Raw genomic sequence first — 547182 nt, 5'->3', positions numbered from 1 at the left:
AGTAGTGACTGAAAAAGGAAAACATGTTCAAAACTATAAATTATAGATCCAACTAATGTGTTTAATTATGTACAAGTATCTGCATTAAAGTCACAACATAACCATGATGACTACATTTAGATATCGAAAAATATATGAGTCAATAAACCTGACACGTGACAATGACAAAAACAAGAAGTCAGCAGAACTTTTAACAGCAAAAATGACACATAACATTGTGTACATCAGGAACTATTTAACCTTAAACCTTAGGACAGGAGACAGGAATAAAATAATAATTAAGTAATATATTGTGAATCAGAGGTGTAGGCTGAATATCACAGAAATCAATAAATATAACAATATATACAAAAAACAGTGTGTTGGAGCACTTCTCTATTGAACCTACCGACTTACTGAACCATTTTCACATTGAGATCATTTTTTTTTGTGTACATAATTACAGGTATAAAAATAAAATAACACCCTTGCAGTCACATTAAATAGTTAGCTATACCCTTCATGTTAACCACCCAAAAATGTCTATTACAACTTATTGTAAATAAAAATAAATAATTGTCCTGATAGATCATTCTACACAACATTTTAAAGAGGACATTATTTTCAAGTGCATACTTGCATTTTGGGTTTCTACTAGAACATGTTTACATGCTTTAATGTTCAAAAAACATTCTACTTTTTCTACTGCAGCAACTCTTTTAACCCTCTGTATGTTTGAAAATGTTGTGATATATCAACCGAACCAAACTCTTCAGACTCCGCTCCAGCTCCGCTCTAACAAGCTTTGTTTGAGGACGTGCCAAACTAACCGCTCGACGGGTATTATGCAAATGTGTTACTTGGTGACATCACCACGTTGCGGAAGAAAAGGCGGGACTTCAAGCGAGACGTTCTAAGCAGTTCAGGAGCAGTGTTTCTACATTTGGCGTGGGCTTTGCAACTTTGCAGACCTTTTACATGCACAAAAAACTATAGAACACACTAAAGGAAAGGGAGAAAGCGCGAAAGCATAATAGGTCCTCTTTAATATATATATATGCATGGCTTTTGACAGGCTAATTGTGCTACAAGCGGCTATAGATGGCACGTTATTGGAGCAGTGTTTGGTCCTGATAAAGGGGCCACCTGAAAGCAGTCAGTGGTTTGAGACTACAAACAATCCTCAGAAATAGAAGGAACAACGTAACCAGGTAGAGGAATAGGTGTAGTCGTCACGTTCTCCCTCGCCACTTGCCTTTCGAGCTCAACCTGAATTGTGTGCTCTCCTATCTCGTCAGCCCCACTGCTCTGCTCAAACACCTCTGCCCTCATTGTAGACGGGCATTTCTGACGGTACGCAGCAAAGACTAGCCGCTTAATCTGCGGGTTCCGGATGAGATGGAAAACCGTATTGATGCACGGGGGTATGATTATTAGCAGTGGCGTCACTATGGATGTAATCGTCATGCAGGACGACGCTTTTCTCTTCCCCGTCAGCGTGAGGACGATAAAAATGACGCTCAGCACCAGCTGCAGGAAAAACATTAAGAAGTAGAATCCCACAGTGCGATTGGCTCGGTGGTTATTACACTTAAGAGTCATGCTCACCCTGAGAGCTGCATGATACATGCACCCATAGCAGTAGCAGATGGACAATATGCAAAAAGTCATTATAACAGATGGGGGAACAAACACCCGCATCCCTTCTTCCCGGGAAAATGTCATGTGCTCCTTGATGGTGAAAGCATCGCACAGGAGCCCGCTGGTTGGCCGTTGGAAGCCACACTGAATGTGGCTCAGCACTAACCCTCCATGAAGGCTCACTGCCCCACTGACCAGCCAAATGAGTCCAACACTGATGTGAACATTGCAGGTATTGATCATCCTGAGGTAGTGGATGCCATGACAAATGAATATGTAGCGTTCTACAGCCATTAGAGCCAAAGTCATCTGGAACGTCAGGAAAAAGCAACGTAATATGCAGAACTGTGCTATGCACCAGTTTCCATAGATCTGAGGTTGCTTCTGCACTATAGCAGTCAAGACAACCAAAGCAGTTACGAAACTCATCCCAACACTACAAACTGATATGTTTTTGAGCAGAACGTACTGCGGTTGCCAGAGTAGCTGCTTAAATCTCACGGTCAGAAAAAGGAGAAAGCCGTTTGCCGTCGACGAAAAAATGACGCAGCCGAGAAACACGAGAAAAAACGCCAGGAAAATTTTATCTGACAAAGGAAAGTCCCAGGAAAGACAGCCGGACGTTTGATCCACGTGTTGATTCCAGTCGCCCGTAGTTGTCGCGTTGGACGAATTGGAGAGAGAGCTGTTTGAGGGATGCATGTGTTGCAAATTCATCTTTGAGGGTCGAACACTCTCAACTGTCTGAGAATGTGTAGGTCATGAACATGATAGTTAATGGAGAGGAGGGGGCACAGAGGTTGCCAGGAGACGCGACAGAAGAAAAGGTATCCATTCACTCAGGGGTGTTGATAGCAAAAAAAAGATCCAGATGATTCCATTGTTGACTTGTTAAGATATTGTTTGTATTATATTTCATATATCTCCAGATTTCATTCACTAATTAAAATAGGAGAAATATGAAATTTATGAAAAAAAGCAATATAGGCAATATTGCTGACATTTAGGTTACCTGGCAACAACATCAGAATAATCCTGAAGTAGATCTATATTGTGCACTACCTACTCAGCACCAAACCACAGACAGTTACTGCAGGTTTAATTAAAGGTGCAATATTGGTATATATATATATATTTGCGTAACACTTCATAATTTCCATCATTTATAAATGGTAAATAAAAAATTTTAAAAAATAAATGTTAATTAATAATGTTTACTAATTATTAGTAGTATTTTTTTATTTTAACAGTTCAATGTTGCACACATTCTAACATTTTATAAACTACATATGAAGTATTTGTTAATGATTATGAAATGTATTTGTAAAGCTTTAAGAAATTATTTGTAAAATATCTAAAATTACATTACATAGATAGATGGACCACATATTTGCAACACGTTGCTAATGGTTAATAATTAGTTTGTAAACCGTCTATAAATATTATTTGGATGGCTGTTATAAAGTTTTTTGATTATAATACCTTGTTAAATGGTAACTAAATACTTTGTAAAAACATATATAAACATTATTTAGATTTATTTTGTCAATAGTTAATAACTGGTCTCTGGTCCATCTATCTATGTAATGTTTATCGATGTTTTATAAACAATTTCTTAAATGTCTACATTTGTTAATTATTAACAAAGTCTTACTATAGCATATAAAATGGTACGTGTGCAACAATAAACTGATAATAAATACTTTAATAATATAATCAGAATTTTATTATTGTCTCTTATCAGCTATGATACAATATGTAATTTATAAACTAATTATTTCATATTAAACAAACTTAATGATAAAATAACTAATAATTAGTAAACATTATTAATTATCATTTCATTATTTGTTGACAGTTAAATAACTACGAACTAAGTTTAATTAACTATCATTTATAAGTGACGGTTATTATATAATTATAATTAATACAATTAATATTTTTATTTATATAGGTATATACATATGTGTGTGTGTTCACAATATTTGTTTATATTTATTTTAGTTAGTTGAGTTAATGTCAAAATCATATTGAATAAAATATTGGCAAATGCTCTGCAAATGTATTTTAATCCTCTTACTGTTCTAAATATGCCTGTTGCCTTTGTGTGTCATTTCATTTCACTTTTGAATCAAACTTTATTCAAATGAATTGAAGTCATGTTCAGGTCCGCTCTCCAAGTGCACTTCTAGTTCCAGATATAGTTTTCATATACAGTAAGTAAGGCAGACAGTGCATGATTTTCCTTTTACATCATTTCAAATAGCTAGAAATGCCTTTCACTCACAAACAAACCCGAAGTGTTGTGATTATAAAAGTCAGGATTTTTTCTTTGTCTGTCAACGTCACTGACATTTCGGCGTCGTTAGGAGCTTTTCCATGCTGTGAGAAATGAATGATTAAAGTTCCACTGACATGTACAATAAATTCAATTCACTCTAAAGATGGAGGCAATTAACAGTGGAGCTGTATAGAGGGTCATAATTAAAACACATATCTGCCAGTCACTCTGAAAAGGCTTTGTGTGTGTCCGAACTACTGAATGTCAATTTTCATTGTAGTAGTCCATTAACCTGCGGGTGTCATGTGAGCCTTTTGGATAATGAGACTCTTGCAGCAATGGGACTTCTGCTTTGGAAATCAACCATGTAGTGCCTCCTTGAGGCCAGCAGCCAGACTGAAATCAGCACCTTTAGCTTTATATTTAATATCTGTCCGCTTACCGTTATACTTGTGTAGAATTTTCACTGTGGAAAAGTTAATATGTGCAAAAGAGCTCTCCAGGAGAAACGGCTGGATTAGTGACTAAGTGGACTCATGAATTTACAAAGTGGTTTATAAGATACTGATCTGGTCTTTGGCCAATCAACCTGGCATGAAACCGCTTTCTATCTGAGCTGCAACGATTAATCGATTAGTTGCCAACTATTAATTAATCATTTTGATAATCGATTAATTGTTTTGAGTAATTTTTTTAAGAAAAAAAAAAAGTCTAAATTCTGATTCCAGCTTCTTAAATGGGAATATTTTCTGGTTTCTTTACTCCTTTGTATACGGAAGCCCTGAAAGGCAAGCAAGAACTTTTTTTTTTCTGATTTTCTAAGTCTGATCTTAATTATTTTCTCTCCTGTGTTTATGACTTAAGAACAGCTACAACGACGACTTTCAAAGTTCATTTTTTTTGTCTGTGAAACAGGTAAAAAAATGTAGGCTGATTAGTGTTTACGTTTAGTATAAGCGTCAAGATGTGTCCCAGTTTATTTCCGGTTACAGTGTATGTGAATGACATAAACACAAGCTGTTGCCTAGCAATGCAATGCTGTTAAAACAGTCTATACGTACCTTGTGTTTAGAGTGCATAGAGACATTAAATCTCACCTGGAAGAAAACCCGAATGCTTAGTCCTACTTAAAACATGGGGTAGTGGTGCACTCTCGTGGTCGAAATAAGTATTACAACAACAAACAAAAAGCAGCCTAAAAAAATCCCTAAGAGGCAAAAAAAAAAGATACTTAGAAAGATTATCCCGGCAAAAAAAAAAAATTGTACTTAAGTCATAAACACAGGAGAGAAAATAATTTAGATCAGACTTACAGTGTAGTCAGTATTTATACATTCTAAAGCCTAACACACAGATAAGTGCAAAGAAGAGAAAAATAGAAAGCGTATCATTACGTCAGCACAGAACAGACAACAGAGCATCACAAGACATAACAAGTAGTTCAGCCCTCTGTTGTTTATAGTCACAGAAGAACAAACTGTCGGGTCACTGTTTTAATGCTTATGGTGACAAGGTCTGCTAGATGTGAGGCCCTGAGATTATCTAAAGGTACAGTGTTAACTGCAGATATATGAAAATTGCCATTACACTTTTCAGGGCTTCCGTAACTCTATGGCAGTAAACTGAATATCTTTGAGTTGTGGACAAAACAAGACATTTAAGGACGTCATGTTAGGCTTTAGGAAACACTGATCGACATTTGACTGACATTTTAAAGACCAAACAACTAATCGATTAATTGAGAAAATAATTGACGGATTAATCGACTATGAAAATAATTGTTAGTTGCAGCCCTACTTTATATTAATTCATATTTTTTCCTGCATACGAAATAATTACGCAAAGCACAAATGCTATTTCTCTTTAAGCTGTGCTGCCCTGCAAAGGTCAAGCTTTTGCTTTGAAAGGAGCTAAACTTTGAGGGTTTGAAACAAACAACTGAGAAAAAATGATCACATCATAGTAAAACCACGATGAATTGTTGTTGCCGCCATCATGGTTGTTTTTTTCGCTCCTTTTTCAAACATTTATCAAAGAGACCACCACGACACATTTCCCACCTAAGCAGCCTCGACTTTAAACAGCGACTGAAATTTATTTGAATTAAATAAAGTCTCGTACATTTCACAGCTATAGGGGCCTACATAGTAAGCAAAACAAAGTCTACTCTTTGTCCATGTGCAGAACTACACCACAGGGTAGTTCAAGACAGTCTGTCATCATGTGAATAAAGGTGAGGGGGGTGGGGGGGATACGGCTGGTGGAGAGAAAGAGGGGCCAAAGCCAGAGAAATGACTCCTAAGAGATCGGCTGATGTGGAAATAAAAGAAGATGAGGTCCTCAGAAGCATTTTTTCATGCTGATTCCTTCCAAAGTTACACATCCATTTGAAAAAAAACATTTCAGTCTGCAAAATATTTCACCAATTGATCATGCTTTAAAGGCAGATAGCTGAAGTTCTTTGTAATGAACACATAGAGACTGGATTCATTATACTTTAGAGATATTGTATGGTAAACGTCTGCTCTTTTGTTCCTCCCCAAAGTCGACATTTAACATTTAGTTACTGATATTATCTACTTTGGAAATGTCTCTTGGCGAATGCTGTCTGACTTCCTGAATGTGGCACCGTATCCTGTCGCTGCGCTCCAAGCCCGTTGCTCCACCTCCGTCGCAGATCTACGACAGCACGGCCTGGGAGCTCTTGATGCCGACCATGTTGTCTACACTGACGGACCTCCTCATAGCCGATTTGCTCAGGTCCTTGTACTTGTCCTCGCACAGCCTGGAGATGGCCTAGAGGCAAATTCATGAGCACATAATGGTTATTAGGGGTGAAAAAAAAAAAAAAATCAATTCAACCATGTATCGCAATTTTTTAGAAGGAAGTTTTTATTGTTGTAGTCTGAGTTAAGTGATGTCGTATCTGTTCCGTATCCTTCAACCAAAACAAACCGCAGCGAGCCGAAAGCACGTGGATACGACCTGCACCCTCACATTTCAAATCCAAAGTGGTAAACACTACACATCCAGTTGAGGATGGAAACACTTTGGGTTTCACACATTGACAGGAAAAGCAGAGCCAAAGCTGCATGCTAACTCTGTCACGGACAGGAAACGTTATCGTATTGTGGTAACGTGCGGTCAAGCCAGCCTCGTCTCCGTGGTCAAATCGTCCGACGCAACTGTAGAGCACCCATATACTGACATTTATGTTATATGCATTCAAACGGCCCCGATGGAGCTGACCACGGATGGATAAAGAACTGACAGGAGAGCTAGCGACGACCTTGGCGAAGTTAGAGGAAGTATACACGTGTGACTACGTCTGGTTTTCAAAATATTTAAAAATCGCGAATCGGCAACGTAGGTATCGTGATAGTATCGAATCAGGAGATAGGTGTATCGTCCAAGCCCTAGTGTGAGTGCAGCCTTGGACGTACTCACCTCTAGTTTTTGGGCCCGCTTGTTGCTCAATGGCTCCAGAGGGAAACTGAGGTTGTTGTCGTCGGCCAGTGAGCGCAGGTCAAAGTAATACTTGGCGTAGACGCTGGCCGGGACGTTGATGTTGAACTGGAGCAGCTCCAGGAAGTGGCGCTCCATCTCATTCCTGCAGAAAAGCGAATGTATCAAATCAGGTCTGGGTTGCAGGTTACTCAATTGGTTTTAGTCCAATGAACAGTAACTTCATGGATGAAAAGGCGACACTCACATGTCCTCCACTGTGATGTCTTTGAGGATCTGGCAGTAGTCGACGTTCCACACGGCCTGGTCGTCCCAGACCTTGGAGGCCAGCAGGATGGCACCGAGAACAATCCGCTTCCAGTTACAAGGACAGATGTCCATCTCGGCATACGTCAGCAGCCTTTCCAGATATACCTAAAACACAGCACACGAAAACCGGTTCACACAGGATATATACCAGCCCAGTCGCACAGCAGGGTCATGAAAAAGTCACGAAATGTAATGCATAGATTTGTGTACATAGACACACATTTTTTTTCAACCAAGGAGTATAGAGAGCAGCGAAGGAAGGAGGTCGGGGTGGATGGCTGGGTCAAAAAACAGGACTTTCGTGTCAAAGTCAAAGTTTGTCACGCAACATCCGTACTTAAGTTACGTCACTTACGGAGTTATTTTAACCCAGACAACGATCTTTTCCGAAAAGCTATCTAAGTAGTTATTGTCACGTAACATCCGTACTTAAATTACGCCACTCAAGGTGTTATCTAAACCCAAACCGCAATCTTATCCTGAGCCTAACTAAGTAGTTTGTTGCCTAAGCCTAACCAAGTTGATCCTCTCCTAAACCTAACTAAGTAGTTTGTTGCCTATGCCTAACCACGTTGATCCTTTCCTAAACCTAACTAAGTAGTTTGTTGCCTAAGCCTAACCAAGTCAATCTTTTCATAAACCTAACTAAGTAGTTTGTTGCCTATGCCTAACCAAGTCAATCTTTTCCTAAACCTAACTAAGTAGTTTGTTGCCTATGCCTAACCAAGTCAATATTTTCCTAAACCTAACTAAGTAGTTTATTGCCTATGCCTAACCAAGTTGATCTTTCCCTAAATCTAACTAAGTAGTTTGTTGCCTAAACCTAACCCAGTCAATCTTTTCCTAAACCTAATTAAGTAGTTTGTTACCTAAGCCTAACCAAGTCAATATTTTCCTAAACCTAACTAAGTAGTTTGTTGCCTATGCCTAACCAAGTCAATATTTTCCTAAACCTAACTAAGTAGTTTGTTGCCTATGCCTAACCAAGTTGATCTTTCCCTAAACCTATCTAAGTAGTTTGTTGCCTAAACCTAACCAAGTCAATCTTTTCCTAAACCTAACCAAGTAGTTTGTTACCTAAGCCTAACCAAGTCTATCTTTTCCTAAACCTAACTAAGTAGTTTTATTTTGAAGGATTGGAGCAGAAATTGACACGTGTTGCTGGATATTCGTAGGAAAAAGCATGAAAAATACGTTGTTGAAAGTCACAAAAAAGGTAAATTTGTGTCTATGTACACAAATCAAATAGATTACATTTTGTGACTATTTCACACACTGCCTTGAGACTCTATTGTATATACACACACATAAGTGATAGAGATAAGAGGGTCTGAATCTGTAAACTTACCAGAGTGACGATAGCGCACTCCGCAGTGAGCTGCGCAGAGCTAAAGAGCGTTCGTATGAAGCGGTAGATGAGTTTGTGTTCTGGGTCGACCACGGCGTAGTCATCTGGAATCTTTTCTCTCTGTTGGGCAGAAGGTCATCGTCATTGCTCAATCGGGCAACAGTAAACATCGCTTCCTCATGTAACCAGATACCTCAACTCACCGACAGAGGGTGCTTCTTCTCATCGAATATATCCAGCGAGCGGTTTGAGTCTCTGCAGGAACAGAACATCAATGTTAAATGTGCATATTACAGGATTTTTATCCCATTGTACAAAATGACCAATTGACTTTTTTAACCATCTTCCAAAAGTTGCTAGGTTCAAAATGAACTCACTGACTGACTGACTAACTGCTGTCTACAGAGTTATGACACCAATAGAGTTTGATGAAAACCTGAGGAATATGTGAATGTTTCTATTTGTTGTAATGTTTCCTAGATAACTACCGAATGGACATGATGAACAAAACATTGATATGATGCTCTGAAAAGATGACTACCTATCTATCTGACAGTCTATCTATCTATCTGACCATCTATCTATCTATCTATCTATCTATCTATCTGACCATCTAGCTATCTAACCACCTATCTATCTATCTATCTGACCATCTATCTATCTATCTATCTATCTATCTATCTATCTATCTATCTATCTATCTATCTATCTATCTATCTATCTAACTATCTATCTATCTATCTATCTATCAGTTGCTATTATGACCAGAACAACCCCTATCACATTATTAGCCAGGAAACAAACTAATAATGATTGAGTCGGGTTTGTTTTTGGGGTTTTATGAAACTCATGTCAGTCATAATAGCAACTAAATATCAAAGTACTGGACACAAGGAAATAAAACAGTACGACAACACCTCTACGACAAACATATCAAACTTCTCCTACCTGTTTTTGATGTGATAGTATATGGCCAACGCCACGCTGGAACAAAAGAGAAACCGACACAGACACACAGTGAATCCACTGGATGTGATTTCATGCTTTTTTTGCACCATGCAGCATCTCGCATATCCTGTCTTCCTTCATCTGTAGGGCTGATAATGTAGATCACGTCTATATTGCGACTAGTATTGACGGAGATCTCGATGTCTGCGGTTCGGGGAAAAAACGCGCCATTTGTGTTTGGTAACACTCCTAACTGAAACCAGTGCTAACCACGGAGATAGCTTGTTAGCTCGCGGCAGAAATGAAAATGTGTTTTTGAGTAGCGACGGACAAAATGCCTCAACTCTTCCCTCGTCACATGACCTGCTAAAAAGGAAACCAGCACACTGAAATATAGATATTTAGAAGACGGAGGTAAAGTCACTTACCATTTGATCGTGCTCTTGAGGTTGGGCTGGCTGACTGTGCTGTCATCGAGGAATATTGTCGAGCAGGAGCTGTACTTTTTGGTCAGGAGCCCTGGGGACATCTGGGGAGATTAGAACGCACATCACCGCATGTCACACCAGTTTGAACTTACATCGCGATACATTGGCGAATCCTTTTTTTCCCCACCCCTAACATGCAAACCCCGTCACTTACGTGATTCAGGTAGTTGCTTTTTCTTTTCTCACGCACTGAAACGGGGAGAAAAAGTGAGTGAGTTTAGGGAGATTCAGAGGAGAGAATCAATCGGTGACGTCTTTAAGGAGAGAAATACTCACCGTCCGTCTGCGACTTGTTGAGGAAGAGGGTGCTGGCTCTGGGGTGATCTGATGGGTTGGCCTCTTGTGCCAGTTCTGGAAGAAGAAGCAAGTATAAAAGGGAAGCATTTTTTTAGACTACTGCATGTCCCGAGAGTCTCCATAATGGTTCTATGTAGCTGAGGGTCATTTGACCTCTTTTACCAGGTTCGGCTGAGCTGTGTGTTAAAACACTGCCTTTCAAAACGTCATAAAATGCTGTGGTGGTCTTTTTTCCGATTGTTTCTAAAAGACGAGGCCTTAACGCTACTAAAACGACAGAACAGAACAGAAAAAAAGTCGCAATTTAATGAGAATAAAGTCATAACTTTACGAGAAAGAAAAGTAATTTCCTCCTCCACAAAAGAGGCAATTTCCCCGGCAGGTCCATGTGGTTCTTTCTTCGGGATAAACGCAGTTTCTTGCACGATCTTTTCAAGGTGTAAAAACATGTTCTCTGTGCCCTGTGTGAACTGCAATGGACCTCTGTTTTTCCTGTGTTTTGAGTTAAGAATACAACCATTTAATTGGGTCTCTGATGCTTCAAAGTTAGGGGAGTGAAATAATAGATGTCAGATAGTCAAAAGTGTATAACCATTTGAATGGGTCTCTGATGGTTCAAGGTTAAAGAAGAGATAAAGGCGACATCAAAAGTGAATAAAAGAGCATGTAGAAAACAAGGGTTAGATCATTTTCCCACTCTGCAGACTGGGGGTCGCATTTTCTCAATAAACAGACGAGGAACTCAAGAAACCGGTGTCTTCATTTGAACATTGAAAAAGGTCTACTCCAAGGTCCTGATACTGATGATAATGTGGTGCTGATGAGCCAAAAGATGAAGTATTTCATTATTTGAGAGACCTATACTAAAGTAGAACTTCACAAGATGCTCCCCGTTCCTCATTTTCACACACGCTGCTCTATTTCCCCTCTAAAATAACACGTAAAATTACTACTTAATAATATTATGACTTTATTCTCAGAACACTACGACTTTTTCTCTTGTAAACTTATGACTTTACTCTCATACTACGATTTTTTTCACGTAAACGTATGACTTTACTCTCATAATATTACAATTTTTTTCTCTTAAACTTATGACTTTATTCTCATATTACAATTTTTTTCTCGTAAACCTATGACTTTATTCTCATAATATTAAAACAATTTTCTCGTAAACCTATGACTTTATTCTCGTGTTATTAGGATTTTTTTCTCGTAAACTTATGACTTTATTCTCAGAATATTTCGAATTTTTTCTCGTAAATTTATGACTTTATTCTCGTAATATTACAAATTTTTTCTCTTAAACTTATGACTTTATTCTCATATTACAAATTTTTTTCTCGTAAACTTATGACTTTATTCTCATATTACAATTTTTTTCTCGTAAACCTATGACTTTATTCTCATAATATTAAAACAATTTTCTCGTAAACCTATGACTTTATTCTCGTGTTATTAGGATTTTTTTCTCGTAAACTTATGACTTTATTCTCAGAATATTTCGAATTTTTTCTCGTAAATTTATGACTTTATTCTCGTAATATTACAAATTTTTTCTCTTAAACTTATGACTTTATTCTCATATTACAAATTTTTTTCTCGTAAACTTATGACTTTATTCTCATATTACAATTTTTTTCTCGTAAACCTATGACTTTATTCTCATAATATTAAAACAATTTTCTCGTAAACCTATGACTTTATTCTCGTGTTATTAGGAATTTTTTCTCGTAAACTTATGACTTTATTCTCATATTAAAAATGTTTTTCTCGTAAACATGACTTTATTCTCATATTACAATTTTTTTCTCGTAAACCTATGACTTTATTCTCATAATATTAAAACAATTTTCTCGTAAACCTATGACTTTATTCTCGTGTTATTAGGATTTTTTTCTCATAAACTTATGACTTTATTCTCGTAATATTATAACTTTTTTTTCTCATAAACCTATGACTTTATTCTCCTGATATGACTTTATTCTCTAAAATCTCTGATTTGTTTTCCTCAATGTGGCCCCTAATCCTCCATCACTACTCCACCACAGAGACCATGCATATAGACCTGGTAGTTGTGGAGCTATTCTTGATTATTATTTGGGGGTCAAGGTGGAACCACACCTTCCCAGCATCCTTATTAGAAGTAAAACAAAAAGTGTGTGCAGTCCAACCCACCATCAGGGAGCTCCCTGTCGCTGATGTGCTGCAGGTATGTCCCCGTGTCCTCGCTCACGTCCTCTGCGGTGGTGATGGGACACTCCTCCAGCTCCAGCTCCCTCCTGTGGATCTTGGGACTCTCCCCTGGAGAGATGCAGCAAGACACCGAGCCTCCCATCGTTGTTGTTGACCTACAGCAGTCCTGCTACAGCAGCCAGCACTGGTTCCCATACAACACCTATACTAGTCACACTGGGACACCTTTAATCCTCTAAGCTGTTAATAAATGTGAATCTGTGTGACTCTAGCTTCAGATAGTTAACAGTTTAGCATGTTAGGGCCCAGACTAGGCTGTGTGTTTGGCTGCAGAGTGAGGATCCCACCAGCCAGCTGGGTGTCTGCAGTATGAGCAGCACAGCTACCTCCATGGCTAGCATGCTAACCAGCTAGCTTCCGCAGCTCAATCCATTCTGTGCTCTTCATTAGCAACGAGGATCAATTCATCCTCACTGCGGTGCGAGTCACACTTTAAGGCGTTTCTACAACACTACCGTGGATATAGTCTACCTGGAAACAACTCTAGAGGTAGCTAAAGAAGCGGAGAGGTAGCGAGGGTTGGTATTTTAAGAAGACAGCCAGCGTTAGCTCTCATCTCGTCGCATTAGCAGAGAGAGAGAGAAACGTCTTTAGATGTCAAAGCCACCTCAAGCAGCCAGCTCAGTTCAGACGTAACTTCCGCCTACTGGTTTTCAAATTAAAAGTCCCCATTGTTATAATTTAAATATAAAGCTCAATTTAAATATTTAGACATAAAAAACAAGTAAGAGCTTGAAAATGAGCACGATATGGGACCTTTAAGTTGTACATAAAAGGTGGCTGGTAAAATGTAAAAAGAAAATTAAGCTAAGTTCAATTTGAATTCATGATAGACCACAGACCCAAAACAACCACAACAACTCAAAAAACGAGCCTTTAAAACCTACAGATCATATTTAATACAAAAAAAACAAATAAGGCAAATGTCAGAATTGTGAGAATATGTATTTTTCTAATGCACATATTAAACAATGGACCGATCTGTATATTCTCTGTGTGTTATTTTTTTTGTTTTATAATTTAAACTTTAATTTAACCTCACGCTAGGGCAGGAATCTGCAACCAGCAGCTCGCTGAGGACTTAAAAAATAATGAATAACTGTTTTTTGTTTACATTTGAATTTTTATTTATCATTGTTGTAGGTTTATGGTACGACGATACGACGGAGTATTAGGGCCACATTGAGGAAAAAAAATGTATAGGAGAATTCGACAATAAAGTCATAGATTTCCTAGAAAAAAGTTGTAATATTATGAGAATAAAGTCATAAATTTACGAGAAAAAAAGTTTATTATGAGAATGAAGTCATAATATTAAAAACTATTAATATTTTGTGTTATTTTCTTTTTTTCTCGTAAAGTTATGACTTTATTCTAGTAATATTATGACTTTATTTTGTAAATCTCAGATGTTTTTCCCCTCAATGCGGCCCTAATACTCCGTAGTACATTTGCACTTTGGCCCTCACTGCATTAGACTTATATACTATATACTTAAACTGTGTTACCTTCATCACAATGCTCAAATGTTTTGCGGCTCCAGACAGATATATGTTTCTTTTTTTGCCTAAAATGGCTCTTTTGATAGTAAAGGTGGTTGCTGACCCATGCGCTAAGGGGAGAGAGACATTACTCAGAGATAATTAAAAACTGCAGCATAGATCAAGAGTTCATTTCTCTGCTTTTATTTTGAGTACAGGAACGCAAATAAACCGGAAACAGTATTGCTGCTACGTGTTGTTAGCTTCATGGACGTCATCTGCAGGCCTCGCCCACTCCCATTATAGAGGAAACACAAGCCGTTGAGAAAAACCTTTGCGGACACGCCCCTTTATGAAACGACGCATTCCTATTGGTCAATTTTTATCAAGCTGTTACATAATTGGCTAAAATTGCTCAGTGATGCGTTAAGGGTGGGCTCGGAAATGTTGCTTCTTTGCTATAATATTTAATAAAACAAACCGACAACGGAGCTACTTCCGATGTGATGAGGCAAATTGGTTTGATGATTTGGAGAAAAGATAGACGAATTCAAAAGAAATGGTCGCAGAAGGGTCTACCGGAAAAAGGCAGTACCCAACCGGCTACCTTAAAAAACGTCAGAGAACAAGAAACTGCGCATTAGTGATGGGAATTCGGGATCTTTTTAGTGATCCAGATCATTTGGCTCAGCCCACCAAGAAGAACCGGCTCTTTCGGCTCCCAAACGGCTCTTTGTTTTACCACTTCTGGCTTTTATAATTCAGCCAAATTTAGCGCAGTTTTGACCTAAGATTAGTATGTGTGCAGATATATCACTATACTAAACCTTATAATTTCCAGAATACCGTAATTTTACATGCTGCTTCGTTTCTGACTGTCACTCATCTTGTCTGCTGTTCGCGCGCCGCACTCCTCTCTCTCTTTCTCTCTTCCTCTCGGTCAGCGTGCCGCGCACCCCCGACCCCCTCCCTGCTTGATGATATGATCCTTGTCTGTCATCACCTGATTGGTCGCACGGACGTCATTAACACAACGTCAGGCGCAGTTACTGCATGGAGTGCCCGTGGCACGGAGAAGATCATCCTATCATTCTGCCTTGAATTAATAAAAAGAAACAAAAAAAAAGAGAGCCGGCTCCCATCGTTCACTTAAAAGAGCCGGCTCTTTTAGCCAGTTCGTTCGCGACCTTGACATCACTACTGCGCATGCGTACTGGGACACTATGGCTAAACTATGACTACAGTGTAGTTTCTCGTGATTTCACAGCATGGCTCTGGTTCCGTACGTTGAAAACTCGTTACCGGCTCTGTCCAAACTCCATAATACATCAGCCCAGTTCCGGTTCGCCGACCACGACCTCCGTCTCGCCCAGGACTGGAAGAAGCTCGGTGTAGCAGCCGTGGTGTGGGATGCGGTACGTGATGCGTTCAAAGGCAACGTCACCACTGTTCAGTCTACTTATATGTGATTAAATGTGTCTCTCTTTTTTGCAGGCAGTTGTCATGTGTATGTACCTGGAGATGGGGAAGGTGGAGTTAAAGGGCAAAGGGGTCATTGAACTGGGAGCTGGCACTGGACTGGTGGGCATTGTTGCAGCCCTGCTGGGTGAGTATATAAGAGTCACATGCATATTAAAGGTCCCATATTTACATGTTCAAAAAACCCTTTATTTTCCTCATACTGTCGGCCTGAATATGCCTGTATTTACCCTCTGTCTGAAACGCTCCGTTTTAGTACATTTTGACGGAATTGCAACAGAATTGCGTTGCTAGGCAACAGCTTGGGTCCATGTTTACTTCCTGTTAGCTGACGACATTCACATTACACTGCAACCAGGACATAAACTGGGACACATTTAGAATGTTTACGTTTAAAATTGTGTCACGGGTCTAAATATTGTATATTTGTGACATCACGAATGGGCAGAAATCCTAACAGCTTGTTTCAAATGAAGAGTTTCTGAATGCGGGCTGTGTGTATTTCCCTGTGGATTGAGTGTTTCGATACTTTCACAGTATTTATATAGGAATTAAGGCTACTTTATAATAAAAAAACATGAAAATCTCACTTTTTTATAATATGGGACATTTTAAAATTAATCAGGCAGTGTCACATTCTCAATCTTTCTTAGGTGCCAAAGTGACCATCACTGACAGAGAGCCTGCCCTGGACTTCCTGGCTGCCAACGTGAAGGCCAACGTGCCCCAAGACTCCCAGGGGTCAGTGGTTGTGTCTGATCTGACCTGGGGCGAGGGCCTTGAACGTTACCCAGCTGGGGGGTATGATCTGGTCCTGGGAGCAGACATTGTTTACCTGGAGGACACCTTTGTGCCACTGCTGCACACCCTGGAGCACCTGTGTTCGGACTCCACCGTGGTGCTGCTGGCCTGCAAGATCCGCTACAAGCGAGATACCGACTTTCTGAGCATGCTGAAGCACAAGTTCACAGTTGAAGAGGTCCACTATGACAAACAAAGGGACATCCATGTGTATAAATGTTGGAAACTGCCACTCAGGGTGGATTTGTGACAACCGGGTGCCTTAACTGTGGTCGGTTTTCTCTCATTCTTTGTAAGAATTTACTGTTTTTTACGAAGGTGTATTAGGGCCACATTGAGGGAAAAAAGTCATAATATTACGAGAAAATAGTCGTAATTTAATGAGGATAAAGTCATACGATTTAAAGAAAAAAAAGTCATAATATTACGAGAATAAAGTTATAACTTTGCGAGAAAAAAAGTCTTAATATTACAACAATAAAGTCATAATTTTAAGAGAAAAAAAGTCATAATTTTACGAGAAAAAAGGTCACAACTTTACTAATAATAATACTACAACTTTTTTCTCGTTAACGTATGACATTATTCTCGTAATATGACTTTTCTTCTCGTAAACCTGTGACTTTATTCTCGTAATATTACGACTTAAATCTGATTTATTTTTTTCCCCTCAATGTGGCCCTAATTCTCCTTCGTAGTTTTTGCATAAGAATCAAATAAAAATGTTTAAAAAAAAAAATCCAGAATACCAGAAACACATTTATTAACAGCTGCCAAAAATGTAATATTTGAATAGCTCTAACATAATGCACTGTATTATACAAGTTGGTGCTGACATTTAGAAATTGTGAATACAAAATTAATGCAAAGCAACATAAAAAAAAAGCATGACTATACATAATACCTAAAATAATGCAACATGGCATTCCATTAGCATGACATTTTGTTCACTGTGAAAGTCTTTTTGATTTGGTCGCACTTTACAAGGTGTTTGATAGGTGCAATCGGGTCGTACTTGGGTGAGATTTGACAATCCACACAACTAATAATCAAATGTATGATGATGCCTTGATAATTAATAAGCAACAAAACACTCATGGACACTCTGTGATTAATAACCGGTTAGCTGTGTGTGGTAGGATTGTGTATGCGAGGAAAATGCACATGCCGCTTTGTAATCCTGTAAACTCAATTTGGAGACTTCCAACATCCAACTGCAGAATTTGTTTTTTCTCTCCTAAATTATACAGAATTCAACCTTTCCAAATAAGGTGACATTACATGTTCAAAGACGGTATAATACACCAACATACCAAACAATCCATGATTCCAGTGATGGGCCATGCATCTCCAAAATTAGTTTAGAACTATTTTCTTTCATTGCCAAACAAGTAAGGCTCATTATTTTTGTTTTTTGTTAAAAAAAAGAATCCAGGAATTAATAACATTTATATTAAAAAAAAAAAAAAATTACATTACATTTGAAGCTTCTATTGAGGTTTTCAAATGAAGCTTTGAATGTCACTCTAAAAAAAAAAAAAAATCTTGTTATTGTGGCTATATAAATGTAATTTATGGTGCTGTTAGATTGCTGCTAGACCGTCTCCTTATACACCCCCGCATACAGTTTCTTGACCGCAGTGAAAACACTGTTTTTGAAAGGCTAAACACCAACAAATATGGATTAAAGCAGAATATTTAGTGAGATAACAACATGGTGTGAATTTTGCAAATGATCACATCAATCTTTTTTCAATACATGTTGACTTTGGGACTTTACAACGCTCTGGAAATGTTTGGATCACACGAGTCGGAAACAATCCTACAAATAGTGTGATACTAATAATATTAGTGTAGCCTGATCTTTATCTGCACTTGTGCAGAAATGCCGGGTTTAGACAGAATAGACATTTAAACAACCAAGAAAAGCATTCAAATTTTGATTTAGAATTTGAATGTCAACGTTACGATTGAAACTATTTGGTAGTTTACTGTAAACTCCGGTGAGCAGCGGGAAACAAAATCCCAGTTTAAATGTCTTATTGATAACATTTTTATGTAGACGATTATTTTTTTTAAAAATAATACATCTACAGAGCTTTTAAAAAGGAATAAATGTATGTCTTTTCCTGAAAAAAAATTACAATTGTGAATTAATCATTTTAAAAATGTTGGTGGGCCCAAAATTAATGTTTTGTTTACCTCTGTGGAAGATATCTGACGTTTGGTTCCCACTTCTAACAAGGTTTGTCAGCCAATAGTAAAGCGACGTTGGTGTCACGTGGTATCTCTGTATCATCAGATAGTGTGGATGCCTGGCAACCACTTGTTCTGAAGTGAATGCAATGAAAAGGGGAAGGGAGAAAGCGACATCTCGTGGCTTAACGTTACCAACAGCACCTTTAACACTAGTCTGCTCCTTTTATATATCTGGGGAAGTTAAGTTTGGTAGAAATCAAAAACAATGAGCCTTAGTATTATGATTGGGAACATGCATCACAGACCAAACAATCACATGAAGTAACCATTAATGTTCCACTTGAGAGATCTGGACTACGGTAGGTTTTCATCATGTATGTTTAAAGCTGCATTTAACATGACGACCATTTTTACAACCCAACATAATGCTTAGCTTTTTTTTTTTTTTTGTTCATGTCGTATCAAGGCAAAGGAAATTAAAAGTAAAAAAAAAAAAAAAAAAAAATGGCATTATGCGAGCAGATAATCCAATACATAATTCAACAAAACAGCTAAAAGATAAAATGTCCATGACGCAGCCCGTCTACAGTTCAAAGCATTAGTAAGTAACAGATGTTAATGCGAGAGCGCAGGTACAATTACAAACGTTGCACACAAAAGGTAACCTCTCCCAAGTAATCCAAGTGTCTTGGGGAGATTACGCTGTAAAAAGTTCCGTCGCTATTGGTGATGGTAATTGAGCAGTTCCCACGTTGCTGGTGATGTCGCCCAGTTTGTCCAGGCACCAGTGACTGGAATGCTTCCCTTTGGTGGCGTCAAAAAACACAAGAACAGCCTCATAGTCTGTTCACTTCACCACAAGGACCCTGTATCGTTGTCGTCTCCACATCCGTTCTGAACGTTGCTTCGACCCTTTCGTGGGAAACCGATGGGAACAGTATTACAATTTCAAATCGCTGAAGTGGGAGAGGGTGGTTTTTCTATTCCCGGTGAGTCACTTTACAGATTTTTCAGCAGTTTTTAAAAAGAAAGCAAAAGAGTAGAAAAGGGGGCGTGGGGGAGGGGGAGTGGCATCCAGATGCATGGCTCTGTGCTGAGTCTCTGTACATGGGGACAGACGGGGCACCTGGCAGGCGTTTGGTGACGTTTTCTACTCTGATTTGTGGCAGTACAAGTCTTTGAGGGCTTTGAGTTCCTCGATGAGGGTTTTGTTCTGGTTCTCCAGGACAGCCACGCGGTTCTCCAGACATTTGACGTACTCCTTCTTCTTCCTGCGACACTCGCGGGCTGCCTCCCTGTGGGACATCAAGAACACGTGTGAGTATATATATCTGTGGTTAAGGTCTAAACTAGGGCTGTCAATCCATTCAAATATTTAATTGCATGATTGTCCACAGTTAGTCGTGATTAATTGCAAATTAATCATTTTTTTATGTTCAAAATGTACCTTAAAGGGAGATTTGTCAAGTATTTAATACTCTTATCAACATGGGAGTGGTTAAATATGCTGCTTTATGCTAATATATGTATAGATTTATTATTGGAAATCAATTAACAACACAAAACAATGACAAATATTGTGCAGAAACCCTCACAGGTATTGCATTTAGCATAAACAAATATGCTCAAATCACAACATGGCAAACTTTACTCCTACACTTATTTTCATATGTGAAATTTTTTGACACTAATATTTAAAATGTACAGGTTTGTATGGTAATATCTTTACCTTTTGGATGTCCTTTGGGATGTGGTTTTTATATAAGCCATTATAGGTTTCTACCACACCCTCACACATACTTTACATTCCTTTTATGTAAATTGTATGTGTGAAATAAACAAACAAAATATCCTTATTGATATCAAAGATTACAGCAACGACCTGGCAACACTACAGCATCAGCTAGGGATGTAATGAGAACCAATTCGATGCCAAATTTCTGAAAGCGTGACGGTACTTGTTTTTCTGCCGCAGGTACCGTCAGGGCTGGAGACTAACTGCGTCCCGGGGACAATGGAAATCTGTTTGGGACGCAGTAAACTCACTAGAAATGCATCCAGGAGACGCACCCTATTTTTTCCTTGGTAATGCTACATTGTGGACATCAAAGTTAAAGTGGAAAGCTAGTTAACTTTAGCTGTTAGCAGCCCAGTCCTGCCATTGATTTACATTATGATGCATTGGATCTATTCAGTAAAAATGAGTATTGGCGAAAGTAAATTCTAACATCATCATGATGTGATCAAGAGATGTTTTCACAGCAATATATAATAGATAATAGAGAAGGAATGACCTGTAACTTCCTGACAAAAAACAGTATGTAAATGGTAATAAAGGAGGATTTATTGTTTTGTTTTTTTACCGTGGTATCGACTTGGTATTGAGAATCTTGGAATTTTATTGGCATTGGTATCAACTGTTAATTTTCTTGTTTTGTGAGATCCCTTGCATCAACAAGAAGAATATACACAAGTAGTCAACCTCATAAAACTCATACCTGTTTTTCATAAGTCGGACCTCCCTTTTGCGTGTGACTTCCTCGGTGCCTCCTCCTGAGCCCAGTGCAGGCGAAGTCGCCATGACCACCCCGGGAGTGATGGCGCTGGTGGGGGCGGTGCGGATCTGATAGGCCTGGACGTCACCTGAGGCGGCTGACGGACAAAGACGGGTAAACACACACAGTGTATCACAAAACTCATTCATTCACCTTCAGCATGCTTAACTTGGAACATCATGTTGAATTATTTCCCCACCTTGTACAACCACTTGGTTGCTGGGCACTAGGATCTGCTGCCCGTCGCTGGTCTGGGCGTACTGCAGGATGGTGGCACCCTGCTGGCCTGCGTTGGCCATGGTGAGCGTCTGCAGGCCTTGCACTCCATCTGTGCCGTTATTGGCCAGCTGGATGGCCCCACCCTGTGTAATGGCGACTGCAGAGGGACATCGTGTTAGAATCAGTCTCAGATGAACGCAAGTGATCCAGTACATAGGACAATTGCAATACAAGGCGGCAGCCTCAATTCAAATTGTCCTTTCTTAAACATGTGTGACGTTACTGACTCTACATCTATCTGTTTCTACAGTATACAGCTTAAACACTGTTAACGGCAGCAATGGCCAACACATTTTCTTTTTTGTTATATTGTCTTCATGTAGCAGTGTACAGCAGTGGCATCATTCACATGTTCCACATCTAACATGGACTTTATTGAGTGTCACAAACAAACTCTACCTCATGTCAGACTACGGCTGCACAATTATGGCCAAAATGCTAATCACGATTATTCATTGATTTAAAAAAAATATAAAATATAAAAATATATATACACATCTGATTGTCAAGACTTTGTTTTCAGCTGCCTCTAAATTTAATTTGCCTCAGGACAGAAACTATGATTGCAAACAGCAAAAGGGCAGAGCTTGATAGCAGGAAATCCTGGGTGTTTCAACACAAACCACCAGCTTCCTGTATCACAGTATCCACTAAGAACTTACTGTACTGGCCGCTGCTAGTCTGGTAGATTGGAGTGGGCATGGTGACTGTGGTGATGGCAGGGGCCGTGTCGTCCTCTGACTTCTCTTCCTCAATTCGAGGCACTGCTGGAACATCCGACGATAAATCATTCAGAATCTTCCTGTAGATGAAAAACAATGGCAGAGAAATCTCAGCAAACCTTTTTTCCGATTTTAAAAACACATTACACATATGATCCAAAATTACTTAACCCCTCTCTCATGTGCAATGAAATCGCAGCCTCCTTCCTTCGAAGCAGTTGCAAGTTAAGCTGTTTGCTAGAGCTGCAACAATTAATCCATTAGTTGTCAACTATAAAATTAATCTGCGACGATTTTGATAATCGATTAATTGGTTTGAGTAATTTTTTAAGAAGAAATAAAAGTCTAAATTCTCTGATTCCAGCTTCTTAAATGTGAATATGTTCTGGTTTCTTTTCTCCTCTATGACAGTAAACTGAATATCTTTGAGTTGTGGACAAAACAAGACATTTGAGGACGTCATCTTGGGCTTTGGGAAACACTGATCAACATTTTCCCCCATTTTATAGACCAAACAACTAATCAAAATTAATCAAGAAAATAATCGACAGTCAAAATTATCATTAGTTGCAGCCCAAAATGACAAAATGGAAAAGCATCAGTCACTACCACACTTATACGTGTGATGCAGACAAAAAGCGATTAAATTACAGGGCAAATGTTTGTATGGGATGAAAGAGCTCTTCTAAATTCATGACTTATTTGTGATAAAATGTTACAGACCTATAAGAAGGTCGTCTGGACAGGATCTCTCGCCTCTTCTGAGAATCTGTCACGCTGTCTACGGATTCCTGAGAGTCCTCGCTCTCACCAACAGTCGAAATCTGCAAGTGAACAAAAATCATTATACTCTAATTTCAACAGCAAAAAAAAATAAAAAATAAAAAATAAAAAATCAGTTGTATAAAACATTGTAACATCATTTACAAGGATTTGTTTCATTGCAAATATGTAGCAATGACGGTGGATCCAAATGTGAAGAATATAATATAGCAAGCAAGAAAAGGTTTCAGGTGCAATTTCTTTAACTTTAAAATTCTGAATCAAACATGTCAGCATATAGTGGTTGTTATTTGGACAATAAAACTAAAAAACAGGGTTTATTATGTGCTGTAATGCACCAAAAAGAAAAAGTTCTTTCTCCTCTCACCTGTACTGTCTGGACTTGTGGAGACTGGATGACGGAGGGCTGAGCAGCTTGGATCACCCCGTGCACTTGGACCGTCTGACCGTTGGGTAACTGCACTAGAGTCACTGTGTTACCACTGGTTGTCACCTGGCCAGCTGCTATGGATGCCTGTAACCATGACAACCCACCATCATGCCCTGCCTGTTTGAAGTTAATAACACTGCTCAACAGTAGGAATTACTCTTTGAATTGTGCACCATATATTACAACATGTACATGATCAGATTTACCTGGGCCAGGGTGATCTGCTGGGCCTCAGACTCCGAGACAACTGTTTCACCACTTTGCTGTGTGTCACCAGCCTCCATTGTCATTTAAAAATCTGCAAAAAAAGAAAGAAAAATGCATATTTGATTATGTTTTGAAACAGAACTTTGCAGCACAAACAATGATGAAGTAGTGTATAATGTACAGTAAACACTCATAAGAGGTGCTTTATCCACAGTGCATGTTCAAAAAGGAGGGTGTGGCTTAGCTTCACATGCTAGCAGACAATTCATTTGTAAGACATAATAATAAACGACTTTCTGGACAGAAAGTGGTGCACTGAAGTAATTTATAAAGCAAGACTCAACAACATAACGTTAATGTGCCGTTTTAAAATATGCTGCAACATCCCATAAACATCGAAAACTAAAGATAACTCCATGGAAACTTAACGTTGCAGTTAGCATGTAGCCAGCTAGCAAGCTAACTCCATGGCAACCTACAGTTAGCACGTAGCCAGCTAGCAAGCTAACTCCATGGCAACTTAACGTTACAGTTAGCATGTAGCCAGCTAGCAGGCTAACTCCATGGCAACTTACAGTTAGCACGTAGCCAGCTAGCAAGCTAACTCCATGGCAACTTCACGTTACAGTTAGCATGTAGCAAGCTATCTCCATGGCAACTTAACGTTGCAGTTAGCACGTAGCAAGCTAACTCCATGGCAACTTACAGTTAGCATGTAGCTAGCTAGCAAGCTAACTCCATGGCAACTTAACATCACAGTTAGCATGTAGCAAGCTAACTCCATGGCAACTTAACATCACAGTTAGCATGTAGCAAGCTAACTCCATGGCAATTTAACATCACAGTTAGCATGTAGCAAGCTAACTCCATGGCAACTTAACATCACAGTTAGCATGTAGCAAGCTAACTCCATGGCAACCTACAGTTAGCACGTAGCCAGCTAGCAAGCTAACTCCATGGCAACTTAACATCACAGTTAGCATGTAGCAAGCTAACTCCATGGCAACTTAACATCACAGTTAGCACGCAGCAGCTAACTCCATGGCAACTTAACGTTACAATTAGCATGTAGCAAGCTAGCTAGCAAGCTAACTACATAACAACTCAACGTTACAGTTAGCATAAAGCTACCTAGCATGCTAGCTGAGAAGCTTCATTGATTCTGTTAGCATGCTAACAAGCTAGCTAGGTAGCAACCACAGGAGTGCTAGCACATTTAGCCGCCATTTATTTGAATTTTTTTCAACTCGTTTTCCTGCTTTTAACATCTCGTCTCGTAGCCTGGCGCTCTGGTGTAAACTACTAATGTTGCATTAACTGCTAGCTAACGTTAGCTAGGCTGCTAGCTGTGAGAGCCTGTATGGAGGGAAATGTCTGCATGCATGGGATGCCAGTTATGTTCTCAACTAGGGCATTTTCACCCACTTTCACTCACCAGTTTTGGCGGCTACATTAATTTAAACACATGAATTAAAATCTACATGACAGATTGCTTCTGTAACTTATTATTTGTTAAAAGAGAGAAAAAAAAAACATTCAAGCCCACTCCCACATTAATACCTATGTCTCAGTTGTGTTGCGAGCCCTGCAGAGACTGACTCATTCTGAGAGCCTCTGCAACACACCGCCGCCATGATCTCTTTGTTGGCTTTGGTGCGGATATTAGGCGCAAATAACTCCTCTGGGCAGCCATCTATCTGTTTAGCAAACATCGGATTGCGTATCCTCTTACCAACACAGACTCGCTTCGTCACTCCCGGGTCTACGGAGCTCCACTTTTATTCAGACCGACACGTAAGAGACCGCGTCAGGCTACACCTCCGTCGCGTCACCGAGAACAACAACACGGAGAGGAGGACGAGGGAGAACGACGACAGCGAAAAAATCAGCTCTGTCGATGGGACCCGAGTGGAAACGAAGAGGGCCGGAAAGTCACGAAGGCTGCCGAGGTGACGATGGAACGCCACGGAGATAGCCGAGTGAAAGGTTTGATTTCCTTGAACACATCTGAGCATGCGCCAAATTATATAATCATCTATCTATCTATCTATCTATCTATCTATCTATCTATCTATCTATCTATCTATCTATTATCTATTATCTATTTACTTGTAATAATAAGAACACTGTTGTGTCAAGTTAATTAAATTAATTAATTAACTGATTGAACTATTAATGCTAAATTATACAAATTATTAATAATTTTATTATTTACTTATTTATTTATCTAACTTATTATTGTAAGTTTGGGGAATATTATTGTTATTGATATTATTATCATGACCTCATCATCATCATCATCATCATGATCTTTATTATTATTCATATAATTAATATATATGTGTATGTGTATATACTCTATATATATATATTTACTCATTTATTTTCTTTTTGTTCCCCTTATGCTCTACACATAAAAGGAAATATATCTGTATGTGTGTGTGTAGATATGTGTGCATGTGTATAGTATATGTGTTTGTGCATTTATCCCATTCAAATTGTATTTAACATCTGATTTAGCATTGCATTTAAATAGAAACATTTAATACAAAATTACTCACAATATAAAACCGAGATTTTTAGTTCTATTAATTCTTTCTGGCAATGTATCCTATCATCACTGACTGTAGTGACATTTTTTTGTCCTTCTTACAGCTGATTTTTTAAAAAATGATTTATGGTTCCTTAATAGATCAATTTATTACAAATTAAATGTTAATTTTGATTTATAAAAAATTGTCAGTAAATATCAGGCACATTAGTTTGACATTCATGGACTGCATTACTCTTATGAGCCACATGGGGGCAGCAAAATACTTCTTTATTTCTTCCCACCATGCCAGTCAGCACTGCCCCCATCATATGTGTCTTTTATCCCAGGCTGATATCAGATATGATCTGTGAATTAGACTGGTCTTAACTGTGATCCTGGCGTCGTACCACCACACCACATTGTGATTTTAATGTGGAAACCAGTGGGCTCTGGCCGTGTATTACTCATCATGTACTATTTACAGCCCTCATGATTCACATTACTTCTCCTTGGTCGTCGAATCCGGCCATAAAATGTACTCATTAACTCGGCGTGTGAGGACCGGTGCTGTAGGGGTGAAATGGGTTCTAAGCTGTGGCAGCTGGTCAAAATCCTGCGGGGGAAAATGAGACTTCAGGCCAATTTATGACCATCATCTCTATGTGCGAGGTCATTTCGGAGGCCTCTTAATACACACACGTCAAACATACCCATCTTCACCTATAGAGTGATTGACTACACCAGCAAACATATTCACTGCTGACCCACCGATCGTGTGTCCTACGCCATAAAATCTGGCAACTTCAATTTTGCACTTTTTTTTATTCCAAAGTGATTCATCATTAGAAAATCTCAAATATCATAAATGTTTGTCACAAACCAGCCCTCCTTATGCGCTCCTGAGTCCATGTCAATAACTTGATTGGACATTGAGTTCCCTTAATAGTGACCACCAGAGGATATAGCCTGCAGTGGAGCGGGTTTCATTACTGAATGTACACTTGGCTATGCAAGCTGTGCACATTCACATTATTTGCAGTATTTCTGCGAAATTTAGTCGTCAACCTGTCAGTTTGTCGTCGTTTTGCACATATAGAAAAATGAATAATATATATAATAGTTCAATATATATATAAAAATTCCCATTCCCCAGACAAATTGATGTCAAGCTTGCACACAATAATATGCATATTGATATATATTTTGATTAATACAATAGTGTGACACCATTTTCATTGAAATGCAAAGTAAAATGCATTTTTTTGTATTGTACATTTCAGAAGCAAGAACCAGTGATTTTTTGTTTTTGCAATTTGTAAAGATTTCAAATAATTTTCTGTGGACTAATCTTGTATAAATACATTTTTAATTTGGCCTCTCCCCTGTCAATGAAAACCTAATCGCTGTCGAAAAACACATGAACGCACAAACACAATCAAGACCGCGCTCGCATTATTCACTTCTTTTATCACGTCGCCATCACATTTTTCCAGAGTGCGTATCAACATGGTCAGCGTGATTAAAGCACAATTTGGGATTCAGACTGCTAATGCTGGCGAGTTCTGGCAACATGAATGTGTGATTGTACGGCGCTCTGCACAGCCAACGACCCATGGATGCAAAAAAATCACTGCTGAAACACCCACAAACAGGCAGAGGAAAAAAAAAAAATGATGCCGGAGACGTCCAAAAAGGGTGTAGGAGGAGGAGGAGGATGGGAGTTTAATCTTCAGAATATGAAGTAGAGACCTGACTCCAATCCATAGCCCTATCCTTTCCCCTTAAACCCAGCTGTCAAAGCCCCTGGCTTAGCGCAAGCCTCCAAAACCCCATCGACAGCAAGCCCTATGACACTTTTCTACCAATTTTTTTTCCACCTCTTTCTGTATCTGTTTGTCCTTCTTCATTCAAAAACACCACCCTATCATCATGATGTGTCTGCGTCTTCCCTACACTGCAATATTGAGTGTATTAATAACATGCCTGATGTATTCCGTCAACATCGGCGTTGAATTCTAAATGCAGTCCTCAATCAAACCGGAGTGGAAATACCATACCTGCCACTCAAGCAGGGGCATTATGGGAGATATCAGCTCTTGGGGGCGTGCAGGAGGCCGGCGTCCAGTATGAATACAGAAGAGGGGGGGGGGGGACATGCAGTGCATTTGAATACCACTGACCTTATATGCATGCTTTTCATTGTAGGTTTGAATTACCTGAATCGCATATTGAACCACCTGGCTGAGGTTGCCATGGATACTGGGCCCCACAGTCTGTCTCCACACATTCTCAAATCTGAAGATGTGTGTTTTTTTTTTCAGAGATATCCAGTGAAATATTGCGCCGCTGAGGTGCAGTATCAAGCTTTGGCTGCGAGGCAGGAGAGTTATCTAACACAGTGAGATTGTGCTGACCCAGACCTCTTTGCTAATCTAGGCTGTAGGCGACGCCGTGTATTGGCCGATCTCAATCAATCCGTCAAGGTGTCAGCTCCTCCTGCGCTCCCCTCCCCCCTGCTTCTTCCATCTAAACCAGCCTTTCTTTCTTAAAGGTTACATTTCTTTCAAGTCTGTCTTAATGCAAAACACACATAAGTACCATTGAAAGCAAATATGAAGCTTCAGCGGTCTGACAAATCAAGAGGGCTTCTTGTAAAGTTATGGTGTTCTATTTATGAATTGAAGCCAGGTGGCGGAGGGATATGTTCACATAGTCAAATGTAGATTTTGTTGGCAGGACACAACACCATCAATTAGGGCTGCAACTAATGATTATTTCCATTGTTCATCATTATTTTTCTCGATATAAAGTTTCCCAAAGCCCAAGATGACGTCTTCAAATGTCTTGTTTCGTCCTCAAAAGATATTCAGTTTACTGTCATAGAGGAGTAAAGAAAAACAAATATGTAAGGGATAATGTACAGCGAGCCGGTCATTGTTGTGAAATAAACCACCGACAGGGTGATGCCGTGGTTTATTTCACTGTAATGACCCCACTGGCTGTACATTATCCCCCTTAATACACGGCTACTTACTTAAGAAATCAATACATTTGAAACAAAAGTACATAAAGGCACATTTACAAAAGAGTAAATATGAAAATATATAAAAAAAAATAATTAAATAATATAAATATGATCAAATTAAATATTAAAATGTAATGAATTAAATAAAGGTTGTAACAAAAATGTTCAGGAGACAGTTATGGCAACTTCTAATGAAATTATGTTCAACCAACTAACTAAATTCATGTACAATCAAATGTGTTTTTAATTATCAACGTTTTTAAGTTGATTCTTCATAAAAAAATTAGCTGTTCCAACTTTTCCACATTATTTTAAAGGAGTTTTTAAAGTGTTATGTTCTTAATTACCATAATTGTGACCACAAGTTTTTAAGTTGACAACCGTTTAAAAAAAAATACAAATTCCAATTAGATTTTCTTTTTGAACTTTTTCACTCTGATTTGAGGTATTTCCAACAAATATCAGATGAAACTAGAACAAATACAAATAACATCTCTTTCAGAAAACCCTTTAAACACGGCAGTGAAGGTTGCCAATCTCAGTTGTTCATTTTAAGCACCATCTTGTTCCTCTCAGTTGGATTTTCTTCAGCTGCAGCAGCATCTGTAATTTCCCTCTTTGATTGCCAGGAGTTTTGAAGCCGGTCTCCGGCGTTTCTTTATCGGACGTGTTTGGCTTCACACAGGTAGACTAGACGGGCTCTTCCCACACTCTGCCGCGTTCGTCAAAGAAATTTGAGTTGTGTGAAGAAACCAGAAGTGTAGGCTGATACCAGAATCTCTCCTTTAATTAGGCTTCTGTGGAGAGAGAGATAACTGCTCGTTCAGGTATTCATGCTGGAGGTAAAACATGGAGTCCAAGCTCTGCAAGAACCACAATTTTATGATCTAGCAAAGCAAAAAGCATCTTTTAGGTCTCGTGTATCAACATCACTTCAATGTCAAAACATTTGATGCAAGATATAAAGAAAGAAAAACTCACCCTTTTGTGCATTTTTCATATTTTACCTTTTGATCTATGGCTTTTTTTAGTCGTTTCGCATCTTTTTGTGGTCCTTTTGTATCTTTTTATGGTGGTTTGGCATCTATCTTTAGTTGTTTTGCGTCTCTATATAGTCATTTTGCATCTTTTTATAGTGGTTTTGCATCTGTTTTTCGTTGTTTTGCGTCTTTTTGTTGTCGTTTTGCATCTTTTTATGGTGGTTTTGCATCTCTTTTTAGTCGTTTCGCGTCTCTTTGTGGTTGTTTTACGTCTCTTTGTAGTCGTTTTGCATCCTTTTGTTTATTTTGCATCTATTTTTAGTCGTTTTGCGTCTCTTTGTGTTTTTTTGCGTCTCTTTGTAGTATTTTTGCATCTCTTTTTGTGGGTTTTGCATCTTTTTGTGGTGGTTTTGCATCTATTTTCTGTCGTTTTGCATCTCTCCGTAGTCCTTTTGCGTCTCTTTGTGTTTTTTTGCGTCTTTTTGTGGTGGTTTTGCATCTATTTTTAGTTGTTTTGCATCTCTATGTAGTCATTTTGCATCTTTTTATAGTGGTTTTGCATCTGTTTTTAGTCATTTTGCGTCTTTTTGTTGTCGTTTTGCATCTTTTTATGGTGCTTTTGCATCTATTTTTAGTCGTTTTGCATCTCTGTGTTTTTTTGCGTCTTTTTGTGGTGGTTTTGCATCTCTTTGTAGTCCTTTTGCATCTCTTTGTGGTTGTTTTGCATCTTTTTGTGGTTATTTTGAATCTATTCTTAGTCGTTTTGAGTCTCTTTGTTGTCGTTTTGCATCATTTTATAGTGGTTTTGCATCTATTTGTAGTGGTTTTGCATCTCTTTGTAGTCCTTTTGCGTCTCTTTGTGGTTGTTTTGCATCTTTTTGTGGTTATTTTGAATCTATTCTTAGTCGTTTTGAGTCTCTTTGTTGTCGTTTTGCATCATTTTATAGTGGTTTTGCATCTATTTTTAGTCGTTTTGCGTCTCTTTGTAGTTGTTTTACTTCTCTTTGTGGTCGTTTTGCATCTTTCTACGGTGGTTTTGCCCTTTCGTGCATTTTTCATATTTTTTGCTTTTGATCTATGACTTTTTCCTGCTTGTTTTCTTTCTTAAATGAAAATCGACATTCAATCCCCCCTGTTGCCTTTTTTTCTTTTGGCGAGGCTGTAGGAGGGCAAAGACAAAAAAAACACACGTGATGGGCTAGGTGCCAGAGTGTGTGTGTGTGTGTGTGTGCTCCTTCCCGTCATAACATGTCATTCTGGACACCATTACTCCCAACAGAGGCAGACACTGCAGCTCACTGACACAGAGCGTAAGGTCATCTGTCAAGCAGAGGAGGCAAGTGTGTGTCCATGCAGTATTAGAATGTGCCTGTATATCTTCTCCATCCAGGCTTGACTTGGCATGTGATTGCATATGTGTTTGTGCGTGTTTTTACTCTAAGGCTGTCAAAGTTAACGCCATAATAACGCAGATAAACAGCTTAATCTGCTATGCTAAGTATGCACAATCATAATATAAATATAAACATAAATATTTGAATAGATTGACAGACCTAATATATATAAATAAAGACCCTGGGAAGCTGTCATCCACGCAGGCAGAACACCGTTACCTTACAAACCCTGCTCTCATCCCTCACCTCCTCTTGCTCAGTTCAAAGGTTGCCATGGCTACAGGCGTCCCAGTGGGAACACAGTGTGCTCTGCCCCGGAGCCATCAGAGCAAGCGTGCTCGGCGGGCGGGGAGGGATACGGCGACCTTTGACCCGTCAAGGTCTCACTAATGGAGAAGAGAAGTGGGGGGTTAGAGAAACAGGGGCTGTAAATTCAACTGATCCTCGCCGAGGATTGGCGCAGAGGAGCTGTGGGCGGAGTGGCCTTATAGCTTCTGAGCCCGGGCGACTCGTGCCGGCTGCCTTCCTGGATTTTCAGAGGGGGCCCTGGGCGAGCGAGATAGCCGCCCTCTAATCCGCCGAGTCGCTCTCACCTTGCCTCCTCCGTGTTTCCCAGATAGCGCATCTTTTGTGTCAGATCTGTGCAGCTGTCACCGCGGCTGCTTGTAAGGATGATGCCGGCTTTGTGTTGAGTTTGTGTGTGCCATGTGTGTGTGTGTAAATCTGAAGACAGAGGCACAGGAAAAATACACAGAAGATAGTGAAAGATGTGAGAGGTGCCTTTACAAACCGTCCCTACCCCCCCAAAATAGAGAGTAAGGCACCCATGGGGCAGGGAATGTCACAAATATCATGGAAATTTGAAATATTTATTCTAGACAAGGAGTGTCAGGGTATTTGAAACTCTCCAGCGATGCTATAATATCAGTGTTATTCTACAACTGGCTCATTTCACAGAAATTATCCAGCTGACCTTTAGTAAAAATATTAATTTCTTTTGTCCGTTCACTAGCTTTTTCTGGAGCTTTCAACCGCTTCAAACATTTTTTTTTTTTTTTAAATTCTGCACACTCCTCTGATGAAGATGTAAGATTAGTCTGGCAGCCGCAGACACAAACGCTTGTAAGTAGACCCGATGTTAAAGGGGACATATCAAGCTCATTTTCAGGTTTCATTCGTGTATTTTAGGTTTCTACAAGAACATGTTTCCATGCTTTAATGTTCAAATAACACATTATTTTTCTCATGCTGTCTGTCTGAATTGACCTGTATTCACCCTCTGTCTGAAACGCTCCGTTTTAGCGCCTATCTTTGACAAAATATAGATGCAAAATCACTAGAAAAGATGAAAAAAGACTACAAAGAGATACATAACGACTAAAATGTCTAAAAACGACTACATGGACATTTAAAATGACCACCCCGAATTACTACAAAGATAGGGTACGCGACTAAATGTAGATGAAAGATGCAAAACGACTACAAAGAGATGCAAAACAACCACAAACGGACGCCAAACGACTAAGAATAGATGCAAAACAACCACAAAGGGACGTAAAACGACTAAAAATAGATGCAAAACAACCACAAAGAGACGCAAAACGACTAAAATAGATGCAAAACCACCATAAAAGATGCAAAACAACTACAAAGAGACACAAAACAACCACAAAGAGACGCAAAACGACTAAAAACAGATACAAAACCACAATAAAAGATTGCGAAACCACCACAAAAAGATGCAAAAGAACCACAAAGAGACACAAAATAACTAAAAGTAGATGCAAAACAACCATAAAAAGATGCAAAACAACTTCAAAGAGACACAAAACAACCACAAAGAGATGCAAAACGACTTAAAGTAGATGCAAAACCACCACAAGGAGGTGCAAAACGTAAACAACTATTAAGAGGTGCAAAACAACCACAAAAAGATAAAAAAAAGGGGAACAAAGAAACGTAAACAACCATTAAGAGGTGCAAAACAACCACAAAAAGATGCAAAACGAGTACAAAGAGACGCAAACAACCATTAAGAGGTGCAAAACAACCACAAAAAGATGCAAAACGAGTACAGAGAGACGCAAACAACCATTAAGAGGTGCAAAACAACCACAAAAAGATGCAAAACGAGTACAAAGAGATGTAAACAACCATTAAGAGGTGCAAAACAACCACAAAAAGATGCAAAACGAGTACAAAGAGATGCACACATCCGTTAAGAGGTGCAAAACAACCACAAAAAGACGCAAAACGAGTACAAAGAGACGCAAACAACCATCAAGAGGTGCAAAACAACCACAAAAAGATGCAAAACGAGTACAAAGAGACGCAAACAACCATCAAGAGGTGCAAAACAACCACAAAAAGATGCAAAACGAGTACAAAGAGACGCAAACAACCATCAAGAGGTGCAAAACAACCACAAAAAGATGCAAAACGAGTACAAAGAGACGCAAACAACCATTAAGAGGTGCAAAACAACCACAAAGAGGTGCAAAACAACTATAAGTAGACTCTTTCTCCCTCCCGAAAAAGCCCAGTCTGCTCTGATGCGGTGCAACCTTTGCAAAGGTCGTTCTCATGAGTTTTCATCCTGCAAAGCTTGTAAGGTTGGAGTTAGCTTGACATAAATATCTATCTGAACAAGCATTGGTTGCACAAATCCGATTCTTTTCAAAATTAGACGAACACAAACCAGTCAAGTCACATAGCATCACTTGTTTCCAGTGCAGTTTTATCTGACAGAATTATAAAATAAAGTTTTTCTCTGCTTCATATTCATAGAAATCCATAATCTTAAGGCTTGATTCTATAGAATATGACAATTTCTTCTTCGTTAGAATGAAGAAGAAACTGTTTTAAACTTCTTGCCCTCTTGACTGTGGAGAATTTGACTTTCTAATCACGCGGCGTGCATTTTTAATGCTCCAAACTTTGAGCTCGCTCGGCTGTCTCTCTCTACCGAAGGCAGAAGATGCAGAAATATTTGTGCAGAGGAAGAGCAGCCTGTGTGTGTGTGTGTGTGTGTGTGTGTGTGCATGTCTGTGTATGCATAGGGGAATAGAAGGGGACAGTCAGGAGAAGGGTTATTTACTGCGCGGCCCAGGCGACCTGTCCGTCCTCACGTCCGGCCCCAGCAGATTAAGATGCAGCCGCTGGCGGCTGCCAGAGCTGGCTGAGATTGATGGGGAACACGGGGGCCACAGAGGCCCTGCAGAATCCTGAACAGAGCCGGTGGGTACCAACCAGCCGTGCCGCTCGCAGACAGCAGCTCCTCTCTCCTCCCTCTCTCTTGTCACCCTTTTTTCTATCTTTTTTCTGACTTTTCTTTATCGCTCTGTTGCTCTTTCTGGCATTTTTTCCTCTCTCTGTCACTCCGCCGCTTTCTGCATCCCTGTTTTTCTGTCTCTCTGTCACTCTATCGCCCCACTGTGCCCCCCCACAACCAGTCTCGCAGCACCCCCCCCCCCTCCCGAAGACGCTGTCTCAGCAGCTTTACCAGATTTGGATGTCATGAAACTGCAGGTGTGTCAGCATCGTATGTGTGTGTGTGTGGGGCGCTCCGTTTTAGCGCCTATCTTTGACAAAATATAGATGCAAAATCACTAGAAAAGATGGAAAAAGACTACAAAGAGATACAAAATGACTAAAATGTCTAAAAAATGACTACATGGACATGTAAACTGACCACCCCGAATTACTACAAAGATAGGATACGCGACTAAATGTAGATGAAAGGCCAAAACCACCATAAAAAGATGCAAAATGACTACAAAGAGATGCAAAACAACCACAAAGGGATGCAAAACGACTAAGAATAAATGCAAAACAACCACAAAGGGATGCAAAATGAATAAGAATAGATGCAAAACCATCAGAAAAAGATGCAATATGACTACATGAGACGCAAAACAACCACAAAGGGACGCAAAACGACTAAGAGTAGATGCTAAACAACCACAAAGGGATGCAAAATGAATAAGAATAGATGCGAAACCATCAGAAAAAGATGCAATATGACTACATGAGACGCAAAACAACCACAAAGGGACGCAAAATGACTAAGAATAGATGCTAAACAACCACAAAGGGACGCAAAATGACTAAGAATAGATGCTAAACAACCACAAAGGGACGCAAAATGACTAAGAATAGATACAAAATAGATACAAAACCACGTATAAAAAAGATGCAAAATGACTACAAAGAGACGCAAAACAACCACAAAGGGATGCAAAGCGACTAAAAATAGATGCAAAATAATCACAAAGGGACGCAAAATGACTAAGAATAGATGCAAAACCACCATAAAAAAGATGCAAAATGACTACATGATACGCAAAACAACTACAAAGGGACGCAAAACGACTAAGAATAGATGCTAAACAACCACAAAGGGACGCAAAATGACTAAGAATAGATACAAAATAGATACAAAACCACGTATAAAAAAGATGCAAAATGACTACAAAGAGACGCAAAACAACCACAAAGGGATGCAAAGCGACTAAAAATAGATGCAAAATAATCACAAAGGGACGCAAAATGAGTAAGAATAGATGCAAAACCACCATAAAAAAGATGCAAAATGACTACATGATACGCAAAACAACCACAAAGGGACGCAAAACGACTAAGAATAGATGCTAAACAACCACAAAGGGACGCAAAATGACTAAGAATAGATACAAAATAGATACAAAACCACGTCAAAAAAAAGATGCAAAATGACTACAAAGAGACGCAAAACAACCACAAAGGGATGCAAAGCGACTAAAAAAAGGTGCAAAATAACCACAAAGGGATGCAAAACGACTAAGAATAGATGCAAAACCACTATCAAAAAAAGATGCAAAACAACCACAAAGGGATGTAAAGCGACTAAAAATGGATGCAAAACCACCATAAAAGATACAAAACGACAACAAAGAGACACAAAACGCACGATAGCAGGAAAGTTGAGATGTGTGTGTGTGTGTGTGTTTGTGTGTGTGTGTGTGTGTGTGTGTGCGTGTGTTCATGAGTGCTAACATGGATCAATTGCAGCGTCTAAACTGTCTGCACCGCTGAAGAATTTTAGCTGAAGGGAAAAAAAAAATAGCAATTATCTCAGTGTGTCAACACTTGCATGTGTGTTTATACTCGCTCAAAAATAATTCTGATGTTGCAGTGATGGAGGAGGCAAAGCATGAGAATGGAAGATGGATGCTGTGTGTGTGTGTGTGTGTGTGTGTGGACGCTGAACAAACTGCACTGGCAGGGTTTTTGTTGGAGTCCCCTGGGCAGAAGACGCATGAGTCAGCGGCCAGTAGGATTTATGGCCAATTGATTAAATTAGCATTTGTTCTGCTACTGGGGCAGCAGCCTGTCAGTATAAACATACACTGAAACACACACACACACACACACACACACTCCCACGTGGGCAAACAAACATGCACCTGTACACCGACTGCAGTAAAAGGAACGCAGAGGGAGAGACAATAAGGAAAGAAGAAGAAAAAAATCCACCAAGAAAGACAATTAGCAATGGTGTCAATAAGTCAACATGATTAACATCAGGATCACTGGGATGTAAATACTGGAGGAGACACACTCCCACTAGCCTCCTTCCTAAGTAAGTAGCGATACAGCAGCTAAAGATAGATGCAAAACGACTCAAAATAGATGCAAAACCACCACAAAAAGAAGCAAAACAACTGCAAAGACACACAAAACGACTAAAAGTCAATGCAAAACCACCAGAACAAGACGCAAAACAACTAAAAATAGATGCAAAACAACTACAAAGAGACATAAAATGACCACATAGAGACCCAAAGTTACTAAAAAGAGATGCAAAACAACTAGAAATAGATGCAGAACTACCACAAAAAGATGCAAAACAACTACAAAAAAAAAATGACACAAAATGACTAAATATAGATGCAAAACCACCACAAAAAGATGCAAAACAACTACAAAGAGACATAAAATGACCACATAGAGACCCAAAGTTACTACAAAGAGACGCAAAACAACTAGAAATAAATTCAATACCACCACAAAAAGATGCAAAACAACTACATAGACACGCTGAACGACTAAAAGTAAATGCAAAACCACCATAAAAAAGAAGCAAAACGACTACAAAGAGATGCAAAACAACTAGAAATAGATGCAAAACCACTACAGAGAGACGCAAAACAACTACAAAGAGATGAAAAATGACTAAAATAGATGCAAAACCACCTCAAAAAGATGCAAAATGACTACAAAGAGGTGCAAAACAACTAAATATAGATACAAAATAACTGCAAAAAGATGCAAAACGACCATAAAGATGTGCAAAACAACTACATATAGATGCCAAACGACCACAAAAAGATGCAAAACAACCACAAAGAGGTGCAAAACAACTAATTATAGATGTCAAACGACCACAAAAAGATGCAAAACGACCACAAAGAGGTGCAAAACGACCAAAGAGGTGCAAAACAACTACAAAGAGACATAAAATGACCACATAGAGACCCAAAGTTACTACAAAGAGACACAAAACAACTAGAAATAGATGCAAAACCCGCACAAAAAGATGCAAAACAACAAAGACACGCTAAACGACTAAAAGTAAATGCAAAACCACCATAAAAAAAGAAGCAAAACCACTACAGAGAGATGCAAAACAACTACAAAGAGATGAAAAACGACTAAAATAGAAGCAAAATAACTACAAAGAGGTGCAAAACCACTAAAAATACATGCAAAACCACTACAAAGAGACAATAAACCACCAAAAAAAGATGCAAAACAACTACAAAGAGACATAAAATGACCACATACAGACCCAAAGTTACTAAAAGGAGACGCAAAACAACTAGAAATAGATGCAAAACCACCACAAAAAGATGCAAAACGACTAAAAAGAGGTGCAAAACCACTTAAAATTAGATGCAACACCACTACAAAGAGACACAAAACCACCACACAAAGATGCTAAATGACTACAATGAGGCAAGAAGGGGAAAAAAATCCACCAAGAAGCGGTAGACAATTAGCAATGGTGTCAATAAGTCAACATGATTAACATCAGGATCACTGGGATGTAAATACTGGAGGAAAACACACTCCCACTAGCAGCGATACAGCGAGTGAGCAAGGGGGTCGCACGCACCGGGCTTGCTGACAAGCCTTTTTTATGACATTCATCAAAGCCATCTGCCATTTTCCGCTCAATTAATTTGTTATGGGAAGTGGGATCAATTAAGTGCGCACTGTAATGGCTTTATATCCTTGTTTCCCTTTTATAGCCCAATATTTTCTGTGCTCCACTCTGGCATGAAAAGGCGAAATCGATATCCCCGGCTATTTTCCCCTCCCGTGGACTAATTTGTTTTTGCCACTCTCATCCTGGCATGATAAACTGGTGGTAATGAGGGGTTAGGACGAGGGGACAGACTAAACATAAACCTGCACTCCAGCCAACAAGCCAACCGGGCACGCTCTCTCCAAGCACTGAAACAGCAGAACCTAATCTGCAACATCTGGATGTCAGGAGTAACTTGTTTCCCAGTAGTATCAAGAGGGATTGACCTTCGCCCTGTTATCATCCCACACTTTGGTCACCCGTAGCGACAGCAAGTGGCTTAGGCGAGATGATGATAAGGACAATGGGCGGGACGGTTAGTTTGACAGCGGCGCGGCACCATTAGCACGAGTGTCACGAGCCGACCGGTACACTCCTCGACCCCTCTGCGATGTATCGATCGCCTCCCCATTAAGCCCGCTGATGGGCTTGATGATATGATGAAGAAGCGGGGGGGGGGAGTGATGTGTTTAAGTGCGTGCATGTGCATGACTTCCGAGCAGGTTGAGGGACCGTCATTAGTTCTGGAGCGGGCCTGATGACATTGCCGTATTGATTTTGACATCATCTGGTTTGGGATGTGCTTTAGAGGCCCGGGTCTTAAACTTAAAGGCGACCAAAGTGTCACCTTGTTTGTGTCAGCAGGCTTACGAGGCCACCGAGGTCCCGACTGTATACGTCCATGAGCTTTACGTTACTATGTTAAAGCTGAAGCTGTGTCAACGTCTTATTTAAAGGTCCCATATCGTGCTCATTTTCAGGTTCATACTTGTATTTTGTGTTTCTGCTAGAACATGTTTACAGGCTGTAATGTTCAAAAAAACTTTATTTTCCTCATACTGTCTGCCTGAATATGCCTGTATTTACCCTCTGTCTGAAACGCTCCGTTTTAGCGCATTTTGACGGAATTGCAACAGAATTGCGTTGCTAGGCAACAGCTTGGGTCCATGTGTACTTCCTGTCAGCTGATGACATTCCCATACACTGCAACCAGGAAGAAACTGGGACACATTTAGAATGTTTACGTTTAAAACTGTGTCAAGGGTCTAAATATTGTATATTTGTGACATCACAAATGCACAGAAATCCTGACGGCTTGTTTCAAATGCAGAGTTTCTGAATACGGGCTGTGTGTATTTCCCTGTGGATTGAGCGTTTTGATACTTTCACAGTATTTATATAGGACTTAAGCCTGCTTTATAATAAAAAAAACATGAAAATCTCACTTTTTTATAATATGGGATCTTTAAGCTACACTGTAAGAAAAACATTTTTAATTCTCAAGGAAATTTTAATTTTTTCCCCTGTATTTAAAATGACAGAAAAATCATGTAAAAATGACGATAATGAACTGTTTATTGAAATGTGTCATGTATTTTAACAAAAAAAATAGTAAAAATGGAATACATTAAATATCATAAAAAAACAAAAAACTAAATTAACTGTAAAAAATAATCTGATAAAAGTAGCAGGATTTTCTGTAATTTTATAAAAAAATACCTTTTTGTTATGCCGATATATCACTGTCAAATACATAAAAAATACTGTTATTAATCTATTTAAAAGTGTATAATTGCAAGAAAATATATGCCTAAAACTTTTTGCATTTTGCATAACTTAACCACTACGTTACATACATAAACTGAAAAAAACACAGGTATTGACTATCCTGAGACAGTTAAAATCTGCATTTGAACAGATTTCGACTTCCTCTTTATCGCTACATTAGTATAGATTTAAAGATTTGATTGTTAAATAAGTGCATTTCATGCTAAATTCAAGTTAAATTTCAAAAAGGTTTCAAAAGTTGAACCCAAACCACGATCTTTTCCTAAACCTAACTAAGTAATTTTCGTCACATTACTGGAAAACACATGACAAATGAGGATTAATTTACGAACATACGAACCATTGCGTGAGGACACCTTGTGCAAAGATATAAGTGACATCACCTTTTTCAAACTGAGCCTCGCTCACTTCAAACTAGAGAAAAAAGTCAAACCCAAACTCTTCTGGCAGAAATGAATACCTATGGAGAGTGCACCACTGCTAATGTTGGTTCTGCTGCAGGTTTTCCTTCCACCCCACAGGTCACAGTCTCCCATTGTTTCCAGAAGTGCATTAAAGCAGTTGTTGCTGCACCGGCAAACGTAATTCATCACTTGATGGATGATGACTTAATTTTACCAAACATGGATTTGTAGCTCCGAGTCAAAATCATTTCATTTGTATTGAAAGTTGCTCCACTCTACTGGAACTGAAAGTGGAGAAATCAATGAGCGTCTCTCCCTAAATTTGCCTGCCACTCTGCCTTAAGTTTTTGTTTTGACACTTCATCGCAGCCAGAAGAAGTATGTAACAGTGCACTGTAATAGAAAGCATGAGAAGGTGCCCATTAATGGATTTTCTGAAAACAATGGGAGGCTGTGAGCTCTGGGAGGTAAAAGACAAACCTTAGTTCCAGACAAGCAGAACCATTGGTGGGCTTCGACCATGTACGCTGTAGGCAGGGAAAAATAAATTACACTGGTATTATCTTTTAAATATCTATAAATCATTTGCTGCATTGATTAATTGAGACATTAATTTAATTACTGTAAACAAATGAGACCAATTACCAGCTTCTACGTTACGTTTTGTATTGCGAGCCACTGGGTCACAGTCTGCTGGGTTGCTTTACAGCACAAAATGCAGCCCAGTCGGCAGGAGACAATGTTGGGATTGTCTGTTCCTGCAAACCACGGATACGTTGAATGTGGACGTTTTTAAAGCCGGGTGGTGGTTTGGTCAACCAAACACATTATATATTTACGCTAGTTACGTTGTTATGTTACGCTACGTTACGCTACGCTAATAAACGCTACGTTATTTTAACACAAACCATGATCTTTTTCCTAACCTTAACCAAGTAGTTTTGTTGCCTAAACCTAACCAATAATTTCACAACTTGAACCACGCCGGCGGGTGGTGGTTTGGTCAACTAAACATAGTATTTATTTAGGCTAATTACGTTGTTGTGGTTGTTACGTTACGTTGTTACGTTACGTTGTTACGTTATGTTGTTACGTTATTATGTTATTATGTTATTATGTTATGTTGTTATGTTATGTTGTTAGGCTACGTTGTTATGTTACGTTATGTTACATGGCGTTGTTACGTTGCGTTGTTACATTGCGTTGTTACGTTGCGTTGTTACGTTGCGTTGTTACATTGCGTTGTTACGTTGCTTTGTTACGTTGCGTTGTTACGTTCCGTTGTACGTTCCGTTGCGTTGTTATGTTCTGTTGCGTTGTTACATTGCGTTGCGTTGTTACGTTGCGTTGTTACGTTGCATTGTTACGTTGCGTTGTTACATTACGTTGCGTTGTTACATTACGTTGCGTTATGTTATGTTGCGTTGCGTTGTTACGTTGCGTTGTTACGTTACGTTGCGTTGTTACGTTGTTACGCCACGTTGTTACGCCACGTCGTGCGCCACGTCGTGCGCCACATCGTGCGCCACGTCGTGCGCCACGTCGTGCGCCACGTCGTACGCCACGTCGTATGCCACGTTGTGCGCGTGGCATTGTGCGTTTCTGCAAGCGTAATAGGCTGATATGAAACATATTTATGAAAGGTATTTTTCGTGCAGAAACGTCGACATCCAACACATCCCGTGGTTTGCAAAAACGTACAATACCAACGTTTTTATTATATAATTTATATTATAAGGTCATCCTCAAAGTGACAATGACATGAAGGGTCAGCCTGCCGGACACAAGTTTCATTCATAATCAGGCAGCCGGCGCCGGCTGCAACCGGTGGGCGGGGAAGGGGGTGGGGGGGGCGAGACTTGGCTGCCCGTCAAGACCAGCCGAAGATTAAAACTCCATCGATCCGACTGTAATTTATTTATCAATTCAACTAAAAATTAAACATTGACCTCATTCTTTGAAAATCCCCCCTTTTAATCTCGTTGGACGTAGTGACTTGAATACCAAGCGAGCTATCAAATGTGGGGCCTTTTATTCCGAAAAAAAAAAGTTGTGGTGAAAAAAAGCATCTTTTCTCTTTCTTCCTCTCGCTTTACAGTTCAAAAGCGAGACTATTAAAAGCTCCGTACTTCAGCTCCTGCTTTGCTGCATCTCCCAAACCCTTAGGACTTCTACTTCTGACAATAAACAACTCATACATTTCTCACCGCCGCGCCAAAACCTCAGTTCCTTCCTCCGCCATCCGTATTCTCGTCACTCCTCCCGCTCGTCTGATCTTTTCTTCCCTCTCTGGCTATCACTGGGTGCTGTCTTCCTGGGTGCTGTTACACACTGTAACTTTTCTTATCACCACATCAAAGCCTCGTCTCTTCTCTACGCCAACCCCCCCCCGTCTCTGCCCTTCTCTGTCCTCCCCCCACCCCCCCGCCGGTTACAGATGTGCAGAGTTTCTCTTAAAACCCAAAATCCCGCTGACTGCAAAAAACAAACACTCATGGCATCATTATAAGAGCTCCATCCTCTCCTTCCTCTCCTCTTCTTCCCTGCCTCGGACGGAATAATAAGGTTACCTCGCTCACGCTCATGTCAAACAGCCTCTCGTCCCTCGTCCCCTCACCTCGCGCCCCGCTCTCTGCCGTCCTCCTCACCCCTTCCTGAACCCTCCCCATGACCGGCGCTGTAATCCAATTAAAAGCACATTAGGGCCAAATGAATAGCGGTAGATTTAATTAGCTGCTGACGAAGGGTTGTGCTTGCTGGCAGTCGGGTGGGCGGACGGGGGCGCGGAGGCTTACGAGCGTTGTTCGCCTTTACCCCCGCCGATGTTGAAGGGGTGAGGATGCGTCGGCTGATGAGTTGGCGCGGGTTTTTGCATGCTCTGCTACTGAAATGGAATTTACAGGATTACAGTAGAAATGGTCTGAAAGGATAGATTCACCTTACTATTACATGGAACAAGACTTCCATACATTGCAATGTGGGCGTGTTGATGACGTTTCTACCATAGCGGCTGGCACAAAACTGTAAGAAAACAATCATCCAAAGGGTCATTTACACAAACGCGCCGATGAAAATGTCAAACTGGAGCGAGATGCAGGAACTTCTGAATGTAAATTCAAAGGAAGAGACTTGGTTGTCGCCTCCTGCACGCTCTACCAGGGCGCCACCCCTCGCCCCTAAATCAAACTGAGTATTTCCAGTATAGGTGAGAACACGTCTGACACTGACAGTCTCCTGTTGTGTGCTACATGTGTGAAAAGGGCAACTCTTGGACAAAGTCCGGACCTTGTCTGGCCATTGGAATCACATGTGGATCTCCTCATTGCCAGTATTGCCAGTACTCTTAAAATGTACATATTGGCATGTCATTTTGGCGAGGTAAAACTGTCATGGCCATTTTCAAAGGGGTCGCTTGACCTCTGACCTCCAGATATGTGAATGTAAATGGGTTCTATGGGTACCCACGAGTCTCCCCTTTACGGACATGCCCACTTTATGATAATCACATGCAGCTTTGGGGGCAAGTCATAGTCAAGTCAGCACACTGACACACTGACAGCTGTTGTTGCCTGTTGGGCTGCAGTTTGTTAGGATTTGAGCATATTGTTTTATGCTAAATGCAGTACCTGTGAGGGTTTCTGGACAATATCTGTCATGGTTTTGTGTTGTTAATTGCTTTCCAATAATAAATATACAAACCCAAAAGTGTATTAAATAAGTGACAAATCTCCCTTTAAGGTACATTTTAACCGCGATTAAATATTGTAATCGATTGACAGCCCTAGTTCCAAAAGCTTATTCCTCCACAACATAGTTAAACACACTTCACACACACTTCAGACTGAAAACTAAAGCTCTCTGTATCCTCTTGGTTTTATACTAACTAGCTCAGCAAACATCATTTGGTGAAATGTTCCTTAAAAATCCTATAAGACATTGTTGTTGCTTGCTGAAGAAGACGAATCACCGGATGCTGCAAAAGTTCTCCGGCCGCTTCTTCTTCGCTGTGTTCACACGACGCGTCTCATTTGTGCTTTCTAGCCTCTCATCCTCTCAGCCTCTCTCTCTCCAGAAAAAAAAAAAACTGGATGCAACCTTTTCCTGCTGCAGCCTCCCAATGTGCACAGTCAGCAGAGTAGTCAGCGTAACCCACTGTGGCATTTGCATCATGCCCCTTCTGTGTGTGTGTGTGTGTGTGTGTGTGTTAAGCGCCTAATGAAGAGAGACAGTCTCTGCTGGGGTCCCTTTTTTCCAGCCACCTCAGGTACAGTATAGGTGGACAGTTGGTGTGCCTGTTTTGTGCATGTGTGTTTTTGATCATGTGTTCATGCATGTGTGACAGTATTTACGCTTGCTTTTTGAGCATGCATCCGTGTACATGCATGAGTGTGTGTGTGTGTGTGTGTGTGTGTGTGTGTGAAATGAGATCCAGGTCCCGGCCTCTCCATTTCTCTCTGCAGGTAATAAAAATATAGAGTGCCCTCCAGATCCCTTTATAGAGAAAGAGTTGAGACCGCAGCGAAATCTAGGACAGGCTCCATTGATTTGGAGGCTACAGTATTACTAGCCATCACAGCCAAGGCAATATGAGAGGCCTTTTTTTAAATCACACAGCCACCCCGAGCCCACGGGGACACAGAAGAGTGGAGGGGGGGGGTTGGAGGAGGACGGATAATTGGGAAAAGTATCCTTATTTTGTTTCCTCTCCCTGCCATCCCCGACCTCGCTGTGTGAGAGGAATAATAATATTTCACTCACATTTCCTCCAGAACGACTCGTTTTGCAACGCCGCCGATCAAATCTCTCTTTAAGAAGACACAGAAGATGTAACGCGAGCGCTCGGCGCCACACTCCCTCGGCATTTTTTCGTTGTTTGGATTGAAATTTACATTTTTATTTAGTGAGCGCGCTGCTGGGGTGTGTTATATATCACTCTCGGGTCCATTAAACCTGTTAAAAGCCCATTGTGTTGTTCCCCCAAAATGTCAATCACGGGGGAGAAAAAAAAGGTTTGGTTTTCATCCAACAGCATTTGGTTGATTGGTACCATTTCAAGACCTTCTACTTGAAAGGTGTGGACAAATGAGAATCTCCTGGATTGGGCTCTTCCAGATCTCAGGAGGAGTGTTCTGGGTCGGGCCAAGAACCGACCCCCTCTGTCTGGCTAAATAAGATAAGACCCTGTCATTGTATCCCTCCACTCCACAGCCCTGACCGCATCAAATATTCATGGGCCACAGCAGACTCTTAAGTAAACTGGCCAATTTGTTGCGGAAGACGTGCATTAAGATTGGCTGGGCCGATACGCGACTGGCCCCCGGGGACGGGGCCCAGACGGGGGCGGGCGGCTGCCATTTTGGCTCTGCTGTCTCTATTGTTGCCACCCGTCAGAGCGGTGAGCGGGGGGTGGAGAGGTGGGGGGGAGCGGCACGTGGCGGTCTGTCTGACGGTAATGGGCTGGGTGTGAATGCGAGGGCGGGGCAGGGGAAGCAGGAGTGGATGGGAGATAACGGGAGGTCACGAGAAGCTGTCTTTCATCCGGGCGTGTGTCGAGAGAGAGTTAAGGAGGGAAGAGAAGAATAAAGGATAGAGGGGAGTCATGTTTGAATGACAAAAGATATGAAGTGGTTGCCAGATCTCGTGAGACAAACAAGCAACCAGGTCTATAGAAACACCTAAAACAACAGACCTTACCTACCTACCACAATATGAGCCAGAGGCGACCACTTCATATATATGTATGAATTTATATTGGATTGCATGCATTTCGTTTCATATTTGCATTGCATTGCATTTTTGCATCCATTTTTAGATGGTAACTTTAGATTTTTCTTGTCAATTAAACTTAAAGAAGTTGAACATTTAATTTAGTTATTGCATTTCGTTTAATTTTTTTTGCAAATCGGCATTGGCATGATATGCTCAAATATCACACCTACAAAAATGGCCTTCAAATCTTAAAGTGCACTCTTTTTCCTGGTCTTTATTGTACTTTTTGTCATATTTCGCCAACTTAGTACATTTGCTAGGAGAGAGACAGGAGCCTAAATAACCAACTACACTTTAGAAACAAGCCCCAAAAAACACATCCCGCAACTACCAACATTTGTAAGCGACTTTTCAGGAAAACAAGCCCAAAGTCACTTCTAATAAGCGGACTTGGTAACTCTGGAAGTGGTGATCTGAGGATGAGGAGAAGCTGCTGTTGGCACTTTCTCACATTTTTCCCTCCTATCAAGATCCTTGCTTGTGTTTTGAACAAAAGCGTCTGCTAAATGTAGAACTGTGTTGTAGAGAAGGACAAAGCGGTGTGTGGTTGCTGAAAACATATGGATGTCTGCAGTGCACACATGCATGGCAACAACTTAATAGATCCTATCACAGGGACAAACAAAACAGGAAGTGCCACAGCGCACACTTTTGAAAGATGGCTCATGCAGTGTCTCCGAACAATAGATTTCAAGGATCTCCACGTTATATCTCCCCCGAGGACAGAAGTTGACAAATCACTAAAGCACATTTTTATTTTGCTTTATGGGCGCGGGAAGTTGAGCGGCGGCGAGGGATAGACACAACTTTACGCTCGGCGATTCCCTGTAGGGCATCCGATGGAAATGAGCTGAGAAAGCTGTCTGCAGAAACGTCTGTTAGGAAAAAAAGAAAAAAAATAAGTAGATGAAGCTCATAAAACCCCAACTCGTAAAACTGTTGAGCGGATCTAAGAAGTGAGGATTCCTTGAGGCGGGAGAGGTAGGCGAGAAGGAAGGAAGGGGAGGGGGGTGTAATCCTCAATGGCAGCAGGGGCAAGATCACGATCTGTGGCCGGGGACAGAGACGGCAGGGCCTGGCACGGTTATTAGGTCACTTCCGCAGAGGACCGGCGGGTGTTTAGAGAGCGACCGGGTTGCCGGGTGACCCCTGGCAGCCTGCTCGTCATCTGGCGCCAGAGAACTCAGGGGGATTGGGCGAGGAAGCTTGTTGTGAATATCAAATGTGACATTCTGCCTCGAAAAGAAAAGAGATAGAGGGAATAATAATAATTTGGAGGTGGAAAACGGCCACCATTTATTTCCCGCGCAGATGATGTCACCCTTAATTTCTCCTCCTTGAATTGTAGTTGAAATTTGCACTGCCAAAAAAGTGCATTTTAAATCATTTGAAACCTGCATTCGCCGCATGGAAGCAGCTTATTTCTTCCCCTCTGAGAGGTTTGATGGCTGCCTCAATGGGCTCGATGGTGAATGAGGCCATTTACATGCTAATAGCCGTGCGGGGCAATTTCCTTATCATGTATGTAAATGAACACGTTTGCCGGATCTATGTTGGCCAAATACAAACAGCAAACAATATGCTGACTTCATGTTAACGCTTCACTTTATTTATTCATACGGTAATTAAACACTGCCGACACACATGATTCTTCGCTGATAGGCTCGTTAGCATTAATTAGCTCTAATTAAGGAAAGCGAACCAATCTATCACACCTGTAGTTCCCGATACACGTCGTCAGGATTCGCCGCATTCTGCATCTGTAACATGAAATCTCTCTATAATGAAAGATATACATTCACATGTGTGGGTGTTTTTGAGGTATACAGTTATTAAAGGAGTAGAAAATGTATGATGGAAAAAAAAGGTATGCATTGGAGCCAGTGTGTGTGGGCGTGGATGAGGATTATTCTGAGCTCTGCCGTCTGTAAACAGGCGGACAGGTTCGTTTCCAGCGTGACGAGACAGAGCAAGTGAAACGGCATGAATAAACTTGCTTTAAATGAGAATAATGATCGTATTTGCTGCATTATTTGTTTGCACATGAGGACAAATCGTTCCTATTTGTATGGGAAAAGATTGCATTCTGTGTGTTTTTTGCCCAAGGAGCTTCAGCATACAGTACATACATTATGCAGGTATGGCCTGTGTGAACTCAAGCCTCAGCATAATGCAGCCAAGTGCTGTGTTATCTAGTAATAAAACATCAAAACAAAAGGAACAAAAAACAGGCAGCTTGCAAGCACATATTGTGTACCCAATTTAAAGAGCAATATTCACACTTTATTCCACGCTGTCTGACAGTTTAATGTAGAGTTTGTATCATCTTTTTCACTCACTTTGATGTTTACATGCACAAAATATTCAGTTTTTGCACCTTATTCTGAAAAAGACGATATTCCTACTAAGCTGATTCCATAACTAGCTTTATTTGAGGACGTGCCAAACTCGCTGCTATAGGCAGGTATTATGCAAATGTGTTACTTGGTGACATCACCACGTTACGGAAGAAAAGGCGGGACTTCAAGCGAGGCGATCCAGGCAGTTCAGGAGCAGCGTTTCTCTTTGACTTTTGGCTTTATAACTTTGCAGACAATAACGCACTAAATGAAAGAGAAAAAGCAGTAACAGTCCGCTGTCATGTTAGAATATCATATTGTGGGAGCACTATATAGGAAAGGCTGGAATATTGCAACCAAACCGGATTGAAATTCACTTTCACTTTCTTTATTAGCATTAAACACGTACTCCTTTTTTCTCTCAGTCCCAAATACATGGCAACCAATAACAAAGTATGAAAAAAAAATGAATAATTTGATTATTTTAAGTGACCTTGATTATGAATAATGAAGATTATAGCCTAGAAATTTAGAAGAAAATGCTCCTTGTAACGACTTTGAATGTGTGTGCGTGTAAAAATGAGGAAGTGAACTAAGTGAGAAAGCACATTTGGTAAATATGTGTGTGTACCTGAATAGCAGTGTTTCCGTAAAGGTGTGTGTGTGTGTGTCTGTGACCGACTCAGAGGTCATTCCCATAAAAAGTGGAGGGGACGTTTTGAGCGAGAGAGGAAATCCAATTAGGACCCCGGTACAGTGGTGGTGGCATTTAAAAAATAACTCTCCTCTGTCTGTCTCAGCTGCAGCGGCCGGGGCGAGCGAGCTCCGGCACACTAATAATAACACACTCGCTCTAAGTTATAGTCTTATACTGTATTATGTCTCTTATACGTCCGAGAAGAGTTACACTTCCATTCGCGCCTGTGATGAAGGCATTAGTCAACACACACTGTAACGACCAATCATCAGCGGTTTTATCCATCATGTGTTTATGCATCCGCACACACACATTCCTTGAAATACGTGTATTATCCCAAGGTGGATAAAAAATCAATGAAAAGCAATATTCCTATTGGATTTAGTTTATGCCATCGACCTATTTCTGTGAGCCGGCGCGTAGATCATCTGCGCGGCGGTGAGTGGATGACCTGCTAACCTCCATCCAGGGTCACCGCATTAACGCTCGCTGCTGCTCCCGAGATAGCAGCTTCACCTGTGGTTTGCATAACAGATTCTCGAGGAAAATTGATTGTGGATGTCCATTCAAAGTGCCTCTTTTCGGATTTCAAGGTTGAATTTTTGGAAAAATGAACCTAGTACTCTTTGTGCCACATTCTTTATTTTGCTGATATTGTCTTGCCAGATGGGCCGAAAGAGTTTTTCCTGCAAAATGAAAAATACAAAATATAAAAAGTAATCCTACAAAAGGATCAGGTCGAAATTTAATGAAAGGGTTGCTTTTTTCTTTTTAAAGGATCACAGGTAATATCTTTAACGCTGGATCCAATACATTAGACCTACAAGTTTTTTGTGCAAAGTTATAAAGCCCAAAGTCAATGCCAAAGGGAGAAACACTGCTCCTGAACTGCCTGAAACGCCTCGCTTGAAGTGCCGCCTTTTCTTCCGTAACTTGGTGATGTCACCAAGTAACCCATTTGCATAATACCTTCCTAGCAGCTAGTTTGGCACGCCCTCAAACAAAGCAAGATAGAGCCAGTGGGCTACCACTGGGTCTGAGAAGTGAAGCCAATGCTGAAGTGCTTTAAACTTGTATTCTTTCTAATAGCCAGCAGGGGGCGACAGAAATCTGATTGTATAGAAGTCTATGAGAAAATGAGCCTACTTCTCACTTGATTTATTACCTCAGTAAACATTGTAAACATGAGTTTATGGTCTCAATCGCTAATTTCAAGTCTTCTTAAATACAGCATGATGTTCATTTTGTATATAATGGTTCCATTTAGAGTCAAATAGACCATAAAGCGGGGGATGCTTTAGGGCGTGGCTACGTTGTGATTTGGTTCTGGTTGCAAAAAAACAAGTAGGCGACGTCCAAAATGCCAAACTCGAGGCTTCAAAAGATCACTACGTCCACTTCTTATATACAGTCTGTGGTTAGAGCGGAGCTGGAGCGGAGTCCAAAGAGTTTGGTTCGGTTGACCAATCGCAACAGAGTGGTGCCAGCTGACCAATCAGAGCAGACTGGGCTTTTTCGGAGCTCAAACAGAGCGTGAAAAGAGGTGTTGCTATGAGGACGATAGAGCTTTTTTTGAACATTAAAGCATGTCAATATGTTCTAGTAGAAACCCAAAATACAAGTATAAACAATAAAAAAATACAAATTAAGCACAATAGGTCTTCTTTAAACTTTTCCAATATTAGCATTTAAAACTGGCCCCAAACAAATGAATCATCAAGACCTCCACAGACGCACCATGCGATGCCCCCAAAGACCAAAAACCAGGCCCCGCGTGTCAACCGTCGTCTCTCCGTCTCCTCCCACCCGAGCGTCTCTGCAACCCGTATATTTTAACCCGGCGTCACAAAGCGACACGGTGGCAGGAGACCGACCCGGCAACGTGGCACCACTCGTCTGGGAAGATAATGAGTTCCCATAGGCCGGAGATAGGGCGCCACATGTGTGTGTGTGTGTTGACTGAAGGTGTATGTGTGTCTTTCCTTGTTAAAGAAGTACAGAGAGATAGCGCTAGAAAGAGACAGGGAGATTCTTTAAACTTTAAACTTCAAATCGCCCGAGTTTGGTCAACCCCCAGCAGGATTTGGCTGTAATGAGGGCTGCTTCTGCTCTCTCTGTCTGCTGCCCTCTGTCAGCTCCTCTCTCTCTGTCTCTGCTCTCCACAGTTGATGGTACAGACAACAGATCACTCCCAGGAGACCTAGCCTTAAAACATTATCCATCATGTTGACAGCGGTATAGCTCAAGAGTCTTAAAGTGAAGAAAATATCATGTACTACACAGATAAACTCCTCCTTCAAGCTCTTCTATGTTCGGTTTTTCTTTTCCTGTTGCACCACATCTTATTTCCTGACAAGAGCAGGTGTTGAAGAAGTAAGGTGATATTTTTCTCGCTGCGGAGGTTTCAATATTATCGAAACAAAAATCACAGTTTTCATGATGAAACGGCACCTTAAATCCATATTTATCTGACAGATACTGGAGCACCAGCACTTTGGCCAACAACAGCAGGAATAGTGTGGTACAAGTCAACGGGCAATTGCTGGCAGTATGTCATCCTGGCTGTATATGTCCTTGTAAAAATAAAACCGTACACATAAGTGTGGACAAGAGGGATGGGGCGAGATATATGATGAAGGAAGGAAGGAAAGAGGACACTAGAGGGGAAGGGAGTGTGAGGGGAAAAGAAAGACCCAGATGGAAGTATTGCTTTTATAACTTTAATTTAAGAGTGGGACGGAGTGAAACTGAAAAACTCATTCAAGATCACATTGACATTCGTGATAAATGTTCCAGCCAGTTGGAACATAACCTTACTCGAAAGTGAAAACACAAGAAAAAAAGATTTAACAGTGTTATTAATTCCATATTTCTATTTTTAGCTGCCTTTTATGAACACCATCTCCCAGAAGCCCTAGAGCCCGGGATGGTCTAGGCCTTAGACATCACCAGCTTGACAACAGAGGTGAGTCTAATTAATGCAAAACCCTGGATTACATTCAAAACCAGCCTCTTTTTAAGCATTTTAAAGTCTTGTTTTTTTGTAATATCTGTGCATGGTGCATATGATTAAGGTTATGGAATTAATAAGTATAATAAACTATGGTTATATGGTTAGGGTTAGGCAACTAAAACACTACTACGAGGAACTTTCATGTTGATTTTGGCGGTCCCTGTGGACAAAAGCGGTAGTGTTTCCAAGCACCAGGGTCCCTTTAGAAAACCTCTCATTTTACTGCAGCAGGGTCTGACAGTCTGATGGTCTCGTTTGCTTATGTAGGTCATATAGAGACATCAATTAAGACTTTCATAACTAGTTAAAAGTTCCTCTGAGTAACTTTAAGGTTTGGGAAAATTACAGTTAATAAAAAGGCAGACGTTAATTGCAGGTCTGTGACGAAAACTCCGGTTTACACACCAACCTCCACACCCTTACTGTCCAACTCTCTACATAAAGGGGACACTACACCCTGCATGGGCGCTGCACTTCGGCATTGGATGTAAATCACGAGGTGCAAAGTCGTCCAATATGGGCATCACTTCTAGAGATACTGGGGCTGCAAAACCTGCTTAGAAATAGCATGAAATCGCACATTTTTTGTCAACCATCCTCCTCGGTGGCTGAAGAATTTGTATGACGTCCAGGGCTTATGAAATACTCTCCAAAAAAAAATGCATAAAAAAAGTTTCACAAAATGTGGGCTGAAATACTTGAAGTTTCATAACTCCTTGCCACTCAGACACTCAGAGGCATGCAGGACAATTCATGAAAAGAAGACTCGAGTGCACCTTTTTTTTTTCTTTTTTTTTTTTCAGGTATTCTGACTGCATTCAATTATGACTTTTCCAAGGTCTGTGCCGGGGCTGAATGGAGCTGAAGGTAAGGAGTGGGCAAAAAAAAGAGAGATGGAGGACGAATGTGTGGAGGTGTGTGACGACTCTGTAAGGAATGATAAAGAGACAGAAAGAGAGGCTGCTGGTTTTTACTGCACCAAGGCCGACATGCTTGGATTTATGGACACGAGTGTGTGTGGGCCTGTAAAAGACTACAAGTGTCCTAACTCCACTGCCGACCTTGTGAAACTCCTAAAAACTGTGTTTGAATTCAGTCAATGCAATGACACTGGCCATTTCCACTGGGTTTATTAAGTGAGGAGCAATACACGGACGTTTTAAGAGGGGTCTTAAAAGACAGATCTGCCCTCAGACACTCTCACGCGGCAATAAATCACGAATCTGCGATCTAAAAGGCACGCAGGAGTTATTTTGTGATTAAATGCTGCAGCCTCATTCTTTGATGTGCCCAATTTTATTGTCTCTGCAAAGAATCTCTCGCTCTATAAGTGTTGGCGTTAAAGAAGACTAAAATGATACTTTAGATATTAAAGGGTTTTCAACATTTATAACCCATATCAGCATGTCGCCACAGACAGGAGGAAGAGAAACTCGCCAAAAAAAGAAATTTCCATCAGCTGGTTCGGAGCGAATAAACACGGCTAGAACACTCCATTTCTAACCGAACATTAGCCAACTTGCAAGCACGCATGACGTCACATCTATTGGATTTTTCCGGAAAAAACATCCCGCATTTTTCACAATAAAAGCAGTCTATAGGCTGTCTACAAGAAACCCAGAAAGTTGCGGAAGGTCTCATTTTTTAGGTTGCAACCTGTTCACGCATTGGCAATAAAACATTTTTATATGTGTAAAAACTTACTAAATGTTTATGTCAGAATTTATTCAGCATAGGCGTTTCCATAATACATTTAGCGCATCAACTTTTTTACAATACACCCTTCTAACATAGTCATTTTGACATGTAATTGCAAGGATAAACACAGGTGTAATTGACACAATTAATTATGGTCCTGTTCCAGTGAGCCAGCATGCACAATACCAGGCGCCCTGGCTCACTCTAAATGGAACACGGGCCATAATTAATGTTATTAATTACACCTGTGTTTACCCTGCAATGACATGTCAAAATGTGCTGCTGTGAAAAAAGGCATATGGTGGAAGTTTTATCCAATTTTGACATTTTCCATTCAGATTTTCTAATGCAATACTTCAAAATGAGAATCCAAATATGTGAAGTGTTTTAGGGGCGATGACATCAAGATTCACCGATATGCAACAATAGAAGCACCTGATGTTGATTGGCATGCATATTCAGCCAGAGAATTAGAATTTCTCTCTCTTTATCTCAACTTGATCCCAACACGGCTGCCAAACTTTCTCATTTTACAACAGCACACTACGAGATGATTCTGAGGAGAGAAATAGGCATTACAGTAACAGAATATTGATTCATATTTTCTATCCCACTGCAGCTTTAATGGTTTACCTGCAGTATAATAATCACAGAAACAAATGCATTCATCTATGATCACTGCAGTAGATCAAACTATACCATAGATGAGGCAAACCAAATGAATATTCATGCATATAATTCAAACAATAGAATGTTCAGAAAGAAAACGCCGCAGGGAAGCAGGACCGGAGACACTTGAATCATCGGTCTGTCTGCTCGGAACTAATCAGACGCCACCTGAGGAGACCGGAGCACACCTGAAGCCACTTCCTCCAATCAGGAGGGTGATGTAAGAGGTGACTGTCTCTGAGTCCTCTAGGGGCAGCATCAGCACAGAGGGGATTCACAACACCGTGTGTCATTAAAGATACCTGCATTTACGAAATGAGGAAGGAAAAGCACTCTTTTGTTGGACCTCAGAGTGACACTCAGTGAAAGTTAACAGAAACCAATTTAATGTAATCACTGTATTGGCCCTAAAATACATGATTAGATTTAATGCATTATGTAAGTCATCATTATAATGAGCTTATTTATTTGATTGGTGTGCGACGCTACATTTTTTAAAATTTGATTGGAGTAACTGTGCGACACAATGACAATGAGACAATGGGGGTGGATTGGGCTCCATTGACATTAATGCATTAAACAATTTATGAACAATATAGTTAATTATGATGGAATTATTTATAACTAATTAAAGTGCAATACAGAGTATTTTGATACTTGAATGGCATTTGTACTGTATACAGTTAGTTGGGGTCATAGAGTTTTAATACATTATGTAACTCATAATAACTAGAGCTGTCAATCGATTCAAAGATTTAATTAAATACGCATGATTGTCCATAGTTAAACGCGATTAATCCTAAATTAAAGGGAGATTTATCAAGTATTTAATACTCTTATCAACATGAGAGTGGGCAAATATGCTTGCTTTATGCAAATGTATGTGTATATTTATTATTGGAAATCAATTATCAACACAAAACTATGACAAATATTGTCCAGAAACCCTCACAGGTACTGCATTTAGCATAAAACAATATGCTCAAATTGATTACTGATTATCATAAAGGGTGCATGTCTGTAAAGTGGAGACTCGTGGGTACCCATAGAACCCATTTACATTCACATATCTTGGGGTCAGAGGTCAAGGGATCCCTTTGAAAATGGCCATGACAGTTTTTCCTCGCCAAAATTTCAGTTTGGAGCGTTATTTAGCCTTCTTCGTGACAAGCTAGTATGACATGGTTGGTACCAATAGATTTTCTAGTTTAATATGATGCCGCTATCTTCTCTCTATCTTCCGAAAGATTGATTGCGTTAAAGAAATTAGTGGCGTTAAAACAAATTTTCCTTAACGTGTTAGTTTTTGGCAGCCTTGTTAATAACTCATAAACTGTATATTTCATTATAGTGGGCTTATGTGCAGTGCACCATTGTGCAATACTGCACATTTTAAAATATAAACGGAGTTAGAACTAAATACAATGAATCAGATATGTAAGTTATATGAGGAAAAAGACACATGATTCGTCTTTGCAGTACAAAAGCTGAAGGAAAATTAAATGTACATTTATGCAAATGTATGTAAATGAAAAGGAATAAATCTGCGCGACATTATGCGCGGACTGATATATGAACATATGTATTCTTTTAGAGTTACAGGTGAGCAAAGAGGAGACACTAAAGAATATAACAATAGGAAGACCCATTGCTGCTTGCAGCTAAGGAGTGTGGATAGTCGACTGTCGGGAGATGTACAGTAGAAGGAGGTACTGTATATACAAACTGACTTCAAGCCTCGTGATGTGGGCATAATGATAAGCTCACAGCGAAGTCAGTGAGGGGGAGGTGATTACTCTATTCACAGCACAGGGGAGAATAAATAATAAAAAAAAAAAAAGAGAAACGGATTGTCAGGATGTGACAGCGGAGCGGCAACCTTGAAACCTTAGGTGGGCGAGAGAGGAGCCTGAGGGGGCTTTATGTTAGTGAGCGAGAGAGCGAGGGAGATCATAGGCCTAGTGCCGCACAATGACAAGAGCCTCCACGCGGGGACAAGGACACGTGTGACTTCAATTCTGTCCCGCTTTTGTGTCGGCGAAGGGACTCCGCGGCCTGGGCGTCTTCACCCCTTACTGTGCGGAGAACACGGTTGGATTTGAGGTCCATTACTGCATGTTCTCATCTCGGAGCATGACACGTGGGGTTATGAATGCATATATAAACACAACCTAGTTTCATAAAATGTGCTGTGAACATGATGTCTTAAAGGACCATTCTGCAGGTGATTTCTAACCTGCATGTTTTTGGACTGTGGGGGAAACCTGAGCACCCGGAGAAAATCCAAACATGGGAAAAACATGCAAAATCCACATAGAAGGGCCCCCAAGTCATACTTCTGTTGGACAAATTGTTGTTATTGTGTTGAGATCAATCACTGTTTTACAAACTCTTTTGGTGCTGTGTCTATCATCTGAGAACATCCGTATCGAGAGCTGGTTGCATGATAGCAATGCATCGCTATAGTGTAGTGGGGCGGCATAGCTCATAGCATATCATAACAACTGTTCATTTTGCGATAAAAGCTCCAAATTTGGCAGATGTGTTAATAGATATATTGGGAACAAAACTGGATATTGGGCCATCACAAACTCACACCCCGGTGGCCGTGGCGGCCATTGTTCAAAATGGCCGCCAGTGGTTGGTCCAACTTTCCTAACCCGTTGGACCCACATGCAATAACAAACATAATCCTAGTATTTCTGAGAACCAAATAAAATACTCCCTTACAATTATATGGACTTTAACAAAGTAACTGGTCATTTCCATTATATTATAATTTGATGACATAGTGTCGTGAATCAGTAAAAACAGTTCTCGTAGTGTTATTTTGATATTATTGCTAGGGCTGTCAAAGATAACGCGTTAAATGCAAATTCGTTTCCACTAATTTCTTTAACATAATAACCGCAACTTGTGATTTTTAGGTTGTAGCGGGCTCAGTTTTAAAGTGAAGATACTGGTATCATATGAAACTAACCTAAGGAGTCAATTGGTACCAACCATGTCATACTAGGTTGTCGCGAAGGAGGTTCAATAATGCTTCAAACTACATTTTGGCGAGGAAAAATAGCCATTTTCAAAGGGGTCCCTTGACCTCTGACCTCAAGATATATGAATGAAGATGGGTTCTATGGGTACCCACAAGTCATACAAGCATTACATTAAAATCTTTCATTGATACAAAGAGTAAATTTGTGTAATTTTTTTAGATGATGTTGGCCTGCGCTGACACAAAAATAATCTATATAATATGCACACGCAGGCTTACACACACATACATACACGCACACACACATCCCTTCTTTCCCTTTAGGATAGCATCCGCTGGATGAAAGGTGCAGCCACCCCACCTCCCCTCACCCCTCCTCTTTCTCAGTTGTCAAACATCAAAAAGAAGGGTGCTGTCTCCAGAAAAACTCACCCAGGGCTCAGAGGGGAGGGGTTGGATTTCATTTTTTGTATGTGTGTGTGTGGTTGTGATAGATAGAAAAAGAGAACATGGCTGACGTCGTGGCTGTGAGCCTGGTGCCTTATTCATGCCCCACACGCTCCCCTTGTGTGTCGGACGAGGACAGGGTTCCACTTATTAGTGTGAGAATGTTCTAAAGAAAGAGGGGAAGGTGCCAAGAAGCCGCCGCCGCTAGCAAAGTTACACAGAAGGAGAGGAGAGTGTGAATGCGTCAGTGGAAAGGAAAAGAGAGAGAGGGTGAGAGACGGGGAGATGTGCTGCTGCAATGATTAAGTCATTTCTTATACTCGCCTTTGAGTGTTTTGTCTTTGATGCTGTAAAAAAAAAGCCCCTCCCACACAGACATCATTAAGGAACAGAGGAATTGTCTCTCAAGTTGGATGAAGAAGGGGGTGATGGTGACGAGGAAGGGTGGTGGTGTTGGTGGTGGTGGTGGGGGTGTCAAACAATTCATCCACAAAGACACAACACGACAGATTTGTATCGCAATCTTGGCATTTTGTTGTCTTTGTTCACGGCACGTTTGGTTAGCTAACGGCTCGGCTGCGTTGCCGAATTTATCAACGTCTTCTGAATCACTGCTTAAAGCATATTTTTACATAATGTGTTACCTCCTGTCTGTGTTCTCCACGTTTTACCCTACAGTAATCATTATCAGAGCTGTGGAGGTAGCAGCAGCAGCAGCAGCAGTGGAGTTGATTAAATTAGTATATAGTAGCACTAGCAGCAGTTATTATTAGTCAGCGGAGGGAGAAGTATTCATATCCTCTAAAGTAAAAGAAGACTCTATTGCATGTAAAAAGTACATCAATATTAGATGCAGAATCTACTTAAAAGTCTAAATCATAAAGCTTAAAATAGTGTTGAGTTGTTTTATGAGTTGAAGTGAAAGCAGCGTTTTAATGTTGCTGGTCCACATGAAGTTTTTTCTACTTTATATATTGTTGGTAGTTTATTGTGTAAACGTAGATTTGTTCATGATCTTATAATACTTTTGTATACAATCTTTACTTGCAGATACAACTGTATGAACAGTAGTAGCAATAGGAGTAGAAGTAATAGTTGTTGGAGTTGCAGTAGTAGTAATAACAGCTGCTGCAGCAGTCAGCAATAGGAGTAGAGATAGTAGGAAATAGTTGTTGTAGTAGCAGTAGTACAGCTGCTGCAGCCTTATGGGTAAAAGTAATAATAGTAGCAGCAGCAGTAGTAATAGTGGCAATAGAAGTAGAGGTATAATAATAGTTGTAGCAGCAGTATTAGTAGTAGTAGTAACAATAGGAGTAGAGGTAGTAATAATAGTTGTAGCAGCAGTATTAGTGGTAGTAGTAACAATAGGAGTAGAGGTAGTAATAATAGTTGTAGCAGAAGTATTAGTAGTAGTAGCAATAGGAGTAGAGATAGTAGCAATAGGAGTAGAGATAGTAGTAATAGTTGTAGCAGCAGTATTAGTAGTAGTAGCAATAGGAGTAGAGGTAGTAATAATAGTTGTTGTAGCAGTATTAGTGGTAGTAGTAGCAATAGGAGTAGAGGTAGTAGTAATAATAGTTGTAGTAGCAGTATTAGTAGTGGTAGCAATAGGAGTAGAGGTAGTAATGATAGTCGTAGCAGCAGTAGGACAGTTGCTGCAGCAGTAGGGGTAGACGTAGCAATGGTAGCAGCAGTAGTAGAAGTAGTAGTAGTAGCAATAGGAGTAGAGGTAGTAGTAATAGTTGTTGCAGTAGCAGTACTACTGCTGCTGCAGCAGTAGGGGTAGAAGTAATAATGGTAGCAGCAGTAGTAGTAGAAGTAGTAGTAGCAATAGAAGTAGAGGTAGTAGTAATAGTTGTTGTAGTGGCGGTAGTACAGCTCCTGCAGCTTTATGGGTAAAAGTAATAATAGCAGCAGCAGTAGTAGCAGTAGTAGCAGTAATAGTAGTAGTAGCAGTAGTAGCAGTAGTAGTAGTAGTAGCAGTAGTAGCAGTAGTAGTAGTAGTAGTAGTAGTAGTAGTAGTAGTAGTGGTAGTAGTAGTAGTAGTAGTAGAGGTAGTAGTACCTCCCTCCCCCGCCACGACCCCGAATGGGATAAGCGGTTACAGAATGGATGGACGGATGCACATGGACGGTGAAAACCTACTGCACGTAGTTCTAGCAGTAGGAATTGTAGCAGTAGTAACTTTTTGCAGTAGCAGTATAATAGTAGTAGTAGTCACAGGAGCATGAGCAGCAGCAGCAGCAGCAGCATCAGTAGTAGTTGTAGTAGCAGGAGACTAATTTGTCTCCTCTCAGCAGATACACATCTGTCAGTGTGTGAGCCGCACGCCATCATTATAAGTGATTCTGTTTACTCATCCCTGTGCTCAGTGCAACTATTAAACTACACAATCTACATCAAGCGGTCGGGGCATTTGACACAAAGAGCCATGCACTTGATCATGTGGGATAACAGTAGACTGTGCTTTTGATTAATGTGTCAGTCAGGGAGGCCATGAATAACATTACTGGGAGTACGGAGGGGCAAAGTTCTGCTCAGTAAGCTGTGGCGCTCGCTGAAAAATCCGCTTTACGCAGCACGTGTTTTGATAATACTTAAAAAATCATACACTTGCGATATGACGTTATGTGTAATGACCACTAAACGCCACTTTAGATGCTAAAACCAGCCAGATAATCCCACTTGATCCACGTCTAATATTGCATCTCTATGCCGTAAAAAAAAAAAATTGGACCATGTGACGCGGAGACGGAGGAGAACATAACCGGTTTGTTTGCCTTCCTTTATCCCCGGCAAGATGAAAAGAACGCTGTTAAGTCTGATGTTGTTGGTTCTCTCTGCCGTCAAAATGAAAGACTCCTCGACTGACAGACACAAAAGGGCTTTTTGAGATTTGTTGCAACTGCAGGAAGCCGCCTCTCCCTCCAAATTTACCACTTGACAGTGATGGAGTGCCTGTCTAATACAATGATGTGTTAGTCCACATGTGTGCAATGCAGAGGCGCACCTCGCAAACACAACTGGGAGTGCGTTCAAAGACTAGAAGCTCTGTCTGACAACATCATTAGTGTGCCTGTGTCTGTGTGTATTACGTCTCCTTTCTTCTCGCTCTTACCTCTCTCACCCTCTCTCCCCCGCTGTCTCCCTGTCTGTCTCTCTTGACGGGGAATCGTGGTGGGGGAAACAGGTGGAAGAGTATTCACAGAGAACAGACATCATACGTTTTCCTCTGTTATGTCTCAGAGGCAGATCGGCGTGCCGGCGTTGGAGATATGCACTGCTACTGGGTGACAATGGAAAAGGAAAGCGTAGATAATTCCCTCCGCAGACGTGAAGTGAATCTGGGGCCCAGGTTGTACAGTATTTCTCCCGCTAAGTGTTCATATCACAAACTGTGGAGCTGCGCCTGCATCAACAGCCTGTGCCGCTTTTCATTCAGACCTCTTATTGCCATGTTGCACCCCAAATTACTGTACTGTCAATACACGTCTAACCCTCTTTTGGATGCAGCTGCTATCGCGCGCTATCATATTTCTTTTCAAACCAATTCCTTGTGCTGTGATCCCACTTAAATGCAAACAGTTTCCAGTATTTCATTCGCTCCTGTTTGGCTGCAGATATCTTGGCTTCGTGACAAAATACATGATGGCGGTTAAAATCAGCAAAAATGAACTTCCAGTTAGTGTTTTTTGTCTTGCATCTGTCTCACAAAAATGTGTCTGTCACGAATTGAGAGCAACAAAGGGTGCAGCAGAAAGGAGAAAAAAGGGGTGAAGACGAGGAGGTAAAATGGTTCACTCTTCACTGCCGGGCCTCGTGCCCTCCCGTCTCTCCACATGAGAGGGGGGCCCTCTGATGAGGTGTTGATTGCCTGTGGGCACAAGTGGTTTCTCCAAACACTCTAAAAGTGGCCCCATCCTCTGATTAGATTCAAGTGTTATAACGGCAAATAGGCCCAGACACTCGACCATACATTACAGCGTTTGAGATGGACCTGGAGGGGTGAGGGGCCTTCGTTAAAACGGAGTCTCGTGAAGACCCGGATGGACCCGGAGGTCATTTTTTTTTTTAGAAGAGCGCAAGTTGTGGTGGGGGCGTATTTAAAGCCACAGACACAACAATGTGTTAATAATACTACAGGCTTGTAGGATGCTCTCAAAACAGAGATGGTGTTTTCCTCAAAAGGGCTGGAAATTGAAGGAATATATGACAAAAAAAACTCTGAAATTTCTGAAAATATCTTATGCGAGGAAATAAGCCACGCAGTTGCTGACTCCATCTTTATTTTAGATCGACAACAGTTAGTTTAACAGTTTCTCTGGAGTTTCCAGAGGGTGGTGAGTCGCACCGGACGCGCCTGATTTGCATATAATAGCCTTGACCTCAACTTTATGCAAACGAGGAGCGACCAACGTGATGCCCTGTCTCTCGGATCGCGCCGCCACGCTACCAGAATGCATTGCACGGCTGCTTACCTAGACAATGAATGGGAAGCGGACAAACCAAACACTGGCTCTAGAGAGAGCCATTCAAGTTTCAGTTGGTCCACACCAAATCCTACACACTGCACCTTTAAAGTCAAGATGAAATGAAAAAATGCCTCTTTAACCCTATTAGATCACCTCCTCGGTCATATTGTGCACCTATTTAACAATATAAAAAAAATATGTTTTTATATTTATATCAAAATCCAAGCAGCTTTTCTTCCTGTAAAAAAATATGTTGTGTGCTTACGTAAGCTAGTACCAACCAGTTTCAACCAATAACGAAGAACGTATATTGCCAAGAAGTGAAAGGTTTCATTTCAACGTCAGCGTCCAGCAGCAGCGCTACTCCTCCGCCATTTTGGACTGAAAGCGACTACCGGACGCCAGTAAAACGTCCGCCTACAAAGTGCCGTACAAAAGTAAAACAAAAATTATTTCTATTCAATTGTCATATTCTAATGAAATGGCCTGTTGAATGATGAAATATTATAAATATAATAAGCTGTCCAAAATGGCAACAGTAAAAAAAAACACAGGAGTTTCCGGAGTTTCGTCTCTTTGCTTCTATGCTCTTTGCTAATATCATGACATCCATCCATCCATCCATCAATCAATCTGGCAACTTTTAGCGACAACATCCTAAGCATGCCCACTTTTTTTTAGCAGTCCAATCCAATGTGAAGGATTTGACTTAAATCCCTCTCATAACTGTACACCGCTCAAATATTCTGTTTCACAGTGCAGAAGCTAAAGACGCTGTAACTTCCGTTTCACCAGGATTTTAAGCATCTTATCTACTAACTCTTGTATCTTAATGGGTCCAGAAAGTCTCTTTTTATAAAACAACTAAAAGAAAATGCACATGTGCAGTGAGATAATGCCAACTTGTTTCCATTACAGCTTGTTTCAAGACTTTTCTGGATGCATTTGTATTGGAAAACAGTAATATTCAGTAGTAGACAGTAAAAAAGACTTCCAGAGACCATCCTGGGTTGTTTAGTTGAATATATTAGACTAGTCTGTTTGACTCATTGATCCATTATCTGACAGAAGTTTGCGCAAGTTTATGTTTTTAAGTTTATTTATGGCCCCGACCATGACTCTGAAATATCAGCAGCCTGGCTGTGTATTGATAAATCCACGACGCTGTCCGTGGTGCTGAAACAGAAGACGGATTCGTAATTGTGACGACACCAAAAGAGTCATTCATGGGGCGGTCCGCTAGTCGCAGGTGAACAAAAAGAACTGTCCCCCTTCTTAAATATTAACAAATCACCTACTGTATATACTGTATATGTATATTATGGATGCCTTTAGTGGATGCAAATCATGCAAAAATGCCATAAGACGGTCTGAATACTTCACATTTGAAGCTTTTTACATTGTTGAGATGCATTTTTTTTTGCTTTCAGTACATGTGATGTGTGTTCAGAATGGTTACTATGGGAATATATAAGATTCAGAGTTTGTAAAATCAGATTCCTCTACAGTTGAGGTGAGACAGAAAGGGAAAAATAGACCGCACAGTTTTTACAGCTCACGGTGTAAATGTAGGATGCTAGACATTCACAGTATACAATCATGTACCAATATGCATCACACACTCACACCCACAAGCCCAGACTGACATCTGCCTGCAAATGTACACACACACACACACAAACATGCGCACGCTTGTCTGTGTTTGATGCACACAGCGATGTACAGACGAGACATGAATATTTAAGAGGCTTCAGTCTGCATGTGTTCCATATATGTCACCGTCAGTGTCTCAAGAGCTGGTTGGAGGGCAGGGGGCTGATGAGCGGTCTGTGTGTGTGTGTGTGTGTGTGTGTGTGTGTGTGTGTGTGTGTGTGTGTGTGTGTGATGGGGGGCTCAAAGTGGCCATCTTCATATATCATGTAGCTCCTCCTTGCCAAGAGCACTGCTTCTGTCAAGTGTGTGTGATGAGCACCCACAAGACCTCTCTCCGCTCTTCACCCCCTCATGTGTGCGCATGTGTGTGTGTGTGTGTGTGTGTCTGTGTGTGTGTGTGTGTGGATGGGAAAAAGAAAGAAAGTGGGAACATCATGTACATCTGCTGTGTTCAGAAAGCAGGTCAGTGGGGTAGGTTGGACTGTATGTATGTGTGTGTGTGTGTGTGTGTGAAGTTGGGTGGGAGTCTTGTATAAATCCTCTTAGAGCAGTCGCGTTAGTCAAGGTATTATTTTTTTATTGTAAATATTTCATTCAGAAATCATCACAATATGTTTCAGCCGGCACAAACGGCACAAAACAGATGGATCATCAGCGTTTTCAATTCCAATTGTCAGTTAAAGCTCGTTTGCGGGAAGGCAATGATGCTCAGAAACATTTGGTGGATTGTGACAGTAATGAAGGCTGGAAACGTTTGATTAATCTCAGCTAATTACCTATTAAAATATTTAAAAATGGCGTTCTGATTAGATCCCAACTGGTGCTGGATTTCTGAGGCAGATATTGATGTTTGAAAGTAAAAAAAAAACACAGCCCTGTCTCCTAAAAGTTCCCATACAACTAAAATGCATTCTCAGTTACTCTCTGCTCAACTACTCCAATGTTGACAACAGCCGCTGCTGCCTTTTTGGACTGTAAATGCTTATTATATTTATGATACTTTATTGGTCAACACAGGCCATTTTGGCAGAATATGTCAATAGAATAGGAATAATTTTGTTTTACTTTTGAATGTCACTTTTTAGGTGGCTGTTTTACTGATGTCCGTTGCTTTCAGTCCAAAATGGCGGAAAAAGTGCTGATGTTGCAATGGAACGAACAATTAATTTTCACTTTTTGGCAATATACGTTCTTTGACGTAGTACAACGAGTGACGCGCGGAGCAGATGACATAGTATATCGAGCGACCGTTAATGAAAATGACATGGAATAATAACGTTATTGGTATAATTACGAATGTAACAAGCAAGAAAGTCCACTATGGATGGGTGGGTTGGGTCCAACTAACACCAGAGACCGCTGTTGACTACAACTTGCCCCAAACTGCATGTGATTATCATAAAGTGGGCATGTCTGTAAAGGGGAGACTCGTGGGTATCCATAGAACCCATTTTCATTCACATATCTTGTTGTCAGAGGTCAAGGGACCCCTTTGAAAATGGCCATGACAGTTTTTCCTCGCCAAAATTTAGCGTAACTTTGCAGCGTTACAAGCTAGTATGACATGGTTGGTACCAATGGATTCCTTAGTTTTTTTTAGTTTCATATGATGCCCACTACAACCTAAATTGTAAGTTGCGTTGATGCGTTCATTAATTATTAAATTAATGGCTTTAATTAGTGGCGTTGAAAGGAATTTGTGTTAATGCGTTATTATCACGTTAACTTTGACAGCCCTATTTTTTCTAAACCTAACCCGGTAGTTTTGTTGCCTAAACCTAACTAAATAGTGTTGTTGTTTTTTGTTTTGTTTACTGTGTTAAACACGTGTTTAAAACTGCGACCACAATCCAGGAGAAAATACGTTTTCCTCAAAATGTAATTGAGATTGCAGTTTAGTTGTATGGGAATGTCATTTTGTAGTAATGATACACAGGCCAACAACAAATATATACAAATACAACTTAAATGTTTAAAAATGCAGCCTGTAAAACTTTTGAGAAAATGTGAACTAAAGTTTGTCAAACTAAGACTAACAATAAGAAAAACACATTTTCGGGGGAACTTAATACACCAAAGAAAATATAAAATCCACCCAGAAATTGGTTTGGCTTCAATTCTCATATTTGATACGAATCAGCACTAGATTCATCCATGTGTTCACAGAACAAGCATCAAACAAATGCAATAAATTGGTGCCGCTACAGTGGCGACTTCTATAGAGGCCAAAACTGATATGCGGCTCGATGTCCGCCTGCTGAGACGCAGCCACACGTAAAGGGTTAATGACACGACTGGTGATGCCTCGCTTTCCACAACACTGCATGATGGGTAAACGACGCCCCCCGCAGAGTTTGACAGTAGCTCGCAGCGCTCCGTCACCTCGTGTCCACTCTCAGCGTGACGCCTGGCACTTGTGATGTTATGGGATATGCACACATAAAAACACCACGAGTCTGCTTCAGACTCCTACGTGGCTATTCTCACTGATCTGAAGTAAAGTTGATGAAATAAGAGAGACACCAGCTGGAAAATAGGACACGGGCTAAATAAATGCTGACATAAAGGCAAAACTTATTTATAAGCTACCTTGAGACTATAATACAATAAGGGATATAATATCATGTGCAGTGCGTCGCTTCAATCAGTCTTTAAATACATGAGTGTTTTCCTAAAATGCAAATGCAGCTTTTTGGAATAAAGCCCCCTAAATGAATGCTGCTGTAAATACTCACAAAATGTGTATTAATCCACCAATGAAAATAGTCCCTGACACATGCATGCACAATTTACTCCTGCTTGAGTAATATTTGGTAAAAACTGCAGTGCCCAGCTGTTTTAGGGAATTACTGAGCAGGACTTGGTTTGGTTAGTTCAAATAATTATACATGTGTGAACCGTTTTTAAAGATATACATATTCACTGCACTTATACAGTATATTGTTTGAGGGGGCGTTACATGTGTTAAAACATGTCCTTATATAGTGTTTGAGGGGGCGTTACCTATGTTAAAACCTGCCCTTATATAATAGTGTTTAGGGGGCGTTACCTATGTTAAAACCTGCCCTTATATAATAATGTTTAGGGGGCGTTACCTATGTTAAAACCTGCCCTTATATAATAGTGTTTAGGTGGCGTTACCTATGTTAAAACCTGCCCTTATATAATAATGTTTAGGGGGCGTTACCTATGTTAAAACCTGCCCTTATATAATAATGTTTAGGTGGCGTTACCTATGTTAATACCTGCCCTTATATAATAGTGTTTAGGTGGCGTTACCTATGTTAAACCCTGCCCCTATATAATAGTGTTTAGGGGGCGTTACCTATGTTAAACCTGCCCTTATATAAAAGTGTTTGAGGGGGTGTTACCTATGTTAAAACCTGCCCTTATATAGTGTTTAGGGGGCGTTACCTATGTTAAAACCTGCCCTTATATAGTGTTTAGGGGGCGTTACCTATGTTTAAACCTGCCCTTAATATAATAGTGTTCAGGGGGCGTTACCTATGATAAAACCTGTCCTTATATAGTGTTTGAGGGGGCGTTACCTATGTTAAAACCTGCCCTTATATAGTGTTTGAGGCTGCGTTACCTATGCCAAAACCTGCCTTATATAGTGTTTAGGGGGCGTTACCTATGTCAATACCTGCCCTTATATATAGTGTGTAAGGGGCGTTACCTATGCTAAAACCTGCCGTTATATATAGTGTTTAGTGGGCGTAACCTATGTTAATACCTGCCCTTATATATAGTGTGTAAGGGGCGTTACCTATGTTAATACCTGCCCTTATACACGCCTCCAATTTACGATCAAGTGGGATTCAGTATTGGGCACACCTGGTAAGAGCAGATTTGGGTGGTTAAGAATGTTTGGTGTATCTGGAGTTGACTATTTTTTCTCTTAACATAAAATTAAGACAGAATATTAGAAACATTTAAGAAAATGTTGCTGCATGAGGCCCAATATTTAATGTTGTTGTTTGTCAAAGTTGAACTAGTTTTAACGACTATTTGTTATACTGTTGTGTGGTTTAATCTATAACAATGCTTCATATATATAAATTCATCATATGTTTTACATGTAAAATCTTAATCTGCAAAAAAAGTGTCTACTAATTATAGGGGAGTAGCATAAAATGTAAAAGTCCAAATACCTCAAACTTCTACTTGAACATATATAATTTACTTTCTGCCACTGGCTTTTTGGTCTGAAACCACTTTTCTTGTTGTTGTCAGTGAGAAAGAGAATTAGTATGACAGCCCTGAATTTGCATTGGATCACATTATATTGTGAGGTGTTCCCTGTATCTCTGTTCAGGTATAGTGAAAACTATATCCTTCAGAAACCCAGCTCTGAATGTTGACCTGAGTGTGTAACACGGTCCCTGTATGAGAACAAGCTTCACTGTGTGGCAGATATGAGGCAGAAACAATCAAGCGATACATGGCCCCGCGTCCGCTGGGCTCCGTTCGTCTCGAGCTTCTGTTACAGAGCAATCTATAAGTGCTTAGCTGCTAAGGAAATTAGCCGCTCCACCGGCTGGAGAATGGAGAAATCATTGTGGAGCCCGGTATGCTTCTGTGCGCCTGTGTAATTGTGTTTCTAACAAATGCGCCTCGCAAAGTAGGGGGGCTCCGGACCTTTTCTCCGACTCCTCCTCCTCCCTGCTCTTCTTAACTAAAAACCTCATTGCAGGCCCTTTAACATGCGAGCACAAGCTATAGCCGCGCGCCGGGGCCCACGCCGGCGCACCGCGGCCAACCTCGTTACCGCGTGATTATGCGAAATCAGCAGAGAGGAGCGAGAGAATCAAAGCCGCCACTGGAGATGAGTGAGTTGTACGGCGAGTGTCCCTGCCCCACCGGATTGGGGCGGAGGGGGGAAGATTAGAGAACTCGCTCCCAGAGATCAAATTCTCTCTTAGTTTGCCTCCCTCTTGGGCGTCAAAATGAGTTTTCGGCGATGAGGCAGATGTCGAGGTTGCGGTGAGGGGAGCGGGTTTGGGTAAAGCTTAGAAAATGAGGGAGATCCTCGCCATGATAGCCGTAAAGAATTCTGGGAGCCGTGCAGAGAGGAGTGGGTTGAAACACCGTCATTTATATTCAAGGACAGCTGCAGCCGAGGAGCGGGTATAAAATCGATGCAGGGGCTTTACCTCGTCTCATCCTCACTTTTTTTTTGTTCACGCTGAAAAGATGGCTCAGTGCTCGCAGACCTCAATAGTGGATGGAAATTGTGTTTAGGGGGAATTGAACACAGGGCAAAATGGCAGGCCTGGCGTGCACGCATTCATACACAAAATAGCAAAGCAATACACACACGGTGACACACAGCCATCAGTGCTGCGTGAGATAACAAGACCACATTGAGAATGACCGGAGGGGGCGGAGAGACGGATGAGTGAAAGAGTGAAGAAAGTGGTCACGCTCGGCTTCCTTTTTTCGCCATGTAGCTGCCCCTATCTCTGCGCCGCACTGACCCCTCCACACGACTGGCTCCACGCCTTATCAGCGCCTTCCTCGGTCCCCTCCGTTTTTTCTCCTCTCCCCCGCCCCCCGGGGCGCCGTGCGGAACGTGATGCAGGCGACGCCAGATATATAGGTTGAGTCACAGAGCGGCACTATCATCTTCGGACACGGAGCCCCCGTCGGCTCGCAGTCATCAAGCAGTTCAAGGTGTGATTTAAAAGTGCGGATTGGTCTCGCCCTCGGGCGTGAACGGAGCACACACATGCACAAACACACTCCAGTATCCCCTCTCTGAAAACACACAGTTAAGTGCAGCTTTTAATTGAAGTGGTAGTTGCAGGTAAAGAGCTCATTTATATGCATTTTTTTCCGCCTAAAGCCACTGGCTGACACACACACATGCAAACACACTCGCACACAATGGCAACAATACTTATTGAAGCTGACGGGGGCCTTATCCGCTTAATCCAAATTTACATACACCACTTCCGTTTGGTATTCCAACAAAAGCATTACCCCCCCCCCCCCCCCCCCCCCCCCCTCTCCTTATGCAAATAACCTCAACATTGGGCTTATTGTCCAGGCTGGCTCTGGCGGGGCTTTCCGTGCCAGTTTGGACTAAAGGTCCAAAGATGTGGACCTGCAGAAAGTCAAATGTAGATGCAGGAAATAGAACAGTAGCTACAGCTGCCAACAGTAAGCCGTTGGTTCTCAATATGGGGGTTGGGACCTCTCCAAAGGGTCGCGAGATAATTGGGTGTTTAGGGGATACCTATATTAATACCTGCCCTTTTATAATAGTGTTTAGAGGGCATTACCTATGCTAATACCTGCCCTTATATACTGTATAGTGTTTAGTGTTTAGGGGGAGTTACCTATGCTAATACCTGCCCTTATATATAGTGTGTAAGGGGCATTATCTACGCTAATACCTGCCCTTATATATAGTGTGTAAGGGGCATTATCTACGCTAATACCTGCCCTTCTATATAGTGTGTAAGGGGCATTATCTACGCTAATACCTGCCCTTATATATAGTGTGTAAGGGGCATTATCTACGCTAATACCTGCCCTTATATATAGTATGTAAGGGGCATTATGTAAATTAAGAGAATGTTTCTGCATGAGGCCCAATATTTAATGTTGTTGTTTGTCAAAGTTGAACTAGTTTAAACTACTTTTTATACTGTTGTGTAGTTTAATCTATGACAACCATTTGGCCATTACGATTTGCTTCAAAGCCCCGGCGCTCTTCCTAGGGGGCTCGGTCTGACCTTGCCTATTGCAAATTTGACTCAAAGACATTTCTTTTTGTTCCCCTCGAGATTATTGTGTTGACTCCTGCTGCCATGACGACCTCTTATGAGGCTGTTGGTGATGGCAGCCATTGGGGCAAGTAGGCCTCTTCAGGCCAACCCACTCGTGTCTTGATGTAGGCAGCTCTGCTTTTATTTTAGGGTGGTAAAGTACCCAAATTGTTACACTGTCCATAACAACAAATCAAATCCTTTCGGGATCATCTCCTAGCATCCCCCAGGTGTGTTGCATCAGTGAAAAACGAGACCTGTGTGTGACTTAATTGACGCTGCAATCCCCTCCTACTTGTCCTACAAATGGACTTACGCCTAACAATCTGCTACATGGTTTCATAAGTACACGTTGCTTCATTTTTAAGGGTGCCAAAAAAGGCTTGAAACCACTGGACAATTTGACAGTGTTTAATGCTACTACAAATAACTCCGAGATCAATACTCTTCAGTAATAGTCTTAGTGTGCTCTTATTGGTTATTTTACTGCCAGTGTGAATGATAATATCTTACAGCTGTTACTAGCGGTGTAACAAATGTGGCTTGTGCTTTTAGGACACACACTGTCCCAATCAGTCATTAACAAATGCTCGGATCTTGGCATGAATAATTTGGAGTCCCTAGTAGCCCTCCTCGGGACGTGCAGAGGGGGGTGCTGCTGAATCAATAGCCATAAGGAGTCTGGCTCCCGTTTGCTTTCAAGATCTACAGCCAAAGGACCCAGTCATCAAAAGTTAATGAGCTATTTAGATCATGCTGTTTCCCCTGCTCTCTACTGAGAAAACACTGCTGGACCGGGGAGGAAAGAGCCCCAGCAACGCCAGTGTGTGTGTGTGTTTTATGTGATTTATGTGTCTCCTATAGATCTACAGAGGGAGATTGGCAGCTGAGCGAGAACAAAGCAGTGAAAATGGTTATCATGCATGTGCAGTTGTTGTCGCATTGTTTCGGTGCAAACGCCTGACATGGGTCGCAACCCCTCTTTCTGGCCAGTAATGTGAAAACAAAGCCTGGTTTTGACTCCCAGTGTAACACGGCGATTGGGCCGCTCAGGCGTTTTCTGCAGCAGCAGCCACATCAGTTGGCTCCAGTCCTCAACGCCGTTCAGTGAAAACCAACTATCTCCAAATATCAGCTTTTCAGAATTTCTTTAGATAATCAAATGTTGAAATGTTGAAAAGATTTCATCAAAACATTAAAGAGTGTATGATCGTGCTATGCTTACCATAGTGAAAAGGTAGACAACTTGGGACTACATGGTTTTCAATGGAGAGCAATAAGAAGCTTTCTCTCTTCTTTTTAAGTGAGAAAACGAATTATATAAACTGTGGGAAAACTGCAAAAATCAAGTTATTTTTGTCTGTGATTGAGTCCAATTTTCGCATTTTCTTAAACAAGTTAAATTATCAGTAAAATATTTCAAAATGGTTTCCAGTTTATTTATTATTTTCATTTTGTTAAAGGTACAGTGTGTAGGATCTGGTGGTGTCTAGTGGTGGTTGCAGATTGCAACCAACAGAGTTCACTCACTCCTCCCTTTCCAAGACTGAGGTAACGTGAGTGCAAACGCCGTTCGCCTAAGTCAGAGGCCATCTTTAACGTAATAACACCACTTTAGGAGCAACGGAAGCCAGGCGGCGGCTGGCGGTACCACGGTTAAGTACTCTGCGGCTCACGTTAGCATAGTTTCAAAAGTGTCAGAGAACTACGGTGGCCTTAAGGTAACGCAAAAAAAAATGCAAAAGGCTCTCTCTATAGCCAATGTTTGGTTTGTCCATTCCGGGCTACTGTAGAAACACGGCGGACTCCGTTAAGAGGACTCCCTATGTAGATATGAAGGGCTCATTCTAAGCTAACAAAAACACAACAATTCTTAGTTTCAGGTAATATCATATCCATAACTATTAAACATAGTTATGGATATGATATTACATTTCTGCTAATAGATCCCCTGAAATGTTGCACACTGTTCCTTTAAGCCCTTTACACGGTGTATGATGAATAAAAAAAATGAGAAATACTCGCCTGCGAATATTATAAGTCCTGGGCTTTTATTGTGAAAGGTAAGAACAGAAGGAGTGGATCTGGTTTGGGCTGTCTTTGTCAAGGTTGAAAGGAGTGATAAAATCTTGGTTCGGACTACAGAGCCTCCGTGTTTCATAAATATAGGTGCAACTCAACTGGTTCCGCACAACGGGATTGGTCGATGCCTTTATTCATGGTGCGGAAAGCTCCGAAAATCGACCTTGTTCCAAAAAAAAAGTGTCGCTTTTTTGCCACTCATAACAAAAACAACAGTTCGAAAAAAATATATTGACGTGCAAATGAATTGCTCCCGGTGCGTAAAGGTTATACTCTTTCCTGTTGTTCCTTGTTAACGTGGACATTTATAGCCATGATTTGAATCCAACTATTAATGATGCCATGTTCATTAGTCTGATTAATGCCGCTCTCACACCTGGTTTTGTTACTACCTTCAAAATAATGGTCATTCCAGACACTTCTTCCCTCGTTTCCCACCTTCTCCCCCAGCTCCTTTATGTCTTCTCGCCTCCCTTCTTCCTTATTTTCCCTTCCTTCCATCCTCCACCTGCTAACGATGGCTGAACACAGAGCAACCCGACATGTCACCCAGGACTCCTGCCGGGCTCCCTCGCTGGCTGTTTCCCTGGCCACTGGCCTTGTTAAAGGCACGGCACATAAAGGAGGAAGTTATGGCTGTCTGAATTCCCTACAGGACAGTGGAAGAATGGGAAGGACTCCTTGTAGCGAAGACCACAAGATGAGTGGATGTGCAGCAAGAAAGAAATACACGATCATTAAGAATTAACATTATTCCCACTGTGGCCGTTTTGAAGGCACGACCCGCTAGACTTATAAAATATATATAACTCAAAGCGGCCAGCAATTCCCATCCCAAATGTAATGTGCGTTTAAAATCACCGCCATGGGAGGAAGGTGTAATGTATAGAATGCTTTTCTGGCACTATTACTAAAAAAAAAAATTTGACCAGCGTGCCCGCCAAGCAGCCAAGCAGAGCATTGATTTTCAGCATGTACCCAGCGGATCAGGTTTTATCTGTTGTGTTCTCCACAGATGCACATTAACCTCCAACTCTTCTTTTGAAAATACTCCGAAAGCCCCAGAGGACTCAAAACCTCACCGGTGGCGATTAATTGGTCAACCCTCCATGTCGCGCTGCCTTCCACCAGTCTGTCTGCTTCCATCTGTCTGTCAGCTTTGATGCCTTTTCCATCTCCAGAGCTTTATTTCCCCACAAATCCTGCAGCTTGAGAATCAGGCTGCCAGGGGGTTCGGAGAAGAAGAAGAAGAAGAAGAAGAAGAAGAAGAGACGGAGGGATGAACTTTGGCTTACTGTTGGGTTTGGCAACTCTTCAGCATAAAAAACCTCCAAGAACGGGCATGCTGATCAATGATGACTATCTGAGAGACATTACCTCTTTGTTGTCAGACCAACACGGCAGTAACATTTACTTAAGTAAGTTTATCTTTTCAGTGCCAAATTCATCTTATAATTAAAGCAGCTAGAAATGGAGCAAATATGATAAAAAAAAAAGTTGTTTTTATAAAAACGATATCCAGACAGTAGTGCATAAAACACGTAATCTGAAAGAAATCATGTGCCTCTGTGTCCTTCGGGTGCTCCTAACGGCATCTGCAAGATTTCACAGAGCAGAGGAAAACAACCAATCAGAGCCGAGCTAGAGCCCTGCCGTCTCTGAGCAGCTGTCAATCACTCGCCGATCAAACGGTCAAACTAGGCAGCGCTGATCAAATACGAATCAATATTCTGTTACTGTAATGCCTATTTCTCATGTAAAATGTTTCAAGAAACATCTTGTAGGGTACTGTTTAGCTTTAAAATGAGAATGACCCGGCAGTCAAGTTGAGGAAACACCAAGCACCGCCCACCAGCCGGAGCACAGCCAATAGGAATGCTCTCTCTCTCTGAAATGACCTGTGATTGGTCGAAGTCTCCTGTCACGGGCTAGATTTTCTAAAGCCTGAAAACAGAGCCGTGATGGAGGTGCAGAAGTTTCTCAGAACACTTAAATTACAATATGCTGAAAGGTTATTATGGATTTTTTGACTTGCCATCGTAGGAAAAGCACAGGTCCTTTAGTAATTTTTTTGGAAGTATCTGTACTTTAATTGAGTTTTTAGACCTCGGTTAACTTTCATTTTTACTCCACTACATTTCTTCAGTAAAATGTGTGCTCCGATACATTTCCCCTAAGCATCTTCGTTACCCGTTACTATCAGCAGGTTTGGCCAATCAGTGGGCCTACAGCTGTTAAGATTTGAAAAGTCTTGTAGTGTGGGCCAGCCTTTAGTTGGCAATACAAAAGCTTGCACCCTCTATTCAAAGGAGGCTGCACACCTGCACAGGTGCTTTCATTTGTGGTTGATTAAACCTCTGCTCAGTTAGAGGCTGGGCAGAGTGATGCAGGGAATTAACCAAAGGGAACCTAGCACAGTCTGTCCACACAACCCAAATCAGCCCAAGTGATGAGGCTTAAATGTAATGAAGGAGAACTAGCTAAAGCAAAAGGTAACATTCTGGTAATTAGCAGTTGAATTTACCATCCACTGCGGCCTACTGAAGAAGATAAAAAAAAAAAATCCTTTCGGGGATGGAGCTGAGCCCCACTACGGATGTTCATCGGTCACTGATGAGCGCTCTCCACAGGACCGGAGCAACAGCCACTGAATTATTGAACACAGCGGCGTCCCTAAGGTGAAGCGCTGCATGGAAGTCTTCAGTCTCCGGGCCTGACAAAGAGAGAAGGAGGCTTGATGAAACATGGTGGGATGCTTACAAGCCATCCGTCACGGCGCCTCCCCGTTCACACAGAGGCGGGATTGGATTTCCGGCCAGGGGGATTTGTCGAGCCGGGCAGGGGAGCGGGGATTGAGCAATACTTCAGCGAGATGGTGTGATAAGAGTATAGCCGTGATTATTTTCTAAATCTTCATGAATTAAATCTGTTTTTTAAAAGGAAAATCATATGTTTTCATTTAAATCTGTGGCTTGCTTAGTAGAGCAGCATTTATATGTATATTATGTGTCTCTATTATTACATGCGAGTAAGTTATGCGTCTGAGCCGGTGAGTCTTACGCCCTGACCCAGCGCACCAGTAGTAATACCATCAGAGCTCTCCCGCCGAGCACCTGTTTTATTACATTACATACCGCTGATCCTCCAGCTGCATATGAAACCTGATAACAAGCCGCAGCCTTTGATTTACCTGCCAGAGAGACCGGCTTTGGGCTCGTGTTGTCGCTAAGAGCCGGCTCCACCGAAATCAATTGCTAAATCTGCAATCTAATGGTGCTGGTGAGGTAGCGATATTACAGCAGATAATGTGGGCTTGTTGTGGAGGCTGACATCTTATCGTGTTGATGCACGAAAGTGAGCGGGGTGATGAATTACACAGCGTAGGTTAAAGCGGTATGTTCATGTATTGCAACAATATTGCTTCCTGATGATTTTCTTCAACAAATACAGATTTTCAGCCTGGTCTCACTCCCAGGCTGTCAAATACCGACGCTCGGTCAGAAGGCACCCTTTGACATCTGTATGAGACACACCGGGTTTTCAATAACTCCAATGTAAACCCATTGGCATCATTATTAGATGTCAAAGCAACAGATGTAGTATAAAGAGCGAGAAAGTCCACTAAGGGCAGGAGGGAGGGGTGGTAGATGGACAAAGTTACACTTTCACCAAGGGGACCGGCGCTTGCGTCCTGTGTGAAACCAAAAGTTGGGTCATTTTTACTGACGACATTATGTCACGTGACGCTACGTCACTGAGTCACAAGACATTACGTCTGTAGCTTAAGTTTTGTAAGAAGCGTACTTATTTTAAGTCAAATCATTATATTCTTTCTAATTCTAACCAAGTGGTTTTGTTGCCTAAACCTAACCACCACCGTTTCACAACGCTAACCATGTCAACGACGACTGCCACTGTTTCACAACGTTAGCCACGTTAATGACGTGTTACAACGTTAACCGCAACCGTTTCACAATGTTAACGACATGTTACAATGTTAACCGTAACGTTTCACAACGTTAACGACATTTTACAATGTTAACCGCAACCGTTTAACAATGTTAACGACATGTTACAACGTTAACCGCAACCGTTTAACAATGTTAAAGACATGTTACAACGTAAAGCAACTGTTTCACAACCTTAACGACATGTTACAATGTTAACCGCAAACGTTTAACAATGTTAACCACATGTTACAATGTTAACTGCAACCGTTTCACAACATTAACAACATGTTACAACGTTAACCGCAACCGTTTAACAATGTTAAAGACATGTTACAACGTAAAGCAACTGTTTCACAACGTTAACGACATGTTACAACGTTAACTGCAAACGTTTAACAATGTTAACCACATGTTACAATGTTAACTGCAATTGTTTCACAACATTAACGACATGTTACAACGTTAACCGCAAACGTTTAACAATGTTAAAGACATGTTACAACGTAAAGCAACTGTTTCACAACGTTAACGACATGTTACAACGTTAACCGCAAACGTTTAACAATGTTAACCACATGTTACAATGTTAACTGCAACCGTTTCACAACATTAACGACATGTTACAACGTTAACCGCAAACGTTTAACAATGTTAACCACATGTTACAATGTTAACCGTAACGTTTCACAACATTAATGACATGTTACAATGTTAACCGCAACCCTTTCACAACGTTAACCATGTGAACGACATGCTATAATGTTAACCGCAACCGTTTCACAAAGTTAATGACGTGTTACAACGTTAACCACAACCGTTTCATAACGTTTACCATGTTAACAACGTGTTACAACTTTAACCGCAACTGTTTCACAATGTTAACCATGTTAACCACGTGTTACAACGCTAATCACAACCATTTCACAACGTAAACAACGTGTTACAGCGTTAATCACAACCGTTTCACAATGTTAACCGCATGTTACAACGTTAACTGCAACCGCTTCACAACGTTAACCACCATAATGACATTTTACAATGTTAACCGCAACTGTTTCACAAAGATAACCACGTTCTATGTTAACCGCAACCATTTCACAACGTTAATCGTCACCATTGCACAACGTTAACCGTGCACAAACCTTCTGCGTCAAGATACAACACAAAAGACTGCCCATGGCGTTCTGCACCAAGCGGCAAAATATGACGAGTAGGGATGAGATTATTTGTTTAAAAAGGAGACGATCAGACATATATTCTTCTATCTCTTGGAATAAAGCTCCTTATATTGCATGAGAACACCGTCTATTTGTCTCCTTAAACAGATGCAGGTACCCCACCTACACACACTTCTTCTTCCAGTGCACACTCACACACACAGAAACACAGCTACTAACACATGCAAACACCTTTTCCCCGCTCCCCCCTCGTCTCCGCATCCCATGTGGGCAGTTGCATCAGCACCGGGGCCTGTGACTGTTGTCATGGTGTGAAACATCCCTGTAACCCCAGCGGGTTTTCACCAGCCCCCTCTGCCCGCGTGCACCGCGCAAAGCACCCTGCTACCCCGCCAGCTGCTTCCCACAGGTGCTGTGAACAGATAGAGGAGGAACAAACATACACCGAACACCCTCTTAGCTGATGGAGTGTATTCACAGCGAGGCTCCCGAACCCCCTACCTGCTTACTTTTACAGGCGTCGCAGTCAGCTGCGTCACAAATTGCCTAGCAACCGCACCTGGCGTCATCATCGTGACCCATTGGAGAATTGGCTGTGCACAAAAACGGGCTAAATCGCTATATAACTGCAGGCTGAAAAGAGAGACCTGTGTTTGTGGATCAAATCATTTTGTTTGCAAGTAAACAGCTTGGTGAGATTGACTCGAAATTATAGCATCATATTGCTCAGATACAATACAATTACAGCAAAAAAAAGGCCAATAGATGTGTTGTTAATGTGTGTGGAAACAATGCAGCGCAGGACTAAAAAGAAAGTTGCTCCATTAACTCCCATTTAGGAAAGCCCCGATCTAAAAGCCCTCTGATTGGCGGAAAGAATGGAGGCTGAAGACTGCAGCGTGTGCAATAGAATAAAAGAGCGAGGTAGGAAAAATAGATGTAGATAGAGACAGACTCAGAGCTAATGGTCAAAATGGGGTCGGCTGCTTCCTGAATTGTTAATAAACCCTGATGAGTGTGATTGATTGGTACCGGCCTGTAACAATGTGAGCCTCTTCAGTGCACTCAAACTCATTTACCTTTCCCCGGCTCTGCCTTTGTCTGACTGGGTCTGCTTTATCTGCGCAGATCCCCAATAAGCCTTTATGCATTGTCTTTGAATATTAGAGTGCATCTATGGAGTCCTAGCACAAAATTCATCACCAGAGAAGAGTCACTCAGATCAGGCTGTTCTTATACGCCGTTCGCAGCTATACTGGGCATTGATAGTTAAAGTAATCATTCAAATTTCATGTTTAAATTAAAATCTGTGCATATAATAATCAAAAACAAGAACAACCATCCATGACAACTCGCAGAACATTCAAACAGGCAAATGAGACAAACAAAACAGAACGGAAAAAAACATTTATAGCATTGACTCATGTACACAAATAGTGACTGGTGGAAAGAATGGAGGCTACGAAAAGTAATGCGCTGTAATTCGTATATATCCCACGAAATCAATGCGTATTTAATCCATGCAATTGTGAATCAGAAAGTATAAAGAGCGACAAACACTGCATAGGGAGGAGGTCGGGGTGACTTTGTAACTTCCGCACTTAAGTAACGCCACTTCAGTAGTTATTTTAACCCAAAATTTGACTTATTTGTCACGTAACTTCCGTACTTAAGTAACGCCATTTCTGTAGTTATTTTAACCCAAACGTTGACTTATTTTTCACGTAACTTCCGTTGTTACATAATGTCACTTACGTAGTCACTTTAACCCAGCGAGGTGTCACGTAACTTCCGTACTTAAGTAATGCCACTTTTGTAGTTATTTTAACCCAAATGTTGACTTATTTGTCACGCAACTTCCGTACTTAAATAACGCCAATTCCGTAGTTATTTTAACCCAGGCGTTGCGTCACGCAACTTCCGTACTTAAGTAACGGCACTCTTGTAGTTATTTTAACCCAGACGCTGACTTATTTGTCACATAACTTCCGTAGTTATATAATGCCACTTCCGTAGTTATTTTAACCCAAATGTTGACTTATTTGTCACACAACTTCCGTACTTAAGTAACGCCAATTCTGTAGTTATTTTAACCCAGACGTTGTGTCACGCATCTTTCGTACTTAAGTAACGGCACTTTTGTAGTTATTTTAACCCAGACGCTGACTTATTTGTCACGCAACTTCCGTAGTTACATAATGTCACTTTCGTAGTTATTTTAACCCAAACGTTGTGTCACGTAACTTCCGTACTTAAGTAACGTCAATTCCGTAGTTATTTTAACCCAGACGTTGTGTCACGCAACTTCCGTACTTAAGTAACGGCATTCTTGTAGTTATTTTAACCCAGACGCTGACTTCTTTGTCACGCAACTTACGTACTTAAGTTACGTCACTTCCATGGTTATTTTACCCCAAATGTTGTCTTATTTGTCATGCAACTTCCGTACATAAGTAGCGCCGCTTCTGTAGTTACCTTAACCCACACCACAATCTTTTCCTAAACCTAACCAAGTTGTTTCCTGTTTCCTGTGAAGACGGAAGTTTATTTTTGAAAAGACTGTATGCATGTAACGAACGGAAATTGACACGTGTTGCTGGACATTCGTATGAAAAACGCACAAAAAATGAGGTTTCGTAAGATTAGATCATGGTTCTTGTGTTCATCATTTCTCCCATGTATGTGTGCGTAGCACTACACTTTAACATAACCTTAGGAGCAGGATGTAAAGGCTAAGGTCAGAGAGAGGGCATATGTATCATCCATATTTTAGACAAGGGCAAGCATTGTATTTAATGTATCATAAGCTATAGGACATATAAAGCTGAGCTTGTTGCACTTTAGCTATGGTAGCAGATATAGAGCAGAACGGCAGTTACGACCTGTTGACCAATCATCTTGCAGGGGCTTATCATGTGCTGTCTTTGTCCTCGGGGTGCTATGTAGATATATTGTACACAACTTTGTGTTTACATGTAATTTCCACAATAATGGTCAATCGTGGTATGAGTGTGTCAGCGTATACCTGAGATTGCTATCAGCTGTGCTGCTGTTCGGAAGATAACCATCATGTTTGTGTGTACTCATGTGCTAAATAGATATTCATGTCCACCGTGTGTACTTTATTGCATGGCGATTGTGCGCGATAGCTATCGGCTTGTGTTTGTGCTCCTGCCGGGTAGATAACCATTGCTGCAAGTGTGTGTGTTTTTGTGTGTCAGACAGGTAAACATCAGCGCCGGGGCCTTCTTCTTCTCCTCCTCCGTTCAGATACCGTCTTTCATCTTGTTGACTTCAGATTGTATTTTGACAAGCGCCGATCATCTCCGCTTCCATTCCTGGCATCCGACACCAGACACGCCGCCGCCGCCGCCGCCAAGAAGATCTTATTAAACAGGAGGGGAGACAGAGAGGAGGAAGTGGTGCAGAATGAGAATGGGAAGCTGAGCAAACTTCCACGTCGGCGCCGAAGGGGGAGAGAGAGAGAGAGTGGATTTTAATAAAAGTCCTTAAAAAATGATGTTTGAAGGGGAGGTTTTCTGAGGGGTTTGCTGCGACTAAAAACAGAGGCATGTTGTGGGGAGTAAAGTGCAGCCTAATGTGTTGTCAAGGCTGAAACACGCCTCAGACGGAGCAGATAAGATAGGACGCGTTGTGAATGCGGTTGCCAGGGGAGCTCCGCCGAGTAATCTATGCACGCCGGAGATGGGAGCGGAAGAGGCAAACATTATTCAAACACAGGTGAGGAAATGAAAACGGTCAGTAAGAAAAGGAGAAGTGTATCCTTTTGTGATATGTTCTTGATTTATTCCTGGACTCAGAAAAGGCCTTATCAAAAGTGAGGACTTTTGGGTAATGCGTGCACTCGACTAGCATCTTTTCCCCCTCCTTACCTGTGTTCTACTATCCTCCCTCATTTCTCCTGCCTCTCAGGTGCACTAGGCCAATCTGTCCCCCATCCACTTCATCCCACATCTCCTCTCCTCGGCTCCTATCACTCCTCCATCTCTCCCTCCCCCCACGCCTCTTTCACTCTCACCTTGCTATCTCATTTCTTTCTCTTTCTCTCTCTTTGAAATGCCTGTTGCTGATCCATCAGGCTGCTAGCGGAGTGTGTTCCCACTCGTTTCTCACAGTGAGTAAAGTCTGTCTCGGAGGAGGCGGCGGCGGCGGTGCCGGGAGGTAGCATCTACTCCAGTAGGGTACCAGTTATTAATTACTCCCCAATTCCTCATCTGTTCTCCGTCTGCCGAGAGAAGTAATTACGTCTCTCCCCGTTTCTCCCCTCGTCGGCATCAGAAATGACGCGATAACCAGAAACCCAAATTACTCCCGCTGATGAGACAATCATTGAGCGAGAGAGAGCGAGCCGGAGATTTTTCAGCCCCACTGTGCTTCACCCACCGGGGGTAATGGCACCTCGATTCGGTTTGGGATGTCTCCCGGACGCATTTGCGGGGCGTTTCCAATTTCCACTTCGCAAAACACTAGAAGATGGGGAGGGAGAGATAGGCAGAATTAAATGAGGATTTTTTTCCTGTTTTTTTTTTTTTGTGTGCTCCCAATAAGAGAGTGCAATCATGAGGCGGTTCCAGCTCCAATCAGTGTTTTGCAGCTGGAGAGGAGCGTGATGGAAGAGGAACATTAGCGCCGGATCCTCATCTGCCACAGAAGACAGAGGGAAAGAAAGGAGGGAAAAACAATTAAGGAAGCTTTCTTTCATTCTTTCCTTCAAAAAAAACAAAAACTAAATTGGTGGTAACCAGGTGTCCACACAGGTGGATGTGGATATATTTCGGCCTGTGTTTGCCATGTGTAAAACAAACCAACAAAAAGCTTTTAGTGTCATTTTGTATATTACTGAGGCCTAAATGTCTACATTTTCAAAGAAGAATCTGCCAATGCGGTTAAATAGAACCCATTTCCACAAACTTGCATCAAGAATTTCCCTACCCTAACCACTGCACCACCGAGCAGCCCCACAGGTGTAACATTAAAAACAACTGTGTTCTATTTAGGTGCAGCTAGTTACTGAAGCACTTGATGGAGAGCAATCGTTAAAGAAATTATTAGTTTCACCTGTGCAGTCAAAATGTCTGCAGTGAAAAAGGTGTGTTGATTCATTGTTGTGTTTTCGGCTGCCTCACGTGACAAGCTAACGTACCTGTAAGACAGTTTCATTTTTTAAAAGTTAGCAAAATGCTTTAGGACATACTTTTAATGTGGTTTGGTGTCATAAGTAAATCAGAATGGCCTGTTAGGTTTCTCCTTTTTGAGTTGGCGAAGAGAACAAAAAATAGCGTAGCTTACCGATAGGGCAACAAGGCATGTAATACCCTTTTTCCACCAAAATTAGCGTATATGCAGACGATTAACTCCTTTCTCATTGACAGTAGTTTTTGTGGTATGTCACGTTCAATGTCATGATCATGCCGGAAAACAGTTTTAATAAACGTTGCAGTGGTTACTTCTTTTTTATATCAGTCTCTCTTCAAACTCAGTGCCGACTAATTTGGAGCAAAGGGCCTCATGCAGGAAGCGATATATGAACAAGTTTTCTCTTATGTTTGTTTGTATCGACGATTTGTTCGTATTTTTTTATAAGAACCCATTGATTTCTGGGATTCACCAATGTTTTCAGATTGATTATTACTTTTTTTTCTATATTAAAAACAATTGTTATATTTTTTAAATAAACATTGACAACTGCCATTTGAAACAACTGAAAAACAACAAAATGATTCAAGAAAATCCTCAGACAAGTTGCTTTAGAAATAGCCCTTTTGTTTCTCCAAATTCCTTTCAGGAATCTATAAAAGACAAAAATAATAGAGATTTTTTGCTGTGCCAAATCTTCTGCTCCCCTATAGGAGCCCTGTATCGGGGCCAATCGAGACATCTCCAAATGCCCCCCCGCCCCTCCCGCCGCCCGCTTCCCTCCTCAGCTGTCAAGCTGCACTTTAAATGGAGCAGAAGAACCAGCAGGCTAGTGCTGTTCTCTATATTGTATTTCAGTACCTGTCAAGTGCTTATTGATTGGCTGCGGTGGATTAGGATGGCTACGTTGCTGCAGAGTGTGTGAGCGTGCAGCGTATATATATATATATATATATAGTATATATAGTATATACATGTGAGAGTTCATGTGTGCATGTGGAGGTCTCTGAACTGACAACAAGCCCTCTAAAAACCACCCCACCTAATCCTCCGCTCTCTTAACTTTATCTCCTTTTCCACGTCTTCTTCTCCCCCTCGCTAACTTCTCTTAGCCTCGCCGTCTTCGCCGCAGAATGATTTGGATCCTAATAGTCTTTTTACAGCCGCCGGCTAATGTTGCCATGGGGGGATGTAACAGGGCCATAACGAGACAATCCCATCCCATATGCAGAGGATATGAGGGGGAATTTGTCTGCTTCAACAGTGACAGGAGCAATCTGTACTGTGGGGCACTTCCAATGAAGAGCCCGTCGCAAAAGAAAAAAAAGAAAAAGACCCTCAGTGTATTCAGGATTATAGTGTAGGAGCCCATTGAAAATCTAATGGACTAGTCACATCAAATAGACTCGGTAGGAGCATGCTCAGATGAATTCATGTATGCCACCGCGCACACACACTCACACGGGCCAAAGAGAAGCCATTACCACCAGGAGTTGGGCCATTACTCTCTGTCCAGTGTGCCAGTGTGTGTGTGTGTGAGGCCCAGCCATAATGTTTCCAGTCCCAGAGGGGTCTCTCTACAGTACGGCCCCTCCTAAATAATTACCACAGGTCTCTTTATATAAGAACAGGGAGGGAGGCCATAAAGAGACCCGCGATATTGCATTGTGCATCCTGCATATTGTAAACATGTCAGGGCGGTAATTTCATAGCTATGAAAACATGTTTGCGAAAATGAAGAAATTGCAGCGAATCAATTATCGCAATTGTTGCCCCGGTTCATTTTTCTGTCCGCTCACTCTCGCTGATTAATCAGCTCGTTCTAGAACATCGGCTTTTGGTGACCTGACATAACGGGGCCTTTTCCACAGCAGACATACTGGAGCAGGAAGAGCACAGGTGTTGCTAATGACATTAACGACGGCGCCGTGTAACAGGAAGGCGTGACGGCGCGACAGTGAGCCAGTAGGCACAATACCAGGACACATGCTTGCCAACCTTGAGACCACAAACAAATAGGGAGGATTACAAAACCAAAGCAAGGGGATCTGGGGAAAATGTGAGTTTCAGAGACTTTGTTTCCTGCATTCTGGTGACTTTAAAAGAGTGAAAATATCAAAATAATAAGCATTTTTATGTTAAACTTTTGATTTTACCTTTAACTCCCAGGAAAGAAATCTGAATAATTCGCCCCTCTGGTGTGAACTTGGCGTGTGAATCTCTGGCATAAACTAATATTCATCAGTTTTTATTCATTTTTGCTCCTGCTTGAGTATTTCTTTCTCTGTCTCTCACTCACTGAAGGTCCTTTCAGACACAATGCGACAACGACACCACTGCACTCTGAAACCCGTTATGTCCAATGTCTCCCCCCCCGCCACGACGGCTTTGCGCTGCATCGAGCAAAGACCAACTTTGCGCAGCTTAAACATGAGCTCAAAGTGCGCAGTGTCGCAAGCGTAGACTGCTCTCTGTGTAGCTCTAATGTCGTCCAGGTGGAAACAAGTTAGGGATTATACACACTGTTCAGTTCCAGAAACAGGCTAAGATAACGAAAAGGGAAAAAAAGCGTGAAAAATTGGCATAAATCGGGTGAAATGCAGGAGAAATGTGACCTCGGGAGGAAACCTGGAGTATGCCAGGACCCTGAAACTAAGGGCGCTTTCACAAGCCATAGTCTCACAGTGCAATTAAGGTGGACCAAATAAAAACATTAATTTGCTGAGGGGCATGTACGAAGGAGAAGGGCCGAAATGTTTTCACTTTGACTCGGCACTCATCTACTGTGCGCACGAATCCCTTCTCCCCAAGCTTATCTCCAATAACTTCATAAGCTCTTTTTGCGGAATATATTTAGAATATTCTATGCGTTCTCTTCCGCCCCAGATGTCGACCAAACATCGGACTTCTGCAGACAAACAATGCGATCTAATACCCTGCATTTTTTTTTTTCGTTTTAGTTTGAAAAATCAGTGTTTTAGTCTGGACGGGCGGAAATAGAGACGTTTGACACCCATGTTCGCTTCCTGATTGGGTCTTAACAGTCACAACATGTCCCTTCCCTGATCCGTCACGCCCCCTGTCACATGCTTTACCGGAAAAAAGCTTTGACTACCAGCGTTTAATTCAACACGCATAACGAATTACAGGCGTTGCTGACCTTGTTGTCTGTGCTAGCAGCTGCTGTGCAGTTAAATGATTTTGTTCTGCTTGTTTTTTGTTCCGCACTCACTATTGTGAAAGAAACTGTGAAGAACAAGCTGCTCTCCAGTATGACGGGGACTTCCAGCTATACCCGGCAGAGACACGAGAGAGAGAGCAGACGACAACGAAACCGAGGGGAAACGAGTGAGACGACAAATTTCTTGACCCATAATGTAGTATAAACTACTTACTGGCCTTAAAAATTCTGGATTTTGCCCCCTCAGCCACCAATAACTCCAAATTTGAAATGTCTTACTTCCTGGGAAAACCGTCCAGCTGTCATGCAGTCACAGATGAGGCAATACCAGATGTTTCTCATTTGCAAAAGTGTACATCTGGGTAGAAAATTTTAATTTTTTTTAACAGGTGTCATTCAGGAAGGGAACGATAATACATCCCTGATTCAAATCATGTATTTTCATGGTAATAATCTGCTCCATTTGAGCAATTTTCTCCATAAAAGTAGAGCATTATAGGTCTCATTTTCACCGAGTAAAAGAAAGTTTTTCCGGACTCATTTTTTAACAAGAGTAGTGGGTGGATGTTCTCCAGGAGCACATGTCCTAAAACATCATTTCGTGGCGAAGGTTCAAACACATTTATCCACGCCAAGTCCCCAGGCCGCGTTGGGAGGAGAGATACGTGCCTGCCGGCGTGGCACATGGGCTGTCTGTTGCCTCCGATCCCCCACCCCCCCCCCCACCAACACCACCACCAGTCATAATCTGCGTAAGTCATCCTTGATTAACCCCTCCTGAATGACTCTAATTAGAGCCAATTAGCCGGGGCAGAGCGAGGCACTCTCCATGCAGATGAACGCGACGGAGAGGTTGGAAGGACGGATGGAGGGATGGAGATGGAGCTGGGGGTCGAAGTGGAGGTGTGGAGAGCCGGGGATGATTGAGGGATAAAGGTGCTCGGGGCGTGGAGAGAGCCGAGATGTGGTGGGAGGCGGGACGGTGGAGAGAGAAATAATGAGGGGATGAAAGGGAAGAAGAATCTAAAGAAGGAGCCATAGCTGCTGGAGGACTATCCAGCCATACGGCCATGAAATAACACTTGTAGTGGCAGAATGATGAAATGCTTCTTTATGTCTGCTCAGAAACTTTCTCATGAGAACAACAAAAGGTGCTATTGAGCTGCATTGTGGGAGTTGTAGGATGTTTGTTAGAACATGCGAGGGACTAAAAGTCATTACATTTTGACCATTCTTCTCTTTTATCCGTCTCTTATGAGTCGTCGATTGTGTGTTTCTGCAAGCGTGATAGCAGTCCGTTCTCATTCCCAGGGAGTCAAATACTGACGCTTTGTCACGATCGTTGGTGTTAGTAACAAATGCCCAAAGCACCCTTTATGAGACGCACCGGGCTTTCTATTAACTACAAAAACCCAACTACATCGGTATTAAAGTGCTGTGGTGACATAGTTTAAAGAGCGAAAATACGCACATGGCGGGCGGAATGGTAGGTGGATGGGTCCAACAAACACAGGGCTTTCATCCAGGAGACCGCTGTTCGTGTCCCGTGCGTCACGTTACAATCAGCTGTTGGTTCGCGTCCCGTGTTCACAACGTTCAGTGTCATTTTCACTGTACAAACATAGTTGTTTTTCAGGTTGGGGGTTCGATCCCCAGCTCTTGCTGTGTAACAAATGCTTAGGATGGGTCAAATGCAGAGGTCAAATATCATATATATGATGAAAATAAGAAAGTTTAAGCACAACCATGTTGTTTTTTCCTAAACCTAACGATGTGGTTTTATCGCCTGAACCTAAGCAAGTGTTTTTGTTTCATTCACAACGTTAACGTTAAAATCGGGAGGGCTGGCAAGTATGGGGAAAATATAAAAGTTCTCCCCAAAAACAAACTGTCCCTTTAAATGATGAACACGTCGTGCTCCATGAGTGTCCCTGAGTGTTTTTTTGTGTTTTTAATTATTGTTTTTTCCCCCCTCCGTACCCTTTAACCTCCCTGTGTATCCGTCCGGTCTGCCAGCCGGCCCGGGTGCTTGGAGGCCTACCTACCAGCCACCCGTGCCAGCCTCCCCCCGGCCCTCCACCGCTATCAACCAGCAGCAGGGGTGGAGAGGCCAGACTGAAGAGCCCACTCAGCCTGCCCAGTGATTGCCTCAGTCTATCATCAGCCAGAAGATTTCTGTTATTGCAGATGGATGATTGGTCTGGCTAGCTGCCGGCCTGGCAAAGCAAGCTCATTTCAGAGCAGTTTGAAGTGCGAGCCCCGTTGTACCGAGGCAAACGGTAGGGGAGGGGGGAACGGCCAACCTAAAAGGGGGATTTGGTGTTGAAATAATGGAGCAGAAATGGTCATAATGACAAGGCGCGCTGACGCCGGGAGCATTATGCACAGAGGACGAGGTTGTTAATGTGGACTGCCTCTATTTCCGACAGCAATTTAAACGCTAATGGGGAGCGCTTTTTCTGCTAAACAAATAGACGCCCCACTCTTAGAACAAGGAGTTTGTTTACTGTTTGTTTGACGGACGCCGGATCAACCCAAAAACCCCCATGACCAATTCATTGCCTCTGTGTGAGCGTCATGCTTCTCCTCATCACTCAGTGAGACATCAGGACGGTTTGCTCGTCGGATGAAATGGGTTGATGCAGTTGGAGGAATGAGACTCGACCTGAAAAAGCACACATTTAAAAAAAAAATGCCGCTCATTTTGGACTTCATTGTATCTTCTACCATTCAAACGAGAAAGACCATTAATGGTGGGCTGGTCAAACAAACACAGGCCTTTCGACTTTTCAATAAATGACACAATGACGCTAAACGACTTAACGCAATACTTTAGCATTCATATCCCTTTTTATGCGAGTGTTTTGTTTTGTAAGTGATGTTTTTTCTTAAACCTAACTAAGTGGTTTTGTTGCCTAAACCTAACTGCGTCCGTTACCGTAGTTTCGTTGCGTGGCGTACAAATGACACACGGAAAAGCCTAAAATGCGTCCTCATGACATGCGGAATGTCCTCGTAATGTCTTGCTATTTAAACGCCTTCCCGTGAAACCGGGTTAATTTGCTCAGCCCATTTGCTCGAAATGGCGTCGAAAATTCCACACTAATGGGCAAGGCGTTTGGCGTGCAATAAGTACGCCTTTCAAGATTTACACGTGTCATTTGTACACCATGTATCCTGTACTGACTGCAATGTAAACGCATCCGTGTAAATAAGCTACACTAAAGCTGGTGACGTAGAATAAAAAGTGTGGATGACGGGTGAGAGGGTGGTTGGGTCCAACAAACACAGGACTTTTAGCCAGGAGACTGGCGTTCGAGACCAGTATTTTGTTTTGTAAGTTACACTAAGTTGTTTTTTAGTGATGTTGTGACATGTGTACATATTTTACTTAGTTTATGTATTTATTTTATGCCCAACCATGACTTTTTTCCTAAACCTAACTAAGTAGTTTTGTCGCCTAAAACCTTTAAGACCAGTATTTTGTTTTGTACGTTACGTTACATTGATTTTTTAGTGACATTTGCGACGTCTTTTTCGTACTGATGTTACGTTGTTTCCGTATGCATTTTACTTAGTTTACGAACTTATTTTAAGCCCAACCATGATGTTTTTCCTAAACCTAACTAAATGGTTTTGTTGCCTAAACCTAACTGCGTCCGTTACCGTAGTTTTGTTGCGTAGCGTACAAATGACAGCCTAATATGTGTCCTCGTGACATGCGGAATGTCCTTGTAATGTGCTATTTATACGCCTTCCCGTGAGCTTTGCTCCACCACACAAAGGCCCCAGTGTTCACCACTACAAAACAGCCAAAGGGTTACTATTTGAATGCAACCTCGCCATCACATGACTGATCATATGGCTACAGCCCTCCGTGTTGTTGTTCTGCAGCAAATCAAATTACCACAATATGACTATTTAAAGCACTTCGTGGTCCAACTTGGCAGCATTGGCTTTACTTGACTCCCTCTGTTGTCGGAGCGCTGGACTCTGCGACCTGCAACCTGAATCGATAGTCTTAAGGGAATTTACAGTATCTGACTACATGGCCTCTCTGCACTTGGGGGATTGGAGAAGTACAGAGGAAATGCAACCCTACATGTTTTTTTATACAGTATTGATCTCTGCATCCAGGGCTTTAAAGTAGTGTACAAAACAGGGAAGTTCTGATGTAAAGAGCTTTGATTACAGGCACAAAAGTTACTGTGTAATAAGAGAAATTGCCACCTGTATTGGTTAATTTTGGAACACAAATCTGGACATGAATGATCATCTTTGAGCCAACTATTACTTTACTCTTTGCTTCCCCCTCTCTCTCTCTGACTTTCTTTCCGTCTCATCTGTTTACGCAGCAAAGGCGCTTTGAACCCCGGCTCGTCGGTGGCTCTGCGGCTGCCGCTGCTGTCACCTGCTAATGTCACCGGTAATGATGTGAGGCTGCGTTTCCTTGAAACGGCGTCACGGCGCCAGGACTCAATCATTTCATTTAAGCAAAACAAAGTGCGACAGCGACAACTGTGAACCAGCCAAGAGAGGGGAGCGGCGACGCTTTCGTCTGCAAATCATTCCCGCTAACACCTTTGAAGTGGTGACATGCCTCCGGAAAATGTTCCGAGAAGCTCCCGGTTTTTGCGGGATGAAAGGGGAGTCGGAGCTGCTTGTCAACTTTTGACCTCTATATGGGAGAGATCAGTTGGGGTTTGGGCCAGCTGCTGCTGCTCCAGACGCTGCTGCACTGTTTGATAAACCACACGGAGACTTCTCTCCTCTATCTTATTGAATTGAGCTGAAAAAGGAAAAGTAAACTGAGTTGAAATGAACTCAAATGAACTGAACTAAACTCCAACAGAAGTGAATCACATCAGGACAGAAAATCCACTTTTCTGGGGGATGAATTTGTTCATCTATACTGGGTCGTAGAGGTTAGCTATACAGAGCGCCAGGAAGGGTTTGTCCTGCTCAAGGACACTTCAGGCGTCGCTTTTTAGTTGTTTTGCGTCACTTTTTACTTGTTTCGCATCTTTTTGTGGTGGTTTTGCATCTATTTTTAATAGTTTTGTGTCTCTTTGTAGTTGTTTCGCATCTTTTTGTGTTTTTTTTGCGTCAATTTATAGTCGTTTTGTGTCTCTTTGTAGTTGTTTTGCATCTTTTTGTTGTGGTTTTGCATCTATTTTTAGTCGTTCTGTGTCTCTTTGTAGTTGTTTTGCATATTTTTGTGGTTGTTTTGCGTCAATTTATAGTCGTTTTGTGTCTCTTTGTAGTTGTTTCGCATCTTTTTGTGTTTTTTTTGCGTCAATTTATAGTCGTTTTGTGTCTCTTTGTAGTTGTTTTGCATCTTTTTGTAGTGGTTTTGCATCTATTTTTAGTCGTTCTGTGTCTCTTTGTAGTTGTTTTCCATCTTTTTGCGGTTGTTTTGCGTCAATTTATAGTCGTTTTGTGTCTCTTTGTAGTTGTTTTGCATCTTTTTGTAGTGGTTTTGCATCTATTTTTAGTCGTTCTGTGTCTCTTTTGTAGTTGTTTTGCATCTTTTTGTGGTTGTTTTGCGTCAATTTATAGTCGTTTTGTGTCTCTTTGTAGTTGTTTCGCATCTTTTTGTGTTTTTTTTTGCGTCAATTTATAGTCGTTTTGCGTCTCTTTGTAGTTGTTTTGCATCTTTTTGTAGTGGTTTTGCATCTATTTTTAGTCGTTCTGTGTCTCTTTGTAGTTGTTTTGCATCTTTTTGTGGTTGTTTTGCGTCAATTTATAGTCGTTTTGTGTCTCTTTGTAGTTGTTTTGCATCTTTTTTTAGTGGTTTTGCATCTATTTTTAGTCATTTTGTGTCTCTTTGTAGATGTTTTGCATCTTTTTGTGGTTGTTTTGCATTTATTTTTAATAGTTTTCTGTCACTTTGTAGTTGTTTTGCATCTTTTTGTGGTTGTTTTGCGTCAATTTACAGTCGTTTTGTGTCTCTTTGTAGTACTTCATCAAAGTGGATTATGGGAATATGGACCCATCTCTTGTTTGAAATGAAGATATTAGATGTCTTGACCTTACATGAACTTGGTTATCTGTCCCAATAATCAAAAAGAAATACATATGTCCATGAAAACACTTGACCTGGCTGAAGCTGAAGTGACCTAACCCTGGTTGACCCCCTAACAGCTGTCAGTACTGGTCAGTACGGACTCATCTCAAGTGGGCTTTATTGAACTGCAGGGGTTTAAGCTGCAGATCTATGGCGAATGTTATCAACCAATCAGAGCAAACAACCCCTTTCTCTTTTATGAATAAGGCCAATAAAGATATTAGCAGACGTTAACCACTGGAAAGAATTCACACATACTGCTATGTGTGGTAGACAATATAAATACATTTGTAGCATAGGTGGTCTTAGTAGGAAATTAATAAGGCTTATAACTGAGGCTGAATGTCGGCACACTCGGCTGGATTTCCGGATGGATTTTGGCTGATAATCAACTCCAGTTAGCAGCACTTTGGTCGGCTTTGGGCCAGTGACAGGACCTGGACTCAGACCAGCATACATGAGCTGATTCTGGGGCATCATACATGAATAGGCTCGTGTAGTCGTGTGCACAGCCACAAAACCTAGTGGGACCACGGATTATGATAGCCCCTGGGCACAGACATGTAACAGGCCCCCCATCCCTCTGTCTACATAGGAACACCCAGAGTCAAAGTGTCTACTTTTAGTCTCTTTGTAGCCATTTTGCATCTTTTTGTGGTGATTTTGCATCTATTTATAGTCGTTTTGTGTCTCTTTGTAGTCGTTTTGCATCTTGTTGTAGTCGTTTTGCATCTTTATTCGGTTGTTTTATGTCTTTATGTAGTTGTTTTATTTCTTTATGTGGTTGTTTTGCATCTTTTTGTGGTTGTTTTGCATCTTTTTGTGGTAGTTTTGCATTCATTTATAGTTGTTTTGCATCTTTATATGGACGTTTTATTTCTTTATGTGGTTGTTTTGCATCTTTTTGTGGTAGTTTTGTATTCATTTATAGTCGTTTTGCATCTATTTTTGGTCATTTTTGGGTGTTTTTATAGCAACATTTTGTGAGTCAGGACCCTCTGACCCCTCTGACCCCTGGGCCTGTGCCTGGTAGACTCATTCAGTAGTCCATCCATAAGTAGGACAGGTGCTGGATACCCCCCCCCCCCAAAAAAAAATCAATGAGAATACAATAGAAAAGTACTTTAGTGTTTGAAGTGTTATGTAGCACAATTTCCTTTTAGCTTTTAGCCTTGTAACTAGGCGTGCAGGATTTTAAATCGATGTTGAGCCAAAATATTTTGACAAATATAAATTAGGAATTTTGTCTTTTACTACCACGCAAGAACAATCATATGCATTCCCATTGAAAGCAGTAGGACACCACATACGTCAACAGCACCTACTGTTAAATCACCGGAGTAACATTCAGCATTTAGATTCCCCGCGAGCATTGTTTTCTAACACACCGCCCTCCTCATTGAATTCAGCTCCAAACCTGTGAATCTAGTGCTCGCTAAGCCCTTACACTGATCGCTGATGCGGTGGGCGTGCTGTCAATATTGGCCCATTCGCCGTGAGTGAGCAAATCTCCCCTTGACATGGCCAGCCATGCGAGTAATAGCTAGGATTAAGATAGGAAGGTACACACATGAATATACAAAACACAGCGTGGCGCGGGCGGATCTGAGGCGGCAGCCGGGGGAAATTACCGAGGCCTCGTCTGCGCGGCGTGCATAGAAACGAGGTTGACTGGGAGCATGAAAAAACTCGTTCGTCGTCGGTGACCCTGATGACAAATGACGCTTTCACATTTGAGGCCATTATGAATCTATCAAGGTAATTTGCACTGTTAGTGTGAACAAAAGGGAGGAAATCATGTGTTTCTGTGTCACAGACGGAGTCAGCGTGTGCACCTGTAGGTGACTATATTCAGATAATGTAAATGACTGAAGGTCAGCCGCTTCGCTATAGCTACCGTTGCCATAGCGCCCTATGGAAGAGGTAGGTTACTCTTGACCTCACTGCTCCTGTTTGATGCCAGGTCACCTCCTGGAACATACATCCTCCCACACAAAAGTGCTCCCGTAGGTGGAAGGTATGGACATGCAAATATATGCAGACACCAGACACACCCACATCGCCAATTTACGTCGCTTTGTAGTTGTTTTGCATCTTTTTGTAGTTGTTTTGCAATTATTTATAGTCGTTTTGTGTCTCTTTGTAGTTTTTTTGCATGTTTTTGTAGTGGTTTTGCATCTATTTTTTGTGGTTTTGCATCTCTTTATTGTGGTTTTGCATCTATTTTGAGTGGTTTTGCATCTCTTTGTAGTTGTTTTGCATCTCTTAATGGTGGTTTTGCATCTATTTTTAGTGGTTTTGCATCTCTTTTTGTAGTTGTTTTGTATCTTTTTGTGGTTGTTTTTGCATCTATTTTTAGTGGTTTTGCATCTCTTTGTAGTTGTTTTGCATCTCTTAATGCTGGTTTTGCATATATTTTTAGTGGTTTTGCATCTCTTTGTAGTTGTTTTGCATCTCTTAATGCTGGTTTTGCATATATTTTTAGTGGTTTTGCATCTCTTTGTAGTTGTTTTGCATCTTTTTGTGGTTGTTTTGCATCTATTTTTAGTCGTTTTGCATCTCTTGGTAGTTGTTTTGCATCACTTTATGGTGGTTTTGCATGTATTTTTAGTGATTTTGCGTCTCTTTGTTTTGCATCTCTTGGTAGTCGTTTTGCATCTCTTGGTAGTTGTTTTGCATCTCTTTATGGTGGTTTTGCATCTATTTTCAGTGGTTTTGCATCTCTTGGTAGTTGTTTTGCATCTCTTTATGGTGGTTTTGCATCTATTTTCAGTGGTTTTGCATCTCTTGGTAGTTGTTTTGCATCTCTTTACGGCAGTTTTGCATCTATTTTTAGTGGTTTTGCATCCCTTTGTAGTTGTTTGAAAAGCTTATCTATGACTGAAAACAAGTTCCAAAAAGAAAACCACATTTCAGCGGCTCCATTCGCTCATCCTACCTTATCATTTTCTGAGTGAATTCGCTCGCTAATTGGACGCTTGACACGGGGCATTGTCCTTTGGCATAATGTGACAAGCTCTTACAAAACACCCCTTTCAGTGGCCTTCAGAAGAGAGGGCCAGACGGAGACGGAACTAAATGGAACAGTTTTCAGCCGACACTGACATTACCTAACAGGCGGGGTGGGGAGATAGAGGGTGCGACTCCGGCACAACTGACAGGGATTAGGCCCTATTTGTTTCACTTTTTGACTACTCCTCCCCGCCTGCTTGCGAAGGAGAGTGTGTGCAAATGGGTATTTCCGTCTCCCACTCATCGTCGCCTAATTGGCACTTAACAGCTGCCCCTCATGGCCTCCCTCGCTGGCTGCGATTCCGCTCAGCTCTTCCCGGCGTAGGAAGCAGCAGCGCCGCATCAAACATCACCCAGCTGAGAGGGCACTTTCTCCTGCACCCTTCACCCCCTCCAACCCTCCCTTCTCCATTCTCCTTCCCTTGCAGCTATCTCGCGCGGGGAAGCAGTTTGCACCCCAGACAGCCCCGAGCGCTCATTATCGCTTCTCTCAGTCGGCCTGTCGCTCTGAAATCCACCCCTCCTCGCCCCCACTCGTCGCCCACCTCCACCTCCATCTTCCCCCCCGGCTCTTCCCCCTATGGATGAAGAAGACGTCAGGATATTGAAGATGTTTCTGCATCCGGGCTCCGAGCCAAAAAGAGACGACGCATACGGCAGACATATGGCCACGTTTTCAAAATCTTATCTTTATTTAACCAGGCCCATCAATCACGAGCAAATTCCCCTTTTTCCTCGCTGATGGCAAAAAAGGCCCCGCTCGAGGACAGATGTTGGAGGAACACTTGTATATCCTTATTTCCTCCGAACATAAAGGTTATCATAAAGCAATTTGAACTGGAGGGGAAAATGTGCCATATTGGTGCAAAATGTTATGTTCAAACACATCAGAGCATGCGGATGTCATATTACGCCAAATGAGGCAAAATGAAGCAAAGCAAAGCAGCGACACTCAAGGTTCCCTCTGTCGCAGGAGACTAATGGGTAGAGGCTGCAAACATCAGGTGCTGCTTTCAATGCAAATTGACTTGTTTTGGGGGGGGATCTCTTTGAACAGATTCTGCATTCACATGTAGAATCTGTTATTCTGGTTTCTGTTTGTAGTATTGACCGATCACGTTTGGTTTAATGCAGGTAAACAGTCCGCGTGGAGAGCAAAAGAGGCGGATCGCATTGGCCGAAATGTAATCTGGGAACCCATTGGCTGTGGTCTTATGATGATTTCGCTTTTATTGGTTTGCAAGCTCGTAAACTGGCCACTAGTGAAACAACTCGGACTGTAAACGATGAGCAGCACATGGAAAAGGAAGTCTTGGCCCAGATATCCGCTGGAACCCCAGGATTATACCCGCTTGACCCCAGAGGCTTATACGTCCTCAGACCGATGGCTGATGGGTTCTGAGATTGGGTTTTTGGTTTGGAAACAGGTGAAATAGTCCCAGAATTTTCCATTTTTACGAAGAAAACCAAGGTTTTAAAACTTAAAGCTTCAGTAGGCAACAAGTTTTTGGCATCATTTCGCTAAAATTCCATAATAAACCTTTCAGCATGTTGTAATTCAAGTGTTCTGAGAGACTTCTGCACCTCCTCATGGCTCTGTTTTCAGGCTTTAAACAATCACAGGTCATTTCAGAGAGAGAGAGCGTTCCTATTGGCTGTGCTCCGGCCATGTGGGCGGTGTTTGGTATTTCCTCAAGAGATCTCAGGTCACAAACTTTCACATTTTACAGCTAAACAGTGCACTACAAGATGATTCTGGAAACATTTGAGGAGAGAAATAGGCATTAACGTAACAGAATATTGATTCATATTTGATCAGCGCTGCCTAGTTTGACCGTTTGGTCGGAGTTCGCGAGTGATTGACAGTTGCTAAGAGACGGCAAGACTCCAGCTCAGCTCTGATTGGCTGTTTTCCTCCGTTCTGTGAAATCTTGCAGATGACATTAGGAGCACCGGAGGACACCGGAAGACACAGAGGCACATGATTTTTTTTTCAGATTACCTGTCTCATGCACTATACTGTCCGGATATAGTGACCGTTCTATAAAAAATAACTTTTTTTTAATCATATTTGCTCCATTCCTCCCCACTGCTGCTTTAAAAGAAATGACATTTTTTGGCAGCAAAAAATGCTGAAAACCTCCCTTCATACCCAGCAGAAGTTCCAAAGGAAAAAATGCTACCGAAAGTTAAGCGAACGTTACAATAAAATGCCAATATGAAGTTTTAACCCCAGCCAATGTCAGCTGTAGCCACATTAGCATTCCCACATGGGGTTTGGCTGTGAGTTGGAATAGAAATGGGCTGGTTCAGTAAGCAGGGGGAGTCCAGGTCCCATTCGTCTTGTCCTGTTTAAATACACTGGTTAACTCCTGCCAACAGGGAAGCCATTCAGCAAAAGGCCAAGGGCATCTGTCATGTGTTCAGCACATTGATATTGTCCCCTTCCATCTCCCTCTCTTGCCCTCTTTTTCCTCTATCATTTCCCCTCCCTTTGTTTATCTCTGCTTCTCACCGTTGCTCTCTCCATTTCCCCCCTCCTGTCTTCCTCTCCCTCTACCTCTCCTCCCCTTCTGATGAAAGGAGTGAATATGCAGGGAACTGACATGATTAGCAGCCTCATATCCCCATGATGGATGGCGCCTGCTCCATTATTAATATAGTAAAAGCACCAACTGCCAGGTAAGAGCAATGTCAGCATCCACAATATAACGCTGTGTGCCCACGGATAATGGTGAGCACTTATTTTTTATCTATGATATGCATGGGCTTCTGGCCGAGGAAGAGGAGGTTGGAGGAGGAGGAGTGGGTTGGTGGGGTGGTACACGGATGGGCACTAAGACGAGGCTTTCAGCTTGGCTAATTCCTGGTGATGGCAGCGGTGGTACACTGTAAAACAAACTAACTTCAAATAAGTGTGCATATAATAACATTTCTTCCGGTGCCGCTTCGTCTTTTAAGACGGGCTGATAAAATAAAAAGGACGGTCAATTTAAATAGGAAGATGAAAAAGTAAAGTACCCATAATATCGCTACATAGGAACATATGAAGTGTCTTAAACTCTGAAATAAAGTTCATGGAGACCTTCATAATATTTAGTGGTGTATAGGCATACTTTATAGTTCATCTTTTATCTCTTACAGTATTATTCAGTTAGAACATGACATTGGGTGAAGGCGGGGTACACCCTGGACAGGTCTCCAGACTATCACAGGAGTGACACATAAAGACAGACAACCATTCACGCTCCCATTCACACCTATGGGACATTTAGAGTTAACAATTAACCTGCATGTCTTTGGACTGTGGGAGGAAACCTGAGCACCCGGATCAAACCCACGCTAACACGGGGGGAAACATGCTCCACACACTGTCAGTTATATATATAGGCTATTTGCTTATATTGTTCTATATTCAACAAAAAGATGACATATGTTGAGAATTTTAGGCGATGGAAGTAGAAATGTGGACGGGCGGTGTGGTTGCACTGGGACACTTTGGACTCTTCACCTTAATATTATTAGAATCCTGGTTAGAAAACTAATTTTCCATAATTTTCCCTGTAGTTTGGATGTGCATTAAGTCACAGATTACAGCTCGAAGTACTGTTTTGGGTGTAAAGTACGCCAGCAGTGGTTCTCCATGAAGGTAAGATTGTCAACCCGTTCTCAACTCGTCACACACTGCCGCTTCGTCACACCCCTTGGTGTAACTTTGTTTGGTTTAGGAAAAGAACTACATGGTTGGGCTTTAATGTAAAGTAAAAAATGAAAGTGAACGTTGTGAACACGGGACACGAACGAACGGCTGATTATAACGTGAAAGTGAAACTTAACGTAAGGGACACGGACAGCCAACGCAGTCTCACGGCAGTTTGTGAAATAGTCACGAAATTTAGTTTATTTGATTCGTGTACATAGACTCTAATTTTTTTTTCGTGATGCTCAGCTCGACTTTCAACAACACGTGACGCAAGTGTCAATTTCCGCTCTAGTCTTTTCAAAATATAACTACTTAGTTAGGATTAGGAAAAGATCGATTTGGTTAGGATTAGGCAACAAAACTACTCAGTTAGGCTTAGGAAAATGTTGCGTTTGGGTTCAAATAACACTGGAAGTGCCCTAACTTAAGTACAGAAGTTACGTGACAAAAGCTACTTAGTTAGCTTTAGTAAAGAATGCGGTTTGGGTTTCAATAACTCTGTAAGTGGCGTAATTTAAGTACGTTAAGTTACGTGACAAAAAAAATCAACTTTGACTTGTGGTTTCACACGTTTGTGACCCGGCAGCCACGTTGAGATCTGTTGAGGAAATACCAAGCACCGCCCACCACCCGGAGCACAGCCAATATGAACGCTCTCTCTCTCTGCAATGACCTGTGATTGGTTAAAGTCTAGATTTCTTTAAAGCCTGAAAACAGAGCCATGAGGAGGTGCAGAAGTCTAGTTTTCTCTCAGAACACTTGAATTACAATATGCTGAAAGGTTATTATGGGACTTTTGTCCAATGATGCCTAAAATATACTGCCTACTGCCACTTTAAGTTCAGTGCGTAAGTTAAATTGCTACGTCAAAAACAAACCCAATCAGGGAGAAATATATGTTTCCCTCGAAACTGAATTGACAGTGAAGTTTTGTTGTATGGGAATGTAAGAGACCAGCCACATAAACAATACATACAAATAATTTATCTGTTAAATATTTGACACTCTAGTCAGCCATGTGGAGACACAGCCAGTGCTAGATTGTTGTCTTTGTCGTCAGCTGACCAACCTCTACCGCGCACATGGCAACCGTTGATGTTTGCATGTCTCTGTCATTTGTTTTCCCTCTGTCATACCTCTCTGTAGTCCATCCATCCCTGCTGAAAACACCGACAGCGAGTGTGGATTACAGGGAAGAAGCGAGGGATGGATGGAGATGGAGGGTGGCAGAAAGAGAGGAACGGTATCAGAGAGGAATAACAGACTTAAAGAGCAACAGGAAAAAAAAAAAAAATAGAAAGACAGAGAGAGGCAGGGACGAGACGGTAAAGAGAGACAGAGTGAGTTGTGTCAAACGGATAAATGTCAGCGGGAGGCTTCATCGTCCGTCTGAGCTGAGCTCTCCCTCCCAAAATGCCATGTGTAAATCGCGTATAGCCGGGGCCCTCGGCCAGCCTTCCCCCTAGCACTGTAATGAGATTACAGACCTCTACAACACTCCGACACGGAGAACACTATTGAGCCTGTGTGGAGGAGGAAGTGTACAATTTGCGGTGGCTTACACGGGGCAGGCGAATAAGCGGCACGCCGACCAAACAAGACGTATCGAGGAAGATTTGGCCACTTATCTATCATTCACACACACACACAGACACGGTGGACTTTTATTCACCCCGCTTTTACTAACAGCATAAAAGAAGGCTTATTTTTATCCCGTCACACTATAAGATGAACATTTCATATGACTTTTAACCTCAACTTCTGAGGAAGCCTCTGTTGGATTGTTGTAAAAATATAGAATAAATTACTCTCGTATTTTTATATTATTATGTTTTATTTTGTTTTTTGGGGGGTTTTTTTGTTTGTTTTTGTTTTTTGTTTGTTTTGTTTTTTTAACTCTACTTTTTCCTTTTTGTCATTATTAATATTGTTATTTCTTTTCTTGGTTTTGTTTCGGTTTTGAATGTCGAGGTTGTTTTCTTTAGTGCACTTGATGGGTTGGTCTGTAAGCTCATCTACTTAACAGTTGGTTTATAGACTGTTTTAATTACAAACAGTGGATTGCATATATGAAAACAGCCTTGAAAAAAGGAAAAAATAAAGTATAAAATATATATATATATATATATATATAGAATAAACACACTAAATCTTTATTATGGACACAATAGTCTCCACAGGAACACTGCAACAGCATTATATGAGATTAAAATATCATTAAGTTGACTATAAACTCATTATTAAAGGTCCCATATTGTAAAAAGTGAGATTTTCATGTCTTTTATATTATAAAGCAGGTTTAAGTGCTATATAAATACTGTTAAACTATCAAAACGCTCAATATATGGAGAAATACACACAGTCCGTATTCAGAAATTGTGCGTTTGATACAAGCTGTTAGGATTTCTGTCCATTTGTGATGTCACAAATATACAATATTTACACCATTACACAGTTTTAAACATTCTAAATGTGTCCCGGTTTGTTTCCTGTTGCAGTATATGTGAATGTCATCAGCAAACAGGAAGTAAACATAGACCCAAGCTGTTGCCTATAGCAACGCAATTCTGTTGCAATTCCATTGAAATGCACTAAAAAACCGAGCGTTTCAGACAAAGGGTGAAGACAGGTATATTCAAACAGACAGTATGAGAAAAATAAAGTTTTTTTTTTACCATTACAGCATGTAAACATGTTCTAGTAGAAACACAAAATAGAAGTAAGAACCTGAAAATGAGCAGAATATGGGACCTTTAAATGCCTCATCCTGCATCTCATTATGATTTAATATCTACAGCAATACTGTTTCCACTCCTGATTTGCGCGCACATGATGTTTACACCACGGCTTCTCCTCTCAGACTAGCCTTTCAGACCTTCTTCCAAATCTAATATACCCATCCATAAATAGCTCACCTATCGAGCCCACATTCGGCTTTGAGCGACGTGGCGCCGGAGCCAATCAGCGCCCGAGCACTCCACCCAAACCCCCGCCTCTCCGCGTTGATTGACAAACCAAAAACACCGCCCCTTCGTTTACCAAAGCCCCTCCTCTTCCTTCGGCTCCCTATCAGTGTCTAGTTTGGCACCACGGATGCGCATGGAGCCTCCATCAGTCTCTTTTTACGCACAGCGTCCGATAATGCGCGCAGGTACAGGGACTCCAAATCGCCCCATTTTCTGAGCACATTTTTCACCTCTTCCACATGGACTAATATGGATGCGGAGGTGTGAGACAGCCGAGCAAACGGAGGCGCGTTTTCTTGTGGATTCCTTCTTGTGTTTTTTTCTCCCATCATCACCGAGGAGCAGTATATATCAGCATGGATGTCTTGGCGAACCACAGCATCTTTCAGGAACTTCAGCTCGTCCACGACACCGGCTACTTCTCCGCCATGCCTTCCCTGGAGGAGAACTGGCAGCAGGTAACTTTAACACCTTCATTCACAAGATGCAGGCGTCAACTTTCCTCCCTATCCATCCACCATGTATGTGACAAATCTATCCAGAGATGCGCAAAGTGGATAGGATGCTGGCTGCGTAATAAAGCTGTCAAATGCCATTCGGGAAGATGAATCCCATAATAGGGAGCGAATTGGTCGTGAATAATACATCTGCATCCCTCAGATTACTGAGTTGTAATGCACAAAAGTCCCCTCACTTATTCATAATAGATACCAGAACATGTCTGGCTTTGGAGCAGCTTTACATGCAGAAGAGAGGGAGAGAAAAGCTGTCACCTGTCCATTTCTACACTTCTTCCTCCATCACTGGATGGATGTGGAGAGATAAGCATGCTGGCCACATGGTGATGGATGCGTGTGTGGGAGGGTGTGGGTGGGGGGGGCATTACTGCTCTTATATGCCTCACAGTGCAAAAAAAAAAACCCTCAGTGGAAAGACTTTTGTGCAATTTAACTGTTAAAAATGTGACTTATACTTGTAGAAAATGCTGTTTTTTACCTGTAAAATTGCATAAAATCTTCACTTTTTTAAAAAATAATCAGTCTAATCTACCATTTCTGCGTTTTAGTTGCACCTTTCATGCATATTTTACTAAACTATCCTTCATTTTTCCATATCCAAGTCTATAAATAACCATATCCAAGTCTATAACCCACCTGCATTGCTGCTGCTGCTGCTGCTGCTGCTGGTGATGATGCTTCCCATGCTGCTCTTATATTCCTCACAAATCTTAGTGGGAAGAGTTTTGTGCATGTGCTGTGGATTTTTCCAGACAATTTAACAGTTCAAAATGTGACTTATGCTGTCTTTTAATTGTAAAATTGCGTAAAATCTTCACTTTTTTTAAAAAAAAAATAGTCTAATCTCACTCATTTCTAGTTGCACCTTTCATGCATGTTTTTACTAAAACAACCCTTCATTTTCCTAGTCTATAAATAAGCAGCCCACCTGCATTGCTGCTGCTGCTGCTGCTGCTGGTGATGATGCTTTCCATTACTGCTCTTATATTCCTCACAACCCCCTTAGTGGAAAGAGTTTTGTGCAATTTAACTCATAAAAATGTGACTTATACTTGTAGAAAATGCTGTCTTTTAACTGTAAAATTGCATAAAATCTTCACTTTTAAAAAAAATAAATAATCATAATCTAATTTTACCATTTCTAAATGCACCTTTCATGCATGTTTTTACTAAAACAACCCTTCATTTTCCATTATCTAAGTCTATAAATAAGCAGCCCACCTGCATTGCTGCTGCTGCTGGTGATGATGCTTTACCATGCTGCTCTTATATTCCTCACAACCCCTTAGTGGAAAGAGTTTTGTGCGTGTGCTGTGGATTTTTCAGACAATTTAACTGTTGAAAATGTGACTTATATTTGCAGAAATGCTGTCTTTTAACTGTAAAATGCATGTTTTCATGCATGTTTTACTGAACACCCCTTCATTTTCCTAGTCTATAAATAAGCAGCCCACCTGCATTGCTTGCTGCTGCTGCTGCTGCTGCTGCTGGTGATGATGCTTTCCATGCTGCACTTGACTGACTGAGCAAAAAAAAAAAAAACCATTGCATGGAAATTTGATGCCGGTATTGTTCATGCAATAGGAGCTCCAGCTTTTTCCCCACTTCTCTGCTCCATGAGGAGGAGGAGGGAGGAGGAGAGAGAGAGAGAAACCGGTGCGTGACCGTGGATCCATTCGTTGTGGCCAAGCAGCCTAATTGGCATCCTACTGTTAAGCCACCGACGCATCTTTTCATAACAAGCCTCCCAACTCTGCAGCTTCTCTGTCAGTGGATTTTTTTTTTTTTTTTTTAAATTGCACGGGCCTGCGTGCACCATATGCATGTAGCCCATCTTCCCTGTTTCTCACCCCACAGCCTGCGTATCAAAATCGATACCTCAATGCAAATGGAAGGGAAGACAGCTGCCGTGTGTTTAGGCTGGGGAGACTGGAAATGTCTCTCGCTGGGGATGTCTGCAGCTCATTCTCCCTGTGACAGAACGTCCATTTTGGAATTGAAGATCAAGTTTTGTACTTTCATTTCTTTTAACCAGCCTCTCATTCAACCTCTTTTATATCTTGCATAGGGAAAAAATGCCATTTATCTGATTTTAGAGATCTATTGAGCTCTGGCTTCGGTATACGGGATAAACTGTCAAAAATGAAATGTCACAGCTTTCCTTTTTTCCTGATTGCAATCTGTAGATATGCATCACCTGACACGTAAGCTGACACGCTTTCTTGCACCTTTTAGTCACTTTTGCTACTTAAAAAGTGCAGATTTTGTTTCATTTTTTTACAGCATAAAGATGTTGTTTTTATCGCTGATTCCAAATAGGATCATAATTAAAGAAAACACAAAAAAAGGGGGTTTAAAAAACTCTTTTTCTCCAATTTTCTGGTGTAAGAAAATATCGAAAATATAAATATTAACAGTTTACATGCAAATATTGACCAAGTCAATACTTTATTTCATTTGAGATGCACCTTCACAGTGTATGTGCCCTCTCAAAATAGTGCTATATGATGTTTGATTGACTGTAATGCACATCCCACTGTTCAGATTGCATGGAAAAGTCAACTTTTAAACTCAGATTTTATGCATATTGTGGCTTTTTCATTGACTGCTTACAGTATCGCAATACATAATGATATATTGAATCGTAAACCCCTGTATCATGATTTGTTTCGCCAGATTCTTGCCAACACACAGCCCAACAATTTCCAGGCTTTTTACTCAAAAGCATTCAGCGTCTCGTGTCCCCTAACGAATCCTCGGAGTACCCTTATTTGGGACAAGAAGGATTATGTCTCGCCCCACACTTTGAAAGCCCCCCCTCTCCTCTCGCACAGCACAGAGATGTTCTTGGCACAGCCGTCCTCGCAGCTCATTGTAGCAACATGAAGACGCCTCCTGAATACATGAATTATGAGTCGTGGCTTCGCCTTAAAAGCTCTTGCCTCCAGCCGCGGTTTGAGCAATCCCCCCTCTGTGTCCCGGGCACAATTTAGAATTTGATGCTTTTATGGGGGGCGCGATGGCGAGATAGGAGGCCGTTGTAGTCGGACCCTAAATGGCTCCCTGAGATGCCGTGGCAAGAATGATGACTGTGTCCCCTGTTGGTGTCTGTGAGGCATGATTCAGGCGCTTATAGGGGGGGGTGGGGAGCAGAAAAGGAGGAGAGTGTTTTGGAGGTCTGCAGATGGCACATTCGAGGCTGCTATTTGTTCCATTATTGAACCAAATAGTGCCAAAGTGAACTGTGCTGTCTCGCTTCCAAATCCCAGTACAGTCGGTTGTTCAGAGTTGGAACAAACAGCAGGGCTGAGCTGGATTTGGAACAAGCATGGCTGGTCATAATTCACTCTTTTTATATGTGGAACACAGTATTTTCCCCTCCTCAAAAGCGCAAGCGTACACACGTGCATCTTTATTCTGACATAAATTGCCCGTTTATGTTGGCTGCAATTTTTTCCAGAGCTTGTTATGCTCTTTTTTGTAAACTGGCATTTTAGCCTCGTTCCTGTCGTTTATCGGCATCTTCTGGGAAGACAAAACATCTGGATTCGGGCTGATATGATGCGTCCTCATCCACACGGCACTTGACCCTGATGGATAGGACGTAACGGGACACTACAAATCTGTCATTGACCTCAGGACACACTCCATACTCTCGTATATTATCCCTCAGGGGGCTCACACACACACATGTAGACTGAGTGCCTGATGAAGCGAAACGTCTGTATGTTGCAGCATGGTGCATTCTGGGTGTTTCTTCTATATGTGGACACACATGGCTTCTAAATGCAAGCTCAGATGCATCCACTTACGACTCGATAACACGCACAGCAGCAGCAGCAGCAGCAGCAGCAGCAGCACCGTCTGGGGGTGGAGGAGGAGGGGGTGGCGAGCGTACTGTAGAGGTGGAGGAAGTTGCAGAGCACGCACATTCTCCACCGCTGCAGGGTTTCGCATTTCACAGTCCGGTGGGCTCGAAACCCCCCCCCCCCCCAGGAGCGACGAATAGATAGACAGTCGGAGAAGAAGAGGGCACTGATGAAGTAGGGGTGTTTATATTTTTTGGGCGAGGCCTCCAAGGAAACGCCGGCGTGGTTAACACGGCGACCCCTTGACCTCTAGAGGGATCACGAAGAAGCGACAAAAAGATCCGCAAGTGATGCATCAATACGCCGCCGTGTCCCGCGTATACGCGCACGCCGCATGTGTCTCGGTGTGTTATGTAATCCTCAGTAGGCCACAGCTGCTTTCTCACACACAGCATGCTGGGGGAGCGCAGCCAAACTGGCCCCCTCCTTCCTTCTTCTTCCATCCCTTGTTCCTCCATCCTTTCTTTTTTCTCTCCTGCGTTCCTTCTTATAGAATTAGCACAGTATGTATTTTGCTGTTGTGTAAGCTCATGACACAGCGTCTGCCAGGTAACACTCGAGTTTTTAGACGTCTGATTTCCAGGTAAAACCAACAACGCACCCCGTTTCCTCTTTCCTCCGTGACCTTTTTTTTTACTCGCTGCTGTTTGATGTAATTTTATGCAAATTAAAATTAAATCAATCCTGTAACGGGCACAGTTCAGTATTCCGCGAGCAGGAGGGAGGAAGGACAAACTGGGACTTAATCTTATTTGTCTCAAAGGAGCTCCTGGTGGTGTCTTTCGTTCCGCGCCCGTGGCTTTTATTAAAATGTCACATCAGCTGCAAGATGTGGAATTTCCTGAAATCGAGTTTGGACGCTCTCCAAAAGAAACATGTAGTTAATTCGCTTTTAATTTCACTGACGTCCGGTCCGGTTTATGCAAAGCATTTAGAAATGTGATGGAAGGTAGACAAGTGGCGTTGCAGCATCACCAAGATGGGAGTCTAGAGGGCTGTTCCCAAATACAATTTTTTGGGCTTCGAAGCTTCGGAACGACAAACAGCGATATCCGTTTGAGTACTGCTGCACAATATATCGTTTTTTATCGCCATCGCGATGTCAAATTATGATAAACATATCGTGAAAGACTGCAATATTACACTCTTTTGAGTTAGTTGAAAGAGAGTATCAGTCGAAAACGGCACTTTAAAATGTAACTTTCATTCTGTTCTTTATTGGCGCCTTTTGTGTTCAGTTCAATTTTTAATTAGTTTGACAAAAGAATGTTGGAAATAATTTCCTTTTATTTTTATATTCAACAAGCCATTTGTTGTATTTTAGCAGAATACTGAAAGCAGCAGAACTGCACTTTAATATCTGTTTATTAATTTCACGTAATATATCATATTCTCCTCACATCGTACAGCCCTACGTCTGAGAATAACTAATAATAATGAATGTTTAATATGAATAATGTGGGATTATTCCTCATTTCATGGGCTATTTTGGGGATTTATACATTATTATTACATACTTAAATATAAAAAAACAAACAAACAAAGCATTCGAATGCTGATTTGGAGGTCGATTACCATGGCAACGGTCAAAGCATTCGGGTCAGCCCTATGGGAGTCATTCCTAATTCCTAGTCGTGTCTTATAGCTGCAGTTAAAGCTGCAATGGAGCAAATATGATTCAAAAAAGTTATTTTTTTAACATATATGAATCAATATTCTGTTACTGTAATGCCTATTTCTCTCCTCAAATGTTTTCAGAATCATCTGTTTAGCTGTAGAATGAGAACATTTGTGGCCATGTTGAGATCAGTTGAAGACATACCAAGCACACCGGAGCACAGCCAATAGGAACGCTCTCTCTCTCTGAAATGACCTGTGATTGGCCAAAGTCTCCCGTCAAGGGCTAGATTTTCTAAAACCTGAAAACAGAGCCATGAGGAGGTGCAGAAGTCTCTCTCAGAACACTTGAATTACAATATGCTGAAAGGTTATTATGGAATTTTTGCCCAATGATGCCAAATATATCCTGCCTACTGCTGCTTTAATTCCCAGACATCCTTTGGAAGTAGTCAGACGAGGCCCGCGTCGCCTCGTGACGCTCGGAATACGAAATTGATTTCCCGCCGCGTTGTTTTGCTCGCCTCTAACCCGACAGCAGTCAGAAGATCTTGAAGACGGACGCCACGTAAGAATCTATTTGACGCGGCGGAGGCCTGTCGCCCTCCGTGACGCACCGAGGCATGAAAGGAAGCCTTTGTGCAGCATCTTCTAAGTGCCACAAGGTTATTACTCAATGCATCGATTTGAGGAAAAGATGCTGTTTACTGGGAGGGAGGAGGAGGAGGAGGGGGAAAAGGAGACTGTAATAAAAGAGCTATGAGTTCATCTAATTAGTATAAACAGATAAATGAGCTGGAACAGCAAAAAAAAAACAATTTGGCTCCTGAGCAGCAGCAGTTGTGTTAACAAGACAGTGCTCGGAGCTGCAGACAGTATTTTGCTTTTGTGATTTTTTGAGTTTATTCTCTAGAGATTCCTGCATGCATGCATCCTCACATGCTTTGTTGTTACTCTCAGGATATTCTCTCGAGATCAGGACGTGTTTAGCGTGCACACACACCGCCGCATGCAGGTGTTCTGTGTATACGCTGTGTAATGAGATGTGCGAGCGACCCCCTGACCCAGTAACATCCATTCTGCCATAAGAGCGCTCGCTGAACTCTGCCACCTCCGTCTCATCACTCAGGCGGCTGAGAGGCGATTGCCGGCGATAGGTGCCTTCTACTGCTTTATGGGCGTTGATGAAAAGGTTGGGAGCGCTGATGAAAGAGCGGAGGAAGCATCCATTTGTCTGATGCTCTGGTGACTGGCCCGTCAGAGAGAGAGAGAGAGAGGTGGTGTAGAAGGGGGAGAGAAGAAAAAAAAGGCAGCGAAGGGGTGGAGAGGAGAGAGGGTGGTGAACAAGCACATCTTTATGTATGGCTTCCGTCTGCAAAACGCTCTGCCACCCCAGGTTTGATTAACAGTGGGAAGAGGAGCCAGTCATTTTTTTCGCCTCACACCAGCACACATGGCTTGGCAATGACTTTCACATCATTTGAGGCGAAATCGGGAAGCCGTTACAGCACCTTACAGTGATCCGACATGCTTCGCTGCCGCCATCCGGCTTGGCAACCGCGGGCGGAGGAAAAGAGAAAAGGAAGAGGAGTCTCAGGCACTCGTTTTATGCTTTTTGGAATCACCACCGACTCTCTCTTTTTCTTTATCTCATGACTCTCTCTGCTCTGTCTCGAATTCCAAGAAGTCACAGCATGCCTTGTTTGATTCGCCCTGCTCTGCTCTAACCCCCCCTTATTTAAAGTCAGTTTGCAAAAACTCCAGGAGAGTTATGCAATCAAAATTTGGCACAATGCTGAATAAAAAAGGCTCATTTGCATACAGAGTGTCACAAATAAACGGCACCAAGCTGCTCACAGCAAAAGCAAATTGTGAGCCCCTCGCGTTTTTTGAGGAGAGCCACGCTATTAATATCAGCTGTGCATTGTGTGGCGGTGGACAGGAGAGAGACTCATTGTCAGAAGGCTGTGCCTGGATGAAGCAGTAAAAAAAACAAAAATCAAGATACAACACAGTGCAAAAAGCAAAACAAAAGTTGACAGACATTTGAAATATGAGCAATTTAAATAGAAGGAAATATAAAAAAGGAACAATATAAACAAGGGGGGTATTAAAAATTGGAACAATATATACAGTATTAACAATAAACAGACTATTAACACAATTGCACAGGTGGAAATATGATATTGCACAGTGATTGGAATGAGATTGCACCTGAAAGTATTGCAGTCGTTGTACAGTATAATGCAGTTATTGTCAGTTTTGTTGGTGTGTATGTGGTCTACTGGGAGCAGTGCTGGTTGTGGAGTCTGACAGCTGCAGGAAGAACTAATAATAATAATAATAAAATAGAACTAAGGATACAGCGATTATGTTTCGCAGCGGGGAAATATAAAATATAATAAAATATAATGCCAAATAGGCGCTTTTGCTTTTTTCGCTTTGCATCGTCTTATCTGTCAACTCTCTCTCAATCCCCTGTGTGTGATATATGACTCCTGCTACTCTGAGCTGAGACGTATGGAGCAGATGCATTCACTGTCAGTTTGTAGCATCCGTTGTCAGACTATGTATTGATAACACGCCGCTGATACAAAATGAACTAAATGGGGGTTAGGGGGCTAGTCCGGGATTTTTTGCATCCCGTGTGAAATATACAACGTGTAGTTTGTGTTCACAAGCATTAAGTTTCACTTTTGAAACAATCTTTTCCCCCCAAACTTAACTAAGTGGTTTTGTTGCCTAAACCTAAACAAACGTTTCATGCAGTTTTATGATGTTAGAACGTGTTGAAGTTTTGCTTTCACTTTATACAACGTAGTAGGCGTAGTAGGCCCACTACTAGCCACATCTATGATGCTGATAACGACTGATAACGCACCTTTAATGGCCTGATAACAGTGGAATTAGGTGGTAAATGAGGACATGTGTTCTGATATTACCGTGAATACAGTATCTGACTGTGTTTTATTATGGGAATTATCGAAGAGCGCCGGCTGCAATAACAATAAGATGAATTATCAATGTCGCTAACGCTGTTGACACTGCTTGTTGTATCGGCTTAATGTCGTCAGAGTGACACTTCAGTGATATGTATTTCAAGTGAAATAATTGCCATGAATCACTGCCTCAAGTATTTAAAGGCTTCTTGTTGCCGTGGTTACTTCCTCCTTATCTTCCTACTTACACGACAATGTGTTTAATCTTCCAGCCTGCTCACATATTTGAACATCTTTGATAATGACACATCCACACCGTGTCCAGGCATTTTATAGCCATCACTGTCTGACTGTGACATACCGAGCGTTACATCCCATCTTACTGCCTACCTGTTGCTAGGCAGCCTTGGCAAGCAGGAGGACCAGCTTTGGCCTATTTGTTTGTTTAGCTGTCATTCTGGGAGGCTAATCCCACCCCGAGGGACTCGTAGCCATCCAGAAACCAGAGATCCAGCCATGTGGACCGGCTCCCTCCAAAGACCGAGTGAGAGAGAGGAAGAGACGGAAGGTGGAGAGAGAGACAAGGGCAATTTGCCCTGAGTAAACACCGCTGCTTGTTGTTGTCATCCGAAGCCAGTCATCAATCACGGCCCTAAGCTCTTGGTGGTGACAGCCGCAAGGACGCGGCACGCTCTGAAACCGGTCGGATAGTTTATGAAGCGAGACAGTCGTCGGTGGAGATCACAGCTGATGCCGGCCTTGTTGACTATTTCAGGATCGTCCGGCAAAGATGTAACAATGCCAGTTGTCGAGTTTGTCTTTGTTAGTGTCTGTGCGGTCACGTGCGTGCGCGCTTTGCATGCCGGACTCAACACTCAGCTGGGGTTGTCCAACATGCAAAGCCATGCTGGTGTTTTTTCACCTGCTATGGCTCGCTGCTCCAAAGCTCTCCGCCTGGTTGGCCAGTGTGTCAGTATCTCCCTCCATTCGTCTTTGTGGACTCCAGATTCCTCGTCCTGCTTTTCTTCTTTCATCACTCCTTCCTCAGGCTCTCATACACCATTCATAGCTATACTTGTAAAAAGGAATGCACTGTATTTTGTATGTATCCCACAAAATCTATTTGTATTAAGTATAAAGAGCAACAATAGGCAGGAGGTCTGGGTGGATGGGTTGGGTCAAAAAACACTACATTTTCGTCCAGGAGGCAGGTGTTCATCCGTGTGAAATCAGAAGCCAACATTGATTTATTTGTCAAGTAACTTCCGTACTTAAGTTACGTCCCTTCCGGTGTTATTTGAACCCAAACCACGATCTTTTCGTAAACTTGACAAAGTAGTTTTGTCACATAGCTTCTGTACTTAAGTTATGCCGCTTCTGTAGTTATTTAAACCCAAACCACGATCTTTTTCCTAAACCTAACTAAGCAGTTTTTGTCACGTAACTTCCGTACTTAAGTTACGCCGTTTCTGTAGTTATTTTAACCCAAAACCACAATCTTTTCATAAACCTAAGTAGTTTTTGTCATGTAATTTCTGTATTTATGTTACGCCATTTCTGGAGATATTTTAACCAAAACCACAATCTTTTTCCTAAACCTAACCAAAATAGTTTTTGTCACGTAACTTCCGTACTTCAATTACGTCACGTCCGGTGTTATTTTAACCCAAACTATGATCTTTTCCTAAACCTAACCAAGTTGTATCCTCTGAAGATGGAAGTTTATTTTGAAAAGACTGGAGCAGAAATTGACACGTGTCACATATCGCTGGACATTCGTAGGAAAACGCACAAAAAACAAGTTCATAAGATATCATACCAGCCGTTGTATGAGGATACTTTGCTTTCCTACATTCAATCTCTGAGTTTCTATTTCCTCCTATTCTTTTTTTTTTTTAGCTTTAATCTTGATCTCATAGTACATGTGTTTATAACCAGGGGTCAGGACTCAAATAAAGGATAAAGGATGTTTTCCATTGTCAGCAGCTGATGCTAAATTCACTGGAAGATTAAACTGGGTCCCAAATTACCCTAAAGACGCCGGTATCTCCAGCCAACTGGGTACATCATGTAGTTTCAGTCATTCCAAACCCCCGCGGGGGCTGAGTTGTCTGAATAAGATACGACTTGTATCCTCCAAACCAGGCAGATTCAGCTTGAATTGGGATTAGCCTATATGTCAAAGCCTGAAAGCACAATTTTTCACCAAGAAAAATATTATTTTGACGTGCAGCCTTGGAGGAAAAAAAAGGCTGTATAAGTGTCAAAGTAGACAGACAGAGAGGGCGAGACGATTTTGCACCCTGCTTAACTCCTCGAACGGCCGGGGAAGTGCCCTTCTGTGATTTAATGAGACCTGCGGGAAGAGCCATTCATCAGCGTGACAGCGTACCTCTGTTTCCCATTGTTCTGTTCTGGTATGTGAGGGGAGCAGTGTGTGTTTTAGCCTTAATGATGGGCTGGCAACCCTTTGATTAGATGGATCTCCTGGTGCTAATTAAGATTTGGGCTGCCAAAAGACATCTGTGTTTAAGCCTTCCTCCCTCTATCTCCGCCTGTATGTACAGTTCACGGGATGTGTTTTACACTGTTGGTGTTTTTTTTGGTCTAAACTGGTGGAATCTGTGGGCTGACATAAGTGCAGGGCCTTGAAAAAAAGGGAATGGGCCATTTCAAAGAATTCTGGATACAAAAATTGTTTGTTTTTCCTCCGCGCCGGTTACAGCTGTGTTTTTTTTGGGTTGTCCGTCCGTCCAGACTATTCTGGTGTTGAACGCCTGGAGGAAATTTCTTCAAATTTGGCACAAACGTCCACTCGGACTCAAGGATTAACTGGTGAGAAATTGGTGGTTTAAGGTCAATGTGATCTCACTTCCGTCCCATTTTCGTGAATATCTCAGGAACACCTGGAGCAAATTTTCTTCAAATTTGGCACAAACGTCCACTTGGACTCGAACTTGAACTGATGAGAATTTGGTGGTTAAAGGTCACATGTTTATGGCCATAACACAAATAAACGTCTTATGGTATAAAATGATGAAGTGATGACATTTTGGACAGACATTGATGTAAACTGCCACTTGACTGGTTGGCGGCGGCATTCAGCCGCAAGGCAGTAATTCAAATTTTTGTCCCTGTAAAGTGGATTTTATGGAGGTAAAAGATGCATAAAATCGCCTCATCGTGCCAGTAAAGTACACGTATTTACCATATAAATCAGTTTGTTTGACCGGTTGCTACACTAAAATCAAGAAAATTTTAACTTGACTCTTAGAAGATACCTGAAACAAATATTTGTTTTGGAAATAAGTAAAATATTCCCTTTAAAATTTAGACTTTAAGGACACATTGAAAGACACAAATGACTTCATAGTCAAATTTTTGTATTTGGCGTATGACTGCAGAGTAGGGCTGTCTAACGAATCGATTAGTTGATTTAATCGACAGATTAAAGAGTTTCTCCACAAAGAAACACTACTTACTACAGATATGCTCATAAGTTTCTTGGAAATAAGTCATTCAGCATGAAAAAAAGCATAAAACAATGACTAATCGACTAAAACAACGATCAACAAACAATTGTGTGTTGTCATTCTTCAGACTCTGCATCATGTTAAAGCAGAGTCCTTAATAAATGATATTATTCAATGCTAAATCAATAAACTATCCATATGGGGGAGTCGTGATACAAACACCAGTTTATGACTGGAACACATTTAAGAGCCCCTGCTGTAGATGTTTTCCCATCTCTTAACTAAACTGATGGTGTCACATAAATGTTTCACTACCCTTATTCCCCCTTGCGTAGTTTCAGGGAATTTGATAACTTATGCTAACAAGAAGGAAAGGCATCCCCGTCCTCCCGTCCTCCCCTTCCTCAACATCGCTCCCCCGCTCGTCCTCCGCGTGGCTAGACGGCACATCCTCCCCCGTGCTCTCTCCGGTTTTACTGCTATTCAGTCTTTTGCCCCAGATATTATTTCATTGTAAAATGATGCCAATTAGTAAAGCCAGTCGCCGGTGGCTGTGGTCTGGCTCCGTCTTCGTTCCGGCGGGGAAAGTTATTTGGGTCGGCAGCTATTTTCAGCCTGTGATGTTGCCAGGAATACTTCAGGGAGCAGCCACTGTTTTATAAGAGAGCACATCAATAATTTTCATTGGTGTGTGTGTGTGTGTGTGTGTGTGTGTGTGTGTGAGAGAGCGAGACAGAGAGAGAGAGCTTCAGACACAGTTTATTGGGTTTATGTGTGTGTGTTTATACCTGTGTGTGCATCAGAAAGTGATATGAATATTCAGCCACCGAGCAGCTGCTGTGTATACTGTTGCAAACTGTAACTGTCACGACCTCCTATTAATTTGAGACGCGTTTAATTCGCCAGCCTTTTAAACTTTAACCTCAAATCTTAACGCAGCATTTCTTCTTTAGCCCGGATGCTCTACTTGGACAAGCACACACACACCGACACACACACACGGAGCGAAAAGGCCAAAGTCAATGAGTTCCTAACACCTTCCGTAGTGCGTCTAACTGCCCTCCTCCCGTCTCCGCTGAGCCGCCGCGCATTGTCGGGATGAAATTGAGGTGAAAAGTCCTCGCGCTCTCCCGCTGAAAAGCCAGCCGCTCAGGCACAGAGGGGGTGAGCAGGTTCAGCCTCCGCCCATGCTCGTCCAAACTAAACTCTCTCTCTCTCTCTATCTCTTGGAGGAGAGCCCGCAGCAGTTGTGGTGGCGGTGGCGGCGGCGGCGGTGGCGGCGGCGGCGGTGGCGAGGAGACGTCTTTCAATATTTTAAGCGGCTTGGGCTAATCTTTGTCGCTCAGGTTTGTTTTGAAAGCGTCGCCGTGGGAATAAAGACGGAGAAAGACAGCGCCCCACCTCCTGTTTTGCACGACTCGGATGCACACGCTCTTGCGTAACAAAAAAAAACCACACACTCTCTCTCCGGCGGCGGCGACCCTGAGCTAATCCACCTTGGCCTTTTCACGAGACTGTGCCACTGACCTGCTTTTGCTGCTTGTTTCATGTAACTGTTTTGGGCCGTTATCAGTGCGGGCACGGCGCCACAGTTTGTGGACGTGATCGGGGTACCGAGCGGGCCCCGCCACTGTATGAGGAGGAAGCGGAGTTTTTCCGCTTCACTGTTCCCTTTATCTCTCCCCCCCTCTCTCTGTTATTCTCCTCCCCTCTTTCTCTTTTTTCGCTGCTCGCCGCTCTTTTGTTTCTCCGTTTGCCTTTTTCCAGCCAAGGCCCCATTCTCTTGCCCCGTCATTGTGTGCGGTAATGAAGATTAGCCAGCCCGCCGCACACAATGGGGTCCCCGCATCCGGAGCGCAGACTCCCCAAATCCTGCTGCAAGCTGCTAACCTCGCTGTAAAACCACTGTTGTCGCCGACCCCCTCCATCACCCCCCCCCTCCATCACCCACACATATACATATTCTGTCACGCAAACATGTCCACTCTGCACTCTCTCCGCGTTGAAAGCAAATGATTAGATTAGGATGGTTTTGACAGCTGAGAGGGAGCGCTTTGGCGACTCATACGCCGATAAACAGCAGCTCACCCAAATCCAGTTAAAGAGAGACAGAGTTCCCCTCCCCGGCGAGTGCAACACGGCTCCACTCGTCGGGATTATACCCCCACCCTCCTCTTCCTCCCGTCCTCCATGCCCCTGCTATTCTCCTCTCCCCTCCAATCTCATCCTCCCCTTCTCCATCGTTCATCTTCTTCAGTCTCAAGATGCTTCTTCTGTTCTCCCTTCTTTTCTCCCCCCCTCTATCCCATTTCACCCTCACCTTCTCCGATCCTCGACTTAATACCAGAACAAAGGCGTTTTTCCACACTTTGTCACAAGCTGTTTAGATGGAGCAGCAGAGGTCTTTATAGTGCACTTGTTGTATCCTGAGCCTCTTAATAGCGCCCGTATCGCGCTCAAGGTCGGCAGATCTTCGCAACTTCAATCTGTTTTTGCTTGTCAAGCTACTTTGCCGCATGTTGTCCGCGTGGAAAGATGAATTATTCAGCAGTTTTTTTTTAATGTAAATTGAAAGTATTTCTTTAACCCTTTAGGGGGAGATAGCAGGTCAACAGTAGATGTCACATAGAAGTGGTGTATGTCATCTGAAAGCTGGGAACATGGAGATTCATTTGAGATGGGTTAGGGTTAGGGTCAGAAATAAACATGAATTAATTAATTAAAATGAATTGTCAAAGTGTATAAGGGTTTAGAACATTATGATAGAAGTATATGATGTTCATCCCCATGCTCTATTATGTCTCATAAGTTGTTGCAGCAATTTTAGGTTGATACCATTTGTTACACAGATTTGGTGCTACATTTAACCATTTTTTACCACTCGAGAATTCATAAAAATGATTAATAATCCCTCTAAAATACCACATTAAGACACCAAGACCTTGAGGAACACCATAGAAGAAGCCATGCTGGGATTTGGGATCCAAAACTTTTGACATTTGGAAATTTCTGCAAGGATTGCATTTTTCGGCGATTGGATGGCGAGCGCTTCTGTTGTGTAAACTGCTCAGAAACCCCCCGTATGGTCAATCCACCATCCGCTGAATGCTCTAGATCTCTAGTTTGTGGTTGTAAAGTTTCATGAGGCTGTGATTATCCTAGAGGTCACCACAGGTCATTTTATACAGTGAGGCCAAATTTAAAAAAAACGGTCTCACTACAATGAAATGGCTAATATTGGGACTAACATTATCACACATGAATACAGTTGAGCTCATTGGATCCATAAGAGTCTCAGCTTTACAGTGATACCCAATTTATGTAATTCCAAGACTGTTTAGGGACCCCAGTATGCAGAAATATTCAAACACAACATTTTAGAATTAGCGAAAATAACACATTTATACTGCATTTGATTATCATAAAGTGGGCATGTCTGTAAAGGGGAGACTCATGGATACCCATAAAACCCTTTTTCATTCACATATCTTGAGGTCAGAGGTCAAGGGACCCCTTTGAAAATAGCCATGCCAGCTTTTCCTTCACTCTAGCCCTAAAACTGAACCTACTAGAGCCTCTGAAAGACAGTAAAGTCAGTCGGGATCGAGTCTCAGAGTGTTGAATCTCATATTACAGAGGGGTGGGGGGGGTGGATGGGGGGAGGTTCTTCATATTGGTGTCCATGCTGTGTTATGGGAAGACAGAGGGGAGGTCCCTCGTGCCCGGGATGATGCGGATGCGTGGTTTCTGTTGTGTCTGCTCCGAGAGGAAGCAATGGGAAATGTCTTTCTGCTCCATTAAGCAGAGGTCACAGGTTTGCGCTCCATCATTGTGGCTTTCCCGCTAGATGAAAGGTGCTTTGAAGATCACACACAAACACACAGACACGTGTCGCGTAAACCGGCTTAGCGGGGGGAGATGTCTTACCTCGAAATGAGCAAAACCGATCCTGCAAAAGAAAAGGCTCAAATCCCATGTCCGAGAGCAATAAAAAAAAAACGGCATCTTGAATCATCGGCTTAAATGTAAATCTAAGCCCAACAAAACGAAACTGAAATTGCAGCCCCTTAAGTGTCTATTAGCGCATCCATCCAAACAAAAATTGACTGTGTGCGAAGGAGGTGTCAGGTTTACAACCATATGTGCATTATTCCCTCAAACTCCGTCAGCAAATTGTGATTTAACAACTGCCAGTGTGTGTTATCAGCCCGCAGCCCGGCGCTGTGTAAAAACCGCCTCGAGGCGCTGCGTTGCCAGGCTTTGACGGAGAGGCTGACGGCGGCCCCTGATTATTACTGCGAGGCTAATGTCGTCTGATAAGGCCGCGTGTGTAATTAAGCTGTTTCCGTGGCGTGTTATCTGGAGCTAGGTAAGGCTCAGCTGCCTGGAGAGATGGAGCCGTTAGTCAGCGAGGAGGACTCATATCTTCCCCTCTCTTCCTCTTCCCCCCTCTAATCTGCTATTATTTTGCTTATGCACCTGTAGGTGGGAAGATGCTGACCCCTCACACTCTCTTCAAACTCGTCATCTGCGGCCTGTTTCTTCATCTTCCACCTGTTTTCCAAATCTTTTTTTATTGTTTTTTTTTTTTTTGCAGATATGGCAAAGGTCATCTTATCAAATGTAGAACATAACTCAGTGTCCATGACATGGAATAATAACAGAAAAAGGACCACCCCATGTTGGTCTTGGTCTCACAAAAGGGGAAGAAAATAAATAAATGTATTAATTAATTAAAATTTAAATACAAATTAAATTAAAGAAAATAGTAGAAAAATAAAATAATTTAAAAAAGTAAATAAATAGAAAATAAAATAATAAAAGAGTGAAAAAAATGCTCTGAAGTCAAATAATGGATTAAGCTTAAAAAGAAGAAAAAAACGGAAATAAAGAGGGTCGTAGGAAAGGAGTAGTGAGGATTCACCGGATTCGACTGTTATCAGGCCATTAAATAGGCATTATCAGTCGCTATAAGCACCATAGATATGGGTCAGTGGGGGCCTACTACGCCTACTATGTTGTGAAAGTGAAACTTAAAAGCAACACGTTCTAACATGTAAAACTGAATGAAACGTCATGTTTTGAACACAAGCAAATGGCTACTTTAGGTTTAGGCAATAAGACTACAACTTCTTCAGGTTAAGCGGTCGCTAGAGGTCGCTGTCGTGTTCCTTTAAACCTTCTTTCAGTCATCAACCATGTGAATAGATGATAAAACCTACTAGTGGGTGTAGTAGGCCCCTACTGACCCACATCTATGGGGCTGATAGCAACTGAAAATGCCTATTTAATAGCCTGACAACAGTGTAATCGGCTGGAAGATCCCTCTCTCCTCTCTCTCCCTGCCCCCAAAGCTCCGCTCAGGAAACACAGTCAGTATCAGGAGTAATAGTAAGGTCGTTGATAAAGACTAGATTCTTCATCATCTTCCACCTGTCTGTCTCACAGATAAATTAGCTCTCCCCTCCAGCTCTTTCTCTTTGTGTCTCCGTCTTCCCTTTGCTTCGTTGCTCCGGAGCCCCGTCAGGAGCTCCAACATCCCCCCGGCCAAACACAGCACCCCCTGCCGCTCCCTCCGTTGAGAATAGGGTGAAGCGAGGGCGCTCCCTTATTCAGATCAGTGTCGAGGAAAATGAAGCGTTATCTCCCCCCCAAACCGCTCCCCTCCTCCTGGCCCCATAGGCAGGTTCCACCGCTACGCCGATGACGCCACGCTGCTCTCCAAGGAAATCTGGGGGCCGGTAGTGAGTGCACGGGAAGGAGCTAAAAAACCCTAAAGGGCAGCTCAGAGGGGAGCCTTTTTGAGGTTTTGTGCGTGGGGGGGGGTGGAGTGTAAGTATTGCTCAGTGAAGCTATAGATCACCGTCCCTGTCAGCTGCGACTGCCACCGCTGATGAGCTCCCGCGCGGTATCATTTCGTATCGATTAGGCACTGCGACGCAAACACACAAAGGCTGTTGGCGAGATGGCCGGTGCCTCGGGCTACTGGTCATTTAGCTGTCACCTCAAAGTGATGGCTCGGCCCCGGCTCACCAGATCAATGGGAGACACAGGCCCTATAACACACACATGTGCACACTCGCATAGACACACTCTGTGGAAGACTGCGCTCTGAATTAAGTGCCTGCCCAAACTTTTCCCTTCGATAAAAGTGCCAAGTGTGGTGTTGAATTACAAATAGCAATAACAAAGACGGCTGTAAACAGAGTCAGTAAAGTTAAACAGCGAGTCGTAAAAATGAAATCAAAAGAATAAAATGAAAAGGGTAAGACCATTTGGTTACCTGGTTCATTGCAGGCCAGATAAAACTGATTGATCTCTCAGAAGGATTTTTATCAGATGTGGAATCAATGCCCTCTTATTTTCTGTGACGATTTCAACAAAAGCATGCAACAAGCAAGAAACAGTGAGTCAGTTTGAATGTGAGACAACGAAAGACGCTGCAGCAGAGAAGCCGGCGTTAATTCATCCATGACGTGAGCGTTACTCACTTTTAAAATTAATAATGAAACCCCCGCTAGATACAAAACATGGCCGAACCAAGCAATCAAAATGTCACGTCGGTGTTGAAGAGGAATCTTTTTCCAATTTGTGAAAAAATGACAATCAAAAACTCGTTGTGCAAAAAACACAGTGTGGTGAAAGCAATCAAAAGTCAACAGCACAAATGAATTCAGACGAATAAACGACGTGAAAATGCAAAAATAATCGCCTGCGAATATTATATGTCTAGGACTTTTATTGTGAAAGGGAAGAACGGTAGAAGGGGATCTGGTCTGCGCTGCGTTTGTCAAGGTTAAATGATAAATGGGATTGCATTAATTAGTATGCATTAAGTAATTGGTTAAGTATCTTGCCCAAGGACACTTCGGAACTGGAGGAGGCGGGGATCGAGTCACTGACCTTCCGATTGGTAGCCACCCAAGGTTGAAAGGAGTAATATAGTTTTTTCCGTCTTGTTTCAGAATACGAAACCTCTGTGTTGTTGTTTCATAAATAAAGGCGCAACTCAGCCTGTTCCGCACAACGTGATTGGTCGATGACTTTATCCGCGTTGCGAAAAAAGCTCCGAAAAACGACCTCCAAAAAAAATTATGCCGCTTTTTTTTTATATTTTTAAGCGCAAATAAATTACATGAAAAAATGCCAAAAATTGAAGCCGGAGCCTGCAGCCGGTTAGCTTTGCTTAGCATAAAGAGAGGAAACAGGGGGAAACACCTAGCCTGGCTCTATAATATCGTACTGTCAGATAATCCTGCATGATGCAGCCCTGCAAGGAAGGGTGCTGCAGGGAATCATGGGTCATATTTGAAAAGATGTGACAGCAACCCCCCCACGCCCTCCCAAACAATAGTGCCCCCCCCGCAGCTCAGGACCCCCTTATAGTGCTGCCCTTTTCAACCCTGCCAGCATCAGCGCTGGATATTATTCATAGCACCTTGTCTCTATCATGGCATCTGTAAAAACTGAACACGATTATCCTAAAATTAATGAGCCGTATCCACCCCATTACATTTATCTGTTTAGTGGTGTTTTGGGCCTTCCTTTGGGGCATTATGCATGCTCTTCTGTTCATATTTATAACCCAGGCTTTTTATTAGCGACGTAGCGGGGCGCTAACAGTCGGGAGGCAGCCGGCGCTTTGATGGTGATGGCAGGCGGCTCGCGAGCGGGCCAAATGTGAAGGGAGGAGAGGGGATCAGCTGCCAGGCCAAGGGCCCTGTGGAAGAGGAGGGGAAGACGAGACGGAGGGGAGGAGAAGAGACTTAAAAGTCAGAGAAAGTTAGTGAATCACTCGTTCGCAGCTCTCAGCCCGCTTGAGAAGCGTGATCAGCGAATATTTGTCACACCTGGTGTATTTTAAGCCTCAGAGGTGTGTTCCGCATGTGCGATCCGGGGTGTTTTCTGCAAACACAAAAGTGCATTTTGTCGATGGGTCTTCCTATTTATTGACTTTTTTTTCCAGTTTAAATAAAACTCTGGAAAAAAAAGTTTGGAAATTTGTGTTTTGTGGATTATTTCTCTGTTGTTACAATGCTAATTGGATTTTACATGGTTGGAAAGCCTGTTTATTTACCTTCACAATGATGTCCAACTTGTAAGGATCATGCATTTGTGGGATGAGCAGCACAGCTGATTATGTGGGTAGCGCCCAAGAAAAATTTGCCAAAATGCTCTGCCAATGGTAAACAGTGTATTCTCCTGTTGGTATTGCGGAACACCAAGAGAAATAATCGACCAAACACAAGTTTCCAAACCTTTTTTTTTCCCAGTTTTATATATTTAGAGGACAAGAACTGTGCCGTGACCTGACCCTAACCCCAACCCCTAACTCTATGTTCTTCCTGTTTGAGTGAAAACACTTCTTTGGCTGCTGAGTCTTGTGTTTTTCACATTGATTCTTCCACAAATATGTTTATTTATGAGTAGATAAATAGAGGGAAAGTCCCGTTCCCATGCACAATCTGTACTAAACGCTGCTGAACTGTGCATTTTCTAAATGTTTTCATGGCAAATGGAAGTAAAAGCAGACCTTCATTTCCACTTATATGCTTCTGACTGACAACTTCATTCCCTATAATTGTCCTAATAAAAGTGCAGCCATCCGGTACATTCATATAATATAGAATATTTTAAAAAACGACACAAAAAGCATGTATTTTTTGAACATTCTTGAAGCTTGACAGTGACTGAAGCCACAGCTGAAACCTGTGAAGCTAATTAGCCGTGCAATTAAGCGTTGCTGCTTGGAAATGACTCCAGGAATGGGCAGGAAAACTAGAAGAAAAGTCAATGTAAGTCAAGTAATCATTTCATTTATTATAGAAAAAGCTTTTTCTTTTTTTTTTTACTTTTGGTCAAACCAGTCAAGCAATATGGAGATCATTACTTGCAGCCCTGTAGTGACAATACATTCTGATGCAAGCTAAAAGATCACACTAATCTTAAGCCTTGTCTACACTTATATCTTTAAATGTAGCTTTCTCTATGTGTCTTCTTTCTTTCATCCACACCCAATGGCGTTTTAAGGTCACTGAAAACTGAGCTTTTGTGAAACTGAGTTGATGTGCGGACTGGGGAAAACAGAGATTCGGGCTTGTAACGTCAGAGTATACGCGGCGTTATCTCCTTTGTGAGGCGTCACTAATGAGGCGACATGAACGGGCGGACGTGGCCAAATCCATATTTACACATAAATGTACGGGTACTATTGAGCACTCCTGATGTTGGTGATGGCTGTCTTGTTCCAACGAGATGCTTGACATGCCACCACCCTGCCGCCGCCAAAGCCATTTGGAGGTGGAAGTGGAGGTGACGCTGTTGGAACAGCCGTTGGATTGTCTCAGCTAATCCTGGCTCGCGTGAAGGAATCATCCCCGAAGCTTTTTTCAGGAAACCTGGCTTTATGCAGAGCCAGTTGATGTTGGCTCTCCAGATCGGCGTTTGTCCAAACGGAGCCACGGCGGCGGATGCCCATGAGCGCTCCTTTATCCTGTGCAATGCTTTTTGACTCCTGATTCCTTGCCTACACACAAGTTGCACTTTCAGGCCACGTTTATGCATGTGCGTAGGTGTTCGCGCAAACACACAAGAGCCGCATAATTACGCACAGAGTAGCATAATTATGCTGCTCACACATACCTCGTGCATACACACACACAAACTAGCATAATTACATGCATTAAGTGCGTACACCCACACTGCTTCCACGCCACACACACTCGCAGAGGAGCCGCTGATCAACTGCATGACCTTCTCCCTTACAATGTTAATGTCACCACCTGGGGGAGGAGGGTGGAGGAAGGGAGGGAGGTTGGGGTGGGGAAGGCATGATGGAGTGATGGGAGAGGGGGAAAGACGGATGGAAAGAAAGCTGCACCCCCCCCTCTCTCACCTGCAGCCTCTTTCATACCTCTTACCTTGTCAAACATGTGCACACACTTATAAGTACAGTATGCATCCTTGCACATCACCGTGGGTCGCAACCTAACATTCAGCGTGCATGAACCCCTTTTCTGCGTGCGAGGCCTGTGGCTTGCCCGCTGACTGGATCCTGTTATGCCAAATGTCACACTTCCAAAAAGGATTCACCCCCCACGGAGAAAACGAAGTCAACACCTTCCCCTTCGCTCTCTCTCCTCCTCTCCTCTCCTGCCTCCTTCACCCCGTCCCTCCATCACTCTCGTCTTCACCTTCCACTCAGCCCCCCCCCCCCCGTCTCTCACTTTATCCGTTTCTATCCTCTTTTCCGCTCCCTTGAACTATCTCTACCTCGCACACGCTCACCTTGGTTTGCCGTCCTCAGCGTTTTTTTGCTGAATAAAGTCCCCTTTAACCGGCTGGTTTTAGCGGATAATTAGTCCTCACCTTGGGAGAGGAGGACGACAATGAGAAGAAAAGGAAGGAGAAAAGGGTGATTTGGGGGAATCGATAGGGGGTTGATGGCGACGGCAAGAATGAGTGAGAAGGGGAGCGATGTGGGCAGGTGGAGCGGTTGAAAGATTTCGCTTTTTTATGCACCAGTGGTTCCCAACCTAGGGTCCGGTTGTCAAAATTAGATTTAGTCATGTATAACTAAAATCATAGTAACACACTTACTGGCTAATTTATACAAAAGTCTGCATATAAAACTATTTTAAAAAGATCTCTTTGCTACTTAGTAGCAAAATCTAACAAAGTATTCAGCTTCAATCCATATTTGTTGGCGTTTAGCCTATCAAAAACAACATTTGCTCTACATCTATTAACAGCAATAATATAAAAACATTATTTTGGCTCTAACGCTATTACAGTAAATGAATTAAGTGAAAAAAAAATCATATTATGTATCTGCATTCACTTTACATCGATATTTGTTGGCGTTTAGCCTATCAAAACAACATTTGCTCTACATCTATTAACAGCAATAATATAAAAACATTATTTTGGCTTTAACGCTATTACAGTAAATGAATTAAGTGAAAAAAAAATCATATTATGTATCTGCATTCACTTTATATCGATATTTGTTGGCGTTTAGCCTATCAAAAACAACATTTGCTCTACATCTATTAACAGCAATAATATAAAAACATTATTTTGGCTCTAACGCTATTACAGTAAATGAATTAAGTGAAAAAAATCATATTATGTATCTGCATTCACTTTACATCGATATTTGTTGGCGTTTAGCCTATCAAAAACAACATTTGCTCTACATCTATTAACAGCAATAATATAAAAAAAATATTTTGGCTCTAACGCTATTACAGCAAATGAATTAAGTGGAAAAAAAGATCATATTATGTATCTGCATTCACTTCACATCCATATTTGTTGGCGTTTAGTCTTTCAAACATTTTCACTGTGGTCAAATACCTATTTTCTCTATATCTATTAACCACAATAAAATAAAAAATCTATTTTGGCTCTAATGCTATTGCAGTAAATTAATTAAGTGGGAAAATCATATTATGTATCTGCATTCACTTGGCGAATCCGTCTAGACGTCATCACTCTATTGTTGTTGATGAAAGTGACGCGTTATATTCATTAAAGAAAGCTGATTTAATAAACTCATTTAATACACTGGCTCACTTTATTCAAATTGAAGATAATGTTGGAGGATTTGTAATTTGATTTAGGGTGATGATGTCGGGGCGGATGGCACCACCTCGCGAGTCGGCGCGTGCCATTCCCTTCATGATGTCTCGACGCCTTCGATATCTAATTGAAAGAAAGTGAATTCATGATTCATCAAGGAAACAGTAGAGACCTCTCACAAAGCGCATGAACGATTTTTTTAAAGCCATCACAGGAGAGAAAAAATCCAAACATGTAGGCGTGCAGCGGAGCGAGGAGGCGCATTCTCTTCACCGTAGATGTGGTCTCGAGCAGCTTTTTAATTTGATGTCAGTATGCAAATACTGTAAACAGTCAAACTCCAAAATCCCTTTTTGTTCCTGGAAGACTTAGAGGAGAAATTACACTCCCTTAGCAACAGACACCCTCCCCCTCCAAAAGGAAAAAAAAAAGTTTTATTTTTAGAAGGTGCAAACAAGGAAAGGGTGGGAGGGAAGGGGTGTAAGATTGTAAATGTCTCTGATGTGTTCAGTCTGTACAACCTTATTCCTGATAATGGAACTAGCTACTCTGTCTGTCAGTGCCTATTTACACACAAATGAAGTGGCGAGGAGCGCGGCGCCCAGTGGAGCTGCTAGCCTCCATCTCAGCTGTCAAAACGGGTTAACGGCTACAAGCGCAACACGGGATCAAACTGGCGCCGTCCATTCACACGTAATAGCTCCATCCTTGGACGTGGAGTGTCTCTTCAGCCCCCCCACCCTCCCTCTCAGAACGTCGCCAGCTCGCTGTAAAGTAATAGACTTCTCGGGATGCCAGTTCACACAAATCGGGGATGTAGCCTTTTATTTGCCCTCCGAGGGGAGAGGTGTTTGGAGTAATAGGGATGAAGCAGACCATAACTACAGCTGAATAAATCTTCCTATCTTGGCTCAGTGGAAAGCCCGGTGCACACATGGCTTGTCAAAGCTCCATAAAATGTTGTTTGATAGGAGTTCTGTTCACTTTAGGACTTCTCCTCCCCGCCATCCACTCGGCTCCGCTTCCGTTCCGCGCCGCAGCGGTTGCAATCAATCAGTGTGTAATCAGCCGTCGGAGCCGGAGCTGCCAGGTAATCCGGGGCTGTCTTGGGTGGCTATCTGTGCATGCGCGCATGTGACAGCTGGCAGAGCTGCTAAGTTGCCTGTCTGGGTGAGTGGATGGCACCATGCAGATTTTCTCCCCCCGCGGTGTGTGAAGGCGTATCGCCATCGGATGATCTGATGGCTGTTGAAATTGTCAAGAGGGATTTGAGAGGTTGGATGGGTATTTTTAGTGCCCAAATGTGTGAACTCACCTGGAGTCTCCCTTTTTCTCTCTTATAGACCTGCCTAGAATTGGAGCGCTATCTGCAGACGGAGCCCAAGCGTCTGTCAGAGCTCTTCGACCAAGACCTGGACGGCCTCCTAACTCCGGCCTACCTTAAAGAGGACGGCGAGGAAGAGCTGACAGACGCCCTGCACCCAAACCTGCCCGTCCTCCCGGAGCCCACGAGCCCACCGCCCGTCATCCTCTGCCCGACGCGGAAGAATTTCCCCTCCACCGGCGCGATGAAAAGAGACCTCAAACTCAAGGGGCTGGAAAACGTAGAAGGCGCGGAAGGCGTCCACCAGGCGCAGCTGAGCGCCGTCACCTCCCTGACGCCGCCGTCGTCGCCGGAGCTGGGCCGGCACCTCGTCAAATCCAACCAGACACTGACGGCGTCGGCCGACGGGACGCTCACCCTGAAGCTGGTGGCCAGGAAGGTGGGGCTCAGCGCGGCGCGGCTGGTGGCGGCGCACGCGCTCCCCGTACGCATGAAGGACGAAGAGGAGGGGGCGGCGTGCGTCATCGGCGTCGGGGAGCTACCGGAGAACAAGAAGAGGATCCACCGTTGTCAATTCAACGGCTGCAGGAAGGTGTACACCAAGAGCTCCCACCTAAAGGCCCATCAGAGGACACACACAGGTGAGATAGATTATTTGTTTAGATGTAGTTGTAGAAAAAGCAGCAGGAGATGGAATATTGTGCAGCTATTTTGGTGTTTGCAATCACAATAAGAGTTTGTCCATCAAATTAATTTGAATTAGTGCTGTCAAAGTTAACGCGATAATAATGAGTTAACGCAAACTCATTTTTTCTCAAGTCATAGTCAAGTCAGCACACTGACACACTGACAGCTGTTGTTGCCTGTTGGGCTGCAGTTTGTTACGATTTGGGCACATTTTTTATGCTAAATGCAGTACCTGTGAGGGTTTCTGGACAATATTTGTCATTGTTTTGTGTTGTTAATTGATTTCCAATAATACATTTATACATACATTTGCATAAAGCAACATATTTGCCCACTCCCATGTTGATAAGAATATTAAATACTTGACAAATCTGCCTTTAAGGTACATTTTGAACAGATAAAAAAAAATTAATTTGCGATTAATCACGATTAACTATGGACAATCATGTGATTAATCAGAATTCCATTTTGTAATCGACTGACAGCCCTATTTTTAATGTTTCAGTTTTGCACAAGGGAGTAAAATGCATAGGCTTTTTTTCAGTGTGCGTTTAGCTTCAAGATTGGTTGTGCAGAAGCACACAAGGTTACATAATCTGTGTATGAGCATATTACTTGGTGCACTTTCCAGGTATAATGCCAGTAAGTGACCCTGTGAGACTTTGAGCCAGGCAGCTCTGCGGACGCCTCTGTTACCAGAGGTAGCCACCTGACACACCTGCAGGTGATAAAACTGATTGACACTCGTTGGTGACAGGCTAAAAAGAGTCAATCCTGCAGCTAAATGGCTGTTGCACACCGAAAGGAGACGCAGGCAGAATGTCGAGCACTGAACACAGAAACTCAAACCCGCTTTCTATCAATTTGAGTGTGCAGTTGTTTCCACGAAATCTCAGCAACACGTGCATATTATTGGTGCTTCTTTAAAGGGAGATAAACTGCTTGCACTTTTCTACAAGAGACATTACATGTGGGCGATGCATTTACATTTATCTATCATCTACATTCATTAAGGGGTGTAAGAAAATATAATGTTTTGTGATGTCAATTCTCAAAAACACAGAATTGATTTTAAATGAACACGCAAAAATGAACTCAATCAATACTTTATTTGATTTGCAAAGAGATGCGCCCTCTGAAAGTAGTGCTATGATGTTGAATGTTACAGGGACTGTGATAAATGCAGATCCCACTGATCTGATTGCATGAAAAAGTCAACTTTATGCATATGATGGGTTGTTCTTTATGACAGTTTTCTTAAAATTAGATTTAAAAAATCGCGATATATATTGAATCGTAACCCCCGTACCGCGATACGTATCACATCGCCAGATTCTTGCCGACACAAAGCCCTAACATTTATTCATGCTTCCGACCAGCCAGCCAGCTTTTCTGAATTCCTAGATAACCCTGACTTGAAATAATTGAGGAAAATCCCCCTTGCTTCACATTCTTGGAACAAGTACAAAAATCCGCATAAAGTGATAAGGAAAGTAAAGAAAAAGAAAACGCAACGTAATCACAGAACAGGCTTAAACCCTGGTCCCCCCCTTGTTGCTATATAAAAATATCACCATATGAGATAAAAAAAAAAAAAAAGTGATGATTTAAAGAAACTTCTCTTATCCTGCTCGAAGCACTTACTGAGCCAAACCAGGACAGGTCCTCCTTGTCAAGGTTCTTCTCAAGAAGGAAAAGGGGGGGGGGGGGGTCCAGGAGCTATAACTCTAACGCTCTTCCATCTCAATCCCAAACCACTCAGACCCCTGTCGCGGAGCTGTCCTCCGTCTGAGTAACTGCACAGTGATGGATGGATTGACCTGGATAGGCTGCCATTTCCCCGGTTTATTTCAGGCCCTGCCGTCCTCTATGCGTTCTGTACTGTAAGTCTAGGTCAGTGGTTTCTCCACCTGAGGTTGAAGGGGGATCCTTTTTAAGACCAGGAAAATATGTCTCAAATATTATAATCTTCAGATACCATCTGTGTGCTTAATCCAATAATGAAAGGAGATGGAAAATTGTTTTTGGCGTCAGCCGTCATTAATTAGCAGGGTCGGAGGTACCCTTTTTTAGCCTTCAGGTCTCGTTCACACCAAACACATCAGGAGTGTTTATTTGAACTCTCGAGTGTTTTGTTTGGGGAAGGTGAGAACAATGTGTTTCCAATTCTGGTGGAAATAATTGGGCTGAAAATGGAGGTCTCACCCCTCCCTCTAAGAGAGGCGTTCAGGGGCATAATGAGATGAATGTGACATCTGGATTCATGCCAATATATAGCTGTTTCTTTACATGTTTTAACCCTTGAAGCAAAGAGCGTCCATGCTAAAATGAAGTTACTCTAATTAAATCTGCGCCATCTAAATCCCTAAAGGTTGACAGATCACCAATCCAGAAGCAAACTTGTTTACAAGCTCCGGCTCGCTTGAATGTTTCTGGGGGTGTGAATATAAATAAACTCGACTATATGTTGAGAATGAAGAAAAAACACGCTTGCATGTGTGATCACACCACCACAGGTTTAGTCATCAGCCCGACTGGAACAAAGGGCACAGACACGCGATCATTGATTTCCCCAGTGTGGTGTGTTTACAGCCCCTTGTGCTTCAACACCATGCCAACTGGGCCAGCAATGGGAGACCAGTGCCACTGATGCTGTCCAGTTACAATATCCATACAAGCTAAGGGATGGACAAGAAAGGCTGAACAAATGAATCAGAGATTTGGAGATCATCTCAAGTGGCCCATATTTGGATAAGTCCTCATATTGCATATTTAGTCTGAGCAACAGCTTAAAAGACTTGATATAAAACAAATGATTCGAAATTGATACACTTTCTCTGTTCCTCAGTTTTAAACACATGGTTAACATTGTAAATTGAAATAAAACAAAAAAAAATGCAACAAGCTACTTGGTTAGGTTTAATAAAAAACATCATGGTTTGGCTTAAAATTACTTCATTTGTTACGTTATCAAGCTACGGCTGTACATTTAAATAAGTGAACTTTTAGTTTCACGCAGGACACAAACAGCAGTCTCCTGGGTGAGAGTCATACGCGGACATCCGCAGACTATCATTACAAACATTTTTTGTGATACGTTAAAAACATCAAAATATGTCCCCATTGAAACGTAATTCACAATGCAGTTTCGTTGCATGGGAATGTCATTTTTAGTAGAAAGGGTTGGGTATTTGGGTCCCGTGTGAAACCGAAAATCTTGTTGACTTATTTTAATGTACGTCAGTGACACTTGTGACGTGGTTTCCGTATATATGTGATGTTGTTTACGTACGTATTTCACATAGTTTACGTACTTATTTTAAACCAAACAATGAGTTTCTTTCTAACACTAACCAAGTAGTTTTGTTGCCTAAACATAACCACAAACACTTCACAACATTATCCGTAGTTGTGTTGCCTAAACATAACCACAAACACTTCACAATATTGTTGTCTAAACATAACCGTGACTGTTTCACAACATTATCCGCAGTTTTGTTGCCTAAACATAACCGAGACTGTTTTTTTACAAGTTATTTGTAGTTTTGTTGCCTAAACATAACCCAGAATGCTTCACAACATTATCCATAGTTTTGATGCTTAAACATAACCACGGCTGTTTCACAACATTATCCGTAGTTTAGTTTCCTAAACATAACCACAAACACTTCACAACTTTATCTGTAGTTGTGTTGCCTAAACATAACCGTGACATTTTCACATTTACACTGTTAAATGACGCAAAAAGCTTAAAATGTGAATCATGACTCGTGGAAAGTCCTTAAAAGTGGCGTGCTATTTCTATGCCTTCCCACATACGTGATCTACGTTGGTACATCCCAGTACACTGGCCTACCTGCAACAACTGAAGAAGATCCTTGTAGGATCAAAATGTCACCTTTTAAAACGTGTGGTTGTAAGCTGATGTGGCATCTTTCTTTCTTAATCCATTAAATTGTTTAAAAATTGATATGATTATTATTTAATGACACACATGTAGCACCATAAAGGGCTCAGTTTCTCGAGGAAGTCATCCCCCCTCTGAGCTTATCCTTGTCACTTCAGGTGCTTTGGATAAAAGCACCTCTGTCTTGTTATTCAAACCAGGGAAGCAGAATGATAAAGGGGGGAAATGTCGACATAAGATGACACAAAGAAAGCACAAAAGCCAAAGAAGAGCAGATAGTGACGTGGAGTGAAACAAAGAGTAGATGAAGACAGAAGACAGGAACGGGAGGAGGTACAGTAGAGCGACCCTCTTCAGAAAGAGACAGCGGTGCCACAGGCTCCCCCATTCACTGAGCCATTATCCTGACAAGTTTAAAGATGTCATTACTCAAATCCTCTTTTTCTTAGTTGTTATTTCCATAAATTACCGACGGAGAAAAGGCTACGATTTAATCTGGAATTAGACGGGCTGAGTTGAAATGACAGTGCCCTGTAGAGCTTTTTGTGAATAGGCTTATGGCAGATAAGGAATGGTACAATTAGATTTTGGGAAGGGTGAGGGAGCGGGTAAAACACGAGGACTGTTGGGTTATTCTGCCTTCTCTCTCTCGCTCTCTCTAGTTCTCTTCTTATATCAGCCTTCTTCTTTTGCTCTTTTGCCACTCTCTCTCTCTTTTTGCACTGAGGCCAATGATTTGAGGAAAATATCTAACTGCATATGTTGTTCAGGTGTCCATATACTTAAGGACCTGTAGTGTATGTTGCTTCTATCTAACTATAAAGCCAGGAATCTCTTTCTTAGGGTATGTAGGGGTGTCCTTCACATATCTCAAGAACCGTTCATCCAATCTACTTCACACTTGGTGGATGTATTGCTCGGGACCCAAGGGAGTGCAGTGCTTAATTTGGTGCAATTTGGCCAGCTGGTGGCGCTATAGCAATGGACATGGACAATGTTGCGTCCGGATTGATTTTCCGCCATTTTTAATTCTGTCCACGTCCAATTTTTTGCTGCTGCCCCTACAAATTTTGAGCAATCGTCACCAAATTTGGTGCAGAAGATCTCTGGACCAAGCCGGAAAAGGTTTCTTTTTGGGATTGTTGATGTTTCATACAATTTTGCTAAAGCTGGCCCTCAAAGTTAGCTCAAATGCTGTGGGCAGGGCCTATATTGTAAGAAATGTCATGTCACCTGAACGCTTTGTGCTATTGCAACCACATTTGGTGGAAATGTGTAGATATGATACTTGAGTGATCATAACCAATTTGGTGCTATTTGGCCAACAGGTGGCGCTGTAGCAGCAACATCTAACTATCAAGGAATTATTCTCTGTCTGTCCGTCTGTGTATGTATGTATGACTGTCCTTCGTGTATCTCAAGGTCATTCATCCAATCAGCTTCACGCTTGGCGGGTACAAGCAGCCATACCGCGGTTCTCGACAACGCTGCAAGCAGAACTTCTTGGAGCCAAGCAATAGGCTCATTTCAAACGGACACTGCAAAAATAATGCCAGATACTGTAAATGCTTGTTCAAATCAAGCACACTTGGCTGGTTTGCTATACAAAAATTAGCCCACATTTATAAAGATACTGTATTCTATTAGTGGGAGATATTACTCTGTCTTACTCACATTTAATCATGACATTCATGAGTGCAATTATTGATACATAGTTGATGGTAATAATGATAAACTAACAGTGTTCATCTTCCAGCTCTAGTTCTCCATCATCCTCATGCCTCTCTCTAACATACTTTATTCCTCCATCAGTCTTCCCATCTCGTAACCTGTTTCTCTCCTCCTCTCCCTTTCGCTCACGTCCAATCCGGCGGCGCTAGTTGTGGGCAGGAGCCTGTAAAAGCGTTCTCCGAGAGCCCCTCTAATGACCTCTGAGACCCGGATGCCCTGCTTCGGCTCCAGCTAATGGAGGGAATGCAATTAACTTCAACACTGGCACCTGAGAGGCTGGAGCGGGTGTGTGCATGTGTGAGAGCATTCGGAAGTAACGGATTACACATAATGGGATTACAGTGACTCAGGAAACACCCAGTTATCAGATTACGGATGAGAAATATGTGATTACTTTAAAAAAACAAAAGCATTTTTAAAGGGAAAAAGCATTTTGATTGCACATAATTTTTTTTTGCCTGAATGGTGTCAGCTAATGGGGGTTTTATTAAATAACACAGAATAAATAATAACAGCGCTGTCCACAATCCTGATTCTTTAAATCAGAAGAAGTAATCCACTTATAGCTTCATAATCTACATTATATGTTTTACAGGCAAAGTAATCCAAAAGTAACAGAGCATAATCAGATTATGTCGGAGCTAATCCGGGTGGATTAGGTTACTGATTGCCATTTTAAACTGCCAATCAGTCCGACTGTGTTGTATTCAAAAAAAGTAACCAGTTTGTGCGTGAACGTGTGTTTGAGAAGCGTGCACCTGCTCTAGTTGCCTGTTTGTACGAGGGCATCTTGAGGGAGAGGAGAGACGAAACGGGGATGGGGGGGGCTCTGTTGCTAGGCGACGGGGGGCAGCGTATCGTTGGAGGAGTCGGTAGCTGAGTGGTTATGTACTGCTGCAGGCTCTGGTCTCTTAGTGCCCCCCCTCCTTCCCTCTCCTCCTCCTGCACCACCACTACAACCACCACCACCACCACCACCTCCCCCATCTTGCCCTGTACAGCTCTACGGTTACCGTCGCTAGGCAACTGCCTCCGTGCTCTGCCAGCGTGCTCGGTAATTGGCCGGTGGCATGGCGGCGTGCCGTTGCCAGATCCAGCCAGCTGCACTGACTACTGCCTCCTCATGTTTCAGCGTAGACTCCCCCACCCCCACCCCCGTCTCACACACACATACACCCCGCCCCCTCGCTCCCGTTGCTAGGCAACACATTCAGGCATCCTTGCCTCTCGGGAATTTCATTGGCCAGAGCGGGATGGCCCAGACCTGCTGCTCCGGGTGTTTCTGGGAAGTGAGGCAGCATGATGGACGGATAGCATGAGGATGTGGCTAATTCCTGGGTGTTCACCTGCCATAAATATTATTTTGTCTGAAATAAATTAGTTTCATACATCATAATAGAGTTTTTTAGTGTCAAATTGATGCTAAAATTATGTGGGGGGAAATGTTTGTTATCAATTTGTATTCATTAGTGGTGTTTTTTTGCATGGAGGTTATTCTTTTCTCACTTGTTCATTCGTCACCTCATCACGGCTGTAACCTAATGCACCTCTGTTTCCCACCATCAAAAGCGTACATGATTCCTATTAACGGGACGCTCTGCAACACAGCTGCTCGCTGTGGAAAGTGCTTGAGCAGGTCATATGTTCAGCTTTTGCGTACAACTTTGCCATGAAATTGCAGTTCATGTTAGTGACATTTAACACACAAATATACCTTTAATTGGAACTGTGTAAATTATTGATTTTTCACCTTCTGCCCCCGTGAACAAATCTGAAATCCTGCAACAGCTGGCACCCAAAATCTCAATCCTGACTGTCTTCACAAAAGCACTTGATCCATCGATTGTGTCCCCTTCTGATAATCGCATTCAACGAGTTAAGCCCGTTTTTGTGCCGGAGCCACTCGAGCGGAGCTGGTCAGTGTGTCAGTGTGTCTGCATTCAACCGCGAGCCCACCGGTCCAGATGGGATGTGACTGATGCAGGTGACATCTTCGGAGCTGGACGCAGCTGGCAGATTGTGGGTTCCTTGCCATTATGCCGTGTGACTGGCCTAATTATCACCACCCCCCCACTCCTCCTCTCTCCTGCCGGCATATCTGCAGCCCTTAATCCACTTCTCTCCTACTCCACTTTCCCCTCTCCTGGTCTCTTCTCACTCTCTCATCCACCTTGCCTCTAATCCCTCTCCACTTCTTCTTCTTCTCTCGCTCCACTTCTCTTCTGCTGTGTTCAGCAAGATTGGAGACCAGTGGGAGCTTCTCCGTCTCCCTGTTAAACATCGCAGCCGCCCTAAAAGAGGGGGAAAAAGTGAACAGAATCTCTTTACGTAGACTTTAAATTTGCAAAATATATCACCTTGAAGGCATCTAATATTTGGATTCATGCTTTCCACACCGGCACCGCAGAGGGGTTTTTGCATGAGAAGAGTGCACACAAATAAGCGTGTGATTGGCCGCTGAGCGATGAAACAGGTGCTTATGCGTGTTTTTTCTTCCCTCCCCCAGGTGAGAAGCCGTACAAGTGCTCGTGGGAGGGCTGCGAGTGGCGATTCGCCCGGAGCGACGAGCTGACGAGGCACTACCGCAAACACACCGGCGCCAAGCCTTTTAAGTGCAACCACTGTGACAGGTCTGTCAAAACACAACTCTCCTTCCTCTCCTCTCCCTTGTATGTTTTTTTTTTTCTTTTCCCTCCCGTGTTATTTGATGTGCTTCCACTAGCACAGCGGGCCACGTCTCCCCATTGTGTTTTGTACACAGTTTGGTTTAGTAAAGAAGCGCGACAAGATGCTGCTAACACACCCCAAAACGTGTTTGGTACTGACCCAGTTTCAAAGTGTGCTGGCAGGATTACTAATGCGCGCTCCTCTGCTACACATGCGAGACCCAACCCGCTCGGTGTTTCAATGGGAATCCAAAAGGTTGCTTATTCTGCTCCATAGCCACATTAGGCCCCGTGCAGCATATTAATAGTGCATCTCCTCACATGGCGTTACGTGGCCTTGATTTGGAGGCTGCTTTCACACTGGGACCGAGGTGTAAAATGGCTGTAGAACCCATTATCACACATCACTGGTGCAGAATATTAATTTAAACAAGAGTTTTTTTGCGGTTATGTTAATGCTTTATATCTGCCATTATTCTGGACTTTTTTTTGGGGTTGACAGGTTGTGAAAAATTCATCGGTGACCAATAATGATTTATAAACCACTAACAGAGTCATTAGTCACAGCTTATAAACCACTCCTTGTTCGAAAACGGCACCAGTTTTTTGGTGTGTTGGACACTTTAGAGGGAAAATGTATTTTTCCGAAGCCAGCGTGAGCCAAAATACAGGTGTGTGTGCTACTGTAAATAAAGCCTCAGGCTAGCCCAGTGATGGGAGAGACTATCCTGTAAACCGGATGAGTCCTGGTCTGATCCCTGTGACCCGAGTGTCCTTGAGCAGAGCCACAAACGCATGAAAATCATAGGGGTGATGGTTAGAGTTGTTCCGATACCAATGCCGGAAATGTGTCTGATACTACCCAAAATTCGGGATTGGGTGTCGGCGAGTCCAGTCTGTGCACCGATCCGATAGCATCATTTATTAACCCACAAAAAACTTGTTTAACCAGAAATCAATTCTTCTTCACCGCTCCAAAACAGTAGCTTTCACTGTACAAGTTTAGGTATCAGAATCGGGAAGGTAAAGATGGTATCGGAACATCTCTAGTGACAGTTTCATGTCTTTAAAGGGTTTTCAGAAATGGATGTCGTGTCTAGAAGGTAACCCATGAATTGGGAAACTCTCGTGACATGGTTTAAGGATTTCGCAATTTGTGGGTTACCTTCTAGACACGACTCTATCTCTAACTCACAAACTGTCTCGTGCCACTTCCTGTTTACAGTCTCACAACGGAGAAAAAATATCCTCCTAATCTTTCACAGAGGTGTAGAGGGTTCACGGCTTCTGTCTGCGACTCTTAATTAGTCGCCCTGGCTCCTGTTTAATTATGAACCACGGCAAAATGTTAATGCGCCGGGGCTCCGGTGGCAAAAAAAAAAAAAAAATCATCAAACATTCAGTGGCCATTATGAAACAGATCAGGTCGACTCAGACACAAAAATCTTTACTCTTATTCTAATTACGCCTGGTCTGTCTGGGATCCGGCCCTCGCTGACACCTCTGGGACCGATGTCCTCTACGGGGGGTCGCCACAGTGTTTGAGGCAAGAGAAAAAAAATATACTTATATGAAATGTTTGTTTCGTTTACGTTCGTGTTCATACTACATCCGTTTGCATTGTGCAGTATGCACACAGTGGATATATGAGCAAGAGGGTCAAAGTTCAAGGCGCAATATAATGACAAAGTATGTCCCAATTAGATGCATACTACATGCAACAGTACGTATACTTTGTAAGGGCAGCTGCAGTACATATTAAAAGTAAAAAGAAAAAGTGTGCGATTTGGAACATAGCCATAGTATATGTGTGGAAAAACATTTTCTTAAAACTTGGGTGTAGATACTGTATAGACACCTAACTCAAAACACCTCATCATTTTAAGGCTTTTTTTGGTAGCTTTTCCTGTTTTGTGTCCTTTACATTTTTTATTTTTTTTTATTATTTATTTATTTATTTATTTATTCAATATTTTTTTTTATTTTATTTGTGTTTTTGCCACATAAATACTGTCTTTTTTAATATTTAAAAAAGTCAAATTTATCTGTAAATTAAATATAAATTAAAAACAGTATTCATTCACGAAGCTGAAAATGAACAGATATACCATCCACTGTTAAAAAACAACATTATAAGCAACATACTGTATATATATATATATATATATATATGTGTATATATGTGTGTGCAGCCTCTTTGTGACAGCTTGAGAATATTGAACATGTGACCTCTTAAATCATGCATAGGTTCATTATGAGAGGACAAAAAAGAAGCTCTCCTCACCTGGGGTACTTTGCCTTAATGCGTGTGAAAGAGTGTGTGTCGTGGTCATCCGTGCATGTGTGTATGTGTGTGTGTGTGTGTGTGTGTGCGTGAGAGAGAGCAGAGGGCCGGGCGGTGTCAACTTAATCAGGTCTCAGCTGGACAGACTGTAAATACAGTATCCCTCCCTCCTCATCCCTGATCCCCCTGCAGGCACATCCCTAATTCGGGCCCACCTCTGTCATGTGTCACAAGGCGCCCAACCCCTCCAGCCCACCACACACACACACACACACACACATACACCCTGCTGAGATGAAGAAAGAGGGGAAACAGGGGAGACAGAAGAGAAGACGGGGTGGAAGATTGAGGATGAGGGGGGTAGTGGTGAGGAGGAGGAGACAGACCCACGGTGTGCCAGCTGGTGTCGTGCCCCCGAGTCGTGACTCATACTTTACCATCTGTCTCACACACACACTCTCGCGGCGACACACACGAACCCGCGTCTCCCGAGCCGCTCATTAATCTCACACGTGTTTGTTAGCGTGCACGCGCTCTGCTAGGAGACAGCGACACACACACACACACACACACATGCAGGTGTGACAGTAAGACAGATGACTGGTGGCTCATCACAGTGTAACTCCCCCCTCTTGGCCAAACACTGATTCATCTCGACATCTTAGACAGTCGCCTCTGTCTCCAGTGGAAAGAGACTAAAAAAAAAAGAAAGGATCAACAGTTGCAGAGCTGTGAAAGGAGTCTGACTCCCAAACTGGGGCTTCAGATTTACTTTTTAGTGGATTTTTACTCATTTTAGATGGTATTTTATTTGAGGAATGATTATCAAATTAAATGTAAGGAGTGTTAACCAATGTCCATTTAAAAAAAAGCTAATTTAAGACGAATTCTGTGATTTAGTTGGCCTGTAGTGGATTTTCATTTCAACGTAGACATGCACAAAATATTCAGAAAAAGACAATATTCATTCTAAATTGTTTACATGGCTGTTGAAAATTAATATTCCCGTTTGATTAACCGGTGGCTTATTTGTTCCTCCCCTCTTTTATTCCTTCAACCACCTTCTTGAAAAGGTCGGCGTTGCAATATTTGCGCATTTCCAAAACCCTGTTGATATCCACGTCTTTTAATAATGTTTAAAAGTAGGTGTATTTCTCCTTCCCACCAGAAATGTGGGCTTTTTGTTTTGGGCATGCATCTCGGCTAGTTGGTTTTGTGCACAACGCGAAGAGCTGGTCGTCAACAGGCAAGAGGCCGTGTGTCGCAACACTGCCGTTAAAAAAAAACAACTGTATATTCATATACATGTCCAAAGAATGAGGCCTTATTGCGAATGGAATATTTTCCGATTAAGACATGAAGGATATGCTGATATTATTCAGGTTTTAGGAGCATTCTTTGGACGCGTATACAGCACATTCAGAATGTGCATCTCAATTGGAGGGTTTTTACGGCAGTTTGCGATTTTCAAAGGGGTCCCTTGACCTCTGACCTCCAGATATGTGAATGAAAATGGGTTCTATGGGTACCCACGAGTCTCCCCTTTACAGACATGCCCACTTTATGATAAGTCAGCACACTGACACACTGACAGCTGTTGTTGCCTGTTGGGCTGCAGTTTGCCATGTTATGATTTGAGCATATTTTTTATGCTAAATGCAGTACCTGTGAGGGTTTCTGGACAATAGCTGTCATTGTTTTGTGTTGTTGATATTTTAAATACTTGTATATAGTTGACAAATCTCTCTTGAGGTACATTTTGAACAAATCAATAATTAATTTGCGATTAATCGCAATTAACTGTGGACAATCATGCGAGGAATCGCGAATCAATGAATCAATTGACAGCCCAATTAACATAACATAACATTATATATAACAGGCTTTGGGATAAGAGCAAATATCACTGACCTTTTCAAAAAAGTGGAATGAAATACGGAGGAACAAGTCTGCCACTGTTAATCGGAGTATGCACGGCTGCATGTAAACGGGAATATTAGTGGAATATTCATTTTCATTAGCCATGTGAATAGCTTAGTGGGAATATTGTTGATTTTTCAAAATAAGGGCATGAACCGGAATATTTTGTCCATGTAAACACAGTCACTGATATGTTTTGCACTTAGTTCCAACACATTTCCTGCAAGCCTTTTATCAGGAATTACATTCAGAAAATGTCGCAATTTAGGAGCAATTTTGTTGTGCCTTTTTCTCCCCCCCCTAAAAAACATTATTAAACTGAACCACTTTAGTAAACTCTGAAAACAAACTCTCCATCTCAAATATTTCTCAACGCGCTAATCACCCGAACACGCAGCTCCCAATTACCAAAAAGAAAAGCAGCACTTCTGAAAAGCACTCCTCTGGGGAGCCGAGCTGTAGTAACTGTTCAGCGAGCGTTCAACAGAAAAACACTAGCGATGAAAAAGTAGGTCTGAATCTTTATGGGAGCATGCGTGGAATAAACAACCAGCTGAACAGCATACATTATGTCAATTTGTGGCAATCGGGGTTGAGGTAATCAAACAATTTTGGGAGAAAAATAGGCCGGTGCACTTCATTTTTTCACCGTGCAGCTCTGCCTTGATTTCAGATGAGAGGCTTCGATTCATGTAATTTAGCGAACGTTTTGCAGCACATGTTCTTCCTCCCCTCCCTCTGCACTGTTCCAACAGATCCATCTGCGGGGCTCTCTAGTTATTCATGGCGCAGCTGAAGTCATTAGGAGTGCTGCTGAAAATGCTGATTATGAATTAGTTACACATATACTAATTGCGTGTGCATTAGTGGCTCGGCGCTCACCAGCTAACAGCAACATTTAGCCCGATCGACAAAACAAACTCCTTTTTCCCCTTGCACTGGTAACAAGCTTTTCTCTGTTTCCCCTCCCTCCCTCCCACTCTCTCTTTGGTTGCAGGTGTTTCTCGCGGTCGGATCACTTGGCGCTACACATGAAGAGGCACATCTGAGGAATTCGAGAGAGGTCAGCGGGAGTGGAAGGGGATGGAGGCGGAGTGGAAGGAGGAGAGGGAGCGGAGAGATAACACCACGGATGTTGGCGAGAAAACACCCGATTCTGGACTGGAGGGAGATTCAGCACACAGGGACGCTGACTACAGACAGAAACACAGACAGACACACGGATCCTGTCAATCTGCGCTCGACCAGTTGGTCCATGATTCCGCGGTGACGCGTCGTCACCTCAGAAATGTCTCCCGGTGTTGTCGCGCGGACGATACAGACGCTCCATCCCACCCTTCGTATGTGTCTGAACGGTGGACCACGTGCCTGTAGTTGGCAGCTCTTTGTTGTAGTCGTCCCTCGGTGCAACGCTTCCAGCCCACCAAACGCCACGCCGGACCAGTTGTACAGTAATTCCCGCTAACAGCTACAACTGCTGTTTGTATATTTCTTCTTCTTAGAACGAATTTTTCCAACAGTAGCTAAATCATCTCACAGGATAAGCGAAGCTCCCCTCAAACCTGCCGCAGCCTTTACAAATCGCCAAAGGGTTTTATTATCTCATATATAAGGACGGATAATAATTTGTCAATTTCTCTACCTGACCTCTGTCACATCTGCCAACTGGATCCATTTATAAAATCCTTCTGGTTCGATGGCGTCGGAGCATTTGTTTGAACGGAGATTGGATTCCTCAAAGACTCGAGGACCGGGGAGCGCGTTTGCTGATACTGATGTGCTGTGAAGACTGATTGAGGTCATCCGGAGGACTGGCTCGCTTTATGAACACCATCCATTGAGGGGTTACCGCTGGATGAGGCTAACTAATCTACTCTGGGAAAAGGCCGTTCATCTCCTAGAATGTCATCGGGAACGTCTCAAGAGTGCTTTTCCTCTCTGAGTTGTTGTCAAGAGCTGTTGCACAATTGACTCTTTGCGAACCTTTTTTGTAAAAAAAAAAAAAAAAAAACGCCCCCTCCCCACCTTCCCACCATCTTGAACTTTGGGACTCGCCAAACGCTGGCTTCCACATGCCGTCGGAAGCGCGGACAGCCACATGCACAAGTCGAAGCAGCTAGCCGACTGCGATGGCACGCCCAAAAACAAGATCGCCGTGTATGATAGAAAGGCTATATTGTTTCTAAGAAAAAGATTTGTCCAAAACAGACAAAAAGTGTGAAGAACACATTGGAAAAATGGATGCAGCCAAAAAGAAAGTAGATGCCTGAAATGATCTCTTTGGCCTTTGAGAGTGATTGGCACCTAACTAGGGTTGAGGAAGGGGTTTTTTTTCCCGTTCACACCATTGCAGAACTCTTCCAATTTAGCATTTCAGAGAAAAAGCAGCTCTCCTAATCGGGCCCCTATGCATATCCAAGAACATTCCTGCTGACTTCCTGACCATACTTGTATGTCTGATCACTGGACACGGAAGGACTTTTGTAGGAAGACTCAATCAATTGGGTGGCTCTTCACAGAGCGAATCAATGTGAATGTATCTGTTGTACATGACTTTGAGTGTGGTTGGTAAGATCATACCAGACCCCATTTGTAGTTTCTCTTTCTCACATTAGAAAATGAATGGTTGGACTCGGAATAGCTAGCAAGTCACGGCTGGTGGCGTTTTGACATTTTACCGGACCAGCGGGGAGGTCACGAGTGCAGCTTTCCAGTGGGTGGCTGAAATGGGTTAGTGGAGGAGCAGTGTGCTCCGTCAGCAAATGATAACTGCCCCATCAGCTCATGAAACTGCAGCGGAGTGAAACCCACACACGAGACACATACATACACTACACTAGAAAAATTTGTCCTTGGTGATCTGACTCTTGTCCGACAGAACAAAAGACACACCGAACCTAGATTTCTTTGTCTCGTCTTTAATCCGCGAATGATATTCGGACGATCATCGACCCAACTCGAGCGCACATAAAACAAAACAGGCAGCTTGGACAAAGATTGTCAGGATTCTGATTGGGATTGTTTATTCTTTATTTTACTTTTTTAATACTCACAGCGAGGCACGCAGCAGTCTGCTTTTTTGGCAATAGAGAGGCAGCAAATTGATTTCACTCTGTATACCAGAGGCGCATTTCAATTTGGGGTATGAATGCAGCCTGGCTCAATCATATCTAGACATGATCGGTCTGCGGCTCTGGAAGTAGGAGCTCCCACTTCGCATAAAATATTGAACTCTCTCTGTCTAAACGTGCAAACAAGCCAGGCTCCCCTTTTTATGTTGAACATGTAGGTGACAGGCCTCCACTTGCAGAGACAGGAGAGTGGAAACCAACTGGTAAAAGTCTGAACTGCTGGAGACCAACAATTCTCACTGGCCATCCAGATTGCAGCTACAACACCATCAGTGCTGCCATTCTTTTAACCCATTTGTGCCCAAAAATGCCACATTTGTTCTGATTGGTCAAAAGTCTTTAAATTTGGTATTGGCGTACTTTTAGAAAGTATCTAACAGAACAATTTTGAAATTTGAATCACATGAAAAAAACACACTTTTATTAATAATCAAAGTCAGGATTTTTTTTTTTTAAGAATTTTAAACATTTAATAAACATTTTGTAATAAACAAAATGTTTTCCATATGAAACATTTGTGTACACTGCATATGTCTTCATATCTTTAACTTATTATCAGCCGATTAGACTGTTGTCAGGCTATTAAATAAGTGTTATCAGTCGCTATAAGCCCCATAGACGTGGGTCAATAGGGGCATACTACACCCACTAGTTGGTTTTATCATCCATTCGCATGGTAGATCACCGAAAGAAGGTATAAAAGAACATGACAGCGACCTTTAGCGACCGTAGTGATTATGACAGGAGCAGAAGCGGAAGTCAATGTATAGTTGTCTTTGTGTTTGTAGTTATTTCAACCCAAAACACGACCCCTAAACTTAGCTGCTTTTTTTTAAACCTAAGAAAAAAAACCTAAAGAAGCCTTTTTGTTTGTATACAAAACGTAAAACATTTAGTTTTACAACGTGTTAAAATGTGTTGCATTTAAGTTTCACTTTCACTTTTACAATGTAGTAGGCGTAGTAGGCCCCTACTGACCCACATTTATGGTGCTTGTGCGACTGATAACGCCTATTTAATGGCTCTTTGTAGTTTCTTAAATACAGCCTTTTCTTATCATACTGTATCTAGTATTTGGGCACACGGGATTACTGTTTTTTCCTAAAATATAATGGAGTCTATTGCAAAAACAGTAGTACCATCATGTTCCCAAATGCTAGGTATAATATGATAAGAAAAACTCACTTTTCAGCCAAACGGTTTGACTGATTTTGAAAATGTCTTCACATTGGTGCTTAGGCAAGCCCAGAGAACACTTCCAATTCCAAAATTCAGTTGCGGGCACAGATGGGTTAATATAAAGTCGTAGAAACTGACAAACATTTGGTTTATAGAAGATGTAAACATATCCAGTTCAGATGGGATTGTCAGAGCAGGTTAGTGGTTTTCCTGCTAACCACCACGTGGAAGATAAAAATGAAGAATAGCAGTTTAACCGATGGGTTAAAATTGTATCATCAATGGCAGCTATTCTTGTGTGTTTCAGCATTCCAACGGGACACTGTCCCGTTTGGAGCTGAACGGTTGCGAATGTGTGGCAATGTGCAGCTCTGGAGTGTTTGTTTTTTGTTCACTGTTGTGTGTACCAATCATAGAGGACTGAAACACTGAATGTGTTGTCTTCATGTTCATTGAGACTTTTAAAAGGAGCCAAGACGTGGAAAAAAAAAATATTCAAATTACGGGGGGACAATTTCAAAAAAATTCTCAAAGATTTCAAATGTGAATGTGTTTTTTCTGGAAGGTCGTTTCATGTCGTCTCGGAGGGATGCGGTTCAGTTTCTGTGTCATCTTTAATGAATGATTGTCAATTCTGCCGTGCCTGTGTGTGTTCTTCGTCTGTTTGTATTTGCACTCTGAACTTTTTTGGGAAAAATCACTTGCATATCTGATGTTTTTTCTGTCCCGCTTGTACACACACTTCACACGGCGACCCCTGGGTGATGAAACACTGGTCACAAAAGTCTGTATAGTAGCTGTTTTTTTAGCACAAATGTACACATACACGCTACATGGATTCACACACACCTACTGGACACAATGCATGCAGACACTCCCTGAACACATACATGCACAAGCACATCCTGCACAAATACACACTCTCTCTCTCTCTCTCTCTCCGTTCTCCTTGTGTGCTTTTCACCGTTTTTCATGCCACCTTGTGAGAGTCAGATCCAGACTGCAGCTCTTGCTCTCAGCAGAGGAGGGGGGGGAACACGCATTACTATGTGTGGCACCACCTCTGTTTCCACCAGGTCTGAATTTCAAATCAAACGAACCCCCTTTTTCTACCAGCATCTCCCCCCTTCCTCCTCCTCGTCCTCCTCCTCCTCCTCCCTCTTCCATTTTCTCAGATATGATCCCTTTCAACTCCTCTTCCTCTGTCCGACTCCCCCCTTCCCCTCCCTTTCCCCTTCCACCTTTTTCCTCCGTTGTCTTTCTCCTTTTCTTTCGCTGTACAAAGTGTTTCAAATTTATCATTTGTATATTATGATGTATGGGTACGATAATGTTCTTTATTATGGAAAAATGAGAAAGATTTATTTTTGTTACCGGTTTGTTTCATAATTCCTTTTTTAAATTGGTATTGTAATATCTCTATGCAAGGAAACTGTTCGGTGAATCGTTTTTATTTAAGAATGTAATTACGTGTAATAAATGGTAGAAGCAGTTTGGCATGGAGGATTCGCGGTTCTTGGCTGGTCTGTTAATGGCGGTTTTTCATCCGACGACAATGTGCACCTGATCGTACGTCTTCTCACTGAATATTTTCTGATTTCTTATCAAGTCTCAATCACAGGGCCATTCAGTTTGCTAACAATGAGCGCTCAGAGTACATTCACACACCTTTTTGCTTTTATTCCCGCTGACCAGACGACGTTAAAGGGGCGAACTGCATTTTCAGAGTTAAAGAGGACCTATTATGCTAATTTTCAGGTGCATACTTGTATTATGGGCTTCTACCAGAACATATTTACATGCTTTAATGTTCAAAAAACACTTTATTTTTCTCATAGCGGCTGTGCTGCAGCACCTCTTTTCACCCTCTGTCTGAAACGCTCTGTTTGAGGCCCTCACCCTCACTTCCGAAAAGCCCCGTCTGCTCTGATTGGTCAGCTGGTCCCACTCTGTTGTGATTGGTCAACCGAACCAAACTCTCCGTACTCCACTAACTAGCTTTGTTTGAGAGCGTACCAATAGCCGCTAGGCAAAATGTGTTACTTGGTGACATCACCACTTTACGAGAAAAAAAAGGCGGGACTTCAAGCGAGATGTTTCAGGCAGTTCAGGAGCGGTGTTTCTCCCTTTGGCGTGGACTTTGGGCTTCGTAATTATGCAGACCTTTTACAAAAAACTATCTAACACACTAAAGGAAAGGGAAAAGGCAGAAAAGCATAATAGGTCCTCTTTAAATCTGCAAACCGACCGGGTTAAAGTGGGCAGGAAAATTCATTTACACCATCCTTTTCCTGCTATTTGCAGCACCCCACCCCTGGGTGAAAAAAAAGCCTCTGATTTATCGTTCCTTTTGATCAAACGCAGGAAATGGGCCAGAATGCCTTCACTTTGCTTGAATGCACCTCCTCTGAGGGAGCTACGGCATGTTAATTACATCTGTTACCAACCAAGGTGATGACTTATCCGCTATTCCTGCCTTTTGACCATGACTAGCTGATAAAAGGGTAATCGAATAACTAATGGCTAATTAGGGAGTAATTACTCCCTGGTAAATGGCCCTATGCAGTGTATTAATTCTCCTTGGGTCTGGCAGTGAGAAACTCCCATAAGGTTTTTTGTTTCATTTAATGCTCCCTAATTGAAATGGGCACCCTCATCAAGAAGCTTACATGTATCTGTCGAACTTAATATCCTTTTATCTGTAATTACAGACAGCCCCACATTATCTACCTAACTGCACCTACTACGTCAATCTCACAGACACATTATGAAATTAGAAACGATGGAGTCATTTTTCAATAAAGGTCGCACGTCCCATGAGCGCTTTCCGATCGTCATTCCCGTCCCGTGTGATGGAAATGAGGTTGTATGTGAGTTCACAGCAGAACTAAATGGCCTTAATGTGTTTCACATTCACACAGCAACACATACTGATAAAGGTGAACCCACAGATTCACAAATGCGCTAAGTATGTCTGCAGGCAATAAAGCCCCGTTTCCACCAAGAATCTCCTGGTAATTTCGGTTCTGGGAGTAATTTTCAAGGAACTTAAAGGTTCCTTCAGCCCATTGTTGTCTGTGTTTCCACAGCGGTCTAAAGGCCAGGTTCTAAAGAATGTCATCTAGACCCTGGTCGAAATGCAATCAGTTCCTCAAAAGGTTCCTACTTTCGTGGGAAGTTCCTGCGGTGGAGACAGGACTTAATACTGCGTTGACAGGTCACCCAGGTTGTCCGGTTTCGTCTTAAAACATTAACCCTTCCACAGTGTGTTTTCACTTCATGAAGGTTAATCGAGACATTCTCGGTTGCCTAAAAATTTCTTATGCAGCGCTCAATTGTACTTAGCGCCACCCTCTCGTGTCACTTCTGGTTGCAAAAAACCAAGATGGCGACTGCCAAAATGCCGAACTTGAGGCTTCAAAACAGCAGTTCATAAACCAATGGCTGACGTCACGGTGACTACGTCCACTTCTTATATACATACAGTCTATGCTGACAACATAACGTATTATATCCCTAAACCAACTCGGACCACTCAGCTACTGTAGGATTGAAAAATAAAATGTAGACACACATTTTTCCTTTTTAACTAATAGCACTTGACTTGACAGCTGGTGGATATGATCGAATCAAAGCAGACACACTGCGGAAAGTGTTGGATTTGTTATCCGGCTAATTACACCGGGGATCCCGAGCAGAATAATCTGAATAATAGAAAAGCCGAGTTGATAAACACGGCTGTTGAACGCTTGGTTACATGTGCTCAGTCACCCTCTGTTGTTTCCATTCGTCTGTATCAAATGATAGCATCTACTGTATGTAAATCTTGTCGAACAATAGGATTAAAACACCCCGTGATGTTATCTTGTTATGTCACTCTAAACATGCATGTGTAGCATTCAGATTTCGGCTTTTATTCAGAGCACTTGATGCATGAGTGACAGCACTATTTATGCACAGGGATGCTCTTATTTTTTAGGAATTAAAGAATATTTTGCAGCAATTTAAAAGCATCAAATGAAGTAATGGAAATTAAACTTTAAAAGGCAAAATTGAACATTTAATGGAAACAAAAATTAAGACCACATAGGACAATTTTTTCCCTCTGACTTTTCAAATATACTGCCTCATTGTTCGCTATCCCGCAGGCTTATCAGCTCGCCCTTGAATCGTCTACCGTCTCTGCTCCGCTCTCCACCGCCGCAACACCTGAGCACATCTCAGAAGTGTTGTCTTTGTTTCGTATACAATGATTCAGCCGTAGCTAACGCCGCTGAAGGAGGGTATAAATGGTGTGACGGCGCTGAATCGAAGCGACTGTAATGAAAGAAAGGACGATTCTTCAGGCGAGGCAGTGATTCACTTAACCGGGGCCTTCTTTTTTTTTTTTTTTTTCATGTGGTTGTGCAACAGAAGATTTCACCGAGGGAGCTGCCAATGCCTGTGGGTGTCTTGTAGGCGTTTGGCAGCCATATAGGGATGTTATTGTCACATCTGGCAATGTGGGGATGCCAGCATACTGGGAAGCAGAGCTACAAGTTTAAAGCCTCCCTCACAGTATCTTCTTCCAGCGCACTCTGTCACTAACTCGGGTGATAACTCCGTTTCTACGATTACTACTTAGCGACTAATCTGCATAAAGACAAGCTTCAATCTGAATCTCCTGCTGAGACGGAGGCCCGTCCTGCGAAAGGGTTGCGAATTCTTTGGTTTTCGTGCCACGAGCGGCCAAGTGCTTAGGTATTTCCAATTATAGGGAATATGTCGAGGTGGCCCTCGGTAATTAAAGCCTAATCATGCTGGTGGATTCAGAGAAGCATCCTCATCAAGCTTTCATTAGTCTCCCTCCTTGTGATGCCCAGCAGCAACACAACCCCCTTCAGGAATGCTCAAATGTTCCCAAACCAAATCCAGTTATTTAGAGATGTAAGAGTACTCTATTAAAAGTTATTTTCCAAATTCAACTGCAAAAATAAATCCCTAAATGCTCATTTCAACATAAGAAGGAAGAATATGGCACTAAAATAAAAGACAACAAGACATTTAGGACTCAATAATGAACAGACTTCTACTATATTATTTTACGAGAGAAGAATAGAATAGCACACTGTGGATGCTGCGTTGTGTTTATCTCCTTTATCTTTATCTCTGAGCTAAATTTGGATCCAACTCAATTCATGAGTTTGCCACTCATTGTTGCCTCAGATCCTACAGAACAAAAAGTGGTTCCCCCGTTCCAACTGGGGCGACGTATCTCTTCTTGTTTCCCCCTCCAGCACCTGAAAGCTCTCACACTTCAGAGGTGGATTTGACTGAAACTACAGTGCTCGGGGAGAGAGCGAGCAGCTGGATAGGCTGGTGGTCTCGGAGAAAGATCAACCGGAGCGCCGTGTGAGAGCACCTGGCTCTCCTATATGCTGCCTGTTTGACAGACAGCACAGACACCTGGAAGCCCAGTGAGAGAGCAGCAGTGTAAAAGCCACCGCTGCTCTACAGGGCCATGCATTATGCACGAATCTCTCTCTCTCTCTCTCTCTCTCTCTCTCCCTCTCTCTTTCTCTCTGCCCCCTGCTCTGCGGTAAAAATAGATCAACAGACCTGAGCGTTCAGCTCTTTTTTTTTTTATGCTTCTCACTTTCACTTGGATCTCACCAGGTGCAGCGGCTGTTGGCTCCCGGCTCGCATTTCTTCGCCGGGATGTTTGTGTACTTGCGTACGAGTTTATGCACGCACGTGTTTGCACACACAAACACACTTTTCGAGAGCGTGTGTGCATGTCAACCAGGGTTATAGACTGTTTTATCGGTGCTTGGATTTTAATAAATGTGGGATATTAGTCTTGCGGTGCCTGTTATTGATGGGTAAGAGGTTATGGGGTCATTGTGGGCATAACATTTTTAAAACCTGGAAAAAAAACTACACTAAAAGGCCAAAAGTATGTGGACACACATAACACATTCTCATCCCAACTTGTTCTCATACCAGCGCTAAAGGGCGACTTGCACGACGGTATCGAACAGCAACGTGAAGGTGGAAGAACTTTCCAGGCCTGCCCAGAGCCCTGACCTTGCACCTTTATGATGAACTGGAACGCTGATGGCGAGCCAGATCTCCTCGCCTAACGTCCCAGCCCCGACCTCATCGATGCTCTTGTGGCTGAATGGGAGCAAATCCCTGCAGCCATGTTGCAATAAATCATGTATAAAATCCTCACAAAAGTGTGGAGGCTGTTATTGAAGCTGTTATAGAAGCATATTAATGCCAATAAGAAGTTAAAAAACATTATTTTGTACTGTATTTTGGCCCCATATTGCACCTGCTTTGTTTAAATATCCACAAAAAAATCCACCAAATCCAAAATGTGTTGCAAATTTAAAGCAGTAAATTACATGTGTATGTATGCATGAGCATTCTGCATGCACATATGTGCAAAGGTCCCCTGTTGCTGAGTGCGAAAAGGCTCCCTGAAGACCATTGATCCGTGTCTATGACCAACAGAGGTCTCCGGTCTCCTCCCTGATTGCCATTCCACTGCTAATTAAACAGTCCTGCTTAACGAGTTCACGTTGGTAACAAGGTTGGAAGGAAAGGTCACCCCCATCACGCTCACTCCAACTGGACACTGTCAATAAGGGCCGTGCCTGGGAGGGCAGGTACACACACACACACACACACAGATAATCACCCAAAAGAAAGCCTCGAAGCTTGTGTATTGAGAAAGACAGAAGGTGCTGGTCGGTCTTACATCATCGATCTGTTTGAAGCTGTTTGGGAGAGCAATAGTGTGCTATTCAGCTGTCTTTTTTTTCTATCTTAACACTAAAATTCTTCACTTAAACTCAGAATAATGGAATTTATTTAGTGCATTAGCAGCACCTCATGGGGACTGGTGGTTTTGCATGTTTCAGCCAAGATCATGCATATATAAACCTGGTAGCTATTCTTGATTTATTTTGGGTATGTCTGTCTAGACGAACCACACCTTCCAGCACCCATAGGGCTTAAGAGGTTAAGAAAACGTGGACATAAAGGCAAAGGAAGGTGAATAACAACAAGAAGGATTTCAAATGTTGAACAATTTCTGTAATGCTAATTGAATAAGTGGACACAATACAGACCTTATGTGTGATATGGAGGAACCGACCAGGGCCTTAGGTGAAATTCGGTTTTGGAAATAAATAAATACCATATTATAAATGACAACTGGTCCTTGATATTGTTGGTTTAAAAGTGATCCGTTAGTTTCCCTACAATTTATAAAACTGTGAGAAAGAGAGTTACAGGGGTGAAAAGTTTATTTTTATTTTATTTATTTATTTATTTATTTTATTTATTTTATTTATTTTATTTATTTTATTTATTTTATATATTTTATTTTATTTTTTTTTAGAGGGCAACCAGCGCCCACCGAGAAGGTGGCACCCTATAGGCGACCGCCTATATGGCCTATGCCTGAAGCCGGCCCTGGAACCAACAGCTACTGACACAGGAGGGTTTTGTCAGCCTGTCAACAGGAGCAAATAAGTAGCGTGAATTATAATTGTTTTAGGCGATGATGACAGAGAAGAAGGACTGCCTTTCCTGACGTTTAATAACGCTAAATGTAGTGAGTTGAAAGCATGGATCGGATATCAAATTACTGTTTTTCTACGACTTATCAAGACAGTAATAGAGAAAGTCCTGGCTTGTCCTGGGAATAGTCTTGAGTGCGATCGTGCTTATAGCCTGGGCGTAGTAATATTGCCATCACTAGCGTCATTTTTAAGTTTCCCACAAGCACCTGAATGTAGCAAAGAATGCTGAAATCAGCTCTTTAATAACAATACTGGCCAAACAGACAGCGTTAAGTGTTCTTTCTTCTCGGCAGAAAGGATACGGGACAATCCAGAAATAAATAGCAGAATCACATGTTTCATTCTCCGATACGTCTACAAGAAGAAAGCGCTTCTGCTGTATTTTTCAAGCCGGCCTGTAAATCTCCACAGACACACCAACACACGACCTATATATACTATCTGGCCTTCTCATCATTTATCTTACAGCGGCAGAATCAGGATAGATTGGTTCAATTAGACTGGCCTTTAATGTAATCTGTTTAATCCATTTCTATCATCAAAGCCAATACCTAGCTCTCTCCTCGGAGAGCGGGATTAGCCCTCCGAGTGTATCTCCGAGCGAGCATCTCGGCTGTAAAAAAAACGCAGCCTCGGAGTCACTCAGATCTCCCCGATATTTGTTCTTTACTGTGGAGGAAACAGAGTGTCTCAAGTGAAGTTTTAATGGGCCGAGATTTAAGATCTTCATATCCTACCAGAGATTGCAAACGCTGCTTGGCACAATGCACAGTGCCACAATAAAAAGACAGGGAGGATACGCCTCTCCCTTTTCCCTTTCTCTTCAAAGATGGTTTCATTACGGAAAAACGCCAGGATCGGGTTGCACCAGCTTGCAATTCCTTCACTAAGTTTGTGTGAACAGTTTAAGTGTCCATCCATCCATATAAAAGGTCACATTTCAATCTCCTTTTATTTTTCATTTAAAGGGCGGGTACATATGCGTTCTTTACCTTTTTTTTTCAAATGGAAACGGCCACTCAGCCGTTAGCAAAATGTGACGTAGGTTACCAAAGTAACCTTATCAATAAGGTTATGAATAATGTGAACGCTAGCACTAGCTAGTTTGGATACAACTGAAAGGGTTAGTTCGGATTTTTTGAAGTGAGGTTGTATGTATACTCCCGTGTTCTGCGAGGTAAAATTACTGTTTTTGTGAATGGAGTCTGGTGGCTTTGCTGCCAGATTGTCTTTGTGCTAATGCCTAAGCTTTACAGCGTTTCCTTGTTGAACTGTCTTCGATCTTGTTCTAGTTTTTTTCCCCAGTTTTTGGATTTTGCCTTAGCCTGACCCCTTTGTACTTTGTAACAGATTGTTTTCCTTGAAACTGTTGTTTTTCCGATTAGACTTTAACTTTGCATCAGCCACCTGAGTCATGCTCTTGGGTTATTTTTTTCACCTTTGAATTGTGGCATGTTTTAGCCACCTAAAACAGTTGAAGTTTCCGCTATATTTAGAATATCTTCACCGCTTTACCTCGCCATCAGACAGCCCTTTCTGACGGGGAACTGAAGCCGTTGCGTCGCTCTCTTCAAAGCCACCAGACTCCATTCACAAAAACAGTCATTTTCCCTCGCAGAACACGGGAGTTGCTGATCTACCGCTGCATCGGAATCCAAACTAACGTGACGTCCACAACAATACATCGCTTGGCTTCCATGCCGATACTCCTGTCTGCTTCTCCAAATTGGGAGCGTGCCGACCGCCATCTAAGTTACTGTATTAATACACTGACTATAAGGATACTGTACATGTAGCAGCGTCATCAAAACCTACGTCAGGTCACGTGGGAAAACCTTTTTTAAGAAGGGCTTGGGGAAATAGCATTTTGACGCTACCTAAATTTGAATGTTCGGATTTGAACACATAAGGAACACCACTGGAAAGCTATATAGAATGATATAAAAACCTCAAAAAACCCTAAAATAATGGATCCATCCTTTAAAGGTTTTTTCGTGCTATCTCATTAAAAAGTGTGTTTAAGGACCCAGGAGGCCTGTGAAACCCATTCATGACAAATTCCCCCCCCCAAAAAAAATAATGCATGGCTCTCAATGCGGCAACAAGGCTGTTTTTCTAAATTCGTGGATTTCATCCAACTGCTGCAATCTGCCTTTTACCTGCTGAGATTTCCGCGGGGAAGTGGGATCTTCTTCTCAATACCCATCTATCCATCCCCCTACCCTGCGTGCCTCTGCACTCACACTGTCAGAGGATAAAAAAAAATGATGCACAGGTATTTACGACTGCGTGACTATTTTAGGCTGAAATGCATCTTTAAGATTTATCACGTTTTATTCCCTTTTTTCCACAAATTCATCTTCGACCACTTTGGAAACCCCCAAAATCCAGATTTTTTTCCCTGCACCCAGTTTAAATATTCCTCTTAGTGTGGATTACCTGCTGTGTGATTGCCTTTCAGGAGAATTCCCTGTGCAGCAGTAGCAACACTGCTGGTCACAGTCGATGGAAACGCTCCCATAGCTCTTTTTACTGTGCCTGCAGATATTAAAGCAATACATGAGGCTGCTTGTCTGAGTCCATTGACTTTGTGTTTTTAATGTCTTCTGTGGATATAAGACCTGGTGGTAAAGATAAAACGGTTACATCCGGGTTTGTCCTCAAAGCGTGTCTTTCAGTGGACGGCGGTGTGACTTGAGTGCAGCTGACAGGTTTGATCAAAGCTGATTGATTGGACGACACAAGGCAGGGCTGCACAGAGCAGCATGGTGGGGGTAAGGGTTGGGGCTCCTGAGGTGTCTGACGACCCACCACCCAACCCCCCGTTTGTTAACACAAGCCCTGCTGCAAACCATATCTGACAACGGATATTGATCAGGTGAACGGGAAGGATCAATGCTTGTTGATTGAGCAGAAAATACAGCAACAACACCGGCTGTTTAGGGGGATTCCAACTTCAATCATTTCTACTTGAAACCAAAGTGTTTCGCTTTATCAAAGCTAACAAACAGACACGTTTGGTCCAATTTTTAGCCACCATTTCTCTACATACTATTATGTGATAATTTAGCCCATATCTAATATATCAGTATGCTATGGGAGATTAAATAAGGGAATGCATTGATGATCTCAGTGCTAATATCTATTGATGAGAAATAACAACTACCATGTGGCTCCCAAGCATTCCCACACTCACCCTCTGAGCATCATATATATGTGCATTTACTGCCACCTGCTGCTATTTGCAAGCAAGTGCATCTACTTTTGAAAAAAAAATCACAGCATTTCCTTTTGGTAATATTTGGAAGAACGTGTCATTTTTCACAGCACTTCATGTGCTATTTTTTCCTAAAGTGACTCTTTATGTGGAAGTCATTGGCTCTACATGTGGTCTCCTAAGCTTTTTATGAAGTTGCACACTGGTTTCATTGTATACCAATTAGATCTTGGCATGCTTATCTCTATGTTAAAGCAACTGTTATCAACCTTTCTCCTCACACCATAGTCAGATAAACCACAGAAAGTTGCAAACCTCCACCTCCACAGCAGCGTACCCTTACCAAAAGGACGTTTATTCAAATGTGCTATTAGTATTTAAACTTTAAATGAGAGAGTATGCTTTCAATTATCAGACATATACTTAATAAAATTATACTTAAGTATACCTGGCTTATGCCGACAAGTATACAGAAAAGTCTAATGGTTTTATACTGACAAGTATACAGAAAAGTCTAAGTATACTTGACTTTATACTTACAAGTATACAGAAAAGTCTAAGTATACTTGACTTTATACTTAAAAGTATACAGAAAAGTCTAAGTATACTTGACTTTATACTGACAAGTATACAAAAAAGTCTAAATATACTTGACTTTATACTTACAAGTATACAGAAAAGTCTAAGTATACTTGACTTTATACTGACAAGTATACAGAAAGGTCTAAGTATACTTGACTTTATACTTACAAGTATACAGAAAAGTCTAATTATACTTGGTTAAAACTGACAAGTATACAAAGAAGTCTAAGTATACTTGGCTTATGTTTACTTTTTGATAGAGTAACCTATTAGAGGGTTTGAGAGTTTGTAAACTTATGTTTGATATGAATTTACGTCAATTCATCAAGAATTTACAACGTTTTCGATTCGAATTACAAGTATAGTTGCGGTAAAAAACTATTAAACAAGTAGTTTACTGAGAGTACTTTAAAGTGTACTTTCTTAAACTAAAAAGTGGCCTACAAGTATATAACTAGTAAACTAACAGTATAAGTTCACTTGTAGTATAGTTGCTTTACAAAATACAACTTAGATGTAAACTCGTTGTGTACTCAAAGATTAATATTCTTACACTTAAAGTACACTTAAAAGTGGGCCAATTTAGTCCCAAGAAGTATTGAAGTAGTAGTGCATTGATATTAGTATACTTACTATATAAAGTATACTAGGGAAATACACTTTACTTAAGTTTACTTTATAAAATAAACTTTAAGTATACTACTTTTTCGTTATGTGTATACATATATATATGTATATTCATGTGACACATTTAAACTCATAAAGTGTGGCCAAGGAAAAAATATTAAAGGAAACCATGAGAAAAAAATGACTACTCTTAATGTATCAGTACTTTTGCACGATATTATGAATGGAATTTATTATTTAGATTTTCTAAAATATAGATGACTTATTATGTCAACATGTTTCTATTTTGTCAATATTAGGGGACAAGACAATGCCTTTGACAAATAAGGTATTGAAATGTCCATACATTCTAATGTGGAACAGAAGCAAGTTTTTTTTTCAGGAGGGTGTGGCACTCTTAAATGTGGGAGTTAATGATTACCTCGGTGGTTAAATAAGGACAAGCGCAGTGCAGAATCGTAGTATCAGAAGCAATTTTGACAGTCAGTAGGACTTTGAACAGAAACATGGCTGTACGTCTGTTTGAGACTAAACATCATGCATCTGCTTACCTGAAATACAGAGTGGCACCTGTTGAATTAGTCAACAGGATTGTGAGCTTCATGGAGAAAAAGGTAAGTGTGTGTTCAAGTTTTCATGCTGCGACATGCATATATGTGCTTTGGTGCTGATTTATGTTGCATATAATACCTGTAATTAGGGTTAAATACTTAATCTCTTAAAAAAAATCTAATTTACAACACAACTAACACACCTGTGGCATTGTTTAAACTAAGGTGGAAGCTAATTTACTAGAGAGACTTGCACAGTATAATCACCACCATCATTTGTGGGTGTGACGGAATTCCTTTTTTTAGACACCAAACCGGTTTGACCTTGCGGTGGATGTGGGCTGCGGTTCGGGGCAAGGGACGATACCATTGGCTCCGCACTTCACCAAGGTTGTTGGTATAGACGTCAGTCCCGCCCAGCTGGAGATGGCTCTGGCCAATGGCAGCCCTCCAAATGTATCATACAGGTGAGGCGGAAAGAAGGTGGAGGCTGGTCGCTGTATGAAAACAACCAATCAGAGCCAAGCAGTCCCTTAAAGCAGCTGTCAAAAACTGAAGCTCGTGAACTCCGATCAACCCGAGGCAGCGCTGATCAGAAGCAGGTTTTCTTTGCACAGAATTCCTTCATTTGTTAACACAAGGCTTTTATTCTGAAATATGTGCCGAACAGTGATGTGGAACAAGCTGTGACTTGGAAAGCATCATAAATGAATACAGTACTGAGTTTTAATTGTGGATCATTACTATTATTTACTAATTACCACACGTTTCTGAACCTTTCTCTGTCTAAAATAAATATAAATTATATTTATCATGAAGTTAAATGGCCATTAAAAGGCAAACTCTATGCAGAAAGAAAGGGCTGACAGCAGCAGAAGAAACACAGCTGACAGGTAGCAGACACGCTCCTGACAGGCAGCTAACTCGCATCTAGTGTGAACACCCTAAGGGTGCATCACGCAGCCACGACGCGACGCTGCCATTAGGCGAGCCTCATGCGGGCAGTATGCCCACAGCTAAAGGTTACTGGCAGCAGTCTTTACAACACAACTCCAACCTTTTGAAGATACTACATGTCACACATTTTCTTTAAAACAAGCTGTGAGTCGTGTTTGTGCACTTTTTTTATGACATGTACACAGTGTCCTTGGAGCTTTGAAAGGTACATTTAATTGATGGTGTTGTATACAGTATTTCCTTTATGAAATGTTCTGAATCCAAAGGGGCAAACTGCCTTATCATTTTCACGGCTTCAATGCAAGGTTGAGGGACATTTTTCCACTGGAAACTTCCACATATGCTTCAAATGTCAGAACCTAGTTGTCAGAAGACAATGACATAGCAAATGTGACCTCCACTTCTGACCCCCAGGGAGTGTCCTGCAGAAGATCTACCGTTTGCTTCCGGTGAGGTGGACCTTGTGACGGCCATGACGGCGGCTCACTGGTTCGACCGCGAGAGGTTCCTCCTGGAAGCTGACCGGGTGCTGAGGCCTGGAGGCTGCCTGGCTCTCCTGAGCTACACCCTGGACATGGAGCTGGAGTATGCGGGCGTCTCCAACAACACACTCAATGACATCTGTAAAGAGGTTCGCCAAAAATCTAAAACTGTTTCTTTTATTGTGTTGCAACCTTGTTATTATATGAGCTATCTTTCAAATTGCATTCACCTACGCCAAGTTGGTGATGATTTTCTTCTTTTTTTTTTGGTTAGTTTTACGCTGCCCTGCTTCCGTTCCGAGATCCCTACATAGGAACGAGCTCTCTGAAGATCTACTCCGACATGTTTGACTCCTGCTCATACCCGGACAAAGAGTGGTGAGTGATTTCAGACTTTACTTACATCCAGTTCTAAAAAGTAATCCTTGTAAAACTCGGAAAATGCTATGAATGCATTCATATTTACAGCTATAATGGAGTCCGACATGTATACACTCTGACGTCTGGGAGTTAACTGGCACAGAGCAGCTTAAACTTGAGCAGTTGAGGGGTCAAGTGTCTTGCTCTGAGGCATCTCAGTGTATCGTCAAGGGGTGGAGGAGAGTGTTTTATGATTCATTACACAGCTTTGCTTCTTTTGTGTCCAGGAATGACTGTCTGAGGGTCAAATGGATCTTGCCACTGAGTGGATACCTCGGCATGGTGGAGACCTTCTCCACCTTCCAGAACCTGGTGAAAAAGGACCCCGCCGAGGCTGAACGTCTTTCTAATGACATCATGAACAAGTGAGATATTAACCTCCGCCTCGTCCACAGGTCTAATCGTTCACCTAGCCGCTGAACGTTGATCTCTTAATCTCCACCTAAGTTCATTCGTCATTATCAAGAACTGCTGAAATTGGTCTTTGAATGCTGTCACAGTCTTGGGCATTAATCAGAAAAAGCCAAACATTGCTTGACTAAGCTTAACTGCTGAAGGCTTTTACTGCTTTGATAATACAGCCACCATTAATTCCCCTGCCACTGACAGGACAGAATAGGCCAGCAAGCAAAATATATGGAGGGGAGTGCTGATCCATAACTTTTACATGGATAAAAGAAAGTATGACATTGTATTTAATTACTACACACAGTCTCGTTTTGACATTTGAGGTTTTACTTTATATTTTTCTCAACTATTTTCAATTAGTTTCAGTCTTGATGTCGCCATTAGTCCATGAATTAATTCATGTCTCTTCTTGTCCTCCATCCCAGATTGATGGCTGCCATGAAGGTGTCTTCTCCTGACGCAGAAGTTACGGTCGTCGTGAAGTATTTCTATTGGCTGGCGCGCAAACTTTGATCACTCCGACTGGCTGAATCCTGTAACAGCATATCCCGACTGTCTTTGTTGGAAACCACAGTTGTAGTTTTCATCAGAAATTGACTTAAAACCAGGAAAGCCAGGTGTCTACAAATCTATTGTATCTATTCTAATACTTTTAAAACAAGCATGTTTCTTTTTATATAGAGATATTTGATTTTTAAATATGACACAGTTATGTGATAGACCTTATGAATATTGACCTCTGTGAATGCGAAGCCTTCCAGAGTGAACACTAGATGGAGCCCTGTCGTACCGTGATGGATGAGTGTCTCATTAAAGTCCACTTTGAGTCTTAAAATTGTACTTTTTTTTTAATTAACTTTCTATTTCACGACCAGGCTGAGACAAAATCCACCTGCTTCCTGAATGTCCATATCTTTAATTATTTAATATTAATATATTTTGTTGTTTTTTAATTAAGCAGGACATTTGGTGTGTTCAAACCTAAATTTAAAAGCACATTTTCTGCTCTCCTTTCCTCTCTTTCTTCACCTCTCTTCCAAATTTATAGCAATAATTTGAGTCTTCTCCTCTCTATTTTATATTTATGTGCTCACAGATTGTTTAGGGCCGTGAGAACAGATGGTAATTAACATGCACGGCCTCCAAGTCTCCTACACTTTGTCACTTTCCCCTGCCAAATTTTGACACTCCCCTATTGGTGATTTTATCTATTATCTGTTTCTTTGCAGGAGTGCTGTAGGGCGGTGCTCTTTTTAAATCTGTGAGTTATAGAATCATTTTCCATTTAAAGTGCGGGTCCATTATTTTTTTTTTCGGCCGATGTGCGAGCAGCGAGCCAACGCCGATTTGCCTCTGATCTGGGGCTTTTTTCGGGGAGTGGAAAATCAGAGCTTAAATCGTGTAGTGTGAACGAGGCATTGTGCATTCAATGTATTGTTTAGCATCACTGAAAGTTGGCTCATCATCATCTGTCATCTATTCAGAAGCAAACAAACAGGTCTATAAGGTCCTTTTTAGATGCCAAACCAGTTTGGTCTTGCAGTGGATGTGGGCTGCTCGGGCCGGGTTATCCGGTTCCCCCAGAGAGGTGACATTCCACATCCCTAGAGCCGGTCTGCAATGCCGGTGTCAACACATCTAGGTTCCTGTTTTTGCCTGCTGCCCAACTCATAATGCACCCAACCCCAATGCCTATCTCTTAGAGTGCTGTACCCACAGGGTGGCGGTAAGGTTTCTTACGTATCTTTTCCCATGGCCAGAGTCCCAACATTTCCCCGCACCAATCAACTGCCATCAGGCTTAGCCAGGCCACCTGTGCCTAGTTATACACAGGGTCAATTAGTTGGTTTATTTCAAACATAAGCTCTAAGATGTATACAATGAAATGGTGTTTCCTGACCGTGTTTAAGTGCTTATTTGTGCAGTGTGTATTCACCTTGGTAATGTTCATTAATTGTGATTTTTCCTTCCCTTTAGTAGTGTCATTGTGGTCAATCTGGGCTGACTATTTAAGAGTGGGGGAGCATAATAATTCATCCTATAGGAGGGAAGAGTTTATTAATAATTGCTCACCCTTGAAATAGTTGTATGTTATAATGTTTGTCACTGTTTCAGGTTTTAAAACAGTGTAAGCTTCCCCTTTCTGGTTTTTCGTAACCCCCGTGCGGTGGTTCAGTCCAATAGGGCGGGGCTAGGAGGGGGTATATAAAGCCATGCAGGCATTAATGGTGGGAGTGTTGGGGATAGTGTGTAGGGAGGTTGTGGTGTTTCAGTTATTTTTCAGCTTATTTGCTCTTGGTTAAGTTTCCTGTTTTTTTTTTTGTTCTTTTCCTTTGTTCATTGTGGGTTTTGGTAGATAAAACCACCGCCTTTTATGCACCAACTGGAGCCTTTCCTCAATCCAATTTCTTTTCTACTCACCTCCTGTGCCAGACAGCCACACAAAAATCCCTTTTTATGTAGAATTACTCCCAGTAATAAGGAGGATGGAACCTGCCAAAATCCAAATGATCTAAATAAATGATTTGATAATGGAGCTGGACAATGAAGACTGGAGTTGATAAGCAGAAGCCGAAACCGTTAGCTAGTGAGCATATGGTCATGCACCCTGACCCCATGATGACACATGTTGAGTGACAGCCCCCTCATTTCATGCATAAGCAAAATGTGTGAAGAAATGTATAAAGAAAAGAATACAGAAATAAATACGTTTGGGGAAATAAAGAAGGGGAGAAATCGTTCAGAAATAAATCAATATATACATTTAAAAATGAAAATAAAATAATGCAAAATAAATAAATAAAACATAGATGTGAAAAATAAATTTAAAATGTAATAAAAATAAATACATAAATAATTAAATGGAAAATTAAACAGAAGAGTAAATAAATAAGAGAATTAATACCAAGATAAATAAGTAAAGGAGAAAATTAAAACAGAAAAAAACAATTTTAGTCACATTTTATCAATTAATTAATGGCTACATTTATTTGTAACATTATTTTTGCTATATTAAATATTTATTTATCGAGTCATTTATTGATTTATTCTTTATTTTTGATTTTGGCAGGTTCCCTCCTCCATACAGTAATGCTACAACAAACATATTTTATGTTTCTTTTTAAATAAAGATATTTGATTTTTAAATATGACACAATCATGTAAAGAACCTGCTGTTGAATCAAGTACTTTCATTGAATGTACTTCTTATTTCATGACCAGGTTCAGAGAAATCAACTTGCTCCCAGAATGTCCATATCTATAAAAATTAACAATATTAAGAAAATGCGTGTGATTGCTGTATCTGCTGCTGTTAGTCCGCAAAGTCCGTGACGGTTTAAGGCTGTCCAACTGTCAAATCGTCAGGTCCTTGAAGGCTTTCTTGCAAACATTTTTAGCCCTTTAGGAACACCTTCTGTAAATACGCCTTTCTGCAGACTTTGCCTGAGGGAATTACATTTAACACAAGGTTCCCACGGTTACCAGTGGAGGCCCGGAGGCATAAAAAGAAAAGGTAAACAAAGAGGACAACACATTCAATGAAACAATTTATTTTTAAATTTAAGGATTTAAGATGATACATAAAAACACAAGAAATCAGAGGAATGCAAGCATTAGACTATACCTGTTTTATTCATCAACCAGTTGATTTTTTAATTTTGCTTAATGAAGTTTGACAAAAACAAGTACATTTATCGTAAGGCAAGAGCCTGGAAGATGTTCAAATAGGCAGTAAAACAAAATAATTAAAACCCACAATTGGCGTCGTCAAGGTAACGTGATATGACGCGGCAAAGTGCTGTCCCATTCATATTTATGGTGCCTTCAAATAAAACTTGTGTTTAAAACATTGGAAGTCATGTACATGATATGCTTGGCGTTCAAGTGTCGTGAGAACACCGCTGCTAAGCAACGGCAATATTAACGTTACTGTCGGCATGTAGAAGCCACAGAGGCTAACAATTTAGCAAGCTAGCAAGCGGGTAACATGATGCAGGAAATGCAAAGGCATGGAAGAAAACAATATACGACTAAAAGTACAATATATTCCCTTATTATGCAATGAGAAAAATTTACTTCCAAGGCCTCCGCCATTTCTAACGTCAACAAACACGTCACAACTCGTGAACTCTGAGTTTTCAGAAACTTTCCACTTACGAGGTTGTGTTTTATTAATGGCCACAAGGTGGAGCTATTGTTGTCATTCTTCAATATGTCGTGCACATGCTTATGGAGAAGCTGCGTACCAAGTTTCTTATTAAAGATAACTGAAATGTAGATGTATTATGTTACATTGTTACTGCAGCGCCCCCTGTAGGTTGAATTGTATGAGATGTTACACACTTGTGCATTGTGGCTGTATGTACAACAATCCCAAATTTGGTTGCAATCCAATTTAGCATTGAAGAGCTATAAGTGGCATCAAGCCACACCTTTAAAAGTTTGGTAACCAATCATAAACAGTAAGTCATATTCAAAAACAAACTCATAAGTTCATCTAAATATGCTACGTACCAAGTTTGGTGAAGATTAGATGACATATGTGCCAAAAGACGTGGAATATATCTCTGTATGTACAGTAATAAATCTGAAGTTTATGGTTAATCCAGAATGATTGTATCCATGATATTCCACATCATGTCCCATAAATCAGAGAGTTGCAATGATTGTAATCCACGGAGAGACAGTTATCCAGAGAGAAAGAGATTGATTAAACAAACAGAGCTGAAATGGAGGCAGGAGCCAACACAGCAATCCCATGTCTCTGCTGTCCATCGCTCCACATGAGCTGGACGAGTTGTAAAGTTTGATTGCGAAAGGATGAAAGGATTTTCATGCATCGACATCGTGGTGGTATCACTCTGCTGCTGAAGGTGCTCCTCATCGTCCTCATTGATGCTCTGCAGTTGTGCATCCTCCTCCTCCTCCTCTCTGATACCACAGCCAAAGGACCAAGCTCCACCCTCAGGACAGAGCCAGCCTTCCTGATGAGCTTGTTGATTCTACTGGCGTCGACCGCCAGTTTATCCTGCTGCCCAAGCACACAGCAAGTAGCGTGTGAGCTCCCAAGTGTTTTAAAAGTACATTTTATGCTGGCCTTTCTCCTCTTTCGTCACCTCTCTTCCAAATTTATAGGAATAATTTATCTCTCTGAGTGTCCTCCACTCTACTTATATTTATGTGCTCACAGATTGTTAGGGCCGTGAGAACAGATGGTAATTAACATGCACAGCCTCCAAATCCCCCTAACACTTTGTTACTTTCCCCTGCCAAACTTTGACACTCTCATATCGGTGATGACTGCACAGATACAATGTAATGTTAACAAATAGAGCATTTATTACATTTTATTGCATTGAGGGTTAAGAAATTACAACTAACATATGACTCCCAAGCTTCATATATGTGCATTTACTGCCATCTGTTGCAATTCGCAAGCAAGTGCATGTGCACAAATCTAGATTTTGAAAAAATAACAGCGTTTCCTTTGGTAATATTTGGAAGAAACATGTCATTTTTCAAGCATTTCATGTGCTATTTATGTTAAAGGTCCCATATCATGCTCATTTTCAGGTTCATACTTGTATTTTGTGTTTCTACTAGAACATGTTTACATTCTGTAATGTTAAAAAAAACACTTTATTTTCCTCATACTGTCTGCCTGAATATACCTGTATTTACCCTCTGACTGAAACGCTCCGTTTTAGTGCATTTCAACGGAATTGCAATGGAATTGCGTTGCTAGGCAACGGTGTGGGTCCATGTTTACTTCCTGTCAGCTGATGTAATTTACATACACTGCAACCAGTAAATAAACTGGGACACATTTAGAATGTTTACGTTTAAAACCACGTAATGGTCTAAATATTGTATATTTGTGACATCACAAATGGACAGAAATCCTAACTGCTCGTTTCAAATGCAGAGTTTCTGAATACAGGCTGTGTGTGTTCCTCCATATATTGAGCGTTTTGATAGTTTAACAGTATTTTTATAGCACTTAAACCTGCTTTATGATATAAAAGATCTGAAAATCTCACTTTTTACAATATGGGACCTTTAAGTGATTCTTTATGTGGAAGTTAAAACTCTATATTTGGTCTCCTAAACGTCTAATGAAGTTGCACACATGGTTTCATTGTATACCATTTAAATCTTGGCACTCGTATCTCTATGTAAAATCAATTGTTATCAACTTTTCTCCTCATGCCATAGTCAGAAATGCCACAGAAATTTGTAGAATCATCAAAGACCTGTTTTTTTTAAACAGTGCAAGCTGCTCCTGCTTTGCTCATGGTATGTTGTACGTCGAAACATACCCGTAGTAGAGCAATAAATTGTGAAATCCACTGATGCTTTTAATTGCATGTAGACATGTTTTTTTGCAGTGTAGGAGGGTGGGACAAATTTGGTTGTATTGTCGATATGTAATGTAATTTGGGGTTTATTCCAAAGAAGTAGTTGTTTTGTTGCCTAAACCTAAACAAGCTGTTTTGTTTGTGTTCAAAACGTAATGTTTCATTCAGTTTTATAATGTGTTAGAACGGGTTGTTTTTAAAGGTCCAGCGTGTAGGACCCCGCCCAGCTGGAGATGGCTCTAGCCAATGAAAACCCTCCGTATGTATCATACAGGTGAGCTGGAGGGAAAGTGGGGACCCCGACGGGAGGCAATGTATCGCCCTGAAGGGGATAATTTCACAATAATGATGCTTGTCAATATTGATGCACAGTTTGTACTGAGGACAATGCAAAGAGTAGAGCAAACAGGCCTTAAAAGACAGGCCAGAGGGTCACATTTAAATAAGGAAGTCATAGATCCACCAGATCCCAATCCCCAGGTTGGAAACCACAGCCGTAGGCTTCATCAGAAAGTGACACAAACCTTGAAAGCCAGGTGTCCAGAGTGAACACTAAATGGAGTCATACAGTGATGCACAAGTGTCTAATTGAAGTCCACTTTGAGCCTCATGCACTGTCTTCAAATTGTACTTTTCTTAAAGGAACTTCCTTTTTTAACGACCATTCTTGTCAATATTGACACACTATCTGTGTTGGGAATAGTTTGTAAATAGCTGCCAGGTAATTAGGAGGAAGAATTTGCAAGAGAAGTGCAAACAGGCACACTATTTTATAAAAGGACGAGCGCACAGTGCAGCGTCGCAGTATTCTGTCAAGCTTTGTACTTTGACAGACGGGAGCACTTTGCACAGAAACATGGCTGTACGAGCCTTTCAAGGAAAAAATCATGCAGCTGCTTACCGGCAGTACAGAGTAGCACCCCTTGAATTAATCAGCAGGATTGTGAGCTTCATGGAGGAAGAGGTAAGTGTTTTCAGCACTGTAACATACTTAAAAATGATATAATATATACATAATATAATATTTAAACTATTAAAACTATGTTTTCATTATCACGTGAAAGAGGATGTGCTTTGTTAATGTTACAGCTCAGCTGCCAGTTGAGGTGGGTACCGAATAACACATAATAACATTGACGTTACACACATGTTTTGACCGCTAACTTAGAGTTTAGCTTCCTAACGTAATATCACGACAACAATTCACGTCAATAATTTGAAGTATTTGACTCCATGAGATTTGAATGTGTCTTCTAGATTACCGTAGCGAGGCAAATTACGTTATTTACACTCACCAATGGACCTTCCTCCTGAATGGATCATACTACGGTGACGCACTGGAGTGAAATAATTATTAGACGTGTTTATGAAACAAAGCTTTGTTCAACAGGAGATGAATGCATACAAACTTGTCAAACTACAATCCGAATGCTTCAAAATGCGTTGACATTTGTGTGATCTTTGGTTTTCCATCCCCCCAAAAAGGGGCGTGGCTTTGACATATTGCAAAGTGTCATGATCGGAGAGTTAACTGAGCTGCAGGGCCATTGTTTCCCAGTGTTGCAGGTTGAGTCATCAACAACCATGCCGTCTATATATTCAGAAGCGAACAAACAGGTTTATAATCATATGGTGTGACTGAATTCATTTTCAGACACTAAACCAGTTCGAACTCGCAGTGGATGTGGGCTGCGGTTCGGGACAAGGGATGATACCATTGGCTCCATACTTCACCAAGGTTGTTGGTACAGACGTTAGCCCCGCCCAGTTGGAGATGGCTGTGGTCAATAACAACCCTCCAAATGTATCGTACAGGTGAGGTGAAGGGAAAGTCGGGACTTTGATCAAAGCCGTTATTCGTTTAGCGGCAAGGATTGTGCTAAATATCCTCCAGGGTGCATTGATGACACTAATCTGTTTCTGTTTGGGTGCTTTTCAAACTAAACCCCCTAATTGTATTAAGACTGTGAGTAGACAGTAACAGGTTACCGACACCAGTTGTTACAACACAACTCCAACCTTTTTGAAGATACAGCAAACTTTACCACGTCTTCTGTACAAAAAGCTACGAGTTGTGTTTGTACTCTTTTGTGATGAGGTCAAGGAACATTTTCCTGCCTGAGCCACTGAAAAATTCCGCAAACACTTAGTTTTACAGGTAACGCAAATTTCATGGTAATTAGGTGATAATTAACAAGTAGCCTATTTGACATTTCTTTGGAATTACTGCCAAATTTCAACAATATTTACCTCAACATTTATCGAAACTTACTTTATTATAAACATTATTTAATAATGATATGCTATTTTAGCATATAGTTATTAAATCATGTATAATAATGTAGTTTTTTTATCAATTTTGAGGTAAATATTGGGGTAATTTGGCAGTAATTCCAAAGAAATTTCAAATAGGTTACTTGCTAATTATCACCTAATTACTTTGAAATTTCTGGACCTGTAAAATGAAGAGTTAGCAAAATTCCTCACATGCTTCAAAGACCAGAACCTAGTTGTCAGGAGACATAGCAAATGTGACCTCCACAAAAAAAGTTTTTTTTTTCTTCTGACCCCAGGGAGTGTCCGGCAGAAGATCTACCGTTTGCTTCTGGTGAGGTGGACCTTCTGACGGCCATGACGGCGGCTCACTGGTTCGACCGCAAGAGGTTCCTCCTGGAAGCTGACAGGGTGCTGAGGCCTGGAGGCTGCTTGGCTCTCCTGAGCTACACCATGTATTTGGAGCTGGAGTATGCGGGCGTCTCCAACACAACACTCAATGACATCTGTAAAGAGGCGGAGTTAGCAAGCCGTGACGACAGCGTGACGGTTGTGACCCTGTGACCTGAGCCATGTGATCGAACGGACGCTAACTGCACCTGCTCCATGGGCCCAATGGACGCGGAAGATCACCGTAAGATCCAGGTACTTTTCCAGTCGGAAGTCGAGCCGTTTTGGCACCACTGAACAACATTCAAAGGAATGAACGAGGCCCTCTGCCTCCAACGCTGGATTCAGTTCTCTTTCCATGGAGTAAAGAGTGAGAGTCAGACATGTATACACTCTGACGTCTGGGAGTTAACTGGCACAGAGCAGCTTAAACTTGAGCAGTTGAGGGGTCAAGTGTCTTGCTCTGAGGCATCTCAGTGTATCGTCAAGGGGCGAGGAGAGTGTTTTATGATTCATTACACAGCTTTGCTTCTTTTGTGTCCAGGAATGACTGTCTGAGGGTCAAAAGGATTTTGCCGCATGGTGGAGACCTTCTCCACCTTCCAGAACCTGGTGAAAAAGGACCCCGCCGAGGCTGAACGTCTTTCTAATGGCATCATGAACAAGTGAGATATTAACCTCCGCCTCGTCCACAGGTCTAATCGTTCACCTAGCCGCTGAACGTTGATCTCTTAATCTCCACCTAAGTTCATTCGTCATTATCAAGAACTGCTGAAATTGGTCTTTGAATGCTGTCACAGTCTTGGGCATTAATCAGAAAAAGCCAAACATTGCTTGACTAAGCTTAACTGCTGAAGGCTTTTACTGCTTTGATAATACAGCCACCATTAATTCCCCTGCCACTGACAGGACAGAATAGGCCAGCAAGCAAAATATATGGAGGGGAGTGCTGATCCATAACTTTTACATGGATAAAAGAAAGTATGACATTGTATTTAATTACTACACACAGTCTCGTTTTGTCTTGTAGGAAGTTACGGTCGTCGTGAAGTATTTCTATTGGCTGGCGCGCAAACCTTGTAGTGTCAACGGAAAATGACACACACCTGAATGTGTATACAAATCTATTGATGCTGCTCCTCTTACGTTGGGAATCACTTTTAAAAAAAAAGATTTGGATACCTATCCTTTTAATATGTAATGTTTCTTTTTATGTAAAGGTATTTGATTTTAAACTATGACACAATTATGTAATAAACCTTGTGAATATGGAGCCGAGAGTGAGCACTAGATGGAGCCCTGGTGCCTCATGTACAGTCTTAAAATTGTACTTTTATTTAAAGGAACTCACTACTTTATGACCAGAGTGAGAGAAATCCACTTGCGTCCAAAATGTCCATATTACAAAGTAACCTGCATTGAAAACAATCCATAAGTTTCTCACATTAAAGGGGACATATCATGCTCATTTTCTGGTTCAAAGTTATATTTTGTGTTTCTACTAGAACATGTTTACATGCTTTAATGTTCAAAAAACACATTATTTTTCTCATCCTGTCTGTCTGAATATACCCGTTTGTTACCCTTTGTCTGAAACGCTCCGTTTTAGCGCCTGTCTCTTTAAAAACCCCTCCCGAAAAAGCCCAGACTACATGTGACATAGGAATCTCATACCGGATGTCCTGCAGCACCTCCTTCCACCTTCTGTCTTAAGCTTTGTTTGAGGGTGTGCCAAACTAGCCGTTATGCAAATGTGTTACTTGGTGACATCACCACGTTGGGGAAGAAAAGGCGGGACTTCAAGCAAGATGTTTCAGGCAATTCAGGATCAGTGTTTCACCCATTGGCGTGGACTTTGGACTTTGTAACTTATAAAAACACATTTTTCTCATACTGTCTGTCTGAATATACCTGTATTCACCCTCTGTCTGAAACGCTCCGTTTTTAGCGCCTGTCTCTTTAAGAAGCCCAGTCTGCTCTGATTGGCTCGCGAGAAAAAAACGGTGCACCTTTGCAAAGGTCGTCCTCAAGCAGTGGGCGGTATACAGTGGTGGAAGAAGTACTCTTTTACGTTTACTTCAGTAAAAGTAGTTTAAAAATACTCTGTTGCAAGTAAAAGTCCTGCATTCAAGATTTTACTTCAGTAGAAGTACAAAAGTTTTAGCATCAAAATATACTTAAAGTCCTCATCATGCAGAATGTCCCATTTCATAATGATATATATTATATCACTGGATTGTAATTACTGATGCATTAATGTATTCATCAATAATGTGCAGCTGGTAAAGGTGGAGCTCATTTCAACTACTTTTTATACTGCTGGGTCGCTAAACTATAATAATACATCACAATTATTAGCTAATTGCTCCACTTTCCTGTCTTTCTTCCCCTTCTTTTCCAAATGAATAACAATCATTTAACCAAGCTGTCGGTGTCTCCCTGAGTGTCCTCCTCTCTACTGTTATTTATTTGCTCACAGATTGTTTGGGGCCATGACAACAGATGGTAATTAACATGCATGGCCTTCAATTCCCCTGAATCTCAAAGACCTTTATTATGTTCCCCTGCCAAACTTTGACACTCTCATGGGGGTGATGTTATCCACTGATAGATTCTATTTTTATACCAAATAGAGCATTTATTAGCCTACATATCATTGTATTAAAGTCTGCTGCAGTCAAACAGTTTTTCATAAGACATGCAATACATTCATATTCATACTAATATGGGAATAATACAATTGCAAGACAAACAGTATAAGTGCATCAACTTAAAGGTGCAGTGTGTAGGATCTGGTGCCATCCAATGGTGTGGTTGCAAATTGCAACCAACTGAAGCTCCTGTGTACCAAGCGTGTAGGAGAACTAAGGTGGTCGACGCCAAAATGAGACAACACAAATGGTCCTGCCTAGAGCCAGTGTTTGGTTTGTCCGTTCTGGGCTACTGTAGAAACATGGCGGACTCCGTGAAGAGGACCCGCTCCGTATGTAGATATAAACGGCTCATTCTAAGCTAGCGAAAACACAACGATTCTTATTTTCAGGTGATTATACACTGAAGAAAACATACTTATTGATATTAATTTCTGCCAATAAATCCCCCTAAATGCTACACCCTGGCCCTTTAACACATTATGCAAAAATCCCCCAAAAATTTCCCTCAAGAGTCCACATGTATTTACAAGCATTGAGCCCGAATCCAGAGGCCGTTCCCTGGCTATAAAACCCCCTCTGTGCGTTTACTCCTCCACACCACAAGGGCAGTCATGAGCAAGGTGACCAGCACCGGCACCGCGATGAACGGGGCGAGGATGCTGGTCGGCGGGTCGTGGAGGAGCCGGCCGGTCAGGGCGCAGTCGTGGAAGTAGATCCGGTGAATCTGCATGAAGAAGCGATCGACTATCTGGTTCGGCCAGAAGCAGTCCACCCTCAAGGCCACCTGGTAGGTGCAGTTTGTCAGCCCCTCGTAGGCCCTGCAGAGGGCGACAACACACAGTCAAATCTACCTAAATCATTCAACACAAACATCTCGGGTCATGAAGGTTAGAAGCCATATTTCTATGATGAACTTAAAGTAATCATTCTCCTATAGAGAGGTAGTCAATGGCGAGAGAAAAATATTGTTTTGCGCCATGAATCAAGAAAGTCTCAGGTTGTTGTAGTATCATTTAGTTTTGTGTGAAACCGCACAGTGAACTACATCTCTCGTCTCGCCCCTACGTCACCAATGAAACCACTAGCTAGCTAGCTAACATAGCTATGACCACGCACAAATAAAACGTTATCTTAATGTGTTATATCCAGCAATTCCTGGTATTTTTATGAGCCTGGTGTGAGTACATCCCAGTATGAAACACACAGGTATCGTAGCATCAGAGTGAGAGAGACGTCAAAACACGACTTTTGGGTGTGTCGTCTTTCTAATAACAGATTTTCACCGTCTTATACTTCAACAGTTTTAAAACAAACTTCATCTTGACTTGCAAAATTATTTTTTTAAATTGACAAACATCATATGTGTGATTCATGGCGCAATTCAAACGGGATCAAAAAAATATTTTGTTGACTACCTTTAATTTTTCTTTCTGACATATGGTCCCATGGTGGTCCACCGGAAGGGGCGTGACTTCACCTCTCTATAGCTCTCACTCTGCGTTACAGCATTTTAGAAATATTGTTGGAGCCAATATGTGTTTTGGGGCTTTTTTTAAAGACTAGTTTACATTTTGTGGGTATTAGTATGCCACACCACAAGGGGGCAGTTGACATGTTGGTGATGGGTCATGACAAACAATCAAGTAATAAGTAGACACAGGTGGGTAGTCTCAGTGTGTTTGGAGGTGAAATGGTTCTTACAAAACAATAAGGTAGATTCTAAATATTGGACAAGTACTAACACAGAGGAAACTACAGTGTACAACCTACAACCACATGGAGGAAGCAAGCAACCAAGGATTAACTAAAGGTATGCGCGTCAAGAACACATGTCCACACACCACCGTGGCTATCGGTATTGGGCCAATTGGTCACAACAAATACAGGTTGAAATAGTCTCTCGTTGTGTCTTTGAAACGTCCTTTCAGAGTGGAACCAGAGTCGGGCCTCCTGTTGGTAGGAAAAAAGGCAAAGGAGTGTCTAGAATTACCAGTGGGCCTCGACAAAGCTAAATATAACTGCTAGGTGGTAGAGGGCAGGGGAAATGGAGATGCATACCAACAGGGTAGCACCCTCAGTACAGCATTGCACCATACCAGGACGGATTCTGTTGCGGATGGCCGCTGGGTTTAACAGCATAGCTGGAGGCCAAGTGGGCCCTTTAAAGAAAAGTCCATCATGTTCATCAGAAATGACTTTTTCTGATCTAATCTATTGTTTAGTGTGACATTTCCCAGCTGCCCTTACAAAGTACGTACTGTTGCAAGGGGTATGCATACAATAAGGACGTACTACTTCGTCATAACACCGTGAACTTTGACCCTCTTGCTCATATATCCGCTGTACAGAGGATTGTGGGTCAGAATATAAGCATGCTGGCTTGCATACTGCAAAATGCGACCGGATGTAGGAGGACATCCTGGTATTTTTGGTATACTGCATTTGACATACTATGTATTGAGACATAGTAAATCTTTTTCTGGCATATTGAATAGTATGGTAGTATGGTATTGGAACGCACAGTTCTCATACTCCTTGTAAATTTCATTTGATGAATTTGATTATTAAATCTAGGACTTAGAAAAATGTGTGTTGAGCTCAGTGAAAGTGTTTTTGTCTAAAGATAAGACGAGTCAAAAGAGACTGGAGTGTTCGAGTGACGCCATCATGTTCTTTCTAAAAATATAATTTGTTTGTAAAAAGTTTTTGAGCGTGAAGGCCACAAGCTGAAACGCGTTGGTCTCACAATAAAGTTGTTCTGGAGTTTTGCCCTCTTTCAAAAAAAAGTTTTTAAAACTAACAAGGCATGGAGTGAAGCTGCAAACACAGACAGTATTTACACCCACACACACACACAGTGATTCACTGAAACACGCACTCAAACACACATTGCCAATTAACAGTTTTTGGTGACTAATACATTCTATGATGTAAGATTTTATTAATCTGGTTGCAAGAATACATTTTGGAGATCAAATCTAAAGTGTTAATTGGACGGAAATCATTAGAAAGTGCACAAACGCGGACGTCTTCCATGTGGAGAAGTTTGAGGGTTTTGTGGCGGACGACGTGGGCAGCTAAAGAAAGGTCACTCGAGACCTAATAAAGAATAACTCTGATCATCATAGATCACTTTCACAAAGCGGACAAAAAATATCCCATCCTCGAGTTTTTTTCCTCGAGTCATCTTTAAGGTGAGCCCACAGGGATTGTTTATTTTCTCTTGGAGAGAGAAGTACATGATCAGCAAAATAAGTAGCGTACAGAGCAGTATCAGAGTCTCAGAGAGAAGAGGACGCTGTGATTTGCAAAGAATGTCAAGGGCAACAGCTAAAAACAAATATGAACCTCTTTTACACGACGAACCCGCTACTTTTTTCGGAGTTGTTTCTTAAAGAAGAGGCCTTAACGCTACTAAAACAATGGTAGAACGTGATGATGCACAGGGTAAATGTCATGGCCAAAGGCTCCATTGTGTGCACGTAGCTTCCTGTAGTGGATATCAGTAGTATTTTAGAGCCAGATTCCCTTTCAAGAGGTAGAAACACCATTTGGCACACTTTGGGTATCCAAGTGTGCCAAATGGAGAGTCCGCCTGGTCCTATCTTCACTAAAACCTTTGTAGAATCTATGTGCTTTGTGTTATTTACATCTGCTTTGGCACAGTTGTAGTCAAGGAGTTGCTGAATGAATTCAGTGGTGTCTCTGTTGTGACATCATTCCTATAATGGTGTTATCCATTGTCTAATCTAGAAAACATTTTAGATGAGGATAAAAATGAAAATGTTTCCTTTGCTTCATCACAAATTACTCAGACATAGTAACAGTCACAATGTTACTGACATTGGGGATGAATTCTCTGAAGTCTTACCTATCCATAGAGACCAAGATCATGCATATAGACCTGGTAGTTGTGGAGCTATTGTACAACACCTTCCAGCACCCTTAAGAGGTTAAAGTTTAAGGCCATAGGAGCAGAACCTCTGAGTGTATTGGATTGATAAATGTGCATTTTATTGCGTCAGCTTTTCATTTTGTAGGAGGAAGACTTTTATTTTCGGTGCCTCTAAACTGGTCTGCGCCCACGCACAGTTCTAATTTTCTTTTCTGTGAGGTTTATTTCTCCGTTGCACAGCCAGCTCTCCAAAGGAGCTCGACGATGGCGTCAAATGCTGTCGCCAGGAGTTTCCTGACGCAACTGCGAACCCTGTATGTGCCTGTACGAATCTTTTATGATGAGTTACAACTGCACACACACACACACACACACCAACAAAGAGCTGCGCCACTAATTATGTGCTGGAACAACTGAGAACAGCGAGCCAGGAGGGAAATCACAGTTTTGACAGTGTAGCTTCTACTGTGGGCCTCCCAGCTCCTTTCACCCTTCTATCTGACTCATCCTCACACACAACACACACACTATAATGTGCGACAGATAAACTAAGAGGCTGCAAAGGCAGGTGGGAGATGTCATCCATCCAGATCAGAGAATGAACCATAGTCAGATCAACAAAACCATTAAACCTATAGGGATAAAAATGTACATTTGATGTGATGCTATGTGCTGCATTTACATTAACCTCTCGGCCTCTGGCTCAGGCCCCTGCTCAAAAATGATATGCCCAAAATGAATAGAGTATATCTCTGCAAATACAAGGTCTATTTGAATAATCTTGGTATCATAACAAAGGTAACACGTGCGAGAGTTCTGCAGAGGTGTAAGCATCAGTACATATGCTGCTGGGTCAGAGTAAGAAGTAAATAAAATATGTTTAAAAGCATGATTTTAAAAGTGAAATTGTAGAACCACGAAATATTTCTTTTAGGTCATAGTATTAAATTAAATATGTGTTAAATAATTGTTAAAAAATAAGATGTGTTATATGTTAGCATGAAGAATTCACGTTTGGTGAGGGACTAAAATTTGGAGTGATCTGAGATGTTTTAAAATAGTTTTAGTCCTTTTAATACAATATATTACCTTACATTACATATATTTTGTAAAATGTTTCTTGTGAAGTACGTTTCTTGTAAAGTTTCCTTTTGTGTAATAATGTGTAATTTCTTTTAGTGTTTAATCAAAGACACTACTAGACCTTCTGGGATTTTAGTGCGCCTTTAACTAATCCATTGGATCGGCCATTGTCTGTTTTATCTTTCCTTGTGAGGCTTTCAGTTACGTTAAAAGGGGGGTCTGAGTGGTAGAGTAGCCATCTTGCATGCATGCTTTATTGTGTGGTTTTGAGTCACCTTAGCATGCTGTATCAGGCTATCAAATAGGCGTTATCAGTCGCAATAAGCACCATTAATGTGGGTCAGTAGGGGCCTACTACACCAACTAGTAGGTTTTATCCTCTATTCTCATGGTAGATCGCTGAAAAGAAGGTATAAAAGAACATGAAAAGCAACCTCTAGCGACCGTAGCAACAGGTGTTGTAGTATAGACAGGGTAAAGCTCTGCATGGGATGCAGTTTGGGGGCATTGGATGCGACACAAAACTCAGATTTTTCACCCAGGAGATAGGGTTCGAATCCCGTGTGAAACCAACAATGTGCAGTTGTCTTTATGTTCGCACGGGTTAAGTTTTACTTTCGAAACGCAGTCATTTTAAGCCAGAACACAAAGTTTTCCCTTAAACTTAAAGTGTTTTTGTTGCCTAAACCTACGTTTCATTCAGTTTTACATGTCAGAACGTGTTGCTTTTAAGTTTCACCTTCACTTTTACAATGCCCCTACTGACCCACACCTATGACGCTAATAGCAGCTGATAACGGCTATTTAATGGCCTGATAACAGTCAAATCAGGTGCAAGCTTGAGTGTGGTGGAAAAAGTTTTGATTTTGGTCTTTTGTTGTCTTTTATTTCATGCATTGTTAATGAAATCTATATATTTCTTATAGCAGTCTCTGGGTTCAGTTAACTCTTTTTCTTTATTAAAAGAGGATTTGTTTCATTCTGTGAGAGCTCCGTCAAAGAATAGAGCCTTTTCTGGCAAAGTCTAACTCCATCCATGTGCCATAAATCAACCCCTTGAAGCAAGCATCTCTGACTTTTCTTCTTCGCCCACTCTTTTTGCACAACTCTTTCGCTGAACTCACTCCGTGGTGTCCGGCCAGCTGCACCACAGGCCTCGATCCATCCCTCCCATGTCGAATTTGAACTTAGCTAAGCACAAATCATTGATCATCCTCTCGTAGAAAGCCCTGTTGCAGCCGGACACTGATGGCAGGACTTGAGCTAAAGCACAGGAGAGGAAGAGAGACAAAAAAAAAAAAAATGGGTGATATGAGGTGACCACTTTATCTCAGCCAGTGGGGAGCAAAACTTTGCATCATTGTAATGCTACAACAGATTTTTACAAAGCACTACAGAGGTTATCTGCTGTGTTCAGTTCTTGATAATTAGGAATATGTTTGTGCAACAAACAAGGTCATGTCCTGGCAGTGGTTACATCCTTATTGGACCACTTCTTCCCTATTAGGCTGCTACTTTCACGAAGAAAAGATTTTAATTTGCAGCCGGAGCCCCAATCCCATTTGTTTACTTCAGAGATGTGTGTTAACAGGCTCTTAACGTGGAGGCAGACCGCTGCCGGTCCCGCAGGACTCGGAGCTGAATGTAACACCGCAGAGCGGTACAGTACATGTAGGAGAGGGAGCTTTAAGCAGGTTGTTGTTATACGATCGAGAAAACATGGCGGATCTCGGTCTGTGGCGGCCTGATAAGGGCCCAACTGTGTGCCCATTATGTTTGCTCTGTCTCAGCCGGCTCTCCAGGCTCTGAAACACTCAAAGGAGGACTGGATGTGTTGACACGGGGATTTTAGAAAGAGATGCTACCGAAAGGAGAATGTGGAAAAATGGTCGAGACCCCGTTTTCAGAGAAGAGGTGCTTCGATAAAAAACGATCAAACACAAAAACTGAACATAGAAATGGTAATTTTGCAAAAAGGAAGTCTATTAGTTACAAAGATGCCTTAACCAGCATTGCATTCATTAGCGTGGGTTTGCTCCGGGTGCTCAGGTTTCCTCCCACAGTCCAAAGACATGCAGGTTAATTGTTGACTCTAAATGTCCCGTAGGTGTGAATGTGAGCGTGAATGGTTGTCAGCCCTGTGATGGTCTGGAGACCTGTCTAGGGTAGGACCCCGAATGGGATAAGCGGTTACAGATAATAGATGGATGGATGGAAACACCCATCAGTCTAGCGTGAATTTTGAGCGCCACTGACTCAATATTTATGGATTTTTAAAGAAAAAAATATGCTCATGAATATGATGAGATGTCACTAATGTTTAGCGAGCTGCTGCGCTGCTCAGCATGAGTCCACAATCAGACACATTCTCTGGAGTAATACTCAGAATGAAGTTCTATTTTAATGCCTCGTAACAATTACTGTTAGCAGCTATATTGAAGCTACCCTGGTAACCTGTTGGACATCCACGTTGCAACAAGCTGCTGCTGTAAAACATGTGAAGAGCTGACTGATGCATCTGGTCACTCTGAGCCATGAAAGAAGAAGAATTATGAACTGTTATGCCACACAAACCTAATCATGGCCGGATGCTGAAAGTATAGTTTTTACTCAACAACTGTACCAAAGTACAATTCAGAGGTACTTGTACTTCACTTTACTATTTTCAATTCCATTCTACTTGACTAGTCTTGTACTTCACATGAGAGTTACTTTACAAATTCAGATTTTACACAAAACATATGATGAGTTCATAAAATATGATGTATTATTATTATAGATTAGACACCCCAATGATATTAAAAATAGCTTCAACCCCAGCAAATGCATTAGTAATATAATATAATATAATACAATATAATATAATACAATATAATAAAATAAAATAAAATATAATAAAATATAATATAATATAATATAATACAATAAAATATAATATAATACAATAAAATAAAATATAATATAATATAATATAATATAATATGATACAATAAAATATAATATAATATAACGTAATATAATATAATACAATATAATAAAATAAAATAAAATAAAATATAATATAATATAATATAATACAATAAAATATAATATAATGTAATATAATATAATATAATATAATATAATACAATAAAATATAATATAATATAATGTAATATAATATAATATAATATAATATAATATAATATAATTTTAGTGTGACAGTCTACATTTTTCTTTTGATACTTTAAGTACATTTTGCTTATAATACTCAAGTATTTCACACAAGTAAAAGTTGATGCAGTACTTTTACTTGTAACAAATATTTTTTAAAGTGTGACATTGCTCATTTTAGTCAAGGAAACAACCTAAATACTTTCCACACCTCTGACCTTGCCTCAGACTAAAAACCAAATTTAAAGGCACACTGTGTAAATTAAAATGTATCAATGAATGAATGAATGAATGAATTTAATACGACTGAACAATAAAACTATACAAAAACAACAAAACAAATCAGAGATGGGATTGAACTCAATCATCTCTGAAATATGCTACTGCGTATGTCTTAGTACACACACATTCAAAAAATGATTATTTATTCATGTATTCTTTATTACAACTTCCAAATAACCAAAAAGAACTCAATACAATATCCCAAAATGCAAAATAAATCATAAAAAGTTGAAGCCACTTAGAAGAACTTCCCTACCTCAAACACTCACCTGCCATCAGCAACACCAGGAGTGACGCGCTCTCCAGAGCCATGCCCAACTAACTCCAAGGACCTTTTACGCACTCCGCTCACTCCCTGGAGGCCAAATAATATCTCATTCTTCCTCTGGTATTCAAGTCAAAGCCACTGGTCCAGGAACCACAGAGCAACAGACAAACTAACAGCAGCTCCTGGTCAACAAGAAGGCACCAACTGTGCGTAAAAGCCCCCTTGACCTTCCCTTCCTTCCCTCAGCGCAGCCCTAATCATAGCAGCTCTGCGTGTCATCTGATCCGTTTTGTGCTGCTGCTGCTGCTGCCGCCTGCTGCGTGGAGCTGCTCACAGGGGACGAAACAAAGTCACACAACCAAAATTCGTGCCAGGCGTGATGAACCCAGTGGTATCATTCCATTTTATATAGCTCTAATTTCATTTTACACCATTATCAAAGCATATGGGAATAGCAGGGGATGAAATAAATAAACTTGGAGTATATGAGTTGGAAAAAAGTTGTCCCATGTGGAATATTATAGGAATATTATAGCCCAGAAAAAAACATCTAAGATATTAAAAGTCTGATATGATAAGATAAAGTCAAACACTGGGTCCTTGAAGGAATGCTACTTTATTTTGTAACTATACATTAACTCCCTATATTCTATGAAATGGGCCTTTAATTATCACAATCTATAATTTAGCTCTAATTTGCACCATTATCACTGCAGAGGCCTGCTGTAAGATACCTCATTAGACTCATTATACGGTTTTAATTAAATGCCTATATGGGTTAAGTTTGCCCCATTACTTATTTACTGTTTTGTAATAGATTACTTAGGAGTACCATTCTTCTGCAGCCCTCCAATCAAAGCTCTCTATGGACTCACACAGGGAGCCATCGCAGAGCACAAAGACACTATTCCCATTCCCATGTCCCTTCTCATATCAGCGCAGATCTCATGCAGCTCAGTAATGTCAGTAATTGAATGTTTTATCTGCAGATTTTTTTTAGTACAGGAACAGAGTGACGTTCATTAGTATTCTCAAGGCTGCTCTGCGTTGTGCTGCCACCCAGTGTGGCTGTCCGAGACTAATCCCATACTGGAGCTCAAATACATGCTTTCATGTGGACTGGTCATAAATTAGTGACTGCTTTCTGTATTTGGGAGGAAAATCATTTAAATCTAAGATTTGTTTGGAAGACAAACCCTTTTTCTGGTCATTTTTATTTGCTACTAAAGAACATTGCACGCATTTGAGCATTAATTTACATGCTTGCAAATGGCATATTTTATTTTTTTAATATTTCAATTCTGTTTAGGGGGAGTACAAACATGATTCAATCAGTTAGAGGGACTGAAAAAGCCCTCTCCAGTTTTAATACATTTAGGATCTCCATGAGTGATAAGAAAAATGATAGATTTATTATAATTTATTTATTTATATTTATCTATTTGGACACACATAAAACTTTATAAAATCAAGATAAAAATAGTAAGAGATGTGACAGGAGAGTTCTTTTATTTATTTATTTATATAATAATAATAATAATAATAATAATAATTGTATTATTATTATTATTATTATTATTATTATTATTATTATTATTATTATTAATAATAATAATAATAATTGTATTATTATTATTATTATTATTATTATTATTATTATTAATAATAATAATAATAATAATAATAATAATAATACAATTATTATTATTATTATTATTTTATCAATATTGTTTTTTTTTTGTATTATTATTATTTTTTATTTATTAATTTATTAATTAATTTTTTTATTAATTTTTTTTTTTATTTATTTATTTGGACTCATAAAATTTCATTAAATCCAGATCAAAATAATAAGAAATGTGACACGGGAGGTCAAGAAAGCCACAGGCTTATACAGCTGAACTCCCCTCAAGGTAAGAAGAAAAACAAAAATATACACATATGATAATCATAACTAGGCTTTGAGGCCATCATGTAGACTTCCCAGTGTTATGAGTACAATATTTATGAAAAAACACAAGCCCAAATGTTATCTTATGTCCCTCAACAGCTTTAAGATTCATGCAGAGAGAAATCTAGTAATTCTCCTTATTGTCCCCTAGAGGGCAGCAGAGGACACTAAATGAACCCTCACTGTGACTCTGTGGGGATTTATGAAGCATCATTTCAGTCCTTGCTGCCTAAACTGTGGAGTCATTTTGGTAATAGAGCCAGTTTATGCCTGAGTTTCCACTTTCCATGCATCACAAATCAATATGTTTTTGTCCTCGCTGATATTTCCGGCCGGCTTCACACTTTGACATCAGTCCACAAACGAAGCCGTGGAGCGGAATAGGAGGGACACACTGGCTTGTAAAATGAGAGGCCCTGAAAAATGGTATACTGCAGCCCCCTTTAGACCGGCACATCATCAAAGTTTATAGGCTGTGCCTTCTGGTGTGGTGGTTGGAGATGTGCAGAGGCTGGAAACTTTCTCTAAGTAGTTGTAAAATAATCTGTAAGAACACCGTCCCCTGGAAAATAATTGATTGTATCATATATATTTTTCTCTAAAGACTATATCTTCCCAGCTACAATAAGACTGGTGGCAAAGGATTTTTTACATTTTAATAATTTATTTATTTATTGTTTTGAGTTGTGCTACTTATTTTGTACTGTAATTACCATGTGCCTTTTTTCTACATTTTTTTTTCTTTTCTTAAAGCTGACTCAGAATTCCAATGTACTTATAGGTGCAAATTGCAAATAAAACTCTTGAATCTTGAATATTGCATATAAATATATTGCTCTGTCATGGTGACGTAAAGCAACTACTTAAATTATGATCATTAAATGATAATAAAAAGTCATTTTTTCTGTGTTGTTTTACAACACTGAAGACCTACAGGTAGCAAACACCCATAATGTAACTTTAAATTCATTATATGATAATAAAAAGTCATTTTTCTGTATTGTTTCCAGTAACACTGAAGACCTACAGGTAGCAAACACCCATAATGTAACTTTAAATTCATTATATGATAATAAAAAGTCATTTTTCTGTATTGTTTCCAGTAACACTGAAGACCTACAGGTAGCAAACACCCATAATGTAACTTTAAATTCATTATATGATAATAAAAAGTCATTTTTCTGTATTGTTTCCAGTAACACTGAAGACCTACAGGTAGCAAACACCCATAATGTAACTTTAAATTCATTATATGATAATAAAAAGTCATTTTTCTGTGTTGTTTCCAGCAACACTGAAGACCTACAGGTAGCAATAAACCACCCAGTGGGAAACCTAAACCTGCTCCTGACAGGTGTATTGACAACAGCAATGGAGCCAAATAGCCAATCAGGAGAGGTGATAAGTGAGGTGGGCGGGGTTTCCCAAAAAAAAAAAAAAAGACAAAACGCTCCTAATCTTTTGGATAGAGGCGCTCTAATAGGCTGAAGGAGGTGTCAATCACGCTGAGGAGGCGTGTCCACATCACCCCCCCACCTCCTCCTCCTCCCACCCCCCCAGCCACCGGCTCTATGGCAGCATGAGGAGTAAATGGCTCAGAGTCTCCGCGCTGGAAAGCGACCTAAACAACACTGGTCTGTGGATAAACTGATAAACAAACAGCAGCGCGGTGCGTAAAAGCTCTCCACTGGCGCGCTGGGAAAAAACTGTGCCAAGAAGAAGCCAAGGAAGACTCCGACGTGTTTTTTTGTTTTTGTTGTTTTATTTCTTTCTGCGTGTGTGTGAACAACGAGGATATCTTTAATTGGACATGTGAGTTCCGGGAGTTTAACAGAGACGAGCAGCCCTTTTTCTTTCCCCCCCCCTGAAGATGAAGTTCCTCGTCACTTTGCTGGTGATGGTGCTGATGCTGGTGATCCGATCGAGTGCTGCACAGTCAGGTGAGTGGATGCTGAGTCTCTGCACCTGGGACCCAAAAAATCCCTAATCTGGCATATACACCTGTAACATATCCACTGATGAATACTTGTTTTGCTGGATGATGATGATGATGAGTGGACACCACAGTTTGACACCTTTTTGTTGTTGTTGTACATCACAAACTTAACTTCATATCCAGAAGCCACCAGCTGATGCTGATTTGATCTGTACCGAGACTCAGAACCTGCAGTGAGATCCTGCTGGTGCTCTGCGTAAAAAAACTCTCCAAAAAAAACTCCCCATCCTTAGATTTTTAAGCTTCTTATTTAGATTTTACGCACAAAAATGTGCCATTTTTGTGCGTAAAATGACACTTATCTGATGTGCCTGATTGGATAAATCTATCGGTGTGGAACATATCTTTCGAATTCCATTCGAAGAGTTCGAATCTGTGATCTCAGCGTTCCATATTCCACCCTATATATATGAATGAATGCGCCATCGCTTTCATTTAATTCCCACTGACAGACAGACAGACAGAGGACCACGGCTATTTGAGCTCGCCAGTTGGTTACACTTCTTATTCCTCCTTGCTTGTCTTTGAATCATTTAAGATGCAGCAGATCTCTACTGAGAGGGGCTATACAGGGCTGTTGCTTTCATCATCTGGACCCCCTGTGGTTGTCAATCCCCTGGACGAGAATCACTTTAATGATCCTGCAATCTTCCTATAAAGGCTTGTAATGCGTCCAACCAGTCAGTCAGTCAGTCAATGCATAGTGGAGTTCTGATCCCTTTGGCATAGGATGTCTGACAACATTTGAGTTTCTCCACTACTTGCTGTGTGACATTTTTTGTTCATTTATCCCAAGCTTAATCATTGTTAGAGGCTTTTGATGTTTTTGAGAAATTGTGCTGGATGAACTTTTGTTCTCACTGATCAATAATGTGCTCTAGTATTCTGTTTGGTTTCTGCCTTTGGAAGACTGTGAAAAGCATTATTTGGGCTGATAAGCGCTTGATGATGCCAGAATCTGCCTTCTTAATCGATATAATTATATATATATACTTTTATATTTTATATACTTTATAATATACATCCTATATACCACTTTATATAGCACATATGCACATATTACATTTATTTATTGACACACAATGTTCACCCATTCACTCTGTATCTATTTATATCTCTATTATTGTTTTTATCATTTTTCTAAACCTTTACATCTCCTGTGTTTCACTCTGTTTGCTGATGTTGACACCTGAATTTCCCTCTGGGGATTAATAAAGGTTCATCTTATTTTATCTTATCTTATCTTATCTTAATCAAGCTTTGGCAAGGAATGTCCAACTGTTAGGAAAAAAACACAAACTGAGCAGAAGAAGCAGGAAGTGGGAACACATGGGGAGTTTTGTGGATTGATGTTCAGAGGTGAATTTGGCCATCGCCCAACCTTCTCCGTAGCAGGATTCCTTCTTTCTATCCTCCCGCCTCCTTCCGAGGACAAGTCGAGTTCTGGCTCCATCTCTGCTTGGTTTTGTGGTGGGAACTGGAGAAACAAACACTCTTCCACTCTGCTGGTTGTGGATCTTGGCTTTCACGAGTGGATGGGATGGATGGGTGTCAGGCGGGAGAATGGGGGGGATGAATGGAGAAGAGAAGTGGCATCCTCGCTGGTTTATTTATTCACTATATGCACCCACTCCCATCCAAGATATTTGTGATGCAAATTCAGCCCAAGAATCTGAGCTATGCCTCTTGGGAAGTTCATTGTGTGTGTGTGGGTGTATACTGAGTAGATATTTGCTGCTATCTGTCCACTCTTTCACTTATTGCTTCTAAAACGCTTCTAAATAATCCTACCCAACACTTTCCTATATATCAAGTCATATCATGTTTAGTAAAGTCGAGGCTTTTGGGTGGTGTTTAACACGCTGATTGAATCTGTCTGCGAGACTAATGTCTGCAGCGTTCCTGCCAGTCGGCCGCTCTGCTGTGTGAGATGTATACACTAAACTATGCGTGATGTACAGACCACACGTGTGCCAAAAATGGAGGTGTTCGCACCACGAGGAAACTTGATTGATGACTCGCCTTGGCTGGACTGTTGGCAGAGGAGCCGAGAGCTTCTGTGTATAGAGGGCTCATATTAATCTTCATCTCAAATCAACATAAAGAGCTGATTTCGGAGCTCAGGATTGACCCTGTGATGCGTTTAAGGGTTCATGAAGAGATAGATCATCATCTCCCTCCTCCAAAAATTCTGAACAATTCAGTTTCTATGCTAAATTTCCCTGATCGCTGACGTCTGAAGGAAGTAAACTAACACCCACGATTCATTGGTTGTAGTGCTGGAAGTAGGATTGTGGGGTTAGGGCTGCAACTAATGATTATTTTCATTGTCGATTAATCTGTCGATTATTTTCTCGATTAGTTGTTTGGTCTATAAAATGTGGATCAGTGTTTCCCAAAGCCCAAGATAACATCCTCAAATGTTTTGTTTTGTCCACAACCTCAAAGATATTCAGTTTACTGTCATAGAGGAGGAAAGAAACCAGAAAATATTCACATCTAAGAAGCTAGAATCAGAGAATAAACAGCATTTTTAGTCACTTCACACGGCCAAAGTTTGATATTAAAAGCTGAAGAAATGAGCTTTAGCAATTATTTTGGTTTTCATACATTTTCGATGGATAATTTCAGTCAATTTTTTAAGCAAAAAAATGCCCAAATTTCAATATTTCAAGCCTCTCTTGTGTGAGTATTTGCTGGGTTTCTTAGTTGTTAAACTGAATATCTTTGACTTTTGGATGCACAAAAAGACATTTGAAGACGTCGCCTTGGACTGTAGGAAATTCTGATTTACATTTTTCATTGTTTTTTTTTTACATTTTTTAGACAAAATAATTAAACTTTCGTTTATAAAATATGTGAAAAGAGTGCCTGTTATTTCTCACAGGAATGTTTGTGGCATTTTTACTTGAAAAATGATCAATCAATTATCAAAGTAGTTGTCATTAATTAACTGTTGATCGACTACTTGATTAATCAACTAATCTTTGTAGCTGTAGGGTAGGGGGTGGCCAAACTTTGTCCCCTTGGAGGGCCCAAACTGGAACTCAATGGTGGGCCACGTGCCAAAAGTACACACCTATTGTATTGTTAAGATGCAAAATGGTATTATTTAAGCTTTCACATAGTTAACCCCTTAAAACCCACCTGCTGAATACAATTTGGCTCATTTCCAGTCATATCCAATTTATGCATTTCCAAGACTGTTTAAGGACCCCAGTATGCAGAAATATTCATTTTAGAATAGGAGAAAATAACATATTTTACTGCATTAAAATAACTGCATGTTTTTGCCCCAAACTGCATGTGATTATCATAAAGTGGGCATGTCTGTAAAGGGGAGACTCGTGGGTACCCATAGAACCAATTTCATTCACATATCTTGAGGTCAGAGGTCAAGGGACCCCTTTGAAAATGCCAGTTTTTCCTCGCCAAAATTTTGCTTTTTTGGAGCGTTATTTAGCCTCAGTCTAACACTAAAAACAAGCCTGCTACAGCCTCAGAAAGACAGTAAGGTCGGTTGGGATCAACAATTTTTTTTTTAAGAAAAAAATAAATAAAATGGACCTGATGGTGGGCCAACTTTGGCCAGCCCTGCTCTAGGTTACTGCATCCCAAAACTTGTCATATTTGGTGGCTGCAAAAGGGTAGTTTTGAAACTGCCCGTCCTCCATCCTAAATTCTTCATCTCCATCTCCATCCCCTGAGGAAAACCATGAGCTGCGGTTGAAAGCTCTAGAAAAAAAAGAAGATTTTTCTGTCAAACTACTGTTTCCTCTGTCAAGAGGGAACATCCGTGTTCAGTCCATCTTCCTTGTAGCGGTGAATTTTTCTTTGTACAGTGTTCCAGTTGTTTGTTTGTGAGTCAGCTGCTCTCCGGGTCAAGGTACAGTCAGCGAAACGCCACGTCAGAGATGACGGCATTCTCATGAACGGCTGTTTTTCTCTGCAGAGCTTTGACATGGAGAATATTTAACTGGAGAGGATTAATGATCTGTTTTTGATTCAGCCTTAAAAAACTCACACCTTTTGCACCGTTTAAATGACCGGTAACGTCACCGCGCTCCATCGAGCTGTCTGCTTACTGCAACAAATGGCTCAAACATTTTAATCGCCCCAGCTCTCGTTCTCCAGTGTGCACGACAAATGCTGCACGTGTGTGTGTGTGTGTGTGTTTGGGGTGACATTTAAAGACGTGCTCTCCGGTGAAATGGCCAAGGGGAGAAGGGGAACCCGCTGAATGCCAGTATCAAATTACTGGGCGACCGTCAGCTGGCACACACGGAGCCGCGGAGCTGGCCGAGGCTTTGTGGACGACTGGCGGAAATGAGAATTTATTACAAGCTAATTAAGCTTTTTTTTTTTTTTTTTGATAGCATCAGTCTAGACCGCGAGCCTTTTTTTTTTCTTTCTGACAGCATGAGAGATGAGGGAGGTGAAGGAATTCAATCTTGCTCTAAATTAGTCAACACTGCTATCATAACTTGATATCTGCCAGGATTAACCCATGCCAGGCTTTTGGCTGGATGTTAGTCACACACACACGGAGATCCGTACCGCGTTCTGTGCATTCGTCGGCGGCGAATGAAATTTGCACAAAAAGGATAATTGAGTGAGGGTGACATTGAAGTCCTCTGTCACAACTGAGGGAAGCCTTACAAATGTGATGCATGGAAGGGCGGGGGGTGATGGAAACACAAGGCCTGAGACAGCACCTCTCGCCCGTCTGAATCAGCGTTCAGATTATTATCCGTAAACAAAGACGTTGTTCACTCTCCGGGGGGTGTGTCTTTTCTCTTCCCAGGCATTCCGAAGCGATCCGGGCGACGTCACATTTCTGCCCGCTCTACAAGAGAGGCTTCTGTTCTCGGGAAAGCTTGCGAAACCACCCCAAATATTTACACGCGGAAAGCACAACTGCACAGCATGAAAAAACATCCAAAAGCTCAAAGTGCAGAATGGCGCCTTTATTTGGCCTTTCTCAGGACCGTCTTTCGAACCCTCTCCGCCTCTGCTGTTTGTGTGTGCTTGGCAGGACTTTTTGAACCCGCGTGCCTTTTTCACTGCCTAATGACGGAGCCGGGGAGTTTGGCTTTGGTTTGTGCCGAGTTGTCCGGTGCCAGCTCCTAGTGCGAGTTAGATTGGCTAGCCGGACGCTCCAAGCCTGGCACAGATGCCCCCCTTATTCAGGAGGACTGAGATCTCACTCCCACACAGAAAACACAGGGATTTACTGTAATCTTTCATTTCTAATTGCTGATTCTGCTTCTTCTTTTGTCCCCCCCTCCCCACCCATTGCAACTTCATGGGCAAGCGGAAGCCTTTTTAAGTGCGAGGCAGCTTTTATGCATCCTCATTGTTTGCTTTAAGCACAAGTCTTGAGTCTACTACACACTCAGCGGGAGGCCGAGGGAAAAGAAATAAAGGACAGGAAAGACAGAGGAATCTCTTTTTTTTGTTTCCTCCCTCTTCTGTTTCTTCTAGACCACTGGAGGGTTTGTTCGGCCCGCCACTTGTAATTCCACTCAGAGACAAATGCCTCCGTCCTGCGTCTGAGGGGCTTCCTACACACACATATAACAAACACACACACACACAAAGATCTTGCCTTGCCTTGCCATCGAGTTCTTTTATTTGACTTCTATTCCATTACCTCTATTTCACTTTCTTTCCTCTATCTATTTCCTTATCTCTGCTTTTCTCACACACACCTTGTCTCCCTCCTGTTCTCACCCACATTAACATCTCCATTGTTTTATTCCCCTGCTCAGTTTCATCTTTCACTACCATTTCTTCCCTCTTTTTAACAGCTTTTCCTCTCCTTCTCTTTCTCTCGCTGTCACACACTCCGTCATTCATTAGCCGTGTGTGTTTGTGAGGCTGTCACCGGGCGCACAGTTAGAACGGGGAAACAGCTAATTTCTCCCCCTTTTAATCACGACACCCAATTTGTTTCGCGGACAACATGCTGTCGGCGGCTCCGACTGTCATTCACATGCTTGCACGCATGTTCTGTGTGCTGCTAAGCTTGTGAGCTTTAAAGGGGACATAGCATGAAAAAAATATCTGCTTTTTTTGTTTGTTTTTTGTGGGCTTCCGGGATCAGTAAACGTGTGATTCAACAAGCCGTTCAGATTTGGCACCCCTTCCTATGTCACATGCAGGCTCATGCTTTTTCGGGAGGGGTTCTTAAAGACACAGGCGCTAAAACGGAGCGTTTCAGACAGAGGTCGCACCGCAAATAAAAGCATCAACCTTATATTAACCCATTCTTACCTTTTACAATAAAAGCCCTAGAAATATATTATTCGCAGCCGAGTATTTTGCATTTTTGTGTCGTTTATTAGTCAGGCCTCCGGTGTGTAAAGGCCTTTAAACATGGTCCCTTCTTTTTCTAATAGTCAAGATAAGTTTCTTTTAAAGGTCCCTTATTGTAGAAAGTGCGATTTACATGTCTTTTTTTTTTTATCATAAAGCAGCTCTAGGTGCTATATAAAACTGCTCCTTTAAAAGAGCCGTGCGGACTTCCGTAAGGTTGTGATGTCACAACTATACAGTCACCGGTAGAAGTGTCGCTAAACTCCGTGAAGCTGACACACCTAGTGAGTCCCCGGCTACAGTGACGCCGTGACGACGGCGCAGATGCGGAAGACCAGAAATGATGACCAATCAGAGCAGACTAAGCTTTTAGGGAGGGGTTCTTAAAGAGACAGGCGCTAAAACGGAGCGTTTCAGACAGAGGGTGAATACGGGTATATTCAGACAGACAGTATGAGAAAAAGAATGTGATTTTTGAACATTAAAGCATGTAATGCATGTTCTAGTAGAAACGCAAAATACAAGTATGAACCTGAAAATGAGCACGAAACGTCCCCTTTAAACCCTTTGGAGGGAGGTTAATATGCTGATATTGTTGTTTATGACAGAATCGGGGTTAATTTGCTGTATCCACATGGGGCAAATTAGCTTTTAAGGATGCGATCGAAATCATTCACGTGTCTCTTTTGGTGCTTTATTTTTTTATCTTAAGATTTTCAGCACATTTAAAGCTAAACGCTAATTAATCTTTAATCGAATGACTAAAGGTGGCAGTTTCAAATCATAGATCTCTAAAGTTGCACCTAAAATATAACTAGAGTAAACCAAAACGGTAAAGATACACACCTTGAGGCCTTTTACAAACTGGGGGCGTGATGACTCAAAAACAACACGAAAATGTCTTGAGCTTTTATTGTGAAAGGGTATAATGGAAGGAGGGTCTGTGCTGCCTTTGTCAAGGTTGAAAGGAGTAATAAAGTTTGTCATCCTGTGTTGTTGTTTCATAAATATGGGCGCAACTCAACCCGTTCTGCACAACATGATTGGTTGATGCCTTTATTTGCTGTGCAAAAAATCCACTTTGTTTATGGAAAAAAAAAAGACGTTGCTTTTTTAACGCATAATATTCTTTCTGTGTGAAAGTATTCATGACAACAACAGCAGTTTGAAATAATATATTGACGTGCGAATTAAAAGTACAAAAAAAACATCCCGAAGAGAAAAAAAAAGCAGAAACTGTTAGCTAAAAGATGCTAAAACGGATTCACAGTTGGGCGATAATCCTCTGTGGCGTTCTTGCACATAGAATATTTCGTTGGATTAGGTTTAGGTTCGGGCAGGGGTTATGCTTTTGAGTCTCGGCTTTGTTAATGTATGTGTGCATATGCATCTATCCGTGCTGTGTGTACACAAGCGTTGGCTTTGAATCCACATTCGCAGCGCTGTGCTCGGGCGCGAGGCCAACGCAGGAAGTGGGACAGTGTTCCGCTTCCTTTTGATTGGCGAAGCAGGATCGAGTGCCATCGACTCCCGTCTCTCACAACCAGCAGTCTGGGCTTCTTTTTTCTCTTTTTGCTACTTCCTTTCGCCTTTCTTTCACTCCGCTTCCCTTGCTTTCTGTTCTGGCTCTCGGCGCGGGCACAATAGAGGGGCATTAGAATGAGAATGGAATTTTTCTTTTTTTCTTCCTGTAACCTTGACAAAGTCTGCCGTTTTTTTTAATGGAAGTCTGAGAAAGGAGAAATGATCACTAATCCCTCATCTGTGCGCGTGTCGATCCGGCAATTCAACCCCCGACCTGTAGATTTGTGTCATTACCTCTCTTTTTCTTACGTTATGACACTCAAAAAACACTATTTTGGATGTTTTTCATTAGTTTACTCCCTCTGTGTGTGTGTGTGTGTGTGTTTGTGTGTGAGCCCGCCTGGTGTATTGTGTGTCAGCTAATCCCTGTTAAGATATTCACGGCAGCTAATCTGTTTAATTACACTACAAATTAAGGATATTTACTGTTCCAAGACTTTTATGCGACACCCGCCTTAATCAGGGCCTTAATCTGTCTGGCACTGTGCGAGCATGTATTACTCCGTGTATGTGTGTGTGCGTGATTGATACTCTGTATGCTTAGGCATGAGCGCCTTTGCGTCTATCAGGCTATTTCTGCCAGAGTCTGTCTGTATCGCTCTCTGCTTTGATTCTTTTTCTGAATATTTGCCCGCAATAAAAAAAAAAAAAAAAGGAGAAAAGAAAACAAGAGATTATTGTGTTTTTCCAGTTGTCGTCGTGGCAACATTTCGCAAGGATTAAAATGTAATATCAGTGAGAAGTTGCTCCAGTATTTAAAAGGACGCAAACCCAGATCAACAAGAGCATCACTCTCCTCGACTCCCGACTCGTGTTCAGCTAATTCTATAAGATTAAAAACCGTGTTTGAACCGTGGAAACATGCTGTGTTCTCTGTCAAGGCCAGAAATAATGAAAGCAGACTGTAGCCGCCGTTTGTGCACATACAGTGCAGTGCAGCTTGTAGCTGCTCTACATTTGTTTTTTAAGTGTTTGTTGTGGCCCCCGAATGACCAAATTTGTAGTGGCTTATTCAAGAAAATGTAATTCTTTGCAACCGTTTTTTGTGTCATCTTTTGATAAATTGTGGTAATATTCAAAAATTGCAAAAAGTGCCATTTTTAAGAACTTATTGATGAAACAAACATGTTCAGGAATCTCTATTATGATCTGAGTGATGGCCTTTTTTAGTTTTTTGCACTGAATGTGGTCTATAAACAGGCAGCTGAAAAATGAAGCCAATGCTGAAGTGCCTTAAACTTGCGTTCTTTCTAACAGCCAGCAGGGGGCGACTCCTCTGGTTGCAAAAAGAAGTCTGATTGTATAGAAGTCTATGAGAAAATGAGCCTACTTCTCTCTTGATTTATTACCTCAGTAAACATGGTAAACATGAGTTTATGGTCTCAATCGCTAGTTTCAAGTCTTCTTCAATACAGCATGATGTTCATTTAGTAAATTATGGTCCCATTTAGAGTCAAATAGACCATAAAGCAGGGGATGCTTTAGGGCGGGGCTACCTCGTGATTGACAGGTCATGTTTTTGTCTTACAACTTTAACCCTTTCACAGTTCGTTTTCTGTTCATGAAAGTTAATTGTAACATTTTGGTCGAAAACTGTCTTATTCAGCGTTCGGTTGTACTTAGCTCCACCCTCTTGTGTCACTTCTGGTTGCAAAAAACCAAGATGGCGACAGCCAAAAACCAAGATGGTGACGGCCAAAAACGGTAGTGTCTAGAAGGGAACCCGTAAGTTGTGGAAACTCTTGCGAGATGGTAAAGGTTAGGCAACGATCTCTAATTTTTTTTTCAAGTTTTTGAAGATCTCAGATCAGATTTCGCAATTTGCGGGTTACCTTCTAGACACAACTGTAAGGAACCAAGATGGCCACGACGAAAAACCAAGATGGTGACGGCCAAAATCCAAGATGGCAAAAGCAGAAATGCTGGACTCGAGGCTTAAAAACCGTCATCCACAAACCAATGGGTGACATCACAGTGACTACGTCCACCTCTTATACAGTCTATAAAGCAATTTTAGAATGGTTACTTTTGAGTGTGAAGAGCTTGTTGCGCTCGTGTTTCTGTACAATATTTACACATCCATGTATACTGTACGAGTTAGAGGTTGTGTGTGTTCAGATGGGGCGCGTTGTCCTTTTTTGAAATGGCCCCTCCTGCGACGGTGACCTGTAATAAATGAGTGGGCGCGAGAAAGTGGCAGCCGTGACAGCTGACTGGGGAGGGAGGGAATAGCGAGAGAAAAGGTGGAGGTGTGAGTGTCGAGGAGAGCGAGGGGGAAGACAAAGCGAGACAAAGCGGAGGTAAAAGAGATGGAAAGTCTCCGAGGACAGATAAGGAGGGAGCACGAGAGGATGAGGGGAAGACAATGGGAAGAGTGAGGGATTGTGGGTCGAACAATACCTCGACCAGAGGTGGGGACTCTTTCTCTGCCGCCTTGTTCTTCTTATCCTAATTAACCCCACCTCCTCCTTTTTTTTTTTTTCTCTGAAGTCACCTTGCAGCCCAGTAGAAATATGGCCGCTGGTTTTTAAAGGTACATAAAACTCGTGGAGGAGAAAAACCTTGGCCAGGCTTTGCTATAAGTGTGTGTGTGTGTGGAGGTGAGTCACCTTCAGCGCCAAGAAAAGATGAGAGAGTGCACTTATAAGAATCTGTTTGTGCATTTCTATGGGTTTGCGCGCCGGTTCATTAATTTGTCTGCAGCTGAGAGGCAGGAAAACACACACTCCCTCTCACACACACACACACACACACACCTGAGTGCTCCCCCGCGTCGCACCTTAACCAGTTGCTCCGCGGCAAAATCGCTCTCGGCAAGGTGAAAAGCGAGCTGATGGCGGGTCGTTTTGCAAGATGGGAGACGGTGCGACAGAGAGAGAGAGAGAGAGAGAGAGAAAGAGAGGTGGTCTAATTTCAGCTGGGAAAGCAAGCGGTGACGTGTGTGTGTGTGTGTGTGTGTGTGTCCAGCAGAGGTTAAGGTGGAGTTGGGGAGACAGTGTGTTGTCTCTGAGGAGACACAGCTATCACCGCCGCTGAACGCTCCAATTAATCAGCCCGGGCCACACAGGCACTCACTGTGTGTGTATGTGTGTGTGTGTGTGTGTGTGAGCATCTATTGTGTGATTGTGAAGTGTGTCGAGATCTATATTTGCATCAGTGGGATGCATCATCACACACACACACACACGCACACACACACAGCCTTGTTTTGTCTTGTCTCCATGGATAATGCTAATGGGGTCACACGTGTTGGTTGTACCTGAAGACGAGAAAAGAGACGGAGAACAAATACTGTATGTGTGTGTGTGTGTGTGTGTGTGTGTGTGTGTGTGTGTGTGTGTGTTTGTTTATTCTCAACCCCCTTCAAAATGAAATCATATACAACTCATTTGCATTGGCAAATATATTTTTGCTTTGTAGGGTTTTGCCAACTGGATTACGCACAAAATCTACAACCTAGTCGCTGCCAAAACAAAACATTCATTCACTGTCGGCGTCATTCATTTATTTGGCCGTAAATATACTATCTGCCTATCACAACTAAGGTAGGAAGAACTCTACCCATACACAGCTCCATAGTTGACAGTTTAAGGTTATCAAAAAAATACATAGATGTATTTTGTTGCTGGACAGGGTTGTTAATTTAAGCTCTGCAACAAATTAAATTAAATTAAACACAATCAGATTTTCAGCTAATTGATTCCCCGTCCACCCAACAGTCTAAAAACCTGAGATATAAAATGAATGATGAAATAAAACAGAAAAAAAGCTGCAAATATGCACATTTGTAATACTGGAATCGGTGTTTGTTTGGCATTTTTGCTTGATGAATGACTTAAAGGGACAGTGTGTAGGATTTTGCGGCATTTAGTGGTGTGGTTGCAGATTGCAACCAACTGAGTACCCCTCCGCTCACTCCTCCCTTTCCAAGACTGCGGTAACGCGAGCCGCCGAGTGCAAAATCGTGGTAACGCTGTTCGCCTCTCTCAGAGGCCATCCTTACCATAATAACACTACTTTAGGAGCAACGGAAGTCAGACGGCGGCTGGCGGTACCACGGTTTTGCACTCTGCAGCTCACGTTACTGCAGTTTCGCAAGTGTGTCGGAGAACTACGGTGGCCTTCAGGTAACGAAAAAACCATGAAAGACTCTCTCTAGAGCCAATGTTTGGTTTGTCCGTACTGGGCTACTGTAGAAACATGGCGGACTCCGTGAAGAGGACCCGCTCCCTATGTAGATATGAAGGACTCATTCTAAGCTAACGAAAACACAACGATTCTTCGTTGCAGGTGATTATACACTAATGAAAACATAGTTATGAATATTCCATTTCTTCTAATAGATCCCCCGAAATGTCACACACTGTTCCTTTAATTTAGGCTGCAACTAATCAAAATACATTTTCATTGATTATCCGTCTGCCCAACAGTCTTAAAAACTAAAGATATGCAATTTACGTTGAAATAAAACAGGGAAAAGCTGCAAATACTCCCATTTGTGAAGCTGGAATCAGTGTATGTTTGGCATTTTTTGCTTGATGAATAACTTAAACAAATGTATTAATAGTTTCAGCGCATGAAGACGTGTAATTTACAATCCCAAACAAGATAGAAATACTGTAATATAACACAGCGATCAAGGCAACAAATAAAACCAAACTGATGCTTGAAATGTCTCAATGTTGCTACATCCCAGGTTCATTCCAAGTCCATTAAATTCCAGAGCGGCCGCATGTATTCATGTGTTTTCCTGCAGATAAGCACTGTGAGAAAATCCGGAGAGAAGAGACGGAGCGAGTATGAAAAGACAAGACAGACAGAGAGACATTTAGAAAAAGCCTGAGATAAATACAGGGACAGATAGAGTCGAAACACACCGGCGTTCCAGACGGCGCTTCATACCGTCACGCTGCTGCCCTCATGCGAGCCCCGTGTTCCGCTCGAAAATGAAATTCTCAAAAGGCTCTCGCTCCCTTGAAATCATGTTTCAACCGCGGGGCAGCGGGGCATACAAACGGGTTCACTCACAAAACTCATTGTTGTGGTCCGTCATAGCTCTTTGTGCTGGATTATGGGCTGCTTTTAGACGCTTTTCCAGTCAAGAAAACACCGTAAATCCTATTAGGCAGAAAATAAGATCCTGCTCATCAGTCAGTGTCGGTAAAGCAGAGAGAGATGTGTGTTATTTGTTGTCTTTCTAGGGACTTCTGTGGATTTGCAGACTTCTCAAAGCCTGTTATACATTAACCCAGATCGGAGTCACCCGTTTGTGTCCAATTTAGCATGATAAGGAAGTGCTGCAACATTTATTCTGATTGGCCAAAAGTCTTGAATTTGGTACGGGCATACTTTGGGGAAGTATCTAAGAGTACAACTTTGAAGTTTTTAGATCACATGAAAAATCTCACTTTTATTAAAGGGGCTGTATGTAAGAATCAGAAATTGTTAACAGTGACGCCTGTGGCCGTTAAGTCAGCGACAGTCAGCGTCCTGCTCGCGCTTGTGCTCGTACAACGTAGACGCGAGCGAGCAGCGGTCTTGAACGTGATTGACCGCTAAAACCACAATATCACTATATATTTCATCTGTCCAATAGGAATTTTGGGGTATGTTTTGATACTCAAAACCAAACAAATGTCCCTCCATGAATCGAAGGCCCGGCCGATGTTGATCCTAGGTCACATTCCTGTTTTGCAAAATGCTCGTCATTAGATATAACTTTGTTTTTTTTATGCTTCTGTGGAGTTTGTGTTGGAGTCCAAGTTGTGATGGGTGTCTGGTCGTTTGTCGGCGTTAGCGAACTCCATTTCTAACCGAACGTTGGCTATCGTTGCACACTGTCGTCCCTGTAGCGGGGCTGAAACTAAAGGCAATCGCGAGCGCGCATGACGTCACAAATCGTTGGATTTTCCCGGAAAAAAACAGCCAACATGGTGTCATTTTTTATGTTAGGTTGCAACCTGTTCAAATATTGCCAATAAAAGACGATTAAAAAACGTTTATACGTGTAAAAACGTACATACAGTCTTTTTAATAGTCAATGTCAGGATTTTTGAAAAATGCGGAAAAACGATTTATTAAATCTTTTCCATATGAAACATTGTTTTACACTGCATACGTGTGCATATTCTTGATATTCAACTTGTTATGAGTTCATAGATACCAAATACTTTATTGTGCTCTTTGTAGTTTCTAAAATACAGCCATTTTGGGCACATGGGACTACTGATTTTCTCCTAAAATATAACGGAGTCTATTGCAAAAACAGTAGTCCCATCATGTCCCCCGAAAGACTAGATAGATTTGCTTCTAAGGATTACAACTTTTACCTTATACATAATTTCACTCATTTCAGACCTTTTACCGGCCATCAGGATCCCCAGAGCGCCAACACAGTTTGCAATTTCCATCACAGCTACTTCACTCAAGCCTAAATGTCATGGTCTGACTGAGCCAGCGAGCAGAGAGTATGTGTGCGGAAAAAAAACGTCTTTTTAAAGTGAAGATGAGAGAGAGTTGTTGTAGTGCACACATACACATCGGCAGGTTAAGCAGCACACTGACATGAAATAGGGAAAGTTTGTCCTACATGGGAACATATTAGATACACGGACGCTCACACAGGCAGTCATATTTCATTTCCCTGCGTACTGGGAGTTTTCATTTCCTTTCCGGGATATCTACCTTCAGGGCATGTGACATAGAGGTACAGTAAGCAGCGCGCACACACCGACTAAAAGAAGAGAGGGAGAGATAACACACAAAGAGGGGAGCTCGACAACAAGAAAGCGAGCTATTCCAGGGTGAATTACCAGAGAAAGGCAAGCAAGCAGAAGAAAAAAAAAAAGTCAGAGGTGAGAGGAAACAGTTGCAGCCCTGTGGGCAACCCAGACAGAAAGAGGAGGAAGTGTGGCTATTCGCTTCTTCTTCTTCTTCTTCTTCTTCTCCCACCATCTGCCCCTCCGATTCTCTCATTTACTTAATTAGAGCGCCGGGCGTCTCAAGGCCGCTGCTCCCGAATGGCATCAGCTGTGCGTGTGTGCGTGACTGGTGCTTATTAGCGTGTGTGTGTGTGTGCATACCTCAGGCGTGCATGTGTGTTTATCTCTGTGTGTGTGTGTGTGTGTGGTTGGAGGGCTGACCAAAAGGCTTGAGAGCAGCAGGAGCAGGTGATTGTAGCGCCGGTCTTCCGTAAACAGAATGTGAAAGTGTGACCTGGCTCCAAACTATTCCAGCTTCCCACAAACTGTAGACTAAACTTTAAGCACTCCTCTACTCGCCGTCCTATTAATCATCCCGAGCTACTCTGATCTCCGCTGATTTCAAGTTTTTTTTTTTGTTCCTTGGATTGTAAACCATCCTCTAACTCTTCTTTATGTTGCTGATAAGAGGCAACATTTGAGCAGATCATTTGAACAAGTGGGAAAGATAACATCCTTCCATCTGTGTCTTTTTCAGCAGCTTCCGCAAATGCCGTTTTGCCTCTCATTCGCATTTATTTGAAGCCTATCACACGTTCAAGAATGCATTTCTGGTTTTGGTGTGCAGTTCCCCCCTGCAAAGTTCACATATTTAAAGCTTTGACCTTGGAGTTGCCATTGATTTACAAATCTATCTACCTACGAAGCCTAATGGGAGTGATGCACTGAACTCTCTGTTGGTCTGTATTAGTGACATAAAGCAGTGGCTGTCACAACATTTTCCTTCATTTAAATGGAGGTAAAACTGAATGTTTGGTACTTTGTGCATGACTAATGTTGCAGTCTCAAGCTTTGGTGCTCTGGTTTCTTATTTCAAACCAACTATAAAAATATCTGGGGGTGACATTTTACGGCTGTTTGAAGTTTGATAAACTTAAAGTTTTTCCAGCTTCGTCCTCTGGCTAGAGTAAAGCCCTTCCTCAATCGGCATGATCTTGAGATCACGCCTTTATTAGCTCGAGATTGTTGTAACACACTCTATGTTGGTCTCAACCAGTCTTCCCTCGCACGCCTCCAATTTGTGCAAAATGCTGCTGTTTGCTGCTTTTTAACTTATACTTCCAGACGTGAACACATCACCCCCACCGTACTTTACTCACTCCGTTGGCTTCCAGTTCGCTTTAGAATGGATTTTAAGCTCTTGATGTTTGTTTTTTAAAGCCAATAACGGCCTCGCCCTGCCTTATTTGTTTGAGATTTTAACTCTCCGCGAGCATAACGGGACTTTGCGGTCATCTGGTCAACTTTGTTTAGAAGTCCCGAGGTCGAGGTATAAGCTGTGGGGTGATCGTGCTATTGCTGTCGCTGCTCCTAAACTATGGAACAAGATACCCCCTGATATATATCACTGACCTAGTACTTCTTAAATTTAAGTTCAAGACTTTTTTATTTAGATTGGATTTTAATACTTAGTAGCGCTGTGACATTTTCTTTTTTAGATTTCATGATATGTTGTGTTTTTATTCCTGTTTTTTCCTGATATTAATTAAAAGCACTTTGGGTACCTTTTGGTTGTTGTAAAGGGCTATACAAATAAATGTTGATTGATTGATTGGTTGATTGATTCTCCACCACCATACCTACTCCAATCACCACATACTGCTTTGGTACCGAGTGTGAGGCGGTTTTGTTGGAGTCTGGCTGAGAATCAATCCAAGGAAAGTCCAAAATGAAATTCAGTGTGTGTCAAAAAAAGTATGATTTGTCAGTGTCAGCGAAGACAATGTGGGTATTTCTTGTTACTTTTTCAAAGGGGCTAGATGTAAGAATCAGAAATTGCTTGTTAACAGTGACACCTATGGTCGGCTTCACTAGATATAACTGTTTTTGTGCTTCCGTGGAGTTTGTGTGGGTCGTTTGTTGGCGTTAGTGGACTACATTTGTAGTCGCGAGCGTGCATGACGTCACATCCGTTGGATTTTCCTGGAAAAAAAACGCATCCTTCACATTAAAAGCAGTCTACAAGCTGATAGAGGAAACCCAGAAAGTCGCAGAAGGTCTCATTTTTTAGGTTACAACCTGTTCACACATTGGCAATAAAAAACCTTTATGTGTAAAAACTTACATACAATCCCTTTAAAAAATGAAATTTACCCCAAACTGAAAGTCATTTGTTGCTAAATTGTCATTCATACTCTGTAGATGGGGATACATTTGGGTGGAAAAAAGCCTTGAAACATTAACATTTACACCAACTCCTCATTCATTCATTTCAACCTGAGCTAATGCGTTCCTGTTTGATAGCTCGGCAGCTCCATCAGCCCAAGGTGACCCGCCACGTCTACCTTTTTAAATGAAGACTTAAATGAGCGAAAAAATCCAGACGGTTAAACTGATATAGAATGACAATGAAAATAAACCTGCAATGCGGGTTTCACAGGCGTTTTTTTTTTTAATGCAGCTGTGGTTAAGGGAAGAGCATCCATCATACTATCTGTCATAGAGGACGCTGATATCTGATATTTAATAAAAGGCCAACGTCTGCTAGATAAAATGGCAAGCCGATACGTAGCATGACTGTTGGGCCTTTTATAGAAGTGTGTGTGCACTTTTTTTTGAGAGTAAAAAAGGTTCAGTACAGTGAGATTTGATAGGAGTAATAAAGGCTCGCGAGCTTAATGAGCAGACGTGTCTGAGCGATGTGATTGTGCGCTGATTGTCGGTCACGGTTGGGTTTCCCGTTCTTGAACCGACGCCGAGTAGATCGCCGTCTGTGCTGCGTTCGAGTGATTTCTCAAGTGCCACGGGGAAAACAGGCGTAATCAATTGTTGTTGAGTGTTTGCTGCCACTCTCTGAGATCGTAATCACGCTCGGGCACTTGTTTAGAGGAGCGATCGAAGCGGACGCAGTCCCGGGATGGACGCGGACTGTCACTCACTCGGCCTCCTTTTAAATCTTCTGGCGGATATCAACTCTGGAAGTTTTTTGACTGGCATTAGAGATGGAGATGGAGAAGGAGGGAGAGGGAGAGTCAGCGATGCCGAGAGCTGACGCGGCAAGTCTAAGTTTTGCAACTGTGCTGTGTTGCTGTTTCGCAGCGCGCCGCTTCCAGCCTGAACGCCTCTTTGTTGTGTGACATCAAACATACAAGGAGCCACATTCGCGCTCGCCTTTTTATTCCCCCAGTTCAGCAGCTCCTTTAACCGTATACGTGCCACAGGGGACTACATAAACCCTCATTCAAGGCAAACTCTTCTAGGGAAACATTACGAGGGCGTTAAATTTCTGTCACACATCGGAACCGTTTAACATTTTGAACTTAATGAAGGCCCTTTATCACCTCCCTGAGAGCCGCCTTGGCTTTGTTTTCTTCCTGCTGATTTATATTCCTGCAGAAGAAGCGAGTTTTCTATCTGGAGCAATGCGCTATCGCCATCCTGAGAGTAGTAGAAGAGGGAGGAGGGAGCTAACGAAGCTTTGTAAGGAGAGATGGTGATGCAAGGACCCAGTTTTATCAGTGGGAGGGCTGCGGTAATCGGCTATCTAGGGGAGGGAGGCGGCAGGGGGTCTCTAGTTATCAAGACAGCTTTGGAGACTCACAGGGAGACTCACAATAGAGAAGAAAGCCATGTGTGTGTGTGTGTGTGAGAGAGAGAGTGGAAACACAGTAACAGTGAGATAACCTACATTTTTCAAACTTTCCTGTTCAAAAGCGAAATAAAGTAATTAATTATTTTGGACGTATTTGCTCGCAGTAAGTCCGACATTTGTAAATGAAATCAAAGTTCAGCAATAAAAGTTTTTTTTTTCAACACCAAATTGGAGTTGGGAGTGGAAAGATGAGTGGGAACTTTTAGTTTTCCTGAGAGCCTCTAGTGGTGCTTTGACATTTTGTGTTCTCTAAAAGGTTGATTTATTACATGGACGTGTGTTTAATAACGTGAAAGGAGCAGAAAATAACATCCTTACGGGGATTGCAGCCGTTTTATTGGACTGAAATGGAGAGTCATGGCAAAAAAAAATAAACCAAAAGACAAATATAGTCAACTTATTGCTATAAAAGACAAAGAAAAGCAATAAATCTTTACATCTGAGAAGCTGCAACCGTGGCATTTTTGGCTTTTTTTGCTTGAAATATGTGTGCAGCTAACTAATTTTCCCAACCCAATATCACGCCAAAGCGTGTAATAGACCAGGCTGTTCCCATACAATGTTCATAGCTATACCTACCTGTAATTCGTGTATATCCCACAAGATTAATTTGTGTGTAATTAACGTAATCGAACACCGCATAGGGAGGAGGTCGGGGTGGATGGGTGGGTCAAAAAACACCAGGAGATCAGCGTTCAGAAGTCAGCGTTGATTTATTTGCCACCTCACTTAAGTAACGCCACTTCCGTAGTTATTTTGAGCCAAACCACGATCTTTTCCTAAACCTAACTAAGTAGTTTCGTTGCCTAAACCTAAGGACGTTGTTTCCTGTGAAGACGGGAGTTTATTTTGAAGAGACTGTATGCATGTAACAAGCAGAAATTGACACGTGTTGCTGGACATTTGTTGGAAAATTAACGAAAAAGGATGAATAACTTTTTTCGTAAGACATCATACGAGCAGTTGTATGAGGATATTCCACCAGAGGACGGCGTGCTAAACCACTTAGTTAGATTTAGGAAAAACATGAAGGTTGGCCTTAAAATAAGTATGTAAACCAAGTACAATACAAACAGAATACATATCACTAAATCCACATCACAGACATCAGTCTCCTGGTTGAAAGCCCTGTGTTTGTTGGACCCGTCCACCTCCCCTACCGCCCACCGTAGGCAGCCTTTCTTGCTTATTATTCTACGCTACTAGCATATTTGCACGGATGCATTTACATTGCAGTCAGTACAGATTACATGGTGTACAAATGACACGCGTAAAGCAAGAAACGGCGTTCTTATCGCACGCTTTTGCCTTGCGCATTATCGCGTCGTTCGCACGCATTTTCATGCGACTGGGCTGAATTTTCCATTGATCGACTAATCAAATAATCTTTTCATCTCTATAGAAACAAACTTCTCCACCCACTTTTGCAGTGTCATCCTTTTTTCCATTGGAATCCATTATAAATGCTGTGACTTCCTTTTAAAAGAGAGCGCCTCGTGTAGAAGTTTCTGATTAGTTTGAAGAAAAGCAAAAAGATTATATTGGATCGTCTTGTTTGCTACTGCAGTACCCTGCCCTTTATGTAAATGATTAGCTCGTGTTTATACATGAGGCATTTGTAGGCTGTTTGTACATATATATCACAGAAACATAATTTACTACGCCGAGGCACAAATTAAAACTAATCATCGCATTAACAGCGAGTATATAAACCGCATTCGGCAACAGACCGCTGCTGCATTCACAGTCACGAACGCCTCTCGTTCGGTTGCTTCCTCTCTCCGAGTACAACACCGATATAAAACTATACAGGCGCATAAAACACTTACTGCTCATTTGCCTGTGTGTGTGCCTGTATAATGAGCATCTGTGCTTTTTTTTCTCTATCAAACGTTATTACCTTTAACAGCGCACCTGTCTGTTCTGCGCCTCGGATGAAGAACGGAGATTTGCTTTTTTCAGTTTTTTTTCGCAAGCCCTTTTAAATGCCAGCCGGCAATTGGGTCGGTGGGTAGTTAGCGAAAGAAGAGCTGAGACACACACAGTTGCAGAAAACATTCTGTTGGGAAATATAGTGCTGCTAATTAGTGGAATTAGCCACAGATCAAAAGGTTCAATTAAAGTGGTGTTGTAGCGTGGAAGCAGCGGGCCTCATTTGCATCACAACACATGTTCGGTGTGGACGACGGAGGCTGGCGGATGGACGGACAGAGGGACGCCGTAATATGTTGTAAACCTCGCAGGAGTGCAATGAATCAACAAACGGCAAATATACCGCAGGGATAGTTTAAAGGGATGGTTCTGAAGTGAGGTTGTGTGAGGTACTTATCCATAGTCAGTGTATTACCTACAGTAGATGACAGTCAACACGCCCCCAGTTTGGAGAAACCATACGGGAGCAAAGAAATGTACTGCTGTGGACGGGGCCGACAGCAAAACATATGTTAGACACCTAAAATAAAGGCTCACCTAAAAAAAATCAGTTTAAGTGTACACTATATTTAGAATATTTCACCGCTTTAACTTCTCTTTCTCCCTCTCACCAAAGCCACCAGACTCCACTGGAAAAAAACAGTAATTTCACCTCAATGGAGTCTGGTTGCTTTGGCGAGAGCATAGATATTGGAAACATAGACTGTATAGCTGTCTCACGGCAAGGTATAGTGTTGAAAATATTCAAAATATAGCACACATTTAAACTGATATTGATTTTTTTAGGTGGCTAAATTCCATTTTGCTGCTGCCCCCATCCACAGCAGTGCATTGCTTTGCTTCCGTGCGTTACCTCCTGTCTGTTTCTCCAAACTTTGTGCGTGCTGACCGCCATCTACTGTAGGTAATACACCGACTATGGATAAGTACCTCATACAACCCCACTTAAAAACACCTAAGCTATCCCTTTAAAGGGGCAGTCTACCCAAATTACTAAAGCACACATGGCTAGATTTAGTTTTATTTGTACCACTTATTAGATACTTACTGCTGCCAACAGTGGGTGAATGGAAACATCCCAGTTACTCTAGTGAAGTGAACAGTTTCCATTTGAACTGCAACACCTAGCCAAATTAAAATTAACTGCATGGCTAGTTACCGCTAATTTGGACGAACAGGCCCTTTAAATTGACTCTAAATTCCACAAAATGGACACACACACAAGCATGCACATTCACGTTTGCAAACACACACACACACACGTACCAGGTGATGAGAAATTACATTCATTTACCAGGAGATGAGAAATTACATTCATTTGCTCAAAGACTCCCAAATGGACACGCGCACACACTCACGTCGGCAAATGAAACACGGGCATTAATTTGCTCCGGAACAAACACACACACCGGCTAATCAGAAGCATGTCATTCATTTGCACACACACACACACTCGTGACTTGCCGTGCGATTTGTCCGTGCAGTGCGTGTTGTTGGCCTTTTGAGTTCCAGGCTTAATTAAGAGTATAATTAAGTGTGTGCTGTTATGGATTTGCTTAGTGGGGTATGTGGTGTTGTGTGTGCGTTTGCATGTGGACATCCCCGGAGCTGCTTAACATGCTCTCTGCCACAGCTTGGACCACCACGGCCAATTCACAGCACCGCTAATTTACCATTTAAATACCACATGTTTGACTCCTAATTAAATACAGCGCCGACACCAGCAGCACACACGCTTTTTTTTTTTTTTTTCCTCCCTCGTTGTTGTTTATTTCAGCGAGAGGAATTGCGCAGTCTAAATGTCATGCCATGTAAAATGTGATTTCCTGCTTCTTTTTTTTTCCTCTCCGTATGATGGTTTCATTTGTGCCTTTGTTTACCCTCCGGCTAAATGTACCTCTCTCTTTATGTTTCTCTTTCAATGTCACCCCTTTGTTGCTTTCTTTCTCTGTCACCTTTTTATCAGTGACATGTGAGTGTGTGTGTCTGGGTAGCTCCCATATCTGCTCTCTGTGGTATGTATGTGTGTTTTGTAGTAAAAGTCTGTCAGTGCCGTGGAAACCAACCCCTTCATATGAACATTTCCATGTTTAAAGTTAGAAAAAATGGTTAAAGGGGACGTATCGTGCTCATTTTCAGGTGCATATTTGTATTTGGGGTTTCTACTAGAACATGTTTGCATGATTTAATATTCAAAAAACACATTCTTTTTCTCATACTGTCTGTCTGAATATACCCGTATTCACCCTCTGTCTGAAACGCTCCGTTTAAGCGCCTGTCTCTTTAAGAACCCCTCCCTAAAAGCTTAGTCTGCTCTGATTGGTGATCTTCCGCATCTGCGCTGTCTTCACGGCGTCACTGCAGCCGGGGACTCACTAGGCGTTTCAGCTTCACGGAGTTTAGCGACACTTCTACCGGTGACTCGATAGTTGTGACATCACAACCTTACGGAAGTCAGCACAGCTCTTTTAAAGGCGCAGTTTCTGAATACGGGCTGTGTGTATTTCTCTGTGGATTGAGTGTTTTGATACTTTCAAAGTATTTATATTGCACCTAGAGCTGCTTTATGATAAAAAAACAACAACATTTAAATCTCACTTTCTACAATAAGGGACCTTTTAAAGAAACTTATCTTGACTATTAGAGAAAGAAGGGACCATGTTTAAAGGCCTTTACACAACGGAGGCCTGACGAATAAATGACACAAAAATGCAAAATACTCGGCTGTGAATATTATATGTCTAGGGCTTTTATTGTAAAAGGTAAGAATGGGTTAATATAGGGTTGATGCTTTTATTTGCGGTGCGAAAGCTCAGAGAAATCGACCTTGTTACAAAAAAAATATGTTGTTTTTTTGTCGCGAAAAGAATAGAATAGAAAGCTTTATTGTCATTGTACATGGTACATGGAAAGTACCACATGAAAAAAACAACAGTTCGAAAAAATATATTGACGTGCGAGTTAATCTCACGTTGTGTAAAGGCCTTAAGTCACACATTGATGTCTTTTGAGATGGTCACTATGTCTTACCGGGTAGCCATGTTGCCTTAAGGAAGTAATAATTTATTTTTTGGCCATGAAGGGGCAGCAGAGCAAGCTGTAAAACACAACATTAACATATTATTAAAGTTGTTGTGGCAAGCATGTTAGCATGTATTTGAAGTTGTGTTTTCGGACACATTGCTCAAATAAGAGATTGATTGAAGTGCAGCTTTAAAGGTGCAGTGTGTAGGATCTGGTGGCATCTCGTGGTGAGGTTGCAGATTGCAACCAACTGAAACTTCTCCCCGTGTGCCAAGCGTGTAGGAGAACTACGGTAGCCGACGCGAAAAAGTGAAAAGGCGAATCTAGTTTGGTTTGTCCGTTCCGGGCTACTGTAGAAACATGGCCACCAGCTTCGTGAAGAGGACCCGCTCCCTATGTAGATATGAACGGGTCATTCTAAGCTAACAAAAACACAGCAATTCTTATTTTCAGGTGATTATACACTAAATAAAACATACTTATTGTATTTCACTTCTGCCAATAGATCCCCGAAATGTTAGACACTCTTCCTTTAAATTCCTGCAAAGGTGATCGGACAGGGATGGCCAGAGACAGACTTCTCAGATCAGTAAGGCCAACAAACGTGTTGTCACAGAGTTCGTCCTAGATGTTGTCAAATTAGGCAAAAGAATTAGGATAAAATTTGACAATCCTAATGATCATTTTTAAGCATTTACACAATCAACCAGTGCTGTCATTTCGCTGCCCAGAACAGTCTTGGTTTGTCAGTTCGAGGGTGCAGCCGTGCTAGTGCCTATACTCTCTGAGTGTGTGTGTGTGTGTGTGTGTGTGTGTGTGTGTGTGTATCCCCATGCTGCTACTGTCTGCTACAGTGGCAGTTTGTAGCTCCATGCTGTGTTAAATGGGAGTGTCCAGGCTGCTACCAGGCCTCATTCATCAGCCTCACACAGGAGCAGACCTGGCTGCCGGGGAAACCGCCTGGGACGCACACACACACACACACACACCGAAACACACACCCTGTACATACAAATGTATCGCAAATAGCTCGGCACTACAAATGAATGCGATGACATTGTGAGACGCGTGCACATATTAAGCGTGCATAGATGTGTTGACCTCAGATTGGCAGTGTTTGACACCGAACGCCCTCTCCGCGGCCTCTGCCTCGCTGTCCCCAAGGCATCTTTTTCAACCCCTCTTTGCTATTTTGCAGCTGAGTCTTTCACGCCTGACTCCATCTGCCGCTTGGCTGCCACCGTTGTACCCGTTCACACTGCTCGCGCCAAGCCTCGCGTCGGCCAACATTGGTGCACGTCCAGCAAATTTCCCTCCTGTAGCATGCACAGGAATAAAAGAAGAATCCTCTCTAAAGCGGTCCACGGTGGCACTTCCCAAGAGGCACGTCACTTCCATCTGGGCGCTAAATGGTTTTGAGAAGCACTCCGTTTTTTGAATGTTAAAAGGCTAAAAAAGTGTTTGCATTTTCAAGGACCTGTCTTTTAAAAGGTTTTGATGGCGGCGTGTAAAGACGCTGTTAGACGCTGTTAGACGCTTTTTTCTTTTTTTTTCGAACTCCCTTCCAGCGCTGTGAGTGCATTCCTTGTTCACTAAGTATGGCTGAATATCCTTTTTTTTCGTTCATTGCATTATTTAAATCAAGCACCTTGAGAGAGCTGTGCATTTTTGACAGGTTTTTTTTTTTCCCCCTTCCTCAGAAGTTCCTTTTTAGATTGGAACAAGTGCTTCAGAGTTTAGTGTCGAACCGCTTTGAAAGCATCAGGGGGAATACAATGTCAGAGTAACAGTGCCGTTATTTCAAGTCGTGAATTATTAGGAAAACAAAAAAACAGCCTTTTGAAACTGGGCCGTGTTTGTTCAGCTGTGGGGTTTAACTGAAGCAGTTCTTGCAAACCCTGCAGTCATTTTTTCTTTTACTCCAATTTTATGCATATGGCAGTGTGTTCTTTATACTATAACAGTTTTCCTGAAATATTTTTTTTTAAATCTCAATATATTGCGATATATTGAATCATAACCCCTGTATCGTGATACGTATCGTATCGCCAGATTCTTGGCAATACACAGCCCTATTGTCCATAGTTAATCGCGATTAATCACACATTTTTAATCTGTTCAAAATGTACCGTAAAGGGAGATTTTTCATGTATTTAATACTTATATTTATATATTTTATACTTTATATAAAAAGCATATTTTATATTTTTTTGTGTATGAAGACTGACATCTTTCATCATGACACTTTCAATGTCTACATTGTTCAGGGTATAGAGAAAATCCCCTTTTTAAAAAATAAATAAATAAATGTTTTTATATCAATATCTGCAATGATGCACAAAGCTTGATCATAAATCCTAAAATCATAAAAAATAAACAGATTAAAATCTTAATCTTGTAAAGGGGAGACTCGTGGGTACCCATAGAACCCATTTTCATTCCCATATCTTGAGGTCAGAGGTCAAGGGACCCCTTTGAAAATGGCCATGACAGCTTTTTCCTCGCCAAAATTTAGTTTGGAGCGTTATTTAATCTCCTTTGCGACAAGCTAGTATGACATGGTTGATACCAATGGATTCCTTTGGTTTTCATATAGCAGTATCTTCACTCTCGCTTTAAAACTGAGCTAAAAATTGCATTAATGAGTTAGTTGTTTTAAAACAAATTCGCCAGCTCTACTTAAAAGACTTTGTCACTGTTCCCTACATTGTGGTTATTTTGCAAGAGTTTAATCATTCCTTCATTAGTTTACCACTTGAGTTTGATCTTTTTTTTTTACCATCTTCGCAATGAGAAAAAGGCTGCTTTAGAATCACGGCTCACACATCAAGTCCTGGAAAGTCTTGAGAAAGAGTTTCCGAGCTGCTCTCATCGCTGCGGCGAGCCTCTTTCGCTCCCATGAACTGAGGAGAGAGATTTATACGGCTCCCCTTGACCTTGAATTTCCCGTTTTATCCCTTTTTTTTTTTATTTTACACCGTGAGTGTTCTGTTCCTCTGAAGACTTACGCCTTTGTAGTCTTGAAATCGCTATTCCCTGTGTTGTAAAGGAAACGCAGTTTAGAGAGATAGAAGGAAGTAAAAGTGTGTTTTTCCCCAGATGAAATTCGGCGGCACTTGATGAGCCGCTTTTATCATCCTCACAAGAAGCAGGAGCGGCGGCGGTGGTGGTGGTGGTGCGGACATCCTGATCAATCCTGTGCGTCTTCACTGAAATGTCCTATCTTGATGAGCAAACTCAGGAACTAACTCTAACTAGAGAGGCGAAGTGATGAAACGGCTTTGCAGCTCGGCGCCGGTCTGTTATTTCTTTCCCTTGGGTCTTTTCATGAGAGGAGACGATCATGTCAGCGTGGTTAAAACGGTCACAGTTTGATCCTGATCTCTCTGTTAACCCTCGCTGGCGGTGTCGTCGGTGTCATTTTTCTTTTTCTAACGAGGTTAACCCCAATCTTGTGTGCTGCCGCCTCCGTATTGTGCAAGACATCAAAGCATGTGTTGACTGTAAAGCGTGTTTTTCTGTTACTATGTGACCTTCTTAGTCCTGCAAAGTAATACGTGCCGCCTGACTCCCCTCGCTTCATTTTCACCTCCTGTGTGTGTGCAGTGTGAATTAGTGGGATGTTTTTCTTCCGACAGTCGTGTTTGCTTCTTTTATAGTCAGAATAAAAAAGATATTAGAGTGTGAACGAGCCATCTCTGTCCTGTTGTGTCTAGAAGGTAACCCGCGAGTTGGGTTAAGGTTCGGATAGGTCGTCGGGCAGCGAGTCTAGCGGGCGTTTTCACTAGAGATTCTACAATTTTTGCGATTAATTGCGAACTTCTTTAACACTAGACCATGGGAAAAAGTTAAATCATACTCTTCTAGGGTCTTTTAATTTGAAAAATATCTAAATTAATAGTCAGAGATGTCCTGAAGTCAAATATATCAGGCATTATTTATTCATATTTTTTTCCAGCAATCCAAAAATCAGAGAATAAAGACATTTCCCTTTCATATTAGTGGTATTTTTTTAATTTATAAGGGACATGTAAAGTTTTATACTTCTGGTGAATATGATCCAATCAATCTTATTTCCGTATTTTGTATATACAGTTCCCTTTGTTAACACCTTATTTTGAAAACCGAACGCAGTCACGTCTGTATACTTCCTCTAACTTCTCCAAGTCCGTTGCTATAGCCGTGATTTCTAGCTCTGTTTTTCCTGGTAATGTGTGAAACCCAAAGTGATTCCATACTTTACTGTATGTGTAGTGTCTTGATTTAAAATCTCGCCCGACTTCGGTTTGTTTTGGTTGGCGGATACGGAACGGATATGACATCACGTTACTCAGACTACAACAATAAAAGCGGTAGCTTCCTTCTACCTCCGCATAGACTCAAATGAAGCAAATATATCGATTCTGGCATTGAAAATTTGATTTCAAAATCGTAAAAAAAAAATCTTGATTTCTTTTCCCACCCCTAGTTTTTGCAGATTTCAGATCAGATTTAGCAATTTGTGGGTTACCATTTAGACACAACCTCTTTGTCGTGCATGAATGTCCACTTCCTTCCTCTGTTCTTTACATTTTTTACCCTCTGTGAGGTCGGCCCCTTCGCTAATTGGCTCGCCATGCCTCCCCTTAGGGGGCGGAGCATGTGATGGACAGGGGTGATAATCAGCATAATGGCGGCTAGTAGCGGCGGCGAAGCCAGCTGCCTGCCAAGGTGTTGAGAAAGCCTTGCAGGAAGAGGAGCGAGGAGGTGGGAGGCTGCTTCCTATCAAATCCGCCACTGGTGTTTTCTGACAGTGTGTGCCAAGATGTGTGTGTGTGTCCAGCTCAGCCACTGTAAGCTCAGCTTGACTGCGAGCTTTTTGTGTCCAGAAATGCCACTTTATCTCCTTAAATGTCCCCTCCTTCGTGTCTTCTCTCCTCTGCTCTTTCGCTCCGTGCTTACCCGTGCAACCATGGAGGTGTCATTAGCGCCGTGTCCTAATTAGTCCAGTGCCAGCTAATTGTGCTTCTGACGCAGTGTCTCTGGGGAGGCAGGCCTTGCTAATTTCAATAAGAGTAAACAAGCAAACCGCTCCCCACTGACGGCTATGGATTAATTAGAGACCATCCGCCGCATGTGCCGACTGAGGGGGTTTTGTGGAAGACGCAGCGTTGAGAGACAGCAGAAATAAGCTGCAGACGAAGAACGCGAGGTGAAAGAGAGTTCTCCCTCGTCGTTGTCACGCGACGCACTCCGAGGCCGGATGCTCATTTTGGGAAATTACCATCACTTTCATTTTTTGCGCATCCCTCTCCAAAGCGGGGATCCTCCCGAGCGGCAGTTCCCCCGCCGAGAAACAACGCCCCGAACGTGTTTTGTTTCTCACAACTTTCGTTTAAAAGGTTGAAATGAAGCAAACAAGTCTGTTTTTCTTTTCCTTGAGAGAGTCTGATTTGTGTATGCGCTCAGGGCCCCCGGATCGCTGCTGCAGTGAAGAGCAGTCGCTTGTGTAAAGTCAATGTTCCTATTTCTCATTCAACCTTACAGAGCTGTTTTCTTTTGTAATATTTCAGGTTGGCTGAGCATGCATTCTTGTTTTCAGCCTCATGTTCATGCAGTTACAGATACACCTGGGAGCTCCTCCACTACGAGTACAACTTTTTTTTTTTTTACTCGTGGCCTCTGAGCAGCTCCCCTCCAGTGGTTCTAGTTCCGGCGCCTTGCTTAAGAGAGCTTCACGTGAGGGTCATCTCAAGGTTAAGTCTGGAAAATGTGATAAAATCGTAAATTGCCACAGTGTCCATGTGCTGCAGGTATTTATCCAGAAAATCATTTTGGTTTATTTGACATTTTGTGTTGATTTTGTCGGTCCCTTTAGTGTTTCCTAGTACCAGAGTCCCTTTAACTATATAGGTATAGACAATATCCGCTGATGGTCTCGTTTACTTATGAAGGTCGTAGAGAGACATCAGTATTAAATTGCTTCATAACCAGTTAAAAGTTCCTCAAAGTAACTTCCTACTCTAATCTGCTGATAAAAAAAGAGTTTACAAATGTACATATTTTAGGACTGTCAAAGTTAATGCGATAATAATGCTAGAAAAACAAAAAAAACCCTGAGGAATCCATTGGTACCAACCATGTCATTTTGGCGAGGAAAAACTGGCATGTCCATCTTCAAAGGGGTCCCTTGACCTCTGACCTCCACATATGTGAATGAAAATGGGTTCTATGGGTACCCACGAGTCTCCCCTTTACAGACATGCCCATTTTATGATAATCACATTCAGTTTTGGGGCAAGTCATAGTCAAGTCAGCACACTGACACACTGACAGCTGTTGTTGCCTGTTGGGCTGCAGTTTATTATGATTTGAGCATATTTTTTTATGCTAAATGCAGTACCTGTGAGGGTTTCTGGACAATATTTGTCATCGTTTTGTGTTGTTAATTGATTTCCAATAATAAATATATACATACATTTGCATAAAGCAGCATATTTGCCCACTCCCATGTTGATAAGCGTATTTAAATACTTGACAAATCTGCCTTTAAGGTACATTTTGAACAGATAAAAAAATGTAATCATGGACAATAATGCGATTAATCGCTACTAGATTGACATAAAATTGTATCAAGGATCGTGTTAGCATTGTAGCCTTGCTCAAACACCTCTGTGTACATTGTGTACATCATTCAAAGACAAGAAACTAGCTGATGAAAGCACACATACACAAACACAGATCTGAACAGTAACTGCTAAAATAACAAGTTGGTCTGACACCTACAAAGCCTATCCACTAACTCATTTCTTGGACATTACATCTCTTTGTGATGTGACTTTAAAAAATACAAAACATGATTCAGCAAGTTGGCTTCTACAGCCAGTGGGATTTTATTTTTTAAAACTCCTCACTTTTTCATTTTTTTTTCCGATGGCAGATGAGCTGATGCGAACGGTGAGCAGGTGCCGCGTTCACTTCCCACCCCCGTATGAGAAACTCACAGTAGTCAGCAGCAGTGAATGGATGGACTGCGATGTGCACTGCCTATCTGTCTCTCCGGCTCCCTTTTTCTTGCTATCTGTGAAATGCGAGTCTTCACATCTCACTCCTTGCCGCAGACCGTATCGCACTCTCCCTTCTCACCTAATTAATCACGCTATTGAACTTAATGCCACTCAACAAAACACAGTTGGCAGCGAGAGTGAGGTGCCTTCCTCTCTTCATCCTCAACCCCCCTCCTTTCATGATCGTGACATGCGGGGCAGGTTCGTTTTTCACGGTCCAGATATTTCACCCATTGTTTAATCGGGTTCACGGAGGGCCTTTCTTTATCACCACAAGTGTGTGTGTGTGCCATTAGGTCAGGCATTAACAACCGAGCAGCCCATCCCGCTAGCGGCGGAGCGGGCTTGTAAATCTGAGGCCGCTGAAGGGTGTATCTCCTCCCTCAAGAGATGAATGGAGTAATGGACTTTCATTACGGTGGCTTCATTGTCGACACTTAAGCACGCCCACATGCGCACGCACGCTATTAAAGGCGCTCTTTTGGAAAGAAACAAATACAGATAAACTGCGAAAAACACTCAAATTCCAGGTACATAGCATATATCCTCTCGCACTCTCTAATGACAGCACTTAGAGCTGCCTCGCAGGAGACGAGGTGTTGCCTCTGACGTCGTGATGGACGGTTATTTTTCGAGAAGACGTTAAATTTTAACACTCCTCTGTGTGCGTGTGTGTTTGGAGTTTTGCCATCTAAACATGTGGATGCTGCTGGAGAGAGAGAGAGAGGTGGAGAGAGAGAAAAGGAGGAGGGGGTATGGGAAGGATTTATGGGTGTAATAATGGGATCTCAGTGGCTGGGCCATTGACACTGAGGCATTTTTCTCTCATCGTCCTCCCATTATTAGATGGATGGAACAGGAGGGAGTAAGCGCAGCAACATATGGGCGGGAGAGGATGGCAGGCTGTTGTGTTGGAGCGGTGATCGCTCTGTCTCATACCATCCAGGCATCCATACACATCAAGATATATTAAATGATTTTGTGGATCCATCTCGCACAGCTTGATGGTTTGATTTAAGGAGTGTGAGATAGAAGTGTTCTTGTGTGTACAAATGACATGCTATAGTGCCTGTGTGTGAGGCTGCATTTAGCCTAATGGTTAAAGGTGCATACCACATTACCCCACGGTTCGATTCACGGCCCGAGGGCGTTTATCGCATGTCTCATTCCCTATACGTTTCTTGTCTGTATCTCTGCTGCCATATCAAATTAAAGGCAAAAAATGCCCAAAGAAAAATCATAAATCAACATGCAGATGCCAGGCGTTCCCAGACCAGATGTGATATATAAACTCCAGCATGTTCTGGGTCTACTTACCAGGCCTCTTACCAGTTGGACGTGCCCGGAAAACAAATCTAAAGGAAGGCGTCCAGGAGGCATCCTGATCAGATGCCCCAAGGAGCAGCGTCTATACTCTGAGCTCCCTCCGGATGCCTGAGCTCCTCACCCTATCTCTAAGGCTGAGCCCAGCCACCCTACGAAAGAAGCTCATTTTGGCCGCTTGTATCCGCGATCTCATTCTTTCGGTCACTACCCAAAGCTCATGACCATAGGTGAGGTCTGAACATAGTGTTTTCCAGCAGAGAACCAAGGCCTCAGACTTGGAGATACTGACTCTCATCCTCGGCCCCAGTGCGCGCTAAAGGTCACGGTCTAATGGAGCCAACAGAACCACATCGTCTGCAAAGAGTAGAGATGCAATTCTGAGGTCTCCATAGGGGCACCGTGGATATCTGTCTCAAAGACTTGGGTATGGGCCGGGTTCAGGTCTTTTTGGTTGCTTCACACACACATTGCCCCCAGTGAGTGCTGAAGGTCACAGTCTGATGAAGCCAACCGAACCACATCGTCTGCAAAGAGTAGAAACGCAATTCTGAGGTCCCCAAAATCGGACTGTAGATTTGTACCAGTTTGTACCAGTTGGGTCTTAAAGACTTGGGTATGGGCTGGGTTCAGGTCTCAGATTCAGGCCTGTGCACCACAAGGTAAACTTTTTTTTTGCAGCTAAATCGGTTGCTGCAGCTGTTGTGTTAATGATGTAAATTGTGTGTAGTTTCCTATCCCTTCACACTGTATTATAACCCACTGAATCCTACAGTACACACCAGTTGTGGCTCTCTTTTTATCTCCAAGGCCATTATGTCGCCACTATTTGTGCAGTTGTAAACATTGGCAGCAATGACTGTTTACAGTAATGTGGTTGGTTCTTATTATCTGTCCTCAAGGTCACCAGTGCATTAAGCAAAATTGCCCAGGCTCTCTTCTCCTTATGCAGCTGCCTGCAAATGAATTAAAGCTGTAAAAATCCAGCCTCTCATGGTTCAGTCTAAACTATTAATGGAGGATGTTGTGGTCGGCGCAATTAGGGCGATGTATTTGCTTCATTTAGTGGATGTTTACGTTCTTGTGTTTGCTTTGATACAGTGTGCTGGAGCACTTCTGTAGAAAGTTTGCGTGTCCTTTCGAATCACTTTCAAGTTGTTTATCTGCAACTTCCGTGCTCATTTATGCCGTTTTATTGGCGTTTATCAGTTCGAATAAGCCGGTTGAACAAAGGTTAATACATCCATTCATCCGTCCATTCATCCGTCCATCCAATCCAATAAACCCCACATCTTCATTATGTTCCAGAAACCTCCCTTCCAGCGTGGCAGATTGCCACAAACGCTGCTCATTGGCCGTCACCGAGCAACAAACACCTGCCATTTCCTAATTAACACCTGCTGTGTGATAACAGACACCTGCTTTTGCCTGCGTTGATTATTTTACGGTGACAGAATTGAATGTAATGAATGGCTAAACGCTTTCCTTCATTTTAATAATTTGCATCAAAGTGGCGTCCTCATCACATTCCTGCTGCAGCTCTCTAGCTCGTCATTAGCATGAAGACAATTACGGGAAAGGTGAAGGTCGGATATCACTCACTTATTGTTGTCTTAGATGGTTTATAGGATTTTAACACTCAATTTGTTACTGGCTTCATTGCATTCTCTATGCTACTATATCCTGTAAACTACCGTAGATGGAACCTCGCAGTCGTTTTATTGTTTTCTTCAATCGTGTCATGTGTTTTCTCATTTTTTGTTCATTTCTCCAGTGCTCCAAATCACACTGTAGTAGGCCTGGGCGATATGGCCAAAATATTGTATCTCGACATAGGGCATTTCATATCTCGATTACGAAGCATATTATGATATAGCATATTTTCTGGTAATTCAATCAGTGCTTGAAGTGGAAAAAAAATAAGTGCCGATACTCCCCTTATTTACACATGTGACTTATTCCTATTATTATTTCTGTGTCAGTCATATTCAGCTGCGGTTTTAATGCTATATTATTATACTTAGGCTATGCATCTTCTATAGTAGGCCTGTAATACTCCAATAATAATCCAACTGAAACATTCTAGGGTTAAGGTGGTGCGTTCACCCACAGTGTTAATAGTTCAACTTTTAACCGTTAAAGAGCTTTCCTGTGTTATTTGTAGTATCACTCTATAATAACGAATAGGATGTCTATAGCCTGGAATCAACAGCAGCCAGCGAGACAGGCAGGTGTGCATGCAGAGCTGAGCAGTGTGAGCTCTTCATTCAGGTTTTAGGAGCAGAGTCCCAATCAGGATGCTCCTACATATTATACAGAGACACATTCTCAATTCATACGGTGAATAAAAGATACTTGGAGAGATTGGATTTGAAGAAAATTCGAATTTTACATCATTTTGGACCATTTTTATTACTTAAATGATTATTTTTTATTATTTATCACAGCCTTCATCTGAACATTTAATTCTCCTGCAAATGTTTGCCCTTTAAATTCATATTCTATAAATCAAAAGTGCAGATTCAGAAATCGTTTAAATAATGTTTTATTTATTATATTTGTTCACATATTAAAAAAAAGAAGTAATGACGAACAGTTCCCTAGCTTAATTATTTTACAAAAAGGACGTGAACTTTGTATTGTATAAATTACAGCACCGTCGTTCTCACCCCGGGGCCGTGTGTCGGCTCGTCCAGATTCTCCCGACATAGCTTTTATGTTCATAAGGCACTTGAGGCGCGGCGCAAATACACCGCCGTTATGTATCGCCATTATGAATCTCCCAGAGAACCTGATCTGGAGAAGGCAGAATTGAGCTTGTGAGAAGTTCCGATGTATTATTTCATCACGATTCCATTGAAAGACAATAAATAATCATATTGAATCATCGTCCAGCCCTACACTGTAGTCTTTCTTCTCAACTTGCTTGCGACAGTCAAATTTCCATTTTCTTTTTGTCCGAGTTGGCTTAAAAGTTGAGACTAAAAGTAGTTGCTTTACCGCTCCCACGTTGTGATTTAAGGCCTTTGCTGAATCATTGAGGTTGACTGGGAAACCTGGCATGTATATGATCTGAAGCCGCAATGACATTTGCATAAAATGTCAGCGTATATTATATAGTTTTACATTTCCCCTGCTGCACTGTGGCGGTGGCGGGGTGTCTGTTTTCAAGACTGAAAAGGTTTCACCTGAATTGCCGTGGACAGCTGCAGAGAATTAACACCGCGTATTCACAGTGCATCAATAGAGCATCGCCGCAGCTATTCAAAAAGAGTGGCACAAAGGAGCAGGTTTTTTAGCTAAGTTAACTTGAACTCAAGGGAAGAGGCGCCTGGAAGTAAATTAATTCATCCAATTCCGCTCTGCTCATCTTTTGCCCTCGCCGGACTCTCGTTTTTGCTGGAGGAAGACAGAATAAAAAGAAGCATCCACTGGAGAGAGACTGGGTGGAAATGTCTCAAAGTGTGGTGATGCTGAAGGCCAGACGGCTCCGACTCGAACAAGAGGAAATAACATGCATACCGTAGAGGAAAGCAGAAGATTTTGGATTAAGTGTGCTTACATCAACGGAGCCAAACACTTGAAATTTAGACATACCACTGTTTTGAAGAGTATTTTGACCTCTGCACTCCAGATCATCGCTCCCTTTCTCAACTTTTTATCAAACAAAAAAAGCGAGTGTTGGCTGGAGCGGCGTTGCCCTCGTGTTCACCCGCTGTTGTATTTCAGACAAGAGGAGCAATTGAAATATATGCTAATCCTCGGCTCGTTTTCGCTGCTATCCCACAGCGTGGAGCGGCACAATATTTCCATAGCGATTCGGACATTTTTGAGGGATTATGAGGGGGGTTAGGATGTGGCCGGGGAACCCCAGGCAGCTTTACACACACACACTACATCAGCTGACAGTGAGCACGGCAAAGGGCATGTGTTTAACCGTGATTGATGCACTGTCGGTAATGTAGAAGACAGTGGGAATCTAGATTAGAGAGAATGACCCATGGGAGGGGAATGAGAGATGGAGAGAGGCAGACGGAGGAGAGATGGTCTCTGTGAACGTCTGATAACCCGCTTTCTCACTGCGACACGTTCCACTTTGAAGCCCGGAAACTAAGATATGCGCGGGTTTCTTTTTCGCTCCCCGCTGTTTCCTTTTTAATCTGTGTGTCTTGTTTTGTAAAGAAGGCTTAATTTCAGTCGGACACTGCAAAGGCGATACCCAAAAGCCCCCTTTTCAAAGTCCACCCAGTGACTTTAGCAGAAACAGCGTTCACGCTGTGTGTGGAATTAAAGTAGGGCAAGTTGGCATGGCAGGAATTTATCTTAATTTAAGCACTTTATCTGGTGTGATAACAAACTATTTCAAGTCCAGGTATTATATTATAGTTTGATTTCTGTGCCTTTTCCCTTTCCTTTAATGTATTATATATATATATAGGGCTGTCAAGGGATGAAAATATTGAATCACGATTAATCGCAAATTAATCACACATTTTTTTATCTGTTCAAAATGTACCTTAAAGGGAGATTTGTCAAGTAATACTCATCATTATGAGAGTGTGCAAATATGCTGCTTTATGCAAATGTATGTATATGTTTATTATTGGAAATCAATTAACAACACAAAACAATGACAAATATTGTCCTATTATCCAACCTAAAAATTGCAAGTTGCGTTAATGCATTACAGAAATTAGTGGTAACGCGTTTGTGTTGTAACAATTTGTGTTTCGATGGCCCTAATTATATACTTTTTGTGCATGTAAAAGTTCTGCAAAGTTACAAAGCCCAAAGTCCACACCAAAGGGAGAAACACTTCTCCTAAACTGCCTGAAACTCCTCACTTGAAGCCTTGCCTTTTCTTCTGTAACGCGGTGATGTCACCAAGTAACACATTTGCATAATACCTTCTTAGCGGCTAGTTTGGCACGCCCTCAAACAAAGCTAGTAAGAGCGGAGCTGGAGCGGAGTCTGAAGAGTTTGGTTTGGATGACCAATCACAACAGAGTGGGCCAGCTGACCAATCAGAGCAGACTGGGTTTTTCGGGAGGAGGGCGGAGCTCAAACAGAGCGTTTCAGACAGAGGGTGAAAAGAGGTGCTGCAGCACAGCTGGTGTGAGAAAAATAAAGCGTTTTTTGAACATTAAAGCACATAAACATGTTCTAGTAGAAACACAAAATACAAGTATGCACCTGAAAGTGAGCATAATAGGTCCTCTTTAATTCTGGTAGCCAGAGTGTTCACCAAAATCTCAAATAAGTGTGAATGAAGCAGAGTGCAAAATCTTGAGCATTCAACAGGTGGAGCATCAAGTGCCCCATCTAAAATTACAACTGAAGAGCAGTGCTCCCATGCCCCCAAACCACTGGAATAGCAAATTAAAAACTGTCTCTTTGTGACAGATTTTCCTCCTTGCCACTGCACGCACTAAACCTTAGGTCAGCACCATAAAATGGTCATATGTTCCCACTCCAAAGTGGAAAAACTGGTAAAAAAAAATATGCTGAAAAACAGCAGATAAAAGGATTCTGTATGGTTGGCATATATGTTGCTCTGCTACAACAAATGAAAATCTCATTTTTCCCAGGAAAAGAGTGCTATATCCTTGTGAAGTGCATCATAAAGGCCCATACAGGACAAAAGCAGTAACCACCCCACGCTGCGTGATTTCATGACAGCTTATATCCAGGAAAGACAGACACAGTGGGCGGTTATGGTGTCACTGCGAAATAGAAATCTCCAGAATGTGGCAAGCTGTGTCACCCGTGGACAGCGAGGGGCCTTTGTGGATGTTCGCCTTGTCTATAGATGGGTTTGTCAGTGTCAGGGGCCCCGGGAATAGAGCTGAAAGCTGTCTGAGGGCGACTGGGGGCCCCGATTTAGTGCAATAACAGGAAAAGCTTTGAGACGGAGAGTGGGATAAATATTTAGGGATGAAATGTAAATGTATATTAGAGTTGTACTTGTGTTTGCGTGGCTTGTACGATTCTTGTGTATTTGTCGGTGGGTACAAAGAGAGAAAAAGTACCTAGGCAGCCCATTCATTGTGTCTGTAAGCATGGCCCTGACAGAGGGTAATGGCCCTTATTCTAATCCTCTAAAAGATGAGGGGTACAAGAGGTTCAAATGCACAGAGACAAGAGGGAGGACGAGACAAAAAAAAGAGGCAGGGGAGGGATGGAGAGGCCCCATCCCACGCCTCATTGAGTCCTCATTCGGAACGGCCGGCACTTCATTAAAAAACCAAGGCGTCTTTCGCAGAAACAAGAAAAAACAAAAAAGGGCCGCTTGTTGTTCATACTCCATCACGACACACACAGAGTGTATTTGTCTTATCACAACCACAGAGCACCCGAGCGTGTCTTTGAGGGCCCACACATTTGTAATTTATGATAATTGTTTTCACCAAAAGTGTAAATATATTATGATGATTATTTCCGGGAGAGCACACAGCAGCCCGATGTGACGTTTCATCAGACGAGGGCAGAAAAAAAACGCTTGAGCAAAACGCTTCGGGCGCCGGTGAAGAGAGAAGGGTGGAATATGGTGTCAAAACAGTTGTACTTTCACACATGAATGCATGTAGACACACGCAAGCACCGCTGACTCCGAATAATTCAACTGGAACTTGCTGTTTTTTTTATTTTATTCTAACCTTTATTCATCCAATAAGTTTTGATGAAGTGTATTTACTCCAGTCTTTCATATTCGCATCATCAAATTCAAAGCACTGGACATGAATAAAATTGATTTTAAAGCTACAACAAAAATGCAGTAAGCAAAAGGGAAAAATAACTTCTTAACCTTTTGTTTTGTTTTTGTATCTGCAAGTATTGGTGCACACACACACTGCATTTTGAAATGGTCTCGTTGGAAACTCAGAGTAATAACCTTAACATAATTTACCATAAAATCAAAATGTGTCTCCTGTAAGTCATTTTTTCTTCTGTATTGGAAAGTCGAGCAGTTTCCCATCCTTATCAGGACCTTACATTGGCTAGTCACTAGGTAACAAACATGTCTTTAATTGGAGGAGTTGCTAAGAAGACTTGCTAATACAACCAAAGAACGTATATTGCTAAGAAGTGAAAGTCAATTATATGTTCCATTGCAACGCCAGCGCCCAGCAGCAGACATACGCCTCCGCCATTTTGGACTGTAATCGAGTAGACTACCATAATGACGCCAGTTAAACGTCCGCCTACAAAGTGCCGTACAAAAGTAAAACAAAATTATTTATATTCTATTGTCATATATTTACTGAAATGGCCTGTGTTCAGCAATACAAATATTATAAATATGCATACTATTTACTTACTTACTTATTCATTAAACTTTTTTGCCCAGGAAGCTGGCAGAATCGGATATGTCATATGAGCGTGCAGGGCGTACACAACATAATACACACACTTGCTGATGTATATAGTGGGTTATACTATATGTTTATTATTTAGATTTTTTTATGCTAGTTATAATAGTCAGGTATATTTATTCCAATATTCTTTATATTTTGTATTCTATGGATATATTTCTTTAGTGTTGACATGTACATTTTGTTGTACTGTTCCTGTGCATTACTTGGATAACCTGCTGCTGTAACACAATAATTTCCCCAATTTGGGATCAATAAAGTACATCTATATATCTTTCTTTTTTTTTCAATATTATATTTATTGTTTTTTTGTTCATTTTGAAACAACAGAACAAACATTCACAAACGTCCCCAATTATAACATTCTTGGTACAAAGAAACTTAACAAACCTAATATTAATATAAAATAAGCCAGTATAGATACAGGAAAAACATACTATATACAAAAAATTTATAAATAAGTTAAAAAGAATATACACAAGTAAAAAGTTAAATTAAATTAAAAACAATAAAATAAAATAAAATGTATTTATATATACGTACATATATATACTGTATACATATATACGTAGATACACGTATGAGCACACGCAGTATATACACATACAAAAAATATTCTATATATCTATCTAATGATTTAAATGAGGGCTTTTTACCTGTTCGTACTGGGAAGTTGATTTATGTTTTACGTATTGTAGTATGTATTATAGTTTTGTCAAAAAGGCAGAGTTTCGCCTCTTTGCTTCTCTACTCTTTGATACAACTAAAGGTGTAGAAGTTCCATTCTGGAGTGACATTAAAACTATCCAATCACATTGTACCTCTAAGAGGGAGGGTTCTAGAACTAGCTAACATTCTACACGCTGGCTGTTTTCGAAACCGCATACTATACTAGTAGTACGTACTGATTTGGCCAAAATGTAGTATGTAGTATGTAGTATGCAGTATGCGAACAAAAGCAAAATCTCCAGTATGCCAAAAATACCCGGATGACGTACTGATTTGGAAAAATTCTCCAGTATGCATCAGACCAGTCTACCTCGCCTACTGTATCCCACAATGCAATGCGCTGCGACGGTCACTTTTTGGAAATTTTTGTAATGGCGGAAATGACGGACGTCAACATCCCGGTGACAGCGGTGGACAGGGAGGAATATAAATGCAAAAATAGCATATTATTTTTAATATAATATAAATGTAAAAATAGCATATTATTTTTCTAATTTAATGTAAGGACAGCAATTCATAAGTGCTACTGTCTATCTGTAACGAACGTAATCTGTCCTACTAACGTTAACTTTACCCATAGCAAAGCCGTAACTTTTAAGTTTTTTTTAAGCTTTCCAAAACCGGAAGCCCGCGAAACTCGGCCTCGCGTACTACAAAATAAACCGATTTACGTTCCATACTGCATACTACTGAGGATGCGCAGTATGCAGTATGCAGTATGTACTGCATACTGCATACTGCGCTCCTCAGTAGTATGCAGTATGCGGTTTCGAAAACAGCCCATGTGTTCCAAGCCGCGTACTTCTGTACTTACACTTACTATTTTGAGTGCATAAGTGCGTTCACACTGGGAAGTACGGCAAAATGCAGTGCACTCAAAGTACCCGGATGTTGTACTCAAAACGGTCGGATCGTTGAGTGTGGACACCTTCCACACTCAATTGCCTCCATTATGGCTACGCAGCGGAAGGGGCGGAGCCACGACCTCTTTTCAAACATACGTAGATAACAGAATAAAACAATACAATACGTAAACATATTTTTCAGCCAACAGGAGGATACATTGTAGGAGTAGGCGACGACGTTGGAAACGTAATTTCCAGAAGATATTTTGGCAAGTAGCGAGCAGCAGTCGAATGTTGCGATCGTCATTTCCGGTCAGTGCGCCGCAGAGTATTCGATTCGAGACGACCCTACCCCGTTGAAGTGTACGCACTACTCAAGTGAGTACAGAGTGAACACAGTGTAGTAGTCATGGCTGTGTGTTTTTGATGATATTACTGCAGTTAAAACACTTTGGGGAGACATTTTGCTGTATTAAAAAGCTGGCTGCTGCTTTGCTCTGACTGAGAGTTTTCATGGTTTTGTGTACAGACTGGTGTTGGGTAGCTAATTGCTGCTAGCTGCTAGCTGCTGTGTTGTGATATATCTTTATTTAAAGTTTGGATCATTGTGTAGCTACAAAACATGTTGCATTTGGTTTTTATCCTTTGATGCATGTTTGTGCTCTGACAGAACATGATTGCACTACTAAAACAACACAATCATAGTATTTTGGGCATCATATTGCCAGTTTATGGGGACACTGTACATTGTCATGGTTTGGCAGCTGGTATTGAAATGAAGAAGGAGACTGCAAGCTGATGTAAACAATGCAAAACATCCAAAAAGGCTTTACATTATATTCTGTTGTGAGTTATGATTTGTGATTTATGTAGTTTCCTCTGTGGTCTTACTTTTGATATTGCCTTTACTTAAGATACAAGTTATATTTGAAAACTAGGGCTGTCAATCGATTAAAATATGTACGATTTAACCTCACGATTGTCCATAGTTAATCACGATTAATCGCAAATTAATCACATTTTTTATCTGTTCAAAATGTACCTTAAAGGGAGATTTGTCAAGTATTTAATACTCATCGGAGTGCGCAAATATGCTGCTTTATGCAAATGTATGTATATATTTATTATTGGAAATCGATTAACAACACAAAAATGACCAATATTGTCCAGAAACCCTCAAAAGGTACTGCATTTAACACAAAAAAATATGCGTGTCAGTGTGCTGACTTGACTATGACTTGCCCCAAACTGCATGTGATTATCATAAAGTGGGCATGTCTGTAAAGGGGAGACTCGTGGGTACCCATAGAACCCATTTTCATTCACATATCTTGAGGTCAGAGGTCAAGTTTGTAGTGGTATTTGGCCTCCTTCACAACAAGTTATTATGACACGGTTGTAACAATGTATTCCTTAGTTATTCTTAGTTTCATATGATGCCAGTATCTTCACTCTAGCTCTAAAACTCAGCCCACTACAACCTAAAAATCGCAAGTTGCGTTAATGCGTTAAAGAAATTAGTGGCGTTAAAACAAATTTGCATAATTGCCCTATTGAAAACCTGTCCATTGTCAGTAGCTACTCTATAGATTAGGAATTAATCCAGATAAACTATAACAGCTAACTGTGCAAACAAATACTGTAAACACATAAATGGGACTTTCTAGTGTTGAGAAATCAAGGTCACCTCTGCATTGATACATTTTTCATCCTCAGAATAGAGCAAATGTCATGGTGCCTTTCATATGTTTCCTCATATGAGTACTTATTCACCTGCCAACAACAACACCAATGTACCTTTGCTGCCAGGTGTTTCTGCAACTGGCCGCTGAGTTGCCGGGGTCAAGGTATTTCTCTCCACAACCCCTTTTGTGGGAGGGTAAAATAAACCACAGAGCGGCACAGTGAGTTCTTTTTATCCGAGTCCCTATCTGTGTGTCTCCATCCTGCACATATTGATCGCTCCCTAACCTTTCACCCTGACCGTGAGTAATGGAATTGCCTGTCGTGGACACAGGCCCCGGTCAAGGTCTTGTAAATGTACGGCACATGTTTGCGCGAACTCGCCGATCGATGCCTCGTCTGCTCCCGTGTCAGGGAGAATAGAGCCTTCTGTCATGTTATTTCTGTCCAAGCCTTATCTCGACTCCTCAAATGTCCTTGAAATTCAGCTGGAACCCAGCGGTTTGGAGAGCAAAAGTTCCATCAATATTCTTTTTACTTGAAGTGCTCATACTTTGCTTTATAAGAATTAAAAAAATCATCTGTTTTGATGCCTGGTACGGATGTACAATTCCGTCTTAAATCGCCAAACGTTGTTCAAACAGGTGTAACGCCTCGCAAAGACGATTCTTGATGTATTTTTAATGAGTTTATTTCCAAATAACATGAACACAGTGGACACCTGCTCTTACAAAATGATTGCTGACATGAAAGGAAGCAGAAATCTTGTGAGTCATCTTCAGATCTTTGCTTGCAAAACACTTGGTTAAGGAGTGACTCATGTGTGCTTCTGAGATACTGACGGATACATTTCAGACTTGTTCCCTTTTTTAAAACTTAATTTCTCCCACAAAATCAGACGGAGCGTTCTGACCGTTGCAGACGCAGAAAGAGTGAGAGAGAAAACGACTCAGGGTCGATCCCGGAGAAATCGCTGGACCGAGATGAGATGACATACCACTCAAGAGTCTATCAGATTTCATTCTGACAGATGGGACCAGAGTGGGGAGGTACCGCCTGGTGACGGGGAAGATTGTGGTAGAAAATAGGGCAGCGTGGTGTACGGAAAGTGTGAGCTGGGGGATTGCTGTGACCGTCTTCTCAGGAATGTTTGTGGTGGTTGCCACGGGGATGGAGAGTGCATGTTTGTGCGTGACGCTGCAGGCTTACTGATATTTTTGGGAATAGATAGGAGGGTGATGCCCTGGATAGATTATCCTGAACTGTAAAAGATGTCAGTAGTGACAAAGGATTTAAAGGTGCTACATTTCCAGAGCATTAATAGAATGCAACTATTTGCTACGTCGCTCTCCCTCTGTGTGTGTGTGTGTGTTGTAATCAGAGCTTCTCCTTGCTTCGTTGACATTGCCGGGCCGCCCACGCATGCTTTTAGTGCATTGTGAGCGTGCCTCACCGGCTCGCTCACGGCCGCAGCTCCGCACTGCTCTCAAACGGTGGTTACAACTAATGACGTCGTCGGACGCGACGGCGTTGTCTCGGAAGCGTAGCACCAACCGTCGGGTAAACGCTGTTATCTCTGCCAGCACTTTTGCCGTTGTTTGCACTGTTAGCTGCGAGTCGTGGCTCACCGTCGCCATGTTGAGAGCCGTTGAGAGGCAACAGAAATCTTCCCAATCCCGTATTTAGCACCTTTAAATTAGCTTCTTAACCCTGTTCAAGTTTATTTTTATTTTTTTTTGTGAATGATGATAGATTTCTTATTAATGGCATACCACTAGCTCGGCTATAACTCCTTATAATAAAGCTAAAAAAGTAAGGGCTGTCAAAGTTAACGCGATAATAACATAAAGCAGCATATTTGCCCACTCCCATGTTGATAAGAGTATTAAATAATTGACAAATCTCCCTTTAAGGTACAATTCGAACCGCTAAAGAAATGTGTGATCAATTTGCGATTAATTGTTTTAAAATATTTTAATCGACTGACGCGTTTTCAAGTGGCAAAAATAAGTACTTCTTTCAGTGTGGCTTCTGTTTAGGTTTTTACTGTATGTGACTCAGTGACCTTAACCGTCACCCGACACACATGGAAAACATTCTCACACACACACACATAGACGCAAACACTAACGCCAGGAATCCGGACTCCCCTTGAAATAGCTGAACCCCCCTCTGCTATGTTGATGACACACACACACACACACAGTGGGAGAAAGCACCAAGAATAGCTTCACTGCCACATCCATTGCATTCCACTACCCAGCTGGCTGCCCAGTCGACACACACATACTGCTGCAGTCTTACACACATACCCAGTTACGGCAGACATGCATATTTTTCAGCACCCACGGATAATCACTCCCCGCTGCCAGAAACTCACTGATACCTCTTCTCCGCACTACACACTTCCGACTTTTCTCCCATTAGTCTGATTTGGTGCATAGTGTTTCACCGCGCCCCATCAATGAACAATACAAGTTCAGCCTGAGAGAGCTCGTAGCTAATCCCTCAGCTGTTTGGAGTTGGCAGTGGACAGCCGAAACACTGGAATAGTCTGCGCCCCCGCCAATTGCAGCACAGATCAGATATCAATTTGTCAACAGAGCTGGCCGGTCAACCGGCCGGCCGGCTGGCTGGCTGGCTGACTGGTACAGAGCCTCGAGGCAGAGGTGAGTCAGCAACTTAGACAGCCAAGAGTGGAGAGCCAGACAAGCTACCAGCCTCAACTTTGACTTTTGGAGAAAAAGTTAGCAAAGTTGAGAAAATGTCCACTCCGGAAAAAAATGACAAATCCCCCCGTGGTAACATTTATAGATCAATTCTCACCACTTTCTCACTAATTCCTTTCAGATACAATTTGGTGGTTTGATAACAAAGCTTTTTAACCGCAATAATGTGGGTGTACTTTGTTTCTAAATTCGCTCCGTGTGCGTGGATTGCGATCCGTTTCGGCCCCACGGGTGCAGTTCCACGCAGAAAAATCAGAAGATCCCACGGCAGAAAAAACATTGCGCCGCTATTGTTCTTGTTGTTTCCAGTATTTACTCTCACCTCCTTCTCAGAGCACATTGATCTTGAGAATTTGAGTGGGACGGCAGCTTTAGTGCATGCAGGGGGAAACTTGGGAGTGTTTACCAGCTCAACTCTCAGTCGAAGTTTGAGAAGAATCCTACAGGAGTCCTCTCTGTTTTTGAGGTAGAATCACTGCCATGCACCTGATACCTATTTTGACAGATTTCTGTTATTTTTAGTGGGAACTCTTGTTGTTCATGAATGAATCTGTTACTATAGGAACAAAACTGTTAAATTTAACATAACATGTCATTACGTGTGGGCTCTCATTTTCAACATCTGTTAAGATTTGACAAATCTTTTTAGTGTGGGCCAGCCTTTTAGGCAACTATCCACAAAATAAATGCAATTATTCCAGCTTCCAGCTTTTTCTACTGCAGAATAAGACAGATTTGTAAATGATTTGGAACTAAAGCGCTCCAACCACTTCTAACCACAAAGCTGCCTGGTGGTGGGCTCTCATCCGAGCCAGTGTTTCTGGACGCCGGCCCACATCCCGCTGTTGTTGCCGCCGTCGGATCGTAAAAAAACGTTGTTTTTCCCCTTGCGTGGCACATAGCTGAATTAAAATCTATTATGAATTGTGACAGGGCCATTAAGAAGACGGATGGTCAGAGCCCTCCGTGGGTTTGGCTCGCCCTTTGTCCACCTCGGGGCCCTCCTTGCCGACAAAAGCTTGCCCCCTGGCAGCCCCCGCTGGGCATGTGGCTCTGACCCGAGGCGGAGTGTTTGTGCATGTGTGCGCGGAGCGAGGACAATTTATGCACGGGACGGAGACACATTCAGGCTTGAGTTAATTGAGTTTGGGGCGGTGAGAAAGCGCGGTGGGCCTTTAACACCAGTAGGACGGCGACCAGGTTAGGACTCCAACCGTGACAAGTCACTGCAAAACACACTACTCTCTTGGGTTCACGTTAGAGGACAAGAGTTGAGGGACAAAGGGGGGGCGGAGACATGATGGATGACAGGGACGAGCATCCGGCAGGAGCGCTCACAGCTCAGTGGGAGGAATTTATAGATTGAACAGAACTACTTGTCTGTGCCATCTCCTGGCGCGTGCGTGCGTGTAGGTGTGTGCGCACACTCGCTCGGATATTTTTTCCCGCCGTCTTCGGAGATGTCTAGTCGCCATGGATATGCGAGAATATTTTTTGCAAGCGCTCATTATTCAGCTGTATGTTGGAACACTTTTGTCTCCCTCTCATGATATATGACATGTTCTCCCTTCCACACTCCGCTCCATTTGTAGCTGCTTGTTATTCCTCTCGGACTCGGGTGTGTGTTTCGTGGAAAACACGGCACCGCTCAAGGTTTCCGCATTGATTTCTGTTGCAGTCGCGTAGACAACGTTTTTATTATTATTATTTTGTGCAATATCATCGACCCTGGATAGACGTAGGGGCCTGGATACTGCAAAGGGAGAGAGGTCTTTTGAATTAGAATCAAATTGTAGAATAAAATTCCCATCCAAGGAGACCATGACACTTTCATTCCTCTGCTATCACACAACCATCATAAAAATATGGACCGATCTCCTGACTCCATAACTATAATTCCCGACACTCCTGGAAGATATTCCCCAAAGCGACCTCGCATAATAAATGAGGTGAAAAAAAAGGAAGTTGCAGAAGGAGCTATTCTCTCACACACGAGGCTTTCAGGAGCTCATGCGTGGCGGTCATCTATCACCCCTATTGACCAATTACTGTGCCAAGCCGGCCAGCTTCTAATGAGCTGCGGGAAAACACAATGGAATAAGAGTCGATATCGGGGGGCAAATAAATTATTAATAGCTGTCTGAGATTTTTATTTGCTCGCTTGCAGTTACACTTGGCAGGGGTTGAAAGGAGTGCAGCTAAGAAAGGAGGTGAGGCCGTGGCTTTTCAATTATCTGATTTTTATGAACTCTATGTGGTCGGTTGCCACTGCCGGACTGGATGGATTATCCTCTGTGCTTAATATATTTGAAGGGAGCTTTTCTCTGCCTTTCTTTGTTTTAGCTTTTTGGCTTTTGTTTCTTTCAAAAAGTACTCATTCTGCAGGATAGCCTCTGATAAAATATTGGATTACTTAGCTACTTTATGTACTACTTTATGAAAGATCATAGCTTTTGAATGTAGAATCCAAAATATAACAGGTTAATCGCTATTAATTGCACGATTGTCCATAGTTAATCGCGATTATTCACACATTTTTTATCTGTTCAAATTGTACCTTAAAGGGAGATTTGTCAGGTATTTTAATACTATGCACTACAAGATGATTCTGAAAACATTTGAGGCGAGAAATAGGCATTACAGTAACATCATTTTGATTCATATTTGATCAGCGCTGCCTTGTTTGACCGTTTGGTTGGAGTTTGCGAGTGACAGCAGGCTCTCATAGACGGCAGATGAACAGCAGACCTCAGATCAGCTCTTACTGCTTGTTTTCCTCCGGTCTGTGAAATCTTGCAGATGCCGTTAGCAGCACCGGGAGGACACAGGCACATCATTGTTTTTCAGGTTACCTGTTTCATAAACTACTGTCATGATATAGCGACCGTTTTATAATAATAACTTTTTTTTTAATCATATTTGCTCCAATCTCGCCTACTTCAGCTTTAAAGTTTCCCACAGCGCAAAGCAATGTATTTTAAATGTCTTGTTTTTTTCCAACCAAGAGTCCAAAAACTAAAGATATTCAGTTTGCTACCATGACAAAGCAAGGGAAATGAAATTCTCACTTTTGAGTAAGCTTGATCCAGCAAAGTTTTAGCATTTTTGATCAGAAAATAACTAAAATGATTGCAGATTACATACATAAATAAATGTAGTGTTTGTAAAAAATTAAAAAGTGCAGTATTTTCCTCTGTAATGTGGTGGCGTAGAGGTATAAAGAAGCATTAAATGAAAATATGCTGAATGTAAAATACCTCAAAATTGTACTTATTTACTTTCCACCACTGATTCACCCTTCATTTATAGTGCTGAAATATTTATTATATTAACCTACGACTATTTTGATAGTTTGTAACTAGCTTTAGTAAAAAAAAAAATATATCTAATGTCTAATATATTTATTAACTCTGAATATCTTTGGGTTTTGGGAGAAAACAAGTCATTTAAAGATGTCATCTCGGCCTCTTTCTCGCTATTTTCTGACATTTTATAGACCAAACATTTAATAAAACTAAATATAGACAGATTCATCAATAATAAAAAATGATCATTTGCAGCCCGATCCATGCCTTATCAAATGTCTAAGATAAGCAAACAGCAACTTAGTGGTTTTAGTTCCATCTCAGCCTTTTCCCTAGCTGTTAAAGACATCAACAAAAGCATAAAATGACCATAACATTTGTCCAGTTTGCATTTCAGTGTACCTGTGACTAAGCAAAAAAGCAGCGACTACAACATTCAGACGAAAGAAGTACCCAGATTAACCTTATCACATTGCTAATGCACACCGTAGGGATCGCTATTAACGACCACAATTATTCTCACTTCAAATGTTCCTTTGGGTTCAATTTGTACATTTCGTTTGCTCTTTTTCTTTATCTTACAGCACTTATCATCTTTAGCGCGCACCGTGCAATGCTGCTTAGTGAACTCTCCATGGAATACACAGGCAATCACAGGCATCAGCATGTTTGTCTGTTATCAAGGAGCCACTAAGCCCTTGTATCTCCTTAAATTCACTTTATAAAAGATGATTGCAGAACACTTCGTATAACCACTTTTTGCCCTCTTTTCTGTGGTTTTGATTATCATAGGCTCATTAATGCTTAAAGGGATAGGTGTTTAGAAGTGGGGTTGTTTGAGGTACTTATCCATAGTCAGTGTGTTACCTACAGTAGATGACAGTTGGCGCGCCCCCAGTTTGGACAAGCAGACTGGAGTTACCACATGGGAGCAAAGCAACGTACTGCTGTGGACGGGGGCAGCAGCAAAACCTATTTTAGTCACCTAAAAGAAAGATCCACCTAAAAAAAATCAATATCAGTTTTAGTGTACGCTGTATTTAGAATAATTTCACCGCTTTACCTTGCCATCAGATAGTTATACAGTCTATGTTTCCGACGGGAAACTGAAGCCATCATTGCACCCATTAATGCTCTTGCCAAAGCCACCAGACTCCATTGAAAAAAACCTGTAATTTGACCTCGCAGAACAGTGTAGTCGCTGGTCTACCGCTGCCTCGATCGGTTAGTTTGTTTGCGTTATTGTGTGACTTTGGTGAATCCGAACTAACCAAAGTCACACAATAACACATACAAACTAACAGGTCGAGGCAGCGGTAGACCAGCAACTCCACTGTTCTGCGAGGTAAAATTACTCTTTTTTTCAATGGAGTCTGGTTGCTTTGGCTTCCCCGTCGGAAACATTGACTGTATAGCTGTCCCACGGCAAGGTAAACTTGCAAAAATATTCTAAATACAGCGTACACTTAAACTGATATAAATATTTTTAGGTGGGCCTTTCCTTTAAGTGACTAAAATACGTTTTGCTGCCGGCCCCATCCACAGCAGTACATTGCTTTGCTTCCTTAAGGTAACTCCTGTCTGCTTCTCCAAACTGGGAGGCGTGCTGACCGTCATCTACTGTAGGTAATACACTGAATATGGATGAGTACCTCATACAACCCCTCTTCAAAAACACCTGAACTATCCCTTTAAATAGTGAGCCCTACTTGTAATAGCATTTGTAGAAATGTGTGTCTATTATGGTCAAACCCAGCAGGGCCATTCAAAAAGGGCAAAGCGAGCTCCGATCTGTTCTCAGATGTCACTAATCTGGTCAAAACGAAAACATTTTTTTTTTTTCCCACACCGTGTCCACAGACAGTCCGGTATAAATAACTTTGTACGCGAGTCGCCACCATTTAAGGTGGTTGGTGGAAAAACTGGAGGAGAGGAAAAAGAAAGGAGACAGATTATCATCCAAAGCGGTGTGACCTCTGGCGCCGCGCCTCTCTCACTATCTAACTGCCTTTAACTTTATTTGGCTGTGGACTTGAAAGAGTCTTGCTGTGCTGGCTGCGACTGTGGACACACACACACTTGTACACACACTCACAGACTCAGAGATATCCTCCCATATGGCATCATTTAAAAACTCCTGGCAACTAATGTTTGTGTTTATCAGGACAACAAAGCCCACTCCTGGACCACAATGGAAGGTTCCCGTTTAATTTAGCAAACACGCTAACTATTCATTCCACGGCTATTATTGCCGTGATCGGGGTCACCGGAGGTCACGGCCGGACTGGGCACTGGCGTATATTTAGCCCACATTGTGAACACTTGTCTCCGTCCAAAGCCTTGATAGTGAACCAACCGTTGCTCCCATTTGATACATGCATCGTGTTAGGTGCTTCAAGTTAATCCTCTGATAAGGACTTACTGCTCCCATTATGAATTAATAAGTGGATTAGTCTTGTAAAAAAAGCCCGTAAATAGTCGAGCTGCCTCCGTAGCAGCGCGAGCAGAGCATTATCCTTGATCCCTGCGTGAAAATGGGGTGCTACATATTCATATTTGCGGAGGGGGGAAAAAAAATCACCTGAAGTTCAATTATTCAACTCGTTGAATTCATTATTCAGCACGGTTAAAATATAGAGGACCTACTTTTTACAAGAGTTATCATTTTGTCAGTCGAAGGATCCCAAGAAACTTAATTTGCGTATTAGAATGTGCTTTAATTTCTATTGTACTATCAGTCCTTTTGATAGAGGAAGTGTCACTTACGTCTAATTTTGGAACAAAATCATTCATGTATAATTGGAAAAAAAGCTGCTTTATCCCTCAAAGACCCACAAAAGACCAATTTTTGTCTTTTTCAAAGGGGTACAGGGGGTCTTTAGGGGGAGATAGCAGGTCAGCAGTAGATGTCACATAGAAGTGGTGTACATCATCTGACTGCTGGGAACCTGGAGATTAATTTGAGATGCAACTCAGCACTGTGTGTCAAGTTCTTCTTAGTCATAAATCAGAAATAAACATGGCACAAGTTGTTGTTTTTGGGTAGATACCATTTGTTACACAGATTTGGTGCTAAATTTAACAATTTTTACCACTTGAGAATTGATAAAAATTATCAATAATCCCTCCAAGACCTTGAGGAACACCAGAGAAAAAGCCATGCTGTGATTTGGTGTCAAAAACTTTTGACATTTGGAGATTTCGACGATTGGGTGGCGAGCACTTCTGTTGTGTAAACTGCTCAGAAACCCCCTTATTGTCATTCTAACTAGGAAAGCCATCCATCCTCTGAATGCTCCATAGGTCTCTAGTTTGTTTATGTCCCAATGGATTCCTTAGGTTTTCTAGTTTCACATTCTATCTGGGTCTCTACTCTAGCCCTAAAACGGAACCTATTAGAGCCTCTGAACATTTCTATTGTGCTATCAGTCCTTTTGAAAGAGGAAGTGTCATTGACGTCTAATTTTGGAACAAAATCATTCATGTATAATTGGAAAAAAGCTGCTTTTTTACCACCTCTTCCCGGCAGGTCTCCTCTCGTTAGCAGAGTATGTGAAACGGCAGAGCGAAAGGCCTCGACCATGTTCTATGTATAGTGTCAGAGTGCATAACACCGGCCCCTTTTTGGACTTAGTATTCCCTACGATTCCTGTTATTCACGCCGCCTGCCAATGAGTCCACACTTCTGGGACTCGGCTCCGACTCCGACCCGCAGAACAACAAGCCGTGTGTGTGTGTGTACGTGGGTGTGTGTGTGTGAGATTCTCGGGCAGTGCGGAGTTGAAGGGGAGGAGGTAATGTTGACGGTGACGGTAATGACTGTGAGCAGAAATAGCTGCTCTGTTCTCCGTGGGGCGGACGGATGAGTTATTGCACGAACAGCGAGGCACGTGTGCGGTAACGGTCAGCGCTCCTTAACAACAAGACACACACATGCTTGTTCCCTCTGTAATGGTGACCCGCTGTAGAGGTCAGCGGTGTTTGCACTCAGCTCTCTGGGCCCGGTCATAATAACGATGAAAAATGGCCCCGGTGGCACGCGGCCTCTACCTCTGGGTTCGTATGCCGTTTGTATATGTGTTCCATTTAACCATCCCTCGTTTCCCCTCCACGCCCACACCTCCCTCTCCGCCTGCGTCCGAGCTCAAACGCGCTGTGGGAAAATGGGAAACAATCAGAGGCAAATTGCCACGCCGCCGCTGCTGCTGCCGCTGCCCGCCACACAGAAGTGGAAGGGGAAGTGCTGCCTGCTCTCGCAGGGCGCTCGGTTAGCGAACGGCAGCTCGCTGATGGATGTGAGGCAGAAATGATACACACTGATAGTGCCGTGTCTGTTTCAGTCCCCGAGAAGATAGATTGAGAGCGAGCGCCGCTGCACAAGTCGCCGCCGCCGCCTTTTTGCAAAGCATCTGGCAAGCACGGAATGCATTCACGGAGCCATTCACATCGACTGTAGCACTTCTGGAAATAGCCTGGAAAGACAAGCAGTCACAACAATGCATGACTGCTGCCAACTCACTTGTGGCACATTGTAAAGCAGACTCACCGCCACACTGTTGTTTTCTATTTGCAACGTAATGGAGCGAGGAAATAACTGGCAAACTCGCTCCCCAGGTTTAAGAGTGGCCCGGCGTGGAAATCTGTTAGCAGCAGTGATGAGTATCAACACTGTTTGCAGGGGCCAGGAGTTGCCACGTCAGCGCCCACCTAATGGAGAGGCGCCGACACAAATTGACAGACAGACGGGGGCAAAGGTTGACAAAGTCGGGCGCACAGGTGTGTGCCGGCCTAGAAGGAGCGGGGTTGTTTTCTGCTGATTGGCAATTTGATGTCCGGTTTTGTCGAGCTCTGCTGTTTCCACACCGGGCAGGTTTGCCGCGAGCTCACCGAGCTTTGGCTAACGACTCCCACCGTCTGCCCGTTTCCCCTTATTGCGACGGATAATAGAGGAAATCTGCCTGGCTGACAGCGCCCGATGTAATGAGCTGATTTATGCGTGTGTGTGCACATCTGTATTGGATGTAGTCACGGGTATGAGCATGGCAGCTTGTGTTTATTTACTTGTGTGTGAGAGAGAAGCTTTCGGAAGAGAGGATAATAAACATGAGCACATGTGACAGACTACATACCTTTTCATTATTTTTTCCTTCTGAGGATTTCAGCCTGCCCTCTTTCCTCTCAATTATACATCAATGAGCTCCGACTCTGAACAATGGCCCTTATAGTATCTCTGTGTCTGTCTAACTGCTGACCGGTAGCACCTGTCCTGCCCACTATGGCCAGATGGACAATGCCCTAGTGCACCTGCCCCTCTTGGTGGCAACTCGCTGCTTCGAGCCAAGCCTCAGTGTTGGCACCTGAACATGCACACACACACAGTTGCAACCCTTGGATAGCCCCTTTCCCAACTTGGCATGACTTAGTCTGACGTTATACAGTAGCATTTGCATGCATATACAGTAAATAGTGTTGCACGGTATACCGATACTAGAAAGGTATCGCGATACCGTTAAAAATGGTACGATGATACATGATACCATGTTCTGCCATCTATTATTCCATTACTTTTCCTGGTGTTTTAGATTTTTGCCGTGGTGTCGTTTCAGTATCGGTATCGAGATAATTAGGCAGGGTATCGTATCAAAGTCCGAATTTTGGTATTTTGACATCACTTAATAATAGTGCAAGTTTGTTTTAAGAAGTGGAAAAGAAACAGTAAAGGCTGGGGTTGTTCACCCAGAAGGGAAATAGTAGCCGACAAAAGAACACATTGGTTTTCAATGTTGTGCACTGAACATTACATTTAGTTGTTCTTAGACCTACAGTGTGTGGGACAATGTTGTATTTGTGATTTCATGTTGCCCTTTTGTAGTTTAAACCACAAAAATTCAGAAGATGTTTTAAAGCCTGAAACATTCTTTTACCAAAACTCTTTTTACTCTATTTTGTCCTTCACTAAATATTTTGGGAAATGCGCTTATTCACTCTCTTAGACAAGAGTTAGATGTGAAGATCAATACCACTCTCGTGTGTGTACCGTATGGTAAATGTGAAGCTAAATTTAGCCAGCAGAAGAGATGGAATATTTGATTAAGTTCACTTTAGATGTGCTGGTAGTCAGGTTTATAGTCCAGCCCTGAGTAGGGATGGTAATTGATTCGATTTTATTGATACCAGTGCCATTATTGATTCTGCTTTTTGGCCCCCGATTCTTTATCAATACCCTTACTGATCTCCTGATCAATTTTCTGTGTGGAAAATCTTTGAGTTGTGGACAAAACAAGACATTTGAGGACGTCATCTTGGGCTCTATGAAATCAACATTTTCCACCATTTTCTGACATTTATAAACCTAACCAACTAATGATTATTTTCATTGCTGATTAATCAATATAAAAGGTTTTGTCCACAACTCAAAGATATTCAGTTTACTGTCATAGAGGAGTAAAGAAACCAGAAAATAATCACATTTAAGAAGCTGGAATCAGAGAATTTTGAAGAAAAAAAAAATGACTCAAACCCATTAAACCATTCCTTTAAGTAGCGTCGGCAGATTTCCTTTACAGGTTCCACCAATCAGAATCAGGTTAGGGCAAAAGCCAGGGCAAAAAAAACTCCTAACGCTTCTCATTTGTATGCTAACAGCTGAAGGCGACCACAAGCCTCTCTTCCCTCGATTGTGACAGCTGGACAGTAAAAGACATTTTAGTAAGTCACTCAAACTGTAGAACTCTTAAAGTGTGTGTGTGTGTGTGGGGGGGGGGGGGGCACAGTCCGAAACCGTCCCCACACAGACAGGTGGCGAGCAAAAACGGCAGCGGTAAAACAAAAACGAGAAGTTTGCAGGAGTCATTCCAATATCCCGCCGAGAGCGGGGGGCCCCTGGAGTAAAGGCAGAAACACCTGTGTTTACTGCCGCTTCAAATAGAGAGGGAGGGAGGCTGAGATAAAGGCAGGGAACAATATTACAGAGAGACAAACTTGGCAGCGAGCAGGCAGAAAGCTGGTCACACAAACTCTCCTCTCCATCCCCCCCTCACCACTTCCCATCCTCCTCCACCCTTCTCTCCGTTCAGTGGGAGAGCGTTTGATTCGCCTCTCCCATCGCCCCTGTCTCGGCCGAGTCTTTGATACCCCTTCCCTTCTCCCCCCCCTGGTGCTCCTGGGGGATCTGGCAGGATGCGGCGGGGTCTATATGTGACGAGATGTGATGTGAGCTGCCTATCTTTATCTATGGCCAAGCTGCACCGTCGGGCCCTGTCACATATTTAAAAACGAAGGGTTTAAGGGGTTGGGGTGTTCACGTGGGACCTCCATATCAGTCATGTTGAATTTTTGATAAAATGGGCATTTATTGAAATGAAACTATTTCTGATTGCTAAATAACTTAAAGGTGCCATTGATAATATTCAGCCCCTAGAAGTCACATTGTCCCCAAAGAACGTATATTGATAAGTAGTGATGTAGGACAAAATCGATACACATGAGTATCGCGATATTATGTTGTGTAATATTGTATCGACTTTTTATTAAAAGTCTTAAAAATCGAATGGCATCATATGAAACTAGAAAACCTAAGGAATCCATTGGTGCAGTGTCATACTAGCTTTTCGAGAAGGAGGCTAAATAACGCTCCAAAGTTGCGCTAAATTTTGGCGAGGAAAAACTAGCATTTTCAAAGGGGTTCCTTAACCTCTGACCTCAAGATATGTGAATGAAAATGGGTTCTATTGGTACCCACGAGTCTCCCCTTTACATACATGCCCACTTTATGATAATCACATGCAGTTTGGGACAAAAACCATACCGTTTTATTGCATGCAGTATAATTTTTGCGTATACTAAAATGGTTTATTTCTGGTGTGTTCTTTATACTACGACACCTAAAATTAAACTTGAAAAATCGCAATACATAGCCTTACTTACAGTATCGCAATATATTTAATCGGTACCCTTGTATCATGATACATCGTATGGCCAGATTCTTGCCAATACACAGCCCTATAGATAAGAGGTGAAAGTCAATTGTTTGTTCCATTGCAATGTGGGTACGCCTCCGCCATTTTGGACTGAAAACGACTCCCTGACGCCAGTAAAACATCCGCCTACAAAGTGCCGTACAAAAGTAAAATAAAATCATTTCTATTCTATTGTTATAATTTTTATGTCTCTACCGAAATGGACTGTGTTGAACAATACAAATATTATAAATATGCATACTATTATAACTATTTAATACATATTTATTTATTGAACTTTTTTGCCCGGCCGCTTCCCAGAGGCGCATAACGTGAGGATGTATTATTTAAAAAATATATATATTTGTCTAAATGAAAATGTAAGACCTTTTTATTAACTTTTATTAACTGACTCACAGGATAAAATCAAGAAAATAAATCCTCAAGCCAGCCCCCGGCCAGCTTCTGTGAAAATATCTTAAATAAAAATGATGTTTTCCGTCCGAATGAGTCACCGCCACACTGCATCCGCCACCCCCCAGCCTCAGCACCCCCCCCATCCCCACTCCGTCTCAGACAGAGGTCAGGAAGGTGTCGTGTTTTCCCGGAGCAGAAGAGGTGGGCAGCCTTGCACCTGCTCTCACATTTTCTCAGCAGCTTTCACCATTTCCATGTATTTACTTAATTTATTTTTTGCGAGTCTTGCGGTGTTATGTGAATGCTGACGTCCGTGCAACATCCATGCGTACAAGGACACAGTTATTACACAGCTGCACTACATGTGTGTTTGTGTATCGCCGCTGTTATTAAAGAGACGGAGGACGCTTGGTACTTGAGGCATGATCTTAATTTGTGCTGTTGTATTGAATTTTCCATTATTAAAGTTGGTGTTGACGTCTAATTCCTGCTCTCAGGAATACAAATTTACACTCTTTGATGGCAACATTGTCTTCTGTTCCCACTCCCTGGTAAGCTCTCTCTGTTTCTCCTCACGACTCGGCTGAGAAAAAAGAAAACACAGTAGCAAAAGAATGAAAAGAAAGAGCAAGAAAGTACTTGTTATGTCGTGTGTGCGGAGGAGGGAGACAGCTTCCCTGATCACGACCCCCCTCGTACCGGGTGACAACGAGACGAAAAGTGCCTCCATATTGGGGCGGATGGCTGGACCGATTGCCTTTTTGTCCCGTGACAGATACACTCCACATGTGTCACAGCGGCGGACCCGTCACCCCGGCGGAGCATAGAGGATGAGATAGGGAGACGGAACAGGCAAGAGGGAGGCAACGAGGGCACCGCCGCCGACAACGCTGTCAGCCTGTTTATCACCACGCATTAAAATAGACATCGGCCGCCCTTCTTGCTGTCTCTTCCCCGCAAACCTCCATTGTTTCTGGAGGAGGTATATGTCTAAGACCTGCCTTTGCTAAGTGCTTACAGAGCACCACTCACTGTCACTGCAAAGTGCCACAGCTGCAGCAAGAACCCGGCTCTAACATAGTGATTTATACGGCTGCAGCGGGCCTCCATATCATAGAAAGATACTGTATATTATTATATTTCCCATACAAACCTGCAGTGGTTGAGCTTCGCTTGCCTCAGTGCTACTTGTAATTTTCCCAGAAAACTGCAAGTAAAGGGCTCTTTAAGCTTTTGAGTTTCTGAGAACCGACACACCCGAGGCACCCTTTAGCGTCTGTATGAGACACACCGGGCTTTCAGCTAACAATGTAAACCCAACCTTGTCATGATTAGACAGTCCGAACAGCTGACCCAGTATAAAGAGCGAGAAAGTCCAAACAGGGCGGGAGGATGGACGGGTCCAACAAACACAGGACTTTCACTCAGGAGACTTCTCTTCATGTCCCATGTGAAATCATATCGACGTTGACTTATTTTACCATAGTTTTGTTATGCAATTTACGTACTTAACTAACGGCAGTTACGTAACAGTCTGGCTTATTTTACAGAACAAACATGAACAATCTTATCCTAAACCTAACCACGTGGTTTTGTTGTGTACTGTAAGTAAACCTGCGTTGGAAGGAAAACAGACTGTATGGAACGAGCAGAAACTGTACATTTCCTGTGAGCACAGACGTTTATTTTGAAAAGACACTATGCATGTAATGAACAGAAACTGTATGTTTCCTGTGAACACGGAAGTTTATTTTGAAAAGAGGCTATGCATGTAACGAGCGGAAACTGTACGTTTCCTGTGAACACGGAAGTTTATTTTGAAAATACACTTTGCATGTTACATGTGGAAACTGTACTTTTCCTGTGAACATGAAGTTTATTCTGAAAAGACACCCTTCATGTAATGAGCGGAAACTGTACGTTTCCTGTGAAGATGGAAGTTTAGTTTGAAAAGACACTGCATGTAACGAGTGGAAACTGTACGTTTCCTGTGAACACGGAAGTCTATTTTGAAAAGACACTATGCATTAAACGAGCAGAAACTGTATGTTTCCTGTGAACATGGAAGTTTATTCTGAAAAGATACTCTTCATGTAATGAGCGAAAACTGTACATTTCCTGTGAAGATGGAAGTTTATTTTGAAAAGACACTATGCATGTTACATGTGGAAACTATGTTTCCTGTGAACACAATAGAACAGATACCACTGTGTCTGTACAGTGAATGTAAGGCTAAGGCCAATTAGCTTAACTTATCATAAAGATTAAAACGGGGAAACAGCTAGCCTGGCTCAGTCCAGAGGTCAAGATATAGTTTGGCATTTACGTTTATATGTATATAAATGTCTTGGGACCTATCTGAAAAAAGAAGAGGGCTTGATGCCAAATTTGTAGTGGAGAGCAGTCTGCAAGTCTGCGACGACTCAAAGAACGGTTCAATCTTCCCCTCTGACCTGCTCCGACTTAACATGCCGCAGTTCACCCTGTTGGCCCCGATTTGGGGATTTCGCCTCGGATGTTCAAAACTCGCGTTGAATGCTAAGGTCTTGCGCTTTGTGCCCAAATTTCCGATACTGTAAGACAGCTCTCTGCACTCTTTGGTGTTAAGATCTAAGCTTCTTTGCCTTTGAATCGTCTAGACGCACGAAATCCCCCCCTCAGATGCTTTAATTCAAGTGTTTATTTCCAAACTCTTTTATACTGTTATACCGTATGTAGGATCCAGTCTTTCAGAAAGGTGTTTTGCATACACCAAAGTTGAACAGCTCTTTTAAACATAACACAATTCATTTAACATGTGCGGTGTTGTTCATTCTGGCAGAGTAGGCGGTCTCTTTATAAATGCAGCTCCCGATAAAAGGGCTTCATTCCAAAACGCACAGATGATTACACTCTATAAAATATTCAGAACGTGTAGAAATATATTGTTGGAAGAACAGAAAGGGGTTCAATCATATGGAATAGGTGCCAATCTTTTTCTTTTTCAGTCCCCACTCAGCTACGAACTGTTAAAACGCGGCTGTCTTCTAAAATGTTAAGTGAGTCTTAATAATGCACAGGGATCATGTAACAGTTCTTACTCCCACTTCTCTAATCACATGCAAGTCAGGGATTGAATCTTATCAAAGCCCTCCCTCTTGTGTCGGCCTTTTCGCCTTTTATGCACAATAAAAAATCAAGAGCAAGCGAAAGTAAATCTTTTTCAACTTGAAAAAATTGAAGGCGAAGGAAAGGTAGGCTTACACATCAAAAATGGCATCCGTTCCCGAGCAGCGAATGCAACTCTGCCCTGAGTTTTCTCAGATAATGCCGCCTGCCTGGTGTATAATTCTACTTGAATTGAATAGATTGGACTGCAGGTTAATTGGACTGTTAGCTGCTGGAAGGATTTCCTTCCAAAAAAATCCCAAATAACCTCTCAAACAGTCCGAGCACGCGTGAATGTTGTGTACAAAGCAGGCATTCGCTGGAATGGCGGAGGCGCAGTTGGGGCACCACGGTGGACTATCTCTGCTATGCGAGGAGCATTCGGGCTAGTGTCAGGGTCAAGGTATTTTTAACCAACGCATGCATACACTCAACCGGCACCGCCATGTGCCACCTGCTGGACCCCGTCAGCTGTTGAATAACTGAAGGGGTAAGGGGGAGGGAGAGGAGACGCAGAGGTATGTTTCACGAGTCTTTTATATTATTGTGTCTCTTTTATAACGCCAATAAATCTCTCCCGGAATTGGAAACCAGATTGTAACGACCGCTGCATTTTTTACACACTGAATTCACATATAACTAGAAAAAAAAAGACCTCCCAGTTTACAGAGAAGGAGCAGAGGTTGCTTGTTTATTCCACCCGAGAGAGCCAGAGGTGGTGGTAGATCAATACTTGGCAGATATCGATGGTGCTATAGTGGTTATTTGTTCTTGATCCCTTTGGCTGTAGACATTCCTCCAATAGGTGAAGGCATGGTGGGAGTCTCTCAATATTTTTCTGGCCACAGCTGCTCTCATAAACCAAGGTTCGTGTTGCAGCAGCTGGGCCCACCTCTACACAAGACTAATTGTAACACGATTTCACCCGCTGCTCCGGGAGCCGATTTATGAAGCCACAGGAAGGCCAAGTAATCAATTTCCAAATTTCTAAGTGAAGTTTTTGAAACGTTGATTCGATTTCCATCCGCATCGACTCGTTTCAACCCTTTTAAAGCTTTTCACATTTCAAGGTGGATTTTAAGTTTAGGACATCTCACAAAAGCGTCTTTTTTTTTTTTTAACGCCACATTTCGGCGACAGAAAGGATACAATCTGAGCCGTCCAGTGCTCTTGTCCTTGCGGCTTTTACGACAATTGGACTGCCAGAGCACCAAGGACTGAGAGCAAACAAGGCTTGTAGGCGCGATCGCACTAAAACACACCAAGGTTACAGACACTCAAGACACAAAACCATGTGAATGTGGCCGTCCGTGTGTCTCTGTACATGCAATTACCCACTCCTAATGATCTGCAGCAACTTTGCTAAGGGCCGAGGAAGGCCGACACTCGAAAGTTTCTTTTCATTGCTCGGCAACCGCACAGAATTTACAGTAAACAAGGGCGAGGGTGATTTGTGTGTTTGTGTGTGCCAGTCCGCTTTTAACTTTCCACTGGGCGCTCATGCACTGGACATGACGGGCCATTTTGAGATCCACTCCACGCTCTAATTTTGGATGAGGTGTGGAGTTGAGGATTAGAGCGCTCCATCGGCCTGCTGATATCCAGTACGTGGCTGATATCGAGCTCTTGTTAAAGGGATACTCCAACCTAAATCTACCTTTTGAGTATCAGACATCTGTGGCGTAAAAAACGTTTCTTAATGGAGAAGAAATGCATCAAAACATCCACTGGCACCTTTCAAACCACTGCTGCTGTCCATCCAAGCGCTCACTTTGTTACAAAGAGTCGTAGATTTGAAAAAATGTGACCTCTTTGTTCGTGATATTCTCCTCAAAGCCAGAAGTAGTGTTTTTTAGGGATGTCAGAATACCAGAAATTTAGTAATCGATACCAATACCAGTGAAATTCTACAATTCGATACCAATTCAAAACCACAGTAAAAACAGTAAAAGTAAAACAATAAATCCCATGTACTTCAACATCCACTCCGTTTGTTTTTGTTAGGAAGTTAAACAGGTCATGATTCTGTCTATTTTATATTGCTGTGAAAACATCTCCTTCAGACAACTGGATTATTCAAGTTTCACACCAAAAAACTAAATTTTACAAGATTACATTTGAACACACCATGATAACGTAAGCATTTACCTTCGCCCATTGCTCATTTTTACTAAATAGAGCCTGAACACATCATAATGTATCCAATCCTGCGTTGAAATTGGCAGAACGAGAGCTAGTTCGCTTTAGCTGTTGTGAACAAATTTGTTGTTCACAATGTAGCATTATCAGGGAAGAAATAGAGTGTGTTCCCGGAAGGGTCAATAGTGAGTTTACTGCGTCCCAAACACATATTCTATCGTCCCCTGGACGACGGGACAACGTTAGTTTAGAGCCTACCGTCGCATTTTTCAGAATTTTGGCATCGATTTGGTACTGATGTATCGGTTCAGGTGACATCCCTAGGATTTTCTTTACAGGATAAGGGGGTTTGAACTCAAAGGGTAGATTATAGTCTTAGCCAATTCTGCTTAATGTATTTACAATATAGATGCATTCAGTAATCATTCCACATTCTTAACACTCCAACACTTCTTTGTGACGAGCCGTAAACCCGAATTAACTTAGGAAATATGTTTAAGTTCACTACAATGAAAGCGGCAGTGGAGTTGTTTGTTTTTCTTTGGTTTTACAAGATAGAACTGAGTGTTTAATATGTTGTATAGAGAAGTTTAAATGTGTGTTTTTTACATGAGCTGCTTTATAGTCCCATAGATATCCATTAACTGAGCAAAGCTCCCTGTTCATCATGCCCTCAGGTAGAACGCAGACACATAAAAAGAGCAAAAAGTTTTCTCACACTGAAAGACAATATACAAGTCCTAAAACCAACACATTCCCTCATTGCCTCTAAGAAAACTACGGATACTTAGTTTTATTAGGGTGTCACCGTTAAGGATACTAAACCAGTGCAACACAGCTGTAATCAGCTCAGGGCCAAAAAATAATGTAATCACCATTCAAAAGCCTGTATTAGTGAAACCTTGATGGAGACACATGCTTTGATGGTGTGCCAGCCACCCCTGGCATGGCAACCCGTGGACAAACCTCCCATACGAAAAGAGGCTCTTTTCTAGTCAGCAGCATCCAGACTGATGTGATGTGACAAGGACAAACACAACGCGGCTGTTTCATTGTCTCTGATCGTCTATTGTTTCAGTCTATTACGGATATCTCGTCTGGCAGGGATCGGATTGTGTTCCCGGCACCTGCGTCCCATCAAAATCAAACGGGGGGGCTGGTTTGATTCGCTGGATGATTTCTCATCCAGCTGTTGTTCTGGAGGCTTGTGGGAGGGAAGGTGCTGAAAGGGTGGACAGCTTGAACCATCACTTTGGCAGCTTTCATATTTCTTGCAAGGAGACAAATGTACCTGAAAATAGCAGCTTCTGTTCATACGATTATTTGTAAGAACCCATTTTGATCCATTGATTATTAGTGTAACAGATAATTTATGAATGAAATAATACATTTCCATTGCACATTCACTCTCCATGTCTACCACTGAGACTGGTTCATCTCGTTTCCCGGTGCTGTAAAGTAGCAGCAGTTCTGATCAAAAGGAGAAGCTGCTGCTTTTTCGTTATCCCTTTCCCATCTAATCCATCTTCCATCCCTCAATGAATTCCCCTTTTTTATGATATTGTTGTTGTTGATGGAGCGCTTTGTGTGCGGCTGGCGTTTTTCTTGCCGCCGCTGGCTTTATGGAGCCAACATTTTCTACAGCTTCAGGCTGTTTACTTGGCTGTTTTTGATCAAAAACCCCCTCCATTTTTACTCGTCCAAAGCACTTTTGTAAGACTTCCAGCGACAGACTCCCACTCATGATGGGCACATTTCAAATCATAGGCTGTCCACTGTTGTGCTTGCTTAGTTCATATGACCTGGGTGAAGTGTCGGGGGGTATTTTGTAGGGGTGGGGAAAAAAATTGATTCAATTATGTATTGCGATTCTCTCTTTAACACCAAAGGGAGAAACGCTGCTCCCGATCGGCCTGAAACGCCTCGCTTGAAGTCCCGCCTTTTCTTCCGTAACGTGGTGATGTCACCAAGTAACACATTTACATAATACCTGCCTAACAGCTAGTTTGGCAAACAAAGCTAGTTAGAGCGGAGCTGGAGCGGAGTCCGAAGAGTTTGGTTTGGTTGAGCCTGCAGCTTGTAGTTGTATAATTCACATTACTGGGAAGTTATTTTTAATAAACGCACAGTAGTAGTCGAGCATTATTTACAAATGACGTGTCGTTAGCTAATCTAAGCACATTATTTTTGCTGGCCTGCCACAGATATCATTGTAAACTGCATATTTGCGGTGCTAGAAGAGAGGTCGGGGCTTAGCGATCGGTCAGTTTCTGCAGCAACACACAATTAATCAGTCATATTAAGTGTATTTATATTCATGAAACAACCTTGACCTCAGTTTTTGGTATAGTATTCAAAACCGCATCCATTATTACCTGCGTTATAATATCATTCAGGGGGGACCTTCCTAATTTGAATCACAAAATGCGGGTCAACTGGTGCATGAATCTCATCGTGGAGTCCTGAGTACAGCACGGACTTAGAAGATGTATTGCTTTTTTTCCCTCCCTCCGCGTGTATACAGTACTCCATCATGTCAACGCAGTGTAGACGGACTCTGTGGCTGTGTTATCGACATGAACATCACATAGTTGTATTTTACGACGAGTATTTCGGCCACATTGAGGAAAAAATCTATAAATCTGAGAATTGTCTGGGTTTACGAGAAAAAAGTCGTAATATTATGAGAATAAAGTCATAAATTTACGAGAAAACAGTTGTAATGTTATGAAAATAAAATCTTAAGTTTAAGGGGAAAAAAGTGGTAGTATTATGAGAATAAAGTCCTAAGTTTACGAGAAAATAAGTCGTAATATTATGAGAATAAAGTCATAAGTTTACGCGAAAAAAGGTTGTAATATTATGAAAATAAAGTCAGAAATTTAGGAAAAAACAGTTGTAATATTATGAAAATAAAATCATAAGTTTAAGAGGAAAAAAGTGGTAGTATTATGAGAATAAAGTCATAGGTTTAAGAGAAAAAAAGTTGTAATATTAGGAGAATAAAGTCATAAGTTTAAGAGAAAAAAGTCGTAGTCATAATATTATAAAGTAGTAATTTTACGTATTATTTTAGAGGGGAAATAGAGCAGCGTGCCGCCTGTGTGAAAAAGAGGAACGTGGAGCATCTTGTGAATTTATACTTTAGTTTAAATTTCACAAATAACCAAATACTTCATCTTTTGGCACATCAGCAATGCACTTTTTATGTTATGACTTTATTCTTGGAATATTACGTCTTTTTTTCGAAAAGTTAAGACTTTATACCTGTAATATTACAACTTTTTTTCCGTAAAGTTATGACCTTATTCTCGTAATATTACGACTTTTTTTCTCTTTAAGTTATGACCTTATTGTCGTAATATTACGACTTTTTTTCTCTTTAAGTTATGACCTTATTCTCATAATATTACAACTTTTTTTCCGTAAAGTTATGACCTTATTGTCGTAATATTACGACTTTTTTTCTCTTTAAGTTATGACCTTATTGTCGTAATATTACGACTTTTTTCTCGGAAAGTTATGACTTTATTCCCGTAACATTAGATCAAATTGATTAATTAGTATGACTTTATTCTCATTAAATTACAACTTTTTTTCTTGTAATATTATGACTTTATTCTGGAAATCTCTGATTTTTTATTTCCCTGAATGTGGCCCTAATACTCACCTAATACTTTTTATGCAATGTTGATTGTCATTGAAAGTGGCATTCAGGCCTACTATAGAAGCTCTGGAGTGGGTGCTCCTTGTATCAATATTAATCTTCCTTGAGAGCATATCTTGGTCAATATGTTTTTCTTTATTACCCCCCTACATAGGAGTTAGAGACACCATACTTTGGCTCCATACAGTAATCCAATAATTTTCCCTCCTCGCGGTCGAAGTTGCAGCTACAGAGGGAAATGAGTGGACATGTGTGTGTCTTTGTAAACGGGTGAGGACAGGGATCGATTGATGGGGTCGTGCTTTTTGCGGAGTGCTTACCTGTTATTAAGCCCAGCTGTGATGGTGATATCCTATAGTGCACGCTGGCTCCGGGGGCAAACAGCTTAATCCTTTCAGCGCATCTGATCATAGACAACAAAAGCAAAGAAACACAGGGTTTGTTTTTAGGCACGTAGGTGTTCATGTTTTTTGTGCATTTGTCTGAGAAAAGTCATCGGGGCATGCTGCTATTTGTGTTATTTGTTTTCCATCTCTTGTGTGTGCCGAGGCGGGTCACGCCGGGAGGACAGGCGCCGGCTCATTTTTTATCCCTCTCCTGCGTGCCTCAGTCAGGGGAGGCTTTGTCACCAGCTATCTGCCTGCCAGCGCAGGGTATTGTTATTCCAAAGTACAGGCCGGTTAACATTTCTCTTGTCACTGCTACATCTCCCCACAACACGCCAGGAGAAAAGAGATGCTCACTCTCCTCCTTTGCCCTTTCCTCTGCCTTTGTCCCTCGCTGACTCTTCCTCTTCAAAACCTCCCAGAGGATTTTTTTTTTTTATCTCATCCTACATGTTATCTGCTTAATAAAACACTGGTGCTCTTTTAATAAAACAGAGCTGATGCGCTTGTTAAACATTGATGCTCCTTCTCTCCGTCGCGCGACTCCACCCTCCGATGGCAAAAAGCACGATTTGGCATCGTGACAGGCAGGTGTTTTTTAGTCGGTCATGTTTTTCCTGGGCTCAGCATGCGCCCGTTCAGCCCCACGCTGCGAGTCTCCCGTCAGCAGCTTGGAATACAAAACCGCTCATATCAGCCCCGGCTCGGCTCAGACGCATGATAAATACCTGCGTTCATCAGCGAAAACGTGGTATTTACAAATATAATGATGAATGCCGTGGATTTGCGCTGAGTGATTAGGCCATTACCTCGGGGCAATTAGCTCAAACACTTGGACACCGGGGACGCTGCAAGGCCTTTGCCAGATGCACGCGTCCCCCTCGGAACTTTTCGAGTTGATGACACGGCGCTCTGTGCCCATATTCCTGAGATTTATTTACCCAGCGAGAGGGCTGGCAGGCTCAATCGCCCCGCAGTAAAGCCTTTTACGCGGTACGCCGTTCGATCGGGAGCAGCTCGTAACTCAGGCAGTCTATCAAATCAATGGGTAGCGTGTTGAGCGCTGATTTAGGACGGTAATTAGAGATGTTAATTGTTTTCATTACTCAGGGTGGGAGGGTGAGCTCCAAAGAGGGCGGGGGGAACGGCCACTTCTGGGGCTGATCGGTTGGTTTTCATCACTACTCAGAATGACCTTCAACACACACTCCGACATGAGACCTCCTTTGACCTGTGAATGACCTCTCTGGCACAGCACCAAGAACTGCAGCAGAAGGAAGTATTAATATCACTGACATTTTCCTCTCCCCCATTTAAAGATTATTTATGAGAGCACATCAAAAACAAAATCACATTAACAAGCCCCGAAACCGTGAACTAGTGCGAAAGGTAGAATATGCTGCCTCGCAATCGCTCAGCCACGACCCGCGCGCCGTATAAGTATGTTCAAAATGATGCATAAATGGAATGAACCGCAGTGAATAGGTATCGATTTGTGCTCGGGCAGGGGGGTCGTGGGCGCTTTCAATGGAACGGGAGGATGCACTTTTAGTGTTGTCTGTGGTCTATTCAGATGTTAAAACGTGAAGAGGTTCATCTCACAATGGGGCAGTGTTTTGAAAAATAAAAAGGCACGGCCATTTGTGCACATGAATGTCACCACAACATTGATACAAATGAGTTCACCTTGGACAATGCTGCTGAATAACACGAGTCCTTGGATGGTTGAATTGTGGCCCTTTTATTAAGCGAAAACTCAGACAAACGGAGTAATGATGTTTTTTATTTCTAAATGTCATGTTAAAGGGACAGTTTGAGTGTTGTTAGGTAGTTGACCATAGTCAGTGTATTACCTGCAGTAGATGGCAGCCTTCAGTTTGGAGAAGCAGACATGAGTTACCGCAAGGAAGCAAAACAACGTACTGCTTTGGACGGGGCCGGCAGCAAAACGTAAATTGACTGTATATCTATCTGACGGCAAGTTAAAGCGGTGAAAATATTCCAAATATAGAGTACACTTAATATTGATTTTATTAGGTTGCGTGCGGTAACTCCTGTCTGTTTCTCCAAACTAGGGGCGTGCCAACCGTCATCTACTGTAGCTAATACACTGACTATGGAGAAGTACATCATACAACCCCACTTCAAAACACCCAAACTATCCCTTTAATCAAATATTCAGTTTGGAAACAAGCCAAAAACATGCCAAATTGTATATTTCATTAAGTCATTTTGGTGTAATCCGGCATGCTAGGACGCCTCGCTGACCCATTTATTTTTTTATCAAAGGCATATTTTGATCCACAGGAGTTCCAATGTTTATATTCTGAGACCAGTAACACCTTATTTGCGAGCACAGCCCCGAGGTCTGGGGGGGTTTACTGTTTAGCACACAGTTTAGTGTCCACCTCTCCCCTGGTGCCAGTGTTGAAATTTCACACTCGGCTGCCCATTCTTATCCCTTCAGAATAATGAGCGCAGCAGCTCACGGCACTTATCTGCAAGTGACACTTTTATTGGGGCGAATTAGTCTCAGATGTTACTATCTTTGGACATGGGAGTAAGACCTCGGTGACCCCCCCCGCCGCCGAGAAACAAATCCTCCTCACTTCAGCTGATTAAGATGTTTTCCCCCCCTTTTTTCTGCTCGTCGTAGTCCTTCCTTCATGTGCTGCCCATCTGCAGTCTGTCCATTTTAAATGAGCTTCTTGAGATTTGTGTTTGTGATCTCTGTTTAAAGATTCTTCCTTGTCTTATGCAGCTGTGTGAAGCAGAATGACATCACTCGCTCCCTGCTCCCCCCGCATGATCAGACCGGCTTTATTCTTTGTTTTATACGCTCGGACTAAAGGGGGGGTAGACATCGTATAGAGAGGCTTTAATCTGTGCTTTTCTTCTGTAGGGGCGCTCGCACTCTTTATCCGCGCATAAGATAAAACAAATCTCCCAGAACATCATATAGTTGATCTACTGGTGTCTTTCAGGGCGTGCAGCGGTCATGGCAAATCGTAATCGTAGGAGAAAAGTAGCCATTTGATTACATCACGTTGTAATGCCCCGTAATTATGACAGCTGAGGACGGACACGGAGTTAACGGAGCCACCACATCAAAACACACAAACACTGGAGGAGCCCGCTGCGCCATCTCATCTCAGTCAAGGCAGTCGCCAGAAATAGCCCTGATTGGGCCCCCTGAATAATTCAATGTCATTTTTTCCCTCCTCCAAAAAAGGACTGCGGGAGCAATTGATGAGAGCGGATGAATATTTAATGACCCGGAGTCTCTTGGACAAGCCGGGGCCCGGGATGACAAGCTCCGAGAAAATCAAACAGAGAAGAGGAGAATGAGGAAAAAAAGGAGGTTGCGCAGCGAGGGGTAGCGCAAACACTGAGGGGAGATAGGAGTTCAGATTGCAGGCAGATCTTTTGCCATACATCTAAAAAGCAACCATTTCCCTCTCAAGCGTTTAACTGGCCATATTGCTGCGCCACGCTTTAAAAGTTAATCACAAGTGTTTGATTGCCCTTGTGGAAAAACTTTGATACCCTTTTTTTTTTCCCCCCTCGGTGTCACATTAATTATTAACTGATGGATGTTTTAGAAATGCATTAAATGTTTTTCCTACCACGGGTATAAAGTCTTGAGCCAGCAGGAGGGAAAAACTGTTTCTTGAACTTTGCCACCTCTATTCCCTTTCAAAACACGTGGGGTTAATTTCCCGGGAGATGTAAAAAAAAATAACACGACATGTTATAGAGAGTTTCAATTTTACAGTGATAGAAGACGGAGCATCGGGGGGTCTCGGAGCGATGTGACCCCAATCGGGAGTCAGGAGTGTGGAGCTATTAAAGTATACAGTACAGTAGGAGGTCATGTCAGCAGAAAGCTCAGGGTACATAAAACAAACATATACATCCTTTAAAAAAGTTTTTAAGCATGAATTTGGAGCTTTTAAAAAAAATATTAGAGATGTCAATCGACTAAAATATGTAATCGCACATTTTTTATCTGTTCAAAATGCACCTTAAAGGGAGATTTGTCAAGTATTTAATACTCTGATCAACATGGGAGTGGGCAAATATGCTGTTTTATGCAAATATATGTATATATTTATTATTGGAAATCAATTAACAACACAAAACTATGACAAATATTGTCCAGATACCCTCACAGGTACTGCATTTAGAATAAAAAATATGATCAAATCATAACTCAGGCATTAACAGCTGTCAGTGTGTCAGACTTGACTATGACTTGCCCCAAACTGCATGTGATTATCATAAAGTGGGCATGTCTGTAAAGGGGAGACTCGTGAGTACCCATAGAACCCATTTTCAGTCACATATCTTGAGGTCAGAGGTCAAGGGACCCCTTTGAAAATGGGCGTGACAGTTTTTCCTCGCCAAGATTTAGCGCAAGTTGGGAGCGTTATGTAACCTCCTTCGCGACAAGCTCGTTTGAGATGGTTGGTACCAATGGATTCCTTAGTTTTTTTTCTAGTTTCACATGATACCAGTATCTTCACTCTAGCTTAAAAACTGAATTCGTTGAAATTAATTTGCGTTAACCCCGTTATTGTCGCGTTAACTCTGACAGCCCTAAAAATATATGTAGCTATATATTTTGTATTCATATTCAAATGTAATTTTCTAAAAATCGCACTGCGGTAAAATCAGCAGACTGAGACAGTCAGACAAACCGGACTATTAACTGATAAGACGTGAGAATGCTCCACGTGAAAGCATTTTTCAAATCAACTCGTCTGATGTTGTAAAAAAGAATCCATTTGGTTGTGATTTCTATTTAAAGGACCTCTGACTCACAGCAGTTTGATAACTTTGAAACCCCGTCTTGTTATCCCAAATGCCAAATTCATAAAGACTGTTGCCGCACCGTGCTTCCACATCACGAATCAATGCATGTTATCAAGAAAATTGTACCCTCAAAATCTCAAGCTTTAGTTTGTTAACGGGTCCAATTTCACATCAATTGTAACTGTTGGTGGTTTGCACAGTCAATAAGATGATTGATTTTTTCTTTTTTTTTCAACCAGGCTGGTATTTTAAATGTTCTTATTAAGGTTTAAAGCAAAAATCTATCAGAATGGGAGCAGAATGTCAGTTTTCTTTTATTCACAAGGCATTTTACTGCTGAATGGGATACATATGAGACTCTGCTACTGTCATTATGGTATTAGATGGATGTCTTCACCATCTGTATGTCACAACTACTATTACCCAGCTGCAGAGCCTTGACTGAAATGGAATCATAGGAAATCTTACCTTGTTTGGTTGAATTTACCTCACCCTGTAGTCACTTTACTTACTGTAAAGGGATACCCACTGATTGTACATGTTAAAGTCAGATTACAAATCATGAGGAGTACTACTCATCTTTTCTTTTGCTTAGGTCCAGACCTTTGAATCCGCTCACACCACCGAGTTGACTGCTTCGTCCGGCATTGTGATATGAAACAGCGGTTTCTTGGTTGAAAAACAGTAGATCCAATGAGCGCCGCTTGGGACTAACACTTAGCCAAATCAGCGTCAAGTCGTTGTCAAGCGTTGACAAGTCACGACGGCGCTGAGGCGGCATGTCTTCTCAATATTGTTTTTACTTCGCTTCGCTCCACTCTGGCAAAACCAGTTGGTTGTGTTCAAAGATAGTGTTAAAAAGTTATGATAGATTCAGGCGGGTACGTTGACCTCTAGCGATTGGTTAGGGAAATCGGTTCGGCTGCCTTCACCGCGAGGTAGGACGTAAAGCAGGTATGAAGGCAGCAGGTTTTAATACGTCGCCAAAAAGAGGGCAAGGAACGCTATTCAGTGTTTAAAGGCAACAACAGCTGTTGCCGCTGTTCTCATTGGCTGCGCTATGAAAGGTCAGCGTCAGCCGAGGTCAAAGTTGATATGATTTGAACTCTGAACGCAGCGCTTGTGCGCCACGCCAAGGTTAGCGCTTCCGCCTAGTCGGGCGGCACTTCTCTCTCTGTAGGAAAACAATGGCACAGCCACCACTGAGGATGTGTGGAAGGCTTTTGAGTGGAGGTAATGTCAGACTGAAGATGGAAACGGAGAGTAGGGATGCACTGATACCGGATCAGATATCGGGCCGATACTGACTCAGATAGCTGGATCGGTTATCGGTGACAATGTCTATCTATTGTTGACAAGTCTGTCTGATATCAGGCAATAATGTCTTCTGGCTGTGTCTAGATTAGAGTAGTAGCTGTTGCATTATGGGAAGTGCAGGGGTTTTTAGAGCTTGACGCACACTAGGGACTAAAAGTCAGGATATCTCAGCCTCTCTTCCATTCATCTGTCTTTTGCAAGTCTCCCAATTTTGGGTGTGAGTGTCCTTGTTTTATAATCCCATGTCGGATAGGCTAAGGAAATAAAAATGTAACTAATATACGCTGATAAACATGTCACGTATGACAAACAGCGTTTAGCAGCGGTTGACCGTGATTGACTGGCGTTCAGAATCTTTTTGATTTGACAAAACTTAAATTAGTTTCGTTACCTTCCACCCAGACAGAAAAAAAAAAGCCAGGAGGTGAGATTAAATATTCTGTCCTCAGAGTGTTGATATTCATGTATATTCACTGCGGAGAACACTTTTTGAAAATGAACAATCACAGACGGAAAAGGTCACCGTTGTGCTGAAGTAGTGCATTATGGGAGTGAAATAATTGCTTTTCTCACATTAGTTCCTATTGTAATGAAATCTTGGCAGTGCCCGACACTGAATGACAGATTACGCCACGGTTCAATCACACAAGTGTGGGTGCGGCGGCGGTGAGGGTGGTGGGGGGGTTGATGGAGGGAAGGCGGGGGGGTCAATTGGCTTTTGTTGAAAAGTGTGGCTCTCCCAAGTCTCTGCATAAATCATTTGTATCATTTTCAGTCCTTTTAACTAACAGCGCCACTTTCATCAAGGGTTTCTGTCATTGCTCTCTAATTGTTTTGAAGCGAGAGCTATTGTCTGAAGAGAGAGAATGAATAGAGCGTAATGATTTGTAATGTGGCGTGTTTAAAGACACGCGGCGCGGCTATGGAGCGGTAATTTAGCGGCCTCTTTTCCCCCCTTTTCCTCGCCGTCTGTCATCCAACGCGGGTGCATCATGTGTACTTGCATGAGAGCACTATTTCTTGGCGGCGCTCAGATCTTTGGAAACCCAACTGTGTTAATCACGGTTTTATGTGCGGGAGACATCAAAACCTCCCACTGCTTCGCCTGCCTCACCCAACCACACATCCTTCAAGGGCACCTTCGCCGTAGCCCCATTCATTTACCACGCTGACCACGGGCGATCCGCTATCCACCCGCCGTTTTCTCTCCATTGGAAACATGAATCACAACATTTTTACAGGAAGTGGATATTGACTGGGCCCCCTTTGCATATTTAGAACACCATCGCAGGGAGACCTGACACTTCATTTGTGCCCAGAGGCTTTCAGGCAAAGAAATGAACACCACCATCTTTATACCGCCTGTCTGGAAGGCCACCCCCGCCGGTGGGTTTTTACTTCAAAACAGCTTTTAACCGCGAGGGCAAAAGCTCCGCGCCGCCACTCTTCAATCCCGGATAAAATGAGCAGTCAAGTCGAGAGAGAGGTCTGAATAAAGGAGACGCTGTAGCACAATGAAAAAGGTGAATAAGGAGGTGAGATGAATAGGTAATTACTTTTTTCTTCACCAGTGGCATCCCCCGCTGGAAATCATATCAATCCAGTGTGTGTTTCATTTTGGGGGGAAATATGTCGTGTGCTTTTTGCTGAAATTAGGGAGATTTTTATTGCCGAAAGCGGAGATAAAGGTGATATAATACGTCTTGTTCAGTGTTGAGAGGCTTTTGTTAAAGCTGACATCCAGCCTTTATGGTGTTAGGTGGAAGGTGTGCATGTGTGTGGAGGGAGATGATGAATCCCTGGTGAGTTGTTGTGATGGATGTACATTTCTCTGTCAGGTTCTATGCAGGGAGGTCAACCGTTAATCCGTTAACCAAATTAGACCCGGGCGGTGTATCGACTTTTTAAGGCATATCGATATATTTTCAAACGAAGTATAAGATGAGACAATACCGTTTATATTGATATATTCCGTAAAGCCATGCCGCCCCATACATCTCTCTTCTCTCACATTCTCTTCTGGTTTGTTTAACAAAATAACATTAATTACACAGTTCAGATGAGTAATCCAGAACCACAAATGGTTGGAAAATAGCGTAATGACATTGTTGAATTTATCGAATTAAAGCAATTAGTTGTCTCAAACGTAGCTTAACCATGTCATATATGATGTGATATCTGTTTTAATAAAAGTGCTTGTGCATCCCACGTGGCTTAAACATTTAGCCCACTTAGTAGGAAATACCAAAATATGTATTATGTATCGCCATTCATCCTAAAAAATATGATCTTTTTGTCCATATCGCCCAGCCCTAAACCAAATTTACGGTCTATAGGTTAATTGTAGGTTAAATTGAATGAATATCGGCCAATATTACACGGCTTTGTTGAATACTCGATTCTGATTGGTCAATCACGGCGTTCTACGGTCTGTTATTTCTTTATAGCAGACTGTTGCTATGTATAACAAACCGTTGCTATGGACGTAGTTCTGATGTCGGACTCTGGAGGACCATTTTTGTGTCAACTTATTGATTTCTTTAGTAAGTAGCTGTGTATTAATCAGGATAATGTACAGCTAGCGGGTCATTGTTGCGAAATAAAACCCCTCGCGTTGGTGTCCTGCATCAACCTGTCGTGGTTTATTTCGCAACAACGATCGGCTCGCCGTACATTATCCCTTACATAACGACCGGTGGCTGATCGATCAGATCACCCTCAGCGATGACCTGTTCCAAATTGCCGCGATAAACTTCAGCAAGACCAAGGCAAGACTTTTACAACACAAAACATCAAAATGCCAGCTCCTAAATGGATAGCGCCAGACTTAAAAGGAAAGCGCCTCTTGTATTTCACGTCATTTTCCACATTTGGTCTATAAAAATGTCAGTAAATAGTGAAAAATGGCCATCCTAGTTTCTCAAAGTCCACGGTGATTTGATTGTCTTGTCTTGTCAGTCCAAAGATATTCACTTTAATAGGATATAAAACAGAGAAAAGCAGGTAATCTTGATATTTGAGAGAAAAAAAAAGAGCATTTTCTGTCATTTTTGCATGAAACGATTAATCGATTCTCAAAACAGTTGACGATTATTTTCCTATCAATCGACTAATCTTTGCAGCACTACAGTAGTATGACGATTTCCCTTATTTGGAACTAAGAAAACTACACTCTAGACACAAAAACCTATATGGACAGGGCTGACCACATAGTGTACATTGTTTATGAAGCCTTGCTGCTGCACTGCTGCTCTGATTTTGATGAAACACGGAGGATATTGGAAATGCTTGACCTATTGAGCACTTGCAGAGCTTTTCGTTTGTGGAAATGCTCAGCCCTACTGCACAAACAAATGTTTCAGGTCCATTGGCTTTCCTGTCTTTGTCACACACACTCACCGACGGCGTCGTCTAACAAACTTGTTCCGTCGGACTCGCGTCGAGGTGGCCGCATCCGCGCGGAACCTCATCCAAAGCCCGCTTTCTCTGTTTACACAAATCCGACCTTTATGCTAATTACTTTTATGATGATAAAGAGACCGAGATGATGAGAAGGGAGAGGGAGAACGGCTCTGCGCCACCGCTGCCAACAAACACACACACACAGGCTCACCCTTTCTTTATGCTGATCACAGCTTTCACAATTAGACAAACTGTGATAACGCCGTTTATGCAGCGGGGAGATCCATAGCAATTATGCTTGGAGGGCATTTCTCCTCCGGCGCCGGGTGGCAGGATGTTGCTTCCCATCACACAGACGTCTACTGACAACACGCGCGCACACATTGTTTTGAAATTCACAGCTCCTCTTGGGAGGTTTGTAGGGCAAGGGTGTGTCCTTGATTCCCTTTTGGGGGGAACGAGAGAGAGAGAGAGAGCGAGAGAGACAAGGGAATTCATCAAAAAAAAAAGAGAGAAAACAGCAGACTACTTCCATTTCATTGTGTGTACAGACTCCTGAGCAATGTGTGCAAAATGGAATCTTTCTAACAAACAACTCTGATTTTGTTTCTACAATTAATTTGTAGTGGAGTTGTGCCAGTGTAAAAAAAATGTTCAAAATTGGTTTGACACACTGACAGCTGTTGTTGCCTGTCGGGCTGCAGGTTGTTATGATTTGAGCATATTTTTGATGCTAAATGCAGTACCTGTGAGGGTTTCTGGACAATATTTGTTGTTTTTTTGTGTTGTTTATTGATTTTCAATAACGGATATATACATAAATTTGCATAGAGCAGCATATTTGCCCACTCCCATGTTGATAAGAGGATTAAATACTTGACAAATCTCCCTTTAAGTTACATCTTGAATAATCCCCGATTCAATATTTTAATCGATTAACAGCCCCGATTATGACACAATGTTATGTTGCCCTATTCCTTTTTACTTTTATTACTAATACAAGCTGAATTTAGCGCAGTGACGGCGCTTAATTCGCTATAACATGTCATAATGCCGGTTCAACCGGTTGGCATAAAATCAATCTAAGCTCTTACACCGGACCGAACCGGCAAAACCGTAAAAAATTCTAATTTGTAGAGAGGGCGAAGAGTTTTCAAAGAGATGCATGCAGGTTACATCATGTGCATAAAGTCGAAGTCTTCGTTAGGCATCAGAAGAAAAATATTGTGAGGGGAAAAAATAGCGAGCTGAACATCTGCTGTCAGCCTGCTACAGGAACCAAAGCTTATTTTCCAGTTGTGAGCTATAGGCAAGTGGATTACTGATGAAAGAATGATAGCTGGTGTATTATTTTCTTCAGCTCCCCCAGTCTGGGGTACACATTACCTCCTTATTCACACCAGAGCTGCTTCACAATTTGAGGGGAAAACAAACACCGTGGGTTCTGAAGACAACATCATTTTTATTTTATGACTGTGCCTCGCCAGCTATTCCCTGCCTGAGGTAAACTTTCAGCAGCGTGACACTTCGCTAAGGTGAAGCTCACTCTTTTTGCCCCCCTCCCACATTGTACGTGTGAGTCAGTACTCTGTGAAAATCAATCCAGACGAGGTTTTTGTTTCTGGTTGTCAGGACGGAAGGAGCTGATCGCGGTCTGTCAATAAGAAACAGACATTTTCATATTACGGAAACATAAATAACTCATAGTGTTTACCCATCAGTTAGTGCTTACACCCGCTAATCCCACGTCTCTAAGGGACCCGGGTTGATGAAGATCGAGCATCACACCACCCAACCCCCCCCTGTTCCTCAGCTCTCCTCTTCATCCACCGCCTCTGTGCGCAGTCACGCCCGGTGCAGCGTGAGCTTCGGAGGGGAAAAGAGAAGCAGAAGATGAGATGGACTCTTTTGATCACAGGGATGCGTTCTGCCCGCTGTTCTCTCCTCCCAACGCCCGGCGCCAACAGCTGAGGCGGTTGTTGTTTCTGAGACGCACAAGATTACAAGTTTGCATTGAAATAATGCGGTGGAAAAGTAGCAGCGTTGCCTTGAGGGTGATGGACGGGCCAATGATTTATTTACACATGATCAGGGTTCAGTTCCCCCAACCGCTGCGGAGTTCTCTACTGTCAGCCAGCGCTTAATATTCACCAAAAGTTTTTTACTTTCACTTCTTCAATCAGGATCTGGCACCATTTTCTATAAGATGCAAACCATGGATTTATTAATGGCTCATGAATGATTTATTTTTAGACTACTAATGAGTCATTTGCGTTGCCCGGTTGTCTGCAGTTAATGCAGTAAATGTCAATACGTTGTTAGTAAATGACTTATTATGCTGGAGGATAATACACAATTAGATTATTTAGAACGTGCCAACTTAAAGGCTGTTCGTATTAAGTCTACATTTCTGGACTATAAAGCTTATAAGTTTGACAGCAGAAGAGCGTACACCTGCATCGCAGTATTACACATCTGTCTTTTGACATCTGTGGAAAAGGAGTGCCGGTGTGGATCTGCTGTAGCGGGGAGGCTTTGGGGAAGATTTATACAGCTCATCCCCCGGCAACGGACGAAATACTGAAGCTTTAAAGTTGAGGTTCACCTGCAAAATACTCCAGACAAAAGAGTTGAAACCACTGCGAGGGACGGGGGCGCAGCGGGGTACTGTCGGGTCAAGTCAAGTACATTGTTTTATGCCTTTTTACACCCGTGACGGACGGACAGCCCGACATGTTTTTGGGTCGGGTTGCGTCTCGTGAATGTGATATCTCAGGAATGAGGGAATTTCTTTAAATTGGGCACAAACATCCACTCAACGACTCAAGAATGAACTGATTAGATTTTGGTGTTCAAAGGTCAAAGGTCACGGTGACCTCACAAAACACGTTTTTTGGCCATTAACTCAAGAATTCATATGCTAATTATGACAATTTCACACAATGTCTAACAGGATAAAATGATGAAGTGATGACATTTTTGGACAGACATGGATGTAAACCGCAACTTGACTGGTTGGCGGAGGCAATTCTAGTTTATATAGCCCCGAATATCACAACAGAAGTTGAATCTCATGATACTTGAGAGTATTTTCTAGGGGTCTTATTAGATAAAACAGACGTTAACAAACTGCATAATTTGCAGTTGAAAAAGGTGATAAATCAAAATATATCGCTATATATCTTATCGCAATACTCGGCATATCGTAAAATGTTTAAAATCGTAGTAAGATCGTGACTTAAGTATCGTGATAATATCGTATCGTGGGGCCTCCGGTGATTCCCAGGCCTAGTATTTTCATATTCATTATTTGATATGAAAGTTATTTGATTAATTGTTATATAAGATTGATTGTCTGGTCTAAAAAAAAAATGTTGAGTAAGACCATGTTTGTCCTGTTAGATTATGCCACACCACGTAACTCTGTTCTTCCTGTCACTTTTCCCACATTTTTATGAAGATCCAGAGTTCGTCTTCACCTCCGCGTACACCATCCATAATCCACATCTCCGGGTTGTCTCATTTTCGTCGCTCCATCCTCTCCGCCGTGGCGTTTGGCAGCTGCTCGGTCGCCCCGTTCCCCCGCTGCGTCCCCCACCTCCCCCAATCCCCCATAATTCTCGGGGCCGGCTGTCTCAGATTGATGCCGAGTGCAACACTCCCAGATGTGACCGTTCGTGCCTCCGCAGTTATTTTGTTTGGGGAAACTGAGTTAATTAGAGGCAGCAACAGCAGTAGTGTGAGTGTGTATCGATAGCGGCTCCATCTGTACGCTACCTAATAAATGCTAAGAGTGTAGAGGGAGAGTATCTCCGTCTGCATCTGTGTCTATTAAAATAACATCAGAGATGGACCCTATATATATTTTGTTAAGATCAATAGCGACCTCTTTCATCTTCTCCTCACTTATCCGGCTGTGAAAAAAACACACATCTCCCTCTCTCTCTCCCCTTTTCCCCTCTCCCTCTCTCTTTCATTGCCGTCCAGCACATTGATGTTACAGATATGAAAACCTATCCAGCAACAATCCGCCTGATCTGCTGGCTGATATATCAGAAGCAACGTCTCTCTTGTCTGATTCCAACAGCAATAAAACGCAATATTCGTCCGTATAATGCCCACAGATACTGCGGCTTTTTTTTGTCCCCGTCATATGATATTTGACAGATAAAAACCAATCTTTATTCTCATAAAAGTGAACACTAAAAAAAAGTCCTTCCCAGCAATCCCTCCTCTCTCAGTGGCTGCAGAGTACACAGTGCCATCTAATGAGGGTTCTGTATATTTCCTGGAATGAATGTGCCTGACTTAACCGTAGACGCTCAAATCTGGAGTCCAATTTGCCTGAAAAAGATGCACCTAACCAACCATTCAGTGCATATTACCGCCTAACCTGAGAGCCGCGCATGCTTTGATATCATTACACCTGGCTGGACAATGAAAACACCATCTGTGCAGCATTTTCCTCGACTTTTTAGATGTCAGGTAAATGGGATAAGTCTAACAGGGCTGGGACGAATCGCCTATCGCCCGTATCCACGACACTTTGGTGCCGATACAATATGTATCGCGATTCAATATTACGTTTTATTGCAATTTTTGTTAGCTTTTTTAACACTAGACCATGGGGAAAATTTGAATCATACACTTCTAGGGACTTTTACTTTGGAAAATATATAAATTAAATGTTATATTTTTAGCACGTTTGTAGTCAGAGATGTCCTGAAGTCAAATATATCAGGTATTGTCAGGCATTATTTATTACATTCTGTTCCAGCAACCCCAAAAAAAATCTAAGAATAAAGTAATTTCCCTCACAAATTGGTATTTTCTATTAAATTTTTAAGGGACATGTAATGTTTTATTCTTCTGGTGAATATAATCCAGCCAATCTTATTTCCATATGTATTTTGTATATACAGTTCCCTTTGTTAACACCTTATTTTGAAAACCGAACGTAGTCACATGTGAATACTTCTGCTAACTTTGCGATCGCTAGCTCTCCCGTCAGCTCTTTATCCATCCATGGTCAGCTCCATCGGGGCCGTTTGAATGCATTCAACATAAATGCTAGTATATGGGTGCTCTACAGTTGTAGCGTCGGCCCATTTGACCACGGAGATGAGAGCGACGGCCGGCTCGACAACGATAACGTTTCCTGTCCGCTTTAGCCGTGATGTCTAGCTCTGCTTTTCCTGGCAATGTGTGAAACCCAAAGTGTTTACATACTTTAACTGGATGTGTAGTGTTTACCACTTTGGTTGGTTTGTTTTGGTTGACGGATACGGAACGGATATAACGTCACTAACCTCTGCATAGACTCAAATTAAATTGCGATACATCGGTGAATCGTTTTTTTCCCCCACCCCTAATTTCTAATACCCAAAGTCCTTTGAGCTGACCAGGATCCCTTCTCCAATACAGGAACAATACTCAATAGCTTTAACTAATGAAGCATCAATCTCTCCAAGACAACTATGCTCCAGGAAATCCTGTTTTTCGCGGGACCGGCTAATTGGGCAGAGACTCGCTGGTCAGACTTCCAGGGGCGGGCGAGAGCCTCCACGTCTGAATCCAGATCCTCTTCCCCTCCTAATCACCCCGCTAAAGGAGAGTGGAAATTTGCCCTCTGGCGGGAAATAAGACCAAAGTACCTGCCATGCCTTCGTTAGCTGTCTTTCTTCGCCGGGGCTGATGAAATCGAGGTCTGAATTTACTAATGAGAAATCAATGAGTGCACGGCGAGAACCCCGAGGCGCCCCCTGCTCCCGCGGTGTCATTCTCTTGATTCCCCGCACACCCGCTCTCTCTGTTCCTGTCTCCATCACTTTATCCTCCTCTCCCTCTCACTTCCCACCGCGCGCCCGGCTTTTCTGACACATCTCTCCGATTTTTACTTTATTGCGATAAACATCATATGTCTTCCTTTGAAATAAAGATCACAGTGGCTTATTTACTTTTTACTGGCCTATTTTTGCTCCCGAAATCCAGAGCTTTTTGAGGAAAGTGTGTGTGCTGGAAGTGTGTGTGAGTGTCTGAGCATAGCCGTGATGGTGATCCCGCTATCTGTATCTGTAAACTAACAGATATATATATTTTTTCGGAAGAAAATTGCCTTTTCCCAAAACAAATCAGCCGACTGACAGGAGGAGAATGTCAAAAAGAAAACTCCTTTTTTTGAAATGCTGTTAGTTAGAGCGGAAGGCCGGGATGTGTTACGCTCTGTCACAAACTAACTTCAAGTTTTTGTTTCCTCCCCTGTTATCACAACGTCCAAAAAACACTCCAGAAGCTAGTCATTTGATTGATTTTGAGTTGCAGCGAACTGTGGAGAAAAAGGAGCTGCAGGTTGGCTGACAAATGGGATACCTACCGCTTTTATTGTTGTAGTCTAAGTAACGTGACGTCATATCCGTTCCGTATCCGTCAACCAAAACAAACCGCAGCGAGCCGAAACGAAAAAGCAGAAAACGGCGGAGGGTCGGCGTGGATACGACATGCATCCTCACGTTTAAATCCAATGTGGTAAACACTACACATCCAGTAAAGGATGGAAACACTTTGGGTATAAAGAGCTGACGGGAGAGCTAGAGACGGACTTGGCGAAGTTAGCGGAAGGATACATGTGTGACTACATCCTGTTTTCAAAATAAGGTGTCAACAAAGAGAACTGTAAATATAAAATACAATATGGAAATCAGATTGATTGGATTATATTCACCAGAAGTATAAAACATTACATATCCCCTTATAAATTAAAAAGTATATACCACTAATTTGTGAGGGGAAATGTCTTTATTCTTTGATTTTTGGGGTACTTCAGGACATCTCTGACTACAAACATGCTGAAAATCAAACAGTTTTACTGTATTAATTTAGATATTTTCCAAAGTAAAAGTCCCTAGAAGAGTATGATTCATCTTTTTCCCATGGTCTAGCGTAAAAAAAAGTTAACAAAAATAAATGCAAACACAGTAAATCATAATATTAAATCGCAATACTTAGAATAGAATCATAGAATCAGCACCCATGTATCACTATAGTGATAGTATCGAATCAGGAGATAGGTGAATTGTCCCAGCCCTACTGTATTTACACCTCATGCTGCATCACTGTGTGCAAACATCACCCCTGAGTGATATTAATTATGAATACTATGACACTGACATGACTTATTTTGTCTCTCTCTTCTCTCCTCTAGGTAAGCCATCCCCGTGCATCCCCTCCTTCCCTCCCTCCCAATTGCAGAAGGTTCTCCTGCAATAGTCATGAGTAATGTATGGCTTATTTATCGTGATTCATCCTAATTATGTATGAGCATCATATGGCGAACGTGGTTTCATGCCATAATTCATGAGACGTTATGGGTTATTTATTGTGGCCGTGGTCTCGCGCTGTTGATTGGAATGCAGATTGCATGAGTGAGACATGAAAAGGGGGGGAAAAGATGGGGAGAGGGTGTAATGGCAGCAGATTTGTTGACTGCACGCGGGCCTCTCGCATGCTTAAATACTTGCAGATTTTTGGTGAATTAGCATTGTTGATACGCTGTTGTGTATTTCCTCAAGAGAGGAAGTAATTTACTGTCAGGATATTTAGAATTATTAGAGAGACTTTTCCCAAATATGCTGCAACTAAACCCCCAAAAAACTAGAATACAAAGTATTTTTCAGTGCTGGAAAGCAGTTCTGAAGTACTTTTACTCTACTAGAGTATTTGCGTTTTGTGCTACGGTACTTTACACGTCTACTCCTTTACCTTTCAGAGGGAAATATTGTACTTTATACGCAGTTTTGATTGCGTAAAAACACATGATACGTTTATAAAATGCGTTGCTAATAATAAAACATGAAGTTCCAAACCTTTTTGGCTTTCAGAAATTAGAGAAAAGTCTAAAAAATGACATTTCTGAGACAGATATGATGTAAAATATATATATATATATGGAAGGGGTACATCTTTTAGGTTGGACTCGTTTTTTTTCTTCTCGTCAGTAAAACGCTAGCCTTTCATATTAGATTCAGTGTTATAAGTAGGCTACAATTATTAAAACAATACGAGCATTGAGGCTCAAATGTGTACTGCAGATATGCATCTTAAATAAAAGACTATGGAAGAAGTTCTGCTAATTCATTTGGCGACCCTAATAAAATCTCCTGCGACCCCCCTGTGGGTCCCGCCCCAGTGTTTGGGAATCCCTGGCCTAGACAACCTAAGTTAGAAATTCCACCTTGAGCACCTACGACAGTAAAATGCTGCTTCCATCTTGATGCATCAGTTTTAACATTCTAATAATATACAGAATGAGTTGATACTTTAAGTACATTTTGCTTTTAATTCTTCTGTACTTGTGCTTAAGTGGGGTTTTGAATGACAGAGTGGTATTTTTACATTGTTGCACTTCTACTTCAGCAAAAGCATCAGAGCACTCTTTTCCACCTCTGGTCTCTTTTAATTCATCTCGCTGCAGCGCCGTGAACAAAACCAAAGCCGAAACACCAGCTGTCAAACCCGTGACAGATTAGTGACGAACCCGCTAATTGTCCCCGAAAGAACTTGTTCCCTCCGCGAACATTCCAGCCTGCCAACCATTCCTCAATCATTCCCACAATGCGGCCCGATGGCGCCGGCAGTCAGAAACATACACTTTACATGACAATCGCGAGCACCTTTTTTCTGTGGCAGCGCTGATAAGAACGAGGAAATGAACTGACCCCCATCCTCCCAGTGTTTCCATCAGCGATTAATGAATACCTGCCAAACGTTTTGAACCTCGCTGCTGCTTTTTTTTTCATTTTTTGGCTAATTACAGAGCAGTTTTTCTTGATAGATGCACACATAAACTCACACACGCGCAGCCGCTCTTGGTCGATTTTGAGGTAATTAGCTACGCGGCATTAAGCGGTAGCCTTGGCTGGCCCTCCTGATGTCGCCGTCAAAGCGGGGTCACCGTGGCGCGGGTTACACAGAGGCCGCCATCAATACGCTATTAAACTCATTTGCTCCTCTTCGATCTATTTTGATGTGAGGCTCATTGGACTTGGCCTGTTCTCCATAACAGTGAAGATCATACCCACCGGCAAGTCCTCGGTGGCGACAGCCGTTTACATATTTCTTTTGAAAAGGTGGATGTTCACTGCACCATTTGTGGAGTTAATGAGGCTCTAAGTTGCTGTCAAAGTCAAATTTTCAGTTTCTTTGCTCTTACACAGAGCTTTTTAAATTTGTAAGATCACCTAATGAGAGCTTAAGGAGGGTAAGATTACATTTTAAGATCTCACTGAATGATTTCTCCCCATCACTTAACTGATTTCTCACCTGACGTTCAATACTCACTGTTTATCATTTCAAGAAGGGAGTTTAAACCAGGCCAAGCTAACACGTTTACTTTAAAAAAATCTGTTAACACCAGCGTGCTGTGTAGTTGAAACTGAGAGAATAGCTGAACAGAATATTTAATTCATATGCTGACTTTACCACTCCGCTTTGATAATGTTGCTCTCTGGTATATGGATTGAAAATGCAACAGCCTCCAGTTTGTGGCAGACAAGTATTGCTCACGCTTGAGCGACTCCTTCTGTATTGCCTTCTGTATTGATGTGCGCGTTGTGTTTTTCTTTTTCACCTCTGGGCTGTTAGGGCTCTATAGAGTGTAGACAACTAACTGCCTCAAGCACTGCAGACTGCAAAAGGTGTTCAGATTACAACTTTTTATAGACATTGTTCTGGTGTGGCGTTGGGGATGGCAATGGAGTTGTTGGCCTGTCGATTGGTCCGTCCACCATTTTGATATAAATTAAGAAATCGCAACTAGTGCCAAATGGATTTGTCAGAGACATTCATGTTCCCCAGAGGATGAACCAGTGGACAACCTCCGGGTCTGAGAAGTGAAGCCAATGCCTTAAACTTGCATTCTTTCTAATAGCCAGCAGGGGTGACTCCTCCGGTTGCAAATAGAAGTCAGATTGTTTGGAAGTCCATGAGAACGCTTGATTTATTACCTCAGTAAACATTGTAAACATGAGTTTATGGACTCAATCGCTAGTTTCAAGTCTTCAATACAGCATGATGTTCATTTAGTAAATTATGGTCCCATTTAGAGGTCAATAGACCATAAAGCAGAGTATTACAGTGTGTTTTCAGTTCATGAAAGTTAATTGTAATCTTTTGGTGGCCTAGTGTTCGGTTGTACTTAGCTCCGCCCTCTCGTGTCACTTCTGGTTGCAAAAACCCAAGATGGCAACGGCCAAAAATTTAGATGGCGACGGCAAAAATGTCGAACTCGAGGCTTCGAAACCGTAGTCCACAAACCAATGGGTGACGTCACAGTCACTTCATCCACTCTTCATATACAGTCCATGGGTAAATTGTTGTATGGATATTCATGGTTCTCAGATGATATATCCTTTACTTTTCGACTTTTCCTCTAGTGTCACCATGAGGTTGACATTTGTGGGTTTGAGTGACACAATAATTATTGTATGGCATGGCTGTTGAGGCTAAATGCAGTCCAATTAATGTTCCATGTGATGTGAGGACACTTCCCATTGGCTAATTCTAATAACCTCAATCAGCACTGACCATCTTTCATCCATTTAAGTTTTATACTTGAGGTCTCTTCCTGATAACATAGGGGAGTTCTATAGAAGTTGCATTGTTAAAGATAAATATATTCATTCTTAGGGGAACAAGACTGTTATCTGGCACCTAGATGAAAATTTTATGATCCCTTTGGCGAGTTCATTCATGCCCAAACTCTTACTATTTAATTTCCAGACTAGAAATGACATTCTTTCTGTGTGACAATGAAATTATTGAATGTGCAAGGAGCAGTTTTTCTTTTTGATTTCTTTGGAACTATCTCTGGCTGTGGGAGACAGTCGGAAGGCGTTCAGTAATACAGACTGAACTGCAAAGGTCATTGGATTTGTTATTTCAAACCAGAAATCCAATAGTAACCCCCAAAAAAGTGGCCAGAAATATTCCAGACAGCTTCCCTCCAAACTTCAAATCCCAGAGTGAACTTCAATGCTTCACAAACAGTTCAGAGGAGCAGACAGAGGATGCAGCCGAGGAGAAAGGATATCAAAAAAGGGGCCAAAAGGAGAAAATTGATTTCAAGTCCATCCTTCAGGTGTAGCTCAGGATGACGAGATTGCATTTTTATACGCCGCTGCTGTTGCCAGTGAAGCTGATGATGCACTTGGGTTTGAAAGTAGATCTTTATGGTTCAATGTGAGATGAAGATGTCTTCTGAGAAGCTGCTTTTATGGGACATTTTGCCATCTATGTCCATGAGTTATTTTGATAAGAAGATAATGTGGTGGGTTCAGGATGCTGGATCGAATGGTGGGAAGACCAAACCTTTGGACTGTAAAGAATTGATCTTGTTCATTTGATTCACTTTTAAGAGAATTATGGTTTTAAGAGTCGTCAACCAATACTTAAATCATCTGCAAAAAAAACCTTACTTTCTGTTTTTGCAAGTATTTTACCTGTTTGGTTTTTCCTGGGCTTTTAGCCACATCTCATGGATTTTATGGAGCTTTCCCAGGTGTTTGACTCCTTCCCAGTACCAGCCACGACAGCAACGCTGGTATTGTTTTCACCTTGTGATTCTGTGTGTGAGTCATCATGGCAGAATGTGATCCTGGAGACACCTACTGTGTCTACCACGGGAGCTACCACAGAATGTACTTTTGTCATCGCATCCATGTAAGAGGCACTCACAAAACTTTACAAGTATTTAGTTGAGCTCAAAATGAAGACTGAGTTCGAAGATGACCTTGGTCCAAGCAAGGGGGGCGATGGGGCCATTGGTCTCCAAATTTACGCCTCCAATTTACGCCCCCGGTGGAATTTGGCGTCACAAAACTTTACAGGTGTGTAGTTGAGATCAAAATGAAGGCTGAGTTTGAAGATGGGTGTGGTCCAAGTAAGGGTGCCAGAAGTAGGGCGGTAGGGATTGGGGTAGGCGCCATTTGCCCCCCAAATTTACGGTCCGATTTGGCGTTGCGGATGGTGTAATCCCATCGCATGATGGTCTCTAGTTTTGGTGTATTGTTGACAGAGACCTGATGTTGTGTTCATTCAGTTCCCCCACTTGTCACATGTGATGTTATATATCACTCCAGTCTTTCTCTCTTGGGGGGGGCCGTGTCTTAAGAGTGTGCCAGCAGAGATCTTAAGGTGATAAATGGTTTGTGGATAGAACCGACTTCCTGAGACTTGAAAACTCTGGCTACATGTTCTGACAGCCTAGCCGCGCAAGGGACGGTCCAACTTTCGGATGGTCCCTGTTGAGTTGGCAGTTTCCGTCTTTATCTTGGCTTGTGATTTTCATCATCCACTCCATGTACCAGTTGGCCCCCGAGTGCTCCTCCCAACAAGCTGCACTTCCCCTCTGTACACAGTGGTCTTTATGCTCCCATCAATCTTCACCTTGCTTTTGGACGAAGATATAAATGCCGGAGCAGCGCAGTTTGGTGAAAGTGTCGTCCACGTACCTGTGATAGACGTCAGACAACGTACAAGTCATTGTGACAGCAATCTGAGAGTGAATCTGCTTTCATGATGTAGCAGCACTCTGGCAACCATTCTCTGCTGTTTGCTTTAATTTACATGAATTTCTTATTGGAAAAATATAAAAATAAAAATCTTGTTTGCTTTGGCGAGAGCACATTTGGCAAAAACATCTTAAACTTAACTGTATCAAATGGAGGAATTGCGAGTCAACAGTTTTTTTTTTTCTTTTTGAGCGGCTGTTTGCCGATTCTCTTTGAGCCCGGATTGACCTCTTCATGAAGTTTCAAAAAGCCGAAACATAAGTGGTGTTTTCACGGTACGTAGCCCCCTAGCTGCCATGTAAAATATAAGAGGCGTCCCCCGTGACTCCGCAACTTCAAGCCATGTCTGGAAATCAAACACGTCGAGGAGCGAGCTCACATGTTCTGCCACCCGGCAGCCTCGCAAAAATCAAGAGAGGCCGGGTTCAAAGCTGGGGAAATATACTTCCTGTCTTTGCCAGTTTCAGCGTGGTGTACATTAATTCAAAGTCAAAGAGGGGAAGCGGTGGAATTAAAGCGCCGGGCCCCCCAAGGACAATAAAGAATTGAGGTGTGACTGAGGGAGAGAGTCTGTGGAAAAGAGAACAAGGCACAGGGAGTGAAAAGGAGAGGAAAGTAATACAGAGATGGAAATCTTTTACCGTGCTCATTCTCTCCTAATGTAAGGCTCCCATGGCAGAGAGACAGAGAGGGCATGTGTGGAATGGCTGATGAGTGCCCCGCTGCTGTCGCGCAGACAGACGATGATTCCTCCATATTGCCCGGGAAAGGTTGTAAAAACGTTAGCCATCAGTTCCAGAGCTGACGGCGGTGAACTTTTGGCCCTGCCTTGACCAATGGGGCTGCAAGCGGGCACACACGGCGCCCGAGATGGACCCCTTAAATCAACTTTCCAGGGGGAGAAAAAGACACGGAACGATTGTGCCTGTGGCGCCGAGTGTGTAGAGATAGTGCTGGATCGGGGGGGTTTGGAGACTGCGACTGAGCTCCCACACAATATTTCTGTGAATTATAATGTTTTCAACACGGAACTTAGCTTTCAATAATATCTCTCCGATGAATCAATGGTTCAATTTCAGTTATCCAAAACTCATTCTGAGATGTTACACTTGAAAGGTTACGCTTGTCTCCTCAGTACGGCTTTTTCTGATTGATTGTTACCACGCCGATGTGTCCTCACTTGACACTGTGACACAAGTGGTGCAAACTAAATGGCAAAATAGGTTGTCATTGCCTTCCTGCTATGGATGCACCGATTCGACGTTTTTAGTCCCGATATCGATACCTGAGCTTCGAGTACCTATAAGCGATGCCAAACCATGACTCCTGTTAGACCACAGTCCCCGCTGGGGTATTTCATCAAATATCCAGGCGACCAGAGCGGACACTGGGGAAATATTGATTTCAGCTCCATTTCAAATACGATTTGGTCTTTAAAAAATGTGATTAACTATTTCAGATGGCTCTTATACACAATGTTTAATCTCATAGATTCAATTTTGACTGTTTTTTGAGTGTACTTTTAGAGTAGTCGACCAGTCTGAGTTTAAACTTCTGTTTGTACATCAGGGAAATTAGTGGTTAGGAACATCCCTGAAACAAATCCATGTGGATGGTGCCGCTGCAGAGGTTTACCACAGACCAATATTCATTGACACTTTGTTTGACACACTGACAGCCTGCAATGATGGATAATTTGTTATGGTGAAGACTCATTGTTGGTATATTAGTTCTAAATAGGTTTGACTTTCAAGAGTCCTGGGAGGCAGGATTTAATGACCGAGGGATGTAGTAGTCTCCTCTCCTCTCCTCTCCTCTCCTCTCCTCTCCTTTCCTCTCCTTGTTTCCTCTCCTCTCCTCTCTTCTCCTTGTTTCCTCTCCTCTACTATCTGCTCTCCTATCCTATTTCCTTTCCTCGATTCCTCTCTTCTCCTCTTGTCTCCTATCCTCTACTATCTCCTCTCCTCTCCTCTCCTTGTTTCCTCTCATCTTGTTTTCCCTCCTCTCCTCTCCTCTCCTCTCCTCTCCTCTCCTTGTTTCCTCTCCTCTCTTCTCTTTGTTTCCTCTCCTCTACTATCTGCTCTCCTATCCTATTTCCTTTCCTCGATTCCTCTCTTCTCCTCTTGTCTCCTATCCTCTACTATCTCCTCTCCTCTCCTCTCCTTGTTTCCTCTCATCTTGTTTTCCCTCCTCTCCTCTCCTCTCCTCTCCTCTCCTCTCCTCTCCTCTCCTCTCCTCTCCTCTCCTCTCCCCTCCTCTCCTCTCCTTGTTTCCTCTCCTCTCCTCTCCTCTTCTCCTCTCTCCACTATCTCCTCTCCTCGATTCCTCTCTTCTCCTCTCGTTTCCTTTCCTCTACTATCTCCTCTCCTCTCCTTGTTTCCTCTCATTTTGTCTCCTCTCCTCTCCTCTCCTCTCCTCTCCTTGTTTCCTCTCCTCTCCTCTCCTCTTCTCCTCTCTCCACTATCTCCTCTCCTCGATTCCTCTCTTCTCCTCTCGTTTCCTTTCCTCTACTATCTCCTCTCCTCTCCTCTCCTTGTTTCCTCTCATTTTGTTTCCTCTCCTCTCCTCTCCTCTCCTCTCCTCTCCTCTCCTCTCCTGTCCTGTCCTCTCCTCTCCTCTCCTCTCCTCTCCTCTCCTCTCCTCTCCCCTCCCCTCCCCTCCCCTCCTCTCTGCTCTGACACAGCGTCCCAGCGGAGCTCCACCAGGTCCCCCTCATAAAAGAACAAGTGTGCCTGTCCATATCTTTGACAGCCACACACCCTGAACAAAGACACACAAACACTCCGGCACACGCTTGTCACAGTAGCCTCACTCGATACGATCCCTTGATACAACCGGCAGATACCCGTGAAAAGTGTTTTACCCAACCTCCCAAAACACACGCACACACACACACACACACACACACACACACACCTGACACGCTCCCTTGCAGGAAGCATATCAGCTCAGCACTCTCTGGAGTCGAATCCACTTGAGGATATCTGAATGAAAGTCGGAGAGGCCCAAAAATAAACTGTCTAATATGCCAGGAAGCTCTTCATATGTGGGCCTGTGTATTGCTAGTTAAAATGCTTGGCTGCGGACCAATAGTGGCTTTCGGCTGCGTTTGTAACTTCACACTTCCCGTCCGGGGAGATTGGCGAAGGAGGGAGCGAGGGAAGGGAGGGATATCTGTCCTCTCTCGCCCATCCATCCTTCCATCTCTCCCTGCGTCTCCACAGGCAGAGATGATCTCCCTCTTTTTCTCCCCTCTCCCTCCCTCCGTCTTCGCCTCCTCCGCTCCCCCAACAGCCGAGGCATTCACGCACCACATAATTGCCGCCTTCCCCCCCCCACACTCCCTTGCAAGGTCACTCCTCTCCCATTGTGCTACCTCCCAAGTCACTCTCTAAAGGCTCATTCAGATCAGTTATGAGGCTTTTGTAAATATTTAGTGCGGGCATTCGCCGCGCACCACATCACTCTCACTCGCTATATAATTCACTGGAGGATTACCATGCGGTCGGATCGTGTCCTTGATGCAGAGATGCAGCGGGGCCGCGAATGTCCCGCCACCTCACTTACAATAAAAACCTTGAAAGAGAGTTGCTCTCTTGTGGATATGAGGATTACATACTTCTGTTCCATTGTTACATGCAACCATATTTATTTAAGTAGGGGATGTGAGCATGCACGGAAAAAGGGAATCAGAGTGTGTGTTTTTGCAAAGTCACCGTGCTACTTTTGTTTGAATAATGTTTCATCAGCGGAGTAGAGCTGCAAAAATTAATAAATTAATCAATTGGGTATCAACTATAAAATTAATCATCAACTATTTTGATAATCGATTAATTGGTTTCTTTTAAGAAAAATAGTCAAAATTCTCTGATTCCAGCTTCTTAAATGTGAATATTTTCTGATTTATTTCCTCCTCTATGACAGTAAACTGATTATCTTTTAGTTGTGGACAAAACAAGACATTTTTAGGACGTCGTCTTCGTCATCTCAGGACATTTCTCACCATTTTTCTGACACTTTATAGACCAAATAACTATTGGATTAATAAAAAAAAAAGAATCGACAGATTAATTGAAAATGAAAGCTCTACAGTGGAAACAGTTTAGATTGATTGACACTAGTATATAGCATTTATTGTCATTTATAAAGCAAAATGCTATTTTTTTTTATTATTCACAATGTAGAAATGGAAAATATTTGCTGAATATATCATTATTCAATATATATATATGTGATTATTATTGATCATTTATTGCCATTTATTAGGGGTGGGAATCACCAGAGGCCCCACAACATGATTTTATCGCGATACTTAATTCACGATACGATCTTATTGCGATTTTAAGATATATTGCGATTTATTACTTTTTTTTTTTCAACTGCAAATTATGCAGTTTTTCAACATCTGTTTTTATCTAATAAGAAACAGTTTTCACTCTGTTCATCTAAGAGTTTTCATTCACATATATTGAGGTCAAAGGTCAAGGTTTTCTAATTTCATATGACACGATATAATAGTTTATATAATAAAAGATTGATAATTGACGTACAATATTGCAACGCAAGATATCGCGATACTATGTGTTATCGATTTTTTCCCCCCATCCCTACCATTTATAAACAAAAATGATAATTTCTAGTTCCACCTTCTCAAATGTGTGAATTTGCTGCTTTTCTTTGTTTTATATCTTTTTTGTAAATTGAACGTATTTGGCTTTAGAACATTTGTTTCGGACTAAACAAGCGACGTTGTTGTGACTGTAAAGTGAAATCAGATTCTGTGAGTCTGTCAAGGCAGTCTGTTTAGTTCACTGTCTGGATCTTTAGCCTGGCTATAGAGAAGTCATTCCGGCACACAGTGTTGTATTATTATCGTCATCTACATGCATGATTAACCAACTCGTGTAGAAATGTTTGCTCTGACTGTAATTATGATGTGTTGCTCTAACAGCGCAGTTAGAAACAGTCATTTATTGCAGATTACAAATAGAAAGCGTTTTTTTTTGTCTCGCCCGTGTGTGTCCATGCGGGTCTTTTTTTTGATGTGTGTATTTTTTTTTGCCGCCGGCGTGATACGAGTTCACGGAGGCTCAATAAACGGCGTGGCAAACTGTGTCAAGCAGAGCGCTCTCAGCGACTGCGTGAGATTGGTTGATAGATAGATTTCACACTCTGGTGAGTCACTCCTCCGTGTTGGCTTTACACCAGCTTTGGTGTTTTGTCAGGGAGCATAACAGGTGATTATTCCACTCGGCTTGCACGGGGAGAGGAAAGGGGAGGAGGTGGAGGGTACAGTGAAGGGAAGGAGAAGAGGACGAAGGACCTCGAGATGTATGTATGCCGAGTGCCTACCAAATCTGTTCCCGCCTATTGACGGCAATGTCAAATGCATTACTTCTTCCTTTTGCACAAAGCTGGATTAGCAACTTGGGCAAAGTGGGAAAAGTGAGCGAAGTCCCCGGGGCTCCAGGCCCTCAGGGGCGCCTGGAGGCCCAGGTCCACCGCATGTCAATTGGTTTTGGTAATTAGATTCATTGCAAATTTTCCAGGGGATTTTCACCACCAAGCAGCTCCTGCAGAATTAGCATTATGGTGCTGTCTTGTAGAGGGACCCTGGGTCAAAATCTAGTTTTAAGAGCTTGATTTTTTACGTTATATTGTCGACTAATCGGTTGTTTTAGTCAACTAATATTTCTTCACTCGACTTGTGTTTTTTTCTGCTTTTTTTTAGGTCGAGGACAGCCCTGTTATATTGCCTTCACGTGATGTGTATTCCAAACAAAGTTGGGTTTAATGACATTAAAATAACATCCATTTGGTATTATTCCAGCAGTACTGGTTGAATTGGATTAAATAGGCAACATGACATGGTTGTTTGAAGCATTATTTAGCCTCCTTTGCGACCAGGTAGTATGACATGGTTGGTACCAATGGATTCATTAGATTATTTAGTTTCATATGATACCAGTATCTTCACTCTAGCTTTAAAACTGAGCTCACTACAACCTCCATTACGACATCTTCCCTTATTGCTTACTTTGGCATTTTAGCCTTTATTGACCGATAGTGGAGACAGACAGGAAACACGGGATCATGACGTGCAACAGAGGTCCCTGGTCAGAGTCCAAATCCGTAACAAAGCATTAAAGCAACCGTCCCAACCGCGCTTCCCGTAAAGCCCTTTGTCTCCTCACCTTGCCTCTGACCTTTCCTAACCTCCCTGCTCAGTCGCCCGCTACAGTCCTTCTGTGGCGAGCTCCGGCCTCAGAGCAATTAGCCGGAGAACCGCGAACCGGTCCATCCGACCCCACTTGGGCATGACGGATTACAGGGAGAAAGGGGGGGGGGACGTACGAGAAGCCTGGCTTTCTGAGTGACAGGTGACACGGTGGGGGGTGCAGCGAGACGCGGCGTCTGCGGATGGACTCGCCCGTGTCATCGGCACCGTTCCTCCCCACGGGAGGAAGGCATGTTAGAGGAGGGCGGCTTCTTTATAATTGGCACCGGATGATATGTGGATGGCCACACACACACACACATTCTAAAAAGTGCATTTACACATGATACTAGAAGAGAAAGGTTGACAGTTCCTCACATAAAGTCTATAAAAGAAGGACACACACACAGGATGAGTGACAGGGTCGGGCAGCTTTGTGCTCAGTCGATGTGGGAAAGTTGTTCCTTCCAGTTCAGATCCTCCATATAAGGCTGGACTCGACTCACAGACTCTCTCTCTTCAGCAGTCTTATTCTCTCAACAGACATGAACTCCTTCTCCCCCCTCTATCACCTCCCAACACGCACACCTATATGCTATATATGTACACGTGCAATGAGGTGATTCCATATGCTCGAGTGGTGTTCACATCGATCTCGCTCAACGCTTAACTAATGCTAGTGTGCAGAACCAATGGAGTGTGTTAGCTGAAGAGGGAGGTTAGAATAGAGTGCAGCACCTTTACTTCATAGTTATGTCAAATCTGAATAACCAATTCAAACCGTAGACTAAATACAGTATGAGCAAGTTAATAAAGGATGTGCTGGCACATAGCTATATATGCAATGTGGACATGATTCAACCACGCTTTGTGTCGAGTTCTTATGAAAAAAGGTCATACTGGACGACTAGGAGGTTGTGTTTTGCCTCCATTTATTGCATTTAGTTTTTGTTTGTGTCGGTTACAGAACAGAGAGTTCTATTGGCAGAGCAGGGTTGTGTAAAAGTAGTTGGTAGAGCCAACATTTTGGACTCTCCATTCCCTTTAAGGTCAAGAACTTTACACAAAAGCACCATGTGAGTTTACTTTTTTCTGCTTAAAAAAGCAAAATCCGTTGAAACAAACCGATTTTTCTTGTCCAGTCTCCATGCATTAAGTTTAGAAGGCCCGTTCTGCATGTCCGTGCACATTATAAAGTTTGGTTTATGGTCGCCGTAGTGAAGCCGGAGCGAGGTGGGCGCATCAGAAAATGACGGCTTTCGTGTTGCGGCGAAGGCTCCGCGAGTTGTCGCAAGTTGTAACGTGAATTTACTTTAAAAAAAAAATCACTCATCACCGCAATTCCTTTGATAATAATTGATTTCTGTCAGTCTGTCAGCTCCTCAAAGTCCAAGGTCTTTAAATGTCCAAAAATACAACAGAGAAAAACAGTAAATCTCCACATTTGAGACATTTTCTGCCAATTACTTTAACGATTAATCGATTCTGAAAACCTTCTGCGATTATTTTTCCGTCTAACGACGAATCGATCAGTCGACTCATCGTCGCAGCTCTAACGTATTTGTTGTGCAAAGGTGCTTTGTTGTTGTGATGCCGTTCAACCGTAGGTCTTCTTACAGTTTTACTATGTACTTTTGGGCTGCAACTAGCGATTATTTTCATTATTGATGAATCAGACAATTATTTTCTAGATTAATCAATTCATTGTTTGGTTTATAAAATGTCAGGAAATTGTGAAAAATGTATCAAAAGTGTCTTGTTTTGTCAGATATTCACTTTAATATGATATACAACAGAGAAAACTAGGAAATCTCCATATTTGAGAGGCTGAGAACAGCATTTTCTGCCCATTACTTTAATGATTAATCGATTAATCCAATAGTCTGCAACTGATCGTCGCAGCTCTATTTGTTGTGCAAAGATGCTTTGTTGTCGTAACGCCGTTCAGCGTTGCCGCCTCACTTTTATGATTGACGCTAATCAAACTCATGTGTGGTGTTATTTTCACGTACATCTTGACGGTTGATTGGCTTAATAAAAATCTTTTCCTGAGGGGCTCCTCAAAAGCAAACATCCACCTGCAAAGTGAAAGAAAGGACGTCGGCTCTCACAGCTGTTGGTGCCACTTAGTTGTGTAAGCTGTCTGACAGACTGCGTTAGGCCGAAATGTTCAATTCTCCCCCCAGTTTATTAAATAAGATTACATTCTGGCAGTAAACAGACACTCCTACTTACTGCTCTCAATCTACTTTCCATTTTCCACTCTCGGCCTCTTTCCCCCCCAGCGCAGATGGCTGCTTGCACACGTGTGTGAGCCCCAACACAGATCAACCGACGCCACAGTACGCATGCATGCAACGCACAGAGATGCAAACACCAGTGGGGAAACCCTTGTTTATCCGTTTTTTTCTTCAATCTCGCCAGGCGTTGTTACGTCTCCGCTCGCATTGTGATTCAGTTTAGGCTGCTCGCTGTGTCATTCACACATACGCGCTCGCACGGGCACACACAAAACGCACTGCAATTGTGTGAAATCCATTGCAAAAGGAAAACCCTTGGTGAGAAAAACTGACAGCAGGCATAAACTGCAACTCACTTTAAGCAGTTATAATAATGACGCAGCCTCACAGCGTGTGTGGTTGGGATTGTAGAGGAAAAAGTCGACGGATGTTTATATTCACTTCACGCTTTTTAAAGAGTTCTTGCAGCGTTTGAGCCGCGGTGATGCTCTCCCGAGTTCCCACCGGCGGTGTTGTCGACTTTCCTCTCTCCTCAGCTGCCACGCGCGCACACACAGCGTCACCTCGGGGGTGCTCTCACAAAGAGAGTGCCTAATGAATGTGGAAAATGAGAATACCAGTTTGATGAACTCTGTTACTCAATTAGTGCAATTAATTTTCCTGTGGCGCCGCCGAGCAAAATGGAGTCACGGATGATTGAGCCACCGTTTCGCTATCTTATTTTATTTTTAGGCAGCTGCCCCTGCGTGCGGGTGTGTGTCTGAGAGGAGCAGCGAGGGAGAGAGAGAGAGAGAGAGAGAGAGAGAGAGAGAGAGAGAGATTTTTTTTTTTTTAGGTTGAGTCTCATTTTGTTTGTGAATGGAAAAAGAAATTGTGTCCTTGCTTGTTCACTGCACAAGACTAGTTTTCCGCCTTATCTCCGCTAAGCTAATACTGTTCACGTCTGATTTAGTCCGCATTGAATAACAAATCTGTATGCGTTGGGAGAGAATGTGGAGTCTCTGTGAAAGGTTGATGTTGTAAAAAATGAAGAGATATGAAGGAATAATAAACCTTAGTTAATATGATCCAAGGAGAATTTGTCAAAAAATAAGCAGTATATGGGCTCTGTTGTGTTATAAAGCAGTACTGGTAACACACATTAAAGGAACAATGTGTGACATTTTCAGGGGATCTATTAGCAGAAATGGAATATAATAGTCATAACTATGTTTTCATTAGTGTATAATCACCTGAAACTAAGTGTTTTTGTTAGCTTAGAATGAGCCCTTCATATCTACATAGGGCGCGGGTCCTCTTCACAGGAGTCCACCATGTTGCTCCGCCACGTTTCTACCAGGGCCGGGACGATACACCTATCTCCCGATTCGATGCTGTCACGATACTTGAGTGCTGTATTGCGATTTTTAAGTATTGCGATTCGATATTTACTTTTTTAACACTAGACCACGGGGAAAAAGTTGAATCACGGATACGACGTTGCGTTACTCAGACTACAACAATAAAAGCGGTAACTTCCTTCCAGACTCAACTTCCGCATAGACTCAAATTAAGCAAATATATGGATTCTGGCATTAAAAAATTTCAAAATCGTAAAAAAAAAAAAAATTCCGATACATACGATTATTTTTCCCCACCCCTAGTTTCTACAGTAGCACAGAACGGACAAACCAAACATTGGCTCTAGAGAGAGCCTCTCACGTTTTTACGTTACCTGAAGGCCACCGTAGTTCTGCGAGACGCTTGTGAAACTGCGGTAACGTGAGCCGCCGAGTGCAAAACTGCCGCCGTCTAACTTTCGTTGCTCCTAAAGTAGTGTTATTACGGTAAGGATGGCCTCCGAGCGAGGCGAACGGCGTTACTACAGATTTGCACTCGACGGCTCACGTTAACGCAGTCTTGGAAAGGGAGGAGTGAGCGGAGGGGTACTCAGTTGGTTGCAATCTGCAACCACACCACAAAGAGTATAGAAGATGAAACTCTTGAGTTTTTTTTAACAACAGCCGCCATTTTGGTCTCTTTCAGTCCAAAATGGCGGAGTCGTAGCTCTTCTGCTGGGCGCTGCTGTTGCAATGGAACGACCAATCGACTTTCCCTTCTCGGTTACATGCGTTCTTTGCTTTTTAGATCTCATAGACCATTTTCATTGTCATTCTGTTGCTAGGGGCAACATCATTGGTCCAAGTTTACTTCCTGTCAGCTACTGCATTAACAAACATTTCAACAGGAAATACTCATTTAGAAAAAGGTCCATGGTTGAATGATGGATGTGCACAGGTTGCCGAATAGCACTATGCAAAACAGCACAGTGTTACTATGCACATGTTGCAACATAGTGTGCATGCACTTGCAAGTATGATTGGTCAGCGCTGTGCATAAATATTTGATGTTGCACTACATCATAGGATAGTGGAGCCAGAGGTTTTTCAGTGCTGCTGTTGGTGTGAAATGTTCCCGACACGCCTGCTAAATTCTTTTCAAATTAATGTTTTATAATCAACCCTTGAGGTCAGGTTTTCATACATCAAAATGTAACATTCAAAGGAAATACATGCACTTTCACTTGCTGAAATCAGTGTTTTGTTTTTTTTTTTGCTGAAGCCAGAGCAGCCCCTCGCCGCTCTCTCAGACCTGTTACCATGCAACCACGTCAAAGTGCCTGGCATAGGAGGGCCAACAGGCGGGCACCCGGCATGCCCGCAGATGGTGGGGCGGTCAGAACAGGCTGCGAGAATGGTACCCCTCGCTGTTCACACACATTCACACACACACACACACGCGCTGCCGACTGTTGCTTTGTGTGCTAACAGCCAGGCGGGCTCAACTCCCACTCAGCTCTCCGACAGGCTAATTATTGTGACTCGTGTTGGAAGACGTCGTTCTCCGGTCAGCGGCTTGTTCGGCAGGTAGACACAACGTCGGAAAATATCAGTGGTGTTTCTCCTTCTGGGTGTTTATATCAGGGATGCAGGGAGTTAATTAATTTCAAATAGATATAGAGGAGAAAAAAAAGCAAATTATGCAATCCCCCTCAGAGTGAGAGATCTGTCACTATATGCAACTGTAGCGCCCCCACTTGGTGCTCAGTGTTAATTATGAAAAATGCTGCTTCATGCATCACTTTGTAATCATTCTGCAAAAAAGGCAAATTTAAGAACCTCGTTTTATGTCGTATTTATGAGCCGTTATGCGGGCAGATCTCCATCTTCCGTCTCAACAATCAGCCTGGAGAGCGGCTTGAAAACAAACACGGGGTTTTTGAGCGACAGGTGGATGCCTCGCGGCGCCAGCGTGGCCGCGGTTGGCAGGCAGCGGTGACAGTCGTCCTGCTGCCACACAAGCTGCTCCTACTGGTGAAACTACGGGCGAGTCCAGGCCGGTCACTCCTCCCCGTCCCTTATTCTCTCCATCCATCCATCCATCCATTCATCTATCCATCCATTTTTTCCCCTCCTGCTTGGCTTTCCCTATCTGCCTGATTCTCTATTTTCCTTTCCCATGCTATCCCACCTTCCCATTCCCTCTAATCTCACCTCTTTTCACCCTTCATTTACAGTCATTCCCTAACTTCCTCTCTTCTTTCATGTGCCACCTTTCTCTTTTACTGAAATACTTGAGAGAGCACCAGGAGATCCAGCTAAATACGCCCGTCTTACCGGCTTTAGTGGCTGGTCACACCAGCATTTATGATTTTGGATCAAATTCATTTGAATGGAATTTTTCCCCATTTGAGTTCAGCTGAATTTGAACTGCTAGCAAGCTGTCTTGGCTTGCAAAGGGGTGGCTGAGAGTTGAAAATATAGAAATATCTAATTCAGTTTTTTATGGTATTCTCAGGCTGAAAAAGAATTTTCAGTGTAAAAGACCTGTAGCAGGGCTTGTAGTCAGGATGCAGGATTTTGATGCATTATGAAGCAGCATTACCCTTTGTATGGATCTGGAGAAAGACAAAAAAATAAATAAATATATATGTATACTCTGAGATTAAAGTTGCAAATTTACCGACAAAAAAAATCACAAATTTGCGAGATTATAAAGTCTGTGTAATATCTAATAATATAATATAAATACTGTGAAAGTATCAAAACACTCAATCCACGGAGAAATACACACATCCTGTATTCAGAAACTGTGCGTTTGAAACAAGCCGTTAGGATTTCTGTCCATTTGTGATGTCACAAATCTACAATTTAGACCATTTCACAGTTTTAAACATACTAAATGTGTCCCAGTTTATTTCCTGTCGCAGTGTATGTGAATGACATCAGCTGACAGGATGTAAACATGGACCCAAGCTGTTTCCTAGCAACGCAATTCCGTTGCCATTCCGTTGAAATGCGCTAAAACGGAGCGTTTCAGACGGAGCGTGAATACAGGTATATTCAGACAGACAGCATGAGAAAAATAATGTGTTTTTTGAACATTAAAGCATGTAAACATGTTCTAGCAGAAACCCCAAATGCAAACATGAACCTGAAAAATGACCACGATATGTCCCCTTTAAAGCTACGGCAGCATTGAAACATGTGAAATGCGTTTCTGCGCTGCAGCCAGTATGTGCCAGAATAGTGTGATTTAACTCGTTTACAGCATCTCTCTCGCCACTCCCAAACACAATGAAAGTCTAATTATATTAGAGACCGTTTCTGCCTTGTTGCTATGTTGCCCATGTTGTTGTGCGCCATTAAATATTTATCCATTATTGGTACTTTAAGCTCATTAACTCACGCAAAGAGGTGTGCACGTATGATTTTCAGCGTTGATCCCCGGCGTTGAGATTAATGCCGCAGATGCATTTTTCCTCTCTCTCGCTCCTTCACTGGCCGCAGCTCCTTTTGGCAACCCATCCATCCTGTGTGTGTGTGTGTGTGTGAGAGTATGTGTGAATGTGTGCGAGTGCTCTCGAGGCCTTCAGGTCATGTACTTTATAGGTCTTGGCTTATCTATGTGATTTACAGTCCGGCACTGTGAGCAAGAGAGTGGCAGACAAGGCACGGCATCGATCGACAGCCACCACACCGGGGGAAGAGGAGGTGTGTGTGTGTGTGTGTGTGTGTGTGTGTGTGAGGCAGAATATTGCATTAGGGCAAATTTGGCTTCTGCTGCTCAGACTGTGTCCTAATTGTCAGGCTGGAAAACAGATGGCAACGAATGCTACGTCTCCTCTGCTACGGTCCCTCCCCCACCCCCGGTGTCCCCTGACAAACACACAAACTTTCATATTACACTTCTACCCCTCGAAAATGATTTATGTCATGCAAAAGTTATTGCATTGGACCCTTGTTTTTTGGGATACAGCGCCATCGTTTTGTTTGCGCGCGCCGAAGCATGTGTGCGAGAGTGAAGGTCTGCTGAGGGACGCGGCGCCCGTGGGTGGTGTTTTAGCGCAGCGTGAGCGCTGTATCGCTACACCTCCACATCACTGCAGCGCCACGGGGGTTGCAGCTTAACGCCCCAACCACTACATACTGTGTCTCCCCCTCTCTCACACACACACACACACACACACAGAGAAATAAACACTTGTTGTGTTGGAACCCTGCAGATCTTATACCACTCTTTGTTAGAAGCTTATTTGCTTGTAGAGGTCTGTCCTACACTTGGGAGCACTTGAAACACATAACAAACCACGCATACACATTGTAGGCCAATGCAACCTGAAGTTAACTTCTGATTATTACCTCGGTAAGAATTAATTAAATATCTTTTTTCACATTTCACGCTTCTATATACCGAACAATAAGTCATGTATTTGGGCTTTTTTTTAAACATATTCAATTAGCTAACATTAGTCAGTGCCATAGGGGAACTCTACCTTCTTTTAAAAAAGCAATTTGTTCATTAAAGTATTTACTTTTTTATAGTGGTGCAATGTTCTGGAAGTTATTATGTGGGGTTAGAGCCAAATAGGTCAAACATTAGCATATAATCACACGTTTTGATATCACTTTACTGTAAGAAACCAAGTCAAAACCTAAAGTTACCACAAGGAACTTTGAACTGGTTATGACACAGTCTCAATGTAACAGCGACGATATTTCTATATAGTTATCCTAGGGCTGTCAATCGATTAAAATACTTAATCGCACATTTTTTTATCTGTTCAAAATGTACCTTAAAGGGAGATTTGTCAAGTATTTTTAAGTATTTTCTTTCTTTATACAAATGTATGTAAATACATATTTTATTGGAGATCAATTAAGAACACAAAACAATGACTATTCTTGTGTAGAAACCCTCACAGGTACTGCATTTAGCATACAAAATATGCTCAGTGTGTCAGTGTGTTGACATGACTATAACTTGCCCAAACTGCATGTGATTATCATAAAGTAGGCATGTCTGTAAAGGGGAGACTCGTGGGTACCCATAGAACCCATTTTCATTCACATATCTTGAGGTCAAAGGTCAAGGGACCCCTTTGAAAATGGCCATGTCTGTTTTTCCTCTCCGAAATTTAGCATTTTTCTAGTTTCATATTATACCAGTAATCTTCACTCTAGCTTTAAAAATGAGCCCGCTGCACCCTCGGAAAGATCGATTGCTTTAATGCGTTAACGAAATTAGTGTTAAAATGATTTTGCCTTAGCACGTTATTATCACGTTAACTTTGACAGCCTTAAGATATTCTCTTTGCAAACTGTCAGACCCGGCTGCAGTAAAATGAGAGGGACCGCCAAAATCAACACTAAATGAAAGTTCCTCGTAGTAGCATTAAAGGGTACTGTCAGGATACCAGACAAGTTTCTTATATGGACGCTGGGTTAAGCTCACAGTTTATACTTTTTCTCTGCATATGATTTTTCTCGTAGGTGTTCACATTGTCTGTGGGTGCTCAAGCTCCTGAACACCCATGGGATTGGCACCTGTAGCCGACAGTATTTCTGTTTTGTTTTGTTCTGTGTCGTGTTTACTGAGGCCAAAGTGCGCCCACACAACATGGAATCTTTATATATATACTGTATATATACTGGTGTACTTATACTTTCTCTAATATTTCAGTTGTCCAAGTTTGACTGGAACGTTGTTGTACTTCCAGGTGCATTACAGGGGAAGGTGAAAACACACCGGCGTGACGTAAATGAACTCGGAGAGAGATTAATTTGGCTGGTCTTGGTTGGTTAGCGTTGAGCAAATGAACACACACTGCATTGGATGTGTACTGTAGGTGTGTTGTGCATGTGAGTGCTCTGGTTTTCTCTCTTCATATAGTGTTTGTATGGGCTTCTCTCTTTTGTGTCTCATGTGCAATTTCACTTAAGTTCCAACGGTGTGCGTGTGTGTGTGTGTGTGTGTGTGTGCTTTTTGTTATCTCACTTGTCTGTTCATTTGTACTCTCGGTTATCACTGTGTGTGTGTGTGTGTGTGTGTGTTTTTGGCAGCCTACTACTGCCTTTAGTTTCAAAAGTGTTTCATTCAGAGCCAGATGAAATCCCTCCTGCCTCTACGGCAGCGATCAGACGGCGTATCATGCAGTCGTCGCCGCGGGCTAACACACTCACACATACACAGGTGGATTTTTACTCTGCGTGTGTGTGTGTGTGTGTGTGTGTGTGTAGTCAGTAATATGGCTGAGGAGCTCATTACACATCCCCAGCTCCCTTTGCTTTCTAGAGCGTCGTCTTGTCTCGGAGAAAAAGCATGTGGGAAGGACGGAAAGACTAAAAACGGACAGATAAGGAGACTGAGAAGGAATAAATGATAACTGATGTGAAGGCAGCGCTACATAAAAAGGAAAAAAAACAGGCAAATTGAATCATTATCTGCTTCCACAGCAATGAGGCAGGTAAGCGAGCAGATTCCTCTTAAATAACACCGTCAGGAGTGTGCACCATTCAGGAAATTAAAGATGAAAATTAGGCGGAGAACATATTTGACTTCAATGCCGTAAAAATTCCTTTGAGCAAATGTGTCTTATCTAGATGCAGCATCTACGTAGAGGAAGGTGTTCTGGGTAACTGTCGGTCGCAGAGGCTCGCAGTGGAGCAGATGTTAATACCTCTCAAGTCTAAATAGCCTGCCAAACTGTGCTCACTCCCAGCCCGTCAAATAACCAAGGCCTGGTCAGTGCCCCTCGGCGTCTGATGCCGACACACCAAGCTGCTCTTTAGCATCTGTATGAGACGCACCGGGCTTTAAACTAACTCCGATGTAAACCCATCTGCCTCATTAGTATGATATAGTATAAAGAGCGAAAAGTCCACGTCGAGCGGGAGGAAGGGGAGGTTTGGTCGGGTCAAACAAACACTGGACGTTCACCCAGGAGACCGCTCTTTGCGTCCCGTGTGAAACCAAGTCAACTTTGACTTATTTAACCATAGTTTTGTTACGTAACTCAACTGTTCCTAAACCTAACCATGTCGTTTTGTTGCCCAAAGTAAACCTACGTTGGAAGTTTATTTTGAAAATGCATGTAAATGAGCAGAAACTGCACTTTTCCTGTGAACATGGATGTTTATTTTGAAAAGACACAAATGCATGTAACGAGCGGAAAGCGTACGTTTTCCGGTGAACACGGAAGTTTATTTTGGAGAACAGTATGCATGTAACAAGCAGAAACTGTATGTTTCCTGTGAAAACAGAAAGTTAATTTGGAAAAGATACGATGAACAGAGAAGTTTATTTTGAAAAGGCAATATGCACGTAACAAGCAGAAAACTATGTTTCCTGTTAACACGCAAGTTCATTTTGAAAAGACACTGCAGAAACTGTGCATTTCCGATGAGCGGAGAAGTTTTCTTTTGAAAAGACACCGTGCATGTTACAAGCGGAAACTATGTTTCCTGTGAACACGGAAGTTTATTTTGAAAAGACTAATCTTGTAACAAGCGGAAACTGTACTTTTCCTGTGAACACGCAAGTTCATTTTTGAAAAGGCACTACAGAAACTGTACATTTTCTGTGAAAATAGAAGTGTATTTTGAAAACACACTATGCATGTAACAAGCGGAAACTGCACGTTTTCCTGTGGACACAGACGTTTATTTTGAAAAGACTATGTATGTAACAAGCGGAAAAACTTACATGCCGTCCCTACACGTCCATGGAAGTATTTTTGGTGGACCATTCCTTTAATTCATGTAGTGCATGATATCACATGTGTGTATTTGCGGAGTAGCCTCTAAATCTATGACAAAGTGCTGAAGGCATAATGTGCATATGTGAGCATTTGCTGATGTGAATGTACATAATTACACCATAATGCTCACGAGCATATGTTGGAGTGCATGTGACCGTGCGTGTACGGGGGTGTGACCTTGATGTGCAAGGACCAAAATGGTAATTTTTGTTGCTAATTAGTTTGTTTATCATCAGCTTTCAGGACCTTCTCTCTCTCTCTCTCTCTCTCTCCTCCACACACACACACACACACACACACACACACACACAGTCCAGCAGCATGTACATGTGTGTGAGTGGCTCACGAGTAATGGCCAGTGGCAGGTAGAGAGGTGATGGATTGCCTGATTAGTGGTCTGGCAGGGCTCTCCTCACAGATGGGCTGTTAGATGCCGGCATCTGGCCCTGACATCGCGCACACACACACACACACACACACACACACACACACACACACACACACACGCACACACGCACACTCTTTAGACAGATATAGGCATCCATACCTACACATGTGAACTCTTCAGAGACGTTGGATGCGGAAATCAAAACTTTTCTCCTCTTTCGCCATCTGTCCCTTGTCTTCACTCGTCTCCCTTGTCCTTCCCTCTGTCCTTCCCTCTCTCCCTCTTTCACTCTCCCTCTCTGTTTGTGTCCCCACGCTTTGCTCGTTAGTCAGTGTAATTACCAAGGAAGGGGAACAGATTAGGGCGTTTACGCGGCAGGATGTTTACATGCGCCGACACACATGCTGCCCGTGTCACCGTGCAACGGACGCACACACACACACACACACAGTCAGAGGGATTAAACACACCAATGCAGTGCAGAATGTGCATACATATATCCATGGCTCGTGAAAAGCATTGCAAAAAACAAACATTCGCACATGAGCACATGGGAAGGAACACAATTGGGTTTATGGGAATGCGCGTTTTGCACGAGGAACATACTCACACACGTCATACTACTGTTAAATTGTAATATACGCATTTATAATTAATCTTTTTTAACCACTAAAGCCTCGTTGAGGTGTTCTCCGGTGAGCGATAACGCAAAATATGTCACAAGTTGAGCTTTAAAGGACATTTTTGGGGAGATATGGTTAATTGCTTTCAAGCAGGGGGGAATCGGGATGTATTCTGAGATAACGTACTGTAAGATGTTTAAAACCAAAGTTTGTTCTCTGTGTCAGAATGATGATACATGAGCTTGATGAGAGCCCAAAATTCAGACCCATTTCTTCCCTGAAATGACAAATTGAAGGTCATTTCAAAGTTGAATCGCCCCCGGCTCTCTCCTCTCCTCTCATGAATTCGCACCCGACGTTTCTCAGATCTCCCGCCGCGCACCGCTTCCCGCCGCGATCGCCGCTCCGTCGACATGTAATTTAATTCCACATGTGTTTCCGTGACAAACCTGCAGGTGCTCGCCCGGCGAACTGAACCGCTGACGTGACACCGTGTCCCCCTTATCGGTAAATTTTCCCACCAGGATTCGAGACAGCAAGGGCCCCCCTATGGGGAGGACTCATCCAATCACACGGGGGGTGAGGGTGGGGCGGGGGGGGGGGGTTTCGCAGTGCGGATCCCAGCGTTTGATAGGCTCCCTAGCGTCCCCATCCGGCGTGATGATAATGTCATGTGTCGTATGCTTATTCAGGCTCAAAGTAATATCATTTGTAGCGTTTTTCCTCCCTGCCTTCAGCCCCTCGCTCCATAAAGCTAATCACAGTGCTCGGCTTTGGATCGGGAAGGGCGAAGAGGGGAGAGAGGGGGGGGGGAGGAAGAGGGGAGGAAAGCAGGGAGCTAATGGCATTTTAAGGGTGGGGAACCACTCCCATTACTTATGATAATGAAAAGCTAATGCACACACCTTCGGGCTAAAGGTACATGAGATTGTTGTGTGTTCTTCCAGCTGCATGCATATTTCTATAAGATGGATATATAGATGGATAGTTCATAACGTATGCAGTTAAAGAGGCATTCAGAGCCTTTCATTGTGAAATCTTTCCTCCGGGTGATATCATCCAGAGGACACGGAGCCCCCTCATTGAGTTAATTAAACCTCGGTGAAAAGATGTGAAAGAATAAAAGTCCGAGGCTCATCTAGAGATGCCGCAGTAAAAAATGCAGTTTTCAAGTTATGAAGTAGCTCCACGCGGCCGAAAGGAGTTTCATAGGAATTCAAATAAAAAAAAATCGTAACAAGCTAGACGTCTAATAAACCGAAGAGCCTCTCCAAATCCAAAACGGGGGAGTCGTTACACCCAAGGTATAAGGACACAAGCGTTATCAAAGGAATTGTGATTTAAAAAAGCACATGACCTTGCAAAGTGTTTTTTTTTTTTTTTTTTTAAGTTGACATTTAAATCTGTCGAGATGTTTTGTCTTTTGTGGTGTGAAAGCAAACGGACCAACCACGGGATTTCATTCTACCAGATATGTGATTTTTAGCGTGTCCGGACCAAATGAACCCAACTACAGCTGGGAAAAGCACCCTCAGATTGAGAAGAACCTATCCCAGAGAACTAAATGAGAACACCAAGTAGTTATTGCACATGTGAAGCATATGCAATGACATGCTTACAAGCTCGTACAAGCTTGTATAATTTCCCTCCCCACATGCACTAATACACACACACACCCTCCTCTCTCTCTACTTCCGGTGTCAAGCAGACAGGTTTTTGTGTAAACAATGCGTGGAAAGTGGGTGAAGTGTCCAGAGAGATGAAGCAGCGCAATGACTTCACTTCATCTGCCTGTCTGCGCTCTCCTCTTTGCCAAATAATACATGTGTATCACACACACACTCCCACTACAATCCTGTTCTATTGTGGTGTGTATGTGTGTGTGTGAGGCAACCTCTCTGTAGTGTGTTACACAGTGGCCATTCATTTAACTACCTTTTTTGGTATCATTGACGTTGGACATTGTCCAGTGTTTTGCAGAATTGTCTAATGCTGACATTCTTATCCGTAGGGGTGTCACGGTTTTGAAATCAGAAATCGATTGAAACAGGATCAGCGGTTCTTTTTCACTCCGCCCCCGCCTACTTGCGTGCGTCCGAAGGAAAACACAGCAACACAACAAACGACACTGCGCATCATTGAGAGAAAAACTAGTTTCTAGGCTTTGCCAACCAAAGAAGACAGCGTTCATCCAACTGTTTGGCGATTTCAGCCGCGGTAACGCTATCTCCACTTAAAACCGAGTGTTTTGTCTACATCACTTTGTATGGTAAATCGTGGTTGGTACCATTGGGTACGTCGGTGGCGCATCGCAGCATGCTGACATGTTCTTCTGTATGTCTGTCTCCATCGCTCCCGTTTCAGCGCCGCTAGTCCTTCGACGCTGCCGACCCAAAAGCATTTGGCTCGGCCCTAGCACCGACAGGGACTTCATGGTGCATTCAGGTGTGCCTCGTAAACTCTGAGAAACTCTAGCTGTAGCTGTAAAGTACCCTCCTGCCATCTAGTGGAATCTTCTTTTTGTTGAAAGTGTAAATGACAGTCCATTGTCTAACAATGGCATGTTTAAATCGAATCGAATTGTGACCTTTAAAATCGAAAAATTGAATCGGGTATTTGGAGAATCGTGACACCCCTACTTATCAGGCAATCAGGTTGTGTAGGGATGAGGATGCAGTCTATTAGGGCTGGGACGATGCAACCTATCTTCCGATTTCTATACTATCACGACAGTCGGGCGCTGATTCGATGTGTATTGCGATTCTACAAGAATTGCGATTACGATTTATTGCAATTTTTTTTGTTAACTTTTTTAACATCATGGGGAAAAAGTTAAATCATACACTTCTAGGGACTTCCCCCCTCCACAAATAAGTGGTATTACTTTTTCGTTTTGTCTCGCTGCGGTTTGTTTTGGTTGACGGATACGGAACGGATATGACTTCACGTCACTCAGACTACAACAATAAAACTTCCTCCGACCTCCGCCGAGACTCAAATGAAGCAAATATATTGATTCTGGAATTCAAAAAAAATGTATTCCCAAATCGTAAAAATACATAGGCGAATCGATTTTTCCCCGCACCCCTACAGTCTATAGACAAGCACTAAGGACAGGACACAACTAATCCTGTGTCATGTTCAGCGGATGCACATTTCTGTATCGGCAGCTCTCCAGTGGGTCTGTAAGACATTTATGATGCGGCCACAAAGCCCGTGCGGCTGTGTATAGTAAAAACCATCGATGCATTATTGATGTATATTATACGCCGACACTCTTATCCAGATGGTTCGGTATCGCACTCGATGGCTTCGACTTGAAAAAAAGACGACCAAACCGTGGTTATTGAATTAAAGATAGGACTGTACTATCGCATAAACACACAGCGCCGGCTCCTGCAAAATGCTGCAGGATTTCATGTCGTTACCAGTCTGTGTGCTATAAAAGATCTGTGTGTGTGTGTGTGTGCAGAGGGGATTATGACATGCTCTGAAGATATACTGTTGCCCCCCCCCTCCAACCCCCTTGTCCTCTCAAGGTCGCGGACCACACCGCGGAGAAGGGTGGTCTTTACACACTCTGCAGAACACACTTACTCCCCCTTGTCCCGCACGTTCTCCCTTTCCTAATTTCCCCTCCTCCTCATCATAACCCACCTCGCCACCCTCCCGCTCCTCTTTTTACTTTCACTTCTCGCCGCTCTCCTCTTCCACCAGCCCCCCCGACTTGAAAGCACTCCACACACCCCTGTTAATTTATAAATGTGCGTGCTCACGACTTGATTCAAGGCTGATCGTCGGGACCCTGAGCACATTGTGCTAACTACGTCGATTGTGCAGGAGCCCAAGGACGAGAACGAGCGAGCATTTGGCTGCTTATATTCACAGAGCCCTAGCTGTTTGTCAACAGCGGTGCATTATAAAGTAATAACTTGTAGTGCACTTGAAGTTCAAGGCCGATGTAGTATTTTGCCTCATTGAATTTTTAAGAGCTTTTTTATATGATTAGGTTTGTTTTTCTGTGTCATAAAATGCACAAAAGGAATCTTTCAGCTTTTCGGATGTTGAGGATTTCGTCGTGAATAATGCACATGTAGTGGTGTGTATGCTGCGTTTGGGGGGTTTATACTACTCGGCACACAGAGCACTCTTCAGATTCAAAGTTCTTGTTCTTCCTGCCAGTTAAAGGTGGATTTTATGAAGAGATTTTAAACACTCTTGGTGAGTGCAGTTTCTGTAAAAGGAGAGATTTCTCTCTGTTAAGGAGACAGTTTCAGGTTGGATTTGTCTACTGAAAAACACGTGTATCTGGATTGATAACTAACCAAATGTATACTTGCATATGCTGTTGTTTATCAATACCCCGAAAGGTGTCATATCAGTTAAGGGTGGGAATCACCAGAGGCCCCACGATACAATATTATCACGATGCAATCGTATTGTGATTTTAAACCTTTTGTTCAACTGCAAATTATGCAGTTTGTCAACTTCTTGTTTGTATCTAATAAGACACAGTTTTCACTCTGTTCATCTCAGAGTTTTGATTCACATATCTTAAGGTAAGAGGTCAAGGGACCCCTTTTGAAAATAGCCATGGCAAGTTTTCCCATGCCGGAATTTAGCGTAAATTTGGAGCGTTATTTAGGGTTCTTCCCAACAAGCTAACGAAACATGGTACCAATCGATTCCTTAGGTTTTTTTAGTTTCATATGATACCAGTATCTTTACTCTAGCTCGACCAGGCGGGTTGTTAAGAAGTTAATAGTTTATATAATAAAAGATTGATACTTGACGTCTATTCTTGACGAATATTGCCACGGTATATATTGCAATACTCTGCTGTATCTAGGCCTGCACCAGTGAAATAAATGTCCACCAGTCACTGTTAGGCATACCCCATTCTGGGAATGCAATGGTCAAGCAAAAGCTGGACTGATCACAGAAAAGAGAGAGTTGGCAGGCAAGAGAGGAAAGGATGGCACAACAGAGAGCAGACGGTTGGAAGGTAAAGGTAGGGAAATGAAAGATCCACAAAACGGGTGAGGGGATCTGTGCAGCCACGGATTGATATGTCCACTAATCCCCGACTGTGTTGACAGGTGGGTCCAGTCAACCCTACACTGTGGCTTTGCCAAGCGAGGCCCTCGGCCCACAGCGGACGGGCCATGCCAGGTTTCAGCTGTGGGCATGGGGGGGCCTGCGAGTCTGCCCGGTGTACCACTTAACAGCCAGAGAACAATGTTTACTGGTCAGGGCCCCCTGGCGAAATGGTATTGTTTGGACATGACTCGCAGGCCTTATGGGACTTTCAAGATCTGCCAAACAGACGGCAGTAAAATGGCAGCGGCGACACACATCACAACTAAACTTGCATAACTCTTCCAAGCCACTTAAAACCAGGCGAATCACCAAAATCTTGGCATCACAAAGGCAACAAAATAAAGAACCAAGACTGTTCATAGTTTGATTTTAATGTATTCCACGAGGATGATAATTAGGTTTTCCTGCTAACGAGAAGGAGCTACCACCTGGGTGGGAAGCTAGCTTCGCCAGTACTTTGGCACGTTTATTCAATTATTAGCTCAAGCCAAATTTAAGGAGGTCTTCAACAAAATCAGATGTTCATCATTCACTAAAAAAAAACAAAAGATTTAAACAAATTTCTTGCCAGTCAAGTTGTGGTACTTTTTGCAAAGTTCTGGTACACTCTCAAAAGCATGTGGACGCCCCAAAGATTACACCCAGATGTGATTTTAATGCCAAACCACGGGCATTAATCTGCTGCTAAATCAAGGCTTTCCACAAGACTTTCAGAACCTGGATGTAGGGATTTGCTCCCATTCAGCCAGAAGAGCATTGGTTGATCATTGATGTTGTGCGTTCCAGAAAAACATTCCTTTATGGAACATGGCTTTTTTCGCAAGGGAGCATTGTAACGCTACAACAGGAAAGGGCCTTCCTGACACTGTGGCATTGAATCTTCCGTTAATTGGAACTAAGGGACCTAGTCCGGTTCCCGCAACGATGACATGCACCGGATCATACGAACCGCCCATCCCCTTTATTCCCAAAATGTCCCATCGCGGATACATCGCTTGTTCCACATCTGTGTGTTCCTTGGCCGCTATACAGGCTTTGAGAAATGGCTGATTGGGCATCTGTGAGTCCCTGGCTGTGGTCCAATAGTCTTTTTTGCTTAGGAAGGTTCCTAACTGAGTGAAATGACCCGGAAGTATCTAAGTGGCAGCCATGATAAGAGCTAAGGAAAGGTGCTTCAATGCTTCCTCTCTTATCTCCTTTAGCTTAGGGCAATGGGTCCTAAACTCTTTCACTTCAAGGACCCCTAAACTAACACAAATTAGACCGCCATTTGATAAGATTTTGTCCCAGATTCACCCATTTGGTAGGGTTTATAGTGGTGCTTTTGTGTGATTCTTTGCGGATTAAATCAACTAATCGATTCGTTAACAAAGATTGGTCGAGGACAGCTCTATTGCATTTCGATGTTTTATTATTAAGGGTATTAAACCCATGACCAAAATAGTCGTGCATTCTGCCATCGTGTTACTAATGGATGAAGATAATGATTCCCCCTTTTTGCACCTGGAACCCCTTCAAGGACTCCTGGGGGTATGGCATAGGGTACACTGGACCACGGTAGACCCACATCAATAACATCCGCCCAGTTCCTCATGAATTCTCCTTCACTCCTCTCCTTGACCTCATGACGTTTTTCCATCGAGGTTGAAAAAGTGCATAGGAAAAAGGCGTAGGACATAATTCTATTTGGCCCCTGAGTATCAAGGCCCCTGTCTTGATCTTGTTCACTTAGTATTCCACCCAGAACAAGGAGGAGGAACGATCAAGAATGTAGAAAGAAAAATCGCAGTAGAAGAGGAAGAAGACAGAGGGTGGCTACCTCACCCCTTTGTAACCCGTTCACCGTGCTCTTCGACACTCGAAAAGAACTTCCAACCCTCTGGTAACTTTTCAAAGGCGCCAGTAATGGCCTTTGAAGCAGCCATCAAAAATAAGTGTTTTTTATCCTCTCCTCTCTTTTCGTTTTTTTTTTTTTTGTCAGGCTCAATGCTCTGAGGGGTTTGTCTGTGAGTTGTATGTATGAGAGGAAGAGAGACAGAAGGGAAACATAAAGAGACTGAGAGGGTCTCACAGCCAGAGAGCAAGGAAGTGCGCTTTTCCTTTCTTCTGCACCTTTAGACCTTTTATCTTATTTCTCGAATTCCTCGCCCCTTTTTTTTTCGAGGGGTTTTTCAAGACCAACACGAATGCCGAGAGAATGAGAGGGAGACGTATTGTGTTTTTTTATGCTATTGTTTATGCGATTTTTCTTTTTTTTTTAGCTTGCTTGAGCTTGATAATCTCAGACAAACCCTGCCATTGTAATGCACTTCTTCACAGAATGCAGCTAGAAGGCAGTGCACGCTGTTTATCGTGTAATTAGCTGCTGCCAAAGTAAATCACACGCTAATTTGAAGCGCCTTTCAATCTACATGTCACTCCGGCACTTCAACATGTGGCAGGTCGTTCTTGAGTGAAATTCTCTGGCTCGAAAGGGAGTGATGCTTTTTTTTTTTTTTTTTTTTTTTACACGTCTTTCTTTTAGGAGGGAAAATATAACTTCTAGCCTCTGGAAAGTGCACAATGAAAACCCCAGCAAAGATCTCATCAAAATCAAATCCCCCCCATTTTGACAGCTGGAGGAAAACATGGCTCCTCTCACTGTCTCTCCTTTTTTCACTCCAAAGGTCATGGAGGGAAAGGGCGTTGTATCTGTCTCGGATGTGTTTTCAGTATCAGTTTGCGGCGCGTCCTCAGCTCACCCCGCTGCACATAGTCGGGCCGGATGACGCTTCACTTGGTGGGTGACTTCTAATATAATTGCCTGCGTGTTTGACTGAGTGCTCAGATGTGTGTATTCCTTTGCGTGTATGTGTGCGTGAAGGTAATATCCGCTGAACAAAGCACTTTGTTACACCTCTGGAGTGGATACCTCCAGATTCTTTGCTCTCCTGTAATCTCTTACTCTCGACGAAAAGCTACTCCGCTACAGTTTACAGTTGATCTCTAAACTCCGACTCGTGAATATCTGACACGGTCAGCATTGTGTTAAAACACTAAAAACATACGGGTGTTTTAATGCCAGTTGGCAGAAGTAGCACGACAGTGTTACAGCTCTTACAAAAACCCATCCTGCTCAATGTGGAGTGGGTCATAGTGTGTTACCATGGCACCGCAGAGACCACATTTTCTTTTCCCACCTCTTCTGAACTGTTTCTTTTAACTATGACCACAATCTTTCTTTAATCTTAACCAAGTAGCTTTAGTTGTAATGTGCATTCTGGAAAGGCATCGACAGACAATCTTGTCCTGCTAATATAGGGGCATCGGATCAGAAATATGTGTACCGGTTTTGCTGTCTAGATTGCGGGACATGGTTGAAGATGTCAGTTAGGTTGAGCTATATATGAAGAAACAGAGAAACATACACCTATTCTAGAGAGATTCTGACCTCAACCAAAGACATTCTTAGTCAACTACCACTCCTTAATCTATGTTTGGGCACATATTGCCTTTATCAGGAATGATTCTGAATGATAACTTTAGCCCGTGGGGGTTTATTGAAGGATTGTTGTATTAGTTTGCAATAGTTTTAACTAGGTGTACCTAATCAGACTGTTCTCATACGCCGTTCGTAGCTATACTTACGAAAAGTAATACACGTTTATATCCCTCAAAATCAATTCATATGTAATCCGCGTAATTGTGAACTAGGAAGTATAAAGAGTGACAAACACCGCGTATCGGGAGGAAGTCAGGGTGGTCAAAAAACACCGGACTTTTGCCTAGGAGATCGCTGTTCGTGTCCCGTGTGAAAACAGAAGTCAGCCTTGATTTGGTTGTCAAGTAACTTCCGATTTTAAGTTACGCCACTTCTGGAGTTATTTCAACCCAAACGGCAATATTTTCCTAACCCTAACAAAGTAGGTTTTTGTCACGTAACTTCCGTGCTTAAGTTACGCCACTTCCGGTGTTATTCTAACCCAAACCACGATCTTTACCTAAACCTTACTAAGTCGTTTTTGTCACGTAAATTTCCGTACTTAAGTTACGCCACTTCTGGAGTCATTTCAACCCAAACGACAATATTTTCTTAAACCTAAGTAATTTTCTTCACCTAACTTCCAAACTGACCACTTCTGTAGTTATTTTAACGAAAACAACGATCTTTTCCTAAACCTAACTAAGTAGATTTTGTCACGTAAATTTCCGTACTTAAGTTACGCCACTTCTGGAGTCATTTCAACCCAAACGACAATATTTTCCTAAACCTAACTAAGTAGTTTTGTTGCTTAAACCTAACCAAGTTGTCTCCTGTGAAGATGGAAGTTTATTTTGAAAACACTGGAGCGAAAATTAACACGTGCGTCAAGTTTTGCTGGACATTTTGTAGGAAAACGTGCTAAAAATGAGAAATTACTTTTAGTAAGATATCATACGAACCGTTGTATGACGATACGTTGACCTAATAAAGTGGCAACAACGTGTGTATGACTGCCAAGTAAGTGCATGCGACAATTTTAGAAAGCTTTTTTGTCATGTTTATGTTCCATTTAACAATTAGTGAAGTAACAATGTAAGTAGGCTGACCTTATATAAGCGTATCTGTATCTTATGATTGTACTTCTTTTAATAACTTTGCAGCTCTGCATCACTGCTTTGTTTAATCACCTTTTTCTACAATAACTGTTATTATCAGAGGGGATGTTTTCCCCAGCAGAAAGTAATAGCCCATAGCTGCCCATTATGCTATTTTAACTTCTTTTTTTTTTAACCAGGGAATGTGGTGCTTTGTAGTTCCCCCAATGCGTTTATGGTGATTTATATCTTAGAGGGAGGGATGATGAAAAAGTAGTTTTTCACACATGTAAGACTCCATCTAGCGCTGCCCTCGCGGCCCCCGTACCTGTGCCCCCTTCCCCCAAGACACCCAGGGAAGAGGCGGAAACGAGCGTAGGAGACGGTACACATTTCTCTTTTGAACTTCACAGGAGTGAGGTGCTTTCGAAACACTCCCAGGTGCAGATTTTTTCTTAGATGTGAGGAGGAAGGGCCGGGAGTTCAGAGAGAGAGAGAGGGACGAGTGAAGGAGGGAGAGGAAGAGATAGAGAAGCGCAGAAAAAAAAAGTGCTGGCGAAAGAGAAAGAAAGAGAGGGCGAGTGCGAGAGAGAGCAACAGAAAGAGTGGGAATGGATTTGTGTATCCCGCTGGGGGTGAAATGGTAAGCCACTTTCTATGTTTTGGTGGAAGTGGATTGATTTCCCCTTCTGTGACCTCTGTCTCACTCGCTGCCGTTACCAAGTGTGATACAAAAGTCTTTTAACTGGAGGTAGAATAGAAAATACAGCGGCTGCTGCATTTGGAAACAGCAGAAAAGCTGTAGCGAGTCCAAATGTTCTCAGGCGTCGTGCAGAACGGAGTCAGAAAGGTAGGCCTACAGGTTTAGCCTTTGTGGAAGTGCCAGCTTTTTATTCCGTGCCTGCTGAGCCCCATCCCCAAACAAACAAGGAACAAAGAGGAAAAAAAAAAAAAGGTGTGAGGAATCTGTGTACCTTATGATCAGCGCATATTTGTTATGAAAAATATATAGAAAAAAAGTTTCCTTAGTTTCATGAAGGAGGATAAAATGAGTAAAAAGAGGGTAAAAATGATCTAATATTCCTTTTTTATAGGTTCTTGAGGGAGTTCTTAACCAGTGAATTCCCATTGATTTTTATTTTATTAGAATTCTGAAGGTTTTAAATATATATTACTAAAAGATAACATTTGCAATAACATTTACTTAAAGGAACCTTTACTCCGGTCAAACCATGTCATTGGGTTCTAAGTTAATGACTTAATGAGGCTGAGAGTCATCCCCTAGAATGTGAATAGTTGACAAAAGCATCATAACCAATTCACAAACTATTTACAGTCTCTTTCCCCCATTAATAAGCGGGGCCATCTGCGTTCTTTTCAGTTATTTTTTCAAATGGAAACGCCCATTCAGCCATTAGCAAAAATTGTGATGAAGGTTACCAAAGTAAGCTAATCAATAAGGTTATTCATTATGTGAACGCTAGCACTAACTGAGTCAATGTTACTTGTGCTAAGCGTGGAAATAACAGAAAGGGTTAGTTCTGATTTTTTTATAAGTGGGGTTGTATGTATACTCCCATTTTCTGCGAGGTAAAATGACTGTTTTTGTGAGTGGAGTCTGGTGGCTTTAAAGAGAGCAATATAACGGCTTCAGTTCCCCATCAGAAAGGGCGGTCTGACGGCGAGGTAAATCGTAAAAAAAAAAAAATGAATATCAGTTTAAGTCAGTTTAACTGAAGCCATTATATTGCTTTCTTCAAAGCCACCAGACTCCATTGAAAAAAACATCAATTTTACCTCGCAGAACACAAGAGTTGCTGATCGCCCGCTGCATCATTTGGTCAGTTTGTTTGTGTTATTGTGTGACTTTCGGATCCGAAACTAACGTGGCGTCCAAATTAGCACATTGCACACTCCTGTCTCCTTCTTCCTCTTCTCCTTAATACACTGACTATAAGGATGTATATATATACTGTATATGTAGCAGCGTCATCATGCAGAAACGTACGTCAGGTCACGTGGGAAAAAAGATTTTAGAAGTGCATTGGAAAATAGCATTTTGATGCTAAAACATACGTACTTTGACCAAAATTTGAATGTTCGGCTTTTAATACATAAGGAACACCACTGGGAAGCTACAGAATGAGATAAATACCTGCCTGGATCACTACAACAACACGCAAGACGGGCTTATAACCAATAACTGCCGGCATTCTGCTGGGACTGAAAGGGTTAAATACTTCATTAATTGTCTAGATTTCAGCTCCTGAATTTAGTTGATTTTCTGTAGTTTCCTTTCCGGCTTTATAAGGCCGTTGATGTGTCAAGAAATTGGAACCGAGTGTTCCTAGAGGCTAAAATATCTCTTTAGTGCATTATTCAACGAACATTCACTTACTAATTTGAGTCACTATTTTTCCTCGACTCCACCTGCGCTCCCACGGCGCTGAAATCCTGCACGCTCTCCGAGCCTCCTTCAACAGGTCATGTCAGCACGTCGGATCAGTGAAACATAAAATTAAAAAGACTCTTAGCCTTTTGACACCCCATCACAGGGCTCCAAAAGTTAATCTGTCCTCTGTTGAATTCAAATTAACTTGACCTTCCCCTTTACAGGCCCGCGTGTTCCGCTGAACCCTTTAAATGGCACGGGACGGAGCGAGCGCTGTTTGCCTAAATGATACAAGCCGAGTCCCCCCCCGAGGCTTGGATGCAAACACAAATTACCTTTAAGAAAAGAGGCAGGAGGTGGAGGCGTCACAGGTGAAGGTCGAAGCAGCCGTAGGCTACACAGCGGCCCCCACCATCCCCTCCAAAAAAGAAAAAAAGCTGTGAGTGAGCTGGCTCCATATAAATCTCCGAGCTGTAAAACTGGTTCTGTCTACACTGCCCACCCTCATAAATTGGCATCTCCCTGCCAGCCCCCCGTCCCACCACTGGCTTCACACATGCTTTATGACAAGAAGATCAGACCGCTAAATGAACGGAGGCGAGGGGGTCGTAAATCGTCCAGGTGACGACGGAGATACAGTGAGGGAGGTTGTTTCAGTTGACTTGACCAAAGACGAAAAGTGAAGTTTGGCCCTCGGGGTGGAAAGACACAAAAGTCGGAGTCGAGGGGAGAGAACTTTCTACTTTTATACATCCCTTGGTAACACAGGCAAGACAGTGGTTGTATTAGAAACCGCCTACTACATACTACTGACAAACGCAGTATACAGCACATACTGCGTTTCTGAGTAGTATTCAGTATGCGACAGTTAAAGCGTTTTATTTTGCAGTATGCTAGACCAGGCTTTAGCCTTAAAACCAGCACTGGACAAAAAAACAAACTTGTACCACTATTGCAATATTAGCAGAAAAATACAACTTAGATTTTGTTGTTCCCGTTAATTTTAAATGGACATTTGTGTTGTGATATTTAAACAAGCTATCCAAGGAAATAAAAGCCCTTCGTCCACGAGACCGGTCTCTTGAGAGCTCCAGCCAGCTCATAGCGGTCTGTGAGCGTGACCGTTTGTGGAACTTCTAAACTCCGAAAAATGTCGGAGCAAATGTTCGATACGACCATCTAATATCGTAAAAACTGTAATCATTCAAAATCGACACAGTTCATTCCTCAACTCAAAAATATTCAGAAGTGAATTTAGTGATGAAATAGCTACGAAAAATTTTAAAAAATTAGCTGTTTTTTGGCTGCTGTTGTTGTTACCGTAGCTTGTACCGTTCCAGTGCTTTGCATTGTGGGATACAGTAGAGATATTTTACAAATCTTCAAAAAATCGTATTTTTTGTCTACTGTAGATTTTGCTTTTGTTCGTATACTGAATATGTTACATTTTGGCCAAATCAGTACGTACTACTAGTATAGTATGCAGGGTCTTACACAGCCATTGCGTCACCATGCTAGAAACCTAATACACCTAATGTACTTCCTGTCATCTAGAGGAATTTGCCTTTCAACCACCAATTTTACGTCATAATGACAAAAAATGGATTCCCTCAAAACCCATTAATACCGTCCATATGTGAAGACAAGTATGTTGACATAGAAGTATTTGCTAATTATACATTCATTCACTTAAGTAATGGCATCATTAGCATAAATGGTTGTTGGTGTGATGTGTGTGGGTGCCTGTGGCTTTTGTGGATGAATACAGATGTGCTCGGATTTCATTTCGGCGCGGCTTTAATTACGGCGTCTCAATTGATATTGAAATCATATCGCCGGCTGTAATTTTCAGATTACAGGAGGATGTAATGAAAGGCGCCTTCAAAAACAAGCCGGTGTTGCAATAGGGAGGCTGGCATGCAAATCAAATGCCACTACCACGAGATAAACTTTAATTTAATTCAACTCCCGCAGGACTCGGCGCTTCGTGCCATCGATTCGCGTCACCATCTGTATTCCGGTGTTGTTCACACAGATCAATACGGCTCGGATTCTCATGCATGTGTTAACTGACACATCTACTGTAGTATTGTTTTCTGTCTGGGATATTTAGGGGCTGGGAGTCGAGCCGAGATGCAAGAGCGGGTTTCGCTGCTTTGTTTTGGAACGGACTCATGCTGTGTTCCTCTCCGTGCAGAGGAGGGAATTAATTTACCTACAGCGGGCAATTGTGCTCACGCAAACTGTTTTTGAGGAGCCATTTTTCATCCTTTATGGGGCCATTTCATCAGGATCCCTGTTTGAAAATAGACAAACTCTCGCATTCATTTTAGAATTATGACACTGTGGCGTGCAAAAAAAAAAAGGCTGCTCTTTTCAGCTCTCTAGCCTTGTGTTCAGGGTCAGCCGTGCAGCCACGAAGGCAGTTTTGAGGGGCGGTTTCTGCTGTCGGAGACGGAAGAGCGGTTATGGCAACCCATCTCGTGGACCATGTCAGGATTCCCAGTAGCCTTTAAAAGCTTTGAAAAAGTTTTTGGGGGTAAATGATTCAATGGCATTGATATAACTTTGAAAAAAGAAAAAAAACTCTTGTCTTTCAGAGGTTGTAGCTGGCTCAGTTTTAAAGCTAGAGTGAATATACTGGTTTCATATGAAACTAGAAAACATAAGGAATCCATTGGTACCAACCATGTCATACTAGCTTGCCGACATTCCTTTACTAGTTTATTTCTTACATTCTGCTCTGATTTCTATCATCATACATTTTTGTCACACAAAAATCATGTTGCTTTTCTGCTCAACGTGCAAATATTAATACAAGGAAACAACCTTTTTTTCTATTCTGAGAGGAGCAACAACCGCTGTAGGGATTCAAACCACCTTACCCCGAATGTTCTTTTGCACAAACACTTTCAGTTATTGTACTTCTACAGTTTCTCCTGGATGCTCTCAAACTCAGTCCTCACCTTATATATCCATTCATCCATTAAATGTATTATTTGTGAGCCCCTTCTCCTACTTCCCAGCTCACCGCTTCTCTTCTTTTTACTGCATGAAAATAATACATTTTCTGCCCGTGTGTCTGTGTTTCCCCCCCGGTGAATGTGTGTGGTAGCAGAGAGGGTTTCCGCCCGTCTCCTGGGCTCCGCTAATTAAAACATCTCCCGTCTTAATTTCCCCTCACATTAACATCACACGCGAGCATCTCCGACTTGTCTAACTTTGGGTACAACTGCTGTAGTTTGACACAGTTTGCGCGTGTTGTTGCCTGTGCGCCTCTGTGCTTTGTGTACGCTTGTGTAGTCTCGCAGACATTAGCTTGGCGAGACCAGCTCTCCCACAAAGAGATTCCATGATTACAGGACTAACCCAGATACTTGAAGATGCATGAATAAAAACGGCCTGAATATCAGCCAGCCCCGTCTGACATTCTCCCCCATCAAATCTCCAAAAAGATGACATTTTCTTGAACTTCTCACTTCGCGCCGAGACGTTCGCAAAGTCGTCTGAAGATTCCCGATGTTGCATGAGCGACGTGTTGCCTCTCGAAACGGCGAACCCCATTAAAGGCGGCTGCTTCGAAGCGCGAGGGGCCTTCATTAGCGCGCGGATGTGGCCGTGTCATTAGCGCCATGTTCTCCCTCGTCCATCAGCGCTCCTTTATGGCACATTTCACTCCCAACTAGGTCATTCAGGTTTGCTTGGCAGATGGAATAGCCCGAGCGGGCGTGGAGACATAAAGCGAGGAGGTGCGTAATGATGCACACACAAGGCTTTTGTACACAGACGCATAATCACACTTGTCTTTTCCTCCATGAAAGAGACACGTGCATGCTACTCCCCGTCCTCGTCTCTGTTCGGGGAAAATGCAGCCACACATTGACAAACTATTATTCTTCCCCCCCTACTCTGCTGTCAAACTCCCGTCCCCGCGCACAGGCTGCAGAACGCAAACACACACCCGTTGAGACAGGCGTTCTCCCGAGGGCGGAGCGGAGTAATCATGCCGCAGCACCTCTGGCAAGGCTAATTAAACCGGCACATCTGTGCCTTACCCCACATCTGGAGCAGGTGGCGGCGTCGCCTGCAGAATTTCCCCCTTCCCCTCTCTTGCCACCGCAGCCTCGTTACCGCACTGCTAAACAATGAGGACTGCGAGGGCGCGCACAGACCTCCCTCTCTTTTGTCTTTTGTCTTTATTTAGTCTCCAGTGAAAGTTGATGGCACATTTAGCTTACGCAAGGGCAAAGGCGGGCCGAGCTCCCCCTGTGCACATCCGTGTTTTCCAACCAAAAGAAGTCATTTCAACTCATCCATCCATGCATGATCTGTAACCGCTTATTCTGGTGAGGGTCGCAGGGGGTTGGAGCCGATCCCAGCTGACATTGGGCGAAGGCGGGAGACATCCTGGACAGCTCGCCAGACTATCGCAGGGCCGACACATAGAGACAGACAACCATTCACGCTCACATTCACACCTACGGGCAGTTTAGAGTCAACAATCTGTCTTTGGATTGTGGGAAGAAACCTGAGCACCCGGCGCAAACCCACGCTAACACGGGGAGAACATGCAAACTCCACACGGAAAGGCCCCAATCCAGATTCAAACCCTCTTGCTGTGAGGTGACAAGTGCTACCATCGTCAAGCCCTAATTTAACTCACCTGAGAACTAATTATCTCCCCGCACTTATAAAATTCTATGCTCGGATCAACAGCTTTTTTCCCGTCACACAGAATTTTGAAAAGCTGCAGCCGCTCCCATCCTCCCGTTCTCGCCTCCCCGCCTCGCCTCTGCTGGATTCCGACACAAAAGTGAACCTCTCGAAAACCGAAATCTCTTTAAAGACGGATTCAAAGTCTCAATCGGGGCCAGTGGGGATAGGTGAAGGTTTATCCGAGCGAAATCAAGTCAGACAGCGAGACGAGGTTGGTAGTGGAAGTGACGGGTGTTGAATCAAAGCCAGCAGGAACAGCAGGAGTGTTCCATCACACCGTTCTCCTGGGCATTATTTGCATGATTATGATTGTGTAAATAAAAATGAAACCAATCAGGTCATTTACACTAAACTTCCTCACTTTTGATGTCTTTTAATAATGTGAATTCACACGTCCCATGATCCCTCTGCATGCTCTGCATCACACTTTATTATCCCCCTTCTCTCTACTAAATTGTTATGGGATTTTCTATTCAAATGACTTCCTATTTGGGTAATTCTTGGTGACCCTCCAGCCTTCACAGCCTGTCCCTCGAGGCCCGCTGACATGCCCGTAACAAGGAGCTTATTGCAGCGTTATTGCCCAGGCATCCAGGAGGTTCCAGGGGCCTGAGGGCACATGTGATGGAGCTGACAGGTCCCGGGGACTCGACTGTCACTGTCAGGGAGCCAGCGGGTCGGCTCGATGCAGTTGTCAAACGCCAGGCAGCGCAAACATTCGGCCGGTTTGTTAATAGATGCATATCGCGCATATGCAAACACGCGCCGTGTGCATGCGGCGTGTGCTACATGCACATGCAAAATGACAACATAATGTTATTCTTGCGGCCTGACAGGAGCGCACACGTACGAAACACACACTCCACCCCGGCGAGTCCTTCGGGAGCCCCTGACAGCTCTGCCCTGAGCTTCCAATCCGTCTCTGGGAGCTCCAAACACCCAGTGCAATTACTCTTTCTTGCTGACTGCACCTGCACAACATAATTGAGAAGGCTACTGGGGCTTTGTCACTTAAGGTAAAGATGTAAAAGAAAAAAAAAGTGCCCTGGCTAAGCTGCAGAACTGCAGCGCGGGGCTATTGCACCTCAAACAGCGGCGCGTTTCTTGGCAAACGCGTCCATCTGGGCTTGTTTGTGTGTGTTTACTGAAGGACATGGTGTTAGGCCGGCGAGGCAAAGTGAATTAGGATCCCCCACAATAACTTTCGAATTGAATATTCTGTGACGAATTTGCAAGATTTGACTATTCTGTTGAGACGGCGCGTCGGGCAGACTGAGAAACATCAAATATTCATGCTTTGTCCGTCGTTTGAGTTTGGCATTAAAGATCCGAGAGACAGTTTTAATGATCAGAGATTTAATTAAGCTCCGGTGGTGCGACTAAGGCTGACTTCTTGAGACCAGGGGATCCGGAGCATCCCCCAGTCTTACTTTAATGAAACCAGCAGCAGGTCATTGCCTGTAATGAGGAAATTGACTTGGTCTTTTGTCTCATTCTATATATTGTGCGAGGAAGTTCCAACTAAATGAAACAAAAGTAAAATGTCTTTATGTTTAAAACGGTCTAAAATTGACTTTTTAAACAGTCGCATGTCAGGAGTGTTAAACCCTCCTCGCTGACGTCACTCCCCACCCTGATGAATGGTCTGGAAACAAATTGCCAGTTTTGCCATTTAACTTATCTGGCAAGCAATTATAAAAGCTCAAGCTTTGGAATGAAGTTGACGTGTCAAAATGGCAGATCTCCGTGACAGCGTTTTCAGTCATCTGGCAACCATGCAGTTCGCTTTAGATTCCAGCTACTTCGATTGGGAGCCAAATCTCTCAGTCCCAGCTTCACATGAGGGAGACAGAGAGAAATGGGAGGGTAAGCAAACTGGGGAATAAGAAGAGACCTAGTGTTGGGATTTGAATGGTAAATATGAAGCTAGAGCCAGCAGGCAGTAGGGATGTCAGGGGAGCCCTGGTAACTTCAGTACCAAGCCTATGTGCCAAAATTCTGAAAATGTGATGGTACTTGTTTTCTACAGTAGCGTAGGTTCCCGGGGATCAGGGCTCGAGACTAACGGCGCCCAGGGGACGATAGTAAATGTCCATGATAATGCTGCAGTGTGAAAAACAAGTCCGTGTTGAAATCGGCTCGACAGCTTGTAACGTTCACAGCACAATCCTACGGAAACTAAGACCTAAAGTACGGGAGGTTGCATTGAGTTACATTATGATGCCTTCAAGCTCTTTTCAGTAAAAATTGGACGAAGGTAAATAACAATGTTATCATAGGGCTCTGCAATTAATCGAATTTCAATTACGATTTTGGCTTCCAAAGATTACGAATACAAGATAATCAACGTAAAACGATGATTGTGCCGTATTCCATTTCGCAATGACGCCCTCGTTTTGTCTTGTCTTATAAATCGAGTGCATCCCCTTTCCTTTACACCAGTGTGCTTTTCGCCGTCCTCGTGGGAACCTCCCCGCCGCTGGCTGGCCCTCGGGCGGGCGTATTTCTTCCGTGGTGGTGCGCCACGACCGACTCTAGGTCGGCTTGGAAAGCGTCTCTTAATTTTGCTCTCAAAGTTGCACCAGATTGATGCATTTAACTTAAAACGTTGGCTACAAAATGTTCTTTCTGAAATGCATGATGTTTCGCCATGAAGTCAATGAGTAATCGTGATCTCAATATTAACCGAAATAATCATGACTATGATTTTAACCGTAATAGAGCAGCCGTGCTCGATCATAAATGTATTCTTGGCGAGAAATTAATAATAAATTTGCATAAAACCAGAAGTAAATAGAATTTATTATTTTGTTTTATTTTACAGTGGTTTCAAACTGGTATCGACAATCATGGAATTTCACTGAAATTGGTATCGACGACTAAATTTCTGGTATTGTGTCATTCCTAGCAGGCAACTAACTTATCCTAAAATCAATAACAGCTAGCCTGGCTCTTTCCCCTTGTTTCCAGACTTAATGCTAAGCTAAGCTAACCAGAGTGGTATCGATCTTCTCACTAACTTTTGATCAAAATGTTGAAGTACTCTTCCTATTTTGGCCATTTGTGACGCCGACCCTGCTCTCTTGCTCTTGCACCATTGTAAAAACTCATATTTATGTGCCGACTGGATGCACGACACTGATCCAAACCACGTTCTTTGAATTTCAGTCTCCGGCTCTCACTCTTGTTTCACTCGTTTTCTGTCCTTCTCTGAACCCGAGCCTAAGTTTCATCGACTTACACACACCTCGATGCATACCTAGAAGTCTATAGAATAGACCTATTTACGAGCCAAAACTTGATCTATTATCATACGTCCTTTAAAGTATTGCCCACAACTTTCACAAATGCGTTTTTTTCCTCTCCATCCTCCTTTTCTTTTTTATACCTGTGCCTTCCATCCAAAACTCCCTTCCTCTCCTCACTCATCCTCTTCCTCCTCCCTCCAGCCCACCTGTGAAAACATCTAACTTTCATCCCCCCCCTCGCTTCTGTATTCCCCCTGAAGGCAGACTAAGCTCTTTCCCTATCTCCTCCCCGCTCTCTCTTAGCCCTCTCTCATTCCCCCGTCTCTCTTATTCTCTCTATCACTTGTGTGCTAACTGGCACGGAAAAAGACACACCCGCCGAGACACACACTCCCCTGTCATTTGTCAACACTGTCAGCTCGGATGGAAAGAAACTTCCCCGTCTACCTACCTGCCGCCCACTCTCGCTTCTTTATGTCAAATCCCACCACACCGGAGTAGGCAGTGCGTCAGCTCTCGGTATCACCTCCGATATCCAGACGTACTGAGTCACAGAGCGATGGAAAACTGTCACATCACGGTGGAAAAAAATGTGAATTCAAATCAGAACAGATTCCTAATCATAAAACTTGACTAAATCGACAGAATTGAAGAATCTTAAGACTTTAAAGGGTCGAGATTGTCGCATTTCTGGCACGCTGTCATACAAGAAAACAAACTAATCCTTGAAAAGTCAACTCAAGCGCAGCACATTGTGATTTGTTTGCATGTTAAGACATCTCCAAGCTTTTGTTTGATCTGAGCATATACGACAGATTTGTTTTATTCCTGGTCCAGTTCCAATTACTACAAGACTTTCTCAACACATAAAAGGACTGTGGCATGTGGAAATACTCGCTGAGAGGTTTAACATCAATCAATCAAGGAGTTAATTTGGAAAGTTCTAACGTATTGAGTTTCATTAAAGAGCTCTAGGTTCCTCTCAAGTTCACAACCCCTCACTTGTGCCGACTCAAACATCGCCAGGCGTCCTTAAGCCAAATCTCCGTGTCTCTCTTTGCTTTAATCGTCAAAGAAATGTAAAATTGATTTATTTTTTGGTTGCTGGGAGCGAGTGCTTCTGAAAATTGGCTCATCTGAGACCAAACTTAAAGTGCTCGCAGTCATAGAAGTTCAGTGGCCTTTTGTGGAAAGTTACATGAATCCCCTCAGACAAGGACAATATATGTGTGTCTCCAGTAGTATTTAGAAAAACACGGACTGAAATTGGTTGTGGGAAAAATATTAATATTAAAGCCAGAACCCCTTTTTTTAAGCTCTGAGGCTACACTTCATTTAACAACCTAGAAGTAAAATAGTGATGACTTTAGTTAAATGATTTCTTCAACATAGCATAACCGCTACTCATCACACGGCGATGTTTCCTCTTCACACTGATTGCTTTAACATTGTCACTTGCCTAAAGAAAGGTTGCGGTTCTTTTCTTAACTTTGCCGCTGAAGCGTCGGAAGCAATTAAGCCTCGGCGTTTTTGCGGTTCGAGTCAAAGGAGAGGGAGGGATAAAGGGGCATTTCACCTGTTCTTACACAGCAAAACACACTCAATGAGCTCATTTCCCATTATGTTTAACTGCTGCCTTAGTATGATTTTGAGGAACTTGTGATTTACTCAAGTATGTCCAATTTATGTTGCTTTTACCCCGCTACATCTCAGCTAGAAATGTACTTTTTACTCTTCTACGTCTATTTGAGGCTGTATTATTATCGAGCACATGAAGGGTGCTGTACGTTTTCCACTTACTGTAGCAAAGCAACAAGTTTAAAAAGGTCTCTTCTCTTGATTCTTGGCTATATGTCTCGTACTTTTCAACTTATACATTGATTTATTAGTCCTCGCACACTTTGTGCAACCCAGTCGCCAGGAAAAATGTTGGCATTGTACGTTTCAGGCATACACAATTACATTACTTGTCCACCGCCCCCACTGTAATTTTGCTTTTTTTGAATAGGAATAAAACCCATTTAGTTAATTTTCAGACAATGGATGCTACTTGCTCTTGCAGAAATACACAATGCCACGTGGTTAACGTTATGAACCACGTTGTGAACAATGTAGTTAATAACGTAGTTAATTATGTAGCAGAACAACGTAGCAGAACAACCAACGTATCAGAACAGCGTAGCAGAACAACGTAGCAGAACAACGTAGCAGAACAACCAACGTATCAGAACAACATATCAGAACAACGTATCAGAACAACATAGCAGAACAACGTAGCAGAACAACCAACGTAGAAGAACAACGTATCAGAACAACATATCAGAACAACGTATCAGAACAACATAGCAGAACAACGTAGCAGAACAACCAACGTAGAAGAACAACGTATCAGAACAACGTAGCAGAACAACGTAGCAGAACAACGTAGCAGAACAACCAACGTAGAAGAACAACGTATCAGAACAACGTAGCAGAACAACGTAGCAGAACAACCAACGTAGAAGAACAACGTATCAGAACAACGTAGCAGAACAACGTAGCAGAACAACGTTGCAGGAACAACGTCTTAGAATAACATAGCAGAACAACGTAGCAGAACAACGTAGCAGAACAATGTAGCAGAACAACGTAGAAGAACAACATAACAGAACAACATAGAAGAACAACATACCAGAACAACGTAACGTAACGAAAATTTGTTTCAAGGCCAGGCACTCTTCCTGGAGGATCGTAACCCTCCCACTCGCCCTTAGTGGACTTTGTCACTTGTTATACCACATTTTATACTCGTTATTATACCACTTAACAGTCGCTTGATATTCTGCATGACTTCACTGTGACCGACTGCAAAAAACGTCCACATTCATCGTATCCGTGGTTTGCAGAAACACACAATGGCAACATTTTCTCCCGGAAACTGGGCTGCGTGGTGTTTGGCGAGCATTTGTGTTTTTTTTTTTTAAAAAGACGGGTCAAACAGGATCACGGTTGATGAGTGTGAGTTAAGCAAAAAAATGCCTGGTTTTGTTTGATCTTGCGTGAACTCCGATAGTAGAATGATCTCCCGTTGTCTCTGAGTGAGCTCCAGTGAGGTGGACGGAGGTGCGTTAGCGGAATTATTCATGAGCTCCTGAATTCATAACTACCTCGATGAGCAATAACCATCCCTCCGTTAGCACGAAGAGCAATAACCCATTTAATTTCATAATTATTGATCGCTTTTTGATAACCACACCGAAAAGGTCAAGACGAGTGTTTTTTTTTTTTTGTTGGGGCGAATGTGAAAGGAAGAAGGCAGCGAGAGGAAAGACTGACTCACACAGACAGACTCTCCCGCTGAGCGTCTGACAACTGGCTGGCTGATTGTTGATGGAGACACACGAAAAACATACACACATTTTTAACATGAAGACGCTGCAGAGTACACATGTACCAAACAGCCAAGGATACCACACATGCATACACAGTTTTTTCCCACAGAACTAGAAAACAGTTTCTTTACTTGTATTTTGCAAACGGTTTACAAAAACACCCACAACACCCTCGCACACCCACATTCAGCATGGAGAACACCACGTGCACATAAACACATCAAGACATCCAGCCAGATACACACATTTAAAAACACACAGTGATTTCTTTTTCATGCCTGTACATGATCATTGTATTAGGCGTTGCAGCAGCTCTATTTTCATCTCCATCACAGCTCACAGGCCTTTGCTCTTACTCTTTTTTCTCCTCACTTCTTCCTGTCCATTTGTATTCTTTTTGCTGTCCGTGGATGGAGAATGGAGGCTGCTACTCTCATTCTTAACAAAAAGCTTTCAAGGAAGATAGGGAGGCAATTTTTCTTTCATTTCCTCTACTTTTGCAACTGTCCTCCAAGGCAACTCACGAGAGCTAAAAGGTGGAATCAAGCCTGTCAATCGATTAAAGGAATTAACTGCGATTAATCGCATGATTGCCCATAGTTAATCGCGATTAATCGCACATTTTCTTCAAGTATTTAATACTCTTATCAACATGGGAGTGGGTAAACATGCTTTTATGTTTATATTTATTATTGGAAATCAATTAACAACACAAAGCAATGACAAATATTGTCCAGAAACCCTCACATTTACTGCATTTAGCAAATGGAGACTCGTGATTACCCATAGAACCCAATTTTATCCTCATATCTTGAGATCAGACATCAAGGGACCCCTTTGAAAATGGCCATGCCAGTTTTTCCTTGCCAAAATTGAGTGTATGTTTGGAGCGTTATTTAGCCATGGCAACAAGCTAGTATGGCATGGTTGGTACCAATGGATTCCTTAGGTTTCCTAGTTTCATATGATACCATTATCTTCACTCTAGCTTCAAGACTGAGCCCGCTACGGAAAGACAGAATAGCAGTCTGGCGGATTGTTATCGTGTATCGATATAATATTGCCACGCAAAATATTGTGATACAATGCTGTATCGATTTTTTACGCCACCTTTAATAACAACTTGTGAATGGTTGCCAAACGCACTTCGAAATCAAGGCATTTTCATCGACTTCCAAGGCCTTGTGGGGTGAAATTAAAATAGTCAAAGTTGCCGAAATGTGGGGTAATTGGTTAAAGTTCAACACCACTAACTGCTGTTGCCTTTAAAGCTTGCCGGGACAGATGGTGCTTTTGGGGTGGGAAGCCAGTGAGGGATCAGGTCCGAGTTCATTGCAATCCTCACAATTGAAATAGCGTCATTCTCCACACTTGTGACTCTTATGGCTGGTTCAGATTACACAAGCTTGGAGCGTTATTTACCCTCTTTGGCGACAAGCTAGTATGACATGGTTGGTCCTACTGAATTTTTAGTTTTTTTCTAGTTTCATATGATGCCAGTATCTTCACTTAAGCTTTAAAACTAAGCCACAACCTGAAAAATCGCAAGTTGCGTTAAAGAAATTAGTGGCGTTAAAAAAAAATTGCGCGTTTTTATTGCGTTGACTTTGACAGTTGACTATTAATGAACGCAAAATGAATCCAATGATATAAATGACACAAATTAGGATCCTGATCAAAGCCTTGACAAACGAGTAAAAGACCTTCACAAAACAAGACTAGAGCATTTAAATGAATCCAACAGAAAAGGAAATTACACACATAATAACACACTGTAAAAACGAATATTAATGACCCCATGCTTTGTCCTCGCGCTCCATCACTCCCCCCTTCCGAATCCCTCCTCACCCTATCATACCCACAATTCCTGACTCATCAGACACTATTGTCATGCGCCCACCACCGGCGGTACACAGGGCTAAATTATTGGCCTCTTTTTAATAAGGCTATGGATTGTTTGAGGAATGGCAGCGGCGCCGCTGTTGATTATATTGAAAGCCTGTTGTTTTATATCCCGCGAATGTCAGATTTCTGCTATTTACATCCCTCAACTCCTGCACGCCAGTGAATGGTTATTGATTTTGCCAAAGATGAATGGGAGTGGCCGTGTGGAAGTAAAAACAAAAAGACAAAAAGGGGTGAGGGTGAGAGCGGGTAGTAAAAAGGACAAAAGAAGAAGAGCAGGGATGTAAAAGTGTTATCAATCCAGCATTTTGACTCGGTTCAGCGTCTTTAAATCCACACTACGGCAAGAAAAAAACACCAAGCAATGTCCCAAAACAGCGGTCACTGAGATCACACTCGACTTGGACGAGTTTTATAGGAATTTACGCACGGGGCTTTTAGTGCCTTCTCTGGGTGTCCATCTTGGTAAACAAAATAGTTCCATATTTCGCTCCTGGCGCCGCTTTTTCAAGCAGTTGGGATTCAATTCAAGATGTGGCGGGCTGTTTGATGCTGTTGCCATGTTTTCGGCCCGTTGTCTCCATTGAATTCATTCGCCTACGGCTACAATCCGTGGTCAAGAGCCAGACTGCAGCTCTGTCTGTTCCAAGCCTTCATCTTATTCTTTTAAAGGAGAAAAACGCTCATATACTCTGTTACACATCGACTGTCTGTGAATCCGGAGTTATTTTTCAATGAGATGATGTGATGAATTTTGTCTTGAGGTTCTAGTCATTCTCCTTTTTTTCCAAACACAACATGTCCTGTGGCTGCCCTGCATGGATGCTGAGGTCAAGAACTTAGTGAAGACATTTGGGTTTGATTGATTGAGTCCGATTTGGAAACAGCTGTTGAACAAAACAAGCTCACCACAAGGTCCATTAGCAGCTGTTTCAGTCGCATCGCACGATCTGTTGATGTTCTGATTTTTCTGAGCAGCTTCAGAAATTAGTGTCTCTGATTATTTTGCGATGGATTTCTTTTTGTGTTGCTGCTGAACATTTGAGCAAAAATGTGCTCAGTGTGGACACAAAGTGTTGCCTAAACCTAAAGTGACGCCAAGGGTAACTAAGTTGTTTTGTTGCCTAAACCTAAAGTGATGCTGAGGGTAACTAAGTGGTTTTGTTGCATTAACCTAAAGTGACACTAAGGGTAACTAAGTGGTTTTGTTGCCTAAACTTAAAGTGATGCTGAGGGTAACTAAGTGGTTTTGTTGCATTAACCTAAAGTGACACTAAGGATAACTAAGTGTTTTTGTTGCCTAAACCTAAAGTGATGCTGAGGGTAACTAAGTGGTTTTGTTGCATTAACCTAAAGTGACACTAAGGGTAACTAAGTGTTTTTGTTGCCTAAACCTAAAGTGACACTAAGGATAACTAAGTGCTTTTGTTGCCTAAACCTAAACTGACGCTAAGGATAACTAACTGTTTTGTTCCCTAAACCTAAAGTGACACTGGGCTCTCGGAAGTTGTGATTGCCATTTTTCAGTGTTCTCTGACATGTCGCTGTATAGTCTCATATCCTGGCCTAGGAGGCCATGACAAAAAAAATGGAAATGGATGCTCAAACTGGACCCAGGTGCTCCAGATTTGAGTTTTTTGAAAGGCGGCAGTGGAAGTTGAAAAGTGAGGGATGGAGTGATAGAAGAGCAGGAGGCGGAGGAGGAAGAAGAGGAGGAGAGGCGAGACTTTTAATGACAAGGACTGAGTCAGGAGAAAAAAAAAATTGATAGGGAGAGTGAGGTTGGGAAAAAAACAGGAAGGAAGTGGAAGAGCGTAAAAAAAAAAAGATGACAGGAGTGGAATGAGGTGGCGGGGAGACGGAGGGAGGGAGGGAGGGAGGGAGGCCGGAGTACAGATAGATGAATGACATTTTGGATTCTCTCAGCAATAAAGGGTCTCCCTAGACACAGGCTGTCTGGGTTTAGATAGAGGCCGTCACACTGAAGGGCTCATTTGCCTTTCAGTTGCTCATTACATCCAACCCAAACTTATTTCCTCCTCTGGGAGGCCACTTCCCCCTCGGTGCTCCGACTGTTAGTGTGTTTACGCGTGCCGCCGTGCATGTGTGCAGGATGTTTTTGCATGTGCGGTGCGGCGACACTACGGACGTCATCTCTGTGTGTGTGTGTGTGTTTCATTATCTCCCTGGCATGTTTCATTTTGTACACAATTTTTGAAAGCAGCGTTTGGAATAAGTTAGGGGACAACATGGACACACCGTAATGTGATTTATAAACGGAGAGAGTGAAGCTAAACACACTTGAACAAGCACAAATAAGCAATGCACACACACACACGCACGTGCATCTTTACACCGAAGGCGTATCCTTTCCTGCACACGGGCCTCGCGGCATAAATGTTCCCGAACCTTCCTTCATACTGATTTCTCCCATATGGTTCCTACTAATATTCTGCTTGGAGCCAACTCACTGGAGCTGACACACACACACACACACACACACACGCACACACAGACACACACATGATCACAGGCAGCCCTTCTGTGCTACATTAACTACAAACCTCATTTCCCCACAAAGAGAAGCCAGCGGCTGAAAATTGGCTAGGACGAGTCATTAAACCTGTGTCTGACACACACACACACATGCACACACGCGCATGCACACACACACACACACACACACATCTGTTATACAAATGACCCCACCATCCCCCCCACCACCCACCTGTGTCAGTGTAGCAGGTGATATCCCAGCGCCCGCTGAGAAATGATTGCCCTTTTGATGGAGGAGGGCCAGCGTTCATGTGTGTGTGTGTGTGTGATGTCAGTCTTCACACTCGTGCCTTTAAGTGCATTTCACGGTGTGTGTGTGTGTGTGTGTGTGTGTGTGCGTGTTGCAGACATACACGGAATGATAATTGATGGTGACTGCGAGGGAAGAGGATTAAGATGCATGGGAATGCCCCGTGGGAGGAAAAAGAAAAGAGGGAAAAATTATGTAGATGGAAGGTGGAAGTGGAGGGAAATGACAGATTGACAGGTTAAAGGAGAGAAAAGATACGGAAGTCACGACAAAAATCAGAGAAGGACAAAGGGGGAAAAAGAGCTACGAGGGGGGGTAGTCGGTGAGCATGAAGGGGATGAGACCCTGCTGAGATATGATTGATGGCACCGGACCCCCGCTGGCCCCCGGATCAGCCGCTCAGAGCTGTCGGGGACAATTTGAAGTTAAACTCGCGCGGAAATGGGGACGCCATAATAAGCCATGTTTCTGTCTGAATGGACTCTGTAGTACATGTCGGGTTCCTCCTACCAAGCTTCATTGTATGTTTTACTAATTTAATGTTCTGGTTCTGAAAAGTGAAGCCGATGCTGAAGTGCCTTAAACCTGCATTCTTTTTAACAGCCAGCAGGGGGCGACTCCTCTGGTTGCAAAAAAGAAGTCTGATTGTATAGAAGTCTATGAGAAAATGAGTCTACTTCTCAATTGATTTATTACCTCAGTAAACATTGTAAACATGAGTTTATGGTCTCAATCGCTAGTTTCAAGTCTTCTTCAATACAGCATGATGTTCATTTAGTAAATTATGGTCCCATTTAGAGTCAAATAGACCATAAAGCGGTGGATGCTTTAGGGCGTGGCTACCTTGTGATTGACAGGTCGCTACCACGGCATCGTTCGGTCTTGGAGTTGTTCGTGTATTCGTCTTAGAACTTTTAAGCTTTCACAGTGTGTTTTCAGTTCATGAAAGTTAATTGTAACAAGACGGCAATAGCCAAAAAAACAAAATTGCGACGGCCAAAAACCAAGAAGGCGATGGCCAAAAGTCAGAAAGTTAATTGAAATAATTTGGTCGCCTAAAATGTCTTATTCAGCGTTCAGTTGTACTTGGCTCCACCCACTCGTGTCACTCCTGGTTGCAAAAAAACAAGATGGCCGAACTCGAGGCTTCAAAACGACAGTCCACAAACCAACGGGTGACGTCACGGTGACTACTGGTGCCTTCAAATGAAACTCGTGACCTCTTATTTACAACATTGGGAAGTCGTGTACATGATATTCAATATTTAACATTACCGTCGGCGTCTAGAAGCCACATAGGCTAACAATTTAGCTAGCAAGCGGGTTACATAATGCAGTAAATGCAAAGGGCATAATGACAGAGGGAAAAGATGAGGCCGTCGGGAATATCAACGTTTTCCTCAGACATATAAAATTACGGCAAAAAAACGAGACTGAAATTACGATATATTAACTTATTATTCGCCAAAAAATTATTTCCATGACCTCCGCCATTTCTGACATCAACAAATTTGTAAACTTCACGAGGTGGTGAATATCACATGAGGGGGGCGTTCATATGGACTCTTCTCGTGAACGCGGTAAACACGACCCCATTTGAAGGCACCATATGTCCACTTTAATAGAAATACGGCTTTTATGTATGTTCATCTTCAACTGTTACCGTGCACTCTTAGCAAAAGGGTTTAAATGAGCACCAGCGAGCAATTTGTGGGCATTTTTTTGGGCTCCTCTGATTGGTGGAACGGGACGGAACAGAAGTGTTTCCAGAAGAGGCAGGCGGTGGCAGGCGGACTTTGTGTTTTTGCTAATTGAATAAGCTCCTTTCAAAGACACTTCTTGTTTTGAGGGATGTGTTTTCTTCTCGGCCTTCACTAAACAAAGACACAAACAGAAAGGATTTCAAGCACTAAAACCTTCCACAAAAGAACTCCAGGTGCCTAGTTTAACTCATTACTAATGCAAGGGAAGAAAAAAGTTTGTACTGTCTCATCAGAGATAAGGATGTGGAGAGGAGGGCCGAGTCGCAGGTACTTCAGCATTTCCCAATAGTGTTTTAAGAGTTCTATATATACCACCAATGTATTAAAATGAGCTAAAAAGCCTGGAAATATCATAAATTTGAGATTCATTATTATCTAGCTTTTAAAAGTATTACCATTCTATTAACCAAGGGCAACCTGTGAGCCTCTAAAGAAGTAAGTTTAATTTGTACTATCAGTCATTTTTATAAGAGTATTTTTTCTTTTTTAAATTGTGAAAGTTAATTTCATATATTGTACAGTAAGCCCATGTTAGAGCTGAGCCTATAAGCTCCATGGCTGCCTCGTCAGCCCCACCTCAGGACGGTGTGTGACTTCTGAGCAGCAGAGGGGATGAGGAGGAGGATGATGATGATGATGATGATGATGATGATGGTGGTGGTGGTAGTAGTGATGAGTGAAATGAAGGCTGGTAAGCCCGGTAATAACAGTCCACCGCTGATGTGGTCCAGGCTACCCGGGCCGTTTGAAGCCAGCCGTGTGGGAGTGTGTCGGCCGAGGTGCAGGACCTGTGTGTGTGTGTGTGAGTGGTTTGTGATGAAGGGATGGATAGTGGCTTCTCTTGGATGGAATTGCAGCTCACAGTGGAGGAGTTTTTCAACCATATGCTGTATGTCTTAGGAAGATTCTGTGTGTTTGTATGTGTTTTAAGTGCATCTTCTGCGTACAGTATTTTGCTGAGTGATTGCATTAAAGGACCGGTGTGTAACAATTAGGGGGATCTATTTGAACAAAATGGAATATAATATTAATAAGTATGTTTTCTTTAGTGTATAACCACCTGAAAATAAGAATGTTTTTCGTTAGCTTAGATTGAGCCCTTCATATCTACATAGGGAGAGGGTCCTCTTCATGGAGTCCTCAAGGTTGCACCGCCATGTTTCTAAAGTAGCCCAGAACAGACAAACCAAACTCTGTTAACTTTCGATAACCTTACTCGCTTCCGTCGCCGCCGCCCTCTCTCTCTTGCTTCACCACTCACTTCCCACGTACACATACACACTCTACGCACTTGCTCTGCTCCAACTGGCTCTAGTAGGGATGGGCCTTCCAAGCAAAAATACTATTTGATAATCCCTCACACGAAAACACAGCTTACACCAGTTAAAGGTGCAGTGTGTAAGATCTGGCAGAATCTAGCGGTGAGGTTGCAGATTGCAACCAACTGAATCTTCTCCCAAGCTTAAACGAGAACTAAGATATCTGATGCAAAAATGTGAACGTCCCTCTCTATAGCCGGTGTTTGGTTTGTCCTTTCTTGGCCACTGTAGAAACATGGTGGACTCCGTGAAGAGGACCAGCTCCCTATGTAGATATAACCGGCTCATTCTAAGACAATGAAAACACAGCTATTTCTTATTTTTAAGGTGATTATACACAGTTTTAAGCTTTAAAAATGAATTTGAAATGATAGCAAAGGTGACTTAGAGAGCACCAAAATTGGATTTTCTGAGTTCACATTTTCATCTTCAGGAATGAACAGGAGTTTAAAAATGCAGCTGTTGGGTTTCTCCCCCAGGAAAGTTGTTTGTATTGAACTTTATTGATCCTAACTTCAGTCCTGAAGCAGTTGGAATAAAGCTGAATACATTTCTTAAACATTGAGCTGCATTCTCCTTCAAAATGTAAAGAATCACACTCTTAGGTTTTGTCCTTACCCTGCACTCTGAATGTATGCTGTTTGACCGTGGCTTCTATTTTGTCCCAGAAATAGCTAAGTGGAGATTTGTGCCATTACATTGCCACTTTCAAACCCACACAAAAATTCACAACTCCACTCACAAAAAACTTGCACCACTTCCCACATCTCATAGGATCTCATTCTTGCTGAAACACCATCACATACACTTGTTAACAAACATCCTTGTAAAACCACAGCGAGATTTAGGAGATAATACGTCACTGCAGACTCAGGAAATAACACTTAGAAAAGTGTTTGTGAGATCCAGGATGAGCTGCGTTTGGATGTTTACTCCTTGTTCTGCTCAAATTGATAGCTCTAAACTTTCGCATCATACACAGCGTTTATCGGGTGGACACTTTTTCTTGCAGTCTAAGTAGCACATAGGCTCAGATTGTGACTAACTGAGCTAGAGGCAGATAAGACAGTGTGTCTGTGATGTTTCTATACTGGGAATACACCACTATCCAGTGAATAGAGCTGTGACCTCGCAGCAGGGCTTTGAACCTCTTCTGTTTTATTTATGTCATGTTCATGTGGTGTTGCTGACCCCTGCAGTTACCACACCACCCACTCAGTCAGCCATTATGGCTCAAAACCCAAAGGTTACAGCCATCTTCGTTGTTAAAACGTATGTACTCTTTTCCACGACTTCTAGTAGCTGATGGTCTTTATTTTCTAACAGGAATGAAAGACAGAAGAAGTCAGGAACACTTGATTGTTTTGGAGGTTATTAAAATGTTATTAGGTAGAGCTGCACAATTAAGCAAATATTAATCGTGATCACGATTTTGGCTTCCCACAATTTTGGCTTCCCACAATTAAATGAACATGATCGCTTACAATACTGACATTTAAAATTGAGTGCTCCACTTATAGAAAACTCTGCTGCATATCAAATCAAGCGCTTCCTAAACTAACAGCCAGCCACCAACAAGTTCTTCATAAATTTAGCTTTTTAATTTTGCTCTCAAAGTGCACCAAATTGATGTCATAACTTTAAAATGTAGTCTACAAAACTTAGGGTGAGTATTCCTGTATTTTTTCATATCACAGTAAAATATTACATCGTCAATTTTTTCCAACATTGTGCAGCCCTAACTTGTACATTAGCAGATATGTAGTTATTTGTATTCTGTGTAAGTACATTGAGAGATACATAAAACCAGAGTCAAATTCCTTGTATGTATGTGCTTGGAAATATTCTGCTTCAATCCATATTTGTTGGCGTTTAGCCTTTCAAAAACAACATTTTCATTGCCGGCCCTTGCATTAAGGCGCCATTGTGTAGATGTAATCATTTACAAAATTCACAATATGTTTTATATCTAAGGAAACATTCTGCTTCAATTCATATTTGTTGGCATTAAGCCTTTCAAAAACAAACGTTACAATATTGTAACCCTATTTCTAAAAGCACAGGCGGAGTCAGAACAACATTTTTCACTGCAATCCCGTGTGCGCCATTGTGCGTAGGATTGTCTTCCTCATGTGGTCCAAACATTTCCAATAACTCCAAAGCGTTGTAAAGTACAAAATCTTCAAATGTATTTGCGTTTAACGGCTTGAAAAAATGCTCATCAAGCAAATTATTACATTAAAAAAAAACTGGATCCAATTTTACTTTCAAGATAGAATGTATTAAAAACAGACAAAATTGAATTTGTTGATGAATTTCATGATTTCAAGATTTTCATGAAATCAAACCCTGTTTTTTTGATAATATTGATTGTCTGCATTTTTTTGTGCAATAGCCATTCATGTTTTTAATTTCAGGAATTATCTGCCTATATAGTATTTTTTATTGGTAGTGAATCCGCCATTCCTGCACCAGATTGAGATTGCCTACCTATAGACACGGGGGATTCACAGGAAAAACAATGCATGTACGGATTGAATTACTGCAAATGGAAAAAAAGGGTCAAAAGTTGAGACAAGACAAGACAAGACAAGAAGAATGATGGAAAAATGAGACGGTTTGCAACGGGAGGACAGAAACATGATAAGAGAGCAGACGCAGAGAGAATAAAAAAAGCCTAAGAAGAGGCAGCAAATGTGAAGGAGACGAGATGAAGTGAGAAATGAGAACAAGCACAGCTCAATATGTCAGCGAGAAGAAGCGGGGAGGTAACTGTCTGCCTTCGTCTCTCACTTCAGGGATGGATCAGAAATTGGCTGCACAGCCAAAACCACCGTGCGTACTGTACATGCCCACACACTTCTTCTCTCTCTCTGCTCGTACCCGTCCTGCATTTTAGCACTGCAGCTTTCTTAAAAAAACGCAAGGATGCTCCCTCATTGTTACTAAACTCTGTTCCAGGAAGAATGGTGTGAGACAGGATTAAGTTGTAATTCAATTTAGGGAGATTAAATTCAGTTTCAGCTAGAAAAGGCGACTTGAAGGGATATGCCAGCCAGCAGCAAAACTGGGTTATGCAGCTAAGAAGGTTTTTTTTTTTTCTATCCAATGCATATGCATGTGTACACACACACACACACACGAGCCTCACGAGCCAGCACATTTACACACAAATGCACAAAGACATAAAAATGCACACACTCCATCTGTATTTGAAGTGGACTGGGACCAAAGAGGAATAACTGCCTTTACAGGCTGCCAACTCAAGTATTTCCTTTTCCTTATTGCTCATTATCTTTCAGTTATAAAGACATGGATGTCATCAAAGTGAATGAGGAAACTGACCTTATAGCGAAGGCATTGAGGCATTGGAGTGTAGTATCTGCACTGCTGGACTGCTGAGGCCATGCAAATCCACAAGAATTGTACTACGCAATAATATTGCCAAGAGCTCACTTGTTCTTTTCTTGCCATTGTTCTCCTTTTTTTTCCTCTTGGCCGCTCTTTCTTTCCCTCTGTTGCATTCATCCCCCTGCCTCTATGACCATTTGTCTGTATTCTACTCGTCTTTCTCCCTGTCACTTTGTCATTCTTTCTCATTCTTTGCTGCAATCGCTGATGAATTCTAGTTCATAAGACAAATTTCAAAACCAGAAAAATGACAGCATCGGTTGAAACTTCCATTTGCATAGTGCTTTCTTCCAAGAGTCAGTATTGTTGTCTTTTAACTGTGACCATGATCTTTTTCTAACCTTCAAACACATCGTTAGAGTTGTGATGGAGGGTTCAAAATCAAAATCAATTCAGCACAATTACAGATATTGTCTTATTTTTTATTGCATGCATTCTTCTTCCTTGTCAAAATTGTCGGGGCTAGAAGGTAACACGCAAATTGCGAAACTCTTGCGAGATGGTTAAGGTTAGGCATTGACCTTGAGTAGTTAAGGTTAGGCATTGACCTCTAATAGTTAAGGTTAGGCATTGATTTCTAATAGTTAAGGTTAGGCATTGACCTTGAATAGTTAAGGTTAGGCATTAACCTCTAATAGTTAAGGTTAGGCATTGACCTTGAATAGGTACAGTTAGGCATTAACCTCTAATAGTTAAGGTTAGGCATTGACTTTGAATAGGTAAAGTTAGGCATTGACCTCTAATGGTTAAGGTTAGGCATTGACTTTGAATAGTTAAGGTTAGGCATTAACCTCTAATAGTTAAGGTTAGGCATTGACCTTGAATAGGTACAGTTAGGCATTAACCTCTAATAGTTAAGGTTAGGCATTGACTTTGAATAGGTAAAGTTAGACATTGACCTCTAATGGTTAAGGTTAGGCATTGACTTTGAATAGGTAAAGTTAGGCATTGACCTCTAATGGTTAAGGTTAGGCATTGACTTTGAATAGGTAAAGTTAGGCATTAACCTCTAATAGTAAAGGTTAGGCATTGACCTTGAATAGTTAAGGTTAGGCATTAACCTCTAATAGTTAAGGTTAGGCATTGACCTTGAATAGGTACAGTTAGGCATTGACCTCTAATAGTTAAGGTTAGGCATTGACTTTGAATAGGTAAAGTTAGGCATTGACCTCTAATGGTTAAGGTTAGGCATTGACTTTGAATAGTTAAGGTTAGGCATTAACCTCTAATAGTTAAGGTTAGGCATTGACCTTGAATAGGTACAGTTAGGCATTAACCTCTAATAGTTAAGGTTAGGCATTGACTTTGAATAGGTAAAGTTAGGCATTGACCTCTAATGGTTAAGGTTAGGCATTGACTTTGAATAGGTAAAGTTAGGCATTAACCTCTAATAGTAAAGGTTAGGCATTGACCTTGAATAGTTAAGGTTAGGCATTAACCTCTAATAGTTAAGGTTAGGCATTGACCTTGAATAGGTACAGTTAGGCATTAACCTCTAATAGTTAAGGTTAGGCATTGACTTTGAATGGGTAAAGTTAGGCATTGACCTCTAATAGTTAAGGTTAGGCATTGACCTTGAATAGGTACAGTTAGGCATTGACCTCTAATAGTTAAGGTTAGGCATTGACTTTGAATAGTTAAGGTTAGGCATTAACCTCTAATAGTTAAGGTTAGGCATTGACCTTGAATAGGTACAGTTAGGCATTGACCTCTAATAGTTAAGGTTAGGCATTGACTTTGAATAGGTAAAGTTAGGCATTGACCTCTAATGGTTAAGGTTAGGCATTGACTTTGAATAGGTAAAGTTAGGCATTGACCTCTAATAGTTAAGGTTAGGCATTGACTTTGAATAGGTAAAGTTAGGCATTAACCTCTTATAGTAAAGGTTAGGCATTGACCTTGAATAGTTAAGGTTAGGCATTAACCTCTAATAGTTAAGGTTAGGCATTGACCTTGAATAGGTACAGTTAGGCATTGACCTCTAATAGTTAAGGTTAGGCATTGACTTTGAATAGGTAAAGTTAGGCATTGACCTCTAATGGTTACAGTAAGGTTAGGCATTGACCTTGAATAGTTAAGGTTAGGCATTTATCTCTAATAGTTAAGGTTAGGCATTGACTCCCCCCGCTTTATGGTCTATTTGACTCTAAATGGGACCATAGTTTACTAAATGAACATCATGCTGTATTGAAGAAGACTTGAAACTAGCGATTGAGACCATAAACTCATGTTTAAAACGTTTACTGAGGTAATAAATCAAGTGAGAAGTCGGCTCATTTTCTCATAGACTTCCATACAATCAGGCTTCTTTTTGCAGCCAGAGGAGTCGCCCCCTGCTGGCTGTTAGAAAGAATGCAAGTTTAAGGCACCTCCGCATTGGCGTCACTTTAGAAAGTGAACCGTAATTTCAAAATAAAACAACCCCTTAATGAACTGTCATTCTTGTAGTATGTCATTTTTGATATGTATGGTTAAGTTTACAAAAAGGAATAGGTCCAGAGAAAGATTGCCAACTGGGTTTAAAGAAATCAAGCTTGGCGTTTGGTAAACTGGTGAGAGGATAGTCATTATTCTGTTGTAATGCCCTGTAATGTAGCATCTTTTTTTTCTCTACACATGTCTACCACTATGTCACTCTCCCCCTGTGTCGAATGACACCGAGCTGCCTCGGCTGTCTTTATCTCTGCAAAGACACAACTCTGGAGATATTCTGCCTATTGTCCTGATTGGCAGATATCTCCTCACACACACACACACACCGGGGTTGTCAAGTGGACATGGCCCTATGTCATGTGTGGGGGGAAAAAGGCAACGGCTCAATACTTACATTGTCCACCGCTGAGCCTATGAGAGAGAGAGAGAGAGAAGAATGGAGGGAGGGCTGAGACAGAGGAGTAGATGGCTGGTGGGCAGAGAAAAAAGAAATTAGGAGAAGAGAGAGAGAAAGAGGTAGAGCAGATGGATCTAGACACTTTCAAAATGAGCCCAGAGAAAAGAGCATTTACAGTAGAGCGTGTCGATATGAATGCTAATGCTCCTGGACGTCATTCCCACTCTCACAAATACAATCTTTCTATCTGTCTCTCCCTCTCTTTCTTTCAATTCTATTTTCCTTACCTTGCTTACTCACCCTGAATGAGTGCCATTTCTCTCTCTTTGTGTGTGTGTGTGTGTGTGTGTGTGTGTGTGTGTGTGCTGCCGGCTGATATTGGCTTTTGAGAGTTGTTTTCCCCTCACTTTTCACCTCTTCCCCCTGATCTTTTATCACCACACACCGGCATAAAGTCGCGCACACACCTGCGAGTAGGTTTCAATAACAGATTATTACAGACGCCCGCTAACCTTTCATCCCCGCACACGGTAAAAAAAGACCCTCGCACACACACACACACACACACAAACGTTTATCGATCCGACCAATTTTTAGATCCCCGCAGACTTCCTCCGAGTTTGTAGCCGCCCTTAAATCATTTCATCTAATAACTCATCTGTGTGTGGTCAGCAAATCTCATTTATCACCGTAGCTCGGGTCCCCTCACTGCCATTCTGTTCCACACAGCAATATGGAGGATCACAGAGGAGAGGAAGTGCGCTCATCTTTGCAGAGCCAACGATCCATAAAGCAATATGGGAGTTTATGAGCTCTCAATGTTGTTCAATATAGGGGCAAGTTCAACTATGCAATAGTCCATTGGTTTTTTCCCTCGTTTTGTTCCCTCTCTTTCTGATATTCTTGCACTTGGGAGGATATGAAGTTTGGCCTGTTAAAAATATACAGCAGGTGTATTAAAGGGCATGACACGAGGTGAAATACTGATGATGCTACCACAGAATCACCACCAAGAAAAGATGTAATTGCAATTCCTGAGCGCTAGCATCTTCTTATCCGTTTCTTTGACCAACCAACAGTCCAAAAGATATTCAAACCGGCAAATATCCACGCCCGAGAAGCTGGAACCATTCTTTTTTTTTTTTCTTAAAGAGGACCTATTATGATTTGGTACTTTTCCTCTCTCCTTCAGTGTGTTGTATAGTTTTTTGTGCGTGTAAAAGGTAGCCTAAAGTCCACACCAAAGGTAGAAAGACTGCTCCTGAACTGCCTGAAACGCCTCGCTTGAAGTCCCGCCTTTTCTTCTGTAACGTGGTGATGTCACAAAGTAACATATTTTGCATAATGCCTGCCCTAGCGGCTAGTTTGGCACGCGCTTAAACAAAGCTAGTTAGAGCGGAGCTGGAGCGGAGTCTGAAGAGTTTGGCTAGGTTGACCAATCACAACAGAGTGGGACCAGCTGACCAATCAGAGGAGACTTGGCTTTTTCGGGAGGGGGGGCGGAGCTCAAACAGAGCGTTTCAAGACAGGGGGTGAAAAAGAGGTGCTGTAGCACAGTTGGTATGAGAAAAATAGAGTTTTTTAAACATGACAGCAGGTAAACATGTTCTAGTAGAAACCCAAGTTTACAAGTATGCACCTGAAAATAAGCATAATAGGTCCTCTTTAAATGAAAAAGAAGTACTTTTCAATACACTACAATACAGTCAAGAATGGAGGGCAAACGTATAAAAGACATTTAAACACATTGAAGCAAGAACAAACAACTGACACACACAACTCACAATGTCCCAGACTTTGTATCTAAATTCATTTCATTCACTAGAATCTGTAATTTGCATGTTTTTGTGGTCAATTTAAAGCAGACGGAGCCTCACAGACTCTGTACAGACGAGCAGCGAGCTCTGAGAGTGGAGTAGTTTGACATTGAAAGTGTAAAATAAAGAAAGATATATGGAACTGCTGAAGGATATGCTGATAAAGGAAGAAGTACCGCTAGAGTTGTCAACAATGACCAGGACATTTTCCGATAAAGGACGGAGCGATGTGATGTAAACACTACAGCTTAAGATAAACAGAATCCAACTATGGTATGCAGTAAATTGGCAGAGTACATCTATTTATAACACTAAAGAAAATCTGCTTCACTCCTGTAACATTTCTGTTGCAAAGAATAAGTTTCAATAGGGTTAGGCTAAGCATGTGTAGCGCAATGGAGTTATAATATTCCCTTGCTCCCTTTTAACAGACCAAAACAGTCGATGTTGGCAAAACTGAAATCCAGATTTTTAAAAAGTGAGACCTATTCAAAGTTGAACCGCTGACAAACTTTAATGAGCAGTTTAATTACATTGAGCCAGAACTCCATTCCGGTGCCTACCGCACACAAACCTCCAGTCGTGCCCGCGGTAACGCGGCGACGGTGCCAGCTGAACGGAGCAGATGGTAGCAGGACTGAGGCTGGGGAGGCTCACTGACTGACTGACTGGTGGAAAAGGCTGGCAGGGACAGAAAGAGTGCTTGATGGGTGGAAACAGGAGGAACTAATTACAGTGGTAGCCACCGCATTAGTCAATTGCCATGCATTTAACATAAGCGCTGCACACAAACACAATAATTTACCCAATCTATTTGTTTTAATATCTTTCCTCTTTCCTCATGATCATGAAGATCAGGAGTTAAAGATACCATATTTGTCCTTTTCTAGCATTTTTTTTTTTTGTGTGTTTTTCGAGCTATTACTGTTTCTGTTGTCGGCAATTCAGAACATTTTACAACGACGCATAACGGCAACTTTCTGGCTTCATGCCTGCTTTTGCAAAGCCATTTGGAGCAGTGGTTCCAAAGATCACAGGGGGTGCGCCAGTCTGCTCTGAGGTTGTCAAAATTAGATTTACACATGTCTGTATAGTCAGTATATAAAACTATTTAAAAATATATATTTTTTTGTTACTTCGTAGGCCACATTCTGTTTCAACCAGGGTTGGAATTTAGCACCAGCCACCAGCCAAATGCGTATAAATTATGCAAGTTGCTGCTAGATTTGCTTCACTCCCCAGACAAAAAAAAAACAATGGTAATCTATCGAGTGGCTGGTAGATTTTGGGATCCACCAGCCACAGTGGCAGGTGGACATAAAAGTTAATTTGCAGCACTGGTTTCAACTTGGTATTTGTGCACAGTATCAGATAATATCAGGCTACATTGTATATAGTGTATGTACATTATATATTGTTCCTGACTCGTGTGATCCAAACATTTCCAATAACTCCAAAGTCCAAAAATCAACATTTATTGAAAAAAAGATAGATGTAATAATTCACAACCTGTTTTTATCTAACTAAATATTCTGCTTCAATCCATATTTGTTGGCGTTTAGCCTTTCAAAAACAGCATTTTCACTGCGGTCAAAAACTGTTTGCTTTCCTGCTCACTAAGGGTGTGAGAAAATATCGATCCACACGAGTATCACGATATGTTTTGTGATACTGTATCAATTTTCAATTAACTTCTTAAAAATCTGACATGCCGTTTCACTATTCCATCTTTCGGAGGTTGTAGTGGGCTCAGTTTTAAAGATAACTGAGGAATCCATTGGTACCAACCATGTCATAGCTTGTCGTGAAAGGAGGCTAAATAATGCTCTAAAGATAGGCTAAATTTTGCTTACAGTATTGCAATATATTGAATCGTTACCCCTGTATCATGATACATGTCGTATCGTCAGATTCTTGCCAATACGGAGCGGTCAAGCAGCAATATAACAGCACCATAAATTACATTTATATGACATTCATATCATATTATCATATTGTGTTTCTGCATTCCCTTGGTGAATCCATCAAGACGTCATCACTTTATTTAGTAGCTTTTTCTTAGACACAAGCATGGGGTGCTTCAAGGAATAGGATAGGTTGGGTACCACTGATGTAGAGCAACGTTATTAGTACGTTTTCTGAAGCTCCTAATGGCTGAAATGACAAGTTGAACTCTGTATACACATGCGGTAGTTGTAGTTGTCAGTTCCGTCAGCGGCGGATTGGTAAAAGCATGTCTGCCAGAGGCTGTTGGAAGCGATCAAAGACGTGAGACGCAGGTGTTTCTGCGCTTTCATGGTTGTTGTGTGTGTGTGTGTGGCTAAAATCTACTACTTTCTAATTACCCCTGTCTTCCCACACACCGATAGAGCTGTTTCTCCTCACTATAATATCTTCAAAGTCTTGTAACGTCGCGAGCCCGAGTAAAGTCTCCAAGTGAAACCCTCTGCAAAGGTCAACCAATGCAATTTGAATATCTTTGATTAAACGGCGTGCCGGTGCCAGACCCAGACTGTAGGTCACTGCCTCAGAGAAATGATATCCACCCCTCTCACCCCACTTGTCCCTCCACGAGTCTCCACTCTCGCCGCTCCCTCATTGTCAAGGGTCACGTCTGCACTCTTTTTTCTTTTTTTTTTGCAATTTACGTAATCTCCCGACCCATTCTTTCTCCCTCTGTCCTTCAACCCTTCCCTTTATTTCCCTCTGTTTGTATCTCATATTCACACCATTTTTAATCCCGAAATCCCCCCATGCTGCCTGGAAGTCTCTCCTTCTGCCCTCCTCTCCTCTCATTCTCCATTCATTATCTCACTGATTCTATACAAGCAGTCGTTGAACCGTGCATCTGCAGTCTGGTGTTTTTAGCTAAAACCTCACAAGTGCAGCCAAAGAATCCGAGTTTTCTTGAATAAAAGAGATGTATCTACTGGAAAAAAAGAATGTAATTTAACTTATCTAGGTTAGATGGTTGGCTGACCTTTAAGTATCAAGCAGTGTGGTAGCATACTGTATGTGATCAATGGCATTTTAAAATAATGACTACACCTATCTCCCGATATCATCGCGATACTTGGTTACTGATTCGATACGTATTGTGATTTTTAAGTATTGCGATTCTACAAGTATTGCAATTTGATATCATAAATTTTCAATTTTTTTTTAATTTCAACACTAGACCATGGGGAAAAGTTGAATCATACACTTCTAGGGACTTTTGTTTTGGAAAATCTCTAAATTAATACAGTAAAAATGTTTGATTTTGTGTCTGTATGTAGTCAGAGATGTCCTGAAGTCAAATATGTCAGGAATTATTTGTCAAAAGTCAAAGAATAAAGACATTTCCCTCCAAAATTAGTAGTATTTTCTTTTTAATTTATAAGGGAAATGTAATGTTTTATTCTTCTGGTGAATATAATCCAGTTAATCAAATCGACTTTTAGAATTTGTCATCATCATTCAATGTGCTAACTTGCCCCATACGAAAAAAATTGACTTTAAAGTGTCCATTTTTCTGTCTCTTGTCTCCAGTTTGTCCCGGTACCGAGAACAAGCTGAGCACTCTGTCTGACCTGGACCAGCAGTACCGCACCCTGAAGAAGCTCTACGAGAACTGCGAGGTCGTCATGGGCAATTTGGAGATTACCAGCATCGATCGGAACCGCAACCTCTCCTTCCTCAAGGTACGGACATTGAACTGTTTGTTTACTCCGGCAGATATTCACAACGTCACACTGTATCACAGAGAGAGAGACGAGGACTGAATGATTCAACACTGTGGGGAGGAAATACTAGGGTTTCAGGACCATGGAGAGAGACGGGCAGAAAGCACTGAATGTTTCAGTGAGAAACAGGCTTGTTTCAGCACCATGGACAGAGATAATGGCTCACACTCAGTTTTGGTGAGCAATAACTTGAGATTTTAGATGCTCAAAAAAAAGACAAAATTAGGGGATGTTTCAGCATCTCGGATAGAGAAATGTTGCTTGCATATTTTTGTATTTTTGAAACCTGCTGTTTCTTAAATGGTGATGCTACCTTGCAAGATATAAATTGTACATTAGACAGTTGTGGAATTAATCTCTCTTTAATTGTTCCCACTGTTTCTTGAAGCTCGGCCAAGCACATCTTGAAGCTATCTGTGTTTTAAAGGCACCAGGATGAAATGAACTTATCACTCTCACTAATACAACAAATAACTGAATTTGCATTTAAAGGAACAGTGTGTCACATTTCGGGGGATCTACTGGCAGAAATGGAATATAATATTCATAACTATGTTTTCATTAGGGATGCACCGATCCGGCTTTTTTCAGTCCCGTTTCCGACAGCAATACCTGGGCTTTGGGTACCGATCCGATACCAGTGTTTGATTAATAAGCTCACTTAGCGATGTGACTCGGATCATTCTTTTATGTGTAAGAAAACATCACGCTTGACTTAAACATTGCTCTCCTAACTTTTGTGAAACAAAATGTAACAAATAAATACATAGATATGAATTCAGTGAAATGTTCTTTATTATTAATATAATAAATCAGCAACATGGTACAAATCTAACAGGAATTATGATTCAAGTGTAAACCTTTTAAATGCAGCAACAAGTCGGTCAAAACTTAAACAGGAATTAAAATTCAAATAAATAATGTATATGGTATAAAAACATGGAATTGAATTTAGTAGATGAGCATCATTGTCACCAATATATATAGTAAAAAATTGTTATTACAAGACGTTTTCATCCCAACTCGTCACATACTGACGCTTTGTCATACCCCTCGGCGTCACTTTTCAAAGTAAACACGTGCTTAACGTTGTGAATTTAACAAAAAACACTTGCTTAGGTTCAGGCAACAAAACCACCATAGTTAGGTTTAGGAAAAAAACAACATGGTTGGACTTCAAATTAGTATGTTTGCAATGCGAAAGAGCAACTTAACGCACGGGTGTTGTTGGACACGTGCGAGACGAACGGCGTTACCACAGTTTTGCACTCGGCGGCGCACGTTACCGTAGTCTTGGAAAGGGAGGAGTGAACTGAGGGGGTACTCGGGTGGTTGCAATCTGCAACCACACCGCCACATGTCGCCAAATCCTAACACCTTTAAGTACGCATGTGGCTAAGTGTATTGTAGCAGCTCCTCGTCTGGATTCATTTAATGGCATGACCGTCCTTTGCTTGTTCACATGAGTGGTAATATACATAGAAGAAAAAAAAGGCATTAACTGCTTTTCTTTATTTATATACAGTGAAATGGACAAGGTTACTACTTTATAACTCTCAACAGCGGGATTGGTCCTTTTAAGAGGCAGCTGTTGGCCATTTTTTTCCATTTGTATTCAAGGCCGCTAATGTTGCTGGACCTCTTATCTGGAGGGGTGTTAACAATATGTAACCAGCGATGAATTCAGCATCTTATTCAGAGGACCTCGCGGATATTGATTGAAGCCCTTTGCCGGCAACAATACGGCACTATACGGCACAATGGAGCTAACAATAAGGGGGTACAGGTAGGAATTACTGTGGAAGGAATGTCTGAGAAAGACGCTGCAGGCAAATGAGCAGCACTCTGAATGTAAAGTGCCATTCCTGTGGAACACAGCGCTCTCTTGGGTCTGTCGCTGCTCTCTGAATTGTGTGTGTGTCTGTCATTGCCGGGACAGCGCTTTAAAATTCACTCTCGCTATATAGCGTGTGCGTGTATACTGTACGTGCCACCAGGCGCCATCCCTCCCCTTGCTGTTTAATGAAGTGAGGTGCAGTCTAATTACTGGGCCAGCGCTATCAAATGAATACCATAAACAGTCCCATTAGGCCTAGCATCATTAGGGAAACAATTAGGCATCTGGGGGATTGTTAAGTGGATGTGAAGGGGAGGGGGGGAGTTGTGTGGTTGCCATGGAAACTCTGTCGCAATCACGCCATTGGTCACATGAAAACAGAGAGACCCCGCCCTTATTCATAAGCTGAAGGCGCTATACCGTGAGGATGGTGTTTAACTTTCATTTTTTAATTTTTTTTACATTTTACATTATGAAAATTTAAATTAAATTATGCAAATTATTAATTATTGTAAAAAAAAAAAAAAAAATTTTACAACTTTTCCGCCATAATTATTTAATAGCTTTCTATTTATTCTGCAATTTTAGACATTATCTGCAACTTAAAGCATCACACACGGTGGTTCACGCAAAGTTCAATGTCAGCGTGCACACCCATTATCTCACACCCATTAACAGCTACTCATACCTTCTGAGCTGCAGGCTGGCCGGGGAATGGCTAAGGAGGTGTGATGCAGCCTGGGAGGTACGTACAGTACAGTACGTATGGACAAATGGATGGGCGGGAGTGTGGAGGGAAGGAGTGAGGATATAGAGGAAAGGAGGGAGGGAGCGAGCGAGAGAGAAGAGCTAGAGGGTTGTCACTTTTATGGCAGGCAAAAACAGCTGCTGTGCTAAAATTACAATGTTTAGCTACCGTGCCGCGGGGCTGTGTGTTTGTGTCTGCATATATTTGTGTGTGTAAGGAGAGAGCAGGGATAGGGCGCAACACAGGGCAGAGATGGAGATGGAGATGGAGGGGGGTTGAGGGAGGGCAGGGACAGACAGGAGGACTTTTGCCTGGTGAGATGCTGACAGCTAGATGGATGAGATGGCTCTGCAGCCTCCTCAGGTCCAGCTTTCTTCCAAACCACATCGCTCTGACTTTCCCCCCCTCCCTTCAGTAGAGGACCAGAAATGTGATGAAGTTAGTTTTATAGCCCGGATCTGGGTCAATTTATATTCTCAAATGAGTCTTAGCGTTTGTTTTATTCAGCATAGAGAACCAACATGGGGTGGAGCTTACTCCATTAGGTCACTGTAAAGCAAAGTGCAATTTTTTTATAAAATGCAGTGCTTTATTTGACTTGAATTGACCTTTGATGCCTTCAGCACAGAGTGTTTAATGCTGCTTGACCCCTGGTTTCCTTTCGCACATTTCAAAAAATGACTTTATGACTGTGAACAACACAGAGTGTGTGGCTTTTTATGGCTTTAGTGTAGTTTAATGGCAGATATATATTGAATTACTACACATATAGGAGTCAGAGGTCACAGAGGAGGAGTCTTCAATCCGTCTGATCCAGAGAATAAAAATAATCCAAATCATGATTTAGTTTTTAAAACTCCTCAGAGGTACTTTTGGTTGAGAGATGAAATGCTTTGTGAACACAGGCGCAGGTGTGTGGAGGGCATCGCCGTGCCGCCGCCTGGCACACCATCCCCCTCCCGTCTAGCTCGCTGGCCGCCGGCTCCCCTGGCCGCTATCTGTCTGTCACTCACAGTGACCCATTTCCCCAGAAGCGAAAGCAGGGAGCCGCGCCAAGTGGCCTGCAGTGGCTCGCGGTGGCCCGCAACCAGCTAATGATGTCACCTAGGCTGAAGGACTCTTCATTAAAGCCGGATCAATCTGGCGGCGAGCGCTTCGAAACACAGGGCGCGGTGCCAAGGGCTGCAGCTGAGCGCGCAGGGACGGGGGGGGATGTCCGTCCATGAAGTGAGGAAACGACGCATGGAGTGTGTGTGTTTTTTAAAAGTCTCAAACTTCTCCCCGGAGGGAATTTATCACAAGTTTGGGGACACAAACACACACAAGCTTTCAGCAGTAAAGAGAGATGAATGACACGGTCACCGAGGTGTGTACTCAGTGTCGACATGCAGACGGAGACACTCTTTACAGAGCTTATCTCTGGCAAACACCAGCCGAGAGAGACGGGGGAGAAAAAGAGAGATACTGCTTTCTTTAACAAGCACTCATTTCCAAAACCTTTAAAAAAAACGAAGAGGGGTACCGTGGCTCCGCGAGAGTTCAGCACAGAGGAGAGAAAAGAGACTCCTCACACCAAAGGCTTCCCATTTTCCTTGGGCTGTATTTCAGCTGCGAAATGAAAGCGCTCAGTGATTCTTGCAGCTCAGCTATTCTCAAAGCGTACATCCTCAGAAATCTATTGTGGAGGCACGCGCTCTCTGCTCCGCCGCCTCAATACCTTTGTGTGTGTTTGTACTCGTCGCACGCCGTGTAGATGTTACATTAGCAGAAGTTGAGTCAAAGCGAGGATACAGGATACAGAGGGTAATGGTTGCTTATCTCAGAGCCGAGATGTTCATATATTATGACAAACTTTTCATCCGCGACTTCGTCAGCTCCGGCTAACAGGTTTTTTTTTTTTTGCTGTCCTTGCTCTAACCTGCTGAGATCAGTGTGCTAGTCGGAGATTACTGCTTCCCCGCGTGTCATTATTCAGCACTCATCGGATCAGCTCTCCTCTCTGTCTCGGAGTGTGACTCCGTGCTATTAATTTACTGCGAGGCAGTAATTCAGACTCCACTCTATCACGCTTGTTTCACCGTGTCTGTCCTTCAGCGGCGTTTCATCATACACTCTATGGCCCCCCCCTTCATACTTTTGTGTAAATGGTTTTCCAAGTTTGGCGTGGAAGAACTTGACCCCACCAACTCCACCACCATCAAACACCTTTGGGATGATTTGGACGGCCAAATGCGAGCCGGGCCTTGTGAGCCAAAATTAGTGTCGGACCTCGCTGATGCTGTTGTGGCTGAATAGGAGCAAAATCCCTGCAGCCGGCGTCCAAAATCGTGTGGGAAGTAGAGCGGAGGCTGTTAGAGCAGCAGATTGAGGTTGTGCTTTTGGAAGAATGTCCCTGAGGTGGACTAACTTGTACACAAAGCAGTCCCCCTAGACTGGGTCATAACCAGTTGGCAACCTCCTGGTCTGAGACGTGAAGTCAATGCTGAAGTGCCTTAAACTTGCATTCTTTCTAACAGCCAGCAGGGGGCGACTCCTCTGGTTGCAAAAAGAAGTCTGATTGTATAGAAGTCTATGAGAAAATGAGCCTACTTCTCACTTGATTTATTACCTCAGTAAACATTGTAAACATGAGTTTATGGTCTCAATCACTAGTTTCAAGTCTTCTTTAATACAGCATGATGTTCATTTAGTAAATTATGGTCCCATTTACAGTCAAATAGACCATAAAGCAGGGGATGCTTTGCGTGGCTACATTGTGATTGAGAGGTCGCTACCAAGGCGTTGTCCGGTCTGGGAGTTGTCCATGTTTTTATCTTGCAACTTTAACCCTTTCACAGTGTGTTTTCAGTTCATGAAAGTTAGTTATAACCTTTTTGTCGCCTAAAAATGTATTAATTGGTTGTACTTTGCTCCAACCTCTCGTGTCGCTTCTGGTTGCAAAAAAACAAGATGGCGACCAAAAAAAACAGGATGGCGACTGTCAAAAACCAAGATAGTGACGGCCAAACACCAAGATGGCGATGGCCAAAAAGCGAGATAGCGACGGACAAAAACCAAGATGGTGATAGACAAAAAAACAAGATTGCAAGATGACGATGGCCAAACACCAAGATGGCGACGGACAAAGACCAAAATAGCGATGGCCAAAAACCAAGATGGCGATGGTCAGAAACCAAAATGGCGACTGCCAAAGACCAAGATGGCGATGGCCAAAGACCAAGATGGCGATGGCCAAAAACCAACATGGCAATGGTCAGAAACCAACATGGCGACTGCCAAAGACCAAGATGGCGATGGCCAAAGACCAAGATGGCGATGGCCAAAAACCAAGATGGCGATGGTCAGAAACCAACATGGCAATGGTCAGAAACCAACATGGCGACTGCCAAAGACCAAGATGGCGATGGCCAAAGACCAAGATGGCGATGGCCAAAAACCAAGATGGCGATGGTCAGAAACCAACATGGCAATGGTCAGAAACCAACATGGCGACTGCCAAAGACCAAGATGGCGATGGCCAAAGACCAAGATGGCGATGGCCAAAAACCAAGATGGCGATGGTCAGAAACCAACATGGCGACTGCCAAAGACCAAGATGGCGATGGCCAAAGACCAAGATGGCGATGGCCAAAAACCAAGATGGCGATGGTCAGAAACCAACATGGCAATGGTCAGAAACCAACATGGCGACTGCCAAAGACCAAGATGGCGATGGCCAAAGACCAAGATGGCGATGGCCAAAGACCAAGATGGCGATGGCCAAAAACCAAGATGGCGATGGTCAGAAACCAAAATGGCAACTGCCAAAGACCAAGATGGTGATGGCCAAAGACCAAGATGGCGATGGCCAAAAACCAAGATGGCGATGGTCAGAAACCAAGATGCCGATTGCCAAAAAGCCAAACTCGAGGCTTCAAAACGTCATTTCACAAACCGATGGGTGACGTCACGGCGACTACGTCAACTTTTTGTATCCAACAGCCCAGTGTCCGTATACTTTTGGTCATGTAGTGTATTGGAAAGTCACGTTTTCAGGTCAGATTATTTTCGTATGATTAGTTCCCCGTGACAATCAGAATCCATCTCTGTATTGTTTGGCTCTGTGCTGCAGGCCTTTTTGGGCGAGACAGAGAAGAGACATGTTATTTACATGGAGACAGAGAGAGGTAGAGGACAATGCCAGCACCGAGGTCAAGTGCTCCTCTCTCTCCCTCTGTTCCCCACTCTCTATAAATGTTTCGCACCATTGTGCTCCGCGGCGGCACAATGGCTGTCAACCGGGCCTCTTCACAAAATAATGACACCATGATCCCCAGCGACTGTTGAAGAGGGGCGTGCTAGCCGGTCGGATCGCACAGTTTCATTAGCCTCTGAACCAGCTGAGGAGCTCATAAAAGGTTGGGACTGTCGCCTGGAACGGGAGGCTGTTAGCGTCTCGCGGGCGCCCGGCAGCGTCTGCATAATTACAGCTCTTAACGCCGGGAAAATTAGCACCCTGCTCGCTCCAGCCAGCACCCTGCCAGATCACAGTGGCACTACCCTGATGTATCTTATATCCTGTTAATTGCGGGTTAATGGAGGTGTCCAATTCCAAGAGACGGAAAATATAACATTTTACTTTGTTTTATTTCTTTCTCTTTTGCTCGCTTGCCAGCAGTTGAGTCATTTGTTAGGCAGAAGGGAAGTGGGGGAGCTCTTACTTGAAAAGCGTTTTATTACAGTACATGCTGCTAAAAACAGAACTAATAGGATTCTCCAGTTGTTGTTTCCCTTGTCTTGGGAATTTGTAGAAATAGAGAAACAAAGAGAATCTCCACTAATTCTTCCAGAAGATTTGATGAAAGCGCCTTCCAGCTTCTTAAATGTGAATATTTTCTGGTTTCTTTACTTCCTCTATGACAATAAACTGAATGTCTTTGAGTTGTGGACAAAACAAGACATTTGAGGACGTCACTTTGGGCTTTGGGAAACACTGATTCACCATTTTTCACCATTTTCTGACATTTTATAAACCAAAAAACGAATCGATTAATCTGGAAATTAACCAACAGATTAATCGACAATGAAAATAATCGTTAGTTGCACACCAAGCCGACGGTCGGCCTTTGGCCTAGTTTTTTCTCTGTGTCCTGAACCCTCGGCTCTAGTCTGCCCTTGTCTGGGGTTTTCCGGCTGATTCAGCTTGTTGAATCGGAGGCGGCGCCGACCGGCGAGAGACTTCACTCTGATTAGCTGTTCAGTTTACAAAGCAAAGCAAACAAGTAAAGGCATTTTCCATCGTTATCTCATCTGATCGTCCAGTACATGGGTATTTTCACAACCACATGGCCTTCTGGTATGAAGCTAAGTGGTGAGTGAGAGTGGTGTGGAAAATGATCGGCGCCTCACAACAACGGCTCGTAGACCCGCTGTCCTCGGTCTTCCGGATTTTGAATGACGAATACAGACTACCGGCGCAGAAGGTACGTGGTAGTTGGCCTTCGGCTGTAGTCTTTGCGGTGTGTTCGAGTGCAACTTGTCGCAGTCGGCCTTCATCGCCCGCTAGGTCTTTGATTCAGCTTGGTATGTCCGGGCCTTTTAAGATAGCTTTATGTTGCTATCTTCCATATTTATTTGTAAGACAAATCTGGATATTGTTGTTATGAACTTTATTTCCAACATCAGAAAACTTTTGTAGAAAAATGACATTTGACCAAAATCTCTCATGCAGCGATTGCTCTTCCACCCTCTTCCCCTCCAGCCATACACAGGGACACAAACAAAACAACCAGAAAACATCCTGACGGCTGACAGACGAACACACACAGATCTGTCATTTCCTCCCCTTTTGTTGTCATCGTGGTCGTCCATCAGGCCCGGGCCGCCGCTGTGTTGCTGCGACAGTCCAACACGAGCTAGCGTTAACATCAGAGACATGATAGTAATGATCCTCAAACTGAATTCTGCAGCTGTTTTATCTCACGTTCAGTAGCGAGATTAAGGAAGAGGCAGACAAATATACCATGCATGCATATTGTTGACAGAGTTGACAACTTTTTTTAGCAAAGCTGACCTGTCTCCTGTTGGAGTTGCAGCCCTACAGTTAAGGTGTCGGGGTGTCTTCTGCCCCCAGGGGGGTTTGGTAGGTGGTACGACTGAGACACTGCTCATTATAGTGCTCCTGGTTGTCTCGCTGGAGAGCTGTTGTTTCAATGCAGAGAGCTCCAGAGGAGGGGAGTACCAGAATAAATGCACACATGTTCTTACAGCACACATTATGGAAACATATGCATGTACACACCGACATAAAACATGCACGCTCACAACCAGCCCGTCTCGCATTCAGCATCCGAATCGTCCTGCATCGCCTATTCATGTCTGTGTGTGCGCGCACTCGGCTGCGCGCCTGCCTGCCTGCCTGCCTTTTTTTTTTTTGCCGTCGGCCTGATCAAAGCAGACACGGTGCAGAGCAGAGGTCTCGGAGGTGAAATTAAAGCCTTGCTGCTTGCGCGGCGGCGGAGGGGGGAAAGTGATTACCGTTAAATTAAAAGGTACGACCATAAAAAGCGCGCCCGCGACCGCAACCCTCGCAATTCATCAAAAATGATCCCACGGCGCGTCTTTTGCTTATCAAATTGTAAAATATTGTCCATGACACCGGCGTAACAGGGGCGTAATTAATGCACTAAATCAATTCTGAATCACTCTGCGCAGAGTGGCCCTGCTGGGACGCCGTCATTATCACAAATTATGGTGGCAGATGCACGGGGCCGAGAGGAACGGATAAAGCTCTCGCCGTGTCTTCCCCCTCCTCTACAACCAATCCAGTTAGTTCCCCCACTTCTCTCTCTGACTCAACCGTGTGTGTATATTGCATTTTCCTCTTCACTCACACCTGTGTTATCGCATTACCAGGTGCAAATAGTTTTTATTAGTGAGCGCTATTTTAAAACTTCCTGAAACGATCCCTGTGGTTGACGTGTGGGTTTTTAATGACAACACGCGTGTGTTCGTCTTCGAAAGAGATGAATGTATTGATAGTTTTTATTTCTTCCTTTTTATATCTGAGGATGATGAATACTGAGAGACGAGTCGGCACACAATTCCCATTGAAAAACATCCGTATTTATTGCTTTAAAGGTTATTTACTCCCACACAACTGAAAGCCTTCCCTCATTGAGTGCTCGAGTTCAAATCACACCATACACCAGATCTCTATATGTTTTGTTGTAATCTTTGCATGAGACATTTCTCATCATACACCAGATCTCTATATGTTTTTTTGTACATTTCATGTTAGTTCGGAGTGTGTAATGTAGCTTCAGTGCATGGCTTTACCTTCAATGTCGTTACGGCCACAACTTTGGGTCAAATTTCTGCAGAGAAGAGTGAGGCCAGGCCAAGAAATAATCAACAACAACTTCCCCCGTGAACTTTGTGAAATCTTCAGATCTCAACCATATGCATAGTGACATTATGAGACAGACTGAGATCATAGCTGCAGGATATATTACCCATGCATATTGCATCAAATCATTTCCTAAAGATGTTGTGACGCGCGATTATGTATATGATTTTTTTTTTTGCAGTTGCATATTCCACACAGTGCACGCAGCAAAAAGCGCCTCAATTCTGTAGAGTTTGATTAAAGTGGTGTGTTTGCATATGAACTCCGAGTTGCACATTATGTGCATACAAAACATGTTTGATAGTCTCGCATTGGCACACATTTTTTATTATTCCAGTGGTACGATAGTGGCACAAAGAGAACAAAAGAAGCGGGAGGGAAGTCGTGTTTGCAGAGAGTTGTTTTGCTCGCTTATAGAGGAAAAACATCTGAATTATTATGGAGTTTGGTGGATGATTTTAATCAAATTACCGTCACGTACAACATCAGAATAACATAAATCTACAATGTTACTTCATATTGTAATTCAAGAAGACTTCTTCACCTCCTCACGGCTCTGTTTTCAGGCTTGGGATAATCTAGCCTGTGACGGGAGACTTTGGCCAATCACAGGTCATTTCAGAGAGAGCGTTCCTATTGGCTGTGCTCCGACTGGTGGGCGGTGCTTAGTATTTCCTCAACTGATCTCAACATGGCTGCCAGGTCATTCTCATTTTACAGCTAAACAGTACACTACAAGATGTTTCTGAAAACATTTGAGGAGAGAAATAGGCATTACAGTAACAGAATATTGATTCATATTTGATCAGCGCTGCCTAGTTTGACCGTTTGATCGGCGAGTGATTGACAGCTGCTCAGAGACGACAAGGCTCCAGATCAGCTCTGATTGGTTGTTTTCCTCCGGTCTCTGAAATCTTGCAGATGCCGTTAGGAGCACCGGAGGACACCAGAGGAATATGATTTTTTTTCCAGATTACCTGTCTCATGCACTACTGTCAGGATATAGTGACCGTTTTATAAATCATATTTGCTCCATTTGTCACCACTGCTGCTTTAAGTATGTCCATTAAATGATAATTTATACATCTACTCTTTGATATTACAGGTGGAAATATTGCACTTTTTTTACTACGCTGCAGTTATCTGACAGTTTTAGTTACTTTGAAGATTAATTTTTACATAATGCAAACAGTTTAAATAATCTCCATCTTGCTTTTCATAAAAGTCAATATTGTTTCAAAACAAGTAAAAAAAAAAAAAAAAAACTCAGAGCTGTGAGATAATTTCTATTTTTAAATCAACTGGTTTAATTATTATTATTTTTTAGAACTAAGTGTTTTTTCTTGGCTCATTTTTGAAAACGCTTAAAACAAGTTAATTTAAAAATATATTATTTAAAAAAAAAAGGACTTTTAGGAATCAATAACTAATAATTACTTTGCAAGATGGAGATCTTTTGCAGTGCAAAACATCAAATTGCACATCAAAGTTTCACCTCAAAACCAGCTGCAACATAAAAAAGGTCAATACCTATATAATAACAATCCTTTAATATACACCACATATTATAATATGACAAGCTGATGATTATCTTCATGCTTATATAAACCAGCTCATACTGTGTGAGTAGGCTACAACCACTAACAACTGGATTGCAGTCGATGAATTGTGCTCTAAATGTCGCTCTTAAATGGCATTAGGATGAGTGTGCGTCGAGTGTGGGTTAGGGTGTTGGCATTTTTAACAAGTGGGACACATTTACCTTCATACCAGGTGGCGCTTGAACGTGCACTTAAGTGCTAAACACCCCAAACAGCGTGTTATCAGCGGTATTATACGTTAATACCAGTCTGCTATTGTTGTCCTCTCAGCTCCCGATGCAGCAGTAAGAGACACTCGTGGTGTTTGTCACATCTGTGACACCGGTCCTCACCCTTGGCCCCCCTTTCAGATATAAAAAAACACATCTTAGTGGCGGATTAATTTATGGGTGTGTGTAAATTGTTTCACCCCGACTCCTTTTTTAATATCTGCCTCTCGCAGCTGGCTTTGGGGAAAAATGCAGCTCCCACCACGCTGAGCGGAAGGAACAGATTGCGTTCCTCGGTGACATTTACACCGTGTATGTGTGAGTGTGACTCCGTATGTGTACGATATATATCTATGCGTTATGCCACTCATGATGTCTTTGTGAGCCCCGTCTCGTAGTTAGTGTGTTAGTATGGGATGATTGAGTGACCCTTTGTCCAGGTTTTTTTGTGTGGAGCAGTGGAAATGTTTCCAAAGAAGTTGATAAAGATGTTTGAAGATGTAACTTTTATTTCAAAGGTCACTGTAATAAATGTCTTAAAGGGATAGTTTGCGTGTTTTGAAGTGTATGAGGTACTTATCCATAGTCAGTGTATTATCTACGGTAGATGGCGGTTGGCACGCCTCCAATTTGGAGAAAGAGACGGGAGTTACCGACACGGGATGAAAGCAATGTACTGCTGTGGACAGGGCAAGCAGAAAAACGTATTGTAGCCACCTAAAAAAATCAATATCAATTTAAGTGTAGCCGTTATCTATGTTCTCGCCAAAGCAACCAGACTCCATTGAAAAAAACTGTAATTTGTCATTTTTCAACTCCCGTGAACTTTCTTTCTTTCTTTCTTTCTTCTCACCAGACTCCATTGAAAAAAACTGTAATTTTACCTCATTGAACACAGGGGTTGTAAAATTACTGTTTTTTTCAATGGAGTCTGGTGGCTTTGGCGAGAGCATAGATAACGGAACTGAAGCCGTTATCTATGCTCTCGCCAAAGCCACCAGACTCCATTGAAAAAAAATGTAATTTGTAATTTTTCAACTCCCTTGATCTTTCTTTCTTTCTTTCTTTCTTTCTTTCTTCCTTTCTTTCTTCTCACCAGACTCCATTGAAAAAACCTGTAATTTTACCTCATAGAACACAGGGGTTGTAAAATTACTGTTTTTTTCAATGGAGTCTGGTGGCTTTGGCGAGAGCATAGATAACGGTTTCAGTTCCAGCACTTTAGTCCGGACTGAAATGTCTCAACAGCTAACGGATGTATTGGCATGACGTTCCTGGTCCCCAGATGATGAATGCTAATGTCTCTGAGGTTCCCGTGACTTTTTCATCTGCACGTCAGCATTGTCATTGTGGGAATATCAGCCTGATAGTGTTAGCATTTAGCTCAAAGCCCTCATAGAGCTGCTAGTCTTGTTATTCTTTAGTTTAGCTGCCTGATTGGAGCTTACAGGCCAATTATGTCAGCTCAGCAAAACAATGTAACGGTTTAAGAGACGAGGCAAAAGCAGCAAAAAAATCACTCCAGGCAACCACACAGATCCACCCAGAGCTACTAACACCATCACCTCGCCTTCTCTTTCTGTCCTTTAATGGCTGTAATGCCATTAGAGTTGCTGTCAAGTCCGTCCTATTCAGATAGCAAACACTCATCTCCTATACTCCTCAACTGGCACCTCAGGAGTCGGTTACATACCGATAGAAAACTTATTCCATGCATTTTCATCCTGCTCAGTAATCCGCTCTGCTCGCCGATGGCTGGAACAAAAAGCACGCCTCTTTATTTCAGGACAAATCCCGCCACAAAGTTACAAACATTATTGTAAAGGTAATATATTACAGTTTAGTTTGGCTCTCTATAGGGGCTCCTGATCCAGCTGGGATTGCAACCAAAAGCCCCAGAGCTGAACAGAACAGAAAGCTGCAGACATGTATCTCTCAGATCTTAAATATGTAATATAAAGAGAAGCCAAAACAAGCCTAGAAAAACAGGATTTCATATATATATATATTGTTTTATAAGGGACAAGACAGGAGGTGGCTGAGTTGCTGAGGAAAGTTAGAGCCGGAAACAGATCACTTTCTAGACTGCCATGTTTGAGCCAAACTTGTTGGGTCAGCCTGTATATGCAGCTCTTTAAAGGGGACATATCATGCTCATTTTCAGGTTCATACTTTTTTATTTTATTGTATTTTGGGGTTCAACAAGAACATGTTTACATGCTTTAATGTTCAAAAAACACATTATTTTTTCTCATACTGTCCGTCTGATTATACCCGTATTCACCCTATGTCTGAAACGCTCCGTTTTAGCGCCTGTCTCTTCAAGCCATCCTTCCAGAAAACACCCAGTCTGCTCTGATTGGCTTGCGAGGCGGTATATTCTAATGAGCCTGCATGTGACATAGGAAGGGGAGCCAAATCTGAATGGCTTGTTGAAACTAAGTCGTCTTATTTCACATTTTTGGAGTTCGGTATTCACTCCAGATACCCAAATGTAGGTGAGTTTTTCAGGATACGTCCCCTTCAAATGTCGCAACAAAACAGAAACCACATCCTTGAATCTGTCCGTCATGCTGTCTTCAATATGACACAGAATGATTATTGGTAGGACTTAATGTTATGTCAGCATGCCATAACGCCTTCTGACAGGTGTCCAAACACACCGTGGGAGATCCTATATGAGTATGAATGAAGATATAGAAGTACAAATGCCTTAGGCCTCCATAGTGATGAGCTTTACCCCCCTACAGAGAAGGGAAATTATTTTTTTTTTTGCCATTGCTGATTGGCTAAGATGCCATTATATATGCAACAGGCTGGGAAGCAGAAACCACTCGGCTTCAGACATTTTCCCTCCGTCTTTTCACTTAGCCAGGTAGAATATTAGACCTCAACCTCGCTTTGTGCTGTATATTATGACATACCATAATTGAGCAATCTTGTGTTGTAACTGTCATGTTTCATGTGTGCTTTATCTCAGATTTCATTATGCAGTCAAATTGATTTATATTGCCAACCCACCCCCTCTAAAAGAAACACATGGATGTCGGCGTGTGCACGCATGGACGCTTCTGTAACATTCACATATCCACAAACAGACACCCTGAGGTGCGCGCACACGGATATAACACACACCTCGCGCCGCCACAAATCGGGACATCCATCTCCGATTAAGGCAATTTGATTCCAGAGTAATGAAGTAGTTTAGCGCTGAAACGTGGTGTGCTTCATAACGGCTGATGATGCCACTGCCATCGTTTTCCACTGAGGCAAAATGGGTGACAAATACCCTCCCTAGCCAATACACACATATACGCCCACACTTTATAAAGAGACAAGACAGATCAAATCTGACGTGGCTGTAATCAGTCCCACAGCTGCTTGGTTACCTGGCCTGAATATATTTGTAGTTTTTTACAGTTTGTGGGAAAATAGGGGTGTAAGAAAATATCAAAAATATCGAATATCGAGGTGTTATGTTTTATGATACTGTATCTCAAAAAACTGTATCAATTATTAATAATAGTTTACATGCAAAGATGAACTCAGTCAATACTTAATGTCATTTGTAAAGATATGCAACCTACTGCATGTAGGAGGGTGTAGTAGCATTTTGTGATACTATGGTGCCCCGTGTGAGGCGAAGTATGATTTACGACCTCTTATAACACAATCATTACCTGTAACTTCTATTTCCCATACATTCACAACCTTCCACGCCAGGAATCCATATGTTTTTGTCTTCTTTCCCGTCGCCATAAATTGATTATCCAAGCAAAGTCTCGCATTGTCTACCGATGGCTGCATCCTAGCTCTGCACCAGGGCCCAATCATCAATCACTTGGAAGGGCCGTTAAGCACCTTTTCTTCCCCAGAGGAGTGAACTGACACTGGGCCTCGGAGGCCACTCAGCTCCCCCTTTCTTTCCCCCTCTCCCTGGAGTCGCCAGGCCCCCCCATGCAGCACATTGGCCCCTCCCCTCAGGGTTCCTGCCAGCTCTCAAAATCTCTGTCCTAAGCTGGGATGACCATGAATAATGAGGGACTTAAATATGAGATACAGGAGCTAGGTGCTATAGGAGATAACATGCCTCTCACTTTTTTCCCTCCGTAGCTACTGTCAAGCGAGCAGAAGCCAGCCTGTGGCTGACGTGCACTAGCTTTGTCACATAACTGCATTATGTAGGGTCCCCAAAGGCTACAGCATAATGCGATACGCCACGCGACTGTTGCTGGGTTGCTACAACAGCCTCGCCTCATGAGTTATGTATCGGTGTGTTTTTTCCGCTGCGGCTTAAGCGTCAGATACTGTACCCGCACTGTCACTGCTTTAGCTTTGCCTGCTAATGTGCAGCAAACTTTCCCCCTTTGGTAATTTTAATTTCAGAGTCAGGCTCTTTACTGTAAATGTGTCTTGACAACACAGACGCCTCACGGACGCCGCTCATGAAACAGGCCTATATGAGATTGTCGGGCTGTCTGAGACAATAAATATCAGCGCCGAAAGCCAGTAGCACAGCTGCTGCTGGAGGCACACCCCTGGAAACACACACTAACACACACACACTCGTACCACTGTGTCATCCCAAAGTCATTGTCAACACTAGCTGGCAGTATTGAAACTGAAACATGTCAGTGTGGGCGTCTGACTCTGAGAACTTGCCTAAACAAGTCCAGTGGCAACTTGAGAAATTGTGATCCAACATGGAAAAAAACAGTATAACACGTTTTTTTTTTTCACTGCATGTATAAATCAATATTTTTAAATTAAGTTTAACATACTAATTACTTAAGGAAATTGCATTTGGAAGGTTAATTTCCCTCCTCTTGCACCAGTTATCAAATTTGCTCTCCTCTCTACTGACTCACCATCTAAATTAAGGAAGTGAGGAATAAAAATACTTATTATTTAACAGATAATAAAACTCACTATTGATTAAGTGGAAACACCCTAGATCAATTTGGAGATTTTGGGCTGTTCTGTTTCCGTATCATGTCTTTAAAACATCCAAAATACACATTTAGGTGTTTATTTTATTACTTTGTCTGTTAGCGTCTGTAGATTTCTCCTAAATTCACCAGAAGTTAGTATTAGATAATGCCTCATTTGCATATTTAAACATAAAGTTTCAGAAAATAATTGTCTTAATGTAAGTATTCAACTGGGGAAGTTTCATGTTGATATGTATTAGTTCATTTTTGTACCCTATTCACCACCAAATCTCCAGTAGCACTTACATACACCAAACTTTCCAGTTTCCTTCCTATCTATATTCTGAAGCTTTTTACATTTATAGTCTCATTCATATAACATTTTTGTTCCTAAAAACATAACGGAAATTGATTTTTTTTTATGGTTGTTGACAATTCTGTCTGATATATGGAATAATAAAAAAGAAAAAGTCCCCTCTGTAAAAACCATTGACTCTAATATGAAGACAATGTTCAGATTGTAAAATGTTCTGGAAATGTATGAAAATTAGCACATGCTTAATAAGTGAATACATCATCTGCATATCTAAAAATACAATTTCAGAAAACTTGTAATACAAAAAAGAATTGTCTTAATGTCAGTAATCAACTGGGGAAGTTTCATGGTGATATATATTAGTTATTTTTTTATTCACCTTTAGTGTTTTCAAAATGTATGAAATTTTACACTTTACAAAAAATCTATCTATCTAATTAATGAACTGGTAAAGTTTCATGGTGGTATCTATTTGTTACCCTATTCACCTGGGGTGTCTCCCTTTAAAATTAACTTCCATGAGGCTTCCTGGTATGTAATCATAATCACGGTATAACTGTGAGAGTCGATGCTCCTCCACTCACAGCCCTCCCAAACTGAAAGTCTTTTGATTGAGCTGAGCAAGAACAAATTAACTTTTTCCTTTTTCCCTAATGTGCCGGCGGAGAAAGCTGAAACACCTTAAAGGGGAGTGGATTTCAAACCGCTCTGCGCCACCGACATGAAAAGTGGTGTGTGGGTTCAAAACGCTCGCTCGTCCCCATTTGATGTGGTTTCCATTTGATGTGAGCAAAAAAAAAAAAAAGCCCCGCCCTCCCCCCCTCCACCTGCACACTTCTCACCTTGTTGATTCATCTCACAGGAGTACCTCAGGGTACCATCAACAAACTTGAGATGTTTCGCACAAAAAAAAAAAAAAAAAGCCCTGCACAAATACCTGCACAGAATGACTCAGTCATTTTCACGGTGACATTTCATGCAGCTGGATTTTCATTTATTTCAAAGTCAATGGCCCTCCTCTCAAAGAGCCTTGATTTTTTTTTTTTTTTTTTAACAGGATTTCTCAAAAATCTTGAATGTCACGCCCGAGTGCTCTCAGCATACTTAGCAGCCAAACAGTCGCACGAGGTGAAGGAGTGCATGCTGCTCTTACGGAGCTCATTGAAGCGAATTGGTAAACAGGTCCCTGCCCGCCCATTGACTTTGCCGCCGCGTGGAAGAGTCAGATTGCGCCGGTCGGATCAAACCGTCGAGGAGTCGGCGGTGTTTGCCGCTGACATGCGCCGCTGCACTCTCCTTGACTCGCTGGCAGAGTGCTCTATATGTATGGAAATGAGCCATAATCACCATAATATGTGTCCCATCTCTTGTATTTTATAATGGTGTCATTATACTTCTTTTTTTTTTTTCCCTGCGTGATGCCTTTTTCCTCCTTCCTCCACTCCTTCTCCACTTCCTCCCCCGTCCTTCCTCCCCCCTATCGCTCCTTCTCATGCCATCTACCTCATTTACACTCTCACTCATCCAGATGACAGGAACAGGTGCACTATTAATTATGCTTTGAAATATATCTCCTCTGTGCTCCACTTCCCTTCCCCTTATCATTCCTGCAAAATGCTCCACCGCACCTCCTAACCCTAAACTTCTCTCTTGTTCCTTTTTTTTTAACTTTCTACGCTGCCACTTTTCACCTAACGTTTTGTACCCTCGCCGTCTTATATTTGCATCCTACTCTTTTTTTTTGGAGATTACAACTTCATTATCTGGAGGTATCAAACTGTTCCCACATGTCCTAACTATCTCATTATCTCAACACAGCAACTTACCAGTTTTGTAGCGCGTCGTGTTCGCTATCCCGAGATAACAATTGAATTACATCGTTATCTCAAGGTATCAAACGTTGTTTTCTCATGAGCACGACTTAAATATCTCATTATTTTGAGATAACAAAGCTCTTTTTTTTTTTTTTTTCTTCTTCTTCTTCTTCTTCTTCGTAGATCCAGCCGCTTCACCCCACTGCTGTTGTTTAAGAGTCTATCCAAATCGGCTTAGCCTGATGAAAGCGACGCTGTCAGAGGGAGAGACCAGAGTAGATTAAATTTTAGGAAATAAATAAGAGAGAATTAACTCCGTGGTGGAAATAAACCCACTTGGATAGAGCATAATGTTGGATCACAACAAAGTACAAATCTCAACATAACAACGTTCTTTAGATTGCGATAGTGAGACGTACAGATGGGTGACAAATTAAATCAATATAAAGGCTTATTCTCAAGGATTATCCAATTCAATCTCCACTTATTTCTTCAGGTTAGTCCTTTATTTTTTCCTTCTGTACATTTTACAGCTCTAGGATAATAGACGTAAAAACAGAGTGAAAGTACATTTACTCAGATACTGTAAGTAAGTACCTTTTAGAGATACTAGTAGGGACAAATACTGTGGAATTTCACTGGTATTGGTATTGATTACTACATTTCTGTTATCCTTAGTGCTTGTACTTTCAGGTTAAATAAGAAAACATACAATAAGTAAAAAAAAAAAAAAATGCAATGTCATAGGTTAAACCTGTAATTTCCAGCCTTTTTGGCTTGTTACCCCTAACAAAAAAAAACAGTGTTTTGTCGGGGCCCCTCATCGTATTTCCGCTAGACTTCTCATTTGAGTAATAGTCAAGGCCAGGAGAGGTCAAATTGTGAAACGATATTTCACAAAGAAAGCAAAGATTCAATTCAAAGTCCATAAACTGAATACAAATTTGTGCAGCAGAAGTTAGATTTTATTCTCTCCAACAGGGGTGGTAGAAGTACTCAGGTATTTAACGTATTTAAGTAAAAGTTGTAATACCACAGAGTGTTCCAAGTAAAAGTTTTAAAAATGTACTTTTTTTATACCAAGTATTTAATATCAAAATATACTTTTAAGTATCAAAAGTAAAATTACCTATTTATATAATAATAGCCCATTTCTGACTGATGTATATTTGATTATAATAACTGATGTATTAATGTGTACATCAATGTAATATTAAGCAACGGGCTAATTTTTATTTTATTTTATTTTGTTTTTAAGGCTAATTATGCTAATTACCCCCCCCCCGGGTCTTATTGATATAATAATATAATTATGTATTTGCTGGATACATTTTGTATTCTTAATCTGAATCTAGAGATTAACTAAAGTTAAAACATAAATGTAGTAGAGTTAAAAAGTACAACATTTTCTTTTGTAGTGGAGAAGAAGTATAAAGTAGCATCAAATGGAAATACTATATCGTAAGTATCTCAAAATTGTACTCTACAGTACTTGAGTGTACCGTCCACCACTGCTTTTCAACCTCATTAATCATCCCACGACCCCTCCGATTATTCCTGTGAACCTTCGGAGGGGCCTCGACCCCCAGGTTGGAAACCACTGGATGTGCGACCACGGCTGCTCTTTGCATCCACACATTTTTTTTTATATCTTCCAGTAATAAATAAGTCCGGATTCAGGTTTCGTAGCCTCAAAGATCATGTTTTCCTGCCCTTCTTATTCATCTTGCATTCTCTTTGAATGTGTCAACCTTGATCCTCTTGACCAACGGTCCGCATGAAGAGGTGAAAACAGATCTGCTGGTGACATAAAAGGTGAATAATAATAATAATAGACGTGTCCAGATGGTGAGGCGTGCAGCAAACCTCTCTTAATTCCTCCTCTTAAATTCTCTAATGCAGCGTTTTTTCCTCTGAATCTGGGATGAAGCCCAAAGGCGATTCTTGGGAGAAATTTGTATGCAAATCTATCGGCTGTGTTGGCAAGGCTTCCCTGAGTATCTGCAAAGTAAGTTGAATGAAGAAATTATAGTAGGCATACAGGCGATTAGCCTAAAAACACCATGCAGTTTGGTACATTAGCTTACATAAGTGTCTGTTAAGGCGTATTTGAGTAGTAATTCGAGGTTCCTACTAGTCACTTTTCATCTTTAATCACTTCTGCTCTTACCAACTGAGTTAGGTCTCAATTGAACTAATACAAGTGTTTCCAATTCTTGGTTGATTTCAATCCTGGCTTTGATACAAACATTCCTCGCCAAGCGCCGGGGCGAGTACGTCTCCATACGATGAAACATTTCCACATATCTGGAGGGGTTACAGGTGCCGGAGCGCCAGAGCGCACCGCAACTCACAGCCTCATTTCAGGCTGTTTCCAAGACAGCGCAGCCGCCTTCTATCACGATTATGTTGTTCGGAGCAGATAAAGCACTTTTGGCTCCCGAGCCTTGGCCCCCGCGATGCAATGCATCCTGGAGATGCAAAAGAGCAATTTACCAACATGTGAAATTCAAATATTTTTCGCCCAGAGGTAGAGCGGAAGAAGAAAAGGAAAACGAGCCTGCCGGGACCCGCATAGGATTCTGTTTGACTGAGTGCTCCGCGCTAGGCCGCTAATTGCCTGCGATTGATGGAGAAAAAAAAGCGCTAGAGGAAAAAACACGTTAAACTCGCGATGCATCATGGGTAGCTGACCTGTGTCGACTAAGTCTCGTCTGTGCCTCGTGGCGGTGTTTTTTCTTTGCGGCGTAGGTGGGGGTTATCGGAATATCTGAGGCTCGCATGTGTGTTCGCGAGTGAATTTCTGCCCCTTTGTGGCTTTCACAACAGAGAAAACACTCCATCAGAGTCAAGAATCAAAAGATTCAGCTGAAATCTAAAATAATGATCTGGACTTGTGCCAGAATAAAGATTTTGATGTCACCCCCCCCTCTTTTTGCCTCTAATGCCACGAGCTAATGGTCATTTTAGAGGAGGATAAAGGGAATGAGGTGTGCGAGCTATCGAGGGTTCACGCACCTTGTCGCTACAAATTAGCCCTCCCACTCACCTTGTTAAGTGTGGATTATTTTTGAGAAAATACAAGAGAAAAAGCTGCCTTGTTAAGTCTGAGCACATCACCCACAAGGCAGCGGTGGGCAGCTTCTCCGAGTAGCATCCTTCAGCTTTTCTGTGTTTGCGATTCCGAAACGGAGCGCTGGTTGATGCGAAGGGGGAAATGCAGGTGCTTGTGTTTACTTCCCTCCGGACCTCCCTCCATCCCTCCCTTCCTCCTTGCTTCCTCCCCTCCTCCGGCACGGATAAATATTGATCTGGAAAAGCTTTCGGAAAGAAACAATTTATGGGCGACGGGAAGGAAATTAAACGGTGTCAAAGAAAATGAGTGAGAAAAGGCAGAGTAATCCTTTAATTGAATTAGGTAAATTACAACAAAAAAATCCTTTCTAAGTCTTGTTTTTATTCTTTCTTATGCTCTGCTCTCTCTCTTTCGCTCTCCCTCGCTCCCGCTGGAAGGCTTTCCTGCGGTTGCTAAGCAACAGGGAAACAGTTTTTCCTTGGTTTTGCCAGCGGGTCCCGGAGGCTGGCAGGGAGAAGGGGGCACAGTGGATGCACTGTGGAGGCTGCCAGCTAGCAGCCGAGTGCATGCCTACAGCTGGGTCGGGTGGCGGAGCAGCCCCCCACCCCCACGTCCCTAGTCATAGCGCCCCCTGGTAGGCACCTAGGGGTTACGGCGGAGCTTATGATAGCGAGGCACCCCGGCCCCCAGCAGTAAACACAGGGTCACGGCGGGGTCAAAGTGTTGAAACGGCACGACTTCCAACCACGAGGGCCGGATCAACAAGGCCCCCGGAGAAGAGAAGCTGTGCACTTTATTTTTAGAGTTGCTCAAAGTTGCACAACTCTCAAACATACATGAACTCAAAAAACATTGGACAGAAAGTGATTTCGCTGAGGGGGTTTTTGACAGGCAGTGGAGTACCTCACAATAGAAATCCTTTTTGCAATAAGTATGCTAATCAAAGCCTCGGCTGAAATGGATTCTACTGCTCTTTTATTATGTTGTTCTCGCACTCTTCAGGTGATTGACACATTGTAATCTTGCTAATAAGCACCTCCACTGTCTGTTTTCCTTCCCATTGTGTTAGCGCTACAATAAGCCAACTTGGCAGGTGCGCGTGTTTGCCGAGCGCTCGATATAGAAGCGAATCTCGGTTACCCGTTATTATCCTGAAAAGCAGGCCCTCCTCACGCTGTGTCCTGACTGTCAGTCTCCACTCGCGTCCCCCAAGGGGTCAGCAGCCAATCAAACCTCGCATTACTCATTCCCTCCCTCCCTCCTAACCAATCATCTGGCCTGTCGCCGGTCATTAGGATGTCTCTGGAGCTGCTTCAGAACTCTTTTCCTTCATCGCTGGACATTGAAAATGAGAGGTTCTTATTTAACGAGCATTGAGAGTTTGAAGGCTCGACGGTGTTGCTTGGTGCTGCTAAAAGTACCAAATTAAAAAAAACTGTTAAAGCCAGCTCTATTGTGTTCACTTGTGGGAAGCCGGTGAGGGATCATATCCTTGTTGCTGCGCTAGAGACCCCTAATGGTTGTCTTAGCACCTCACATGGACTCTGGAAGCTGTAGGGGAGATTATATGAATCTCTGAGACAGTTTACAAAAAGTAGCAGTCACCGTGATGTCACCCCTTGGTTTGTGGACTGCCGTTTTGAAGCCTTGAGTCCGGCATTTTTGCTATCACCATCTTAGTTTTTAGCCGTCGCCATTTTAGTTTTTGGTTGTTGCCATCTTGGGTTGGCCGTTGCTATCTTTGTTTTTGGCCGTCGCCATCTTGGATTTTGGCTGTCGCCATCTTGGTTTTTGGCCGTCGGCATCTTGATTTTTGGCCGTCGCCATCTTGGTTTTTGGCCATAGCCATCTTGATTTTTCGCCATCACCATCTTGGTTTTTGGCCGTCGCCATCTTGGTTTTTGGCCGTAGCCATCTTGATTTTTCGCCGTCACCATCTTGGATTTTTGCCGTCGCCATCTTGGTTTTTGGCCGTCGCCATCTTGGTTTTTGGCCGTCGCCATCTTGGTTTTTGGCCGTAGCCATCTTGATTTTTCGCCGTCACCATCTTGGTCTTTGGCCGTCGCCATCTTGATTTTTCGCCGTCACCATCTTGGATTTTTGCCGTCGCCATCTTGGTTTTTGGCCGTAGGCATCTTGATTTTTGGCCATCGCTATCTTGGTTTTAGACCGTCGGCATCTTGATTTTTGGCCATCGTCATCTTGGTTTTAGACCGTCGCCATCTTGGTTTTTGGCTGTCACCATCTTGGTTTTTGGCCGTCACCTTGGTTTTAGACCGTCGCCATCTTGGTTTTAGACCGTAGCAATCTTGGTTTTTGGCTGTCACCATCTTGGTTTTTGGCTGTCGCCATCTTGGTTTCTGGCCATCGCCATCTTGGTTTTAGACCGTCGCCATCTTGGTTTTTGTCCGTAGCCATCTTGGTTTTTGGCTGTCACCATCTTGGTTTCTGGCCGTCGCCATCTGGGTTTTTGGCCATCGCCATCTTGGTTTTAGACCGTCGCCATCTTGGTTTTTGGCCGTAGCCATCTTGGTTTTAGACCGTCGCCATCTTGGTCTTTGGCCGTCGCCATCTTGGTTTTAGACCGTCGCCATCTTGGTTTTTGGCCGTAGCCATCTTGGTTTTTTGCAGTCACCAGCTTGATTAATGGCCGTCGCCATCTTTGTTTTTGGCCGTCGCCATATTGGTTTTAGGCCTTCGCCATCTTGGTATTCTCATAGACTTCTATACAATCTGACTTCTTTTTGCAATCAGAGGAGTCACCCCCTCGCGTATCTGCAAAAAAAAAGACAAGAAAAAAACGCAAACAAAACTGTTGTATAAGCCAGTGTTGAACCTTGTAAGCAGATCTGTTTCCTCCCCTCACACACACACACACACACACACACACACACACTTTTAAATGCAGGGTTCTAATTAGGCTTGTCAGTGGCGGTTCGGTAAAATGTGTTAGTGTGGCATTTAACAGCTGTCGCATGTGTGTTGGTGAGTTTCTGTGTGTGTATAAGAAAGCTCAGGCTGCTGTGTGAGTGACTCAGATGAATATTGCATGACCACAGAGATGGCGTTGTAGCAACAAGGGAATAAGTTATGTTGTCGAAGACACACACACTTATATACATGCACATACACACATAAAGCTATCTGGCAATGATGCGGTTTGTGAAGACGAAGATCAATCTGCTGCCAGATTGATTGACGGGGCTGTCAGCTATAAGAGGTTCTTTCTTCTGTGGGGCTTTTCTCTGTTGATGTGATAACACAATGCTGTATATCATTGACCTTTAACCCTCAAGTTTTTACTTAATTTCTTTAGAAATGACCCTGAGATGAAGAGCATTCTCATAAAAAATATTCAGAAATTCAAAGTGCTCGACTTGGTGCCATCCTTCAGCCTGACTTTGCAGTTGAATTAATTCGCCTCATCAAGTGCGTAACACCGACGTAATCAGCCTGATTTTTAGTGACTTTTGAGAAGGTCAATTGATGCACGATGAGGCAGATAGTTGAGGTCTGCCATGTTCTTCAGCAAGGCACACTGGGGCTCTCTATTTCTGCATATTATGTGTGTCTGACTCAGGCATTCAGCCAAGGCCTTTCAGCTTGAACCGACGCCAAATTATTTTTCCTCTCTTAGTTTTAGGTCTCCGAGGGATCCAATCACAACCTGACTGCGAGTTCCCATAATGATGCCTTTTAACCTACGGAATATAGAATCTAATACAAACATACTTTATTTCGATTTGGAAATATTGTTCTGAAAGGTATGATCGCTTTATTGGCTCTACAAATGCCATATTTGCTAGTATCATGGCCCCTGAAGCTTTAAAGAACTGTAATCAGAGGAGAAGAGTAATCAGTCCACAATTGAGCTGACATTTTAATCACTTTGGACTGTGTGTCCAAATCTTTCATGGGCTTGACATTTCAAAATGCAAATAACATGCTCCGTGCACAGAAAATGAGAGGAACGTATTATCTAATCGTGAACCAGGAAATATAAAAAGTGGTCATGTTGGGGTGGATGGGTGGGTCAAAAAATACCGGACTTTCGTGTCCCGTGTGAAACCAGAAGTCAACGTTGATTTATTTGTCACGTAACTTACATACTTAAATTACGCCACTTCTGTAGTTATTTTAAGCCAAACCTCGATCTTTTCCTAATCCTAACCAAGTCGTTTTTTTGCCTAATCCTAACCATGTCGATCTTTTCCTAAGCCTAACTAAGTAGCTTTCTTACCTAAACCTAAAAAAGTTCTTTCCTGTGAAGACGGAAGTTTATTTTGAAAAGACTGTATGCATGTAACGAGCGGAAATTGACACGTGTTGCTGGACATTCGTAGGAAAACAAACCAAAAAAGGGGGAATTCTTTTTTTTGTAACATATCATACCAACCGTTGTATGAGAATATGTTAGAATATTATATGTCCAGGGCTTTTATTGTGAAAGTTAAGAACGAAAGGAGTTGATCTGGTGTGCGCTGCCTTTGTTAATGTTCAAAGGAGTAATAAAGTTTGCCGTCTTGGTTGGGACTTTCATAACTATAGGCTCAACTCAACCTGTTACGCACAACGTGATTGGTTAATGCCTTTATGCACGGTGCAAAAGCACAGAAATGCCTAAACACCTCTGTTTTTATCATATTTTGTGTTGTGTTGGGAGAAATGTTTTCCTTGAAACCTGTAGTCATGGAATCAGAGGTACATGTTAAATATACTCTTCTTCTTTTTCCCACACAGTCAATCAGAGAAGTAACCGGCTACGTGTTGGTGGCTCTCAACCAGTTCGACTACCTGCCACTGGAGAACCTGCGGATCATCCGAGGCACCAAGCTGTACGAAGGTCGCTACTCTCTGGCCATCTTCCTCAACTACAGGCGGGATGGGTACTACGGCCTGAGGCAGCTGGGCCTGCGCAACCTCACAGGTCAGGATGATTGTTAATGGCATGCTGCATGACCAATAAGCCAGTGTAAAACTTGTGTTTAACACATCAAAGCACCACCAAATCACATATATTTTAAAGTCATTTTGATAAATCATTAGAGAAAAATGCAGTATAAACTCCCTCAGTAGATGGATATGTGAATTAGGGATCCATTTTTCAGCACCCTGCAAAAAAAACATTGCCTTTTCCTGAGCTAAAAATGCTTCTGTTTGACTTGTTTTTACACCCACATGTACAGCTTTAATAGGCCTTTTTTAATTAAGTCACAAAATTGGAACTCAACTTTTGAAGCTACGTATCTGCTACACTGGCAAATTAATCTTCTGTGTGGCAATATAGAGGGATCAAATGTCTGCGAAAAAGTCCTGTTTTCCCATTAATTACATTTTTGTTTACACACTCAAAAATAGGCTTCTTTCATAGAGTAAGTTTCTGGAAGTGGTTATGTTTTATGTAACAGCTGTTCTTTTTTTGTGTGTTGTTGTCATGGGAGAGGGCATAAGCTAAAGTGGATTACATTTGTAAAGGGTAGCTTTTGTCTGCGTTAACTTTATCTTGGTATCAGACCTTTGAGTCGTGACCTCGGCATCAGTTAATCTTTGCCATTTTGGCGTTGGAGTCACCTTTCAACTCCAGTCAGAATAATAGCGGCAAACACTGTTACAGGCTTTAAAACCATCTTTTAAAGTACCTGATGAATCATATCTCCTCTCAAACAGCTATACATGTAATTCTCACAGATTTAGCTGCTAAAAGGTTCACGTCAGGAGTCAGGTGTTGCCTTTTTGTCCCCTTTCTTGGCGTTGTCATCACCATCGCTCGGGGAGAGAAACGCAAGCCGTCGCGGGACAAGCGCTGGCTGAGGGACAACTGTCACATACAATCTGAGGAGAAGCAGTGGAGCTCAGTCAGGGTCACTCTTTCTTCTTTGACAGCATTTTTTTTGCTCTATTTGATGCCGTACCGTCTGGAGTGACAGGGAGGATGGTAAACAGAGAGAAGCTGTGATATGGGACGGAGGTCAGGAATGTGTTCCAAGAAAAGATGACGGCGTCCAAGGCTGTATGAGACGGTGTCAGCACTTGAGGGGATGTACTGAATGTTTGAACTGAGTGAGTGAAGGGAAAAGGTATTGCAGGAAAACAAAGCATGATGTCTCAATCCTCTCCTCACTTTTCTCATTTAGAAAACTTACCACATAGTTTAACTCCTTGTAAGCAGAGAGTGGGACGCCGTTTTCAGTCTCTACACGACATTTTCTTTCTCTCATCTTGTCGGATTTTGGAGGGAAATTCGCTGGATTTATTCATGGCAGGAAAAAGCAGCAAAAGAGCGCTGTTGTTCCAGCACGAATGGAGCTTAATCTTTTAAAGCGTCTCACAAGATCCAACGGACAAAAATCATGTCCAACACGTATGTCCTCTAAAGTACAGCCAAGGAACAAAGACGGATGCGCGGGAAGCTGCCAATCCTCCTGACAATTTGTTCATACCAAGGTGTCAGATGTAATTTGTGAGCTTGTGATTGCTTAAAAATGTAAAAAAAAACGCCACATGTAGCACCTTTATGATTAGTTTTTGCAGAAAAGAGTGCCAGAGAATGAGACAAGGAAAGGGTAGCAATCCCACCGTGGGATGACCACGTGGTTTGTGCCCTAGACTGCCAAGCCACCAGAACGCCTGTGCTGCATCCCCTCCCCCTTTCTTTGTTGTATTTTGCCCGAGGCTTCTTCTCTGGCATCGATCTGCCCGCTTTGCACCGCTCTCCTGTGGGCATTGCAATTCATCCTACATCCATCCTGCGATTCCTCCTGCAGGCGATTCCGTGTCAAATGTTTCACAGAGGAACCAAATTAATTTGAGTGTAAAACAGAAGTCCTGTGTCTTGGCAGTCCTTGACCACCCTTTGTAACTTTTTGGGGAAATCAAGCACGGTGAAGTCTCGGGGCGTCCGCGACACTGAAAAGCCGTCAGAGAAAAGTTGGACAGCGGAGATTCATCCCGGGCTCTGATGCCATTGACTTTGCCGTAGTGTTTTCGTGATTGATGGTGGGGGATCGTGACAGATTTAGTGTAATAAGCAGCGTTTTATGGAGTCTGAACACGGTGATAAAGGACTCCTGAGAGTTTTAAGGGCATGCTGACACCTTAAGCTGGTAAAACAGTAGGGCGCCTTCCATTCTGACCACCCCTACGCAGAAAGGGAGGCCCAAGTGGACCTTTATCTCTGTCTGACTCATGATAGATTGTTTTCTTCCCTGACTCTCTCTCTCTGTTGTTCCTCAAACTGCACTAACGAATGCTTTTATTCTGCGAACCCAAGACTGCCACAAATAGTCATCATTTGGACAATTGTCCCTCCTGTTATTTCATGAGAAACTGCTCGAGTGTGCTCATCTGTACTTGGAGGTATTTAATTTCCAGTGAGGTGAAAATGTTTCATGATAGGTGTCCTTCTCAAGCTTCCAGGGTTGAGGCAATGACGCAGTTAGTGGAGAAATGTGCTGTTTTTCACCTTATATATATATACTGTACCTATATATATATATATATATATATATATATATATATATAGTAGAATAACCAACCGGCTGAAGTCCAGCAGTACATTTTGTGAAACGATCAGGATGTTTTTCTTTATGTAACCGGAAAAGGCACAGTGGAAAATATAAGCGAGGTATCTTCAAATAATCCTTTCTGGGTGCAGGAAGGTATTCCTTGCATTATTTATGTCCACAATGCATAATCTACATCTCTGAATATTTCCCTGAAACTTGTGGAGACTCGTAGACTCAAATCTACCACTGTGACTGCACTCCACTGTCTGGCCACACACATCTCCTGTTTGAGTGCATCCTCAGGACGGGTGCCTCACATCGCTACCCTTTCGTCCATACCCCTCTGATCCCACAGCACCCCGACGCTGCAATTAAGCCGGATCCACCCATGCATATGGATCAGTGCTGTTCCTCTTGATTCCCTCCACTCCTCTGTCTGAAAAAAAAAATCTCTCTTTTAAATAAACTCACAACTAGGCCAGCGGATTATTCTCTTCCCAATGATAATAAGGAAAGCTACCGTGCTTTGGATTCATTGTGTGAAATGTACTTATTTGTAATTAATATTGAAGGGGTGTACATGCCCGGGTGAGAATATTCCTCGCTGTACATTAAACAACAGCCTCACCACTGCTTTTATCCCTCAGCGGATTCACGACACAGTTGGAGTCCATAGATGGCATAGAATTCCATTTGGATGCGGAGTTGCATACGGCGGTGCAGTCTAGTATAGTACCAGGGATATACTATAGTAATCTGTGTTAAAGAAAATCCCCCTGGTATCGACTTGTTCGGCCTCCCCCCACGATGCTCCTGCAGCTTCTTGTAAGCCTTAATAACCCAAAACACATACACAACACATGGACTCCGCAGTGCTAATTACCCCATACTGCGCAGCAGTGGCGATAACGCCAACCATAAGACTCTCAGAGCTGATGAGGTGGCGTGTATGAAATGGTTTTCGCAATCCCCCCTCTTTCTTTCCTTAACTTTTGCTTTGTTTGTGAGCTCTTTGTTTTTCTGTTTTTTTACGTTTTTCCCTACCCAGTGAAATTGCCCATTTGGATGGGCTCCAAATGGCTCAGCGTGCCCCAAAGAGAGCTCCGGCTCCAGCTTCCCATCTGGCAGCAATGCCCCCCCCCCATGCTCGTGTGCAGAAAGCAAAACACCGGCTCTGCCATCCCCCCTTTTTTTTCTCTCTCTCCCATAACCTCTCCGCCTTTCTCACCTGTTTTGCTTCCCTTAATGCTCACTGGGACTGTAGCGACACCGCCATGATTCCACAACCTGGCAGCAGCCCAGACATCCCCTAATTTAAAGCTAATAATTTACCGCCGCTGTCTCGCTAATTGCAGCATTTTTGTGAGTATTTTTGAATGCGTTTGGGCCAAATTACCAACAGCAGCTTGCTGCTGAGATGAATTGATTAATAGACTTCATTATAATTAACCCCATGTGCGTTTTCATATTTAGAGCATGACTATTGATTTACCGGCTCATAGTCACTGTGCTCGGCTAAATCAGCAAAACAAATGGGAGATTTTTCTTCGTGTTTAAGGAGATTTGCAAAGTGATGATGGCGGGGGGATTAGAATAGCTGTGACTACATCACACTGATACCTACAGCAGTGTCGAGGCATATACTGTAGTTGTTTAGCAGGAGTGTGGACTCAAGTTACATGACTCAGACTTGAGTCAAACTCGAGTCACAGATTTGATGACTTTAGACTCGACTTGACAAATTTAAATTAACGTTACTGAGCGCCAGTTGGCACCAGTTACCCTGTTGTTAAAATGACATGCCATTTGGTGTGCCATTATGACTTGTTTAGGACTTGAAACTCTAATTCCAGGACTTTTGAATTGACTTGGGACTTGACTCAGGACTTGCCAGTCTTTACTTGGGACTTACCTGTCTCTACTTGGGACTTGACTCAGGACTTGCCTGTCTTTACTTGGGACTTGTCTCAGGATTTGCCAGTCTTTACTTGGGACTTACCTGTCTCTACTTGGGACTTGACTCAGGACTTGCCTGTCTTAACTTGGGACTGGCCTGTCTCTATTTGGGACTTGATTCAGGATTTGCCTGTCTTGACTTGGGACTTTACTCAGGACTTGCCTGTCTTAACTTGGGACTGGCCTGTCTTGACTTGGGACTTGATTCAGGACTTGCCTGTCTTGACTTGGGACTTGACTCAGGACTTGCCTGTCTTAACTTGGGACTTGTCTGTCTCTACTTGGGACTTGATTCAGGACTTGCCTGTCTTGACTTGGGACTTGACTCAGGACTTGCCTGTCTTAACTTGGGACTTGTCTGTCTCTACTTGGGACTTGATTCAAGACTTGCCTGTCTTGACTTGGGACTTGACTCAGGACTTGCCTGTCTTAACTTGGGACTGGCCTGTCTTAACTTGGGACTTGCCTGTCTCTACTTGGGACATGATTCAGGACTAGCCTGTCTTTACTTGGGACATGATTCAGGACTAGCCTGTCTTTACTTGGGACTTGACTTAGGACTTGCCTGTCTTGACTTGGGACTTTTCTCAGGACTTGCCAATCTTGACTTAGGACTTTCCTGTCTTTACTTGGGACTTGTCTGTCTCTATTTGGGACTTGACTCAGGACTTGCCTGTCTTGACTTGGGACTTTTCTCCGGATTTGCCAATCTTGACTTAGGACTTTCCTGTCTTTACTTGGGACTTGTCTGTCTCTATTTGGGACTTGATTCAGGACTGGCCTGTCTTTACTTGGGACTTGCCTGTCTTTACTTGGGACTTGACTTAGGACTGGCCTGTCTTTACTTGGGACTTGACTCAGGACTTGCCTGTCTTGACTTGGTACTGGCCTGTCGTTACTTGGGACTTGCCAATCTTGACTTAGGACTTTCCTGTCTTTACTTGGGACTTGTCTGTCTCTATTTGGGACTTGATTCAGGACTTGCCTGTCTTTACTTGGGACTTGACTTAGGACTGGCCTGTCTTTACTTTGGACTTGACTCAGGACTTGCCTGTCTTGACTTGGTACTGGCCTGTCTTTACTTGGGACTTGACTCAGGACTTGCCTGTCTTGACTTGGTACTGGCCTGTCGTTACTTGGGACTTGCCAATCTTGACTTAGGACTTTCCTGTCTTGACTTGGTACTGGTCTGTCTCTATTTGGGACTTGATTCAGGACTTGCCTGTCTTGACTTGGTACTGGTCTGTCTCTATTTGGGACTTGATTCAGGACTTGCCTGTCTTTACTTGGGACTTTCCTGTCTTTATTTGGGACTTGATTCAGGACTTGCCTGTCTTTTCTTGGGACTTGCCTGTCTCGACTTGGGACTGGCCTGTCTCGACTTGGGACTGGCCTGTCTTTATTTGGGACTTGAGTGCAAAGACATGAGACTTACTCGTGACTTGAAAAAACGACTCGGTCCCTCCGCTGTTATTTAGACACACATTGATACAATAAGGTTTGATTTAGCTGCACCAATTGTCTTCAGTAAATATTGAATTAAAAAAAATCTCAACACAAGTTTGAGCTCCTTTTTTCAGCTCCTTTTTTTTTTTTTTTTTTTTCCAAAGTAGCTTCAGAAGTGTCATAAAGGCTGAATTTGATCTGTACAGTAAATCCCCTCAGTGGAGAGTATAAAGATCCAGCACATCAAAGATATTATACCCTCTGCTTATTTGAAAAAAGGGCACACACACCTAAAAGGAGAATCCTCCAGCACCGCGGCTCACATGGAGACGGCTGACTGATGTCGGCTTTTTAATGCAGCCTCCATTTTTCAACTTTTTTTGCACCTCACATACAACTCAAATCGGCACTTAAGAGGGATCCGGCCATATTTATATATATATCACTGTCCGTTTTGAGGAAAAATCCAGATACAGAGTGAAAAAAGAATTGTGTGTGGAGTTTGTATTGGAAAAAACCTACTTCCAAGGCCTCTTTATTTAACATAAAGCTTGTGGTGTGATCTCCAAAAAGTGGTGTAATTACAGGAAGATCAAATAGAGCAAAAGCGGCTAATGCTAATACCCGCTCTCACTCCGGACTGTTGTGAGGAAGAGGGGCGAGCGGAGGGGATGGGGCCCATTAATAATGAATCCAGTGTCATCATTAAGGCGGCAAATGATTAAAACATATCTCCCAGCTTCAAACGCTGCTTTTCTACCCCAGAAAACGCTGGATGTGCGAGGCGAGCGAGCCCTTCAGTCTGCTTGTGAAATAAAGTTTAGCTTTTTTTCTTCTTTCATCTTTACCCCCCTTTTTTCTTGTAGTGTTGAAAAAGCCCAAAGCAACCAGCATCCGCCTTTTTTTGAAAACAAAAACCAGTGTTATGTAATGTAATGCAACGTGTAGATGGGCATTTGAGATATGAACTTTCATGCCAAGCTTTGTTGCACATTTCTGGGTATACTCCCGTTGTGTCTCTTCTGAGGAACAGACTTTCGTTAAAGAAAGGTGACATTCATTGACATGCAGACGCACGATGGGACGCCATGTCTGACTCCGCGGTTTCTTTTCTCATCTCTTTATTTCCCCGTTCTTGCACCCAGAAGTCATTGTAATGCCGTGCCCGCGCTCGGTTACATCAGTGTTGTGCCGCCTGCGCTGCCGTTGGTGGTTTTTGTTTAAACCCTTTGACGAGAAGGCCCAGGGGGCTCGGGGTTTGTCTCCATTAGTGGCTGAGGCATGTCTGGAAGGAGGGCAAAATGATCTCTAATGGAATGGTAATAGTCCCCCAGGGCAGTGTGTCTGCTGCCCTGTGCACCGTTCTTTGATGCTAGGGTTCACTCTCGCCGGCTGACACCAGCTGACCCCGGCTGACCGAGCTTCCTACACACCTGACACAACCTCCAGCGCACAATAATGGCCCTCGCTCCATAATACTGTGCAACATGGCAGATGAAAAGCCTCCCCTATCCTGTGTTATATGTCCAATCATGTCTTTGGGGAGTTAACACGGGAAAGTCTGTAAGCAGTTCTAATAATGTCAACAACTCGCGCCCGAGATAAGCTCAGCCAGCCGCCACAGAGTGAGTCGTCACTTCCACTTCTCAGCGGCAGAGATCGGGGAGTGATGATAATAAGGATATCTTGTTGCAGTAAAGTGGGGCAAGCACGTTCAAACTGTCTCCCTGAAATAGCTCAAAATTTCATCATGTCATGCTCCGAACCGAATGGAAGGTTTATGATGATGGCTGGGTTGTCAGGATGTGCAAGTTGTAGGAAAAGGAAGCTAATTTCAGGACAAAATGTCTCAGCTTAAATGGCCTTAAGCAGCCAAATAGAACAAATTATGTTTAAAGAATTTAATTTGCACTGTTTTGAAATGTTGGCTTCTCAAATATTAGGTAAATAAACTGATATATTTATGAACATATCCTAAATGTACAAAGGCGTATTAGGGCCATTGTAAGTAACAAAACAAAAGATTTAAATGACAGAGCCGGGGGGGTTAATAGTCTGAGAAAAAAACTCTGAATTTCCAAAATAAAAGTCACAAATTTACAAGAAAACTTGGGGAAATAATGTTGTGTTTTTTTCATTTTCAAGTTTAGGTCAACCTGATGACTTAATCAAAAATATACTATGCAATCGGATTTAGCATTGTAGAAATAATCGTGATTTTAGCCCAAAATTGACGTGCATTGAGCCTATTCAGACAAAAAACAACATATTGATTTGAGTTTTTTTTCTTGTAAATGCATTACTTTAATCTCGGAGAATATCCATGATTTTTTTCTCCTAAATTTATGAGTTTTTTTCTCACAAATTTATAACTTTATAATCTCAGAGAATATTTAGAAATATTTTTTTCCATTAAATTAGATTTTTTTCTTGAAAATGTATGACTTTATAATCTTAGAGAATATTCAAGTTTTTTTCTCTCAAATTTTAGGACTCTAATCCTTTTTCTAGGAATACTCCACCCCCCTTACGCCGTCGTATAAATGTGGATATACAAAATTGAAATAAAAGCAAAAATAAAAGTCACTAAAAACATATCAAATGTTTCCAGTAACAGTCTGAATGCAATAATTGCACCCTTAAAACTGTACCCAACAACGTGTCTAATCTAGCTCAGACTCAGAGTGGAAGTGGTGGGTGGTGCGGCGGCGGCAGCGGCGGCTGAATGAGTCAGCATTTCCACTTAACAGAAACCCCGCCTAATCAAACCAAATAGCCGTGACTTCATCAAACTTGCTCATTAGTGCTGAATTCATTTTTTCGGGAGATTAGAATTACTTGTGACCAGACTCTTATGTTCCCCTTTTTAAATAATTGTGGTGTTAAAGAGAGCAAAACCTCAACTTGTGTAATTCAGGACAAAATCCAACAAGGCTTTCCTCTAGTTTCTCTACAGATTGGGGCCACATGATGGTTATGAATCCCTTCTTAAAACCAATTTGATAACCCAAAATCCTGCACTGTCATCGAGCTAAAAAACAAGCCTCGTTTTTGGTTGGCATTCTGATGATGTGAGGTTTCCGTTTGACAGTAATTATATTCAAAGCGTCTGCTTGTTTGTCTCGCCACGAGGCACATGCTCCCCCCCCTGACATTGCAACATATTTGTATGCTTTGGGGGCCTCTGGAGAAATGAATAGTGTACGCTTTCGCACTGTGTTCTCTCCCAGGCGTCTGCGAGCTGCTTGACTTTGGCGAGTTTTAATGACATTTTCTGGGGTCCATTATGTTTTTTAAGTGCCCCGCCTCAATCCCGAGCCCCTCTCGAGATCCGTTGTGTAACTTCCACTCCGCGCTGCGAAACCATTTGAGCAATCATTATCACTGATTCATATGTGTACACTGCATCTGTGGAAAATAAGCCAAAGGTTGTCAGGTGGGGAGGGGGAGGTGGAAAGGGAGGAGCGGAGCTGGACCGGCTCGCAAAACCTCACACTAAATATACTGTAGAACCAGATGGAGGCAATTTACCGGTCATAGTTGATTTGCTGGTGCGTGTCCGTGTCGGTGTGTCCCAAATTACCCGAGTGGAGGGATGAGTGCTGCAGCTCTGTGCCAGAAAATGACAAATTGCCCATTTAGCCCATTGTAGGTGTCAATTTTAATGTAGAGGGTTAGCTCTGTTTTCGACACTTCTTAAGCATTTTGCTCCGTGAAAATATGTAACGAGTCCGATTTTGAATTACAAAAACGCACGTCTTGACGAGCTTCGGTGTGTACGCTTGCGCACACGCGGCTCTTTTTTATTTTTTTGTTGTTGGTTTCCTGGACATTTAATAATAGCCCACATTTCAAGTTATGTGCTCAGCTCCTCAGCAGTTTTACAGTCTTGATGGCTCCCCTATGATCCACTCATAGTGCCCTCTAAATTTTAGTTCGATGTTCTCAGCTCAGGCAATTGTACCAAAAACACTATTTCCAGCACAATAACTGACTGTCAGGGCAGCTCCACTGTGAAACACTGCTGTTGTAGAAAAACAACATGGGACAGCAATTCTGGAGTTGTTTGTACTTTGAGACTGTACCTGGCAATTTATTTGATGAGTGAGTTGCTTGACCTCTGGGTCACTGAGACCTATTAAAAGCTCAGTATCAAACTTCAAAAACACATGACCGGTAAAAGTACTTTACTTTCAAGCTTTTTTGAGCTTGTGGTTTTAATTGATTTTCAAATCTGTCCAATTTTTTAACTTAAAGAGGACCTACTATGCTAATTTTCAGGTGCATGCTTGTATTTTGGGTTTCTACTAGAACATGTATACGTGCTTTGATGCTCAAAAAACACTTTATTTTTTTCATACCGGCTGTGCTGCAGTGCATATTTCACCCTCTGTCTGAAACGCTCCGTTTGAGTTCCTGCCCCGCCCTCCCGAAAACCCCAGTCTGCTCTGATTGGTCAGCCGGTCCAGTCTGTCGGGATTGGTCAACCGAACCAAACTCTTTGGACTCCGCTCCAGCCCCGCAACTTTGTTTGAGGGCGTGCCAAACTAGCCGCTATAGGCAGCTATTATGCAAATGTGTTACTTGGTGACATCACCACGTTACGGAAGAAAAGGCGGGACTTCAAGCGAGGCTTTTCAGGCAGTTCAGGAGCAGTGTTTCTCCTTTTGGCGTGGACTTTGAACTTTGTAACTTTGCAGATGTTTTACATACACAAAAAACTATACAACACACTAAAGGAAAGGGAAAAAAGCATAACAGGTCCTCTTTAACAAAAGTAGGAATTTAAATGTGAACTAAATGTTACTAAACTGATAACAGCTTCTCTCCACTAATCCCCCCACCGACACATACACACGCACCAGCGTCGGTCGCCGGCGACCGCCGCCGTTCGTTACCTTGATTAGCATTCAGCGGCGCTCTCATCTCTTTGGCTGGCTCTTTTGTTTGCCCGCGCTGATTGGAGGGCCTCTGCTTAATTTAGATGCAGGGAAGCGGTGACAGAAGAGGGCTTATTAGGGCTGTGAGCCCATCCCGCCTTAAGTGCAGAGTCTCCAGTTCCATTTTCATTTGCCTCCATTATTGAATTTGCTGGCTTCTCATTCGCCCTGATTGCATTTTGTGTCACCTCTAAAAAAAAAAAAAAATTGGCCTCCCCCAGAGGTACTGTGACACTCGGATGGGAGTCTTCCGTTATGATAGTAAAGTATGAGGCAGACAAAAGTTTAGAGATTGACACTATGATATTCTTTTTTTAATTATAAATTTTGAAGGCTTTCTTTTTTTTCTTACGTCTGAGCCAAAAGTCTATAAAAGTTTTCGGTAACACTTCATTTTACAGGTCCTCAAATTGCATGGTAATAAGGTGATAAAAGGTGATAATAAGAAATAAAATATTTGGAATTACTGCCAAATTAGCCCAATATTTGACTCCAAATTTATCAAAAAATACTTTGTATGGCTGTCTTGACTTGGGACTTGACTCTGGACTTTTATTATTATTATTTTATATCTATTATAAACATTATTTAATCATTATATTCAGCTATTTCCCCAATAAGCAGTAATAAATAGCTGTTAAGGAAAAGAATACAAAGTTAATTGACATGCTTTATCCCCATATCTGCTGGTAAATAGATGATAATTAGCAAATAACTTCTTTGAATCATTACATTAGCTACCAGATTACATTTGTGTAGACAATAAGTCACACAACGGTGAGATTTGTGCCTGATCAGAAGTGTCTTCTATTAGTTTTCCACCTCCGATGAAGAGCAGCCGCTTCTCAAGCCTAAGGGCCCTATTTTAATTATTATATGCTATTTTTAGACTTATTAAATCATGTTTATAACGATACATTTTGAGGTAAATATTGGGGTAATTTGGCAGTAAATCCAAAGAAATTCCAAATAGGTGACTTGCTAATTATCACCTAATTACCATGACATTTGCGGACCTGTAAAATGAAGAGCTACCAAGTTTTCCTAATCATGATGAACTTGTGGTTGTATTTTGTTAGGAGAAGGAAAGGAAGTGAGGAAAGGAGAGAGGTAGTGTTTATGTGAGGGGAGCGTGACAGACGGGCGGAGCAAGAGTGGGTAGATGAAGAGTGATGGCAGGGATTCATTTAGCATCCATTTGAAGTAAAGAAAAAAAAAAAAAAAAATGAATGTCATCTCCGCCTCCACCTTTTAGCTGCCTCCTCCAGCACCTACACAGCCTCCATAATCTCCTAACGCGAAGCATTTTTCATAAGGATTCATCGCAAAACAATATCATTCGAGACTGCGAAATTTAATCAGGGGCTTTAAAACACAATTATGGTTATCGGGGAGGACACGGCGGCGGCGGCGGCGGTGGCGCTCGGGATCGTGGGAGGAGGAGCGGCGGGGAAGATGGAGGGGGACCTCCCCCGCACTGTCTGCGCCCTAGCGCTCCTCTCCCATTTGTCACCGAGCACAATATCTCTTTGGCTGGCAGAGCTAATAATGGAGAAGTGGGGGAAACGGGACTCTGGAGACCCACCTCCGCTTCGCCGTGAAGATCAGATAAGTTCTCCTCAAGTCAGAGGCCCCCCCCGAAGCCGCCGCCGGATTCGCTTGTAAGGCTCGTATCATTTATAAAGACGCGGGCGCGCCCCGTTTGACAGCTTTTTAGGGTGTGTGAATAATACAGCTCTTTATAAAAAAGTGCAACTGCAGGAGCAGGATGTTTTCCCCCTAGCCGGGAAAAGGAACGCCACTTTGCACTCATGAAAAGTTCATTTCATTTTGGTCACTCGTACCCCCCTTTCCCACCCTCACCCGCCCCCTTTTGCTGATGCTTTGCTTTTTTTCACGCCTCGAGGCAAACTAGTCGCCGTTTTCTGTCTCTATTATCTTGGCGATCTGCAGCCATTTATCTACCGGCGGCTTGTTTGCAGTCTGGAGACTTAACAGTTATTCATGGGATTTGAGAAGTCGTTTTCACTTAAGCAGCTACTTTCTCAACAGCTTCTGTGTTTTTTTGTTTTTTTTTCTTTCCCTCTTTTAGAGTAAATATGCTTGGAGGCACTGTACAGTGGAGTGCTTCACAATTACACACAGAGGGTTTCCTAAGAGACCGACTGCTTGTTTTCCAGTCAAGTCATGTGTTTACCTCAAACCACGGGGGTTTTTTAGTCTTACTGTAAATTGGCTGCGGAAAAAGAAACTTTATTTTAATTACGGGTCTGATTTCGGCGCACGCACTCCTGACCCCGGCGCACCAATTAACCACCTCATTCGTGCTCTTTCGCCTTCTCCAGAATTCCCCCCAGGAAATTGCACCATGCATCTTTCTTTCTTTCAGGACATCTCTTTGTTCTCTTTTTCTGCTGAAGTGTCGTTCGTTCACGACCGCGCATTCCGGCCGTGAGATGAAAGAGACTTTTACACGAGTGCGGGGAACCGGCGCTTTATTGTTTGACTGATCTCGTTGCCCTCGCATGCGCGTGTGAAGTTCAAAGTGCTTTTGTGAAAAATCCTCGAGACGGATGCCGGTTGGCAAGGCAACTGTTTTTGTGTTATTTGTTTTTGTTGATGTCCACCAATTTTTTTTTTTTGCTCATTCCATCTGCAGGCAACAATTTTCAATCATTGGGCAAAAAAATCCTTAATAACCTTTCAGCATATTGTAATTCAAGTGTTCTGAGAGACTTCTGCACCTCCTCATGGCTCTGTTTTCAGGCTTTAAAAAAATCTAACCGGAAACTTTGGCCAATTTCCTCAACTTGATCACAACGTGGCTGCCGGGTCACAAACTTCCTCTTTTTACAGGCTAAACAGTACACTACAAGTAGGGATGCACCAATCCGACCTTTTCAGATACCGATAGCGATACCTGGGTTTCGGGTATCGGCCGATACCGAGCACAGATCCGATACCGAGTTTAATTGATAAGCTTTATGCCTCACTGTTTTGGAAGTGACTGGGATCATTCCATCATCATGTGTAAGACAACAGGCTTTCCTAACTTTGTAAAAGAAAATGTAACAAAAAAATACATAGATATGTATTTACCGAAATGTTATTTGGCTATAATTAAAAAAAATAGTACACCGGCAACTTAAAAACGTACGTAAAAAACATTTAAAAAAATAAATAACGTAACTTAAAATGTAAAAAAATTTAAAAATTTAAAAATAAAAAATAAAAAATAAAAAATGAAAAACACAAAACAATGTAACTTAAAATGTAATTTTTTTTTTAAACGTAAAAAAAACGTAAAAAAAAAAAAAGGAATGTAACCAATCTTCAAAATTAACAGGAATTACAATTGAAGTTTAAACCTTTTTAATGCAGCACCAAAATGGTCAAAACTTAAACAGGAATTCAAATTCCAGTTTATAATGTATATAGTATTTAAACATAGAATTGAACTGAATAGATCGGCCCCATTGTCACAGATATCCAATCCAGCTATTTAAGTCAGTATCGGCCCAATATCCGATCTGGTATCGGTGCATCCCAAACTACAAGATGTTTCGCGAGTGATTGACTCGTGGCTCTCATAGACGGCAGCTGGACGGCAGACTCCAGATCAGCTCTGATTGGTTGTTTTCCTCCTTCTATCCTGCAGATGCCGTTAGGAGCACCGGAGGACACAGAGACACGTGATGTTTTTTTCACATTAGGATGGATATAGTGACCGTTTTATAAAAATAACTAATCATATTCGCTCCATTTCTACCGACTGCTGCTTTAAAGGCGGTAGTTTCTATACATGGTTATCCACATTTTTATCAGGGGGGGGGGGATTGAAAAATCGCAGCAAAAAAGCACTCAAACCTCTCCGTCTCTCTAACTTTACTCCATTGGCTCTCATGCGAGTCATTATTTTCCAGAGTTGCAGATTTGTCGCAGTTGTGTAACGTTCATCGGCGTTCCCCGAAGAGGTCGCACTCTAAGAAAATGAAGGCAATTTGTTTCATTCCCCAGTTCGCCACCTTCTGTCATGCCATCTGTCTGCGCCGTGTCACGGGTTACGCAGAGCACCGGGAACCCATGCATGCAAATGACTGCAAAGAGCTCGCACACACCACCCGTAAATCCTCAAATAAAAGCTCTTCAAATAATGCCCCGGCCTGCTGGGGCCCCAATAAAGGCCCGCGTAAAACACAAACATTTGTGGGGGGTGAAATGACTTGGCCTGATGTGGTAGATTCAATCTACATTTCCACTGCATTAATTCCTTCAGCACAACACCAACCAGTCATGCCGTACTCACCGTTCAGTTGAGTTCTAACAATTCTCACTCATTTAATTTATTCCCTTTGGTTCAAAATTTGCTGAACTTTTTAAGCCAGTGAAACTCAAACACTTCCTACAGAAGTTTCACATTAAAAGCCTTAAAAAAAAGCGAAGATTTCCAGCTTTCGATGTGGCTGAGAGGCTTCGCCGGGTGCTGGGAGACTAAAATACCTTTGAGTATACGAGCGTCTGACGAGAATACAAAGAGGTTTTACACTAATTACCGAAAGCTTGATCATTAAATGGAGTGCAGAGATTGTAGTGTGTGTGTGGAAGCTCTTTCATGCATTTACATTTAAAGTTCTACCAGGAAGGCAAACAGAAAGGCTTTTAATGTGAAACACAACAGCAGGATATTATAATTATTGACAGCAGCTTAACACCGACTAGAAAAAAGGGTAGAAAAGAAATTAAAGATTAGATTAAATTAAGGCTGTCAATCGATTAAAATATTTAATCGTGATTAATCACACATTTTTTCATCTGTTCAAAATGTACCTTAAAGGGAGATTTGTCAAGTATTTATTACTCTTATTTTCGTTTCATATGAAGAGTTCTTCCTCATCTTGGGTTGGTTGGGATGCCTCCGCTTGCTGTACTTCACTCTCCTGCTCCACATCCTTTTCAACATGACCTTTTCAATGACTTCTCATTAATGGCAATACATTGGATCTTACTGAGATCATGAAGAAGGTGCATCTTACTTAGGTTTTTATTTTGGCGGGGGAAAAAAATTGGTAAAAAAATCCCAAACAAAGGTGCTTCCGTTGGGCTTCCTACGTTTCCCTCCCAAGCTCTGAGTGATTAATTGGCATTTAAGAGGTAAATCCTCGGCTTAACGCTCACGCTCTTCCTACAAATGCGAGGCTTTGTCGACCTGATGAGGCAGAGATTCTTTTTTTTGCTGTTGGACAGCCGTCGTGTGTCCGTGTGCAGCGCTTCACATGTTCACCAAAGAATTTTAGACGACTAAAAATGTACAATTTTGTCTGCTTTCTGATGAGCTTTCCCGTGCTTGTATATGTGTGTGTGTTTGTAAGTGTGTGTGTGTTTGGCTGAAGAGAAAAAGAGGGTACCCGACTGTGGAAAGAAAGAGTGATCATCTCGATTTCTCTGTTCCCCGTGCTCAGCAAGTCGGCCCATCAGCGGAGTGAGAAAGCACATTTGGTGGGGGTGGTGGCGGCTGGGTCTGAGGGGTTGGGGGGGGTGGAGGACGACAAGGATGGAGAGATGATCCTAATAAAAGAGAGCAGAGTGGATGGCCCGAACGGCCCCGCACTCTGCTTGAGTTGTGTGATACGTGGCAATAACGACAAACGCATGGACTCATCAGTCGAGGACGGATCACCATTATGGCCTTATTCATCAGCATAATTAGGGAGAGAAAGAGATGTGGGACAAGTGGCTAGCAGCACTGATGAAAGCTCATCAACGGGCTCCCTATAGAGCTATGGCCACTGATTGGTGCTGGGGCCATCATCGCCTGGAAACTACTCCAAACTAGGGGCTCTTCGCTCTGCTGAACGACAGTAAAATGAACTTAATTGGCTTGCAAAGGCAACTTGGCACAGGGATCATTTTTACTTCCTTAACAATCTGTGCACTGATTGGCCTGTTCTCACTCTTCTGAGTGCGTATGATGCACAACGCAAATAGATATTTGAATCTTCTACCACATTGCCTCACCAAAACCTTGAGCTTTTTAAAAACCACCACAAAGTCGGTGGCTTTTAATTCTTTTTCATAGCTGTCAATAATCAACTGTCACGGGAGTATTGCCAAGGCATTCTGACTGGTCCTTCCTACGTCAAAGATCTAGAAGAAAGCCCTTTTGTTTGTTATAGATGAAAGTGGCAGCTAAGTGCAAAATGTGAATTATAATTGTAACACTAAGGGTGTGAAAAGGTTAACCAGTTCCCCAACATTATCAGGTTTCTTCAAGTGTTAAGTCATTAATTTCAGACCAGTGTTTTGCCCTTTAATTGGTTAATTTATCTACTTTAATGGCAGCATACAAGCTTGTCTCAGTTGTATTTTAAATAGTTTACATTTAATTTTTTTGCAATGAAGTCCCCTCTTTTAGCAGGAGGCCTTGTTGCATCAAGTTCCATAGTGCCAAATCACACGCACCGCCCTTTATATGGAGCGTTGGAGCAAGGCAAAATTGTAGCATCGATAGGACGGGATGACACGGAAGAAAGACATTAGATGAAGTTGTTCGTTCATTCGTCGATTCATTCCGTTTTATTTGATAAACGACTTCTCCAACCAAGTGATCACCTCATATCCCACTGCACAGTCCCACATCTAATCTAATCTCTGATTCAACACGACACTTCAACTTTCGCTTGGTGAGATTTTTTCTGAGACACTTTCTGCCAAGAGAGATGTAGCAAAAAAAAACGCTCCACAAGAAACAGTCTTGAGCCAAACATGACCTGAGCATATGGCGGCCGAGCCCTCGGCAGCGTAAAACGGGCGTCGCTGGGGAACTGTGTCACCCCGGCGAAGCACCCGGCGGAAATGGGTATCAAAAGGGAGGACGGGAGTCTTTTGTGTGATATCAGTTCATTTTAAAGGCGACAAAGTTCATTAAAGCACATTTTTCCATCTATAGTGTAGGAATTGAAAGAAGCAATGAGGAGCGAGGCGCTGTGATAAGATCCATGGTAACTAAATAGGTTTTACAACATTGCTCTCATTCAGCTCTTATTCTCTTTGGTCAACAGAGATTAAATTAACAAATGTGCTACAGCGAAGCTCCGTATGGCAATGTAGAATTATTTAAAGCACACACATTATCTTCAGCATTATAAAGGCGGAAATCTGCCTCATGTGCCACCAACCAAATACCAGTTAGAAGCACAAATAAAGCCGATTCTTACATTTTAAGTGCAAAAGTTAAACAGAAGTGCCACCTATTTGTCTAATGTTCCATCTGCTGCCATTGTTCGGCCCTCAGCAGAGCGGAAGCTTGAGTTACGTTTAAGTCACATTTCACCAACCGTGTCTCACAACAAAATTCCCGTACAACTAAACTGCAATTATTTTTCGAGGGAAACGTATTTTCTCCTGGATTACGGCGCAATTTTAAACAGTTTTCAACACGTAATTAATGTTGTAAATTGAAACAAAACAAAACCACAGCAAAACTACTTCGTTAAGTTTAGTAAAAAGCATCATGATTTGGCTGAAAATGTCTACCACATTGAAGCAAAACAACAAAACTACTAGTACTACTTTTACTAGGCTTTTTTGTGAGGGGGTCTTAAAGAGACAGGCGCTAAAACAGGGCGTTTCAGACAGAGGGTGAATACAGGTATGTTCAGGCAGACCGTATGAGAAAAAACATGTGTTTTTTTTATATTAAAGCATGTAAACATGTTCCAGTAGAAACCCCAAATACAAGTATGAACCTGAAAATGAACACGATATGTCCCCTTTAATGACCAGTACCACAAGCTCATATTTCATTGGACTATTGGAATAACTTAGTGTTTGTTTATCTTTTCACTTCATGAATAAGATTTTAAAAAAATTGTACGTGTGTTTGACATTTTTCCCAATGCATAGCCTGGAGAAGTCCACATAAAGTCTGCATAAGGGTGCTTCTGAACTTGTGTACTATGAAGTTCACTTGAGGCACTTCAAGTCTACGATTTAGCGAGAGTGAATGCATCCTTGCTTTTAGAGCTACAACTCAAGAAGCTGTTATTAAGAACATTTGGAAGTATTTTTTTAATCTTAATTAATTGTGTTAACCTTAGCAATAACCTCTCTCTCCCATGCTCTCCTCATATCTCCCTCTCCTGCTGCCCTCTCTGTGTCTCACCCCTCCACCTCCTCCCTTTTGCTCTGATGCAGGACAATAGCTTTTATGACTACCTCGTAATTCACAGCTTTGTGGAGGGCGAGGGGATTGGGCGGAGGGCGGCGGAGGGGGGGATGTAGTGGCGGATGGTCGGCTGTAGATCTCCCGACCTGATGGGAAGATCGAAGCGTGGAGGTGGGGGTACTAGAGGGGAGCGGGAAGGAGGGGTAGGCGGTGGCGCAGGACTGTCTCGCGTTAATGAATGACCACCCGATGCTGGCTTGTCATCCCGCTGGAAGAGTTAGTGCCCTTGCCTGGATGGACAGCAGAGGTGGCAATTTGTCTCTCAGCGAGCAGACGGGATCTGGACACAAGCACTTAAAAGAGCATTTGGGACAGCGCTGGGCGGGTCGAACGGCGAGATGGCTCCCCATAAAACAGCAAAATGGATTTTATCTGTCATACCTTCAAATGTAGAAATTATGACTTCAAAAAAAGTTGCCGTCTTATTTTGTCACTCTAAAAAAGTTTAAAATGTTTCGAAAACAAAATCCAGCTGTTGTTGCGTTCTTCCAGTCAGGTGTGGTAAGAGTTAATTGCTGAGTGAAGGAGAGCTCTTACCCATCATTAAGTGTTCAGCCATGTCGAAAAGACGCCCAAACAAATGCCTGGTCTGAGCTTTGGCCAGACTACAGTGAACTTCATTAAAATAGCTGTCTTTGTGAGACTGTGTGGGTGACCCTGTGTGTTCCATGTTGACTTTTTTTGTTTTTTTACTGTACTAAGTTGTGTACATGTTGGAATAAATTTGCTGTCTCCTTTGAGGAGTGACAGCCGATTAAACTGTTATCAGGTCATTAAATGTACGTTATCAGTGTTTTTAAGCCTCATAGATGTGGGGCAGTAGGGCCCTGCTACACCCACTAGTTTTCATCTTTTCATATGGTGGATGACTGAAAAAAGGAATAAAAGAAAACGACAGCGACCTAACTAGCGTAGTAACTATGACAGGAGTAAAACACTGACCCCCATTTGATAAGATTTTGTACCAGAGTCCCCCATCTAATAGGATTTGTGCTTTTAGATATTTTATTACACAAAGTGAATGAAACCCATGACCAAAATAGTCATACATTCTCTCATTGTTTTACTCATGGATGGAATTATAGTGAATAAATGATTCCCCTTTTTGCTGGGGACTCCCTGGAACCCTTTCAAGGACCCCTCGGGGTCCCCGGACCCCACTTTGTAAACCACTGGTATAGACAGCGTCAAACTCCATATGGGGTGGAGGTTCAGGGTGATGGATGGGACACAAAACACAGCCGCTAAATTCCTTTCACCCAGAAGGCCAGGTTTTGCATCCATTGTGAAACCAACACTGTGTAGTTGTCTTTGTGTTCACATCCTGAAGTTTCACTTTCACTTTTCAAACTTAGTTATTTTAAGCCATAGCATGATCTCTTCCCCTGAAATTAACTAAATGGTTTTGTTGCTTATACCTAAAGAAGTCGTGGTTTTGTTGCCTAAATGTAAAGAAGTTGTAGCTTTGTTGCCTAAACCTAAAGTTGTTGTTTTGTTGCCCGAACCTAAAGAAGTTGTAGTTTTGTTGCCTAAACCTAAAGTTGTTGTTTTGTTGCCCGAACCTAAAGAAGTTGTAGTTTTGTTGCCTAAACCTAAAGAAGTTGTAGCTTTGTTGCTTATATCTAAAGAAGCTGTAGCTTTGTTGCTTAAACCTAAAGAAGTTGCAGCTTTGTAGACTAAAACTAAGGAAGTTGTTTTGTTTGTGTTCAAAAAGTAACGTTTCGTTCAGTTTTACAACGTGTTAGAAATGTTGATTTTAAGTTTTGCTTTCACTTTTACAACATAGTAAGCGTAGCAGGCCCCTACTGACCCACATCTATGGTGCTCATAGCAACTGATAATGCTTATCGAATGGCCTGATAACAGTCGAGTTGGGTGCGAGTGAAGTGGCACTTTCTAGTGGTGAGGGCAACAACAAAGCCATGAATCGTGTCAAGGTGACTCGAGGGGAAACAGGATTATAATCCAGTGCTGGGTTAGAGGTAATGCGCATATGATCTCTCATATCTCCTCTACATCATTAATATGCATATTCAGTATATCGCTATATATAATGTCAGAAATCTGTTGAATCTGGGATGTCGCTTGCTCATTTCAATAGTACTTTTGAATGACATCGAAGCGTGCTGACAGTGCAGTCCACATGTTATTTGACTAAAGCACAGCCCGTCTCTTTTTCCACCCACCATCTATGAATGTAAAACACCCCCCTGATAAATCGTCCATTGTGACGGGAACATGATTACATGAAGCCGCGGCTGTAGGCCATTCAGCGGGCAGACGGAGCGCCATGTCACCTCTAAGAGGGCTTTGAATAAATGTCCCCGTCTCTACCAAGGCTCACTTCCTTAATCAGGGTGTCGGATGGTAATGATTAGCTTCCTGCGCGCGCTCCTCAGCTGCTGAATCGTCCGCATAACTCATACTCTGTTAATAATCTGCCTGGGGAGATAATACCCTTCTTTACCTTCAGCTAATCCAGCCCTGATTTGAACCACATTGTTACTTTTTTTATATTAAATTTAATTTATTATGACAAGTACTTTCATGGAATCCGGCACTACTTCATATTCAAGGAGAAGGGGATGCGATGTGATTGTATCTAAATCCCTCAACTAGGTTAAATAACACAGTCAGCTGGTGTCCCAGAGAGACACTGTTGTTTCTCTTCTGCCACGGGTCACGGCTTGGGAGGGGGGGGGGGATTACTGCAGCATCATTTCATTCTGTGTCCATATCCAAAATCTGGATTAGTAACAGGGAGAGGGATTAGAATTTATTATCATACTCCATGCGCAGGCATCTGTTAAGGGCACTGGTCCTTGAAAAGAAACATATTTTTGCTATTAAGCAAATGCTGGACGAGGAGTGTGCCTTTGTCTTTGGTGCTTCGGCTCTCAGTTTGATAGAGCGATGCGGAGTAGGTCAAGAGAGCTGTGATCTCTTATTTTCTCTGAGTCCGTTTGATGAGTCGGGCCTGTTGTGAGCCAAGAGAGAGCACTTGAAGATAATAGTGGAACAATACAACATTGAACGTGTTCCAAAATGCTTCTTGTATTTTACTCTACAAACACAGACTGTATTTAAAGAGTAGACGTAGTCAGCGTGACGTCACCCATTGGTGTGTGGACTGCGGTTTTGAAGCATCGAGTAGTGCATTTTGGCCGTCACCATCTTGGTTTCTGGCCATGACCATCTTGGTTTCTGACCGTCGCCATCTTGGTTTCTGGCCATCACCATCTTGGTTTCTGACCGTCGCCATCTTTATTATTGGCCGTCGCTATCTTGATTTTTGACCGTAACCATCTTGGTTTCTGGCCATCCCCATCTTGGTTTCTGACCGTAACCATCTTGGTTTCTGGCCATCACCATCTTGGTTTTTGACCGTTGCCATCTTGACTTTTAGCCGTCGCCATCTTGGTTTTTGGCCGTTGCCAACTTAGTTTTTGGCCATCACCATCTTGGTTTCTGACCGTCACCATCTTGGTTTCTGGCCATCACCATCTTGGTTTCTGACCGTCACCATCTTGGTTTCTGGCCATCACCATCTTGGTTTCTGACCGTCACCATCTTGGTTTCTGGCCATCACCATCTTGGTTTCTGACCGTCACCATCGTCACCATCTTGGTCTCTGGCCATCCCCATCTTGGTTTCTGACCGTCACCATATTGGTCTCTGGCCATCCCCATCTTGGTTTCTGACCGTCCCCATCTTGGTTTCTGACCGTAACCATCTTGGTTTCTGGCCATCACCATCTTGGTTTTTGACCGTCACCAACTTGGTTTCTGGCCATCACCATCTTGTTTTTTGACCGTTGCCATCTTGACTTTTAGCCGTCGCCATCTTGGTTTTTGGCCATTGCCAACTTAGTTTTTGGCTGTTGCCATCTTGGTTTCTGATCGTCACCATCTTGGTTTCTTGCCATCACCATCTTGATTGTTGGTCGTGTCCATCTTGTTTTTTTGCAAGCAGAAGTGACACGAGAGGGTGGAGCTAAGTACAACCGAAAGCTGAATAAAACATTTTTAGGCGAACCAAAAATGTTAATATTAACTTTCATGAACTGAAAACACACTGTGAAAGGGCTAAAGTTATAGACGAGAACACGGACAACTCCCAGACCAGACAACGCCGTGGTAGTGACCTGTCCATCACAAGGTAGATGCCCTATAGCATCCCCTGCTTTTGGTTTCTTTCTTTCATTCTTTTTGGTAATTTGACTCTAAATGGGACCATAATTTACTAAATGAGCATCATGCTGTATTGAAGAAGACTTGAAACTAGCGACTGAGATCATACACTCACATTTACAATGAGGTAATAAATCGAGTGAGAAGTAGGCTCATTTTCTCATAGACTTCTATACAATCTGACTTCTTTTTGCAACCAGAGGAGTCGCCCCCTGCTGGCTATTATAGAAAGAATGCAAGTTTAAGGCACTTCAGCATTGGCTTTACTTTTCAGACCCAGAGTTTCCCACTGTCTACAAGCAGAAATCAATGAGATGTAAATACATCTGCTCTCCACCTATAGCATGAGTCCCTCTGAGAGAAACTGTACACCAGTCTTCATTTATCAAAACGCTCATTTTATGAACAGTAGCTATATATATGTCCGCTCCCGATAACAATTTCAGTTTTAATTAACACAACAAGTATCCGGTGTCTTCCAGTGACATTCAAACTCATTAGAGCTAAATTACATTATTTAATACTCAATGCATAATTAGGAATTTACACCAGCGTACAGTTTGGCGTTTCTTTTCAAGGCTGCTTCGTTTACATAGTAAGAATCCATTTACTTATTTTTTTTTTCTGCAGCAGTTCTTTATGAAACATCATTGTCTTTGGACATGGCATTGAATTACTGTGTGCATTTGTCAATAGCATTTATCTTCATGCTCAGATGCACTTCAGGGAACACTTTATGCAGCGTGGTACTTTGAGACAAAAGGAACGATGGGAGTTAACCTTGAAGTATTGATTTCCTGCCATCTTGTACATGTGCTATATATCCACGGCTATGTGCTCATTTCTCTCCTTTCTCTTTCTCTCTCCCTGTGCAGAGATACTGAACGGGGGTGTTTATGTTGACCAGAACAAATTCCTGTGCCATGCGGACACCATCCATTGGCGTGACATTATCAAGAACCCCCAGGCGGAGCTGCTGGTGGTGCCATCCAACAACAGCAACCTTGGATGTGAGTAGCGCACGTGGGTGGAAACCAGTGGAACCAGTAGGCATGCCAACATGCTGTAGAAGCACACACACACACACACACACACTCACCCCCCACCACCAGCAGCAGCTATCTCTTTTTATTCATTCCGTTTGCCTGGCGGCCATTTGGAAGCGAAATCACATAGTGTTAGATCAGCGTGTGAACCTTTCCATTGTAGTGGTATGGTCGCGGCTCTGCAGCGAGGCCCATGGAGCCGCTGTCTGCTGTGCTCTTTTTAAATCTCAGTGAATCTGACAGCTGGTTTGAAGCTGCCCACTTCCCTCTCTTTGCGGTCCCCGCAGTCCCTCAGCTCCCCCCCCCCACCCCCTGCTTTGGACATAACAGGCGTCGCTATCCGGCGGACATTCGGCGTCAAACTCTCTCAAACTTTTCCTGCACATTTATAGACAAGCGTCTTGCTCATTTCAAGACGGAGAGAAGTTTCTCCGTCGCCCTCTGTATCAAAAAAACACGTCAGGGTGGGAAATGTTGAGCTTCTTTGATGAGAAGGCGATGACCTTTCTTTGCTTGCAGACTGAGCCCGAAACACAATCTGCATACTCGCGACATCAGCGGGGAGTTTAGACGTCGTGGTTAAAATAAAGGGTTTGAGAAGACACTTTTAAGTACAATATGTGCAAAACACTTTTTTTTTTTTTTTTCTATTTTGATTAGATGGCACTGATGGAGGAGGAGGAGGATGAAAAGCAGCAAAAAGAACAGAGGAGGTGGGCCAAAAAAATGACAAGAGAGCGAGTGGGAGTTGAGGTTGCCAAATTGGGGCCCTTTGCCAAGCCGTAGTTAGTATTTAACATTAACAACCCCACAGTGGGAGTGGTTGAAGGGGCCGGGTGACAATCTGCTGTACTGTTCCACTTACTCTGTAATTAACCCGTAGTCAATTAAGCCTTGATGATGGGCCACTGGCAGATGAAGGCTGTTAGTGCTCTGTCAGGTCCCACTTTGCCTGTGCGAGCGCCTGATGGAAGGGAGTAGAAGCCTGTCTTTCATGCTCCTGTTTTTTCCACAGGCCACAAGTCGCTACAATGGCTCCCGGGTCTATTGTGGGATGAGCGTAGGAGATTCGACAGATCCGTCACCAGTCGGGGGGGAAGTTTTAAGGCGGTGCGTGACTGGACGATTAGGCGTTTTTGCTGCGTGAGGGGGCTGTGTGTGTCGACGTGTCAAAACTACATCTTAAGTTTGCTGAGGAGTTGTCTGTGTGTGTGTGTGTACATGTGTGTGTTCTGCAGGCAGACGCTGTCATCGCTCATGTAACGGACGCTGCTGGGGCCATCAGGAAGACCAGTGTCAAACCTGTGAGTATGCAAACACACATACAGTTACCATGGAAAGCCCGCTAACTATGGTGGGACTAAGAGGGCATTACAGAAACTGACTTAAAGGGCGAATCCATTCTCTTTTTTTTAGGTTTTAATATCATTCTGTAGCTTTCCAGTGGTGTTCCTTATGTATTCAAATTTGAACGTTCAAATTTGGTCAAAGTACGTAGCGTCAAAATGTTATTCTCCCTTCTAAAAACTTTTTTCCCACGTGACCTGATGTAGTTTTCTGCATGATGACGCTGCTACATGTACAGTATATATACATCCTTAAAGTCAGTGTATTAACGTTACATACAGTAACCTTAGATGACGACATGCTCCCAGTTTGGAGAAGCAGACAGCTGTAGCAGCATGGAAGCCGAGCAACGTACTGCTGCGTGGACCATCTGACCGCCCTTTTCTGAAGGGGAACTAAAGCCGTTGTGTCGCTGTCTTCAAACCCACCAGACTCCATTCACAAAAACAGTCATTTTACCTCGCAGAACACGGGAGTATACTACAAAAAATTTCAAAAAATCCAATCGCCTAGTTTGTAGAACCCTCTGTATTTACTGAATGGTGGGAGAAACTTGAGGATGCTGTACAGTCTGCTTTAAAATAATCTATAATCTGTTTTGACACAGATGTTTTATTTTTGGGCTGGGTGATCACATCTGTTTTTTATCTTTTTCTTCTTATTCTATTGAGCGCAAATTTCAAAAATCATGTTTGAGTTCAAGAAAATAAATAACGCTGAGAGGATTTCTTAGAAAAACGTGACAAAAAAGTGATGAAATGAAAAACAAAAGTGAAATGTTAAGTTCTCTGTTTAATTGCCGTTCTACCCGTGTCGTCAAAACCCAGAGAGGAACTGGCCTGTTTTTCTCAGACTAACGCAGACTAATACACTACAGCGCCTTGTTGTTTTTTTTTTCACTACTGCATCATTATGTTCCCAACACAGCAGAGAGTGAGCACAGCAGTTTTTAATGCCTCAGCTTCAAGCTCCTGCTGACTCGCTGGCTGCTCCGTCTCCTACTCTACCAATAATGTGTGGGAGGCTGTTCTTTAGCACAACTTTGATGCAATAGGTACGAGCCACATCCAAGTATTTGTACTGTACTAATAATACTGACTAATACAGCTTCCCTTTAAAGTCGAAATGCAGGAAATGGAGTTCATATTTCAGTTGGCATAGCAACAAATACAACCAGGCTTTCGGGGAATTATCAGCGCAGTTGGAAGGTGTCTCTGGCCAATCGGTCCGCCTGGCAGAATACACCCGTTGTGCAAACACAGATACGGCGAATCAGGGAGGTCCGTGAACTTGTTTTTTCAAACTTTATTTATCCGGGGAAAACCAATTGAGCTCGCTCCGGCGGCATCCCACTTCAGGTTGGCGCCTCGGAGCTGCCAGGCGCGGTTTTCAGCCTGCCGAGCTGAAGCCGAAGGATAAGAGGCTCGTTCAAGGTCACCTCCGGAGCAGCTGCTCAAAGAGGCGCCGTGCTTTTTTTTGAAGTGCATTCAAGCCGGCGACCCCCGTGGTCACGGACCCGCTTGTCTGACCTTTAGGTTTGCCGAAGCCCCTCATTTGTTTCAGACGATGTTTGTGTGGTTGCGAATGTGTGTGTCAGACCTTTAAAATGCTGTCTTCTCACTTCCTGGGCAGTGACAAAGACGGTGTGTGCAGAGCAGTGTGACGGTCGATGCTTCGGGCCTTACGTCAGCGACTGCTGCCACCGCGAGTGCGCCGGCGGCTGCTCGGGCCCCAAGGACACGGACTGCTTCGTACGTCACACACACACACACACACACACACACACACACACACGCTGTCACCCTCTTTATCACTCCTTTAACTTTCTTTCCTTTTTACTTTCTCATTTCTGCCTCACACACATCCCCCTCCATCATCCCGTCTTTTGTGCACCACCCGTTTGTCATCCTCGCCCGCCTGAAAATGATCCACTTTGTTTACCGCCTGATAAATTGTTTGTCATTTTACGGCGGGGCTGTAAAAGTCCTTCCGCCGCGGCGCTCCTTAAAAGAACAAATTGGTGATTCAGTGTTCCAATTAGTCCCCCTTTTATCACCTCAACGTCTTCCTGTTTCGCACACCCGTGCGCAACCGGGCCGGGGCGCACGCCGACAGAGATGATATTGTAGTTGTAATTCACAGAGAGGCTCATCCAATTCAATTACCGCCGGCGCAGCCTGTGGCCGCACACATGACAAAACACTTAAGAGGTTTATGGGGAAAACATTTCACCATTTAGATCATGGCTGTGGATCAATGGCTCCAATTTTTCTGCCATTTCGGGGGAGACAAGGGACGGTTGCGCGGTCGCGATCCGGCGTAAAAATGAAATGCTGCCGTAATACTCTCACTCGCCGTGACTTATGTGAGGAAACCACACACCCCTCTCCCCTCTCCTTTCTCGCTATGTTTCACTCCATGCATGAAGTCATAGCCTCTCAGCTGACTGTGTGCTCTCCGCAGGCGTGCACCAATTTCAACGACAGCGGAGCATGCGTGACCCAGTGCCCTCAGCCGTTTGTGTACAACCCCACGTCCTTCCAGTTGGAGCACAACCCCCGAGCCAAGTACACCTACGGAGCCTTTTGCGTCAAGAAATGCCCACGTAAGTCTGCTTCAACTTCTAACGCCACAGTTTACTGTAACATTACACCGCAAGAACACAGATGCTCATTATGACGCTCATAATTAAGTTTTATAGATGGTGAACCGGTGTCCATTTATCCTCTTATCTATCCTGAAATAAGACTCCAGACAATTATCACAAGTCAAGATAAATGACTCAAACGCAAATAAATTGCACATCTCAATCAACTAGTTGCCATCTGTTTCAGCTTCTGGCATCTGAAGAGCAAATTGCAGCTCTTTTCTTTTCGCAGATACGGAGTCAGAGTGCAGCGGTAATCCAGCGAGCATGCATTAAAAGTCAAGCTCCGTCAACAGATTGCATATTCAAGTCCCACTGATCATCAAATGAGCATACACCAGTCGCACTTTTCCAGCGCCGCTCCCAAGTACTAATTTGATTCATTACTTTTCCTGAGCAATATAGCCCTAGACCATTAGTTTTGATCATTATACAAACGTGATTAAAATACAATCAATTTCTCGCCATTAGACGGGGCCTTCTAGGAAATTGTTCCACGAGTAAATGCTGCACTTTGATTTCTATGATTTGGGTATGTGACATCATTTATCATTACCATATCTCTACTATGAAACAACTGACTCACACACCTTCTCTGTGTCCCCGTCAGATAATTTCGTGGTGGACCACAGCTCCTGTGTCAGAGCGTGTCCCAGCAACAAGATGGAAGTGGAGGAGAACCGCATCAAAATGTGCATCCCCTGCACCGACATCTGTCCTAAAGGTAAACCACGGGATGGTATCAAGAACACTACTCCTTGTTGGTTTAATTTGACATTATTTGCACATTACATGACTGGTCAAAAACTTACTTGGTTACTTGATATCCTGCTAAACATTAGGGAACAAAAAAGATGCAGATTTATTTAATTGTTTTACTTTAAAGAACCTGTTTCTCAGACCTCATAAATGCTTGTCACCATTTGTGTGGCCATTTTTCTGTTGCTAGCTAAGTAGAAGGATGACTTCCACATATATAATCCCGCCTACAGAGCTCTGATTGGTCAACTAGTTTTCCAACCAGAGGAAACTGCTGTCAATGGTCACAATCATAGACTGTTTACGAAGATGGTCGACATGACAGCTCCCCAAAAGTGAAGTCAAAACATCTCAATCGCCCCCTGCTGGCTGGCTGCAGTATAGGTCATAAGTCCCGCCTCCTCTATGGTAGCGGATGGGACATGGGCCAAACTAAAAAATCTAAGGACACGTCAAATACATTTTCTGCCATTTTAGGCAGTTCTTATCACGCTGATGTATGTTCATTTTTCTAATAAGTTTAGTTTAATGATTTATGTGCTTTACTGTAAAAAAAAAAGGGGTGTAACGTTATGATTGACAGCTGCTTTGAGTGAAGTAGTAACGCAGCCAGAGGCTCGTGCATTGTACGAAAGAGGAGATGTAACTTTAACTTTCCATAGCCGTGATTGTCGGTTTCAAACATAGACTGTAAATAAACATTTTTTATATATGTTTCATACAGTCACTTTCCATTTCGCTGGCTAGCTTAGCAACATTTTCCACTGACTTAGTAAGGCAGACACACAGATTATGAAACACGAATCACGAGTCTGTGTAAGAGAACATGCGTCAGTTTGATCATAGTATTTTTTAGAGATATTATGGTTAAATGTTGTGTCTTTCTAGCCAAACCAAGCTAACGTGGTGCTAACGTAGCAGCTAGGTGGCTCACGCTAACAAGCTGGCTGTGCTCGGCTCGTGATCGGATCAGGCGGGTGTATGGGCGAGACCTTGAGACCGCGGCTCCAGCGACCGCTCACTACTGCGCGGACTCTGGCTCCAAATGACGTCACCAGCGTAATATGGCCGCTCCCGCAACCAGGATATTTTGGTTCACTTTCGAACAGTGAGAGGAAGTGTAATCCATCTTTATATACAGTCTATGATCACAATATACTACGATTAGAGGTCAAATGTTTGAACTTATCAAACATTACTGGTGTGATTTTGTTCAAACTTGAGAAAGTGTAGCGTCAATGCTTTTTGTCCATGCATCATATTGTTTGGTCTGGTGGTTGCGCTATAAGTACGTGTCAAAGTTTCACACTTTGAGTGACTCCTAACTGCCATCGTTGGTCCAATTTTGATGAAACTAGGAACGATGATGCATTCCGCCCGCATCACTCACTCAGAAACTGGTGACTGTTGCCTTGTGAGATTGTCACATTTGTCTCAGCGCAGAGACACACTGACAACAGACAGACGCTTGGCCACGCTTCAGTGAATAATGTGGATAATTTCCACATCAATGGGATGAAAATCTGGGTTTTTATATAGATATTTATTCCTCCCGCTTCCCCCCACTTCCTGGCCTACTGCACTGCATTTACTGTATGTACAAAAGCTTATGCAGTTAAGCCTTTTTAATCTAATAGCTTAATGCTAACAGTGATGATACTGGATCAACAGTAGACCACAGGATTTATTTAAAAAAGCTTTAAAGGAACTGTAATTTATTTTTAAGCGAGCCATTTTTGATATTACACAAAAAAACAGCTTCTATCATAAAATACATAAAGTCAATTTTATGCCAGATGTTGTTGATTTCAAATGTATGCAGTCATGTCTTCAAATATTCCGTATGCATGTTATGTATGTATCTATGCATTATTTAAACGGATGAACTGTGGTGAACCTTTCTCATATTACTGCCGTGAATATCCACCGTATTACTCATTACATATTGGAGGATGAATATGACAAATATGGCTTAAATGAAGGTCACATGTTTGAACCCCAACCACAGTTAATTAACATGAAATGGTCCCATAAGGAGAAACTGCTGCTACCTGCTCAGTAATTACAACTCATTTTGCGCGGGTGTCAGCTAAATGGCTGAAAACGTTCTAATGTGAAATTAAACTGCATTGCTTCAGTTCAATACGGCGGATTAGCCGCTTCATCATATTGTTCGCACAAAGGTAACTGATCTGCCCTTTTCTCTTCGAAAGGGAAGACAGTGGTGTTTTCCTCCGGGCTCCACGTACGGAGCCCACCATTGATTGGCTAATCTCTTGATTACATCGTCACGCAGCGGGGAGGGGTTAATGAGGGATAGCCCAAGGAACTGGGGGAAATGATAACAAATTAACATTTCAGATATGGAATTGGCTGGTATAAATCACTATCAAAAACTGGTTACACCACTTAATGCAAGCCTTATTCATCATCCCCTCCGCCTCTGTCAGAAATACTTGGCTCACACCAGAACCGCGAGTGTAATTAATGCAGATGTAATGAATTCATTATAGGGAGGAATTGGCTGTGGATTGGCCCGTGCTTTCATCAAAAGAATTCCAATGCATGGAGAGGGGCCGTGGCCTTGCCTCTGCACCAAAGCAGGGCTATATGTTCATAAAAGAGTGCAAATAATTAACGTGACAAATAGCTAATAGTGGTTCTTCAAGATGAGGTCTTTGCTGCACAAGGGCACTTTGGATATACACTACAGTAGGTAATTCATACCTAAAGCAACTTGAATTATGTATAATTGTGCATTTTTTTTTTTCTCTCAGTGTGTGATGGCATAGGGACGGGCAGCCTGCAGACAGCTCAAACAGTGGATGCCAGCAATATTGATAAATTTGTCAACTGCACCAAAATCAATGGCAACCTCATCTTCCTCATTACAGGCATTAAAGGGTAAGTGACAGCTTGAAACCTCACACACACACACACACACACAAGGCTTTCAGAGGTTTTTACTCTAATTAAATGGAATGCTAACTGTGTGAGATCGAGCAGCATGAAACTAAGAGAGGTAGGTGTGCAAATGGACTGTTCTCCATTCATAACCCATTGTGATTCTTGGGAAAAAGCAGTTCACTCTATTCAGTCAAAAACCACTGTCAGAGTGCCCCGAAGCCCTGGGGATAGAATGATGTGTAACTATGAATGTCACACAGCGCATTTGGGACTGACTTTGGTATAATGAACATTATTTTCTCAATTTTGCCTTCAGCTTCCGAGTGTTCTTTAAAGGGACAGTTCAGCCCAAAATCAACCTGTAGTACTATTTATCAATCTAGATTGTTTTGGTGTGAGTTGTTAGAAATATCGGCCGTAGAGATGTCTGCCCTCTCTTGAATATGTAAGGGATAATACCGTACAAGGTGTCCATTATCAGGAATTAATGGACGACGGGGAGGCCAGTTTTCATGCGTTTTGCAACCAAAATCAACACCTGAGGGTTTGCTAATACCTGGAACAATCATTACCATCCCATACGGTTGTTATGCAATGGAAACGTTGTTCTCTACTCCAGTAAATAGTAAGAACCTTAGCTACGACTTGGCAACAGGAGATATTTCAAGTCCGCTCAGCTCATAGAACCCTTTGGCTCAGCTATGAGCCAGAAAGCTAATGCTATGCTAGCAAGAGTCAAAGTTGATAACATTACGTCATATTGAAAAATAGTAGCTATAACTTGACAGTTTGCTAAAAACATGACTACTGAACTACACCCACCAAATGTATCACCGTGCAAAAGAAAGCGTGCATCTACTCATGGACGAGAGGCTAGTGACAGCGTGAGATAAAAACATTAATGGCGTTGTCATCTGCATAGCCGTAACGTGAGCTAGCTCAGTGGTGCTAGGTATCTAGCTGTATCAAGTATATGCATGCTTCCTTTTGCGCGGTGATACGGTTGGATTATCTTGAGTAAGCAGGTCATTATTTCTGGAAAGAGACATTGCTTTTGAGTTTTTCAAATATATTTTTTCGGCGCTTCTAGTTTGTTTGTTTTATATTCGAGTGAAGGAAGACATCTCAACAGCTGATATCTCCGAAACTCAGCAACTCACATCAAAACAATCTAGATTGATAAATAGCATTACAGGTAAGAGGAAAAATATTTTTGATTTGGGGGTGAACTGTCCCTTTAAGAACTGTTTTATGAATAAGGTCATACCATAGCAATATATGAATATATATTTGTTATAAAGATATTATTCACTTTTCTACTGCTTTTTTTTCCTCCAGGGACATGTATCATGGGATTGGACCTCTGGACCCCGAGCGTCTCAACGCGTTCCGCACTGTGAAGGAGATCACAGGTGAGACTCCCTCACTAGGGTCACCTTGGAAAAAAATTGGAAAACAAAACAGTATTATTATGTGCTGTGTGTGTGAATGATGTCGCCTCTGAGGCAGTAAAAGAAAGCTTTAAGGGAAAAAGTGGAAAAGCTGATTTTTGTCAGTGAACTCTAAAAGGTGCTCTGGTGGATATTATGTTATTGTGTGTGTCTAATAGTTACACATGCTTACAGCAATGCGCTGCTGCTGCTGCTGTGTGTGTGTGTGTGTGTGCATGCTTGAGTGTGTATTTATTCATTAACTATTAGAGGCCTTAAGGGATGAGCAATACCTCGTATACAAAGCCTTTTGTCATATTAAACTGCGACTTGCAGTTGAGCCAAACAGCTAATGGAGTGAAACTGCATTTTCATAATGAAAACCCAAGCAATAAGAAAGAGCAATGGCCTTTCTATCCCCGCCATTTCCTGCTCTATCCCTTTAATGTCATTTCCACACATCCTGATTTGATGTAATCTGTCATTAAAGGCAAGTGCAACCGGACAGATTGTGCAGATTATTAAATCCATTCTTTTAATTAGCGAATATTGTCTTCTCCGAGCACATTTTGTACAAAGAATGGGTTCTTAGTTGAACTTCATAGCGGCGGTGCAAACTCCATGACGAATGACTGAAGGATTCTTTTTATTTCCTCACTCACGGTTGCTTATGTTCCTTCATCAAATACACCCAACACTCCTTTTCCCCTTTCATTTTCTTTTCACCATTTTTGCTGTAAATAACTTGAAATAAGTTTATTAATTATGCTCTTCTCTTTAGGTTTCCTCAACATCCAGTCTTGGCCGGAGAACATGACAGATCTGAGTGTTTTTTCGAGCCTGGCAACCATTGGAGGTAGATCTCTTTACAGGTATGTCTTCATGTTACCGCATCGCACTTCAGACACAGATTTGACATTATCCGACTTTCCCGGTTAATAAATAAAGCATCCTAAGTGGTACAGCAAATTAAAACAGCATTGTGAAAGTGTAGAAAGAAACTATAGAGTGCTGCAGGAATGAGTCCGGAAATGAGTTTTCATTGTAGCACTTCCGGTTCCCTCGTCCGGAAGTCAGTGGATTTTTTGGATGGGATTTTAGTTTGAAATAAGGTCTGTGGTTAACACAAGCTGAAGAGTTTTTAACATTTTGTTGTTTGCATTGATAAAATGCATCTATAAATATCCCACTCGTAAATTTTGAAGCCTTTATGTGTCTTAAAAAAGGCGGTTGCTAACAAGTGGCTAAAAGAGACTACTAAACATCATCATGCGACCGTGGTGTAGTTCGTTTATAGCCTAATGTTATCTTTTTTACCTCTGGCGATTGCATTTGCACTTAAAAAATCATAAAAGTGGTGTTCATTTGTGAAGATTATCTTGGTGAACAAATCGTGTAAGATTCATATTTGTTTGCCGCAGAGCTTATTTTTTGTAATGATCTAAAATCCAATGGAAAAATCAAATTGGCTTTTTGTCAAGGGAACCAGGACGATGCTAACTTCCCGGTTGGCCTACAAAAATATGTCATCTCTGGAGCACTCTATTAGGATTCAAGATTAAACTGTAGGCTGACCGCCTGGGCTGTCACTTAGATTACATTACATGCGTCAGTGTACTTATACGCAGATGACATGCTCATATTATTATAAGCTGTCTTTGCTCAGAAAGACCCGTATGTCTCTCTTTCTTGCTGTTTTCCTGTGTTTGTATGGCTACTGTCGAGGCTAATGAGGCGCCGGCCCGTGTTGTTCTGCACAGAGGCTATTTGAAGCGTTGCTGTCACGCAGCTTTGATTAGCCCCGTTTTGATAACGGCTTCTGTGTTCGCTTTACAAGTGGCTGATCCGAGGGATAGTGCTGGCAGAGTCAAAGGAGATCCCGCCTTGTAAACGCTAGTGATGAACCTGTAGCTCAGCAATGTTTCATGCAGAGCTGGAGCATCTTTCTCCTTTCTTTGTTTCTGCTTTTCTTCTCAATTTTTCCCACTTTACTTCTTTTAAAACTTTGTCATTCCCCTGTCATGCTCTTGTGTTCACCCCCCCGTCCTCTCTATCTTCACCTCTACATCCTTCTTCTTTCTCATAATCTCTTTAATCTCCTTCCCCTGCAGTGGAAGTGGCATTTCTCTGCTGATCCTGAAGCAGCGTTGGATCTCCTCGCTCCAGTTCCAGTCGCTGGACGAAATCAGTGCCGGGAACGTCTACATCTTCAACAACAGCCGCCTGTGCTTCTACAACACCGTCAACTGGACGTCGCTCTTCAGGACGCCGAGTCAGAAAGTCCTCATCCGCAACAACCGGGACCCAAAGGAATGCAGTAAGTAGTCTTCTGCTTACTTACTTACTTAAATCTGCACCCTCTGAGGGTAGTTTACACAATATGGCAGCATCTTTAATAGGGCTGGGACGATGCACCTATCTCTTGATACTATCACAATACTTGGGTGCCGATTCGATAAGTATTGCGATTTCTAAGTATATTACTTGTGTATATATATATATGTATAAATGTATTTCAAAATCGTAAAAAAAAAACACATAACAGGATTTCTTTTTACCATGTTAACAGAAAATGTGTTATTGGGAGCTTAACACCTATTAGTTCTCCTGTTTGCTTATTTTCTTTCCTATTAGCCCTCTAATTAATCCCAAACATAGATTCCCCGCATATCTCTGCAAATCCAGCTCCAGCCCCCCCTGACATCCTTACACACTAACATGCCCGTTTCCAAGACGACCGTGTCACTGGCGTCTCTCGCTCCTTGGCCATGAAAGCCCTTATTCAGCTCCCGGCGAGGAAAGTGCTTAATGCGTCATGCACAGAGGTGGATTAAGCTCACTGCTAGCCACGGGGGAGTGGACACCTGATGGAATGATGAATAGTCTACATGTGGCTTCAGCTGCAGATGGCGGAAACTGACCACATAGAGGGGGAGGTATAATACTCGGGGGAGCTATATTTTTGTAATTAATTGCAAACGGTGGTACCATTTTCTCTCCTTTTGATCGACACGTGTGCCAGTAAAGCTCACTGTAAGAAAGACAGAGATAACTAGAAAACAAAAACACAGACCGCCGTGGTTTTTCTCGTCCCTGCCAGGCTGCGGTTGATATCATTAGCCAGTTAATGAGTGCAGTGTGTGTGTTAGAGATCGATCGATAGTGCCTTACACAGGCCTCTTCATTAGGCTCAACCTCCCCTGTCTACCATTGACTGCTCGGCTGTTGACAAAGGGTTTCAACCCCCCCGCCGGGCGACACTCCCGGGGACGTGTGGGTGTCACTCACAGGATGGAGGACACGCCGGGTCCGATGAACGGCATCGATTGTTGTGGTTCGACTGGAAAAAAAGGGGCTTAGGGTCCTGGTTGGGGGCGAGGTGTGGGGAATACCAATGCTTACTCACACAGCTGGGCAGCCCTCGGCTATAGACCACACATACCCGCACACTAACGTGCACGCACACATGCAGGGAGATGCACGAACACTCACTTATCTCCTAAGTATGAATACAGAAACACACACTAGATTAAATTGTTCATAATGAAGCATCATTAGATACAGAGATACCAGAATAATCTATACACTGTATCGTGTTTCCAGTATGCTTGAATTACATCATGCGTGTGGGTGTGTATCTGCAGGCTCCAGTAGTGTGCATCTGTGCATGTATTTGTATGCCTCCGCGGTCGGAGGCGTTATGTTTTTTGGGTTGTCCGTCCGATACATTCTCGCGATATCTCAGGAACGCCTGGAGGGAATTTCTTCAAATTTGGCAGAAAAGTCCACTAGGATTCAAGGATGACCTGATTCCATTTTGGTGGTCAAAGGTCACTGTGACCTCACGTCCGTCCCATTCTCGTGATATCTCAGGAACGCCTTGAGCTGATTTCTTTAAATGCGGCACAAAAAAATAAAAAATAGTATCGCGATATTCACTATTTCCGATGTTTTCTTTACACCCCTAGTGTAAACACACTCAAGACACATTGAGGACGCATTGAGATCGGATCTTTCAGACCACATTCAGAGGCACATATGGCCACATTCTTTTAGCAGTGTGTACGCGAATGTGTCCTGGGCCACATTAAGGACCGCCTACTCTACTGGCGTCCTGCTGGGATCCGCAGGGTCTCTGGGCTCCTCAGGTGAATAGACCGGCAGACTTCTTCTGTCGGTACTGTATTTTATTAAAATATATCTATTCTATAGGCGACATATCTACAGACTATCAGACTAGTCACAGGAAGTGCATTATTATCGGAGGTGTACGCTGCTGTTTCCTGGCAAAGGCGGCGGAGGTCCATTGGACCGCCGGTACAATAACCTTATATCTTGATGTTAATAAAATGTATCCAAATTCACAAATATGTAGGATGTTACTACTGACATTCCTGTAATATTACGTCACAACGTCTGCTGTATTAGCCGTGTGTTTACTACGTGTTTATTTGCAGATAGAGCGGTGAAGTGACATCGGATCACAAGTGGTTACTGGAGACGCAGACGCATTTTTGGCCATAACTCAAGAATTTTGGACAGGCGGATATTCTAGTTTATATAAATGTATTGACGTCCTCTCTCTCCACAGCTCAGCAGCAGATGGTGTGCGACGGGATGTGTTCGGACGACGGCTGCTGGGGCCCGGGGCCCGACCAGTGTCTCTCCTGCCGATACTTCAGACGGGGTCGCACCTGCGTGGAGTCTTGCAACCTCTTCGACGGGTGAGTAGTCCGATACACAAAAAAGACATTTTGATGCATTCTGAACGATTTGTCCAGTTTGAGCTGATCCGACACAACCCCCTGAACCTCAAAAAATGAGCGTTTTCCTGAATGTCAGATCCTGATGCTTTCAGGAGACTGCATTAATTCTCAGCCACACATGACGAGCAGAGGAAATAAAAATCAATTTAAACAGCTCCGATGCATGAGAATGAAGTCAAAACATTCTCAAGGGCTCCGGAGGAGGAGAGTCTAATTGCAGATTGGCATGAATTTAATGAGATGAACCAATAAGGAATTTCACTCTGTGAACAGTTAAAGGAACATTTGGCTGCATCCATAGTCCAAAACCAATTTGAATATATTGTTGAGGTATTATATTTTATTACAAATTGCCCATTTGGGCTGACAGACAAGAGTGTTTACCGCTCTGAGCCGGGGAAATGACTGACATTTGCGACAAAGGCCCTTTGAGTGTCCTCACAATCCACTGATGTTCTGTTTTCAGTGTGAATAATTGCATTCAGGTCATCACTTGGTGCCGCCAAGAGGCACATCAAAAAGATCACCGCCAACTCACCTGGGGAGAAACATTCCTTTGTAGACGTAGTTTCCAGCCTTTTGTGCTGCTCTTGAATGAACGAGGAGATGTTGTGAATCAGAACACTTGAAAGCATCCATCTAAAATAAGACCGTACCGGCAGCAAGATAAATATGACTTTTCTTGCAAGCAGTGATGTCAAGCTTGTGTTCTCCCCAGGGGGGGGGAGAGAGGAGAGAGTGCACGTGTGTGTGTGTGTGTGTGTGTGTGTGTGTGTGTGTGTGCGTGCGAGAGCGAGCAACCCTCGGTCATGTTGACTTGTTGCCGGTCCTTTTTCCCGGCACCGTTTGTGGGAGGGAGGCTTTGAAGTTGCCGGGAAAAACAGCTCACAGCGAAGGCTTTGAAGAAGACTGGTGAGGATGAGACGCGTGGTAGGGAGCTGCTGAAGCACACTTGTTTCCCATACTGTAAATACAGTCAGTCACTGTGATGCATTGTAAGTAGCGTTCGACAGGCCCACTCCTCGCTTTGGCGCCGCCGGCCTGAACGGTGGAATTGAAATGTCCATAACCTAAAGGTTCGCCTGCTGTAAGACGTCACCGTGTATCTTTGAGATGGAAACCTTGGATAACCTGTGTATTTTCCCCCCCTGGTATCTTACTACTATACGCTCTTTGTCTCAATACAAAACTTGATTTGTACAGCAAAAATGTGTAGCCTGGAGTTAGTGACACATACTGTAGTCGGTGTGCTTGTACCCTTTATTTAAATCTCACAGTATATTGAGAAAATAGACCCTATTTACAATGTGACTGCAACAGGACATAAAAAAGAAGAAAGTGAGTCAGAAGAAGCTTTAAATAAGATCCTTAAAATGTCCCCAGAGATTAAAGTTTCAGCCTTTAGAAGAGTATTAAATGAATTCCAAGAATAAGCATGAAATGTAGTGGTGTTTTGTCCAATTTGGGGTTACATAACTAGCCCTTTTAACATAGAACACAACTGATATGTTGCCCCCTTTTATCACCGAGATACTACGGCTGTCAATCAATTAGAATATTTAATTGCAATTATTCGCATGATTGTCCGTAGTTAATCGCAAATGAATTGCACATTTTTTAACAAGTAATACCTTAAATGGAAGATTTGCAAGTATTTATTACTCTTATGAACATGGGAGTGGGCAAATATGCTTGCTTTATGCAAATATATGTATATATTGATTATTGGAAAATCAATTAACAACACAAAACAATGACAAATAGTATCCAGAAACCCTCACAGGTACTGCATTTAGCGTTAAAAATATGCTCAAATCATAACATGGCTGGCGTGTCAGTGTGCTGACTTGACTATGACTTGCCCCAAACTGCATGTGATTATCATAAAGTGGGCATGTCTGTAAAGGGGAGACTTGTGGGTACCCAGAGAACCCATTTTCATTCACATATCTGGAGGTCAGAGGTCAAGAGACTCCTTTAAAAATGGCCATGACTGCTTCCTCACCAAAATTTGGCGTAAGTTTGGAGCATTATTTAGCCTCCTTTGCGACAAGCTAGTATGACATGGTTGATACCAATGGATTCCTTATTTTTTTCTAGTTTCATATGAGCCCTAAAAATCGCAAGTTGCATTAATGTGTTAAAGAAATTAGTGGCGTTAAAACGAATATGCGTTAACGCATTATCATCACGTTAACTTTTACAACCCTAACTAATACTAATACAATAAAGAATGGTACCAGTGTTCATTATTATCAGAAAGAGAGGACAACAGGATACAATATCTGATTTTATAACTGTCACTAGTGATAAAGTGGCGGTATACTTTATCTCAGGATGTACAGTATGAGGCATGGCTGCTGCACATCTAAATATAACATCCTCCGTATCTAGTACACACAGAGAAAGAGACTGTTTCAGCACTTTCTTTTTTTAAAAGACAGTAAAAAACAGAGCATGCTTCAACACAGACAGTCGGGTATGAACGTGAAAGTAATTCTGTCCTCCATGATATTTTTAGTTTGGAACTGATTGAATAACACTGCCCTGTAACGTGTAGAAATCAAGTCTGGTCAATGTCCACTTTCCAGTGCGATACATATTTGTTCCTATCAGCATTTGTCAAGTTTTAGAATAACTGAACGTGGTGCACTTATTTTCTATGGGACGCAAGTTAATTGCAAAACAAATTAGTTTTGTCGTCACCAGGTGCTGACAAATGTCTGCACAGGATGTTATCACTATTGTTGTCAGCATGATTTCTTTATTATATGAGCCCAAGTTTATACTACAGGTACAAACAAAAATGTAATTTAGATTGTTGGAGAGGATGGCAAGTTACTTATTTACACAACTAGTGCAGTGCCCGTTCGTGACCTTGCCATTTGGAGCAGGTCGATTCCCGGTATTGCTGCTTGCAGCGTTGTTATTGGGCGTGGCCATTCGGAGCATGTGTCTGTTTGAAGTGAGCCGATTGCTTGGCCCGAAGGGAGAGCTGCTTGCGGTGTTGTCGAAAACCAAACATCGCTCATTGACGTTGGGGAATTGATGAAGAGTCAAGTTAGTATGTCCAGCATCAATGCTTGCCTCGCCTCGTCTGCAGAACCCTGACGCCCTGCCCTTGCAGAACAGAACTCCGTTCACTTTTTATTCAAAGTTTGCCAAGTGTGAAGTGGATCGAATGACTGGTTCTCGAGATATGCGAAAGACACACGGACAGACAGAGGTTCCTTGCTTTATAGTTCGATGCTAACGAGCAAGCTGCTTTCTATGCTTGTGAGTGTTGTTTTCCGTGACAGTACGGTATCATCTGCATAGAGTGTAATGTTTCAGCGGTATCTTACAGTCTTATGAATGATTGGTTCCAATATCTTGCGTTGAGTTACTGTATATGAGATTCTACTGTATGTAGCATATTGACTTGATATCTGCCTCTCTGAATCTATCGTATTGGACTGTATATCTCTACACAATTTAGTGTTAGCTCATTAAATATGTTTCCAAGTTGGCGATTTTAAAGATTCCTCAGCTCGCCCTCGTTATATGTCTCCATTCTTAATGAGGAAAGGCACTAATTCCCTTCAGTTTATACATCTGTTGAATAAAACAAAGGAGGAGCAAAGGAGTGCGAGAGGGGAAAAGAAAATGGCTGAGACGGTGTCCACTGGGGGAAGGGGGGGAGGAGGAGGAAGGAGGAAGCGGATTAGGGAGGCGTAGAAAGTGTTTAATTAAAAAAGTTGCTCTGGTGGGTTGGCCATGCTCTGGTTTGCTGGAGGTTTGGAGGTCTGAATAGTAGCCACAGTCCTGCTTAAATTCCTGCTAAAACAGGGCTAATCCCTCATCAGGCCATCCCCCGATGGGGCCTTGGTGCACACTTCCAGCCGTGAAGGGGGCCAATCAGGAGGAACGGCTTTGACGGAATGGAAATGACCCTGGAGAGCGCCGCTGCCGAGGTCTTTGTCTCTCCTCCATGTATTTTTTTCCCTTCCTCAACCAACAAAAGAGATATCTCTCCACTGCCGGGGCCCTTTTCTAAAGGATTCCCCTGGACAGAGCTTCCAGGAGAGGAATCTAATTTATTTTGGAACAAGGGGGAAAGAAAGACGAGGGAGAAATGTAAAGAGAGCGATGGGAGTTTCCTTTGAGTCCAACGAAAATATTATTAATAAAAAGACACTGTGATACTGTATGTTTGGATGCTTAAGACGAACTGCTGCGAACACGACGAACCATTCGGACCATTAAAAAAATGCCCCGACATTAAGGCCTCTGCGAATATAGTATTTTATCGTCGCTTTTATGGCCCTGTAATGTGATACGGTGCAACTCGGGAGTGTCTCTTTTCTTGTTTGAGGCTTTAAGAAAATCTAAAAGGTTTTCATCTAATATTCACCACATGCATATAACACACAAACCCGCAGGAGATCGGGATTTTTCAGTGCAAGATCACATAAAAACAGCTCACTGTTGAATCTTTATTCCACCCTAGTAGCACCGCATGCAAATACAAACAAAACTGCACACAGAGAGTCCCTCTCATTATCTCAGCACTGTGAGAACGGGGGCTTGTTTTTTTAAACTGGGCGAATCCTCCTCTGAGGACGTCTGTCCTCTGCATCGGCTGATCGATGCCTCTGATGTGAAAAGTGTTTTTGATCGGCGGCGGGTTGTTATTGACAGCGGCCATCCTCCGCTCGCCTGAGACGCCACACTTCAAAAGCTAATGCGCTGATTCGGACACAAACAAAGGGAGAAATATATAGATCGGGTGCATCCACACACATGTGAGGAGTTTGGCCTGAGGCGCTGTGCAGCTCATGGCGGTGTAATTGCAGTGTATAAACCCAATATTGAGCTCTATTGTTTGCCTCGGTTCCTCCAGAAGTCTAAGTGGGAAAACAAAACCATCATGAACTACATGCACTGTTCTAACTGGCTAAATGAAGAGGCTGGTAAAGCTTCTACCAGTGGCACAAACTGCAGTGATGAAAAGCAAATTTCTCTGACTTATTTTCTTCTTTCTTGCCTGCCTTAGGCTTTTTTCTCTGTACTATGGATACACCGATCCGACTTTTTAAATCCCGATACCGGTACAGATACCTGGGCTTTGGGTATCAGCCGATACCGAGTACCGATCAAATACCAGTGTTTAATTAATCAGCTGTATGCCTCACTGTGTGGAAGTGACTGGGATCATTCTTTTATGTGTAACAACAATAACATCAGGCTTGACTTAAACATCACTTTCCTAACTTTGTAAAACAGAATGTAACAAATACATATTTTTTTTTATTTTATTTATACAAATTGAATTTTTCATTTATTATTCAAATAATATATCGTACACCAGTAACTTGTTAAACATTTCAAAATTAATGGAATTTATATTTATTCTTAAAAATAATAAATCATTCACCAGCAACTTGGTAAAAATTATTCAAAATTAACAGATTTTTTTAATTTAATATTAAAATGATAAATCGTACACCAGCAACTATGTAAAAATTATTCAACATTAACAGAATTTTCATTTATCATTAAAATAATAAATCATACACCAGTAACTTGGTAAAAAAATCTTAAAAAATAACGGAATTTGTATTTATTATTAAAATAATAAAACGTACACCAGCAACTTGGTAAAAAGTCTTCAAATTAATAGGAATTACAAGTCAAGTGTAAACTTTTTTAATGCAGCAAAAAGTTGGTCAAAATTTAAACAGGAGTTCTAATTCCAGTATATAATGTATATAAACATAGAATAGAATTGAATAGATCAGATGTCACCGAAACCCGATCCAGCTATTGGAGTCAGTATCGGCCCGATATCCGGTTCGGTATCGGTATCGGTGCATCCCTACTTTGTACCTCCCACTTCACCCGAAGCCAACTTCTATCCATGCCCTCTCCCTGGCCCCTCCTTCCCTTCTCTCACTCCCTCCCACCAGCTCTCCTTTCACTTCCCTCCACGCATCCCCTCGTGTTTGCCCATGATTTAAAAAGCTGTTCATTATTCATGGGCCTTCTCTGTTAGCATATTGACCATACTAAGCCTTTAACTTGATCAAATAGTCTTAGGCAGCGAGCTGCCCTGCGTGCCCCGCTGCCAGAGGGCACTCCAGCAGTCAGTGCAATTAGGAATCGAGGAGATGGGCACGAGTAAATGAAGCTTTAACCTTGCTCTCTTGATGCTGTATCACATGTTGGTTTAAAATCAAAAGGCTGCTATGTACAGCTTGTGCTCATACGCACACAGCATACTTCAAAACCTTCTCTCAGCAGGCTCTTAATCAATATTTCAATGTGGGTATGCTCTCAAATCTATAATACATGCACCTCTATCTCTATTTCCCTATTACTACCAGGGAAATGCGCGAGTTTGCCAACGGATCTGTGTGCCTGGAGTGTGATAGCCAGTGTGAGAAGATGGATGGGAACACCATGACATGTCTTGGCCAGGTAAGAATCCTCTTCAGACACCCTCAAACTTCCTTTTCACTTAATGACACTAGACTTTTCACTTTTCGATTAAAACCACCTCCTCTCATTTTTCCTGCTCAAGATAGTCCCATATCTTTGTGCGTGCTGAAGTGGATTTCCAACTTATTTTTGTGGGAGTCTATCTGTTTTTTTGCGCGCAGGATTTCAGAAGATATAAGTGCTGTGTTTGCAAAGGTGAATGGTAGGTTAATGGGAGGAATGATAAACTACCTTGGCTACTTTAGGAGGCATGCTTTTGGCAAGCACACACACACACACACACACACACACACACACACACACACAGTCAAAACAGCAAAATGAGATTAGTTTCTGACCTTCCCGTAAAGTCACTTTTAGAGTCTCGGATGTGATCACACCACGAAATGTTAGAAATTCCCTTAAAATGTCAGCAGAGATGCACACAAAAAAAACATCTAAAAAAAATGAGGCATCAATACCAGTACCCTTAAAGTGATACTGATACCAGTAGAGTACTTCATTGGAGACCCATCATGTGAATGGAAGCTGTGTGAGAGTCCCACTGGCTAGCTCACGGAGCTGTTTGTTCAAATCACTCAACGCTTGCTCCAAAAAAAGAAAGCTATTGTAATTAGGGCTGTTGGCTACCGGATGTCCTTTTTTGAACATTTGAAGCTTCTATTGAAGTTATCGGATGAAGCTTTGAATGTCTGTCGTCATATTTTATGACGTCATCACCCTTAAAAAAAACATACAAAATTCTCAATTTGAATAAAAGTGATACATCGGATTACATTTTTTTAATTAAATCAACTTTCTTTCATTAAATATAACTCGTCACTTTCATTTGATTGCTTCTAGACCGCCGCGTTAATACAGGTGCGTCCTTTGTGTGCGTGGCAAAGGGTCATGAAAAGGCTAAACGCCAACAAATATCGATTGAAGCGGAATAGTTTGTTAGTAGGGCTGTCAAAGTTAACGCGATAATGACGCGTTAATGTAATCAATCTTTCAGAGGTTGTAGCGGGCTCGGTTTTGAAGCTAGAGTGAAGTTACTGGCATCATATGAAACTAGAAAACCTAAAGAAAAGAAGGAGGAGCCTAAATAACGCTCCAAACTTGCGCTCAATTTTGGCGAGAATTAACTGTCATGGCCATTGTCAAAGGGGTCCCTTGACCTCTGACCTCCAGATATGTGAATGAAAATGGGTTCTATGGGTACCCACGAGTCTCCCCTTTACAGACATGCCCACTTTATGATAATCACATGCAGTTTGGGGGCAAGTCATAGTCAAGTCAGAACACTGACACACTGACAGCTGTTGTTGCCTGTTGACTTGAGTTTGTTATGATTTGAGCATATTTTTTATGCTAAATGCAGTACCTGTGAGGGTTTCTGGACAATATTCATCATTGTTTTGTGTTGTTTATTGATTTCCTATAATAAATATATACATACGTTTGTATAAAGCAGAATATTTGCACACTCCCATGTTGATAAGAGTATTAAATACTTGACAAATCTCCCTTTAAGGTGCATTTTGAATAGATAAAAAATGTGATTCATTTGCGATTAACTATGTACAATCATGCGATTAATCGCGATTGATATATTTGACTACGTACATGCTGAAAATCAAACATTTTTACCGTATCAAGTTTGATATTTTCCAGAGTAAAAGTCCCTAGAAGTGTATGATTCAACTTTTTCCCATGATCTAGTGTTAAAAAAGTTAACAAAAGTCGCAATACATATCGAATCGGGCACCCAAGTATCGTGATAGTATTGAATCAGGACAAAGGTGAATCGTCCCAGCCCTACCTTTTTTTTTTTTACAAATGTATGTCTTCAATTGAATACCACAGACCGGCGAACGAGCACATCTTACCCTTTATCCTTTAGGGGTCGTGAGCCAAAAAAGGTTTTGAAGCGTCTGCTCCACCGCCATACATAATTTAACACAACATTACAGAAAGTTGTATTGAAAAACGCGCCGCATGACTTATTCTGCGGAATTTAGTAGTTTAGTGTGTGAGTAACCTTTTATGACTGTCCCGTGGAGAGAGACGAGGAGGGAGAGAGAGAATAAGAGATGAAGAGGGAGGGAGACTCCTCAAGGATGCACAGAGAGGCGGCTTGACTTTGAGATGCTGGTCACAGCTGAGTAGTAAATAACACCGGAGTCAATCATCCGCGGGCGCCACCGCGCACACAAACACACATAGCGCACGCAAGCATGCACACACACACACACACGCGGACATGCAAAGTGAGAATAATGTTTATTGATGGCGTGTGTCTCAATGTGTCAAACTGTGAGAGGCTGTCCATCAGGTCGCCGCGGTCGTCATTAGCAACGGAGCGCGGCGCCAAAACTCCCAGAATACAACATTTTTTTGCACAATTGTAAGTTCACAACATAAACACACGGTCGCACACACACACACACACACACACACACACACGGAGAGCGCTACCCATCTTACTTATTCATGATCCCCGGCGCAGCTGAGCCCGTGCTCAGTCACCACTTGTCATCTCCATCACATCGGATGTGCCGCGCTTTGACATGACCTGATTCCTTATGCGTTTTGCCAATTTGAGCAGGGGGGGGCGCCGCGGAATACACTCTCGGCAATTTTCGCCCGACACATTATAAATCGCTGAATGGGATTCACGCGGGTCCCGGCCCGGCTCGGTTGCAGGAAGTGAGCAAATTGACGTGATTCGCCAGGTTTGAATTTGATTCTATTCTCTCCTCTCATACATTTTTCTTGCTTTATCCCATTCCATCCCCCCCTAACTGTATTACTTCACCTCTTTGCCCATTATTTTGTCCTACATTTCTCTCTCTCTGTTGATTTCTTTCCATCTCACTAATCCCTTTACTCTTTTTCTTTATTCCTCCCTTGTCCATCACCTCCCTCCCTCCTCCTCCCTCCTCCTCTCAGGGCCCGGACCAATGTGTAAAATGCCTCCACTTCAAAGATGGACCCAACTGTGTGGAGAAATGCCCCGACGGGTTGCAGGGGGCCAACAGTTTCATCTTCAAGTACGCCAAGGCCAACAACGAGTGTCATCCCTGCCATGCCAACTGCACCCAGGGGTAAGTGAGGGAGAGGATGCGTAAAGATGCGTGTAAAGATTTCAATCGTTTGCTCGGACTTTTCCTGAGCGTCTCTCTTTGGCTCGGGTGCTTTTATGCTGTTAACCCTCTGGGACCCACAATAGTCTTTTTTAGGGGGGTACAGGTGGTCTTTAGGGGGAGATAGCAGGTCAACGGTAGATGTCACGTAGAAGCGGTGTACATCATGTGAAAGCTGGGAACCTGAAGATTAATTTGAGATGCTGCTCAGCACTGTTGCGTCAAGGCCCTAGGTCTCTAGTTTGTTATTGTAAAGTTTCATGAGCTTCTTTCCCGACATGACAGTATGACATGGTACCAATAGATTCCTTAGGTTTTTTTAGTTTCATATGACACCTGTGGCTTCACTCTAGCCCTAAAACTGATCGCGGGCGGTCTCGGGGTGTTAAAAGCGTCGTGACGACACACTGCTTTGGACGTCGGCCGCCTCCCTCCCAAGGAGAGAGAGAGGAAGAAGAGAGAGAAGATGACTTAATCTCGACCTGTAGCTGGCTTCTGGTGGCGCTACGTTCAGGGGCAGAATGCATTGACCTTGTAAGGCCATGTGGCGTATTGTGTATATGAACTATAAATGAAGGGATGTGTGCAGAGAGACAGTAGCTTGAGGGGAGAAACGAAACCATGGGGGGGGGGGCTGGTACAGCGTGGAAATGTAAGATAAGGAAGACACAAAAGTGAAGGAGTACAGCAGGTGGATGAGGCGCCCGAGGTTCTATAGGTGTTATGCCGGCTGCAACAAAAGAGCATCCCCGACACAAACTAAAACATCTGCTGGAGGAAAAAGTTCACTCCGTAAAATTAGTGGTAAGACAAATTCTGCAGCATAACACCCCGTATATGCACTGGAGATCCAGAAGGTCCACATGTACCTCATTATAGAGTGTTATTGTAGCTACAGGACAGGAGTTCTCTCTGTGTGGCGCGGCAAACAAAATAAAGAAATTGACTTATTCTGCTTACATCCCAGCAATAAAAAAAGAAAGGTTGCTGTACTCGCTGTCAGAAAACAGTGAGGTTTTATACCTTGTTTGGAACTTTACACCAACAGGAACAGTTGTTACAGTACCGTGGAATTTCAGCGGTATTGGTATCGACTACTAAATTTCCGTTACATCCGTATTGCACAGAGTCAGGCCGGCTGTTCGTACGCTGTGGATGTATGCGCCGACGAGGCTTGGTTCATGTCTTCATCCTCTCCAGCCTGTTTCTTTTAAAGTCAGCGTGGCAGCAACTTTGAACCGGAGCTTTTGGACTTTTACTTTCTCACTAAAACCTGGAGGAGCAGAGCATCAAGGAAACAGCAGGGCGGACGGACGCAAACTAAGTTAGAGCGCCGAAACCTAGCAACAGGGCCGGAGATATGATCCGAGGTGGAGAGGGGACTTATCGTACTGTCTGCGGCGCAGCGGGGGGTCATTTTATTTTACTGCAGCTCGCCTCTAAGTGTTGATAATGTCAGCGCAGAGTGAAGACGCTCTGTGAAGAAGAGGGAAAGACAATGGGTGTGAAAAGAGGGTAGAAAGCAGAGGAGAGGAGAGAATTCATAAGTCTTCCCATGACAGCTTTCGCTCACACACCGCTCGTTCATGACACTGTGAACACTAATCTGTCGTTGGCATGACAACACCTCCATCATGCTTTGTCATCTTACTCTGCCCTCCAGTGCTCCGGATTCACACCAAGAAAGGGTATTTGAGGCGAAGTGAGACATTACAGAGGTCAAAGGTCAGCGTCAGGGAACAGAGCAACACCCTTGAAGAGTTAGCATCTTGCTAAAAGACACTTCGATGCAAACGATTAGACCAGAAGCCTCATTACGCCGCCTCAAAGGTTTTCAAACCCCAGAGAGGAAGGGGGAGTTGAAGGGGAGAGATGTGAGGATGAGATGCCGCATGAGGTAAACGGGACTGGTGCACAAAAAAACGACAGGAAGTTGGTTATTGTAGTTTGGCCAGCTGACACAGTCAGCAGTCGGAGCTGCAGCAGTGGCGGGGAGGCCATTAAACCTGAATGCTGCAATTTGCGTCGCACTAAGACTTTGAGTGACTCATTCAAATCTGAATACACAGACGTGAAACATCAACATCTTTAGATTCAGTGTGATTTGCACTTTCCATCTCTGATTCCATCACAAATAAACGTCCGTAAATCCGCTTAGAAATCAGAAAAAAGGAGCTACTCCAGAACTTGCCTTAGAATCATCAAGTTTTCTTCAGTATCAAAGTAATCCAGTGTTAGTTGCTTGTACATGCATGGGTACATTGCCGACAGGAGCTGCTAATAGCTAATTCGGCATACTTTTAATTAGGGATTAGGGGGAAAAATCGATACAGCATATTTTGCATGGCAATATTGTATCGATACACAGACATCGAGTAGCGGGCTCAGTCTTACAGCTAGAGTGAAGATACTGGTATCATATAAACTAAAACGTATTTATCTAATGAAATATTCTGCTTAAGTCTATATTTGTTGGTGTTTAGCCTTTTAAAATAACATTTTCACTGCGGTCAAAACAGTTTTCTCTCCCGCACCCACATTTTATTAAGGGTAGTCTAACAGCAATCTAACAGCACCGTAAATTACATATATATAAATAATATGGCTGTCGAAGTTGACGCGATAATAACGCGGTAATGCAAAATCGTGCCACGATTGCCACTAATTTCAGTCAGAGGTCAAAGGAACCTTTTGAGAATGGCTATGACAGATTTTTTCTCGCAAAAATATAACGCAAGTTTGGAGCGTTATTTAACCTCCTTCGCGACAAGCTAGTACGACACGGTTGGTACCAATGGATTCCTTAGGTTTTGTAGTTTCGCAAGTTGCGTTAATAGGTTAAAGAAATGAATGGCGTTAAAAATAAATTTGCGATAATGCATTATTGTCACGTCAACTTTGACAGCCCTAATTAATATTTTCTTTTACTAACATTACATAATTACGCAGCTCACAGCCATATTTAGCATTACCAAAATTAGATAGCTAGGGCGTTAGAAAACGTTAGTGTGTCGTCTCGAACAAAGTTAATTTCCTCCTGATTTGTCTGATATTTTCATTTTAGTGTCAGAATGTTAGGAAGATATGTGGCTTGTGGGTCCAAAATGGGTCCAATGTTTACTTTGGGGCGAAAGAATCGGTTATAATCTGTGTTCACGTTCACTTCTCCTATTGGAGTTATTAATTAGACCTGCCGTTAGTCTCCTAAATGGGCGGGGCAGTGGCGAAACCCACGTGACACAGATACAGGAAACTAGATTTCAGTGCACCGTCTCCTTTGCGACTATTATCAAAAAGCATAAGAGAAGAATATGCACTATACCTGCCCCATGATGGTTATTGTCACAACTCCTTTGTTCTCCAGGAGGGAAACTATGTGGCTCATGCACACACACTCAAACACGCATCCACGCACACACACAACGTTGCATACAGACACTGATTAATCGCTAATTAGCTATTTGGTGCGCCATTTAATTGACAACGAAGCGACTTTGGAGGAGCCACAGTTGTCACCAATTTAATTCCAAAGTTGGCCTGCTCTCCTAATTTGCTGTGTAATTTGTAGTGTCTTGTGTGCTCGTGCAGCTCACACACACACACACACACACACACACACACACACACACACGCGCACACACAGAGAGGAGCATTCAAAACCCGTTCTCCTGTGTCTATCCTGCTGTTCAAAGTCCTCCACTCAAGGAGCTAGAATTAATGAGCAGCCAGCTCTAATCACTTCCTGCTTACCTATTGCAAAAAACACCACTTGTCACTGATCGGCGTGTTATCAGCACTGCGTTCCAGCGGCTTTGATTGTCGAGATAGTGAAAGAAAAAGAAGTGTTTGGAAAGGAGGTAAAGATATTAAAGACCCTGAAATCAGAGCCAAATTGACATTAAAGCTGCAAGCAGAAATGAACGGGCCATCGCATCTCCCCGGTACTGGCAAAACGCCGATGGACGCGGCCAGGCACAGTGAAACTGGAACTCTGCTGGGTACAATGACACCTACCACAACAGCAGATTTGACAAATGATGCTGGAGTTACAACAACTTCCTGTTTCATGGCGAATGGCACAAAATGGACGCCACGCCACGCCACGCCGCGGCAAGGTCGTTCAATGAAAACTGAGGATTTTAATAGCTTTTCATTGTTAACGTCTTTAGATGGTCCTGACCAAATTTCAAGTCGATCTGATTAAATCTGTAGGACGAGTTTGTTAAAGTCTGTAAAACGCGAAAAATGGGCGAAAAATGGCACATTGAGTTCTAAATGGCTGACTTCCTGTTGGGTTTGGGGCATACCTCCAAGGGGCTTTTTTGTGCGTCTCCACATGTTTCATCTGCCTACCAAGTTTCATACACGTAGTTGAAACCTGAACGAGGGGCTCAATTTTTCCAACATTTTAGTGGGCGCTAGCGAGCCATTTTGCAACACCCGAGACCCTTAAAATAACAAAGTTTACAACCTAATATAACGTCTTCTTTCAGGAAAAAAATAGCTGAAAGTCACTGTGATGCTCCACGTGGATAGTGAAAGGGAGATGTGACTGTGTAATGTTAATTTCCCCAAAGGTTTATCACAGCATTTTGTTTGGAAAATGCTCCCAGATGCTGCAGAAATGTTTTTCCCAGTCCTAAAAAAAACTCCAGAACAACACGTTCCCACCCAATCGCTTCTCCTCCCCGTCATGTTGACGAGCGGTCAGCCGTGCTCGTGGATTCAATTTTCCACCGGTCCCCGTCCAGTGACAGCTGATTGACGTGGAAGAAAGACAACGCGAGGTTTACTCATAACCTGTCCCTGATTTAATGGATGATCTCTCTTGGTTTTGTCTTCCCTGCAGGTGCGTCGGGCCGAGACTCCAAGATTGTGTCGGGATGATGGACAGGTAAGAGATCTCAGGGTACATTCGTAATGTGGGGCTGGGAGACCACCATCAGATCCTGCCACTACTCATTAAAGTTCCTCATGATACTCATTAGTCACTTTTGTGTTTTATAATTGATGGATGTTTTGTTCTGGTCTGAATCTTGTGGGCTAATTTGTGCCACTGTTAGCATTCAATATGTGTCAATGGAGTGTCATTCTAATTATGAATGAGAGGGAAATAATTCAGCTTTTATTTGATTTTAATGTTCAGCATTTAGAGTGCTACTTTTATTTGAATTGAAAAAAATCAAATATTGCAGACATGTACTCAACATAATGGTACAGAAAAACAAGGATATGAATTTAAAGAAAGAAATACAAATAATAATGATAATTTAAAAAATAGAATTTAGGGATAAAATAATTTAAAAAAGCACATTATTCTTCTTTTTCACCATACATTTTGACAGATTTATCACTTTTGTTAGGGCGTTTCACAAGCCAACATTTAATCTGTTATAATCCAACTCTTGTGCGGTTTGTTTGAGCGCTGCAGAACGCAGTAATAGAACTCTGGTGCGGACCAAAACAACCTGTCCGAGACCGCTAACGAGAGGTGGTCCAAGCGAACCCCCAGTGCGGTTCGATTGCAGTAAGAACATAATCCGACCCAATTGCAGGAAGTGGACCAAAACGCAAAGGATTATGGGGTTGCCTGTGTGGGCATTTGTTGAGATGGACACAGGTTAACAACAGGTTAACATGAGTGGGAGAGGACTGACCTGGACTTCTGCAGAAGTCTGATGTTTGCTTGACATCTGGGCTGAAGAGACAGAATATGATAACAGTGCCATTTTAAACATCTGTTAAGATTTGAAAAAATCTTTTTAGCGATATATTCTTTAAAAACTCACATAAAAATCCACCGAAATTGGGGGTAACTTGTGTCACTTTACATTTATGTATGTAAAATTCACTATATATAATCAATAAGTCAACCATAAATTCAATGCTAGATTTATCGTTCTGAAATTTGTAGTGACACTTTTGACCTAATGATTACACAATATATAATCATTCAATCAAGTCCAAAAGGTAAGTGAGTGTATACAATGGTAACATAAATGTGTTATAGATTCTGGTTCACGACTATTATGATAATTTAAACAGGCGGAAAATCAACAAAAGCCAAGTAGACTTAAGAAAAAGTGTTTATCGGAACAGCCACACAGCCTAAATAGCCCGAAGACACAACAACAACAGCTCCATTAAAAATAACCATAAAAACAAGTGATCTTTCCAGCAAATTCAAAAGAGTGACAAACTCATTAAAACCGAAACCAAACCAGCGCGCCCATAAAAAGGAGGTCTTGAGCTGCTTTTAAGCCCGGGAAACAGAAATGAGACCCTTTTTAGTTCCCTCTGGTCGGCTTCTGCTGAGTCTCTATTCCCAGAGTTGTTCTTTTTTGCTCTTACAGTGGCATTATTCCCCCGTCTCATCTGGTGACCCCCATGTCGCTCGTTCTGCTGTAAACCCTTTCCTCCTAATTGGAGAAGCCCTTTCCCTTGTCTCCTCTACCTCCTGCTGTCTTTTTATTTTTCCCTCCATGTCTTTTAATCCCCCCTTACATTACATGTTGTTTCTCCTTGTCTCTCTTCCCCCCCCCTCTCCTCTATTTAATCCATTCCAAACTGCTGCATTACTATTCACCACATGGCTGTATATCTCATTACGTCCAAACCCACAGCCTCTTTGTAAATTTCAAGCTCCCCCCCTTCTTCGTCACAATCGATATGGCGAAAGCCGCGGCACCTTGCTCCGCCATACCTCCGTGGTACATGAGTCTTCCATTAGCTGCTAATGGCCTTTACTACTAATAGAGTTTTGGGACTTCAGGTAGAAGCGGCTGCTATTTTATGCGACGCGGTTGTGTTTCCAGTGACGATTCTGGAAAAGGATAAGAGAGTAATAGAAGGACAGAATTGAGTGGTGGCGTAACAGTAGACACAAGTGCAAGAGGTATGTAAATGGCAAAAGCATTAGTGGCATCATTAGTGAAGAGAAAGAGCTTTTAACTTCCAACCTTTAGGCTTGACTTAAGCAGATCCCCCCCCCCCCTTCCCCAGAAGATTCAGAAGCAATTTGTGAAGGATTGGCACTTTTAATTTCTCATTTATTTGGAGTGATAGTAGAGGATGAATTATGCTGGGAAGCACGTATGAATTACATCAAAGCAGAAAACTCCAACGTCAATTGCAATGCTGTGTAAAATTAAGGATTTTCTGAATGAAGTTCATTATACAGTATGCCTTATACTGCTCCCTTATAGTTCTATGTTTCACTTACCAGAGGCATTATGTTTCTGGGTTGTCCATCCATCCGTATGTTCGTTCATTCTCGCGTTATCTCAGAAACACCTGAAGGGAATTTTTTCAAATTCGGCACAAAAATCCACTCAGACTCAAGGATGAACTGAGTAGAATTTGGTGGTCAAAGGTCACTGTGACCTCATAAAACATGTTTTTTGGCCATAATTCAAGAATTCATATGCTAATTATGTAAATTTCACACTATGTCTAGTAGGAAAAAATTATGAAGTTTGGACAGACATGGATGTAAACTGCAACTTGACGGGTTGGAGGAGGTTTACAACTACGAGGCGAGATTATTACCTCCGCCGAGGGGGTTGTGTTTTTGGTTTGGTTTGTTGTTTTTTTTGTTAGCAGGATTACGTTGAACCTACTTACCCGATTTTCATGTAAATTGGTGGAAGTGTGTAGCATGGGCCAAAGAAGAACCAATTACATTTTGGAACGGATCCAAATCACGGGGCGGAAACACGCATTATTTTGCACGTCTTGGCATTGTCGGCAGTCTGCACTCTCCAAGCGCCCTTCTGGTTGCTCATTGCAGACCAAAATCAACTTCAAGTTTTGAAACTTGAAGTTGCATGAGCTGTTACATCCAAGTTATAGTACGTCTCCACAACCTCTGTCCTTTCCACGCTTCCTATTCGTAGTCTATGTAAGCAGCCGTGCAATGCATTCTGGTAGCGTAGCGTTGCGATTCAAGACACAGACCGTCATGTTGGCCGCTACTCATTTGCATTAAGTTGAGGTCTAGGCTACTTTATCTCAGTGCCTTTGGAAACTCCCGGAAAACTTTTAAACAAAGCCATGTCGATCTAAAACGAAGACAGATTCAACAGCTGCGTGGCTTATTTCTCGCCTAAAATGTTTTCAGAAATACTTTTTCCGGTGAACTGTTGTCATAATATACGAGAAAAAAGGCTTCCAAATGAGCCACAATGTTGGTTCTGGTTTAAAAGCAGGAGTAGCCGCCCAGTTGGGGAAAGCGTTCGTCCAATGGCAGCCCATGAAGCATCCAATGCTGGGATGCGAGGCAATCACGTACCAATTAGAGATGACTGGCTGAAATATAAGGAAATCCAGTCCAATGTAGCACAAGCTTTAGTTTCTCCACCAACCCAAGTATTAAGACCCTCAAAGGCTTTTCTTCTGACCTGTGAAAGCATCTCTCTCCATCTTGTAAAAATGAGAGAGGAACGATAAATAAGCAAAATGAAAAGAGCAGAAAGGAGTTGAGGGACGTTGTCACACTTCCAACAGACATTTGAAGGCTTCTTGGATGGTTGTTGGTGGAAGAATGGTCGACTAGATTTCCAGCATTTCTTAGCTGCACATTCCAGCGTCTTAGAGGGTTAAATCTGAAGTGGGAAGAATGTTTTTTTCTGGTACGACAGCAGGTTGGAGAATTCGTCAGCATTCAGCTGAGGTTTGCACTTTCTTTCAAAGTGCCTTTTGGTTTCTTAATGTTTCAGCAATGTTAATGTTTCCTCTCCCCTCCCCCCCGTCTCTACAGGACACCACTAATAGCAGCTGGCATTATCGGCGGCCTATTCATCATCGTCATCCTGGCGCTCAGCGTGGCCGTTTCTGTCCGACGCAAAAGCATCAAGAAGAAGAGGGCCTTGCGGCGCTTCTTGGAGACGGAGGTGAGAGGGGTCGAGGTCACAGCAACAAAAGTTTTTCCTTAAAAATCTACAGGATAATGCTGTTTTTCTTTCACTGTTATCTTGGAGTTCATTTTTGTGAGAGGATACAGAAATGTGGAATAAATTAGCGACAGCTTCGGGGTTAGTAATAGCTTTGGACAAATTACCGCAGTATAATGAATTTTATTGATCCCAGAGAGGAAATTTGGAAACGCTTCCTCAAAGATGCCTACTTTACTATTAATGTGACAAAAAAAATGAACCAAGGCAACGTTCTGATTTAGAGTTTGCTTAATTAAAGTAAACAATTAGTTTTTCTGCTCGATAAGTACTTTTCCCTTAATCTCATTATTTTGTTGGTGCGGGGCGTTCCCCACTTTCTTTTGAGTTTGTTTGAAAAAGTTGCAGTGCACTTTTCCAGACGGATGCCAACCAAACTAGACTCATAAGCAAACCTTGAAACATTAAACCTTGGCTATGGTACTTAGCCAAACCACGCATTGCGCGGACGGTTTTAAAGTTATGCACGACCGCCATCGGCCATCGATCTGGCCTTGGAGAGAGGGTTCATTTCTGGGAAGCATTAGACAGACTTTATATTCTAAGGAGAAAGTCAAAGATTGAGGTGTAGGTGAGTGCAGGGTTTATGTGTGCTCCGGTTGACCACCTTTGTGCTGCTACGACACTGTTTCCTGTGTGTGGCCCGGCAGTTATGTCATCACCGCAGGTCCGCTGAGTGGCCTTGCCTATAGGAGTGAGGCAGGCTGCTTGTCGGTCTGCATTAGTATAATTTACAGGTAGAGGCAGCAGTGTTATAGACAGCTGTCAGGCAAGGAGACGGGAATTGGAGGAGGGCGGCCATGGGCAGTTTCTGCCTCATCCCGGCCGCACACATCCATCTTAATCAGCCGGGCCCTGTTCCGACAGCCTCTCGACTCGGAGGGAAGTCTTCAGTCCGAGCAGATTCGCTAATGTACTGTCACAGAGAAGGAGACGCTGGGGGAGGATCAGGCTGGAGGGGGATCTTCTTGACCCCTTTTGCATCTCCCCCGCATAAACTTGACTGATTTTTGCTCCTTTCAAAGCTCGACTCGATACTCCACCAGGAAAACGTGAAATATAGCCAGCCGTGTCAATTTCCCCCATCCTCCAAGGGGACCTAATAGGGTGTTAAAGTAATTAGACACAATAAAAGGTTGGCCCACAGGTCAGACAGAGCGCTCATTAAGAGCAGGTCATGGGTTCAGCCGTGTTTTAGTGTCCCGAGCATGACACCGAACCTGCCCGGTCTTTGTAGGTCATTCTGTGTAAGAGCATTAGCTGAATGGTGAGGAGCAAAGCTGTGGATAAACTGTTGAAAGCGTCATTACCTGACAGTTACGATTTGTGCCAGCAGGGGAACTTGTGGACTCATGGGGGGAACCCCCTTGGTCCTCATGTTTGAAAGAAACGCAGCAAAAGTGCCCTCTTGGATGTTCCTATGGTAGATGAAAGTGCCCACTACAGTGTCCTACCAGTGGAGAAAAGAAGATAAAGTGCCCCCTAAGGTGCCCTTCCAGGAGAGAAAATGTGATAAAATCCCCTCTAGGGTGCCCTTCCAGTGGAGAAAAGGGGATGGAACGCCCTCTAGGGTGCCCTTCCAGTAGATAATAGATGATAAAGTTCCCTCTAAGGTGCCTTTTCAATGGAGAAAACATGATAAATTGCCCTCTAGGGTGCCCTTCTAGTGTAGAAAACGTGACGCAGTGCCCTCTAGGGTGCCCTGCCAGTGGAGAAAACATGATGAAGTGCCCTCTAGGACGCCCCTCCAGTTGAGAAATGTGATAAAGTGACCTCTAGGGTGTCCTTCCAGTGGGGAAAATGTGCTAAAGTGACCTCTAGGGTGTCCTTCCAGTGGAGAAAATGTGATAAAGTGCCCTCTAGGTTGTCCTTCCAGTGGGAAAAATGTGGTGCATTACCCTCTAGGGTGCTCTTCCAGTGGGGAAAACGTAATAAAGTTCCCTTTATGGTGCCCCTCCAGTGGGGAAAACGTAATAAAGTTCCCTCTAGGGTGTCCTTCCAGTGGGGAAAACGTGACGCATTACCCTCTAGGGTGCTCTTGCGGTCGAGAAAACGTGATAAAGTTCCCTTTAGGGTGCCTTTCCAGTGGAGAAAACCTGAAAAACTGCCCTGTATAGTGCCTCTCAGTAGAGAAAATAATTCATTTTGTAAATATGTGTTCTGTAATCATCATTTTGTATGACTTACTTTGTAAGTAGTGGTCATACGCCTCGACTAAGCATGATTTTCTTTTGCAAGCACTCATTTTAGAAGTTGTCGGCGTCTTCACACCTCTCTGGAATTTAAATTCTTCCCTATAATGCATGAATATGTGCATTCACACCGCATGCATACTTTGTGCACACACACAGAAACTCCTCTTCCCCTCCCCTGTTTACTTTCCATCTGAACGCCGCGCTCCACTCTCACCTTCCCCGCATACTAAAAAACCCGCGCTCCGTGCAGCCTGTATATATCGCACTTTCCACAGGCTCTTTTCCTGGCTGATGAAACCGCGCGATAGGCTTTGGGACGGCCGGCGAATGTGGATTCTCTATTCAAAGTAATAATAGAGCTGAGTGTGTGAATGGAGATCAAGCTTGTCTGGGTGAGGGGATTTGGGGGACAGCGGAGGCTCAGGGACTCCCCTCTCAACTCTCTCTCTCTCTCTCTCCCATATCTACCGTAGCTTTTTTGGAACAGAGAACTCACCTCTTGTGTCAGACAGGAAAAAGATGCCTCCAGTGCGAGCTGTCAAAACGTGATCTGAGCCGACATTTACATGTGTGAAGGCTGTTGCGCCGCGTTGACTTGCAAAAACACACAGCTATTTGATTTAATATTCTCTTCTTTTGCGTCCTCACCTTCCATTTTTCCTTTTGTGTTCCCACATTTTTGATCTCCATTTATCCGTCTGTCTCCCTGGCGAACAAACACTTTATTCTTCTATCTTTTTTTAACTCCCGTCTTTATGTTTTTTTGTTGTTTTCCCCTGCTCTCTCACCTTGAGAGAAACATACACTAATGTGAAAAAAAATAAGAGTGTCACGCTGCAATGCCTCTTAAAGAAGCCCCTTGGAAACAAATAGCTTTGCTCGCAGGGAGAGGCAGCACAAACAGCAGAGTCCCCTCGCTGTTGCGGCGCGACCCCGGGCCTTGACTTTTGACCCCGGTCCAATGAAGCAGGACTAATGCACTTGGAATCGCCCTCCCTCCCGTCCCCCCCCCCCGAGGTCCTCTTCCAGCTGCTTTGTACAGACGTGTGTGCCGTGTGAGTGTTTCAGCACCACGGGCTGCGGACAGCTCTCACGCTGCTTACATGCTCTCCTCTGCTCTCTTACAAGAAGGATTTCAGCATTCAGGGGAGCTGGACAGCTCCCGTTGTTCGCTCCGGGGCCCGGCTGGCTGAAACGCAGGCACGGGACGGCATTACAAATGCATGGAGCGATGCAGCCGAGCAGTGTTCAGATATACCCAACCTCATGTTCAATTTAAGTCAAAAGACGCCACATATGTCAGGTTGAATATCACAGAGGTGTGAAGGTTTCCAGCAGATACAAAAGATATGTAGCGATTATGGAACTTAGGGGCACCTCTTTATTTCATATTATGTCTCTCAGTCCTTTCACACAAGACAAGGAAGCAAATAGTACAGCTGGAAGTGTGGGTGATATGTTAAAATTTGGGTATTGTTTCTATTGTTTATGATCAGCAACATCGGATGGGGCAAGATACCGGAGACAATCAGACCCGGTTCAAATGTATTTGGTAGAAAAACATTTAATTATTACTATTAAACATCCATCACAGTTCACAACTTATTGACCTGCTTATAGTTTTGCATGCGACACAGTTTCCCCGTGCAATGATGGATGATTACCGGTTGTTTACAGATTGTCTAAACCAGCGGTCCCTTAGCTCCAGTACTGCTCTACCTGATTATCTGGATCAGGTCTGTCCCAGCCAATCGGGAGCTAATCAGGTGCAGGCAGAGTAGAGAGTGTTCGGGCTCGGTGCCAGCAGTCTAAACACTCCCTCTTTCTAGCCATGGGCCCCATGGCTGTACTTCAGGAAAACAGCTTCAGCTACAGGCATTTGTATTACTGCCAATTCCAGGTTCTTACATAGGAAGAGTTCCACAGAAATCCATGTTTGGTAACTAAGCAGTGCAGTAAAAGACTGCTCTTTAAATGCAGATAGTGGAGGACAAGTGAGTTCATTGCTGCTGGGATGGGCTCGCTAATACCGAGAATGAATACCCTCGCATACTGATAAGCACGCTCTCCCGCTATCATGCACAAATGGTCTTAATGAGCTCACTCGGCGCCATTGTGGTTTCCAAAGTATAGCACAAGAATATTTTACCAGGCCATCAAGATACCTCGAATTGTGAGGGAGCAAATTAGACCAAATCTCATGATTAGAAACTTCATTATTTCCCTCAACAATTCCTTTTTTTTGTAAAGTTCTGTATTCGTAGAATAAACAGGAACAGTAGTCAAAATATTAAAGGTCCCACATCGTGCTCATTTTCAGGTTCACACTTGTATTTTGTGTTTCTACTAGAACATGTTTACATGCTGTAATGTTAAAAAAAACACAGTATTTTCCTCATATCGTCTGCCTGAATATGCCTGTATTCACCCTCTGTCCGAAATGCTCCGTTTTAGCGCATTTCAATGGAACTGTGACGTAATTGCGTCGATGGGCAACAGTTTGAGTCCATGTTCACTTCCTGTCAGCTGATTCACAAACGCTACAACTGGAAATGAACTGGGAACACATTTAGAATGTTTACGTTTTAAAACTGTGAAATCGTGTATTTGTGACATCACAAATGGACAGAAAACCTGACGGCTTGTTTCAGAGGCACAGTTTCTGATACGGGCTGTGCGCGTTTCTCTGTGAATTGAGCGTTTCACAGTATTTATGTAGCACTTAAACCTGCTTTATGATAAAAAAAAAGACATGACAATCTCACTTTTTACAATATGGAACCTTTAAAGTTTAATTGAAATACAAACATGCATAGATACCAGCCTCGTTCCACACAATATTATGCTTTAGGCAAAAGCTTGTGGCATGGAAATCTTGTTTCCCCTGATTGCAGTTAACACATGTCGAATTTTATATGTCAACATTAAAGTGTATACCCGTGGGCCCGCAGTACGGCTCTATGTTTGAGGACATTGTTGACTTACTCAATACAGAATAATTCTGTGAACGTATTCCTGCCCGAGGCTCGAACATACTGCTTATTTGTCCAATGAAGCATCCGAATCCTCCGCTCCGAGCCACCGGTGAGGCTCATTTGGCAAAGGCAAGGTGCATTATTAGCCGCTAAAATAAAGTGGCGTGGCGAGAGTGTGCGAGTGAGAACAAGCTCAGGAGAGTTTTGTAGGCCACGGGTGTGCATCTTATTTAATAGACCTCTCCTCTCCTCCCCTAATCAGTCCGGTCCTGCTTTGTCCTAATGAAACAATAACAGCTACAGCCTGTCACCATCTGCTCATACCACTGCTCCGTCATTCTCCTCCCTGCGTCTCTTTCCCAATCTCTCCAGTCCTCTCTACCTACAGCGTCACTGGTTTTCACTGTATGCACCAACAAACGGATGCAAATGATGCTCTTTGGTCCAAACACCAGGCTGATATGATGGATGTGAGCAACGCTTGACCTTGTTGTAAATACAGTCGACAGCCAGTGCTTCTGTGTAATTTAATACTTCATGTAATGGGCTCATTTGAAGGCCTAACACAACCCCCGTCACTTAATAAGTCACGTTGGTCACCCTGGGTTACCTTGCCTTATGCCTGGTTCACACTACACCACTTTAGCCCTGATTTTCCACTCGCCGACAGTTTTTTGAGCTCCCCACATGAGCCAAGAGGCTCGCCGATGCATCGCAGACGCATCGCAGACGCATAGCAGAAGCATCGCAGACGCAACGCAGGCGCATCCCATATGCACCTGTCGGGGAGCTACAGCCAATGAGAGTGCAAGACACGGGTTGAGGCGAAACCTGGCGGACCAAAGTTGTTGTTAAATCTAGATGAAGTGGGCTACAAATAGTAAAGACGTATGGAAACAGGCTATTTTCTGGACCAGCGTGCCAATGACAACATCAACAATGCATGACTACTGGCACGGTATTAAGTCACTTACCGTGTCACCTCTTGCGTGTTTTTTCGTGACAAATTGTAGTTTGGAGGCCAGACATACTCATCAGGAAGTGAAGCCAATGCTGAAGTGTCTTAAAACTTGCATTCTTTCTAACAGCCAGCAGGTGGCGACTCCTCTGGTTGCAAAAAAAGGAGTCAGATTGTATAGAAGTCTATGAGAAAATGAGTCTACTTCTCACTTGATTTATTACCTCAGTAAACATTGTAAACATGAGTTTATGGTCTCAATCGCTAGTTTCAAGTCTTCTTCAATACAGCATGATGTTCATTTAGTAAATGATGGTCCCATTTAGAGTCAGATAGACCATAAAGCAGGGGATGCTTTAGGGCGGGGCTATCTTGTGATTGACAGGTCGCTACCACAACGTTGTCCGGTCTGGGAGTTGTCCGTGTGTTCGTCTTAGAACTTTAACCCTTTCACAGTGTGTTTTCAGATCATGGAAATTTATTGTAACATTTTGGTCGCCCTAAAAAATTCAGCGTTTTGGTTGTATTAGCTTTCGGTTGCAAGAAACCAAGATGGCGACGGCCAAAATGTCGAACTCGAGGCTTCAAAACGGCCGTCCACAAACCAATGGGTGATGTCACGTCCACTTGTTATATGCAATCTATGTGTTTGATCCCACCTGTTGCTGGTCAGTCATTTAGTGTGAAAACCAACAACTTAAAGGCCCCTGATTACGCCGTGCTTGACCAATCAGAATCGATTTCTCCCCCCACCCCTACTATTTTGTTCTGACGATAAATCAGCTTGTGAGTGCACTAAATGACTCAGATGGAGGTTTTTCACCATTACATGATGACTGAGTCGCTGCTTCCTCCTGTCATCTCATTCACTTCTCCCATCGCCCATTTATCCCTCGTCCTCCTCCCACTTCCCCGTCTGCTGCCTCACTTCCCGCGGTGACATCCCAGCAGGCTCGCGCCGCGCCTCCGGGGCCCCAGCCATAACAACGGCCATTAAACGGCGTGTCATTGCCGAGCCGCGGGGCAATGTCATCCGTTCTGCCGCGCGGGGCCCCCGCCAGCGGGCGCGATCGCCGCTCCTATTGTGCTGATGGTTTTATATCACATTAAGGAAGTGCTCGTACGGCTGACCGACTGATATATGGGCTCATTATATTGTTTGATGGCCGTGGTTGAGCTGGGTGATTATGGCGCTGATAAACGGCGGCGAATGAGGGACCCGATAGGCTCATTAAGACACGTATCGATCGGCGGTATTGACTTCTCGTGTGTGTGGTCGGATATGCGCTTCCATCTGTGTGTGCTGTCAATATTTGTGAATCTACTGTACATGTATCTGCATGTGTTAGTGTGTGTGTCTCCTTCCCCTTCTGGCTCGGATCGTTCCCACCGCTCGGTTACAGGTGCCAGCTCCTGCTCTTTTATATTTAGTAGCCGAGGCTTTGTGGAGCGGCTAGTGGCGAGGCGGGTGGGTGGCCGGCCAGCTGCTGGGATGCTGCTCAGTGTCAGCTGTTGCTGGCAGCCAAGGCAACGCGGAGGAGGGCCTGTCATAACCTTGAATTGGAATTGTTTTGTATGTGCACAGCTGGTGAGCCGCTACTCTTTGTCGGCCCGTGATAGCAGCTGACGCCAGACTGTGATTTGTTTAGCGCCGCGGTCCACGTTTCAGTAACTGCCAGATCCGACAGCACCTCACGTTTCACACAACTGAATTATTTGTGTTTCATAAATGCAGCGTGTGTGTGGTGTGTATTCCAAAATCATCACTGTCAGGACGGGGCAGTCGCTGTTTTTTTGGGCTGTTTTTGTTTTTTTCATCCTAACACAGAAACCTTGATGTTCACCTTGCACTTCTATTTTCCAAGACGTATTATTTTAAAAGGGGGACGATCTCACCCCTGCTGCACACTCTTAAGAGAAAATGTTTTTCGCCTTCAGAGTGCCAAGAGCGTGGGGTTACAAATATTTGGCTTGAAGCTAAAAGAAAAGGCACGCTGGCTCAGGGTTTCACAACAAAAGCAAAGAGGAGTGTGTTTATGTTTTCTTGGCACTATTTGCAATTCAGTTTTCGGGCTAAAGTGAAGCTACATATCATATGAAGCTAGACAACCATAATGAATCCATTGACAGCAACCAAGTCATGCTAAATTTGGCCTCACTGTATAAAATGACCTGTGGTGACCTCTAGGATAATCACAGCCTCATGAAACTTTACAGCCACAAACTAGAGACCGAGAGCATTCAGAGGATGGATGGCTTTCCTTGCTAGATTGATAATAAGGGGGTTTCTGAGTAGAGTTTCCAGAACAAAAGTGCTCGCCATCTAATCAAATGTCAAAGGTTTTTGATCCCAAATCACAGCATGGCTTTTTCTACGTTGTTCCTCAAGGTCTTGGTGTCTTAATGTGGTATTTTGGAGGGATTATTAATCATTTTTATCAATTCTCGAGTGGTAAAAAAGGGTTAAATTTAGCAGCAAATCTGTGTAATAAATGGTATCAACCCCAAAACTGCTGCAACAACTTATGATACATAACAGAGCATGGGAATGGAAATCAATGTTCTAAGCCCTTATACACAATTTATTTTAGATAAATAATTCATGTTTATTTCTGATTTATGACTAGAACAACTTGACACACAGTGCGTGCCGAACTGCATCTCAAATTAATCTTCAGGTTCTCAACTTTCAGATGATGTACACCACTTCTACTGTTGACCTGCTATCTCCCCCTAAAGACCTCCCTGTACCCCCCCTAAAGAAGACAGGTCTCTTGTGGGTCCCAGAGGGTTAATAAACAGTCTACATGTGTCTTTTGTCAGCTGGTGGAGCCCCTGACGCCGAGCGGAACGGCCCCTAACCAGGCCCAGCTGCGAATCCTGAAAGAAACCGAGCTGAAGAGGGTCAAGATTCTGGGATCTGGAGCTTTTGGAACCGTCTACAAGGTCAGTCTGTATTTATTGCCACGTCGGTGGGTACATAATTCACACCCTCCTCATCCCCCTTTCCTCCGCATTATAAATCACACATCAGTGAGTCAGCGAGATGGCATTGAAGACACTCAAGCAAAACGCTTCTTTCGGTGCCCCTCGCCGCGAGTCGGAACAACCCCGCCTGACAACCTAAACAATAAGCATAAACATTTCCCTTTGTTTCCTGACAGACGTGAGCCTAGGGCAGCTCAAGGACCTGGAACGGAAACCGCTGTTTGCTTGCCAACTTCGCTGCCCTTGGCAAAAAGATTATTCACAGCACCCCGGAAACTCATTGAATAAATAGTGCGTTTTCAAGCAGCGCCTTTAAATTCCTCTCAATTACAGTATTGATGGGCCTATTTGCTTTTATCGTCCATATTTTACTACAATTAATCTGCATACATCAATTTATAGCCATATTATGATGTTGAGCTCTTTTGCCGTGGCGCCCATACAGTGAGTAGAAGTGCTCTAATCTGAGGACAGTAGCCATGAAAATCCTCTGCGGGTGTTTATGGTGATTACTTGTACATTTTCAGGGCATCTGGGTCCCGGAAGGCGAGACGGTGAAGATCCCAGTCGCTATTAAAATCCTCAACGAGACCACCGGACCCAAAGCCAACGTGGAGTTCATGGACGTGAGTATTTACGCCCGCGACAATTTGTGTCCACTTTTTGTGTGCCTTGTCGAAGAGATGTCATTTTGTGGGGATTGTGCGTCCGGCGGTAAATCCTTATACGAGAGTACGGTAATAAAGTGAACTCCACTGTGCTGTATACAGCCAGGCCCGTATTGAACGAGACTCCATTAAAAAGCAGCACTTGTTTATGAGATAGGGCTTTTATTGGAGAGTCCAGGAGTGATAGAAGAGGAGAGAGGGAGCAAGCTGGGGAGTTTCCGACTCTTCCCACCTTATCTTCGTCACCTCTCTCCTCCTTTTTCTTCCCCTCCACCTCTTTTACCCATCGTTCTTTTTCTCACACCGCAATTTACTTATCGCCAAAAAAGGCATAGCAGTTCATCTTCAATGTTGTTTTGGATGTTTGCCCAGCTGTTTAAATCTCCTGCACCTCTTCATCTTAACTAACCTCTTTCATCCGACTCTCTCGCACACACAAACCAAACAGAGTAAAACAACTCCTGCTGATTTTTATTCTAGTAAAAAAACTTCATTGATGTTCTTAAGATTATCAATTCACGTTTTATTTTTCTTCGTATTTGACAGAAAAAAGCTTAAATTTCAAATTTATCAACTATTTTGCGATCGATTAATCGTTTAGGTTATTTTTTTCAATCAAAAATGCCCAGAATTCTCCTGGTCCACCTCCTCAGAAACAACATATAGAGCTTTGGTCAGATAAAACAAGCACATTTAAAATGTCACTTTGGGCTTTAGGAGTCCCTGATGGGTATTTTTTAGGGGCTGTCAATGGATTAAAATATTTAATCGCGATTAATCACATGATTGTCCGTAGTTAAATGGGATTAATTGCAAATTAATCGCACATTTCATTTTTTTCTGTTCAAAATGTAACTTAAAGGCGCACTCAAACGTGAGAGTGACGCCGCGCGCAAGCGTTCCCAAGCACCTATTTTTCAGGCTACGCTCCGAGATAAAAAATAGTAGAGCTGTCAGTCGAATAAAATATTTAATTGCGATTAATCGCACATTTTTTATCTGTTCAAAATGTACCTTAAAGGGAGATTTGTCAAGAATTTAATTCTCTTCTCAGCATGAGAGTGGGCAAATATGCTGCTTTATGCAAATGTATGTATAAATAGCGCGATTACTTTGATCAATATTGAGATCACGATTATTAATTGATCTTAGGGACAAAATATTGTTATCACACTCTCACATTTAAGAAACAGAGCACTGTTTTAATTTTCCATTTTGTGCTTCATTCCTACTAGTGTATGAATCTTTGCACAAAAATAAGACTGGTCACTTATTCACAGTGAATGTCCTAGAAGCAAAATCAAATTGTACCAAAAAAGATGCTCAAATCATAACATGACAAACTGCAGCCCAACAGGCAACAACAGCTGTCTATGACTTGCCCCCAAACTGTATGTGATTATCATAACTTGGGCATGTCTGTAAAGGGGACACTCGTGGGTACCCATAGAACCCATTTTCATTCACATATCTTGAGGTCAGAGGTCAAGGGACTCCTTTGAAAATGGCCATGACAGTTTTTCCTCGTCAAAATTTAGCATACGTTTGGAGCGTTATTTAACCTTCTTCAAGACAAGCTAGTATGACATGATTGGCACCAATGGATTCATGCGATTTTTCTAGTTTCACATGATACCAGTATCTTCTCTCTGCTCCCGCTACAACCTTAAAAACCGCAACTCTGACTTTATCTAGATGATAAATCGACTGATTTGTCTTATTACTGACGCAACGTGGCTATTGCCTCCATCTTCCATTTCCCTTTTCTGCCCAATTTTCTCCTCTCCTCTTCTGTCCCTGCATCTTCCTCCTCTCCTCCTCCTCCTCCTCTCCCGTCTCTTCCCTCCTCTTCCCCCTGTTTCTCCCAGCGGGAGTCTCTGTCCATCCAGAGCCAATATGCTCTGTCTGCCGGCTTGTTAAACAGCAATCTAAAGGCAGGCTCACGCCTCGCCACTGGGAAACTAGCCACTGGAGTGCCAGCTCCAAACACACTCGGAAAAGCCGCTCACACACACACACACACACACAACCAAACAGCGCACGCTTTACAACAAAAAGGCCCCCCAGGTGGTGGTGGTGGCGGCGGCGGCGGCGGCGGCGGCCTGAGAGGCTGCAGGCTGATTTGCTTGTGTTGGCAAAATATGTGAATTTGAGTGAGCGGGGTTGATTATTTAAATGCAACAAAAAAAAAGGCTTAATAGTGTGCTAATTCAGTGTGTTCACATGCATATGCTTTCACACACCGGTTTTTGCAGGGCTCTGCCAGTCCGTCACACAGTGTGTGTGTGTGTGCTAGATGGGAAGGGAGGGTCAGCCGGCAGTAATGGAGGTCAGCGCTCAGGGAGATGAGAGAGAAAACACACTCGCGCACACACACACAAGTCCTCGTAACGTTTGCGAGGAGTTTAGCCGGACGTAGTTTACGAGTCGTGGGTCTTTTGGGGAGAGTAAAAAGCGCTCTTTTTCTGCCGCCACACACTCCACGTTTTCTTCCCTGTCTTGATCCCGAGGCGTGAGGTGTGCCCGGCGTAGAGTTGTATAATGTCGTGGTGGTTTGGGGGGGGGGGGAGCAGGTGGTTTTATGAAGTGGAGATGTAGTGGCACTACCTTGGGCCGGGAGGCTCTGTTTAAATCAGGGCACTGATGGTGCCAAAAGCCTTTCTATGGCCTATTGCACCCCTTCCTCCTGTTTAGAATTAATCTACTCACACCGCCACCCCTCTCCCTCTAAGCTCATTCTTTAGCACCTAAATTTAAAAAGGCACCTCATCTATCTATCAGCCGCCCCTGGGGCCAAGCCTGGATATACCCCCTTCCCCTCCTCCACCCTCCACCCTCCTCCTCCTCGACCATTTGCTGCATGCACAGACAGCGAGAGAGAGGAGTGTGTCCTTGAGTGTGTGCGCGTGGAGTGTTTTAGAGAGCTGCCAAGTGCGCGAACGCGCGAGAGAGAGGAGACGAGGGGGAACGACTGAAGTGAGTGTTTTTAAGCAATGACTCCGAGTGCAGCTTCTGCTCGGGCCCCGTAATGCATATTCACGCCGGCCACGAGTATGAGCCCTCGCCATCATAACACTTCATCACCACCACACATCCTTCTGCTCGCAGCTCCGCAATAACAATTACCCAACGTTGAGTCCCAACTGTTCAAACCTCTTCGGCCATCTGCTGCGGAGAAAGAGATGAGACAGAAAATGCATTTTACACGCCGTATCAAAAACCGGAGAGGGAGAAATCAAACACGCGGCAGACACCCGTATTAGACTTGCTGAATATGCACCGCTTTCGCTCGCATTGCGGCGTTTCAGCGTGTCGTCGGTGCAACATTTTGAGAACCTCTGTGTTGTATGCATGTTAAAATATAGATGAAAAAGGCTGCGTTTGTGCAGCTTTGAAGAGGATTTCTGCAGGATTTTCTCGCACAGTGGGAATACTCTGTGGACAGATGCTTTGCATGCAGATATAGTCATCATCTAGCAAGGTCTTAATTTATGCATCCAACTCCACCTCCTGGAGGAAGTCTTTGGAATACAGCGCGGTATTATCCATGGGGAACAGATGCATGGACAGACACAATTCTACTTAAAAGATAGTAACTAATACTACTTGATGAGTAGAATATCTATAGCAGGCGGATAGATGGCGGTCAACACGCCCCCAGTTTGGAGAAGCAGACAGGAGTTATCGCACGGAAACCAAAGCAATGTACTGCTGTGGACGGGGCAGCGGCAAAACAGTCACCTAAAAGAATCAATATCAGTTTAAGTGTACGCTATATTTCAAATATCTTTGCCAGTTTACCTTGCCGTGAGACAGCTCTACAGTCTATGTTTCCAACGGGGAACTGAAGCTGTTATCTATGCTCTCGCCAAAGCAACCAGACTCTATTGAAAAAAACAGTAATTTTACTTTACAGAACACGGGAGTTGCTGGTCTACCGCTTGCATCGATCAGTTAGTTTGTTTGTGTTATTGTGTGACTTTGGTTAGTTCGGATTCACCAAAGTCACACAATAACACAAATACACTGACAGATCGAGGCAGCGGTAGACCAGCAAACCTCTGTGTTCTGTGAGGTAAAATAACTGATTTTGTGAATGGAGTCTGGTGGCTTTGGCGAGAGCATAGATGAATACAATGGCTTCAGTTTGCGGTCGGAAAGAGATGTCTGACGGCAAGGTAAAGCGCCGAAAATATTCTAAATACAGCGTACACTTAAGCTAATATTGATTTTTTTAGGTGGGTAAAATATGTTTTGCTGCCGGCCCCGTCCACAGAAGGACATTGCTTTGCTTCCATGCTGGTACACCCAAACTATCCCTTTAACTACAACTCCCAAGGTGCATTTTGGCAAGAACATTTTCACAACCTTACTGAGCCATGAAATGCAGCAGTCTTCTTAGTCCCTCTTTGTCCCCCTCCTCCCCCCCTCTCACCCAGGAGGCCCTGATCATGGCCAGCATGGAGCACCCCCACCTGGTGCGTCTGCTGGGCGTCTGCCTGAGCCCCACCATCCAGCTGGTCACCCAGCTCATGCCCCACGGCTGCCTCCTCGACTACGTGCACGAGCACAAGGACAACATCGGGTCGCAGCTGCTGCTCAACTGGTGTGTCCAGATCGCCAAGGTAAGAGACAACAATCGGGTTAGGAGAGGGGCGGCATCTGGTGGCGCCGTAGCGGGGTTGTAATAGACATCATGGGTTTGTTTTGATGTCGCATGAGCCAGAATGCGACGGATGGTGACACGTAGAGGCTTTCCAAGTCCAGTGTCGCCACACACAAGCTCCGATATTGGCAAAAACATGTTATTATTGCACATTTTTATTTAAACAGCTTTCAAAACAGTTTCAAACTGCTTTCACAATGTCCCTGATCTGTATGACCTTTCGGTTACTAACTCAGGTTTTTTCCTGTAAGATCTACGCATAATGTGTGCTGCAAAAAACATCAGAGAGCAGTGTCATTTTGCGAACAAATACCAAGTGTTTGGGTCTATTGTTGTCTTCCAGCTCGCCCCCGTTGATCCTAATTATCCTCACTGCTTGACACACTGATCATTTCCACAACCCGTCACAATGACATGATAGGCCACTGACTAGTCTGCCTTGAACTCCGTCTCAGAAGCACATCACCAACACGCTTTATTCTTTCAGGGGGGATAAGTGACGGCGCAAGAAATTAAGGAATTAAACACCCGTTCCTCCGCTACACAAACACAATCTGCACTCGGAAATCGTGGAAACAGCAGTAAGGCTTGAGATATGGTGTGTACTTTTGCTTACCCAAAGAACATTTGTGTTTTCTCTGCAAATGAAGTCGACGCAGCCAGACTGCTTGATAGTGTAACTGCTGGGGGAGATTTAACTTCTCTGAGTTATAACTCCGGGATGGCAGTAGGGTGCTATTACATGATGCGCAGGCAGACATCTGCTGTGATAGGGCTGAGTTACCACTGGCACTGATTTTTCTAGACAAGACAACAACTGTTAATATTCTACAAGAGATGATTTTGTGCTCTCAAAGGTTGCCAGTTTGCTAATCGATGTGTGGTTCTACCCACTGAGGTTTCCTGCTTCCAGTGCAGCTATGCCTCCAAGAAGTGCTTGTATAACATAGACTATATACTGTATAAGAAGTGGACGTAGTTACTGTGACACCCATTGGTTTGTGGACTGCTGTTTTGAAGCCTCAAGTTCGTCATTTTGGCCGTCGCTATCTCGCTTTTTGACCGTCGCCATCTCAGGTTTTTGACCGGCGCCATCTAAGTTTCTGGCCGTCACCATGTTGGTTTTTCGGCCGTCACCATCTTGGTTTTTGACTGTCACCATCTTGGTTTCTGGCAGTCGCCATCTTAGCTTTTGGCCATCGCCATCGTGTTTTTTTGGCCCTTGCCTTCTTATATTTTGGCCGTCGCCATCTTGGTTTTTTTGCCATTGCCATCTTGGTTTTTGACAGTCACCATCTTGGTTTCTGGCTATCGCCATCTTCGCTTTTGGCCGTCGCCATCTTGGTTTTTGACAGTCACCATCTTGGTTTCTGGCTATCGCCATCTTAGCTTTTGGCCATCGCCATCGTGTTTTTTTGGCCCTTGCCTTCTTATATTTTGGCCGTCGCCATCTTGGTTTTTTTGCCATTGCCATCTTGGTTTTTGACAGTCACCATCTTGGTTTCTGGCTATCGCCATCTTCGCTTTTGGCCGTCGCCATCTTGGTTTTTGACAGTCACCATCTTGGTTTCTGGCTATCGCCATCTTCGCTTTTGGCCGTCGCCATCTTGGTTTTTGACAGTCACCATCTTGGTTTCTGGCTATCGCCATCTTCGCTTTTGGCTGTCGCCATCTTGGTTTTTGACAGTCACCATCTTGGTTTCTGGCTATCGCCATCTTCGCTTTTGGCCGTCGCCATCTTGGTTTTTTTGTCATTGCCATCTTGGTTTTTGACAGTCACCATCTTGGTTTCTGGCTGTCGCCATCTTCGCTTTTGGCCGTCGCCATCTTGTTTTTTGGCCATCGCCATTTTGTTTTTTTGCAACCAGAAGTGAAATGCAAGTTTATGGCATTGGCTTCACTTTCCAGACCCCAGAGTTGCACATTGTTGTATAATTAAAATTGCAGTCAGTTGTTTCACTGGTCAAGCTAAATACTCTTTGTATATGCTCTACTGCAGACCATTCATCCATTTATCACAATGTCATTATATTAACCAGTTATAGCATTGCCATGTTGCAGTAACGGGAGGTAGAGACTTATGTAGGACTTACACTTATGGAATTTATACATAACTACTTTGTGTTTCTTGAGCAGATTGGACAGCTACCCAATATCACAGATTGCGAAGTCTAAATGCAACCAAGACTGTCCCCTGTGATCATGGCTGCTGAAGAGATGCCGAAATTACACAGAAATTAGCCGTAGTTCTCCCCGTCTCGTATAAAGAGCTGGAGAAAACAAAGCAGCTCCGGGGATTTCAAAACCATGTGGTCGTACAGTTGTAGCGTTCATCTGATGAAATGATCTGTGTGGGTTGAGGGAGCAGCAGATTTGCATCTAGCCCAGGAAAACCAAGACAGATGGGATCAGCTTTGTGATCTGACTAACAGAGATGCATAGAAATGGCTAATTGTAAAGTGTAGTGCGTTGGATCTGGATTTTATCCTGATATGGACACTTCTAACATATAAATTGCATCACAACAAACACGTTTTAAATGTTTCTAATTGTAAGGAAACATGTTTTTTCTTAAAGTTCTTCATAGTAACTTTAAGCCGTATTGCTGGGCCCGCGGCAGGGAAGGGAGGCACAGGAGAACCAGAACCAGGACTGAGCGGGGCAGACTGTCAGACCCTGCTGCAGAAAAATGAGAGGTTTTCTAAAGGGACTCTGGTGCTCGGAAACACTACCGCTTTTGTCCACAGGGACCGCCAAAATCCACACAAAATTAACTTTAAAGCTATGATATTCATTCGTGGGTTTTTTTAGGCATATATCTTGATAATGCAAGACAATTTAAAAGAACGCTCAATAGCACGAGACAACCAAGACAGTTGGAGTCATCAGCTGTTCATAAGGCTTCATATGAATTCCCCTTTTACGCCACACTGGTGTGATACATTATGAAAGCTGTCTTTTCATACCAGTTGTCAATGTGTTGCTAATGTTGCTGCCATGAAATTACAGTAAACCCATAAATTACACGTTCACAAATGACCCGCTGTGCCATTCTTCAGATAATTTCCTCTTTCTAAAGGACTCCCTTATCAGTCAGACTACTGGAATTGATCCATATTGGTCATCGTTAAAGGCAAAACACTCGCTTGTTTCATCTATCTGAGTCAGGGATGGGGGGGTTATTGTGGGAGGTCTTAACCCTTTATTCCACTATGATGGATGATTTCCCAAGAGCTTGAGGAGCAGGTTACTTAAGCAGGTACTTATTGCCGTAATTGGATTCGATTTCACCTGTGGCGGCAGGGGGGAAGTGTCAGTTTCTTAGTGCTCCTATAAGTGAGAAAGAGCAAGAGGGAGGATTATTCACAACTGTCCTCGACCCACGCAGAACTGTGACATTCAATTCTACAATAGTTTGATTGGGTTTGACTGCAATTCCTGTTTTGTGACTAGTGTGGGTGAAGGTGCTCGACTGATTGATTGGAAAACTGATAATTTGTTTTTATTGAGTGAATTAGTGAATCAATTCAGTGGAATCAATGGTGTTTCTTATGTTCCTACTAGCCTCTGAACGACCTGTCCTTTCCATTATTGCCTAAGCTAAACTACACCAAACTGCTCATGGATGAATTTGATTAAATCTGATTCCACTCCTTACTAATACAGTTATATATTCCCAGTTACAGCAGAGAGTCCATTTAACAGTAGGCGTTTTGCAGACCACACAACCCGAACTCATGGAGCTTAATCCTCCCAGCATTAAAGTCAGATAGCTTGGTTCTGTTGTATCAGCCTCTTGGATCCTCCACCACATAGCCCCAAGATATTTTTCAAGCCAGAAACATTCTCTGCGGTGTGTCCATGAGCATTAATGCGTCCTCTCCATTCATGTGTGCGTCTCTGTGTCTCGGTGTGTATCTGAGCACATGCCCCTGTGTGTTTGGGCGCATGTGAGCCGAATAAATAACTGGGAGCCCTCTTCTCTGAGTGATCTTTGCACTCTCAAGGTAATGACGGGGAACCTGTCCTCCAGGAGAAGCGGCATCCTTCGGAAGACACACAATTTTCGAGCAAAGGGGAGAATAATTTTCCCTTGGTTCTTCAGTTGGCTTTGAAAAGGGGGTTGTTAAGATAGAGGACGGAAGAGAGGAAGGGAGGGAGAACATGTGCCAAATAATAGAGAGAGAGAGAGAGAGAGTGAAAAAAGGAGATCTTTAAAGCATACTGAGGGTCATAGGATGCAGTGGTTACATTTATCTAAAGCCCCTTATATTAGTAGAGGAATTATTGACGTTCTTAAAATAAAGGAATAGTTGGGGAATTAGCTTTTTCACCTACTTTCAGAAAATTAGACAAGAAGATTGATAGCAGTCTCAGCTTATGAGAGTGGTACCAATTTTCTCATCCAATCCTTGGCAAGAAAACTATCCCTTTAAGTAAAAGAAGCAATGCCACATTTAAGATAACAATTACTTGGACAATTTTGCACATATCTGCACAAACCTCTAAAAACTGCAAAGCGCTTTCATTTGAATTCAGATATATTGTACATATTTTTTATAGTATTGTTTGTATTTTTATTGTGATTTTCTTCTATTCCATATTTATGTTTCTGTACTTACTTTTATTCTAATTTAATTTATTACGTTTATGTTATGCACCATTACAGCAAAGCAAATTTCTTGAAAAACCTACTCGGCAATAAACCTGATTCGGATTCTCAATAACAAAAATCAGAAAATCTAAAATTTCTTTTGTTCCTTCCTACAATTTTAGTAAATATTTTTGATAATGAGGGAACCATCAAGCAGCCATTGTTTAGCATTTTCAGTGAGACTAGTCGACTGTAAACACAGAGAAACCCTCCGGTTGTCGCGATCATCGCGCTCCATCACGACGTGAATCAGAGAATGTAAACATCATTACTTTGCTGTTAATAATCTCCCTCCATAGCCTCCTATTCAGTAGCAAGAACTCCACAGTACATCACAAAGAGAATGAAAGAACGTCAACACAATTACTTTGGGATATAGAACTGAAGCACAGCAGGGGCCTGATAATGTTTGACGCAACAAGTGGAATATTTAGTACTTGAGTGAATGTACATGATGAGTACACTCATTGTAGTGTGTTTACCCAGAGAGAAATAATGAAGTGCGTCCACGCTGCCAACCATCTGAACCAGGCGCAGAGGAAAACTCTCTGTTTTCCTATTTCGCCATAATGTCGTGGCGGTTTGCCAATCCCCCGCCATCGCCACAACAACAGCACAAACACCGGCCGTATGTGGGCTCTGACCCGGGCAGGTGACCGCTGCGCCGCAAATTGATTGGCCGAGGCCTGTCGCCAGGCAGTGACTCTTCATCACTGAGTGTTTTGGGCATTGAGATAATGGCTCCCATTAATCTCCAGCCACACTCAGGGCTGCCCCCACTCCCACCGCCGCCACACACACACACACAATGAGTGACGCCTGCATCGCGGCACACACATTCACATTATACAGGACACACACAGAGGGCTCTTTAGTTCTCTGTGAATGGCTCTAATTTATTAGGCTCCATCTTTACTTCCTTTTTTCTTTTTCTTCTTTTTGTCTCCTTTCCTTTATTTCCTTTCCTCATGTGTCGTGCCCTTTCCTTACCTCTTTTTTGCTGTCCCTTTTATTCCCTTTCATTTTGTTTCCTTTCCTTTCCTTTCCTTTCTTTCCTTTCATTTCCTTTCCTCCATCTACATATAAACATATCCTTTCCCTTGTATTCCCCTTCTTTCCTTTCCTTTCCTGTCCTTTCCTTTCCTTCCTTTTCCTTTCCTTTATTTCCTTTCCTCATGTGTTGTGTCCTTTCCTTACCTCTTTTTTGCTGTCCCTTTTATTCCCTTTCATTTGGTTTCCTTCCTTTCCTTTCCTTTCCTTTCCTCCATCTACATATTCGCATCTCCTTCCCTTTTATTCCCCTTCTTTCCTTTCCTTTTCTTTCCTTTCCTTTTCTTTCCTTTCCTTTCCTTTCCTTTCCTCCATCCATGTTTAAACAGCTATGTCTCCTTCCCCTTTAATTCCCCTCCTTTCCTTTTCTTTGTTTCCTTTCCTTTTTGTCTTCTTCTCTTCCCCTTCCTTTCGGGCGGCTGTGGCTCAGAGGGGTAGAGCAGGTCGTCCACCAATCGAAAGGTCGGGGGTTCGATCCCCGGCTGCTCCGGGTCACATGTCGATGTGTCCTCGAGCAAGACACTTAACCCCAAATTTCTCCCATCGGTGTGTGAATGAGTATTTAGATTAGATCCTGATGGGCAAAGTTGGCACCTTGCATGGCTCTGCCATCAGTGTATGAATGTGTGTGTGAATGCTGACATGCAGTGTAAAGCGCTTTGAGTGGTCGGAAGACTAGAAAAGCGCTATATACGGTAAATCCAAGTCCATTTTCCTTTCCTCCGTCCACACATGAACATATACGTCTCCTTTCCTTTTTTACAAATCCGCCCATTTCTCTGTTTCCATGGCGCTCAGGTTAACGGAGGTCAAAGTTTGCCCTACATCTCCTTCTACATTACCCACCGCAGGCCACATATCCTCAAGTGACCTTGTGTGTTTGTGTGTGTGTGTGTGTGTGTGTGTGCAAATGTGTATGTGGTTGTAGAAAACTAGGAATTTCTCAGTGCCCCCGTTCTCCGTCTCTCTCTGCATCTCCCTCTTGTCTCCATCTCCTCTTTATCACTCACTAACTGATTCTCTCTTTCCCTCTCTCGCTCTCACACACACATATACAGCGTATTTCTTTCATTAGGTTTTGGATTATTAATGGAATAATTAGGTTTGGGATGTATTTTAATGAACAAATCAATCACTGAATTAAATATGGGATCGGAACTGAGTGTATGCGGGGCTACGGGAGTCTTTTAATTTGGCTCCCCTCTCCCCTCCTCTCCTCTCGCTTGCTCTCCCTCTGTCTTCCTCTCACAGCCTCTCTCCTTCAGGCTCAGTATAATGAAAGTAGAATAGATTCGGCAAGTCGCTGTCCTGCCGGTGAAATGATTGGCTTTGGCAGTGAAGCCCGGGCTGGACGAGGGTCTTGATTGGTTTTCGGTGGGGACGGCTGCTTGACGGGGGCTTGTATCTAGGCCACATTGGGGCATTTTGGTTTGGTGAGCAGTGATGGAGTCGAGCGCTCGGTATAAACATACCCACCGGCGAACTCGTCGGACTGACATTAGCGAGACATGCCCTGCAGGGAAACCCTCCAGTTAGAGTGTACGCTCTGCTGTCATGGCGGCCCTGGACGGCGTTTTACAGATTGACAGGGCTAATGATGGCGCTGAACACTGACCTCAAATAATTCTTCCAAGGTGAGCTAAATACTGTACTGCCAAAGCACGGCATGATCGTTTAAACGTACAGTACATGCATTCAGCTACGTGTATGGAAAACTAAGCACATATTTTAAGAATGATGATGATGAGAAGAAGGTGATTGACCTCCCTGTAAAATGGAGTGTGCAGGGTCTGAAATTAGCACCCGCCACCCATCAAATGCGGGTAAATTGTTGGCAGTGGAGGATAAAATCATCAAGACATCCAGCACTTTGGCAGGAAGGGAAAACGCTAGAGATGGGAATAGAGAATCGGTTCCTAGTTGACCAATTCCTTGGCATCTCATGCCTTTGTGACTATCGATTCCTCTTATTGATGCTTTCCGACAGTTACGCATGCACAATGACGCAACGGCATACACAAGCTGTATCATGTTTCAGTTTGTTTAGGCACTATCACTACTAAACCTGAGGGGCGCACCCTATTTTGTCCCTGATAAAGCGACACTGTGAACAACAAATCTGTGTTGAAATCAACAGGACGAGAGTTAGTAAAGTTACCTGTTAGAAGTCGCTGGGCAGCACAGTCCTGCTCGGCCAAATAACGGAGCTACGAACGTTAACGGATGTGCCATTGAGTTATATTATGGTGCGTTCAAGCTCTGTTCAGTAAAATGAGTATTGTGCGAAGGTAAATTCTAACTTTATCGCGATGTGTTCGAATGTAATCTCGTAAAATTACGTTTTTGGCGAGACACTTGAATGAATTCAGTTGTTTGAAGGAGATGTTTTCACAGCAATATAAAACAGATATTATAAAGAGAGGGAATTATGACCTGTTTAACGACCTAACACTAGCTCTAAGCAGCTTATAATGCATCATTAAAACTACTGATGCCGAGATTCTTTTGTAATCAGTTCATGAAACTTACATTTTGGTCGCCTAAAAATGTCTTATTCAGCGTTTGGTTGAACTTAGCTCCGACCTCTCGTTTCACTTCTGGTTGCAAAAAAACAAGATGATCATTTGATGTTCATTTAGTAAATTATGGTCCCATTTAGAGTCAAATAGACCATAAAGCAGGGGATGCTTTAGGGCGGGGCTACCTTGTGATTGACAGGTCTCTACCACAGCGTTTTCCAGTCTGGGCGTTGCTGCCTGCACACACTCAAATAAACACATTTCCTTTTCCGACCAAATCAGCAGACGTCTCCCCCCCACTGCTTCGTCAGGGAAAGGAAAATCTGGGGACCTTTAAATATGACTCCCAATCTTTGGTCCCACACTCATGTGTTGATATGGACGCACACATGTGTGCGCTTCGTGTGTGTTTAGATTTGCGTCCCGCGGCGGCTCCCCCGGAGATGCCACCCCGATGGCAGGAGATCCAATCTGGCCAAGCTTAGCCCTCCGTGTCACTCGCTTCCCTGCAAACGCAGCTCCGTGCTGAGCAAACACATCTCGCCTGCACTCATTAGCCGAGCCTTAACACTTCTTCCTCGTCCTCTCCCTCACTCCCTCCTCCCCCTCCCCCCTGCACATGTCCTTCATCTTTCCTTCCCTCGGTGGAGGATGGATTCCTGTCTTTGAATCAAATCGCCTCACTGTCCTGCGCTCCTGTGTCTATCATGTCATTGCATCACAACGAGAGGGACGTCTCGATGGACTCAACATGCTCATGTATATTTAGACATTTACACGGATGCACTGATTTGCACGGACTCGCACACTTTCATAGGCTACTGTCAAAAACTAAGCACAACTACAAGCCAAGTGTACCGTTCTGTAGGCCTATAAGGCAAGTACACTTCGACTTTTCTGCATACTTGTCAGCATGAGCCAAGTATACTTATGTATACTTTTGTTAAGTATATCTCTGATAAGTACATAAAAAGTAGTATACTCTCTTATTTTAAGTTTAAAAGAAGTATACTAATACTACACTTGAATAAACTTATTTTACGGGGTGTCGTAGACCTATATTTGCTAGCGAAATACCGATCATGAATTTAGATTTTGTTCAATCAGAATGTCAACCATGTGGACGTGTGGTACTGAAACATGGCATCATATCAGTGGACTTTTCCGTGTCAGCATCACCTTGGTTCGTCCCTCCATGCCCCTTGTGGCACCCCAAGGACTCATTTCTTCCCGCAACACATTGTTCCTCGTCTTTGTCTCCTATAGATTGCCCTCATACATCTTGAGAGGCTCTCTCTCGCCTGGCAGGGCCTTCTAAAGACACATGAGAAAACCCCGAGAGATACTCATTAAGCATCTCAGAAGAGCCAGGCGTACATACATTATGTTTGCAGTAGTGATTGTATATATTTACATATGAAAGATTCCACAGAAATATGCTGTGATTCCACTTTTTATTTTCAAACGGCATACTGTAGTTCAGATAACGGTGCCTGTTGCCATCCTGTAGATGCGAGTAAAAGGTGCTATTATGGCAGGAGTAATTAGCTATAGAGTGATGAAAACTGCTGCGAACTGAAAGGCAATTATGAATATGAAGGGAAGAGTAACATGACTCCTGTCAACAACGTCCATTTATGATGGCGTTAATGGCTGATGAGCGAACACGACGCAGCCTGGAGGTGATACATGTTTTTCACCTCGGCGTATTTATTATTGACAGGTTGAACATGTGGAGGCTGATGTGTGTCAGAAAAACATGAATGTATGGATGAATAGAAGTTGATGGAGGTGTGGCAGTTCCTAAACCTCGGTTTTAATGCAGTTTTGGGAGGCTTAAGTTAGAGATTGGTTCCATTTTGCATCCATATTCATTAAGCTTTAAGTCTAATTTATCACATTTTAAGTTCATTTTTGTGACTTAAAATGGATAAAACCTATTTGGTTGTAACTATAAAAAACGACATCAATAAATGAATCCTGACCTTGGCAATAGTAGTATGAAAAAGCAATCCCACCTCAAGGTCTGTTTACTTGCCATTTCCAAAGCTTTTAACCATCCTCTTCAACAGATGATGTTTGAATTTCAGATCAATCTCTTGACTTGAAAGATTCTTGTCCGTGTCGGCTTAAAGTTGAATGATCAAAGTTCGTTCTTGACCTTAGAAATAGTAGTTTGGTACAACAATCGCAACTCAAGGCCCGCTTACTTGCTTTTTCTGTAGCTTAAAGCTGCATCTAGCGGTGAGGTTGTAGATTGCAACCAGCTTAAACTCCTCCCATGTCCAATGGTTGCGTCTGAAATTCCATAATAGCATGCTATTTAGTATGAGATTTTTTTGTATGTCTGAAACCTTAGTATGAAACCAATAGAACGTGAATTGCATACTATTTCTGTTGAAATATTACAGTATGCAACGCTGGACACTACAGCGGCATAAATATCCCACAATGCAAAGCGGTAGTAACGACAACATTCACAATATTAACGGACAGCTCTGTAACGTCGATAACGCTTCAATTTAACTGTAAAAGATTTGACTTTGCTCGGCGAAATATATATTTTAAATAAATTCAGACTTTTGATTCACATGAGGTCGGCACGAGTTACCATGGTTACACGTCTCCAACCGGCAAGGAGGCTCTCAGGAAGTCAGGATGTAAACTACTGCTCAGTGCTTCCGAAAAGCTATATACTGCTGCTTAACTATGTTGTAGTACACATAATGAGTATGTAGTGCATAGTATGTGATTTTGGACAGAGCCTATGTCCTCGTTGAAATATTATTGGATATTTTACATACTTCACTTGTGCATATAAACTGAAAATGCTGTTAAATGGCGAGCAACAATGATAAACCGTGAATGACTGATGTGTTCAGTGCCACCCTATACATTCACTTTTCTTTTATTCCGCTCTATATTTCCTACTGAAACACATTAGACTAAGTTATAGTGAATTTAATACTGTCAGCAAGCTATACGGTAGTGATCCATGTTCAGCACTTCATTTCCCAGGGGCCTTATTAATAATGCAGTCCCACAATTCTTGGCATCTCAGAAGCACATCACGCCGTGATTACCAAACAGTGCAGCCCATAATACTATCCAACATCATAAAAAAACACACAAAAAAAAGCAACTAATGTGCACCCTGAGCAGTTTTCCCCTTCCTCCGAACACATTCACGGATTCTTCGGCACACACACACACACACACCAGTCCCCCAGGAGGACGCACATGTCCCTGCTGACGCAACAAAACGAGGAAACAAGGTGGAGGGAGGAAGTGGACGAGGTGATGAGGAGGAGCGGGGCGGCGGAGGGGATAAGCCCCCCGGGTCTTTCTAATTATCTGTAAGGATCAGCAGTGCTCAAGGATGCATAAGGGGATGGATTTGACTGCCAGATCCACTGGGTAGGGAGGCCTGATTGGATCAGTCACCTCTCTGCATACACACCCGTTACGCGTGACGCCTGGAGCCGAGGCTCATTAGACACAGGCATATGCACGCGTGCAGGTGGGCGGCGGCGGCGGCGGGAATTCGCGGACGCAACTCTGCATATGTTTCCGCTCGCTGCATAAAAGTTCTCTTCTTCGATCATCAAGTCCTGCAAATGTCATTTTAATAACACAACGATAATATAAACTTGGGCCAACCTCAACCGTGCAAGTAATCATTAAAATGTTAAAATCAATTCTAAAACGTACAGGTAACCAATGTAGAGATGCTACAACCGGTGTTATGTGGACTCTTCTGTTGGATTATGTTAGCGGTCTTGCTGTAGCATTTTAGTTGAAGTTGATGTTGTGTTGGGTGAGACAGGAATAGAGTGAGTTACAGTAGTCTAAACAGGATGTAATGAAAGCGTGGATGACCATTTCTAGATTGTTAGGAGATCAAAAAAATCTAATTTTTGAGATATCCGAAGTAGTAAAAAACTCCATTGAATGACGAATTTCACCTGTTGGTCAAAGTTAAGTCTGTTATCAAAGATAACACCAAGATTTCTGCACTGGGTTTTGATGCAGCAGGACAGAGAACCTAAGTGAGGGAAGAAGTGCTCGCTAGAGGAGTCTGGACCTCTGATAATGGCTTCAGAGGTTAGCTAAAGAACATTTTGTGAAAGCCAGTTTTTAACATCAGTGAGATAGGATTGTATTTTGACCAGTTGTGTCATTGGAGTCAAACGAGACGGAGTCATCTGCATAAAAATGGATACTAATGTTATGCTAATGAAAGATTTGACCTAGAGGTAACAATATAAATGGAGAATAATAACGGGCCAAGGACTGAGCCTTGAAGGTACTCCTTAGGATAAGTGGGAGGAGGAGGATTTAAAATCCCCAATGACCACACAGAATTTTCTGTTAGAAAAATAAAACCGATCTAAAACCGTCCCTGAAGTGTCCAATGTTTAAGACGTTCAATTACATGTCAACTGTATCAAAAGCTGCAGTAAGATCTAAAAAAAAAAACAATAAAACAAGTCATTCCGTCAGGTTCCAAATCATGCAATCATCTTGATAATCGCAGGAGTATTATATACAAACAGCATGCAATAATGGAGGGTTGTTTGTGTGCCCACGCATATGCAATCGTGAATCTATATGATTTGTATTAGCAGAAAGCTGTGTTTTACACACGTGGTGATGTCAACAGAACAATTTGTCCCCTTCCCTATCAGAAGTAGCAAGTGGGCAGGTCGAATCAAGTCCGACGGCTTCTCACCGCCATAATGATCCGCCGCAATTAAAAATTATAACTTCTCAGTGTCACAGCAAGTAGTAGGGTAAATTACAGGCATCAGCGTGAAGGTTGAGTGTACGGCCCGGCGCTCAGTCAGTTGAAATAAGGATCCTCTTCTTTGTTTCTTTTTTTTCTCCTCTCCCTTCTCTGTATTTGCTTCACCTGTCGCACTCGGAGGCTGTCGATGAAACCCGTCATTACCGTCCTCGCCGCTGCCCACAGCCTCATCACAAACTTCACTTAATTGATGGTTGGGCGGCGGCGTCGCCCGGCAAGGACGTTTAGACGCATGGCCGCAAATGTCATCTTGTTGTCGCGGCTCATCATCGACTTGTTTTAATTTGACTTTAAGGAACTTTCTATCACCAAAATGTGTCAATGAATCCGACTGATTTCCCCCCCTTTCTAATTCCACCGCAGCAGCCAAAAGATTATTGACATTTGCTCATGTAAATTTGCCAGCAGCGGCCTTTTATTGCCTGCACAGTGACATTTTGGAGGGATCTCTCCGTCCCACAGGGGAGATCACGGCGACAGAGCTCAGATAATTCTACATTCGCCTCCCTCTCTTGAGGTGGAGGTAATTAAGACGCAAGAAGACATCAAGCGCCGGTTATTGTTGTCCGTCATTGCTCTTAAACTCCGCTCCCCACCGAAGGGGAATCTCGCATTCTCATCTTCCACACTCATAAACACACAGCTCAGGTTGATAGATGGCTGCATTTTTTTTTTTCACTGTGGTTCCAGAACGGCAGAGCAAATGGGGCCTGCACCTCCCGACTGCTGTGCCGCCACTGTGTCTGTCGTTATACGTGTCACATTATGTCACCTGGATCCTTCATCAACCATCCCGGTGGAGATAATTCGAGACACTATCTAAACGTCCTTTTTCCCCCTTTTGCAAATTGCTCGACGTGAAGCGCTTTAAATTTGTCGCAGAATAAAATGTGCATGGATGTACACATGATTAAAGAGGAGGTGCGTCTGGACTCTTCCATTTCCTCTCTTTCTCTCACTCACACACGCTTCGCAGGCTGCCAGCTCGGCCTCCCCATTCTATCTCCCGCGCAGCACACGGCGCGTGACAGACGACCACCTGCGCCACCTGAGTGGACCCATTGTGCGCGCTCCTTATCGCACCGGTCCCAGTTCTCGGCGTGCGGACAGTCCCATATTGCTCGCATTGTTGCCCATTCGGCTGGGCTGCGGGGGGGGTTCTTTTGCGGCGGGAGATGGAAGGAGGAAGGGGGGGCGGCGCACCACATGCGGCGCTCTTATCGCTCCCTGTGGAAACAGGCACCTCACCTTCTGCTTTAAGAAGCTCAGCATGTTTTTCTCCATCTTCTCTTTTGACATGAATTTCCAAATAAACTGTGCAAGCACCCAAGAGTTGCATCATTAAAACAATTTAACCGCTGATGGTTCCCACTGCTTCCTCAAAAAGCATGTTGCCTGGCAACAAACACAGGAAAAAGTTCATGTTAGCGTGTAGCTGGTGTAGGTAACATCACAGAGATCTGCTGAAGACCTGAGTTGAATTTATTACCTGCCGTACTCCATCATGCCCGTCCTCCTCTTCCTCCACTTACCGTCCAACTGCTCTCCTTTTATACCCAGCATCTTTTATTCCACAGCATCTTCCTCTCCCGCCGAGGCGTACCGCTCCCCGCAGCTCCACGCTACTCCACTCTTCTTTTTTTTCATGCCTGGTTTCACCCTCTTGTTTTCCTCCATTACTGAAGACTTTAGATCTTTAGTCCTCTGCTATAGAGAGAAGGTGCTAATGGGTCGCCGACCAGCCGTGACCCGGTCTGTTGCGTGCTTTAGAAAACTTTTTAGTCTCTGTAAACAATTCAGGACCCTGCAGAGATGAGAAAAGACCTTTAGTGTTGTTTAAAAATGCGATTTGATCCTGCCTGGTAGCCGGCGTCGGGTCAGACGAGGATAAAAAGGACTCGCAAAGTCATTTAGCTTAACTCTTAAAAGGAGGAAACAAGCAATTCAAAGCCTTATTTCCTCCGTTCGGTGTCATAATCAACCGTTGTCTTGGTAACGCAGGGAGCCGTAAACACTAAAAGTGAGCACAGACATTTAATAGCTAGACAGGATGTTCTTTAGAGATATCTGCAACGTCATTTTGCTCAGTTCAAACTTTAATTTTTAGATATACTTTAGTAGGGGTCAAGCAATGAGCGGGGGTATGTGAGCCATGCTCACTTTTGCCTTGTTACGACTAGTCAAAATACAATTGTGGATAACTCTAACGTTAATTCCGGATAGTGAAGCTTAGCTATTAAAAGTTAAAACGGCTTGCCATACATGCGTTGGATGTAAAGATGTCTATCGCATTAAGTAGCGTGGTGGTGCACCAATAGTCTGGCTAATGAGTGACACCGCTGCTGACTTGTCCTAAAGCACACTGTGACTCTTGCAAAGGTCTTCGCTAAAACAGCTCTTGAAAAGTTCCATAAAGTACAAAAAAGTGCTATAGTAGCACTTCACGCGCTCCAGGCTTAAAACATACCCCGGTGTCATTTGTGATGTGCAACAGTGCTGCTGGGTCCTTAACCTTAATGCTCCAGTGTAGCATGTGGCTGTGAGAGGCTGGGAAAAGCTCTCAGGGGACTTTTCATGTCGGGTTCAAGTGGGTGTTTTTCTGGAAATGGAGGCCTTCCTTGAACTGGACAGATGTATTTAAAGCTGCTGCTGTTGTTCGTCTGCTTCTGACATCATGTCAACATGAACTGATTCCACTTTGAGGCGGCTAACCTACCATCCAAATTAAATGACAGTATGACAAAATTTAAACACAAAAGATTCATTCTAAAGGCCTTAACACACCGGGGGAGCGTGGCGAATAAACAACAGGAAAATGGGGCTTTTATTGTGAAAGGTAAGAACGGAAGGAGTGGATCTGGTCTGAAAATCAAGCCAAAACCAAGCACCGCCCACCAGCCGGAGCAAACGTTCTCATTTTACAGCTAAACAGTACACTACAAGATGATTCTGACAACATCTGAGGAGAGAAATAGGCATTACAGTAACATAATATTGATTCATATCTGATCAGCACTGCCTAATTTGACCGTTTGATCGGCGTTCACGAGCTTCGCAAGCAGTGATTGACAGCTGCTTCAGAGAATCCTCGGCTCTGATTGGTTGTTTTCCTTCGAGGGCGGTGGAATCTTGTAAATGCCATTAGGAGCGGCAGAGGAACCTGATTATATCACAGATTATCAGTCTAATGTAGTATACTGTCAGGATATACTGACAGTGTGAGCAAATGTGACAAAAAGTCATTTTTATTAAAGTTACCAACCGCAGCTTTAACATTGTATTTTAGCTCCTTTCCCACGAGGCACGAGCTGTCAAGCTCTCGTACAAAAAGCAAAGGTTCTGCTTCAATAACTTGAAAAATTGGGACTTTTATAGGTACAAGTTCTGAGCGAATGTAATCAGATGCCCTTGAAATCCTTGCATGCTCGCCGCCACCTTCTTTTTCTTTCTCCAGGTGACCCTTCCAGCGAGGTCGCATGTTGCAATTTCAACCGTTCACCGTCTCACGGTGTCGCAGACTTTAAGATGCACTTCTGTTAAGTCCACCGGGGCTCAGGCCTGTCTCGCTGCAAATTCAGCAAGCGCTTAAGGGCTCTGATGGGAACTTTAGGAGCCTTTGTGTGGACTGTTAGTGTCTGCTAACCTGCAGACTTTCTAAAAGAAAGCATAAGTTATAGCTTTGGTTACGTCAACAGATGATATTACCCCTGTGCATACAGGTGTTTTATTGTACTTGTTAGGAAAGAAACTCACACAAGATTTCCCTCCTATTTTTGTACATCAAAACGTATACATCATCCTGCCTTTAAAAGGTCAGCCGTAAACACACACTTTAAACTTTGAGTGCAGCAGCTCAGTGGAAAGTTTGGAGTGGTTGCACGGCTGCAATTGTCGCTCTTCCTCCGAGGCAGGCGGCTTTGCTTTCTCCGCAGAAAAATAATGGCAGAGAGAGAGAGAGCACAAAGTGATTTTGCCTGCCGGGCATTCGCTATTCATTCAAGCTGTTGCTGCAGTTAGTAATTTAACTTTGTTTGGATTTTGTACAATTTCCTCAAACAGAGATTATTCATTCATTTGATGGCCAACATGCATTAGTTTAGTCCCTTACCATTCCACCCTCTTTTTTTAGATGGGTAGGAGGGTACAGGGAGTCTTTAGGGGGAGATAGCAGGTCAACAGTAGATGTCACATAGAAGTGGTGTACATCATCTGAAAACTGAGAACCCGGAGATTAATTTGAGATGCAGCTCAGCACTGTGTGTCAAGTTGATTTAGTCATAAATCAGAAATAAAAATGTAAAATTCCCATGCTCTATTATGTTTCATAAGATGCTGAAGCAATTTTTGGGTTGATACCATTTGTTACACAGATTTGCTGCTAAATTTAACCATTTTTTACCACTTGAGAATTGATAACAATGATCAATAATCCTTCCAAAATACCACATTAAGACACCAAGACCTTGAGGAATACCATAAAAAAAGCCATGCTGTGATTTGGTATCAAAAACTTTTGACATTTGGAGATTTCTGCAAGAATTGCATTTTTTGGCAATCGGATGGCGAGCGCTTCTGTTGTGTAAACTGCTCAGAAACCCCCTTATTGTCAGTCTAGCTAGGAAAAGCCATCCATCCTCTGAATGCTCTAGGTCTCTAGTTTGTGACTGTAAAGTTTCATAAGGCTGTGATTATCCTAGAGGTCACCACAGGTCATTTAATACAGTGAGGTCAAGTTTACAAAAATGGTCTCACTACAATTAAATGACACATCATTACCACTGAATACAGTTGGGCTCATTGGATCCACAAGAGTCTCAGCTTGACAGTGATACCCAATTTATGTGATTCAAGACTGTTTAGGGACCCCAGTATGCAGAAATATTCAAATACACCATTTTAGAATAGGAGACAATAATACATTTATACTGCATGTGATTATCATAAAGTGGGCATGTCTGTAAAGGGGAGACTCGTGGGTACCCATAGAACCAATTTTCATCACATATCTTGAGGTCAGAGGTCAAGGGACCCCTTTGAAAATGGCCATGCCAGTTTTTCCTCGCCAAAATTTAGCGAACTTCATAGTGTTATTTAGCATTCTTCCCGACAAGCTAGCATGACATGCTTGGTACAAGTGGATTCCTGAGGTTTTATATGATACCAGTATCTTCACTCTAGCTTTAAAACTACAGGAGATGACAGGCTGATATCTACCCGTCAGTCACACACCGGTAATATTGTGTATTGTTGTAAAAAAGGGAGGAACAGAACAGTGATGTCGTTTACCAAACATGGCAGGTTTAATTACTTCCCCCCTGCAAGTTCCTGTATGATCTACAAGTTATGTAATCACAAATTATCCAATTCCACTTCCATTTCCAAGGACCTCGGGACTCCGGGGATTGTAACACTTAAGCAGTGTTAAAGCGGCACAATCAGAGAGGCCTGAAACCAACGCCGCCGCCGCCCCTCCCTCCCACGTCCTCCGCTGGGACGCCGGTGTTTACCGCCCGGAGTGGCTGGAAATTAATTGGCTCCTTGAGCTGCTGTACATTCGCCCTGTCAGTGCGATGGCTTCCCCTCATTGCGCTGTCACTTTAAGTCGAAGTGTATTAATGGACTGTGTGGGCCATTGATTCCTAATTCCTCTCGACGCTGACATCGGGGATAAATATTGCGCGGCACGGTCGTCTTCGGGCTTATTGTAATCAGCATTGTTATTGATCGGCTGCCCGAACCCCCCCAGAAGTAATCTATTTTAAATACACTCTCAGTAAAAGCGGGGGACCCAGCATTGTTGGCGAGGAACAAGGCGAGGGGACTACTTTGGAAAAAAAAAGAGCGACACAGGATAAGGAAGTGTCCCGAACTGCGGGATAAAAGAGAACATCCAAACAGACTGACAGATAGAAATATTACCGAGAGTCACGAGGAATGCTGGGTGAAATATGTCTTGTCTCGGCGTATCGGTGGTCTCCGGGTGGTCTCTGTCAGCGCGTGTGTGTCTACGCGTCTGTCTCCGCGAGGCCGGCGGATGATGGATGAGGGCTCCGCCAGCGGCGAGCCAGACGTCGGCGCGATCGATTTATCCTCACATTTGTCTGGTAGGAGGAGGAGGAGGAGGCGGCGGCGCGGGGCGACGAGCAATTCAACACCTCGATATGTGCCCACACACACACACACATATATATATATGGTGTTTTCACTGTAAGTATTTTCAAATGGACAATGATTCGCCAGCGGAGGCGTGGGCCTTGGTTTGAAATCTTTCATTGTCTGCTGAGCACAATGACTGCCTCCCTCCTCATCAAGGTGTTTTTATTGATCCGGGCTGCAAAGTGGCATCCACTTGTTTAACATCCAGTCTAATGCACTTCAATTGGCCCGGCCTTGCCTGTCTGGCTCAGAGGAGAGAGGAGTGTGTGTCCATGAAGGCGTGATGACACTTGTGTGTGAGGGAAAAGGTGACATGTGTGTATTATTTTTCGCACACGTGAGGTTTTTGAGTCCTTGCTCCGTCCAGCCCATTGAACAACGGATTAACACCGCAAAGCAAACTTACCGTTCTCTCTCTCTCGCTCAAGGTTTTGTTGTTTCTTCCCCCCGTTTACTTGCTTTGCTCGTCAGGTGTTCATAACCAACGTTAACAAATTGGAAGGACACGCATTGTTCTCGCTGCCTGGCCAATCTTGAAAATGGCCCCAATTACCAGGGGGGACGAGGAGGCGACATGTCAGAGACCCAATCTCAGTTATGACAGAACACGATTACACTTGAGTCGGGACAAGAAGTAGACGCTGATGTTAACACACTTTTATAGCCTGTTGTATCTTCTAGTTGTGCTTGGTCCAGTAACAGTGGAGAGAAATACACTCGGGAGATAAGCATATTGTCCCAGCCCTAATTGAAAGGCAAACATTTCTAATAAGGAATTGTCTGTAGTTTTCACCCTGCATCCTGTGACTGTTGACGTGGTAATAGTGTAATAACAGCTGAAATGTTCTGTACTTGGAGTCCTTGATTCGAGAGGCTGTTCTGCTGCATTTTTCACTTGTCAAAAGTTAATATTTCTGACTTTTCTGACATCTCTGGATTGCTATAAAACCTTCTGTCTCCTAGAGTCGTATATATGAGGTATGATAACGATGAAAGATTGAATCTAAATGTTTGGTGGGTGTGCGGAAATGATGATGACAGTTATGACAATAATTTTATGTTAGGGCTGACATTTGCCGCATCGACGATCTCAGACTGCTGCGATCACGGGATATGAAATGATAAACGGCTTCAAGAGAAGATTCATAGTCGTCTCACCTTTCTCTCCTTCTCTCTCTCTCTCTCTCTCCGTCTAACTCAGGGGATGATGTACCTGGAGGAGAGGAGGCTGGTCCACAGGGACCTGGCGGCGCGGAACGTGCTGGTGAAGTCGCCCAATCACATCAAGATCACCGACTTCGGCCTGGCGCGGCTGCTGGACGCCGACGAGAAGGAGTACAACGCGGACGGGGGCAAGGTTGGTGTAAGTGGAGGCGTGAGCATGTTTCGGTGTGTGTGCAGGACTTAACCCAGCAACCTGACAGCGGTTTAACACACAGGGCAGCTTTTATAAAAACAGTTGACATAAGTAGTAAATACTGCAAACAGAAAGTAATAAAACAAAAGGTCTTTGCTCCAGGGCTTAAGTATTTGTGTGTCTCTGAATGTGTGTGTGCATCTATGTAGCACTGTAAAGTCTGACTTTAAACTAGTAAATAAGATTATAATCTACTTTAAAATTAGTAAATAAGATTATAACCTACTCAGTTTAGTAAATAAAATGTAAAAAATAAATAATTTTTTTTTTAGTATTTGGTAAATTAATTGTCAAAAAATAAAGACATTTTTGTTGAGTATTTAGTATATAAAATGTCAAAATAAAGACATTTTTGTTTAGTATCTAGTATATAAAATGTCAAAAATAAAGACATTTTTATTTAGTATTTAGTATATAAAATGTCAAAAATAAAGACATTTTTGTTTAGAATTTAGTATATAAAATGTAAAAAAATAAAGACATTTTTGTTTAGTATTTAGTATATAAAATGTCAAAAATAAAGACATTTTTATTTAGTATCTAGTATATAAAATGTCAAAAATAAAGACATTTTTGTTTAGTATCTAGTATATAAAATGTCAAAAATAAAGACATTTTTATTTAGTATCTAGTATATAAAATGTCAAAAATAAAGACATTTTTGTTTAGTATCTAGTATATAAAATGTTACAAATAAAGACATTATATATATATAGTATATATATATATATATGAATGAATGATAATTGCCTTATATAGTATATATATATATATATATATATATCCTATATATATATATGTACAGTATATATAATGTATTAAAAAATTATCTTTTTTCCAATTCTTATTTTTTTATAATTTGTATTATGTATTATTTTTATTATGTTTAATTTGCGAACATGAAAGTGTAACCTCAGATCAAATCAAAAAGAAGATAGTTTGTCTTTTCCTATTTCTCATCAGACATTTTCGATTTGGAGATCTTAACAAAACAGAAATGAACGTATTCGATGTGTCATGCAGTGACATCTTTACCAATTGCAGAGCTGTGTTGGTCAGGCAAAGTCTGGTGAACTTCAATAATATACAATTTAGAAGCACTTCATCCAAACAAATAATGCTGCCTCACTTCCAATCAGTTTGTTTTGTTTGGGGACCCGGACTACATTAATCAGAAGCCCCTTCTCTTTCCCTCGCTTGAGACTTGCTGTGCAAATTGTCCTGATCAACTCCCTTTATTAAATTGGCTTGTTCATTGCTGCATCTGTTCAGCTGGAGGCCTGAAGGTAGCCACCGCATCTTGAGTTGGAACTGTGGGCAGATAAAGAATAAAGTATTTTCATGAATACGACCATCTGATTGATTTGACTCCATGTGGGTATTCGCCGAAGCCTTGATGAATGAGAGCTGTTGTCAGCAGATATACATGTACGCCATAAAAATAGATGCGCCACGAGAGATAAATCAACAGAGACGAAGGTGGAACACATTTCCAACCTGAAGCATTTCATTTCCCCTCTTCCTGTTCATTTCCCTGAAGAGCGAGCGCGTGTGTCAGGCTGTATTTCAAATGACCGATACATGTGTGTGCATATGTGCGTTCACACGCAAGAGGCCAGATAATTGCCTTGTTCAGTGGGCTCTGCGGCTGAAAATTCCCCCCTACAGTCAATATGGAAATCATATGGCAGTTAGGAAAAGGGACGTATGCCGTTGTCCTTGTCAGGAATGTCAAAGGGTTCGTTTTTATTACTATCTCACGCACTGCCTGCTGTAAACCTACCGGCTACCGAGATAATGGGAGACAATTGGCCAATACAATCTCATTTAGTAGCTTAAAAAGCACGCTCGCTATTGATGGTCCCTGGGTTGGACTGAAGCTAATCAATCACGGTACTTGAGTAATATTGATCAAAGCAAAAGGCACCGTCGATTCGCCAATATCTCACAAACGCTGGATTAAAAGAAATGGCAAAATAGCATGATGGAAAATTCTTCATTTCAGGTGTAAATAGATAGCTTCTAATTCACATTTTCCAGCTTGTTTCAAGTCATGACAGGCAAGTTCAAAGTCAAGCCCAGATTAAGACAGGCAAGTCCTAAGTAAGTCCCATATTAATACAGGCAAGTCCCAAGTCAAGACAGGCAAGTCCCAAGTCAAGTCCCAAGTTAAGACAGGCAAGTCCGGAGTATAGTCCCAATTCAAGTCCTAAGTCCAGACAGGCCAGTCCCAAGTCAAGTCCCAAGTCAAGACAGGTCAGTCCTAGGCTAAGTCCCAAGTTAAGACAGGCAAGTCCCAAGTTAAGTCCTAAGTCAAGACAGGCAAGTCCTAAGTCCCAAGTTAAGACAGGCAAGTCCGGAGTATAGTCCCAATTCAAGTCCTAAGTCAAGACAGGCCAGTCCTAAGTAAAGTCTCAAGTTAAGACAGGCAAGTCCCGAGTTAAATCCCAAGTCATGTCCCAAGCCAAGACAGGCCAGTCCTAAGTAAAGTCCCTAGTCAATACAGGCAAGTCCTAAGTCCCAAGTTAAGACAGGCAAGTCCCGAGTTAAATCCCAAGTCATGTCCCAAGTTAAGACAGGTAAGTCCCAAGTCAAGTCCCAAGTCAAGACAGGCAAGTCCCGAGTTAAATCCCAAGTCATCTCCCAAGTCAAGGCAAGCAAGTCCCAAGTCAAGTCCCAAGTCAAGACTGACAAGTCCCAATAATGTGAGACAATTGGCCAATACAATCTCATCTAGTGCCTTAAAGAGCATGCCTCGCTATTGATGGTCTCTGGGTTGGACTGAAGCTAATCAGTCACGGTACTTGAGTAATATTGAGCAAGGCAGAAAGCACCGTCGATTCGCCAATATCTCACAAACGCTAGATTTAAAGAAATGGCAAAATATCATGATGGAAAGTTCTTCAATTCAGGTGTAAATAGATAGCTTCTAATTCAGATTTTCTAGCTTGTTTAATCATAAAACCCTCATCTTTATGCATCCATACCTCTCTCCTCAGATGCCCATTAAATGGATGGCTCTGGAATGCATCCACTACAGGAAGTTCACCCATCAGAGTGACGTGTGGAGTTACGGTGGGTGCTGAATGTATTATCTGTATGTGTGGACGTCACTGTCTGTTGTGCTCACATCTGTGGGAGGAAAGAAGTCAGTGACCTGAAATCCTGTTTTCCTTTATTTGCATTTTTATCTTTCTGCTTATCTTGTTGCTCTCTGGCTCTTTGTCTCACCTCCCCGTCTCTCCCTGTCCGTCTTGTCCTTATCCTCCAGGAGTGACCATCTGGGAGCTGATGACATTCGGAGGGAAACCGTACGACGGCATCCCCACGCGGGAGATCCCAGACATCCTGGAGAAAGGGGAGCGTCTGCCCCAGCCGCCCATCTGCACCATTGATGTCTACATGGTGATGGTGAAATGTGAGGAAACACACGTACACACACTGACAAACCAGACGCGTATACAAAATCTGGTTTATAGGTATAGGATGACGGAGTGGTATCCATCTTCCAGAGGTGGGACCAAGTCATTGTTTTGCAAGTCACAAGTAAGTTTCAAGTCTTTGCACTCAAGTCCCAAGTCAAGACAAGCAAGTCTTGAGTCATGTCCCAAGTCAAGACAGGCAAGTTCCAAGTCAAGACAAGCAAGTCTCGAGTCTTGTCCCAAGTCAAGACAGGCAAGTCCTAAGTAAAGTCCCAAGTCAAGACAGGCAAGTCCTAAGTTCCAGGTTAAGACAGGCAAGTCCCAAGTCAAGTGGGGCAAGTCTCGAGTCAAGTCCCAAGTCAAGACAGGCAAGTCCCGAGTCAAGACAGGCAAGACCCAAGTTAAGACAGGCAAGTCCCAAGTCAAGACAGGCGAGTCTTGAGTCAAGTCCCAAGTCAAGACAGGCAAGTCCCAAGTCAAGTGGGGCAAGTCTCGAGTCAAGTCCCAAGTCAAGACAGGCAAATCCTGACTCAAGACAGGCAAGTCTCGATTCAAGTCCCAAGTCAAGACAGGCAAGTCTCGAGTCAAGTCCCAAGTCAAGACAGGCAAGTCTCGAGTCAAGTCCCAAGTCAAGACAGGCAAGTCTCGAGTCAAGTCCCAAGTCAAGACAGGCATGTCTCGAGTCAAGTTCCAAGTCAAGACAGGCAAGTCTCGAGTCAAGTCCCAAGTCAAGACAGGCATGTCTCGAGTCAAGTCCCAAGTCAAGACAGGCATGTCTCGAGTCAAGTCCCAAGTCAAGACAGGCAAGTCTCAAGTCAAGTCCCAAATCAAGGCAGGCAAGTACCAAGTCAGACTACCAAGTCCCAAAGTCAAGTCCCAAGTCAAGACAGGCAGGGTTCCCAGTCAAGTCCCAAGTCGTAAACTTTGAGTTTCGAGTCCTAAACAAGTCACAATGCGCTCTTCACCAAATGTAATGCCATTTCAACAACAGAGTAACAGGAGCCAACTGGCATCTCTGATGCTGTTGGAGTTAAATCTGGTACCGGGTAGTTGATCGTCTTTGTGCGCACACTTTTTAAAATAACATACTTTTAATCTTTGGGCTTTAATCTTTGGGCTTGGGGGAAGTTATCAAGTATTTTCAAGTCAAATGGCTCAAGTCCAAATTAAGTCACGAGTCACTGGTGTTAAATTCTAAATCTAGGATGCAAGTCTTTTTGCGATTTTGTCAAGTTTAGTCTTAAGTCATCAAATTTGTGACTCGAGTCTGACTCGAGTTCACACCCTTGTAATCTTCTCATCGAGCTCTCGGCAAGAAACCAAATAAACATTTTTCCCAAAATGTCTAACTATTCATTTAACTGAGATGAAATAACCAGATGTGAATGTTCATGTTTAGCCATTAAATACCTGAAGAATACTTTCAATCACATTGATACAAAAATCCTCTAAATGCAATATCAATAACAGTCGATGATAAAAAAAAAACATTACCTACAATGGCCTAATACCTCCAGAGATATTAAAGATAGTACCTTAGTATAAACAGAATACAGGTACATATTACCAAATTGTACATCCATCCATCAAATAATTTGAACATTAAAGTTAGTCATCAGTGAAATAGAAAAAGCATATCACCCATTTGTAAACATAATTGCCTCAGCTACAGGTGGCAGCATTAAAGACAATGTTACAGAGCAGCACACTGAGCGTTGTGGAGCCCATAATCTTATTTTTAAATCATGTTTATACACCGCTCCGGCTCAGTTTGAGGTGTCACAGATGAGTTGTGGTTTAATAAAAAGGGTTCATATTTTTAATATGCATCTGGTAAGGTGTTATCTGAGCTCAGGGGCTTCGACTCAAGGCTGGGAGAGAAGTTGATATGTAAAGAGAAAACAATCCAGAGGAAGAAACTAATGAGACGCTGGTTTATGGTCTGCAACGTGCGGGCGCTCGTCCTCGCCGGGGACTCTGCCCACATCCTTGTTCGTGTCATCCTCCATCTGGACCGCCACACCTCCCTCCCAGCCGACGTACCTCAACTCGTCCAAAAACCCGCCTCCTCTTCATCCTCCCCAAATTCTCCCATCTTGCGCTCCCTCCCCCCCTGGCTGGATTCAGAGCCCTGGTTCTGGTGTTCATGGCTACGGAGGGATATACCCTCCCATATTTCCAGGAAACGGTCCAGACATATATGCCAATCCATGCTATGAGATCTGCCAGCTGACGGCTATTTGGCGATCCTTTTCCTCGCACCAGTCTGGTCATCGCTCCACCCTGAACCCAGCTATGGTGGAGTTTCTGTCTTCTGGTAGTGGCGGAAAATCTCATAAAAACTTCTCCCACGCCGACATTTCCCCCCCCTGCCATTGCAGTTCTTGGGTCTTTTTTTGTTGCACAAATATTTTATCTGCACTATGAATATGCTTCTTATTATTGGCTGCTTGTATCTTTATGAAACTTATTCTACTGGTGCGCCACGCAACAGCAGCGAGCGCTTAAAAATGCCAAATGTGTTGAAAGAGAATGATGTGATCCAGCTTGAAGCTCGATATCAAAACATATTCCCATGACGGAGAAAATGTTAATCCGATCCGAAATGTCATGATATCTAATTGTTCTTTTTCCAAATGAAAAACTACTGCCAATGGCTTTTGACAGCACAGAAGCAACCATGAAAGCCCCTGCAGCCATTTAGCCTCATAACAATGCCAACTGATTTCTGTCTTTCTCCGCTGGAGGAGGAGAATACATTTTATGTGCTGTGTAAAATGTGTGGACAATAATGTTATAAATGTCGAGGTCAAAGGGGATTCCCTTAAAGGGATAGTTTAGGTGTTTTGATGTGGGGTTGTATGAGGTACTTATCTATAATAAACAGGAGTTACTGCACGGAACCAAAGCGATGTACTGCTGTGGACTGGGCCGGCAGCAAAGTGTATTTTAGACACCTACAAAATTATCAATATCAGTTAAAGTGTACGCTATATTTAGAATATTTTTGATGGATTTTTGGGGGACTGAAAAGCCATTATGTATGCTTTCGCCAAAGCAACCAGACTCCATTGAGAAAAACTGTAATTTTACCACGTAGAATACAGGAGTCTCCAGGGCCGGCTTAAGGCATTGGCCATATAGGCGGTTGCTTAGGGTGCCACCTTCTGGGGGGGGGCACTGTTATCCCTGTAGGCACCCTTCCTCATTTTCTTCATTGAGGTAAAAAAATTAACAAATAAATAAAGAAATACACTTTTGACTTTTGTTTTTAGTGGTCGGAAGACTAGAAAGTCCATTTACCATTCTTTCTCACACCAACAATATCAGGGACCAACTGTTTATTTATATTATAATACAGTTATTTATGTAATATATATGTGTTATTTATGAAAACAAAAAATCATAACTTTTGTCTTAAAACCATTGTGATGTCTGATGTGTGTTGCGGTTTACGGGGTCAGGGTTCTGGGGAGCTGAACCCTAACCCTAACCCTAGAGCAGCAGGGGGGGACTCAAAATCCAAATTTCGCCCAGGGTACCAAAAGGCCTAGAGCCAACCCTGGGAGTTGCTGGTCTGCCGCCGCCTCGATCAGTTAGATTGTTCGTAACACAAACAAACCAACTCCCGTGTTCTGCGTGGTAAAATTACAGTTTTTTTCAATGGAGTCTGGTGGCTTTGGCGAGAGTGCAGATGGATACAACGGCTTCAGTTTTCCATCAGAAAGGGCTGTCTGACGGCAAGGTAAACCTGCGAAAATATTCTAAATATAGCGCACACTTAAACTGATAGTGATTTTTTTAAGGTGGGCCTTTGTTTTAGGTGTCTAAAATACGTCTTTCTGCTGCCCCCATCCACAGCAGTACATTGCTTTGCTTCCGTGCTGGTACTGCTGTCTTTTTCTCCAAACTGGGGGCGTGCTGACCGCCATTTACTGTAGGTAATACACTGACTATGGATACGTACGTCATACAACCCCACTTCAATAACACCTGAACTATCCCTTTAACTTGCATGGGGGTTCACACATAGTCCTGATTTATTAGTAATGTTGAGGGCAGATTCTCCTGTAGTCAGTTTATCCCCTCTAATGCCGAGCAGCTTATCCCACACACACACCACAGGCACACAAAAGTTCCAGTGTACGTCAGCTCGAGCGTCACGGCGGTGATCAGAAATAGCCAAAGCGGGTCAAGCTCTGAGTCAAACTAGCAGGGAGGGTCACAGCGACACACCGCAAGCCAGGAGGAAGCTCGGCAATTGGCCGCATTAATTCTAATTACATGTTGACTGAGAGCCGTTGTTTGTGATTTGGTGCGCTGTCACACGGCGTGCCCCGCCGCCTCAGCGCCACCCCAATAAAGATGAAATGGAGTTTGATTGCTGGAGTAATTGCACCTCATTTAGGTAATGTGCCTGCGTGGGGCGCTAGAAGCGGAAATGAGATAAAGTGAGTGAAGAGTGTGGCAGGCAAAGTGACAAGAGAGAAGGTCAGGGTTTGTTTAAGGGGAACTTGGCTTCAGATCGACAGGAGGAAACATACCACGGACCGCATGAATGTAGTGAGGATGAACTATTATTTCTTGTCAGTGTGGTAGCCACTACATTTGAAAGGAAAGTGAAATGAAGCAATTATATTCTGCTGGTGATCCGCGGAACCTCCCTGTAGGATTGCTAGAGGCACCCAGACCTCACTGTTGTAGAATATGTAATGCAGACGCTGAAATCAGCAACTGTGTTTGCTTTGCTGTCTAATCTGAGCCGAGACACCACCTGGCCTCTCACCTCACCTGCAGGGGGCTTGCTGTGTTTACTGCAGCTGTGGCCTCAGGGAGAGAAAAGACACTTTTCCCTCTACCTTAATAACTATCTCCGAGTTGCCCTTGAGCAAGGCATGAATGTGTGAAACTTTGTTAAAGTGAACACTTGCTCATTCAGCGTTTTATTGTATTTGCTACAGAACTTCAATATGCATTCAACAAATATCGCCATCTTAAAGTGATAATCTCGAAGATTTTCATTTAAATAAATGTCTGTTAAAGGAACAATGTGTAACATTTCAGGGGATCTATTAACAGAAATGGAATATAATATTCATAACTATGTTTTCATCAGTGTATAATCACCTGAAACTAAGAATCGTTGTGTTTTCGTTAGCTTAGAATGAGCCCTTCATATCTGCATACGGAGCGGGTCCTCTTCATAGAGTTCGCCATGTTTCTACAGTAGCCCAGAAAGGACAAACCAAACACTGGCTCTAGAGAGAGCCTTTTGCGTTTTTACGTTACCTGAAGGCCACCGTAGTTCTCCGACACGCTTGTGAAACTGCGGTAACGTGAGAGTGCAAAACCGTGGTACCACCAGCCGCCGTCTGACTTTCGTTGCTCCTGAAGTATTGTTATTATGGTAAGGATGTTCTCTGAGCGAGGTGAACAGCGTTACCACGGTTTGGCACTCGACGGCTCACGTTAACGCAGTCTTGGAAATGGAGGAGTGAGCGGAGGGGTACTCAGATGGTTGCAATCTGCAACCACACCACTAGACTGTCTTTCACACCCATGCAATTTCCATATACAGTACACATCCTTAACGCCCTACCCTTCTCCATCTTCCTCTTTCCCCTCCCCAGGCTGGATGATTGACGCCGACAGCAGGCCGAAGTTCAAGGAGCTGGCTGCTGAGTTCTGCAGAATGGCCCGGGACCCCCAGCGGTACCTGGTCATCCAGGTGTGTTTGCCTCGACAGACTAGTCGGAGCACTCCATATAATAAGGCTCTGGTTGTTTTCTGTGGGTCATTTTTGAGTACACCATCCCGTTAAAAGTAATCCCATTGTTGCGCTGTTTAGGGAGACGATCGCATGAAGCTCCCCAGCCCCAACGACAGCAAGTTCTTCCAGAGCCTTCTGGACGAGGAGGACCTGAACGACTTCATGGACGCCGACGAGTACCTGGTGCCTCGAGGTTTCAACATGGCTCCTCCGTCGTACACGACCAGGCCTCGCGTCGACTCCAACAGAGTAAGGACACACACTGCTGCTTTAAAAACGACATTTCAAGGTGGTCAAAACTGCATGTGGGTACCCATAGAACCCATTTTTCATTCACATATCTTGAGGTCAGAGGTCAGTCGGTGGCGTTATTCAGCGTTCTTCCTGAAAAGCTAGCACGCCATTGTTGGTACCAATAGATTCCTGAGGTTTTCTAGTTCCATCAGTATATTCCCAATACAGCCTCCGAAAGACAGAATAGCGGCCGGGCCGTCAGAGGGCTTAATTACAAGCCTTCAGCTATAATGAAATACTTTAATATAATAACACATCATATCTCCTTAGAAAATTCTTTCGCTGATTTAACTTTAACCGCAAAATCTAATATTTTTTTTTTACCTCTCTGGTCAAAAGCTCACTGTCCTCTAGAAGTGCTCAAGGTGGTTAAGAACTTCTAATACACTGATGATTTTCCTCCGCTAATGGCTCACCTCCATCATTTCCATCCCCGCCGTGTGTGGCTTAAACCTCCCCAGGCCCCCCCGGTTTCATTACTCAGAGCTCCACGAGCAAATAACAGACGCTCTCTTAAAAATGCCGGCCACCGTTTACTAACGGACAATCGGCTTGTTTGCTCTGCAGCGTGCACCGCGTGCTGCCGGCTCTTGCGTCTTATGCACCTTTTACCCTCCGCGACCTACCCGGCTCTTTGTTCCCTTAACGAACAAACCCCAAAAAGAAAACACATCCTGCGTGTTCAAGGTCAGCGCCTCTATCATGAATTGAAACTCCTTTGATTATGCTGAAAAGCCCACACAGGGAAGTCATTGTTAAGAACCAGCGACTTTGCCACGGGAAGTTCAGGTTCCGCAGTCCGATACAGACGGTTATCTAATCTGGGCTGATTCGCTCTCACGCTCGTACTTGAAAAGAGGAGCGGATATAATGACCGGCTTTGAAGAAGGGATGAACAGAGAAGTTTGGAGGAGGGGGAAGTTGATGCAACGGAGGGAATACAGTGGGAGTAGGTTGACAGATAAAACCTTTTTGTTTGCTGTTTGTGTTTTGTAGCTCTGCTTCCTGTAATTGCCGCTGCAGTTGGCAAGAGCGTCGAGGAGAAGGCCCGGGTTAAACAGCCCCCGGCAAGCCAACGCGGCACCACAAGAAGCCCTTTGCTTCACATGTCATGTTTTGTGTTTTCTTGTGGGGGGTTTTTATTCTTTTTCAAGGTTCAGGTGTTCGAATCGTGGCTCTGCCTCGCTGCCCTTTCGCAGTCCCCTAAAGGCTGATGACTCCACTGTCAGAACTTTGTTGGAGAATAATACCCTCAACAGGCAGCCGCACGGGTTAAAAGTCTCACTTCCTTCGCCGTAGGTGGCGCACAAACCGGCTTAGACTGACTCAGACTTGGCGAATTTGTTGTGTTTCAATTGAACTATAGACATCTTTTAGTTTAGTTTGTTCAACAATATTCCATCTCTTTTATCACCAAATAGCTGCACAGTGTCATACAATACATGCAGTGGCGGATTAGGGTGCAAACATTTCACATATAAGAATATACAGTGTAAAGTGTAGAAGTTCAAACAAAACAAAACTAAATGAAAATGGATGAATATTAGTTTATGCCAGAGATTCGGACACCAGGTTCACACCAGAGGGGCGAATTATTCCGTTTTCTTTCATGGGAGTTAAAGGTAAAATCAAATGTTTAACATAAAAATGCTGTTGCAATGTGAGACAAAGTCTTTGAAACTCCAGACCCCCCACTTTGATTTCGAAATCCTCCCTTTTTTTAAGGTCTCAAGGTTGGCAAGTATGCCCCTTAGGCTGCAGCCAGGACCAGCCTGTGCATTAATCCACCCCAGAACACAAGCATCAAAGTCCCCCCCGTGTGGTTTAGAGCAAACAGACAGACAAATTGTCACTCTCCACAACCCTCTCTTTGCCTCAGAACCAGTTTGGCTATCGAGACGGCGGCCCAAACCCCGCAGAGGCTTCCATGGCGGGCGCCCAAGCCTGCGCCAACCAGGAAGCCGCAGGCGGACCGGGTCCAGCCCTCGAGGACCAGCGCTGTAACGGGAGCCTGCATAAGAAGAGCCTGAGCCAGGCTGGCGGAGAGGACAGCGGGGGCCAGAGGTACAGCGCCGACCCCACCATCTTCTTGGGGGAGAGGGCGACCAGAGGGGACACCGACGAGGACGGATACATGACGCCCATGAAGGACAAGACCTCCTCGGGTAAGTTCATTTTCCAGAGCACCAGTTAAAAATAACTCCAGGTAGAAAGTCTGCAGCCCTGCAGGGCATTGAAAACATTTTAGGAGTTGTATTTAATCCACAGCATGGTGTAGATAATACTAAACTTTGAAATAAGCTCATTATCATCTATAAAACACCAATAATAAACTGCCATAGACATAAAAGTTGCTCTACACCGCAATCTTCTGTGCTGCTCCACAAAGAGAGAAACACAATTTAAATGTAAAACGAGTGCATCCTATATGTACTAGCACACCTCTTCTCTGTTCTGTCATCTCTCCGTTCATTCACAGAGTAAATACGATCTTCTGTAGTATATCCCGCCTGTCATTTTGCCTGTTCATTTCACTCCATTCCATTGATTAAAATTCCGACCCGGTTTCCGTCAACGGTGTATGTCAGCTACTACACAGTCATGTTTTGCCTTTGATCATAATTCAGTCCATCAGCCGCGCTCTCGCGCTACCGTCTTTGATTTTTGAGCAGCTCAAAATATAACAAAGCCCGCAGCAAAATGCATCTGATGCAATGTCAAGGAGCGGAAGAGTGGGCAAAATCAATAGGTTTCGCACCCCACTATTACAGCGCTTGGAAGCAGCAAAGAGGGGTCATTCGCTGGCATTTTCACCCCCGGCAGATGGAGTTTCCCGTGCCAAAGAACTGCTGGCATGTTGCCCGTCTTGTCCTGAGTGGCCGCCATTATCATCTCCATGTTCTCGCCTCATTAGCGCCCGTTCTCTTACTCTCTTTCATTCCTTTTGTTTTCTCGTCTCTTGATTTGATTTTTTGTTTATCTGTCTTATTTACTTCTTTTCTCTTCTTCTCCACTTTCCCTTCCCTCCCTTCCTCCCTTTTTCTGATCCGTGCTGCAGAGTATCTGAATCCCATTGAGGAAAACCCGTTTGTTTCGCGACGTAAGAACGGGGAGATCCATGCCTTGGATAACCCGGGCTACCACACCACACCCAATAGCCAGCCCAAAGGAGAGGACGAGTACATCAACGAGCCGCTATACCTCAACACCTTCCACAGCCCGTCTGATCTGGGCCTGGAGGCCCTGAGGAGAAACGGTCTGCCCCTACCCAACCAGCCCCCTTCTTCAGGCTCCCACCTCCCGCTTACTATCCAGACCAGCCTGCCCCACTACCCCCTCCCCGCGGCACAGCCCTCTCCATCTGGCATGCCTTGCCACCACGGCCCGCCGACCCACATCCTCCACGGCCACCACACCATCAAACCCGCAGGACAACCTGGCAATCCAGGTGGCGGACCCGCCAACCAGAGCCAAACGGGAACTACTGCCCAAGCCCAGGTGTGCCAGTCAGGCGCCGTGTCCACTTCGGCCACCATCGGGCACGGCAGCCTGCCGGCCTACCAGATCCACGCCACCACGCACTCGGCCGGCATGCTGAAGCACGCGCTGGCGTCAGGTAAAGTCAGCGGGAAAAAGCTGAAGGTGACCTTTGACAATCCAGAATACTGGCAGCACAGCTTGCCTCCCAAACCGTCCAACCAGGCCGCCCCCGAGGGCGCCCAGGGCGCCCAGGGCGGTTCCACCAACGCCAAGCTTTTCTATAAGCAGAACGGACACATACGGCCGGCGGTAGCTGAAAACCCAGAGTACATGTCTGAGTTTTCCCTGAAGTCTGGCACCGTCTTGCCGCCTCCACCCTACCGCCAGCGGAACACTGTGGTCTAAATCGTTCCACTTGTTCCTCAATGTGACTCTCGCCTCCAGCAACCCAGACATCCTCTCCGGTTCCACTGTTCCACGCAGCGGGGAGCACCACAACCAGAGCCCCCAACTCTTTTCCAAATAACGTGCCATCTGCTGTAGACTGTAGCGATATCAGGAGGTGGACCGAACCAAGCCAAGCAGACCCAACTCCCGCACCTTCACTATATCCAACCCAGTCCATTTCTGTCCTGTAGATAGAGACTCCATGTCACTGAGAACGTGAAGGTTACGGTACTTTTTCGGCGAACGACGGACACACAGCAGTGGACGCGTTGTCCCAGCGAGGTAGACCGCAATGGTGCCAAACGAGATGGATTCGGCTTCCGGGGACCTGAACTCACTGCAACGGACACACAGCAGTGGACGCGCTGTCCCAGCGAGGAAGACCACAATGGCGCCAAACGAGATGGATTCGGCTTTAGGGGACCTGAACTCACTGCCAGCCACTGCGGTGTCAGATTCATGGAACAAGATGTTTTATTATTTTTCCAGTATAAAAGTCTGAGGATGAACAATACGCTTCGAAGGGTTTCTGAAATAAGCAAACAGAGATGTCAAGATGTCTTGTTTTGTGAATGACCTTGTAGAGTGAAGCAAAATATGGAGGAAAATAGACTGAGAGGGTTTAGCCAGGACTTCCAGTAACATAAAAGACGGAGCGCTGAAAGCTCATCAATCATATTCAATGGTTTTTGCCTATAGGATTATACCGTCCATCAAATATGTGAAACTCATCTCATCTTTCTACTGTAACTGTGATACTGTGACGGCCAAAACTACAGTGTACGACCACGGACTTGCCTGAAAACACAGATCAACCGCTGTTTTGATGTTTTCGGTTGCTGTCTACTTGGAAAAGCTCATCAAAAGCAGCCTTTTTCCGAGCCAAAAGGGGATAAGGGGGTAAAAATACACTGTAATCATTTTTATAAACACTGGTTGCAGTGCTGAGAAGATGGATTTTTATACACTGGTTTCCCCATTCAGACCATGAAGCTAACTTGTAAAAAAGAGTGTGTTGCCACAAGAGTACAGATTCCTGTATCTGCTGAATAGCGTGATCCAGAAAGCAGCCGAACTCAAAATGGTGATTATAGAGGCAGAGAGTGAAGGGAGAAAGCGAAAACAAAAATCTACAGAGAGGGGAGGGAGAGTTCATACAAACCGCCTAATGAAGACCTCGAGGAATGAACAAGACAGCACCAGCAGAGCACAGGAAAACCAGACTACTTTTTGTGTGTGTTTATGTCAGTTTGAATGGAACGAGTGCGTGTGTTGTTCACATAATTGCCAGTTTGGCCCCATATCTGTGGAAAAAGAGTCAGTGATGACATGGTCGACAGTTCTTCAGTACCGCTGCTAACCAACAGTAAACTCAACGCTGGTCCGAACTCAAAGGTTTCCACCATATGACCGCTGAATCAAAAGCTCACTGAGTGGCCCAACGGCACCAAATTTCTGGGAGATTTTCATCATTTTAGGTGATAGCCTTGTTGTCCTCCGTTGGATTGGTTAAAGTCCGGAACCTGAGGCTTTATGAAGGATCGCTTGATGCAAAGAAAGTGATGGTTTTACGTTTTTTTAAAACTGTCACAGTAGCTGTGTTTCCATTCACATATTTTTATTTATATTTCGAAGTATCGCATTTGAAAAGCTGTATGGAAACGGCAAAGTTCGTCACAAGTTTTTACGCTCACTTGAGGTGGTTTTTGCTTTTGTCGAAAAAGAGTTGATGCGCTAAATTGATAATGGAAACGCCTTTGTTGAATAAATTCTGATGTAATGAACATTTAACTCAAATGAAGTCGCTTCTCCGATCTATATTTATATTGTCTTTGTCTCCATACAACATGAAACTTGGCCAATACTAGCTGACAGGAAAGAACAATTTAAACTTGCCCAATTGAAACAAATTCCTGAAGACCTCTCTCCATTATTCTTTGGTAGATCGGCCAAGCCGGCTCGTTTTGTTTCCGGTTCGCAACCTCTACTTCTTCTTCTACTTGGTTTACTTGCGGAATACAGCCATGCGTAAAGCCTATATTTCCAACTTCTGACCAAACTACGCTGTAGCCAAGTTTATTCGCTCCAAACTTTACACCAGTTGATGGAAACGCGTCTAATTCGCATTTCTTTTTTTGCAACATTTCAAAAGATGGCTTATAATTTGCTTGACATTGAATGGAAACATGGCTAGTGTTCATTTATAAGGAACATGACTGTTTTGTTAGCTTGGAACTAGTTCTTATAAAGGTATAAATCCAACCACTTTTTCTCTGGACCTACGCCTCTCTATGGCAGCAAATTTGGACCCAATACTGGTGTCCAATTTGTCCATTCATTAGTGGCACCTTGTAAATCAAGAGCATGTTGCAAGCCTGGTCACCCTGCAGTAGTGATTTATTTGGTTTGGTCTCAGGTGGCGAAGCGACCTGCACAATTTTCAACCATTATGTTATTTAATTTAGACAAATAATCACCAACAAAGATCAAAATCACACCTGTGTTCCCATTAGACTGCCTTTTAACCCTGTTTGCTCTTTGGCTGCTCCAAACTGTTTGATATTTTAAAGGACCTTATTGCCGAGAAGTCAGATCTGTTCTGGTCCTTGTCTCCTAGAAACTATGTTTATACTAGGGCTGTCAATCAATTAAAATATTTGATCGTGATTAATCACATTATTGTCCATAGTTAATCGTGATTAATCGCAAATGAATCACACATTTTGTATCTGTTCAAGGGAGATTTGTAAAGTATTTAATACTCTTATCAACATGGGAGTGGGCAAATATGCTGCTTTATGCAAATGTTTGTATATATTTATTATTGGAAATCAATCAACAACACAAAACAATGACAAATATTGTCCAGAAACCCTCACAGGTACTGCATTTAGCATAAAAACTATGCTCAAATCATAACATGACAAACAGCTGTCAGTGTGTCAGTGTGCTGACTCGACTATGACTTGCTACAAACTATGTGATTATCATAAAGTGGGCATGTCTGTAAAGGGGAAACTCGTGGGTACCCATAGAACCCATTTACATTCACATATCTGGAGGTCACAGGTCAAGGGACCCCTTGATGCCAGTTTTTCCTCGCCAAAATTTTGCATAAGTTTGGAGCATTATTTAACCTCCTTCGTGACAAGGTAGTATGACATAGTTGGTACCAATGGATTTATTAGGTTTTCTAGTTTTATATCATGCCGGTATCTTCACTTTAAGTTTAGAACTGAGCACGCTACAACCTCCGAAATATCAAATAGCGGCCGGGCCCGATGGCAGCTCATCGGACTTTCAAGAGGTTAAAGAAATGAGTGCCGTTAAAACAAAGTTGTGTTAATACGTTATTATTGCGTTAACTTTGACAGCCCTAATTTATTTACAACTAATTTGCAACAGCAAATATGTTTAGAGGAAAAAAACGTGCCGCCCCAATCCTTCTGTTGCCTAAACCTAAACACATTCAGGATGCAAATTAGGGCTGGGTGATATGGAGAAAATCAAATATCACGATATTTTTTGACCAAATACCTCGATATTGTAGGGTTGATGTCGATATAATATCGATATATATACTGTATTGCCCAGCCCGAATGCAAACTGTGGTCTCAAGAGGCCTGCGCTTTGTACGTGAACATAATCCAGAGATTACATAACTGGGAAAAGAAACCAGTACTATACAAACTTAATTTCTCGGAGACATGGTTGAACCTACAACTAAATGTTATCTTCGTATTTGCTACAATTTTTTTTCCATCGTAGTTTGTTGGTGAATTACCTGACACCTTATTGCTATTACTATTGTTGGTAATTTAGATGAGATTGTAAAGTCGTCATTGTTTTTTTGCTAGTGCAGCTGTATCTTTTCCCAACACTGAATTAGTAGTCTGGCCACTGTTCCACGATGCCTCTGATCCATCAACACTTAGCGTCTCTTCTTAGTCCAGAGTGACATCATCCCAGCTTTCCTCTCGATACCACCAATAGAGTGCCCCTTTACTCTCGAGAGAATTGTTCTGACCCTCGCTACTGATGCCTCTGCAGGCAAACTGCCAGTCAATGCTGCTAAAAGCGCTGGTGTTTAACAGCCATTAATACTTCCGCCAAGCCATACAGGAGACCCGTGGGTGGGAAAACACCTCAGAGCTTGCCAAACGTCAAAGATCAGGAGGTGAAATGGTTTGCGTCAGAGGTCATCTTTTCTAAGAATCACATTGTAGTTCAATCAATGTAGTTCCTGAACCTTTAGTTTTTCCAGCCATTATCTGTTGAACGTTGATTATTTAGTCATTCTGCCCAAGCTGTTTTTTCTTGCGTCGGATATTTATTTGGTGTATTTTAAAGCTTCCTCTGTGTGTGAAAGTGTTGAGTATGTCCTCCCCATGGAGCACTTTGATCAAACTCGCGGGTAGAAAGGAAGGATTTCCACCCTTCGTTACTAAAACGTTCAACTTGTTTATCTGCTCGTCTGCCACTTCAGAAAGCAAAAAAACGTCAGAGGAAAGGTGCAGGAGTTCACGAAAAAACACCTTTTAGGTGGTGCTGACCAGCTTTGAGAATGTTTTTTCTTTGCTACAAACAGTATTTATAATGCTGCTTTGATGATATCATGATTATTTAATGAAGGAGTATTTTGTAGTCCCTTTTGGAGCTCTAATTCAATGAAATCGAGACAGCATTTAATATCACTATGAAATATTTAGAGCGTGTTTGAGCTTGTTTACACTGAGCGATGGAAGCCAAAAACTGGGTTTCAAGAAAAAGAAGAAAAAAAACGGTGGTAGAAAGAAAAACACGTCTTGGTTTCTGTCTTGTTTGGCCTAAATTATACTGCGGACCCAAAATATGTGAGATAGATTAGACTAAAACACAGATGAGATGATGTTCTCGTGAGCACTTCAGAGCATCCCGCTTTTAATTGAATCTTCTCAAAGAGTTTGTCGAGAAGTCGTGTTTTTGTCATCCAAAGGCCTTGGTTACCTGTTTTTTTTTCTTGTTTTCTTTTCATGGAAGCAATCATTTTTCCTCTCTACCGACTAATATCTCATTTCCAACATATTTCGCCTTGGCATTGGACTGTGTTACCTGCTGCTATTTGTCTCGGCCCTAGACACTGCCGCGGCTCGTGGCAGTTCAAGAACGCACCATGGCAACCGGTGTTTAAGACTGATCACTTTTTTTATTTCCACTTTTTAACCGTTTCCCTCCGAGCCAAGGTGCAGAGGCATGTAGCCATGATCCTTCAATGTTTCAATCTCTTCCATATAGGATAATGTATAGTACAATATCACCTTGCATGGTACCCACAGTGAGTGTTTTACTGCCCTCCGCCTTTGTATCTCCTCATTGATGACAGTATTATATTTAAATTTCAGCGTTTTTTTTTTTACTGAATTCAGTAGCACAAACTGGGAATCCTTATTTCTGACATCTCTCATGTGTTTTATTGTTGTGTATAGTTCCCTATATAGTCTTTTAATAGTTTTCCATGTTATCCAGGATGTTTTTCTTCTTGAATCTTTTTTTTGTCGCACATTATATTTGTCATTCGCGCAATTTCTTTCGTCGTCCGCATCTTAATTGCACAAATCATTCATCATAATCAGTATAAATGTACAGAATCTTTGGGGGTTTCCCTCCAAAAAACTTCTCTAACACACTTCAACAACAAATGTGAATAGTATTTTTATAAAGCACTGAAAATGGGGCCGACGTGGTGAATTTGTAAATAAGGAGGCGACGCTTTGAATTTATATGGTCTTCTCTCTCCTACCGCTGTTTTTTCTCCCGCTTATAACAACTTGTACAAAAAAAGAGCCGTACATATTTGCTTTATGTAAGTGACTAATGGGAATTTGATTTTTAAAAAAGTGCTTGTTGACCCTTTTTCTCATGTGAAACTCTTGTGAAGCCCCAGAGCTTTGTGGCTGTCCTCATGTAATGTTTCAGTTTAGGTGAACACTGTCAAAGTGGTGGTGGTGGGTGGGGGTGTATCTCTGTTTCACTTCCCCATGCCTGCCACATTTCATTTGTCACTCAGTAATGAGAACAATACCTTCTTTTCCTCTTTATCTCCCCCTCTTTCTAATACTCGTCAAACTGAAACCAGTGCTGCCAACCAACCTAGATAAACTGTGTTACCTTTCTCTGCTTACTTTCTACTGGAAATATTACTGAGCCACGTCCTCCTCCTCCCCTTACCCTGAAAGGCAGAGCACAGCCTCCACAGTACATCCTGTTTTCACTTCATTTCTGATTTGTTTTGCATGCTTTCAGAGGAGACGTAACTCCTCCTCGCCTAGCTTCCCATACTGTCCCCCCTTTATCCAAGACGGTCACTCTCTCTCTGAGTTCTTTGAAACCATACCCAAAGCTTTATATCATAGAAATACCGTTCCTCATGTTTGTTACATGAATCTGTCAAAAGTATATTTTTAATTTAATATAAATAAAGATTGATTCAGTATGTGTTGCGGTGGTTTTGGTGGTGATTTAGTTGTGTGTCTTGCGACTAAAAAACACAGCACTGTCTCCTGAAAGTGACGCTCCCATATAACTAAATTGCATTCTCAATTACATTTGGAAGGAAACATATTTTGTGGCGTATTACGTTTGTCTTTTAAACCTAACTAAGTAGTTCTGTTGCCTGAACCAAACTACACAAGTAGTTTTGTTGCCTAAACCTAACTAGGTAGTTTTGTTGCCTAAACCTAACTAAGTGGTTTTGTTGCTTAAACCTAACTAAGTTATTTTGTTACCTGAACCTAAGTGTTTTTTTTGCCTAAACCTAACTAAGTCATTTTGTTGCTTAAACCTAACTAAGTGGTTTTGTTGCCTGAACCTAACTTAAGTAATTTTGTTACCTAAACCTAACTAAGTGGTTTTGTTGCCTGAACCTAACAAAGTAAGTGTGTTGTTCAAACCTAACTAAGTAATTTTGTTGCCAAAACCTAACTAAGTGGTCTTGTTGCCTACACCTAACTAAGTGGTTTTGTTACCGGAACCTAACTAAGTAATTGTGTTGTTCAAACCTAAGTAATTTTGTTGCCTAAACCTAACTAAGTAATTGTGTAGCTTAAACCTAACTAAGTGGTTTTGTTGCCTGAACCTAACAAAGTAAGTGTGTTGTTCAAACCTAACTAAGTCATTTTGTTGCCTAAACCTACCTAAGTAATTGTGTTGCTTAAACCTAACTAAGTGGTTTTGTTACCTGAACCTAACTAAGTAATTGTGTTGTTGAAACCTAACTAAGTAATTTTGTTGCCTAAACCAAACTAAATAGTTTTGTTGCCTAAACCTAACTAAGAAGTTTTGTTGCCTAAACCTAACTAGGTAGTTTGGTTGCCTAAACCCAACTAAGTGGTTTTGTTGCCTGAACCTAACTAAGTAATTGTGTTGTTCAAACCTAACTAAGTAATTTTGTTGCCTAAACCAAACTAAATAGTTTTGTTGCCTAAACCTAACTAAGAAGTTTTGTTGCCTAAACCTAACTAGGTAGTTTGGTTGCCTAAACCCAACTAAGTGGTTTTGTTGCCTGAACCTAACTAAGTAATTGTGTTGTTCAAACCTAACTAAGTAATTTTGTTACCAAAACCTAACTAAGTGGTCTTGTTGCCTACACCTAACTAAGTGGTTTTGTTACCTGAACCTAACTAAGTAATTGTGTTGTTCAAACCTAAATAATTTTGTTACCTAAACCTAACTAATTGTGTTGCTTAAACCTAACTAAGTGGTTTTGTTACCTGAACCTAACTAAGTAATTTTGTTGCCTAAACCAAACTAAATAGTTTTGTTGCCTAAACCTAACTAAGAAGTTGTGTTGCCTAAACCAAACTAAATAGTTTTGTTGCCTAAACCTGACTAAGTAGTTTTGTTTTGTTATGTTTCAATTTACAACATTAATCATGTGTTTAAAACGGTTTAAAACTGCAACAGTAATCTGGGAAAAAAAATCTGTTCCCTCAGACCGTATTTTGGTTATGCAGTTTAGTTGCATGCAAAAGTAATTTTGTTGGAGACAGGGCTGAAAAAATAACATCTAATGAGAGTTAGAGTTGGATCCAAACATGTTTGCAAGAGGAAAGTTGTGGATGTTCTTTAACACACTTGCTGGCAAGAGTAAACAAAAATCTTGAAGGGAAAATTATCTCCAAGTAAGGCTGTTTTTGGAGAAGGATTATACCTTATGTTTAGAAAAATACCTTTATAATTTCTCCTGCTTTATGGAAAAGCAGCTCCATCGGGGAGTGTAACCCCAGTAGGGATTCTGTGTCAAAGACACCTCAGCAGGGGAGCTCTGGAGCCCTAAACCCGGATCCCCGTGCTCGACATGCTGCCCGTAAATAGAGCAGAAACCGAAAGCCCCCCGTTCGGTTGCTCTAATGCTCACTCTAACAGCTTTAATAATCAAATTTAACAGATGGTGTCTTTAATTAAGGCGAGAAGTTCCAGCGTGCTTATTTTGACCCAACTTCCCCGAGATCAACATCACAGAAGTTGCACTGGAGGGCGAGATTCTGCAGCGCACCACACTTTCATGCTCAAAAGGACTCGCAGATGAAGACCAGCTGCATCAAAAAGCTCCGCAGTGTCCTCCTAGCCTCCTCCAAAAAAGAAAAAAGCCCGCCTCAAATAGGCTAATGTGTGGATGCAACATTTTGCTCTCGTTTTTCCCCCTCGCCCCGTGCTGCGCTTAATCCGCTGTTTACCCAAGTGTTGGTTATGTAAACTGGCGTAGGCAACATCGTTTGCTATGCAAGCGCTCCTCCATTGCTGCTGCATTCCCAGGCTTTCATTTCAATCATAAATAATACAAAACTGTCCAATGGCAGAATATGAGCTTTCTGAAGTCGCTGCTATTAATACTAATAAGGCGATGGGGTGCTTTAAGTAAACACTGTTTATGAACAGAAATCGCCCTCCTTTCTTTTCCTCCTTTTTCCCCTCTCTTCTCTGTCTATTACTTCCCTCCGAGCGCTGAGACTCAATTAGTAAGCACATCTAGTTCCACCATAGTAATTTATAGAGGGGGCTTCTGCTGCAGAGCAAACCCTGTTCCAACTATTTCCAGTTATTCAAAATCTATATCAGGTCTGCCTGCTTGAATCGCTGTCAGAAAAATTACGCGTCCCATTTTCTACGTAAAAGGGAATTTAATTGATACTCAGTCACTCCCTTCCTAATGTTGGACCCGCATAATAGACAGATTATCTCGAACATTAAGCACACTTCCCGACAGGACTTTGCACATTATCACCCGCGCCAGACAGCAAAGGGGGGAGGTCACTGTTAATTCGGCGGCTGCTGTAGAACCATTTGTCATTGTGTTACAAGTCTCCTTTATAGCCGATCTTCCCCGTGAAGCCTGCTGTCGCCGCCAGGAGATGGGGGTTCAGCCCCGTCCCGGAGGCCTGTAGCAATTATACTTACAGCTGCCCTGTACACCTGTGACATGGCTCGGTGATGACAGCTCATCGCCGACACACCGCTGCTGTTTAATTGCAGCGTGTCACCTTGACGGTTTTGCCCACACACCGAAGAAACAAGGCGAGTGTGTGAAATGGCTCCACAGGCTTGATGATTCTTTTATATTACAGCCTAGAGTTTGACCGCTGTGTTTAGAGCTGCAGTTATTTCATCTTCTTTCTCCTTCAGGACTCAAAAATAGCTCGAGAAATAGAATTTTAGGCCACAAGACCGAACTATAATTCTCTACATAAACTGACATTTTATATCTTCAAGGGTGTATTTATTTCATGACCAGGGGAAAGTACCTTAAAATGAAGAATTACTCCACTTAAAGCTAGGGTTGGTAATGTTGATAGCTGGACAGCTGTGAGTACTAACGATAGCCATGTTCGTTGTTTACATTCATAATGTTATGTTTACGTTCATAATGATCATTTTGGGGGATTAGTTTTGGAGGGAGGCCTGAAGCGACAGCCTGTCAGTGTTGCCGACTTGGCAATTTTCTTGCTAGATTTAGGGACTTTTGGAGATAGTGCTGCTAGCTACTGTCATTGGAAAAGAGTTGGCAACACTGGGCTGGGTTTTTCTGTTGGATAATTTTAAAAATCTAGTGTACCCTTGCTGGTTTCTCAACATTACCAACATAAAAAATACAGCATCATATCAGTGAGCTAATATACCCTCCTGAGGCTATTGTTAATAATGCCTTCAAACAAAAGTCACAGTTTTATGCAGGCAGCAACCTCCGGGGTCTGAAAAGTGAAGCCGACGCAGACGTGCCTTAAACTTGCATTCTTTCTAATAGCTCTAATGTCTTAATCAGTGTTTGGTTGTACTTAGCCCCACCCTCTCGTGTCACTTCTGGTTGCAACCAAGATGGCGACGTCCAAAAAACCAAGATGGCAACGGCCAAAAACCAAGATGTCAACGGCTAAAACCAAGATGTCAACGGCCAAAAACCAAGATGTCAACGGCTAAAACCAAGATGTCAACGGCCAAAAACCAAGATGTCAACGGCTAAAAACCAAGAAGGCAACGGCCAAAAACCAAGATGTCAACGGCTAAAACCAAGATGTCAACGGCCAAAAACCAAGATGTCAACGGCTAAAAACCAAGAAGGCAACGGCCAAAAACCAAGATGTCAACGGCTAAAACCAAGATGTCAACGGCTAAAAACCAAGAAGGCAACAGCCAAAAACCAAGATGTCAACGGCTAAAACCAAGATGTCAACGGCTAAAAACCAAGATGGCGACAGCCAAAAAAACAAGATGGCGACAGCTAAAAACCAAGATGGCGACAGCCAAAAACCAAGATGTCAACGGCCAAAAACCAAGACGGCAACGGCCAAAAACCAAGATGTCAACGGCTAAAAACCAAGAAGGCAACGGCCAAAAACCAAGATGTCAACGGCCAAAAACCAAGATGTCAACGGCCAAAAACCAAGAAGGCAACGGCCAAAAACCAAGATGTCAACGGCCAAAAACCAAGACGGCAACGGCTAAAAACCAAGATGGCAACGGCCAAAAACCAAGATAGCGACGACCACAATGTCAAACTCAAGGCTTCAAAACCGAAGTCCACAGACCAATGGGTGACGTCACGGTGACTACGTCCACCTCTATATATGGTTTCATGCATTTATATGGCATTCTTACGTCTAATTCAGTGATTTTTCTATTCAGTCTTTATTTATATACATATTCTTGCTCTTACTACAGCCCCACGTACAACCCGCTGTGCCCAGTTACAGTTGCTAAGCTATGATCGGACAATTGCTGGCTCAGGGAAGGGGTCTATCAAAAGGTCGTTTAGCTATTCATTTATTCAGTTGGTCAGTCAGCTAGTTGTTTGTTGTTTTATTTTGGCATCATATCACCTATCAATTGCATAAAAATCCTCTTTCTTAAAATCTAAAAAAGCTGTAACAACAGGGCTGATTAATCTGCTGCTTTATTCTACATCTCTTCATCATGTCAACACTAATTTGACATCATTACTCCAACACATTATGTAGCTCTTTTTTTAACTTCAGACAGTATATTTACATTCTAATAACACGGAAAATGCTCCTGGTGTCGGCGCCCTAATGTGCAATTAAGTTGTGTCCATTATGTTGCTTCCATAATGTGGTTAAAGATACGGAGCATAAATCACACTTATCTCCCACCATGAGGCTATATCTGCCCGATAACACGCAATTATCTGAGTTATGTTTACTGAGATCCAGAGTTGAGGCGAGACGCGGGGTTTTCGATTTAGCTCTGATGACTAATTCCCAGTACAATATTGACAGCTCTCTTCCTTTTCCATTTAGACTGATCATTATGTCAAATCTGTGACAGAAGTTGAGATAAATCTGAACGCGGCCCTGTGGTTTGAGCCGGTTATTAATAGAAATATATACACACGGCGTGTCATGTCATTGATAAATCTTTCAAAGGGCTTTTTTATGGCTTTCGATAAGAAGCCTGAGTCATTAGTATTCATCAACAATCCTATCAAAGCCTTGCAGATACAGCGCATGGTCAGCTTCAGTCAGAAAAAAAGACTTACTTTACGAATTGACTCAATTGCAACCTAATAATTTAAACATAAAACTCATTAATTTCCATTGAATAAAACATGCCTGTTTGTAATTGGAGTACACATTTCTCCAACAGTGTTGCAGGTGTCGGATCAGCGCTTTTTTTCCACCGACTTGAGCCAAAACTTGTGGGATTCGCTATCTCCATGCCCGAGGCTCATACAGAAGTCTGGGGGAAAGACAGACCCGAAGAGACCTATCTGCAGCCAGCCAATGAAGACAGTCCAGTCTGTAGCTGTGGATTACCATGGAGAAGAGGAGGAGGAAGGAGGAGGAGGAAGAAAATGAGACGAGAAGACAACTTCCCGTGAGGCAACTTTTCCACACAGCATAGTAATCAGGGCAGAGAAGGCGGCTGAGGAGGCAGTGGAGTAAGGAGAAGAGAGAGAATAGGCCGAATGGAGGTAAAGGTTGGGCACAACAGCCCGAGGCAGCCTGTCGAGGGCAGAGAGTTGCACAAAATCACCTCCGAGAGGGAGACACGAGTAGCAGGAGAGACAGAGAGCGGATGCTAGCCGAAGCCGTCGACTAAATAACTCCTAACAATATTGCTGCTCGAGTTTATAAAACGCTTTTGGAAAAAATTGCCGTGTAAATGTGCTTCGGCGTAAAACAAAATCTACACTTCATTCTGTGCGAGATTACATAAGGAAGCGTTTGGCAGTAGTCTTATGCTGAGTCACGCCACAAGCTGTTTACCCAGAAGATCCATGAGGCGAACATGACATGAATGCGCAAATATGTATTCTGGTCTTGTTACTGTGTGCCTTATGGCTGTAATACAATCTGCAAACTATTGCACAGCTACAATAGTGAGACACGATTGGATGCATTGCTTCTTAAAGGATTTTGCCAATGCAGTCGTATATAATATAAAGTTCACTTTAACGACAAGTAGCCTAGTAAGCTATTTGTTGTGTTCTTCACTTGATAATCAAAGTCGCTCTCTGTCTATATTTCCTCTGCAGTTGATTAAAACACAACAGCAGCATTTGATTCATACAACCCATCACTATAGGTGAATGTGCTGTATGTGTAGCGTTGCTTAGCAGCATATAAGTAGTAGTGTATCAGGAACAGGTACAAGTTGACAGCTTGGTAAAGACAGAGTGACCAGACTGCATTATCACATTATTGCAAGCTCAACACATGACATGGCATGTAATATATGGAAGACGAAACCTGCCAAAATAAAAAATAAATAAATAAATGGCTCGATAAATGAATAAATATGCCATTAATGGTGCCTTCAAATGGACCTTGTGAGCTTGTGTTTACAACATGGGAAGTCGTGCACACGATAGGTTTGGCCTTTAAGTCGTGAGAACACCGCTGCTAAGCAAACGGCAATATTTACGTCAGTGTCTAGAAGCCAAAAGAGGAGACACCATAAATGTACCAAAAATAATATTGAAAATAATTGTAGGCCTTAATTAATTGATAAAATATGATATAATTGGATATTTGTTTTAGTTTGATTCTTTATTTATTTATCTTTGTATTAATTCCCCTATCTATCCAGTCTTCTATTTAATTTATTTTATTAACTTTTAAATGTATTTAATTATTTTTGCATTTATTCTTTATTAATTTTTTTTTTCTGGTACATTCAATGGCATATTTAGTTATTAATCAAGTCATTTATTTATTTATTTTATTTTATTATGATTTTGTCACGTTCCTTCCTCCATAGGTATTTGCCAGAATGATAATTCCTGATATAGAAACATTTGTGCCTTTAGATTTTCTTCTAATATGAGGGTTGAAATATGACTTTTATTATTATCATTTAAAGCTGAAGTAGGCCAGATTGGAGCAAATATGATTAAAAAATTATTTTATAAAACGGTGGCTATATCGTGATAGTAGTACATGAAACAGGTAAACTGAAAAAAATCATGTGCCTTTGTGTCCTCAGGTGTCCTCCAGTGCTCCTAACGACATCTACAAAATTTCACAGACCATAGGAAAACAAGCAGTCAGAGCTGATCTGGGATCTGCTGTCCATCTGCTGTCTATGAGAGCCGGCTGTCAATCATCAAACGATCAAACTAGGCAACGCTGATCAAATATGAATCAATATTATGTTACGTTAATGCCTATTTCTCGCCTCAAATGTTTGCAGAATCATCTAGTAGTGTACTGTTTAGCTGTAAAATGAGAAAGTCTTCCGTCAAGGGCTACATTTTCTAAAGCCTGAAAACAGAGTCATGAGGAGGTGCAGAAGTCTAATTATCTCTCAGAACACTTGAATTACAATATGCTGAAAGGTTATTATGGAATTTTTGCCCAATGATGCCAAAAATATACTGCCTACTGCCACTTCAATGAATTGCTTTTTAATGCCGCAGTATGGAAGTCCACCCTTGCCAAAAGTCAAATAAAATGACATACTCAAATTTAGATTTTAGCTTTCCATTTGTGTGCAAATATTGCATGATGAACATTTGAGAAGCAATATGTCATAACTCTAAAAATGTAACTGTTAAAATCATTTTCAATGCATTAAGAACCATGACACCACCGTGATACTAATTAAATTGATGTTTCATTTTCAAATTGGCAGATCATGCGCAACCTGAGCTTGAAAGTAAAATTTCTAACTGGATTTTTATACATTTTACATTTTAATAATGTCTTGTTATTAGCTCATTTCTAATGAAAATGAAATGATAATGGTCTTTTTCATGTTCATTTCCAAAAAGACTAGGATTTACTCCCAGGTCTCTTTTGTTAAATTAGCCATCAAAAATTGCAATTTGATGTAATGATTTAATTAAAAAACATTGGCAGCTCTGGACTTCCATATAACAGAACATCTCTTATTTATTTTTCTTGATGCTGCCTCACACACGCACACACACTTTCAGGTAAACGTGCACCTGTCCACCCACGCACACACCCTCACAGTTATGCAGCTGCAAGTGTTTCTCTTTTATAGCTCAGTGAGGATTTTCAGTGAGAGGTATCTGACTTTTCTCTCTTTATTCCTACAGTGACCCTGAGCAACACACACACACACACACACACACACACACACACGCACACACACACATACACCCACACAACTGCGCACATACACAAACACACAGACTGGCCTGAGGACAGAGATGGAGAGCTCTAATTTCCAAAGGACCCGCAAAGTCTTTCCATCCCTCTAAACTCAATCTCCTCTCTTTCTTCCTCTCTCAACAAAGCTACACACACTTGCAGAATTAACACACATACGGACACACAGAAACTTTATTATCCTTTAACTAAATGCACAAATCTGTATCTCTCTTGGGTCTCCCTCTTACTGGCATTATTTAACCCCCACCACCATCACCACCACACACAATTCTTCAAATCACGCTGACACCTTGTGACTCCGTCATACGTGCACAGTCGATTACGTTTCAAAGCTCCCAGACAGGGAGCAGAGAGATGAGATTGATGCTGGATAAAGCACGTAATACGCCTTTCTCATGCTCCACTGGGCTCTGAACAAGGGCCTGGAGGTCTATAAGAAGGATTGACATTGTAAAAGATGGAGAAAATGATAGTTTGACATATAAGCCCACAGATTCATGACCAAGCAATACTATTCTGTAACCAAATAGTCCCACGTTTGATTCTTTGCAAATGCACATCCATCAGTCGTTTCCTGTCCTGCTGTTTTTTTTAGTGAATGCGCCGAACCCCTACCTGCTCACTCCATCACGCGTCGCTGTGGATAATAGCATCAGCTAAATCCCCATCATGTAAAGAGGCCCGGAGACGTCCAGATGGTCCGCAGCAGCGCACATAATTTGTCAAAGAAAATGATGCTGAACAGTGTAAGAAATTAAGCAAATCCAGGCAGAAAGCAGTTCTTCTCTTTGCTCGATGTGGAATGCTGTTAAAAGATGAGGTTGTGCAATGTTTCTATTGTATACAAGATTACCACGGGAAAAAAATAAGCCCACAATTAATTAATCTTAATAGCAACTATTGCGTGTGCAGCCTGATATAGCGTGTGACGTACAACTCCACCATTCTTCAAGAGTTAGATGAGAAAATTGATACCACTCTCGCATATGTATGCTAAATATGAGGCTAGACCCAGCAGGAAGTTAGCGGGACAAATGACTCTGCAGTAGTCCCGGGTATTTATCTGCTCCGGCTCCGATCAGAAGTGATGGAAACATGACACCCGATTGGACAACCTAATTTTCGCCCCTTTTCCAACGCAATGCTATGACTACGACGATCTCAGTCTCAAATTCTGTCCGTCTATGTCTAAACAGCGCTCGAACATCGTTCCAAATTAGTCGGCACAGTTTGAAAGAGAGACTGAATAAGTAACATATAAAGTGAAGTAAGTAAGTAAGTAACCACTGTAACATTTTCAGTTTACTAACCCTGTTTTCCAGCATATTCATGGCGTCGAACATAACCCACCAGAGAAAAAAAACGTTTCTCGTCTACTGGCAATGAGAAAGGAATCAATTGCTTATTTTCAGCGGGTTTTCCCACGTTTAAAAAATCTGCATATACACGCTAATTTTGATGGAAAAGGGGTATTAATGTGCTTTAAGGCCTTTACACTCCGGGGCTGTTATATTTGTGCGAATAATTTGCACGTCAATATATTTTTTTGAGCTGTTGTTTTCACACAGAATGCTAATATTATGCTGTGAAAAAGCAACACGATGTTATTTTCGGAACAACATTGATTTTTCCTAGTTTTCGCACCACGAATAAAGGCGTAAACCGCTCACGTACTGCGGAACGCGTTGAATTGCGCCTTTTATTTATGAATCAATAACACAGAGCTCTGTAGACCGAACCAAGACGGCAAACTTTATTACTCCTTTCAACCTTGACAAAGGTAGCGCATACTAGATCCACTCCTTCTGTTCTTCCCTTACACAATAAAAGCCTTAGACCTACCGTTCTTCCCTTTCACAATAAAAGCATTAGACCTATGATATTAGTTGGCGAGTATTTCGCATTTCCGTATCGTTAGTTCGTCATGGGCCTTTAGAGATGCTAGTAGACATATTATCTTGGCTTTTGACAGGACAAGGCCAGCTATTTCCACCTGCTTCCAGTCTTTGTGCTAAGCTTTGTGCAGCTAACCGCCTGCTGTTTCTAGCTTTACATTTGGTCTACAGACGTGAGAGTGAGTGTTGAACTATTCCATTAACAGCATAAAATATAGCAACATACATTGCATTTGGGCGGCATAATCCTTCATTACAATGACCACGTTGATCCTCTCAGCTTGTAAAACTGGCATAAGTGCCTCCCTGAGCATGTTCAGTGTACACAGTGTTTTAAAAAAATGTCTTTCCTTTTTGCATTATCACAAGAAGCTTTTTGCGTTATGTTTTCTTACTTCTGAAACTGGACCTGTGACCGACTGTTCTGCATTTCTCCCGTTGCCAGGTCACATTTTCTGAAGTGGACTTTTTCTCCATCTTGGGCCGAGGCCTCTAAGTGCCTTTTTACACGACATTAAACGCGCCGTGAATCCCTTTTAAGAAGCGAAGAAACACCTCAGACGTTCCCTGACACGGAGACACAAAGAAAGAGCCCTCTCCGGCGTCTCGCCCCCTTGACTCCGAACACTTTGATGCGGCCGAATGGAGCAAAGGGAGGGCATCTTTCCGCCGCCGCCTACCTGCATCCGCTTTCATCCGGGAGTGATGCTTTCCTGCGGAGGGAGTCCTGGCACTGTAAGCAATTTTAGGTCTGTGTTTTAATTAATGTAACCACTGAGAGTGATGAATCAAGATCCTTTTTTCTATATATAGATATACTCTTTGAGCATAAAAGTGTCCTGTTCGTCCGTATATATATGTGTGTGTGTGTGTGTGTGAGACACTTTGTAAATGTGTGTTTGTCCTACCAGCTCCTGCAGTGACTGAGCGTCTCTAATTGAGTGTGCTGCTCACTCAGACAGGAGGTCTCAGACAGTGTTGACATTCAGGCAGTGGAAGGCCACCATTGGGGATGACAGCTGATCATTCTTCCAGCCAGCACCCTAATTACACGGAGATGGAAAGAGCGACGGAGAGAGGCATAAGCAGCGAGAGAGAGAGAGGCTTTTTAAACAACAAACAGGTTCCGGTTGCTTCCAATCAAGCCTCCCGTCCTGCTGTTTCGTCCATTCATAATGCGTGGCCCCCCCCGGTGAGTAGAAAAGCAGCCAACACCCCACTGCCTTCCTGCTCTCTGACTGAGCTCCGGCGACCACACTGCCTCTCGCATCTCTCACAAACACTTTCCCAATTATACCGAAGTCGTGAGCCTCCTGTGTGATTTCGCTGTCGCCCGGAAGCATAAAGAAAACGTCAAACTCTCTCCGGGACGCGCGCACGCACACACACCGAGACGTGTGCACACACACACACCCTTTGATGTATGGAGTCAATCAGCCTTCATTGGACAGTGTTGTGATAGCCTCAGGATATTAGCAGGCTTGCTCTCTGCTCACCCAGATGATAAACTCCTTTATGTGTCCACAGGCCTTTTGTGGAGCAATAACAGCATCTCTGGCCTTTCTCACCCTTCGCCCATCCATTTCAGTATAACTCAAGAGTGTGAGCGGTTTAGGAGCGGCGTCGAAAGACCTCCCGGGAATGGTGATGAACTGCACATCGTCAGGTGGGCGACTGCATTTTTTAATCACAATAACCCACCCAAAACCACACCCTTTATCCTAAACATTCATATTCTTTCATGACGTGCGACCTCCATGCAGTACAGCGGGGTGGGTCCCCTTCTCTTAATGTGATGTTTAAAGAGGACATATGCTCATTTTCAGGTGCATACTTGTATTTTAGGTTCATGTTTACATGCTTTAATGTTCAAAAAACACTTTATTTTTCTCATACCGGCTGTGCTGCAGCACCTCGTTTCACCCTCTGTCTGAAACGCTCTGTTTGAGCTAACTTCGCAGACCTTTAACATGCACAGAAAACTAAATAACACTCTACAGTTAAGGGAAAAAGCACAAAAAGCATAATAGGTCATCTTTAAAGTGTTTACACGACTGATCTACTACGTCGCCGTTCTACTCTAATCTCCGCATAAAGTGGCTGCATTGTGGTGGCCGTGTTTCAACAGGTACCAGTTTCCTCCTTCAGTCTTGATTATTGCACAGCAAACTGTGGAGTGAGCACAATGCTGCGTGTTCTACCTGGAATGTGCACTTGCGAATATTTGGATTTGGCTGCAGTTAGTTGCTGCATGAAGTCGTTCTGCAATCTAGCAAAAATTTGGCCAAGATCACTAATTTACTTTATAACAAATTAGGATTTTACGTATAAGACATATGATGAGCTTATGAAATATGATGCATTAACCTACTCAACAGTGTAAATTAGTTCCATATACAGTATAATTGCATTACATCAGCTGTCGTCTACAGTGCTCTCCCTCAATACTGGACCAATATTACATATTATTGTCCCCAGTAGTCAGTTAGACACAAAAACATGGTAACATAGGTTCAAAAATACTGAATTCACCCTTTAAGAACTTCTACTTTTGGTACATTTCTCTAATAAAAGCTCAAGTATTTCACTTGAATAAGCTTTTTTCAATACAGAACTATTAGATCGCACATCTGTTGCGCAGTCAAGCATGCTCACACACACACAAAAGCATATATGAATGAATTAAAAAAAAGATGTATGGGCATAAAACGCACACACAGGACTCCACTTAAGATTCATTTAATGAGAGTTTCGTGGGCGGCGGCGTCTCTGACCTTGCTCACGCAGCTCTCTTATTGTCACACACCGCACAGGAAGCTGCTGACTGTAGCGTGACAGGGAGGTGACAACTCTATTTAAGAACTTTGAGCATGTGAGTACAATACGCACATTTTTGAGCGTGCGATGGGTAGTGTGTATTCGGAAGTGTGTCCGTCGCTCTCGTGTGTGTGCGTATATGTGTGTTTATCTGTGCATGTGCGAGCATGTGGGTGTTCAACATGGTTGTCAAGTGCTTGAGCGGGCCAATCTCTCATCTGCCATCCGCTCAGATCAGCTGACATGCAGCCAAAGCAAACAGACATAAAGACAGAGCGGAAGGCATCACTATGCAGCTCAGCAGTGCAGTTTGTCCTGACCCTGTCTGGGGCCCTCTCCTCTCCGCTGATTCTAATGAGCTCCCCCGGGATTAGTCTTAGGCGGCCAGCGTCCCAATGAGGCGGGGGGGGGGATTCGGTACAGGGAGGGATGTGGGGCGACATCAATACACCCACACAAACATTGCACTCACCTCAGCACGCAGGCACAAACTTGTTTGAGCAGGAAGGAAAACACTGGATCCACCAGCTACTGTAAAATAGCCTGAGAAAAATAGATTTTTTTCCGCACGTCCATCCAGATGCACGGCTAGTTTTTCTAAGAATACAATACAAGATTCTGTACCTGCACATAAAATCAGAGCTCCCTTAAGATTTATAACATGAAATCTGTATCCTTGGAAAACTGTATATCACAAGAAAAATCATTACTATGTCGTTATCAATACTCTAGCATTACAATCCTTGTAGCATTAGAATTGACGGGGAAACTAGCCAGTAATCTTCACATTTAACTAACTTTATCTGCTGTTTGGTGACGGGCCGGTAAAGTACAGTTGGAAACAGCTGCCAAAAAACGAGAGCAGTTGCAGGCCGGAAAAGACCAAATAATGACCTGAAAGCTGCTAAAACGCTCCATCGAACTGAGTGAAACAGCAGAGTCAGGCGTGGGTTGGTCACTACGATCAACCCCGGCCAAATGCAAGTAGTCATGTGACCCATAGTTGATATAAAAGTATTGATTATAGATGCTTCAAATAGCAAATATGTGTTCTCTTCCTTAGTGTGCTTCTTTATGGAAGTTTTTATTGGACTTTATTAGTTGTAATCCACAAATGACATTCCGCAAATGTGTACCATGATTTCCAAATATTCCACTATCCACAAACATGTATTTTTGTATTTGTGTTGTGTAACGTCACATCCACGTTTGTATTTGTATTTGCAAATCGCGCTGTATTTATGCGGATGTGACGTTACACAACACAAATACAAATATACGTTTTGCGGGTAGTGAAATATTTGCAGATCATGGTACATATTTGTGAATTGTCTTCTGCGGATTACAACTATTATCTACAGATCTGCTGCGGTACCAATCGGACAAAATTCTGGAAACAAACAGGAGGAAAGTTACAAATGTCGTGCGATCTGCAAATGCGCAAATATCATTCCACGTGTAGAAATAGATGCACAAATGCGTAAATATCACTTTACGTGTAAACCTTAGAATACGTATTTACAGAGTAAGTTATGTGTATTTGCAAATCGATCTTTATTTTTGTGGATGTGACATTACACAACACAAATACAAAAATACATATTTGTGGATTGTGAAATATTTGCAGATCATGGCACACATTTGTGGAATGTCTTCTGTGGATTACAACTAATAAAGTCCAATAAAAACGTCCATACTTCTGGCCTTATACAGGAAGCTGTGGAAGGTAGGTTAGGTTATTAAGCGTGTTTTCATATTAGGTACGATTTGACTGGTACCATGCCTGAGTCGGCTTCACACCTTTTGAGAACAGTACCTGAGTACACATGATCCGTACTCGAAGACCACCTTTTCAAGTGGGACTTGAGTATGGATCGATGAACCGTGCTCAAGTACGGTACACAGTGTTCATACTAATCAAATAAACTGGACATTGGGGTCGTTGTACTTGGTGTGAAGTTCAAATTTGCTGCCATGGCAACAGGGTTAGTTATCAACCTCTCTTAGATTTCTTCTACAGTATACACAGCATCTTTGCACCCCAATAAATGGCTGATAAACAATGTAAAATAATCAACTTTTAATGGTTGCCACTTTAAGTTTGCATTTGTCATGATGGACAGCTAAGGACTAAGTCAGCTGTGCGGTTTCGATAGCTACCTCTGTATTCGTTTTCTGTGATGTATACTGTACAACATTAGGTACCCATACTCTAAGATTATATAATATACTTTTGTTTTTATTGCCATTGGAAGGGAAGTCTGATTATCGTGTCTTTCTTCCAACTAAATACCGTTATAAACCAGTCACACGTTCTGTCCTTTTTTTTTATCTCAAGGTCAAACGGGTGTTTGAGGAGACACTTTTATATAAAACCACCAAGGATATTTGTGCTTAATTAGAACCGGAAAGAAAACCAGTCACAAAAAAGTTCTGCGCTCAAGAAGTCCAACTCTCTGGAGTTTAACTGCAGTTTCCCCTGAACTTCCATCCGCCGCAGCTACAAACTGTCTAGTGCACTGTTTTTAAAGTTCTGTCTTTGCGAGTGACACAAAACCCTTATTTGCCTGCAATTTCCCTCATTGGTATCAAAGGTTAAATGGTAAGAGGGCTGATCAGGTATTGTCTGCGCTAGACGAGCTCATTAATGTGTCACAATTCATTATCAGAGCCTTGTCCTCACCTTGTCAGGTGGCTAATGGGAATATCAATCATAGGCTTCCCCATCACGACCCTTCTCACATCTTCGCCGTGCATCTCGCCTCTGTTGACTCCTCATCCCGAAATACCAGCAGGCCCAAACAGATCTGTCTGGAACAAATGTCAAACACAATTCGGCTCAGGAGTAAACACCCACAAACACGGCTGCCATACAGAGTGCCATTCTTCTCTCCGCATAGCCGAGGTGCCGCCGCCGCTGCTGTTTTACAGATGTTTCCAGCTGTTGTATTCGGATAGAGTGTGTTCATTGTGACAAGGTGATGAGCCTTTGTGGACAAAAGGAAAATGATGAGCTTTTATTGTTGCCTGTAGGAAAGACGAAGTGCTCGCAGCAAAAAAGCTGATAGGAATTCATAGGCAGGAAATATAATATCAAGTATGCAAATAAACGAAGCAATAGAATTAATAGATAAGATTAGACAGGACAAGATAAAACAAGTTAAGATACACACAAGAGGCACAGAACAAAGAGGTAGAAACAGTTTAATAGAAAAAAGTATGAAGAAATGGCACAAAAATAACAGTTGGAAAGCAAATAAATACAGCTATAACAAAATAACATGACATCAATTTTTATAAGATGTTACATATCAGCATGGTAGTTTAAATAGAATAGATAGTAAATTAAAATTTAATTGAAATTTGGTTTGAATTTGATTTAAAATATTATTTAATTTTCAATATTATTTAATTTTAGAATTTAATTTAATGTAATTTAAAATCCAATTATTTTATTTCTTTTTAATGTTATATCCCGTTTAATTAATGATTTAATGTAATTATATTTGTTATGTTCATTTATTTTTTTCTATAGTTTTATTTTAACTTAATTTTTACAAAATTAGATTTTTTTTAATTTCATTTTGTTTTTAATTTGACTGAATTTAGTATAATTTAATTACATTTTAAATTGATCTAATTTTATTCAGAATATATTTTATATTTGAATTTAAATTGTATATCTAATTTAATGATGATTTAATGTAATTACATTTGTTATGTTCATTTCTTTATAATTTCGTTTTAACATAATTTTTACATAATTATTTTTTTATTTCATTTGATTTCATTTTTTTGATTTTTGATTTTTTTTTTTTAACTCCCAAAGTACATGTATTTAATAATGTTTTTCATGAAAGACCTTTTAATATAATTTTATTTAATTTTTAATTTCATAAAAAAATATTTATTTAATTTAGAATATATTTTTGATTTTTATTCTATATCTTATTTAATTTAGCATTTAATGTAATTACATTTGTTATGTTCATTCAATTTGACTGGACTGAGTCTCTTAACTCCAAAAACTACATGTATTTAATAATGTTCTTCATCAAAAGACCTTCAAATGTTCAGTTTATCCCTGATGGCCCTGAACACCCCACACAGGTGTTGATAAGGGGGGTCGTGATAGATCCTAACAGGTGCAACAAAATTAGTGCAAGCAGTCCTGAGATCAGACCTAATCAGTCAACATAGATGAAAACACTTGTGTAGATGGACTAAGGCTCTTTGCACAGTGAGCACAAGGACAAAGGCACGAGACATACATAGCACACTGTGGTGTTATACTTTATGTATTACCATGTATTTTATGTATCGTAGCCTTGCCGGTATTTTTAGCAATTTTTAAGCAAGATAGATTTTTTTCTTGCAGAAAAACAGAGATCCTGGTAAGACATTTTTCTTTCATGTGTTTTAATAATATTGCTTGACGCTGCATATTAAAAAGGTGTTTTTTTATGAGGGAGATTCAGGTTGAATTTAACACTTCAACACACCTGCGCCCAGGTCTTGCCTGAATAAAAACATTCGCATAGAAATTAAAAGAATCAAAGAGAGTCCTTGTATAATCGGCTTAATTGGGTTCTGAATCCATTAAATAAACATAATAAAAAAGGGTCTCAATGAGAAAGCTGGTGCTGTTGGATGTTATCCTCTGATTTTTTAGTATTTACTTTATCTGTAATTAGTTAAAGTAGGTAATTATAACAGAAAATATACAGTAGTGATGTATTAATTCCATTTTGCATCAATGCGGTTGCTTTCATTTTTCAATATTTTTATTTCCAACATAATAAAATGACACAATACAAAGACCTACAATTAAGACATACTAAAAAAACACAAAACAAAAACACACCCAGATACACACAAAAAGAACAACAAAGAAATAAAATAAAAATAAATGTATTGCGATTCTACAAGAATTGCGATTCGATATTGGGATTTATTACGATTTTTGTTAACTTTTATAACACTAAACCATGGGAATAAGTTGAATCATACACTTCTCGGGACTTTTACTTTGGAAAACTCTTCGGGTATTCAAGTGGCCAAATGGAGAGTCCGCCTGGTCCCATCCTTACTAAACCCGGTACCGGGTTTGTCAGGTAAAAGAGGGTTAACAGGCGGATCTTTACTCTTTCGGACCTGCTGGTTTATTGTAACATGCTGAATATGATGATATAGTGGTCTATTGATAAGAAAGAGGAGGTAATTGTGAAAGGAAAAGTATAGTGCAGAGAGAGCGACATGAATGAGCCACAATTCCCAGAGCATTTCTTCTCTTCTTTCTCTGTTTTCTTCTCCTTCGCCACCTTTTTTTGTTTGTTTCAAGTTGATATAGAGCCAAAGGTGAGAGGAGTTCATCGACTTGGACAGCTCGATAGCAGGCGCTGCCTCCAAAGCTCCTCGACTCTCAAATTGCCTGTAATTTCATTTTTGTGTGTAAATATGTGTTTCTTGTCAGGTGCGTGGCGGGCGAGAAGAAAAACAGGCACGCAGACAGCTCTGACAAGCAATTACACCGCGGCTTGTTTGGGAGGCAGGCCGGGATGAGCTCCGGTAGGCTGGCGGGGCAGAAGATTGAATACTCCAGAGACGGGGGAGGAAAATGGCCAGAGGGAGAACACTGGTGAGACAACCACGGGCGTCACACTGTTTGTTTGTTTTCCCTATATTCTAATACTTGTGTTGTTGATTGAGCACGTCTGAAGTGATGGAAGGAATTGATTTGCTGCAAATCAGGCACGCAAGCCGCCAACACAACAGCTCGTTTGTTGGAGACTTTGTGTTTAGGCAGAACGTCATAACACAAGAGGTCCGAGGTTTGAATCCTGCTGAAATCATCCTGAAGCGTCTTGAAGTATGACGATGTGAAAGTTATAGACACATTCCAGTTTAAATATTTAGTTATTAATAAATAATAATATTCACAGTAAATAGGCCCTCCTGCCTGCACATACCGAGGAGGTTGCGAGAACGGTGGTTGCTATGGAACATACACTGGCAGACAGCATATTCCTTTGTTCATTACAGACTAGCGTTATATTGATTTCATAATTTGGGTCTTTATTTGTATTATTGTATGTTGCCATTTATTGTTCAACCACTGAAAACTGCCCAGTGTCAGTAGGATGACTAGGCTTGCACTAGGCTTGCCTTTTATTGTCGGTGGTGGAGTTGTGTTGCGTGGCGTGGCGAGGATGTTTCTTCGCTCCCAGAGTTTCAGTTGCTAATTCACTCTCTCTCACCTGAAATCACATACTATGCACTACATACTCAATATGTGTACTATCATTCAACATGTGAATAAACAGCAGTATGTGTCTTTTTGGACGCACTGAGCAGTAATTTACATCGTCACTTCCTGAAAGCCTCCTTGCCGGTTTGAGACGTGTAACCATGGCAACTCGTGTCAACCTCATGTGACCAAAATGACGGTTTATGAGAAGCAAAGTCTGAATTAATTTGAAACATATTACTCCTAGCAAAGTGGATTCTTATACTTACAGTCAAATTGAACCGTTATGAACATTGTCGTCCCTACGGCATTGCATTCTGGGATATTTATGCCGCAGTGTCTAGCGTTCCAGCGTGTGGGTATTATATCACGGCTATGAACCAATCAGGTTGCCTATTTGAGCTACCCATTTTATAATCACAATTATATATTTTATCCCAGAAACAAGCTTTACATCTGGAGTAACAATCGCTTTGTTTACTATACAAGGCTATTTGTGCAACTGGAAATGCCTTATAACTCTATATATGAATATTACATACCTCTTGATTGTGGCTTAAATGAAGGAAACTCTTTTTACCATTAAACATGGCATCAAATTTCATAATTTCAATAACTAATTATGTTGTCCAAAATGCATATGATTGCACGATAATGGTTCTTATGAACATTTTATGAGGTGCAGTCCCTGTTTATTTGTCCCAATCAATGAACCGACCGTGTAGACGTTAAGCTAGTTTACAGTTCATCTTGTGTCTTTGTGTCATTGTGTTTGAAACACACTGCAGTGCTGATACAGCGTCTGCTGCACACAGCCACACAAAGTGCAGAGTATGTTCAATTTGGACACAACAGTGGCGTTCAATAAAAGAAATCCTCCATCCATCCATTTTCTCAACCATAAAAAAAGAAACGGGTCTGACAGCAGTTTTTCCTCAGGTCTGCTCTACGGCATGGCGTCACGCCAAGGCCACAACCTTCCCAGCCATGCTGCCATCAAAGCAGATATCACTTCGGCAGTCTATAGCGGTGCAGCAGACCGTGCTGACAGTGGTTGCATGTGATACGTAACCTTCCCGCGGTGCACACATATGTGGATGTCAGGGGGAAGTGGCTTTGACAGATGGGCGGGCCGGCCCAGCTCTTCCCCGGCCCTGAACCGGGAAGTCTCGCCCTCGGGGTGGGCGTCCCAGAGCGAAGTGAGACGGCTCTGTGGGAGCGAGTACTGTTAGTCCATTCAGGGATGTTCCATTAACTTGATTAATGGCCTAATTACCGCCAATAAACACTCCTCGGAGATAAGAAGCAGAAAGGAGGAGGAAGGTTGGGGCAGTAGAACCGGGCTCTCTCTCATGGTCAGTCAGTCACAGTTGTTCTTTTGTTCCTAAAGAACACAAACCTGAACACTTTTTTTAACCTGGAAGTTGCTGGAAGCTGCCCAGTAAATCCACAGTAATGTTTTGGCCTCTGAGCAGTTCCATTGGAGCAGATGGGGGATAACTGCCTTGCTCAAGGGCATCGTAGTGGTAGTGATGAAAGAAGGGCAAACGCTTTTTTTCCACCACTCAGATTCATGCTGCCAGTTCAAGATCGAATCAGCGCTCTAAATTTCAGTCCAACATTTCAACGGAGTCAACATCAGTAGTTTCACTCAAGGTGGCTATTTAAATCTGCTCCGAGCTTTTACGTAAAGATGAACTTTAGTGAATATTAAAACACTAATTTGGGTCATTTAATAATTGCAAGCTGTCATGTCAGTGCTGATCTTTGAGAGAATGGAGAATCAGAGAATCTCCTGATGGAGGATCATGTTAGTTTTGTACAAGTCTGTATGACCTTCCTGAATTAAAATAGCACTCCGCTGATTTAGCATTGCACTCTTGAGGCTCATGATGATAGCTGTTTAAAGTTAAATATCAAATTCGATGCAGCAGAACAAAAAGCCTTGTATTTTTTATTCCACTCTGTCTTCCTTGTCAAAACCTAGAGTCTACATTACCCACAATGCAACTCGATAGTCAACAGTTTGAGTGTGTTTTACCACCCGCTGAATACTCAATTCTGATTGGTCAATCACGGCCTTCTACTGTCTGTTATTTCTTTAAAGCAGACCGTTGCTGTGTATAACAGACCGTTGCTATGGGCGCAGTTCTGATCTCGGACTCTTATTGATTTCTTAAGTAACAATGACCGGCTCGCTGTACATTATCCTTTACTTATCAGTCTCATAGATATGGGTTAGAAGGGGCCTGTTACACCTACTAGTAGGTTCAGAAGGCTGTTATCATCTATTCACATGATTGTTTACCGATACAAATACTAGAGGACAATGCCGACCTCTAAGGGCCGTAGTAATTATGAAATTATGATTTTCCTAAACCTAACCAAGTAGTTTTGTTGCCGAAACATAAATATGTTGTTTTGTTTCAATTCACAACGTTAAGTTCCACTTTCACAACGTAGTAGGTGCAGTTTGGGCCGTCTGAAGCATTAGAATGGTAGTTATAACTGCTGAAAAAGCCCATTCAATCACCTGATGACATTTGAAATGAGCGGTTATAGATGTGACGTTTTTTTTTCAACTCACCTCGTACAATCATATTGAGGTATATTTGTGATTTATATGAGCAGATTTAACTTATTTACTTATATCATTTTTAAAAACAGGGTCCCAAGGCCAGGTTGGCTACCTTGTATGTTCACCAATTCACACTGATGGCACTCTGGTTTAGTCTGAAAGCATCTCTACTTTTATAGTTACATCTGAGCTGATGGATGAAATTGGATTTTCAAAACCAGTTTCCAGCTTTAAAGAATAGAAAAAAGCTATAATGTTGAATGTAATGTAGGTATAATCCTCATCGGAAGGACACAAAAAAACAGATGTAAACTCTACAAATTGTGTTTCCATCCCTCTGAAAATAGCATCTGATTGTGAAACAAATAGCCCCCACAAACGCTTTGGAGTAGCGTGTCTGGTGCCCCCTCTGCCATCTCCGATCGGCGTGTGGGCGGCTCGCTTCGGCCTCGCTTCCCTCTCCCCTCGTCTCCCTCTACAGATGTGGGTTGAGAGTGTTGCGGGGCCTTTGCTCTCTCGCTGAAAGAGGCAAGGAAGCGAGCCTTCATCCTCCTCCACACTAGTCTGAAATGCAGCCAAGTTCGGCGGAGGCTGCCGCGACCCGCACTGTGCAACACTTACAAGTAGTTCAAAGGCTGCTTCCTGCTCCATGACGCGGAACAGAAATGTGGATTTCTCTGGTAATTAGCGAAGTAGGGCGGCGAAATGAGTGGAATTGATTGCGCGTTTGTGCATTACGATCAACGTGTGGGCATTTAAAAGCTGAAGAATTGATCGATGTGTTATCACTCGCAGTTGTCGGAGAACTTTCCCACGGCTTGAACTCTACTACTTTACTTCGTTCTTGCTTTCTTTAACTCTGCAAATCATTCAGTTGTTAGCTTCATTTTGAGTCCCCTCTCGCAGCATTGTTGTCGACTCGCTCTGGAATGCTGACATTTTCCGTTAAAGTAAGGTCTTTGGCCCTTTTCTCGGGGAACAACGTGTATAAAATGGGACTCTCCTATATTGTTTTCATTGATTCTGTCATGGCAACCTTGTAACCGAGCCCTGCTTCATAATTGGATTGCTGCATTGGACACAATAAGCTTCAATTCCCCAGCAAAAGGCGGAAACGCTTGTCTTTTTTTTTTTTCTTGTGCGATGCAAAGCTTGCGGAGAAACGAGCAGCAAAGATCAGATTTCACACACACAGAGCTGTTTGAAACGTACAGTAACAGCATGAAAAGAAACAGTAAAGGGAAAGAGAGTTTTCTCATTAATTTAAACCCAGGGAGTAGAGTTAATAATTGTGTGATTAAAGTTTAATGATGAAGGATAAGACCTATTTTCTTGTATTTATCTTCAGGCACATTGTATTCCGCGAGCGTTATTGAGGAATGCTAAATTCTCCCCTCTCCGTTTTACAGTAATTGGCAAGATTCAGAACCTGCCTGGATCCACACACTTACCCGAAAAAAAAAACAAGAAAATGGCTGTCAGGAGATAAAACTGCAAAATAAGCTTTGTTATCCTGTCGATACAGAGACTTTGTGATGTTAGCTGTTAATGATGGACTCTGTCTGATGGTAGGAAGTCACACTGGATCCATCTGTTTTGGGAATTTTCTTTGAGGCGTGCAGAGCAGCAACGACGGACTGTTCTGCTTTGTTTTAATCAATTATTTTCGAGAGAAGTCTCAAACCAAATGTGATGAAGTCCTGCGTGTATATATTGTTGAAAAGAAAAGCTTAATTAATCGCAAATTAATCACCCATTTTTAATTTGTTCAAAATGTACCTTTAAAGGGAGATTTGGGTGCGTTGTGCCGCCCGTTTCAATCAACCGATTGAATGGGCGTTATCAGCGGTTATCAGCCTCATAGATATGGGTCAGAAGGGGTCTGCTACACCTGCTAGTAGGCGCAGAAGGCCGTTATCGTCTATTCACACGGTTTATACCGATAGGAACACAAGAAGACGATGCCGACCTCTTGTGGTAATTATGACGGGAGCAAAAGAGGAAGTCAGGTGACGTAGTATGAAGAGCGACAAAGGCAGCGTCGGGAGGAGGTCTGGGTAGATGGATGGGTCAACAAACCCAGGAGACCGCTGTTTGTGTCCCGCGTGAAACCAAAAGTCAATGTATTTTAGCAAACTTTTGTTACGAAAATTATTAATTAACGCCGCATACCTAAGTTATGTAACAAACATACTTATTTTTAACTAGGGCTGTCGATCAATTAAAATATTTAATCACGATTAATCGCACATGGCAGTGGGCAAATATGCTGCTTTATTCAAATGTATGTATATATTTATTATTTATTATTACATATATATATATATATATATATAGTTTCCAGCCCTTATATAAATATCAGGGTTTGATTTTGTGAAAATCTTAAGGATTATAACTTTTAGTAAAGTCTTTTTTTAATACAGGCTATAAGATCTGACACATAATTAATTCTAATAGCTCATTCATTTTGTAAAATGCATTCATAGAAACTTATGCAGTTTACATATTTGTATGTCCTTAAGATCATCTTTCAGTTTCTGATTCAGAAGAGACAAGTTGACGTTTTCATTAAAACTACATTCAAAAAGTTACTGTAAGAAATGCACAATGAGTTGTATTCATCATGACAGGAGAAAGGTGAAAATTGCTTGTTTAGAAGATGAAAAAGGAATTACCCCGAAACAAAATAAATCTTGATTTAACAGGATTCATATTTTTAGGGAGATCTCTTGTCTTCGCAAGAATGCACAAACAGGTAATTTGTGCTCGGGGCTTTACAAACAACAGAGTTGAAATTAAAATCGCCAGCGGCCCCTGCGATTATTACAAATCACTACATGTCAACAGCTCATATTGATCGTGCGCAAGAAGAAGTTAGTGGAATTGACGGCTGTAATCTGAGCTGATTGTTTTCAGATGTCCTAACTGGTTCTTCTGAAACTCTGAAACAAAAGCGAAGGAGGTCTTCACCGTCGTCTCAGCACGTTAACAGGATCTGTCATTGTTGTTTTTCCCCTCCTGTTTGAGCAAATGGAGATGGAGAGCACGGTGGCACGACAGATGGCATCTCACACCCTCGCCATCCCCTGAGCCCACTCAGTGACCAGTGCCATGCTGCCACTCCGGGCACAGTCACTGTGAGGCAGAATTCATTAGCGGGATCAGGCTGGCCGGTCAGACTCGGAACCAACATTTCCTGTGTCATTTCCTTTTTTTCCACGGAGCTCAGTTTGTCACCCTAGTTGTTGCTGCGAGTGCAAAAAAAAAAAAAACACCCCACCAATGACCGATGGTACTTTAGCCTTGTGGTGAAGCTCCAAAACGAGTCATTGATTCGGGAAATGAAACTACTTTGAGCCAAACCAACTGTGTGTAAACACTCTTTGTCGCTACACACCAAAACAAATCCATACAGAAGACCTTCGCGAGGGATTTTCAAACACCTCATTCTGTCACAGCGCGGGGATTGCGGTGGCGATAAATGGATCGAGGCAACCAATTCACAGGAGAATAACCTTTGCCGGCGCGCTCTAACCTCGTTTCTTGCCACATCTCAGTCGCTTATGTTTGGCCTTTTTTATACAAATCACATTAGGGCCCATTTTGGAGCAATTCAATACTTTGAATTGGAATGAAATAGAAACTTCTGCTAAGGTGCAGCTGCATCATCGGCAGTAGAGTCATTGCCCTTCTTGTGTTTTGAAATGAATAGCTCTCTGAAAGGCAGTGGATGACAGGAAAGCTGCAGGTCTAGTTAGCGAATGGAGAAATTCTCAGCCGGGTTGCATTTTAAATAACTAATTTTGCTATATTTCAAGGATACTCAACATTAGTATCTTGTGTTGTTTTTCCACCCGTCTTGCATCAAAGACGATGATTCCTTTGGCTGTCTGGCAAGAATCGAAGACTATACAGCGGCGTACTACGGCGTTACTTATGTACGATAGTAACATGACAAATAAATCAATGTTTGGGTTGAAATAACTACAGAAGTGGTGTTGCTTAAATAAGGAAGTTTGGTGACAACTAAATCAACGTTTGGGTTAAAAAAACTACGAAAGTGGCGTTAATTAATTACGGAAGTTAAGTGACAAATAAATCAACGTTTGGGTTGAAATAACTACGGAAGTGGCGTTACTTAATTACGGAAGTTAAGTGACAACTAAATCAACGTTTGGGTTAAAAAAACTATGAAAGTGGCGTTACTTAATTACGGAAGTTAAGTGACAACTAAATCAACGTTTAGGTTAAAATAACTACGGAAGTGGCGTAACTTAAGTACGGAAGTTAAGTGACAAATAAGTCAACGTTTGGGTTAAAATAACTACAGAAGTGGCGTAATTTAAGTACGGAAGTTACATGACAAATAAATCAACGTTTGGGTTCAAATAACTATGGGTGTGGCGTTACTTAAGTACCGAAGTTAAGTGAAAAATATATCAACGTATGGGTTAAAATAACTACAGAAGTGGTGTAATTGAAGTACGGAAGTTAAGTGACAACTAAATCAACGTTTGGGTTCAAATAACTCCGGAAGTGACGTAATTTAAGTACGGACGTTACATGACAAATAAATCAACGTTTGGGTTAAAATAACTATGGAAATGGCGTTACTTAAGTACGGAAGTTACATGACAAATATATCAACGTTTGGGTTAAAATAACTACAGAAGTGGTGTAATTGAAGTACGGAAGTTAAGTGACAACTAAATCAACGTTTGGGTTCAAATAACTCCGGAAGTGACGTAATTTAAGTACGGACGTTACATGACAAATAAATCAACGTCTGGGTTAAAATAACTATGGAAATGGCGTTACTTAAGTACGGAAGTTAAGTGATAAATAAGTCAACGTCTGGGTTAAAATAACAACGGAAGTGGCGTTACTTAAGTACGGAAGTTACGTGACAATAAATCAAAGACTTTTGCTATATTTCAAGGATACTCAACATTAATATCCTGTGTTGTGTTTCCACCCATCTTGCATCAAAGACTCGATGAATCCTTGGCAAGAATCAAAGACGCCTCTCCCCTCCACATCTGGCGTCGTCTGCTGTTTTTCATGCTCATAATCTTAAATTGGCACAGGATGAGCACAGTTGGTCAGCTCTATTTCCGTCCAGTCCAGTCAGCCCGCCTGTTTATCTTGAGCGTCTAGAAACAACTTAGTCCCCAGAAAGCGAGAGGAGCTGCAGCGATGTTCCTTATTACATATTCCCCCTGAAGAACTCCACACTATGTTCACTGAAAAACTCTGGCTCCCGAGACAGACTGACTAACTCTCACTCTCTTACAAACAACATGACTCCTGGATTTCCAAAACCTGAGCAGAATAGCAAAGAAGGGAGGAGACGCACTCGATGGAATATGGCACCATTTTATTAGACAGATTTCAGCGCGTCCTGTAACACGATTAGGTTTCAGAATCTGGGAAGTTGAGATTTGCAAACAAACATAAACACATCAGACGTAACAAGTAGCTACAGCCTCACCTCCATGAGCAGATTTGCGAATATTTCCTTGCATTATACAATGTTTCCTACCCAATAAGCCTCAGAGTAAATAATGATTTCCCCACATGCCTCTGTTTGACTCCCAGTTAAATCCTGTCTGAATGTAATGCAATATGCATTATCAATTTGCTTCTGAGGAACGGTGGGAAGTCCAGGGTCCAACAGCACCACCCTCTGACCGCCTCGCGGAACCGCAGGTGCTCTCCAAGTCTCCATGCATGACTCATAAAGCAAATTATGCATCCAGGATATGTGTCAGATTAGCTGTATGATGGGCAAGTAGCAGTAATATTTGGTAATAATTGAAAAGTGTTGAGTGTGGAGGCTTTGGCTTGTCCGTCAGTCAGATCCAAAGCAAAATAGTGCAGACAGTGTTCAAATATTCTGGGGTGCTTTTTGGCTGTTTACTGAGGTTTGGCACTGTAAGATAATGACACTCGAGGTGAATATCATGAGTTTCCAGGTTCTGGAAGACACCAAAAACACACACCAAGGAGGCAGTCGGCGTCTTGACACCTCCGCTTGAGCAAATCCGACACATGTCCACTCCGCGATCAGCCGATAGCCCCGACAAACTCCTCAAACTCGTCCCCCGAGAGTTAAAAAAAATCCCACCGACAACATCACGTCACCTCTGCGGTCTCCTCCCGTACACTGGAGACGCACTCCTGTCCGTCACCGCTCGCCGCCGGGGGGGTTTGCCACAGACACGCGCTGACATCACAATTAAACCGAGATCGCCCACGGTCATCCATCAAATGCACTCCAACCCCCCAAACACACACACAAACAGTGAGAGGAGAGCAGCGTCTCCCTGCATGCTAAGAGGGGAGGTATGCATCTCGTGCTGGCAGCCCCACAAAGCATCTTGATTGGGGTGCGAAAGATACATTTTCAGCCTCAATTGGGCGGCAGTCGACATTATTCAGCTCTGAGTGGATTTTCCTCCGAGATAAAAGAACACTATGCTTCTCCATTTTTTTCCTCCCCTTCTGTTTTGAGTTAATATTATCACTAGCCTATACGCTTTCTCTGCTAACACCCCCCCAGTGAGTACTCAGCCGTACCACCGAGGTGCAGATAATATCCCGAGTATCAAGGAAGATGCCCTCTTAGGGGCCCCCGGCACTCGGCAGGCTCGCGGCCCCGCGATTCTGATCTCATCAAGCGAGCACGTCCGCCTCCATTAGTCTCTGGCATTGTGCTCGAAATTGCTCTGACTTGTCGGGTGATTACCTCAAATGAACAATTAAGCGGCTGGCTGTCACAATAACTTGCTCCCCGTCTGTGAATTGGCTCGCCGGTTTTAACGGCTGCTGCTGCCGCCGCCATCAAGGTGCTCCAAATAAATGATCCATTCTGGAGGGGAAATGTCAGCTCATAGCCCTCATAATGAATCGGTGCGCAACATCTAGTCGCAATACAGTGTAAAGCGGGTGATGAAAGGGAACTGCTATTGGACAATGAATACGTTGGCAGAAGGAGGTGAGCCACAAAGAGATCGGTTTATGGCGAAAAGCATTTTTCGTTGTAAAAAAGTAGAATAGAGTGGAGAATATGTCACATGCACCAGATGCTTTAGGAGGGTTTGAATGGAAGTCATTACATTTAAGTCATGTATTTGTCACAATGAAATGTTGCTGTGTGTAGTGAGGGGAATCTACAGTATAGACTTTGAAAAATATCAGCATTTTTTTCCATTTACTGACAGCACAGTGTAAGAAAACCGGCATTATTCTGGCTCACTTAAACATATCCTCATACAACGGTTTGTATGGTATCTCACGAAAAGTTATTCCTTATTTTCCGGTCATGTACAGCAACACGTATCAATTTCCGCTGCATACAATCTTTTCAAAATAAACTTCTTTATTCACAGGAAATAGCTTGGTTAGGTTTAGGAAAAGATCGTGGTTTGGGTTAGTACGGAAGTTACGTGACAAATAAATCAACATTTGGGTTACTTTTCGTTCCCCTTTAACAATCCAACTTTATATTTTTAGACTAAAAATGGGAGTTAAGATGGAAGAAAAAGGTGAATGTATTTAGCCTCTTTGTCGCCCTTCTTCTTTTTCTTTCTGTGATATCTTATTACTTTAACTAATAATTCAAGAGTTGCTCCACGCACAGGTTTCACAAGAACCTCCCAGGTGCTGATAAATCCCAATTCAAAAATCGGTTAAGTAGTTGAGTAGCTTCGAGCTGAACCTAACGGAACCTGTGGCGTTGGTCGGAGAGTTGCACTTATTATTTGATAAACATGAACTGCTGAAGATATACTGTTATGAGCCTCCTGCTGTGCAATGATTCCATCTAGAGCTGAAATGTTGAAGTCATTTTTCGAGCATGAAGGCCAAACATTTGATGGTTCCAGCCAATCTCAAACTCCAATGTAAACCCTCCTGCGGCGTTATTCAACGGTCGGAGCAAGTGACGTACTATTAATTGCGCGAGAGTACGTTCGGGGGCCGTGGATGGGTCAAGCAAACACAAGACTTTCAACCAGGAGACCGCTGTTCGTGTCCCGTGTGAAACTAAAAAGAGTTATTTTTTCACATCACTCGTCGGTATCGTCAGTCCCCGAAAGTCACGTGAGTCGCTAGTCAGTGAAGTTAACGTCAACCACGACCGTTTCCTAACCCTAACTAAGTGGTTTTGTTGCCTCAACTTAACGTCCTGTGAAAACGCAAGTTTATTTTGAAAGGACACTATGCATGTAGGGGTCTCCGATGCCAAAGGGCGCAGACCAAGCGGCAGTATTTGACAAGTTGGGAGTGAGAATGCGTTGGTTCCAGGGTCTTTTGTTGCTTTTCTTGGTCTTGGGCGGTCAAAGTGATGCAGCCTCACCGTGTAAAGGATGGACTTCATCTCCGGGGCTCAAAACCAAAATGCAGGCCTTGTTTAAGCAGATCTGTAGAGAGGCACAGCCACTGATGACAACTTGCTCGAGTTGTTTGTTTGTACTCTTCCCTCCTCATCGCACAGCAATTCTACATTCATCACTGTGTTTCCCCCATGCCCTCCCCAATCACCCAGCACAGAATTGAGAGCAAATCTAGTCTGCTCCGATTGGTCTCAGCCACGGTGGGCAAGTCATCAGAAGCAGCAGCCATTGGTTCCGGACGCATCTCTATGAAGCGTAGACATCCACTAGAATGAAGTCGAAGTCTGTGTGTGTGTGGTTTAGTGTGTCTGTGTACCTCTCAGGCAAGTTGAGGAGAGCCCCCCGCGAAGGAAATCCTGCATCAGCGCCGACCAGATTACCGATCAGAGCGTGACCAATGTCAGAACGCGCGGAGTGCAGTAATGCGGCCTAATGGTGAGACAAGCCAGGGACTCTTTAATGGTAATGAATACACAATGTGAGCCCAAGGCAGGATGAGAGGGAGGGGGGAGTCGTGACCAGACTGGTGAGGAGGGAGAGATAACCACGGTGTGTGGGAAAGGAGAGGAAGCTTTAATGTTTACTGTGAGTGGACAAAAAAACAGAAACACCTTACACAGTGCATCCGAATGACGTGCAAAAATATAGAAAAAAAATGAGTTTCAAAGTTTATTCTTGACCTTGGATCACAAGTTTATAACTGTTCTGGAGCTTTTGACCGCATCACATGATCTTCTTCAGCACCAATTAAAGGTGCTCTCTACGATATCCTATGTAAAGATATAGAGTAGTGATGTCTACCTGAGCAGAGAATGAAGTCGCTCTCCCTCTGTTGTAATCCAAGTTTCTCCGTGCTTTGTTGACATCGCCGGGCCGGCCAGGCATGCCTTTTAGTGCATATTCGTGCATGCAATCGTGCCCCACTGGCTAGCTCACGGCCACTATTTTGCATTGCACTCATACGGCGGTTACAGCTGATAACGCCGTCCCGACCAATTTCAAATGCGTATTTCTGATTTTCCTGTGTTCCAGGCAGCCACTGGTTTGCATTCACGCCTCTAAAATCAATTCCCAGAGTCGTCATATTGAACATTATGTCTGCTCATAAGTTATCATTGTGTGGTGCTGCAAGTGATTGATTTGAAAAGAAGCATTACCATGGTGTCCCTTTGACAATACAAACATGTATCTTACGTTTCAGATCTCTACAAGTTGATTTTTTTATACAATATGCAAAACCTGTGGCTACTCGGGAAGTACTGAAAACTAATTGACAGTTCCAAAAGCAGTGATATGCTTTGGAAAATGCTCAACGGTAATGTAAAGTACTTGAGACTTGTAGAAAATAGACTTTTTTCAAGACAGACACTTGTCTCACTGTTGCAGGAAAAAGCACCAATTTTGTAAACTTTTCCAAATTTGAATCAAACCAAAAACTTAAAACTGTTGGTTTGAATGTGAAACGTTTCTTTAAATAGCTTCTCCAGTAGTAGTAGTAAACAGAGAGGAGGATGGAGGGAGGTGGCGATGTGGAGAGAGTGGTTGCAGCTGAGCCTCTCTTGTAGTATTTCTCATTTACTGTCCCTGTCTGTTGTGTGCACAGCCTTTCTCTCCCCGTGTGATGATTCTCAGCCTGTGTGTAACAAAGGCTTCGTTCAGTGGCAGGGCCAATAAAAACAGGAATTAAACATGATCAGAGCGGCTCTTCACCTTCCTCATATCCTCCTGCGGAAGCCCACGGAGACTCGGTGCCGGCCTCTCTACTGTACGGACGACTTTCGCTGACTTTCTCAGTCTTTATCGGCCTCTCTTTTCACTTATCTTCAGGCCATTTGGGGGTCTGCACCATTTCTCGTTGGCATTTCTATTAGTGAGCTTGATTGTGGCGATCAGAGGGAGGCTGGTGGACATGTAGGGAAGTCACAGTAGCAATGGAGGAAAGCAGAAAATACAGTGAAGAAATTGTATGTCCAAAAAAAATCTTGTTAGTAGTGGCACTATGAATGAAGACAAACATGATTTGTATATTGCTGCACAGGTTGGTCTTATAATTACATTACTGTGTATGTTCTATATAGCAAGTCTATGGAAACCCACTTCCACCAGAGGAAAGAGAAAAACAAATGCTTGTTTATTAGCAAATGTTAGCATGCTAACATGCAAAACTAAGATGCCAAACCAGTAGGCTACCTCCAGGTCTGAGAAGTGAAGTCCATGTGCAGTCTTTCTAATAGCCAGCAGGGGGCGACTCCTCTGGTTGCAAAAACAAGTCTGATTGTATAGAAGTCTGTGAGAAAATGAGCCTACTTCTCACTTGATTTATTACCTCAGTAAACATTGTAAACATGAGTTTATGGTCTCAATCGCTAATTTCAAGTCTTCTTCACTACAGCGTGATGTTCATTTAGTAAATTATGGTCCCATTTAGAGTCAAATAGACCATAAAGCGGGGGCTACCTTGCGATTGACAGGTCGCTACCATGGCGTTGTCCGTGTTTTCGTCTTAGAACTTTAACCCTTAAGTTAATTGTAACTTTTTGGGCGCCTAAAAATGTCTTACTCAGCATTGGGTTGTACTTAGCTCCACCCTCTCGTGTCACTTCTGGTTGCAAAAAAAAATCCAAGATGGCGACAGCCAAAATGCTGAACTCGAGGCTTCAAAACGGCCGTCCACAAACCAATGGGTGACGTCACGGTGACTAAGTCCACTTATTATATACAATCTATGTGGCAAACATGCAAAACATTCTAGCTAAACATTAGCATGTTAACATTGTCCTGAGCATGTTAGCATTCTGGCAAGCATGGTGGTAGACTCTTGGTCATATAACTTAGTATCTCAGAATTACAACGTACTATGGATATTTTTACTTTAGTCATTTGTATTCCTCTACGTTTTCATTCCTAACATTTTTTTTTTTTTTTTGGCGTAAATGGGCTTCCATACCAGCCACTGATCTTCTAGACATCCGCAGTTTTTTTGGGTCATCCATGCAAAAACTGATGGCAGTGCTGTATTATATTGACATTTAGGAATATTTATTATATATCAGGAGTATTTATGAAAATCACAGTGTAAAGGCTGAGGCTAAGGAGTGACCACACTGAACCAAATGATCAGTAAAGTAAATAAGGATTTTGCCGACTATCCTTTTGAAGTGAGCAGACATGAAATAGCTGTAATTTCAATCCATACATTTATGTAAAATAGTCTTTCTTAAACTCCCCCAGAGCTTTTTTTTTAAAGAATTATAACAGTATATGTAAACAAACAGGTTTATTCTATTGTTTGTTTGTTTTTCTCTCCTCTCTTTTCCTTTTTATCCCTCCTTCAAGCTCTCCCATCGTTTAAATCATTTGTAAAAGGTGGATTCTGATAAGATGGTGAACACAGAGGGGCTATCATGTGGAAAAAAGATGGACTCTAGATAGACTTAAAGCATACAGATCTCTTGAAGTCGCTCTTTGCCTTAGGAAATCCATTATTTGGATGATTACCTCCTGCTCGTGAACCAAGCTACCGCGGCAAGCGCGACCGTCGGCAGTCAAAACGGACTCGCATTAAAATGCAGCTCAGAGTCCACACAGTCTATTGGATCCTATCGGAAGGTGAAATCTCTCAGCCAAATTGATCTGTTTCAACACACATCCCTAGATTACATTCTACAATAGATTAGAGGACTGTGGGGGGGAAAAAGGCATTAGCAGATATTCTCTTTTGTCAGCAGAATGGTGAGAGAGTGGGAACTTTTTCAGTACCGGGGACGGAAAGTACAACACAGACAGAAGAGCGCACTATATTGAATTCATAGAAATGTAATCATCTTCAATATTTAAGATATTAAACAATGTTGCTCGGTCAGGCCTGGTATTAATTGTCTTTGATCCGTCCGTTTAATCCAAAGAAGTAAAATGAAACTGAAAATTCACACAATATAGTGCGGTTCTAAAGTTGCTTTTAAAGCACTTTTCTAAGTGCGTATAAAATGACAAAAACTTTGAGATATAAAAGATTTTTGAGACAAATTAAAGGCAGTTTTTGAAACTCTACACATATTTGGTTATCTAATCGTCGTTGCTCAATATTACAACTGACGATGTCACTTTAAATCAGGGCCGCCAAGACAAATCTGAAGGGTCGTAAAATGATTAAAAAGATAGGAAAGCAGAAAATGTATGTGCGCTACACAAAATTGTGTGTATTTTGTCAGACATTCATCTAGTTTTTGAAATTTTGTGAATTTCTGGATGATTTGACCTCTTTTGTCACAACCGGTAGACATACAGTTACATATCTGTTAAATCAACCAGGCTGCATTAAATGCCGTATGAACGACACGGTATTTGCAAGTAATTTCGCATGAAATAAGAACACCACTCTTGCTTTTGGCGTGTCATTTGTACGCCATGTAGTCTGACTGCAATGCAAACTAGGGCTGTCAAACTTAACGTGCCCCACTAATTTCTTTAACGCATTAACTCAACTTGCAATTTTTAGGTTGTAGTGGGCTCAGTTTTAAAGCTAGAGCGAAGATACTAGAAATCATATGAAACTAGACAACCTAAGGAATCCATTAGCACCAACCATATCATGCTTGCTCCATTTTCAAAGGGGTCCCTTGACCCCTTTGAAAATGGAGCAATGATATGATTGCCCCATTATGATAATCACATGCAGTTTGGGGCAAGTCATAGTCAAGTCAGCACACTGACACACTGACAGCTGTTGTTGCCTGTTGAGCTGCAGTTTGCCATGTCATGATTTGAGCATATTTCTTATGCTAAATGCAGTACCTGTGAGGGTTTCTGGACAATATTTGGCATTGATTTGTGTTGTTAGTTGATTTCCAATAATACATATATACATATATTTGCATAAAGCAGCATATTTGCCCACTCCCATGTTGATAAGAGTATTAAATACTTGACAAATCTCCCTTTAAGGTACATTTTGAACAGCTAAATGATTAATTTGTGATTAATTCATATCCCAAAGTGTTTTTAAGTTTTAAGTTACGGTTGTGACGTGTTTTCTGGACTTATGTTACGTTGATTCCATACTATTTTACTTATTCTTATTTGATGCCCAACCATGATGTTTGTCCTAAACCTAACTAAGTGGTTTTGTTGCCTCAACCTAACCGTGGCCGTTACTGTAGTTTTGTTGCGGGGCATAAAAATGATACGCGAAAAGGCTAAAATGCGTTCTTGTGACACTCGGAATGTCCTTGTAATGTCAAGCTATTTGTATGCCTTCCCCTGAGATCGGGTTGGTTAAATACAGTACATGCATTATGGTTGTTACTTTCTGAAAGGAACAATATGTAGGACTGACAGCTGGTGTTTGAAATGGGTAACAGCAGTCCAAATTCAAATCATTGGCACCGTGGCCGGTCCGCTCCTTTGGCGCACGTTTTCGCAATTTGAAATGGATGGAAGATGATGGAAATTTCAAAAGAGAACACAGTGGCTGTAGCATTGTTGTCGGAAAAGCCAGTATTTCAATTTAGCATGTTTCCTTAATCTCTGATGACATGTAATCGTCATTTTATGATTTATTACAGTAAATGTATGACATATTAGCCCTTTAAATTGAGGATTTTTTTTAGCTGTTCCCACTGTCCCTGAACATCTCTTGTCAACATTGTCTTTGGTTAGTTGTTTCCTACATTTCCCAGAATGCATTTGCATTCAGAGAATTTTCTTCTTGGCTTTTTTTGTGGGCAAAAACACGAGATGGTGTTAGTTTAGTGCATTTGTCTTTAAAATGCTAAGTACATCTTGCAGACGATTATTTTATGCAAGCCTTGTATTATGATAATGTAGACAATATTGAATGTACACATTTGTTCTCTTGCAACTTAAAGGTATAGCGTCTGTCTTTCTTGTCAGTTTTACCTTTCCGTCTATGTACCCAATCCCCATTAGCCGGCATCTTGCCGCCTCTTTCTCCTGCATTTTAAGGCTGCAGTTTACTGCCAAGCGTGCTCGCTCGCGCTTGTGATCCGCAGAAAATGATGAGGCACGGGCTTCAGCCTGGCCAAAAAATATATGGCTCTGAAAATGGATGTCCTATATTTGAGCCACTTGAAGGGGAGGGGGCGCTTGATTTAACCAGCCGAAAACTTTAACTACCTGAAGTTATTCACGCTCCATACCTTCATGTCAAGATGTTTTTTAACCGGCCCTATGAGTAAAATTCCATTTGCTGTAAAAATTGTGTAAGCCATCGACCTTCCTGTGAGGAAGACGTTGAGCACCATCGACTTTTTCTGACCCGCTTTTTTCAAGCTGTCTTAATTTGGAGTCATCGCTTGTGAGCATGACTAATAATGTCTTTTACTTAACTGGGGAGGAGAGATAAGTAGAGGAGCATCTGAAATCAATGGAGGAGGATTAAGGAGGACCCTGGGGCTTCCACGTTCTCTATTCAGACTCCTACAACCAACACATGCTTCTCCCTAGCACCCTGAGGACAGGGTAGGGAATACCTTTAGGCTACACCAATAGTACATTGTGCATAACACAACCCTTTTACAGTTTGATGGTTCACCAATCTTCATAACATTTCATCGCATCCGACTGTTTTCGCCCGGGGGCCTTTGCGCTTATTGGATGTTTATGATTTAATTTGAACATTATTTGGATTTAAAGTGTTGCTTTTTCTAACGGGAAAAGGCGACTGCGCCGTACATCACACGGGGAACACAGGTGGGACCTTTAAAGCTGACATTTCGGTTTCAATTAATATATGCGGCGTATCATCTGAGGAGTTGTGTCGTCGCGGAGATGCCGGGGGAATTACGGAAACGCAGCCTCAGCAAGGAATTGACTGCCCTCAGCTAGGAAATTACACTGCGACAAAATAATTAAAAGCCATGTCTAATTTAAATACATGCCTCTGCACTCTGAAATACCCCTCAGACCCCTCGGTGCGAGTCTGGAATATGCCGCCTCCACAGGTTTTGAAGTGAAATCACCCCGCAGGCGTCCGCGCCTAAGCAACAATGATTGGACCTGCCTTTGAAAAGTGTAACAGAGAAAGAAAATAAGACGTAACCCCTTTTTTTCCGCGGAATCCCAAAAAAAACGGCGCCTCGCTTCCCTGTGTGTGTTTTGTGTGCGGCAAAGAGCGGCGTGGATCCGTGCAGAGCGAGGGAGCAATAAGGTGAAATAGAGACGACCGGAGTGGCTGCAGAGGAAAAATAAGCCGAATAAAAGGAGAGGAAAATGGCTTGTGTGTGTCCATGAACGCATATTTTTGTGGGCATTCATAAGTCTTTCTCTTGCATGAACACACATGTGTACCGTATGTGGCCGGTATAGGTAACAGCCCTATTATAAGGCAGTGATGCGGCTCAGCCACTATCCCAGGCCTTGCTGACAAAACTCTAATGTATAGGGCCTTGTGCTCTCTGTGCTGGGATTCAATTAGGATGCCTAACGGTGGGGCCTGCCTGGAATGGGATGGAGGAGTTAGAGCCCTGTCATATGGGCCCAGTGGGGCAGCAAGCCTCCACTCTGTCTGCCTAATACTGGTGTCACCGCCGCAGGGAGAAGCCCACTACCTAAGGGCTCCGACTGACTGAATTATCTCACTTTATTTGTTTTCTCTGTCTCTGTACAGCTGCACTAGGTGAGACTTTTACTTAAAAACAGCATTTTGTCAGCCATAGGTTGTAGATTTATGCTCTTTGCCCAAATGTAACTCAAGTATTTACACCTCTTAGCCTACAGGAAGAGACACTCGAGAGCCAAAAGGTTGCTTTTTTTTAAAGGAGCAATATGTAGCACTGACGGCATGTTTCCTTTATCTCTGATGACATATCACGGTCATTTTATGATTTATTACAGTAAATATGTTACATATAGGTCCTTTAATAGTGTGGACTGTTTAAAATTGAGTTACAGAAAATTAAGGTATCAAGAACCACACAATATGACCTGGAGGTTTATTCTGTTGTGGTTATTTAAAAAAAAGTAAATGGGATGGGAAACAAGATGCCAAACAAATGTCTCAGGAGGCTGAGTAATTTCCTCAAACAGATGGGCGCTGTAGTTTTATGCAAACATTACTCAAACAGGAGGAAATAGTGCATTTTTTGGGGACTATTATACAATTTTTTTTATTTAGTGCACTTAGTGAGTATTTCAACGTATCCTCATACAACGATTCGTATATTAACAATTATTCCTCATTTTTTTTGTTTTCCTACAAATGTCCAGCAACACGCGACGCACATGTTCATTTTTGCTTGTTACATGCATACAGTCATCTCAAAACAAACCGTCTTCACAGGAAACAACTTGGTTAGGGCTAGGTTTAGGCAACAAAACTACTTAGTTAGGTTTAGGAAAAGATCATGGTTTGGGTTAGAATAACACCAGAAGTGGCGTAACATAAGTACGGAAGTTACGTGACAAATAATTGAATGTTGACTTTTGGTTTCAGACGGGGTAAAAGAGTCGTCTATTGAGCGAAAGTGTGGTGTTTTTTTCACCCACCCATCCGCCCCGACCTCCTCCCCACGCGGTTCACAATTATGTGGATTACACACAAATTGATTTTGTGGGATATATACGAATTACAGTGTATTACTTTTCATAGCTACGAACGGTGTATGAGAACAGCCTGGAGTATTTACAGCAGCAACAAAGATTGGATATGAAGATGAGCTCCATGAAAGCCCAAAGCAAAAACCAGTGGATCAACACCATTCTGCTTTCAATTAGAGCTGTTTTTAGTGGCATAAACTGTGTGGAGAGGCATCAGAAGTTCAAGTTATTTTCAGATATGGTCACATGTAGAATCTTTGACTGTGTAAAGAGTAGCTTCGTGCTCTGAACTGCCGTAAACGGGCTCCTGCTGAGGACACAATTCGCGCTTGAATTTGGATAAACTGGGGAAGAATTTTCAGCCTGCAATTTGCCGTACTTCACGTCGAGCCCACTTTAAGCTCCTATTTGCCATTTTCTGAATCGTCCCCCTTCGCGCCCACTCCAAACATCACGCCCGTCTCCTTTAACCTCCGTCTGATTGGTGCAGCTGCCGAACACTATATCTTTATTTCGGCCTCCCTCCCTCCCATGTGAGGCCGTGTCTGCAAGCCAAGCCAAACAACTTTCCCGACATGGAAGCCCGACCGGAGTGTAATCAGGGAGAGAACCTCAGAAGCACACACCCGCTTCAAAACACTCGACGTGAGCACAAAAACGTAACCAGGTAGAGCTATTCCTCACACTGTCCTCTCCGCCCGACGGCGAGGCCTCAGCGGGACGGTGGCCTCGCCAGCGATGACTCAGCGTGGGATAATCAGTGTGGAGCCGCGGCCGGGATTACGGCGGGGCGGGGAGCGCGGGGCGGTAGGCTGCGGGCGAGCAAGGTGACAGGGATTCTGGGGAGGAGGGGTTCTCCCGCCATCAGCAGACCCAGCGTGAGATGTGATAATCACCGACCCACCACAGGGCCCCAAACCGGGCCGCTAATCAGCCATTATTGAGTGCAATCACGAAGAAGAGGGAGGCCCATCAGAAAGAGAGAAACAAAAAGACACAGCAGTCTGACAGAAACACTTTTGGGGTTAAAGGAAAAAAAATATAAAGTCACTGAGTGAACCGCAAGCTCCTGGTACTTGAAATCAGCATGTAAGTGAAAATCTGCTGTGAAATATTTTCCAAGCCGAGGACAGAAAGTGAAAGTTATTTTACACATTGATGGAGTTAACCAGAAAAGAACAATGTTTCCAATATATGTGGGCTGGTAAGTATATGTATGATAATGAAAGTATGGGTTGGTATGGAGGCCCAAAGTGTTCAATATTAGATAAATTGGTTAAATGTGTTAGCATCTGTTGGGCTTGCGAGCTTAAAAGAGGCAAGGGCTATGCGATTGTCTGACAGATATTATGAAATTAAAATATCTATAATGAAAATAAAAGTGATGATATAACATTTCAATAATTTATTTATTTATTTAATTTTGACCACTTTGAGCCTCCATACCAAGTCCCGCTTTTACCACATTTTCCTTATTTGGAATTTAGCCAAACATACCAAGTGTTAGTTTCCCCGTAGAGATATGCATTGGGATCATTAACACAAGAGCTTTTTCTCTTTTAATGTACCTAATTGCATCGCTCTTCACAGACGAATGCACACGACGAGAGCGGTTTTGTTATGATAGCTGGCAAACGTACAATTACAAGTCCCATTAACGTCCTCTTGAAAAGAACGTAGATGCACAAAAGAGATGGACTGAATACACAAGACAAAATTACAGACTGTCGATACCCCCGCTCATTGATTGTCACGGGAACACAATGAAGTCTTTAGTAGTTTTACAGAAGAGATGGAGGTATTATGTTTTTGCATCTCAGGGGTGACCAGGCAGGAAAGGGTGGGGGTCATTTTAAATCACACTTTAATTCAGCAGAAGATGACAGCCATTGTCAACACGCTTTGTATCGAGTTTTAGTCCCTGAAAGAGAAAGTAATTTAGTGCATCGGCATGTCATGGCACAGGCCTACCAGGCACAGGCCCGGAGGCTCCCTGGCCTTCACCTACAAAGTGTCACTCAAACAGAAACGTACTGACCAGGAAGAGACTCAAAATGACCACAATGAAACACAGATGCAAAACAGCTGCAAAGAGACACAAAACAACTACATAGAGATGCAAAAGAGCTGCAAAAAGACACAAAACACCTACGAAGAGATGCAAAACAGCTGCAAGAAGACACAAAACAACTACAAAGAGATGCAAAAGAGCTGCAAAGAGACTCAAAGCAACTACAAAGAGATGCAAAACAGCTTCAAGAAGACACAAAACATCTACAAAGAGATGCAAAACAGCTGCAAAGAGACACAAAGAAACTACAAAGAGATGCAAAACAGCTGCAAGAAGACACAAAACAACTACAAAGAGATGCAAAACAGCTGCAAAGAGACACAACGCAACTACAAAGAGATGCAAAACAGCTGCAAAGAGACCAAAACAACTACAAAGAGATGCAAAACAGCGGCAAATAGACAAAGCAACAACAACGAGTAGCAAAACAGCTGCAAAGAGACACGAAGCAACTACAAAGAGATGCAAAACAGCTGCAAAGAGACCAAAACAATTACAAAGAGATGCAAAACAGCGGCAAATAGACAAAGCAACAACGAGTAGCAAAACAGCTGCAAAGAGACACAAAGCAACTACAAAGAGATGCAAAACAGCTTCAAGAAGACACAAAACACCTACAAAGAGATGCAAAACAGCTGCAAAGAGACACAAAGCAACTACAAAGAGATGCAAAACAGCTGCAAAGGGACACAAAACAACTACAAAGAGATACAAAACAGCTGCGAAGAGACTCAAAGCAACTACAAAGAGATGCAAAACAGCTGCAAAGAGACACAAAGCAACTACAAAGAGATGCAAAACAGCTGCAAAGAGACACAAAGCAACTACAAAGAGATGCAAAACAGCTGCAAAGGGACACAAAACAACTACAAAGAGATGCAAAACAGCTGCGAAGAGACTTAAAGCAACTACAAAGAGATGCAAAACAGCTGCAAAGAGACACAAAGCAACTACAAAGAGATGCAAAACAGCTTCAAGAAGACACAAAACATCTACAAAGAGATGCAAAACAGCTGCAAAGAGACACAAAGAAACTACAAAGAGATGCAAAACAGCTGCAAGAAGACACAAAACAACTACAAAGAGATGCAAAACAGCTGCAAAGAGACACAACGCAACTACAAAGAGATGCAAAACAGCTGCAAAGAGACCAAAACAACTACAAAGAGATGCAAAACAGCGGCAAATAGACAAAGCAACAACAACGAGTAGCAAAACAGCTGCAAAGAGACACGAAGCAACTACAAAGAGATGCAAAACAGCTGCAAAGAGACCAAAACAATTACAAAGAGATGCAAAACAGCGGCAAATAGACAAAGCAACAACGAGTAGCAAAACAGCTGCAAAGAGACACAAAGCAACTACAAAGAGATGCAAAACAGCTTCAAGAAGACACAAAACACCTACAAAGAGATGCAAAACAGCTGCAAAGAGACACAAAGCAACTACAAAGAGATGCAAAACAGCTGCAAAGGGACACAAAACAACTACAAAGAGATACAAAACAGCTGCGAAGAGACTCAAAGCAACTACAAAGAGATGCAAAACAGCTGCAAAGAGACACAAAGCAACTACAAAGAGATGCAAAACAGCTGCAAAGAGACACAAAGCAACTACAAAGAGATGCAAAACAGCTGCAAAGGGACACAAAACAACTACAAAGAGATGCAAAACAGCTGCGAAGAGACTTAAAGCAACTACAAAGAGATGCAAAACAGCTGCAAAGAGACACAAAGCAACTACAAAGAGATGCAAAACAGCTGCAAAGAGACACAAAGCAACTACAAGGAGATGCAAAAGAGCTGCAAAGAGACACAAAGCAACTACAAGGAGATGCAAAACAGCTACAAAGAGACACAAAGCAACTACAAAAATGGGAAAAACAACCACAGACAAAAAAAAATGACTACAAAAAGACCAAAACAATTACAAAGTGACACAAAACAACTCCAAACACACAAAATTACCACAAAGAGACACAAAACCACAGAGAGATGCGTAACGACTACAAAAATGACCCAAAACAACAGCAAAAAGAGGCTAAACAACTCTAAAGTCTGAGTGTTTTGCTCCTTTATTGGAGAGGTGGTGAGGCCTTTTGCATGTCTGCGCCCAGGGGCCCACTGTCTCATAATCTGCCCATGGATGTAATATTTGTTTGCCCACATAGTTATGAACACTTATGTGCTTTCGAGCTTTGGCAAAATTGAGGTGTCTCCTGAAATTCTTGTCAAGTCAGTTATTTTATGATCTTCCCAGTTTTAGTTTTATTTCTCCATGATATCATGACTTATCTCAGGTGTGTTAAGTAACAATTACTTTCTGAAAGCTTCTTATTTTTTTTAGCCTGTTGCATGTCTCAGGGTGTGATCATGTGCCACATATTCACATCCTCCAGACTGTAATTGCTAGTTGACTCCATGCAGCTTTTTCTGCTATTATCACCTACGAGATGACTTTGGATTTTTTTACCCTCGGCGGTTTTCAGCGCGGTGTCTGTAGTGATGAAAAGTCTGTTTTTTTATCCTTTCAACTGTGACTGCAACTGTTTCTGAATAACTTACAGGACATATCAAAACACCTGTAGGATTCAGGGTGTTGACTTTGGGGAAATATTGCAGTGCTGTGAGCTGAAATTTAATTGAGCGTTGGGGTCTGAGAGCAGGTATTGAGGAGGGTGGTTCTGTTGTGCCGGACTTTATTGTTGAGCTCAGTGAAGCTTCTGAGCCTCACATGAAAGACGCTTTTGAAAGGAGAGGTAAAGTCTTTGAAAGTTGGTGAAAATGGCCAAAACATGTCCTCAATTAAATAAGCAAGGGACGGTGATAGCGATAGGGGTCAGAGTAGCCGCAGGTCACCACTCTCCAAAAGCAGATAAGACCTTGAGGAAGATGTTTTGTGCATCCGCGTCTGTCAATCTGTAGATATTTGTTATTGTGAGCTCTTTATCTGGGCGAGTGTGCGTGCGTGCCGGCAGCAGTTTGTTTGCAGACTCCAGAAGGAATCCTAAAAAATTCATGCTTCCTCTTCGGCAACAATCTCAGGTTTTGTTTTGCCCTTCCCGGCGAATACGTAGGTTTTAAGTTAACACAGAAATGGATTATTATCCTGTCTGGAAGCATCGATATATCGATATGTTTTGTTTCTGTGGATTGTTGAGGATTCAAAGACTACACAGTTCAAACTTTCAATCATTTGATGGTGTGTTTTAAAACAGACCTTTTTTTTTAAGCTGGTGCGGATGTATTTTAGCAACATTCAGTTTTGCTGTCGTGGACTGATTTGATTCGTGAAACATTACTCCCCGGAACCTGGAAATGAAAGTGATTAGGAAGAAGACAGATGAAGGATAACTGCTGGAAGCGAGTCCTTGCATGAGTTCTATGAATTATGACAGGTTGGTCCTGCTCTGAATATGTGCAATTTGGTGGAGAAAAAAAAAAGCTATCTGAATTTCCATCAGTAATCAGTTAATGATAAATTTCCTGACTACAGCTCAGTTCATCCTCGCGTTATTCCATTTCAGAGACCTTTTAGAAAGCCTTAAATTGACTACAAACATCAATAGTATCCCGCGATACAATGTCCTTTTGTGCATCTCGGAACATGAATCTGTTTCCAGTGCTTTTGTTGTGATATATACCGTCACCTCTATGCTGCCTCTCGGTGAAGTTCATCCATGGACAATGGCTCCGTCTGACAGCAGAGATAAGGCTCCTCGAGGTGCTTTTGTATCAGTATGCATCGCTCTCACCAGCACTTCACTGGCTGTGTTCTCACAGGAGACGAGATATCCAACCGCTCCGTCTGGACAAAGACATTAGTAGAGACGGGGCTGAGTGTGGGCTACAGTCTCCTCGGCGGTAGTACTCTGCAAACCGAAATATTCTGTTGTTATTTAGCCACCTGATACTGAATGCATACTAAATAAGAAGCATAAGTGATTTCACTTTTCATTGCTGAAGCTTTATTAATCTTCACAGCCTTGGTTGCAGCTGCATTAGGCTACATTTTAAAGCACCGCGACATATTTGGGAAATACACTTGGGGCCTTTGCACATCAAGTATTTGTGTTTATTTTAATCCGTCATCCGATAAAATTTGTTATGCAAAGAAACCATGCACACTGATTCCGATTTTATTATTCTATTTGTTGCAAAAATACGAGACAAAACTGAATTAATTACGTGGCTGCAATGGATAGTCCCAAAAGGAGGCTAATTAATGAATGAAATAGCAAGAAGCTATCGTTTAGCTGCACTAGAGCACAACCACTAACCAAATTACGGACTTGTGTTCGCTTTCTTGCCGAGAGTTAGATGATTGATACCACTCTCACGTCTGTACAATAAATATGAAGCTACAGCCAGCAGGCAATTAGCTTAGCTTAGCTTAACTTAGCTTAGCATTGCCTAAAGACTGGAAATGTGGAAATAGCTAGCTTGGCTTTGTCCGAAGGTAACAAAACCCACGTCCTGCACCTCTAAAGCTCACTAATGAGCATGTTATATATCATTAGCTTAATTAGTACAAAAATCGAACTGTACACATTAAACGTCATATAACATTTGTCCCATAAAGCGACAAATTGTCGATTTTACACACACCATTTTTGTTCTTATCTAATGTCGCATATTTAGCGTACAAACGTGAGGGTGGTTAAGCATTATTTCTTCTTTTCATCAATGTTCTTTTGAACAATTACAAGCCTCTTCAAAGACCACCGTGTTAAATGTGAGCCTCATTCATTTGTCTCCTCCTTTGCTAATCCTTTTTCTAACAATGCTGGACCTCCACTTTCTGTTTGAGTGTGTGGACATTCTCAGGACCTATTTAATGCATTTCAAGAAACCAGTTAGCAACACACACAGACAGGCGCGAGAGAAAGACGGGACAACACCTCGTCCTCGCTCATTATTAATGAAGGGGTCAGGTTGGACATGAAGTAAGACGTAGCACAGAGCGAGAAACATGATGTGAATTAATAAAAAAAGAGCAGCTGAAGCAGACTGTGGTGAGACGCTCTAACTAGCGTGTTGCTGTAACATCAGCCTTTCCCATGCTGCGATATCTGTTTGGTCAATCTGCTTGAAAAATGCATAATTGGATGAGTTGGTGCTTGTGAAGAAAGAAAACCTCCCACAGAGCCGGGCTCTCACCGCGGGGGCTACTCCACAACAGCTAATGATATTATTTTATTGGTGAAAACAAGTTATTAGCGAACATATTTTGGGGTTTTGTTCATGCTTTTGTAATTGAAAAATAATATATTCTACTGTTCTAAAAAATGGGTTCAGGGTCTGTTTGGAATTAAACCATACTTGTCAAATACCATGCAGTTTATTCCACTACAATCACACACAACACAGGACCTGAGATCAATTTAGAAGCAGTTTTACTCTTCATGTTGTTTTAGCTTTGAGGGGAAACATTTAATTTTTCACTGTTTATTAGATCAATTTGTCACATGTTGCCCAAACTCTGCCGCCAAACTAACTTACACGCTTGATATACTCAACCCAGGACGTTCAACGTGTCAAGAGGACGCATTTAGGCTTTGCGCATGTCATATGTACGCCGCTTTTCGTGTGTCATTTGTACGCCAAGAAACAAAACTACAGCAACATCCGCAGGCAACAAAACCACACACTCTAGGGAAACATTATGGTTGGGCTTAAAATAAGAAACAACGTAACATAAGTACGGAAAACACGTCACAAATGTCACTACAATTATCGTGCCATTCATACGCCTTTTTGAATGGTCTGATATACCATTTAAAGGAACAGTGTGTAACATTTTGGGATCTATTAGCAGAAATGGAATATAATATTAATAACTATTTCATGTATAATCACCTGAAACTAAGAATTGTTGTGTTTTCGTTAGCTTAGAATGAGCCCTTCATATATACATAGGGAGCGGGTCCTCTTAACGGAGTCCGCTATGTTTCTACAGTAGCCCAGAACGGACAGACCAAACACTGGCTCTAGAGAGAGCCTTTCACGTTTTTTACGTTACCTGAAGGCCACCGTAGTTCTCCGACACGCTTGTGAAACTGCGGTAACGTGAGCCGCGGAGTGCAAAAACCGTGGTACCGCCAGCCGCCGTCTGACTTCTGTTGCTCCTAAAGTAGTGTTATTATGGTATGGATGGCCTCTGAGCGAGGGGAACAGTGTTACACCGGTTTTGCACTCGGTGGCTCACGGCAGTCTTGGAAAGGGAGGAGTGAGCGGAGTTGGTTGCAAAATGCAACCACACCACTAGATGCTGGCAAATCCTACACACTGTACCTTTAAAGCTGAAGAAGGAAAGTCTTTATTTCACCAGTGCGCTGTGTTCAATGGATGTGTCAATTACTATCCCGTCTACGTACCTTCAGTGGCTTTAAATAATCACTACGCCACTAAGTGTATTTTCTGAAAATTAACTTTAATATACAGTCCAAACAACTGCCCCAATTAACACCAGAAGCCTTGTCCTCCGCTGTGTCCATCCACAGATTCTGGTTATAAAACAACCCTGGTAGCACATTACAAAAAAGAGGGTCCTTGGCTCCCAGACGCGGGGGTCCTTCTCTCTGCAGGGGGGACGTTGTGGGGAGCCGAGGCCGAGAGCGCTCTGCCAGCCTTATGATTCCCTCCACGTTCCTCTGATTCCCAGCCACTCGCAGATCAATAGCGGTCTTTGAGCAAAGCAGAGGTCCTATTGTGACTGCATTCGCCAGGGCCAAGCTACGGCGGCCATTGGTGCAGCTAAACCATGACGGATTCATCCTGGCCTGCTTCTCCCATTAGTCAGCCACCACGGGTGAAAACACAGACCTAAGGTCCCCTAATGGGAATTTAATGCACTTCAATGTACCTGCAGCCAAATAGAAAGAAAACGGCCGCTGTTTTTCCCTCCGCCGATGATGACTCACAGTGGATATTAGATCTCCGCAGTCAGCGAGGCCGACATGTATCATAAGCAGAGACTCTCAGTGTGCAGAAGCGGCTCCAAATTGGAATCGGAGCATTGAGTGCACTTGTGTGCCGCCGTTGGGTATGCGGCTTAGCGGAGGGATCGTTTCTTTTACTGGGACGGAAGGGTGTGCTTAATGTGGAGTGGGATGTGTGTGTGTTAGGGTGTGCTTGCTTACCTCTCGGATATAAGCCTGTCTGTGTGTTTACCTCTCAGTTATGCATGCGAAGTGAGTAGTACCTTTATTATCTAAGTCTTGAAATGTGTTGCTGGTGTACAGAAAACTCAGTTTTTGGGCAACTTAAGCATAAAAACTCCACTGAAGCATTCAGCATATGAATTATGTATATGGATAAATGCATCATCCCATACAACCCCATAGTGTATCACTGTGTAGCGCCTTTTTTTCTTCTTTTTTTTCAAATGAAGTGTTTTTTTCTGCTCGGCTGAAGCCTTAATTGATCGAATTACTCGCTCAATTTGCCTTTCCAATCCAAACTTCCCTTGAAGAATCCCCCGTTCTTAGTTATATATTTTAATGGTGTCCTGGTTTTAAGCGCAGAGGCAAAAGTAAACACTGTTTGTAATGCTAAATACTTTGCAGCCTAGAAAAGTATTTCTATATATATGCGAGACACTTGCGAGGTGCAGCCTGTTGCGGCTGCTTGGGATTTTACAGCGTGAAATTAGCATTACATTCTCATTTTTTAAGTGTTGTTTTTGTTGCATTTAGCACTTTTACGTCGCTGCTAAGTTTCTTGTATACCGGTGCTTCCCACACTGCTTTATCAGCACTTCCAGTAACTATTAGGATTCTCTGTGATTTCAGCTGTGCAGTCAACCGGAACATGGCACACGGGCCGTGCTCTCTCTCCGCGCTGTGCCGTGGCCCCTTATGTGCTGTTTATGCCAAGGGCCACGACACTGACTCTCCAGCTATGCAGAGGGCAAAGCGGCTAGCCGGTGGCCGTGACCCCGTGAACCCTCCCTTGGACGCACAGATGCACACAAACGGTGAGTCGGGGGTATAAAACACGACAGTATTGGCAGGTCCCGGGATGGCTGCCCCCCTCCAAGGTGTCGGGCTTCATAATGACCCTGTACGCTTCTATCCGACGCGTATTGAGCGCTTGTGACACATAAAGCTGTCGTGGCGTGATGAGAAATAACCGCTGTCAGCCCACATCTGCGCTTCAAAAGATTTAAGCACGGATGGAGGAGAGGGGCGAGATGGACGGGAGAGGAGAGGAGTCACGGAAGAGAAGGGGAGGCAAAGGGCAGTCCGCATGGCAGCGCAGTGTGATTCATGCGCCTGCAATCGGACGCAGGGTTCTTCAGAAAAAACACATTTCTGTTACTTTGGCTTAGTCACTGGCCTGCTGACTAATACCAAAATATATAGAGAATGGAGCTCCAGCACACTATGCCCAGTTCATAAAAACTTTTTTGTTCTTAACATTGTGTTGTTAGATTCTGGAGAAACTTCTCTAAATCCTCCCATGGTCATCTTTCTTTCCTGCTGAGAGTTGGAGATCAGTAGGTGCATAGATGGATGGAGGCTGGATGGATAGATGGATGAATCCTACAAGGATGGATAGAAGGATGGATGGAAAGATGGTTGAATAATTGAATGGATGTTAGATAGATGGATGCGTTGATTTATTAATAGATTAATAAATGGATAGATGTGAATGGTTTGACTCATAGATGGATGGTTAGATTGATGGATGAATGTTGGGTGACTGATGGACATCAGATGGATACATGGATGATGCATAGATAGATAGATGGACGGATGTTTATGAATAGATGGATAAATGGGTGGATGTTAAATGGTAAATGGATGGTAAATGTTATTGGGTAGATGGGAAATTGGGGGAATGTTAATGGATAGATGGACAAATGGATGGACGTTAATGGGTAGATGGATGCATGGATGATGCATAGATACACTAGATGGATTGGTGGATGTTAATGGGTAGATGGATAAATTGATGATGCATAGATAGATGGATGGATTGATATTAATGGATAGATGGATAAATGGGTGGATGTTAATGGGTAGATGGATAAACGGATGATGCATAGATAGATGGCTGGATGGATGTTAATGGGTAGATGGATAAATGGGTGGATGTTAATGGGTAGATGAATGGATGTTGATGGGTATATGATGCATAGATGGATGGATGTTAATGGATGGATGCTAATGGATGGATTGATAAATGGTTACATTAATGACAGATTGATAAATGGATGGATGTTAATGGATAGATGGGTAAATGGATGGATGTTGATGGATAAATTGATAAATGGATGGATGTTAATGGGTAGATGGACAAATGGGTGGATATTAATGGATAGATGAATAAATGGATGGATGTTTATGGGTAGATGGATAAATGGATGGATGTCAATGGGTAGATGGATAAATTGATGGATGTTAATGGATAGATGGATAAATGAATTGATTGATGGATAAATGGATGGATGTTAATAGATAGATGGATAAATGGATGGATGTAATGGATATATGGATAAATGGATGGATGTTAATGCGTAAATGGATAAATGGATGGATGTTAATGGGTAGATGGATACATGGATGGATGTTATATACACAAATACAAACCAAATGCACTAAAATACATTTAAAAAGTTCTGATATCTGATATCTCTCTTCCCACTTTTACTTTCTCTCTCAGTAGAAGGGCTGGCTCCACACTGCGGCTGAACAGACAAACAAGTGATATCTTCAGAAAAGTACAGGCAATTAACTTTAATAACAAGTGAACACACTGTTGACAGGCTTTTGACAGGTAATCTCTCGGGAGAGGCAGTGCAACAATGACTGTTCAGCTCCAGAGATGTGAATCATGTATTTGGTTAAATACTCAATAAGAATCAAAGCCACATTCATATTCCCAGCGAAAAAACAGTTTGCCATAGGTTGTGCATCTAATTTAAAACAGCCTTTGATTTTTTTTTTCTTCGCTGTGATGTTTTCAGGCTGGCGGGCTAATGTGATTTTGAATGATGAGACACGCTCAGCGTGTCTTCTAACTCACAGAGGGGTTTCAGGTAGTTCTACCTGTTAACCGACGGTTAGCCTAAGTGTCTGAGCGGGCTTCCCCGCGGCGAGGCAAGAACTTCAGCTCCGCGGGGGAGGAGACGGGAGGAAGGTGGAGGCGATTAGAATCGTGTGCCGCCTCTCAATCATATCATCAGTCTTTTGAGATGAGGGAGGTTTGTTAGTGTGTGACTCAGCTCAAGTCGGCCCAACAACACGTCTGAAATGTACACAAGGGCGTGCAACTATTCTGCGCGTCATTGACGGTAAAATTGTTCATACCAACTTTTGAATGCTGATATTTATTAATGTTTATGCCACTATTCTTTGATGTAAGAATATGTAAGAATCATAAATTGCTTGTTAACAGTGACACCTGGGGCCGCTAAATCAACGACAGTCAACGTCCTGTTGCTCGCGCTTGTGCACGTACTATGTAGACGCGAGCGACTGAACGTGATTGACAGCTAAAATCACAATATCACTGTATATATCACATACTTGGCAGTTATGTTAGCTTAGTCAAGGCACTCGCGAACGCGCGTGACGTCACATCCTGTTGGATTTTCCTGGAAAAAAAACGTCCCGCATCCTTCAAATTAAAAGCAGTCTGCAGGCTGATAGAGGAAACCCAGAAAGTTGCGGAAGGTCTCATTTTTTAGGTTTGGTTACAGCCTGTTCACACATTGGCAATAAAAAACATGTTAAAAAAAACTTACATACAGTCCCTTTAAATGGGAAAATACTTTGAATTTAGACCATCGTAGGATACAAAAAATTAAGGAAAACTAGTTCAATTTACACGCAATGTTTGATTTTTGTGCTTTTCTGGCTTGTCTCCATACATTTGTGTAATCCGACGTCTCTACTGGTTAGCATATGTTGGTTATGCTCGCTTTAATGAGAATCTTTTGAGCGTTTTTTTACTCTGATTGTTGCATATTCAGTCATGAATATTCAATTTTGTGGAAAAATACTTCAGATTTGAAGCCATGGGGCTTTATGTTCATATTGTTCATCTCTTTCACCTGCACACACACAATCAGTGGTTAATCACAGCTTTTGTAATATCTACTGTTGCTTTCACTGTCTCAGTATGTTCCCGAGCAACTGTTTGTACCATCTGTTAACTTTCCAGCTTTAAACTCCAGCAGTTCGGCCTCAGACCCGGACTGTGGAGCCGCCTCAGCCCCCTCCTTTACTCCTCTGTTAACTATACCTCCCTCCACTCTCCCTCCCTTACCTGTTTTTTTCCTCCACATCCCTGCATGATTCCTTGATTTCATCCCTCTCTCTTGACCTGCTTTGTGTGTGTGTGTGTGTTTTTGTTTCGGCAGCAGTGGGAGGTCTCCGGACAGAACAGAATCTTAATTTCAACTCCCTCCCCAAGTTTGTAAGAGCTTATCCCTCCACGCCGGAGACCTCCCTGGGCTGCTGAGCGAGCGAGCGAGCGAGGGGAAAGGATGGAGGACGTGGTGGTAGGATTGGTGTTGTTGGGGGGAGGCAGAGGGGTCTCGTGGCTCCGCACAATCAGAGCGGTGCCTGGTTTTAATGAGGAGCCTGTTTGTTAAATCCACTCAGGGAGGCTGTGCAAGTGCTTAGCATTTGCTCTCTAATTAGGAAAGCTAAACAGTCCCTATTGCTGAGGATCAACCATTAGGCGGGGAGAGGAGGCGCTCGGCGTGGCTGTGCACGGGGTGCAGATTGCTGGGAGGAAGAAAGAAAGAAAGAAAACAATCAAATGAGTTATTGTCATTGCAAACAATAGGCTCACATTTTTTTGGGAAGAATCGATTTAAGCAGCGATGATGGAGAAGCCAATCACACGGCGTGCCAGCAGGTATGTGAGGGTGAACTCATCAAGCATGGTCATTACAAGGAGTCCACCTAGTGGTCTTTAACAGAATTACAGCAAAAAACACTTTATTTGTATAAATAAGCTGCAACTGCGAAGGTGTTGACCATCCCATCATCATCATTATATGCAATTTGCTAAACCGTGCGGTCGCAGCCATCAACTGCTATCAAGTGAAGACCACCTCTCCTAAGTGTGTGTGGGCGGAAAAACATGTTTCCCATCCCTGAGTGCAGGGCGCTGGGGAGAGCCATGCTGAGCATGTTGACAGGGAACACAACAGCATTCTGCCACAGCTCCTTTTCATCGGCACAATAAATGCCTCCCTGATTACCCCCCTTCCCCGTCACGCACGCTGCTGTTAAAGTGCAAGAAGAGACGAGCGCTTCTTAGATTAAGACCCTGATCAAATTTTCATAACTCAATTTCAGGGAGAGAGGGATTGCTGTGGGATGTAAAAGTGTGTGTGTTCGTGTGTGTGTGTGTGTGTGTGTGTTGCCTGTAATCAGCTTTCTTTGTCTGCATCCATTTCTCTTTGAGTGAAACTGTGTCATTGATGATAGCGTTCGTGTGGGCGCCGGCTTTCAAATAGTCGCACCGACTTCATAAAGCCGAAGATGATAATTTAGTTGTGGTATTAAAGTTGCCGACAATTACTGCTACAGTGGTAATTTCCAATGTTTAAAAAATGCTGGTCTTCTTCAATAGCAAACTTTATTACATTTTGTCAAAAACAACATATTCCCAAGGATGTGGAAGTGTTAAACAAGAGGCCGATATTTGCAAGAGGTCATGAATAAACCAGTGTTTTCAGTACATTGCAGAATACGCCACTTGTTGAGCTTGGAAATAGTAGTTCTTAGCACACTTACAGGAATTTTTCTGGAGCTTTCAACCATACCTCCTGGCCCTCATTACCACTAAATATTTTGGTCACATAGGCTACATGTCTCGTGATAACAATCGGAACAGAATTTCCAGTAAGTGGCCCCTTTGTTAAGATTTGTGGCCTCTTTTACAAACATTTATCACACGGCTTTGTTGAATACTCGATTCCGATTGGTCAATTACGGCATTCTGAAGTCTGTCATATCTTTATAGCAGACCGCTGCTGTGTTTGACAGACTGTTGCTAATGGACGCAGTTCTGATGTCAACCCTGGTTCCATTAAATAGGCGTTAAGCTCCATAGATGTGGGCCAGTAGCGGCCTGCTATGCGCAACATTAGGTAAACACAGAGCTTTCACCCAGGAGACCGACGTTTGCATCCCGTGTCAAACCAACAACGGGTAGTTGTGTTTGTGTTCACAAGCGGTAGGTTTCATTTTCACTTTTGAAACCTATTTTTTTTTAAGTCAAAACACAATGTTGTTCCCTTACTCTTAACTAAGTGGTTTTGTTGCCTAAACCCAAAGAAGTTGTAGTTTTGTTTCCTAAACCTGAATAAGTTGTAGTTTTGTTGCTTAAACCTGAAGTAGTTGTAGTTTTGTTGCCTAAACCTAAAGAAGCTGTTATGTTTGTGTTCAAAACGTAACGTTTCATTATCATTCAAACATAACGTGTTGCTTTTTAGTTTCGCTTTCAATTTTACAATTTAGCAGGCCCCCACTGACCCACATCTGTGGTGCTTACAGTGACAGATAACGCACCTTTTAATGGCCTGATAACAGTCGAATCGGGTGCACCCCCAGTGTTGTAATCTTTCTGACAAACACTGCCAAAAAGTGCTCACTTAACATTTCCAATGATTAGTTGTGATAAAAACCTCAAAATGTGCATGTTACAGTACATAAAGGACATGTGTTTGATACCAGAATGACCCACGCTGGCAGTTTCATCCTTGCAGTGCAGTCTATTTAAACAGCAATCACCTCAAGCACTGCACATTACCCTTTAACGTGTAATCATATTAATGTGTGTGCTGATGTGCATTTACAGTCCATAGGCTTCTCCTTTCGATCTATAAACGGGATCAGATCCAAAAGGATTCACAGGTTTCTCAGTGCACCGCTCAGTGTTTGCTTGTCATGTAACTCGTGTACGCCGCCCGTGTACTCTTTCCCACGATAGCAATATTACAGTGAGGGTATCACCCTGTCATGTGCTCCCTTCTTCTCTATTACTTTCACTCATCCTCTCTATTTCTCTCCTCCTTGTCTCGCCTCTCCTTCTGCTGCTTCAGGTTGTATCAACGCGTCTGTCACCTCTCTTTCTTTCTTTTCCCTCCCTCCCTCTTCCCAGACAGTCAACTGGTACGGCGACACCAGACTGTGTGTATTTTTAGCGCCCGCCACAGATGGGGCCGTGGCAGCATGTCAGAGACCAGAATGTTCTTTATCTCAGCTGTCAGGACGCTCCCCGGGACCAAAAATGGAGCCCGTCCACTTCTGAAGGGGGGAAGCTTTTTTCTCCCCCTTTTTCTTCCAGTTGTTTTAATTGTGTCTTTTTGGCACGGTTAAATAACTGTTGAGGGTGCAAATGGAAAGGTGGCGAAGAAGGAAATGCTGCGTCAGCTCCTCTGTGGGAGCTGCATCCAAACCTATGATCAAGCTGAGGTGAAATTGCAGGCCGGGCCTCGGCAGAAATATAAGATTTATCTCCAAAGCGAGCTCCGTGAAAGGACCACATTACCAGGCGAGTCATAAAAAGATACATTTCGTAGCGGGAAGAAGATGCAGTTTTGTTTATGTGTTGAAATAACAGCTCTGTCCTACGCCATGACCAACCCTTGGGCAAGAGTGCACCTCTACGTTCAAGATGCCCTCTGGTAAAACACTGAACATGCACAGCTAGGGAGTATCCATTTGATTCCCTAACAAACAAAGTGTCAGACCAGGAAGCAGGCCTCTCTGACTCTGAAGAGGGAGCGAGTAGAAAAACACGCTGCAGGCTACGACTGGGGGTCAAGTGGTCGGCTTTTGTGCATCACAGTTTGGGAGTCTGCTGAGACTCTCCTCTGGCAGCGCTCGCACACTCGAGCAGCAAAAACCGGGCGGTCCACGTGAATATCAAGGAGGGGTGGGAGGAAGACAGGAGGGGATGCTGACAGAGAGGTGGTGGGTGGGTGGGAGAGGCAGAGAGGGGAGATAGTCTGTGGGGGCAAAGATGTCAGAAATGATGTGAAGTTCGGTTTGTCAGGCTGTCAGATTGTGTTCAGCAGGTGTGTGTGAGGTTGTAAGTGACTTTTTTTTTGCCAGTATATCTCCATTACCATGACAAAAACACACTATTTAGAATTGTTTCTATGGCTCTAGTTCACATTTAATGATAACATTGTGGATTTTAAAGGAACAGTGTGCAGCATTTAGGGGGATCTTATAGGCAGAAATGGAATATAATGTTAATAAGGATGTTTTCTTCAGTTTATAATCAACTTAAAATAAGAATCGTGGCGTTTTCGTTAGCTTAGAAAGAGTTGTTTATGTCTACATAAGGAGCGGGTCCTCTTCACGGAGTCCGCCATGTTTCTACAATAGCCCAGAACGGACAAACCAAACATTTTTTCTCGTCGGCCACCGTAATTTCAGTTGGTTGCAATCTGCAACCTCGTCGCTAGATGCCTTCAAATCCTACACACTGCACCTTTAAAGTATGGCGGCATTAGTCCATATTTCTCTCATCAGTTAATCCCATGAAAAGACAAAAAACAACAATGCATTTGTCCGTCTCTCAAGCCCGTCAGTTCCTATTAACTCTTAAATCTTTAAAAAAGGCTTGCAAATATAGTTTTTTTTTAATAGAACAGCTGGGCACTGTAGTTTTTTACAAATGTTACTAAAACAGGAGTAAATAGTGCATTTGTTGGGGACTATTTTAAGCCGTGGAATGATACACATTTGGTATACTAGTGAGTATACAGCAGGAGGGCGACATATGTTAGTCATTGCGAGCATGTTTAGCATTAAGCTCAAAGCACTGTTGTGCCTAAATACGGTCTCACAGAGCCGCTAGCGTGGCTGTAGATTCTTACGGTTTGGTGTTTTTGGCCGCTCGTCTTTTGCATAAAGTTGAGGTCTAAGCTTTATGCAAATCAGGGCGTCCGGCGCGACTCGCCGCCTCTGGAAACTCCCAAAAAAGGTTCTTGGAGGTCTATGGAACAGAAGAATAAGCAGGCTTTGGCTATATAGACGATACTTGTTAGTAGGATCGGTCTGTTGATGGTTTTTGTGTTTTTATTTGCTGACAATAAGAGACAAAAATAAAGTGAAAATGTACGATGGTGGTCTGAGCTTGGTTGTTGTCCTGTGCTAAGAACAAATGATGATCAATACCTCCACTAATTAATATTTGCTCTCTCCACGAAGGTGGTTTTCCCAGCGGCGCGGTGGGATGGAGATTCAGGTCAATAATGTGTCTTTCAACGAGGAGCTCTAATCAAGCCCGAAGGTCTCCTTCTGAATCGGGGTTGCATTCGGAGCCTCATTTCCATTTGCCGTCCCTCAAGGCAAGGTAAAACAGTCCCGAGGTATACATGAGCAAAGGCTCCGTACTTTGTGCCGCATGACTAGTTTTCACCCGCGGCCCGGTCAATTGATATGGAAATGACTGGCGGGCCAAGTACTTCTAACTGGAGAGGAAATAATGGAGCATAGACACAAAAAAAAGCAGAGAGGCAAACAAAAAAATGACAGTGATGACTGTTGCAAATCTAAGTCAATGTTATTGTCAGCTTCATTTGCGCTTTTCAAAAGACAAGGTTACACAAGTCATCAAGACGGGGAGCAAGAAAACGATGAATATACGCAACTCAATATTTAAAGTGTTCAAGGTTTGGAAAACTTGGAGTAAGCAAAAACTGTTTTTAAATAGGCTGTGAAATGTAAAAAAAAAATAAGACTTAAATGATTAATATTGTTTCTCAAGCTTTCATCCATTAAATCACAAAGGATTTGCACGCCTGTACTCTTGTGGGAACCTATTGAAGTGAAACTAAAATCTTCGGTCCATAGCAGAGTTTAATTAGGACTCTGTTTTGATGATTTTTTACTAAGTCTGGAGCAGAAAGAGAGATTCAAGATGAAACATGGGAAGAAGGGGAAGCGATTGAGGCCTATTAAACAAAGAGAGAACAGTAATCACAGCCCTTCAGAGGACGCATCCCATTGCACTCTCCTCTCTTTTGAATGTGCGACGTCTTGCTGCCACAACAATGTAGTCTTTCTCTCCATTGTGCCGCTGGCAGGGCTGAACATTCAAAGGGGAGATTACAGGGGCTGGTGCCGCTTCCATCTCTGCAATAAGTGAGAAATGTGGAACACCAGCAGTGAGACTTGGCAATCAATAGCAGCCCCATGTTCTGACTGTCTGTGACTACAGTAATTATCATCACCGTCCACAGGACGATGACATGTTGTTTGGGCTTCGCAGAGAGTCGAGAGCAGATTGACGTGATGTGTCCATGGCGCCAGCGTGAGCAAAATGTTTTATTAAATGTGTTATTTGTTTGGAAGTCATTATCATGCTATTGGTTGTCATAAAATGCCACATCATTCACTAGAACACAGATCTTAAGGGGAGACACTAGAGGTGAATAAGGTAAAACTATTTAATTCGGATAAAGTTTTCAGCAATACAATGTTGTGTAAATCCGGCTATGAATGACATATGAATAAACCCCTCTGTAAAAACCATCAGAATATAGATAGGAATGAAACCCTTAAGTTTGGTTTATGTAAGTGGTACTGAAGTGGAGATTTCTGTATTGATACATGTTGCAAAATTTCACACATTTTGCAAGATACTTCAGGTGAATAGAGTAAAAAAAATAACTAAAAGATATCACCATGAAACTTCCCCAGTTGATTACTGACATTAAGACAATTAGTTTTTGTATTACAAGTTTTCTGAAATTATATGTTTAAATTTGCAAATTTGACATTATCTTATTAAATATGCACTCATTTTCATACATTTCCAGAACAGAAATCTAAACATTGGGGAAAATGTTTGTTTCATTTTGTTGATATATTAGAGTCAAAGGTTTTATACTGAAGGAGTTTTGGATATCTCTTTTTACCACTCAATAAATCAGAGAATACTGTCAACAGCCATTTAAAAACATCAATTTTCGTCATGTTTTTAGGAATAAAATGTTCTTTAAATCAGGCTATGATTAATATATGAACAAACCGCTCTGTAAAAACCTTCAGAATATAGAGAGGAATGAAACTAGAAAGTTTGGTTTATGTAAATACTACTGAGATTTCTGTATTGATATATATTGCAAAATTTCATACATTTTGCAAGACTCTACCAATGAATAGGGTAAAAAATGTAAACTAATATATCACCTTGAAACATCCCCAGTTGATTACTTATATTAAGACATTTTTTTTGTATCACAACTTTTCTGAAATGTTCTGTTTAAATATGCAATTGAAACATTATCTTATTAAATCTGCACTCATTTTCATACATTTCCAGAACAGAAATCTGAACACTGGATAAAGCCAGTTTCAAAATTCTTGTTTTATTTTGCTGACATATAAGAGTCAAAGGTTTTTACAGAGAGAAGTTTAGATATCTCTTTTTATCACTCCAGATAAAATTTCCGTATTGATATGTACTGCAAACTTTCATACATTTTGCAAGTCTCTACAGGTGAGTAGGGTAAAACATTTAACTAATAGATATCAGCGTGATACTTCTCCAGATGATTACTTACATTTAGACAATTATTTTTTGTATTACAAGTTTTCTGAAAAGTTTAAATATGCAAATGAGGCATTATCTAATTATAACTTTTGGGGAATTTAGGAGAAATCTACAGACGCAAATAGACAAAGTAGTAAAATAAACACCCAAATGTGTATTTTGGATGCTTTCTTTCCACTAGTCTGAAAGAAAACATGTTATGGAAGCAAAATAGCCCAAATCTCAAAATTGATCAGTGCATGAAAAACGATGTTTTTGCCTTCAGTGTCTCGCCTTAAAGTTACAAAAAGATAAAAGTACAAAAAGTACAAGTGCAGCATCCATTATAGGAAACATGACAAATCCAGTTCTTCATTTAGACCAAAAGGCTCAACCGTGTTCAGAGCATTAATCCAAGATGTCTGTCTGCAGACAGTTAAAAATGCCACCACCTCTAAGAGAGGGCGAAATATTTTCTTTCCCCAGAACTTTAATGACGCTACAGAGCCATGTTGAGCCTGTGTATCATGTCGAGCTATAGCATAATCCATGGTCTGTATTCAGATGTGAGAATCTTTAAAGCTCTTTTCCAACATAAAACCAGACCACATGGACATTTCAGCATGTAGACAACACGTGTGCTGCTGCCTGATTGATTATGCAACCTTTGGAAACATTCATGTTGATGGGCTAATGTCTGAGATTAGACACCTCCAGGGGGAACATTGTGTACTGAAGTCAGCTATTGTTGCAGGTCGAAGTCTAATATGTTTGCATACAACACCTCCGTGTCCCCAAATAGACACACAAGGGCAGAGATCACCATTTGATTTGATCTATGATTTGTCTAACAGGGTCTTTCCAGCTCTTCTTTCCCATCTCCGTCTCTGACTGTGTTATTGTTTCATTTGTTTATAAGATGGAAAGTGTGTCATTGAGTGGGTACACAACTTAGCACAAAAATATAATTACTGGGAAACGCAAGAAGGCCTTTGTGCTTTTCCGTTATTCTTTTCCTCCAAAAAAATATATTGTAGGCCATGATTATAGTCTCTGGCATGTTAGTTACTCTGCGAAATATAGTTTTACATTAAAAACATACACTCCCTAAAGGTTTTATGCATGTTTTGCAGAGGGAATCTGGGGCTCCTTACTGTATTTCCTTAAATCGGTAGGTAAAGGAATGATATTGCCACTCAGATTTGCAGAATTTAAGGAATCACTGACATTGTAAGTTTATGATCTTGAAATAATTGTAGCACAACAGCTGCACATGTCAACAAACCATCCATCTTTTGTTTTAATTTCTCACTTTAGTATTAATTCTTTAGTACTTTGCTTTACCATTTTTTTTCTGGTGGGGATGGTTGATTATTTTTAATTTAATTTAATTTATTTATTTACATTTTTTGTCTTTATTTTGTGTCTTTATTATTCATGCCTCTGTTATTCATGTACTTAGAATATGCAGGTTATGCAGTTTGCAAAGGCATTATTATTTTACAGGTTGTTGCAGTCAACCTGGCAAAATATGAACATATAGAGCTGCACAATTTTATATATATATAAAATGTTATATTATGCAACATAATTTTTGTTGCACCAGCATGTTTTCTTTAATATAGTTGCACTTAGAAATAATGATGCTATTAAAGTTTAAAGGGCTAATTGATAACATTTTATGTAGACAAATATCTTTTAAAAAAAAAATAATACATCCACAGAGCTTTTAGAAAGGTGCTGAATAAAAGTATGGCTTTTTCCTGAAAGAGTTATTATGATTGTGAATTAATCATTTTGCAATCAGATTATTGAATGCTCCTTAGATTTTATATTTCCTATGGACTTTTATCCTTTTACCATCACAGATCCTTTTATACTTTATTAGACTAATCCTTCTATTGTTCTTGTTCAGTCTGTTTATTTATTAGTTAGTCTAATTTACATCAGTAATCGTTTTGGGCCCTGTTTTATTAGCTTACATATATTGTTGTTGTTGTTGTTGTTGTTGTTGTTGTGTGTCACTATGTTTTATCAAAGCTGCTACAAACCAATTGCTTGGATTAATACAGTTTTTTTAATTGAAATGAATTGATATATTTAATAAATATTTGTCTCTTTCAACTATTCTTGAGGCATAAGTCCAAAAAATAAAGTCTTGCACTCCAGGGGAACATGACTAGTATTAATTCTTACTACTTTGCTTAACCACTTTTTCTGGTGGGGATGGTTTATTATTTCTAATTTTATTTATTTATTTACATTTTTTGTCTTTATTTTGTGTCTCTGTTATGCATGCCTTTGTTATTCATGTACTTAGAATATGCAGTTTATGTAGTTTGCAAAGGTATTAATATTTTACAGGTTTAAAATTTTTATTTTTATTTTTATTTTTATTTTTATTTTTATTAATTAATTAATTTACATTTTTTGTCTTTATTTTGTGTCTTTGTTATTCATGCCTTTGTTATTCATGTACTTAGGATATGCAGTTTATGTAGTTTGCAAAGGTATTAATATTTTACAGGTTTATCATTTTTATTTATTTTTTATTAATTTATTTATTAACATTTGTTGTCTTTATTTTGTGTCTTTGTTATTCATGCCTTTGTTATTCATGTACTTAGAATATGCAGTTTATGTAGTTTGCAAAGGTATTAATATTTTACAGGTTTATCATTTTTATTTATTTTTTATTAATTTATTTATTAACATTTGTTGTCTTTATTTTGTGTCTTTGTTATTCATGCCTTTGTTATTCATGTACTTAGAATATGCAGTTTATGTAGTTTGCAAAGGTATTCATATTTTACAGGTTTATCATTTTTATTTTTATTTATTTTTTATTAATTAATTTATTAACATTTTTTGTCTTTATTATGTGTTATTTTGTTCATCATGTTCAGAGCATTTTGTCCACTAGGAGTTTCTCCTTTATTTCTACGAGGTGCAGTACCGCCTCCGCAGCAGCAGGTGTCAGCAGCAGCAGCAGCGCGCCAGCTAACGGTACAACCCAGCATCCCCCAGCATCATACAAAAGAAGAAGATTCAACATCAACAGTGCAGGACCGAGGTAACGGTACATCACAACGTTTTCTCCCTGTTTTCATCCTCTAACGCATCAACTGAACTACAAACGATATATTTCTAATATGTAATGTGTTAAATATTGTATGTTATATTGTGCTATTGCGACACTAAGTTGCCACTAGCGAGCGTTAGCCGTTAGCTGTAGCTTTAGCAGCTAAGCTAACTAGCTAAGCTAAGCTGTCATTATGTTGCGTGTGTGGGTGTAATGTAGCTCTGCTAGAGAGCTTTACTGCGCTTATTCTCTCTTATAAAGACAGATAGCTCACTATCTTTACTCTCACTCGCTTCTCCAGTCTCCTGATCCTCATATGCCCTCATCATCTCTCATCATCTCTGCAGATAATCCCTCATTTTCTGGCCCAGATATCTTTAGCAGAGCAGCAGTGACCCGAGCGGTGTGAAAAGATGGACACAAGAGCCTGGAGGAATCCATATCATGACTATGATGGGAACCCAGCGTCCACACAGGCGTTGTTTGACTGCCAGGGGAAGGTAAAAAGCATACTATGTGTGTGTGTGCATGTGATTGCAGTATTCCTCCATCATTCCTCCATCATTTAACACGTTTTTCTGTCCTTTCCCCTTTTCAGCTCACAGCAGAGTTTGCCCAAAGGCTGAGCAGCAAGATCAGCGAGCTGTTGGCTGTCATGGAAAACGGGCTGAAGTCTGCTGACCCAAGAGATTGCACCAGTTACACCGGCTGGGCAGGTGATGACACCATTAACACATCTTGTTACAACGTGGCAGAATATGCTCTGATTGCATTCATGTGGACTGTATGTCCCATGTAATGTTGAGTAATAAGGCTGCACATATATCATTGTGATGCTCATCGCTGACACCTTTTTTCCCTCTTTTATTGAGAAAATGATTTTGTGTGTAATAATGCTAGGGCTGTCAATCGATTTTAATATTTAATCATTAATCGCAGGATTATCCATAGTTAATTGTGATTAATCAAACATTTTTTATACCTTAAAGGGGGATTTGTCAAGTATTTAATACTCTTATCAACATGGGAGTGGGCAAATATGCTGCTTTATGCAAATGTATGTATATATTCTTTACTGGAAATCAATTAACAACACAAAACAATGACAAATATTGTCCAGAAACCCTCACAGGTATTGCATTTAGCATAAAAAATATGTTTAAATCATAATTCAAGTAGAGGAAAACATGCACATTCTCAAAATTGTTTGTGGTGCTGGGAGTAGATCCCCCCCAATATGTATTTTTTTAAAAAAATGACTTGCTCCCGCACACACTTTTCTTTGCTTTATTAGTCAACATTTCGTTCAATAAGGACCTTCATCAGGACATTAAGAAGATAAAATGGTGGTGTGTGTTCTTTTAAACACCACTAAATCAATTTGATTGGATGATTGGACGTGTCTGCCATCCCTATTGGTTGAGGAAGTGACATCATCACATATCCAGTGCACCATGAAAAAAACAGGAAGAGAAGAGAAGAAAAATACATGTCAAACAAAGAACATCAAACATACATCACTATTGAAGGAAAACACTAATAATCTTAGCATAAATGATCACATGGCACACGATCATAAGTATATAAAGTTACACATTAAAAACACTGCTTGGTTAATTTACTAACAGCAACTCAAACAACAAGATCAAAATGCCAAGCCATCATCATCATTACAATTAAGTAGAAGTTCTATATTTTACAGACACACACTCAAATCTAATTCATCATTGAGCCCAAAGTGGGTCCCAAAATTTTGGATTTGTCAAGTCTTTAATAATCTTATCAACATAGGAGTGGGCAAATATGCTACTTTATGCAAATTTATATATATATTTATTATTGGAAATCAATTAACAACAGATAACAATGACAAATAATGTCCAGAAACCCTCAAAAAAATATGTTCAAATCATAACTCAAGCCAAACAGGCAACAACAGCTGCCAGTGTGCTGACTTGACTATGACTTGCCCTCAAACTGCATGTGATTATCATAAAGTGGGCATGTCTGTAAAGGGGAGACTCGTGGGTACCCATAGAACCCATTTTCATTCACATATCTTGAGGTCAGAGATCAAGAGACCCCTTTAAAAATGGCCATGCCAGTTTTTCCTCACCACAATTTAGCGCAAGTTTGGAGCGTTATTTAACCTCCTTCTTGACAAGCTAGTATCTTTAGGTTTTTCTCTTCATATGATACCAGTATTTTCACACTAGCTTTAAGACTGAGCCCGCCACAACCTAAACATCACAAGTTGCATTAATGAAAATTATTTGCGTAATTTGCGTTATTATTGCGCTAACTGTGACAGCTCTAGTTAAAGGTACGATTTTTCTTCACAGTTAACAAACTGAGGGTCGTACTCGACATTAGAAAACATGATTCACTGAGGCATCTGAAACTTTTCCATTTAGCTAAAAGGTTACTGATTTTGCAGTTGAAGAGATTAGACATACAAGTTATTTTAGTTTACAACAATTTGAATCCATTAGTTGCCAACTATCTAATTAATGGCCAACTATTTTGATAATCGATTAATTGGTTTGAGTAATTTTTTAAGAAAATAAAAGTAAATTCTCTGTTTGCAGCTTCTTAAATGTGAATATTTTCTGGTTTCTTTACTCCTCTATGACGGTAAACTTAATATCTTTGAGTTGTGGACAAAACAAGAAATTTGAGGACGTCATGTTGGGCTTTGGGAAACACTGATCAACATTTTTAACCATTTTCTGACATTTTTATAGACCAAACAACTAATCAATTAATCGATAAAATAATCAACAGATTAATCGACAATGAAGATAATTGTTAGTACTAAAAGCTACTGATAATATTCATCATTCACCTCCCTCAATTGAACGTTTGATCATTTTTTTTTACATTTTCAGCCCAAAATTGGCTTATTCATATGCCTTTTTTTTGTCCAGCCAAACAGTCAAAAACCCAAATATTTAGTTATTATTTATTTTAGTATTTAGTTTATAATCATAGATGACCAATAAATCCAGAAAATATTTAAATTGAAGGAGCTGGAACCAGATAAATTTGGGCATTTTGCTTAAGAAAGTATAGAAATGATTAAACCGTAATCAAGATACTTTAATTTTCTTTTAACTGATGAAAAAACGTATTGTTTCAGCTCTGCTTTGATTTTACAACATTTCAGTTTCAGTCGTTATGCTTTCATTCTTCAGTGTTGTGCATGTAGATTATTCTGTAGGATACCAGATGTGCAGCCTTTCTTCAGTTACGGTTTGAAACAGAACACATTTCTTGGTTTGTTTGCAACGATAACATAACCTGTATCCGTCTGCTCCACAGGCATTGCTCTGCTCTACCTGCATCTCCACAACGTGTTCAGGGACTCCTCCTTACTCCAGAGAGCTCTAGAATACGTCAGCCGCAGTCTGAAGTCTTTGACCCGACGCCACGACGTCACCTTCCTGTGCGGGGATGCAGGGCCCCTGGCTGTCGCTGCTGTGGTCTACCATCGCCTGCAGAGGGTGCAGGAGACCGACGAGTGCATCAACAGGTCAGTGTAGAACAAATAGATATGCCTAACAGGTATTTGCTTAGATATTAGGTTTCTCAGATATGTAACTTCCTTCTTTTTTCTTTCTTGCTTCTCATGTTCCATATTACAGGCTTGTGATTAATTGATCCGGATCAAATCTTATGTCACATTCAAGAATGATTTTTTTATAGATTCCTACTAGGGATGTTCATAATTAACCGTTAACCGACATTAAGCATTTTAACCGATTAACCGTCGTGTTAAGTTGCTGCTGATAAAAAAACATTTCCTGATTTTGCGGCTTCATAATAAAAGCTTTTAAATAACCAAATAATGGGGGACTTCTATTGTGAAGAATATAGGAAATGAAATGTGTTAATCACCGTTTTACAGCCGCTCCTTTGACCACTAGTCGCAGCCATGGTTACACACACCCTCAAGCAGGTAGCCCTGTTGTAATGGAGACGTAAATCCCTGTGCTCGGCTGACGCGCCGAGTCACGTATGGAAAAACCCTACAAGACACAGGAACTCGGCTTGTGTCTTGAGGAGTTGTAGCATTTATTCACCGACAGCCTAAACATGTACACACACTGCGCTGCTACGCTCACAGCTTCACGGTTATCTTCATACTCGATGTCAGTCTGTCACACACGCTCCCTCGCTCCATCTCTCTCGCTCTCTATCACACACCGACACTCGCTAACATTAGTTAGTATTCCTTAAAGAAGTTTGCTACTTGTAAAACACATTTTAGTTAAAAAGCATCTTAAAATTACATAATTCCACATTTATTTTACTATTAATTGTACACAGTAATAGGTCAGTTAGTTGGATAGTTAATAGTTAATTGATGCAATAGTCGGTCATGACAAATGTCGTCCTGATTCCCGAATTCTGTGCTTCTCTCCCAGACTGCTGCAGTTTCACCAGAACGTGGTCAAAGGTGCAGGCGGGCTGCCTGACGAGCTGCTCTACGGACGGATGGGCTACCTCTACTCCCTCGTCTTCATCAACCAGCAGCTCGGGCAGGACAGGATCCCACTGCAGTACATCCAGCAGGTGGGTCAGAAGTGACAAAAACCTGCACTTCCAAGCACCGCGACTGAAGGATGTTTTTATCCCGGACAGGCTGACTGATCATCCATGACTTCTTAGTCAGTCCAGAGATCTCATACAGTAACCAAAGAGGAACCTAATGGGATAAAAGAGTTGGGGAGGGAAATGCATGAACTTCATATGAAAAAATGTAATTAATTGAAATAACACTATTAGTAGATTTTCAGGTTCTAATCCTGCTTCTCTAACTTCTCGGTTGCTGCCCCCAGCAATCTTGATTTTAGCGCCAATTTGCTCGCTCTTGCACATATTGATGTCCAATCGCTCTAAATTATCTCCATTGATGTCTTTCTATTGTACAGATTTGGTGTGTTTGTGAGGCGGGATGTGTTATTTCCCCCCTTTAGATCAGTGAGGCCGTGCTGGTGTCCGGCGAACACCTCAGCAGGAAGTTCAGGGTGCAGAACCACAGCCCTCTGATGTACGAGTGGTACCAGGAGCAGTACGTCGGCGCCGCCCACGGCCTGGCGGGCATCTACTACTACCTAATGCAGGTAAAACATCTCAAGCCTGGAGCACACTGCCCGCTTCATGCTCGCGTGACGGCAGCGTCGCGTGTTGTTTTTTTATTTCAGCGTCCATGTTAACAGGTTAGAGTGGACACACTGCCCGCATGAGACGCACGTCAGACGCGCGTCTATTTTATAGAATAGAAGGGTCGCCTATTTTACACGCGAGCCGCTCGCCTCTCGGCTGCGTGTCCCAGCAGCAACAGACAGTGAAGGTGATCTAGTGACTGTATATGAACATCATACCAGCAAGATTACTACAGTTTCCATGTCTAGACATCTGTAGAATATGTCACAGACAGTGAAAGTGATCTAGTGACTTTATATTAACTTCATACCAGCAAGACTTTACTGCAGTTTCGAGGTTTATCTGTAGAATATGTTACGGAGATGAAAAAAAAGTAAAGTTAAGTAAACTTGTTTTTAAATCAACACTTCCTGCTTTCATTTCAAAATAAAAGCCCTCAGGCGTTTTTTCTATAGGCAGAATCCCTTCATTTGTTAACACGAGGCTTTTATTCTGAAATATGTGCCGGACAGTGATGTGGAACAAGCAGAGAGTTGGAAAGCATCATAAATGATTACAGTACTGAGTTTTAATTGTGGATTATTACTATTATTTACTAATTACCACACGTTTCTGAACCTTTCTCTGTCTAAAATAAATATAAATTATATTTATCATGAAGTTAAATGGCCATTAAAAGGCAAACTCTATGTAGAAAGAAAGGGCTGACAGCAGCATCAGAAACACAGCTGACGGGTAGCAGACACGCTCCCGACAGGCAGCTAACTCGCGTCTAGTGTGAACACCCTAGGTGGGCATCACGCGGCTACGACGCGACGCTGCCGTCAGGTGAGCCTGAAGCGGGCAGTGTGCCCCAGGCTTCAGGCTCACAGTACAAGTTGTGGAGCTGTTTTTTTTTTTTATTATATTAAGGCTGTCAAAGTTGACACGAAAACCCAAATAACTTTCATTATTGATTAATCTGACAATTATTTCAATAATTGATTTATTGTTGAACCTGAAAAACATCAAAAGGCAGCAATTACATCATCACTCATCATCAGTATGCATTAGTCATGGGTTGTTGCAGTTTAAGGTTCTGCATAGGTTACATTTATCTGTGTGTAAGCTGGCCAAACTGACCCCATTGGATCCCCATGGAACAGGTATATATATTTATTTATTTATTTATTTATGTGTCACACGGTTATTGTTTGACTGCATTGTCTGGTGTAGTCCTGCAGGAGAGGCTGTAGCATTCTCTACCTTACTAGCTAAACATCTGGTACTCCTTAGTTGGAAGAAAGTTATGCCACCATCTCACAAGCGCCGGGTGGAGGAGTTTAATGTCCCGTCTTAAACTTGAGCAGCTTAAATACGCGGCCCGAGGCTCTACCCAGAAGCATTATAAGGTCTGGCAACCATTTCTGTCCTATTTGGAGATTAAGTTCCCTTAAATTAACACAATGTAGCCTTCTTTTTTATATTTATTTATTTATTTATGTAATTATTTTTTTAGCATTTGCATTTTTAAAATTAATTTATTAATTTATTAATTTATTTATTAAGCGCCAATTTACTGTATTGAAGTGGTATATCACTTATAGTTTGTAATACTTAGCAATAGTCAGTTTTTATGTTTCTATCCTTATCTTATTTTGGAGTATTGAATACTTTGTCACTGTGCAATATATGTGAAAATCAATAACAAATATTTAAATATTAATAATAAAACTTCAAAATGCCTATCAGAGGTTGTACAACCAACATTACAAAAGTTAAAGATATTGAAATAACGGTATAAAACAAATACAATAAGCAATTGAGAAGACGGAACCAGTGAATATTTGGCATTTTTTGCTTGATAAAGCACTAAAATTGTTGTTGATAAATTGATTAAATGACAAATCCACTAAAGAAGTAATGTTTCCCTAGCTCATTGTGATAAAATATTGCTTATTTATTATTTTATTTAGTCCTGCCAGTATCTTTTATGTTGATTTTTTACAAGCACTCTGCTGCAGTTGATCTATCTATCGCCATCTGTCACTTCTTAATCATCAGTAAACGTGGTCCGATATCTCTCCCTCACAGCCGGGCTTCGTCTGCGTGGAGGAGTACGTACACAGGCTGGTGAAGCCCAGTGTCGACCACGTCTGCCGCCTCAAGTTCCCCACGGGAAACTACCCTCCATGCATCGGGGACGACCGAGACCTGCTGGTGCACTGGTGCCACGGATCCCCCGGGGTGGTCTACATGCTGCTGCAGGCGTACAGGGTAAACACGAGTGATGCGTTCGCTTTATACAAAAGATCATTCATTGAGTGATTGCCTCCACGACTTTCCTTTCTTTATATTTCAAAATAACCCTTGTTCCCAGGCCTTCGGAGTGCCCCAGTACCTGGAGGACGCCCTGCAGTGCGGAGAGGTGGTGTGGCACTGCGGCTTGCTGAAGAAGGGCTACGGGCTGTGTCACGGCGCGGCGGGGAACGCCTACACCTTCCTGGCCCTCTACCGGCTAACGCAGGACCCCAAGCACCTCTACAGAGCCTGCATGGTGAGAGAGAGCACATGAAAGAGACTTCATAATGTAAATCAGTGCGCATCATTCACCCGGCGCCGCAGCCGCTTGAGTGATCAAACAAGTGCACATATTAATTGTGACACTCCAGTGAATCTTAATTAGTGTCCAAATACTTGATCAATGCCTTTTGACTGAGAGGAATTATGATTGGGAGACAGGAGTTGTTTTTCTTATGTGATTTAGGTAGGAATTAAGTTTATTTTTTTAGCACTAAATCTGTTTTATGCCACAAACATACATCAGATTTGCTCATAAGGGTGCTTTGCAAAGGCCGTGCCCCCTTTTGGGGGGTAGAAAACTGAACATCCAATAGACTTCAATGCAATTTGATGTATTATTGGATTGTAATTTTGACAAATTCATACGCATTCATCTCTAGTTATACAAACGTTCGTTTTATACACATGTCTAAAGTTATTTAGCGATCTTGCCTGAACCTGAGCGTTCACGATACCTTAATAAATGAAGGTTGATCGCCGCCATGTCCCTTCAGTCTTCCCCCGTCCAACAGGCCGGATATTGTTTATCCAGACATCTCTACATATTTGATTGAATCCCGTTAGGCTAAGTGTTGTCCGTAAATAACCAACGTGTTAATAGCCAACTGTTCGATCTATATGCTGAGATTTAGTTAGAGTCTGATGCTGCTATATAACATTAATGTATGACTGTATTACTGCAGCAGCCTCCCACTCAAGCGAACGTTGGCCAGCCGTGCTAGTCACTGTCACCAGCAGCTTTTACCAAACTGACAGTGAATATTCACAAATCATACTGTGTGTGCCTCAAATCTCAGTGTGAAAGCCTCGGTTAACCCGCTACACAACAGCTTTTCATCATTTTCTCTCCTGTGAAAGCGAGTTTCTTTCCCCCAAAAGGGAGCGCATCCTCGGAGATGACGCCACGCTGGTCTGGTCTATAGCTTGGAGCCATAAAGCCCCTCTATTATAACTTTTTAAAAACATACAATTTAATGGTATAATGCCAGAAAGAGGTATTTTATTTTTTCGAGGCTTTACGTTGTGTCTTTCTCTGACTTTGATGCGACATGTGAAAGTCATATGAAACTCAAAGGACAACCAATCATGGCGCAGTTGGCCCCTCGCCAGCCTCAAATTTATTCCAGAAACAGGGAAGCATGTGAGAGGCAGGGCCTTTTATGTTTATTGACAATGGGTTGGTAGCTGTCGGTGCGAGTCGGCGTCAAAAGCGGTGCCGTGCGGGGCTGCGTAGCTCGCTCTCTCTGGATGCGCTCCAGGTGGCACGGGTCCCACGTGTACTATCATTAATATGAATCTATTCATAGAGGATGGAAATAGACTCCTCAGATGTCTCGCCTAAGCTCCGTTACATGCTCCCAGCGCACCAGAGTGACATTGTGGTCATAATCTGATACCTCGACACAGATGCTAGGATTTCACTGAGAGGAGCACAATTATTTTTTAGCAGTTGTTGACATTGCTCGCCGTTCTCCTGAGACGGCTCGGCTACGGTTCAGTGTTGTGATAGGATGGGAATGCTATTATGACACTGCTTCTCTCTCTGTCTCTCTCTCTCTCTTTGTCTCCAGTTTGCTGACTGGTGCATGAACTACGGCAAACATGGATGCCGAACACCCGACACTCCCTTCTCCCTTTTTGAAGGTAATATATGATGACGTGTCCCACATATGCTGATATTATAATGCTTGCTAGAGCTGATTAATATAATTGGACCAATCTTTTTTAAATTAAAGTTACTATGAGGGAACTTTTAACTAGTTATGAAACAGTCTCAATTTAATAATGATGCCTCTATATGACCTACATCAGTAAACGAGACCATCAGCGAGATGATTGGCTGTTTCTATATAGTTTTTTCTTTCCACATAGAGTTTGCCTTTCATAACGGCGGCAGAGAAAGGTTCGAAGCGTTTGCTTATTTGTAAATAGTAGTAATAAGCCACGATCAAAACTCTGCACTTTATTCATCCGTGAAGCTCTGCAAGTCACTGCATGATCTACAACACTGCCCTGTAAATATTTCAGAATAAACGCCTTGTGTTGTGGTTGGCCAGTGTGGCTGCTCGAACCTGTTAACATGGACGCTTGCATTTGGCACACTGTACTGTATGTCACAATGATATCTGACACTTTTACAGTTGCCACATTGCATAATTTTGCAGTTACTGATGGCAGCACCTATTTTGAATTGCAATTGCTAAGCTATGCAAGTGAATCGCGTGAATTTGATGAAATTTAATAAAGACGAAGCAGGATATATGAATGCCGCAGACGTGAAATTAACATCGGAAAACAAAGGAGCTGCTTATAATGATGTATTTTCTGTATGGCTGTATGGTACTGTATCATATTGTGTCTCTGTTACTGTCACACTCACCACGCCACTTCTTGTTTCCAGGCATGGCCGGCACCATCTACTTCTTGGCCGACATCTTGCAGCCAATGAAAGCGAGGTTCCCATGCTTTGAGGTGTAAAAGCCCCGCCCCCCATTCCACAGGTAGTCCTCCCCCCCCACCCCACATCGCGGGAAAAATACAACAAGGAGAAGACCCACACTTTTTCTCTATCACACTCATGCATGAAAACATTCACGTTCACAACAATCGACAGTGTGCCATGTTTTTCCTGCTCTTCTCTTATGGGGAATTTACATGTTATTAACAGGATAAATACATATACTCACATCTCAACTACATAATTGTCTCAAAGGTGAGAGCTTGCCTCGCTTTTTTCGGTTCCTTTTTTGTGTATAAATTCTGCTCAGATTGTGACGTCTTTTGAGGATTTCAGCAAAAAAAAAAGAATTTTCTGGCTGTAAGAAACAAAACAAAAAAAAAAAAGTGGTAAAACTTAAATGGTGTTTTGTTAACACTTAACTGCATATTTCTATTATTCTGTAAGCTTTATGTTTAAAAAAAAAAAAAAAAAGGAAATGGATGCTTTAGTTTGCTTTTCTTTCTCAGAGTCAACAGCAAAGCTAGTAACAATGCACTAAATATAAGCTGTGCCATGTGTTCGGGGATTAACCCCCAGAGTGTAAATTGTTGCCTGTCCTTTGCACTGTCTGAGCAATAAATCATGTTGTCTTTTTACGGCTGTCGCTCTCTAGTGACTCTCAGCACCCTATGCTCTTAAGTTTGGTGTAATGCAGCAGCGAGGAAACACCACCAGGGGGCAGCAGAGAGGCGGCATCTTGTGAATTAATATGCGACAATTGACCTCCACCTGGCAAATGAAGTACATCCACCTCGGTCACTTCATGAATAGGTTATTTGACAATTGAATGTTA

General features: G+C 42.3%; 10 protein-coding genes and 2 long non-coding RNA genes across 20 annotated transcripts; 7 read left to right on the top strand and 5 right to left on the bottom strand.

The window, feature by feature from the left end:
• Nucleotides 1-5953: 5953 nt before the first annotated feature.
• On the bottom strand, nucleotides 5954-13659 carry LOC119483809 (cyclin-Y-like protein 1). The gene is made up of 10 exons (XM_037762301.1): nucleotides 12935-13659; nucleotides 10736-10810; nucleotides 10614-10648; nucleotides 10400-10500; nucleotides 9972-10007; nucleotides 9227-9278; nucleotides 9024-9143; nucleotides 7614-7780; nucleotides 7349-7511; nucleotides 5954-6697 (listed from the first exon to the last, which is right to left on the bottom strand). Exons 1-10 carry the CDS (start codon nucleotides 13092-13094, stop codon nucleotides 6581-6583), a joined length of 1026 nt encoding a protein of 341 aa, XP_037618229.1. The 5' UTR covers nucleotides 13095-13659; the 3' UTR covers nucleotides 5954-6580.
• Nucleotides 13660-15761: 2102 nt separating this feature from the next.
• Nucleotides 15762-17180, top strand: mettl21a (methyltransferase like 21A). The gene is made up of 3 exons (XM_037762334.1): nucleotides 15762-15908; nucleotides 15988-16099; nucleotides 16626-17180. Exons 1-3 carry the CDS (start codon nucleotides 15762-15764, stop codon nucleotides 17021-17023), a joined length of 657 nt encoding a protein of 218 aa, XP_037618262.1. The 3' UTR covers nucleotides 17024-17180.
• A 334-nt stretch (nucleotides 17181-17514) lies between these two features.
• Nucleotides 17515-25819, bottom strand: LOC119483813 (cyclic AMP-responsive element-binding protein 1-like). Of its 4 annotated transcripts, none has more exons than XM_037762306.1 (8): nucleotides 25509-25674; nucleotides 23948-24039; nucleotides 23679-23858; nucleotides 23252-23352; nucleotides 22469-22608; nucleotides 21727-21903; nucleotides 21471-21624; nucleotides 17515-20267 (listed from the first exon to the last, which is right to left on the bottom strand). In XM_037762306.1, the coding sequence occupies exons 2-8, from the start codon at nucleotides 24029-24031 to the stop codon at nucleotides 20123-20125; spliced, it is 981 nt and encodes a 326-aa protein (XP_037618234.1). In that variant the 5' UTR covers nucleotides 24032-24039; nucleotides 25509-25674; the 3' UTR covers nucleotides 17515-20122. The 4 variants fall into 4 exon arrangements, with proteins under 4 accessions (XP_037618234.1, XP_037618236.1, XP_037618232.1 ...); XM_037762308.1 differs by having other exon boundaries at nucleotides 23679-23825; XM_037762304.1 differs by lacking the exon at nucleotides 25509-25674 and adding an exon at nucleotides 25681-25819 and having other exon boundaries at nucleotides 17520-20267.
• A 77295-nt stretch (nucleotides 25820-103114) lies between these two features.
• On the top strand, nucleotides 103115-145356 carry klf7a (Kruppel-like factor 7a). Its single transcript, XM_037762312.1, has 4 exons — nucleotides 103115-103480; nucleotides 128365-128986; nucleotides 137177-137300; nucleotides 142538-145356. Exons 1-4 carry the CDS (start codon nucleotides 103379-103381, stop codon nucleotides 142587-142589), a joined length of 900 nt encoding a protein of 299 aa, XP_037618240.1. The 5' UTR covers nucleotides 103115-103378; the 3' UTR covers nucleotides 142590-145356.
• A 12950-nt stretch (nucleotides 145357-158306) lies between these two features.
• Nucleotides 158307-161822, top strand: LOC119483821 (probable S-adenosylmethionine-dependent methyltransferase CRG1). Its single transcript, XM_037762315.1, has 7 exons — nucleotides 158307-158464; nucleotides 158708-158868; nucleotides 159773-159989; nucleotides 160115-160218; nucleotides 160488-160625; nucleotides 161094-161295; nucleotides 161400-161822. Exons 1-6 carry the CDS (start codon nucleotides 158357-158359, stop codon nucleotides 161179-161181), a joined length of 816 nt encoding a protein of 271 aa, XP_037618243.1. The 5' UTR covers nucleotides 158307-158356; the 3' UTR covers nucleotides 161182-161295; nucleotides 161400-161822.
• A 6061-nt stretch (nucleotides 161823-167883) lies between these two features.
• Nucleotides 167884-170360, top strand: LOC119484033 (putative methyltransferase DDB_G0268948). Its single transcript, XM_037762592.1, is given in 5 exon segments — nucleotides 167884-167991; nucleotides 168682-168842; nucleotides 169601-169861; nucleotides 170188-170268; nucleotides 170270-170360. Coding segments are annotated over 5 exon segments (702 nt in total).
• Nucleotides 170361-172117: 1757 nt separating this feature from the next.
• On the bottom strand, nucleotides 172118-181303 carry LOC119483840 (receptor activity-modifying protein 1-like). The gene is made up of 3 exons (XM_037762346.1): nucleotides 181028-181303; nucleotides 178448-178586; nucleotides 172118-173163 (listed from the first exon to the last, which is right to left on the bottom strand). Exons 1-3 carry the CDS (start codon nucleotides 181068-181070, stop codon nucleotides 172908-172910), a joined length of 438 nt encoding a protein of 145 aa, XP_037618274.1. The 5' UTR covers nucleotides 181071-181303; the 3' UTR covers nucleotides 172118-172907.
• Nucleotides 181304-184534: 3231 nt separating this feature from the next.
• Nucleotides 184535-480902, top strand: LOC119483764 (receptor tyrosine-protein kinase erbB-4-like). Of its 6 annotated transcripts, XM_037762209.1 has the most exons (28): nucleotides 184535-184917; nucleotides 334564-334715; nucleotides 361417-361603; nucleotides 385813-385947; nucleotides 387222-387287; nucleotides 388963-389081; nucleotides 389794-389935; nucleotides 390588-390701; nucleotides 393514-393640; nucleotides 394982-395055; nucleotides 395855-395945; nucleotides 397185-397390; nucleotides 399665-399797; nucleotides 406205-406298; nucleotides 409254-409408; nucleotides 414297-414341; nucleotides 418206-418338; nucleotides 427350-427472; nucleotides 428042-428140; nucleotides 432622-432807; nucleotides 453236-453397; nucleotides 456451-456526; nucleotides 456723-456869; nucleotides 462504-462601; nucleotides 462722-462892; nucleotides 464817-465102; nucleotides 479000-479230; nucleotides 480842-480899. In XM_037762209.1, the coding sequence occupies exons 1-27, from the start codon at nucleotides 184848-184850 to the stop codon at nucleotides 479209-479211; spliced, it is 3603 nt and encodes a 1200-aa protein (XP_037618137.1). In that variant the 5' UTR covers nucleotides 184535-184847; the 3' UTR covers nucleotides 479212-479230; nucleotides 480842-480899. The 6 variants fall into 6 exon arrangements, with proteins under 6 accessions (XP_037618137.1, XP_037618138.1, XP_037618134.1 ...); XM_037762210.1 differs by lacking the exon at nucleotides 479000-479230 and having other exon boundaries at nucleotides 480842-480902; XM_037762206.1 differs by lacking the exons at nucleotides 479000-479230; nucleotides 480842-480899 and adding an exon at nucleotides 465996-469598 and having other exon boundaries at nucleotides 432625-432807.
• LOC119483880 lies at nucleotides 265529-274817 on the bottom strand. Its single transcript, XR_005205838.1, has 3 exons — nucleotides 274803-274817; nucleotides 269218-269220; nucleotides 265529-265697 (listed from the first exon to the last, which is right to left on the bottom strand). It is a non-coding gene; the product is annotated as an uncharacterized LOC119483880 (long non-coding RNA).
• LOC119483881 lies at nucleotides 415576-433397 on the bottom strand. Its single transcript, XR_005205839.1, has 3 exons — nucleotides 433162-433397; nucleotides 432489-432495; nucleotides 415576-415585 (listed from the first exon to the last, which is right to left on the bottom strand). It is a non-coding gene; the product is annotated as an uncharacterized LOC119483881 (long non-coding RNA).
• Nucleotides 480903-481126: 224 nt separating the features above from the next.
• On the top strand, nucleotides 481127-536553 carry LOC119484032. The gene is made up of 6 exons (XM_037762591.1): nucleotides 481127-482741; nucleotides 484336-484625; nucleotides 485418-485556; nucleotides 492181-492345; nucleotides 536024-536149; nucleotides 536460-536553. Exons 2-6 carry the CDS (start codon nucleotides 484523-484525, stop codon nucleotides 536551-536553), a joined length of 627 nt encoding a protein of 208 aa, XP_037618519.1. The 5' UTR covers nucleotides 481127-482741; nucleotides 484336-484522.
• Nucleotides 536512-546851, top strand: lancl1 (LanC antibiotic synthetase component C-like 1 (bacterial)). Its single transcript, XM_037762289.1, has 9 exons — nucleotides 536512-536658; nucleotides 536757-536874; nucleotides 539480-539690; nucleotides 540586-540733; nucleotides 541138-541284; nucleotides 543401-543583; nucleotides 543687-543863; nucleotides 545461-545533; nucleotides 546291-546851. The coding sequence occupies exons 1-9, from the start codon at nucleotides 536572-536574 to the stop codon at nucleotides 546365-546367; spliced, it is 1221 nt and encodes a 406-aa protein (XP_037618217.1). The 5' UTR covers nucleotides 536512-536571; the 3' UTR covers nucleotides 546368-546851.
• The last annotated feature ends 331 nt before the right edge of the window (nucleotides 546852-547182 follow it).

This window comes from Sebastes umbrosus, chromosome 24, assembly GCF_015220745.1.
Source record: "Sebastes umbrosus isolate fSebUmb1 chromosome 24, fSebUmb1.pri, whole genome shotgun sequence".
NCBI classification, from domain to species: domain Eukaryota; kingdom Metazoa; phylum Chordata; class Actinopteri; order Perciformes; family Sebastidae; genus Sebastes; species Sebastes umbrosus.
The sequence above is the reverse complement of the archived record's forward strand: the minus strand, read 5'-3'. Positions and strand labels throughout refer to the sequence as shown.

Coding starts and splice junctions, on each gene's coding strand:
- LOC119483809 (XM_037762301.1), bottom strand. CDS start 13,094: ATGGGAGGCTCGGTGTCTTGCTGCATCTCTCCAGGGGAGAGTCCCAAG. Junction 10,008..10,399: donor CTCAAGAGCACGATCAAATG/GTAAGTGACTTT, acceptor CTTTTGTTCCAG/CGTGGCGTTGGCCATATACT. Junction 7,781..9,023: donor AGTGCGCTATCGTCACTCTG/GTAAGTTTACAG, acceptor GCTGTGTTTTAG/GTATATCTGGAAAGGCTGCT.
- mettl21a (XM_037762334.1), top strand. CDS start 15,762: ATGGCTCTGGTTCCGTACGTTGAAAACTCGTTACCGGCTCTGTCCAAA. Junction 15,909..15,987: donor CAGCCGTGGTGTGGGATGCG/GTACGTGATGCG, acceptor TCTTTTTTGCAG/GCAGTTGTCATGTGTATGTA. Junction 16,100..16,625: donor CATTGTTGCAGCCCTGCTGG/GTGAGTATATAA, acceptor AATCTTTCTTAG/GTGCCAAAGTGACCATCACT.
- LOC119483813 (XM_037762304.1), bottom strand. CDS start 24,031: ATGACAATGGAGGCTGGTGACACACAGCAAAGTGGTGAAACAGTTGTC. Junction 21,625..21,726: donor CAACCAAGTGGTTGTACAAG/GTGGGGAAATAA, acceptor TTTGTCCGTCAG/CCGCCTCAGGTGACGTCCAG. Junction 20,268..21,470: donor GTCCGACTTATGAAAAACAG/GTATGAGTTTTA, acceptor GATGTCCCACAG/GGAGGCAGCCCGCGAGTGTC.
- klf7a (XM_037762312.1), top strand. CDS start 103,379: ATGGATGTCTTGGCGAACCACAGCATCTTTCAGGAACTTCAGCTCGTC. Junction 128,987..137,176: donor CCATCAGAGGACACACACAG/GTGAGATAGATT, acceptor TCCCTCCCCCAG/GTGAGAAGCCGTACAAGTGC. Junction 137,301..142,537: donor AAGTGCAACCACTGTGACAG/GTCTGTCAAAAC, acceptor CTTTGGTTGCAG/GTGTTTCTCGCGGTCGGATC.
- LOC119483821 (XM_037762315.1), top strand. CDS start 158,357: ATGGCTGTACGTCTGTTTGAGACTAAACATCATGCATCTGCTTACCTG. Junction 158,465..158,707: donor TGAGCTTCATGGAGAAAAAG/GTAAGTGTGTGT, acceptor TCCTTTTTTTAG/ACACCAAACCGGTTTGACCT. Junction 160,626..161,093: donor TCTAATGACATCATGAACAA/GTGAGATATTAA, acceptor CCTCCATCCCAG/ATTGATGGCTGCCATGAAGG.
- LOC119483840 (XM_037762346.1), bottom strand. CDS start 181,070: ATGGCTCTGGAGAGCGCGTCACTCCTGGTGTTGCTGATGGCAG. Junction 178,587..181,027: donor CCTGGTGTTGCTGATGGCAG/GTGAGTGTTTGA, acceptor CCTGTGCTTTAG/CTCAAGTCCTGCCATCAGTG. Junction 173,164..178,447: donor AGCTGGCCGGACACCACGGA/GTGAGTTCAGCG, acceptor CGCCCTCTGCAG/GGCCTACGAGGGGCTGACAA.
- LOC119483764 (XM_037762205.1), top strand. CDS start 184,848: ATGAAGTTCCTCGTCACTTTGCTGGTGATGGTGCTGATGCTGGTGATC. Junction 389,936..390,587: donor TTGCGTCAAGAAATGCCCAC/GTAAGTCTGCTT, acceptor TGTCCCCGTCAG/ATAATTTCGTGGTGGACCAC. Junction 432,808..453,235: donor GGTGTGTCCAGATCGCCAAG/GTAAGAGACAAC, acceptor CGTCTAACTCAG/GGGATGATGTACCTGGAGGA.
- LOC119484032 (XM_037762591.1), top strand. CDS start 484,523: ATGCGGCCGAATGGAGCAAAGGGAGGGCATCTTTCCGCCGCCGCCTAC. Junction 484,626..485,417: donor GCGGAGGGAGTCCTGGCACT/GTAAGCAATTTT, acceptor ATGTGTCCACAG/GCCTTTTGTGGAGCAATAAC. Junction 492,346..536,023: donor TGGCCAGAGGGAGAACACTG/GTGAGACAACCA, acceptor TATTTCTACGAG/GTGCAGTACCGCCTCCGCAG.
- lancl1 (XM_037762289.1), top strand. CDS start 536,572: ATGGACACAAGAGCCTGGAGGAATCCATATCATGACTATGATGGGAAC. Junction 541,285..543,400: donor TCTACTACTACCTAATGCAG/GTAAAACATCTC, acceptor TCTCCCTCACAG/CCGGGCTTCGTCTGCGTGGA. Junction 545,534..546,290: donor TCCCTTCTCCCTTTTTGAAG/GTAATATATGAT, acceptor TCTTGTTTCCAG/GCATGGCCGGCACCATCTAC.